This window comes from Arctopsyche grandis, chromosome 10 (assembly GCF_051622035.1).
Source record: "Arctopsyche grandis isolate Sample6627 chromosome 10, ASM5162203v2, whole genome shotgun sequence".
NCBI classification, from domain to species: domain Eukaryota; kingdom Metazoa; phylum Arthropoda; class Insecta; order Trichoptera; family Hydropsychidae; genus Arctopsyche; species Arctopsyche grandis.
Genome location: NC_135364.1, coordinates 14,458,938 through 15,035,653, shown reverse-complemented (window position 1 = coordinate 15,035,653; position 576,716 = coordinate 14,458,938). Strand labels below are relative to the sequence as shown.

Below are 576,716 nucleotides of genomic sequence, written 5' to 3'. Positions count from 1 at the left end.
TTTGGTATATGAAAGAATGTATGTATTAGAATGATTTTGTACCATACTAACACACTTGTGAAGAGTCTCGGTGATTAAAACAAGATGTCAATAACCTTCAGGTATAAACACGGATTATCTAAACACAATCTGATTTAGATCGTCGACTTTAGAGAGTCTTTACTTAATATTATGTGTAAAATGTATTATGAGCATTTATAAGAGTTGTAAATACATGAGCTTTTTACAAGGTTTTTTCCTATTATATATTTTACTATTATATAGTATACTAGTGGTTTTACCCGGCTTCGCTCGGTATTCGTAATATACATAAATCGCTTAAACAAGGCTAATATAATAGTAAAGATTTTATTAAATTTATTTGAATAGTTTTATTTTATTTAAATTTATTTGAATATTCATTTGTTTTTTTATTAGATTGAACGTCACGGATTCTACGAACCAAACAAACATATGTATGTACATACATACAAAGTCTCTTTCGAAATAATATATTAATATATATAAATAAAGAAAATATTAAAATAGATATAATATAAGATGTATTGTGAACATAATTTATTAATAATTAAAAGCATTTCAAAATCAAAATCAAGAATTATTTTGTTAAAATTTTAGATTTTTTTTATTTTTCCATTAAATACATACATATCATACAAGTCTCATCGTGACAGTCTCGTAGTATAATGTTTTATTTTAGAGGTATAGATTAACATTCATATTTGTATAAAGATCCATCGATCATGGAATTTAGAGAATCGTTTACGCTAGTGACAAATTTCATCACAATCGTAATTATTTTCAGCCATTCTCCATATATTCACCATCAAATAGTGGATGAAGGTCTCTCCAATACGCTTCAAATTGTCTCTGTTTTTCACAACTCTCATTACACCACACATTTTTTCAATTTTTTCCACCCATCTTTTTTCAGCAGCCTTCCTTTCACATTTTACATTCTCTCGGGTATCATTCAAACACTTATTTTGTCAACCTTTCGTCCATTCTTCTAACCACGTAACCCACCCGTATTTTGTGGCGAAAACGTGGCGCGTGGGTTTTTTTTAGATACTTTTAAACATGCGAAAAAAATGGGCCGTGCCTTGCACATATTCATGGAACGCCCAGCACCCTCTACCCCAAAATGACCCTCTGGAGAGTTTTCGGTAAAATTGTATTTTTGTACTTATGCTTGCTTGACAGTGATCGATAACGGTGTATCCCATATTTGAAGAAATGTAGGAGACACAGCCATGCACACGACGTGCCGTTCTTCCCTGTGTGATTTCGCCCTTAATCTCTTCACTCTCTCCGCTATATCAACTAGCCTTGTAATACTCACTTACGTATTCCGTTTCCTATCTCTTCTCATTATGTCGAGCATACAGCGATTCATACTCCTTTGAGTGCATTGGACTTTGTGTAACAATTTGGCGTTTCCACATCAATTTCACATCAACGCCAAAGCATATTGATTGAAGACCTTATTTTTCAGGCCCAGCGACATTTTTGGTTTAAAAACGGCGTTTCATCCTAATTTCACACTTCATATTATTTCCTCTTCCTAGCTACCAGACTTGTACATACATATGTACATATAAATATGAAATAAATTAAATTTTAAGTGTGTTTGGATGTTTGAAGCAGGAGCTTTTTCGCTTTTTAATTTACTCGGGAGTTGTTATGAAAATTTAATTTCTTGAATATGGACTATATTTAGCTGTGTTTTATTTGGTTTCAACAATGGTGGCTGATAAACAAACATATGTACCTAGCGTCGTCTAAGTCAAAATCAATAACAAGTTCCATTTATATGTATGTATGTATGTATTTTTGAGGCTCAGCTGTCTTAAAATACATCTGAGAGACGACGGGTTTATATGGGTATTATAAAAGATAAAAGATTTGGAAAATAATAGGGATTAGAGTATTTTTAGAATGCGTACTTCGATACATCATACTACATATATAATACATACATATATGAATACATTTTAATAGTAAAAGTAATTAGTAATCGTGACAAATTTCATTGTTTGAAATCATATTATCAACCGAGATATGTATAAGGTCAGATCAAATCGGATATAACTCAACAGGAAAGGCTAGTCATATTTGTATATTAAAATTTTATCGTATTTCTATAATAAAGTTGATAATTATTGTTTCTGAGAATGAAATATTGCTCATTTGAAAACTAGTCTCCGGATTGCAATTGTGTAGGTTCAAATCTACGACCGTTTTCGGACGATGGTTACAACAAAGCGACATTCTTGCGTCTACATATGTACATATACATACATATCTTAAATAAACTTTTTGGCTTGAAATCCGACCCTGTTTCCATCCTTACGGAATGGGAATGTCGCCAAAAAATCCTTGCGTTTTATTATTACGGCTATTCCGCGTTCTCGCGTGTGCAAATTTTTTCATCGCATTTGCATTGTAATGTTCAATGAAATTTATTGCTTTTAACGCGTACATACATATCGCGTACATACATATCTTCGCATCGAAATTAATTCGGACGTAGTCTTAAGAATCGCCCGCGAATAATTTATGATTCAAATTACGATAAAGCATCTGAAAAAATCGTATGCTGGTCACAAACGAAGGCAGTTTGCGGTTTGAACATCATCACCAGCGCATTTTTGCGGTCGGTTTTGTATCACACGTGATTATGATGGTACATAGAATACCCCAAAAACACATATGATTGTGTGCATAATTTGTAATATGATTCTTTGTATTGTGCGGTGAATAGTCATAAATGAAAAATAAAGGATTTTATCTAAAAATTAGATTTTTTTGTTTGCTACATACATTCATAATATCAGTCACCGTAATCGCTTGCTGAACAAATGCGGTTTTCTTCGGTTGACGAGTTACGCATGTAAACATTCGTTATGTTGTTGTGAACGATGTCATTAGGTCATTGTAACTGTTCTGCGTAAAAAAATGACTTTCATAGTATTGTCACACGATTGTGATTATGTGTCTACACAAATTATGAATCAGTCAAATTGTTAGATTAACTTAACATTGCGTTTCAATGCAGATACATTATGTAAGGTCAGTTTAATGTTTCAAATTCATAGCAAAAATTAATGAATATGTGTATGGAATGATTTGTTTGAAACTTTGCCGTATTTATGTATGTTGAAAGGAATCTTTATTTGATACTTAATTGACTGGTATTATTCTATGGACGTTTGATACGGAGAGTAAACAAGAGGAAGTGTCAAATTCCCGGCATTTTGTATATACATACCAGATTTGTCTTAGTGGTGTTGTTATTTTTATACCATTCAATCATTCCCACTCGTCTTAACAGATTGCTCCCAAGCTACGAGTGTGGTATGTATGTACATATACAGATTAAGAATAATCAATTATTTATACCCATATATTTACATTAAATGCGACTTATATGGTCAAACATTGTATAACAGTATTGTAAGTATTATTCAAACATCGATTAAACGTTAAAAATTGATCCAACAGAGACATACAATATGGACAAATTTGCAGCATTTATACAAATCAGCGAAAGTCAAGATGCTGAAAAACTCGAAATTTCGCGATAAAATGGGTAAAGGTTGCCAATTTGTTGGAACCATTTCGATGAAAATCAGATAAATTGACGAGCTATAAAAATAAATGATCGACCTAGAGTTACATATCCAAGGTCTAGCCAGCAACAACCCGTGGGATAAAACTCGTGACCACTTTGTTCGAAAGCATTATATGTTAACCACTAGTCTTTGCTGCCGGTTTATTCTAAAGGTAAGGATCACGATCTTTACGATATTTTTAGTTACAAGAAATAATCATTGGAATATTATGGTCTTTCATTTCTACTTTTCACCATTTTCCGATCTGTTGTTACTGTAGTTGTTTTTTTTTTTTGTGTCTTTTTGGTTCAGACGTAGAACGTGCTCCAACTTAGCTGAAACGGCTAACGGTTTATTGATTTTTGCATATAAATTTCTATTGCCAGTTACATATTTCCATTCTTTCACGTTTGAATTGAATCTTTATGAGTAGATATCGCATGATCGTCGGGGAAATTGCAAATAGCAATACATCGATCTAAGCAAGAGATCAAAAAGGCTTGTAAAAATTGATTTTCTACGAAATTAATAATAGTTAAACCATCTGACCCACTTCTTAGTTTATATAAGAATATCCAAAACTGGTGGCTAAAAAACGGGGCGATTCAAGAAGACATGTATGTAGGATAGACAAGTTAGGATCATGTGGATAATTACTTGTTAGTTTTATATGTGAAAGTAAGCTTGCATTACCAGCCAAGTTAAGCCGATGGATTTGCACTCGGTTCACTTATGATGTGACGTAATTTACTAGGAGAGATTTAATACTTTACTAGAATTCCTATTTTGAAAGGAGCGTGTATAAAAAGTTGACAAGCATGCTTTGAATTTAAAAAATATGTAGAAATGAAATTCTCTTTAAAAACAACTGAACTGAAATTTTGTATGATATCCACACTGTAGCTCACTGGTTAAGCCATTGTTAGTAGTCGAGAGGTTGTGGGTTCAAATCCAAGCCAGAATCGAGTAATTATTTGATTCAAATACGCTGCTGGCAATATCTGGATGGTTATTTAAATCAAGATCGTCATTTTATCTAGTGTAATTGTAGTGACAGATAAAATCGAGATCCTCAATCGCAAAATCAAATTTTTCGATTGTTAAAAATATGCAAATGAGCCGTTATATTTTAAAGTGGCATAAATCCACTTTTCTTCACTTAGAAAAATATTTCGCATAACATTAAATATACATATTTTTTGCATTTAACAATATTGAAAAATTCTTTTAAGAGCTTTAAAAATTCGTTTATTTTATGATACTTTTCCGAGATTCTGGACATATCGAATTAAAATAAGTGATAACCAGACTTAGGCGGCCAGGACGCTTTAACCCATAAAAATCGTTCACTATTGTCAATCCTTTTTTATGCTCCCTTGCTTAGTAATAGTAATCGACAAATGTGAACCATTTTTTGTGGGTTAAAGCATCCTGGCCGGCTAAGTCTGGTGATAACAATTTGTGAATTAAGTCAAAGAGAAATGGTGTTTTTGGAACTGAAAATTGGACTTCCGCCACTTTCATATATAACGACTCTAGAATGTGTTTATTGTACATTTTAGTTTGGCCATAGGTGTCGCTTTGGGGGAACCTGTTATGTCACAAAGACCAGTGCCGGTTTTAGGGGGGGGGCTGGGTTGGGCTGAGCCCGAGGGCGCTAAATAAGTTAGGGCGCCGCTCGATGCGCCAAAGGCGCTTTAAAATTAAAATTAGAACGTCAAAAGCCATATGAAATTTTAGATTAGAGTGCCAAAGGCGAAATTTATTCTAAGGGTATTTAGAAAAAAATGCCCGAGGGCGCCATTGGGTCTTTCGCCGGCACTGACAAAAACCATTCGTTGTGTTTGTGTAATTCTTTCTGATTGGCTGTCGTCAAATTCGTTTCTGATTGGGTGTCAACAAATACGTTTCAGATTGGCTGTCGTTGAATATTCATTTTTTCGATTCAAATAAATAAAAAAAATATAACAACAATTTGAATGTTATGAATACCACTGCAGGAAAAAAATAATTTAATAAAAAAACGCATATGTTTCACCGTACAATTACTATTGAACTGTTATGCTCATATAAAAAACAAGTAAATTGACACAAATATGTAACTCCAGTTGTACCATTAAAGCTTTTTATAATGAATTTATCTTCGAGCCACCGAACAGTGTGTAATATAAATCGAAACACGTTACAGACTCCAAATATGTCAATGCACCACTGTAACACTCCATTTTCAGCAATACATATGTACATACGGAGGGATTGCGCAATGATCTTTCAATTAACCCGTTCACTTTCACACCATAAAACGCCACTTTTATTATTAATATATATACAACTGTGAGGGACATTCCTGTATTATTCATATCTGCCGATAGTGAAGATGGTCGGTTAGAACGACATAATGCGTTGTGATGGCGTCCGCTGCGAGCCGCCCGTGTCACTTACCCCTGGTTAATTAACATGTGCGACGGCACTGCACTACGTGAGCCTTCCGTCGGCCAATTCTGCTTGCATAATTCTCCTAGGCAGGTATATTAAACGGGTATACACCGCAATCCTGTCGGACACTTTACCACAACAATGGCATTGTCGATTCGCGTGCATTTCGATCGATTTGCATGCGGGTGACCTCAGCGAGGCTCAATGACGACAGGGTTAAGGCCGCGGTTGAGTTTTGACTGCATTTTCGATATGCACCTACATACTACATACATACTTAAAATACACGATGGCAGGTTGAAATTTCAACTCATTTGTGTGATCGTACTACGTATTAGACAGATTTGCCAGGCGTTGTTCGGGCGGATGAAAGTTGAAAATAAAACCGAAAACATTTTTGTAAATGTTGGCCAAAATATGTTTATGGTCTACTCACACTATATGCATGTACATATTAGCCAGCAATATTTATTTATTTCTTTAATTTATTATTATTTTAAAATAATAACAACAATAAAATGACCTGTGTGACCTGACAGGTTGCCCCAAAGCGTCACACCGGTCTTATATGGTTCGGTGGTAGCGTTTATGTTTAGCAACGAGAGAGTACCGGGTTCAATCCCGTGCTAATCTTTAATACTGCTGGTTACACGCGGATATTTGTGACTTCAAGTCGATATTTTCTTATCAGAGTTTGCCAATTTATGTGATTTTCATTGTTGAAACGGTTCCTCAAAATTGGCAACAATCATCCTACCTGCTGTCACAAATATCTGAATTTGATTTATGTACAATATGTACGTCTTAATCCATAGATGTCTCAATGGATTAATTAATTAATTAATTTTTAATTTCGTGTTCTTCAGTCTCTCGAAATACAGTTTACAGAAATAATAAAAATGCTGCAATGTTTGTAATTAATTGTTTAAGAAGGCATATTGGGCCTGTTAGGCCTTACTGGTATATACATATCTATGTAAAAAAATCTCTATGAAGTGTGTGCAAATGTTACATGAGAAACATATCAAAATCAATATGTACCTGAAATATCTTTAATACAAAAACATCTTAAAACATGATTACTGTAAAGCCCGGATCCAGATCGCGCCGTTCATTGTTCAAATGTTGTAAATGCATTGTTAAAGGTTTGCTGAATCTTTTTTACAAAGCATTTACAACAATTGAACAATGCGCGGCGCGCTTTGGGTTCGTTATTTAATGATTAGCATGTAATGCTTTCGATTTCGTGGTGACGGGTTCTGTCCTTGGCTTTGTTGCTGGCCAGACTTTGGGTATGTGACTCCAAGTGGATCGTTTCCCATCAGAGTTTGCCATTTTATTTGATTTCATTGTTGAAACGGTTTCTCATACTTACTATTTGTCACCACTATTTGAATATGATCTTAAATTTATGATCCATAGATTTATATATGTACAAATTGTTGGCGTCATGGTAAAATATAATTAAAAAAAGAAAAAATAAGTATTTAAAATAGTGCCTAGCTCCATGGATTGTTGCATGGACGTCTAGTTGATGGCTTTAGTAAAAAGCTTTCAACAAATTAAGGAACGGTTTTAATAGTCGTGCAGTTGAACGATGCGTTAAATGTGTAAATCCGTATTATGATAATTTAAGTAGAGGATATTTAAATTAAAAAGTGATTTAGTAAAACTTTTCACTGTGCATATATGTATATATGTATGTACATATATATGAGAGGTTTTCATTTTCTCTTGATCACTGTTTTTCGGGTATTCAATTCGTTGGGATTTCAACCTGTCTGGATTGTTATGTGTGGAGATTATGACCAGATGCTTTCGTTGTATCGCACCGGGTTGACAGTCGAATCATTTAGATGTCGGTTGATTTAACTAATGAATTTTGTTAATGGAAAGTACGTAAGCAGCTTGGATTTAAATCCGAAAAGTGAGGTACTTCAGTATGCATTATGCATGAAAGGATTTGGTTAATTTGATGGCGTACTGCGGTCGAATCTCGTAAAGTGAAAAATTTACTTCTTCGCAATATTAAATTGCGGCGAAAAAACACACAGAATTGTTTTTGCACTTGGGTTTATTAATTTTGTGTTGTAATAATAATACATATTTATGTATGTACGTACAATATCGTGTTTTCTAAAAATGACAGTAAGTGGTTTGGATTGTTTTCAGTTTGATTGATTATCATTTTGTTTGATTCATATCCTCATTTCTCTCTGCCTGCTCTTAATTCTAATTTAACTGTCCACTTTTGATTTTCAATCGTTCTTATAATCACTTTTTCTTTGAAAATTTCCTCTCTATATCTCGATTTACTTATTTTTATTAACTACTAGTGTTTTCACCCGGCTTCGCTCGGTACCTGTAATATAAACCGCTTAAACATGACTAATTTAATAGTAAACATTTTATTAAATTTATTTGAATAGTTTTATTTTACATAAATTTATTTGAATACTCATTTGTTTTTGTTATTAAATTGACTGTCACGAACAAACAAACATATATAGTAAGTCTCTTATAAAATATTATATGTACGCCCCCGGCGTCTGCGCCCCCTAGAGCTACGCCCCCTGCGCCCCCCTGAGCATTAGCCGTCTAGGGCTTTGCCCTCTTTGCCCCCCTGAGCATTTTCAATTTAGGGCTTCGCCCTTGGCGCCCACCTGAGCATTCGCCGTCTAGGGCTTCGCCCTCTGCGCCCCCTGAGCATTTGCCGTCTAGGGCTATGCCCCCGGCGTGAAGGCGAATCAGCGCCAAAATTGAATCGGCTCCAGTGAATCGAAAAAAAAATAAATCGAACCATTTGTTCGATGACGTCACGGATCTACGAACGAACCAAGGATACATATATACAAAGTCTCTTTCCAAATTACATATTAGACTAGTGTTTTTACCCGGCTTCGCTCGATTTTTGTAATATAAACCGCTTAAACATGGCCAATCTAATGTAAACATTTTATTAAAAATTGAATAGTTTTATTTTATTTAAATTTATTTGAATATTCATTTGTTGTATTGATTCATTTTTATGTCAATTGAAATTGAAAACATATTTTAAAATCGTTAAATTTAAGTAAATATACAAAACAAGCCTAAATAATTTCCAAAAGAAGAGTAATATCAAAACAGAAATGATGTTGAGTGGTTTGTATAATTTATGACATGATTTCTTTTTTTCAATCCTTCTATGTAATTTTCACTCTTTCTATTATTTATTCCACTTTCTTCTCTTTCTATCACTTTATTCGTTTGGTTCTTTTCCCTCAATTTTCTCGTTATTGATTTAAGCATTTTTTCACTCTTCTTTGTATCAATCCATTTGACCCATTTCTGCAAATCGGTCACTGTTCATTGATACAGACATTGTTAGTTTTGAATAGTCTGAATAGTTTATGAATTGCATTGCTATCTAATCCATAGGAAATCTTCAATCTAATCGATAGATATTTCAATGTTATAATATACAATACATATGTACATACATGTGGTATGCATTATTCATAACACTCAATGATCTTGAAATCTGTTGTTAATTAATATTCTATACACTACATATGTATGTCGGTATAAAATAAAATTATAAACTATTGTACTGTATATACATACCTTAGTAAGATTCTAAGATGAAATTTTCACTCATAAATAGTACTGATGGGGTTAATTGAATTCAATTTCTTAATTGCCATGTTAATTACTTGCATACTATCTCTCGCGATGCGTGTTACGAAAGTAAGACGATGATGGACACAATCAAGCTCAATAACGAGACGAAAATAACATGCAGTAGTTAATAATTCCAATGACTGGTCGGTTTTTTCATTCGTTTAATTGAATTTCACATCAGGTATACGCATATTTTATGTGTTTACTATTTCGTGAAGATTTGTGATATTCATTGGCAATAGTTACGTGATGTTTTTTTGACATTTAAAACAGTGTGTACATATTGAAATTCAAGACGAGGAGTTTTCATAAATAAGTCGGAGGATTTAAGAAAATGATTTTTTTCGCCGCATTGGTAACATGTATGCGTCTTGCCGGATCTTAAGCGTTTTCAATGTACTGATGAGTACGATTTATGTATATATGTATGTATAATATACATATATTTACATATATCTAAGTTTTTGCCTAAAAATGGTAATCTAATCTCAATCTAATAAAGATATCGCCGGATGTGTCAAGACTTTTTTTAAATGTTTCGGGTCGGTCCGTGACGGACCCGAATGTGAAACGCCCGAAAACGCAAAGTTCGAAAATCGAAAGATCTTAAGTTGAAAGATAAAAAAAAGGGTGCATGGTAAACGGCACATACTCACTTAATTTGCGCAAGCAGGATACAACAGGAACAAGAGGAACACGCTTTTCCTCCCACATTCCGCGCGCGCACATTAATACGGGAGGAAAAGCCTGTTCCTCTTGTTCCTGTTGTATCCTGCTCGCGCAAATTAAGTGAGTATGTACGCGAATATGTACCGTTTTCCATGCACCCTTTTTTTTTGATCTTTCAACTTAAGATCTTTCGATTTTCGATCATTGCGTTTTCGGGCGTTTCACATTCGGGCCCGTGACGGAGACCGATAATATACATATATCTAAGTTTTTGCCTAAAAATGGTAATCTCGATCTAATAAAGATATCGCCGGATGTGTTAAATGTTTCAGGTGCATCTAAGAAATATAATATAAATGCAATTTCAAGGAAACGTGGTGTGGATCCGGAATGGAAGTGCATATTGCTTTGGATTTTTATTTCTTATTATTGGCCTCGAGGGTGCAATATAGGGTACGAATATCGTCGCACCATCCAAAGCGATATGGGAAGATATAGTGGAGAATAGGTAATACTGGCACGTTGGATTAAGTGCCCTCATGGGTAACGGTAGAAGAACTGGAGCATGCTGGCGAACCAATCGTCGCGTGTCGTTCGCTCCACTTCCATATTACTGAGTCTTCGACGTGTGCAGTTTGTGCAATGTCTTGTTCTTTTTTCGGGTGATGCAACCAGACCTCGCTAGCATGGTAATTAAAAGGCAACGAGAGTCATCTTAGTGGTAGTGGTCGTCCTTAGATATGTTAATTCCCGGTTCGTATTACCGTTAAGTGTTGGCAGCGCATTGTAAATTGTCTGAAGTAGTAGGTACGTGGTGTTCCGATGCACCATGATGACAATTGAAGGAAATTTATCGTCCTTGATAGTGGACTTCGGCGTCAGGATGTCTCTCCGTCGGTATGAGTGTTTCTGCACGTGAGTGTGAATACGCAATGAGTGGGAGCGTTTTTGCACACGAGTGCTGGGGGTAATCGGTGAATGTGCACATTTTTGCAAGTTGTTAAGTTAATCGTTTTCCTGAAATATAATACAATGTATGTAATTTGAAGAATTTCATCAAAAGATGATATCGCTTCGAGTAGGAAAATTGGTAATATTTTTAGGTTAGCAAATTTTTGTTTAATAAATTAAATTATAAAATATAATATTTTATAATTTAATTTAATATATTATACTCCTTAATTTAAAAAATGATTTATATAGGTAAAAATTCTATTCTGATTATTTTTATTAATTTAATTAAAAAATATATAGACATCTATTGAAATTTCATTAATAATATAAAATTATTAATTACATTAACTAAAAAAAAGCTATTAAAAAAAGAATAAGCGACATCTATTGAAATATATTTAAACTAATATGAACTAATTTTCCTATTTGTACATACCTCCTTTACGTTTCACGTGGTTTTTGTGTAGGTGGTAATTTTTTCGTATATTTAAAAGATGTCTCTATTATAAAAGGCCCAAACATTTCATAAAGCTTTTCTGATTTTGTACTCGTTTTTACAAACCTCTTTTATGTTTTTCTTTTTGTATTTAGCTCTATTGTGTAAATGTTTATAAAACATTAATGATATATGTGTTTCACAATTATATTGAAAGTGAAATTAAATATAAATAACAGTAAATCAAACTCGTATAGTACCTATATTTGCACTGTTTAATTATACACAAATTAATTTATAATTCTATACAAAATTTTACAAATGAAACTTAAGTTCTAACTAAACGTACTACATTCAACTTAAAACTCTATAAATACAATCAAGGTACGGTGATTATTAAATTATACACACACACATACAATATGTAATATTCTACTCATACAAATGCAAAATAATCTACTATATTAATTTTATCGTTCACATTAACATACGTACATATATATAGCTGATATATGAGATTTTTAATATCACAAATTTAATAAAAGAAACGCGATATTTTTGGCTTCTGAGAAATATAATATGATGAATACATTTTAAAATTGTAAATGCGAATCTACGAATAAGTACACATAGACTTATGAGTCAAAATACTTAGCATGAACTAGAAGTATATTAAATAATAATTTGTATTTGGCTCTTCATTATTTAAAAAGCAATTTACTACATATATTGAGTTATTCCTCGGCTTGTATAAGATCAGTGCAAGATTTAGCTTTTATGGCTCTGAAACAAAAATGAAATATATTTAATAATATGTTTTAAGTAATTTAATAAATACTGTTATCATAAGAGTACTAACGATTCTTTGGGTTTGACTCGTCTACAAACATGTAAAGCTACTGATCCTGTTCGTATCCCTTTGAATAATGCAACAGCTTCTCCGTGAGCCAAATCGTGACATACAATTCCATTTACAGCTAGGATTTCATCTCCTAAACACAAGAATAAGAATTATAAACACATCGCACACATTTTTAAATTTAGATTTCTATAGAATTAGAGATATTGTACCTGCTCGGAGTCTTCCATCATCGGCTGCTTGTCCATTCGGAAGAATACTCTTGATAAATATTCCTAAAGCGCCTCTTGGAGAATCTCTACCACCCACAATAGTGAAACCCAACGACTTCTTACCCGGTCCTTTTTCAAAGATCACAGTATGGAACGTGCAGACAGCAGAGCGTGGTCTACGAGGCAGAGTGCAAAAGTTGGCCGCTGATACACCACAGGAGTCTTCCTTTTTCTGCTGATTTGACAGTTGAGTTTCTTTTGCGAGTGATTTATTCTGGTGAACGTTACTCACTGTGTCTGGGACATCAATATCCATAGTATCCGAGGCACAACTCAAACTCAAACCTTCTCCAGCACTTCCTTTGGCGTTGCCACCATAGCTGACTACTTGCCGGCGCAACATTTTGTTATTCATACTGCTGTAGTTGCTATTGTTGTTTTTCTGGAAGTGATTACGTTTTTTAGATAAGGGACTAGGACTGAACTCTGATGTGTCATTGGTCGACGCCGCCGCGTGCTTGGATAAGGGTGTTGACACTGTTGGCGATTCACCGCTAACGTTTAATTTTGATTCGGATTTATTGGAATGCATCGATAGTCTGTGCAGTTTTGGTGTAATTTGACTGTTTATAATAATGTCGGTTCGGTTCGCGTATATGTTTTCACCATGCTTGATGACGTATGTATTTTCGTAGTCGACGGGGCTTTCCTTCATTTTGGGACTAGGTTTACATTTGGGTTTCAGCGCTGGTCGTCTGTCTGAATCTGGGCTTGAAGTTTTATCATGGTATCTACAAATTACCAGATCCACTTCTGGTGAACCGCCTTTTAAAGACTCTCGGGCTTCGGCCATAGTGAGACCTCGTAGTCTTTTGCCGTTGACATTTAAGATCTCGTCTCCAATTTTTAGTGAGCCTTCCCTAAAAAAAACAACAACAACAATTTATGTTATTATGAATTACCAATACGATTTTAATTTAAAAATACACACAATATCTGATTCTTCAAACTGACAATTATTTCTCAAAACAAATTTCAATACCAGTGCTTTACAAAGTTTGCTTTTACTTTACTTTTACTTTTACTTAAGTTTTTAAAATTTAATATTTTGTGTGTATGTACATATATATACATGTAGTTTTTTTTAAATACAAAAAAATAACACGTTAATAAATAGTATTAGTTCTAAGTAAAAAATAATTTCAAAATTTTCAATAATAGTTCAAACTGTTTATATTAAAGTAATTCAAATAATAATAAACCAATTTCATAATACATATTTATATCAAAGAACAAAATATGATTTTACATTTGCAGCTAACTGGCATTTTAGTTTTGTATTTAGTAAGGAATCTTTTTAGATTATAAGGTTATTGACATATCTACATATATATGTACATATATACATAAATCAAACAGTTTCTGATTGACATTACTTCTATCTCATATACGGAACACAATTCATTTTCCTACATTTACGATTTCTTTTTTATAATTCACGCCAACTCACAATTTCACTGTCATTTAGACGTCATATATGTATATACCTCATACAATAAAAAAAATAATAATATCACTTACTTGTCAGCTAATCCAGCTGGTACAACGTGAGCAACTAAATATCCAACGTTCCCCTGATCCGATAGTTTAGTCTTAGCGATAAAAATTCCCAATTCATCAGCAGGATCATTCCGTAAAATTCTAACAACTTTAAACTCAGATTGAAGTCTATGTCCTTTGGTACCTTTTCCAGCAGATTTTCTACACGGGGGTATGGGAGGAATTCCACAATCCAATATATCAGCAGAGCGTTGACGACTTCTCTGCTTTTCAGTCAATTCCAAAACTTCAGGGGAATTTGTCCTAGCACGCGGAATCCGACGTAGAATCTCCTTGCGATCTAGCGAAAGTGCTCTTTGAGCATGCCTCCTATACGGTAACTGCTTCCTTTCGAACAATTCATCATCTTCATTGTGAGACTCCAATCCTGAAGATTTACGAGAGCTCCCTTGATCTCCAGACACACTTCGATTATGGAACGTTTGACTAAAACCGTGCGACGTCGAACTTTCACACCTAGAATTCCTATCGCTATCAAAAATAGAAGAATTTGCAGACTCGTTGACTAAAATTCCAGAATCTGCATCTTCGGTGTCCTTTATTAGAGCTTCTTCGTCTCCAAAAGATGGCACTACAATTTCATCTTGAAACAGAGGATTATGACTTTTCTGAAAGTCGTCAATACCTGGCAAAGCCCCATACGAGAAACTTCGCAATTTCGCCTTAACACTTTTACTCTTCTTTTTCCTTTCGACGGGTGAACTAGTAACATCTTCTCCACCGGAGAAATCACTTGGTGGGTTGTGTTTGTACAATTTTGCCAGGAATTTATTAGTCGATGATTTTAAGTATCTATCAGACATTGCTCTAAGTTTAGCTGCTAAGCAAGAGCTTGGCCCTATAGTATCTTTATCGTCCTTAGTTTTGTTCCTTTCTATTTTTTTCTTGATTTTGTAGTCTAACAAGCGAATGTCACCTATTTGAGGCGTCCTGTCATCGTCGTAGATCTGATCGCTTGATTTTGACAGGATCGTTTTCGATTTCGGTATTAAACGGTCATCTTGAGCGTGTTCTGAGCTGGCGCTGTAGCACCTAGTGTCGTGGCATCTCTTATCAAGGCTATTGAGAGTCCGCCTTTTGACGTCGTCTGAGGCATCAGCCGGTATGAATACATCGTCGCTCTCTTCGGATTTGTATTCTGCGTGTTTTTTAAGCCATAGGCTGTTTCTCAGTTGTCTGTTGTAGTTGAATGGGTCGCGGCCAAAGTGGAAGTTTTCAGGGTCTTCTATATGCGTCGTGTTCAAGCCGAACGAACTGCATTCACTGCCAGACGTCGATGTGGAGTCTTCAGTGTGTGAATTGCTACCGGATGCTTTGAAGCAGGATAGTCTCGTGTGTTTAACTTTGTCCAGTAGGGGGTTGCGCTTCTCCCTCATGTGGTAGGGGTGGTCTTTCTCTAGGGAATTGCACCGTTCCCTTTGACGTGGGGGTGTTTGAATTCTAGTAGGAGAGTGTCCCGGCGTGTGAAGGGATATTTTCCGGCCGTGTGGTGAAAGGTAACGTGGGTACCTCTGGGAAGGCTTTTCAATGATTATTATTTGCTCTGTCAGATTGTAGAGATTCGTCTCTTGTGAGCTGCTGCTGCTCTTTCTGTTCGCCCATCGCACCGGCGACATATCTGGAAATGACATGAAATAAAAATTGTAATACATATATGAACGCGTTTACTCAATTATATTAAATGGAAATGGAAGAAAATGTTGGATTGATGTTTAGTGTTCTTCTTAAAGCAGAACGGTCAGATGAAAGTCATATCAACAACACAATGACTGGCCGGTCAAGGTTAAATTTCTGCGATGATGCCACATTCATAAATTAACAATATTAGAAACAACAAAGTGAAACTCTTAGTATGTGTTGAGAAGATCTGATGATGAGGAAAATTTTGTATTTACTTAATAGTATCATCAAGTATTACAATATATGTACATATGTATATGTTACAGTGATATCATACTAGCAGTGAAAGTATACTTCCATTGCCGTTTTAGAAAATAAAGAAAAGTATTCATATTCCGAATACTTTATATTAATTCTGATACTTCTATAAATGGTCTTCTTCTTCTACCTGTAATACAAGTTTATCAATATATTCTTGAGTATAAAAATGTTTAATAAAAAGGCAAATTTGATATTGTTACACCAACTTTTGTATTTTTTCCAAATACAACTTCATACATACATATATGGACCGTTAGATTCCAGAATGGAATGCCCTATTTTACATAAGTTGGACAATCCTCGGTCCTTTCTTCCAATTGATGTCGTTGTGATCTAGCATTCAAGTTAACAGTACGTATTCAATGTCCCTATTTGAATGATATGCTGTCACCGCCTATACTTATGTACAATATATATGCTTGTATAAAAGGCGAAAGTATACTTCTACTAGTGTAAGTATAATTTCATTGGGGAATACAGATTCACTGTAACATATACATACATACATAGACAAATTTGTAAATAAAATACAAGCCTATCCATACAATTAAAATACGATAAAGATAAGCCAGCAGTATGGCTCCGTGGCTGCGTTTATGTTTAGCACCGAGAGGTTACCGGGTTCGATCCCGTGCTAATCTTTAATACTGCTGGTCAGAATTGGATATTTGTGACTCCAAGTCGATCGTTTCTTAACAGAGTTTGCCAATTTATGTGATTTTTATTGTTGAAACGGTTCCTTCATTAAATTGGCAAAAATCATCCTACCCGCTATGCCACAAATAACAGAATTTGACATATGTAAAAATTTATGCCTAAATTTATTAAAATTTGTATGTACAATATGTAAAAATTTATGCCTAAATCCATAGATGCCTATGGATTAATTAATTAATTGTTAATTTCGTGTTCTTCAGCCTATCACAATATAATAAATACAGCGATTTATGTAATAAAAATGCTGCAATGTTTGTAATTAATTGTCTAGGAAGGCGCATTGGGGTCTACATGTAAGGCCTTTTTGGTATATATCTATGTAAAATAAAATAAATAAAATAACAAAACTTTTATACTTCATTTATATGAAGATAAAGTAACAACAGGTTTACAAAAAGTTGCTTCAATTCTGATGAATTTCAATCGAACTTATGTACTACGTATATGTACATAGTTTCTCGTGAGTTTTTGCCATAATAGTCTAACACTATTTTACATGAGTTCTAGTATGTATTGAAATTTTGAAATCTGAGTTTGTTTAAGTACCTATGTACATACAAACATACTAACAAGAACCTTGCCTATTGAAACGCAATGTTAGCTAGAGGATTACCCAACGTTTGCTTTATCTATTCATCTATTGGTTAATAAAAACCGACAAAATTCAACAGCAACACCGAGATCCATTCCATATCCCACTAACGAGAGACTTTGTCCGTACATTGTAGATAGACATAACGAGCAAAAGACCATCTATCATCGTTAAATATGTGACGGTGGAAAATAGGGGAAGTAGACGAGCATAAAATCGTATCCGGCAAACGGATTTTTGTGTCAGTAAACAAAGATAACAATACGATCATCCTTCAAAAATTGTAAACGGATACCCAGCCGTAATATCAATCTCGTACACTCTTTAATTGGTACCCACAACTATGTACGGTATATAATTGAAATTACGCAACGCTCCACAATACACAGGTGAGAATTAGCATGGCTCACCTTCACTCGCGTAGAAATTGAAATCGATGTAACACATTGATAGCGCGATAATAGTAAAATAGCAAACTTACTGAAGAAGGGCCATTTCATCGTATAAATAGGTGTAGACGCCACAACAATGAGTACTGAACTGGTCGAGATTACGGTTCAAGACCGTGACGTGTTACGTCGCACTTTGGGGTCTACGTGCGAATCCTCTATAAGGATTTTGATCATTATTATCGCATAATAATAAAGGCTATTTTGGCTCGACGACGACTTTTTGGACAGGAAACGTGAGTAATGTATTCGCGTGCTCAGGATGTGCGCTCGTCTTCGTCGGCGTGACTTATTACGGGGGCCTGTGCACTACGTGAATCATTTCGTACGTGAATTTTTACCTAGAAGGTTCGTAATGTCTGCGGGACAGCCTCGGTATAGTAAGTAGTGGATATAAATTCCATAAATAAACACGTGTTTTATTTTGGAGCGGTTTTTTGGGAACGCTGCATATGAAATTTTACGGATCTTATGTGTGAATGTCATTAATCATGGTCGAAACGAGTTCTGCTGCATAGTAATATACCGTAAAATGAAATAGGTATACGTAATACGTATATGAAGAAGGCAAAGAGTCATCGATAGATCGATGAAAAGATTAATTTTTAAGTGCTTACTGTACAATGTAATTATATACATATGTATATGCAGGTTCATTGACTCATAGGACTTTTGTTTTGGCGCGACAAACTTTAAAATGGATCGCCAAAGTCTTATTTTATTTTGTTCTAATATCATGCAATATATATAAAATTAGATGGTTGTGTGCTGGATATTTTAGCAGTGATAAAAGCATTCTAAAATTTAGAACAAGTTGTGAAACAGTGCCAAATTCCATGCAACTAAATGAATCGTTATCATTAGGCAGTAAAAATAAATTTGAATTTGATTTTGTTTTACGTATAAGACTTTTTTCATTTTCATTAAAAGATTAAAACCATAAATGATTAAATGATTAACAACATTCATGTTTGTTGTTGGTTCGATCTTGTTTATGATATATACATACATATGTATATGTATTCTACGAGCGTTTAAAAAAATGCGCATCTTTGGCTATTGCAGTCTCTAACTCTAGATTTAGTATAGCCAAAGTGAGTATTGTAATCGATAGTTAGATTTTTCATGTTGATTGTGTTTTTTTATTGCTTTAAAATACTTATAATTAATTACACTGAGCAACAAATAATCACGTTTTTGAGTTACCAGATCGGAGACTAACCAATATTTACTAAGTTTAACCCACTGAATTTGAATATAATAATGATTTTTGTTGGTTAGTGATCGTTTACGAGATATGAGCGCTTAAAAAAATGCGCGATTTTTAGTTTTTTGGCTTTTGCGGTCCTTAACTCAAAATCTATTCTATTGATTGTGATTTTTTACTGTTTTAAAATACTTATAATTAATTGTCTAGCGAATTTTAAAAGTTAAAAATATATATTTTTTACGGATTTTTTCTCCGTGTTATGTTGTGTTTATTTGGCCAGTTTTAAAGTCGATCGTTTTCTATCACAGTTTGCAAATTTATCTGATATCATTATTGAAAGGGTTCCTTATCATATTGGCAAAACCGTCCTACTTACTATTTTTCATCACTATTTGAACATGATTTCAAATTTGTAATCTATAAATTTATATATGTACAGGTTTAATACCATACGAAAATGGCATCATGAGAAAAAATAAAATTGGCTCCATCGCCTCTCCTAATTTATCATTTCATCACGTCCATAATTTTTTTTTTGTTTAGCCATAGTGACGACTTGGAACTTTGAAAAAAATGTGATAAATAAATAAAGATTGGTTTTCTATCACAATATTTTTTTTTATCTAAACGTTCTAATTCGAGCAGTATTTTTTTCATACCAGGAAGCTTAACCAGGTAACCCCAATCAATTAAAATCCACAGAGACATCTATGGACAAATTTTTAAATTTGCAGCATTTTTTTAAAAAATTAAACGAAATTCAGTAAATACATATCAATTAACATCCACAGAGACATTTATGGTCGAAATGTTGAATAGCTCGGATTTTGTGAGAGAGATGGGATAGGGATGCCAATTTGTTGGAACTGCTTCAATAAAAATCAGATAAATTGGCAAACTCTGATAGGATACGATCGACCTGGAGTCAAAACCCCAAGGTCTGGCCAGCAGAAACCAGTGGGATTTGAACCCGTGACCACTTTGTTCAAAGCATTATATGCTAACCACTAGTCTAGTCTATTCAGCTGGTTGATTTTCTAAATGATTTTAAATTACGTCATGAGATATCTCAAAAGTTCTGTTCTAAGCAATTAAGAGTCCTTGCAATTATAACTTACGTATACGATTTTTTAAAATAATAACATCATATTATATAACCATAGATATATTTAATGTTATCGTATGTGGAATAATTAAAGTTGAATCAATGTATCAAATCGATAATATTATATAAGATTAGCGAAACCAACGAAAATATAATCTATGTAAAAGTCAAAAATTATTAAATCAGAATGATGAATCAATTTTTATATACTGGGAATGTTAATTTAATTCTGAAACTGTCCAAAGGCAGATAAGTGTAATCTATTTAAAAAAAATGAATAAAAATCGTCGAAACTGATAAGGCAAACACTCAACACGATATTGCACTGGCCCACGCAGATTTCCACGGAAGATATCTCAAATTTTCGCGGTGCAACGCTGATAGCATCAACTGCAAGTTGACACAAGAGGTGTGCGGCGTCAGTCATCGTCTCAATTTATATTATTTATTTTGTATGCGGTCACTCTTTGTCGCCGAGATGACTTAAAGGACGTTTACACGTCTTCTTAGCTATATTTAAATTGTTTCGGAATTCGCACAGAGACAAGAGGAGGAAAAAGCACTTCGCGAAAGCGCGCGCATTCCATTCAATTAAATTCTCGAGCTTAATTATTCCCGGGCGACATTCGCCAGAGGCCAATAGAGGCCAACAATCTCTCGACTTTATGTTATGCAATTTGTATAACCCGTAATAATAATAATATAAGGTCTGCAAAAGATGTTCGCGAAACGGTTAGCGTGCTCTAAATCGAATGTCGAAACACATTTGTGAATATATACATATATTTATAATAAAGTAGACATTTATTTTCCAGCGTACAAGAGTCGACTAGCGCCGCATTCCAAGAAACTAGTGTCTATAAACATTATTTGAACAAGAAAATTGTTTATTCTGTTTGATATGTATGAGTGTGAAACTGTCTTGAAAATCGGTAAGTAAAAATTTGATGCAAAAATCGATAATCTTATATGTAGTATACACATACTCAACAGCGTCGATTGTTATTGAATTGATTGCATATTAAAAGTTATATGTTTGAATAAAATATTCAATAAAAATGCCATAGTGCAGTAATCTTCCAGGTGTTATTTATGCTCATCTGTTTTGAATATTTGACGACTGAATCATATAAAATTAATATTGAAAGTAGGCATTTTATGTCAAGTAGGTATTCAAAAACGCCTACAATATTTATGTGTGTTCTTAAAGAGATGAAGAAAAAAACTTATTTAACTTTAGGTATCAAACGGGCAATAAAGAGATAAAAAATATTTGAATTCCACTGAAACGATACAAGCGTATACACATACATATATGTATAATATGTATTGCGATAATCGTAAAAAGGAAGAAGGCAAAAAAGATTCGGCAAAAACAATTTGCATGTATTATACTATGCGAGGTCACCAAAGTTATCCGAGTAAGGGTCAAATTTGACCCTTCCCAACGATTTTGAGTGGGTCGCTACGACATTCGTGTTAAAGTCAAACTTTGAATAAACAACATTGCTTACAGTTTGAATTTTATCGTAAGCAGAGATTTTTTTACTCACATGAATTCAATGTGCAAAGTTAAACAGTCCAGTAAAAGTTAACTGCTGCACAACTGAGCACCCACACTACTTGCGTCGACGACAATAAATTGTCGATTTAAGTAAACAACACAAATAAATATAGAATACATTGTATTTAACACGGTATGAATAATATTGAACGTAGCTTTTGATTAGCTACGTGGGCTGCAATTAACATTTTAACTGCGATCGCTTTGAATGCGTGTACAATATAATAAACATGTCTGAGCATCCAATATGGTATAGATTTAATGGATTTAACATTTATATAAAATTATAATAATGTCCTATAACGCAATTAGAATCAATATGATAATGTTGTTAATTAAAACAATATTTGTAAATGCCACTTTTATTAATGCAAAGATAGCGTACGCACGCTGTGAAGTGTAAGATCGCTTTTATGGGGAGATTTATGATTTTTACATGTAACTAATTCAAATATGGAAAAATCTACTGCTAATTAAGATATTACAAATGTATATAAATCTTGTTGAGTATTATACAATAAATTAAGAAAAAAATACTGTTGAATAAGAAATTTTTCTATGTTGATTTCGGCAATGCTATAAATTTATAGGTATAGACATTAGCACCTTGTAAAAGCAAATTTTTAATTGAAAAAATATATAAAACCGAAATATTTGATTGCCTATATGATATATTAGTATATTTACCATATAGCTATAATAATTTAGAAACATATTTATGGCATTACTTAGTGTGTATTGGCAAGTAAAATGTTTTGGAAGCAAACTTTGCATACGTTTCAATATGCCTACACACGTTTTATTTATGTGCGATTACTACGCAAGAGAAACTCAGCACTTTTGACAACCTAAATTTTTCGCTTTTCAGATCCGCGTTCAAAAAAAAAATTCAAATGTAAATCTATCATACATAATATGTAGGTGAAAGTCTCAAGTTTTTGGGAGCAAGCTAAAAACGATCGATTTGCAACGTACGCCAATTATAGGATATGAAAAGTGAAAATGGAACTCTAGTAGAGCCGATACGTATTTACACGTACGTAACGTGTTATTTATCCATTTATTTGTATATACGTAGTTATATATAGAGTGCAGTGGTTGAACCGGTAGCCGGTTCAAAGTATAGTGCCCCGGGTTCGAATGCCGACCGGTTCGAGCATAATCGAACGATTTGCCTGGCTATTGCGACATGAGGCTCTCCAGAACAGTCTAACCGGATTTTTGTCATAGTTCGACGTCTAAACGATTTTCGATATACATTTTGGAGGCAGCAATCGTGAGAAAATTTGTGTCTAAGAATGTCATTAGAGACGTTCCTCTCCCTTCGAATCAAAAGTAAAAAGGCCGTGCGGAAAAGAAAAAAAAAATACACACAAGCCGGAAAGTCGATATATCCGGTATCGGACACGGTAATATTGAGTTTACGATAGTGGATATGTTATGTATGTACATATATAGGAAGCATCTTGTATATTTTATGAGATCTTTAACATTGCTTTGAATGGTATTTAATTACTGCTTGAATTACTTTATGACATTTAAAAGAAATCGTTCGCGTTTCATTTTTCGAAAGTAAATTTTATCATTGTTCAATTCTTATTAAAGGGCCATATTTCAATATATTATTCTCCATATACTATCTGTTGTATAATTTGATATGAAATACGAACCAGTTATTTTTATTCTATATCTTTAGAGATAGAAATCAAACTGTTATATTCAACAGTCTGAATGTTATATAAATAGCAAAGAAGACTTCCAAGAAATTGTTATCTATTGTATTTTACTCAGAAATATGTAGATATGAGAATAATATACCCATGTATGTATATTATATACAAAAACAAAACAAAATCTTTGTTAATTCAACTCGATCTTTTAAATTTTTATTCATATACTACTACATTAGAACATTATATAATATAAACGAACATTGCATATTTTAACAACTATCTATCTACATAATTACATATGTACCTTCGAATACATTACAGTGGAAGTGTATCTTCCAGTTGTAATATATTTTGACTAGTTTGAATATATTCCAACTAAACTGGTATCATTATAGTCGAAGTGTATTTTCAGTTGTAATATACATATATTGACTAGTTGGAGTATATTTCGTCTAGCCTACGTAAGTTGATTCATATGGTGAATTACATTCCAATTGGTCAACAAATATTACAACTGAAAATAAATCTCAACTATTAGTTGGGACCAGGTTAGATGGAGAGGTAAGGATTCCGCGAAAATTTCACTCGATTAGTAAATTGAGTTGGAAAGTCACATTTACCATAATTCGTAATACCTAGCAAATATTAACGCATAATTGAATTCTAAAGCATTCGTTAAAACATCAGAACTGTCAAAACTCAACTGTTATATTACAACTGGCGCACATTGTTGAAAGTATATTTGCGCTTGTAGAGTTGTAATTTACTAGTTGAATTGTATTTTAATTACAACTGAAAATATCTATAAGTCTATCACTTGTTTTAATTTATAAATAATTTTATTTTTATTTTTATTTTACATAGATATATACCAGGAAGGTTTCACAGGAAGACCCCAATGCGCCTTCCTGGACAATTTATTACAATCAATGCAGCGTTTTATTATTACATATATCGCTGTACTTCGAGAAGCTGAAGAACACGAAGTAACAATTAATTAATTAATTAATCAATCCATTGAGACATCTATGGATTTAGATTTGTACATAATTTTTACAAATTGTACATACAATAAATACAGAAGATTTGTGACAATCGGAAAGAAGATTTTTTGCCAATTTTGAGGAACCGTTTTAACAATGATCAGATAAAATTGGAAAACTCTGGTAAAAAACGATCGATTTGGAGTCACAAATACCCCCAAATCTAACCAGCAGTATAGCGGATCGAACCCACTGATCACTTGGTGCTAAACATACACGCTACCATTGAGTTATACTGCTAGCTAATGGCTTTAAATAAATAAAAATGTACAAAGTGTGTACCTTTTTTATGAAAAAATTTACACCGATGTTCGTTTATGTGAGAAAATGCAATTTCACGACGGATTAAAAATATTACGATATAATACGTGCCATCTTATCATCACACAAATACATATGTATGTCGAGGTAGCCGTTGTACATATTGGTCGTTGAATGCACCTGTTGCAAAAATGCACACGTTGCACGGAGCAAAAATTACGCAATAAGACTCACCTATTCTGGAACGTCTGGTGTTTCTAGTCGGAGGAGTGTCTAATATCCTTTCAGACACGGGGAGCTCTGGTGGGGGGTTTGAAGGGAGTGGAGGGGCCCTTCGGCCCCCGGAGACTTCGCCCCTCAGAGGAGACAGGCTCAAAAGCCTGGGAGCCTCTCCGTTCTTCTTGAACCAACGCATCGTGTCGCTTTCGAGTATTGCGTTAGATCACCGTTTAGATCTGAAAACAAAAAATATAATTGATATGTGTGCTAGGAATGAGTGTTTCATCATATTGAGGTCTAAATTGACCATTACGAGTTTAAATGCGAGCCCAATTAAAAGAAGAAATCGTCAATATACACATTGAATGTATGTATGTACTTAGCTTATGACTTGCATATACATAGACATATGTATATGTAATTATAACTCCCTCGTACGTTTATTACTCATATACACATATATGTATATGTACATACGTAATAATTTACATATATGGTCTTAAAGCAGAAGCCTGAAAATTTTGATATATTACAGAAAATCTGATAAAGTGCATAATTAGGCAAATTTTCCCATTCCAATAGTTTTTAATGTATGTTAATTTCTTTTGAATACAATTTAAATATTTCTTGAGAAATTCGTATTTTCTTCGTTGTAAATTTAAAATAGAAAAGTTTAGTCGAAATTGTTTATCAATATTTTAATCTTTAAGAAGAAACTTTTTACAATAATTTGCCTAACAAATTCAAACCAATTTGAATACAACCTCAAACTGAGTTTTTTTGATCATCTTGACAAATTTTCGCAAGTTTTTATTGAATAAATTTTAGTATTTTATTAAAAATGTTTTACAGTTTATTTTTCTCATTTACATCAATCAAATTTTTTTAAATGTGTAAAGACTATTCCAAACTTTAACCACTGTTTCTATTTTTTAAAAATAAAAAACAAACATATTTATATGTACATATATTCCTATTATTTATACAAACATATGTACATATGTATGTATAAAACAAATTTCACATCCCTGCCGACATTAAAAATATTTTTCTTACAATAATATTTTTTTGAGAGCTTGTCTACTGACGACATTGCATTGTAAACTTTCTATATTATATGTATGTACATATGTATATATATGTTGACCACATAAAAAAATCTGGGCAGGTATTATAAGAACACATTCTAAAGTGCGGTACGGCACACCTAGGTTGGACTGCAGCTGTGATAGGCGTGTCTTCATGTTATTGATAATTCGAATTATATTATTATTTGAACAAGTTTTCCCACATTTCTTCAAATATGGGAATCACCGCTATCGATTACTCTCAAACTATGTCAATACAAGGATAAAATATCGCCGAAAACACTCCAGGGGTTGAGTTATGAGAACGATTGCGACGTTACAGAATAGGCATGCGAGCGTTTTTTTTTGCACGTGCAAAAATATCTAAAAAAAAACACGTACCGCGTACCTCAGTGTGTCTGAACCTAAACCAGGTAGGTGATCGTGGAAACCCTATTATTAGAAATTTATACGCATATTTTTTAAAACACTGTTTATCAAAAGTAATAGATCGATTAACGTTGCGTAGTCTAAAATTGTCAAAGTACGTATGTATGTATGTATGTATGTATATATTTACGCACAAAAAATCAACATGACGATTATTATAATAAAACAGGGTTCGGTGAATAGCTCGGTTAACCCTTTAGGCGCAATTCAGTCGCCGGACATTTAATTAACAAGCATAAAACAGCGGCCTTGCGAAACATAAAGAACATATACATTTTTTTACAACAGACCAAAGCAATATCGGGGTCGCCTTTTAACCGGACCGTGGTTACGTTTACGTTACGTAATATCTACCACAGAAAAAGCGAGTGGTTCTCAAGTAGCATACAAATTTAGAGTACAACTAGAATATTTGAAACACCCTAAGTAATTCTATTTTTAGGTGAATTTTTAACGGCGTCAATTATATTATATTGTTTTGATTTTCACTTTGATTGTGTGTCACTAGTTCGAGTTAAATTGCGGTGCAGACTGTATTACAGTATAAACCCAAGTCCCAATTATGGTTTTCTATGTCACGAAACATCATATCTGTGGTCGATAACAGATTCAAAAGCACCTTATTCTATTATAGTGTTTTTATTTGGTTGACTTTTGAGGTCGCGAATCACCATTGTGAGAGTCGCCAGATTAGATATTAAGTCATTGAGAAGCTTCGTCACAGTTGTTTGGCCACACGTAAAGATCGCAGACAGTCAGTGTGTCAAATTCATAATGGCAAAAGCGTTGAATAATGTTTTATTATCAACATATACATAATTGCAACGAAAGAGAAATCACGCCGTGGACGTGATAGGGTCAAAGTAACGTTTTTAGATATGTGCGAGTGTTGTCCTTGCGCGTTGTCTAGTTGTGCTATTTGCCGGTCGGAATTTATGTATATTTTTTACGAACGTTTTAGATTTATTTATCCATCCTTAGACGATTGGATTGATGATGGTAAGGCTTGTGCGGATCCCGTTAGATGTTGAGGAATGCGTTAGCAAGGTCGGACACCGGTCGTTACATTTCGAAGAGCTTCGGAACGGGTCGAAAGCTGGTTCTCTCTCTTGAAGTTCAGCTCTTCGGATTTGAGAGCTTATAATGTATGGTTACTTCGCGTTATTAAAAGCGTCGATATTTTTTTAATTAAAAAGTGAGGCTTAAAAGATTTGGCCGGATATTGAAAAGTATGAAAAGTTCTAAAGAAACCAAAGTACGTGAACGAGCATACATATACAAATGTATACGTACTAAGATTGAACCGATTAATTTTAATGAAAAATTTTTATATTTATATAATTTGTGAATTTTAATGCTAGTAAATATATATGATTCATAATACAAATAAGTTGTAGTTGTTTGAAAGTATTGACTAACGCCACGAAGTAACTTAGCATACATATTTATAATATTAATAATCAAATTATCATAAAATGAAGAGATACATATGTATATTGAAATGAAAAATCCTTAAACTGCAACCATTTTCTTTTTTTATTTTACAGAAAGGTCCCAAGTTTTTTTATACAATTTCTTAGGATACATGTAATTGTTAAGTGAATTTGTATCGATTTAATTATGAATGGAAAATAAGTATTTGGAATGCAATTATTAAATTATTGATATAGTTAGAATCCGTTGATATATGTATGTATTGTTAAGTTAGGTATAAAAGAAATCTAAGAATTCTAAAAATAGTATGAGCAAAATTACACATACTTTAATCGATCCAATTTCGATAACACTAAATTGAGTTTTAGTTCAATCAGGAGTGAATATCTAAAATATTGTTAATGGCCCAGTGGTGTCTGGAATTTTGCCAAATCGATATCAAAATTGAAATTCAATATAGGGATCATTTATTTCGATACCTATTCGTAAAACATTTCCGGAAAATTCCTCTGCGGTTTTATATTCATTTCATTTTTATTAACATCTTAAATATGAAATAATTTATGTACAAATGTGATTAAATAAGTCACGTATTATGTGAACAATGTGAGGTATAATTTAAAGTGAAAATTCAATATCGTGTGTCGTATTTTGTACGTACATGTACGTACACTGTAGCATAATCTTGATGAAAAATTAGCGCTAATTAAGCTGTGAAAACTGGAAAAATTAAAACGTCCATAAATCGCAGAGCGATGCGTCCTAGATTCGAACAAAAATAATAAAAGAAAAGAAAGGCCACAATGAAAATTTGAACCGACCGAAACGGGTTAATATCTGTGAGAATAGAAACCGAAAGACAAAAGTTCATAACAAAGACAACACAATGCCAAACGGCGAGACTGCTCAAAATTGTCTTAATTGAAGCGAATAAAGATAACGCACTCTACGACTGTTCATCTGAAACAGCGCGAAAAATGTCTTTAGAATGAGCTACTGTTTGCGAAACAAAACAAAAAATAAAAATGGAGACATTATCTCAACGACGATAATGATTATACTATACACCGTTGACATTGTGAAATATTATTACAGTTGGAGACAGTAATTAAGAACGCACGTTCCAGAAAATCTCACGAAGGATAAAGCGATCCGCAGATGGTCGGCCGTATGGAGACTTCGTGCATCGCTGGACCGAATGCGGCTTTATGAGCTTGCAAGAGAATTGCATTCCTTGAATGCCTTATCATTTCCTCAAGGAGGATTGTCAAGGTCGCATGACTGGAGCCTTGAGCAACAGGTTTTGCCAGCCACGAAGCTGAACAAGAGTTATGCGAAAAAAGATCCACTCTTCAGCAAGAACAGGGGTTATTTCTACATCACACGCTTGTATAAGATGAAAAAACTAGCCGATCATGTACCAGTATAATGTCATGGGAGTCTTCTTACGATCGATTGATAAATGCTGATTTAAGCGGAAAGTTTATATTTGTAACATGACTCGAAAAGTCGCATCAAAAATTGCACGTGGAAATCAAAATGAGATAAAAAATTTTGAAAGTTTATTAATGAAAACAAATTATGTTCATTGTATATATTTTTGATTTTTAAATGCTTTTTATTAATAATAAATTATTACCTATTTTCATAGCTACTGATCTACTGATCATTTTCTATTTTACAATTTTAATTTAATTTTGTTAGTAATCATAGTATTATATTATTCTAATGTTAATGTACAGCATAATAGGAAAAAGAGCTCAAAAACCTATTAACAATTCTTATAAATGCTCATAATGCATCTAATATTATACATAATATTAATTAAAGACTCTCTAAAGTCGATGACCTTAAACAGATTTTGTTTAGGTAATCTGTGTTTATATCTGAAGGGTATAGATATTTTGTTATAATCACCGAGACTCTTCACAATTGTATTAGTATGGTTATTAGTGATTCTGTCATAGAATCTACTGGTTAGTTTGTTAGAAATATCTCTTACAAACGGAATATTATATATGGCGTGCAGTTATTTCAAGTTAGTATATATGGGTGTATTATAAATTATTTTTATGGATTTATTTTGTATTATTTGGAGCTAGGAAAGGTTAGTATTCGAGGCGATATTCCATACAAGTGGAGTATAGGCAGTGCCGGCCTTACACCCAATGGCGCCCTCGGGCATTTTTTTCTAAACACTCTTAGAAAAAAATTTCGCCTTTATCGTTCTAATCTAAAATTTTGTATGGCTTTTGGCGCTCTAATTTTAAATTTTAAAGCGCCTTTGGCACATCGTGCAGCGCCCTAACTTATTTGGCGCCCTTGGGCGCCGCCCAACCCAGCCCCCCCCCCCCTAAAACCGGCACTGAGGATAGGTTAATAATGGTAATATGAGCGCGCGATATAATTTTATTTTATTTTGAGTTGATAAAGAACTATGGCGATTAAATATTGGGTATATTGAAGATATACCCCGCATCGCCTTGCATTTCGCTGTATATATGTACTTTAGATATGTACATATGTATGTATGTACTTACATTTTTTTTTTTTTTAAATAAACCAAGCAGAAATTCTGTAGCATTTTTGCCTTAATATGAATGACACTTTCAGCTGAGAAATTAAATACGTAAGATATAAATTCGGTAATTAATTAATTTCGGAAAATAAATTACAACCATATTATTAAAAATTCAAAATTAATATTTTAAATACATATAATACCATTCATTAGGGAAAAGAGCTTTAGAATATTATCAAATTGGAGAGGTTCGTAATACATATCACAATATCGTTTTCTCCGAAAATACGAATTCGAGATAAATAATAACGTATCGCAATCGGATCAAATAACTCGACGAATAAAAATAGAATACCGGTTAAACTGTTGAAATTGTCAAAGCGACACAGTTGTTCGTTAGGCCGTTGCTGGGATGAAATCCTTTTAATAATACTCCGTCCGAGTTTGAAATTATTTGACAGTCCATTAAAAATAATCGAAGCCCTTCAAATAGAAAGCTTTCAAATTATTATTAGACTTCGAAAAAATGTGTTCAGTTTGGCGAGATTTATTCGCCGCTTGGATTTTCGCAGCGTTTAACCTTTCAAAGGAAAAGCTCCAGCACCGAAAAGTGTAGGTTGATTTTTCCGAAAGCTCCTTTTACCGCAAACAAGAAATGGCATGAGATCAATATACCGAGCTCTTCAAAGGCAATCCTTTTTCAATTTCCTTTCGTGTCCAAAATCAGTGATTCCGAAAGCGTCGAACGAACTTTTACCGGACTAAAAGCAAATATTCATTAATTTTAATCACAGACATTAAAACTTAAACACTTAACAAACGCCATTAAGATAACGACAATATCAACAGAAGTTATATTATTTGTTTTTCCCTCACTTGCACACCAAAGAGCGAACCTTCGCTTATTTTCACTTCGCGCTCGTTAAAAAACAAACTTTTAACTCCACGTTAATTTTAAAACTTCTTTACAACATATTTATATGCAACAGAATACTCTCATGTACAAATTATATTTATTTATAAACGTAAAAATATCGGAATCGTATTTAGTTTCTATATTTACATACATATAACCACCTCTATGGAGTTCCAAAATTCATTAATTGAACCCTTTACATACGATGGTATTTTTACCCCATTGATTACAATCAAAATTAAGAGCATTCCCCAAAATAGACATACGAAGATTAAATTTTGAGATAATTCACAAGAACAGTTACAGCAGTATGTAAACTGATAAAACAGAACAGTTCAGTTGAATCAGTTTACATACATTCGACTTGGTGCGGGCAACTACGTCACGAGAATTTAATTATTCAAAGGTACGGTGATTATACCCGAGGAAGATAAACAACCCTAAAACCGCACTCTTCCGAAGTAAACATGTACCCGTATATGTGTAAACAAAGACTGAGTGACAGATGTGTGTTGAAACTAAATTTGAGATAATTTAATTTGAAATTCGACCGAAGGATTAACGTATAACAAGAAAGTGATAGCTTTAATATAAAATAGCTCAAAGTCAATTACTATAGAAAAAAGAAAATAAATCAAATGAATGTTTGCCTGGTTTGATGAATGAAAGAAATGAACCGTGTTAATCGATTAAAACGATACGTTAAATCGGAACCGTTACCTTTAACTGTGTTGTTTTTATCAGCGCCATATGCGCGCAGTTTCTATTTCTCTGCATCATTTTCAGCATTGAAAGCGATTTGAATGGAAATGGATTTTGATTTACCGACAATAGCAAAGCTTGCAAGCATGACTACAATGCTCTCCATATCTAAATGCATAATATTATCGATAGTGGTGTGGGTTGGCTAGAAACGAACATTCATGCCCTGTGATAAAATATTAATTATTCTGCGGGTCGTAGAAAACCTACGCGAAACCTATGGGGGTTTTATTGCGGTATTTTTTCTACTCCATGTATTGAATAAATAAAAAGCCAGCGAAAACTGCGTTTTTATGAAACGTTGCGGATCGCAATTCGATCTTTACCCAATCGGATATAGATTTTATTGCAGTGAAACCCTTCGGAGCGGATCAATTCGGAAAATTACTTTCGGGTCTAGGACAAAAGGTCAATAAAATTTTAATGTGACACACAAAGCATCTATCGATTCAATTAGGCTTTGCTACATACGTATCTGTAAGCTCAGTTATATTTTATCCTATGAAAACAAAAAAAAAACGTTTGTGTGTGTATTTAATGAGAAAGAAGAAAGATACACACAGATACGCCCATGCACATTATATGTAAACGTAAAAAATTAAAACATGTAATAAAATAGCTAAAAAAGCGTGACGGTCACACTCGGTTACTTTCTGAAAATTATATACCTGAAGGATGTCTGAAAGGGAGTTGCCTAATGATTTCTGTGCACGCAAGCTCAGCTACCTTGACATTGTACATAAGCTGAAAAATAATAGGCAGTGAAACCGGAAGAGAAAATTTTCACGCTTGGAAAATGCGACGCGAGAAAAAGATTTCTTAACACTTTCATAAATGTTTTTTCTTTTAAATGGAATGTTATCTATAAACATACATATATGAGTACTTATAATGTCAAAATATCATCAAAATTATTACAAGGATATGATAAAAAATTGGATGCCAATTAAATTCAAGTAAATCTAGAGCAACTTTCCTAATTTCGATAAACAACATTTTAAAAGAAAGTTGCTGTTGAATAAGTTTCGTCAAAATATTATGCGAAATTGATTGCGTCATTGAAATTTCTCAACTATTCCAAAAACGAATAAATCTTATATTATTTCAATCATAAAAATTTAATTTATTCAAAGTATTTAAATCAAAATGTGTGAGCTTGAACTTTTCGCACCCAAAAAAAAAGAAAATATCTAATAAGAATATTTCATAATAAGAAAAGTCAAAAGTTTAACGTCTGAAGAAGTCTTTTTTAATACGCTTGTATTCACTCTTTCCTTCTCTGTTGTAACTGTAAAAAGTTTCAGGGCGAGTCACGTACGTAATGAGTTTCTCCGAATAAACCTGGATACGGTCAAAGATCACGAAAGCCATATTAATATGAAACCTTACGAACAGTACACGTTTTGGGATTTGTTCCACCGTTACTTTTTTAATTTGTATCCAATTTGCAGACCGATTGTGTCGAAAATATCAATTCGATTCCGACATATCTGCGAGTGAGTAATTTTACTTACACGTAAGAGCAAAGTAAGATTTATAAGGCACGGATTATTGAATGAACCGAACGAGGAGAAAAATAATCGCAGGTGACTTATTACAATAGGTTTATGATGTGGGAGTGGGTGTGAAGATAGCTTCGGTAAACGTATAATAATATAATACGATGTTGGAGAGTGAATTATGTGGGTAGATTTGGGTGTGGGCTAAAATCATGAATTGAAGCGTTCGATTTCCAGGTAATCTGCGGTCAAGAGTGAAAATATACCCGCATAAAAATAAAGCTTGAACTTGAAATTGTTATGTACAATACAATGTATTTGAGTTCCCAAAATAATACGGACTGAAGAAGGAAAATTCGACATGTGCATTTTGGATGGAAAATTCAGAATGTACAAAGTATTTTTTTCCATCTTTGAACTACATATACTGAATGAAAATAATAATTTATATTGGTTTGCATAGACAAAAGGAGTACACAGGTTATGCTTTGTCCTGAGTTTATTTATTTATTTAAATCAATCATGCACCCTAGTCTTAACAGATTTTTCCAAAGCGACGAGTGTGTATACATATTAAGAATTATTAATTATTTATACACTCATATATTTACAATAAACACGACATTTATGGTCAAACATTGTGCAGAAGTATTGTAAGTATTATACAAAGCAAATACAAACATTTATACACATTTATGCAGCATTTATACAAATCAGCGAAATGCAAGGTGCTGAAAAACTCAAAAGTTTGCGAGAAAATCGTTAAAGGTTGCCGATTTTTTTGGACCCGTTTCAATGGAAATTACATAGATAAATTGGCAAACTCTGATAAGAAACGATGGACCTGGAGTCACATATCCAAGGTCTGGCTAGCAACAAAGCCACGAATAGAACCCGTGACCGCACAATCGAAATCATTTCACGCTAGCCACTGATTTATGTTGCTGATTAAATTATTTTATATAAAAAAATATTTGTATGTAGTTATATGTATGTATGTACGTTTTCATGAAAAGAAAGCAACTTACATAGCTTATTTGGTATTATATGTACACCATTTAAATTTACACATCAAATATGAGGCCTCCGTGAATATGTGAAGGATCAATATGTATTTTTACATACAATAAACAATCGAATACCATCGATAAACACGTAAAAGGATACATATTGCACGAGCATAAAACCCGAAAATCCGCATTCCCCGCAGAGACCACTCCGTCGTCCGTCCATTTCGCAATAATAATATTAAATTTGACTTTTAACAAACCATAAAAAAATAATAGCCATGCGTATCTACCGCATAAAAACACCGCACATAATATATTGTAATACGCATAGATAATAGTCAAATTTAATAACACCAATCGCTCAATCGCGCAAGACTCGAAATCTATTAAGGCGTCTGCCTCTACAGAGATGACTGTCGATAAATTTGCATCGGGAAAACGATAATAGACACGTAAAATTTGCCAGTCGAAATGCACCCACGTCAATACGCCCCTGTGTCGTAATTGACGATAATTCTATAATAATTTATTTGACGTAATGATGTTTCGAATCAAGGTTGTGTTAAATTGTGCGAGAAAACTTTTAACGCATCGAAGAAATGCATTAGGAAATCTGGCAAATTTCGAGTGTCAGGGTGAGTGCGAGCGCAATCGAAAGTCATTATGTCGTATTATTAAGCAATCGACGAGATATATAATGATATAATAGCTCGAGTCATTTTGTGTGAAAATCAATTTTTTAAAATTGGCCTGTTTCGTGGCGAAATGAACGTTTTAAAAGTACGTATGTTGAAACGTTTGTCCTTCGTTGAAAGAAAAATGAATTGATTCGGTAAACAGCTTCGGTAGCGTTCGCAACCTTTTAACATTATAAATATGTACATAATTGCTTTGGTCATAAGCGTCAATTATATAAGACTTATCGGCAATTCTTTTTGAGATATTGTTCTATTTTCAGATGTTTGTTTTATTGTAAATTGAATTTAAATTTGTGCTAAAATTTTTGTAATAAAAGTGTGAACGAAGTGGTTGACGAATAATTTATTGAATATCCTTGTTGTGTTTTTACTTTATTTATCGATTTAAATAGAATAACCATTTGTCTAGTAACAAGCATATTGAATTATAAGATCTTTTTCTGTGTATGTAATATATGTATAAAAATATTTTTGATATCTTGATCAAACCACTCGAATTTAATGTTTTTTTCTGCTTCCGTCTCTTTATCTTTTTGAATAGGAAGCCTTCATCAGTCTTATTAACAAAAACTAAGTATGGATATTCGCACTGCAAAATTTAATGGGTTAATTTTTTATTAGTCGTAGACTAGTTTAAAAATAAAACCCTAAGATTTCATCTTATTGGCCTCAATTCATTGGACATAGACATGGTCTGGAAAATGATAGACATACTGAAGCAGATATACCTATACATATGTAAATACATACTTATCGATTTTGCTATGAACTATGAAGAGAACAAGGGGAAGGAGGCAGTTTCCCGACATGTTGAACTGCTGAATTGCTATATGCATATGTACATACATACATTCATATGTACATTTGTATGTAGAAACAGAATCATTAGATATTTGAAAATAGAGTCGATAAGTTATTCTTAGAGATACGACTAAAGGTTCGTTTATCACAAGCTGGCAACTGATCGTAAACAGCAGTAAAAATACATATGTACATACATATATATTCTATATGGACGCATTCATATATTTCGTAAAACGTGAGTGGCGTATATAACAGCAGTAACCGACATGATCTATTCATATTACAGCAGTGCATGTCACTGAAATGTATTAAGCAGAACCGGTTTTCTTTGGATACTGTGGAAATATTTACACATGACTTGACGTCATAGTGGCGAGTGCAACCGTACTAACGAAAAGGTTGCCATGTGTAAATGAATATTTTCGGAAGCTTCATATTGTGACGATAGAACGAAATCAATATTAGGCCGTATCGTCGCGATCTGTAATGTTTATGTAAGCCGATTTTGCCTTGCACTAGTCCAAAACAAGTATGAACGTACTGAAAACGGGCAATGCTGTATAGTATGAATAGAAGTAGTCTTTTCCATGCAGTGTTGAACCGCGCTGTTGACGTGCAGTGCTGGATAATATAAACGGACCTTAATACGACTAAACCGAAAATTTTCCAAGAATGCCTTTAAATAAATTCCTAGCATTTTACCTACATACATGCATACTTAATTTCTGAAGCATGAAACAAAAGTTTAAGTATAATACGAGTTAGTACTTTTTAATTTTTTTTTATATCCAATAAACTTCATTAAATTATTTAAATATAAATAAAATTTTCATATGCACGTCTGTATTATAATATATTGTCAAAAACACCGTAAAGATATTAATTTACATATTTTTCAATTATATATAATAAAATGAATTAACATGCATGTGCGAAACTGGCGCAAAGCTGTATACCACCGATTTCACGACATTTTTTATAGACATAATAATAATAAATACACCTTTAAGAAATCGAATATATATTATATATGTACTGTTACATTTAAAGGGTTTGAAAAAAAATGTATTAAGAATTTTATGACGCAAGGATTTCGAGTACGGCGAATAAATCAACGAGATGGGACAACATGGGAACACTGTGAGCGAAAGTTGGCCCACTTTTTATCGAAAACGTGCATACACGAAAGGTCGGCCGATTCAAAGGCCAACTTCTTCTGAAGCGATCGTTTTCAGCGATAAATCACACACTCGATGCAATGAAATGTAATTCACATCACATCTAGAGAAAAAGAAATCCGGGTCATCGACTAGTAAGAACTTAGTATCAAACATCTGTCGAAATTGAAATCGCTCGAATACCATTCGCCTGAATAAGTGTCGTTCCAATGAGCCATTAAAATAAAAATAATGTTTTATATGTATCTACAAGACTAGTCAACTTGAGATGAGTTTACATGCGTAAGACGGCGAGCAGATGTCCGTACGAGAAGAAATCCATCTGGTGAAATTGACGGTGCCCATATATACGAACCGAGGAGACGTAGTACTGAAAAGGAAGTCGTCCTGGTTTCTATTAATCCTTTTTAGTCGAAAGAACCAAGCAGTTCGTTATGCAGTGAGTACGTGCAGCCACTCTTAATTTTCGCATCCGCCTTCGTCGAAAGTGCAAGTGGTGCAGCAAGCGTATAGTAGCAGGTTCTCAGGCTCTCGAGTCTCGAGATAATCATTTCGTTGTTGAATTTTTATTATAGGGTTTGACGTCGAGTCGGGTAAAATCGAAAGGAGAGTCTTGCAAAAACCTATCTGATGCCAGAAACCAGTCTCATTAATTTACGAGGGGTAAATTATGTATTGCGAAAGAATATAAGATATCCATCATATATATTGCACCTACACCATACAGGACTTGCACATTTCATATCCATTATAGGAAAATTCCTCTTATGTTTTTGCATAAAATACACATAAAACAGATATAATACATTTTATAACTGATGGAATTATACATATGTACATACATGATATAGAATTTAATCATTGGAAAAGAATATACGTTGCAGTAAGAATAGTTCCGTAGATGAAAGTGTTTTATTGTAGTAACAATAAGAATTTTTTTCGTTTAAAATAATTCAAGATTATTCAAAAAAGTATTTAAATATAATTTAAAAAAAATATCATAGGTATTGCCAAAATATAACTATTCTTTGATGTTTTTATTCAACGAATGATTGTATATTATATGTAAAACACTCAAATGTATCTGTAATTATATTAAGAATTTAAATTATATTATAAAAATTATCACATTAAAATATATGTATGTACATCAGTGGCGTGCCGTGATTTTAAAAATAGGGGATTAGGTATGGACAAAATATATACATATATAAAAAATATATATTTTGAACTAAAATAATCTGTCTTGAAGTGATGAGTATAATTTTTCATATTTTATTTTATTTTATTTTTTTATCTTAGGATATGATAAGTACTACATTTCTTAACATTTTGTTTGTTTTCAAAACATAATCTTCTGAATGATCTGTCATACCATACCATTACAATCCACTACCACTAGCTCTAACTCAGGTAGGGCCGATTCCAGTTTCTGAACTGCTAATCCGACTGAACAATATTAGTCTGGACAACTAGTATGGATTTGAATTTATTTTGATTAAATTGTTGAAATTTTTTAATTAAATGTTTTTCCAATGAAATTTTTTAGTCCAATGACAGCACGCCACTGATGTTAATATGTGTGTACATATCAGATAAAAATACTGCAATGGAAAAGTAAATAATCTCGGCAACGTTATCAGATATGGATATGATATTAATAAAATAAAGATCACATTAATGAAATAAACGTTTTGGATATTATATTTAACAGATCAGAAATTATAATTAAATAAGTATTTGAAATATTTTTGAAAAATGTAATAAAATCTATTTATTTATTATGTCATAACATATAAAACCATACATAAAATAAAATCCAAAAAAATAGAGAAAATCAATTATAATGAAAGTCTGTCGAAAAAATATCACAAATGAAACCGATAAGTAACAGCCACATTTAAGATATTTAGGTTTTTGAGATCTTGTTTCATTTTATGCTGTAGGTACATTAACATTAAAATAATGTAAACTTATATATAAAAACGAAACGGCGTCTGTAATTCGTTTCTGATTGGCTGGATTGGTCAAAGATGTTTGTGAATGGTCGGTCGTTGAATAATATTATAATATTTATTTCGATTCAAATAAATTTAATGAAAAAACAAATTAAGATTTTTTCATGGTTCAACGGTATTCTCACTACTAGATTGGATTTAAATTTACCGAGCAAAGCCGGGTAGCACCACTAGTACTACATATAATTACTAACAAAAAAAAAAAAAAAAATTGTAAAATAGAAAATGGTCAGTAGAACAATAGCTGTTAAAATAGATATAAGATGTATTACGAACATAGTTTAGTAATAATAAAAAGCATTTAAAAATCAAAATATTATAGATATGTTGGATAAAAGTTTTATTATCATATTTCATAATAAACGTGGGAAGTAAAACAAAAATAAATTATTTCGAGCATGAGAAAATTTATTAAAATGACATTCGTGTATGCATCATATTATACATACATATGTACATATGTGCACTTAATCATACGTTTCATTGGCGCGGTATGCCAGTAGCCGTACGTAACACTGGACTTCGAGAGTGATTATTTCATACTTATGCAAATCATTATTGGCGAATAATTGACGAATTGGATATGACAAAATATACCCACACGAGTGCTCACTTCAATCTATATTTGCAGATTGGACAAATCGATTTACGACACAAATTCGTATCGAAACTCCCGTGTCAATCAACGCCCGTCGACTTCGCGCACACACAACAATAATCCGCTGACACTTTGACAAATGGATAATAGAAATTCGCGTGTAATTCACAGTGTACGTATCTAGTGCATATTATTAATAATCCGAATCGAATGAAATTGAAAAAAAAATCGTGTAATCTTTGACGTCAAGGCTCGCTCGCGCTTTGGAAAAGCGCGTCTTCCCACGCGCGTGATTTCGACCTCACGCTTTTCATATGCGGGCGACTGTCGTAATTAAAAATTACTACGTCTTTTGTGGAGACTTAATGACGATGATTATCGCATGTCGGGGTTTGTTTGAAGAAATTGTAGATCCTTCATTTCGACACGTACATACAAGAGCTACCTCGTAAAAATGGAACGATTCCAGTATGGAGATTGACATTTTGCCAGTGGGTCGATAATAATAGAATACACGCACGTATGAAGTAAGACGATATATTCAATTTACTATTCGCGAAAAAAAGTCGTATTTCGTTGAAAGGTTTCTTCGCATTCATACGAAGCGGAAAATTGAAATTGTAAGTAGGAAATTCAGAAGCTTCTTTAAACAAAGTCGAGAGATGAAAGCGAGCAAAAGGAAAACGTACCTATAGGTATGTAGGTACGTAATACGCATAGGGAAAAATTGAATCTTATTTACTTGGGAGGAAAACGGAAAACACACTTGGTTTGGTATCTGTCTATTTTTATAAAAGGCATAATAAATTCAAAAGCCTATATTTAGTTGCAGAGATTGAACGCTGTAAATACGACCTCGTAACAAAATGTAAATCAATTTTATGTATTTGCTTGAGTTCCTTATCTCGACACAGTAATAACTTTATATATAATTTCATAATTATATTATTCTTATTTTATTGAGTACGCTAAACAATACATATACACAATAGATCAACAAACGTATGATAATATATAATTCCAATTGTCAATTTTAAAATACTTATATGTACCTAAATATGTATGTATAATATTTATAATAAATTTCGCTATATTAATGTATTTCATCCTCAAACTCCGGAAACGATAACTATCTTATCGATTGGTAAATAATCTAACAATAATACAATAAAGCGAAATATGTAGCATAAAAGAAAAGAAAACAAACTAAACGTAGAAAGAATATATAACAAAGATTAAATTAAAGGCCAAGGAAAGTTTATTGTCGTGATAAAAATTCACAACGTTCGATAAGTATACCTACATATAAATTATACAATCAAATTAACCCACACTTAACTAATTTGTATCAACAGCGGTAAATAATTTTTTTATATGAGACAAAAATTACATGATTGATAGCATAACGAATCGTTATCACACACGTACTATAGAAATGTCACAGAAGTGATAAATGCGTATGTCTCTACAATTTAAACTAGATCTATCAAACTCCGCAATAATGATACAATTATACAATTTTTTTAACACCTACGGTAGTTCGCGGAGGAGTCAAAGCAGTTATACGATTCGTATTAACTATTCAGTCACGGATAAAATAAAAACAAGACTAACAGTTAGATCTAAATTTATCTACTGCCATCGCATTAAATCTTGACAACAATCGCAAGATGTTACCTATTTATAGCTGGAAAAGCTTTTAAGTTTGAAGCGAACTGACGTATACAATGCACACATGCAATATGAGTAACATAAGTAAAAAAAAAATGCATATGTTTTAAACATACGCATAAACGCGTAATTGTGTCTTCTTTGTATACATCTTTGTATAATATTATATTATATAAATGGATGTCGATTTTCTTTTCACGTCTGTTTCCCATCATCCGGATCCGCTTTTCTCATTATCTGCACAGGTAGACACGAGTGCATAAGCTGAGTCCCCATTAGCGGCCAAATAACTGTCTGCAGATGCAATGCAGCGCTTCGTTGCACTTATGTTTGGTTGCAAGTACTATGCGACAGTAAAATGGTGCGAATAATGCAACAGCAAATGACGACCGCACTTAGAGTGAGTTTCGCTAAAAGGAAATATTCATGTACATTCCTTTATTTAATTGTAAAGAAACTTTTTCGGATTGGTTTCGTTTGAACGACCTTTGAAATTGTGCTGTGGGAAATTCAATGACATTTTGATTAAGCCTGCATAAGAAAAATTGCCAAGTATAAAGCTGAATTTTTAAATTTATATCTCTAGGTCGCATTTTAAGTACATTTTTTTGAACCCATTTAGTTGTGACTTTGGATAAGTGTTAAGAAACATGTTTGAGTATTGACATACATACATATTTTATATTTATGTATCATCAAACATCTACAGATAAATGGACATAATTGTATGAACTTTCATAAAAGATAAATTCGTTATTTTGGGTTAAAGCTTTGTGCACTGTTTGATTCTTTCAATCTATAAATTAATTTTTAATTTATAGAATACTAATGTTTTTACCAGGCTTCGCTCGGTGTTTGTAATATAAACCGCTTAAACATGGCCAATCTAATAGTAAACATTTGATTAAATTTATTTGAATATTCATTTGTTCGACGACGTCACGAATTTACGAACCAATAATAGTTACATACATACATACATAGTTACATGCAAAGTCTTTTTCGAAATTATATATTAGATATTAGAAAACGTATAATATATGAGAGGACGCTCTTTCCAATTGTAAAGGGTTTTTTTACATACAAGCAAGTGATAATAGCTTTTATAATTGGGGCTAATGGAAAAACAATTTTTTTATCATACATGTATTACACGTACATATTATGTATGTGAGAAAATAAAGTAAAGATTTAAGAGTCAATGCGATCTACAAAAGCAGTCTTTTAAAAAGCAGAAATTTCAAAGTTAGTAATAAAATTTTATGATAAATGTACAGACAAAAACGCCTAGAATCATTTAAATTTATCTCGATCTCTTATTTCTTACACTAATTCAAATGACAAGTGAATACCAATTCAATTGAATTCGTATAATCCCAGGCACTACTTTACTTAAAAAAATATACGGGCAAAAAATCAACAGCCACAATCAATTTAGATTGAGCTGATCAAAATCAGATTTTAATAACTTTTTCAGCTGCGTCAGGAATTCAAATCTTCGGCTACCTACACTAAACTACCGCTAGCTGGTAAAGGATAAATTCAAATTTCAACTCTCAGAATGGAAAAAGCCGCAAATGCCAACGAGACGAATTAAATTGTGATCCATCATCCGAGACGAGAATTGTGCTGTCAACCGCGAGACATCTCGAGAATACGAAGCGACTGAAAAAAGCAGTGTTGGCTCGAAAATAAAATAACAAAAAAAAAGTAAACACACTTGTGGTATCTCCGTTTATTGTGACGGGACTTATTAATCAAATGAGAAAACTAGACGCGTTGTCTAGTTTCAAAATTGTATTATTTGTTCGAAATAAGCGCTCGGTTTGTAATAATTAATTACTACGTTAGAGTTCGATTTAAATACGACATTGTAAGAACGTGTTAACTGTGGGCATTGAGCGCGATAAAAACAACAGAAAGAAGGTCATGAGTCAAAAAATTTGCGAATTAACACAGAATATGTATAGCACAATGCCAATTCATTTATCACATGCACAAATCGTTAAATAATAATCCTGTACAATGTCATAATCAAAGGTGAAAAACGATCACAGCGTGCACACAATGCCTTTTTTTTGCTTTAAAGAAAACTTGCTCCGTTAAATTTTCACACTGCTAACGACTGCTTTATGCAAATTGTGAGATGAAAAAAAAAATAACACTTGTAAACGTATTATAATTATTATACAAATTCATGCGACATCGTTGCTTTTCCAGCGTGAAATTACGCATTTTTGACGTAACATACGCATAATGATTCGGAAAATGTGTGAATTATTCAATCGGGTATGTACATATGAGCGCGTCGAACTAGAATTTTCCCGATATATGTATATTAAAACAGTTTTCCCAGAAAATGTAACACTGATACAAAAATATCGCTACAACTTTTTTTGTTGTTGATGAAATGATGACTAATCTGATCCTCAGTTAATTAACTGTATTGTGTAATACGATTTCTGTATGAATCATACTTCATAGTCCGAGATGACATTTCCGCATGCGACGATCAAGTGAACGAGTGAAATCGTCATCGGATCGCAGAACGTTACCGCGAAAGTTAAACTTGCAGTTATCCAACGCGAGCGAAATGACATTCGGCTTAACCGGTGAAAGAAGATAAGTTCACGACACGAGTCAGATACGGTCAAGTCAAAGATGACCATAATAAACGCTTTTCGAGTGTGAAAGACCTGTCGACTATGCGGAGAGGAGTGTTGTTGAGTCACAATAGTGAGTACGTACCGTTTCGTGACGATTTCATATATGTATGTACATTCATGCAAAGTATGAGTGAGTAATTTAACTACCTGTTCATTGTAAGTCGTTGTGACAGTCCGTGACCCGCATTCTCACGACGATTCTGCCTCCGGTGTCTTCCACCTGAAAATATGGTAAACAAAAAAAATAAAATAACACGTTAGAATCCCATGAATACTTGAACACTTACCACTGCTACGGGGGCATTATGAGACCACTATTGAGGCGGTCATTTTGAAGAGACCGTTAAACGCAACAGTAACCGCACCTTACTGTCGGTTGAAAACGGTAATCTATCATAAAAATACTAGATTTTGAGTGGTGTTGAATTTCACGTTGACGAACTAAGAAATTATACACATTTGATACGCAAACAAAACCGATAACGCTATTTGAATCAGTCGAGTGTCCCATTGTTTTCGAGATAAAACAAATTCGAACCGTTATATTTTAATTTTTTTATTCTTATCTGTTGAAGATACATATAAGGTACACTTTTGAACAATTTCATTTCGGCATAACATAATTTGCATATCGAAAAACGATTCGAAAAATTGGTTCGAGTTAAGCCGATCGATGAACATTGTCTGCGCTAACGCTTCAAAGGAAATGTGAATTTTTCGGTGAAATCACGTAATTCAAATTTACTTTGGACACGTTTGGAAATACTTCCGATGAAAATAAATGGCACGCACTTTCGAAAAAGGGCAATGTTAACACAGAATAAATGTGTATTGGAGATGAATTTTTATCAAACAATAGCTCTGAAACGTAATCCATTTGTTGTCAGGTTATTCCGTTCACGGATTTCGAACCCTGGTCAAAATAATATTTATCCCATTATTTCGCTATCCCCAGGGATCCGTAGATAAATCTGTATATCAAATTACTTACTTGCTCCTTGGTAGTGTTATTATGAAGAAAAAATAGTTTCTCTTGCGAATATAAAGGTCTCGAGGGAATATTTGCGGTAAGTTTTCATTACATGTATGTATGTACATACATACGATTTCATTTGCAAAAGAACACAAAAATAAAAAGTAGGATAGAGTAGGGTAGGGTAGTTGAATAATGTGTTAATTAAAATTGTGAACAACCTCTACAATGGTTTTTCTTAGAGAATAAATTGAGAAAATTAAACAATTTGTTTTATTTAATTGGATTTTGGACACTACACAAAAATAAATGTACATTTCCTTACATTTATATGAGACACAGAAATTCGGCATTGTATTTGCAGTGTAATTTAAATGGGATAAAAATAGTTGAGGAGGTTTCACGCAAGACTGAATATGTGGGTGGCAAATTTATTTGATAATAAAAATGATAATAATACTATAATGCAAACAGAAAACCACAAAATAGCAAAAAAATAGATGAAATAAGTTTATTTATTAATATTAAATGAACGTCAATGAATATATTTCTCTCAAGGTGTATTTTCCATCAAAAATTTTGCGCAAGAGCGTTCTATTTAATTATGCAAAATCAAGTTGAGACGCACTGAAAGATAAATCAAGTCGAAAATTGGACCAAATTTTTTTCGACGAAGGTTGTATAATATAAATAAATAAAAAGGATGTTGGCGCGATGTAAGCAATGAGATTATGAATATGTTAATAGAAACTGTGGAAATTCATATCACACGTACGAAATTGACAGCTGTGTTGACGTTTAATATTGAACCAATTTGTCAAGTTGAACCGGTGACATTTGCGATTGACGACATTGGATATAGGATTAGTTTCGAATATGATATCTGAATAAAATAAGGGACTTAAATGGATTACCATTTTCTATATTAAGCAGAACACATACATACATACATACATACATATAAACACCGATATATTTTCCATTCAAACAGTTGTTAAGGAAAAGAGGATGCCTAACAACTGTTCCAATACAATAAACAAGAGGAGAAAACCTAAGCCATTTCATTACGATAAAGTTTAGGTAGCCCTTCGTGCTAACAAAGACGCTATAATCGGAAAGTTTAATTAAGCTAATGGTAAAACAGAAGGTTTACAAGAATTGTTCTTTTTTATGGGGAAATTTACGAGCTATATAGCGGGTGTGTGAAGCCGTGGAAAAATAAACGAAAAAATCAGTCAAAATAAGTCGTCTCGTTCGAACAAAGAAATTCCATACAAAGACAAAGTGCACGGTCCAAAAGAAGACGATTTAGCTATCTATTGGCGTGTTTGCTATTTTTTTCAAATCAAACAACTTCAAACGTTTATTTAATTTTATATTTAATCCATTTAAAATGATGATTATCTTGCGTGTGTGTATTTGTTTAGCGCGCGTTGTCTAGGTAGGTATACTCAGGTGCTATATAGGAGGCGTCACAGATAATTTCATCGTATTTATTTAACTGTTATAAATGCTCGTTGATCAAAAATTGTCTGATTGTTATATACTTTTCACTGCATTGATTGCGATCGGAAAATAATTATTGCGGTCATTGATCTAATCGATTATTGTAAATAAAGCGAATGAAATAACGTGGGAGCCGTAACGGAAAAATGACGTACAGCCTTTTTAATGGAAATGCACAATTAAAAAAAACAATGCAAAGTGCAAGGTTGATGTATTGCAAAATGAATTAGTGCATCTATTGTCTAAATAACGAAGAAACGATAATAAGTCATGATTGAAGAAGAAGATTTTCTCAATTGTTTGTTCATTTGTGCATGTTCATATTATAAATGTTATAATTATACATTTTTATTATGTTGTTATGAAATTTCTGCATTTAATTCAACAGCAGAAAAGGATAAAGCTATTACAAGGAAATTATTTAAATTGGATTATTTCAATGCTTATCACATTGGTAGTACAAACTATAAGAATATAAGAAATCATTATAAGATAAAGACACAGAGAATTACGTGGCACGTGTTTTTTATTAGATACTTTTTTACCTTTAAAAAAAGTGCTAAACGTACTCAAGTACGAGAAATCTGTATCGTCGCGTTCCTTAGCAAACCTCACTCCCCGGAGTTTGGGTTTGCCGGTGGTCGAAAACGGTGATTCCCATATTCGAAGGCATGTAACAGGAGAAACTTCGAAAACGTCGAAATAATAAGATCGTACGAATTTATAATGACATGAAAATACGCCTCTAACGGGTAGAGTCCACGTACAATTTAAATTGATTTATCAAATTGCGTGCAAAATATTATAAACACTCGGGTTTTCCCGTAATTTAAATTTTCCCAACCTTATAAGGAAAATCTGTTGTATCGATACGCTATTTGAATCGATGACTTCAACTGAACGTCATCAAAAAAAAAAAAAAATTTAATTAAAATTATTCGTAACTACAATTTAAAACTAATATTTTAATCATTAAAAAAATACGATGGGTAAAAAAATGTTTAACTGTTAATCTGTAAAGCATAAGCATCAGTACGCTTTGAATTTAATACAAAACTTATAAGGATAAAGGTGAATAAACTTCGTAAGAGTAGAGATACTTTGAACGGCAAATACACAGCCACACAATAGGTATTGACACAATCGAACGTATATGGACAAAAATCGAGAGGAATTCGCACGTCACATGGTAGGCGGGTACTTGTGCCGAAATTTCGTGACATATTTTCCTTATAAATCATTTGAGGAAGTGGCGGCCCCTGCAAAACATTTACCATTTAGAGGTCGATAAATAATTTGCCACCGCGTATCATCAGACAATGAATGTCGTCAACCTTGAGTCTGGACAATCTGAATTATTCAAACGAAAGTATAGGCACTTCTGGTTAGGTACCTACGGATCGATCGAGGTGCCAATCTTGTCAGAGTCCCGCAAAAAATTAAACCATACAGTGGATGTTTAGCCACGCTCGGCTGCACGGTTATCTTCGACCGGCTCGTGTGTGTACAAGAATTATGCTAATTTGATTTTTTCCTTCTGTACCGGGTGACGTCATTATGCTAATTTGCAGAAATGGTATACATACCTATGTAGCTGACGATGGAACTGTGATTCCGTCATATGCATAGGTGCTCGAGCGACTTATGTTAACGTTGGAGAAATTGTACCCAATAGTCATTCGTATACGATTGCAAAATAAGTGTTGGGTGCGCGTAGAGTCGTTTAATGTGGTATGTTCAGTTTCGATTTCTATGCAAATCATTAAGCTATATTATAGAGTAGGCATTATTTAATCGTAATACAATTAAGGAAATTACACGAAACCGACCTTAATCTAACTGTGAAGATATCTATCAAAAGTGAAAGTGATAAATCTATGATTTATATAAATATGTAATACTCCAAGTGTATATTACATTCGTTCATGAACATACAAGAACCAATCTGGCCAGTTATAGTATACACAAAAGAAAAAATTGTCAAACGAACTATTATAGTTTGTTCATGCACGAACTATTAGCATAAGTATTCTCAATCGCTTGCTTCATCTTCCATTCACTGTCTATGCATGCGTACCCTGGGTTGAAATGTTTAAAAATTAGACGAAACGGGAATTATAGCAAAGTTATAATGTGACTACCATAGGATTTCAATTTTAAATAATTGGCGTTTTGAAAGCTTAAAGGTTGTTAATCTTAAGCTAAAAGTTTCATTTGAAACCTGGTGAGTCTATTTGAAGATAGTTTTTGACTATTAGCTCTTTAACTAAGACCAATAGTTTGTATATAATCAAACCGGACTGTAACATGTACATACATACATATGTACATACATGGTGAAGAACGTCTATAAATTATTCATAAATCCTAGGGGATGTTGTATGTATGTACGAGTACATACATAGATCGAAAAGATAAATGTTCATCATGTTTAATAATATATATTATTGTTTATATACCAACACAGAAAATGAAATAATAAGGATGTGTTTTTCTTCAATCATTGTAAAAGCTTAATGTACTTTTTATTACATGACCATAAAACGAAAATATTCAATAAAGTGGTATTAATTAGAAGCGAGTGTATAATCCGTTAATTCAAGGTTTAAATGGAACATTCTGAATTAACATCTCATCCCTGGGTTTATGCCGAAGAATTTACCGGATTGTTGTTTTAACTAAAAGTGAGAGAAAAGTTCCCAAAAAATTAGTGTCTTCAATGAGAATAATTACTCTCAACAGCTTCATTATAAAATCATTAATCTACCTGCTCACTGTTAGTACATACTTCACTGGTGTTTTCCCACGTGTAGTCGAGTTATATATTCGCGTCCATTACAACCAATTAGCAGAAAAGTGCGAAAAGAGCTACAAAGAACAGACAGACGAATTTAGTGGAAGACAGACACGATGACAAAGATGTATGTCCTCTCGGACAAAAACGCAATTTATCTCGTGAGCGATTCGAGCCGGTCGTGTTGCTGGCGCTGAAGCACCTGATGCTCCCAGCATCCTTCAACGGAGAGAAGCAACACAATCTTGCGCAAACAACTTTTTTGCACAATCTTTTCCCGAGATAGAAATAATACAGAAAAAAGCTGTTAACGACAACCCTCCCATTTGAGCGAGAGCGTAGGACAAAGAGCAATATTTCAAAATTGGTCACACAAACGTTGCACTTGAGAGGTTTTTTCGGACGCACTTAAATTGAGTATAATAAACGGCGATTTGTTGTTTTTAATAAGTGACGTGAATGAATCAGGAGATGATGTCTGATATCATCAGTGTCGTTGCAAAATAAATGATTGCCGCATACAGATGCCTTCTATTGTTCATAGCCATTGAGAAGCTTCAATTAATCATGTATGTATGTAAGTATAAAACGTGCAGCAAAATTCCAAGCATTCATTACGCGGATAGAATAAGGAGGATACAAAGAGTGTTCATAGCTAAAATTGAAATAAATATCCCCAAGAAAAATATATTTTATTTCTACTGCAACTTATACAATATATGTACATATGAGCCGTTATATTTTTCGGAAGTGGCGTCAAATATAACACTATTTCTGTTTGACTTCATTCACAAATTGTGATCACTTCTTTTAATTACATATGTCCAGAATCTCAGAAAAGCAGAATAAATATTATACCACCGGTATTTTTAAATATTGTTAAACTCAAAACATAAAATTTATTGTATGAGATATTTCTCGAAATGAAGACAAATATATTAACGCCAATTTCAGTTATAACGGCTCATACATATGTACATACCTACATAATACATGTGATGCCCGAATAGGTATATACGTACTATTTTTTTTTCTTTAAAATATTATACTTAGAAATAGTTTGTCAAACTTATATGCAATGAAACATTAAATGTAGCGCTACTAATACTACGAATTTTACTCACCGTTTTTTGTCTTAAAAATCTGAGTAATTCCAGGTAAAGTAAAGGTAGAATGGCATGACAAAAAGCATAAGTGAGCGATTTGTGGTTGTGCTAGCATGCAAAATTGAGGTTTTTAAAAAATATATGAAACAACATTCGAAAATTCGCAGTCGCGTTGAAGTTCCAACCTTTGATTTATGAATTCAAAACCCGACCAAAACGTCGAAATTGAATGTTTATGCAAATGTTTGTTTATCGTCAGATAAGCCGTGATGAAAATGGAAAATTTGCATTGAAATGGTATTAATTCACTTTCGCACGGAGAGGAAGTTCAAGCGTGAAATTTAGTCTCGCATTATTACGGCACGACCTTAGCGAGTTAGCCGCGCGAGTAAAAGGAAGAAACTTGAAGTTCAAGCGTAAATCTCGGGTTAATTTAATTTATTTCTACACATTCTATTGCCATTGATTTGAAAAACATGCACGTATTAAAATACACACGGGTTGCACGCATGCATCCACATATATAATATTGCAATTTTCTTATGTCACGGTACCGATTGTGAGACTTTCCTCTCTCACGTTATACATAGTAAGTGAACAATCGCGAAAAAAATATTTCTTTTTCAACGCGTTTAACTGACTTGTCATTCGTAAACGATTTCCTTCAGTTTCAAATAAAATTTTCCCATAGTAGCGTTTATAATCCAATTGATGAACTCGATGCAATACGCCGGGATAAACGAGGCAGACGTGTAAAACAGCATGAAAATGGGATATTCCCGATCCATTTTATGCAATTTGATCTTATCTATTTTCAGTGATTGGCAACCACTGGTTCGTGGTGTCTCGGTGTTTACGGCCTTTAATTGATGTCTTATAAGGTCATCGATCCACCGATCCATAGGTGGATTCTTATGGAATTTCAATGCATATTTTCTTAACGAGGGAAGCCATAACAATCGATCGTTCAGAAGTAATCAAGGTTTAAATAATAGTTAACGATTGTTTTGAGATAAATCAATATCGAAATGTCTTCCGGATACTGAAATACGGTAGCTGTTTGAACGTAAACATGAGAGTAGAGTTCTATGTAGTTATTAGTGTAGCTCTGCGGTTAACTACTGCATACTTAGTTAGCGTCCTGTTACACAACAGTGTAAAATTACAGAAGACAACGGTAAATTTTCAGCATCTGCACGTCCGTAACATGATCTCGAGCGAAAACGAGCAAAATCCACATTCGCATATGTACCGAGGATAAAAGGTTGAACAATGTCTGAAATTAGTGAAATTTCAGTTTGAAGTGGCAAAATTTGTAAAACAAATGCATGTTTAGTTAATAGATTCCCGAAAGCGTTTTTTCATTGATTTTTTCCCAATATTTGTGTTTCATTAAATCAACAACATTTTTTTGCAATCATTATGTTCAACAGCTCATTGTATTCAAATTTTAATACCCAACAAAAAATATTGACGTACATAACATCTGTATTCTTTAATGTTAAAAAATAACTTCCACAAGTAGGAGAACATCATGATTTATATGATGTTATGAGGTTAATTACACGTGTTCATAGTTCGAAAATCATTATTCCTGTTTATTATTATTGCGCTTAGTGAAGAACATCGATCGTCCCATAGTCCCATATCTATGTATATGTATACAGTGATTTTCAAAATGGCCACATATATAATTGTTGAAATAGTTCATATAAATTACATATAAAAAAATTCAAATACAATAAATAAAATTGTTCATTCTTAAATAAATATAACCAGCAATATAGCTCAGTAATTAGCGTGTAATGCTTTCATGGGTTCATTCTCTGGCCCAGTGTTGCTGGCCAGACCTTCGATACACATACATACATATGTATGTATGAATTAATGTGACTCCAGGTCAGTCGTTTCCTATCAGAGTTTTCCAATTTATCTGATTTCATTGTTGAAACGGTTCCACCAAATTGGCAACCTATCCTGTATCTCGCAAATTTGAGTTTATAGCATCTTGAATTTGTTGATTATTATGTAAATATGCTACCCAAATTTATGTATTTCTCGGAGAGATAAATAAAATTATATAAAGATAAATAAAATTGTTTATCGATGTTTGTAATTGGTCAGGAAAGCACAATGGGATGACCTGTTATACCTTCATGGTATATAATAATAAATAAATATACACATATTGGTTTATTTTACATAAGTCACTTGAAAACTAATTATGTATATATATCTGGAATCCAACTACACAACTTTTTATTTACCAAATTTTTATAATAATACCTACTTCATTTAATAATACAATTGCCCAGATTTGCTGAATTGTACTGATGAAGGTCCTGATTTGGTCTCTAATATAATTAGTACTTTTAGGGCCGAAGTGCAGAGGCTGTGTTTAATCTATTTATATTTCCAATTTTTTGTAAAAACAAAAAATATAATCATGCATACATACTCCGTTGGAATTTAAAATATTGTTTATTTTATCACTTTTATATGCATATGTTTTTATTTTGTATGTACCCATGATAGTGAAAAAAAATAAATAAACAAGAGAATAATTTTTACCATATCCAAGATTTTATACATTAAAAAGCATAAATTAATGATATATATATATATTTAAAATTTCCCACATATAGATATGTATGCTGTTAATTAAATGGAGTAATTGATATTGGTTTCAAATAACCGCCATTACATTATTAAATCGTAATAATCGATTTCCGTTTACTATAAATTCCAAATTGCTGCATTGAAATTGAGCACGAAGAAAGTCGCGGGTTGGACACATTCGTTCCGTTTGATCGTTCGAAAAGTGTCAGTAGAGCAATATGACGACGACACGCAAACAATGTTTATAAATATAGACGAAAAAATGCAATAAAATTGCATGATTGATGCAACGAACGCAAGGTGCAATAGTGCATCTCATGCTGTCTAATTACGCGCGACGATTTATCCTATATAATTTTTTATCCATTTTTTTCCCATCGTAATTTAAATACAATCGAACGGATCGTGAGCGAATTTCACAACGTTTATATATATTTCGCGGTTAATAATCTTGGTGTACTTATCTAGTTGCACGTCCATACATTGTAGTGGAAATTTGCTGAATAAGACGAGACAGACGCCATGTTTGAGTCACGTGTCGGTCAATTTTGTGGTCATATTATTGTTGACCACACGGAAGAATGTGCAGCGAAAGATTGTGGTCATTCCGAGGGCAGAGGGTTTATTCTTACTATTTAGTCCAAAAAATAAATTAAATTCGCAAACAACAAGTAGTGAGTCATTTGTTTTCAAATACAATGGATTCGGTTAGACAAGTTGAATGACATTGTTTTTAGTCAGCAGGGTACACGATTTTTTTCCAACAGATAAATTTTTGATCAATGTTGGCGAATCAAAAAATACAAGCGTGTCGAAATTTTAAAACGAATGCAAAATTGTGCAATAACACAACGTGGAATGATATTATATATAAATGTAAATAATTTATAACAAGCGTAAATGTCTGCTATACTATGTTCACTATTCACTGTTGCAATCGAAACCTTGAATGCACAAATATGTGCCACGGTGAACTGATAATACAAATCATTTAGAAAAAATCTCCATTACAATAACGATCTATAGCGCCGATAAGATTAAAAATGATGTTATACATATGATGATGGGATTTGTCAATTGGTTTTGATTTCGGACGGTATAGTCTTAGTCATGCGCGTTTGGGCGCAATCGTAAATCGTCCCAATTACATATCATTTATAACAAATAGTAAATGATATTTGTCATAAAACACGCTAGAACATCAAAGAGATATTCATGCTCGATTGATTATAAAACAATTATAATAAATTGGTCGCTTTTTAAAGGTCGATTTTTTCACTGTCACGAACGCCCGCGCTTCTCTCCAAACTTTGGCATCTAAAACATTGTAACAAATTCCAAATAAGACAATAATTAATGTTTTTTAAAAGAAATAAAACGTTGATGAGATCCAACGGGTGGTGATATATGATCGGCAAATCATAAAAATATCTATAATATAAAATGTCATACTACACCTACTCATGCTGCGTACATGTGTATGTAAGTAGATATGCTGCTTTGAGCCAAATTTAAACAATAGTGGGGTGATTAATAACCAATTAAAAATATTGATCGAGTTTTCGAAAACGCAATCAACAACTGACAACAGTAATTTGTGTGAATATAATTCATCTTAATGGCAAATTAAATTCGTTAACGTTAGGCGCCGTCGTTAATATCTTCGTTGTCAAATTAGAATCGGGACATTGGGTATTTTAATTACGAAAAATTCGATTACGGCGACCCTTTAATAACTGGGTCGGCATTTTGTAAATGTCCCCCATTAGTCCTTCAAAGTAATGGGGTCCTTTTTATCGAATTAATGAATAGACTTTCAAAGAGCGGTTCGGTGATTACAAACGCATTAATTTCACTTGTGGCTAACAAAACGAGCTCGACATTTTTTCTACTCAAAGAAAAGAAAACGAGGAGTCAAAAGACTACACAGCACATAATTACGAAAGATTTTCTAAAAAAAAAATGGTACAGCTGATTACCTACACCAAGGCCACAATCAAATCCGAAAATATGGGATTAAGTTCTCATCACTTTTTTGGAACCCACACACATTACATACATAGTTTTGAAATAATTACACATCCGTGGGTGGGTTTGAATTCGCACTGACATCGAAAAATTGAGAAAAATAGGATTACAGAGCATTCATTCAATTATGATTCGTACGACAATATCGTGTGAAAATAACAGAGGAAGCGACTGGTTATTCACCTATGTCTAAATTTGAATAATGTGAGCGAGGACCTTCGTGTACTCAATACAAAACGAGGACATTGCACTATTCGCCATATAAATATAAATTCGCGTTGTTCCTTATCGTTTTTGCGGTGTTGAAAACGATGGCCACACGGCGATAAAGCACCCAGAACACGCTCTTAATTAAACGGCCGAAGATTAAAACGGAAAAAGGCGATAAAATAAAACTACGAAACCTCTATAGAATGCGAAGACAGTAAAACAAGACCAGAAGCTGATCCTAGTCAAAGGTAGTTTATTACCGTAGTAGTTTATTTTAACTCAACGGTTAGTGAAGGGAATGAGAAGGGTTCGGACCCGTACGTATTACGCAAATCATCGATTTGACTTGTAAGGGAAATAATTGAGTTTTGGTTCTACTGCTGTAATTGTATTAAACCCCCCGGAGTTATATCGAACATATAAAATATCAGACGCTATTCTTATACTGTATGTATAAATGGAGAATCATCGAGACTTTGTATTTTTCGTACAAGTTTAGACTAAAAAATACAATACGATACAGGTATAGAGAAAAACCCGTATGCTTAACGAATGATCGTGATAAAAAAATAGTGGTATAATGGGCTTAGCACACAGTGTGTTAGCACAAAAGACTAAGAGAAGACGCCATTTTATAAACGAGAGCTCGTTTGAGCTTCTGTATTTTTTGTACATGCGAAATAAAGCCAAAAAATAAACGTTAAAAAATATATATAGTTAAGATTGTCTGCTTATGAAAAACTTTCATTTTCGATCGAAATATATTATATGTAAATATAATAATTTTTAGTATAATAGTAATTTATACGGTTTTTTGAAATTAAATATGATATTGAGCTGATGTGAATATTTCTAACGTAAAGCAAGGAAGGAATGTCTACATCGATATATCTAAAAAATATGTATTTTAAAGATCCAATGTCCAAAAAAGGTTCAAAATCACTGAACCATAACAGATTCCGAGCTATTGTAGTGAGTGATTCCATTTGATAAAGCGCGTCTCGCAGGTTGAAATACGCTCATTTCATGATTTATAAGAGATCAACAACGATGAAGATCCCTCGAAAAAGTCCATCGCTTTTGTGATCGAAAATAATAATAAAATAACAAAAAATGAACGGACGAGATTGCCTCTTTCCCAAAGAGATTACCGTCAATAAAAAATGGAGTCGTATCATTCACGTTTGACGTAACACGGAATCTTTTCGTGACCAGTTAGTTAAATAATTATAATCCGTTAGAAGCGATTTAGACAGGGTTAAAATGAAATACATAATTGCGATATTAATCGAAAGCAATTAAAATTAATATTTACAATTCCACATCCTTAATTCGCGAACGCGGCTCGTTGCGTTTCCTGAATTTGACCTAAATTCTATAAACAAAATATTTAAAGACATTTACATAAATACACAGTTTAACGTAAATATGTACGTTTTACATTTTTTTATCGCCTATGTACGGTGTTTAGGTGGGCGTTACAATTTTCTACGATCATTCATTAATATGCATGTGAAAGCAAATTGCTCTAAGCCTATTTGATCGATATTATTTTGTTCCCTGAAGGGTTTCACGCGCTCGAAAGGTTACAAAAATTACGAGAATGTCGCCACACCCAAAAAAATGCGTCGTAATTTGTCCAGGAATTTCTATAATTATAGTGAACGAGTACGATCAATAAAATTACTATTATACACGTATGAAATTATTCATAGTTCGTAAGTGAAATTTTACATGCGTGTCTATTTGAATTTTATTCAAATATTTATGTGCAAGATCAATTTCTATATTGTTTTAGAGATTCAAATCAAAATAACGAATATGAAGTGTATAAAATTTAACATAGTTTGGGGGAAAATGTATATAGAAATTTTACAAGCGGAAGAACCGCATTAATCGGTACAATTTTTTCAGAATAGACATCGGAAAAATCGATTGGAACCGCACAACTTAACTTTTTCCTCTTTTTTTGAACGGTAAACTTTTGCATGGGTCCGCTACTGCAAAACTGCTTAGTAGTTAAATCAATATTTAACCTGAACAACGAACGGGACAGTGTTTAATCGAGGCTAACGATTCTCATGGTGGGTTAATTGCTAAATTGAGTTGTTCTCGACTATGAGAGTGATTTTCAGACGGAAATCAAAAGGTAACGATTAAATTGTGGTAGAATACACGAATTTAAACCAGAATCTCAACAAAAATTATCTAAGCTATATTTCCTATCTTTATTTATAGATGGTTTGGTGAAAGCAAGCCGTCTTGTTAAAATTACAGCAATCAATCAACGTTGCTTGCGACTTATCGATTTTACCGTGCGCTCGCCGATAATGTCACAATATCCGCAATCTGATGATGTTGACGACCGTCAAAATTTACGAGGAAAATAACGGGTTGAAAAATGAACACTGCAGATACAAGATAAACCAAACGAGATATCAACAAAATTAATGATACGTAAAGTGTGTAAACATCGATGCACATTACACTCAACACTAGTAGCAATTCCCACGCGATCGCAAACAAGTGTTCAAGTTGTTCGACTAATTTTTTCAAAATACAACAATTTATATATTTTTTTGTAGAATCAACTCCAAAGAAGCCTTTTGAATTTATTAAAAAAAAACTCAAACGCACAAATTCTTTTATTTTTAATTCAAATGTCAGGGACGCGGCAATGGCAAAGTTCGGCGAATCCGGCATTTTCCGACAGCACTTGCTTCACGTAGCCCACTCTTATCACTACCGGAAAGGTCGAAGATGTAAATCACAGTCGTTAAAAATCATTGACATTAAAAATATAAACCTTAAAAGGGTTAAAAATAATTAAAACCGGGCACGAATAACATTCGAGCGAAAGTTGCGCGCGCGCCTTTCAAAGTCGGACGTGTGTACATTTTTGATACGTGCGATAATAGTCGTATAATATTATCACCTCTTCGGTTACAAAGTGTCTATAAAACGATACGCAATGTTATCATAAAATTGAGTTTGGCTATCGGAAGAATTTTAGTCGTGTGTGTCCGTGATTATCGTTGGGTCATCGTGACGTGACGCGTAAAGGTTAAACGAGAATTCTTTTGTGAAAAAATATATATCTACAATATTTTCCCGTATCATGTATTTAATGGATTTTTTCGACAATATAGACGAAGGTCGGCAAAATAAATCAAATGGTGTCGGCGAAATAAATCAAATTTTGTCGGTGATGTTTCTGTCGAGTCACCGGTAACATATGTATGCGAAAAAATGGATTTTCTATGTACAATATTAGATTTACATTAAAATATTAATAAATCGATAAATAAAATTGCTATATTACAAATTTGAAACATACGTATTATAAACGTGTACGACCCGATTGTATTTTGCATCGTGGCTTGATATTACTTTTGTAAAACTATGCAGTTTTCGCAGTGGCGGATCAGGTAAATGAGGGGGCCCCGGGCGCATTTGAAATTTGAGGCCTCCACTTCAGTAAAAAAATGCTATCATCGTTTTTTACTATGCTTTTCAGTATATGGTATTTTATTAGAATTTTACAAAACCATATTTATTTAGTATATGTACTTTAAACATTAACAGTTTTTGTAATAAATTAAGTACATACATATGTATATACATATATGTATACAAAATAAATAAAGTGGAATCATACTCGCATAATATTAATTTATAATTTATAAAGAAAATAAAAGTAAAACAAGGAAATTAATACTAAAGAAAGCCTCGAATTAAGCTTCAATATATGTACATATGTATATCTAAAAATTTAATTATACAAATTTTAAAATTAAGTGAGAATCAAATTGTAAAAGTTTAAATAGAATAACAGATTGACACATAAGATTGAACACAATCATGTGTTCAATCTTATGTTTCTGTATCGATCTTTAATGTTAAGCTTAATAATAAACTTAAGTAGTAACCAACAAACAAACTACATTAAACAAATTATTAGATGAAATTATGATCAAATTAACGAAATTGATATAAATACAGATAGGGTAAATTACAAAAACAAAATTCTCAAATTAAATAAATAAAACAATTTAAATACGTAAAATAAGTTGTAAATTTTGGTAGCAAAAACCCATTTCGGGGTCTCCAAGATTCGGGGGCCCCCAGCGCGCGCTTATTTTCAATGTATGATAAACCGCCGCTGAGTTTTCGTAAGATCATAGAATCATTGAGTTATATTTATTTACCCATGTGTATTATATAAGAACATATATAATACATTTTGAATTACCTAAATGAATTATACGGGGCTTCATTATGAGTAATATATTTACAATTGAGAGTAAAGTTTACTGAGAGAGGTCATTCATCCAGTGATTTTTCGTTGCTTTCTTAATAAGATAGAAATCAATGGAAATAAACAAAATTGATTATGCTTTGTTGAGGAAAATTTCTATGAAATCGTCTCAACAATAAAATCAAATAATTGAACAAATTCTAATGATCATATTATATAACATCTAGCATTCATAAAAAAAATCCAAAAATACCAAATGTAGCATTTTCTGCTTGGATCTGAACTGTACACCTTTCAGCTTATGAGAAAACACTTAACCGCCTAATCTAACGTACATACATACATACATGTAGTTACATACATATAAGTAAAAAAATAACAATTTGATAATTCATACTTTCAGAAGTCATTGTTGCATTTTGGGGTGGTAAAGTCACGGTTGCCGGTCACGTACGTGCTTTAACGCACTAAACATTAAATAACGTTGAATAACTTCACGTCACGACAATGTCTGGGATGTTCGTATGACCAACGGGCATTCATCATATCGGACAGGGGTGGAAAACCTTTTCAACGAAGCGCACATTCATCATAAGAAACGACATAAGCTCGCGCGCTTTCGCAGCTAATAAAATTGAAATAGGTACACGACTCGCACGCACGGCGTTAGCACTAGTATTTTATTCCACGTGAAACATGTATAAATTTGATGTATTCAATTTAATATATTATGAGATGCGAGATTTTTTTACATTACACACATATGGGTGAAAGTTTGTAAATCGATTTCCAAAAATGTGCCAGTTCCAAGAATCGTTTACGCGTCGAACTATCTACCTGTCGTTATAATAGTCCTCAGGGGACGTTACATCACACCCAAAAGTAACATAAGTGCTAATTATGCCAGAGCTTCTAAAAGTATATATATTACAGTCCATGTGTAAATTTCGTTTGTTCATGAACATATTAGTTTATTGAAACACGAACCAATCTGGCCAATTTTAGTGTACACAAAAAAAAACAAATTGCAAAAAAAAAATAGATTTCGACAATTAGCACTTAAAATAAAACCAATAGATTGTGTATGAACAAACTAGTATGTTTATGAGCGAACCGGAGTGAACACTTCACTGACTAAAATATACACAATCTAACAACTTTTAATAAATATTATAGATATTATAGGAATTAATTTTGCAAAATTTAACAATATACTGTGTACCTACACACAATAGAGCATATTTTTACTTTTATGTTTCAAGTGATTAAAAACTCTATCATCATATTGAATGGCAAATGTAAACATGGCCCTTTTACTTACAGGCAATAAATGTCAACATTAAAGTTTTAACATATCAAGTGAAGCTTCCTATAAATATAAAACATTGTTAAACTCGTTTTAACTGTATTAACAACATACATAAAGGCCATTTTCAACATGTTGAAAGATAAAAATTCACAAGTGTGATTTTCAGCTTTATGGAAATAACTGTCAACATGTCAAAAAAAAAAAAAAAATTACAAACGTAAAATAAGATTTTATCTCGAAACAATATATTTTTTAATTATTACGTACATATGTGCATGATAATTTTTTTGACAATTTTAGCATAATACAAAAGTTATATGATATCATACAGTCGTTGGCTTTGTATGATATCATATAACTGTAAATATAGAATAGTTTATATTTAATTGCGAGTCGGTAATCGGAGAGTTGTATATTTGAAACGATTTTTATAGTGCTTTGAACTGAAGTATTTCGTCGAAAAATGTTTTAACTAACCGGAATACGTATTTTTACATATTATTTTGTTGTAGTATGCAAAACGGGAATTCAATATAATTAATATACGAACACGTTCATTGCAAGCATTCCTCGAACGCTCCGAAAAGTTCAATAAAAATAAAATACCACTGATTTAAATTCATATAAAAATTCACGCCCCTTTCCTAGAAGCGCCCGAGGCGATCAACTCGCCACTTAACCCATCGACACGTCACTGTATTATAAATCTTTTGGACCCTCTTCAAAGAGCAACACTTCCAATACGCCAGGAAAAGCTTTACACTAGATAGCAAGTTACAACATGCGCAAACCAGACGAGTCTAAAAATCGAAAAGGTTACCAACCCATGACACGCGAAGTAGATTCCAACATATAACAATGGGCTCTCGAAATCTTGATTTACGTAGGGACAAATTTGTCATACAACACTGGCCACGTGAGACACTGAGAAACCGATAATTATCAACGTGCGCGTATACAATGGAAATAACTGATCGCTTTCCAAGGGGCGTGGGATAGCCGACGACCCCGAATCGTTGTTCTGATCAAACAATTTGACAAACCAGGGCGGTTTCCACATAAATCAACGGGGTGGGGTGGAGGTTAAAAATCGAAATGTGCGATGCACGATCTACGAATATAAATCATCCATCGTAACGAGGCACGGTACATTGTATGTATATAGTATGTACGCAATGAAAAAGTGAAACCGCGATGGGTTTAAAGATTCCAAATTATGCGGTTGTGAGGGGGGATGTATAATGTGGAAACTGCACATGGGGAATTGGGTAATTTCGCATGGGACATAAGGTGTAAAGTGAGATGTCTGCGGGCGTTACAAGCTTGTTCCGATCCAAACGAGCAGGGAAAAGGTTCGCCGCCCTATAATCAAACCCAGGGACCGCCGAAACCCAGTTATTCTAAGAAAAAAAAGGAAAAAATTTCAACGAAATCAATTTGAGCCGACCTCACGAAGTCAGAACTTCCAGAAAAAAATCTGGATTTTTTTTTTGCAAATCAAAAGTGCATTTTTTATTTACATATACATACATATATATGTACCTATTACATAATTTATTATAAAGTGAGAATATTCTAAATCAGTATATATAGAAAGCTCATTCTTTCAAAATTTAATGACTAACATTGTTGATGTAGTATTATAACAAAGTCAAGCTGCGTTTACATATATCAGTTTCAACAATCCAGTATTAAAGAGATTAGTCGATTCTTTGGTAGTATTATGTTCATTGACTTTTATGACATCACATCTAAAGGTTCGTTTATACCGTTACCAATTTTCTTGATGAAATGGCTGAACTACTTCGTATAATAGAGATAGAGACCTACATATGTACAATGTCTAGAGATAAACAAAAATAAAACTAAAATCTCATTCGTTGACAGATTTGAGACTCCATAAAGTCTAACGCTTTAAAATACTATGAGAAAGTCGACGACTTTATCTACCTAGGTGCCTTGATCTCAAGGGAAGGAGGATGCCAATCGAAAATCCGCAGAAGAGTAGGAATGGCGAAAACGGCGGTGGTCAGTGATAAAAATATGGAGGAACCGCTCTATTATGAGAAGAACGAAAATCCGCCTGGTGCGATCTCTGTTGTTCCCCATTGCATTGTATGGAGAATTACATGCTAGTCAGTTTCAAAGAGATTCTCTACAAGTAGACTCTCCACAATTATTTTCTACTTTGGCCCTGTTGCCAGGAATAATGTGTAGGGCCTGGAGAGGCTTAACGCTGCCTTGGCATAGAACCAGAAGGAGTGAAGGCGGATCATCCATCAAATTCTAGACAACATCAATGACCACGACGTTCAGTATTGAGCAAACGAGGAAGGAATACCAGTACAGTTCAAGCTGGCTACTGCACTTAACCAACAATACGAAAAATATCCTTTAGTACATTTTATATGGACACAATCATATATTTTGTAATGTGTACGTGTCGTATCCGAAACACCAGCAACCGAAACGATCTATTCATACTATACAGCAGTACATGTTCAGGTTTTCTTTCACGCATGACGTGACGTCATAGTAGCAAGTGCACCCGTACTAATGAAAGTGCTGGCATGCGCAATGTATCGTCGCGCACTGTAATGTATGTGTAAGTCGATTTTGCACTCGTTCAAAACAAGTACAAATCAACCCAATTTATTATAAATAAACATATTTTTATATTTGTATTCAATCACTTATGCACACTCGTCTTAACAGATTGCTACAAAGCAAAAAAAAATAAATTCAATACGACATCTATGGTCAAACATTGTACAAGTGTTTAACATCCACAGATACATCTGTGGACAAATTTGCAGCATTTATTAAAATCAGCGAAAATTCGAAATGCTGAATAGCTCGAATATTGCGAGAGAGATAAGACAGGGATGCCAGTTTTTTGGAACGGTTTCAATGAAAATCAGATAAATTAACGATCGACCTTGAGCACATATCCAAGGTCTGGCCAGCAGCAACCGTTGGGATTGGACCCGTGACCACTTTAGCATTACATACATATATGCTAACCATTAGTCTACGCTGCTGGATATATCCATATATGGTAGCTTTCCATACAAAGAGCTACTAAATTAATGACCCCAAATTCTCCACTCCTGAAAGGGTTGGTCTAATTAGCTTCATTATAAAAAAAAAACAATTCAATTTGTTATTATATGCAGCAGCATAACCACAAAGGGTTTAAAAAAATGTTTTTATACTTACTGCTTTGTGTTGGTTATTTATCGTTTTATACACACGATTGACCACAAATAGACGTGATTTATGAACCTTAAAAGCTTTCTTATACATACTAATATTAGTGTTACAGAATTGTGAGCTCACTTTTAAAGATGAAATGACTTTCTGTGATGTGTTCATACGACTAATGTATATTATTTTTTTGGACGCAGAACGAATCAAAAATCGCGTAAACTGATCTTTCCTCACTCTCATACTCAACAGTGCAGAATCAAACAATCCGACAACTCAAATTTAGAAGCTCTTAGTGCGATACAAGGTCATAATGTTGGATAACAATAGACGGTATGAGCCGTACGAGTGGAAACTGTAGGTGTTGAATAACGCACTCGATACAGTCAGTGCAACGACCCGTGCCGATTGTATCGAGCACAATCATTGATGTTCAATTTCGTTTGACGTAACTCAATATGAAGTGCTTGATAACGTGTGTAAAATGAACCTTCAAACCCGTAGGTAGCACATATGTGTAATTGAGGTATCTTTTCCTTAAAGGGAAAAAATTCGAGCTGCCGCGAGCGCCGGCAAAGCAACTAAAAGCCTCCCATTTGAATTTCCTACGATTAGTATTAATAATAATTACACATAATAATAATTTCTCAGATTTGACGAATGCCATACTTGGCTAGAAACTTCTCGGAATGCTTGTTGATCGAACGATCGTGTTATTAAATAAATGTTCATAGTAAATGAAAAATTAAGCGCGTCGTAAACGTCGACAATAAAACTAAGGAATTTGATTATATGTAAGATATGTATAGACACAGTATTTTAAAAAGAAAAAGCCTAATAAACACCGACTTTCATAATCTTTCATAAATATTTGAGTTTTCCTAATGAAAATTAAAACGAAAGAGGGAGTCTGACTTCTTGTGCGAACGTAAAAAAAAGGATTGTTCTAAGAACCGAGGGCTTTCATTTATTTTTTTTACCTCACATAAAAGCGAAATTGAATGCGTAAGTGAGCAGATGTTTTAATAAAAAGGTTCTCGTATAATAATATTATTTTTTCGTATTATAAAACAATAAAGCTATTTTTATAGCACCGTGCGAAAGAAAGCAAACTTGAATGGCGCTCGTTCTGAATTTCAAGTTATATTCTTCTCATGTACGAAAAGAGGAATTACAGGGAAACTTCGTGTGCGTATAGAGGAAACGTACGACGTTCATTTAACATCGCCTATTTCGTGGAAGTAAGTAATGGCTGGTGGTGGTACTACCAAGTTGCGAGGGATGATGATGATGCTCGCATTAGAATAAATAGTGAAGGCGAGCTCGCTCCACCTACAAATTATAACATTCCCGGCATACCAAAACGTGTCCAAAGAAACGTTTGTCGGAAAAGAAGGAAAAAAAAACACCGAAAGCGTTTTATAAAAACGTTTTGAATAATCAAAGTCGGAGCGGGTGACTTCTGGGCTTTGGAATCTGTAAACACACAGTTCGATGCGTCCGCTGCAGATAAAATGTTTGGTAACAAAAATCAACACGGTGAAAACTTTGTGTAAGACTGTAGGCGATCTTTAAATTCGGATTCCTTTCATCGATACGCCTTAAGACGTATAAGATTTAGAGACTTTTGAAAATTTATCGAATTCCACACTTCGGAGAGTGGAAACGTTCGATATTTTGATAGCTTTTGTTGAGCTACCAATCTATGTAGATATTCGGTTCGTGTGATTTACGTCTTATATTTTTCAGAATGCTTCGTTTGAAAACTGAAATGATAGCTTGTGAATCTGGTCCAGTTAACTATTTTGAAACACTTTTAAATTATCGGGAGTGATGATAAAATACATTTCTGAACAATCAATCATTAATCCAGACATTTGAACTAGTTGAATAAATAAATAAATTTGGTTATTCGGAGTGTTGTATTTGTATGTACATACATATATAGATTTGATTATTGCATTTTTTTATTTCGAATGAATTCAATTGACCCAAATAAACTGTTTCCTGGCTAATCCGATCCCACTAAATCAACTTTATTTGGGGTTTGGTTTATAATATTTTTATCGATAATCTTTGTGTTTAAATGTTTCTTTCGCGTTACACGTTCTTTGCAACCAAGGTTGACAAAATATGTTATACACATTTTAAAGTTTTTAATTAATTTTCTGAAGGAAAATTTTACGTCAAACTAATTGAAAAATCATTAGACAGTTAAAAAAGTTACATTTGTGTTATTTTAATTTCGAAGAATTTTTAATTAGTAAGAAGACTAGAAATAAAATACAGGTACCATTAAATGCCGAAAAATTCACGTCTTAGAATATTTCTTTGTCGAAATATACATGTGTAGATCATTCAATAAATGATTTCATTTTAAGAATAATTTAAATCAAATTTAATTTAAAGGATCTTGATATAAAATAATATTAAAATTTAAAATAATAGAACGCGAATTCGATTGTAAAACGTTGAAAAATAACATATACTTAAACATACACTTATGTGCCATCGAATATGCGTATGATGCAAATATATGATGTATAATTAATATATATATATATAATATTAATTATTTGACATAATCAACAACGTTTGATCATTGCTTTGTAATATTCATAGACACGTCTGGTGAATATTCAAAACAGTGTCCCGTAGAAAATTTGCATTGTACATATTTGACGGAAGTTGCATCGAAACGAACGATGCTACAAAATTAACATATTCTACTAAACGAGCAGGGAATTGATTGGAATCTGCTTGCTCCCTTTAACTCAAATTGACGTTGATCTATCCAGAGAGGTTTAATTAACGACCTCCCGGAATAGAAATCGCTTTGCCGCTCAGATAACACCTGAATTGGATTGGAGTCGCATTTGACGCAAGACTGAATGCGAAACACCTGTATATTATACAAACATGTGTATGTACACACGGATTATATGCAGAAATATTTGTATTTGATCGATATATCATTAAGTGGATTATGATCGCAGAATCCCAAATGTATTATGTACTGTATTATTATTTCGCTGCGATGCGATGCACAAGGTGCGGTCGTATATGAAGATAAGAGAGAGAATATAATAAAAAAAGGACGAAGGTTTACGACGTCGTAAAATAAGGCACTCCAATTGAATTGGATGAAATACAATCCAAAACCGTGCAGGAGGATATGAAAGAGGTTTCAAACGACCAAGGAAATTTAAGTAGTCGTAGATCAGAATTTTCCGAGTGTGGTTTTTTATTTTATTTTTTGGCTGTGCGTTGGTGGATCAAAGGAAGCTTCGTTGTAATAAATTAAGTACATAAGTAGGTATATAAGATCGTTCGAAATAAAAAAAATCAATGTCTATAAATACTAAGACATACGTAAATGTAATATTTTATTCATAAAGCTCTGTTTTCTCCTTTAAAATAATTAATAATTAAAAAACAGTAAAAATTAGAAAAACCATCGACAGATGGACATCAATGTGAATACATTTTCATGAGATCAAAAGAAAAATTTTCATACAATGTCAATTTTAATCATGGCTGTGGAGTCGGTTAAAAATTTACCGACTCCAACTCCGACTCCTACTCCAAACTCCGACTCCAACTTGAATGATTTTAATAAGATCGAATTTTCTTGCTGACGTATACAATTATTATTAATTAGTAATGAAAATAAAAGCGATATTCGAAACATAAAAAGGAATTTAAAAAAAATCGAATTTAAAAAAAATTGACATATACCCCAGTTTATTAAATTATTGGTAATGAAATAGGTATAAATAAAGTGTAAGTAAATTCACAGTATATAGGTTCATATGTATGTATGAATTGCATACTCAAACAAATTAATTTCAAATAAAAAGGAATAAGAGTAAAAATTTAAATAAAAAATTATGAGATGAAGGAAACAATCGGTTTTGGTCACAACACAACAAAATACAGCAATTCAACGATTTTTTTAATAAGGTAATTGAAATTCCTGATTTTTACATATAAATAAATTACTAAATGAGTCTAGTTGACACATACCATAATAAAGAAAATCGGTTGATTTTTCACGACTCAAAACTCCAACTCCACAGCCCTAGTTTTAATGCATAACTCTTATTACAGATTTACGTAAATATGTATGTATATAAATTCGATGATATACTCAAGAAGCGCAAATAAAAATCTAGACAGGTACTTAAATTGAAAAATATTTCAAAGCAAGATGAATTCCTTTTGGAATAAATAATTAGATTTTTTACATTAATAAACAGAATGAACTAAAAAAACTCAAATAAAAATGAAATGAAATTATAATTTATAAGTCAACATTCTCGGCCATATACCAGTCTGGATTATACAACACAAAGCCTGTGATTATGTCACCGCCAAACCCAAAGATGATAATTTGTGCAACAATGCAGCACACTGCAAAGTTTACAGTGTAAACAACAGTTACACTGGACTTACATTCCTTCCGACCGAATAAAAACCATATCATCGAGCGATGAAATAATTCCGATAACCAGCACGAAACTGGACAAGTATTAATAGCGACAGCAAACCAGACAGTTAGAGGTGAAGAGTTCAACGATAAATAGTGTACGAGTTCACGAAACGAGAGTTCAAACCAGTGCCAACCGGAGCGGAATGTCAATTTTTTCCAAGGTGTGTTCCTCAGGACGCGTGTTTTGGAAAGTCGACATTTATTCCACATACGTACGTACGAGATGTGCATGAAAACGATTTTTACTGGTTCACTGGGTCACAAATCGCTCTCGCTAATGCGTATTATAATAAATATCCCACGCTGATTGAATCAGGATCTGATTGAGAGCCTACGCAGACCAATGCGAACGTTTAACGGGCTTGTTTGCATTGGATCGCCTAACGACTTTGTCGACACCGTAAAATGCCCACGTTAAACCTGCACTTTATAAGCGAATTATGGTGTGAGCTTTTGTGTCAGTTGCGGACTGAAGAGGAGACGATTCTTGCGAGTTCATCTGCGCTTTAGGAATGCGTCGACGGAAAAAAATCTATTCTCACGAGATCCTCGAGTCACTCGCAGCGAGGGAAAAATGTTAAAGTGCGGATGTAGAGTCATTGCTCTGTACGATATTCAGGACTCAATTAAAAAAAAATCAATGTTTAATGAATCTACATATAAATAACCTTTTGTGTCACCATCTCGCACAGGATGTTACTGAATTGAATTAAACAATAAAGTTCAAAATTCAGAGGATTAAATCCTTCTTTTTCATTTTATTTACACTTTGCATAATCTACATCAGCCATAAATATACATAGTTCAGTAATTAGCGTTAATGTTAACCACCGAGAGGTTCCGAGTTCAAGCTATGGGTTGACCTCGATTGAAAATAATTTATTAAGATGTATTTCAGTAGTGCCGCTGGTCAGACATGGATATTGCGCTCCATGTCGATCGTTTCCTATCAGAGTTTGCCAATTTATCTGATTTCATTGTTGAAATGGTTCCCCATCAAATTGGCCAAATCATCCTACCTACTATTTATCACTGCTATTTGTTTATTGTATCAAATGTATAATCTATAAATTTATATACGTATGTACAAGTTTTATACCATATATTTGTCACTCAAGAGAAACCCGTAATGATATCATAAGAAAATATTAAAACATGTAGGTATAGAAGAAATGAAAGTAATTTGCTCAATCGAGAATTCGGTTAGCACCGGTACACTAAGAACAATGTTTCAAAATATACATATGTAATAGAGAAATCGAAGAAAGGACCTGTAAATCCAAATGGCAGGTAGTTATAACAGGTAGTTGGTTAAAATTGTTACAAAATTGGTCATAACAGATAGAATAGGTAAGGCAGAAAAAAAGGACATAATAAAATATGTAGGTTTACGTCATTCACATTCACAGTCGCATTCTTATAAATTATACATATAATATAAAATCATCTGTCTAAATTATGACTGACATATGTACATTTAAAATAAATTAAAAACGTATACCATTTTTGTATCCAAAACTTATAATAAGATACGAGACAGATATACTTAGAATATATGTATTTAATTATTATAGAATGCGATATCTCATATCACAATTATTAAAAACACAAAATAATGAATCCAATGGAACAGTGTTATTTATATCAGGATTATAATATACATATATATGTAAAATAAAAATAAAAACGTGTTGATAAATATCCTATTGTACGCCGTAATAGCCCTTTGTTCGCCCTTTGGCGGCAGTACATCAGGACAATCCGGTTAATTAGCGAAACAGAACAAACGCATTCGGCTAAGCCGGAAAATATACGTGTTTGCTATTCGGACTAGGCTTTAAAATTTACACGTTCGGGGACACATCCGGTCGAATGCAGCGCGGCGAGAGAGAGAGATCCCCTACTTAAAATTTAGGGTTGTCTGTAGTACGGATTAAACGTGCGAGAGCCGAGAGGAGGGGATGGGGGGTTGACAAAAACATTATGAAATTACGTTTCGACCCCCACGGCTACGTACAGGGAGGGTTGATACGTAGCGGTTGTGGGGAAATTGCTTTTCCCGTTTTTATATGCAGATTTATGGACCGAGGAGGCAAGCTGTGCGAAAAAGCAATATGCAATATTTTCATACGGTGACTTTTCCCCTGGAATTGTTGCATCCGCCGAAAAAAAATACGATTCTTTTGGGCGATATTCCAAATCGAGTGCACGCGATTTTTTATTCAGCCGATGCAATCGTGCACTTTAGATGCGGCGCGTCGCCTAAAAAGCGATCGATTCACCCGTCTGGCTCCGGTTCAATTTGGTCCATTTCCGCGATCGGGTTATATATACATACATATATATTTTCGAATTGGATATGTATTTTAGCGTGATCTTGATAACAGGATTATTTTTTTATTAGCATATTTTATTATAATTATATTCACAGTTCGGAAAAATAAATCTGCCAAGCGATTATTGCGTCAAGCCGCAGTTTAATACTGAAATGAAATGGCATAATCGTTGACCTGAAAGTCAACTTTAATACACGAAACGAGGAAGGAAAGAGGAGAGTTGAATTTCACAAATATTACATACAAAAAATGTCGCTAAAGTTAAATTGGAAAAGTATAATTAAGTCATTTTTAATACCAGAAATTTCCGATGCATGTCAATAGGTGTAAACAATATACACATAATACATTTTTCTATTTGTTTCATTATTAATGAATTTTTCCTTATTGTATCGAGAAATTAAAATGTTTATATATTAAATTAGAATTCATAGAAAAATATTGTTCAAAGAAGAATTAAAAATAATATTTGATTACTGAAAGGCATCAAAATCTTTTGCAGCGAGAAATTAATGATAAGAACAACACTCAAAAGAGCGGCACGGGACGCATGCATAGACTCGAGTGGTGAGAGGCATATCTTCATGTCATTATTAATTCATACCATTTTTGACAAGTTTTTCCTACATTTTTTCAAATATGGGAATCGCCGTTATCAATTAATCGCGTTACTGATCACGATCAATTTCAATACAAGCATAAAATATCACCGAAAAAAATTCGGGGGGTGAGGCTCGGGAAGGAACACGGTGCTATAGATTTGTCGTACCAGAGAACGTTTTTTTTTGCACGTGCAAAACTATCTAAAAAAAACAAAACACATGCCGTGTAGTACTCTGTGTGAATTTCTAACGAAATTCATACCGTAAATGGCATGAATGTCTAAATCGTATAAATGATCTGAATGAAGTTGACTGAGCCATTTTTGACTGTTTCCGAGATCGGAGTAAAAGACGCAGCGATTAGTAGTAGAGGTAGTTTATTTGTCTAGATCCGTCGACGAGCCAGCTCTGAATGAAGCATGGGACAGATCCGCCGAATATTTATACACAGCGTGCACTCTCAGCACAGAGAGATCATTGGTCGATGAGTTGCGAGACCTTATTGGTTGTTGTATACGGCTCGTTTATACGCTAAGGCCTTTATGATCAGCGCTAGTAAATCAGTGGTTGTCGAGCGCCACTCACTTAATCTCTACGTTACAGTATCAATAGGTGAGACAAACCGGAAAAAATGAAAACGGGAATTCGACAAAACTTAAAAAGAAAGAAAGGTATTTTAGATCCAGAAATTGTGAATATGATCCGAATAGGATATGTAAAGAGAAATAACTTAAAAAATTAAATTTCTAAAGAATAGGCCATTGACGATTAAAATTCCTACATATATTTGTACGACATTAAAAAATAATTAACGACAATAATTCGTACATTTCTTAACAGTACTAGAAATTTCAAAACACGATAAAAATTTTAAATTCAAATAATAAGTAATATAGACGATGGGATTCATACACGTCTAAATATGACGAAATTCAACGCATAAAACGATGACAGGTATTTCAACATTTTTTCAATGTGAAATTAATACAGAATAACAGCATCACGTGAACTCGCATCCAGTGCTTCCACATTTAGAAGCACGCGTTCACCCCCAGGGTTCGCCATTAAAATTAGCATTTCAACTAATGTCTGCTTTTAAATAACTCAATAACACAAAAGAAACATGCGATACACACATACACGTCTGCATTAGCATACGAATACTCGAATTTTAATTTCGGACAATGTGAAACTTACTACCTTCGGGCTACGAACAAGTTCGTGATAGAATAAAAAAATAAACAATACGCCCGTTATACGCATAGGTGATTTAATAACACCGTATTATTACTATTGCGTCACACATCAAACGAAAGTATGCATGGAATGCATTATATTGTAATATATTTTGGTCACATATTAACAGAGTGTTGCTAATGCGTTTCCAAAATGGTATGGCAAACTACTCGTAGACAAATTTGTATATGCTAGACAAGCAAATACACAGTGTTTTTCAGATGTAAATTTTCGGTATTTGCAATCGGTATTTAAAAAGTTTCAAAAACCAAGACGGTCAAAGTCAAAGTGCAAAAAAGATCGTGTGAAGAGAATTATGCGAAAAAAAATCGGAAAAGGCAGAAACGAATCGACTGCTTGAACGAAAAGCGTGACCCGTCAATGTGAAGTTTGGTTAATGAAATGTCTTCATTGTAATTGGGATGAAAACTTTTTTAGTAATTTTATATATAATGGAACTAATCACGATCCGAATAGCATATTATTTCATGAAAAAAATACATACATATATTTCAAACACAGAAGTTATTCTTAAATTTTCGATTAATTTATTAAAGTGGATCTAATGGAACTATTTAACAACTCGTCTTTGTAACTCATCAATTATGCTATTATAAATTGAAATGTACGGTATTGTGAGATTGATTTTTTTGATGGCAGACAACTGTTGTATAATGAGATCCATAGGTGGGTTTAAATTAGCTCGATAATCAGACGTGTCTTCGCAGTTTTTGAAATATAATTACGCAAAATAACGTCGTGTAAGCTCACGATAACCACCTTTCTCACGTCATAACTACATTTGGCAACACGGAAGACCGCCATCATCGTCGCAAGAAGAAGCCGCAAAGCGAAAAGAACAAAAAGCGAGTCGAGAAAAATTTAATTAGACGTGTCTGCGACCCGATAGATACGATTTCGACATTTCGAGGCCCTGTCTGTCTATATAAAATTATATATTTATATATTCCAAATCGCAATAGAGAATCACTTACGGCTTCGAAAGACGGGTATGTAATTAATGCGACGAGGAACGGAAAAGTCTGGAAAGTGTATCGTCTGTGTTCTTTTGGGAATACGAGAACGTTAAAGTGCGGTGATTTACGCGAGTTTTATAATAAGATCTCGAGAGAACTCGATATCGAAATAGTAAAAATACAGTACTGAATTCATTCGACAGCCAGTTCCTATTTATGTTTTAACAACCTTGTTCTAAAACCCTACGGCGAAATTTAACCGTGTAATACACAGGCCGAAATTGAGATAGGTTTATCGATTAATGAGTTAATGCTTGCTCGTGTATCTGAGTTGTAAAGTTTCATACGCCACAATTTTCGCAGTAGATTAGATGATACCTATGGTCAATTCGAAACAAAATTAGATAAATAAAGGTCAAACATATGTACATATGTACCAGTGGCGTGCCGTGACTTTTAAAACATGAGACTAGGTAAGGACAGAAAAACCTAGAAGTGATGAGTATAATTTTTCATTTTTATGCTAACAGAAAAAACCTGAGTACACTACCTTTCTTAATAACGTCTTGTTTGTCTTCAAAACTTAATCTTCTGAATGATTAGTCGAACAATGGATCGAGAGTGCAAGATTCCAAGGTATCGTTATTTCTTTGCGCTAACTACACAATTGTTCTGAGGGAATCGTGTCGCGAGTCGAGTCTCTTCATATATTTGTAATCCTAATAGTTCTGTTTAAATATGTATTATTTTAATAAAAAAAATTCAAAATTATGTTTGATAGACACATCAGAAAATTTTTAGTGAAAATTCCGTAAATTCTTGAAGAGACAATTAAATTAAAAAATATTTTGTCTTCAGCGGAATGCCTATACTGAACAGTTCGTTCGGAATTGGCCTACCTCAGGTAAGGCCGATTCCGTTTTCTGAACTTCTGTAATCCAAGTAAACAATTTCAATATGGACAACGAGTTGAATTTATTGTAATTGAATTGTGGACATTTTTAAATTTTAGGGGACTAGCCCAGTTCCTCCACTGATGTAAATTTGTGTGTACATACATATGTACATATATAAGATAAAAATACTGTAATGGAAAAGTAAATTATTTCGGCAACGTTATGTTTGAACCGAAGGAATAGCATTATCCTACAGAATTCAAATAATATATTTATTTATTTAACATATTTAACATATTAGCCAAAGTGACATTACAGAGATCTCCAACGCGTCACTGTGGCCGGTCATTCAGTAAAAATAACATCATAACAGTAATAATAACTTATAAAAATAACAATATTGACACAACATCATTAAAATCATAAAATCATAAAAAAAAAACATAGACAAAGTAATAACAATCATTCATATTTAATAGGCAAAATCAACCACTGGCATTCCTCAACAACCACTCAACCAGATTAGTATATTTTATATTGAAGAGGTCAATTTCACCAGAAATCCGGTTGAGCAGATATATAGCCCTAGATATAGGAGCCGTTGACAACATATTTGTGCGAGCCACAGGAGGAACAAACAAATCACGATATCTCAAGTCCCTGAATTTGCTAGGTGCATTAAACCTAAATTCATTTAGAACCTGAGGATTGTGAATTATCCCATTCAACAGCTTAAAAAAGTGCCTTCCCAGTAACATATTCCGACGAGACTCCAATGAGTTGAAACCTAACGCCCCTAATAGGAATGCACTAGGATATAGCCAAGGATAATAACCATACTGTTTCAAATAAAGATATCTGAGAAACCGTTTTTGGATTCTCTCAATCTTCAATGAATGAGTTATATGGGTAGGATTCCATATAATAGAAGAAAATTCTAGAATACTACGTACTAAAGATTCATAAAGAATTTTAAGCACCAACGTACTCTGGAAAGGTTTGCTAACTCTTAGTAAGAATCCCAGCATTTTTGTGGCTCGCAAACAAATATTGTCTGTGTCGTTTAAATTGAAAATTATTCGAGAACAAGACCCCCAAATCACAATATTCATCCACAAACTTTAATTCAACACCACTTAGGCGATATGGATAAATCAAGCGATTTGAAGATCTTGCCACATTGAGAACACCGCATTTTTGAATGCTAAAAAATAATTTATTATCGACAGACCAACTTGACAGCGCATCTAAGTCCAATTGGAGAAGGGCTGCGTCACTATGAGACTTAACTGTCATAAAAATCTTAAGGTCATCGGCGAATAAAAGATAGTCTGAATACTTGATTATTTTTGAGATGTCATTAATGTAAATTAAAAAGAATAATGTCCCTAAGTTGGACCCTTGAGGTACCCCAGAATGTGAAATAAACTCATTTGAGGAATTAGGGTGAAAATAGACAAATTGCCTCCGATTTTCAAAGTAATTTTGTATAAGTTGCATCAAGCCATTTGATAACCCAAAATTTCTTAACTTCACAAACAAAACATTATGGTCTACCATATCAAAGGCCTTCATGAAATCGGTATATACTACATCAACTTGGTTTCCCGCATCAACCGATTTGGTTACATAATTGGAAAAACATAATAAATTAGTAACTGTTGAACGAGAACTTCTAAATCCATGTTGTTGATCGATCAAATATGGTTCACAGTGATTGTAGATATACCGATGTAAAATTGCCTCGAACACCTTGGCAGGAGCAGAAAGTAGCGCAACCGGTCTATAATTTGTAATTGATAAAATGTCACCTTTTTTAAAAATGGGAACAATTTTTGTGATTTTCCAAAAATCAGGAAAAATTCCCGAATTTAATGACAAATTGAAGATAAAGCATAGTGGTTGCGTTAAAGGAGCTTTGCAAGCTTTCAACACATACGCAGGAATGAGATCTGGACCAGCCGACAGTTTTGGTTTCAGTCTGTTAAAACCATAAATTAAGTCATTTTGATTGCAGCAATCTAGGTTTAGAAAAGGGAACCAGCCATTGTCTGATATACTGTTAGACTGACCTTGTACAGATTGACAGATATGAATTGTGGTAGGTTGAAATGTGATCTAGAGGAAATTTAATTCCGCTGAAACTTGCGTCAATATTAGTAAACAGTAGCTAGAGTACTTTTAAGAGCTAAATTTTGATTGACATTCATCACTGTCAAATTAAACAGCTTGAAGTTTTGACAGAGCGATTGAAAGGCAGACAGAACATGTCACTCGCGTACAAATTATATACATACATAGATATGTATGTATATGAGATATTGACATTGTTTATTGCAGATTTTTACATATTTATAGTCTAATTGCACTCAAATAAGTATGCAACTCTGTGGACGAAAGGTGGACAAAATAAGTGCTAGAATGGTACCAGAGAGAATGTAAAAGGGTGAATGGAAGGTTGCAGGGAAGATGGGTAGATGAAATTAGGAAAGGGTGTGGTGTGAAATGGTTGAGAGTTGTGTAAAAGAGCGTTTTGGAGAGGCCTTCTTCCAGCAGTGGATGGTGAGTGGCTGTAGATGAGGATGATACACATATAAAGAAAAAAATTATATACAATATAAAAAGTTATGGGAATAATATGTTTACCTAGAGGTTAATTTGAAATATATAGAGGTTAATATGTGTAAAATAGGAAAATTTCGCTCATATCATCAGTGGGAAACGCTTTTACGAGATGCGCTCCAATTGTTTCGATTTTATTCCATTGAGCAATATCTCCTCGTCTCGATACATCGAAAGTAGCCTGCGACGAATAATTTGTTTTAACCTTTTCGCCGCGCGAAAGTGTTCCATTGTTTCGAATTTCGAACGCGTTAAAGTAAACGTTTCTCAGGCATTTTCGAATCAATTATGTGTAGTACATTGCTCGAGCAAAATCCGAATTGTTCGATGCAAAAACAACAATAACAAAACAATAGTGTTTTTCACGAACATCCGAATTGTTCGGCCGGGTTAATTTATGTATTTGGGATGCCCTTGAAAAAATTTTTTTCGAAACCAAACAATGGTCCAAAACGACGATCCTGCGATAGGTGACCCACTCTTACATTGATATACAAACGAGATTTATCCTATGATTTAATTATGTACAAGCAACTACATCATTTGCATGATTTTGTATTATGTAAACTAAATTTTTTATATAAACATATATAATAAGTATTTAAGATTTTAGTAATTTGAATGGATGATTCATTGCATTGAGGAAACCTTTTACAATGACATGACGAATTGAATTTGTTTTTTTTTTTTTGAAGCCGTGATACGTCCACAACGAGAAGAAACAATGATAAGACATGATTTATAATGTAAAGATAGATAGGAATGTGTTTCTTGCGTTGATTCCGTGTACGCACGCATGGAACTACATACATATGTACATACATATACCTAATTACAAAACAAAAAGCAGATTTATGGATGCAACACAGAAATGGAACATTGTTAAATCACTTTCTTTTCAATTTTATAAACGCATTTTTGTTTTAACATACATATAATCGCACTCAAATATGAGTCGAATTCAGCACATCTTGTAATGTTAATCATTAATTTATATGTGTGAGAAATTGATTCACGCTACTATATACAATCAAATTTCATCATTGCAGTAGGTAAACAGTTGCATCAAACTAATTTTATCATGTGAAAATTTGCCAGGATTTTATAATCGCCCGATTCTGTACCGCCCCCCGTATTGCTAAAATGTAGAAAAAAATATGAATAGGCGTTGATTGCCAAATGCATTTTACGCACGCATTGAAGATACGTTGATTTGACATTGCGTCAGTCAAACTAGGTTATTTCGACGAAAAAGGGACTAAATCCAATAGATATTTGATTTAATTTTGCTCAAATCCAAAATGATATGTCAAATAGCGTTCGTTTTCTTCCATTTTCGATGCGTGTGAATAAAATGGCTGTCGAAAACAGCCAGCGAACACAATGAACAAGGTGAAAACACGAAAAGGAACACAGCTTTTGGCCGAACATCAATGCTAAAACAATGGCGATTCACAAACGAACGTGTTATACCCGCCATTTTGTTCTCTTTCGAATTACAGAAGAGAATAATGGTAGACGTATATAAATGGTATCGAAAAAAAACAGCAACAACAACACCATAACAAAACAATCGAAACTTTCGCCGGCTTCATATTTAAACGAAACGATCGTGAACTATTAAATATGATATTATATTATGTACACATTGCATAGGTAATATAAACAAATGTATATATTTTCCTATTTACATAATACGAAGAAAAGCAATTAATAATACGAGGAAGTCTAAATATAAGCCACAATTTATAGATTTACATCACGGAAACTACATACATATTTCAACTTACAAGAACGACAATGTTTAATATATGGGTATATCTCGATAGTAAATTACTACTGGTAATTTTAATTAATATTTGAATTTTATATTAAATAATTATATAATTTTCTTTGTACCGTAAGATTATACTTGCATGCTGTAATAATATTTATTTACTCCTCTTATCCGCGCTTCAGTAATCATCTGCGCTGTGTAAATATACAGTGAAGATACTGTGTGTACAAGAACTAGATAACGATATGAAACAAGAATAAAAACAATGTAGATATTAGTATGATTTAATGATTGAGATAGATAGGTGTGTGGCTTCGTTACGACATGATTCATAAGCGGCTCGGATAAATCGATAGATTCGTCACGCGTTTTGCGAATCAATTTTCGAGTTAGAAAGTGACACACAACGACGCGTTTTTTCACACTTTCGAGACGCGAATGATCCGTGAAATTTTCTCACAGTGTACAAACGTTAAAATTTAATATGGATTTTAGTGGAATTTTACGTTTTTCATCAGGCGCGCGAACGCGTCACGGGTCGTTCGTTTCGCAGCGTGCGTTCCCTTTTTTCATCCAATTTTCATTTAATTTTCTTTCCATTGATGTTGCGCGTTTTCCACGAAAATGAACGGGGTTTTTGTTATACAGTCGACGGCTATTTTCTACCCGCCGTCCTGTCGGCTGTATTACAAACCTTATCTTTTCGCGTCCCGCATAATCTTGCACGGACTTCCGTTCTCGTAAAAGGACTTCATTTCCGATACGTCTTCGTTCGGCTTTGGCGACTTTCCAAGTAAGAACATACATACATTAAAACACACATAAACCAAATATGGATAAATTACAATGAATATAGCTATATTAATGCAATATTACGGGTACCTAACCACAGTCATAAAATTCACATTAAAATGAGTTCAATGTAAACAAAGCAATTAGGTATACATAAGTATTTGAAAAAATGTAGCAAAAGGTCAGATTTAATTAGACTATACGTAATATGTATGTAGATACTTAGGTACTCAATAATATTATAGATTTAAATTTGTTGATACGTTCGATCCATTAAAGTTTAGTAATTGATGTTATATTTTTAATATAGTTTACAGTTTCACAGAAATAACCTATTAGTGAAGAAAAAAAATATATATATGAGAGATAATGAGAGCCTATAAATGAAGATTTTATAAGATATAGTATGAAAAAGTTATATTTAGTTATAGGCGTTTAAACAAAATTAAAATTTGACAAAACGAGTGGGGGGTGGAAAGTCAAACATATAAGGCTACAGGCTAGTGGCATATGTTTAGTTGTCATCGTCTCCAAAATTTTTGGATTCTTAAACGTGTTTATTACGATTATATTTCACCATCGAATAAGCGGAAGCAAGTTAAATCTCTATTGGCGGCCAAACCTCGCAAAATGGCAAAGCGATCGGAAGAATTTAGGAAATATTGTAAAAAAAAAAAACAAATTTGGGAGTCGAGTCCCATTAACTACATATATCAGGGGTCACAAATCTTTTTACGTTTGCCTGCCTAAATTTCCAAATATTTATTAACCAGGCGTGAAAAAAAAGCTTTGAAGCATTATATTGAAAAAAATTAAACAAAATTATAAAGTTAAAGTAAAGAAAAATTAATTAAAAGCTATAATAATAAACATCAAAATACAATATAAAAAGACATTAATAATCTAACAATAAAAAATTAAATTTTAATGTAATAATAACAAATAGAATAAAAAAATACACGTAGATACATAAAAATACAAAACAATTATTTATTAATGATATTTTTGCTCCTGTTTTTTTTTTTTGAAGACAAATGGTTTACATCTACTTCATATCTTGTGACTTTTGTTAATATGGATGCCCAGCAAGATTCGTCAAATAATATTTTAAGCTGGATTTAATAAAATTCATTTCAGAAAATAATGACTCACAAACGTGAAAATAATGACTCACAAAAAAAAGTTGTACAAATACCGAATGAAAATTGCCAAATGAACTAAAAATTTGGTAAATCATTCACGTGCCATCTATGTATATTGTTATACGTGCCACCTTTGGTACGTGTACCATAGCTTAGCTACTCCTGAACTATATTATCAAAAATGGTGTGTTTAATAATTAAGAAAAAAATTACACGGGCACGCAAAATTAACGACGATTATAAAGGGCGATAAAATCTTCATTATCGTATAATTGATAATATTTTTAACTATCGCTCGTTTATTTAATAGAATAATTTAAAGCCGACTTCAAAGAAAAACTTTTCGTGGTTTTATAATAAGATTGAATCGAAGCGAAAGAATTTAATTACAAAACTCCACTACGAAAATTCAATTTATTTTTCTTTTCGGCAGATTAAAAAGGATCAGAGCTAACCAATCACGCATTAAAAACATACAGACAGGTAATTTGACGTATTGAAATGTCGCAAGGACCACGAAGGCAACCTGTCGTCTACACGCAGCCTCACCGCTTTTGATCGACTTTTGGTTGCTCAACAAACGTCAACTTCAAGACACCAAAGACGGCCTTGTCTGCGGCATAATAAGTGTATTGATTGCGACAAACTTCGCAGTTGATCCGGTTCTGTTAAACGTGTTAAATGTTTGCTCAAATTGAAGGTGTGCACTTACGCTGGCTTTGCTCAACGCGGAGCATTCCGCAACAAAGTTTGTTTACGAAGGTCGGCTTTTGCAATGTTCCAAATTGCACTAATGTCACTGTTAACAACAACAAAAACAACAATAATAAGAATTCGATATGTCGTAAAGCCTATTTTTATCTGTGCCGGCCGCGTCGTTTTCAAAGGAAAAGGAGTTGGATCAAACTTCGGAGAGCAAAGGCTATCTTACCTGGTGAGGTATGCGGGAGTGCTTCAGCACAATAGGAGAGAAGGTCCTTTCAAAACAAACGCACGTCAAATGGGACAGAGATTCTCAAATTGTAGTACAAAATACACAACTGTAGATATATGATTCGACGAAACGAATTTGTTGAAGCTGAGATTTCAACCTTGATCAGCAGCCCTTCAAATTTATGTCTTAGATTCAATTAGACGCGGATAAATAAACCAGTCTTATAAAAAGTGCTATAGAAGGTCAAATTATAATCTTTAAGTGCAGTGCAGGAGCGTGAATATTAATTTGATTATGGTTTATTAAAGTCATTATATTGTAGGCTACGTTAAATTTAGGCAAAGTAAAACTACGTTGAGATTATAAACACGAATTAGCGATTCGAAACATTTAATTAAAACCTACACTTGTATATAGTAAAATTAGATAAGAAGCACTGAATTATAAAGCGTATATTCAATTAAGTTCATCATCAAAAATACAGATAGGTACTATGTACTTTCATTGAAACACATTAAAAGTAAGTTTGAGAACTAAATAATCGCAAAACCTTACACAATCGAAATGGAATACCTGTAATAGGTAAGTCGCACCCGGGTTTACTACATAGTAAGGGTATCCTATTTTTTTTTTAACACGAATATACTGAATCATTCCTTCCGAGAATTTTCTTTTCAACAGAATCTAGCCGACAATTTCGCGCGATAAATTTCGCATACCTTGACAAATTCCTAGAATTTTATCAAAAGAATTGTGTACACATGTATGTAAACATACACATAAAGGTATAGTACGCGTTCTGAAAACGTCTCAATTGACAACACTGCAAATCTTCAAAGACAAAAGCTTCCCGAAGAAGAGCTTGCACCACCTACATATGTACGTACATAAAGAAGATTTTCCTAGAAAACGGGAACGATTATTATCAAGGTACATACATACCTTTGAAGCTGCAAAGACGTGGAAAAATTCACCTTGCTAGGATATAACGAACGAGGTAAAACGGAAGGTAAACGCTCGTTTTACAAGGTATATCTATGTACTTATACGCGTATAACGACAGGAAGAATACGGAAGATCTAATCTGCGAAGAACACGCCATATCCCCGGTGAGATTACATATAGATATACAATATTATAAACCTACTTTTTGATAGATTACATGTGTAGTTACGGCTGCAATTAGGACTGCCTATTAATTATACACCTATGCGAAGGACAGTCCCTTATACAGTTGCTTTGTTCCAAATCAGAAAAAACGCTAGCTGATTTAGTACTCTTTTTGAATACTTTATTTTTTAAAGCATTCAAATTTTTTATTATTATTTTTCATATGTTTTTCATATTGTCGATAAATGAGGTAGAATTTGTGAATACATATTGTCCTGACAAAGTTATCCTGACCAGTTTTTTTATACTAGAGTTGGCATTCTTATTTATGATCGGTTCTAAAAGGTTGAAAAGTAGCAGTGGATGTTGTAAAAAAAAGGTGAAAATCAAAAACTCACCGGTCAAAAAAACACCGAACAGCAGGTGAATGCAGGTGGTGTCACACCCGTGACACACGGAGTCAGCTTAAAGAGTCGAAGGTGAGGTCACTGAGATGTGTGTGATGGAACAAAATACAAAACTGCACTGTAAAAAAAGCACTGCACTCTACCCGCGAAGTCGGGAATTCCCGAGTTCAGAAACTATAATGCACTGTTTAAAATCGATGCTAACACTGTCTGGCTGGCAGTGTTGTGCTCCAGGATGATTCACAGCGTTTCCCAAGTTGACAGGTTTTCCGGTTTGTTTATTCCGGTTGCTAGGCGACAAGTGCCGGTTAAAAGCGACGATGACGTGTATACCCGTCCCTCGACCGCAGCAAACTGAGCGCGGTTCTCTTTTGCGAGTTCTCTTCGGCTGATCGCTATTAGCGCCAGGTGCTATCAACTGTAGGATTCAGGTGTGTTTTTTTTTTACACAGGGCTGTGGAGTCGAGGTGTTTAGGCTGGAGTTGAAGTCGTAAAAATTCAAAGTGCATTAATTTTTTTATTCAATATATTTTTGATTTTTGATTTTTAAATGCTTTTTATTATTACGAAATTATGTTCACAATGCATCTTATATCTATTTTAATAGCTACTGGTCTACTGATAATTTTACAATTTAATTTAATTTGGTTAGTAATCATAGTATTATATTATTCTAATGTTAATCTACAGCATAATAGGAAAAAGAGCTCAAAAACCTATTTACAATCTTTATAAATGCTCATAATACATCTAATACATAATATTAATTAAAGACTCACTAAAGTCGATGACCTAAAGCAGACTGTGTTTAGGTAATCTGTGTTTATACCTGAAGGGTATAGACATTTTGTTGTAATCACAGAGACTCTTCACAAGTGTGTTAGTATGGTTATTAGTAGTCACCGGAGCCTGAGGGGGCCGTGTATTGTTTAAAGGTTGTAAATGCATTGTTAAAGGTTTGCCGAACAATGGATAGCACTGTGACTATCCTACCTCTAGTTATTAGTGATTCTGTCATAGAATCTACTGGTTAGATTCAATATATGAATATTGAATTACTGACTAAAAGTGACTCACCAATTTTCAATGTATGCAGATTTTTGTTTTTTTCTCATGTTTAGGTCAAATCAAGATTTGTCATGGGTATGGTCAGAATGAGAATTGTATTTTTATTTTTTAGAGCTATTTTTCTTATTATGTTGTATATTAGGAATTCCTGTAATGCTACAACGGTCCAAACTTAAATAAATAAATAAATATAAATATTAACAGTAAAATAATATAATACTATGATTACTAACAAAATTAAATTAAAATTGTAAAATAGAATATGATCAGTAGATCAGTAGCTATTTATTTATTTACTAGCTGAACCCGGCATGCGTTGCAATGCCACAATAACGCATGCAATTCCCGTTTCCATTTGTCGGAAAAACGCAGGCAGCGAACACATTTGAAATGATTGCATTGCAATGACACTCATTCCCGTTTTTCCCGTTTTCGTTCAGGTTTTTCCCGTTTTTTTTTCACAGTAATCTTCCCGCACATGCACACAACAAATCCTAAAAGTTTAGCAGCCTATTCGAGACACACACACACACACACACACACACACACACACACACACACACACACACACAGACATTCATTTCATAGATTATTTTTATTACATTTTAACCAGGAAGGCTTTACAGGTAAACCCCAATGCGCCTTCCTGGCAAATTACAAATAATACAGCATTTTTATTATACAAGTCGCTGAATTATGAGACACTGAAAACTCGCAAATTAACGAGACATCTATGAATTGTACATACATTTTATTGTACATTAATCATAGTCCGTATAGTGGCGACATAGTAGGTAGGAAAGATTTTTAGCTAATTTTTAATCGGGAACCGTTTCAACAATGAAATCAGAGAAAATTGGCAAACTCTGATAGGAAACAATCGACCTGGAGTCACAAATATTCAGGTCTGGTCAGCAGCAACCGGTGGGATTGGACCCGTGACCACTTTGTTCGAAAGCATTATATGTTAACCACTAGTCTATGCTGCATACATATATACAGTGGTGTTTGTTGAAACTCTCTCTTTCTCGATTTCTCGGTTTCTCATTTAGTACATATGTATATAACGCTATCGAAATGAGCAAGACACAAGGGCATGCTTAAATATAATACATCGCAAGAAATGTGTACGTATTTAAATCTGTGCTCATCGTTTGCTTGGAAAGCCCTGACATTAACGTGTGGCCACCTGAGCGCCAGTGTCGTGCATATTCGTATTTTTGTTTATTTTGTGGGCAAACTAACACAATAAGCGCACATCGCAACTAATTACACCACACGAAAAATACAAATACCTGTATATACATATGTACATATGTAGGTATGTACATATAATATGTTCATGTTACTTCTCAGAATTTTGAAAAATTAAGCCAAGCATATATGTATGTATATATGTATATATATATTTTTTTTCTTATTTTTTTTTTTATTACAATATATAAATATTTTATAATATATGCTCACATATGTATATTTTACGATATTATTTTAATACGCCATAAAATAACTAATTTTAAATCCAATGATGCGTTAAAGCGCTTAATGGTCTATAAAAAGTTCTCTGTACTTAATTCTTATTGAATCAACCATAAAATCCAAGTTATGACGATTCTCAGTATTATTATATTCATTTTAAATTATTTTTTTTATTAATCTTCAGAAGATTTTATATCGATATTTACTATTTTTTCAATGTTTGGCTCTAATGTGATAATATATGTACAGTGCAATGGAGGAATAGGAATGGTAAGACGTAAACAAAAGGTCACCGTCTCGAGATTATTTCCGTAAATATATTTCGGGATGTTTTGACCGTGGGATAATTTCGTACATATGACGAGTAACACTATTACGATTTAATTTCTTGGAATCGTCGATACTACGGTTCATCTTGCATCATCAGCCTGACGAGAATTGACTATGAATAATTTTATTAACTCGGTAGAGAGATCTCGATGGCGTCATAAAGTTCATGTGGAAACCGGTGGTGGCCATCAGCTGACCCCACAACCACCATTCTACGCATACATACATACATATATAGGTATTGTATATATGTACATATAATATATATGTATGTAAAACATGAGTGGATTTTTTGATTCTCAAGTTTTGCTACTATTTATGTACATACATACACGTATGTATCAAGTACGGATCACAGATGGGAAAGGCATATTTATTTATTAATACTTATAGAATAATAGGCAGTTTAAATAAAGTTATAGTTACAAAAATACATTTAAATATTATCTATGATAGCGATCGTCAATTGATAGGTCACGAGAAAATTTTGATGGCCTGCAGAATCATTTGCATTTTTTGTATTCGATTAATAATATTCTATGTATATAATCAAAGTAATATAAAAATAAATTCTTATATTCTGAATGACAGTTTTCATCTTTATATTGCACTAAATTCACTAACTGTATTAGAGGAGAAACAATAAAAGTAAAGCGTGACGTCACGATAGTGTTAAATTGCGAATTTTGGTTCAATTTCAACAGAATATTTGTGTGAATAGACATTTTCATCTGTCACAGCAATTAAAACTTGGCTTGAAATAAAAATGACTCGCAGTAACGTCATTGGAATAGATGCTTTGATGGTTTCTGCTGGCCAGACCATGGATTTGTGACTCCAGGTCGATCGTTTGCCATCAGAGTTTGGCGATTTATCTGATTTTCATTGAAACGGTTCCAATAAATTATCTGCCTTACCCATTTCCTCGCAAATCTCGAGTTTTCAGCAATCTCGAATTTCGCTGAATTGTATAAAATGCTGCAAATTTACAAATTTGACCATAAATGTCTCTGTGGATGTTAATTGATGTGTATTTACTGAATTTCGCTGAATTGTTTAAAAAAATGTTGTAATTTACAATTTTGACCATATACATATGTACATATGTCTCTGTGTTTACTTTGTTTAATTCTAATTACACTTGTATCAAAATGTACAATGTTTCTGGCCAGGAAGGCGCATTGGGGTTATCTGTTAGGCCTTCCTGGTATAAATAAATAAATCGGAGCCAAAAATCAGTAAACTTATTTCAAACAAACAGGAACAATTATCGTACTAAAATTGGGTAATATTTAAATAAGCTTCGATTATTTTGTAATGATTAAAATAACTTTGATTTTTTTTTACAATCAAACACCTTTAAAGATTTTGTTGTGATTAAATAAGCATTTATGATTTTATATTAATTAAATATGCATTTATAATTTCTTTACATTGAATGGGGGAAGGGTATGCAAATAACCCGGGGCCCGGCTTTCGAGGGGGGCCTGGGACCCCCGCAAATAATATGTATTTTTAACAGAAGTATAAAAGCATTATTTGGCCTTTATACTCTTAGGGTTTTTTGGACACTAAGCAAAATGGTATACCTGTTTTCGAGTAACGGATTTTACTTACTTATGGCATAATAAAATTTAGGGAAAGATCCGTTCTGGTTTTCAGAATGGTCAGTTCCCTCGTCACAATATATGAAACAAATTAGTAAAATAACCCTTGATATAAATAACCCTTGAAATGTAAAATAACACAGCCCTGCTTACATAAATCATATTAGTGGTCCACGGTATTTAAAATTATGAATTTAATGGTCCGTGTGGTCCCATAGGTTGGCGACAGCTGGTCTATAATACATATATAAATATAGTATGTAAAGTTTTTACAACATAAGAAAGAAAAGATTATTTTCTACATATAAAGGTTATTATGTAAAAGGTTCAGTTTTATTGGCCTCTGGCGATTTGAAGGAGGAGCGTTTCTGATATCAAAAATATTCAAAGCTGAAATATTTTTCATGATATCCGGAGACTCAAGGGTAACTTCCGGTCGAAAGAGCGATGAATGCAAATGAACATTCCGAAAAATGGCTTCCGGCTGTACAAAATATCTTTGAAAATATTCTTAGAAATATTCAGCGGAGAAAATACAATAAATAAAACCCTTGATTTATATACACATACATAAATAGAACGGTTTCTCTTAAATATTTAGCAATTGCAACAATAAATTTCAGTTATATGTATGTTGTTGGAGCAATTGTAGTCAGTCAGTCGATTACTTGGTGTTATAATAGTGGCTGGAAGTAATTAACAAACTAATGGTAATATATATATAAATACAAGCATTTTTTGTTTAATTGTAAAATATTGTAAGAGTAATGTGTAGTATTTTCTTTGTATATGAATATATTTTGATTAAAAATTCATATGGTTCCTTTGTTTTAATATTGTTATATATGCTTTAATATTATGATATGTAATAAAAATGGCGTCGTTTTCATTCATTTTAGATGGCTTTTAAGTTATTTTTTTTAATTGCATTCACTACATTGTTTGGGAATGTATATCTTGATGATCGACTCGACAGGATATATGATTTGCAAGAAGATGAAGTTTACTTTCAGAGACTCATACGTGAGAGAACTGCTTATGTCCACGTTGTAAATGGTTGTGAGTTGGATTCAGATCCGACATGTACTCATTCACACATTATTCCAAAAAAGGAAAATAAACGCCAAGAAAAAGTAGAAAAACCAAAGATTATTATAGATGAGGAATCTCAAGACCAAGAATACACTACTGAAAGTGAGTTTCTACGCTCTCTAAATGAATTATAAAATGATACATTTTAAAACTGACTGATACTTTTACTATGCATTTTAATTTTAAATTGGTATTGATTGTCTTTAAAATTTTACATATATGATTTTGATATAAACTAATAATAAAATGATACACAAATAACATTAAAATATTTTTTATTCAACTCCATACTGTACAAAGAAATCACTTATTCTAAAATCATATTGCATTTTCCATTTATTTAAATATAATTTATATAAATCCATTCAACATATATTTGTTTAATTCATCTATTAGTTTCATTTTACATTTATAATACAGAACACATGGTATGTATTTGAGAATGATATGATATATATTTTTAAATCAACATCACTTTTGATGAATTGAAAAAGCTTATTTTAGAAATTTTCTCTTACATAATTTTATTATTGACTGATAATTGATACATATGTATGTATTTTTATGAATGATTTCAATTGCTTGAAGATATGAAATGAGAATAAAATTCACAAAAATTTCGATCTTAAATGATATGTTCCACAAATACATATGTTTTAATTGAAGTTCTAGTAAATTTGAAACTGAATATATAAATCTGATATGTAAATTCATTTTAAAAACATAAGTTGTTATGAATTTTAAATATATGTACATATACATACATACATATGTACTTAAAAAAAGCTTGTAAAAATAATCGACCCGTTTATTATTGGAATGATATGAATTATTAAACTTAAGATCTTATTACTATACATTTAAGTACTTCAATGAAACAGTTTTCAACCCAGTTGAATAAGTTATGTCTACACAAGACTTGGTAAAACTATTAAGAGTTAAATAAAAAATAAGATTATTTCAAGAAAATGTTATTGAAATTAACTTTGTTTTAAATACCGATAATCGTTTACAATTTATTCGAATTTAATACTGAAATGGGCTTAATTTTATAAAATCTATTATGTACATATAAAAATGTATAAAAAATGGAAGTGTTAAATTTTATTCCCTGATAAATAGTGCTAAGTTTCAATCGTATCCTTTATTGTCAGCAACAATATAAATTTTGCTAATGATTAAGAAATATAACATTTATACGTGGGTATTCGACTTTACAGTGGATATGTTATGCTTTACTGTACAGCAACTCACCGAAATGTGCTCTCCGAGAATATCAAACGTGTTCAATGCAAAGAATAAAAATATACGTATGTCAGTCTTTTGAAATGTAAGGAATGAAATTGAAAAGTAACACTCACAATTACTTAATATAATCTTATAGGTTTACATATGTTTATGTTAAAAAAAATATTAATAAAAATTGGAAATTTTTATGCATTTTATTAAGTTAAAAAATATTTCGTAATAATTTAAATGATCTTAAAGCTATATTTTACCGGAGAATAAATCATTTAACAAATGTATTTATATCCACTGTATTTATTTAATGTAGAATAAAATATGGTCATGTAAATTTGCGGTTTTGTAGTTAGAAAAAATAAAAGCAAATAAGATAAATTCATTTAACTACATATAAATACAAAGCATTTTATGTAAGCAAAAAGAGTTTAACATTAATATTGCTTAGATTTGCATAAAAATATGTAAAAAAATAAAATAAGAATTGACCATTTATTTTTAAGACATTACTATATTATAAAATAAATGATACACACACAAGTACATACTTATTACATATCGTGTATAATAATTGCGATAATTTCAGTCATTCATCTTTATTTATATAAATTTTTAATCATTCATTTCTGTTTTATTTACTATTTTATGTACAATAGATGTCACTTAGATTTTTTACATTATTTACAATTTTCTTAGATTATTTAAGCATTTCATTTTATCACAACTGAAAATATTTACACGATGATTTTGCACACATGGTGATGAATATCGTCCTAAATTTTTTTAACTATATAATATTTCACTGAAAAGCTGCATTTGACTTGTTTTTAGTAAAATCAATTCATTTTTTTTTAAACTTAACGTCTTAATTACAGCACCAATTGCAATACATTATGATATTAATTTGACAAGCAGATTTTGTTATATATTAAAATAAGCTTTGCCAAGCAATGTCACGATGATTTAGTCTTTCACTGTCCGACTGATAAACGATGACAACAAATCACAATCTATAAAATTACATTAACACTGTTCGATGTTGTGATGTTGGCCGATCGGCTTGTGAAGATGTAAAAGTCGTCCATTAGCTTTGATACTAGCTATACAACCTTTCAGTCCTAAGTACAGTTGAGGCAATAATCCTTGAGGTAATGAAGGTGCTCCACCTGAAATTTACAGCGTGTTTGTTAAATTGTTAAGATCCAAGTTGCAAATCAGTATAATAAGAATATAAATTACCAATCCAAAGCTTAGGATTTGCTTTAGAAGACGACAAGGGCAGGTGAGAATATCCTCTATTTGGATGTTGATCGTCAACTTGTATTAGAGCCATTTTCTTTCTTCTTTTGATGGCTACAACATGCCACAAACCATCATCAACTCTAGTTTTGGATCTAACGCTATTGTACCATCTGTCATTTTGATTTGTTTTCATATCCAAAGACGTATAATCGCTGTAGATTAGTTCTGCATGGCCGTCTATAATTCCTAATGCTAAAAAGTCACCTTGGCCGACGCTGCCTTTTTTCCTCCACAATAATAAACCAGAACTTTCTGTAGAACGAAATTTTATTTCAAATCGAATACCTCGATCTGGATACTTCCTGAAAATTTTAAATCACGTTGGAAATCTTTTCTTTTTATACGAATGAAAAATATTTTGTATGTATGATTTTGGATATAGGTTCAGTTTTAAATAGGATTTGTTAATTTTTTTTACAAAAGACTTACTGAAATTGTTAATAAATGGAAGCAGTTTAGATGAAGAAATCCTTAATTAATAATTTTACAATATGGTTTGAAGACGTTTGTGATAAAATTTATATCTATATGTTTGAAGTTTGATGTTAGCTGTCATTTTCCGATGATTTCTTCATGCTATTAGTACTGAAATTGATTATTTTCATGTGTTAGTAATGAAGAAAGGAATAAGTACACAAACAAAACCAATATTATTAAAGAGGAAAAAAATTAGTATATAAAAGAGTAAGCATAAAATATCTCACCTTCGACCTCCTCTACTTCTATATGCATAATATGTTTCTCCATTAAACTTAATAGGCATATTATTATCTACAATATCAACAAACATCCTATTTTCACAATTTCTCCCTTCATATCCCTCTTTACAAATGCACTTGTATTCATTCATCATAGGAATGCACGATCCATCGTTTTGGCAAGGGTTGGCTGACTGCGTACACGGAAAGCCTGAATATTTAGACACACCGGGAGTGGCACAAGGAATTACTTCTTCATTTGGAAGCATCGAACACTTGGCTGTGTCATCGTTGTATAAAATTAACGGAGCAGAATTTACAAATACTTGTTGTATCGCTCCGACAAAACTACTAGAAACGCCGGAGAGCCGATGCGGTTTTATATAAAACCTGGGAAATAATAAAATATATTGAATAATTGAATTGAAAGATAGTGAAAATACAGTTGTATAAACATTGCTGAATTCAATATTTACTTACGGTAAAGATCCCAAAAATAATGGAAGACCAAGATTGAGCTCTGCAAGTGGAGGGGCTGAATGACCGTGGATTGCCGGCCAATCATCCACTTTTAAAACGCCTTCTCTGCCTGTACGAAAAGCTTTAACCTTGTGCCATCTATCTTTAGAAATCTTTTCAGGACACCTAATTGGTAAAAAATAATTACAATTAAACGCATGGAATTTATTTATATTTAACTATGGGTTGTGGTTTAAGTACTCACGTAATATTGGCAATGCCACTTCCCAAATTGAATCGAAATTGTAGAAATCCATCAACCAAATTAATCGAGATGAAATCGCCTCTGCTTTTTGACGATTGGCTGTTGTAGAAGAGCATTCCTGATAGCTTTTTAGTAAGGAACCATATCTCTATTCTAAATGAATTACTAAGGCCATCCAATTTTGGTAATTGTAAATAACTGCTACCATTGAATTCTGGGACGTGTGTGTCGTGGTTATTGTTGAGTTCTAAAATTAATATCAATATTGTCCAATTTTAACGCAATATCTTTTATACAGAAATTAGACTGATAGATTTTATCTGTACTACATACATATATGATATTAATTGTATTCAAAATTAAAGAGAAACAAACCATAAGAGCATGTGTTGCCTCCATCAGATAGTAATTTTCCACCGAATAAACATTTACACACATGTGATCCCATCGGTGTTGTTTCACAAACAACGCCTTCTTCAAATCCACAAGGGTTAGACTCGCATGGGTCAACTTTTTCTTCACATTGTATTCCTTTGAAATTTCCAGGACAAATACAAGAAAATTCAATCTCTTCATCGCCGGAAGCAGTACAAGTTGCACCGTTGAGGCACGGCATACTGACGCATGGGTTTGTTGTACACTCTCTGACGTTCTCCATGCCAAGAACAGCATTATCTTCCCGGCCAAGTTTTTTTGTCACTTGATGGCGGATAATGCGTAGATGCTTAATACATCCAGTCAATCCATGTTTTGTACCGATGTTGTCAAAAATTCTACATGAAACAAAATACATATATTAAATGACCTTACAGTCTACAACGACAAATTTAAAATTTCATAATGTACACACTTAGTTATATTTGACGGTACACTCCCAATAAAAGTATCTTCTAATAGATCTAAAGCCTTCAAATTTCCAATGGATTGACCGACAACATCTTCCATATCATCAACGCTTAGAATTCCATCTCGGTGATAACGCTTAGCCGATATTGTATGATATTCATTAAGTGATAGCTTTTCAACAGATGTCAAAATTACCATGCCATCTCCAAGATTATATCTAAAATATAATAAATACAAATCAATTTACAAACATGTATGTATTAAACAAGTAAAAAATTATATTTTCATCATATTATATACGTGCCTAAATTCAACATGTCCATTAACAATCGCTAATGAGACAAAATCTCCAGAGCCATCAGCATTTTGCTGGTTATACAAAATAATACCATTTTCAGAGAATGTTTTTAATTGAACATCAATGTTAAGTTTGTGATAAGCCTTCAGTGGTTTTAATCTGATGTGAGACCGACCATCGAATGATGGAGTTTCAATATACCTGACAAGATCAGGTATAGGTACGTTATATTGACACACATCACCAGTGTATTGGGGTTCACATATGCATGTGAAAGTTACTTCAGGTAAGTCTATACAAGTTCCAGAATTTAAACACGGCTCAGAGTTGCACGCTTGAAGTTCCTCGGTAGTAGTTTTAATATCGGCGCCAGTCGCTGTAATAAACGAATAATATTATAGTATATTTAAAATTTTTATTTGTGTAACATAATTGAATTTAAACATACATAGACATTTTCTTCTATCGGATGCTGGAACATAGCCAGAACGGCAAATACAAGCTCCCCCGTCGCAGCGACTATTCGGTACAACTAAGCAATCTGAATGAACACTACATAGATCACCAACTAAGGCTGGTGGTGCTCTTACTGTTGCTGGTGTAGGTCGATACCCAGCTGATAAAGGAAAAGTAATCAATACAATTTGATTTGATTTGTAATAGTATTAATAAATACTTTCAAGAACCATAAATTTAATTTGATACCTCTATGTTGTCCTTTTTCACCGTCTAAACTGCTTGTAGAGTCTTTATCTCTGAATATTTCATATCCTCTACCATAATTATAGTTGTAATTTCTAGGATCTGGTACAAGAAGATGTCTTGTAGACTTTGATGGAAAGTTTGTATCGTCTTGTTGGGTAAATTGCAACGGGGAATAGTGCTTTCCAGGTAGTGCAGTTCCAGTAGGATCTTCTATGCCTTTACATATACCAAATGCTTGAACAACAACATCTTCTTGCGTTCGACAGGCTTGTAACTTTAAATGACATTCTGATGGATATGTTTGGCCGTCACTCCCGCAGACCTAAAAATGTAAATTTGATTCACACATTTCTGACAACTACAACTAATGTAATATTAAACTATTTGAGTGAATTTTTACCACCATAGATGGATCAGTGGAATCTGTTGGGCAGCTAGCAGCAGGACATTGACAAGCAGCACGTCCATCACTTTCGACACAAACTGCACCAAAATAGCACACAACATCACTGCAAGACCTTGGAGCAAGTGCACCAGTTTCAGCTGCAAATTAAAGTCAAGTTTAGAGTTTCCTATAATTCATTAGAACGACTAGTAAGTTCAATTGGCTATCGTCTCACCGTTGTAGCAACCGTTTGGTCCTAATATTTCCAAATGATTTGTACATAAAGTACACTTTTGACCTTGTATTCCTGGCTTGCAAACACATCTACCCGTCATCTGTTCACAATCTTCACGAACAGAACCAAACATGGAACATCCACAAGCTAAAATAAAATTATCAATTAGACATACATATATCCTAATAAGCTATTTTACACATCTCAAAATACATATAGAACATACGGATGCATCCTTTATGGCCATTTCCAATTCGAGGTAACCCCCAATATCCAGGCTCACAACGATCACATTTGAGTCCTCCAACACCAGGCCTGCATGGACATTGTCTGGAAGTGATATCGCAAGCGTCTACAAGTGATCCAAGTCTATGACATCCACACCCCGGTACACAGTTTGCACTGTTGCGTCCAAAAACTGATTCGTCGCAAGATTTGCGAGGAATTGTATCGTCTGAAAGTATAAAAACATTATAAAATAAATATATTGTATGAAAAGAGACACAATTGAGATGTTAATTATATTATTAATATTAATATTAGTCACTTTTGATGCAGCATCTGGCTGTGTTCATCGTTTGATGACAGTAACTTCCACCGGGACAGTCCCGACGGCCCGGTCCACCTCCACAATCTAATTCATGACCCGAACCGTCCAGCATTAGAGATCCACCACCGCATGGTCTCGTCTCCATACCTGCACCCAATGTTAGTTAGATTATATTATTTTTTGGTGCGTACATTAAAAATTATTTTTTTTATTTTGACATGCCATAAGCTAAATTCGATTTACTTCGATAAAGTATTACTACTTATTCAAGCGTGTATTAAAGATTTACATTTTTTTTGTTCGACTTGGGAGAGTGTGTTTCTTTTTTTTTTTTTCTTATTTCGAGTGCGACACGCAAAAAGGATAACTCGATAAAATGGGGTCTGCGAACCAATAAAAGGAATCCTCTGTGAATCCTTTTGAAAGTTAAGATTGTGAATAAATTATCTACGTGAGGTTCTGTACACATTTTTATGGGAGTTATCCTTTTTTTTTTGCAAACTCCTTTCGAATAATTGAATTTTTAGTATAAAGTGAAGTCTGAAAAAAATAGCGGCAAATTTATTATATCAAAAAAATTGAATGTGAATTTCATGTTAATAAATTCAAGCAGCCAAAATGGTTACATTTTATTCGTTTTTGTATTTCATTTTATTTTTTTAAATGAGATAAATAATCTAGAGTGGTTTATTATACATTAAAAGACAAAAATAATGCTGCCAAACAGATAATAAATATAATAAAAATTATATTGAATTGCAAATAAGACAAGAAATAATAAGTCCTAGATGCTTTTTATAAATTTAAATTAAAACTTAGTTGTTTTAGAATTTTTATAAATGATCAAACAAATTAAAATCATATGTTTTAATTTAATTATGTAGGTTGAGTTTCATTGAAAACAAAGTGAGATTAATTTTAGCCCATGGAACTATTTTAAATTCGTTAATTACACATACATATTTTAGTATTTGCCGGTATTTTAATATTAATAGTTAGTATGATATCACCTTTGCAAAGTTCAAGTGGTCTCAATCTCAACTCAATTTGTTTGTGGCAGCCTTCCATCCTCATTGCACACATTGACGTGTACAATTTCAGATCAGAAGCACACACCGGGAAGTAATCTTCGCTAGTTTCATCCAAGGGACAGTCAAATATACATGTACACCTCGGCAGATTATCAGAACCGAGCTCACAAGTGGCATCGAAATCGCAATGAATATCTCGACAAGCTAACTGTTCTAGTGTGCTCAGAGAATGCTCGGGATAGTCAGTGACACCGAGCAAGGATGTAGAGTTCTCCATGTCCACTTCTGATAGCGTATTACCAACGGGTGGAAAGGGTAAGGGTAGAGCAGTGGCTGTTAATTGCAAATGGTTAGTAAGTATTAGTCGTTAGTAGAGGAAAGTTTAAGTTAGTTTTGTATTATATTAGATATATATATGCGGTTCTTACTCAGTGCTATTGGTGGTCCGGCTACGGCGAATCTGTCCTCGCAGTCTCCGTAAAAAATTACGTGGAGTTGTTTGTGGCCGTTTGGAAGATCGCAGGCTGCTTTTTGAAGTTCGCATTCGTTTGTGTATGTCACCATAGTGTTGGCACATACTGGTTCGTTTCCGGCTTCTGAGCAATCCATGGGGCAAATACACTCACCGGCCGCACACCGTGCTCCAAATTTGCACTCGACGCTTTGACACAGTGCTGAAATGCCAAATTCAATTTCTCAGTATACTGTAGTGTGACGAGGGTATACTATATTTGTCAACGTTAATATACTTTATAGAATATGAAAATTATGTAGTTATAGTTATATATATTTCTGACCAAAGTTCACCAAGATTGTATTAATGTATGTACATATATTGTTTAGTGAAATTATATGAAAAAAATTTCTTCAACTACAATAGTGTGCTATTATTATCGCTAGCTTTCAGTATTTTTTTCATAAAATGGGAAAACTAAAAGTAATCTTAAAATAAATTTCTTATCAGGTTAAAATATTGGTTTAAGTTATTGGGTATATTGAATAATAATGCTGAATGACTTAAGCATTATTATCATAATTCCGTTAAGATTTGACTCATATTCATATGTATTAAAATCATCAACAGTGTTAGATAAACCATCTTTTATCATCAGACTGTATAGCCAGTTGTATATCTCGGTGATTGCGTTAGTGAGGTTCCCGGGCTAAGGCCCTGAGTTGACCTCGTTTTAAAAGACATAATTCAGAAGTATTTCTGTAGTACTGGTGGTCAGACTTGGATATTTGTGCTCCAAGTCGATCGTTTCCTATCAGAGTTTGATAATTTATCTGATTTCATTGTTGAAAAAGTTCCCCATCAAATTGGCAAAACCATCCTACTATTTGAATATGATTTCAAATTTATAATCTTTAAATTTATATAAGTAGAAGTTTTATACCATAGATGTCGCTCAGAGGCAACCCGTAATGGCGTCATGGGAAAAATATAAATTTAATAAAAATAAAGAAAAAAAATAAAATATGTATATGTATATGTAGTTGGAAAATCATAAACATGGCCACCCCACACATGTACTAAAAGTACACAGAGTCCTATATCTTATAATACATATGTACATGCACTGAAATATAATACAACTATACAAGCAGAGAGACGTAATAAGAATACAGGGGCCCTTACGAATAAATAATTGTTGTCAATTTTACGCGGTACGTCTCTATAAATACGCTACATCGCACGGAATACATTCGGATCAATTTACTTATAAAAATGTATCCCATGTTGTTTATTGTGTGTTTTTGAATGTATTGTGCAATTTTTACCGATGCTTGCCCATCTTGCGAGTAATATAAACAAACAGAGAAGTTTTTATCGGACATACGTCGAGCACCAAGCGTCAAATACGACTGATGCTAAAATTATTTAGATCTGTCCGTGGACAGAATGTCACTTGACAACAAAAGAGCACCTAAAGCCATTTTTATTAATATTACATTTCTCTGTATACAAGTAGATAGACAAGGAAAATCTAGTTGCCTTGTTCTATTATAGTATGGGGGGTGCATTGTCATGATGAAACATTAAATTGTAGCAGTGATGGTGACCAGATTGCCTAGTTGTGTATTATGTCCAGAGGGTGAATCAACCGGGCTTTAATGTACATAGACACATCTCTATCTCTGCAGGGTTCAGTGCAACTGTGGTTGCACTTGGACCGCAACCGCCGGTTGCAGTCGTCCGGAATATCACCCTTAAAGCTGCAGCCAGCGACCTGTCATTTGCCCTGGACCTTTGGATTCGAATCATTCCATTGTGCCAGACTAGAACTGACCAAATTGGAACGGCCTTTAGCGAATCAGCAACATTTAACGAATACCATCCAGAAGATACGTTACAATGTACATACATATTTAATGTGTAAACTAACTCCAACTTTTCGTATTTTAGTATATTTATATAGTAGGAAATAAAATAAATCCAATCCATTCGGTTCGCATAATATAACATATGAATTCATATATGAATGTACAATGCTTTTTTTAGGCTTCAGAGAAGCTTTTACGTATTGATACAGACATTTCATGTTTGCAATTTGGCGTAATGCAAATAAACTTTGTCGACACGCGAACACAATTTTCTAATGACTCATATTTACTTTTTCGGCACGCAAGGCTGAAAAGGTTCACAGTAACTGACTCGCACATTTTTTTTGTCCATCTAATTAATTATATAATTTGTAAACGCCAAAGGAGAAATGTTGTATGCACTCTAATATGATTGAATAGGCCTACAAAATAAGTCTTTAGCAACTTATGTATATTGAAGTAGAATATTTTATAATAAATTTATATAAAAATAACGCACGAATTATTTTTAAATTAAATATTAATTTTATGTATGTTTTCAAAATTATTTTTAAGTGAAAATTGTTTCGTTGGTAAAAATATATATGATTTTTTGACGTAGCGAGCTAGAAAATTGGAATAATTGTGTGTATAATATTATTGTATACATATTTCTATATCTCAAAAACATGTTAAACAAAATGATTCAATCGTCCATTTCATAAATTGGAAAAATCCAATTTTCCTCGAATCCCTTTCAATGTTTGAATGCGTTCAGTTTGGCAACAATTATTTTTCAATCAGAAAGTTGCTTTATTATATAAATGTTCATTTCTACATAAATATATTTAGGAAATAGATTTTAATCGGGAGTATGATTTAATTTTTTTTTTAATTTCATTAAACTATTTTATTTCAATTCATAGAAAGTATTAATTGAAAATTCAGTTGATCTAAAGTGATATTCACGAAGAGTTTAAAATAAAATCAATATCTTCAAGTTATTAATTCATATCTTCAAATTTCTTCTCTATTCTCTATCCACATAAAGCAGAACGATTTTTTACGTGCAATATAAGATGGTGAAAATATACATATAATGGGTTGTTTTTATATTTGTAAATGTTGATGAATATAACTAATTTTCAATCATGATTGTGTTGTATATATTGAGCTTTCACGTGTCGGTACAATAAAATGCCAAACTTTATCGGTCGTACGTATAAAAATCTCAGTGCCTTCTTTTTATTGCCTTCGGCGATGATCGTATAAATAAAACCAAACACTTTAGAAGTGTATAAAATCAGCGCAAGTGCGGTTAACATCTCGACGTAGTATTTTTTTCAAATTGTTCAAGTTTGAGACCATAATACCGAGGAAGCGGCTCTCTCTATCTCTCGTTTTATGGAGATAGCTTATAAAATGTTTAACGATAGTGGCACAAGGCGAATTTTACCCCTTTTCCTCCCCTACCAAACCCACCCTTTTCATCTTTCCCAGCTTCGAGACCAGGGCTAGAATAACTTCTTAAGTGCGCAACCACTTGAGGACAACTTACTCTTGAAGCGGTTTCTCGTCACGGCGTGCGACTCCTCCACTTCTGACGTTCAAAAGTTCAAAGTTGAAAGTTCTCAGATGGAAAACCGACCAATGAAAATATTCTAGTGTCGCAATTGTAGTACGGCTTTAGTGAATTTTTCTTAACTTTCCCTTTAATAACAACTAGTTGTTGAACTGGCTATTTTGACGAAAAATAGTACATAATAAAGGAGGTATGAAAAAATTCCACGCATACATCATATTCGGTTATGAAAATAATGATGAACGCAGGCTACCAGACAAAAAGGTAAGAATAATTTTCGATAATCAACGCTTACTAAGGTGGAAAATATCGCATTCAGGCTCAGCAGCAACGATTTCATTGATAAGTTGAATACCTCTTGGAATAGGAGCCATTCGAAAAAGAGCTTTGCGAGTAGGAGGTACATACATATATGTACAACCATCAAATGATGATATCCCAACTATTCCAGCAACGACGGGTATGACGTATTACCATTTGGTAGCTGGAGAACAAAATCAATTAATGAGAAGTTTCTCCCCGCCACGCTGAAAATTTCACCAACATTTCCAGCTACAATTATTTAGAAATCCAATAGAAAGCAGGTATAAAAATTGTAGCTAATCCAAACAAACCCTAGGGTTTGTTTGGATTAGCCACAATTACTACCCTACCGCCGAGGATCTTGAGTTTTATAAAGGTGTGCTTAGACTCTCTAATATATCTTGCAAGAATATAAAATAAACAAAAGCAGTCTATTAACGAGTGTATTTTTCCAAAACTAGTTCCATCTTCTTCATTGTTGTTAAAATGTATTGCTCACAATCTAAAATACTCAGCAGTTAGGGATTTCCATCTGGTAATTCTACTATGGTTATAAATTCAGAAATTCCGGTGGAAACGAGTCTTTATAAACGTTGAAAAATGAATGACGTGGATTACACGACCCATGTTCAATGCATTTTTTTTCAATACTACCTTTAAAGGTAGCATTGCAGGTAGTATTCTTGTTTACTTTCAACATGCTTAATATACAACGCCTATCGGCGTTTTGTAGAACTATGAACTTGTCAGCAAAACGCTTATCGGTGTTGGTCAGCATTCAAAGGGTTAAAAGAATTAAAAGATGGTAGTAAACAGATAATTGAATTTAAATTCTGAGATTAATTTTAAATATGTTTATTATATGCAGTGGTGTAAAAAAATATGTATTCTAATATCGGTAGTACAAATATTTATAAAAAAATCAAATGCTAATTAATTTGAAAAGTCAATCAAAATGGTCTAAGTTATTATTTTTTGCAATATAATAATATATAGTTCTCATGATTCGATTTCGGCATTATTCAATGTGTCTATATTATTTTCAATGGGTTGTTTTTAAAAAAATTTTGCACTCAAATGGGCATTTGAGTGAGGATACGGTTGTAGTCACCAAATGTTAAAACGAGAGTCTGCTCACAATATTTGGTATATAAAATTTTATATGAAATATAAGCAAAAATATTTTTTTATTGTACTCAAAAAACAATTTTTATATCAAAGTACCAGGGCAGCGACCTGGACCGACTAGACCAGTGCTTCCCAATTGCTTTCATGTCACGACCCCCTAAATCTGAAAGAATTAATTCCCGGCCCCTAAATTTTTTTTTTCTAGTTAAAAGGTTTATTTGGCAGTAATTATTACAATTATAATAGACATATTTATATTCAGCACAAAATTATAGGAACTTGCTTAAAAACATTTTTTTTAAATAAAAACTATACACACATGAAAAAATTTAATGCGATAGATGAGGTCGCATGTTTTTACATAACAAATCGATATCGGGTTCAATGTCAGAATCTTCCAAAGTCACCGTGGAAAGCATGACCCTTGCTTATTTTTTATTAATATAAGTCATGACGAAAATGCTGTTTCGCATAGGTACCTACGTAGTCGCGAAAGTAATAAGAGTTACCGGGGCTTCTTTTCCAACAGCAGGATATTCTTGCTGTCGCCTTAACCAAAATTTTGAAATACTTTTTTTATTTAATTCCACTTCAAGCAAATTATTTTATCTGATATCGACTCTTCTTGGGCTGTCCACGTAATATGATCATATTTTAAAGACTTGGCAAATGGTTTTATTATCCAATTGTTCCTTTCATCCTCATTCAAGTTTGGGAAATATTTCCTTAAATATATACATTCCCTAAACATGTAATGTGAAAAAATATTCATAAATTAATATTTGTACTTTCTATTGAATATTTTCGCGGCCTCCGCGAGAAATCCTACGGCCCCCCATGGGGTCGCGACCCCCGATTTGGGAAGCACTGGACTAGACCACTGATTATATGTATAGTAGATAGATTTGTTACTACTATTTGGATAGATTTGTGAAAAATTCAAGAGTTACGTATATGTATTTTATTTTATTTTCAAATTAGGTCACATATGAGATTAATATGGATTGGTGATACAAACAGTTTCGAGCGTATTATAATTTAGATACATAGTTCGGAGGACGGTACGCACCGACCGGAATAATAAAGTTAGTCTCGGCGCTTAGATATATTTAATTAGGCAATTTGGCTCTGGCAAAAAGGGACCGCACACGGTTCGGAGGACGTCGACCGCAGGTGTGCGACGCCTGTCTAGGAATATATGTACGTACGTACGTACGTATACCGTCAGGACGGGGAAGGGTAGAAAGGGTGTGAGAGGTGGAAAGGTCGTGTCAAAGATTCCGGTCGCATGTAAACGGGGTTAATTTACACCCCACCGCCGATAGTGTTGGGACGTTGGCCCCGAGAGGACACACCGTTCAAAATTATCGGTTTTTGACGGAAAATTTTAAGGCCGTTGTGAGCTATGATGAGCTCCATGAAATTTGCCAAACAGCGAGATTAAAGTAAATATCGCGTTATATAAATTGGTAGTCCTTACTTAACATTTTCGTTAGCTGACGGACCTTTTTTTGAATCATTAGAAAATATATGTACATAGGTAAATTGTATTTTATTTTTCAATTAATCATGCACACTCGCCTAACAGATTCCTCCAAAGCGGCGAATGTGATAAACAGATTAAGAATCGATAAATTATATAATACATATATAATTAAATACTTTTACGTATACTAAAATAAGAGGTTAGTAAAGAACCGCCGGTTAAGTGAAATCGGATTAAACCGAGGCGCATCCCTGACACCGTGCGACCGTTATAATTGGTTTCGAGGATTATCTGCAAACTAAGTGCAAGTAAGCTAATCAATGCGGCGATAGCGGTACTCGGTCGCATTTCCATGGAGTTCTCAGAAGTGCCCCATACCGTGGGTCTGAGTGTCGTGGGAATGCATATCCGAGTACGTGACCATAACAATAGGTAAACAAATCGGAAGTCGAAGATGTCCTGAGAGACCTAGGTGATACTTAGGCGATATCAAGACATTCTGGACTGAGCACTGCCAGTGCGTGTATTTCCTTAATCATCAATAAATGCTGTGAAACGACTTTGGCCTTTTACTTGGATCCTCCACCCACCCCTACGCAACAATACATAATTAAACATACAAACAAATCGAAACAACACCTGCCATCTATGTTCAGACATTATAAAAATCGTAAACAATACGAATAATAACATTATTTATTATGTAACAATACGAAATATTTATATTTTAATAATCATCCACAGATACATCTATGGAGAAAATCTTGCGAACCTAAGAAATAATAATAACTCAAGGTTTTTCGCAATAGGAAATAGGATAAGAAAGCCAAATTTAGAGGAATCGTTTCAAATCAGAAAACTTGATAAATTCTGATAAGAAACGACCGACCTCGACAAACCAAGGTCTGGCCAGCAACGAGACACCAGTGGGAAGCGAACTCGTGACCCCTAGCACGAGAGAATACAACACTTACCACTAGACCACGCTGCTGGTTATATATAGGCATGTTAGGCATATATAGGCATGATCTTTATACATATGGAGTTGTTCATCATGTATGTATATGTCACAGTGAAATTATATTTCAAGTGAAAATTTCATTTTTCACTGACGTTTCAATGACATTTTCAGGGTTGGTTTTATTCATTTAAGATTAGATTGTTAGGGCTGGTATTATTTAAGGGTTAGGATAGGTTAGGTTAAGTAAGGGTTGGCCCTATTAATTTAATATTGGGTTGTTGTCATAGAAACTTTGATTTGTTTTCAATGCTCCCACCCAAACCTTACACAGTTACATACAAAGTCTCTTTCGAAATTATATATTAGATTTATTTCATTACGTGTATATCTAATATCGTATTTTATTTTGAATGTATGAATATTGGTTTGATTGAATTTAATATCGGTGTATATTGTATGTGTGAATGGAATTTCGTCAAAATTAATTTTCATCTCGCTGATCAGAATCGATTCAGACGCTTTCAGAATCTTCGGAGAGCAAATTGAATTTGTTGCGTATCAAAATGCATTTCGGGGGAGTGTTCCTGAATGTGTTGTTAAGCGTTCGCAGTTCGAACGAGGTTCAATAGACGATAAATTGATCTGATACGGTCTCTGAAAACGTGAGATAATTTAATTTCAGACGTTGTTAGCGAGGAGATGGGGGAAGGAAATTCCCCTATTGCTTTTAGCCAAAATTGAAAATCTAATATACTCGACTTTTTTTTTACACGGAAACTCCTAAACGCTAACTTCAAAATTTTACATCCCCTTGTTTTTTATTTTACTTTTTCTCTACAGTCTCACGTTTCACAAGATGGAAGACACTCAATATTCACAGGGGCGAGCTGAGATCGAGAAATATACAATAATATATTTATATTTTAGTTTTCTGCACATTTTTAAAAAAATATAAAGGACTGAATAATGGCTTATATGTAGTTATGTTACATACGAGCCGTTATATTTGTAAGTGGCACGAATCCAATTTTCAGTTCCAAAAACATTGTTTGATTAAATTTACAGATTGCTATCACTTCTTTTAATTCGATATGTCTAGAATCAATAAACGTACAGGCCACCAGTATTTTTAAATATTGTTAAATGCAAAACATTATATTTAATGTTTGGGAGATATTTCCCGAAATGAAGAAAAATGGAAATTTACCACTTTCAAATATAACGGCTCATATATGTATGTATGTGTGTATACTCATACTTTAAATTTCATACAATAGTCCATTATTATCCAGCATTGCTCGTCAACAGCTCGGTACAACACAGCACAGCACTGCACGGAAAAAAAAAAGTTCTGTTCATACTATAGATACGTATACAGCACCGCTCGTTATAATATAAATATAAGTAATAGTATTACGCTCGTTATATAAGTAATAGTATTACGATATGTGTTAACTAGTGTCTCCAATTTTATTGAATAAATCCAATAAATAATTTAAATAATAAATTTAAATTTACTAAAACAATTTTATACATTGGCAAGAAAATTCGATCTTACTAAATTTGAACCAACTCCACAGCCTTGGAAATTACTCAAAACTCATTGAAAACAAACAAATTATTCAGAAATCACCATGACCCTATTAAAATTTGATATTTTTGATAAGTTTAAACGATTTAAATTTCATTCGGCCAAATGTCCGTTCAGCTAAGAGTCCGTTTGGTCAAGTGTTCATTCAGCCAAATTTCTATCGGCTAAGTTTTCATTTCGCTAATAGTCCGTCTAACCTCGCTCTGACACGTGCATGTTTGTTTTGGATGAGTTCAAGGCAAAATGGGCTTACAGGGCGCAACTACATATATCATTGAGTGAATATTGTCACAATATGACGTTTCCGAAAATATTCATATGTAAGTGGCAACACTTTCGATAGTACGAGTGCACTAGCCACTTTATGCGTGAATATTTCCTCAATGACAAAACAAACTGGTTCTGCTTGATACGTTTCGGTGACATGTACTGCTGTATAATATGACTATATCATGTCGGTTGCTGCTGTTTCGGTTACATCACGTACACATTACGGAACATATGAATGTGTCCAAATATAGTATACTAAAGTTTATTTTTACAAGGCTCTTTTATATTTCACTTCGCTAATGTTTAATGTTTGTTGAAATTCCTACATACTTCCGATCGTTATGAAAGATTGCCATTTTGCGCGGTTTTTGGTTAACAATATATATATAAATTAATTCCGCCAATACAATGGTGAAAAATAATCGTAATAGACATGTTTGAAATGCAAATTTTTTGGTCATATTGACGTTTAGTGGTCAGTAGCCTTATATGTTTGACGTTCCGCTACCCTCTCGTTTTGTCAGATTTTAATTGTTTAAACACCTATAACTTTTTCACACTATATCTTATAATCTATATATATATATATATATATATATATATATATATATATATATATATATATATATATATATATACATATATATATATATATATATATATATATATATATATATATATATCATCATCATCATCATTTACAGCCATTCGCCATCCACTGCTGGATGAAGGCCTCTCCAACACGCTTCCACTCGTCTCTGTTTTGCGCAACACTCATCCATCTCATTCCGCACATTTTCCTAATTTCGTTCACCCATCTTCCTTGCGGTCTTCCTTTTACTCTTTTGCCTTCTCTCGGGTACCATTCAAGCACTTCTTTTGTCCACCTTTCGTCCATCCTCCTAGCTACGTGACCCGCCCATTGCCATTTCAATCTCTTCACTCTATCCACTATGTCCACTACCCTTGTCATATTTCTCACCCACGTGTTCCGCTTCCTGTCTTTCCTCGTTATGCCAAGCATACAGCGTTCCATACTTCTTTGAGTGCATTGGATTTTATTTTGCATCTTGGCGTTCAGTGTCCAAGTTTCACATCCATACGTCATCACTGGCAAAACGCATTGATCAAAGATCCTTTTCTTCAGGCAGAGTGGCATTTTTGATTTAAAAACAGCATTCATCCGTCCAAATGCACTCCACCCCAGTTTCATACGTCTCTTTATCTCTTCATTTTTACTACCAGACATGTCAATTATTTGACCTAAATATAAATAATTATTTACTACTTCTACTGGTTTATCATCTAAGGGGATGCTATCAGGCATGCAATAACTATTGAACATTAGTTTAGTCTTATCTACGTTAATTTTTAATCCTACTTTTCTACTTTCCCTGTCCAGCTGTGTTAGTCTGATAAGTAGGTCAGCTGAATCACGAGCTACTAAAACTATATCGTCTGCGAACCGAAGGTGACTCAAAAAGCGACCATTGATGCTTACTCCGGCTGTATCCCAATCCAATTTCCTGAAAACTCCCTCAAGCACCGCATTGAATAACTTGGGCGAGATTGTATCTCCTTGTCTTACTCCTTTTCCTATGCTAAATCTATCTGTACCTGAAAAAATTTTAACTGAAGCTGTGGCATTCTTATATATTGTAGCTAACAGTCCCACATAGGGTTCCGGCACTCCCTGTGTTTTTAGAGCGTTAAGTACTGCATTATGACTAACTGTATCGAAGGCTTTCTCATAATCGACGAAACCTAGGCACAGTGGCCGTTGATATTCGTTGGCGCGCTCGATTAGTTCGCCAACTACTTGGAGGTGGTCCATTGTGCTGAAATTTGCCCTAAACCCTGCCTGCTCTATAGGTTGGTTCTCGTCGAGGATATTCTTCAGCCTTTCTGTAATAACCTTCGTGAAGAGCTTGTAGACCGCTGAAAGTAGACTAATGGGTCGGTAGTTCTTGATATCGCTTTTGTCGCCTTTTTTGTGTATTAAAATGATAGTTGCGTTATTCCATCCTTCTGGTATAGCTTGGTTCTGGATGCATTTGCTGAAAAGCCTAGCTAAGATATTAATTAGGGGGGGGCCGCCACATTTTAGTAAGTCGATGGGAATATTATCTTCCCCTGGGGTTTTACCATTCTTTGCAGTTTTTAGCGCGGCCTCTACTTCGCTAGGCAATACTGCAGGAACCCTTTGGCCGTGTGTCGATTCCAGAGTGGGGAATTGGCCGTTGTCGTTCTCGTATAGTTTTGCATAGAACGTGTAAACTCTGTCTATGATTTCTTCTCTATTCCTAATTATTACTCCGCTCTCTGATCTGATTGCGATCATTTGGTTTTTGCCTAAGAAAAGATCCTGTTTGCACTTTTTCAGGCTACGGTTATTCTTAATGGTATTTTCTATTAGCTTGCTGTTAAAATCCCTGACATCCCTGACTATTCTCTTCTTAATTTCCTTATTTACTAGATTGTATTCTTGCTTATTATTATCCCTATCTAAATTCCTTTTATGCTTAATTAGGTTTTTTGTTTCCGCTGAAATTTTGCTTAATTTAATCTGTTTCCTGAAACCACCTAATTTCTTACCTGTTGAGGTTAGAACCGAACTAATTACAGTGTTCAATTCCTCGATGTCTGCTTCTGGGTTTAATTTCCCGTATCGATTTCCAAGTTCGAGTTCGAATTCCTTTTTCCTAGACCTTAGTTGAGCGAAATCTGGAGAGTTACTGCATCCTTTTATTAATTTCCTACGTTCGCAATTTATATTAATGGCCATCTTGGCACGGACTAATCTGTGATCGCTGCCTATATCTACTTTACTTAGAACACTAACGTCTTTAACGGAGTGCAGGGCATTTGTTAGGATGAAATCGATCTCGTTTCTGTCTCCTTTAGGACTCTCCCAAGTCCACTTATTGTTGGTGTTTTTCCTGAAAAATGAATTAGTGATGAAGAGCCTGTTGTGTTCTGCGAATTCTATGAGGCGATCGCCTCTGTCGTTTCTTTGGCCGGTACCAAAATTGCCTACTGCTCTTTCTGTGTTTGCCTTTTGTCCTATTTTTGCGTTAAAGTCGCCCATGATTATTTTAAAGTGGTGGCGGCTATTATCGTATGCGCCCTGTAGTTTTTCGTAGAAGTCTTCTATTTCCTCGTCTGGGTGGCTAGATGTGGGGGCGTACACTTGGAAGATTTGACAAGTGTACCTGCTCGAGATTCTTAATACTACATAGCATATACGTTCCGATATGTCGTTTATTTCTATAATATTTCTTTCTATTCTCTTATTGATAAGAAACCCTACTCCTCCTATTCTACCATTTGGTAGCCCTCTCCAGTAGAGACAGTTACCACTTTTTAGGATTATTTGGTTTTCTTGTTTTCGTCTTACTTCGCTAAGTCCTACTAAATCCCATTTGATACTTTCTAGTTCATTCTCTAATGCAAGCACACTTCCTTCACTCGATAACGTTCTTACATTGTACGTGGCTAAATACAGGTTTCTATTAGCTAAGCTATCATCCATCGTCACTCTTACCTTGTTGGAGGTTTGGATATTATTTTTCTCGCATTTATCCAAGATGTGTTGAGAAAAAGGCGGTACTTGAGAGAGATTTCCATTCAAGGAGTGAGTTCTTACCGCCATAAACTCTTCTCTGTGGTCAGCTTTGACATATAGTCATCCTAGGTATCACTTGGATCACTTATGAGTTATTACATGCCATTTAACAGGGTTACTTTGTAAGTGAAAGTAGTTAGTTATGATAATAATAGATTAGCAATTGTTATACTACTTTTTTACAGATCTTTATCGTGAGACGCCTCTTTGGAGACAACGGATTTATATATGTGAGTGCGGTTTGCAATTTAATATTTTAATAATAACTTTAGTAAAGTATATAAAATTACACGAATTACTTTAATATAATTTAAATATGAAAAAGAACTGATAGACAGTTGGGAAACACCGTTTCTGTTTGCTATTAAGTAAAGTTCGTTAAAGATTTTTGGCTGGAAGCAATTATGTGGAAGATTTATTGCTTCTGTGGGACCGACTTGGCTGGCGAAGGACCCTTTTTTTGTATTCAGGTAGGGAGATGTATCTCGTTTGACACCGATTTGACACAAAAATTAGCACAATATTTTTCGAAATAACTGATATAAAACCGCTTTTTACGACCGATTTGCTGTTTATTTTTACACTTAAATTATACTAGGATGCAATTAGTAAAATAAGTGATTAGATGGTTAAGTTAAATTTCGTGCAATAGCCGGGTTTAAGCGAGTAATAGCGGGAGGAACGCAGAAGCACGTCCTCCTCACATGACACGAAAGACCGAACTCATATATATATATATATATATATATATATATATATATATATTTAAATTAATGTCTGTGTGTGTGTGTCTCGAATAGGCTCCTAAGCCACTGAGGCGATTACGATGGAACTTTCAGGATTTGTTGTATGCATGTCCGGGAAGATTACTGTGAAAAAAACGGGAAAAAAACCTCCAGCGCCGCGCCTACTTCGCACTACTAAGGACACGGGAACGGAAATGAGAACGGGAACGGGAACGGGAATTGCACGCGTTACTGTGACATTGCAACGCATGCCGGGTTCAGCTAGTATCTTATAAAAATTGCATTATAGGCTCTCATTTGTACTGCTATTTACGTGCAGTCGATTTGGGCCGTGCTGGTATAAACGAACCTTTAAAAGTATCTATAAAGGAAGGATTTTTTTGATCAAATAATCAGGTAATGATTTTGAAAGTTTGAAAGCCGCCGCCATCATACAATACGTGAAAAGTTCTTTCAGGTGAAAAATGAACCAGACAACTAGAGTTATTCCGCGATAGTTTCACAGAAGTTTCCATTGCTTAATATGCAGAAAATTTCCTTAACGTTGTGTAGGTTTCCGACTGGAGCCTGATGGGTTTTAGGTAGACAAAGTCCAAGTAAGTTCTGAAGCGAGCTTTGCGGATTTGTACTGACATGTATTTATCACTTTCGGGTTTGTTGGGCGGATGACCTTCTTCAAGAAACTTGGCTGTCACGTGATGACCTTCTTCATTTTCCCCATCAGCCCCTACCCCATCTGTGGTTTGCACTCGGTGTCTTCGAACTTAATACCGATACGTCAATATAACCGCTACGAGCAAACACACCCGGAACATACACAGAGCTTCATACTAGTTCAGGAATGTTTCAATATATTTAATATTTTAATTTGAATGCAAATACCTATTAAATTTATTTCGGGAGTGCGTTCAGCGAAGGAAAAGGTTAATCGGCGTGGGGCCGGAGTGATTTGTGAAAAAGGGTTTTCTGTAAATTATGTACAGGTCCCTTTTTTCAATCGCACCAATAAACGGGGAAATTGCCAGCTAATTTATTGGCCTTCTGGATATTAGGAGTTTGGCTTCAGTCAAACCTTCGTCAAACTGATTCACCCCAATTGTTGCGTTAACTTAATCCAGTCGTTTATCATTGCTAATTATCGACAGAATCGTTATTTAGAAAGAACCACACATTATAGCAATTGAAAACTGATTAATATTTCAATACAATACAAATTTGCACATGGCGAATTTTTATTTGAAGGAAAAATTCAAATTATTCATGAGGCAAATATTTAAGCTGAAGATTTTATGCAAATTCAGGTACACAGTTTTTAATATATATAATATTGGTGGTGTTTAAGGGACCCGACCCTTTGGTCGCTACGATGTTTTTCAAAATCCTAGCGAGAATGCTTACGTCTCTATTTTTTTTTTACATTTCTATTTTTTTATGTAAACGATGTATGTATTATTTATTTCATTGGCCAAGCGCGCCATACTTGATTGTGCTCTTTCTATCTTGCTTTTACATGTGAGCTTGCGAGTGAGATGCACTAGATATGGATGCCCATCAGATTTTGTTTTGATATCTCTTATTAGTACCGTATATACATAAATACATATTTAAATCTTGTGATCTATTTTCAAAAGAGTATTGTAAACATTTCAGTTGCATTTAATCGCACGACGGTTCGTGACCTCTATAAAAGAAAACGGTTTTCTACAGTTTTTGTTATTATTCTATATTCAATATATAAAATAGATAAAAAATAGTGGAATTAGAAAACTACCCGAGCCAAAAGAAAAAGATGTGTATATATTTTATAAAAAATTGCATATAAAATTTTTCATAATAGTGATGCACTGGATCACAAGTGAGTATTCAAATACGACCAATATGACGATTTTTGTTTTATTCCAAGGGCTAAAACCGGTGCAAAATCAGGGTCATAAAAACTATCAAAACGCTAATTCTAATGAATCTGTAAAAGGCTGTCTAATATGTACTGAAGTGATGATACTTGAGAAGACCAACAGACACAACTCTTAGTAAATGTAATATTTATAAAATAAAGCAAAACTTAGTTTCACCCATAGAGCATTAGAAACTCTAATATTACATACATATATGCAATTGTACATTAAAGGTACACAAGGTTTTTAGGTGTGGCTAAAACTATTCATTAGGAAGTTGATTATAATAACCATCACTTGGTAGTACATAGCATACAGATAAATTGTTCAGAGATTGTAAGACAGAGGCTCGCGTCCCGAGAGGGGTGGGGTGGTCGTTGGTGATTTATGCCGTTGAGGCTTACTGGTCTCGGGGTGGGTTGGAGTGGTTGCGGTACGTCTAGGGGTGGGTTGCGGCAAAACACCGGCTTTTCATTACCGGTAGGTAAATCGAGAACAGCGATGGTGTAGAATACACCCACAGCTACCTAATGAAAATTAATTTTAGAGCGGCGTCTTACGGTCCATTTGTCCCGTGAAAATGAACGCTCGAAACCCTCACTAACGCTAACTATCTACATACATATAAAGTCTGGTGCGATTTCGTTACAACTTACCATTCGAATGTATACGAGCGTAATTGATAATATCGTGTCGGTTAGTTTTTGAATTGAATATAGTTTGTGTATTGTATTGTTGTGGTACTTACAGCAGTCTCCTTCGTATGATACGGCAACGTTTTGTTGCTGTTGACAGGAATTGCTGCGCAACTGACATTCGTTTGCATACGTAAAGCCATCAGTGCCGCATACGACGGATGTTTCAGAATTTGCTGCATCCTGAAATAAAAATAAAATAAAACTGTGAAATTTTGCGTTTGAACAATATTTGTGCATACATGAATATATCTATCAAACTTTAAGTAAGCGTATAATGCTATCAACTGAGTTCTGCTATCAAATGGGTTCAATCCCTGGTCGTTGTTGGTCAGATCTTGGATATATTTGACTTCAGGTCTATCACTTTTTTTCTGACTTCATTGTTGAAACGGTTCCAAACAAATTGGCAACCTGTCCTTATTTTTAAACAATATTTGAATATAGTTTCAAATTTATAGTAACAATATAAGTTTGTATTGAATACATATGTATGTACAAATCTGGCCATAAGTGTCGCCTTGGGGCAAAGCCCGTAATGGCATTATGGTTAATGTTAATTTTCAAAAATATTAATATAAATATAAAAAGCAATAAGAGCAACAGAGTTCAATTGAAATGTTTGAAAACTATTAGATAAATTGACCCCTCGAACTCTTTTCTCTTCAAATTAGCACTTTTTTGATTGAAAATCGTAATTTTTTGCCTTAATTGACAAAGTAATCTTCTTTCAAAAGGAGTATATGATATCAAAAACGTAAAGGCCTCTGTATAACAGAGTGAACACATATGTATTGTAAAATATCATGATTGTCAATACATTTTTTGAATATTATATTATATTAAATTGAAAATGAATTAAAGGAAAATCTAAGTACATAATATAAACTGGGCAAAAGTATTATTACAAAGGTATTGTTTGTTATATATTATATGTATATATATATATATATATATATATATATATATATATATATATATATATACATACATTCATATACATATTTATAATATGAAATTTATTTGGTAAGATTTATAACAATACAATAATATAGAATACATATGTACATACGCATGTGCATATGTGGAATGAAAATATAAAGGTCCGTTTATATAATACAGAATTGTACCTATACAACACTGCACGGAAAAGCCTAATTCTATTCATGCTATACAGCAACACCCGTTATACTTTTTTGACCGAGAGCAAGGCAAAATCACTTTACATTTAGATAATAGAGCGCGACGATACGGCATACTATTCGAGTCAACTTTGTATCAATATGACGTATCCAAAAGTATTCATACGCTCATGTCAGCACTTGCGTTAATACGGGTGCACTCGCCACTATGACGTCATGCGTGAATATTTCTACAATGGCCAAAGAAAACCAGTCTTGCTTGATAAGTCTCGGCGACACTTACTGCTGTTTAATATGAATAGATTGTGTCGGTTTCTGCTGTTTCGCATACATTATCGAACTTATGAAAGAACTAGTGTTGTACCCAGAGAAATTTAATAATAATAGCCCAATTGTTGTCAATATTACGCGGTACGTCTCTATAAATACGCTACAACGCACGGAATGCAATCGGGTCAATTTACTTATAAAAATGTATCCCATGTTGTTTATTGTGTGTTTTTGAATGTATTGTGCAATTTTTACCGATGCTTGCCCATCTTGCGAATAATATAAACAAACAGAGAAGCTTTTTTCGGACATACGCCGAGCACTAATCATCAAATCGACTGATGATAAAATTATTTAGGATTGTCTGTGGATAATCGTCACTTCACAACAATATTACGCCTAAACCACTTATATTAATATAAAATTTCTCTGGTTGTACCCGATGAAATATCATCGCATGGGTGTTGGCATATTAAGTTATAAAAAAAAAAAAAATTAAAAGAAATATGTCGGTCCGTACGCGGTTGAATTTTTTTCAAATACCTTTTTAATCTAGTGGTAAAAAAGTGGTAAAAACTACCTACCTACCTACCTACCTACCTATGTACATATAAACAATATAAAACACCATTAGAAAAATTAATTAATTAATTTAATAAATTATAAATAGATGGTGCTAAATGCTCAGAGACTAATTTGCCTAGAGGAAACATTGGTAGCAAACAGTATATATAGAAGTTTCTTTTCTTTCGTAATTATATTCGTACATTTTGTTGGCAGTACTTAAGCTGTGACGTACATACGTATGTTGAAACGACTATTATAGTTCGGCGAGCGTTATCACAGATTCACAGAATAGCGATATTATATATGTATGTATATTATATTTTTTGTACTGCTGTTTACGTGCAGTTGCAGGCATGAGCTGTATAAAAGAACCTTTGTGCGTTTTTTAGATTTTTAATTCCAGAATATGCAAAATAAATAGCTTTATAATATTTTCAATAATATTAAAAGCTTGTCATACGGTACAATAGTGATACACTTGGAAATGTTATTTGTAAGCTTCAAAGCTCATATATGTATGTATGTATGTACATATGTACAATATATTAAACGAAGTCAAAAATAATTGTCTTACAAAATAAACGCATTAAATTTAAAATGAAATATGATACAAACGTAACAGAAAAAAAATGGAAAACAGCAATAGTAGTAAGAATATTACTTACAGCATCGGCGTCTGAGCAATTTCCAGGACAAACACACTTCGTTTTTGCAACGCTATCCATTTCGCAAACACCGTAAAACTCGCATTTCTTTTCTTCGCACGTTTCTGTAGAAAAAAAACCATATACATATAATATATAACACAACGAAAACACATTTACATACATACAAAACGCGAAATGAGTCTGGAATACACGAATATTAAAAAAAAGTTCAGCCTAGTAGGGTAGTACGACATAGAACACGTGAAATGTACCACGAAGTAACCGTAATACGAACATGTCGAACGTCGACACCCTTATTACCGGCTATTTTATTTTACAACCGACCGAAAATTAAGCGACATCTAACCCCATATACGTGCATAAATATATGCGGCACTAAAATGGAATTTCGTATGAAATGTCGCGTGTTCGATTCACCGTAAATAAAAAAATAATAAAAAAAAACACACACACACACAGACGAAATATAAAACGGAGAACGATCGTTGTTTATTGTTTTGTGGCACATTCATTGTTTGTTGCCGAATTTTTCCTCCTGAAAGAGCGAGTTTTCCACACAGGTATGAACGGCCGAAATGTAACGTTTTGGCCATTTTTAGAATGTGAACGAAACCGATCCGCGACTGTGCCAATTTCGCCATAATCGAACGGCGATTTGTGCGAGATTTCCACTTAAGAAATTGGAGAGATTTCGGGTGCGCTTCTTAAAGCTTCGTCTTATCTACGTTTTATCTTCTTCAATTTCGCTCAGAGTACAGTATGTGCTTCGAGTGTATTCACCCTTATTTTTACAGCTGAAAACTTTTGAAGGCTCGTAAAAGTTTCCCTGGATATATGTATGCATGACCTGAAAAAATCAGCTTCGTCCATATGACGAAAAGCTAAAGTCTTAAGCCCGTATATAATGACTCTCATTTACTTTAAAAGTTTAAATTCATGTATAAATTAGAATCAAATTTCAATTTTCAAACAGGTAATGATTTTTGCATCTGTTCTTGTCAGAATTTTAGTGTGTGATTTAAAAACAAGGTTTTATATTAGTTTTGAATTGAAAAAAAAAAATGGAATCGAAACCGTATCGAATACTCGTCATAGAAACATTGATTTGTTTTCGATGTTACCAACCAACATGACATACTTAGAAAGTCTATTTCGAAATTATATATTAGATTTTCACTATTATTATATTTATATTATTATATTTGACTAAGCGGAAACAGTTGAAATCTTTATCGGGGGCCAAACCTCGCAAAATGGCAAGGTTTCAAAGCGATCAAAAGAGACTTCCATAAAATTGTGCAAAGAAAAAATAATAAAAATAATAAATAGTAAAAATCGCGAGTACAATTAAATCTTAATTTTACACAATATATGTATGTACTTATGTATGTACATACCACATATATACTATCTTCTTAATATATAATTTCGAAAGAGACTTTGTATGTTTGTTTGTTTGTAAGTATTTTTGGTTGGGAACATCGAAAAAAAAAAACAAAGTTTCTATGACGACGATTCGTTATTTTTTTTTTCGATTCAAATAAATTTAATAAACAAAACAAATAAATATTTACTATTAGATTCGACATGTTTAACTAGTATTTTATAAACTTGTCTTCAGTTTGTATGTATTCATTAATTTTCACGAATTCTATTGAGCTTCTCGCGCGGTTTAAGTGAAAATTTAACAACGCGAAGAGCTCTCGAATGAAAAGTTACAATTACCGCAAGAACCATTGTAGAGCACGGTTAGTGGCTCTCGGTCTGGATCTGTAGAAGTAAGCTCGCAAGATTTCTCTCTCATTTTGCACTCGTTCGTGTATGTTCTTCCATCGCTACCACACACGGGCTGAAGATGAGTACCACAGCGAGGACAGGAGCATTTTGCCACACCTTCTATGGACACGCACTCGCCGTATGGACCACAAGTGTGATTCGAACAAGGATTCATAGTACCTGAAAAAAAAAAATAATTGACATATAAGTATGGCTTAACTCATTATTTTTTGCAAAATTTAAAATACCAAAGAAAAAAACAGACAGTGGTTGAGTTTATGCATAGTTTTACTAATGCATACAAACTCGGACATCGTTGGACACTAAAGAGCTTTTGCTGCATTTTTCCCTATCTGTATATGATGTTTGAATACCACGTTGACAGGAAGAATCAGTAATGGATACGAGCTGGAATTTGTCCGATATTTCACATTTACACGTGCATTTTGACCGACTAGGATAGTGTATTTTTTGCACATTTGATCATGCTGGTCACCCAAGCAATAAAATCACCGTGGCCAAACCGAACGATGGAAACTGATCTTGCTGTTTGGGTGACTTTATGTTTCGAGTAACCAGTGAGCTGCCCGATGTGGCATGCTCCATACAACTGGAAAAATTTGATCTGGTCGCGCAACCAAGTAGGGGTGGGTTCAGGATCCAAATCAAAGGCCAAAGTCGCTTCACAGCATTTACTCAACGATTCCAGAGGTCCACACGAGACCACCGCTCACTCTAGAATAATTGATCTACCGTGTATACATCCTTATAAAGGACAAGTTACTCAGCATAGCATCCCCGGTCTAGGTACGTAGGTCTACCCACACTCACCCCGTTCTGTGAGAACCCCAGCGAATCCTTTGTTCGGACACTTACAGAGTCCCGTTAGCCTAATATAGGGTCTCTATTGTTCACCCACGAATGCACTTAGACAGTGGATACCCTCTCCCATGTTCCCACGTTACAATATTAACAATACTGTAGCGTAGACGTCTAGAGAGATTTCCAAGATCGGATCAAAAGATGCAGCAGTAATAGATAGTAAAGGCGTTTAAACTCATCGAGTACTCTCCGCATAGCCATTATTGGTCAATGGGTTGCGAGATGTTATTAGGCTATACATATGTCAATGCAAGGATTAAAACAAAAAGCACTTGAGGTGATGACGAACACTGCGGTACAAATTTGGCGTACTGGAACCGTTCTATGTGTCTTATTCTATAAATCACCTTATCAACTGATTATTATTATTACAAAGCGTCATTTTTGGTAGTACTACATACATATATTAAAGGTAATCTCAAAAGTATAATAATGCACCCACTACGTCTACGTCAAAATATTGTGAGTTTTGAAAATGCTTACGCTTTTAAAAAAAAATCACTTCAGACCCAAGAGATCCATGAAAAAAATTGAAGCTCTACGAGTGAATCCATTATTATGAATGTCACGATGTCGCCAAAGTACGAAGGGTCTCAACCGATCAAGAATTTCTGATACTCGGGGTCGCAGAACACAAGGTTGAGAAATATAGTAAAGGTCAAGTCACAGACAATGAGTTTTGATTCGTTTTCGTTTTGCGGTTCTAAACAGCAAGTTTTACTGACCCCAGTCACGCCACGCGATGTAAACCCAAGAGATGGCTAGCAGTTTTTCTACATATTTTTTTGTCGTTTTAGGTGTTGAGATTTCCACCAAACAAAGTGAAAAGTCGTAAAGTGTACTAGTGTACGTGTGTAAGACGATTCCATTTCGTCTTCGGTCATTTCCCCGGTTATACGTTTATGGTATATGTGTTTGCGTGAATGGGAGTGTGTGGGCTAATTAGTTTCGAGCATTAAAGCGGGCGGTGAATTTAAATTAAACATTAATTTGCAGGTTGCGCTATTCGCATGTGTGTCGGAGAAAACGATGATTATATATTAACGCGAGTTTACGGTCCAAAAGGAACTCAATTTGCGTATGTGTACATAAAATAAGTCATAATTAAACGAGCGTGTAATCGATTACAAGAACTACCGGTTTTTAAAAATTTTCGAAACACGCTTCCACTTATGTTTTCATAGCTTTTCATAATAACATCTGTGGGATTGTAAAAATAATATTTTATCAATGGAAATAATTTATTTAATCTACCATGGTAAATATTGGTTATTCCTTAATTAAACATACATAAGGTAAAAAAATCCCTCTTTCAGGAACATTTTAATACATCATTGTGTATTAAAGTGTACACTGCATTGAACATATTTATATTTATTATATGTATTGTGTCTAGGGAAATAATAAAGAAATATAAATATTACATAATATTAATTTATTTTAATTATCTTAAAATACTTGAGAGAGGCGGCATAGCCAATGAACCCAAGGGGCTTGTCAATCAATTTAGCAAATGACAAAGCAATAAATAAATCATGTAGAAAATTAAAATACAAAGAAATGAAATTAAAATACTTAAAGAAAATAGAAACCATAATAAAAAAAAGTAATCGAAAAAGTAGAAGTACAAAAATCAATTCATTTTTAGAAAATCGTCAAGTTTATTTAAAAAAAAAAGTATGCATTACCAGAAGTTACTAATCCATTAGGTAGACTATTCTGAATAGAAATGTAGTATATGTGGTTGGAGTATTTTTGATGATAGGAATACTCGAATATTAATAAAAATCAGTGAAAATGTCGACATCGAATTTTAATTTAATTTTTAATTTTTTTTAATTTAGATATATTTTAAAACTTAGTCCATAATTGAGAACTATTTAATGGTTTAAAGTATAGTTAATACATGGACCTGTATTTAAATATTTGATGACTATCTTATTGTTTGATTTGATGATTTAGTCAGTGTCATATTATCGGTCACTGACTGCTTGACTATTGTCTGTTTATCAAAAAATACTTACTGACGACTTAATTTATCGCCTAAGTACGTAGATAAAAGTAAATTTCAAAATATATTACATACATTCGCTTTAAAAGATTTCATCTGCACAGAGATAATAAGAAGTGAAACTAACTTTGCACTTAATCTAAAAAACCTTAAGCTTTTTCAAACGCCATCACAATCTTTAGATAAAATAGAACAATTCTAACACTAAAAAAGGAAATCGAAGTGAACGGACTTACGGGAAATCTTCAACGTGCTTAAACAGATTAGAGGATTTGTCTACCGAAAACGAGAGCTTTATCAGATATACGATTACCAACAAATACAATTGCACATTAAAAATTATTAAATGATGTATCTACAGCACACACAGTGCATTTGATAAAAAAGCTATTGCGATTTTATAATCGCCCATATCACCGCCGTGGTACCGAATATTTTCTAACGGGAAGTGAAAGTTTGATACTTACATGGACCGAATAACAGCATTAACCGATTAGCCTCCACACAACGTTCGGATTAATGGCTCCGATACGCGGGGTGGCCAAAAGACCCTTCTCGATGTCTAAATACGCGGGAAGAGAACGTCTCTGTTATCTAAAGGGTCGAGGATTAGGATGTTTTGACACCGGGAAGAGTGAGAGAGAGAGAGACAGAGTATGTATGTAGGTCGGTTCGGAAAACTCGCGAGAGGCGCGCGAGATTTTCCACGCACGAAAACCTATATATTACATACTTATGTGGGATGTAGATATTTCGCCGACGCGAAGAAAAGCCGATTTTATCGGTTACCAATATTTCCAAGTTCACGTATAAATTACAAACTGTACGGCCACGCGAGGACGTTACAATGCCAAAACCTAACAGTTTCCGATAACGGAACGTGTTGTGCTCGAAGCACTTTCAAAAACTTATAGTTTGGGGTCAAATTAGCGGGGCGCGAGATGTAGTTGCAAATTCGCAAATGTTTACTATTTAAATTTATCGCCTTTCAGTTCCTACTCTCTCTCTCTCTCTCTCGAAATAATTTGTTTTTTGAGTTATCGAAATAATTTGTCTATTTTATAGGCGAATAATATATGCAAATACACATATTGTATGTTTTTAAAGAAATCAACAAAAGCTCCCACAAACCCAAACCCTATTCAGATTTCGAGATATACCTATATAAAAGATCTTTTTATCCCGACTTTCATACAAATGGGTAAATTTATCAATGAATATTTTTACCTTTTACAAAGAAAATATTTTTGGAAACAGTATTTTTCCCAGTCACTTTATTATTTTGGGTTCATAAATAAGCCTGTAAAATATTCAGATATTAGACTTTTTGAATCGTATATCTTATATTGTAAATGTTTTTCTGTTCTATTTATGATATTAATAATATAAAAAGACATGAACCTCTCTTCATTTAACAGAGTTCGAAATTCTGTTCTGAAATCATATTGGAAGGCAATTTGTGTATTTTTGACGTAGAATCACTTCGTGAAAGTACATATATCATTTGCCGCAACACTAAAAATTGCTATAAATTTAAGATTATCTTTTGCATAACAATAATACTTATTCTATTAAATAGAGCACAACTTATACTTTGTAATAATAGTAATGAAGACAAATGGAAGCGTGTTGGAGAGGCCTTTATCCGACAGTAGATGGTGAGCGGATGATGATTAAATTACTTAATCATCAAGCAAGTTATGCTTAAGTAGTATGAAAGTCCTGTAAATGATTATTAAACGCAGTTTAGATAAATTTTAACCATCTTTTTGCAGCCTGATATAGAGAATTTAGATGTAAACGAACCTCTATGTCCAACAAGATGATGCTACATGCCATAAAAGTAGTAAAATAATCGCTTTGTTGCGTATCGAGTTACATATAATTTCACAAATTATAATATATATATATATATATATATATATATATATATATATATATATATATATATATATATATATATATATATATATATATATATATATATATATATATATATATCAATTCATGCTCTTATGCATATAAAAATGTCTATGTCAATTCACATTTTCAAAATAATTCGAAGAAATGGTTGTGGTCTGTAAGAAGAACTGAAATATGTATTCAGATAATGTGTTATATATTTTATTATAATTCTATCTAAAAAACAAATCGTACATCTTGTATTGTAGCACTCTAGCACAATTTCTATGAAAAGTCAGGAAAAGTCGATGCACTCACCGCAAGCCCCATGATGCGCCAATTGTGGGGCTCTGCCCTCCTTACAAGCAGCTCTCCTCAGATGACAGAGGCTGTAGTGGCTGTGCCCCCCGGGGGCGCAAACAGGACGCAGCAGGGGTTCGCACTCACCCCCGCACCCGCACTGCGCCACACCCCCGCTCCCAATCCAGCATTGCTCCCCTGTGCGGCACGACACGCTCGAGCATGGGTTAACACCTGAAACCATAAAAACATACTTTAAATGTCATTGTTGAAAATTTGTTGAATAATTGACGGTCGGTCGACACCCCTACGTCATATTTAATTGCGCTAAAATTGAACTAAAGTCAACTATACCGTAATTATTTAATTTATTATGAAACGTGGTAATTGTATGTAAGTTCGAGTTGGATTTTGTGCAGTACGATATAAAGTTGTGTAATTGGGCGCATAATTTAGTAGGATAATTTGCGTAATTTTTTTCCCGTTTGAACTTTTGACTATTTGATACATTATATATATTAATAATGTACTGTTCCTATATGGTTTAATTTTTAATGCCATTTATAATTGGTCAAAAAGTTTCAGTACTTTTCAGGCGCTTGAAATTTTTAATTGAAAACGTTTGTATTAAATAATATATTTATTATATAATACATATGTACATCAGCGTCATCTATGGAGAAACTGATACAATCAACAAATTCGATATACGATTAATATTTTACGAGAAATACATTCAACATACATATTTATTGTATACATAGCTTAGAATTTATTTAAATATTAACAATTTCGATATGCGTCGAATTTGTGAGAAAAATATGGGAGGGTATTACATACATATATTGTACATATATGTATACATATTATATTTTCTAACAAGCAACAATCAAATCTCAAAAGCGTTGAATCGACTTAAATTTATCAGAGACGCACATTATTTTTTTCTAAGAAGCTTACAAATTTAGCCTCTTTTTCCATTTGAATTGATGTAAGATGATATAAAAACATAAGAGATGTATGTACACACATGTATGTGAGATAGATGTATGTATGTATATTTTTTGTGGTGCGCTCCATTGTACCAACTTGCAATATCTCGAGACTTGTTTTCTCAACTTTTCGTCTGCTCAAACGGGAGTTTGTTTTATATATGTATTGTATACAAAAATGTTCTTTTTTATATATATAATATGTATGTAATATCTTTAATATACGACACATATTGTGATAATTCGTAGATTTTTAAGCTATTGACGCTCCTTTAAAATATAAAAAATCATTTAAAAATCAATGTAAATGTAAATGTTTATCTTGTAAAATATCTATTTCACTTTGTTAACTTTGTTTGTATATAATACATATATACCAACTCGACGACGAAATACACTGATAAAGTTGGGAAAACGAGACTTGAGATATATTGGGCTCAAAACCATTAACGAAGACACACACACACATACTCATTTGTATGCAGATGGCTGGACAGTGAAGGGGTGATGCGAGAGGGCAGAAATAAATTAAACTAAATAATGGGAAGATTATTATATAATGAAGATACATATGTATGGGTGAATAAACTGCAAGGGCAATGCATGCTAGCCTTGGGTGTGGTTCATGTATCAATTCATTTCCAAAATAACCTGAAGAAATATCAACGGGCACAATACTAATTAAATCATATTTATTCATACAAATTTATAATACTTTTCGTTTAGGTATTTACTGTAAATATGTACATATGTAAATACATACATACGTGCATAAACTTCATTTGATTTTCTTCAACACACAACAGAACTTTTGTTTTAAAGCTTACGATTATTTTATGACATTGATAAAGCTAATGTTTATTAACACGTATTAATAAATAAGGTGAATAACGCTTTGAATAAGCATTACAAATTAACCTTACAGATGATTCTTATGAAAATTTGCTATATAATATACATATTGACTGTTTTTTTTTTGTATATTTTACATAGTAAGCGAAGATCAGTGTTGAACAACAGCGATCGAAGCACATTATACAAGGTTGAAGTTATCCCGTTGGAATTTCGGGTCTTCGTGCCCTGACCCAATTACGAGCAAGGGGAAAGGGAGCAAAGCCCCTTAGTTTAGTTTTCATGTTAAGTGACCGAATTGGTTACATAGCGGCCGCTGGGTTTAGTAATATTATTCTAGAAAGTAACAACTTCGGCCTAATTGTAATTCCGAATTAAAATGACCCGCACGCATGTACCGAAACGTCGCTTTAATGCAAGCGTGTATATGTATATTTTGTATTATATTACAATGTGTGTGGTTTACGATAATTAAGCGTTTTTTTACGACGCTGATTAGGCACGCGAAAAAAATCATATGCGTGTTTTTAAACCAAACTGAAGGTAAATAAACAGTTGCGAAAATTAAAAACAACGGCACTGGTTAAGTTATTTGAGTTTTCACATAAAATTCATAACGAGTATTATACAGTTATTATTACAAGATTACTTAACTTTCATTACGTATTATATTGTATGTATGTATGTACATATAATAATGTGAATTTTTAAATGTAAATAATATCAATATTTATTTACAACCATGCGCCATCTACTGCTGGATGAAGACTTCCACCACATGTCCATTCGTCTCTGCTGTCATTTATTTAAATCTACACATTTTTATAATTTCATCTACACATCTTCCTTGCGGACTTTCATTAAAATAATTAACTCTTTCATTCTCTCAGGTACTCTTTCTTCGTCTATTTATCGCCCGTTTTTCTAGCTTCGTAACCCGCACATTGCCATTTCAATATCTTTACTCTCTCCAATATTTCCACTACCCTTGTCATACTTTTCACCCATTTATTCCATTTTCCATTTCTCCTCGTTCCACACTTCTTTGAATGTATATTTTACATAATAATATTTACATAAATTATGTCAATATTTGAGTTATCATCACTTCTAGCCATCCACCACCTACTGATAGATTTCCTTTCCAACACGTTTCCATTCGTCTCTGTTTTGCGCAAAATCTATTAAAATCAAACATTTTTTAATTTCCTCTACCCATCTTCTTTGCAGCCTTCTTTTCACACTTTGCATTATCTCGGGTACTATTTAAGCCCTTCTTTCATCCATCTATCATCCGATCTTCTAGCTACATACATACATACATGACCCACCCAGTCTCTCCATTACATTAACTACCCTTGCCCTATTATTTATCCATGTATTCCAATTTCTATCCCTCCTAATTATGTCGAGAATTCATTTCTTTGAATGCATTGGACTTGTGCAGAATCCTGTGCTTCAATGCCCAAGTTTCACATCCATACGTCATCACAGGCGAGACACATTGATTAAAGATCTTTTTTCTTCAGGCATAGTGGCATTTCACATTTGTAAACGGCGTCAATTCGGCCAATTTCATACATTTATTTTATTAAAGTACATATGATCAATAAAACTAGATGCATAATATTTTGGTTCATACATACACACAAATTCATTGTAAATCAATAGCTTGAAATTTTAATTTAATAGTTTTTAATAGTCGTGTATGTTGAATAATATTTAAAATTATGATTGATTGATTATAATAGGATAGTTATTACATTGAAATTAAAATAAAATAACCAGTGGAGTAGATATAGTATTTTTATGTGTATATACATTGATCGATCCAAGGGTTGCTACAAGCATTTGTATCTTTTTTTTTGCCTTGATAGATACATATATCGTATACGATGAGATAGGTGGTCGAATCGTTAGGGTTTTGGGGTTGTTTATAAAAAAAATTGAGCCGTTTTGATGTTGGCGAAAAGATCGCAAAAAAGCGTTATCGGGAAACGTTAGCAGTATACATTATAGTGAAAATATGGGGCATCTTGCCTTACCGGCTCCCGGAGTACAAATTGTTTTCCGTTAGATTATGCGAGAAAGTTTACCTTTTTTTATCGCGCGTCCATCTGCTCACTTGGGAACGGCTCGGCTCTTTCTACCACCTCTCTTCGAAGGGAAAAAAACCGAGCGGAAAAACTAGAAGAAAACATTACCAGATCGACTTTTATCCAGCTCGAGGCTAGCCGGTGCACAAAGCGCCGTGAATTATAATCACGGCCAACTTTATTAACCGGCGGTACATAAAAACTCCATTAAGGGAAGATCCGCGCGCGGGCAACATTTAAGCCATATTAAATAAACAACCCCCGTAATGAGAAACCAACAAACACCCACCCCTACCCTCACCTAACAACCCTACACTCCCTTCGAGCTACGGCCTAAATCTGTCCGCGGTAAACTCTCCTAGGGGAAACTCGGGGGTCAGTCAGTTAGGCGCGAGTGTAAAGCGCCAGCTAACCCATTTAACCCCGTTTCAAACCCCCTCGTCTCCCGTCAGCACACTACAAAGAGGATAGTAGTCAGAAATGGTAAAAAATAGTACCGTCAAAGTCTCCTCTCAATGGGATTTGGCAACTCTTTCATGTAGTATAGACGGCCGTTTCTCAACACTCATTCACACACATTCTATAGAACTGTTTTGTGACGTAAAACTTCTGTTTTTGTGTGGTTTATTTTCTAGAGAACACGTGGTGTGGAATCATGCGTAAGCAGTGAAGAAATGCTATTTATAAGTGGGTGAAAATCCAAGTGATGCAAATTGGATTTGTTGGAGGGCTGGCGATGAAAAAAGAAAATTCAGTGCTTGAACATTAACCTTTTTTAATAAATATGCTCCATAACACATTATACGACATGTAATAAAAAATAAGCCAAAAAGACTTGCCCGCTGTATAAATGTAATGGCGCACAGTTGCTTTTAAGATAAAGCCTTATTAAGCATTTTATAGGACGTGGAAAAATGTATAATACATTCATAGGTACATATGTATGTAAAGAAGGTCTACAATCAGTTATTAATAATGATATTATTGTAGATGTACGTGCTGTTAATTATAATATAATATTATAATCATATTTCGTTTTTGTATTAAAATATATCGAAAAAATAATGAAAATATGAGACAAAGTCAAAATACAGATGGTAAATATTTTTAAATTAAAAGGCCCTTGGGGAGATAATATATGAAAACGAATGTCAGATAAAAAACATTCGCTAAAAATATATTTTAAGCTTATTAAGATACTTGAAATTTACATATACGTACATATGGGAATTTGAAGTCAAGTATAAAATTCAAACAAAAAATCAGAAAGTAGAAAAATTAAATTGAAACATTTTCTTCTTCAAAAAAAAAAAAAAAAACCGTGTATACGATCATTAACATATTCGTAGTTTGCATGTATGTAAATTTATCTTTCAGTATAAAAATGAATAAACAAACACGCACTTAGCAATGAATTAATTTATAATCTTGAGGTATATAAACATATGTTTAATTTTTCAATATTTCAAATATATCAAATTTGTACATATATATGTACATATATGCAGTGGCGGCTCGTGGATAAGATATCTGGGGGTGCTGCGGTTGATTAAAAATAAAAAAAATGTTTATTTGGATTATATTTTACTATTAAGATCAATATTATCAAAATTAAACATTATATGTATTTTATTTCATTATAAAATTGATTCTTCTGTCTTTTTTCCTTGAAAAAAGATCTATCACCTTTTCGTTAAATTTTTTACTGTCCATAATCATTTTTTTTCAATTGACAGCATAGACAAAGCCGTCAATCTTTCCTGAACCATTGTGTTTCTTATACTCGTATATGTATGTCTTTATTCTATTTATTGATGAAAAACACCGTTCTGGCTCAGAGGTAGTTAAAGTTGTAAGCAAAATTTGAATAAGTTTTGCTATTTCCACACGAACTTTGCATAAATTGATTTCAAAAATAAGTTTTAAAAATATTAATAAATCGTTAATACTATGCATTTCTTTCCTTGAGTAAAACACTTCTAATTCAATTTGAAGTTTTTCTTTATCTAGCATTGGATATGATTCAACGGTTAGTACATAGTAGATCTTTCATTGGCATTTTCTTTCAGTACTTTTTAAAATTTTCAAAGTTAAAAGGAAAATTTTCTATATTAAATAATTTCACAGCGTTTAATTGATTAGAAAAAGTATATCTTTCTTTTATATCCTTAATAATAACATCGCACATATTTTTGGCTTTTATAATATATGCGATAATATATGCATCACATATTTTTGGCTTCTATTTTTTCTCGTATTTGTATAATGACATTAGTAAAACTTTTTAAGTTTTCTTTAATTGAAAATGCATCGATATTACTAGATTGCATTTGGTTATAAAAAATTTCTACATGCGGAATTAGCTTGTGAAATAGTTCTGACTAAAATAAACAATTGTATTCAGTAAATTGGTAGAATCTGTTATTGTTTTATCAGTATTTTCGGAAGAATATTTAAGTTCTTGAAAACATTGGTTCAGCTTCTCTTGATTTTTTTACCATCTTAAATACTGAGTGACGTGTAGAAAGGTAGAAAGTGTAAGAGGTGTAGAAAGAAAGACAAAAGGTGCAGAAGAAATGACGAAAAGTGAGGAGCGTGTCGAGCGCGAGGCGCGCACACGAACGCAACAAGAAATGTGTATAGCACTGTTGGGAGTGCAGTGCGGACCAACCTTCTAGCTGCCCCCGCGCCCCTCCTTCGCCCACTCGAGCAATTCCATCGAAAACCGTACTGCACAAAATCATAAACGATGCCTCACTTTCTGATATTAGTACCGCGATGTATGATCATTATTGGATGTATCGGTGTGCGGGCGAGCTTAATACACGCTTTAATAGTATTGATATTTTCATATAATATACAAACATACATTTATGTATATAATAATATTAAATTTTTCTTAATTTCCTTGGGGGTGCTGCAGTACCGCAGTGCATATGGACGAGCCGCCACTGCATATATGTATGTATGTACATATATATATATATATATATATATATATATATATATATATATATATATATATATATATATATATATATATATATATATATATACAAAAATACTTTACATACACAAATTGTACGGGAAAATATTTGAATATATACATATAGTCGATTTTCAAACTTATATAACACGAAAATAGCCTCTCACACCAACCCTTTCAATATACATATAATACATATACTCCAAACCATGAATCACTCCATATAATGAAATCAGTGAGTTCCAGTCACTTGACGCGGATCGACGAGCGCTCTCGGAAGGCATCAGTCAGAATCTGGAATTCGTCCAATATCCAAGCAAGGGTAAAGGGTTCACGTGGCTCAGGGCCACATTTAGAGAGGGTTGGGATCCAGGGAGAGAGAGGGATCGGGGTGGATCGAGGGTTGGTCGATGATGGTGCTCTCACTCCTGACGCCGTGTAATTTATCAACGCGGAGGCACGTAGCTTTGCAATAAACATGCCACTCATTGTAACGGAGCGCAACATATGGAAATGAAGGTCCGTGTATAAATTCATACGATATTAAATGGGACCCCCTAAGTTCCCCCCGGCTTTGATGTGGGCCAAACGGTGGACGTGATTGTTGATGGTATCCCGACGGTACACTGTTAACTTCGGTGGCTTTGCTGATGCGCTTGACTCGACTATTTGATTTGATTCTCATTATGCAGAACAGACCTTTCACTTTAATTATAGCTTTAGAGTAAAGAATCTCTCTATATGGGGAATCTATCAATTAGTCTCCAAATAAGGTAATAGACTATTAATCTTTATATTGGTTTAATGCTTGGTGATGGTTCGATGAGTGACGTGAGAAAGTTCTATAGCAAAGCAATAGAAATGCATAACTGGGAAAATGTTTTCAATTAATTAAAAAATAAGTTAAACATTTTTTTTAAATCAATAAGTCAGCCAGTTTGAATATGATAGTACGATGTAAAAATAAAATGAAATGATGAGCTTTGAAAAAATCTGACGCAGGGAAATGCGAACGATGATAGAGGCAAAAGGCCAAATGGTAGAAGGGGCTAAAAAGCAACATTTTTATTTCGATGAGCATTCGTTTATATTTGAATAAGCCGCCCGGACGTTTGAAATGTACCGGAAAAGTTGTATTATCCGGCATTTGAGTTTGTTAGGTAATTTCTCTCAGTGAAAACGAATGCTTGCTCCTAAATGATGAGCGTTTTTGAGTGAGCAAAAATGAACGAGATAAAAATATAAATATACATACATACAAAGGTACATTGTAGGAATTAAATGTCGAATGCAAAATGAGAGAAAGCCTTTGCGTGGACTTTCTATAAAATATAATATATTCCCTACAACCATGTACATATGTAGAAAGCGTCCATTTTATATACAACTGAAAATCGCAAAAGTTTCGCATGCACGAACCATATGTGATATAATCCTCCGGAAACATGATAATATTACAGATAATTTTAATTACTTAACCAAGTTCAAACAATTTGTGTGGGTACGCGAAAATTGATTATAGCTACTAGATACCAAAGTTAAATGTAAAGTGTTTATCCGGCACACTTTGAACTGAAATTCACGCACTAGAGTAAATTATTGTCTTTCGAAAAAATAAATTTAAATATTATAATTAAATCAAGGGGATAACACGAACACCGTAGGTATATATTGATCTTATTTTTTTAATTTTGAGTTAATTTCATTCAAAAAGGTTATAATAACATATGCGTATCGTAATAATATAATAGTATTGTAAAGTAAGAATTCCGGACCAATGTACACATGTAAAGTGAAGTTTGTGGGAAATAGCATTTATGGAGAATGTCGGGCCTGTTCGGACTATGGCAAGTCCGAAAACTTGGCTACCTGCCTTTAAAAGGAGGGACACACGGTCTTCTAGACATTTTCGAAAGAGCGGATGAACCGTGTGGTCCTTCTGAGTTGTAGACTAAATGCTGTGAAGTGACTTTGGCATATCATTTGGACCCCTGAACCCATCCCTACGCAACAGTATTATTATTTATTTAATATTTGATTAATGAACACATACATAAATATATGTAGGTGAAGGCTCTGTTAATATGTTATATTTAAAGCAATTACTATTGATAAACTAATCATATTATTAGCGATTATTGCATTTAATAACCATTATAGGGTTTTTTGATTTTAATTTCCATAGCCAATGATATAGCATTAATAATTTCATAAATATATCCAATACTGTATTGGTACAAGTTGCGAGGAAAAACATATGATCTGAAGAAATAGGTAAAATGGGTGAATCAACAATAAAAGTTTTATTGCACTGCAAACTAAATTTTAGTGACTTTTTTAACGCGATTAAATATAATAAATAATTTTTAAAGGAAGTTCAAGCTAGTCATAAATATTTTAACTTTTAATAAATAAGTTAAAACAAAGATCCTAATCATTGAAATATTCGAGTCTCTCATAAAGTTCAATGCTTTGAAAGACTATGATCTCAAAAGAAGCAGGATGCCAATCAGAATTCTGCAAAATAATAGGGATGGCGAAAATGATGATGATCAGACTGATAAAGGTATGGAAAAGTCGGCAACCTGCTTTAAACTTGAAATAGGACCAGGAATAGTGGAGGCGAATCGTCAACTGGATTCCAGATGATATAAATAACCACGACGCTCATTATTGAACAAACGAGAAAGAAGAAGAAGAACAAGTTATAGACAGCCAAATTATTGCAACGTATTTGTTCCTTATTGTTTTTTAGTCTTTTCAATCACAAATACTTAATCCAAAAGGTGTTAATTTCGGCATTGAGCTCTCAAAACTGCCCCGGCTTGAGAAAAAGTATTATGGTAAGTTCACCATAATACTAATACGTAATATATTATAGAGGATATTAGAACTTGTATTGAATTATAGAATTAATATTATTATATCGATTTTCATGCAGTCAATATGTTTACTCAAGATATATGTACGTATGCATGTGGTGTGTCTTATATGTTGACGCACGTCAAAACGGAACGTTGTATTAATAAACCGAGCTTCTGAGCCCAGACCGGAAGTATTCTAATGGCTGGAGTGATATCCGGGCATCAATCATGGCGATATTTTTATTTTTGGTAAACGCTCTCGTGTATGTATCATGAGAAACGTGAGCCGCATGCAAATGTTCGTCCCGAGACGCATTTCTGCGTCTCAATTTTCGCGGTCGGCTCGTTTTCCCCGACTATTCCTGATAGATAACTGCCCCCGGCGAATTTATGGTAAACGTCCCGAAGTCGAAAAATGCGGTAAAAACGCTCTTTTCCACCCCTCACTCGAAGGCTGTTTTTTTTATATACCAAAGACCTCGCGAAACGCTTGATCGCTTTTCAATACGGTCCCGGGAAAGTGCCGTTTTTTTAACGGCTCTACATACATATATGTATACATATAGCGCATAGGTTGCGGAGGTGTCGTTAAATCGTAACGGTTTTGGAAAAGCTGAGAAATATCGATTGCCAGACGGTTGCACACTTCCTTCGGATGCACATTCGTAATTTATCTTTATATATGCAGTGTGAGTTTGGTGGCGAATATGTATGTGAAGTCGCAGCTGCTCTAAGTGAATTCATCGGGGATAATCCAGTGGACCAAGTCCAGTCCATTCTGTGGTACATCTGGTTCAAATTAGTCCATTTCGGTGGGTAATGGCGCTTAAAAACACGTGCGATTTCGTAACGTGAATTTTATCGCTCGCCGAATTTAAATTTAAGTATTCTTTTATACTTGTAATTAAATAGATAAATAAAACAGCCCTAGCTATTATAAACAATAAATTTGAGTAAATGTAATTCGTGCTTATTTAAATTTGCATATATGTATGCAGGCATGTATAGGGTAAGTAAAGAAATTTATTTAAAGAGTATTTTATTTTATATTTAATTTTCACCATAGTGCCACAACAAGTACCCATAAAACAACGCCTGTGGACAAGCTTGTACATAAATACTAAACACATTCTACAATGCACATAGAGGGAGGGGGGGGGGGGGACTTGCCAATTTTATTGGATTCGTCACAATAATTAATTAGGATGAAACGACCAACTCTAACAGGAGACGGTTGATCAGGATTTAATTACCATCCAGATCTTGGCAGCAAATTATATAAATCGAATTATTACTCGATGCCTGAATTTGAATGCTTGACCATTCTATTGGAAAACAATGGCTTAACACTTGCCGCACTGTGATGATTATTGATTGAATCAATATCAACAGAAATGGTTATTTTTCTCTTTTACACGTGTCTTACAGATACGAGAGAAGAGGAGGAATTTAGTACGCGCCGTGCTCAAAGGTCAGTGTGAGAGTGATATTTGCCTTGGAATGACGGCTCTGCTTCAGGCGTAATTTTTTTTCATTTCTCACACTTATTTTATATTATTCGACGTTTAATAGACGATGAAATGATTTTTATAGGTAATTATAATAATTACCTTCGAAGATTTTGCATTATTTTAACATTAAACATACATTTTGAACTGGACGCTTAGCGTCCATTACAGTGGCAAGCGGATTTTATTAGCATAGTAAGGAATGTTTTAAACGGTGAGCTGCGATGTGTGAATATGTGTTATATATTGTGTATCATTAAACTTATTGTATTTTTCCGTTTAATTTAATTTTTAAAATTTCATACAAAAAGTTAAAACAAAATAATGGTCTGATAAAAATTGAAACTATTTTTACGAGAATATTTCATATTTAAGATAACAATCAAAGCGGAAATTTTGCGAGATATTAATATAAGGTTTTTAATATAATACATTTTTTAATGGCATATATTTTAATTTTTTCTAGGATTTCGTAGATTTAAATGTTAGTTTGGCACGTTTATATGTACATACGTACATGTACATATATTAGGAGCGAAAAACGCGAATTTTGGATTTTCCTCGATGAACCTAGGGAAAAACTTTTATCGTATCAAAGGAACATTAAAAAAAAGTAAAAATTAACACCAAGTAATCGATATATCTCGACAAAAATTTTCATATTTATATCTCTTTTTCGAGACTAGTTCATAGTATTAATAAGTAATAGTATTTAAACAATTGTATTAATTATTCCTTTTCTTAAAAAAAAAATGTAAATTAAACCAAACGAATTAAAATTATACATTGTACAACATAGCTGAAAATTAAAATATGCATATTCCAACACGCATAATCTACATTTCAATGTAATATGTAGAACTTACAAACGCGCAAAAGCCTAATATAATACATACTGTTAGATACATATGAATCGTTTTGTAACCCATTGTAAAAGGTGTGCGATTGATCCAATAAAAGAGCCATTAGGAGCGGCGTTTACACAACAAACAAATGAGAAACAAGAATTTTGCGATCGAACCCGTCCACCCCTGCCCTCTCCATTCCACCCCGCAAAATTAGATTATTATAGCGACTGTTGCGCAACGTCCAACAATTCCATTTCAACCATCAAATCTAATTTAACCCCATGTGCGAAGCCCATGCCGATTGGGACGCCTAATGACCGCTTCCCACCCACTTTTACACCGAGAGGACTACAAACCGTTGCCATCCTGTAGGATACAACAACACGCGGCAATGCGGGATACAATTAAGAGGGTTTCACCTACAATATATACGTTTAGTGGGAGATGTGGGTGGTTTTCTCACCTACCCACTGAAGTTTCCCGTCCGGCTTTGTGTATTCCGACCGTGTGCCCAATGTGTTCCGGAATCGAATCCGCCGCGAAAAACGGAAAAGGGGATGGAGATAGGGGGTGTGATGTTGAGCAAATTTCAAAACGTGCAGGACATGACGACGTGGCCAACTTTTCTGATCAAAGTTGCGTGGCGGTTGGTCACACTTGTGCTATGTGATCCGAGAAACGCGAGGACAACTTTCGCTCGTTTGGACCAACTTTAACAATGGCCTCCGGAGCTTTTTTACCCAACGCTGATAGCTTTTTGTAATAGCGAACATAAAAATGAAGTCTATGTATTATTACTATTTTGACGAAGAAATACTTCTATTCGTAAGAGTGCACATTAGCGGTAGTTCCCACATGAAAAATTGTTTCTTTTAAAAATCAACATTATCTTTCGAATGACGCTTTTTAATGACAATAATTATTTGACCTGGTGACTTACAATCAGTCAATGCTAAAAATTTATGAAATTCCGTATGAAGTTTCTTAAGTGACAGTAATAATCTGTCACTTACGAGACTTGGTATTTTATTTTTCGCAAAAAATTCTAATTTAAAAATATTCTAACCGCGTTGGACCATTTAAAGTACTCACATATCAGTGGCAGGTTTAAAGAGGGGCCTATTCCAGTTATCAATAGAATTTTTGTTATTAATTAATCCACAATAATAGTCGAAATATGATTTTTTTAGAATTTTCTTAGAAGTCGACACGTTACACTGTTCGACACGAAAAATGGTTCGGAGACGAGATATGACTTTTCTTTATAGATCTTTGCCCAGTAAACACAAATCTGGTAATAAATAATGTTGATTGGCTCGAGATTCGGAGATATGTGTGTTTTCGTCAAATTTCGTCTCTGAACCATTTTTCGTGTCGGACAGTGTTATTGATAACCTATCTAATTTACTGACTGAAAAGCAGAATTAGTAACTGACCATTTAAATATGTACAGGCCATTATTAAATTTCAACTAAACCTATACGCAAACTGACATCACCTACATGGTGATTTTGTTTTCATTCAAAAATAATAAGGCAAAATATCGATTTTTATATAATTTTGCTCTACATACATATATTATACTTGCATATAATTACTGAATTTAATTTTTTTAAAGTAAACTCTTACCATAAATGTGTCCAAATTTAGTTTCGATGAAAATGATATCTAATCTTTACCATGTATGTATGTAGGTACATACACATACAATGTACATAATCATCACTTTATTTATATTCCTAAACATAATAGATTTGTGAGCTTTTTCTATTATGACTTAATATTATAATGCAAAAAAGTTATAGTGAAATATATTTTAAAAATCGGTGTAAATACGTATGTACAGCTGTCACTGATATATTAACTTTCAGAATATACTCGATACGTATTGGGAACAAACATTATAAAAAAATGTATACAATATAGTAAGAATATGGACGAATTTTATCATAAAAGCACTAAAAACATGTCAACTTCATAAATTTAACTTTGGAAATATAATATATACACTATAAAATTCATATGTGTGTGTATATATGTATGTATGTATGAAAAGAGTATTTTGGTGGAATATGCATTTGCGAGAAAACCCTCGAGAAAAATGCATCATCGTTGAGGTGATGTTTTCAAATTAAATTCACAGACAACGTGTAGGTATAAACATACACATATAACATTATACAGAACATTCGTTCGAGCTTGAAGATAGGTGGAATTTTCGTTGGCTGAAAAAGACTCTAAATACGCGAAAGCTTTCACGTGCACTCGCGCGAATCTTGCGAAAGTTTATTTTAAACACACATCGCAGCATCTGAAAGCTGCATTGAAATATCGCGCACAATAAGCACAAAATTATATATGAAGTTGGTTAGATGTTTATTATCGGCATGTCTGGTAGAAATGCATCTCGCATATTTTAGCGATGGATAGTTAGAAAAAGTTCTCTCCTAACGAGGATTCCATACTGAACAAAATAAAAAATCAAAATAAATGGAAAATTTCGTTTTGTGAGCGGTGCAGTATAGAGAAATCGATATCATCATTAGCAACCGAAGCGTCACGTATCTGTCCGTCTGTCTGGTGCAGATATACTGTGCACTAACAAGTGAAGTTTTTCTCTGAATTGTAAAGAGATGCAAGCCCGCAATATCTGCATGCTATGGTATTTGAAAATGAAGCCGGTTCGGGAAAAATGTAAGCCGATACATTGTTGTGTGCATTTTATAGGTATGTCGTATATACAAATTTTATGTCTCATTGTAAAATAAGCAAATTGACGGAAGCAATTTTTAATTAAATATCTTCCAAATTCGTCAAACAGCATAAATAAAATTCAACTTTCAATTATATATGTAATTTTTCGGATTTTAAAAATTATATTAAAAAAATTGGAATGCTTAGAATACAGATTAAAATGGCTTGCACTTTTAGAGTCAGAATTTTAATACGTTTGTGGTCAAAATTTATATTACATTGGTTAGAATGTATATAACGTTGATCAGAATTTATATCAAACGGTCAGAATATATACATACGTCCAAAATAAATATTAGATGGTCAGAATTTATACTGATTGATCAGAATTTATATTGAATAATCAGAATTAAAACTTTAAACTTAAACTTGGTCATAATAAAGTACATCAAATGGTAAGACTTTAAAATCACCAAAAGTTAATTAAAATTCTGACCATTTAATATGTTGTCGATTAAAATACATAATCTACTATATATGTACAACATTTTTGGCTTGTCTATCATACTATTTATCATACATATATTTTGAATTCTCGGCCAATAATATGAATCAATCTTCTTTTAATTTAGTCCATATATTTTGTATCCTCCAAAATTTAGCTATTTACGCATATTTTAATATGTAATGATAAAAACAAAATGTTAGTTCTACGATCCTTAAATCTGATAGAAGACCCTTTTTAAGAGAAATTTTTACACACCGTTCATTTTGAGAATTTGAGAGTTGGTTGACTTTCGTTGAAATTTTGAACAAATTTTCCTTCGATCAGGAAAGTAATTTGAATTTTGCCGTCTCAACATTCAAAATATTTCAATTCGATAGAAATTAAAGCGTTGTTAAAATCGTTTAAAAAAAAGGGAACCGTTCAATGAATGACAGTTTTTTTTTGTATCATTAAAGCGTTTCATTTAAAAGAAATTCCTTTCATCGGATTTTTCTGGAATCTTATTAAATATTTATTATGCTCACAGAAGCTCAAACAGAGTTCGTTTCTAAATTGCGAAGACAAAAGAGGTGAAGCATCGAAACGATTCGAATTATTTCGAGATTTTCACGACACGAGATATTTTCCGAATCGCTTTTTTTTTTGCACAAAAGCGGAAATTATTTCTGCGCTGAAAAGAGCCGCAACGCACAACGGGAGTGTGAGTGCAGATGCGTCACTTACGCGTTTTACATTATATAAATTTCCTTTGGGAAAATTTATTGTGCCACTTCCGCCGCGGAACGAGCGAAACCCTTTCCGCGAACAACAACGTTTTCGCAGGTGCATTTCAATAGAGTGAAATGTTGCCATTTAGACTAAATACGAGAGACGTAGCTGGCAGGGGGTTTATTTGGGGCGAACGAGTTATATAAAATAGAATAAGCTGTCTGGCTTTTGTAGATTTACTGCAAGATTGTCATCGTTCACAAAGGGGAGGGCGAACGAGTCAGAACCTTATTAAGAGCCGGAGTTCATATTAAAACTTAAATTCACGTGTGTTACTATTCAACAATACTAATAAAGAATACAAAAAATCTTATCATTTTAAAAGTCAATTAGATTCAAAATCAATTAATTAATATGTAATTATATTTTGCTTTAAATTACCTACATACGCATAGAACTCAATGACTTTCAAACACACTCACATTCAAAATCACTCGTCCGTATGTTTGAATGCTATCGGAATTAAATTGGAAAATTGACTTTCGAACAAGTGCACGTGCACTTCACAGAGCTTGCCAACTGAATGATTTGCGGCTCATGATAATATTCAACGACAAAACATCATCAAACAGCCCAATACACCGCTAGTTTTTCCCACACAAATGGTTAAACTACCGTTCCAAATTGTCGGAAACGGGTTTAAATTTTATTCGATAGTTCAATTAATCGTTAATGAATACGTTGATCATATTACTGAGGTTGGAAATTATAGCCGTTGAGTTTAATAATTCAATATTGTAGATAATATTATAGTTTCGCGTAATTCAATCATCGGTTATTAAATTTCACAGGTAAATATTACTGACCTGAGCTACATTTTCCCCTGTATATGATTCGCATTTGCCTTCGACTTCGACATGCTTCTTCCCGTAATTCGCATTCGTTGCCATAAGTGTTTCCATCAGAAGCACAGACGGGTTCCAAACTCAATGGGCATATTTCACCACAGCGACATGACGGAATCCTGTTGTGGTCCAATTGACATATTTGCTTTTCATCACACTTATGTTCCGAACATGGATCTGAAAACAATAAACAAAAGTTTAAATATATTATATAATAAAACTAAGTACCTATTAAAGTTAAAATTTCAAAGAGTCAAGAAAAAACCGACGAGGATGAAAAATTCAAATGTAATGTCATAATATTGAAGAGTGATTCTATGTACAATCTTAGTACAAACAAACATAATTAAAATGAAAGCCAAAAAAGTATATAATTTAAATTCCATTTGTGGTCAAAAATATAGTGTATATGTTATAATTACCATAAGTGTATCGTCCAATGGTAAGACATTTTGACTAGTTGGAATATATTCCATCTAATACGGTACCAAATATCGTAATAGTTGAAGTGTATTTTCCGTTGTAAAATATTTTGACTAGTTGAAATATATTCCACCTAACCCACGTAAGCTAATTCATATGGCGAATTACATTCCAACTGGTCAAAATATATTACAACTGAAAATACAGTTCAACTATAACTTGGCACCAGGCTAAATGGAGAGGTTAGGTTTTCGTGAAAACGTCATTTAACTGGTTAAATTGAGTTGAAAAGTCATATTTTTGTTTTGAACACATTCTTAGAGTTATCGTAATGCAGTACTTATTCTCTTTATTCGTAATAGCTAGCGAATATTAACGCATTATTGATTTCGAAATCATTCTTAAAGACATCAGAGCCGTCAAAACTCAACTGTTATATTACAACTGGCGCACATTATTAAAAGTGTATTTGTGCTTGTAGAGATATAATTAAATAGTTAAATTCAATATACATCTAAAGATTTCGTTTTTATACTTAAAATATTTATGTACATATGTATATGTACGTATTTTTCAGACTTGGAATAGTCCGATTATTTTAAAACTTGTTTACCATAATACGCATCATTGCACAATACGCTGAATAGAAACCACAACAAGATGGAATTAATAATCGAAATTCGTTTCAATTTAACGTTGAAACGATGTTTACGTAAACAAAATCCTCGCTCACACATATATTTGCATTTTAGCTTTTCATGTTTTCACCCTTATGAATACTTGAAAGCGTTCTGGAGAATTTCACAATTTAACAAAGGATTTAAGCTATGCTCGCCAGCACGCAATTTATTAATAAACACGTACATTTATTATTCGAGTAATGCGGTTTGATACTTTTGTCGAAGAAAAAACCACGAGTTTGATACGATACATGAGTGAATGTAATATATGTTTAAAAATAAAATACAAACTGATACACCGTAAAATTAATTATATACATCGTAGCCTGGGGTCAGATTGCACAGATAAAATGCACGTTGTCCCCAGAGTGTAATGAATCTGCCGTGAAACACCAAAATATCATAACATTTTTTTAAAAGCCATCGTAAAAATATTTTTTATAAAAAAGTTTAATGTTAAAGTGTAATTAATACTGAGTAATTTATTAAAGGACATTTTTCAGATTTTTGTTACGCGTTTGGACAAAGTAGAGCTTTGGGTATAATGATACTTTATTTCAATATTTATGTATGTTTTCAATGACACACTTTAAATACTTTATTTTAACAAATTAAACAGTTTAACGAGTCAAATTACGCAGAAATGGATAATTAATCAAGTTGGACTCTCATTGAAAACTCCCCAAGTAAAACGATTCAAATATGTATGTAGGTTTATTATTTTGTTAAAAGTATATACAACAGGAAAACCTATACGTGTATATGTATGTACATATATGATTTTTTTTCATTTTATTGATATTAAATTAGATTTATAGTCACATATGTACGTTCGTACAAGTATTTGTAAGCCGCTCTCGAATTCACAATTACATATAATAACATTAACTGAAATAATTTGAGGTATATACAAATGAGAATCAGCCGAATTTGAAGCAATTATCATAATTGGCATGTTTTTGCCAAAGACGTGAGTACATATGAACACATGTAATACTACCAAATAATACATAAACAGTTATTCGGCTTAATATGTGTTTGTCTCGCTGTCGATTGTTGTATGTAGAATTTCACAAAGGAAACGTTTAAGCACCGAGCGAGTTTCCGCAAATTTTCTCGGAGGTTGCTCTGGCAATTTTCGCGTAATTGTGTAGGGAGCGTACATACTTCACCTCATATTAATTATCACACACACACACGTGTGCGTGTATACGTATGATAAAAACCGGTTATAAATCGGAATAAAGACTGGTTGGTGGGACACCCGGAACAACGTCCAAATAAACAGGCATTATTCAATTTGGCAGCGGTGGGGATTAAAACCTGCTCGCCAGAAGGACCGTTTTATAGTTAACGGGGTACGTATAAAGGAAAATAATTTTCCTTTATTCAATACACCCCGGGAAAAACACGCGCGCACACACATACACACACACACACACACAACACAAAGGCTTATTATATTTCGAGGCCGCTAAGTGTATATAAATTTTTCCGTATTAAATTCGGATAAAAGCGGCAAAGTTGCAAAAGCGCCAATATGCTTAAAAGCTTTCCGAGTCAGGTTAAATAATTTAACGGCGACTAAAGGACGAACGCTCACCGATAAGCTGTTCAGCTGCGAAAATTACACTATTAACCTTTCGGCATTAATACGTTGGCCGTTTTGTGCATTAAGACATGAAAGTGGTAATTTAATGTCGGGCCTGTGTCTGACGCAGGTGTCAAAAAGCTCATCGAAGGGAAAACTGCTAGTGGGGTGGGCTTTTTCATCGATGAAATATAATTTGATTTCCCCTATTTGCTCAGTCGGCGAATTTTCTTACCGTCACCTGCTGCTAACTAAAAGTTTGTTATGCTCGAAATGTCTAACACAGTAGTCGGTACACAGATGCCTCGATTTTGTATTATGTTTTACTAACACACGTATGAATATATATTATTAAAACTCAATATTGGAATTAGTGTATTTGACAATTTGATATAAAAACTTTATTTTTTAATAACGTACTCCGATAATGTGTCGACTTACTTGAAACATTTTAATATAAAATACAATAGATTGTTTCAAAACAATAAATACCGTTGTATCACAGTAAAATTGATTTTAAATTGAGAACATCAGGATTCATATGAAATTCATTTAAACATATTAAGATATGCTTGTGATTTCATTTAAGGAACTACATTTTTTGAGATTTATGTACATATATATGTGTATATACATACATATGTATATGGATGTGTTAAAGTGACGTTTCAAATTCATATCCGATTATACATTCACTAGTTATAGTTATATTTTCACTACGGAAGTTATGAATGACCCTTATTTGTGAAATAATATATGTATAGTGTAATATAAACTTGAGATTATTTTAAAATGCTATATAATTCAATAATTGATCGATATCTTGTAGGCAGAAAAATCAGGTTTCTGATTACAATGTCCTGAATGAAAATTTAAAATTTACCCCAAACTATTTTGACTGGGAAATAAATTGAATTGAACAAAATAACAATTACTAATACCTTGTTCAGTGTTTACATATGTAGATCACTATTACAAACACTATGCAAAAACAATTGAACAATTTTAGATGATATTTCCTTGAAAATTTTTTGAAAAAATGATGCTGCGCATCGTTTATACATACATATATATTTAGGTTAAGTTCAAGTATCTGATTTCGTTTGATAGCTGTCTCCTTTAAATTTTGCATTTTGAAATACAAAAATACTTTATGAATTGTTCGATTCTCTTAACATTGATAAATGAATTTGAAATTCTATTGTTAGATCCACACTCGCTACTTGAATTTCAATGAAAATGTTACATATGCATGTATGTACATATGTCGTAAAATTTGTTCAATGGATCAATGGAGCTTTTGTAAGAAATTTTATGAAATGTGTAATTTAATGACTTTTGGTCGTGAAATATAAAAACAAATTTATGAAATTTAGAAAATTTTGATAAAAGAAACGATAGTATTTACTGCGATTAAATTTTATGATGTGTTCCTATATTGTATAAAAACAAATCAAGTACATATATATGTATCTGGGAAAATCAGATACAAGTAATCGTGTTGAAGTCATTGCACTTTTGCGAAGAAGAAACATAATATAATAATACGAAGTGTATTGAAGTACTCAATTGAATGTATTTTTTAAGTACGCAATTGAATGTATTTTTAAAGTACTCAATTGAGAGTATTAAAGAACTGGATTTTATTTATTTTTTAAAGTACTCAATTGAGAGTTTTAAAGTATATTTGTATTTTTTTTAGTAATCAATTGAGAGTATTAAACTACTCAATCGAATGAGTTTCTTTGTACATATGTGTTTGAGGGGCTTAGAGGCTTGTGTGTTTGAGGGGCTTTAGCGGGGCTTTATTTATTTATTTATTTATTTATTTAATAGTTTTGGACCATTGTGGCATTACAGGAAGAACCTAATGCGCCACAATGGCCTACATTTGAAAAAGATATAAAAACATGATATAAAAACAAGTATACTGTAAATAAAGGAAAAAAGCAAAAGCAGAAAACATGGTAAAATAAAATAATAAAAAAAAAAGTAACAAAAGGAAAATAATACCTCATTCAGAGAGAAAAAAAAATAACAAAAGTGTAAAAATCAAAAATAAAATCCATAAATCCCATTCTTTGTTTACACTGAGCAAAATTAAAATAGTATATAAAAATGTACAAAAGAGAAAGAAAAAATAAAATAAAATAAAACAAAATATGAATAAAAAATAAAATCACAATGAGGTCCAAATGGAAGAGAGTAGATTAAGATTCCACTCATTCATCACATTCAAATTAAGAAAGTAATGATGAGCGCAGGTTACCAGATAAATATGTTAAAATAATATCCGATAATCTACGCTCCCCAAGGTGGAAAATATCACATTCAGGGACAGCAGCAACGATTTCATTGAGAAGTCGAATAGCTCTTGGAATAGGAGCCATTCGAAAAAGAACTGTGCGAGCAGCAGGTACAACCATTAAATGATGATGTCTACCACGCACATAATTATTAGGGACATAAAGTCCCAACTGTTCCAGCAACAACGGGTATGACGTATTACCACGCAATAGCTGGAGAACGAAACGAATTAACGAGAAGTTTCTCCGAAGTTCAAGGGAATTATACCCAAGCATGCCCAAAAGGAAAGGAGTAGGATAGAGATATGGGTAGTACCCATACTCTTTCTTATAAAGAAAACGAAGAAATGCTTTTTGCACTTTTTCTATAATAAGAGAGTAGTTTGCTTCATGCGGATTCCACACAATTGCATTATACTCTAGCTTACTTCTAACAAGCGAGTTGAAAAGCAAGCGAGAAGACAAGGGGTTGGAGAATAATCTAGCATATCTCAAGACAAATCCAAGTCGACGAAAGGAAACGTCAGCGATTGTCTTGATGTGGTTGTGAAAGGTGAATTGAGGATCAAAAGTGATACCCATGTCGACCATTGATTCCACGCGCTTCAACAATACGGATCCAATGGAATATCCGTGACAATAGAGCGAATTCGCACGTCCATAACTCATAATAGCACATTTACTAGTATTCAGTTCAAGCCCTAAACTGGAACTGAACTCTAAAACAGCGTTAATATCAGCTTGAAGGAGAGAGGCTTGCCTCTCATCCTTAACAGCAAAGAATAGTTTAACGTCGTCAGCAAACAAGAGACATGAAGCATTGCGTAGTACTTTTGGGAGGTTATTAATGACTATTGTAAATAGTAAAGGGCCTAAGGTGGACCCTTGAGTTACACCAGATCGCGTAAAAAATGAAGGAGATTCATAAATACCATATCTAACAAATTGCTTCCTATCACTAAGATAAGAAGCAAAGAGTTTAAGAAGACGTGGAGAAAAGCCCACTTCAGCTAATCTGATCATAAGAGCGTCATTGTTGACAAGATCAAATGCTTTTCGAAAGTCAAAGTAGGCTACATCAACTTGTTGTCCACGGTCAACTTTAGACATGGTATAATATGAAAAGCAGGCAAGATTAGTGGTAGTGGAACGACATGGTGAAAAACCATGCTGCTCATCACGCAACAATCTTTTGAACTGCAAAAGAATCAAACGGTGAAGGATATTATCGAAAATATTGGGAATAGCCGAGATGATAGCAATAGGTCTGTAATTTTCAACCTCATTTTTAGAGCCACTTTTATGAATGGGAATGACTCTATTTATGTATGCAAAAGTATGCCTCGAATATGTAGTATTCTAACTGATTTCAGGATGTCATGTAACGTATCTTGATAATTATTTTTAAAACGTTGGTTTTACTACTCAATGAGGTTCGTTAAATACCCGAGGAAGTAGGAACTTTCGTCGCGCATGGTACGTGAAAGCTCCGCAAATTATCGCTGCGAAGGCTGGCCGCAATTTGTATCGGAACGTCAAACACAATGGAACCGATCAAATTGGAAAATTAATATTCGATTGAGGAGGAAATAAATAAATTGAAACGACCCAGAATAGACGTTGGAGAGCGATTAAATCAATACTTTTTTTTTCGGAAGTTATAATTATTCGTCGAAAATAAAAATTGCAATACATACGAGCGGAAATTTTTATTTATAATTAATTATATTTAACTTTCGTATGATTGATAGCCACATTAAGAAATAAATAGCACAAATACACTTTTAAATGACTAAATAAATACAATTTATGTAAGGCTTTCAATCAAAAAAATAAAAGTTGTAAGTTCTGGAAAAATGTTATGAAAAATTAGGCAAATTTTTCAAATGAATTATTTGATTAATTTGAACACATATTTTTAAAGTGACGAATAGGAACACATATGTATGTAATTTCAAGCATTGTCTCGACGTTTCAAAATTATTGTGTTTAATCAAAAATGTACCCCATGTACGTATGTACATACATACGCATATGTGAGTATAGGCGTCGGTAACCTTTTTTTAAAAGAAAATGTTTCAGGTCGGGGAGTTTTTTTAGTGAATAATTAGATAACTTTTATTCAGACGAAATCTCTTCCATTCCTCTTAAATAAAATAAAAATCTCTTCCACTCCTTCAAAATTGTTTATTTATTTCCTTGGAGTCGTTCGTTGAAATCATTATAACGGTTCGTTATGTCTGTAAGAAAAGTCTTAAATATCATTGAGTTCGAGATTATTTTTATTACAAGCTTTTTATTAGATTCACTCTGTTATTATCGATTTCGTTACGAAATATTTATATATCAACAATCACTATACAAATCAATTAAGGATTTTGCCTCGACTTAACCAGCAAATATCCATATTTAGATTAATTTTTTTCCAAAAAAGTTTTGAAGCAATTTGAAGCGTTTCGAAAAGTTTTGTTTAACAAATCGTGCTACTATTTTATTTACGATCTTAATAACCTTTTTCATTACATTCTCAAGTTGTTGCGTAGATGCCTTTACAAATAAATTTTCCTCATGCAATGCAACACGTCACAAGATAACGAACGATTTTTGACCTGGAGCATGTTCATAAATAAAATATTTTAAACGAAGCTAATAAAATGCTCATTATATGAAAAAATACTCTAGCCGCAACCGGTTAACTCGAGTGGATCACTTGAAATTGTCAAACGAGTCACTTTGTTGACCCGCGGGTCATAGGTTGCCGATGCTTGTATTGTGTATGATGATTATTTTTTTTAGAATTTGACGTAGCACTCTGTGAGAAAAGTAAATAACGTGAAATCGGGTGTACGCATTTTTTCTAATTTGGAATTAATCCGATATGTAATACAAAATGTGAACCAATGAATTATTTACGAAAAAGTATAATATATGTATACAAAGTATCCGTTAATGACCACGAATAAAATTAAAATAAATTAGGATCAAATTACACATTTAATCAAGCGTACAAAAATCCTTTGTATTTAAATGTTATTCGTCTCCTTTCTTTTTTGCGTCGGCCAAAAATGAATTATTAATAAGCCGAGCTGCGGATCTTTTGAAGGCGGACAAAAAAAATCTGAATTTTTCCGACAAACGAACGCGCCGAGTTTCCACGGCGATAAGACGTTTAATTTGCCTTAAATTAGCTTCTAAAGCTCCAAAAGAACGGGACAGGGAAAGCGGCTGGAGAAAGGAGAGGTCGGTTACGACCGCGATCTCTAAAAGGTACACTCGGCCCTTTTTGGAGTGTCTCTAATTAGGATAGTTAGGGTTTGGCGGTGCTGTCTTCTTTGCGGACACCGCATAATGGATCGTGGCTGCCGTAACAGGAGAAAAACGAGTCTGAGGTCTGGACCAGAGAGACCAGAAACCAGACCGCGCCAGACTGGGTTGCTTTGGAGCTACATATGTGCATATTTACGTACGCTCTGGCTATCTATCACGATGTCGCTAGGGCAAGAAATATGTATGTGTGGGTTGTGTGGACTAGGAAAGTTTTCCATCCTCGGGAGAGATCGCTGAATATTGATGAAGGCCGGCGGCTTCTCTTGCGCCGTATCAAATTTTCATTGAAAGCCTCCACGCGGCCGGAATTAATCTATAAAATGGATTTTCAATTTTTCACACTTTCGTGGTGAAAATCGACGCAAAAATGCGCGGTCATGATCGCGTGCCGCTGCGGATAATTTTTCAATCAATTTTCGGAGGTGAAATCTTTCACACCTAAACGAGCTTTTCACCATAATTAAATGCATTATACATGTGTACATACTGGCAGATAGAGGCAATTGATTAATTGATGAAAATATGTGTATGTACATATGTATGTATGTATTTATGAAAAAAAACAGAATATACGATTAATCTTTCGATTTCGAACCAATCTACACTCACTAATATTTGATTATATGTTATTTTCCTGTTCACAATAGCCTTGCAACATGAATTTTATAATTAATTCTAATTATTATTGTAATTATGTCAAACACATAAAATTGTTATAGTGGAGTATTATAATACCCGTTAATGTTCATAAACAGGCGTTGTACAATCATGTTTCTTTTTTGTGACCTTTAGAATAGAAATCATTTAGAATATATTTTTTAATGATTTAATGTTACGTTGAAGCTAAATATGTGTACATACAATGTATTATATTTATCGATATAAAAAAAATGCATATATACAGCCAACAGTATATGTACATATGTATGTAGCTTGATTGTTGAGTTCATGCTAACTCAACCGAGAGAATCCCGTGTTTAAGATCTGGGTTGGTCTCGATTGAAAATAATTTATTTCGAGTATTTCTGCTGTGCTGTTGGTCAAACTTAGATATTTTTTAATCCAAGTTCACCGTTTTCTGCTAGAGTTTGCTAATTTATCTGTATAATTTTCATTGTTGAAATAGCTCGTCATTAAATTGGCAAAACCATCCTACCTACTATTTGTCACCACTATTTGAAAATGATAAATTCATAATCTACAAATTTAATACCATAGGTGTCACTCAAAGGGTAAAAAAGCCGTGCTGGCATCATGGTAAAATATAAGTTTATTTTAAAATAAAAACAAGAAAGGTAAAGCAACAAATGTGTATGTTGTTATATTGAAGCTATACGCTATACAATTTATGGGATAAGATCGAATTCTATTTACATCCCGATATATTTTAAGGAGCCGTCGTTTTTCGAAAGATATATATTTTCCTCTTGATGGATATAAGTTAAGTTAATGACTCGTGCCACATTTCGAATAATGGAATTCTAGCCTCTAAAACTGTACCGCTGTCGATTTTCACAAGCGGCCTCCATCGGACCGATGCAAATAGGGGCCGCAGGAGTTTTCCCACCCCACCCTTACCACCCCTGCAAAACGTATGAAATATTAAAGCTCGAGCTGTAAACGGGCCGAAAAGCGGCGCTCGCGGCCGTTTTTCGAAAACGTATGAAATATTAAAAGCCGTTAAAGCGACTCGTCGGAATTTACGATCAATTCTGGCTTAAATTGGGTAAAAATTTTCATATCCTCGCCAAGTAAGGGTGCATCGGGGAAGGGTGTGGAGGAGACCGGACGCGGCACTTTATTAAATTTTCGGATTATTGAACCGGAGCACAGTCCTCCATCCCCTACTTCACTACCCCCAAACCTCCATTTTACCTATCCGGCGTGCGGATAGAACTAGCATGTGTCGCACGAACCAACCCCTAACCTAATATTTAATGCTAGGAGCACGTGAGCTTTAACGCCGGTAATGCAATCGATACATCGCGGTCTACGTACCCCATCGGAAAGGATTTCTTTATTTACGATTCTTTATTTATGTACCTTTCATTTCGCAAAGAAACACTCTTAAATTTTATAAAAATAATTGAGTATATGTATTTGTACATAACTCAATTATCAATAAATATAGTATAGGTATTTGTATTTGGAATCCAAATAAAATCATTTTAATTTTGATATGAAAAGTATTTATGTAGATATCGTATTTTATTTTATTTTTTTATATACATACATACATAATATGTGCCATGACAGGAAATACCTCAAGAAACATATGATTAGATTAATATTTATATATAATCACAAAGTGTTTATACATAAAACATTTTTTTAAACATAACAGTACAATACAGCAGCGTGGACTAGTGGTTAGCATATATGCTTTCGAACATAGTGGGTCACGGGTTCGAGTCCCCCTGGTTACTGCTGGCCAGATATTGGTTTTTGACTCCAGCTCGATGGTTTGCTATCAGAGTTTGCCAATTTATCTGACATTCATTGGTTAACCTTTACCCATTTCTCTCAATTTTCAAGTTTTTAGAATCTGGAATTTCGCAGATTCTGAAATTTCTCCATAAATGTTTTATCGATGTTTTTACTTGGCCAGGAAGGCACATTGGAGTTTAATTGTTAGGTCTTCCTGGTATATATGTATGTATGTAAAAAAATGTAAAATAGAGACATCTATGGACAATCAACAAATTTTCGAGAAATATATTATGTGGGTAGCATTTATAAGATTGAACAAATTCGAGATGCCAATAACTTGAATTTACAGGAAACTGACGGGGAGGATACCGATTTATTGGATAACAGGAGACGGTCGATATGTTATTTTTAAATAACCAAGACCTTTCTACTGGTATGCAATAGCTCTACGAGTATATAATATAATATATCATATAAAATATTATAATAGCTCGTTTTATAATAAAGCATAATGTATACTCATATTTACGTAAGTTGTTTACATAGTACCTATCTAAACCTATATGTTATTTTATTATATAGGTATAGATATTTCCGATATGTTACGTATTTGCTCAGGGTGTTTTCTTGTATGTAAGCTATACGTACATACGTACCGGGTTTCTATTAAAAAGTCAATAACTTTGAAACCTTGAATGAGGGAGTTTATGAAAATACACAATAATGCACCGGAAAGTAGTCATGAGTAAATTTCTAATTACAATATTCCATAGAGTTTTATGGTATACTAAAGCAGTATATACAATAAATAACGAATATATACAATAAATAAATATATATATAAATAAAATAATATATATATATATATATATATATATATATATATATATATATACATATATATATATATATATATATATATATATATATATATATATATATATATATATATATATATATATATATATATATATATATATATATATATATATATGTATATATTCATATATTATACATATATAAATATATATGTATAATATTATACATATATTTCCGATTCAAAAATTCTTATTATGCCGTCTAAAAGGCTCCAGCTACCACGTAAGGGGAAATAAAGACCACCGAAATACACAAATTCAGTGCACTTTGTATAGAATTTTATTCCAGCATATTGGAAAGGCAAACCCTTGGGATTATTCGAATTCAGTGGTGCGTTGCACTCACACGTTTTGGGCGTTCGCGACCGGTCGGTTGCGGGGATAAAGATCGTGCGAGGCTTTGATTAATGGCATCGAACCATTCGGTCCTTCGAGGGTTGACTTTCCACCCACGACCATCTCTCCTCCCGACATCCCCTTACCGCGGAAAATAGGCGGAAGGCAGCGAGAAAACCGCACCGGAAGTGCGTCGACAAAGGGTCGATCGCCGCAGCGGCAGCTCGCGCGAACGCCGGGCACGCATAAACACGTCATAAGTCACAGGCGCGTTTTGAATATCAAAAACGCACTCTTGATTTATGATCACGTCCCGTCACTCTGTAGGAATGAAAAGAGTCGCGGAGGGGTAATGCATTATTCATGAGGCGATTCTGCGGAAAATGTCCCGCTTTCCCGGACCTGACTGGACCGGTTCGCGGCGAGCGTCTTTGATCAACCATGATCCGGATTCTTATTTATAATGATACGATGTAGACGCTATGATGTAAAACTCAATTAAAGCTACACATAAAATGTTGAAAATATCAATATTGATATTGTAATTTTTTTTAAAACGGGGCTAAATCTTATGATTTTCATATTATTGAATAAATTGTTTTTGATTTTAGCAATCTTTTAATTGAATCAATAGTATCTGAGTCGTTAAAATAGTTAAAAAAATTTGGATGTGACCAACCCTTGACCTTATCTATGCATTTGAGGAATATAAGAGGTCACAAAATAAAATTCGATATTGAACCGTACAGACACATTCACACATACATACATACATACTCGCAGCATTATGAAATACTAATAGTTATTTACGTACAGTTGCCTGCTTGGGCTAATATTTAATAAATATAAAAACACACATATATTCATTTTATTATGTACTAATGGTGCTACCCGGCTTCGCTCGGTTCCATTTTTTGACGATCTCTTCCCGCTTTAGTACGGATATAATAAAAGTAACTTAAAATGAAAATGCAGTCTAGTAGTGAGAATACCATCGAACCATGAAAAAAATCTTCATTTATTTTATAATTAAATTTATTTGAATCGAAAAAAAATATATATTATTTAACAAGCGACCATCTTTGACCAATCTAGCTAATCAGAAACAAAACTTTTTGGTTTTATATACATATAAGATTATGTAAAATTGACATCCTACCATGAAATCATCGATAAGGCATTTTAGTTAAAAGCCAAACAATTCGTTGTGAAATTTCATTTATATGAGCTCATACATATTATGTATAAGTATTTGAATTTGAAAGTATCCTGCATAAGGGAAAGTATTGATTTTGTAGGAAGTATTGACATAAAACTTTTCGTCTTCGTTGGCAAAAAAAGTCGACACGTGTGTGTACCTACATACCTTCTCGGGGTCTACTCCTCCCTTTTTGTCGAAAAACTAATTTAAGTTTTCATTTTTTTCAGACTTTCCACGTGGGAATATATACGAGAATAACAAACACACACACATATAATTACGTGCGTTTCAAGTAGCACGGGTAAACAATAGCCGGGGAAATTTGCAGAGTTTCGGTCCTGCGATGCGGCTGCTGGGAACGCGGAAATATTTCACAAAGTACCGCGCCGTTCGCCGATAGATCGGCCATTGAAGCCGGTAAGGGCCCGTAAATAGTTTCATAATGCTGAAATATTGGAGAAAGACGAAGAGAGAGCGGGGAGGGGAGTGGGAAACTACTTGAAACATTCCTACGGAACCTAGAGGGGGCTACGAAACCGAGCGACGCTCGTAAAGCAGACTTAACCGGAAGCGGAAACCGGGACAAGCGCCGAGGAAGCCCAATGTTGGGTCACACGCGATTTGGGACCTGCAATCTGGGCACGGGAAAATGCACTTGCACCGTGCACTCATATGCGATAAATCCGCAAAAGCTGCGTTGTAAAATGTAGCATTTGTACAGCAAGTACATTCCATGTACCATTTTAATATACATACACAGTAACCTAACATACATCGTAGTTTATTCTAATATAAACAACTCGAAATAAATGAATGCTTCACCTGTATGGAATGACGCCTCGAATACTAACCTTTCCAAGCTCCAAATAATACAAAATAAATCCTTAAAAATAATTTATAATACATCCATATATACTAACTTGAAAAAACTGCATGCCATAAATAATATTTTGTTTGTTGCAGACATTACTAACAAACTAACCAGTAGATTCTATGACAGAATCACTAATAACCATACTAACACACTTGTGAAGAGTATCGGTGATTAAAAACAATTTGTCTATACCCTTCTGGTATAAACACAGATTACCTAAACATAATTTGCTTTAGGTCATCGACTTTAGAGAGTCTTTAATTAATATTATGTATTAGATGTATTATGAGCATTTATAAGAATTGTAAATAGGTTTTTGAGCTCTTTTTCCTATTATACTGTACATTAACATTAGAGTAATATAATACTAAGATTCCTAACCAAATTAAATTAAAATTGTAAAATAGAAAATGATCAGTAGATCAGTAGCTATTAAAATAGATATAAGATGTATTGTGAACATAATTTCGTAATAATAAAAAGCATTTAAAAATCAAAATCAGTAATATAATATATATGTACATATATACCAAACACATTTATTTGCATATTATTTTATAAATGCGCTTTTAGCCAGAAGAATAGACTAGTGGTTAGCATATAATGCTTCGAACAGGGTGGTCACGGGTTCAAATCCCACTGGTTTCTGTTGGCCAGATATTGGATTTGTGACTCCAGGTCAAGCATTTCCTATCAGAGTTTGCCAATTTATCTGATTTTCAATGAAACGGTTCCAAAAAATTGGTAACCTTACCCATTTTCTTGCAAATTTCGAATTTCGATGAATTGTATTAAATGATTGAAAAATTGATATTTGTATTTGTTTTATATAATACTAACAATACTTTGTACAATTTTTGATAATAGATATCGTATTTAATAAAAAAAATAATACATGGGTGCATACCTGTAAAATAAATAAATAAATGTAACTTATACGTTTGATCCCTTTGTAATGCCACTGTAGTACGATATACATACATATGTTTACATCGTATTGAATAGAAAATGACAAATTTTCTATGGAAGAAGTGCTAATTTGCAATTCAATTATTTTTCATATGATTTAAAATCAATTTTTTTGAAACAGAATTATTTCAAAACTGAAATACCATATTGAGGATAGTAAAAATATAATTTAACCTCTTCCAGTAGGGTTTTTATGTGGGAAAATGAATGCAGAAAGAACTGGGTGCGCGTTGCAACTTCATCCGAGAACGGCTCAAAGGAGATGAAACTATGCACGGGACCGTTATGCTAATATCGTGAACACCGACCAACCATTGTATTGATGTTAATGAAATTTCGTTCCAAAATACTTCAACGAGGGATGGAAGTCGAGGGTAGTTATAAATTGTAACCGAGGCATTTGCACAACACTTCGCACAACCATTACGCCATACCTTTCATCGAAACACGTTCCTTGACTATACAATATTCGCACGCGTAGAGCGATTCATCATCCCGCCTGAAACGGATATATTTTCACTCACAATAAAATTATGCAGAGGTTTCCGTGCTTTCGTATAACCTTATAAGCTTGTTATTTAATATTATTATTATTTTAATATTTATTTTGAATTGGGAAAACAGACCGGACTCGTTCGCCTCCAGCGGCGGCCTCATTGCCTGGTTAGAAAAACAGCAAACGTGGAAAATTACCGAAAAAAAAGTGCATTTAAATTTCAGCGGCATTTTCAGCCGACGATTCTAATGAAATTGTACGCTGGCAGCGGTCGCAAACCAGACGTTGCGACGTTCCAACCGTAAAATTTACAATTAACGTTTATTTTATTGTAATAGCATTCGGAAAAAAGTGTACACGCGAAACTTAACAAATAAATTAAAAATATCATAAATATTTTAATATTAAAAAACGTCGTTCACTTTAATGCAACTTCAACTACAATTATTACTATAATCCTCAATCATAATATTGAAATCGAGCTGAAAGGAGAGTATTATATTATGCACATGTACACAAAACGATCCATCATGCTTTCAAATGTTAATTGTGTTATTAATATCATCAATCAAACATAGACGTAAAAATACGTTCTATGTATGTATGCATATTAAACAACACAATACAATATAGTTCACACTAAAAATATCAGGTATGGGGCAACGTACGGTAAAAGTTAAACTAACAAAATCCATTTGATATGATTCATATTTTTTCAAATTGTATAAACAAAGGCTTATAACAATTGAGTACATTTTATACAAGTAGTATGTACGTGTACGAATAGACACATTTGTTTCAACCTTAAAAAACAAAAGCGATTTAATACTCGAAAATATTTTTATTTTATTTTAAAAAGCCTATTCATTTTATTTTATTTTAAAAAACCTAACAGGTAAACCCCAACTAACAGCGCCTTCCTAGCCAATTACATACATTACAGCATTTTTTTAATTACATAAATCGCCGAAAGTTTCAATATGCCGAAAAACACGAAATTAACAATTAATTTATTAATGAATCAATCCACACAGACATCTATGGATTTAGACTTGTACATAATTTTTTACATATTGTAAATAAACCAAATTCAGATATTTGTGACATGGTGGATAGGATATTTTTTTCCAATTTGATGGAGGAACCGTTTCAACAATTAAATCAGATAAATTGGCAAACTCTGATAGGAAACAATCGACATGGAGTTACAAATATCCTGAGTCTGACCAGTGCTAAATATAAACGTAGCCACATAAACGAAATGAACAGTATTCATCTATCTGTAATATGAAGTAGTAATTAAAATTATATCAAGGATCAAATATGAAATATAATTATGTATATATTTTAAAACAAATCATTCGGACTTTTAAATAGGAAGTTTATTTTAAATTCAAAGAAATTTCGCTCCGAGTTATAAGGCAATATAATTTTTTTATGAAAGTGCAACGAAACGATTATAGTGTGCATTTTAAACTGGGGCCAGCCGTTCCTAATTGGACGCACAATTAGTGCACGGTCCATTATCTCGGCAAAGTCTGTACTAGCACACTTTCAGCGAAAGCCAGTCCTCAGCCAAAGCCAGTTCACTGTTTTAAAACGGCATTGGACTTCATGGTTGGGAAGAAAATGAGCTTTTTTTGCGGTCAGTTGCCAAAAAAAAAAAAGTAAAAAACAGTAGCCTTAGGAAAAGCTCTAGGCGAAAATTAATTCAGATGCGATTCGGTCATCAGTGATTCTGTTGTATAGGTATAATATGTATATATGTATGTATGTACATATGTACAAAAAATATTGGGTATACATTGACTAATATATGTTGTAAATAAATTTATGTATATAGAGATAAATAAGGAATAAAGTGTATTCAGAAAATAAGGAATACCAAAAGCCACTTATCTATTGTCGCAACCGGTGTTGATGTCACGTCGACCTGCATTTTTCAGCATTATGAAACAGCTCGTTAAGTCCACCATTAGGGCATCAAGTGAAACATGACGAAAGCTCTCCGAGTATATACACACATATAAATACATATTAATTTAGAAAGCATCATATTTCATTTCGGCCAGCGCAGCGGGAGCGTCGGCAGTTAAAAAAAAAAAAAAAGAACCACCAACATATCCGCGCCTATCAAATTAATGTTCTGCAAAAAACGAAACCGTGTACCGGACGAAATTTATGCGCGAAAAACTGACACGTTATTGTGCGCGATTTTTTTACAGAAAAAAACAACTGAAAAAAAAATCGCAATGAAAAAATCGTACGCATGTTTGTTTTGTAGGGCGTCTCTTTTTTGGTACAACGCGCAACAGTTGGAATTTGTATAATGAAAATAAGAAGCGTCGGAATGAATTCGAATAACTGATGCTATTTAATTTAAGGAAAAAAACTCGTCAAATAAAACGGACATTGTTTTTTTTTTATAATTCAAATAGAACGTGCATTTGAGAGTCTAGTAATTACATTTAAAGGCAGTTCACTCCTCTTCTTATTTACGCATCATCATGGTACTTTCAATAACTTATTTTATTAATAAGAATCGAACGTATGTACATTGAATATACTCTAAAATTGTGTAATTCTGTTGATTGTGAAAAGCATTTACAATTGACCGTGTAAAAAATAATTATTACGACCAACGTTTTACTTAAATTTAGTATACTCAAAAGAAGAAAGAAAACCACTACTAAAGGTAACAATAAAGAAAGTGAAAAAAATCATTGTTTTCTTATTAGTACGAATAATTCGAAAGTTCTTACGATAGACTTGGTGAAATATCGATGAGACTTGCTTATCTAATATTCATTTATCAATATGTCAAAGGTCGTGTATAGATCTTCGTCATTACACGTGCTATTGAATTCTTGTACGTTTTTTTTTGCAAAAAAAAATCGTTTTTGATCGTATGAATGTCATATTATGTCGCGATATCATTTTTTCCGTAGACATTATGTCGCGTTGAAGTTTTGTCCGTAGACATTATGTCGCGTTAACATTTTCTCGGGGACGTTATGGCGTTCAGCGTTTCGTCCGGGGATGTTTCGTCGGGGATCTATTTAAAACAGCCACTTCCTGTATCTTATGTTATGAGGAATTTCTCCAGTATTTAACCTTACTTTCTCTTTCTTGGGTTTTTTATTATTTTTAATAAATACGAAATTGTCCTTTTTTTACGTAAATCAGTGTTTTGGGAAAAATTGTTTAGTAGCATTGTTTTTATCGTTTCCGTTTTTGTTTTCTTTTTTTAATCTAGTGCAACTAATTTAATTAAAAAATTCCAAAAATACGGGAATTGGGTGATGGGAACAAAGCTCAGTTTATTTTAAAAATATAAAAATTCCAAATAACTTAAATTATCACGAAGTGCGGTCCAAATGACATGAAAAGGATATAGTGGTTCTATAAAAATCGATCAAAAACGACAAGAATAAGGAAAAGAACACCGTGTCAAGATTTTATTAATTTTAACGACCATGTCTTTAAAAAAGCAAAAAAAAAAATCTTTTGAGCTAGCTGGAGAAATGAAAAGGGTATGAAATTAAAAACTGTCTAAGAAAACCGTAAGAAGACATCTATCAGTCTATCAGAAAATGTCAAACCAGTCACTATCTCGAGGTCAAAATTTTTTACATGATCACAAAACTTTATATATTGTTGCTACATATGTACATATATAAATTAAAGTATATACGAAGGTATACTTGGAACAATTAAAAAATAAATTGAAAAAACATTGCCTTTGATCAAAATTGGATTTAAAAGGTTTAAAAACTAAGGGTAACGATATGTATGTAATCTGATCAATCAGGGTAGATCTCCATAGCTCGTTAGTGGAAAATATCTTTGACGAGAGTCAACAATGACCCGACCATATCTGATTGTCGCTTTCCGTTTCTAAATTTTCGCCTCGTATTCGAAGCGAGATTAAGGTGGGGGGGGGGGGGTGAGGAATAGGGACCGAAATAAGAAGAGGAGGGGAACCACCGGCGTGTTTGTCGTTTCCTCTTCCGGTCGTCCGGATGAAAAGTTACTCATAATTAAAATATCGGGGAGAGGAGCAGCTGCACGCGGCGATAATAAGGAATGAGGGAGGACGAAACCCTCCAAACCCTCCACTGATGAATATGCGCGAGTCCCACTCTGTGCTGAAAACCCCATCCCCAAATCTGGAACATCTAATTACGTCGAAGTGCCTCTCCATCCTTCCTCCTCCCCTCTCCGTTCAAATTGACACTTTCAAAGGTGCACCTCACGCTGAGCTTTTCATCATGGAAAAATCGTCAAGTCGAATCGCCATTACTAGATGGGTTTATCATTCCATTTTGCTTCATTTTTTTTTTCTTACTCATTATATTTCGATTCAAAGGAGTCGTGTCACCTGGTTGGTTGAATTGTCGACGAAAAATTTCCAAAAAGCGGAAATAATTAAATGTTTCTAGATGGGTCCATTTGTGAAAGGGGTTTAAGAGCATGAATTTAAATTTCGAGGATTATTTATAACGGATGGCTAATCACTTTCAGCTTATTTTATAACTGGGAATTGACTCGTGACAGCTTATTCAAAATCTAAAAGTCAATTATGAACCATATACCTAACACTAGAAAATATATTTAATATTATTTCGAAAAATATTATATACATATATGTACATATGTACACATATGTACATATTTCTTCATATATCCATATATATATATATATATATATATATATATATATATATATATATATATATATATATATATATATATATATATTTCCGTATATATATAACGGAGAATCTACGTACGTACATATGTACATACATATGCATATATAAAACAACCCAGGTCTAGACAATTTAAATCGCAATATTCACATTATTAAAAATTTATGTGTACAATACAGAAGGTATATTTTCTCACAAAGTACCGAGACCTTACATCGTCTATCTCTAGTTTTAAAACAGTTCAAAAAGAATACCAATGTAGTATGGAGGGTGAAATAGAGAGATTTTATTCAAACTTTAACGTGTGCGGAACGTGGAACGTCAGCTGTGCGCGTAGAAAAATAGCAGAGGTACGCTACGAAAAAGAAGAATATACACACATATATAAAGCGAAACAGGGCAAATTTAAATAACAAAAAAAAGGAATGAGCGAATTTCCGAGGTTGAAATATGTGAGTTTCCAATATTGCTCAGTCAGTGACGCGCGCGCGCTGTGGCAGCGGCGGAGCGCTACGGGTTTATTAAATAAAGTTGTCGGAAGGGGGCGAAGCCGAGGGGCTTTGCACCCCCCCCCACCCCTTGTCGGGGGATGGAAAAACTCCGAGGGGGTTTTCCGGCTTGTGTCGGTGAGAAAACCGGCTTTTTTCGAGCCATTAATTTCGCCGGATTTCTCGCACTGACACGCGCACGCACGCGCCAAAACTGAATTTCGCGCCGTCTCGGTTATAAACAATAATAGTAAATCATTTTACACTTTTGCTGCCCAGCAAACACACCCAAACTTGCTCGAGACTCTGGTCGCACTGTTTTTTTTTGACCTTTGAATGTGCGAAAATAATACCTCTATTTTGTGGGAAAATATTTAAAATAAAATAATCCCTCGACTATCTTCTGACATACATATTTACATATTTATAATGACATATTCTACCGTAGCGAAATTTGGATTTCTAAATTTTAATTTAAAAATAAAAATGAATTGCAGAAGTACCTATGTCGAATTAAATATATATTATTGTATAAAATATTATTATACTTTTGTATATTACCGAGGCGTTTGTCAGAAAAAGTCAGGTACTGAGAAAAATGACATACTTGATATATACATAATACCCTTTACTGACAAACATTATCATCTGTCAAAAATAAGTCACTGGAGAAATATGCTCTTAAGTAGTTGTACGTTGTCGTTTGTAGGAAAAAAAATAATTGCTCGACTGAAAAATGATTTTTTAAATAAGAAATTAGTTTCATTTGCCAACGAAAATGTTTTAAAATGTGGTCTCCAAAATTGTTTATTAAAATAGTGTATATCAAAAGTAAAATTATATTGCTAAAAACCGATGTATGTCAGAATCTTAAAAATTGCACTTATTTAGGTCATTTTTCCCAACGGTATTCTTATATTTTTAATTTATATTTTACAATTAAACGATAACGAGCTTTATCACTGAGCGATTTAATTTAATTTTTATTTAATACCTAGAATGTTTTAAATGCTTAGATTCAAATCTCAGGAGAACTTTATATGTAGAAACTTATTGTTAAGTAATGTGATTACATATACGATTATACGATTACATATACATACATATATGTACATATGTTTAACAGTATGATTTTACAAAATTTACAAAAATGAATTTTTAATGTTTTTTTTTCTTTATTTTTATAAAAGGGTTGTCCATGAGCGACAGCCATGGTATTACATTTGTACATATGTAAATTTATAGATTATAAATTTGAAATCATATTTAAAAAGTGGCGACAAATGGATGACTTTGCTAATTTGATGAGGAACCGTTTCAATAATGAAATCAGATAAATTGGCAATCTCAGATAGAAAAGGATTAGCCTGGAATCACAAATATTCAAGTCTGACAGCATCACTGCAGAAATACTCTCTTCGATACAGGTCTACACAGCGCTGAAGCCCGAGAACCTCTTGGTTGTTAGCTTTAACCAAACCATGGAGCTATACTACTGGCATATTTTAATTTAATTTAATTTTATCATATATGAAAAATATTTCAAATAGTTGAAAGCAATTGAAAATTTTTACGGAAAATCATTGCATTTTAAAATCCTTCTGAAATTCACACGATTATGTAATCTGAAAATTTATTATTAATTGATTGATATTGAAAAAAGGTGATTGAAATATTCTTATATATGTATGTAAAAGCCACTTACATTTTTATGACTCTTAATGGATGCGAACGAAACTCGATACACTCCACATCCATTACATGGATTAAGTCAAGAATGAATAACCAAAGTGGACTTATTATGAGAAAGCACCATATTGATAAATAGTCTTCGAACAAATTGAATGTGATCATTCGCGGAAAGAAACATAAGAACGTAGGTAAATGGAAAAATTTGCATTAGGATATGCACTACCTATATATTAATACTACGGAAATGGCCATACATTTGTGAACGGCGTATGATGAAAGGGGACTCGCGTTGCGTATCGCAATGATTTTTCTTCATTTTCGAACGGAATTTTCTAGGCGCATTTGGACCGTGGCACGGGGTAAATTGTTCCTATTTATTAAAACAGATACAAATGAAGATTTATGACGTACATTTTCCTTCATCGACGCAAAGCTAACGGGTGCGAATAACGATGACAAACGTGCGACACGATTTGGCGTTGCCTCGAAAAAGCGTTCATTATGTCGCCGAGCACTTTCGCCGTGACAGATTGGCACAAAAACTTCGCACCACCCTGGGTATTAAATTTACACAAGAATTGTTGTAATTTTAAGGTTACGCTCGCAGAAATTCTGCCCATTGTTTTCGAGCCAGGAGCGAGTAAGTAAATTTTTACCGCCTCGGGGTCGAGACCTTAAAAGGATACGTTAAGGGGGGCTTGGGTTAATGTGAGCGAAGGTAGTTTATTTAATAACATGGCTCCAAACCACCCCCTTGCTTCACTTACGATGAGGTCGTACGTAATATATTCCAACGGTGAAAAATGCTTTGAATGTCGCACGATAAAATACAAAGCGTGATATTAAGCGAATGAAAAAGTTGGCCATCTAACTACATTGTATGAGAACTTCCTTGGAACATATCTCCTTATTATAGCTTTAATGAAATTGATATTCCAAAGGAAGCATTTTTCTTAAAAAATGATGGCCATGTATGTTAGGTCTCATTCCTTTTTTGAACCTGTAAATTTTATAGGTTCAAATTATAGGAGCACTAGCTGTATTATCCGGCTTCGCTCGGTATTTGTAATATAAACCTATTTTTTTAAACATTTTATTAAATTTATTTGAATAGTTCAATTTTATATAAATTTATTTGAATACTCATTTGTTTTTTTTATTATTTGACTGTCACGAACAAACAAACATATAGTAAGTCTCTTATAAAAAATTATATGTATACGAAATCATATGTATACCAGAATCCGACGCCTGTACCTTCCATGGTTGTGCCCGCTAGGGCTTCGCCCGCGGAGGCTTTGTTCCCTAGGGCTCCGCCCCCTAGGATTTCACCCCCGGTGCGAAGGCGGCTTCACCCTCGGCGCCTTTGCCCCCGGGGACTTCAAATCCTTTGAATCGAAAAAAATCGAATTATTTGTTCGATGACGTCAGGGATTTACGACCCAACGAACGAAGGTCACATACATACATACAAAGTCTCTTTCCAAATTATATATTAGATTATCCTAGTCCATATGTATATGTATATATGTGTAGTAAATTTTCAATGCAATAAAACTTCAATATCAATAAAGGAGGTATGTAAAAATATTAAAATAAAGTGTTTTTTTTTTATTTATTATTGCTATAATTATATGTATATATCGGTAACAAAAAAAATACTTGACACACCTTTCTTTCATAAAAAAAAGCGGAAAAGTAACCGGAGCAAGGTCGCGGTAAAAGTGAAAGTGTACCGGAACGCAGTCAACCAACCGCGAAGTGAGATAAAACCAGATCACAAATAACTGCATTCAACAGTTCCGATAGCCGTGATCGTCTAGTGGTTAGGACCCTACGTTGTGGCCGTAGTAACCCAGGTTCGACTCCTGGTCACGGCAGTGCTGACCCACTGTCCCGGCGGAGCTTTTTTTGAACTTTATCATCGTACTTATATTTAATTTCTTCCTGGTTATTAGAAAAAACAGTAGCAAAACTTTGACCAGGCTTAAGTAGATGATCTGTTATTGTGTATACCACTTTTGTAATCACGGGCGTATACAGGATTGTAAGGGTTGTCCAGCCGAGAAAATAACACCGCATGAGAGTTTTTAAATTCTAGGGCCTATTTTGCTTATTTTTTGCTGATGACTGATAGGAAAAGTTAATTCAGGATTTCATTTTTTATAATTAAATTAATATATTTTAAAATTAAATGAATATTTTTAAATGAATTTAAATTAAATGAATAATGAATAATGAATAAAATTAAATGAATATTAAATGAATATTAAATTAATATTTTTTATAGTTAATTTTTTTTTTAATTAAATTAATATATTTTTGAAATACATCTTACTGCTGGGAAACTTTTCTACACCATATATGTACATATATACCAGGAAGGCTTGACATGAAGACCCCAATGCGCCTTCGTGGACAATTAATTACAAACAATGCAGCATTATATTATTACTTAAATCACCGTATTTCCAGAAGCTGAAGAACACGAACTAACAATTAATTAATTACAGAATTAATCCATTGAGACATCTATGGATTTTAGATTTGGACAATTTTTTTACAAATTGTACATACAATAAATACAGAAGATTTGTGACAACAATGATCATATAAAATTGGCACACTTTGATAAGAAACGGTCGATTTGGAGTCACAAATAACCCCAAATCTAACCGGCAGTATAGCGGATCGAACCCACTGATCACTTGGTGCTAATCATACACGCTATCATTAAGCCATACTGCTGGCATATGTAAGATCAGGATGCAAGGGTGCTAAACGATACACCTGGATTAGATTAGACAGTGTTTTATTGTACGTCTTTACATAGGCCTATCATAGGGCAAGTGTTCATCAGATAGTTTCCTAGCACTAAGTAAATTCAATGACTTGGGACGGATTTCGGTGTCGTTCTCGGGATTCCCGGGATCCCGGGACATATGATGTAAAAAAATATTAATTTAATTTAATTTTTTTTTTAATAATATAAAATTTATTTACAAAGTAAATAATAATTAAACAATATACTAATTAAATAAATTGAAAAATGTTATTATAAAAGTAAATTCATTTGAAATATCTTCTTAAGAATACTAAAATATTTAAATGAGAAACCGAAGGCCTATTTTATAGTTAAGAGGGACGAAAACAATTTTTTTAAATGATCTGTTTTTCTCACGTCAGCTTTCTAATATTTTCATTTATTTTTTAAAGTTGAGGCTATTTATATTTACGTTCTTTTGTAGATTTGTCTTTGATAACTCCTTATTTATTTCTTCATACATCATCAAAACACACAATTGTCTCATCTTCATCGGAATCTAAAAGAGTTTCTTCCATTGTGGAATTGTCAATATAAGAAGGATACACTCGCTTCATAATAGTTTCATCGTAAGATATACATTCAGTTTTATTATTAAAATTCAATAGAAATTTTGATAGAAATATTTTTCCCGGAATTCGCGATCAGATCTCCCCATCAGACACAGGACATAAAAAAATGTCCTGGGTCGACACGAACAGAAACCCTAGTACATAGATATGTATATATTTTCAATTTCTAAGGGCGCTTTGAACTTACTGATTCATCCCCCCCGCACTCGCGTATTTTTACGAAAATATTTTTTGTGAACCATCTTCAGTTATTCTAAAGATAATCAATTCGAACCAATTCAAAATAAATTAAAATAATACCTCTGAATGAAAGTGTTTGTTATCTACCAGGGCCTTTCCACGATACATATTTATACTGCTCCTTATCTTGGTCGATTGATTCTGAATCTATGTAGTTCGTCCAGTCAGATTCCAAAATTTTCCCTTTGTATATTACATATGAAAAGTGGTTCCGGAACAAGTTATGTGATGACTTATTTTATATTTTGTCGAAAGTCTACCTATACTACATTTTTTCATGGAATATTTTTTATCTAATATAATGTTTCACATCGACGTTCACTTTCTTACAAAGAGACAATGTGTTCAAGCTACACCAGTCATTTTATACGGCCAACCAACCGAGAAGTAAAACCAGATTGCAAATAAATGCAATCACCAGCTCCGGTAGCCGTGATCGTCTAGTGGTTAGGACCCTACGTTGTGGCCGTAGTAACCCAGGTTCGACTCCTGGTCACGGCAGTGTTAATCCACTGTCCCGGCGGAGCATTTTTTTTCCATCATACATAGCACATATTTTATGTACATATTTATACATACCATTCGCACTGTGACATGTGTCATTTAAAAGCACAATAATGTACGGATAATGGGAAAATTCTCATCGGAAAACCTTTATAGGAATTATATACTCAGAGTTAAAAATACTGCGGCGTAACTTTTGAAATCGGATCGCTTTTAAACCAGGATTTGCGTCAAGCACACATGTTAATCCACTTAAGTGCTTAATAAATAGTAATTTAAAGTTGAAGTTGGCAACCAGTCAACACTGCTAATTTATACAAAGCAATAATATGGATCTTAAGCCTTTTTGAATTTAAAAAGCGTTTTAATTCCGATTGAAAAATGCGTTGGGCTAAACTTAATTTTAATGCTAGAATTCATTTTAAATTACACCTATTGTATAGTTTCTATTATTACTACATATGTATTATATATATATATATATATATATTTATATATATATATATATATATATATATATATATATATATATATATATATATACATATGTATGTATCTGCAGTCAAAATATGATTGATATCAAACTTAAATATACTTTATTGTTTAGTTGGTTCAATTCAAAGCTAATATTTTCTTTCAGATTAATGTCAAAATAGTATGACTTAATTAAGATGAAATATTGTATTTGGTTTAAAATAATATAATATATGTATACATGTAGAGCCATATGATTTATTATGCTACATACATGCATGTATGTATGTATGTATGAAGGTCATACATTTTAGACTAACTCAGCTAAATCTTCTTCGAAATTGAACGTACGTTTACATTGAAAAACTTTGTAGAGCTGTGTAATATTTTCCCGAACAAATAAGCATTTATCTAACGTTGCTTTTGTACGTATGAAAACACCTGAGACTGAACGAATAAAATTACCAAAAATATATCTCACGTACAAAACCTGCAGTAAAACTTCAACGTAAGCACTTTTATTCTAATTTTTTATTTATACTCGAGACAGAAAATGCGAGAAATTCACGGGATAAATATCGTTTCAGCTTATCATTGCCACACCCCCCCCCCCTTTCCTCCCACGATACCGAAAGAATGTTGCGTAATGGAAATTAACCGATTTTGTTGAAAGCCATTCTTAGTTTAGGGGCCGCTAGGGTGTTTGTATGCGTGTATGGTAGATAAATCCGTGATTGCTTTTAAGGAACTCACCCTCTGCTCGCCCCGCACCCAGTATCAGGAGTGTTTGATATACTTAAAGTCCTTTATAAACGAGCCCTGATTAGGGTTGCCCGAAATTAGATTACGGTACAGTTTCTCTCCTTCTCCCCTCTCCGTCAGGTGTCCGTGCTTTGCGGCCCTAGCTAGGGATGGTTTAGCCAGAATTACCTCCGTGTTAAATACCTAGATTATAAGACAAAGCACATGTCGAGACATCGCGAAACACAATTTATCAAATACTTTTCTCGGTGAAATCCCACAGTTAAGAATAAGCAAACCAAGTCTGGCTCAGAGTTTCTCAAAAAACAAATATCGAATTGAAAAAAATAAAAATTTACGAAATTTTTATCGATTTATATGGAATCCAAATTCCAGATAATTTTACATTACACACATACAACTTTTAAAAACTACGAATAAAATAATTTAACATAAATTCACATAATTACTTTGAATGTGAAAAAATGGACAGACTTTCAAAGAAATCCTTTTGACATAAACATAAGCTGTATGTGTACTAAAAAAAATAATTCTCGTGTACAAACGAGGTCTTGAAACTTTTATATGAAATTTATTTTGGGACTATTCGAATGTGTACATCTGACACTCACTTATCGAATTTCACTAAGAGCTTTTATTCCCCATATAATAAAATGTTAAGAAGGTTAAAGGTCTCCTCGCACTTTGAAAGAAGCTTACACAACGTAGATTTAGTTTTTTTTAATTAGTTTTTTAACATTTTAAAATACTAGCGTTGTACCCGATGACATATTATCGCATGGGTGTTGGCATATTAAGTTATTAAATAAAAATAAATAAAAAAAGTGTCGTCGGTCATGTCGACCCCACGTGATCGAATTTTTTTCAGATACCTTTTAAATATATTTAATTTAATATTTATATTTAATTGTTTAATATGAAAAAAAAAAATGGTTAAAAATACCTACCTACCTACATGAAAACAATATAAAACACCAATAGAAAAATTAATTGATTAAATAATTTTTCAATAGATGGCGGTAAATTCTCTGCTAAGAGGAAACATCCGTAGCAATTATTAATATATGTATATCGACGTTTTTTTTCTTTTGATATTGTATTTGTATATATGTATGTATGTATGTTTTGGCAGTGGTTTAGCTGTATATGTATGTTGAATCGAAACGACTTTTATAGTACGGCGAGCGTTATCTCAGACAGACAGATATACACATAGACAGAATAGTGATATTATATATTGTATATGTATATGATATGATGATATGATAATGTTAAAATAATAATAAACACAAGAAATTCGAAATGCGTCATTGTATGAGTAATACACACATATGCATGTATTATAACAATTCAATTGTATGTATGTATGTACATACAAAAATATATTTTTTTCTGAAAAAAAGAAAAACAAACTAATGATGAAATTAACCATTCAATAAATTGAACTTGAGTAACATATGTACATATAACCAGAATATTATGTTATATAACATATATACCGTATGCTGCTGCCAGACCTTGGTTGTGACTCCACGTTCTATCGTTTCCAATCAAAGTTTGCCAATTGATCTGATTTTATAGAAACGGTACTAACAAATTGGCAACCCTATCCCATCTTTTTCGCAAAAATTCAAGCAAAGCGCTGCAAAAATTTTTCCATAGATTTTTAACTATGGCTGTTAATCGTTTTACCATAGATGTCGTTTTTAAAAAATGGGTTTATACCTGTTTAAGTAAATAATAAAAATAATTCGTAAACTGTATAGCACACTCGTCGCGTTGCAGGACTCTATTAAACGAGTTTGCATGATTGATTTAATAAATAAAAAGTTATATTGTAGTATTACAAATACATACATACATATATGAAAAAACTTTTAAATAAAAAAATACGTAGATGTTTAATCTTAGAGGGTATTTCGATACATCTAAAATCAACTTAAAATATACGTTCAAATTAATGAACGTAATAGTTTATTACATTATTTTAAAATTTCGAGGCTTCAAATGAACTTAACGCGCTTAGCTGCCTTACATAAAAATACACAATAAAATCATCCATTATACAATATTTAAGAACAAAAAAAAGCACCCCAAAAGTTAATCGTAAGCAATTACCGCTGAATGCAGAATACTCTCGATAACATTTCCAAATATAAATAATTGTAAGTAACGCCGGCGTTTTTTTCCCCAACGAATGTACACATAATATTTCGGATGTCGGCAAAATTCCACAGTCCATTTTACGCGAATTTATCTCGCATTAAGCGGCCGAAACGCAAATGAAAAATATAATTCACATTTTGCACACTTCGTTGAGCAACGTCGGCCCATTTATTAAATTGTGGTCGAACTCAACCCCGACCCCAGCGCGAGCGGCTTTAACTCGTTTTTTGAACTCGTCGCATTTTCGTTAACGGTCTCTTCTCTCCACTTTTTTATACAGCTACCCCTGCTAAATTATATCGAGGGAGAAAGGGAGACGAGACCTAGGGACATTATCAAAAAGAGGCCTCGACCAATTTTCGTACATGTCGACGTACCTGGAAAGATCACGAAAATTTTCTGTCGGGAAAATTCAATCGCACCGCTGCATTATTAAATGAGTGCCTCTTAGTTCGCGTCCCTCAGGAAAGGGATGGGGTGGTTATGTGGCTCACCGTGTGACGACGAACATCAAAAAGGGATTTTTTATACACATAAAAAGGGTCTCCATCAGCTTTATAGGGTCTCCGCGGCACCGGGAGGGTAGACTTCAGTCGATCGGTTCTCAAAGTCCATGATACTGTGGGATTTCATTATTCTGCCGAATTTTAAGTCAACCGGGTCCCGTGACGACCCTTACTCCCGTCAACGGTCACATATGTCCTCCCCGGAAAGGGAAAATCGCGTCGATTTTTCCGCGTTCGTTTTCCGACGTACGCCAAAGTTTGGACCCCCCGACTCTACCCCATACCCAACGTTCCATTTATGTACGTAGCAAACTAATGCTATGCTTAAACTCACGTAATTTAATTCCAAATCCGTGAACAGGTTATTTTTTTACAAATGAAAAAAATAAAAATAATAGAGGACATAAAACTAGTTTACCATCTCATTAATCAAACTCTTAATTAATATTAACTAGTTGTAAATAATAATGGAAATAATGAAATAATATTGTGAAAAAACTTTCTAAAGAGGACTCGAATATATTTATGAAAAACTAATAAATATGATAATATTGTAAAACTCATGAAAGTTCTAATAAAATTATAGTTAAAATAACATTAAATAATACCATTGTCCGAGACCCAATAATTGGAAATTTTTTGCGATTAAAATTGCTAACCATCAACTTTTATTACGTACATGTACATATAATATATATGATCATATTCCAAAAAAATACCAAAGATATACACAGCTCTAGGAATTAATTTACAAAATTGGTTATATAAATTTAAATAATAAATAAGTAGTGGACATTATGGGCCTTTGACGTTTAACAAATGATCAAAATGATTTTCACAAATTCAATTACCAATTTCTATCATTACCTAATACGCATTATAATGTAGTTAGTTTATGAACAAACGAGCTAAAGCTTTGATTTTATATATTAAATCGAAAATTGAAATAAATTCAATTAACTTTAATAAAATTGAATTAAATCATAAAATACGTATAATCACAAAATTCAAATGCCTGACGGGAACTAAACGGGTAGCCGACGTAAAAAAATATATGTATATAAAAAATTAGACATTAAGACAATGTCTTAAATTAATATGATTCCCATGGACAAGAGAGCACAATTTACTCTCATACAAAGAACATAATGAATATTTCATCAAAGCCATTTGCAGTGCAAATTTGTTTTGACGATGCTCGCGCGCAGTCTAATAAAAACCTGCCCAGTACGGCCCTGGGCGCATGCATAAATAAGGCTGCAGAGAGCAAAAGGCTTCCCCTTAATTATCCCGAAATGCTAGGTTGCATTTTCGCATACATCCTTCTGCTTGAGAACGGGGGTCGAAGAACGTTTATCCGGTGTCGGCAATTGATTAAATTTTCAATGCGGTTCAACTCGGGCTCATGGTGTTGATGATGATGGTGATGGCGATGATAATAATTCAGAGAGGAGTTGCTCCCGCAGTAGGGGTTCGAGATTACTAAATAGAAAGAGAGCGAATCTCACAGATTGAAATTAATAGATAACAAGGCGAACTAAAGAAAATCTCAAACCGTTCGAAAATTTTCACATTGATATGTACGAAATTCTAATGCCCCAAATCAAACTTTTTATTTTAATTTTTATTTTTGCTATACGGTGTTCTTTAAAGTCACGTTTTAATATATATATATATATATATATATATATATATATATATATATATATATATATATATATATATCATCATCATCATCATCATTTACAGCCATTCGCCATCCACTGCTGGATGAAGGCCTCTCCAACACGCTTCCACTCGTCTCTGTTTTGCGCAACACTCATCCATCTCATTCCGCACATTTTCCTAATTTCGTTCACCCATCTTCCTTGCGGTCTTCCTTTTACTCTTTTGCCTTCTCTCGGGTACCATTCAAGCACTTCTTTTGTCCACCTTTCGTCCATCCTCCTAGCTACGTGACCCGCCCATTGCCATTTCAATCTCTTCACTCTATCCACTATGTCCACTACCCTTGTCATATTTCTCACCCACGTGTTCCGCTTCCTGTCTTTCCTCGTTATGCCAAGCATACAGCGTTCCATACTTCTTTGAGTGCATTGGATTTTATTTTGCATCTTGGCGTTCAGTGTCCAAGTTTCACATCCATACGTCATCACTGGCAAAACGCATTGATCAAAGATCCTTTTCTTCAGGCAGAGTGGCATCTTTGATTTAAAAACAGCATTCATCCGTCCAAATGCACTCCACCCTAATTTCATACGTCTCTTTATCTCTTCATTTTTACTACCAGACATGTCAATTATTTGACCTAAATATAAATAATTATTTACTACTTCTACTGGTTTATCATCTAAGGGGATGCTATCAGGCATGCAATAACTATTGAACATTAGTTTAGTCTTATCTACGTTAATTTTTAATCCTACTTTTCTACTTTCCCTGTCCAGCTGTGTTAGTCTGATAAGTAGGTCAGCTGAATCACGAGCTACTAAAACTATATCGTCTGCGAACCGAAGGTGACTCAAAAAGCGACCATTGATGCTTACTCCGGCTGTATCCCAATCCAATTTCCTGAAAACTCCCTCAAGCACCGCATTGAATAACTTGGGCGAGATTGTATCTCCTTGTCTTACTCCTTTTCCTATGTTAAATCTATCTGTACCTGAAAAAATTTTAACCGAAGCTGTGGCATTCTTATATATTGCAGCTAACAGTCCCACATAGGGTTCCGGCACTCCCTGTGTTTTTAGAGCGTTAAGTACTGCATTATGACTAACTGTATCGAAGGCTTTCTCATAATCGACGAAACCTAGGCACAATGGCCGTTGATATTCGTTGGCGCGCTCGATTAGTTCGCCAACTACTTGGAGGTGGTCCATTGTGCTGAAATTTGCCCTAAACCCTGCCTGCTCTATAGGTTGGTTCTCGTCGAGGATATTTTTCAGCCTTTCTGTAATAACCTTCGTGAAGAGCTTGTAGACCGCTGATATATAAATATATATATATATATATATATATATATATATATATATATATATATATATATATATATACATATATATATATATATATATATATATATATATATATATATATATATATATATTAAGCATAAAAGGAATTTAGATAGGGATAATAATAAGCAAGAATACAATCTAGTAAATAAGGAAATTAAAAAGAGAATAGTCAGGGATGTCAGGGATTTTAACAGCAAGCTAATAGAAAATACCATTAAGAATAACCGTAGCCTGAAAAAGTGCAAACAGGATCTTTTCTTAGGCAAAAACCAAATGATCGCAATCAGATCAGAGAGCGGAGTAATAATTAGGAATAGAGAAGAAATCATAGACAGAGTTTACACGTTCTATGCAAAACTATACGAGAACGACAACGGCCAATTCCCCGCTCTGGAATCGACACACGGCCAAAGGGTTCCTGCAGTATTGCCTAGCGAAGTAGAGGCCGCGCTAAAAACTGCAAAGAACGGTAAAACCCCAGGGGAAGATAATATTCCCATTGACTTACTAAAATGTGGCGGCCCCCCCCTAATTAATATCTTAGCTAGGCTTTTCAGCAAATGCATCCAGAACCAAGTTATACCAGAAGGATGGAATAACGCAACTATCATTTTAATACACAAAAAAGGCGACAAAAGCGATATCAAGAACTACCGACCCATTAGTCTACTTTCAGCGGTCTACAAGCTCTTCACGAAGGTTATTACAGAAAGGCTGAAGAATATCCTCGACGAGAACCAACCTATAGAGCAGGCAGGGTTTAGGGCAAATTTCAGCACAATGGACCACCTCCAAGTAGTTGGCGAACTAATCGAGCGCGCCAACGAATATCAACGGCCATTGTGCCTAGGTTTCGTCGATTATGAGAAAGCCTTCGATACAGTTAGTCATAATGCAGTACTTAACGCTCTAAAAACACAGGGAGTGCCGGAACCCTATGTGGGACTGTTAGCTGCAATATATAAGAATGCCACAGCTTCGGTTAAAATTTTTTCAGGTACAGATAGATTTAGCATAGGAAAAGGAGTAAGACAAGGAGATACAATCTCGCCCAAGTTATTCAATGCGGTGCTTGAGGGAGTTTTCAGGAAATTGGATTGGGATACAGCCGGAGTAAGCATCAATGGTCGCTTTTTGAGTCACCTTCGGTTCGCAGACGATATAGTTTTAGTAGCTCGTGATTCAGCTGACCTACTTATCAGACTAACACAGCTGGACAGGGAAAGTAGAAAAGTAGGATTAAAAATTAACGTAGATAAGACTAAACTAATGTTCAATAGTTATTGCATGCCTGATAGCATCCCCTTAGATGATAAACCAGTAGAAGTAGTAAATAATTATTTATATTTAGGTCAAATAATTGACATGTCTGGTAGTAAAAATGAAGAGATAAAGAGACGTATGAAATTAGGGTGGAGTGCATTTGGACGGATGAATGCTGTTTTTAAATCAAAAATGCCACTCTGCCTGAAGAAAAGGATCTTTGATCAATGCGTTTTGCCAGTGATGACGTATGGATGTGAAACTTGGACACTGAACGCCAAGATGCAAAATAAAATCCAATGCACTCAAAGAAGTATGGAACGCTGTATGCTTGGCATAACGAGGAAAGACAGGAAGCGGAACACGTGGGTGAGAAATATGACAAGGGTAGTGGACATAGTGGATAGAGTGAAGAGATTGAAATGGCAATGGGCGGGTCACGTAGCTAGGAGGATGGACGAAAGGTGGACAAAAGAAGTGCTTGAATGGTACCCGAGAGAAGGCAAAAGAGTAAAAGGAAGACCGCAAGGAAGATGGGTGAACGAAATTAGGAAAATGTGCGGAATGAGATGGATGAGTGTTGCGCAAAACAGAGACGAGTGGAAGCGTGTTGGAGAGGCCTTCATCCAGCAGTGGATGGCGAATGGCTGTAAATGATGATGATGATGATGATATATATATATATATATATATATATATATATATATATATATATATATATATATATATAATATAATTGAAAAAAAAATTATCTGTTTTTGATAATATATAATACTTGTGTTGTGCCTGGAGATATTTCAATGGGCGGTTTCGGAAAAAAATTGATACATGCATTAAAATATTTTTTTTCGGAAGTTGGAACAGAAATCAGAGCCGGAATGGGAATCGGAACCAGAACTAAAATTGGAATCGGGAATCAGAATCGGAATCGAAATCGAAATTTTAAATGAATTAAACTAATCTTCATAATTGTCGATGCACTCACCATATACAAACATACAAACTACCTACAAACATCCCGTTAATTTGTATATACATTATACATATATATAAATAGGGGCATAGGAGTAGGCTTAAAGATCCAAATGATAGGAAAAATCCGGTTCACAGCATTTATTCTACAATTCAGGAGGTCTACATGGAACCGCCACTTGCTTGAGGGTATTTTTTCCACCGTGTGTCCCTCCTTCCTTCGAGAGTAAAATAAAAGTAAAGGAAAGTAGCCAAGTGCTAGGACATGCAGTAGTTAGAACAGGTCCGGCATACCACATTAACATCATTTTTCACAAACTCGGAATTATCCACAAACGTTATTCCCTATAAACATAGAATTCCCATCTACATATATATTGGTCCGATATTACGAAAAAAATTCCTATGTTACGTAAAAATTTGAATCTAGTAAAATTTTGTTGATACATATTTTTTTTTTTTGAAAAGTTGGTTATTCGGAAAATTGTTGTATCAAAATTTATTATTTCGATTTCAGAAAACTGCCTTTGTTAATATGAATACATTTCGTTATAAATAGTGCCTATAGGGATTATTTATTTTTGGAAAACAATGGTCCAAAAATCTAACTTTCCTATATAATGAAATGGAAGCATTTGAAAATGTTATATTTAAAAGCCTTGCTTAGCATCAGCCAAATAACAAATAGGAAAGGTTCCCTTAAATACATATGTATGTCCATGTAAATATAGTACAGTCAGTATTTTCAATATGTACATATATGTACATATATAGAATTGGAAACATTGATCATTTTTCATCGCGAGCCTTTCAAGGTGATTTGAAACTGAGCGATCTTTTCGAGCGTGCGATCACAGAATCTCACTTAAATTTTTCATGCATACATCTTGCGCCTTTCAGCTGAAAACAGTCACATCAGTATAAACAAGCAGAGAGCGTCGGCAGAGAGTGGCTAAGCACATTCAAGGGACACGTTAAAGCGAACGCGACACAAGAGAAAGGGGAAAAACCTTTGAACGCCAGCATCCAGCGAGCGCAGACTGCGGATGTGTGTGGATATTGAATGAGAAAAATTTATGGAAGGCGAGAGAGGTGCAAAAAGCGATGTAGCCAAATCAGCGTTTCCCCGACTCCACCGTCATTTTTCACGACAACTTTCCTTAGTGTTATTCGCACCTGGCCGATTGTGCCCCGGCTAAGATGGATCGCCGTTCATAAACTTACGGTCGGGGATGAAAATTCGACGTGATTGAATATTTCGAGACATAAGGGAGGATGGGTTTTCGATTTGCTTACCGCATTTTCCATGGTAGACCAGGGTGATGTTCAGATGTTGCTCGCATGCGATTCTGGCAAGTTCGCATGCAGATGCATAATCGCGTCCATCGCTGCCGCATACGATTTGGGCCGATCGTACCGGACATTTAGGACACTTGCATATTGCATGACCGGCCTCTATGACGCATTGTTCTCCCCAAGTACACTCCAAGTCTCGGCATGGATCGGATAATTCTGAAAAGAGAATAAAAATCAGATTAAATATTGAATGACGTTCATACAACGCCTGTAAAATATCAAATACAAAATAGATGAATAATACAATGAATACATACACACCTACATACATATATCAATAATTTAGAAAATAATTTTATTTGGAGACATTTATCGAGGAGACAAAATACGTATGTACATGTACATATATATGCTTTACTAATGCAAATCGTGAAATAAAAAAAAAAAACGCTGTCATGAGATTAAGAACGATGTCTTTAACATTTTAATATACATAGCCAGCAGCATAGCTCGGACGTTAAGCTTCTGCTTACCGTCAAGAAGGTGCCGGGTTCTATCCCTGAATGAAAATGAATTTTTCAGAGTATGCTGTTGGTCAGACCTGGATTTGTGACTCCAGGTTGATCGTTTCCTATCAGAGTTTGCCAATGATTTCATTGTTGAAACGGTTCCCGGAAAAAAAAATTGGCTAAAAATCCTTCCTACCTACTATGTCACCACTATTTGAAAAATTTGATTGATGTACAATAAAAAAAAAAATTATGTACAATTCATAGATGTCTCGTTAATTTGCGAGTTTTTTCAGTGTCTCGCAATTCAACGACTTATAATAAAAATGCTGTATTTGTATTTGTAATTGGCCAGGAAGGCGCATTGGGATTTACCTGTAAGGCCTTCCTGGTATATATGTAAATAAAAAAAAAAAAAAAAAAAAAAAAAATATGCTATGTACATACATACATATATGTATGTATACCAAGAAGGCCTAACAGGTAAACCCCAATGTGCCCTCATGGCCAATTAATTATAAACATTGATAAACTACTTAGAGCAATTTTACAGAGCATCATAGAGACATCTGTGGATAAATATGATATAAATTTGTCAAATTTTATACATTTACATTGTCGCAGCATTTTTCTTTTATAAATCACCAAAGTTCAAGATAAATCACCAAAGTTCAAAAATTGCGAATTGCAAGACATTACTGGACAAATTTGCAGCATTTTACAAATTTGATATGCTGAAGATTATATTTTCCGAGAAATAGGATAAAGTAGAAAATTTGTTGGAACCGTTTCAATGAAATCAGATAAATTGGAAAATTCTGATAGGAAACGATTGACCTTGGATTCACATATCCGAGGTCTCTGGTTTTAAAAATTTCCACGTCATATTAATCCATTTTGTTGTTCTTTTTTTGCTTTAAATTTCCATTATTTAGTCATTGGTCACTTGTCGTCGGTTTACTGGCAGAAAACTTTAAGTTTGAAATCCTTGTTTTGAGAAAATCAAGAAGCTCAAAGCTCTCTATTTTGCATCTAAATTATAGTTCATTTTTTGAGTTAACAACTTAAAAAAACTTCAAATTCAAAAAAAAATTAAAAGATCAATTTTTTACTTTATCCCACAACTACCACTATTCAAAATTGTTCATTAAGAATTTATTAATAATACACATATCCGTCGAATTTATTTTAATATATATATATATATATATATATATATATATATATATATATATATATATATATATATATATATATATATATATATGCATAGAAAGCTGGTGTATACATTTTTTTTTCGCACATTCCAAATAATAAAAATTAAATGTTAAAATAGACATAAATATTCAACGAAAAATAGGTTGAAATTGGATTATATCGGAAGTCAGATTTCTTATTGCATAATACATATTCAAATATAAGGTAAAAAGGAGAAAATTCGCAAAGAAAACATGCTACTATCAATAAGCAGGATATATTGCATACATGAATTATTAATGCGTTATCACATTACGCTGTAGCATATGTGCAAACGAAAAGATCACATTTTTTCCATATAAAATTTATTACACCCCTAAAAACACAATATCTCACACGTCGTTTATTATTCGATATTGAACTTCTCATCGCAATTTTCTAACCAAACGCTATTTACATATGTAATACGCATTTATTTACCTGGTGTTAAATTTACATTCGCAAAATAGTAATTTGTCAGTGTAGTAATAGTAGTATGTTAGAGTAGTTTCTCGGTTCGACCGGGCGTAACGAACGTCTGAACGGGAAAACGGCGTCTCTATAACGGATACAAATGCGGCGTCGCGGCAGCTTCCGGTCTGAGAGTTGCACATAAATTGCCAGGCTACACACACACACACATATAACTAAATAAGACGATATTGACTTGGTAATAGGCGATCGACCACCCTATTTATAGGGGTGGCCCTAATAGGGCTCAGGAAACCGCATATCGCCGTTCCGAAAAGGCACTCAAACACTGGTTGCACTCGCAGTAAGTCGCTGTAGCCTATACTTTCCCACGTCATGGGAAAATTTTCTTTTGATTATATATTATATATGTAGAATACGGATTCATTCATGTTTCACTATTTAAATTACATACATATATGGTGGTGAAAGAAAGTAATTTTTAGATGTATGTATAACAATATCGGAATGGTTTTTTACACATATTTAAATAATATATATTTAGTTGTGAAATAATTCATACACTTATGTATTAGGAAAATAATTTCTTATTTCTAATAAATAAATTTCACCTATAAATAAGTATAGTATGAAATGTGTGGATGTGATATTTACTAGTAAATGTAGAAAGAATTAGACAGATAGACAGTAACTTGATATTTATTTACCTATAAATGTATGCGGAATATATTTATATATGTATAAGGGCCACATATTGTATATATTCGAGTATATTTATCGAATCTCAGGTATATTTATGGTATAATTTTTGTTCCTTTTCATACCTTAAATTTCTATTGTTTGCTAATTTTCTTTTTTATACATATAATATATCCCATATCTACCATTATTCAATGCTTTTCTTCTTTGTTTTTATTTTATTTTATTCATTGTCATAATTAATTTTTAGAAATTTTCTGGTGGCAATAATACGTTGTAATGCTGTATGTTTCCGTTTTTTTAGATAAATAAATTGTTAAAACGATTTAGGAATAATAGATTTGGATATAAAGTCCACTTAGGAAATAATAGTATTTTTTCAATACTGTGTATGTACCAAGAAAAGTGATCGAAAGAATACTACATAAATAATATAAGGATAATATAAAGGTCAGTTTTTTCACAACAAGTAAGAATTATTGATCTACAAATACATATACATACATACATATATGATATGAAATAATATATCATGTAAATTTACTACAAAATTTAATTTTTAATCTATGTTGGATATAAATAAATGTATTGGATATAAATAAATGTTATACTTAAAAAAATACTTGTTTATATACATACATATGTCCATAGTTAGTAATTTTATCGTAAGAATTATAAATATTGTAATTCAATAGATATTTTATTACTAGTAAATATTTTTAAACGTAATTCTAAATAGATACAGAATAGATAATGAACATATGAAAGTCATATATTTATGTATAAATTTGTATATTTTTAAACAGTTCAAATCTTTAAATATTGATAAAATACGAAATCTAAATTATAAATTTACATAAAAAGTTTAACCACGCTTGTATATAAAATGAGTGTTGATCCGAAATTTGAAGTTAACTCGATTGGGCGATGAATCGTTTAATATTTCAGATGCGTCCCGACAATTTCTCTTTTTATTTTTCATGCCCCCCCGGGATTATCCTTTTGATGGAGAGTTAATTTCGCATTGTTGTCGCATGGAAAGGCGTCGGGCGACGAAAAACCGACCAAAACAAAACTTTTCTAGAATTTCCACATAATTTATGCACGGCTTAGTGATGAGGCACTTTCGAGAAAGCTTTCGATGCCTTGCCCTCCCCCATTCTACATGGGGGAGGGCAACTCAAATTCGCTTTCATCCCATAAATATGTAAAAAAGTTCGCGAAAGCCCAGTCGTTCGAAAGTTCGATAACGAAGATAAGCCCAATCTGGCTCTGGAGTTGATGAGCTTCATCCCGACTTCGTTCTCGACTTACTCCCGAAACGATTTTATACTGGATTTAATACAACACGCAAGAATGTATGTACATACGTGTGTATAAGCGCGTCCTTGTATGGATTGTAGATTTCGAGATAATTTTGCGCAGGATAAATTTTATACGGTATTTTGCTTTTCGACAAAAATGACAGTCAAATTTGGGTTAAAAGTTTAAATTTATATAACGTATATGTAGGTATGTTAGTATATGTATTTAAAAATGAAAATTCATCATCTACAATACATATTAGCGAGTAATATAACCGGGTGATTGCGTTAATTTTAGCCACTGATATGTTCCCGGGTTTTATCCCTAGGTTGACCTCGATTGAAAATAATTTGTTTGGAGTATTTCTGCAATGCTGCTGGTCAGATTTGCGATTTCAGGTTGATCCTTTTCTATGAGAGCTTGCCAATTTATATGATTTAAATGTTGAAATGATTCCTCATAAAATTGGCAAAACCATCCTATCTAATAATTTTCACCACTATTTGAATTCTATTTCAAATTTATATTCTATAAATTCACATATGTACAAGTTTAATACCATAAGTGGTCGCCCTGAAGCTAGCCGTAATATGTAGCATAATGGTATAATATAAATTTAATAAGAATTTACTTGTTGAAAATGAAACTTAAAAGAACTATTAATAATTAAGACAAGTGAAGGGATGAGAAAGATCATATCATTTTATTAAGGTAAAATAATGAAAAGAAGTAGATAAAAAGTGACCGAATAAAGTAAATTAAAAAATGACAATTAAAACTTCACAAGGACGATCATTTTTTCTCTTTAATATTGTCTCAAATCTTAATTTTAATCTCTTACTTTTCCTTTTATTTTAAATCAATAAAAAATAAAATAAAATCTAATTGAATAGCTTATTGTTTAAAAAAATGTTAAAAAATGTGAATATTTGTATGTATTTATGTCTTATTACGTACATATAAAAAAATCTTAAAACACGTAGGGTAGTTTGAAGCTTTAAAGAAAAAAAAAAAATATAATTTATAATTTGTGGAATGAACAAGTTCATGTACAGTATTTATCATTCCGACAAATACTAATAGCTTAAAATACATTATCCATCATAAATATGTTTTAAAATAATAATAAAAAAATGTTGACATAAAACTACGTTTCTAAAATTACCGTCGGAAAGTTGATACCGTAAGCGAAATTCCAATGCATGGTGATTGTGCATATTGTGTGCATTGCGAAAAATGTGCATCGTCGTTCGTTAGTGACGAGTGCACGCCGGACGACGCCATTGTTTACCCTTTTCGAAATTTTTATAACGAAACAAAGAATCAAATCGACAAAAAAAGTATACAAAAAAAGCATTTTGTTTATGCATATACGATTTAATACTTTTTATCAGGGTAAATAAAGGAATTGTGAAGCTTTTATCCGTTAGCTGTAATTAAAGCGACAATGGGCGTATTGAAGCCGACGTCGCTACAATACCCTTAATTTTCTTTTTACTTATTATTATTCAACGTTAAAATTCAATACAGGTGGGTAGGAGAGCCGAAAAGTCGATCGAAAGATAATTACAGGTAATGAGGTTTCCTTACATAAATTTCTCGGGAAATTTAAAACGCCTGAAATATCTATAAGTACACATAATAGACCTTCAAAAGATTTATTAATAACTAGGATAGTTCTTTGAGGATAATAAACTTTCTTAATATTCTTCTTTCTTTATATATGAATGTCAGATGAAATTAATATAATATTCTACACAATATTTTTTAGATTTAAACTTGGCTAAAGTAATGGCAATTTTAAAAGTTTTCGTAATCTAACTGAAAACTTTATATAACAAATAAAGTACATATATTATTTGTAGATTAAAATAAAGATAGTTATCATGCTATATTTTTAATACTTAATAATAGTTTATTCAGACTATAAACGTATATATTTATGTAAATACATCTAATATAGGTATATGTAATAATAGACTGAAAGTTTCAAAATGTAATATAAATAAAAATAAACTTTTCATTTTATTGAGAGATTATATGGATGATATTATGATAAAATATGCTGATTTCATTTTACTGAGCACTCATTCTACCAACGAAATTATTCCCTATAGAAATAAGTATATAATTTTATTTCTAAGATACTTCGTATGTTTTTTTTTACTATAAAGCAGAAAAATTCTGTTACAATAACATATATTTTACATTGGTAGATAAAAATGTATATATCAATGTATCGCTTGAATAAGAAATATTGATATATGTACATATGTATGTATATATGTATACATATATATGTAGAATGTGCTCAATGAAAAAAAAAACAATTTAAAACAGAACTCCAATCTCGAAAATAGCATCTACGAGTAAGTTGCGAAAGCTCTTTCCAATTGGCACATTCTCAATTTGTTTTTGCGTATACATATGTACATATATGTATACATAAATATGTACATATGTACGTACGTTCAAATTTGTCGACAAAACAAATCGTTCGTTGTTCGAACGGTAAAAATACAATTCGACCCTTCTTTCTGAGGGCGAATTTCTTGTTCTTTAATATACGCCTTCAATACGGTCGCCCTAAAAATATTCTAATCTTGGATATTGAGACGCTGTTCGACCGAGGAATTTCCAATAAATGCGAAATGTAAGGATATATTTCAGGAATGGCACACATTCGCAAACATCCATGTAGGCACCTACATATATATATATATATATATATATATATATATATATATATATATATATATATATATATATATATATAGATAGATATTAAATAATATCTAAATATCTATCTATATATATATATATATATATATATATATATATATATATATATATATATATATATAGATAGATATTAAATAATATCTAAATCTTTTGAGTACGCTATCTATCCAAGAAATGAAACATCCATGTAGGCACCTACATATATATATATATATATATATATATATATATATATATATATATATATATATATATATATATATATATATATATATATATATATAGATAGATATTAAATAATATCTAAATATCTATCTATATATATATATATATATATATATATATATATATATATATATATATATATATATATATATATATATATATATATATATATATATATATATATATATATATATATATATATATATATATATATATATATATATATATATATATATATATATATATATATATATATAGATAGATATTAAATAATATCTAAATCTTTTGAGTACGCTATCTATCCAAGAAATGAATACAACAACAATTGCACTACGCGAAAGAACAGTCGCAATTTTGAAAAATTTATAAATAAATATTATAACTAACCTTATTTGTTAACTTTATATTATTAATAGGCAAACCACAATTTCAAAGCGTAGGATAAGGTCGTATATTAAATTTATACCTTCGAATTTTGAATTATTATTTATTCAAAATAGCTCGAAATAGATTCGCCAAGAGTGAAATTTTCATAAAATACTATCAATGTATGTATGTACATAAAATTAACTATTACCGACCGTTTGATATTATTTAAATGTTATTATAATTATCCCTCATATTATATATAACGTTGTATGTATCATTTTATCCTTTAACGTAACTAATACATATCATCCCGTATTACACGCACATCCATTTATGTTACAAGAGATAGATCCATCATCGTTACAGCACGTGAGGGGTTAAGAAGAGGAACTTTATTGAAAAAAATTAATCCGAATTTCCGTTATATTTCAAAATCCATTACTCTTAATAAAATTTTCAACACAGACGAACCTTGGTGTCTTTTCGCTTCTCGGGATCAAAGGAAAGATAAAAAAATACGGAGGAAGGGAAGTTTGCCTTCATGCGTAAAACAAGAGTGCTGAAAAACTATAAATCTCTTTAACTGCTTTCCTGAAAGATGAGCGTTGCGTTGACTTTGATAGAGGCGTCAGTAAAATATTTACAACTAACGGAAAAACGACCCTTTTCAATGTATTACATACAACTATTTTCCCAATGGAGACTAATAAAATAGAATATATGTCGTATGCATATAAACACACGTAGTATTCATATACAAATGTTTAAAATTGTTGACATAAGTAGAACTAAGATTGAATATTAGAGGTAGCTATAACACGAATTAGTATAATACATAAGTACATATTTAGTATAGATGTGTATGAGTAGGAATGCAGCCAATAAAATCGCAATAAATTGGAGATTGTCTCTCGCATAGCAATAAAACGACTTGAGCGAGCATTACACTTTGGTTAGAGCACGAATACTCTCATTTGTAACAATAATAATTACGTGGTCTGATGATTTATAGTCAATTTTCAGAATTGTATCAAAGTTAAGCTAAAAAAATATGAAAAATTATAAAATTCTATGAATTTACAAATATATATGTATGTGAGTATTTTTATATGGTGTAGAACCCTTAAATTACCGTACTGAGACTTTGACCTGAGGTATCTGTGGTTCAAAGTGTTCTAAATGATATGAGCTATCATCCCTTTAAGACTTTGCACGTAGCTTCATAGCACCCTGTATACACACATACATACAATACTATGATGAAATACATATGTAGGTAAATCTTTATAAAACAGCAACTTTGATATTTTCATTTCCGCAAAATTTAAAGTTAGAGCGTACGAAGTTTTCATTTAAACAGGGCGAACGAATATTCTTCGACATGGTACTATTATCTACTTATGTATGTACGTATGTACATATGTACGTACGTACATAGTATGTTTGCTCACTTTTACCTTATCAACCAAAATAAAAGTAATGAAGCACTTTTCACATTTGCCATTCGTTTATATTTTTCCAAGCGTATAAATTCGGACATTCACACATTTTTATTATACTTTTAGTTTAAGTATTTTTTCTTATAAATATATAATACATACTGTAATATTCCATTCTTGGGCTTACAAAGATATCAGCAAAAATATTTCAAGTACCAAAAAGCGACACATTTCTTACGAATTATTGGTGTTTGGGAACGTACAACCCTTTCACCACCTGTTCTCGGCTTACTAGCGAATGCGAAAGCGACATCTTTGTACGCGGAAAGTAGGGGTGTCCGTCATTGTCCCGGGTCCCCTTCCATCCTTTCCACCTCCTCCAACCCTGAAGATGTTATCTCCTTGGAAACAATTGTAAGCGTGGCATGGTGGTGGCTGTGGGCGGCTCTTTCGTCGGCGCGTTAACCCTTAGCGCTCGTCGTCTGCGGCGGGCCGCAACGTTTCCACACAAAATCTTATCAAAGCGGCGAATAATGGAAAGGAAACGACGAATATATCAGCGCCGTGCAATCTCCCCTTCTTGTGAAAAGTAACGACGACGAGTGGGGGGATGGAGACGACCGGTCGTTAAATGTTTCTATTTAAAAATTTATATGCTCCGCTTTATGACGGACCAACGTGAGGGAACTTGTAACGGCACTTGCAGATTTTACATTCTAATAAATCCGTCATACAATCTAAGAATGTAAAAAAGAGAAGAATAAGTACAACAGTGAGATTTCAGTATAGCTCTGATATTAAAGTAATGTGTTTTTCAGTGTGGTGAAAACTACCAATCGTACACATATTTCTCATGTAAGATTTTGAAACAGTAATCTTAGTTATAAACCGACGAAAAAAAGTTTGCAGTAATTACCAGCATGCTTATATCAAATTCAAACAAACAATTGTAAACATGGGAACTTTGCCAGACTAAAACCTATATAATATTCATGCCAAGTGGGTTTAAGTTTGTACTTATGCATTTTTGAGTTTCGACCTTGTTATTTTATTTTATTTTTTCGGCCTTGTTATGTTTTTAGTAGGTACTACAATATGTTTGTATATTTATGTACTTACATATTATATTAGTTTTTTTGCATAGTAATGTTTTTGTCTTAAACAATGATGTAAGTAAGTATTTCAAATGAAATGAGGTACATATATATGTATGTATACATATATGTATGTATGTACATAAAAAGCAATATAAAATTGAATTTGGTTTTTATGGTTTTAAAACTTTAGCCAGCAGAATAGCTCGGTCTTTAAGCTTCTGTCTAACACCGAGAGGCGCCTGGTTCGATCCCATGAGCTGACCTCTATTGAAAATAATTTATCTGAGTATATCTATAGTGCTGCTGGTCAGACCTGGATATTTGTGATTCCAGGTCGATCATTTCCTATCAGAGTTTGCCAATTTCTCTGTTTTTGTTGTTGAAACGGTTCCCGATTAAAATTGGCTAAAAGCCTTCCTACCTGCTATGTCACCACTATTTGAGTATGATTAATGTACAATAAAATTTAAGTACAATTCATAGATGTCTCGTTAGTTTGCGAGTTTTTCAGTGTCTCGTATTTCAGCGACTTGTGTAATTAAAATGCTGCATTGTTTGTATTTGGACAGGAAGGCGCATTGGGGTTTACCTGTAAGGTCTTTCTGGTATAAAATGTAATAAAAAAAAAAAAATGAAAATCGGTATAATTTCATTATAAAAATTTTTAAATATATCGTTAATTATTTATTTATATGTATTTTTCTTTATAGAAATAATTATATGTATACACATTCACTAATATTAAGAACATTAAAGCACATTTTTAAAATTCGGCAGTCCAAATTTAAGATTTTAATTTATATGATTAAAATAAATTAAGCTGATTGAATGTTTGGTGTATATATAAATATTGCTTGTGCTGGATGGAAAACTTTTGGGGTTGATATCTATTCAATCGGCACGTAAAATGATTATTTTGCGATAGAATTTCGAACCAGAGGCGCAAAATCATATTTCGCAAACCTCAAAGCTGAACGCAATAAAAGGGTTTGTACCGAAATTACAGGATAATCTCGCAAAGAAGACGACGATGGTGGAGGAGAATAATAAAAAACAGTAACCCATTAGGGTTGAAAGGGATCCGGGAGCAGTATGCAGGGTAGTAAGAGCACGAAAAACTCATCGCCATTAGTGTCCGATGAGTTGAATAGCAAAACAGAGGGCCTCGACAAATGCTTCACAGCCTTCTTTTGGATGTATCGCGGAGGCTTTAGCCCGCTGGGTGAAAAAGTCAATGGGGGTGGTTTTTTGCACAGCAGGTGGCGCTTAGGCCACTCGGTGCCCGAGGGGTTGGGGGATGGTCGGATCGAGCCAAGGAGAGGATAGTGTTCGCGATAACGTCGGGGTTGCAAACAAGAGGACGAGATGAAAGATAATGAAAGCCATTAAGTTGGAGCTAGGGGATGAAGGCTGGTGGCATAGAAGGGGTAGAAGGGGTTGGAAAGCTTTCGGCGGTGGATGAAAAGGAGTGTCCTCGCGGCCAATATTAATTATTCATCGCGGCGCTCGACTCGGCCAAATTAGTTGTTTCGGGTTATTTGTGATTATTTTTAAAATGAATCGCAAACGTGAACGTCATAATTATGTCTGAGACGCCTTCTGAATTGCGAACTTTATAATCGAACACGAGTTTTTCCCATTTTTTCGCTTCAACAAAATGCCTAAAGTCGGATGAAATTATTTCTCGCGAAACGCAATAGCGCGAAAATTTTAATCTTATATTGATCTCAAGTTTCGTACAACATTAAACAGTCATTGAAATAATTTATGCAGGAATGATTACAAAGGGAACGCACGTTGTTATTATTCATCGTTATATAATACGACGTTTATAAATTGAAAATTTTAAATTCGGTCAGTTTTTAAAAGAGCAAGAATGGACTGCTTTAAAATGTATACTAATTTTTTGGCTAAGATTATTTTAAGTTATTTCTATTCAAAACCTTTTTTTATTCCATTTGGAACCCTTATTTAAAAAAAGACTTATTATGTCCCGAAAAGGTCCTAGGAAGACTTAAAAAAATGTCCTCACATAAATCATTTACATGTGATATGAGATTGAAAATAATGAATCTTTCCACTTTGAAGACAAGAAAAATGAGAGGTGATCTAATTGAAATCTATAAAATTGTAAATAATCATTACAATTATTTTCCTACGATAAACCTCTTAAAAAAAACATTCATTTTGAGAGGTTTTACTCTCAGACTGTAAAATATGTATATTTAATATATACAAATAGAAATATATATTCAAATACAGTGGCTAAAATTTTGATTAAAATAAAGATGTATTGTGAACATAATTTAGTAATAATAAAAAACATTTAAAAATCAAAAATCCTTTTTTAAGTTTACCTTTGGTATTTTCTCTTTATTTATTTTGTTTTCGTCTCTTTTGAGTTGGTTATATTTTCTTTTCTTTTTTTTTGTGTTTTTGATTTTTATTTATTTCTATTATTTAATATTTGTATTTCTGCCCTACTGTATGTTATATCAAACCCTTTGGGTCCATTAGATTTGCCACCTTTCCCAAGTATTCTTAAATAAATAAAAAATTTAAACGTATCGGATAGGAAATAAAATATTTTTGGCGACTATTGACATAAAAATTACATATTTGCGTAACATAGCTGGAAATATAGTGTTCATGATATAGATAAATGTATGATGTACTTAATGTTAAATTTTAATCATAAAATAAGCCCACACATTGAATATTCTATTTAAAATGAAATCCACTGCTATGAAATTGACAGTTGTTCCATATTTTAGCATTTCAATTCAATTCGATTCACACGCCAGAGTAATACGTGTTGCTAAAATCGTATCTCAAATTTTCCACTATATGTATCTATCCCAAATTCAAATTTTATATAAAAATCAATAAAACCTTCAAACACGTATCAAAATTTCACACGTTAACGAATGCGCATATTCAACGAGGTTGAACCAAACCGTTTCCACCTATTTTATCGACTTAAATACATTTGTATAATAATGGGTACATTACGGCAAATTTATAGTACGACATCTTTTAGGATGGTAATTAACAATTCATTGGTCGTCAGATCGATAGATATTTGAATATAAATTCAATCGTTATTATTAATGAGTTGAAATCCGTTTCATTTGGATTCGAAAATATATAACTGGATAAAGAAACGCTGATTTTTTTCGCCCCTACTTTTCTACGACGTAAACGCTGATTGCTTTGCCGTGTCGGTTTCACTCGTTAATGTTCCAATTCGGCATTCGCTATGAAAGGAACGTCTAACTCACACCCCCATCCCCACAACCTCTCATCTTCTTGAAAATAAAGAAAAAATAGAACTAAAGAGACACTTTCCATTTTTCATTCTCATGAATCCGTAATCAGATCGGTCGACGGGGAGAAAAGAAGTATCGAACGTTGGTGGGGGATGGTTTAAGGACTTCAAAGATGAGGCTTTTAGAGTTTTTGCGTTTATAGGAATTACCGCCGTGCTGGAGTTTCCTATCGTGTTACATATCTTCGTTATCTGAAAGGAAAGGACGAAGAGTGGGAAACCATTGACGTTGAACATTGGTCGTTAAGTCAATCAACGCTGCTCGCGGCTTCCGATCGGATAGATGTATATCGATTTGTGATCTTAAAAGCCTGAAAGGACTGATTGGACCAATTTGAACGGTGGGGAAACGTTATCAGAACAACGCTGACTGACCGAAGTTTCTTAAAATTCCCGTTGAAACAAACCTTTTCAATAGCATAGTTATTTCATGTAAATCCTGCCTAAAATAAGTTTGGAGTGCCACTTCTTCTAATATCCGGAACTTTATAAATCATTCACAATAGTCATAGTTGAAATAAATCTGAGCTAGAATAACAATGAAATATATAAATAGCAAACGTATAATATCGTATTTAATTATCAGACAGATACAGACACGTTTTATAATAATGTGATTGATCATCAGATCTTTACGTATGAAATTGATAGCTTTTTAAGTGGGCGGGTCTTCAAAATAAGAACGGAAAATTGAATGAAAAATTATATCTTAGCGTGTCATAAAAAACAGATTGAAATCTCCATCGTTGAGCGAACCGTGCAAAATGGAAATGTTTCGAAACGATCGGAAGATCGTAAGAAATTTTACTCAATCGTTTGCGAAGTGAAACATAGAAGAGCCTTGTAAGATAAAATCATCATTTAATTGAATAAACAGGTAATTGTAATATGCAACTTAAGCTGAAGGCTTAAGGTCTATGTATATAATACTATTTGGCAGTTCATGGTAACTGCGCAGCACAACAGCTCACGTAAACGACAGCTTCTTTTCATACTATACAGCAGCGCACGTTTCGGCAAGTTTACACTTGTTTTGGCCGAATGCAATGCAAAATCGGCTTACAAATACATTACAGAGCGTACCGATAGGGCGCAATATTACTTGTGTCGTATCGTCAAGTCAATACTGTCAAAATATGACATTTTCAAAAATACTCATTTGCGCATGCGCACTTTCAGTAGTACGCGAGCACTCGCTACTATAACTTCACGCAGTGCGTGAATATATCCACAGTGACCAAAGACAACCGGTTTTACTTGATATGTTACGGTGACACGCACTGCTGTGTAGTATGAATTTATTTAGTCGGCCAGTACTGTTACTAGCTGTTAAGTTTACGCTACGTAAGATATAAATATGTCTATATAAAATGTACTAAATAATACTTTTCGTATTGCTGGTTACGTGAAGTTGCTGGTACGTGCTGTCCTAATATTTATTCAAAATAAACTTGGAAAAGGCGGCAAGCCCGATGAACCCAAGGGGTTTGGTAACACATATGTACATATTTACATACATACAGCAGTATAGAAATAAAAAAATATCAATAAAAAAAAGAAAATACAAAAGATAAACTTAACCTAATAAAGGAAGAACTACAAAAACCCATTTATTTTAAGGAAATCATCAGGTTTATTTTTAAAAAGGTTTGAGTGACTACAAGTTACTAATTCATTGGATAGAACATTATAAATTTTAACCACACTAAGTGAAAAGAAGGATTGTCTAATTATTTTGAAGTGAATATCTATGTATTTGGAGTCTCATCTGATAGTATGACAGGGTTATTATAAGAAAATTGTAATGGTTATTTATAATTTTATAGATTTCAATTAGATCATATCTTATTTTTCTCGTTTCCAAAGTGTAGAGATTCATACTTTTCAATCTCATGTCATATGAAAGTGATTTTAGTTCGGAAGGATTTTTTGTAATCTTCATTGCACCCTCAATGACTAGACCTTCAATGTTGACTGGACACAAATTAATGAAGTTGTAGAACTATATTTAATTTAGCGTTATGCACCAAAACCTAACAGGTCTTTGCTTAACTATAAAGCAATTGTTATCATCAACTACATACATACATATTTATAGGGTCTAAATTTTGACTAAATTGCTAACGACTATAAAATGGAAAGTTGACCATTAGAAAGAGGCCCACACAAAAGATTAAAGTACATCGAAATGACAATAGATACTCGATATATGAAGAGAACAAGTAGTTTTTTCGAAAGTTTTAAATAATCATATCATATATCTACATAAATGGGATATTCCCATGACAAAAAATGCTTCGCCGGGACAGTGGGTTTAACACTGCCGTGACCAGGAGTCGAACCTGGGTTACTACGGCCACAACGTAGGGTCCTAACCACTAGACGATCACGGCTATCGAAGCTGGTGAATGTCGCTACTGACAAATCATATCGGTTATTCATTCCGATCTACTTTCACCGTTGCTTTGTTAGCGTTCACTAATAATAACGAACGATTTGCCGCACAGATGTCGTTATTAACGAGCGAATTTATATTCGTTCCTATTGAAATTGGAAATTCGATTCTTGAGAGTATACATGCACGACATTTTTCTTAGCGTTTCCTTTAACGACCTACGGAGGTTGTTTTGTTGTGTGTACTATCAACAACAACAACGACGACGACGACGAAAAAAAGTAAATGCGAAAAGCAAACTAATGTCGAAGGTTTTCTAGGCACGCGACGGCATGATGATACGATTCAATAGGCATCCGTTTTATTTTCCTTTTTTATTTCAAGGGAGGAAAAGAAAAGAAAAAGTTTCCACTATAAATATTTTCCTTTTATGAGAGGAAACAGAAAGCAGTGTTCAGCAAAGAGAACATTTGTTTGCTTTTCATAAAGTGACTATACACACTCACGAAAGGCACTCTGCAAACGACCAAGAAAAAATCGTTCAATTTTAATCTATCTATAAAAAATTCGCTATCAGAAATGAAATTTTGCTCACTAGTAATATTACAGAATATGCAATATTCTTGCATAAAATTTTAATTCCATATATCCATATTTTTTAACAGTATGTGCATTATGTTATGTGCATAGTTATACATGTAGGCTGCTATAATATCAATAAATTACGATCATATTGGAAAATGTCACCGTATCAGCGACCGGTCAGGATTAAAGCTGAAAATGTGCTAAATAACGGATTAAGTGCCCCGAAACGGAGAGGGTGAGAGGGAGAGACACCCATGCTAAAAACTCGAATTGTACCAGTGAATTTAATAATTTAATTCCGACCAATTAGGATATTATCGGTCACAATTTTGACTTTATTCGACCGACTGTTTCGGGATTTCATTTAAATTTATCGACTAATAAATTACGCGAATCTACCATATAAAATAAGGATTAAGCACCTTCACTGTACTCACATTCCTTGCGTAGAAAAATACTAAAACAAAACCTTAAAATATAATGATCCAATCACATTAACATAGGAAAATTAGCGACTGTGTGTACTTTTTTACATACGGCAAAGGTATTATATATTGGTATATGTAAGCATCCTTTTCAGATGCACTGGAATTGGGGGGAAATTCTCAAAGGGAATTCGAAAAAATGATATAATGTAAAAGAGAGGTACGGCTCTTGTGTTATAGAAAATATATGTATGTATATTCGTTGGAAGCAACCTCGTTAAGTAAAATCGTTCAAAGTGGAAAAAAATCTTCACAAACAAGCATCCGCAAATGTACGTATTATTAAATTAAAAAAAAAATAATTTTTGCTCTCGAAAAGTTAAATAATGAATACAAAGTTAATATAAATGATAGTCGTTTGTACCAGAATTGTATTATTATTTCGCATTAAACTGTGCAGCTGAAATAAGACGAAATTAAACCACAAAAATACATTTAAATCTATTTGAATTAATATTTTAAATACAGATATTGAATATTTGAGAAAAAAAAAGCTTATGACTTCATTGTTCATATATCGGATAAAATATTTCTATATTGGGTTTTCCTAAATTTCCGGAGGCTTTCATGCCAATACGTAGTACACAAATAAAGTGCTCAAATACGTCAATCCACATCGGTTCGCGTTTCTGTCGAAAATTCGAACATACACTCCGCTTTTCCGACGCAAAATTTCCATTTTTCTTTAACGCCTTTCAGTCGTGTAAAAGAGACCTTTTTGTATAGAAACTCACGCCTCATACAGTTAATTACACCCAGTTAAGAATACCAATTACACAGTGCCGAAGGCGAACGACTCACTTTCTCAACAATCCTTACAAACTCGATTGATTCATATAAAGTGATTTTCCACGAGGAATTAGATGTGAAAGTACGTCGTGGAAATTTCTAATAATTTCGCGGACATAATGGCCCGTCGGCGAACAATCGAGCTTTGTGCCAACTCGCCAGAAACGAACCGATAGGGCCCCGGGACGGTCATAATGGACCCTAGGGTCTCCAATTTAAAGCGCTCATTTGACTCGCAGCGGTTCACTATATCAAATAGACCCAATAATGGCGACCCCAGGAGTCAATAGAGCCTCCGATGGGCCGAACTCGACATAAATTCACACCGAGGACCGGGTCGCGTCCCTATTGTTCCTGTGCTTGTTGTCGTGTGCGGTCCGCAGAGGGTTAACGCGTCGCTGACGAATTCTTGCTGGCTGTGTGAAAACGACCCCAAATTCCCTCCCATTTTCCGCTTTTCCTCCCTTCGTACGGGGCGTATTGTGCCCGTCCTTTCGATTCGATATTTACGAGCGCGTTAATCGCACGCGTTAGCCCTCTCTTGATTAAATTAACAGGATTTTTGCTAATTACGAATATGTACTCGCATTTTACAAAAATCAAAATTTAAAAGAACACCATATGCATTTAGTTAAAACAACAATGCCTAGAAATATTGTGGATGGAATAAACAAGCGATATTGCATAATCGGCAAATAATGTGTCATTTGGGAACTTCATTAGACATTGAAATTGTCTGCTATTTTATAAACTGCGTTATTTATTTATGTCGCACAATTTATATGTATGTACATACATGCATACATATATATGTATATACAAACGATATGAAAATTTTTCTAGAAATTGTGACTTTAAAATACAAAATTATATATTTGATTTTTATTATTGTCAAAAATGTTGAAAAGAAAAGTTAACATGAACTAAAAATAAGTATTTGAAATTATTTCTTAATTATTGCTCTGTCATTCAGGTGAAAATTCTGAAAAATAATACAATAAATAAATAGGCGAACGAAAGAGTCCTGTCACATTGAAAAGTATCATATTTATAAAATACAAAAAGCACGAGTTATTAGTATGACAAAAAGATTTGGAAACTAATATTCCCATTTCAAATCAATATACGTACATGTTTATGTATGTATGTATGGAAAATTTCTAGTCTTTTATTTGTGACACTAGTGTCGTGATAAAGTTGCCAAGTTTTATTAAAACTTATAACAATACCTATATATATATATATATATATATATATATATATATATATATATATATATATATATATATATATATATATATATATATATATATATATATATATATATATATATATATAAAAGAATGACACTCCAATACGATACAATTCTTGCGCAGATCAGCGATTTATTTGAACGGTTATCAATATTTTATTATTAAAACACGGCATATTTCCACAACCAGTTGATCAAATATTGCTATAAAGCGAATATTTGTCGTTCGAAATGAAATATAACTTATTTCAGCAAAATAGTTTAAGTCAATATCATTGTATTTGAAATATTATTACTTTAAGCTAAATTTAACAATATCGAATACACCCATGCGCGAGTAAAATTTCTGTCTCTCTCTCTTTCTCTGATTCAAATAATGAATGTCATGTATTTCATATGTTTATAAATCGTTCAATATATCACCGCACCGAATTCAATCCGCCACCACGCATATTTACATAAATAAAGTGAAAATATAATGATTTATATATTATAATATACGATCGGAAAAGAAATGAAAAATTGAGGAATGGAGGATTCGTCGAAAAAAATTGTAATGGAACTTTTTTCCAATCTGAGCATGAAAATTGTCTGATTTTTCGAAGCGATTTGGCCTAGGCGATTTTCATATTGATGGCAATGATCGTTTGAAAATGCAAATGGCCATGTACGAGGGAACGTTTGATTTTCCGCATAATATTACAGATAACAGTCAAACACACTCTACAGCACTTACATACATACATATACGGGGAACGTAGGTGCTTGTCGACCGATAAAAGCGTCACATTCCCGTGAAAATCGACGCTGAAAATTTTTTTAGTGCCATCGAATAACATTCCAACCGAATTTTACGACGAACACCGAACGTTATCCCGTCTAATTGTTGATAAATAATTTACGAATATACGACGATTCCAAATTGTTATATGTACCTATCAAATGGGTCACTCGAAACGGGTCACGTCGTTAGTGAGGTTTGTAATTTTGATTGAGGGTTATCGATTCAGTTATATTTGTATTAGATCAATACTTCAGCCGCCCGCCAAGTAATTACTGTCACGTTCATAATGAATCAGACATAAATATGTACATAAAAATTTATTATTTACGACCATATACGGTCAATACGATGGAAAAATTCAACACAAAAAACTATCAAACATGCTTTTTGGCTAATCATAATATATCTGGAGTATTGGTGTAATTTTTTTGGAATTAAAAAAAATATATACTTCGCCGGGACAGTGGGTTAACACTGCCGTGACCAGGAGTCGAACCTGGGTTACTACGGCCACAACGTAGGGTCCTAACCACTAGACGATCACGGCTATCGAAGCTGATAAATTGGACTATCTGTGTAATGTACACTAGTTGTGATTTGCTTTCACTTTTGTCAGTCGAAACGAACGTTCACTACGTTATCTGTAAAAAAATACACCGTTATACGGAACAGCTCACGGCTCATTGCACAGGTCATAAAGCGATATCGTTCGCAGATAAAACACGTGTCAAAAGATCAATTTGACTATATTGTAATGTAATTGTTGATTTGTATCCTCACTTTACAAACACTATTCATATAAAGTCATAAATGAAATCATTATCAAAAATTAAACGTACAGAATTTTCCAATACCTGCCGCTTCAATTATATAATTCATATCTACCACTATCCAATGCTCTTTTTCTTTGTTTTAATTTTATTTCATTATTGTAATTTATTTTTAGAAACTCTTTTAGTATCAATGTTTTGTTGTGTATGTTTCAAAGCTGTTTTTTCTGTATTTTTTTAAATTATAAATAATCAAATTTAAAATTTGTCTTGAAAATTTCCAAAAATATACACAAAACGTGCTAACCTCACCAAACCTTACGCAACCAAACCTAACCATCACCGAAATCAAAGAATTGGACATTGCAAAAATATACACAAAACATGCTAACTTCACGAACCCTCAACCAAACCTAACCTAACCATCACCGAAATCAATGAATTCGACATTGCAAAAATATACACAAAACGTGCTCACCTCACCTTACCCAACCCAACCTCACCTAACCATAACCGAAATCAAAGAATTCGACATTGCCAAAATATCCACAAAACGTGCTAACCTCACCAAACCTAACCCAACCTAACCTAACCATCACCGAAATCAAAGAATTTGACAAAGCAAAAATATACACAAAACGTGCTAACTTCACGAAAACTAACCCAACCTAACCTAACCATCACCGAAATCAAAGAATTGGACATTGCAACAATAGACACAAAACGTGCTAACCTCACCAAACCTAACCCAACCTAACCTAACGATCACCGAAATCAAAGAATTCGACATTGCCAAAACATCCACAAAACGTGCTAACCTCACCAAACCCAACCCAACCTAACCTAACCATCACCGAAATCAAAGAATTGGACATTGCCAAAATATACACAATACGTGCTCACCTCACCAAACCTATTCCAACCTAACCTAGCCATCACGGAAATCAATGAATTCGACATTGCAAAAATATACACAAAACGTGCTAACCTCACCAAACCTAACCCAACCTAACCTGACCTTCACCGAAATCAAAGAGTTCGACATTGCCAAAATATTCACTAAACGTGCTAACCTCACCAAACTTAACCAAACCTAACCTTATCAACACTGGAATCAAAGAATTCCAGATTGTATGATTTTCACAAAACTCGCTAACCTCACCAAACCTAACCGAACCTAACCTAACCATCACCGAAATCAAAGAATTGGACATTGCCAAAATATACACAATACGTGCTCACCTCACCAAACCTATTCCAACCTAACCTAACCATCACGGAAATCAATGAATTCGACATTGCAAAAATATACACAAAACGTGCTAACCTCACCAAACCTAACCCAACCTAACCTGACCTTCACCGAAATCAAAGAGTTCGACATTGCCAAAATATTCACTAAACGTGCTAACCTCACCAAACTTAACCAAACCTAACCTTATCATCACCGAAATCAAAGAATTGGACATTGCAAAAATATAAAAAAAACGTGCTAACTTCAGGAAACCTAACCCAACCTAACCTAAACATCACCGATATCAATGAATTCGACATTGCAAAAATATCCACAAAACGTGCTAACGTCACCAAACCTCACCCAACCTAAGCTAACCATCACCGAAATCAAAGAATTGGACATTGCAAAAATATACACTAAACGTGTTAACTTCAGGAAACCTAGCCCAACCTAACCTAACCATCACCGAAATCAATGAATTCGACATTGCCAAAATATACACAATACGTTGTCACCTCACCAAACCTATTCCAACCTAACCTTACCATCACGGAAATCAATGAATTCGACATTGCAAAAATATACACAAAACGTGCTAACCTCACCAAACCTAACCCAACCTAACCTAACCTTCACCGAAATCAAAGAGTTCGACATTGCCAAAATATCCACAAAACGTGCTAACCTTATCAAACCTAATCCAATCTAACCTTATCAACACTGGAATCAAAGAATTCCAGATTGTATGATTTTCACAAAACTCGCTAACCTCACCAAACCTAACCGAACCTAACCTAACCATCACCGAAATCAATGAATTCGACATTGCCAAAATATAAACAAAACGTGCTAACCTCACCAAACCTAACCCAACCTAACCTAACCATCACCGAAATCAAAGAATTTGACAAAGCAAAAATATACACAAAACGTGCTAACTTCACGAAGTTGAGACTGCACCGTCACCCTAACATAGAAGCGCTGCAGCTATTGGACACAACTCACCAGCAGAGGCGTTTAAAGCGAAAAAAGCCTCACGAATTGGTGTTCTGAATGTGAGAGATTCAGAAGCCCAATTCACAATTTTGGGGACGGAGTGATGATTCCGTAGTGCCCGTACATGATCTGAAGAGCAACGATATCGCTGGTGATGATTTATCGGGAATCGATAAGATGGCACCAAAAAAAAAAAAAAAAAAACTTCACGAAAACTAACCCAACCTAACCTAACCATCACCGAAATCAAAGAATTGGACATTGCAACAATATACACAAAACGTGCTAACCTCACCAAAACTAACCCAACCTAACCTAACGATCACCGAAATCAAAGAATTCGACATTGCCAAAATATCCACTAAACGTGCTAACCACACCAAACCTCACCCAACCTAACCTAACCATCACCGAAATCAATGAATTCGACATTGCCAAAATATACACAATACGTGCTCACCTCACCAAACCTATTCCAACCTAACCTAACCATCACGGAAATCAATGAATTAGACATTGCAAAAATATACACAAAACGTGCTAACCTCACCAAACCTAACCCAACCTAACCTAACCTTCACCGAAATCAAAGAGTTCGACATTGCCAAAATATCCACAAAACGTGCTAACCTTATCAAACCTAACCCAATCTAACCTAACCAACACTGGAATCAAAGAATTCCAGATTGTATGATTTTCACAAAAATCGCTAACCTCACCAAACCTAACCCAACCTAACCTAACGATCACCGAAATCAAAAAATTCGACATTGCCAAAATATCCACAAAACGTGCTAACGTCACCAAACCTCACCCAACCTAACCTAACCATCACCGAAATCAAAGAATTGGACATTGCAAAAATATACACTAAACGTGTTAACTTCAGGAAACCTAGCCCAACCTAACCTAACCATCACCGAAATCAATGAATTCGACATTGCCAAAATATACACAATACGTGCTCACCTCACCAAACCTATTCCAACCTAACCTAACCATCACGGAAATCAATGAATTAGACATTGCAAAAATATACACAAAACGTGCTAACCTCACCAAACCTAACCCAACCTAACCTAACCATCACCGAAATCAAAGAATTTGACAAAGCAAAAATATACACAAAACGTGCTAACCTCACCAAAACTAACCCAACCTAACCTAACGATCACCGAAATCAAAGAATTCGACATTGCCAAAATATCCACAAAACGTGCTAACCACACCAAACCTCACCCAACCTAACATAACCATCACCGAAATCAATGAATTCGACATTGCCAAAATATCCACAAAACGTGCTAACCTCACCAAACCTAACCCAACCTAACCTAACCATCACCGAAATCAAAGAATTGGACATTGCAAAAATATACACAATACGTGCTCACCTCACCAAACCTATTCCAACCTAACCTAACCATCACGGAAATCAATGAATTAGACATTGCCAAAATATCCACAAAACGTGCTAACCTTATCAAACCTAATCCAATCTAACCTAACCAACACTGGAATCAAAGAATTCCAGATTGTATGATTTTCACAAAACTCGCTAACCTCACCAAACCTAACCCAACCTAACCTAACCATCAACGAAATCAATGAATTCGACATTGCCAAAATATACACAAAACGTGCTAACCTCACCAAACCTAACCCAACCTAACCTCTAACCATCACGGAAATCAATGAATTCGACATTGCAAAAATATACACAAAACGTGCTAACCTCACCAAACCTAACCCAACCCAACCTAACCTACACCGAAATCAAAGAGTTCGACATTGCCAAAATATCCACAAAACGTGCTAACCTTACCAAACCTAACCCAATCTCACCTAACCAACACCGGAATCAAAGAAATCCAGATTGTATGATTTTCACAAAACTCGCTAACCTCACCAAACCTAACCGAACCTAACCTAACCATTACCGAAATCAAAGAATTTGACAAAGCAAAAATATACACAAAACGTGCTAACTTCACGAAAACTAACCCAACCTAACCTAACCATCACCGAAATCAAAGAATTGGACATTGCAACAATAGACACAAAACGTGCTAACCTCACCAAACCTAACCAAACCTAACCTAACGATCACCGAAATCAAAGAATTCGACATTGCCAAAATATCCACAAAACGTGCTTACCTCACCAAACCTCACCCAACCTAACCTAACCATCACCGAAATCAAAGAATTGGACATTGCAAAAATATACACTAAACGTGCTAACCTTATCAAACCTAACCCAATCTAACCTAACCATCACCGAAAATAATGAATTCGACATTGCAAAAATATACACAAAACGTGCTCACCTCACCAAACGTAACCCAACCTAACCTAACCTTCATCGAAATCAAAGAGTTCGACATTGCCAAAATATCCACAAAACGTGCTAACCTTATCAAACCTTACCCAATCTAACCTAACCAACACTGGAATCAAAGAATTCCAGATTGTATGATTTTCACAAAACTCGCTAACCTCACTAAACCTAACCCAACCTAACCTAACCATCACCGAAATCAAAGAATTCGACATTGCCAAAATATCCACAAAACGTGCTAACCTCACCAAACGTAACCCAACCTAACCTAACCTTCACCGAAATCAAAGAGTTCGACATTGCCAAAATATCCACAAAACGTGCTAACCTTATCAAACCTAACCCAATCTAACCTAACCATCACCGAAAATAATGAATTCGACATTGCAAAAATATTCACAAAACGTGCTCACCTCACCAAACGTAACCCAACCTAACCTAACCTTCACCGAAATCAAAGAATTCGACATTGCCAAAATATCCACAAAACGTGCTAACCTTATCAAACCTAACCCCATCTAACCTAACCATCACCGAAATCAATGAATTCGACATTGCCAAAATATACACAATACGTGCTCACCTCACCAAATCTATTCCCACCTAACTTAACCATCACCGAAATCAATGAATTCGACATTGCCAAAATATACACAATACGTGCTCACCTCACCAAATCTATTCCCACCTAACCTAACCATCACGGAAATCAATGAATTCGACATTGCAAAAATATACACAAAACGTGCTAACCTCACCAAACGTAACGCAACCTAACCTAACCTTCACTGAAATCAAAGAGTTCGACATTGCCAAAATATCCACAAAACGTGCTAACCTTATCAAACCTAACCCAATGTAACCTAATCAACACTGGAATCAAAGAATTTCAGATTGTATGATTTTCACAAAACTCGCTTACCTCACCAAACCTAAACCAATCTAACCTAACGATCACCGAAATCAAAGAATTCGACATTGCCAAAATATCCACAAAACTTGCTAACCTCACCAAACCTAACCCAACCTAACCTAACCATCACGGAAATCAATGATTTCGACATTGCAAAAATATACACAAAACGTGCTAACCTTACCAAACCTTACCTAACCTAACCTAACCATCACCGAAATCAAAGAATTGGACATTGCAAAAATATAAACAAAACGTCCTAACTTCACGAAACCTCACCCAACCTAACCTAACCATCACTGAAATCAATGAAATGGACATTGCAAAAATATACACTTAACGTGTTAACTTCAGGAAACCTAACCCAACCTAACCTAACCATCACCGAAATCAATGAATTCGACATTGCCAAAATATACACAATACGTGCTCACCTCACCAAACTTATTCCAACCTAACCCAACCATCACGGAAATCAATGAATTCGACATTGCAAAAATATACACAAAACGTGCTAACCTCACCAAACGTAACGCAACCTAACCTAACCTTCACCGAAATCAAAGAGTTCGACATTGCCAAAATATCCACAAAACGTGCTAACCTTATCAAACCTAACCCAATCTAACCTAACCAACACTGGAATCAAAGAATTCCAGATTGTATGATTTTCACAAAACTCGCTAACCTCACCAAACCTAAACCAACCTAACCTAACGATCACCGAAATCAAAGAATTCGACATTGCCAAAATATCCACAAAACTTGCTTACCTCACCAAACTAACCCAACCTAACCTAACCATCACCGAAATCAATAAATTCGACATTGCAAAAATATCCACAAAACGTGCTTACCTCACCAAACATAACCCAACCTAACCTCACCATCACCGAAATCAAAGAATTGGACATTGCAAAAATATACACAAAACGTGCTAACTTCACGAAACCTCACCCAACCTAACCTAACCATCACCGAAATCAAAGAATTGGACATTGCAAAAATATACACTAAACGTGTTTGGAAAATTTAATAAAATCAAATCTGCAACAACAACTACATATTTATAGAAAGAATAGATTATTTTTATTTATTTATTACAGAAACATACAGTATTACAATACTTTTTAAAACATTGGCACCAAAAAATTGTCTAGATAATTATTTTTTATTTATGTATTATATATTAAGCCTGACCAAAGGTTATACAGGTTACCTAAAGACGACATCTATGATTAAACATTTAATCAAATTTAATTTATTAAAAATTGAATTTAAGCGATGTAATGAAATATATCTTCGAATTTTTTTACAGATACATTTTACTTTAAAAGGGAAATTCAGACTAATTAGAAAAGTAGACCGGGTCAACTTCAATTGAAATTTACATATGTTTATGTATACCTATAAATAAGATAACAAAATACCTTTTAATAGTAATAATGTACATAAATAACAGTTAGTAAAGATAATATATTTATATTATATATTAATAATTGACCAGTTATATAATATAAATGAAATATAATGCATTAAAGAGTAAACGCGCATTTGCATATTATTAATGCATTTTGTTCGAAACAAACATCAAGCGTTTGTATGACGAATCAATGATCATAACGTATTTTCGAATGCATTTATTTATCAAATTAATACATTCAAACTATTTATATCACATCAATCCTGAATACCACGTATTTAAAATTTTAGTTAACAAACTCCACAACGTTTAATCGTACATCAGAAATTTTGCAGGTTGAAATCCGAGTCAGTGCGTTTTCCGGAAAATGCACTTATGCAACGGCGTGACACGACCATAAAGGATGCACGAGGGCTGATGTGCATCCTGTAGACCAAAACGCATCCCCTGTATCGATCCCCAGGGACGGCCCTGGCGCATTATTCACAGGCAACGGCAGACCCTCACACCGCGCCCGCTTAGTGCCCGCACATTACCCTATCGCATAAAATGTGCATACGCCACTGTATTTTTTTATCACTCTAGTATGCTGTAAAAAATGCACTTCATATTATCCGCCATAATTTACTGCGAAATTTTCCATTATTTTTAACGGCTCTCTTTCGCACAGTAGTATGTGTGTCCATACACACACACACAAATTTCGTATATCGAAAAGAGAACAGAGTAAGCACATTATTTAAATGAAATTTTCGGACTTTTCATTACTGCCATAGAAAGAGAAACGCAAGCCGAATGCACGCTCCATTACGTATCGAAATTTCGCGTTTAAATCACGCCGTGAAGGATGGGATCGTAAAATCGAAATAATTTGTATAATGAATTACGCGCTACGGTATATTTATACATCGGAAGGGCGGAAATTGGATTGTGCGAATACGAACGCTTAAATGTATTAGAAAGGTTCTGTAAAATTCACTTAAATTCGGAACGTATAATATATTTAAGATTAATGGAGTTACATAACTACCCGACCAAAACGCTTTTGATATATTTTTAGTACTTGACTTTGAAGAAACGTTGCTAATCTAAAATAAAAAAAAATTACAGAAACTCGTATGTAAATTAAATATTGTTAAAATTAAATTAAATATGTAGATGTCGCTTTAATATAAATTTTTAGGATACTAATGTGTGTTGTCTAAATTTAGATTATACTATGTATGACAATTGAGCCTTTGCTTGTTGTAGAACGCCATTGTTCGCTTTGACCAGTAAGGAGCAGTTTAAGATAAAGCTCTTAATGGTTGAGATGTGCAGAAGTGAATGAATCCCTACTTAGTGCCAACCCCTTCTTGTCGCATCCCAGAACTTCGTGTTCAACTTATGCAATAAGAATTAAGACGAAGATACCTTACTGTTAACTGTTAATTTGTTCATATGTTACAGTTGACGTGTGTCTTCCAGTTGTAATATATTTTGACTAGTAGAACACATTCTTATATACATATCGAAATACGATACTCATTACCTTTATTCGTAGCACCTAGCAAATATTAACGCATTATTGAATTCTAAAGCATTTATAAAAATATCAGGGCTGTCAAAACTCAACTGTTATATTACAAATGCCGCCCATTGTTGAAAGTGTATTTGCGCTTGTAGAGATATAATTTACTAGTTGAATTGTATTTGAATATGAATGACCTAAAACGTCAGTTGGAATATATTACAACTGACAATACACTTCGACTGTAGCACATACACACTTTGTCCGAAAAGTTTAATACAAATTAAACAAATAGCTGTTAAATAAAGACGATGTAACTTTTATTTTTCGACTATGTACTGCTAATACTTTCATTCTAGGTCAAAATGAAATTTCCCGAGAATTTCCAAACTGAAATAAATACAATCTCCTCCCGAATAAGCAAAGATAAAAATAAAAAAGTACTGAAAATAAGCGTGTGTGGCGATTCATGCGAAAATATCCATTACATTGATAATGTCTTACGGGGATCGGCGAGACACAAAGGCACAGGTGGATGGGACACAGGGACGTAGGTAGGACCGAAACGGGAGAGAGCGGCCGCTTTGTGCCGCCACGCTGTGAATTTCCTCCGTGAAGATTTTGCATTCGTGTTCAAATCCCCGTGTAAACACCGGTGTCTCAATCCGCGCAAATTTTGACGAGGATCGTCCGGGATAAAGGGCGGCCGAACTCGATTAAGCTGACGGACCAGAATCGTTCTGGTTCACCGTAACAAAGCACTGTCACTCATTTGGCCTCGTAACACTCTTCATCCGTACCTAGAAAATTCTCCGTCAATTTTGTAATAATAATGTACACGTGAACTTCTTGGAAATTTCAGCGTCCCTTGAGAAAATTGACCGGATAATAAATCTTGTGACATCCCCGTTCGAATAGATTGAGTTAAAGTTAAAGCAATCCGCGACAGAGTTAAGCAATCGAGATGAATAAATTATTGCTCTTTAAGCGCGACCTTTTTCATTTTTTTTATTTTTTGATGTTTATCTTGAACGCTTTTTAAAATCAACCAGACGTAATTTTTTCTACTTTGTTTCTTTTTATATTTCCTCTCATCCGGGGGGAGTAAAGTGAATTTGGACAAAATTAATTTCAGTCACGTAAGATATTAATTGAAAAGAGAAACCTCGAGTGGTTTTGACATATTTCATTTCAGCGAACAAGACATTTTTCCTCCACGTTAATAAATATAATACAGCGTGCGTGTATGGAATTACTGTCAGAATTAAAATTGACTCATTCTTCAACTTCAAATATTCACGACTAGGTTGAATGTGGAAATTTTAAAGCTTTTGTCAAGTGTTTGTGGTATTATAATTAAAAAAAAAAGAAATTCGTTTAAATATTTACCAACGGAAGTTTCTTTTTTATACCTCCTCAACATAATTGTGGGTTTTGGTTTAAGAAACCTTTGTAAGCATTACATACGTATGTGTACGTGCATACAAATAATGCAGCATGGTCGAAAAGAAATGTCAGTTCAATATGCTGTAAATCATATGAAACACATTAAAATTTAAACAGTATCAAGTGACAAATTTCTTGTTCTTATGAATGAATTTACTCAAAATAGAAAATATTATCTAGCCCAATGGAAAAAAATCTCAATTATCTCACCAGAATGAATTATTTCATCAAACTAAATGATTCAAATGTTTTGCTTCGTTCACAGTGCTGAAGGAAAACAAGCTTTGCGAGATCTAGTTACAGACGAAGATATGTAGTTCAAACATGATCAGTTGACTGCACAAGCACAGAGCTCGGGCAATTGGTTTTGTCTGGCAGTCAAACAACTAGAACGACGACGTTGTCACCAAGTTGGTACCTCAAGATAATTCCTCATGGAGAACTCCTCTCGACCAGTACAGTAGTGAGAGTCGCTCGGCTAAATGTCCCATCCTCCATTTTCCCACCCTTGCTACCCACCAGTAAATTTTCTCTATGAAAACTGCACCGAAACTCGTAAGAGAGGAGTGAAACGGGTGGCTATTCTCCCTAGCTTACGTAAAAAAGACGATTGATTTAAGAAACTGTGCAAAGATGTGCAAGAAATAGACGAAGAAGAGAAGAAATAACATGAGTACCATTCCCGCACTCGGCGAGATTAAATTGAGCTCTTTTTTGAGGCATCAGAGACTCCCCTTCTACTTCCCGAAAGAGAACAGATGCAATGGCTCAGTATTGATAAATTGCTTCATATACATACATATATACAGAAATACATATCCTATTGTAAGAGAATTTTTTAATGGATTTGGTAAAACGCTTTTTTAGTCAATGACTACATATTATATGTCACTAGAGTTGTGCCCGTTGATTTCGACGGGTGGTTTCGGAAAGGAATGGATACACGAACTAAAATAAAGTTATATGTTATATGTAAATGTTGTACCCGATTAAATATCATCACATGGGTGATGGCATATTAAGTTATAAAATTAAAATAAATGTATCGGTCATGTGTACGATCCGTTTGTTGACGCTATTCGTTTATACATACGTACATGATATCGTAAACGGATACGAAAATCGTAAATGAATGAAAAAAAATTGTTTTAGTTTTTAAATACTTTTTAAATGTATTTAATTAAATATTTATATTTAATTGTTTAATATGAAAAAATTGCTTAAATCTACCTACCTTCCTACATATAAACAATATAAAAGACCGATAGAAAAATTATTTAATAAATTAATAAATTAAATAAATTTTCAATAGATGGCGGTACATTCTCAACCAAGCGGAAACATTCGGTAGGAACATTATATACATACATAGAACTTTTTTCGTTTTTTACTATTCGTATTACGTTCATTACTTCATTTTGTTGGAAACGGTATAGCTATCGTAAATATGTATGTCGAATCGAAACGATTATTATAGTACGGTGAGCGTTATCTCAGACAGACAGACACACAGATGAAATAGTGAAATTATACCTGTAGATATATATGATGATTATCGTTTAAACATATTATTCTGATAGTTATATTTCCTATTAAATAAGAAAATTATAAACTATGAAAAATAGTGTACCACGTTTTTAAATATGTTCTTTAATATTTAATTAATACAAATAATATTTCGTAGTTACAAAAAATCTGAGTGTAGCGATGAAATATTATAAATATTCAAATATTGCTTATAATAAATCATTCAAGCATTTAGATTTATCCAATTTGGAAGCATTAAATCCGGAACAAAAAATTAAATCCAAATCTCTTGAGGGTAGTACTAGAGCTTCAACAAATTTACTTATTTTATTTTATATACGGCCGCAAGGACCATTGAAAAATTATTATTAATTAAATCATTTAAGTAAAAAAAATTATAATTAATTGATAAAATTTGTAAGATTTTTTATAATCATATATATAATATCGCTATTCTGTCTGTGTGTCTGTTTGTCTGCCCGTGTGTCTGTCTGAGATAACGCTCGCCGTTCTATATAATAGTCGTTTCGATTCGACATACATACATATGTACATACATGTATGTATAATGGTTTTCTTGATTGTTCTGATTTACTGAATAAGGTTAATTTCAGAATCCCAGTTCGATACTCTAGACGCGTTGCACTCTTTTCACTTGATCCTTTCAATACTAATTCCCAAAAATATTTTTATCTGCAGCGCGTTTATCGTATGTTTAACGGAGAGCTGAATGAGGTTGATCTGTTTGGTATTTCCCTACATCAATTCAGGTCTAACATCAAGAGAATCTTGACCGATTGATTCATTTTTTCTCCTATTCTATTTTTTCAATATTTCCATTATTTTTATACTTTAGTTTAGTTATGTAATGTGCTATTTAATCATATTATAGCTTTCATTCTTTTCCTTTTCATTTGTTTATTTTGTATTTACCTTTTTCATTTGTTTTTTATATTTGTAAATTTCAATTTCTTCTTATATTCTATCTTATAACCTTTTCCAAATATTTAAATACTATAGTTTAATTATGCAATGTACTACATATTTTGTCATGCCTTTATTCTTTACTTTTTAATTTGTTTTCCTTATATTTATCTTTTTCATTTTTGTAAAAATCTATTATTGGACTCGGATGTTACATATATTATTTATTTACTTTTTGTTTTTTTTATACCTATCTCTGTACATCCTGTCTGTTGATTTTTCAATTAATAAAATAAAATAAAATAAAATAAATACATACGTCACAGCTAAACTTCTGCCAAAATGTACATATATACGTATACAAATAACAAAATAAAATAACTTTTATATATACTATTTGCTACCAATATTTTCTCTTGGCAGAGAATTTACCGACATCTGTTGAAAATGTATTTAATTAATTAATTTTTCTATCGGTGTTTTAAATTGTTAATGTATATGTAGGTAGGTAGGTAGTTTTTACCATATATGAAAAAAATAAACAATTAAATATAAATATAAATTAAATATATGTAAAAGGTATTCGACCGCGTGGGGATCGAATACATTACAAGCGACACATTTCTTTTAATTTTTATTTATTTAATAACTTCATATGCCAACACCCATGTGATGATATGTCATCGGGTACAACACTAGTCTTACATATAAAACTGAGACGGTGTCTGTAAGTCTTTTCTGATCGACTGGATTGATTAAAGACGTTTGTGATTGGTCGGTCGCTTAATAATATAACTTTTTTTCGATTCAAATAAATTTAATAAAAAAACAATTGAAGATTTTTTCATGGTTTTCATTTCATTTCCATTTACCGAGCGAAGCCGGATAGCACCACTAATATACATAATATAAAACCTGCCAAATAAAACAAATTTAAAAAATCTAAATTCGAAACTATGTACATATATATGTATGTATAAAAATTACACTTTCTATGAAATTGGGAGTGTAAGAGAATTTTGTTCTACGACACGACCGTAATCAAATGGATACAATTGGATTGAATTTTTTCTGAATCCGTAATTCAATGTTACCCGTGCATCTGGATGCGACCGAGTGGAAATGCAACTGCAGCTCAGATAAGACCGAAGCCAGACCGAAGAGGCAGACGACGCTATCGGCAACGGCAGCGTGGGTTTTACCTTATCGGTGCGATGTCGAATCGAATAAACACCGCCCCTCCCACCCTCCTTCTCTCCACCCTAATATTCTCCCTTTTTAGTACGATATATGGCCCGGGGTAAAATTGGCCCGAGAAGCCTGTCGCGCCAGTGCCGCGCACGCCTCCACACGTGCACCCGTTTTAAGGGTGGGTTATCCGTTAGTCCAAGTCGATAACAGCGGGCTCACATATATGTATAAAAGCTTCCGTACGCTTTAGAATGCACCGATAGCGAAGGCCTTCGTTGCTTGTAAAATAAACAACTTAACATGAAGTGACAAGTATTATATAAAAAATGTACATTATGTATGTACCCAGAAAATAAACACAGAGTAGGCCCAAGGGTAAATGGCGCACTAGGCAGATTGGTTTTCAGCGCCTCGCCCCCTTAAATTTTTTTAAACATTTTTTTTAATTGTTGAATTTTATGTTGAAGAAAAATATATTAAGAAAAAAATATACAATTAAATTTACATTTAATTTCGCGAGTAAAATTTATCCGTAATATATTTATTTCAAGTAACCATTTGTACCGACGATTTATTTTTGACATGTTTTATTTGTGAGTCGTTGATATTTGACAGTCGATATCCTGCGTTCTTCAGTATTTTACAGTCAGTTTTGTAACAGTTCTTCTATGTGATGAAGTTTTACTGTTCAAAAATCACTCTGCTACCAACACATACGTATTGGTAACAAATGCGTGCATTTTGTGGCGTGGCTATTGTGTATACCGGCAGAAACATAAGTTTTAAATGGTTCGGTGACTATTTCTATACTAATAATAAATCTCGCTGATGATTCGACTACCGAAGTGGATTCGAAGGATGTCCTGAGTGATATGGAGATTTGTTATAATTTGAATTAAATTTGTTTCCTTTTTTATTTCTTATGTTATTTTTTTTGTTATACTTTTTATTTATTGTACTAAAATATATAGTAATTAATTAATGAATTATTGTTTTTATTTTATTTTATGTCTACATGTGTACCATGAAATAAAACCGAACAATATTTACTGCTGGCTAAACAATGTTTCTGCCGGTATACATACAATTTGCACGCATTTGTTTTTATTACATAAGCAAGCTATTAATAGATATGTAAGACTTCGTAAACTAAAAGATCTGTACTTCGAGTAGAAAAATAAGTTGAATATAAAATATTTTATTAGTTCAAAGAAGAAGGAGTTTTATATATTTTTTAAATCACAAAAAAAAGAAAAACTGAGGGCGCCCCTAGGCACGTGCCTAGTCTGATCCATCTTTGAGCCGGCTTTGACTTAGAATACATATGATATAATGTAATAAATTTCACCACACGATATATTTTGTAACACAAGAAAAATACACATGTGACTTTCCTATTTTTGACTACCATAATACAGCCTCATCATGGCTCTCCATCCCTCTACATAGATACCCCATATCTCGTAGTGGCTCGACTACAGTTTTCCCAGTGGCAGCCTTGATCTGGTCACTTCATCTTGTCAGGAATCGTCCCCTTGATCTGCATCCTTCAATTCTTCCCACAATTACCATTTTTTCCAGACTGTCTTGGTCTCGCCTCGCGAAGCTTCTAAATAACTGAATGATACGCCTAAGACAAATGGACGTTAGCCTATCGCCAACCTTCAGCTCTTGCCAGATGATGGCATTGCTTCATCTCGCTAACCAGGGGATTTTAAGTATCCGTCTCATAGATCAACCCAAAGGTTTTCTAAGTGTTATATTATAAAATTTTACATTAATTCTTAAATAATACATAATAATATAATATTTTACGGGTACTGTTATGATTAAATCGACATTTTTCAAACTACATGTGCGCTTACAAGAGCAGGTACGTCTACGAAAAAGGTCGCATAATGTTCGCATATTATACAGGGGCTATTCATAAATATGGAAACAGCTTTAGAGCTCTGTACGAAAATAGATTTGTCCTGTTTAATAAAAGTAAACCTAACATGTTGAAAAAAATGTAAACCGATAAAATGTCTGCCTTGAAGTTGTCTCAAAAAGTCGAGATAAACATTATGTATAGTACACATGAAACACATATTCGATAATATTTGATACAGACCAGCCGAATCGTACATACATATGTATATGTTTTTATTAATATTTAACTTTATAAGAATATATGTACATACATATGTATGTGTGTATACTTTAAATATTTCTAATCAAAATTGCCTCTCCGTGTTTACGAAATGACCTTTTTTTTATATGTGTGTTGGGGCGTTTCGTTTATATCGGCCTCCCATACTTCTACATGTGTATGTATTTGAAGGTACATCAAAAACAAATATTTCTCCCGACTTATCATACGACATCTTTCAAAAAATTGCGTGGGACTTCTACGCATAAATTGCGACTCAGGTACAAGTTTTATATTTCCGAAACAACACAATGGGACAGATGAAATTTATTCGGCGGTCTTTCGTCTCATTGTGGCGCACTCGAACTGTGGGTGTTTCGAAACAATAAAAATAATATATGAACGACAATTAAAAACGTCCAATTTGGAAGTTGGACGTGAAACACACAGACGCGCATAAAAAAGAGACAAAGATAATCGATCGTCTTAAATTATACCGGAGTCCTTTCGAGAGCCCCACTTAATTGGATATTAAAATAGTGTCCGAAAGAAAATTAAATCCTTCGTACGAGACGAGACTCCGGTGATTATTCGCATTGAAATATCACCCGGCCTCATCCTCTCTCGGTCTATAATTATACCTTTATCGCGTCCGGAAGAAGGGAACTGGGATGATGGCTATATGTAGTACGTTCTTTGTTCTGCTCCGGGTTGAGCCCACGACTTTGCGAAAGCTTTTAAAGCTCAAAATCCTCCTCGAGGGCTGCTGGGCTCTTCTCTTCTCTACGAGTGTGCCAAAGTAATTATTTTGAAGAGGCTCGTGTGATTTTGTCTGCACACAGGTAATGCATCGTCCAAGTGGAAAGCCTTTGAGTCTCGAGTGAAACTGAATTTATTCATTAATTACATTGATATAAGTGCAAGCAATTGGGAGAATCATGAATATTTTAGAAGTTGGTATAAAATTGATATATAAATCATGCTCCGTCATATTTTATGTAAATTTCAATAAATACATACATATACACAATTATATATTGATGAATACAACAGAAATCTCTGTAATAAGTTATACATATGAGCAACAGCTGTTAAATGTCGGGCTAACTGTTTTAGTTTTATACAATGTAAATGGATAAAGATGGAGAGTGCCAATAACTTTGGAACGAAGCATGTTTCGAACAGCGAAAACGGATTGAAATATAAAGACTTGACTGAGAAAAACGGCCAATGTTGTAGAAAAAGCAATCTAAAGTAGCAGCAGACGTGACAGATACATACTTATATGTACATACATACAGCTAAAAGTGGGGTTAACATATTTACCAGGACACAAAATTTTTTTGTTTTTTTTTATTTTACATATATACCAGGAAGGCCTTACAGGTAAATCCCAATGCGCCTTCCTGGCCAATTACAAATACAAATGCAGCATTTTTTTATTATAAGTCGTTGAATTGCGAGACACTGAAAAAACTCGCAAATTAACGAGACATCTATGAATTGTACATAAATTTTTATTGTACATCCATCAAATTTCAAATAGTGGTGACATAGTAGGTAGGAAGGATTTTTAGCCAATTTTTTTTTCCGGGAACCGTTTCAACAATGAAATCAGAGAAAATTGGCAAACTCTGATAGGAAACGATCAACCTGGAGTCACAAATCCAGGTCTGACCAACAGCATACTCTGAAAACTTCATTTTCATTCAGGGATAGAACCCGGCACCTTCTTGACGGTAAGCAGAAGCTTAACGTCCGAGCTATGCTGCTGGCTAAAATGGGACAATCCGTAAATAATGTGTCCAAAAATTTTGTACCTTTCCCTCAAATAATCTTATATTAAGTATGGGAATTATGTCTATTTTTTCAGAATGTACAATTCTTGTGTACAGGGAAAATAGAAACAAGATAAAAAAAAAATAACATAACATTCGATTATGTAATTTTTTGTTTTTGCTGGCTGGCTGATTTTTTGTGAAACGTGTAAGATTATCAAGTAAAATAACTAAAATTTTGGCAAAAAGATACTCTTTCTAAAAGGTTTCTTTTAATATCAAAAATTAAGTGCAATTCGGAATTTTTATTTCTTTCATTTTCATTTCTTCTTTTGTTAAGTAATATATTTTTTTCCAAATCATACAATTCTTTAAAAGAAGAAAATTAAATAAGATAAAATAAAAATAATATATGTAATATATTGTATTTTACAGTAATTTAAAAATAATTATGATGATTATATTGAAACAAATTGATTTGGAAAAATAAGGGAGGATGATGAAAATAAAAACAATATCAAAAAATTAGAAAAAATCTTGAGTGCATTAAAATTAAAAAAAAATCTTGTGTGCGTTTTGTGGACCGACAAAACGGGAAAAATCAAACAATTTTATGAAAACGACGGGATGAACGCAAAGCTCGTTAAAAACGGAACTGTCTCGGCCAAAACGGAATGTATTGTCACTCTATTTAAAAGAGATGGATATAGAAAATAGCACCCTTGTAAAAGAGAGCATGAAACATCAAATAAACGATAGGCAAAAATAAAAAGCAAAATATACAAAAGACGATCGGTGGATTGAAGAGGCTGTGAGTCAAATTTCTACATATGTATGTACATACATTGCCAAATAATCTAAGTGCTTTGACGCAATACACCGGACTGATATCAAGTTAACAAATAATTATATCCAAATTTAGTGACAGTGTATTTTCAATTAGTAGATAATACTAATATACAAATTTATATACAGATATATGTATGCATATGTATATTACACATGTTTCATAATTATCGATGGTTAAAAAGAATTCCAGCCCATTCAAACTATGTACATATACATATGTACATACATATAAGAAGTCCCTCTTTAGACAGCGTTCACCTATAACTAGCAACAAGCATCTTTCGAAATACGAAACTGCATTAATTGCTCTGAAGCGGGATGCTGTTAAGCCTTCGTCGTCGGGGTCACAGCGAGCAGGATGCTCGAATGTGCCCGAGAGGGCCACTGTCCCATCAAAAAGGGGTTGCAAGTGCTCTCGACGGGTCTCCTAGACTCGCCGTAGGGTTAACTCTGAACGAGACACGACCCAACCACCCAAAAACCCCCTCGAATATGTACACCCCCTACCCCGCCCACCTAGTTTTCTACGGTACCCGGTACCGGGCGTTCGAGTACGTTGTATCTATTCCACCTAGAGAGGATATCAAGTATCTCTGATCTGAATTATGTTTGAGCCGATTTTGCACCGTGTCTTACACAATGACTTTTACTCGCTCCCTACACCTCTTTTCCAGAACCCTCTCCGGTCTACTAAATCGGCTACGTTCAAACGTAGATGACTCCGATCGATAAATTTAGAATTTTTCCTTTCACCCACCTATGTACCTACCTACTCGTGTTCGATTTAGTCGACACTCTTGACTTGACGTATGAAAATCGTGGAAATTCCCTCGGCGATTTTTTTTTCATTCGAATATCTTTATTTCTGTCATATTGGCAACTTCGGCATTTCTATACTATATGTATACATTTATTTAAAATTTGGCAATGTTTTTAAGAGAAATAAGAAAAAAATCATTATTTTTATGTTAAAAAAGCATGGTGTTATTTTTATATCCACCTAATTGTATACGATAACGTTTAATTAATAAATTTTGAAAATTGAACGAATTCCGGATATCTATTATTAATAATATAATTAATATGTATTAAAATTTGCGTGAAATTAATTTCGTATTGTTTGTGTTTATGCCGTACGTTAACGGTTCATTGTTGTATTAATGGGAAACGATGTTTTAATTTATTTTGATTGAAAAAATTGTATATGTACATAGATATATATGTATGTACATATATACATATATACATATATTCTCGTAAAATGCTGAATTTAGCGTACCTAATGAAAACAATGCATATTAATTTTAATACAATACACAAGATTTATGTACATAAACATTTGGACGAAGTTATAAATAATTTAATTGCAAAATTTCAATATTTCGTGATAAATAATAATAACAATACCGCTTACATTAATTAATTCCCTACTAGCGATTAAATAATAACTGTGCTGTCAAATATAAATCAATTAAATTAAACCAAAATGAACACAGTTGTCATTTTATTGGTGTGGAAAATTCGTAGATAATTTTGTTACAAACTGAAAGAATTATTAAAATTTCAATAAATTCGAATAGTAAATTTTATTCCTGTACGATTTTCGAATATCTCGGGTATTGAAGTAGTATTACATAAAATAAATATCGGTTTTATTTACATAATTTATATATCATCATTATTCACAGACACTCGCCGTCCACTGCTGGATGAAAGCCTCTCCAACATGCTTCCAGTCATCTCTGTTTTGCGCAACTATCATTCATCTCACCCCACACATTTTTCTAATTTCGTCTACCCATCTTATTTGCGGTTTTCCTTTTAACCTTTTGCATTCTCTTAGGTACTATTCTAGCACTTCTTTTGTCTACCTTACGTCCATTCTTCTAGCCACGTGACCCACCCATTGCCAATCTCTTCACTCTATCCACTTTATCCACTTCCCTAGTCAAACTTCTTACCCCCATATTCCGTTTCCTGTATTTCCTCGTTATGCCAAGCATGCAACGTTCCATACTTCTTTGAGTGCATTGGACTTTGTGTAGCAACTTGGAGTTTAATGTCCAAGTTTCACATCCATACGTCATCACTGGCAAAACACACATATCGAATATATATGTGTTTTGCATAGGCAAAGTGGCATTTTTGATTTTAAAACCGCATTCATTCGTTAAAATGCATTCCATCCTAATTTCAAACGTCTCTTTATTTCTTCTATATGTTTCTTTTATATTTTTTGTTGGGATTATTGGGTTTTGATTCTTTGGCCTGTAGAAGATGCGTGGACCTTGACAGGCACTTGAGTTCGTGTACACTAGAGATTTTCGCTCCGGTACTCTGTTTCTACCTGGAAGAGCCATGCAACATCTTCATGAACTCGCCTCTATCTAAGGCAGTTGAGTTTTACAAAATTCTTGCGATTAATGTTGATATTTTCAGCGTTTCTTATGTGTTGTAATATTTATATGCGTTTCTTATGTGTTGTAATATTTATATGCGTATCTTATGTGTTGTAATATTTATATGCGTTTCTTATGTATTGTAATATTTATTGAAATGGGAATTATAACAACGTTGAAATGCTGCTTCCATAAGATTTCCCATTATGTCAAGTACTTAGCGCTTTATAATTTCAAAGATTTTAACAGTTCAAAAGTTATTTGAAGTTAGCTTTTGACTGTGTATGAAAACGAGTATGAACAAACTAGCATGTTCATGAATGAACCGGATTGAACACTTAGACTGTAACATACATATACATTCACTCGTTCAGATTGGAATATAAACATATATACATCATATGTAGCCGAAACGTCTTGATAACGTCATACCATATCATATCTCAACCAGCAGCATAGATCGAGTAGCATGTAATGATTTCAACTGAGCGGTCACCGGTTTAATCTCAGGTCTAGTACTGCTGGCCAGACCTTGTATATTTAACTCCAGGTCCATCGTTTCCTATTTATCTGATATCATTGAAACAGTTCCAACAAATTGGCAACCTTATATTATTTTATCGCAAAATTCAAAATTCAGAATTTACTGATTTAAAAAATGCTGCAAAAATTCAAAAATGCTTGTCATATTTATCCATAGATTTCTTTATGATGCTCTGTGAAATTGATATATGAATTGTTTATCAATGTTTATGATTGACCAGGAAGGCGCATTGGGGTTTGCCTGTTTGGACTTACTAGTACTTTTGCATAAAAAAAAAATACTGAACGTCTATGCATGATATCGGGTTATTGGAGTTGATCTACCATTATACTACAACAGTTCATATTACAATATGCATTGGGCATTGTTTAGTTTACACGTGCGGTTTAACTTTGAGTCAGTTTGAGAATAAGCTGCGGCGGCGGCTGAGCAAGTTGCTTAGACGAGAGAGACAGAGAGAGACAGAGAGAGAGAGAGAGAAAGAGAAGGGCTCGGCAACATTTGGATACCGTGCTTGATAATGGAAATTAATTTAACTCGGCGAACCGAGCAAACATTCCGCCAAGACCGAATCTGTTATGATAATTCGGTTTTGTTCTAGAGCGCGCGTCGACCGCAGGTCCCCGACATGCTTCGAAACCGAGTGCCAGTTGAAAATTTAAATTATCGCTCGGTTTGGCCATTTGTGTTTATCTCCAACTTTTAACCCACTCACCGCACTCTCCGGTGTGACGAACTCGCGTGTTCAACCTCTTCTCGCAGGACTCTTTTCTGAGCAGACAGTGGTTGCTGTATGTGCGTCCGTCTGTGGAGCAGACTGGATCTTGGGTCGTAGGACACCTGGCTGGACACTGGCAATGAGTCCTTCCATCGCCCAAGGACACGCAGGTTGCGCCCCATCTGCAGAAAGTTTTCTCGCATGGTTCTGCAACAATTAAAAAAAAATCATAAGTTTTGTAAGAAATAGCATGTAAGAATAACTCTGGAGCACTAATATAAAATGGTGAGCAAATAATTTTAATAAAACTTTTTTTCTATAAATATTTGTATCTATGTATGTATGAATAATAAACAATTATTTGCAAGACTGGACCATGATGATGACGATGTAATGTCGGGACAGTCGATCTTTCTGGTTGAATTGAGTGAAACAGTAGCAATATTGAGGGGCACCGCAAAAAACTTTTTAGTTTTGCTCAATGAATTGGGAAGAAGAACATCTGCATATTTTATTTTTATAGATCCAGGAAGGCTTGACAGGAAGACCCTAATGCGCCTTCCTGGATAATTAATTACAAACAATGCAGCATTTTATTATTACACAAATCACTGTATTTCCAGAAGATGAAGAACATGAAATAACAATTAATTAATTAATTTAAAGAATTAATCCATTGAGACATCTATGGATTTAGATTTTATACATAATTTTTACAAATTGTACACAATACAATAAATACAGAAGCTTTGTGAAAACAGGAAGGATGATTTTTGTCAATTTTGAGGAACCGTTTCAATGATCAGATAAAATTGGCGAACTCTGATAAGAAACGATCGAATTTGGAGTCACACATACCCCCAAATCTAACCAGCAGTATAGCGGATTGAACCTACTGATCACTTGGAGCTAAACAAACACGCTACCATTAAGCCATACTGCTGGCTGGCTATATGACGGAGCTGCTTTAGTGGCTTCCGCAGTGGAAGAGTCGAGTGGCAAAGGTTGTCGCACAATATTTTCAACTTATATTTAGGGTATAATCATTATGTGTAATGATAATATTTGGTACTTATGTACAAAAGTTTGATTATATGTGTCGTATGATAACCTGTAGTGGCACAGTCGGGGCTAATATATAATGGATCAATAAATCAAGAAATAAATATATAGAAATTTTTTTAGTTGTCAATTTTTTGAAAAAATATTATTATATTGTATGTTTCCGTTTTTAATAAATAAATTAATACACGAAAGTAATAAACTCTACAAATTTGGTAGAACGGATTTGTTAAATATAAGACATTCCTCATTTTTATTTAAATATAAGAAAAATACATCCGTTTTTTTTATTTGCAAACATTGGGTGGTGGTGAGTCATTCATAATAAGTAATTCAGTATTCGTAAACACTATTAAATAAAAATATAAATGTGATTTAAGCGTGAAATCAGCGCAGGGGTAGCTCGAATGTTTAATGATTCCAACACCACAGCCCTAGTTATATGTATGTATGTATATTTAGTATTACGAAAATTTCGCCAGTTGTATATACTCGTATGTAAATTTACTATGATAAAAATCATTTGTCACACACTAAATATATGTTTTCTGTGAACATTTTAGTATTACACGCAAATCGTAAAACCATTGTATGCCTGGTATTTAATTATATTATTAAAAAATATAGGAATAATTTATATCTAAGTATGTACACAGCACATGTTAGTTCAACCAAGTGTCTGAACAGTAAGTTCGTTTTCATTCGTTTGTTTATTGCATACATGTAGGAAAATTGCAAAGTGGTTCTCCATTTCGCAGTTTCCACAAAGGTGGATAGCAGTGTAAAGGAGATGATGATACAATAAGAACGCGTGACGTTAATGGATAATACAACAAAGTTATTATGAAATTGGTCGAGAACCACTTTACCGGTTTGTTTTCAGCGACGCGAGCGAGCTTCGCTATTTCCGGCCGCGATGCGGATGCGGATGCTGCGGAAAATGACAAAGTCCCCCCCCCCCCACACACCGTCTCTCCATTTCAAACCCCACTAGACTAGATTGCTTAGCTTTTATAGATAGATGGTATGCGAATTTCGACCTAATGTGACATTTTGGCGAGATGCCCTATTTCAACTATTCTTTCCACCTACAAATATTGAATGTATGCGTACGAGAGAGATAAACGAGCAGCGTCTTTATTTATTCAAGATTGAATATCTAAAAGGAGCAGTGGATACAAAAGGAAAATGAAGTATTTATCTCCGGGGATATTCAACTTGCACTTACAGCCATCAATATGACATTCGCGTTACGTTTGAAAGTCGAAAACAAAATTGGGCTTAGATTGTACGAACGATTTTATAGTGAAAAATTCTTATGAAACTCTCAAAAGGATCCCCATTTAAGTTCGAATCGAGAGATCCAAAGTAACGACATTACTGAAAAGTCTTCAGAGAGACTAAGCACAAAAATTCCATCGGAGTTTCAATCTCAGTTGTAGACAACGCGACGTCGCGACGCAGAGTAAAATGAAAAAAAAAAGTAATTCTTTCCCAATGAAATATCGTTCATCGAAGGTCAACTTTTTGAAATTTTGACATATGTATACTTTCTTTTTCATATGTTATCGCATTTTTCTTACGTTAAATTTGACGTCGTACAATGGAGCGTATTACGTTTGAAAAATTCAATATTGAAAAGAGCAGGCTTTCATTCAACTCCTCGGAGAATTCGTTTGAAATTCCTTATCCGAAAACCCTAGGGAACTCGCACTAACCCACTGTCGGTCTATGTGTATCTTAGTAACGAAAAAAATAGAATAAAAAAATATGTAAGGGGCTTTACTTATTTTTATAGCGATTTACTGACGTATTTATGATAGAATGGGCTCAATTGGGAAGAATAAAAAATATACAACATAAGTATCTTTATAAATATTTGACCAATTTTACACTTGATTTTACAATGATTTTTTATTAAGTGATAATTTATAGTTATTGGTGCTAACAATTACATGTCAAAAATTTATACAAAACATTAAGTCTAACTTTACAGACATTTCAACACACTGCATCCATATTAAATCAATAACTGAATTATTTAAAATAATTATATCACAATAAAAAATGTTCCAACTGCGAATTATTCAATGAAAATGTTACAATATTTTTGGGCAAGGTATATTTATGTATTTGTTATATAACCAGAAACATACATACATACATACATATGTATGTAGCTCGTTGTTAACGTATAATATCAGAATTTGTCACTTTATTTAATTTCATCGTTAAAACGGTTACAAACAAATTAGCGACCTCACTTTTCATCATTATTTGGATATAATTTCAAAATTTATTATAACAATGTAATAAATTGGTAAAAATTCATACATATCGTTATGCACAAATTATTCGAATGATTTAATATCATATATGTACATACATTCATTTGAATAGTATAAAATGTGAACTTATTTAAATAGTCTGCAACATAATATGTAAGTTTTCAAAGTACAAATAAAGTGCAATTTAAACTATAGCACCTCCAGTTCCAAAGTCAAGTCCACGAATTGGAAGCGTCCGAATCTCGTTCACGCAAATTGGTGGGTACACACAGTAAAATATTTTTATGTAAAGTGCGTTCGGTTCGAGTTTCCGCAGATGGCTCGAGGACAAAACGTCGCGGATTTTACGAGCCTCAGCGACTTCCGGTGGAGAAAAGCGAATTTTCCCGTCGAATAATTTCCCGTCACGCGTTCGGGGTCCGAAATGTCGCACATTCGGGTCCTCGCATCTGTCACGGCACTAATGACGAGCCCGAGTCTACCCCCGACGAAGACAACAGACGCCCTTAGAACCCTTAATGGGGGGTTGTTTCGGTGGCATTTCGTCGTCGTCAACTGTGGCCTTTTGTCGACCCAGTCCTACCGTCGAAACGCCCACGGGACCACATGCAAGATGTATTAGTTATTATTATATTTATGTAAATACATACGTATACGACCAGACAAAAGAAAGCATCACCAAAGAGGCTTATACAAAATAATAACCAAAAAAAAAAAACAAGCACAAAAGACACCGTTTAATAATGATCGTTGAAAAGAAAGCGCATAGACTCTAAGAAGATAGCACTTAAATTTTAAAGTACCCAGTCTAGAATTCTTTAGATGTCCTTAAAAAAAGCACATTTTTATTTAAATTAATATTCGTACATTCGTATTGATTTAAATAAGCATAAAGCAGAGATCCTGGAACGTGTGTGGGTTCTAAAAATACAACGATATCACAATTTTTAAACTTTAAATTTTAAAGACTTCATAAAATTTAAAGACCATTTTAAATTAATAATACAGATAGTTCAACCACTAATGTGAAAAACTAAACTAAAATCAAAATCACTAGATTTATTTTAATTGAATTAATCCGGTTAATTTTATTAATTATTAATCCGGTTATTTGCATAACAAGAAAGTAATTAATTATAAATGTGTACTCGAATTTTGAGCACTCAGATTTCGTTACTAAACAATGACTAATCTCACAGCTAATTAAATACTAAAAAAATCATAAAATATTTGAAATGTACATATTATACACACTATATACATATATAAATATGTATGTATGTATGTATGTATGTTAAATTGCAAGTGTAATTTAAAAAAAAATTAGCCAATCGAACCGATTTCAACCTATTACATGTATGTACGCATATATGTATGTACAAAACTAAAAGAGCAAATATCACAACCAACAATTCGCAAAAACAATGTGAACTTGAGTCGAAACATCAAACACACCAAGTCAACTAAAAATGGCCAATCTTTGCACACACCTTCATATGTATACATACAACATGTACACACAAACACGAGCACAAACAGCGAATGCCGATAAACCGGCAATAATTGAAATAGCAGGGAAGACGTTCGAAATCCGAGCAAGAGAAGGGGCTGGTCAACGATCACAATCTGAACTTTATACGTTCTCTGCGAGCCGGCGTTCAATTAGTTTGAAACGTGACTCCGGTGAAATATGGGGAAACCTACCGACCAGACTCAATTACTGAAATATGTACCCCGAGAGCTAAGGGTCGGCTTCGCACGTGGACCTCGGAAGGACTGTTTTCAATCTTAATTTGGCTAACGGCCGCGCTTCGGACGTGCCGGAATGGAAATGCAATCAGCGCGCACGTCGTAAAACGGAATCGAAAACTGAAGATAGATTTCAAAAAAAGTGGGAAAAAAAGGCGCGAAAAAACATTCAGTTTTACGACGATCCTCCTAAAAGGTTGAAGGTCCAAAAGAAGTACGTCGGTATGAGTTGAAAGAAGGAAAAAAAACAGGGTATTTACGCGCGAATTCCAAGTGGAATCGAGCTCGTTTAATTCGAAGCCTACCTGCTCTAATGTAGGTAAAATACCTTCACAGGACCAAAAACATTATTGCGCTTCTGAAAGCTAAATTCAAAAAATAAATATACTCGTATACTATCATTCAACGTCAATTTCTTCTGAATATTATTTCTGAAACTTTTTTTCTATTCAAATTTACCACTATATTCAAGTTAACACTGTTTTTACTCTCCAAATCTTTCTTCTCGAGAACTGTTTATAGTACTCAATTGAGTTAATGTTAACTCAACAGAGAGGTTCCAGGATGCAAGCCCTGGGCTAACCTCGATTGTAGAGAATTTATTCCGAGTATTTGTGCAGTGCTGACTCCAAATCGATAGTTTTCAATGAGAGTTTCCCAATTTATATACATATATATTTTTTATTTTTTATTAGTCAATCATTTTTATTATTCTATGTACACTCGTCATTACAGATCGCTCCAATGCGACGAGTGTACTATACAAATCAAGAAACACACCAAATTATATATTAATACAAATTATTATATAATTCGAAATGATACATGACATCTATGGTAAAACATAGCAAAGTGCATTGCAAACATCATTTACAATACGACCAACAAATATTTATACAACAATACGAATTGTTTTATACAATAATCATCCACAGAGACATCTATGGAGAAAAAATCGGGGAACCTTGAGATATAACAAGATTTTGCGAGTTAAATGGGGAGGGAAAGTCAATTTTCCAGGAATCGTTTCAATGAAAATCAGAAAAATTGGAAAACTCTGATAGGAAACGACCAACACAAACCAAGGTCTGGCCAACAGCAACCAGTGTGACTCTAACTAGTAACTACACTGACATGCTAACCACTTGTCCGTGCTGTGGTTTCATTTCATATGATTTCATTGTTGAAACTATTCCTCATTAAATTGCCTAAACCATCCTACCTACTATTTATCACAATATTTAAAATCTATAAATGTATATACATACATATGTACAAGTTTAATAAATTGGTGTCACTAAGGGTAAAACCCGCAATGGAAAAATATTTAAAAAAATAAACCATTTTTTTATAACATACATACTTACTTGTGTTTTAATATGAAGTTATCATAAATTTATTTTGGAATTAAAAAAATAATTATTTGTAATTTAAGTTATTAACTTATAATTTTACAGAATATATGAGCAATAATATTTTTAGTGCCCACGTTTCATGAAAAAAAGAGATAAATTAAAAGTCTATAATTAAATATTTTAGGTTTCATTTTAATATCACTCTATCAAATTTATGTGTATCGATGGATTATTTATTATCTCAGAAAGGTATAAAATAGATAATATTATTAAAATATAAATAATTTCAGGTTGTTGTTTATTATTCGCCTTTAGCAACGTGTTATTATATGGTCGGACGGGCCGATTTCATATTCGCTATAGTAGTTATACGTATTTGTGATTAAATTAGTCAGATTGATGTACTATGTATGTATATGTATGTACATATATATGTACATTTATTCGGTTGAACGCAATTTAGAAAGAGTAAACATGTTTAGAGAGATATCTAGCGAAAGTACAGTAATGAATTTCAGAAAAGGTTGCCCGTTCGTTCACTGACGCTTTCTAGCATGTATAAGGCGATTACACGTGTAAATAAAATATATATCGTGAAGATATTTGCAAAAGAAAAAAATAATACTGTTTGATTTTGTACGTTTACATACGTATGTATGTATGTATATAGCTCAAATATGTCGTTTAATAATTTGAGAAACTTGCGGCTTATAATATGTGAGAGCGCTTACCATGTCAAAAGTAAAACTTGTGAAATTACACAATACATAGAAGAATATATGAACGTAATCTTAATTAGGGGCGAAATTAAACTCTACGAGCGCTTAATTAATTAAAACGAAAATTTGAAAAGAAGTCAACGGAATTTCATTTATAATAAAATTCTATTTAATTTGAGACGTCGTATTAATGAAAAATTTTCCTTGAAACTTTCTAGTTTATAGTTTATCAAATTTGAATAAAAACAATTTCGCAGGAATATACTTTTTCACAGATAAGTTGACGATTAAGAATTAATGAATTCAGAAAACTTGCACATTGCACGTTTAATACAATTTTGAGATTTCGATTAAAGATTGGTGTTTATCTTTTAAATGTAGCGTTTACGTTTCGTCAATGGTACCGTTATTGGATTTTGCATTATTAATTTTGCGACCTTTCAGCGTTTAAAAGGCAAGCGTTGCGCTATATCTATATTGTTCGTGCTGCGACAGATTTATTAATTAATTTTTCTCCAGTATTAGGCTTCGAATTATGTTTGTTAGCAGAAGACAAACGCAAACATCCGGCTGGAGCAAATATATTGAAGAGACGAACGGAAGTCGAGTTTTTCAACGCGAAAGTCGCGTCTCCATCGTCTCGCGAAAGAATAAGGTTGTATATATTTATTGGCAATACAAACAGAAAAGTTAAGTCAACAGATGGAGAGAGAGAGAGTCTCCTTTAGTTTGGTATATATTCCGTATTCTAAGGCTGTATTGGCAAAGGTAGAGACGAAACCGGGGGATATTTACCGTTTGGATCTGGACATCCATTGTGTCATCCTTTTGTGGACGATTTCCATTCAGTGAGGACAAAAGAGCGAAAAACTTGCGACCGAACGACTGACTTTGCTCGCTAATCAAATTTAACGAAAATTTTCCAATTTCGCCGTTATGAACAGTGTAACGTTCGCCACTACGTACTCTTTCACACTGATTTCAATTATTGGGTTAAAATAAAAGTGGGTTAAATTAATATGGTTACCAAAGGTGGATTTGAATAGAATTTTTCTAGAAAAACGGAATGGTTCAAGCTAACTCACCGCACAATGGCGCAAGCGGAAAATTTACACTAGAAAAAAAAATGAATTGCGCTGAATAAAAAATAACATTTGAATAAAATATTATGATTTTTCAAAAAAAATTATATAGGTCGTATGTACATATTATATAAAGTAGTTTTTTATAAACATACATACATACATATGTATATGTATGTAGATATATTATATTACATTATACATTATGGATATCATGTGAAGTATTTTTACATACAAATATGGTTTTGCAATCGAATATCAAATGAGGATTAATTTTAATATATTTCAAATGTTTATTTCTCATTATTTAATTCTGATATTTATGTATGTGTATGTACATGTTACAGTCAAAGTGAATTACCAGTTGTAATATATTTCGACTAGTTTAAATACATCTATCTATGCCACGTACCCCACTATCTATTTCATCTATCCCACGTACATAGTTATTTCGCATGATACATTGGATTTTTACAATCTGTCTGGTCAAAATCAGTCCATATACATATATATTCCGTATTTTTCGTCCATTTTTTGAATATGATTCACAGAACCTAAGCTATCAATGCAACCTGATTATGGTGTATTTTTATTAAAAGTTTTTTTCATTAAAACATCACTTGAATAGTGATTTGTGTCGGAAAGTCACATTTTTCTTTTGAATAAATTGTTTTCGTAAAATGAAAGTCTTTCCATAGTTTGTAATAGTAAGTTGTGTATACGAATTGTTGAATCTTTAAGCATTTTGTAAAAAAATCTGAACTGTCAAAATTAATATACATATGATTACTGGCGAGCATCAGTGAAACTGCAATATGAGTTATCTAAAACGCTAGATCAAATATGTATATTAAAACTTGAAATACACTTTGACGGTAACATAAATATGTACATATATTATGTACATACGATGGATGAAAATGCCTTACCGATGACCAAAAATTATTTATCTAACTATAATTATATTATGTATTAAATTTTTGTGTTATCTATGTATTTATTTGTATGTGAACGATTAGGATAGAACTGTCATTCATATAGTCTGGAATAAAAAATAATATAATTATTATTTTCAAAATGATTAAAGCAATTAATATGTTTTAAAAACCATGTTGGGTTAAGACAAATTAACCTTTTCTAATATTATTAAAAATAACAATGTAGATATATTATGTAGATAGATGACTATGAAAATGTGATTTAAGTATTTGCAAATCTAATCTAAAAATCATAAAGGAATACTCATATAAAAAATAGCATATAAAAAAGTTATCCTTTAATAATTTAAAGGAATAAAATTACATGAGAGCAGTGTAGTTATTTTTTTATTTAAAGTCTATTGTAAGCCATTAAATATACACCGTTTTCAGGCTGAAACTTAACAAAAATACACCCTAGCAGCGAACAGACATGCTGTAAATAAGATCGTATCGATATTTGTAAATAATAATAATGAGATAACAGAACGGACATGCAACAAAGGATCCCGGAAGCGGACGATTGTACGCTACGGATAACGAGAAAAGGGAAAATAAAGAGGGAAAAAAGAGGAAAACAGTCGAAGGGGAAAACATTAATAATGTAGCGAAAATGAAAGAACACAACACAATATTTCCGAGCGCTTATGTTGTCGAAAGCTTCGCGGAGAGATGATGAGATTAGCGGCACTTTGCGGGATGCTTACTATTATACACATACATATAATATGTATATATATACATGTACATGCGTGTATGTTATCGATTCGAAGGAACCGATTAAATAAATGTGTACTGCGGGACGTTGAGATCCCCGGCTCAGTGTATCCGTCAGATTAGTCGGCTGGGGTGGATTGCCGACCGATCCGACGATCTTGTGTACTCGTGCCTATTACATACATACATATGTTGGCCAGAAATTCTCAATCGGTGGGATTCAAATCAAACAGTGAAAACTAAAAATAACCAACGGCCTTCTTAAATAAATAAAAAAAATCAACGGGGTCGAAGTAAATTCGTTTCCTGTACTAAAAGTTCAAAACCAAGAAAATTAAAACTGTAAAAGCCCATTAGAAGCACGATTAAAACACGCTTTATGATGGCGTATTTATTAGGAACGGGGTTTGGCGTACTGGGACCTTGTCAATTTACGCTTCATGATTTCACGTTCCGAATAGGATTTCCAGATTTTGACATTCTTTATTTTGAACCTTTATATATGTATGTATGTATGTATGTATGTATGTACATACGAATGCACTTACAAAGTTTAACAAAGATTTATATTTTTCATCTTGTAGTCATTGGCTTTATGAATAAAAATATAACTCACAAAAATTTTGTTTATTACATACATTTAAATAATATGATAAGACATATTTTATATATTTCATCATGTTGCCATCGCAGGTGCCCCAAAGCCCCCATAAATAAACTTATACACAAATATTTGAAACTATGTTCAAATAGTGGAGGTAAATAGGCGCGGTAAGTGGCCAATTAGGTGAGGAACCATTTCAAAAATGAATTAAAATAAATTGGTTAACTCTGATAAGAAACGATCGACCTTAAATCACAAATATTCAAGTCTGACCAGCAGCACTGCAGAAATACTCCGAATAAATTATTTTAAATCGAGGTTAAACCCGGGACCCTCTTGGTGGTTAACGTTTACTTAACAATCCAGCTATATAACTGGATATTTACGGAATTTATGAACAGACTTAGGCGGCAAGGATGCTTTAACCTACAAAAACTGGTTCACTATTGTCCTACAAAGCTAGAGAGCAAAATAAGGTTGAAAATAGTAATTGCCAATAGTGAACCATTTTTTGTGGGTTGCTTTAAAGCATCCAGGTCGCCAAAGTTTCTTCATGAAATGTTAATTGTACCCTTTGGTATAAAAAGAAATTGTTTAAAAATATAATTTCTCGCGGAATTGAGAACAGCAGCGTTATTGTTGTATGTTACATTTATTTATTTATAAGTGGCCTGGAGTACGTATTTGTACGATTTTAACTTTTTGCTGTAGCAAAAAGTTAAAATCGGCTTAATAACTGTCAGTTGACAGACCGCGCATGCGCATTGTTGCTGTGACGTATGTGGATACGCTTTCATTGTTGACATCGGTTTGTTCTTACTTTTCATGGGTTCTATTATATTTCCGTTGTGTCATTATTAGAAAAAGATTGGGGATTTCTGATGTAACGGGCGTTCGTTTTAGGAGTTGAGATGAGATGGGAGTTGGTTTGGCGCATTTTATTTGATCCTTTGATTAAACGGCGGCTGGCGAAAGACGCGTGCCGTCGGCAAGATAGAGTGCAGGATTACGAGGACGTCGTTCATAATGCTCAGGATTAACCTGGCGTCGGTAAACAGCAGTGGCCATTCATCAGTGTTGCTTAAAAATAAACCCAGCATCTAATGGGTTATCGGACGTCTAGCTAGGATTCTGGAAAATACTGGGACTCTTTGAAGGTATCAGGTTTGAAAGAAATACATTTATTAAATTACGTTACTAATGTTTCTACGTAGACGTACATATGTATGTATATATGTATAATATGTACTTCCATAAGAATGTTGTATGTAAGTTGTCAGTCCCTCATTAAGGCATTTTTATTGAAATGTTGTAGGCTTTCTCGATATTTCGAACCCAAATTATTAGATATATAAATATAAAACATATACATAGATGTGTGCTACACTTCATAGATCTTAATCAATTAAGCTTTTACGCGATTGATTAATTAATAAAAATCTTTAACCCCCTAATGATAATGTTGTCATTAAATATGTAAATATATGTTTGTAGGTACCTTATAAAGTTTAAAAATATCAACAATTCAATTCAATATATTTAAATCGTTGTCCATATTGATATTGTTCACTTGCATTAGTGAAGTTCGGAAACAGGAATCGGTCCTACCTGAGGCAGTGGTAGTGGTAGTGGATTTTTATTGGATGGTCCACCACGTCGTTCGCATGCACGGACTCAACATTTCAATTATGTTCCCTTCGCGGTACTGGTGAATTGTTTTGTATATGGAGGTGTGTCGTCGAAGACAAACCATTTTTTTTTTTATTCGTCTCTTCAAGGATTTCTGGAATTATCATTATGAATACGTGTAGAAACAAATAACGAGGCCTTGGAATGTTCCATTCTCAATTGATTGTTAGATAAATCATTCAGAAGATTTAGTTTTGAAGACAAATAAAATGTTGTTAATATATGTACATATGTAGGCTTCTCAAAATATTTCTGTTGGTATAAAAATTAAAAATTGTGTTCATCACATCAGGACATATTATTTTAATTAAAAAATTGAAAAATATGTTTTACATATTTTTTTTGTCCGTACCTAGTCCCCTGTTTTAAAAGTTTTGACACACCATTGGTACATACAAATACATATATGTACATATCATCTCAATTTATCTTGGAAACAGTTTCCCAAACATAATTAATAATATATTTATTATATTAAAATGTATGTACGTTAAACGTCATCAATAATATAACGTGTGGGGGGGGCAATTATATTAATTCGTATTTACATATGCAGCTTAAATAAGAAGGAATTTTTTAAAGCTCTCGTATGTTTTTGTCTAAAAACCTAATAAATAAGGTTATTTTAAAACGTGAATATAATAAAATATTTTCATAGGTTTTCAATGAGTATATGTATCATAAAATATAAAATATAATTTAAAATTACTTCATTGAAAATTTAGGGAAGGTTATAAATAATTCAACGTGTTCGGAACATTATTTAAGTTTCTCAGTAATATTAAACAAAATCAGAATAGCATTCAAAACAAACGACAAAAAAATTATCTGAAATTCAGAGTTTTTTTATTTATAATATTTAACGTCAACACTTAAACCTTATTCTGATATATGTACATAAGTAAATATACACTTATGTTCGTATCTTAAAAGCTTACACACAATATTGTCATTTTAATGCACGCAACGCCAAGAAAATTATTTATGGACTTGTAATATGTATATGTATTTAAGAGCTGTCTCGTAAAACAGCACGGTAATTTTAACCCCCTTTTTACCCCATCACCCTTTTGTAGTGTTTTGCATCGTCAACTAATGCACCTGTTCATATTTCAGGTATCAGATGCAGCAGGGATTACATCGCAAGCTGAGTCATATTCGAGGTGTTACGTATAATCGTAAATATTGCATAATAACACCTACAATATTTTGTGAACACATTATATCATGAAACGTTGATTATATCCTTAGGCACAAAAGAGAATTACGTGCGTCCTCGTTTAGGATTTCTTATTGTTGTTGTACGCTTAATTTTTACAAACCTCCTTTTTGAATTTATTAATCAGTAACATAGATCAGTGGTTAGTGGATAATGCTGACGTTTGTGTGGTCACGGATTCAATCCCTGAATTTGTTGCTGGCCAAACCTTGGATATGTGACTCCACGGTCGATTTTTTCCTTTCAGAGTTTGTCAAATTATCTGATTTAATTGGTGACGGTTCCAAAAAATTGGCAATTCTGTCAAATTTCTCACAAAATTTGAGTTTAATGAATTGGGTGTAACTACATATGTACATGTATGAAGATTAAAAAAAATGTTTCTACCAGGAGTATACGTTATACATAGTGGTATTCGTGATTATTCGTGGGAAAGTGGGAAAGTGAGTACCTGGGGAGCTGTTTCCGAGTACTTGACATGTGCTCCTGATATTGAGCGCCTGAGTTGAAACGGGTGACGTCAACGTCATATGCACCGACGCATATGTGCAAGCGTACAAACATATATGTACATCCATAAAGACATACACACAATCAATTAACATTTGGACGTTGGCAAATGGGCTGGATCGGCGAGCGTACAATAAGCGCGCTTTTTGCGTGAACCTATGTATATATGACTATATTTTAATTCATATATCAATTCCTTTCCGAAACCACCCGTTGAAATATCAACCGGTACAACACTAGTTTATGAATAGAAAAGGTTCGTGTGTGGATCAAACTATGTATGTATGTATAAACAAATTGTAAGGAAATTGTACTACACACATTAGTTGTTAGATAAGCAGAAATGTTTTATACCAAGTAATGGCTAATGGCCGTCAAAAGTGAGAGGAAAAAAATACTTCCAAAGTTGCGAAAGGGTTGCCTATACACAGAGTTGTGCCAAAGATTGAGTCAGTGAACAGAATCAATCCGATAGTGCGTAAGAAAGCGACTATTCGCAAATTATCAGATCGGCCAGTCGAGTCCAACAATGGTCAGTGGAGTGTGTGTAGTCAAGTCGAGGGTCGCGGTCCTATCGCGGTCCCAGATCTGACCGGGCAGTTTGCAGAAGTTGCCGGTGCGTTATCGCCCTGTTTAATGGCTCATTAGATAGGCCGGCACCGAAGAGGTTACGTTGGCACTCTGGTGTTGTGAGAAACGTACCGCGGGCCACTAAAGGGTTAAAACGATCCGAAACGCCATCGTTTCTCCCGTAATAAAGGCTCCGGCCCACTTCGCGACCCTCACTTAAACGAGATCCGGTCGTTACGCTGAATTACTGGTATTTTTCCTTCGTCATATACTTACGGCTCAATACAGGTGTGAGTGTACGTACGTATTTGGAGTAAGTTATGCGAAAAATGGAGTGAGAAAGTTTTAAATGTAAGCCTGGTGGGAAATATATAGGTATATATAAATATTTGGGGGTTAATGGATTGAAGTAAATATTTAATTGATTATGATTTCACACTCTTTATTAAATTCTTTATGGTCAAAAGTTTTTCAATAGCAATGGCACCCCAATTTTACTTTTTTTACTTTATCTACATATGTACGTAGTAACAATAGATGAAGTTTTGTGATCATGCGAAAATTCGAACTCGAGATTTTGACTGATTCGAACTCAGAATCGATTACTGATCACGTTTTCATGATCTAGAAAAAAATGTGTGTGTGTTTCTGTGTATTTTGGGGATTTTTTGAACACCGTTAGTCCTATCGTATCGAAATTCTTATCGACACGACGTAAATTTTTAAGTTGACTGGAAAAAATTACAATTTAACAAAATAATATAATCATATATGTACAATAGAAACATACATAGTAAATATCTACTATATTAGATAAAATACATATTTATTTTTTTAAATACAGAAACGTACAATATTTCAGTATTTAAACCGTTGTAATTACACTTTTCTTCGTTTCTATAAATATCTCGCAAAAATTTAAATATAATGTTTTGCGTTTAACAATATTTAAAAATACCGGTGGCCTGTACTACGTTTATTCTGCTTTTCCAAGACTCTGGGACATATCGAACTAAAATAAGCGATAACGCAAAACAAACAATTTGTGAATTAAGTCAAACAGAAATAGTGTTTTTGGAACTGAAAATTTTCAAATATAACGGCTCATATTATGTCATATTTAAAAAAAATCATCTTGTGTGATTAGATTTGCATTTATGTTAGGTTTAATGTGATTAGATTTGCATTTATGTTAGGCTTAATGTGATTAGATTTGCAAAAAAATGTTATCCATACCAGGCCCAGTGATTTTTTTTAGTTATAATCATTACGAATTTGAACACCCAAAAATATTAAACATAATTTCCGTACATCAACCTCACTCGTAAATATTTAGGTCTAGTCCTGGCTACCGAAATTAATCCATTTATGATACACAATTACTTTGTTTAATGTTCTTTAATTTTTATGAAATTGAAATTGAAAATCTTCTGAAATTGATTGAATCTCAAGCGCAGGACAAAGTCTCTCTTTCAGTTCAAGTAATAAAATGAAATGTTTTTTAATGAACGTCTTCATTTTAGTAATAAATATAATAATAGAACTAAATATGCATATTCTTTTATTTATATACACTATATGTACATATACAATGTAAGTACTTGAAAAAATCTTTAATATGAACTTATATAAAAGGGTAATTGCTGTTTTAAGTGGGTAGTAAGCTTAAGTATAGCTTGTCACTACATATTTGAAAGAGGTTTGTGGACTAAAAAAGGTTAAGAGCCTCTGATATAGCGTCTTACGTTACGCAAAGTGGACTTTAGGACTGGAGTCAGGAATCGAGACGAATGAGGAGAGGAAGAAAAAGAATTTAACCGAAGTGTGGAGTTAGGAAAGGGTTGAAAGGAAAAAATCACCCGAGACAGGTATAACGTGCACATATATAGAGAGAGAGAGAGATGGAGCGAAAGAGAGAAAGAGTAATCTTAGCAGTATTCAAAAAGCCAAACAAAAAAGGGGTGAAATCCGCTTTCGAGTCTCGTTGCGAATTTTAAGCGGCTTTAGAAAGCTCCTGTCGTTTCTAGTAAGGGGTTTAACGTAAAATTGTCACGTGCCGAAAGAATATTTCTTATAAATGGATATGTTGTTGTGTTGTCGTTATTATGTCGCATTCGAGTTTTGCGAGTCGAACATGGAAGTGATATTTTCAAAGCGTCCGCTTTATACGACACCGAGATCGAAATAATAGGATATATTGTAATAGGAACACAAAGGAGATGAAATATCGTCACTTTATATTATTGTTGTTATACGTATGGGGAACGGAAGACTTTTCGTAGATTTTCACAAAATGGGTCAAAAGTGACGGCAAACTTATTAATATACTCCTTAAATGTGCGATTTACCCATAATCTTAAAGGAAATCCACTCTTGAAATTTATCTTGGGTATATAACGCGATCAGATTTTGAGTGATTTATATGATCATAAACAGTATCTAAACTTTATTTAAATATACATAGTTTACATGAAAGAAAAAGCGTTTCTTCAGAGTTTTAGATTATCAAGTCACGTTAAAAGACAGTTAAAACGCTAGAAATAAATTTTAGTCAACATTTAAATGTAAAGGAAGCCATTCTTCGACCGCGCATTCAACGGTAAAGAATCCTTACGTATTTGGAATAGTTAAGCGAGTTCGAGCGTACGATTAACGACGCATATGTATATCATTTTAATAAGATGGGTTATGGGATGAGTATTTGCTTCAGTTATTAAAATAATATATCGGACTTGTTATGAAAAACTCTTAGAAATGTTTGAAAATATAGTTTTTATAGCAAAAGTTTGTTAAAAAGTTCAGATTCTGTAACCGATTCTTATGAATATGATAAACATGGAAAATGGATGATGTTTTATTAATTTTTTCTGAAAAATTTTTCCATTAAAAAAAAAACTTATTCTTATTACGTACATATTATATAGATAAAGTAAAAGTCGGAAATATTAAATTTACATATATGGAATGTTCGTAATAATATTGATTAGTGCCAAATTATACAAAATTCACTTTTGTTGCAGTAAAATTAGTAAATTACTAGTAAAATATTAATTAATTACCAATAAAATTTTAATTAATTACCAATAAAATATTAATTAATCAACTGTCAGTCAGTCAATATTTTTTTGAATCAATCACTTTAATTATTTATTTTTTAATAACAAAATAATGTGTCCAGACTTTCTACCCCGCTCAAATTACCATTCAGCGAGTATTAAAAAAAAGTTAATAAGCCTTTGCGTGCTTCTTATCGTGAAAAATTTTTGTGTGGAAGGGATGGCTTCAGCTTTTAAATATTAAATATGTATTAAAATAATTTTCAAGTAAAAAATTGGTTTCCGAAAAAATCAGTTTCTCATTTTTAACAGAAAGTAAAAAATAATGTATGTATATCCGGAAATAGCAGGTGTGATATTTTCAGCATGCTTCATCTTTGATTTGAAATTGATGATAAACTTAGCGGCTCCTTTGAATAGCAGGTCGAAAAGGAAGATGAGTATTCACTCGTTTTTTGACCAAACTATACAAAATAGCCGATACAACGTTTTCTTCGAAATTTAAAACACAATTTCATAAAATTGAAATGGTTATATTTTGGTACTACCGGTAGTATCAAAGGTTTGTCCGGTATTGGAATTTCTTTAGTCTTCACATATTTTATACTTATGAACAGTAAAAAGCTTTTAAAGAAATATAAATGAAATATGCATAATGTAATAAATACATATATTGGCACAAGGTCGTATATAGTGAAACTTGTATATTTCTTCACGAAAATTCAAGTATATGTAGTACTCGGAATATCACGAATTATTTTAACTGGTGATGTTTCGGGTAAATTTTTTTAGAGTACCCATTAATTGCACGCCGCGTAACCGAATGACGCAAACCACCCGGTGTCACCTCGTACTACGACGTGCCTAAAATTAAGGGAATTCTCAGAACCACCGTTTTGGAACCGCTGGTTATAAATTATTTCGCGGTCACCGCGCACACCTCTCTCGGTACACCGGCAAAACTTGGCCCTAACTTCGCCGCGAACAGCATGTGTTTGCTTCGCGCGACATTAAGGACCACCCTGTATATACAACACCCCTCCCCCCACCCCACCTCACCCCCTCCCACTAACCATTACATTGTAAGTAAGTATGACGATAAATAACTTGTGTGTTGCTCCTCTGTGTTTCGCTGTTGTACTAGTTGGACCATAAAAAGCGTTTAGTGAGGCCGTTTCTTTGCAACGATATGTAGTGGCAGTGAGTTTCTTGTTTTTGAAGTTGCCGAGATCCTTTTTTTCAATTTTACTAATGGTTTCAAATCTAGATTAAAATATAAAAATTGAATGTGTTTAATTTTTTTTATGTAAACATAAGTACGTATCTTCACATTTTATACCTGCATTTGAAAATGGATACCTAATGATCTTTGAAATGATATTTTTAAAACGGAAGATAAAGATCTACCATTTTAATAAATTGACTTTTAAAGATTTGAAAGGCAAGTCAAAGTTGGAATTGCTTCCTATATACATATGTTTTTTTATATTAAAATTTCACCTTCATACAAATCGAAAAAGTAATTCAGACGACTTAAATCGAGCTTTACGATAATCACGTTTATTTTAAATATAAAAAAAATTATAAAGCAGCGCGTAAAATATTTTTTATGAATTTATGAACCATTTTTTTATGAACTAACTGAACCCGGCATTCGTTGCAATGCCACAATAACGCATGCAATTCCCGCTCCCGTTCCCACTCCCGTTCCCGCTCATGTTCCCGCTCTCCATTCCCGCCCCCGTTCCTGTTCCCGCTCTCCATTCCTGCCCCCGTTCCCGTTCCCGTTTCCATTTTTGGGAAAAACGTAGGCGGCGAACACATTTGAAATTATTCAATTGTTTGTTTGTTTTACCCTAACAACGCAGGTGGAGAACCGAAAACATTTGAAATTATTGCGTTGCAATGCCACTTATTCCCGTTTTTGGGCGTTTTTTTTTACAAAAACCATCGCGGGCGTACACAAAATAACTCATGTAAGTTTCATCGCAATCAGTTGAATGGTATAGGAACGCATACGTGACAGACAAATATTGATTTTTATATGTGTATATTGATACATATATATGTAGATTAATTGCTCTATATTCGATTTCTTACGTATTTGTTCATATATATACACATAAAAAATTAAACAGATGAAAAGTATTTCATATAAAATATGATGTGTTAGTGAAGCATAATGGTTTTGCCTTAAATAGATACAACTGTGGTTTTATGCAAACTTGTTATTGTTTACATATAATATTTGTTTTTAGAAAAGTATTATAGCATATATACATTTATAATGATTTATTTATGAGTACGTATTATGTATGTATGTATATATGGAAATATATTCCAAAGTTATCAATACTCTGGAGTATATTTTAATTTAATTTGGCACAATCGTGTATAAAACGATTTAATCATTTTTTGTCGAGTTTTTTCGAATGGAAGGGACACTTTCCAGTTGATAAGTACTAAGTGATAAATGTCCAGTCTCAACCCCTTTGCGGCTTTGCGTTTTGGCGGAAACGAAAGCGGATCATATTTTACCGAGCGTGAATTTTCCGCGCGTTCGGCAAAAAGTGCTCTGCGGAAAACTTAGTTTTTCTTTTGAGAAGATTAATTTAAGTACGAAGTATCCACGGAATCCAAACTTTTCGTTTCGGATTGAAAAATGCGCCTTTGTGCCCGAAACCTTTTTGTACTTTTTCCCTTACTCTACACCCCTCCACTCCAATATTTCACTTTGATTGTCCCCTCACTTCATCTACAGAAAGACGTTTTATTGCGTTTCTATTAAAAGACAACAAGAAAGAGAGACATTTCTGAAGAAAAACAATTATGAAATTCGATGCAGACTTAAAACGGCAAAAAATACTGCATTTCGATTGAATTCAATTAGTCTGGAACGGAATGTTCCGACAAAATATTTCACATACAAATGAAAATGAACTATGAAATGTCTGAACTCTCATATGTAAAATGGAATGGGATAATTTTCACAATTCTCAGGCCAAAGTTTTCGCTAAGTAAAAACAGAGTTTTCGTAACTTGGCAAACAAATCATAGGAACGGCAACTATGCCAACCCCTCATAGAACAAGTTGTTAGTAGATAAGTGGTTAGCGTTTTCGCTTTATTGTTTTCTGTATTTATCGTACTCTAAAAAATGATTTGTGTTCACTTACAGTTGTACGCCTTCTCTCAACTTTTTAATTTACGGTTTCCGTGTTCGTTTCGTGCCCATATGAGTGGTTTCTTTCAACAGGGAGGTACATAGTACCTACATATATGTACATATATCACTTTTTCCTCATCTTGACAATTGTGCACGACTTGAGCCTCGAGATATTTTAAAATCAATGAAACTTTACTTATAAAAGCAGTTCAAAAGTATCTCGACGGTGAAGTTAAAGAGCTTTCAAGTTGTGTGAAAAATTCAGTGGAAGTAGTAGTAAGTACCTAGACATAATAAGAAAAAAATCTACAAATGCCTCTATTAACGTAAAAACTTCGTCCGGAACTCGGTAAGGTGAAATAATATTTCCCGTTTTGCCAGTTCCGACAAACGTATCCAAAGAGCGAAATTATCATCTCTACCTTTCGCGCAAAGTTTATATCCAATTTGCTCTCTCGTCTCATGTATGAAATGGGGTGCGAGGAGCAATAATGGAATATAATAGAATGTAATATATGTATGTATGTATGTATATAAAATATGATGTATGTGTGTGCTTGAAATGAAATCATTTCGAAGATAAATAATCAATGATATTATGTGTACATACCATTCAAAACAAGAATGCTAGTATACAGCTTCAAAAAAAAAAAAATCAAATACATATATAGCAAACTCTAGCAAAGCTGAGGATTTCAGTATAAAAAATACATATTTACATACATTTATTTAATCTGTTCCTGAAAAATTTTATCAAGAATTTTCTATACACGTTTAATTTAAATGCATTTTTTCTGTTTGATGCTCGTAAAATTAACGAACAATTTTGCCTTTCCTTAACTTTCAAGATTATGAAAATTAAATAAATAAAAAATCTTGAAACATATATTGATTAATATCTGAGAGGGTTAATAATTCCTACACAAATTAATAATTTAATTTCTCTATGTCATTTTATATTCTTAATAAGAGGGATGCGAAGACAAAACGGATAGAATATAAAGGGGTTAAAACAATGGATGAAAGGGCTGAATGGTATGTATAGAAAGATAAGTACATATATGTATGATTGTATTTATGTACATATGCATAATGTACACGTGTTTAAACAAATGAACGTGCCGCCACTGTCTGACTTTTATATGAAATCTGATTATTTCAGTGGCGGCGGCCGTTTGTTTCCCGAAAGATCTCCTTTTCTTTGCCCGAGACTTGCTCTGCAGCAAATTGCATCGTCTGTTTATGTGTACGATGCAAATTGCATTGTCGGCGCTCTGTGCAACGCTCTATGCATTTTACCGACGTTCGTTTAGCACCACCTTATACATTGATGGAGATATCTTTTTCTGTCCAAGATACTATTAATCAAATTTTAATAACGATTTTTCATTATTTTACCAGAGATAAGAACAAAATCTTTAATATAATCAGGTCCGTACTAATCAATAAATAATTTAAGGTTGAGTATGAAATTTGAAAAATCATTTCTTGATAAATTTTTGAATATTTTTCTGGACACTTCAGTGGTAAAATCATTTGACAAAAGTGAAGAAGTTATACTACAAATTAAGCACGTATTAATAAAGTATGAAGTGCTCATATTTTGGTCTTGAGCTTGTTTTATAAGCAGACTAATTAAATTTAGTACAAAGTTTTGATATCTACGCGAACGTTATCTCAAGCTTCACACAGTGAATTTTAGAAACACTCCGCGGGTACAGCTATGTAGAAACTTATTATCTGAGGATTGTTCCTTGAAAATACTTGCCCCTAGGGAGAGCGGAAGAGATCTTGGAAAATCGCATGCGCGATAACAGCACAGGATTAAGATACAATATAAAGAGAAAACAGTGAGGATGCAGGGCGCTAAAAACACAACAATCGCTTCAAGAATATAATAATAGCGTGAAATGTGCGTCTTAGTTCTATCGCGATGGTGGAGAAAGCAGATTGGATTACTTGTATGAAAAAGTGAGGTAAAAATATATGTATTAAAAAATGCTCTCCTTATACATATTACGATATCTCAAAATACCCACTACTATGTATGTACTAGAATGCGGAAGTTCCTCAGATTGATATACTATATTTTCAGGCCAGCGTAACCTCTACCCTCTTTTCTTAAATACTATTTTATAATTTATATTATTATTTGGAATAGTCGATAAATCCACAGATAATGTTACCCAAAATATAATATTTTTCAACACTTGGTGGTCTTCATATCCTCTTAGAGGAAGTCAACTACAGTACCGTTTAATTCATCAACCTGGGACATACCATTAACATCCTTATCATATTTCAAGTGTTCAGGTTGTTCATTATAACTATTATTTTGTAAATGTCAATTTAATACAACCATGATCAATGGTCGATGTTTCAAAAGTATAGAAATTCTTTTTCATCATATGTTAGTATTTTGTCATATTATGTCCCCGATACAATGTAGCTATTTAGCAGTATTTGATTCTTCTTATTTTTCTGTTTAAGCCTTTCAATACTTTATTTAAGATGCTATGGATTCTGTTGCATGAATATAGTTGCAATTGTTGGCTCATACAATATATGAGCCAACAATGGCAACAATTGCGATATTTTATTGAAAATGTAAATATCTCGGAACTGTGAACTTTTTCTACAAATGAGTTGTTATATTTGATAGTGACGGAAGTCCAATTTTCAGTTCCAAAAACACCATTTCAGTTTTATTTAATTCACAAATTGTTATCACTTATTTTAACTCGATATCTTCAGAATATTGAATAAGAAAAATAAACTTATTACAAGCCACCAGTATTTTTAAATATTGTAAAAAGCAAAACATTATATTTAATGTTTTGCGAGATATTTAACGAAATGAAGTGGATTTATATAACTTAATTACACATACAATATAGGTATAACGACTAGTACGAGTATGTACGAGTGAAGATCATTACTAATTCTTCTAAAATTGAGTGCACACAGTAGGTTTAGCATTTAGTATAGGTACATTTAATCGTACAGATTAAGAAAATCACCCAGAAGTGCTTCCAACATATCATCTTAAATTAATGTAATCTTCTTGAAATGACGTTTCAGGCACGAGTATTTTTAAATATTGTTATAGACATTTCTCAAAACGAAGAAAAGAGGAATTATACCACATTCAATTATAACCGCTCAAATATTGAAATACTGTATGTTTCTGTTTTTAAAAAATAAATAAATAATGTTTCAATTATATGTGATTAAGAAATATTATTTTTTAAATTGTAATTTTTTTCTATTAAATCCTTTACATAGACGTTCTGTGTAAATTTGTAAACTTTATATATGTATGTATGTATATATAAAAGATTATTATCAGAAGTGCTTCCAACATATCATCTTAAATTACTTTAATGTTCTTCAAGTGACGTTTTAGTTGATTTTTTTTTTAATATTTTGGTTCGTGAATATTTTTCGATCAGGCTCTAAAAATTTTATTTGTGAAAGAATAATAGAAAGTTTAGATTGGTCTATGGTTAAATTGGAGTCGGTGTGAAATAGCATCGGTTGTATAGGTACATATGTATGTATAATGTGTGCCGTCATGGAAACTGCATTAGCCAGGCCGGTGGTCGACACGCCTAATATGCGGTTGGCGTGAGCTAATCCGGAAAATTGTTTTGACTGGAGACCTCCGGAGACCGTTGGTGGCTCGTCAGCCATCGTCTCCCATCCCACTTACAGGGCGTGAAGGGGTTAAAAGGAAGAGGGTTGATTTAAGCCGGCCCACACCGTTCGGCGCCTTGCCAGTAATGAAATCACGTTCCCCATTGAAAAAGACGTGATTGATTGCGGCGCACCATGCAACGAGGTGCACTCGACATGCAAACGCCTTGCATTTCCACGCTAATTATTCCCCCGCAACCCTCAAGCCGCCACTGCGGTAATTCTCAACATTTCTCTAGACGAGCACCCATCTTATATAAAAAAAGTTATAAATACAAATGTGTCATATCCCAGACCTTAATGTTTTATTATTCGTAAAATGAACACATACAGCCGTGGACAAATGTATTAGGCAACTTGCTTTTTTACAAGAAACATAATTAACTGCATTATATCTTACTAGGAATTTCTCTATTATTTAATTTTTAATTATCTTTCTTGGGTTGCTTATTATTTAAAAAATTTTATAAAAATTGTTCCACGAAAATTCTAAAAAGAAGATAAAGAAAAAGAACACTGTGTCAAGATCTTATTTTAAAGACTGTGTCTTTGAAAATCCCAAAATCGAAGCTAGTTGGACACGTAAAAAGAAAATGAAATTTAAAATTTTCTTCGCAAAACGTAAGAAATCTGACGGAAGCTGGTTTACTGGGTTGAAGGGTCAAAAAAAAGCCTCTTCTCTGACGTCAATATAAAAAACTTAAAAATTAAAAAAAAATGACTCCTTTTGATATTTTTATTTAATTTTAAAAAATGTTGTTTTCAAAAGGTGAAAATAACACTTTTGTTTTCCATTAAATTAACACCAGAAATAATATTGACAAAGAAATAATTTATTTTTATTTGGATCATTTATTTAAATATGGAATTATAAATCAAGTAAATTTATTTATATTCTTTTTATGTTTTGGGAATGAATAGATAAAACTTTAAGGATTTATATTGGATAGACGTAATAGCAAGAAGCCAAAAATGGTCAAACTAATTTCTAAAATAAACATTGTTTTTTAATAAAAATGAGGACATACACAATACAAGGTATTAATTATATATTTTATTGATCATAATTCTAGGACAATTCGTTAAATGAACACAAATCGACAAAGGATAGTCGTTTTAAGGGAAATTTTCGGAGATCAAATGTAATAATATCGCAATTTTCTGATTTTGACTCGATTCTTTGATATGATTTGTTATGAACATGGTATATCTGAATTGAATATGAACTTTAACAGTTAGAAGATATATAATATGTAGATATATTAATTGAAAGCTTAAGCTTATCATTGCACTGGTTGGAAATCACTCCATCAAAGGAGTGCTTATGAATTGCGCAAAACAGTAACAACAATCTCGATCTATTATATATTCCTATTCAAAATAAAATTGAAGGTGGCTGCCATAGTCGAACGCGGTTTATTCAGTTGTTGAACTTAAACGGTGAAACAATGAGCGGTTAATGGGCCGACAGCGAGGCGAGATAACTAAATTGCAACTTTTTTTCCCCCGGCATAAATAACGCTTGATGGTCCTGAAACACACATACACAAAAATGCTCTCGGTAGCTTCGTTAGAGGACCGTAACGGTTATAATACATCACAGGTCAGTGGGAAAACTGTTGATCTTCGCGGTATGGACCAAGAGAAAAACCACCTCTAGCCATCGGGGAAGATAATAAAAACTTTCGGCTTAGGCGAGTTTTATTCTGCTATCCCTCTTCCCCACCCGTTCCCGTTTCCCGCTTCGGGGTTTCTTTGTATAAAAAAGAAAAGACGGCAGGAAGGAAGATGGAAGAAAAGTTTTCGTAATAAAACGAAAGCCCACCCGTGTAAACTAAAAAAAAAATATGAGCGGTGAGTTTTTATATTGCGCCTTTGTTTTTTGTCAGTATTTAAAAAAAATAAGTTAACTTTGAGATTTACAAATTATCAAGCTTTATAAAATGCATGCATTTAAACGATGAAAAAAGTTTTGGAAAGCTATTTATGTATGTATGTACTACATTTTCGTGAATAATATTCCTAATTGTTTACAGAATTTGGTATGTTTTCGAAGGACAAACCAAGTTTAAAAGAATATTAATCTCAACTAGTTATGTACATAAGTTATCAGTTAATTATTCAGTAAGATGAATTTTATTGAATCACTATTATAATTCATTATCTTATTTATATTCATACATATGTATGTTCATCTTTATTTACAGCCAATCATCTTACACTGCTGGGTGTCGGCCCGAAAGAACATATTTCCACTCATTTCTGTATTGAGCAACTTCACCCATCTACATATGTATCTTGTGCCCTCCCTTGTATGCTTTTGCATTCTCTCGGGTACCAATCAGTCAATTTTTTCGTTAATTCTTTAAGCTACATATGTACATGACACGCCCACTGCTATTTAAATCTGTTCATCGAAAAAATACTGGCGTTTAAGGCACGCGCGAAAAAGTTTTTTCGTTCTTGTAATGTGACGAAACATTCCATAGGCTGTTATTTTATGGTAAATATACTCCATTTATATGATGAGGTGAATTGAAAAAAATAAACTACCAAAACTGAATTAAAAAAAAACTTTTATAGGCTGGCGATAGTAAAAATATATTTTTTTAATTTTTTACGGATTCCCCATGATACAGAACAAGTTTTCTAACTAAATGTGTTTCCAAATTCTGAAATTCGCTGTTTTCGATGTACCCTACTATTAACTCTACCCATTAAATCAACCACCCTTGCCAAACTTCTCACCCAAGTATTCCGTTTTTTTATTTATTATATTATCGTACCTACATACATAGATAAAAATATTCTGTAATAATTTTATTCAAACAATGTATTTTATTTCACCACAACTAAAACGATATACTGTTTATATATCCCGGGGCTTTGAATTTTTATAGCAATTTAGCAGCAGTGAACGAGCTAAAGCGTTACCACATGAAAAGCAGAAGATACACCGAACGTTGCTGTAACGGGAAATTCAGTGCGAAGAATCGGTGCAATAATTTAAATAGTGCAGCTTGCACCGCATGCACCGACACGTGCACAACGTTCGGCTACGACCACTTACCTAGCGGTACCTAGACGAGATAAAAGCAAGGGGATGAACGCCATTTTCTCGACATGCTAAAATAGCAAGAAGAATACACACTTCAAATATAGACAAAAAGACCGAGCAAACGGGTACAGTTCTCCGCGATTTCCCCGCTTTCCGCCGCAGTTTGCGGTCATATTTCACGCCGAATCGCTTTTCCGACACGTGGACTCGTTCGAAACGTAAATTTTTATTTGCCGCAACGTTTCTAGAAATTATCATATTAGCTTGCGTGGATTGTATACGTACTGGGACAGTAAAGCGTAACAGTTTTTATTGATACTATACATATCTAATGTTTATGCAACAAGAATTTTTTTAGTTAAATACTAAGTTAATTAAATCGCATACTTCATAATAAGCCTTTTATAATTTTTCTTCGACGAGACGAGTGTGACAAAATATCATAATATACCCAAATCTGTACATTTACATCGGTACATTAAATGCCAATGATTTTTATTTTTGGTTCAAAAAAGTTGATGATACAAAACTACAAATTTTCTTTTTTATAAAATTAAAAGTCAGATAATTATCATTTACAAACATTTCCTTTATTTAATTATTTTAAATTCAAGTCGTGCTAGTTCCACATTAATTTTATATTTGATAATTTCCTCCGATTATTTCTGTTTACTTAGAGAAGCTTAAACGCGTGTGAAAACTGAACGAACGGAATTACTTTAGAGTATTGTGTTACAAACAAATTAGCGGCCGACAATGATTCAACGAAATCGTAGTAATTTGGCATCCCCTATACAAAAATAATGAGCAAAAGTTAAAATATAAGACCCCCGCTTCCCTGTTTTGTTCTCATAAGGCTTTCTAGTACCCCCCCTCTAAAGAGCCGCTGGAAAATGAGCTTAATTATCGTCGATTTTCCGACCGAACGACAAAGGGGGATATTTCGTAGAGGCACACACACAAATAAGCTTAATTTGTTCGCTAAGGGGCCCTCATCTGCAAAACATGGCGTACTACTAACGAATGAACGCCACGAAGTTGTTAATAGTATTTGAATATCATGATTTGGTATTGATTATTTAATGCTTCAAAGTATATCTGCAATACTAGCTATTATTTTATAAAATATAATAAAACTTAAAAATAATATGGTTCACAAAAATATGTTTGAACATTTGAACATTCTCTAACAAATCGTTTATATTATATAAATTTTAATGTTTCTACGATCTTAATTTAATTTTTTACATAAATTATGCATATGCGCCATGACAGGAATTTATCCAAAGTGACACATTTGATAAGATTAATTTCTTGTACATAAGTCATAACATTTTTTTAACATTATACTTCATAGAATGCAATAGGATACAAATAGAGACATCTATGGTCAACTGAAAAAAAATTGCGATACACAAATATATAATGTAGGTAGCTCTAATGAATAATTGGGATGTTTATTTTCATGGAATTTTATCAATTTCAATTTAAAGGTCTGAAAAATGATTTGCCGTTGTCTTAAAGACACGCGAATGTCAACAGAAGCGGTGGTAGTCTAGTTAAAAAGTAGTGTAAATTTGTATAAGTGAAATGAAAATAAAAACAGCAATCTGGCTGTTCCAATTTGCATCGCTGAATAATAATTAGGTAATTTCAATTTGATAAAAATAATAAAAAATGTAAAAATTTTGTCAAAACGGTTATCGAAAGCTTTACTTGTAAGGGTTCGTTTGTATCAGTACAGCTGAAGTCGAAAATAAGCAGTACGAAAAATATTCTACATATGTATATGGACACATTCATATGTTCCGTAATGTGTATGTGACGTATCTAAAACAGCAGTAACCGGCACGATGTATTTATATTATACAGCAAAACACGTCACCGAAACGTATCATAGTAGCAAGTGCACCCGTATTCATAAAAAAGCTGCCGTTCGCATATAAATATTTTTTAAAATGTCACATTGTTACAGTATTGACTTGACGTAATGAAGCAAGTAATCAGCTCTGTAATGTACATATATGTAAACCGATTTTGCCTTGCACTCATCAAGTATGAACGTGCCGAAAACAGGCGGTGCTGTATAGTATGAATAGAAGTAGTCTTTTCCGTGGAAAGCTGTGCCGAGCTGTTGGCGTGCAGTGCTGGATGATAAAAACGGACCTTAAAAGGTTAAAACAATTATCGCCGGCAACGAAACGCAATCGTTCAATTACCCCAAATCGACTATTACAAAAATATTACGGTAAACCGTTTCTGCGTGATCGAATCCGAATGAAATCGATCGAACGTTAGATGCGTAATATTTGTTTCGGCTAGTGCGTATAATGGGTCCACGAGGGGGTGAACGACAACTGAGTCGACGAAATAACGCGTATTTAATCGGAGCGCATGTTTCTTACTATCGAAATAAATAAAGGGGCCGTGTTAAATGGGCAGAAAACGACCGCATACGAAAGAGCAATTTGGTACTGTTCTTGGGGAGAATTTGGGATGGTGGGTTTGCTTTTATCGAACCGTATTGTCTTGCACATTTGTAAGGGGATGACGAGAAATTAGTCCGACCGGGATGAACCCCCCTCAGACTTCCTATAATGGGAGCTATTTTTATAGGAGAGCTACCCCTAGACTTTCCCCATCTCTCTCGGTCCATTTTTCTCTCCTCGTCCCGTTCTTTGGAAGCTGATAAAGCACCAGAATCTGCGGAAAAAGGACGAGTGCACCCGGTGATGTACGTAGGTCCACGCCAGCATTGGCTGGAAAGCTTCGAACTTTTCTAACCGGGTGAAGGATTACGCCATTCGACAAAATTTGTTCTCTTATGTACTACATGTCGATTAAGTCAAGTATGAACAACGATTATTTCTTGCTTTATAGGGGATTTTTTTCCTTTTATCCAATTTTACTACATACAAAGAGTTTCTTTTATTATGAGCATAGCTTTATATGTACTACTGAATAATTAGATCACTGTGAAAAAACACGTTTACATTTATTAGATGGTATGTAAATTTGTTCAAAATTGAGGCTTTTAAAAGAAAACTAAGTTTTTCATATTATGTTAAAATTCAAAATTGATTTCAAAATTTTACACACCTAGCATAAAGTTAAGTGAGGATAAAATTTGCATCATTAAATTCATATATTTTTTTATTTAATCGCAATATGTATATATTTAAATAATTTGAAACATAAATATGAAAGTATAATGTGTAATAAAGTATATAATTTCTTATTTAAGACCGCTATAATATGTATTTACAAACGTTATTTAATATCGTTATACGAGCGAATAAGAACACTTTTATCAACCTTTATAGTTTAGATAAAAGTCTTTTTTTCTATAGTATAAAGTATAAAACTTATTTCACTCATATCACGATTTTTGACCTAATTTTTATAGTTATGGGTTAAAAGAGACGAATTTAGATAAATCTAAAACATAATAACAAACATACATACATATACCTATACATACATATGTATACTCGTAAATGTATGTGTATATATAGCAATCTTTTGTTGAAATTTTTCAAATTTCTACAACATCCACTATATTATGTAAATGTATTTACATATTTATATACAAATTTGGGACATTGTTACATTACAGGCAGAACCTAATGCACTACAATGGTCTACACAAGAAATTGAGGAAAAAATACATAAGAATATAAAAAATCAAAAACAGAAAAATATGTTAAAAAAATAGTATTGAAAAATTTATAAAATAAGAAGATAGTGAAAAATTAAAAAAAAAAAATGAAGTAGAGACTGTCTTGCATCAACAGCCAATATAAATATATGAACATAAATTTAAGCACCAGCCGTAAATACAAAACATCCCTGCGAAATTCAAATGGAAGAGAGAAGATCGAAATTCCACTCATACATCACAGACAATTATAAAAATAATAATGAGCGCAGGCCACCATACAGATAGTCTAAAATAATATCTGATAACATACGTACACTGAAGTGGAAAATATCACATTAAGGCACAGCAGCAACGATTTAATACGGCATCGAAAGTCGAAAGATCGAAAAAGCAAATATCGGAAAACAAAGATTTTAAATCGAAAGATCGAAAAAAATGTATGCATGGTAAACGGTACTATGTATATATAATATATATCAGTGGCATGCGGTTTATCTCTCTTTCTCTCTTTTTGTCGTACAGCCTTGCTTAATGTGCACGGGCAGGATACGGGAGGAAAAGCCTGTTCCTCTTGTATCCTGCTCGCGCAAATGAAATAAGGCTGTGCGACGGGGAGAGAGAAAGTTTTACCGCACGCTGATTTATTTACTACTCGCTTTTCATATGTATTCATGGTAAACGAACATTTTCACCGAAATATGAACATATGTATGTACATATTTATATCGCTACGCTACAAATCGCTGCGAACGACGCGATTGCATGCTCATTTCTTTTGGCTTTTGTCTCGACTTATGCCTTTTTAAACTTGCCAGAAAGATCCAACTCAATTTTAATAATTGCCAATCATCAATGCACATCGAAATGTCATCTGCGCAACCCAATGCATATCTCGTCTTTAGTACATGCTTAAATGCAAAAAGTCGTTAATTTTGCTGCATGCATGCATGCAGCCACGTCGTTTGCAGCCAGCAGTTTGGCTTAGTGGTAGCGTATATATTTAGCACCACTGAGGTAAAAGGTTCGAGTCCTCGCCACTGCTGGTTAGATTTGGGGGTTTTGTGACCACAAATCGATCGTTTCTCTATCAGAGATTGCCAATTTTATCTGATCATTGCTGAAACGGTTCCTGAAAATTGGTATTAGATCTAGTCCTGTTGTCACAAAAATCTGCCTGTGTATAATTTGTAATAATTATACACAGTAATCTGAAATCTATAGATATCTCTATAGACATCTCTATAATTTCGTATTTATTATATGTATAAAAATTGTATACAAAAAAAAATTCTAAAAATAATGATAAGATGTCTCTATGATTATTATTTCTGATTAATTGTTATATGCTATATATTCTGATTGTATATGTATGTATTACTGTATTTCTGATTGTTTATGTATTCTGTATTTCGTTAACGTACACCCGTCGCATTGGAGCAAAATCTGTAATGGCGAGTGTATATTGATAAAATAAAATAAATAAAATTTGTAGCACACCCACATACATACATATATGTATGTACATACATATATGTATATATACATACATATATGTATTTAAAATTTAAAATTTCGCCAAAAGATGAACCACGAATCGATTAACCGATGCAATCTTTACCACGTCGTACGCCGGCTTTCCCGATATTTCTATCGACGTCAGAAAGGATCAAGCGGAAGACCTGAAGAAAAAAAATTGAACGACGAACTAGTGGGTGGGGAGGGTGGGACGGGGAGGGGGGATGGTGGATCTAAAGAGATAGCATCTCGTCGTGTACGTTGGCCGCGCCATTTGCCATTATCGGAATGGCATTTTTCATCCGGGGTGGCGCGACTTCTGTTCCTATCTTGTGCCATATATTGATTAGCCGGGTCGTTGTCTGTAAATTGGCCGTACATACACGTCCGTGAGGCCCAATTGATCGGGATGGAGGCGGACATTACGAGCGGGTTGCGCGCCGCGAGCAAACCGCTCCGAAAGATAATGCGCCGGTATGGGGGAGGACGCCCGTTCGCCCGGAACGCCGCTGATATACGACGGACCGTTTCCAATCGGCCATATGTCTCTGTTACGGCGCTTTTTATGACCTTATTACGAAGCCTAATTCCTTACAAGGATATTAAATTTATACCGACGTAGGAAAATTAGACTTTCCGCGGCTGCAAGCTGGTGAAATTCGACCGTGAATCGGCGGGATGTCCCAATCTGAAATCGTCCGTATAATTTATGATCCAATACTTTCCCGCTAAATATGCGAGCATGCACGCACGAGTATAATAGAAAATGTCTACGTTGTATCATATTTAATTTCAACATGAGACATATTGAAAATTAATATAACAATTTATTGATATTCCATGTACATATGTATATGTGTGTACATATGTACATATTTATATAATATATATATACGAAAACGGAAGAGATATAATTTTTTGTTTTTTAAATGCTTTTTATTATTACTAAATTATCTTCACAATACATACTTATATCTGTTTTAATAGCTAGTGATCTACTGATAATTTTCTATTTTACAATTTTTATTTAATTTTGTTAGTAATTATAATATTATATTATGTAATCTAATGTTAATGTACAGCATAATAGGAAAAATAGCTCAAAAACCTATTTACTGAAGAGATGTACAAATGTGGGTATGTGGCTGTATGAGTATGGAGATTTAAAAAAATAATAATTTAAAATTAGAGTTATTTTATTGATTACGACTTCGATTCCGATTCCGGTTCCAGTTTCGGTTCCGGTTCCGATTGCAATTTTGATTCCGATTTCCTATTCCTATTTCAGTTTCAATTTCCGATTCCTGTTTCAGTTTCAATTCACGAATCCTATTTCAGTTCCGGTTCCGATTTCGATTTCGGTTCCGACTTCAGTTACGATTTCAACTACGACGACAATATTTGTTGTTTGTTTTTATTATCATACATTTAACTTTATTTCAATGCATTTATCAATTTTTTTGCCGAAACTACCCATTGAAATATTAACGGGCACAAAACTAGTATGGCACAGCACTAGTAGAAGAATATTGTTAACACGTGTCTTCATATTTTATGTATTCTTCATCAAAACTTCAATGATTTGAATTGTTCCAGACACGAATTAACAAAATTGATCAATATCAACAGAAATAAAGCCCTTTGTACACGTGCCTCACAGATTTTATTTTATTTTAAATTGAACTTGTACATATGTACATATGTATACTAGCCTTTACAGATCGTTCTAAAGCGACAAGTGTACTAATACAGATACAATATATACATATACAAACAATACAAGTATTTTATACAATGCGAATTCATACAAACATCATCCACAGTGACATCTATGGATACATTTTTGCAGAATTTTATTATATACACATTGGTGAAGTTCAAGATACCGAATAACTTGAAATTTGCAAGAGAGATTGGAAATCAGATGCCAATTTACAGGAACCGTTTCAATGAAAATCAGAAAAATTGGCAAACTCTGATAGGAAACGAATAACGATTGACCTGGAGCACAAACCAAGGTCTGGCCAGGAGCTACTAGCGGGAATTGAACTGTGACCACTCTGCTCTAAAGCATAATATGCTAACCACTAGTCCACACTGCTGGTTATGTGTGCGAAAGAGAGAGGGGGCATTCAGTACTCTGCGCTCAACGGTTAGTGTGAGAATGACATTAGCCGTTATTTGTTTTTTAATTTAAGTCTAATACACGATAAAATGATTTTTATGGCTTATTGCAATAATAAATCTCGCAGATTTTTTAGTATTTTAACTTAAAATCCACATTTTAAACTGGAAGATTGGCGTCCAGCACTAGTGGATTTTTTATCACGGTAAGGCAAGTCTTAAGTTCTAAATTGGTTATTACTTTTGGTTATAAAATCGTAATTAATCCCTCCTCTCTCGCATCTGTAAGGCACGGCACGTGTCGAAGAGGCTTCCCGGGAAAATAATTATGTCTGTTTGATATTGATCAATTTTTTTATTTCGTAATCACATAATTAAAATCATATAGGTTTGATGAGAAATAAATAAAATATGAAGACCCTGTATTCAGTACATTTGGAGAAATAAAATAATAAAAAAATCCATCACGTGCGGTAAGTGTTAACGAAGAATTGATGTAATTTTACTGTACATATCAAATAAAATTACCAAGTATTTAAAAATCAAATCATATGTTAATTAAATGAAGATATAATAGATGTATCTATATGTAATATGATAAAAAATATTATTGTAATGTGAAATTTCAGTATCGCTTTTTTTTAGTTAGTAAAAGAAATTCTCAGTAAATATATAATATGAAAGAAGCATCTGAAGAATGTTTGAAACAATTCCGGAAGCAGTGGACATGCGAAAAGGGAATGGTAGGTAGAAAAATTAATACAGTACCGTCTGGGATAAAGGGATGGCGCGCGGAATCCGCATCCCGGAGCCGTACGTTATCCACCCGAGGGATGATAATATCATTTTTTACCCTGACCGTAAGGGATGAGGGACATTTTTGCAGCTCGGCAGAAACACGAGGCGACCGTAAAACTACCGAGATCGCCTCTTTGCGCGTGTCCTTCCATTATTAACCCGAAGAATGGCCTCATCAAAAGAGATTATGAACCGTGAAAGCCTCCGTCAGACGGTACAGTCCCGAATCCCGAAGGACGGATGGTATTTATATGAACGGAATAAACGCATCTCATGGGGAAAGCTCACCTATCTATGCATATAAGTATGTATGTATCTATCCACCCACCGATGTTATTGGAAGATGGGTTCGATTTTCGAAACGAAATACCTCTTCTGACAATGGAAACGTCACACTTGTCTACGATAGGTATGTACATATGTACACGTGTGGAGACGGGTAAGCTTTGTATAAATATTGAAATTGGGAATCGGTTATGTGCGGATGTATACTTCCGGTTTGCGAAGGATTAATTGTGCTCGTCAAACTCGCTAGAATAACGTTCGAGTTATTGATGAAATATTATCAAGGGTCGCTTCGGGTATCGTTGACCCATTTATGTATATGCAATAGTGAAAACGTGCTCCTGAGCTTACAGTGTATATATTGACTATTATTATATGAGTGGTATGATTTTCACATTAAGCCTGGAAAAGTCTAGCTTAGCGCATACAAATTGTGTCGTGTAATAAACGTAGAGTGTTATTTGTAGATCAATTTAGACAGGGGCGTTTCGAACGACTCGAATATATGTATGTATGTATACTTTGTATTGTTGTATTGTAACTAAAAAAACAAAGAATTTCTATATATATATATGTATGTTGGGTTATCCGAGCAGACAAGTCACGCGATCCTCTTGTGTTGCATTTGAAATATGATTGTGGATCGTTTAGGAACACGTTCGCGATGATGCCTGAGGGAAAATGCAATTTGCACATTATGGAAGTTGAAATATCAATTTTGAACTCAAATAATACTTTATATATCAATTAAAAATTGTGAAACATTACAAGAATTTTAATTTAAATGGAATCGACTCCCATAAAAACAATACTAAAATCACTTAGTTAGTCCAAAATTGAGGTTTATTTTCATACATATTTGAAAATGTAATGATATCAACATATATACAAATGAGCCGTTATATAAAAACACAATTTCTGTTTGACTTAATTATCAAATTGTTTTTATAACCAGTATTTTTAAAATGTTTTGTTCAAAACATAATGTTTTGCGAAATATCTCTCGAAATGAAGAAAAGTGAACTTATGCCACTTTCAAATATAACGTCTCATATGTAAATATATAATTAAACGTTGGCGTATGTAAATTCTGTATAGTAGTCTTAGCATATTGTCCATGTATGTACACATAGTAGTGCACGTATTCCGTAAATCCTCGGGGGTGATAAAGGGTGGTCTAAAGCCTCCGTCCTCCCCGATAATCCCTCTTTAAATAATCTCTGCAATCTGCCGAAGATAGTGTGGAAGTGTATAGCTCGGTTTTATTTATTTATTTATTTAAAAATACGAATAAAAATAAGTTTCATTTTAAGTTTAAATGCGGTCCATTAGTCGATTTCGCTATCGTCCACATTTTTCCCTCTGGGAGTGAAAATCTTTCGGAATTCGCTTTAAATCGGTATTAAGTATTAGCGAAATTGTATACCGACGCGATGGGGTTGGTTCGGGGAGGAGATTTTGCTAAATGCCCCCCTGAGATAAAATGATATAAGCCTTTCAAGCCTCGAAAGCTTGAGGCCTTTTTTCACCGCCTTCAAAGTTTCACTCCTCGGGGCGACGAACTTCATTATAACTGTCCCCACTTGGACTTACAAATTGGTCATTAGGTCTCATCGCATGAATGCGATTTCATTATTAAATGAATTTCCGAGTATAAAATCGATTAAAATACAAATGAGACATGATTTCAATAAATTTTACGTATCTCTTATTCAGGAATTGTTATAATGTATAATATACCTATAATGGTTTTTATATAAGCTGAGTTTGGAATCAAATTGTAGTAATAATTAAAGGATTTCTTGAATCTCCATTTTCCATATCCAGTATCATTCTTGAGAGAAAATTTCAGTAAAAACAATCAACGAACAATTTTCGAAATTAAATCTAGATCGACGGATAAAGGATTTGAAGGAGTCTGTGCGCCGTCGTTCCAGCGAGCTTTTGCGAGGCCGGGATTTTGGGCTTATTCTGAATTAATTTATACTTTCAGGGTTAGAAAAGAGGGGAGAGGGCTTAAGAGTAGGTATAGTCGGGGTGGCAAATGGGCAGCATTTAAGGGTTGGCACTGTTGAGTTGGTCTGGAATTAAGTATTCACTTTCGAGGCGGTTTGCCGTCTAATGCACGCTGCCGTCGACTTTTCCGAGCTTAATTTTTCCAGAAATTTCCGGCCATCTTGGTCGTTTTTATGAATTTGCTACAAGAAAAAACCATTAGGCGACCGATGATTTGAAATCGGTGCCTGCATTTAAACAGTGTATCCATAGCAATATTGTATGTACCTCTCAACGACTGCCGTCGTTTCACAAGAGAAGGTAAAATCTGATAATCCGAACAATATCTACCTTTCATTTCCATTACGGAAATTCAAAGCTTAATTGCGGGGGATTTTTTTTTCATCGTGACGAGAGCTTTTGAATAAAAGCTTCCTTTGTTAGGGAGGTGCGGGCGCGAAACCTCCACTCGTCATTTTCACTTGTTTGCGTACGCGATATTACTTATTTATTTTTTATATTGTTGCTTCGTTTGATTATTTTTATCTTTGTTGACATTTTGATGAAAGCTTTTGGGAAAATGATTTTATTTTTAAATCGAATGAACGGGCAATATTTTTTTTCATGTCACACACGCAAAACGTTATTATGCTTACACTTTATAAATATACTCATATATCTACCTACATATTTGTATAATATACACATGTAAATAAAATTTCAAATTAATACAAAATTATTTATCAAGAGTTTGAAATTCTCGATAAACTGTTTTCTATATTTAGATATATTTTAATCGATTCATTTATGTACATATGTTTATAAAATATTAATATATATACATATGTATGTATATGTAATACGAAATACAATAAATAAATTTTATATTTGGTAATCGTTCTATATAGTATTATAGAAATATAAATTAATTCTTAGTTGCTAGACAGTAAAATAGAAATGCCAGGAATGATTAAAAATTTAATAAATATTATACAGTGCTTTGATTCAGTAACTTCAACACTACTTATCTTTATATATAAAAATTTGTATTTCTAAGTTTTTATCACAATAAAGTAAGAAAACAAAAAATTGTCTCTATACCTATAGAATATCTATTTAGTCGATTTTACGGACTCTCTGAAGTGAATCAAAATAAAACGTATATAAAAACGTTAAATCATTAAACATACGAAGTTTAAATATACGGTGTGAAATTTCGGTAGCTTTGAGAACAACCTGCATGCATAAAATAATTTATTATATACGGTAAAATTTAATAAAATTGTGCAAACAAGGAGGCGGTCGCAATCAAAAGCGCTCTTCAATCTAGTTCCGCTCGCGAGGCTCTAAATCTAATTAAATTTTCTACGGGCTCAAACTTATCTTATTCATGTCCGGTTTTTCCACACATGCGTCTCATTTCGACAAAGTATGTATATTTTAATATAAAATAAAATGGAAATAAAGTAAAGCTTTAAAAAAAATCATTCCACAAAAGTGTGCAAATAAAATTCATCCAAATCAAAACTCAAAGGGGTATTTTTTGTATTTATTTAGTGCTCATTTGATGAAACTATCGAGAGTGTCAACAAAAGATGACAGTTGATTGGTTTATTTGGAACCTAGTAAAATGACAATTTATTTATTGAACAAATCGTCTACACAGCAACTCGTTTGGTAAGCAATTTCCCTTAACAATATTGTCACTCATTCAAAAAGGATTGTAAAGTAAACGGAAATCCAATTACAAGATGCCATTTAAGACGAGTCGACCGGAAATGCTCGTAGTCGGATTTGTGCCGCAATCCATTTTAAGAAACTCCGATTGAAATATATTGTATGTACATGAAAATAATAAAAATACTCTGATTTGAGAAGCTGCGAGTCTCATATCTACATCCAAATTATAACACATATACATAAGTATATGCATATAACCGTATTATGATTAAAAAATTATATGTATATAGCTAGATAAGAGTTTTTGTGCAATTATATTTTTTGTTTTAAATTGTATATTCTCATCTTTAAATCTCAAAAATGAAAATTGTATTGATACTTAATGGAGAAAATAATAGTAGTCAATAATTTTGAATCTAACGGGCGAAAAATATGGAAATTCAATCAACAGGTGAAATATTTAATGCCTAACAAAAAAACCTGTATATTTTTAATTCATTACTAGAACTTTTTCGTCGAAAAAAATTAAAGCACTCAACCGAAACTCGACGACGAATTACCTGAGCGAACGTCGGCCACAATTTTCCAAATGACAAATAAAGGTTTCAAGAGCAACGTCAACTTTTCACGATCTATCCACCACAAGTATGTATATCCCTCAGAGGCTACCTCCCTCCCCCTAAACACGCCATATTACCTACTCCTTTTTTATCTCTGTTATACTTCGACCCAGCCTCCTCCAAAGCCATAAGGATGGTTACCGCAGTCTTTTGTTAAGGGACAAACCCAGGAATAGCAAACGCTTAAGCCGGTATTACAAATCGTGATGTGCGTAACCTTAATACGATAGGAATATTTAAAAGTTTTTTTCTTATGACTACTTGACAAGTACATACATACATAAGTAAATTTTTGACTAATTTGATGTCCACATTAGATATCCACTAATTTGATGTAATTGGATAAATTTGATATTATCGGAAAACGCTTTCGGGAACCGTATAAGAACTTTTTGAGTACACGGAGAAAATTCGTATACTACGTACATGTCTATATGTTATGTATATGTATATAGGAGGAAAACCACACTCTTCTTGAAGCCATATATCTGAAATGCATTCGCCTGCAAAAACGAAGAACTCAAGTAGCCAGCTAGAGTTAGCTAGCTTTCAGACGGCAACATCAAAACTTGAACGTATGATGAAATAACGTGACTCTGGAGATACATTATCCTGTCTTACATGTGTACAAAGCTACATTTGGTGAATGGGTACATTATATAATATTATAAAATATATAATTTGCAATGTAAATGTAATATAACATTGAGCTGAAAATCCGTTGAAAGCTGTTAAATAATACTTTGTTTGCGTCAAGCAATTTTGATAAATAAAATGAGCTGAAACTTTAGAACAAATTTTCAAAACAAATATACATTCATACGAGCCGTTATAGCTGAAAGTGGCATAAGCCCACTTTTCTTCATTTCGAGGAATATACAAAACATTTGCATGATCCATCTGAAAAACGTTTTGCATTTAACAATATTTAAAAATACTGGCAACATGTAATAAGTTCATTGTTTCTCTCGTCGAAATAAATCAATTAATTAAATCATTTCAGAGGTAAATTTTATCGGATAATGTCTTCAATTGTTTCTCTCGTCGAAATAAATCAAATAATTAAATCCATCTCAGAGGTAAAATTTAGACGAAAGAAAAAAAAACCCTTTGACAAATCACCGACATTTTTTTTGTTAAATATTTCATCGACGGCGAAACACATTGGTGTATCGTGACGACTTATAAGAAACAATAACAAGGTTTTTTTCGCTCGTAATTATAATATTTCTCTGGTTGTAATGCATAATATAAGCATTTTCTATCAAAATGTACGAGGCCTTAAATCTAAACTGGATGAATTAGGTTCTAACTCGGCTATTCAATGTGCTGACATCCTGGTACTAACGGAAACCTGGCTTGACGACTCTGTGCATGATTCTTTTTAATTTACATTAATGACATCTCAAAAATAATTAAGTATTCAGACTATCTTTTATTCGCCGATGACCTTAAGCTTTTTAAGACAGTTAAGTCTCTTGGTGACGCAGCCCTTCCCCAATTGGACTTAGATGCGCTGTCAAGTTGGTCTGTCGATAATAAATTATTTTTTAGCATTTAAAAATGCTGTGTTCTCAATGTGACAAGATCTTCAAATCGCTTGATTTATCCATATCGCCTAAGTGGTGTTGAATTAAAGTTTGTAGATGAATATTGTGATTTGGGGGTCTTGTTCTCGAATAATTTTCAATTTAAATGACACATAGAAAATATTTGTTTGCGTGCAACAAAAATGCTGGGATTCTTACTAAGAGTTAGCAAACCTTTCCAGAGTACGTTGGTGCTTAAAATTCTTTATGAATCTTTAGTACGTAGTATTCTAGAATTTTCTTCTATTATATGGAATCCTACCCATATATCTCATTCATTGAAGATTGAGAGAATCCAAAAATGGTTTCTCAGATATCTTTATTTGAAACAGTATGGTTATTATCCTTGGCTATATCCTAGTGCATTCCTATTAGGGGCGTTAGGTTTCAACTCATTGGAGTCTCGTCGGAATATGTTACTGGGAAGACACTTTTTTAAGCTGTTGAATGGGATAATACACAATCCTCAGGTTCTAAAGGAATTTAGGTTTAATGCACCTTGTAAATTCAGGGACTTGAGAAATCGTGATTTGTTTGTTCCTCCTGTGGCTCGCACAAATATGTTGTCAACGGCTCCTATATCTAGAGCGATATATCTGCTTAACAGGATTTCTGGTGAAATTGACCTCTTCAATATAAAATATACTAATCTGGTTGAGTGGTTGTTGAGGAATGCCAGTGGTTGATTTTGCCTATTATAAATATTAATGATTGTTATTACTTTATCTATGTTTTTTCTTTTTTTTTATGATTTTATGATTTTAATGATGTTGTGTTACTATTGTTATTATTATAAGTTATTATTACTGTTATCATGTTATTATTACTGAATGACCGGCCACAGCGACGCGTTGGAGATCTCTGTAATGTCACTGTGGCTTATATGTTAAATAAATAAATAAAAAATAAAAAAAATATCGTCGTAATTCAAAACATTGTTGTAATTTAAAACATCAACGATGATCTAATTTTAGCTCAATCTCGCTCGTTAGCTTAATTTTGATATTTAATTTCAATTTTTTTATTTAATTTTTATTTCGATATTTTATACGCTACTGGTTTTAAACGTTGGCCCAAAATCATCGTTGGTTTGGTGCGTACGGACCTTAATACCAACTGTTCGGCATGAGCCACATCATTATACATAATTATAATTATTTTATATTAATATCCTACATATATAAGTTTTTTCTTTTGTTATTGTATTTGTATATACGTTTTGGCAGTGGTTTAGCTAAGACGTACATATGTACATATGTCGAATCGAAACGACTATACGAAACATATACATATAGTAAATTATTTATATTCAATTAAAATAAATTTGTTATTCGTGCATTTTGCACCTCGCTTGTAATTTTATTTTTTTAATCGCAATATACCGACATTATCGAATGATATATGAAGTGGTCCTTCCTGAAAAATTGGTTTCATTCGCTGAAATAATATGTCACCGAAACGACTGCCTAAGTCCTGAAAACCCACCTTTTTCAGGCTCAATGCGGACGAGAATGGATGACCTTATCGTGGCCGGTGATCCGGTGTCGTATAACGAAACCACCCGTCGAGAATTGGGCTTGAGCTGGTGTAAGCTCAAAGCCCAGACGTACCGTATATTTTTTAGCCGCGATAGACTCTCTGCAGATTTTAGATAACGGCTGCAGATAGAACAGACTTTACCGTGTTTTTTTTTCTCAATGTCTTTTCCTACCCTGCAGCGAGGTCCTCTTACCCGCCCTTGTTTGCGTAATAAATGCGTGTCTCCCAAGATTCAAATAAGCCCACCTATAAATGTATAAAGCTTTGAGCTTTTTTTATCTCGATGCCCCTCTCCTTCACTTTCGCACGTTTTCCTCCCCTTCCTTTTATCGAAATTTTAACAAAAACTCACCCGGATTTACACTTCCGCGCCTTTTCGCTCCTCCTCCTCCCAGAACGTTAGATAAAACCGATATCTGAGAGATACCGCGATGAATACTAAGACGTGCGTTCCAGATTCCAATATTTACTAATACACACAAGCCTATCCGCAAGCATAATCCATATATTTTTTAAGCATAACTAAACGTTTTCCAATTCAGACAAATAAATATAAAATGTGTATCGTAAAAGCGTCGCAAAATATTACGTATTCATTCGAACGAGTTTATTCTACTGTATTTTGTACTGTCCCGCGTTTGTTTTTTTTTTGCGTTTGTGATAAAAACTCATAAAAATTCAGTATATAGAGGGACCCTTTCAGATGTATATCATCACCTTATCGCATCCGCTTCGGCAAATTTCCATATTGTTTAGGATAAACGCTCCGCTGGCACACTTTATTTTGTAAATTTACAACGGTCGCACTCCCCTCGAATGCCGCAAAACTCATACTTTTATTTAACAAATGTGCCAGTATATTCTTTGAAATATTTGCAAATGAAAAAAAAGAATAACAAAAATCCAATTCAGTGACCTAATTGAAATCGTACATAGTGCGAAGGAATAAATGATGACCGTACGTAGAACATACACATATGTAGGATTAAAATTTCATCGCTAAAAATCCAATTTAATCTTCACGCAAAAATTTTTGCGTAAGAAAATTTATGATTTAGAAATACGTAATATGTGGGATGTCACGTAATAAGATTCACCGTAATAATATATATATATATTTTTTTTAACGTGCGAAAAATAAATTAAAATATAAATTCGGCGTCGCTCGTTTGTATTCAACACCTATTCGTATTCGGCGCTCATTATTGGAAGCGATTTTGCTCGAAGAAAAATACTGTCAGTATTTTCTATAATTTATATAAAATCAAAAGAAATCGTGTTTTTCCTTTTTTCCAAAATCTAATCAAAATCGACGTTATGGGAGGTGGATGAAATTCTTTTTGCTACAAATTCGATATGAATTTCTAAAGAAATTCAACACAGCCTTCAATAATTCACGATATTATTGCAAAATATAGATTTGAATTTTAAATACTATACATACATATGTACATATATAGAACTATAAAAGTCATAAGACTTTGTTCGGACAGTGAACTAATTGTCAATTATGTCAATTATAGAAAATCGAGATTGCTTTAGTTATAAAAATTCGTATTACGCTACGGTAATTTTATTTTTAAATAGTATTATAGTAAGATTTTTATACATTGTTTATTTCTTTTGCGAAGTGATAATAATGTAAAAAAATTCGGATGTGACCAAACCAAGACTTTATCTATGTATTCGGGGAATATAAGAAGGTCACAAAACAAAATTTGATATTGAACCGTACACACGCATTCACACATACCGGCAGCATTATGAAATACTAATAGCTATGACAGCATTTTCGATACAAATTGAGGGCAAATGTAAGGAAACTTGCACAAGACAAAATTTCTTCATCCGGTTGTCTGATTATGTTCAAAATTTTTTTGTTACTTAAAATTACTATAAGAATTATACACAATAAATATCAAGAAAATTAAAATAGTTTGAAAGGTCAAAACAAAATAATGAAATATTGTTTTAAAAAAAATTCTACTTCCGGTTTACAAATTCTGACCAAAACCGTATCAGCTGTAAGTTAGTACATAAAGAATACAAATATAAATTTTCAGTTTGATAAGTTCAGTGGTGTGGACAGAATAGTCACAACATTTTTGACCTTTCTAAGAGGAAAAAATCCCGTGTGATTTTTTTTTATTTTCATCAAATCGATACAAGAATTATACTTGATTTTTTTAGTGAAGAGCATGTTTAAGGGCTCGGTCAAAAAAATAGTGGAAGAAAAATCGAACAAGAGTAAACTGCCACTTCCGGTTGACGGATGGTTACCAAATTTTATACATAACTTGATATCAGGCTTAAATTTCTATATATGAAATTTCAGTTCAATAAACCAAAAGGTTTCTGAGAAAAACATAAACCTCGATTCTCTGGAGTAAAAGTACTACTTCCGGTTCAGGTAAAAACATTCGAAAAAATCAAGTTATAATTATAATTTCTATTACATGTAAAAAAAATTCAGTCTGATTCAGTTAGTGGTTTCGGAGATAATTGAATTAAAAAACTTAAAAAAAAATAACAACTAAAGGGGGAGGTACCAATTCCGGTCAACTTAAAAATTTGAAAAAAATTTGCGTCGTGTCGATATGAATTTCAGTGACCAATACCAAGTTTCAGTTCGATAGGACTAACTTTTTGGGTATTTGGGTATCTTCAAAAACTACCCAAAATACACAGACACACGTATACACACACACATTTTTTTCTAGATCATGAAAACGTGATCAGTGATTGATTCTGAGTTCAAATCAGTCAAAATCTTGAGTTAGAATTTTCGCATGATCACAAAACTTCATCTATTGTTACTACGTACATAGATAAAGTGATAAAATAAATTTATGGCTTCAAAACACTTTTTTAATTCTTGATCTGTAGTCAGATCAATAATTTTAACTTCCAAACTAACTGATCATTCTATAGCAACAGTGGATTTCGTCTCCATCCTTTTCTCTTTCGTGGATCGTCATTTGGTGGAAATAGAAATCGAATCGCTCTGATAAATTTATCAAATGACATCTGATTACATCGCGCAAAGACGTCATTAGCTCGTCTCCTTCTTTGTGAAAAATATCAGCCAAATTGTGAAACATGTTGTAACACGAATATTGCATGCTTTTACTTTTCGTTTCAACCCATCTGCATTGTCTGCTATTGTAAAACAAGATGACACTCTTCCTTGCATGGATAACTTAAGGTGATTCAAAATGCAAAGAATATCTGTCAAATAAGTTAGCTTAGCTATCCAGTTTATGTTTTGAAATAGTTCTGACATAAGTTGTTGCTTTTGTTGTAGGAATATAGCCATCTCATCCCTGAGCTGAAATACTCTCTTCAGCACTTTACCCCTTGAATAATATCATAAATAATCTCGAATTTGCAGGGTTTGTCTTTATATAATTTATATAATGGATGAGATGATGCAACGTTGTCATAAGCTATTGTTTTAATTTTTTAATTACGTCTGGGCCGGACCATAGTTCGAGTAGCAATGATTTAAACGAAGGGAATATTTTTAGATTTTTTCTCGCTTTAAGTTATACATAAATGTCATTACACTATTATCCATTTAAATTAGTCCTAAATTTACTTTCATATTTATAAGCATTGATTGTTTTTTGTTGAAAGGATATACTAAGAGAGGCTATACCTGCAAAATGTCCTGTTTAAGCTTAAGTTTTGTGAGAATTTTCGAACAAATTTAAGTGTTAAGATGAATTCGATGACAAAAAACTACGCTTTCACCATTGACCAACCATACCGGTCGTGTATGGGGATTTTAAAACAGAACTAGAATGTTGGTACATACCGAATCAAAAGAGAACGCTAAACTTTTATATTATTCTTTCAAAATCGAGCTTTGCTATATAATAATAATAATAATACTCAAAATATTATAAACGTGTTCATTTTTAAACAAATTTAAGCCCCAGTATTAACACACTCATATGTAACACGATAACGAGCTTTTGTGGACCGGAAACCACTCGCGGCGAGAAACCTAGAAAATCTCGCGATCATTTTAAAGTTTTCCGCGGGTTATTACCAGCGTATGCGTCTATCTTTCGCTTCCTGCACACCCTCATTCACCGTCTTTGTCCTTCTTTTTCCCTACGCAGCTATGCGTCTATTTACTTTTTATCTGCGGCGTGTTTGTTTAGCTCTTTCTCATACTTATGAGCGGTGGGGACGAGATAAGAGTCGCAAAGGGATGACAGACCCGTGGCGCACGTGCCGCGATACTACGCAGCGAGCTTTCGACCAAGTAATTGGGACAAGACCCAAAACAGCAATTTTCATTTCCGCCCTGAACCGGAAACGTAAGAAAATTTGAGTATATATGTATGTATGTAAGTACATATGTACATACCATTTTATATTGAAAAATGGATAGTTTGAGGAGGGAAGAGAGATCAATCCATCTCTACTTTGTCTTGGTCACGCAAATGGAGATCGTACATATTTAACCCTTTTAATCACACAGGGTCGATTTATGGGCATTTATTTATTTTAGCTGATTTATCAGCATTTCGCAGCAATTTGTTGCGCTGCGCCACAAAGCATGCCAGCGGCTTGCAAAATAAATAAACTTTATTTTAAGAATTTTTGACCTTTTTGTACTTCGTATTTACAAATAACATTCAAACTCAAAAATTATTATTTTGATAACTCAATTTTTGTATTCATTCATTTTTATTTTCAATTAATTGCTTTAAAAACTACATATAAATAACATTTATAATACTATACATCATTGAGATGACATCACAAAAATATTAATACTGAAAATTGAATATAAGCTAAGATAAATAATAAAATAAAGACTACCTCTTTTTTCGAAAAAATGCCTTGGGATTCATGTAACTCGGAAAATAGCTTGGGATTAAAAGGGTTAAATCTTAGCTATGTACATATATATACAGTGCATACATATATATATATTTATATTTAATTGCCAAATCTTTAGCCCATGTTTGTATTAGTCGATAACGTTCGTCGACTTATGAGCCTCATATGTATGTACATATATGTAATGAAAAAATCGTCAAATAAAGTTCATAGTTACGTAATTGTTACGTTATTGTTAATTGAGCTATCAAATATTTCGTATATTTTATTTTTTGAGTAAAATATTTAACATTTTATTATTTAACAGTTCTATTCAACCTCCCCCCCCTTTAATTTTCTCCCTAAAATATATTATAAAAGTCAAGAAATGAAGAACCAATTAAAAATGCCAGCAATTAAATGCTTATGAAATTAATAAGTAAATTGAAATAATTGAATACAGTTAGATGAATGCAATAAATATTTATGTACTATTGATTTGCATATACATTGGAAGTTAGATAGTCGTAATATAGGGGTTTTATAGGTGAGGGTGCATTGAATGCAAATGTAGCTTGGAGAATTTACGCGTTTCGTATAATTTATACATGAAATATGTACATACATATGTGTACTCGAATAAATGTACATTAGTGCATTCAAATTTCTGAGATAAAATCCCCATGGCAATTTATGGATACATCGATGTTATCAATCGACCGTTCGAACAAGTGGTAGTTTTGGTAACAAAATCAAAACTCGACAACTCGTAGTTGCTAAGTGACGGAGTTTAGGGGTTTGGAACGTCTTATGGGTTCGAAAGTCATTTTAAAGTTTTGCCCCGAAACATGCCCTTCGGATTATATCGTGTTTGAGATATTATTAAACACTCTGACGACCATTAAACGGAGGGGAGTTCCAAAAGGGAAAATTCGAAACTAATTTAAATGCTAACATCACTTTTTCGTTGAAGTTTATATTATAAATAAGAACTATTTTCTGATATAAATCTCCGAAATGACAAATTGCGACTAGTCAAAAATGAATTTTGTTTTATTTTCTGTTCTTCCAATTATGTTTAATTTTATGGCCACACGACTCCTACATTATAATATGGTCAAACTTTATAACTGTCATAAATCTACCGTCAGTGGGCGGAAACCAATCTATTTTGAAATTAAATAATCGATTTTGAATTTATATAGCCGACGACAAATAGTCTAAAAATATTGATGTTTTAATATGCAATTTGTAACCATAAGTGTACAAAAAATACAACGACTTTATGTATTATTAATATTTATAATTCAAATATATTATAATAAATACAAGATAAACGTATGTTAATAAGATTCATATTATAAATTGAAAATAAAAATGGCTTGACATATTTTACGAATATGTACGTACATATATGTATGTATGTATATACAATGTATGTAGGATATATTCAAATTTAAAACTATAAAAAAAAATCAATAATTTTAAAGATATTTTGAGATTTGGATGTATGTATGTATGTACCTATACATATACTAGAGTTTCTGCCCAGATCGACTCGAAACAGAAATTTTCTGGAAATCACGGAATTTTTTATGTCCCGTGTCCCAGGAATTCTTATCTCATTTGAATATTAAATATATTTATTGATAAGAAGCTATTTCTCCAATTTATAAATATATTTTTTACTATGTTTACTATTGGAACTATCCCAAGCTCCATCCCGTGTCCCAGGAATTGAAAAAGTTCAGGAAATCAGAAACCCTATTATGTAAAGGTACATATGTAAATGTTTTGACATTTTCTATTGGAACTATCCCGATTTTATTCTATTCCGATTACAATTGGAACTATCTCGAGCTCCATCCCGTGTCCCAGAAATTGAAAAAGTTCGGGAAATCAGAAACCCTATTATGTATAGGTACATACATATGTAAATGTTTTGACATTTTCTTAGAGTAATAAAAAATCTAACTGAATATGTTTAAAAATGTATATATCATTTATTATAATCATAAATACGTAGAGCTAAATGTTATACGTCGGCAGATATATGTATATAGGTCGACAGATATATTTTATTTTATTTTTATTTTATTTTATTAATTGAAAAATCAACAGACAGGATGTACATAGATATGTATAAAAAAACAAATAGTAAATAAATAATATATGTAACATCCGAGTATATAATATATATTATATTATATGTATATCTGTCGACCCTTCTCTGTTTATTTAGTCAAATATATGTAATATCAATAGTTAACAGAAATGTTGATGAAAATTGAATCCAGATCATATGATTCTCCCACCAGATTGAGAAAACTGTGGTCCAATTTATTGCTGTGAATATCAATATACATAAGTGAAACAGGTTTGTCAAGAATGAGCACATCACCTCAATCCAGAGGGTCACGACCCACATCAATTGGAAAAAGAAAAGGAAAAACACCTATTGAAAACACACGCAATGGGGTATGGAATATTTTATTCGAAATTTGCGAACAATGGCGTAACACTACCTGCATAATTTGTGAGGCGCAAAAATTCGTAAAAATAGAAAATAATGACATTCACGTGACGCGAACATTACGGAATCGGTGACGCACGTCATGGTCGAATTTCGCCCTATTTTTCCCCACACGTATCTTTGGTCGATTTGTGCGTTGATATATTGGAACTTAAACATTGGCCTTTATTCGGCTCGTACAAGTGGTCGCTCCATCAATCACGCGCTGAAAGTTGAATGCCACAACCGCTTTCATTTTCCGTGCGTGCCACGGGAGGGAAAAACCAGGGGGGGGGGAAGGAAAGCTTTTATTTTTATTTAGCCGGATTTTCCTTTTCACCGTTGGAAATATTCACATCGAGAATTACACCCACCTTCGAGTGGTTCACGTCTTTTTTTTGTGCTTTCTTCGGTATTTCGACGCCGAGTTTTTTATTCGCCCGCTTCTTCTTATTCTTCTTCTATAGGGCAACAATTGTGTGTACATCGGGGTTAACACGTGTACGTTTTCATTCTCGTTTCCCGTAAAACACATTTAGATGCTACAGTGCTTTGCTTTTTTTTTTCGTAAGTATATAAAATATATTACGCTGTGTTTGTATAATAGCCGGCGCAATTAGGGGTGGTTTTTTTTTCGGCAAGCGCTCGGATTTTTATTACGTTTTCCTTTTTAAAAGAAGATTGATTGTGTTGAGGACGCTATCTCGAATCTGTGCGAAAGCGTTATATATTATTACTTAAGAGTATATTTTTATGAATCATAACAATATGCGTGAAAGCAATTAGAATATGTGCATACATACATACATACATCAACGTCAGTCAAAATAATGAATAAATCAAATAAATCGATAACTAATAGCTCAAAATTTAAAAATTCTGAATTCATTAAATATTAAATGAACTCGAATTATTTTATGATTAGTTTTAAATTATACGGTAAGAAACAACCACACGAATTTATATTAATATTTTACTAGTTAATATCGAATTTAACTGAAAAATTTAATTAATATACCTGAATGTCTTTTCAAAGTAGTTTAAATTATTTATTTACATTTAGTTTAAATTATTTATTAAACATTTAAATAATGGAATTCATGCAATTTGTCTAAATATAAACAAAACTCGCGCCCATATATATTATACAATACATAGTAAAAGGAAGGAAAAAGGCTTATCTTAAGAGAACATCTTTCGCAAATAAAATACAATTCAAATACGAAAGTGTCACGTTTACTTTGTATCAGATAAGAGAGGAGAGAATATTCCGTTGGAGAGGAGAACAAAATTTGTCGCTCCTACCCTCCTATAAAATTTACACGTAGAAGCGTTCCGGAATATCTTATGATAGTTGTCTCGCATAACTTCTCGTATTTTCTCAATCTTTCTGATGGCAAGAGACCTGTTTTTATTCACGGTTTCTCCCAAATAGGTACATTTAAATGTACATACATATTTGAATATGTATTTATGCAAGTATACCCGTACACAAATGATCATTCATTACCATAATAATAAAAAATAACAAAAAACTACGTGCTTAAAACATCAAGAACTATCACTACTTAATCGTTAATTTTTATCTTTACCAAGGTATCAATGGATGAAATATTATATTATTTAACATAACTAGTCTTTCCACGCGACATCTTGTAAAGCTTGTAAAATTTCATAAACTCTTGTGAATTTATCATTGAGTCCTTTTTTACTTTATTTTAGTTTTACTTCGCCTTTTAGTCATTATTTGCAGTCTCTATTTCCTACATTCTATCGATCGGTTTGAAACTTTGCCATTTTGTGCGGTTTGGTCACCGATTTACATTGCTTCCGCTGATTCTATGGTGAAAAACAATCGCAATAAACACGTTTAAGAACCCAAATATTTTGGAGACAGCTCATTCTCTGCCAGTAGTCAGTAGCCTTATATGTTTGAATTTCCGCCACTAACTCGTATTGTCAGATTTTAATTGTTAAAACGCCTATATCTTTATCTTTTTAATTCTATACCGCATTATATTTCAATATTTTAACTAACAATTTCTGTGGTAAAATGAGCGGAAACTTATTATTTAGGAATTGTTGGAATATACATAAATACGTACATTTGTTCGTATGCGACATCTGTGTAAACATCACTTCAGTTAAAAAATTACCGTATTTTTTTTCTTAGTGTTTCTATGTCACTTTTTTCAACAAAACTCACACGAATATTTTAAATAAAAATATATTTTTCGTTCGCCTCTAATTTAGACACTGTCGACGGATTAGCATAAAATGCACGACACCGGGCATTGTTCACGTTTTGCGGTTCAGATTCAACACAAACGCCCGGATAAATTTTCGTATAATATAGCAATTTGAGCACAATATGAGAAATCTGGAAGGCTCCTCTTGTGACGAGAACAAATTTAGGCCAAGAGAACGCGTGTCGTGTGCGCGCACCCTTATGTGCCCGAAAGGGATAACGATCGGACGAGGAAAAGCGGAACCAACGATCCTTCCAAGTTTTCTTTTTTTTTTCGTTACACCCTCTCATCTCTCACCTACTCTCCTCCCCTTTATCCTGTGATGATATTTCTTTGTGCGATGGTCTTAACCACCGTTCCCGGTACGAAGTAGGTTGGGGGCGATAATCTGTATATTCAAACGTGTGGATTATGTGATACTTGAGTTCTCACATTTTCGCTAAACGAACAAGAATTTTTACATAAATATAATACACGATAATGAAAACTATATACGAGTAGCTGTGTGTGTATATGGCAATTGTAGACAAAAAGTGTAAAAACCCCCGAAATACTGCTACGTAGTAAATGTTATTAATGACAAGTAAATGAAATTATTATTAATTATGAAATTAATATTAATATTACATCTTGAGGTGAAAATTGAAATATTTCAGACACATCATGTTCAAAACAAGGTTACAGGTGTGAGCACAGTGTCATTATTTAATAAATTTGTTGACTAAGTTGTTATTCACAACATGAACCTGAAATGCTATCTTATTGGATTTTTATATATAAACTAGTTTTATGCCCGTTGAAATTTCAACGGGTGCTTTCGGATTGATACATGATTTAAAATAAAGATCTAAAATGAATAGTAATAATTAATCGAAATCGGAACTGAAATATGCATGATGCAATTAAATTATGCATGAAAAAATAATAATAAAATAATAAAACCCCCAGTCAAAATCGAATTCCAAATCGGGAATCGGATAATATGAAAAAAGAAATGTTCAAAACTTCGTTAGGAAAAAGGTGTAAAAACTTTGTATGTTTAGTTAACAAAACCTAATACCTACAATTATCAATACAACGGGAATCGGTTATGCCGATTAAATTATGCAATAAAAAATAGTAATAATTGAAGCCGAAATCGGATAATATGAAAAAGTACGTATTTTTATATCGCGTGACGTAAGCAAAAAGATTTGTGAACTATGTATGTTTAATATACAAAACTTAATCCCCACAATTACGTATAAACAAACCGCGGTCATTGACCTCGCAACCTTGAATATTATAAATTTTGTTATTTAAAGCATTTTAATGATCGGGACCATAGGCGAACGGTCTGCGTATCGATCTCTGGGAGCGCGGGGGGTAAGTCCGATCTCCCGGTCTGAAATTAATTTTATTTTTCAAATCAAATTAAAATTAATTTCAATTAAAAGTATATATTTAATAGTTTAATTATAAAAACAAAAAAAAGTGGTTCAAAACCTCGCTAAATAAAATGATTATAATTACATATTTTTATATGGCGATAATGAAAATTTTCAATTAATGTTTAAAAAAAAGGACAATTTGAAATCGGACCATGGCGTAATCGGTTAACTCCCAACTCGAATATACCTACATATATAGAGGATATTTGTGTTGAGAGGAGACCGCGAATGAATTTATACAAACTTTAGACTTTTTATCGATTCATTATGTTCGGCTAGCATTGGGACACACACACAGATTACCACAAATTTCAGTGGTATGTATACGATTACGGAAATTATGATAAAAACCAAAAAAAAAAAATGCTCCGCCGGGACAGTGGTTTAACACTGCCGTGACCAGGAGTCGAACCTGGGTTACTACGGCCACAACGTAGGGTCCTAACCACTAGACGATCACGGCTATCGAAGCTGGTGATTGGAGTTATTAGCAATGGAAAATACCGAATGCTCTTTCAGAAATTATGCTAAAAATCAAAAAAAAAAAAATGCTCCGCCGGGACAGTGGATCAACACTGCCGTGACCAGGAGTCGAACCTGGGTTACTACGGCCACAACGTAGGGTCCTAACCACTAGACGATCACGGCTACCGGAGCTGGTGATTGGAGTTGTTCGTAATCTGGTTTTACTTCTCGGTTGAGAAATTCGTTGTACTTTCTCTCCACTGAAATGCAACGCATTCTCGAGCGAACGCTCGAGGCGAGAGCATTCACTCGAGGTCCACTCGAGGCCGGTGTAAATTGGCATTAGAGTCGGTTCATGGCTGATCGTATCGGCTAATAACGACTCGAAATTTTACAGACTGTTCTGTAATTCATTTCATGTACACACACACACACACACACACATAATCCAACATATTTCAGTCGAAATATTGAAGCAGAAAATATTACCTCGCTTTAAATGCAATCAACGTCATACAAAATGTATTTTTTCATAAAAATATATAGGTATATGTACGTACAAACATTTAGATCATTCAAATTTTCTGTATTAAAATTGTCTATGAATGTTTTTAATATGAGTCATTATATTTGAAAGTGGTGGTGTCTAATTTTCAGTTACAAATAATACACTATTTCTGTTTGACTTAATTCTAAAATTGTTATCACTTTTTTTTAATTCGGTATGTCCAGAATCTCGGAAAAGCAGAATAAATGTATTACAGGCCACCAGTATTTTTAAACATTGTTAAACGTGAAACATTATATCTAATGTTTTGCGAGATATTTCTCGAAATGAAGAAAAATGGATTTATTCTACTTTCAATTATAACAGCTCATATATGATTTTTATATTCAACACGCTAACTGATATAATTTTGCAAAAAAATAAAAATAAATTGTTAAAGCAGTAATTGAATGGTATTGAAAAATATATAAGAAATTGAATATGCACTTAGATGCAAATGGAAATACTTAATTAAATAATTGTATTTATTATATAATGAATATATTCATCTGCTACGGCAGTAAAAAGTATTATATTTATTTGCTAAAATTAATTTGAAGTCATTTACAAATTCTGGAGCATTTATAAAAGGCTGTTCTACAAATGCCTAATTATTTAAAGTGACTCGATGTAATAATCCTAAGACGCTTTCAGACTAGTAACGACTTTAATAGAGTGTAATTAATCAAATAAAAAACTATTATAAATGCTTCGTATTATATATTATAATGTGATTAAAATGATTTCAGTTTTATAATTCAATACAAAAGGACTTCGGTCGTTGAAATATGTATATCCGGTATATGTATGTATGTTTATACATAACATAATCGAACTAGGTTCTAGATAACCCGCTCTCGAAAACCAGTTAACCTTAAAATACACCGTCAATAGAGAATTGTTTGGCTTTTCTATTCGCACGTGTGGAATCATTGTCGATTTACCTGGAAAAAAATCTACCCTCCTATGTTGAGGACACCGGACGGATTTGAGGACGCCTCGTCGGATTTTGGAGACCAAAAGAAGGAGGTTTGAAGGATACGGATGTGGAGAGAGAGACGAGCGAGCGCTTAAGGATATCAAAGTGGGCCAGTAGAAAGGGAAGGGAGGGGAGGGGTGACTTCGGGGGTAAAAACGACCCCTGGGCGAAACGAAGCGGGAGAAATGATGACAAAAACACACGCGCGACACGGAAGGGACGAAAACCGGGTGAGGATCTACATAATGTTGATCACACCGGCAATTTAAGAATGGGAACCCAGGGAGAGCCTTTTGTTAGCTGATGGGAGGAGTAGGAAGATGAGCCACGGTCGACCCACGAACGCACGGAAAACAGTATTTATGTACATACATACATATGTATGTATGTACGTATGCACAACGTAATAATATGCGTGTAACGAAAAAGTAAATTATGCTGCTATTTACATACATACTGCGATAAAAGAAGCAAGTTGGGGTAGAATCCGTAAAATCATTCACAAATACATGTGTAGGTAAATAGTTATTTAATTGTCGGGACAAGTCATTTACACGTTTGGAAGTAAAGAGGATGAAAAAAATACGAATAAAAAGATGGAGAACAATTGGGCGGATTCATGATATTTTAAAATAAAATAACACCGTATCGTACCGAGAAGAAATTTTTTCAGTAATCTCGTATACATACATAGATTTGAAACTTGGACCTTGAATGGCAATATTTTGTATGCTAAGAAAAAGGAAACGAAATAAACGAGTGAAAAGTATGTATGCTTCGAGTAGCCAGTGAAGAGGTTGTAAATGTGTCTAATAGAAGAGAAAAAAGGAGGGTAAAAGAAGTTCTCAATTGGTGCCCAAAAGAGTGTAAAAGGATAAAATGATGTAATAAAAGTGTGTGGGGTTAGCTACATAGATGAATGTTAACGGAGATGCATGAAAAAAGCCTTCATCTACCAAAGGATGATATTTAATCGCAATTGAACTAAAATAGTGAATATGTTGCAGGGCATAGAAGGCAAAATTTCAATTTAAATCAGGTAGTGATCGTAAAAACGGCTGCATAGTTGCAGAGGTGAGAGTTTCCAACATTGCAAATTGAAATTAACATAACTCGACTATCATCCGTTAATTTAATCGCGCAAATTCAACTATGTACGTATGTATGTACAGACATAGATATAATGCAGTTGAAAAGTAACTGGAAGCCCACGCGGCCGTAAAACGGGGAAGAGGATTACACCGTGGAACGGGAACGACACTGAACATTTCCAGTCACGTTTAATTCCCCGTCCATTATTTTGATTCGCGCCGGGAAATATTCGGAATTCCGCAGGGAGACAAAAAAAAGCTCTCGCCAAAAATTCCAGCGAAGAAGAGTGAAAAATATAAATGCTAACGAAAAAAAAATTTTAAGCGTCCCGGCGAAAGTAAGAAATTAGGCGAGAGTCAACACGGGTTCGGAGAGATGAAGAGAGGGAGAGCAGGGAGAAACGGAAGAAGATTGGTGGGACAAACGGGGCAGCGGTGACGTCTAAAGTAGTCGTAAGGTCTCCGGGTAGGTAGGGGTGGTGGCAAAAAATGTCCAAGTTTAGTCAGTAAACTACAAGGCACTTTATTACGGACGACAGGGTTAACTCCGGCTCGAATGCCATGTTTAATTAACACTGGAACTTGGTCTATATGAAAAAATACATAAGACGTACATACATACCTATACATACATGCATTCATACATTGGTACCTTCTATAAGTCGGCGTATGGATTTGAATGACTAAGAAATATCTGCATTTGAAAATTTTAAAAGATTTGAAACGATAGAAGAAAAATTTATGGTTCATATTTTGAATGAATAAAAAAAAAGAATTTTAATCAATGCATCATGTATGTATGTACATACATATATGCATGTACGTCATATAATATATTAAATCAGTTTGCATTATTCGATTAGCATTTATGTTAGGCTTGAATGTAAATCAGTAAATGAATTCCAACCTCATCGATTTTTTACGGTTTTGTACACTAAAAAATATCCGTAAATTAACCTCACTCGTAAATATGTATTTAGATGTAGTTCTATTCACCGAAACTAGTCTATATATGACGCATACCTACATATATAAAGACCGATACATATATACTTCTTACTTTATCTATGTACATATGTAACGATTAGAGATTGCAATTTACCGTCAAATTTAATAAACCGGTAAACGGTAAAAGATTCCAGACTACGCACAATATATACATATATTGAGTGAATGTATATATTGAGTGAATGCGACAATATATATCCATATATACATATATTCAATGAAATTATGTACGTATACATATGTATGAATATTGGAAAAAATTATAGGTACGAAAACAAAAATCAATTTACAGTTAAGTCAAAATCTAAAGCCGTTTATTTAAAATTTGACCCTATTAAAGTATAAACGTAGATGAGCGTAAATACAGTTTGTAATTAGCCTGCAATGTAACGTCTATCCAAGAAAATTAGACCTTTAACAAGCTATTACGCAATAATAACAGATTCTAATTACACTCTACAGAACGCGGCCCAATTAGCATGATAGAATTTATAAAAACTTTTCAAATAAAAAAGTGTTTATATATTATTAAATAATTTATGCATTTGTTATATGTGATAAAAAAAAATATCAAAAAATTGAATTATCTGTTTGATAATTACCGTTAAAATTCACACTGCATCAGCATTATAAAAACACACTTATCCGCATAAATAGGCGGATCGTAAAATTGGCAATTTAGTGCAAAATCGACACTAAATTTTAGTGCAGCTTATAAAACTGCATACTCCAATTGACCGAATAACTAGCCCGTATATACATACATACAATCATAATCAAACATATGTATGTACGTACATACATATATGCACACGTAACCCTTTAACATTCCTCATCCTTCCCGGTACAGTTACTGTCGCATGTCACCGAGCACACACGCCATTCACAATTCAATCACCATTGACGTTTATATTTTAAGCGAGTACACGTTTTAAATTGACGCTAACCGGGTGCTAAATATTAATCAGGGTTAACGCGGCAAGACGTATCTGTCGCATAATTCAACGTCACCTCCTAGTCCTATGGGGGTTCCAAGACGGGTCCCCGAGGGGGTGCTGAACGCGTTGTTACGACCCCTTTATCAAACCGCCCCCCCCTAGCTTTGGTCATCGAGGGATAAGGAGACTCCTTCCTCGTCCTCTCTAAGACGAGACTCCATCTTAATACCTCTAACAACTGCTTGACGTTAGCTTGTTACTACGAGTACGAATCTGCGTGATTCGAGAAAAGGTTCGAAATCTCAATTTCGAGTTTGGCTTCTTTATTCGATTTGATATAAAATACATATTTACAAACTTGAGATGAATTTACGAAATAATAAAATCGTTCATATACGTACATATGTATGTACATATATATGTATGTAGATAATCATACATATGTATTTTGAGCGAGTTTTTTTATGATAATATTGCATGTGTTGCCGAACATCTGTGTTGTCTTTTCATTTCAATTTCGTTCAAAACTGTTGGAACATTTTTTTGTTACGTTATTTTAGTATAAACGATGAAATTATTGTTACATAAACGATGTTGTGAATTAAAAATAATAAGAACAAATATTGTAATCGACTCTTTTTCAATAATCAAGTATTAAAACGATGTATTTTTTAGAACTAAATAAACATACATACATAAATATTTAATAATATTATGAATTTTTCAATACGATGTATATGTAGAAAAAATATGATTATTTTACCGAAATATAAATAACCTTCTTTTATATTTATAGAAAATTTCTAAATAATAGTTTTATTGTCTTCTAAGTAATATATCTATTGTATTGTAAATACAATACATAATAAAACAGATGTATTATTGCAAATAACTTTTTTTATAGACACATTAAACCAAGCATCGACAGCCTATAACAATTTGACAATTTCAAGTGACCCACTTGAGTTAATCCGTTTATGGCTATAGTACCAAAAAATAACAAGTACCAAAAACTATATTTTAGATTATGCGTCATGTCAAAAATGATTTGCAATTGAATGATAAAATTAACGCTATATGAAGAAAGTTTATTTGCAAAGGCATCTGATACGCAACAAATTGAGGATGTAACGTAAAAGGTTATGAAGATCGGAAACAAAATAGTAGCACGTTTTGCATGATCACATTTTAAAGACACTTCACTGAAAAAAAAATTGAATTTTAATATAAAGATTTGTTGTTTCATGTTGAAATATTTATGGTTAAGTAAAAGCAAAGTTCTTAATAGATTGTGCATAGAGAGCTTTGATGACATACAAATATTTCTATACGAAATCGTTAAAAATAATCTCGATGATAAACGATGTTTTTAAGACTTTTGTTCTTAGCAGGGAAAATAAACCATAAATATAATGATTTCAAATAACGACTCCAAGAAAATAACTACACAGTTTTGAAAATGTACGAGGAATGGAAGAGTTTTTGTCTCTTTTTTTATCTTAATTCTCGCGAAAAGACAGTTTTAAATGTAAATAACCACTCACCCTAAACATCAAAATCAACCAAAACATGACTTTTAAAGTTAAGTTTTGGTTGATTTTGACCCATAGCCAAAAAGGGTTACCGACGCCTGCATTAAACTATAATATTTTTTGTCTAGATTTTAAAATAACATCATTCAAGTGTATTTGAATGTGATTAGAAGAACAAAAAATTAAATATTATTATTTTTTTAAATATTTTCCTGTAAGATTGTATGTACGTCTAATTAAAACTGCAAAATAGGCACGTTGGAAAATTTAACACATTAACAACAGAAATAGGCGTCATTGCGAGGTTTCCCGGCGTCTCGACAGCGTCACGTCTTAATCACCCTCACGGTTGCGGGTGCAAAAGAGCGTCTCGTGCCACTTCCCCACCGGCTATTGCTCCGTATACATATACAATTATAATATTATAAATAAACATGGAGTGTCCCCTGAAGGAGAAGCGTTTTCCCACGGGGTTTTTCACTCCGAGGCCCGAGTTTGAATCGACACCGCTGGTCGCACTAGGCTCAAAGTCGAGTCGAGTTAAATGTTAATGTGTCGCATCGGTGGGTGACTTTGGGGGTCAGGATGAGTGTGGGTGGATTGAGGGTGAGAGGTAGGGGTGTAGCCTCCGGGGGCCCGTAACTCTTGCGGGGGCTTAGCCCCCCCCCCGCACAAATCCGCCCTTCCTTTGGCGTAATCCCCGGTACCTTATCGGACGTCGGTTCATTGTACAACAACACACTCCGTTTTGCTTGTATAATTATTACTATCGGGGAGGAATTTTCGATAACATGTACAAAACTTGAAAACAACGGTACGAGAAGAGGGGAGTTATTTAAAAATACATTAATTATAGAAAAATTAAGCCTGAATTCTGATTTGATTTAAAAACGAGGGAAAATTCGACACTGACTTTCGAAAATTTAGCCCTTAACGCTAACACATATTTTTGTTTATTCTACCAACACTTGTGTTGTATCCGATGAAATATCATCGCACGGGTGTTCGTATATTAAGTTATTAAATAAAAAAATGTATAGGTCCTGTGTTCGATCCGCACGCGGTCGTATTTTTTTTTTCAAATATCTTTTAAATATATTTAATTTAATATTTGTATTTAATTGTTTAATATGAAAAAAAAATTGTAAAAACCTACCTACCTGCATATAAAAAATATAAAACACCTATAGAAAAATTAGTTAATTAATTAAATAAATGCTCAGGAACTTTTGTTGGCAGTGTTTTAGATGTGACGTACGTCGAATCAAAACGACTATTATAGTACGGCGAGCGTTATTTTACACCGACACACACACACACAGAATAGCGCTATTATATATATAAGGTTTTTTTTTTTTTTCCTTTTAAGAATGTATATTTATATATTGTTTTATTTAAAATTTGAATATAGTGACATTACAGAATTGCCCCAAGACGTCACTATGGCTAAGCAAAAAAAGGATTCAAGAATACAAGAATTAGCTAAATACGTGAATTCGGCAACGGGATTACGTTTCTCACGAAAACGGTAATTTTTTGTGCCGATTACGAGTAATCGGAAATTTTTTAAAATCACAAAATGTATATATGTATGTACATATGTACATATATACATTCTTAAAAGGAAAGAAATAAAGAAGCCGAATGGGATATTTCCGCTAAAACTTTAAACGTATCTGTATTTCTGTTTTACAAAGACTTCAGTATCCCATCGTTGATACCATTATCTTGTACATTTACTTTGTGAATATTATAGTTTATTTTTATAACTCGCGGAACTTTATATAAAAACTTATAAATTTATCGCATAACTTCAACCCAATACCATAAAATGCTTTAAAGCCATCGGCCCAAGGAAGTACGTATTGTTACAAAGCGTCCTATAAGCCCTATAATTAAAAGCGTTATTGAAATACGAGAGATAATTTGTGAAAGCATAAACAACACAACTTCATAAAACGTATATTTTAATTATAACGAGCTTAAATTAGTAAACATAATTTTAAATCAAAAAATACAATGCAACACTGGTAGAATACTAAACTATAAGCTAATATCAATGGCCAATAGTACTACCTATCTATACATAAACTTTAACATCGCGAAAATTGAAAATCAAACATACCAATACTTGCCGATATGTATGTACATATATAAAAGTGTCTGAATCGTTTCGATTCCGTTTTTAATGAACAGATCGTTCCGTTGTCGGATAATCCGCTTACGGTAAATCTAGAAAGTCGCCACCGCAAAATAATCAGAGTGAAGCGGCGAAACACTAGCCGCCACTACAACAATCTAGCCGAGGGAGATATGGGTGGGGGGTTTGAAAAGGGTGGGCGACTGTCAAGGGGTTGAGAATGGCATGGTAGTAGTGGTGGTAGTAAGCTTCGCGTATTACCTATCAGCCTTCAGGTGTAAATCGCAACTTTTGCGCCGCTAACAAGATTTAAGATACAACCGTCTGCACGTAAATCACGGTTTAGCCACGCCGTACACGAGGGTATATAGAGAGCCAGCGATAGTCAACATTTTCGCGTGTCTGGAATGTCTCTGTGCGCGAAATACCTTGAGAGATGGAAGTCTAACAAAACCTCACATACGTAAGAACATCGATGTCCGCAATCCACACGAAAACCAAGCAATACTTTCATTCGCCTAAATATTTAGACGCTATCGATATATGTGCGTAGATATGTACATATAAAACGTGCTCCTATATAAATGTTTAGTAACATGTCACAAAGCTTACAATTTCGTAATTTAAATTTTTTACATGATTTTTGTTAATTTCACACCACAAAATTTGTGAACCGATTTTGAACCACTTCAGATTTTATCCGACATGAGGAGGGTGGTTATTATCATTAAAGTAAGCAAATGTCACCGATATTACGCTAGAGGAATTTAATCATTAACAAAATCATCAGAATCGACGCAATTCACGATTGGCTAACAGTTAAAACATTCTTAATTTCAAATTAAAGCAATTTATTACAATTACATTATTTACATTTAACTCTGGTTAGTTGGTTGAATGAATTTGTTGGAATGTATGTACATATGTACATATGTATGCTTTTTGTAAATGATGCGAATAGGAAAAAACGTGCCATTCCACGTTAATATAAATTATATAACATACATATACATATTTTAGTTTAATAATGTGTTTTAATCAATATATAAATACGTATATGCATATTTTAGCTTGGAAAAGCGAGAAACCAATACTTTGTGTATGTTGCACATTAATAATATAGCTATTTTCATAATTAACATGTTAACATACTAACATGATATACTTCAATAATTATTAGGTCATTATTCATTATATATGTATGTACATACATACATATATCCCATATCTACATAGCACTATTCAATGCTTCTCTTCTTTGTTTATATTTAATTTTATTTAATCAAAATCGAACAAAACCGAATTGTTCATAGACCAAAATAAGCTGTAAAGTAAATTTTCGACTTCTTTGTAAAACGGAAAAATTTAATATATAATTTCGAAAGAGACTTTGAATGTAACTATTGTTGTTTACATACGAATGAACAAATGAATATACAAATAAATTTAAATAAAATAAAACTATTCAAATAAATTTAATAAAATGTTTACTATTAGATTGGCCATGTTTAAACGGTTTATCTTACAAATACCGAGCGAAGCCGGGTAAAATACTAGTATAATAATAAAGATAGGTGAAATTTACAAAACAAATTCTTTACAAATAATTTATGAAGACTTGCAGATTGGTTATGATGCAAAAATGTTGATATGTATTCCATTGTATTACAAACATACATATGTGTGTGTCACTATTTCTATAAAACACATTTCGGTTTAAAAAAGCATACCATGTGTTGTGAAAACTTTTAACCTTCTCTTTTTACAACGGATAATTTAAAAAAAATCCAAAAGATTTACACGCACGTACAAACTTTCAAATAAATCACAATTTCACTCACCCCCCCTTCCCACCCTGCACTTACATACTGCACACGTCACGCGCACATTAATTTCGACCTGACGTGACGAGACAATAAAACAATAAAATCTAAATTAGCTTTCTCATGAAGGGACCCACCAGATTGGAATCATTATAAATCGTAAAAATTAAGTAATTCCGACGCGTTCGGCGTCCGCTCCGTTCAACCACCGTATCAATACAATTTAATTTTCGACAGAAGCAATTTTCGCACATTGATTTTCCACCAAAGCGGCGCATACTTTTCATACGAAACGATGATTATGAGAAGTTAGCACGAGTACGCCCGTCCGTCCGTTCCTATTCGGTTTCATGAGTTTCGACCATTATTATGCCGCGAGGCCCCCTTAATAAGCCACGAGCAATCAATTACAACGGCTATTACTGTTATTAAGGTAATATTTTTTTTATCGTCAAAGCGCTATTAGTTTCCACGAGAGACCTGGCTATAGTCAATTTCGAAAACACAATGGAGCGCGAGCGTGTAATTTCGCTATCGAATTTCCAACTACAAATTCAATGAAAACTGGAAGCGTTTTCCCAGACGTGTTATTTTCACTTTTACGAAAACGCATTCGTGCAAACTAGAAAGTATTCCAATCAAAATATACACACCACTCGACCATCTACTATTTATCGCTTACATACATACATACATATACATATATATATACACGTCGGTTTTGAAAATGAAATATGAATGTGAAACATGGCACATGGATATGAAAAAGATACATATGTATATATGTAAAAAGATCCCTTCAGTCGTGTACATAAGATATACATTTAAAATTTTCGGTTACTATAAAACAAAATTAAAAACACTGCACTCATTTTTTATTTTCTATTTATAATAAATAACAAGGAAAGATTAAAAAGAGCAAGCATTGCAAACTAGCAAACAAGTAAGCATGGGATTAATAGAATTGAATTGCAGTAACGTTAACAAACAAACGTATTTTTAAATAAAATGATTTCGACAAAAATAAAAAGATGTAATCAAATCTTTTGTAGTTAGGAAACGCTTAAACAAAATAAATGAATTCCACAAACATATATGTATACAAAAATCATTATGGACCGCACGTATAACCCAAATACTATATATGTATGTACATACATATCTATGAGAGCCCACGTATTTTTCGCAAAATAACGGTAAAAATAGTAGTTTTAGTAAATTAAACATATATAAACCTTCATATCAATTAAATTGAAAATTGGAATACATGATTTTTACAGTTGTCTAAAAACGTATAAACTATCAGATCAATATTTCACAAACTGTGGTGATTGTTGTATTAAATTTTGTATACAATTTACCTATATATATATATATATATATATATATATATATATATATATATATATATATATATATATATATATATATATATATATATATATATATATATATATATATATATATATATATATATATATATATATATATACATTTCAATATATGTATAATCACATAATAAACGATATAAATTTTTTAGATCATTGTATTACAATTAATTTGAATGAAATATTAAATTTCAAAAGTATATACATATATATGTATGTATGTATGCTACGTGAGAAAATTCAGTGTATTTTGATATCTGAGGATTTGAAATTACATATTTCTGAATGTTGGAACGTTATCGACAAATTCGTTGAAAAAAAAGACAAGTTTTATACCGTTAATATGTTTTAGTATATCAATATTTTGGAGAAATATACGCTGGTATGATATTTATGATTAGAAATTCTTTTAAATCTTTTAAATAATACTTTTTTTCAATAAGGATTTTGGGGGATTTAAAAACACACGCTGCTTTAGCGGCCTTAGAATGAAGTTTTATTAAAACTGCAGCATATTGTATGTATCCCGTATTCATATTTGCTATCAAAGTCTTAAAGTATTGCGATAAAAATATATAATATATTTTCCAAATTTGGTATATGAAAATTGAGTATTATAAATATGACTGTTGAAAATGAATTATTAAACATAGTCGCATGCTATCCAAGTGTTTCTGAAATATGAAAATCGACGAGAAAATGTACATACGTACACGTTATATAAATATATTTTTCCGAACGAAGATCATCTTTATACGAATCGTACATAAGAAACAAAAAAAATACATACTGACATTTTCTAAACGAATGAAATGAATATTGGATTACCTTCGGGTATGGACTGCCTCGGCTTGTAGGTCATATCTGAAACAAGAGAAGGAAAACATGAAAAAGCTAAACTTGACATGGCGGTTTGACATTTAAGTTTTTCGTAAATATTTTCTTTTTATTTTTATTTTTCACCGCGTGCGACGCGAATTTTCCTTACTTCCGTCGTGCGCACTCGGGCGGTTCGCCACCGGGGAAAACTTTTAATTAAAGGAACTTTAATCTTTCTAATGTCTACATACGGGGCGCCAAAGAAACGCCATCGCGGAAAATGGAGAGAACGGTGAGAGCGAGCTTTCGCTTTTTTTCGCAAACTCGGAATAAGTTTTTCTTTCTTTATACACCAGCAGCAAAACACAGAGTTTGTGGGGCATGCAGGGTTTCGCGTACATATTTCTACCCGCACGCAATTAGTGGCCACATATCTTAATTACGGTTATCTCGATAAATAAACACGAGACTCGAGCGCGTTTGTCTTGCGAGTGCCTTTACATACACGAACCTAAAAACGATACCGATCTACCAAGACCGTACTTGGTGCGAATCTATAGATTAGAAACAGATAAGTTACTACAGTTTAATTGTGAAAATATATACATATATCAGTTAGTTAATGGTATTTGAATGTCGTACTTGCTTAAATTTAACGATTCACGATTGATGGTATGAACGTTCACATATTCAACCACGGTGAAGCCATTGTCATAAAACTATTCATACAATTAATCATTGCCTCAATATACATATATTATGTACTTACAAAACTACACAATGATCGATTTCGTGTTATATTTTCATGCTTCAAATGGCACCTTTATATTTATTTAAGTTTGAAACATTGTAGTGTTACAGGAGTCTCTAATTCGCCATAAATAGAATTATAATAACAGCATATAACGTAAAAATATCAAATAAACAGAATACATCTGTAATAGGGAATGTCTTGCATCTACAGCCAGCACCAATATATATTTACAGAGATACATATGTATAAGAACCAGCTGTAAATACAAAACATGCCAGTCAGGCCCAATTGAAAAAGAGAAGATCAAAATTCCACTCATATGTACAAATGTACATCACATCCAATTATGAAAATAATGATGAGCACAGGCTACCAGACAAATATGTAGGTTAAAATAATCTCCGATAACCTACGCTCACTGAAGGAGAAAATATCACATTCAGGAACGGCAGCAATGATTTCATCAAGAAGTCGGATAGCTTTTGGAATAGGAGCCATCCGGTAAAGCATTATGCGGTCAGGAGGTGTAATCATCAAATAATGAAGTCTAACACGTACATAATTAAGAGGGAAATAAAGTCCCAACTGTTCCAGCAACGACAGGCATGACATATACATATATGTATATCATATTTCCTTATAGAAGCTGGAGAATAAAATAAATTAATGATAAGTTTCTATGAAGTTTAGAGGAAATATACCCAAGTATGCCCAAAAGGAAGGAAGTAGGGTGGATATATGGATAATACCCATATTCTTTCCTATATAGGAAACGAAGAAATAGTTTTTGCCCTTTCTCAATCACTACACAATTGAATTATTATTATTTATGATACAAGCTTGTTTCAATATTCTTTTTTGCAGGAAAATATGTGACATTTTAATACATATAACACAGAAAAGAAACGTTTTTTTGCTTGATTAATTATAAAAACTAAAAATTATTTATATCAAATCATAAATAATAAATAGTTCAGTAATAAAGATGAGGAAATAAGGAGACGTAAGAAAAAAGATTAAGTTCATTTGGGCGAATGAATGCCGTATTCAAATCTAAAATGCCATTTTCAAATCTTACCAGTGATAACGCATGGATGCGAAACTTGGACATTGAATGCCAGAATAATATAATATGTACATTGGGTACAGTGCACTCAAAGAAGAATAGAACGCTTGCCATAACGAGGAGAAATAGAAAACGGAATACGTGGGTACGTAAGTATGACAAAGTTGGTTGATGTAAATGTGAGAATAAAGAAATTGAAATGTCAATAGGCTAGTCACCTAGCAAGAAGAGTTGACGAAGAAATTTTTCAAATGGTACACGAGAGAATTTAAAAGGGCGCAAGGATGGCCACAGGGGAGATGGGTGGATGAAATCAGAAAAAGATATGGAATGAGATGGATGAGAGTTACTTAAAACGGACACGGGTGGAAGCGTGTTCGAGAGGCCTTCTTCCAACAGTAGATGTTGAATGGCTGTAGATAATGATGATGATGGTATGTATTTATGTGTATTGGGTCGGAACGAAAAATGAGAAATTGTTCTTCAAAGTAAACGGTCAATATGCACCTGTATTGTAGTTTAATTGATCGATGGATATTCAAAATTCGCTTCTTTTGCTGCGGCCTAGTGTACACACTATGATATTTAATTATCTGCAATTTCAAATCGGCTTATGCGAGAATCATGGAAGCTACTATGACATAAAAAGCAATCTAAAAGGTTAATTGAATATACATATACATATGTATGTATGTAGATAATTTATACAATGTATTTATGTACATGAATCATTATTACCTTTAATTTACACACTAAAAATCATACGTACTGTTACATTCGTGGGTGATGTGTATTTTGTTGTTATTAATATTTCCGCTGCCACCAAGCGTTTTTGCGGAACGCTACTCCGTAAATAAAACTCACTTTATTTTATAAGATGATTATCTTCTTTAATAGTAGTAAGTATACACGAGATTAGTTAGTATTACACGTTACTAGTTAGTAGTTTACTAGTTAAGTCGTCTAATCGCGAGTCACTAGTTAGACGGTTCAATTGTAAGTCAGTGATTAGTAAGAGACGGTTCGGTTGCAAGTTATAAGTAAGAGACGGGTCGATCGCAAGTGATAAGTAAGAGTGTTTGATCGCAAGTGTTAAGTAAGAGACGGCTTGATCGCAAGTGACGTTCCATATGTTTAATATCAGTATATATTTAATAGACGTAACAATTTGGACCATAGTTCGTGATAAAATAGGGGGGAACTCGAGTTAAGTAAAACAATATCTTAAGAATTTAATACTTTGACCCTTGAGTGTATCGAGAAATGGTTTTCACACAATTAGTTACGCAGCTTTAAAAGGGTTTTTGAGGGAATACGATTCGAGTCGAGTCGTGTGAAAAATGCTGGTAAACTAATTAAAGACAATATTTTTAGTGTTTGCATATGTATCCCTTGAGGGTAGATTTCACGCAATTCGTTGTGCGGATTAAGAGTCGTGAGAATAATGCAGAAAAGCGATAAAGTTAGTTGAAAAACGATATTTTTAATGTTAACATATGTGTCTTGAATGTATCGAGAAATGGCTGAGTAGATGCATGCAATTTGTTATGCAGGCTTAAGAAGGGCTTTGATATTTTTGGGGGAAACATAATTCGTCTCGCAGATTGATTTAAAGGTCGTGGGAGTAGAATACATAAAACAAATAAAGACTTATGTAGACATAACAGTGCATATATCCAAATTTAATCAATTTTTTAACCACTTAAAATTTCATTGAGTTTTTTTCATTTGATGTAAATACATTTAAACACACAGAGAAGCAAATCTCATTTCCTACTTGAGGAGATAAATTAATTATTTCCGAGAAGGTAGTTCAACAGTTAGTTGAAAAACTTTTTATGTACCCTTGGCGGGCTATTAGGGGTGGTCTTGTTCGGCGAATGCATCTTCGTTCGAGCGGCAAAAGCTGACACAACCACCGAAAAAATGAATAATGACTCTTTCACAACACGCTTTTTTTCATCTTTTCTTTCTTTTGGACCATTGTCGGGCGTGAAAAGATTCCGAATCGTTTCGGATAGAAAAAATGAGAGTTTGGGAAAGGGGGATTGGTGCTGGGAGATGAGGGGAAAAGCGTCGCTTTCCCGCGACGCCTAATGGTTTCTTTTTATCGCGCGAACGGTGGAGATTTTTCCGGAAAACTCGGCGTACGCCGACGACGCCACGGGCGCCGGCCGACATTAATTATCCGGAATCCCCACCCGGATAAATGAGATCGGCAAAAAATGACATCTATGTGTCGCTGGCGAACCGGAACCCGACCGTCCCCCTAATTTTTTCTTACCCTCTATATTATCCTGCTTCGGGGGCAGATTGTGGGGATTTCAATGAAAACGCCGTTTCTGCTGAACGCAGACACTAAATCGGAATATCGATTGTGATTGCATAATACATTGCAAATATGTGTGTATAATCGAGTAATAAAACCACTGTTAAATGTATCTTATAAATTTTAAGCTATCCGCATAATGATAAATATTGGCACTAATACTTGTTATTGTTGTACAAACACCAGTACATGGGTACATTAGTTAGTACATATATGTATATACACATGTTCATATATAATATGTGATTTAATATTTGTAGAAAAAATGGTTACTAATTATAGTTACTTTAGATGTGAAAAATTTCCGAAGCGTAGCGTTTGCGATAGTGTCGAACGTATTAAACGAAATCACAAATTATGTTCATATAATAGGCGTTTCAAAGTCATGCGGAAAATTCGATTCCGCCAATTGATATAAAAAAGGGTTTTTTAAAGTCGTTAATGAAATCTCAAGCGAATAAAAGGCAGAACGAAACCATTATTGGCACTTTGCTTTTAGCATTTAGCTCTAATTTTTTTCGTTCGTCCCAATTCAACAGGATTTAAATGGACTCTCTAGGGTTTTTTCTCCTTTTTTAAATGGTTATTCGCTTTTAAATTAGCAATTTTTTTCATGTCGAAATGGCGACGAGCGATCTCCGAACTTTTTCGACCGGATTTTTTCCACTTCACTCGCTATATAAAATTTACATTTTATTCTAATGTATCGTCCGTCCTTGCGACAAGATGGTACGCAGGAAAACTATGAACGGACAATAAAGTGTAGTAGGTTATATCGCTTATTTATGAGAACGAGTGTTCACTAGTGCCACCAGGGGTGTCGTCCTGCCCGTCAAAAGTTAATTTTGCCCAGTCGCAGGGGGTGAGTTTGTTTTCTTGTTTGCTCGAAACGAAATCACCGTAGGCTCGTCGAAACAAACCCCCTCGTTTCCCCTCCTCTCAAGCCCATCCTTCGAGAAAAAAATTTCGACGGCTTTCTTTTTATCTTAAAATTAATAATAATCTGCGAAGTTCGCTCGTGAAGCTAATATTTGAAGTGTGAAAATTCGCCGAATATGTCCACGAAAGAAAAATCTCAAAAAATCAATACAATTTTTTTATATTAAATATTAGACGGACGCATATACCTACCTTTGTATGTAAACTTCAATGGATATATCGACATGCACATACACAGATATCTACAAATGTATTAGGCATTTTGTAAAAATGCTATATATTAATTGCTTAAATTATTATTTTATTTTTTAAATTCATATTTTTCCTGATTGTCATCTATGGTATTGTTGCGTAGGGGTGGGTGGAGGATCCAAGTAAAAGGCCAACAGTCGTCTCACAGCATTTATTGATGATTAAGGAGTTACACGTATTGCCAGTGTTCAGTCCAGAATGACATGATATCGCCTACGTACCGCCTTATAAGGGGTAGATCTCTCAGGACGTCTAATCTGTTTACCTACAGTATAGTCACGTATTCGGATATGTATTCCCACGGTATGAGAAGTGCAATCATTGTTTAGCTTTCATGCACTTAGCTTGTCGCTAATCCCTAAAACCACTTACACCGGTCTCACGGTCTCTCAGGACGTCTAATCTGTTTACCTACTGTATAGTCACGTATTCGGATATGTATTCCCACGGTATGAGAAGTGCAATCATTGTTTCATGCACTTAGCTTGTCGCTAATCCTTAAAACCCACTTATACCAGTCGCACGGTATGCATTTAGTTAATCCGTTAACAGATATCCGTTACAGATAATCTTTGAACGGTCACAGTCTCTGGGCTTCTATTCGCTTAATCCGCGGCGTACGTTACAGTATTAAAATTGTACATATGAAAATTTATGGATTATAAATTTGAAATAATATTCAAATAGTGGTGACAATATAGTGCAGCGGTTCCCGAATGGTATTCCGCGGAACCTTGGGGTTCCGTAAGAGGCTCTCAGGGGTTCCATTCAAGATTTCCCATTTGTGTCAACTTACAGATGCGAGGCTGGGTTTTCAGCTTACGCCTACACGAAAAATAAGTTTAGGAGTAAGTTGAATGCTACACCAGACCTCCGCATCCAATTGTCAGACATAAAACCTGACTTCAATCTTATTTTAAGAAAAACTATGAAAAGATTTCATTCATCACATTAAATAAATATCTTTTTGTTCCAACTAAATAAATATTTTTATCTTAAAAAGTTTTTCTTTTAAAGTCAAACTATACTTAGAAGATGCGGACACCAATCCAAAAAGCCTCAGTATGGTGTGATTTCACGTAAAAAAACAATGTTACAGTAAGTTTACTTCTTACTTAAGCTAGGGTTCCGCCCAAAAATGGTAAACCAAAAAGGGTTCCGTAGCCAAAAGAATTCGGGAACCGCTGATATACATATAGTGGGTATGATGGTTTTGCCAATTTGATGAGGAACCGTTTCTACAGTGAAATCAGATAAATTGGCAAACTCTGAAAGGAAATGATTATTAATGATTATTTTCAATCGAAGTCAACCCAGGGTTTGAACCCGGGAACCATTCGGTGGTAAACATTAACGCAAGCACCGAGCTACTAATACTGCTGGCTGAAACACCTACTACCTGCATCGGATCTCACTACGAACTCCTATATTGCTAAACTCTACTTTCACCTATTTAAAAAAATACGAAATTATCTCTTTCCGTTTCTCAATTGTATCCTTTTTTATTTTGTTTTTAATTAAGTGCATCTTAATTAATTGAAAAGCCCATATTTTGTCAGACGAAAAAGCAAAAACAACCTGATAGCAGGCTTGTAAAAACGCCAAAAATACGGGAATCGTGTGATGTAAACAAAGCTCGGATTATTTTATACATTTTCAAGGGTAAGACAGATAGCAATTTCCAAACAACTTAAATTATCGTGATGTGCAGTCCAAACGGCATTTAAAGGATGCAGTGAAATTGGTTCTATAAAAAATCGATCAAAAACAAGAGGAACAAAGAATAGAACACTGTGCAAGATCGTGTCTTTGAAAATCTCAAAAATGGATGTTCTGAGCTGGCTGGAGAAGTGAAAATATTTACAGACAAATATCACTTTCGGACACGCATATAGCACTGAATCCCAAATTCCCGAGTCTCGAACGAGCTCTCAGGCGAGTCGACGGCAGGGGATCGAACATCTACATGTAGGAAAATAGGGGAGGGTTACGAAAGAGCTTTCGTGAAGCTTTCGCGGAGCTTATTCGTCAGGGCGAGCGACAGTGACAAGTGTTCGCAGAGCTGAGCCGTTATCGCGGCCGGGCTGGGCTGCTGCGCCCCGACGCATCAATCACACACGAGAGAAACGAATACATATATTGTATATGTATATATTATATTTAGATACACATACATACATATTATATACATACATATTGTATATCCTCGCTTCGAAACCCCTGCCTTCCAAGAACGAATGCCAGCCGAACTCTCTCTGCTCATCAAAGTGTTCATATTTCACGTCTGTTTTCAGCGCTGTTCGAGAAAAACGCGCCAATTTCGACGCACATCAAAATATTATACTCGTATTTTCTTTACTTACAGTAAAATCTTGGCTTTAATGGTTTTTTTACGTTAGAATATTTTTCAGATAACTTTTTTATTCACTTTTTATAATATATGTATGTCGACTTTTAAGTTTGTCATCGCTCGCTCATACATACATATACATATACATATGTATGTATGTCGCATTTTTAAATTCGAAATTGACACAAATTCGTGAATGGATGTGAGTGGAATGGACAAATTCGTGAATGGAACGGATGTATATATATAGTATTAACTTACAATTAATATAATTTAATATTTATTATATCTAATATATAATTTCGAAAGAGACTTTCTATGTACGTAAGTATCTTTGTTTGGGAACTTCGTAAACAAAACAAAGTTTCTATGACGACAATTTAATTGGTTGAATATTATACTTTCTTCGATTCAAATAAATTTAATAAAAAAACAAATGAATATTTACTATTAGATTCGCCATGTTTACGCTGTTTATTATTAAAATACTGAGCGAAGCCGGGTAAAACTAGTAATATATAACAATATACAATATAGTTTATAATTAAAGTTTGTATTATGTTAAACCGTCAGGTATCATGTTGTCTTTCTTTTTAATTCATTTGTAAGTCATTTGGAATTTGCTAGTACATACATTTATCTGAAATCTAGTAAAATTTCTATTATTTGGCTATTATTATATAACATTACATTCCGTATCACCTACTATTCAAAGCTTTTCTTCTTTGTTTTTATTTTTTTTATTTTTTCGGGTAATATTATGTTAAAGTGCGTTACAATGCTGTTTGTTCCTGTTTTTACAGTAAATTCACGATATATTATAGATTTTACATAATTGCTTTCCATATATTATATTTCCATATTGGAAATTTTTTACTTTATATATGTATTAATTTGTATTCATTAGATTTAATGCAATTTTGTAATGTGCATGGATATAGTATTACTATTGTTTATAGACAAAAACAGGATACGCCCGTTTGATTGATTTAATCACATATTGACATCTCTCAATGGATCGATGCGAATTAGATGACGATACTGAAGCAATCAATTTATACATATGTATAATAGTATTGTAACATCCGATTCCATAATTACCATACACAGAAGCAATTTACGGTAATGATATTACTATACGTATAACAGCAGCTTTATACATATACGATGATGTTTTACGTCAAATGTACATATGTACGTACATATGTATATATATATATATATATATATATATATATATATATATATATATATATATATATATATATATATATAAATATATATATACATATATGTACATATATATTATAGTTGAAGTGTACTTTCAGTTGTAACATATTCCAACTGACGTTTTCGGTCATTCATAATCGAATACAATTCAACAGTAAATAATATCTCTACACGCGCAAATATGATTTCAACAATGTGCGCCAGTTGTAATATAACAGTTAGTTTTGACAGCTCTGATGTTTTCACGAATTATTGACAATTCAATAATGCTTTAATATTTGCTATATACACGTATTACGAATAAAGGTACCGTATTACGATAAAAATCAAAGAATATTTTCAAAAATGTGACTTTCCAACTCAATTTACTAGCCGAGTGACGTTTTATCGAAAACCAAACCTTTCCATCTAATCTGGTACCAACTTATAATTGAACTGTATTTTAAGTTGTAATATATTTTAACCAGCTGGAATGTAATTCACCATATGAATCAGCTTACGTGGATTAGACTGAGTATATTCCGACTAGTCAAAATCTATTACAACTGAAAATACACTTCAACTATAACGTTAGTTGGTACCAGTTTAGATGGAATACATTCCAACTAGTCAAAATATATCACAATTGGAAGATACGCTTAAAATATGCATTAAAATTTAAAAAAAAATAATTACATTACATAAACGAGTAGTAAATTATTTAAAACAGTTCAAACAAATCAAATAGGCACTTGTACACATACTAGACTCGACTCAAAAATTTAGTACAAAACTCTTCACGCTATCCTTATCTTCCACCAAACAATGACACGTTCTGAAATTTATCTAAAAATAACACGAACACCCTAAAAAGTATCCACAGAGCCACGGCAGAGGGCGGGGGTTGCACTTTTCACCCCCCCCCCCCCCCCCGGCAAATCGACGCAGGCATAATATTGCGTGTCTCGGCCGTAAATGTTAATAGATCCGAGATAACCGGTACGTATAATGGCTTAATATTGTGGGATTTGAGCACACGGAGTTCATAACGTAAACATTGCGCGATTATTGCGCCCTTACGAGGTTTCGGGTACGTGTTGAGCAATCTACCGAGGACGCTTCAATATTTCATGCGCACCTTAGTACTACACTTAACGGCATAACGGCCAACCGGAACACATATGCCGATAACTACATTACACAATAATACGAAAGCACACACATATACAACATCAATTATTACACTATTACAACACAGATATATGTATGTATGTAATACACAAAATACGCAATTGTGTGCGTATCAATGTATTGTGTCTGGTTTACCTTTGTTATAGCGATGCGAACCGCTGCGTGGTATCGGCACGCTGTCCGAATAATCTGCAAGAAACAAAATCTTTTGCTTATTGTACACCGAATCATATATGTATATATTTATATTATCACATTTACAAGCACATCGACAATGATACAAGCGGGTCACACACATAGGGCATTTGTAATATATTTTTGGCGTACGTTACATATGTAGATGGGGGGTTAGGGGGAGGGGTGGAGGCGAGTAATCCTTTATTGCTACGTCGTACAGTACGGCTGGGCCGAGAGCTTTTAAAAGCCAAGTTTCAGCTATTGGATTAGCGGAACTTCTCGTACCGTGCAGTTAAACGGCAAACAGTATTACGGAGACATTAGGAGTATCCGTGTAGACAATGGAGAGCTATGTACATAGCTAGCTACGCTCTTCGCAAACGCGACACTGAAAATATGCGAGGCAAAGAGAAGGTTTCTGTAAAACTTTCGTGGAAACAAATAACTAAATTTGACTTCAGGTACACAGAAAAAAACGAATTGAAAAAGATAAATTTTGGAAATATTTATTTATTGTATTTTGTTTTATTTTAATTCAATACGGAACCGTTGGCACAAACGCTTTTTCTATATATGTATATATATATATATATATATATATATATATATATATATATATATATATATATATATATATATATATATACATATATATATATATATATATATATATATATATATATATATATATATATATATATATATATATATATATATATATCATCATCATCATCATTTACAGCCATTCGCCATCCACTGCTGGATGAAGGCCTCTCCAACACGCTTCCACTCGTCTCTGTTTTGCGCAACACTCATCCATCTCATTCCGCACATTTTCCTAATTTCGTTCACCCATCTTCCTTGCGGTCTTCCTTTTACTCTTTTGCCTTCTCTCGGGTACCATTCAAGCACTTCTTTTGTCCACCTTTCGTCCATCCTCCTAGCTACGTGACCCGCCCATTGCCATTTCAATCTCTTCACTCTATCCACTATGTCCACTACCCTTGTCATATTTCTCACCCACGTGTTCCGCTTCCTGTCTTTCCTCGTTATGCCAAGCATACAGCGTTCCATACTTCTTTGAGTGCATTGGATTTTATTTTGCATCTTGGCGTTCAGTGTCCAAGTTTCACATCCATACGTCATCACTGGCAAAACGCATTGATCAAAGATCCTTTTCTTCAGGCAGAGTGGCATTTTTGATTTAAAAACAGCATTCATCCGTCCAAATGCACTCCACCCTAATTTCATACGTCTCTTTATCTCTTCATTTTTACTACCAGACATGTCAATTATTTGACCTAAATATAAATAATTATTTACTACTTCTACTGGTTTATCATCTAAGGGGATGCTATCAGGCATGCAATAACTATTGAACATTAGTTTAGTCTTATCTACGTTAATTTTTAATCCTACTTTTCTATTTTCCCTGTCCAGCTGTGTTAGTCTGATAAGTAGGTCAGCTGAATCACGAGCTACTAAAACTATATCGTCTGCGAACCGAAGGTGACTCAAAAAGCGACCATTGATGTTTACTCCGGCTGTATCCCAATCCAATTTCCTGAAAACTCCCTCAAGCACCGCATTGAATAACTTGGGCGAGATTGTATCTCCTTGTCTTACTCCTTTTCCTATGCTAAATCTATCTGTACCTGAAAAAATTTTAACCGAAGCTGTGGCATTCTTATATATTGCAGCTAACAGTCCCACATAGGGTTCCGGCACTCCCTGTGTTTTTAGAGCGTTAAGTACTGCATTATGACTAACTGTATCGAAGGCTTTCTCATAATCGACGAAACCTAGGCACAATGGCCGTTGATATTCGTTGGCGCGCTCGATTAGTTCGCCAACTACTTGGAGGTGGTCCATTGTGCTGAAATTTGCCCTAAACCCTGCCTGCTCTACAGGTTGGTTCTCGTCGAGGATATTCTTCAGCCTTTCTGTAATAACCTTCGTGAAGAGCTTGTAGACCGCTGAAAGTAGACTAATGGGTCGGTAGTTCTTGATATCGCTTTTGTCGCCTTTTTTGTGTATTAAAATGATAGTTGCGTTATTCCATCCTTCTGGTATAGCTTGGTTCTGGATGCATTTGCTGAAAAGCCTAGCTAAGATATTAATTAGGGGGGGGCCGCCACATTTTAGTAAGTCAATGGGAATATTATCTTCCCCTGGGGATTTACCGTTCTTTGCAGTTTTTAGCGCGGCCTCTACTTCGCTAGGCAATACTGCAGGAACCCTTTGGCCGTGTGTCGATTCCAGAGCGGGGAATTGGCCGTTGTCGTTCTCGTATAGTTTTGCATAGAACGTGTAAACTCTGTCTATGATTTCTTCTCTATTCCTAATTATTACTCCGCTCTCTGATCTGATTGCGATCATTTGGTTTTTGCCTAAGAAAAGATCCTGTTTGCACTTTTTCAGGCTACGGTTATTCTTAATGGTATTTTCTATTAGCTTGCTGTTAAAATCCCTGACATCCCTGACTATTCTCTTTTTAATTTCCTTATTTACTAGATTGTATTCTTGCTTATTATTATCCCTATCTAAATTCCTTTTATGCTTAATTAGGTTATATATATATATATATATATATATATATATATATATATATATATATATATATATATATATATATATATAATTGAATGTCTGTGTGTGTGTGTCTCGTATAGGCTCCTAAACCACAGAACCGATTAAGATGGAACTTTCAGGATTTGTTGTATGCATGTCCGGGAAGATTACTGTGAAAAAAAAAAAGGGAAAAGGTCCTCTTAAAAATAATATAAGTAGTTACGATTTTACTGACGCGAAAGTAAAGCTATCCTCCCGCCTTCAACGCATCACGCCTCGAGTTTGACAATAATCGTGCCGCGCCTACCTCGCACTCGAATGTGCTGACCATTCAGGGCTATACCACAAACACACAGCGGATGGCGGATATATATATATATATATATATATATATATATATATATATATATATATATATATATATATATATATATATATATATATATATATATATATATATATATATATATATAAATATATATAAAATTGAATGTCTGTGGAACGGTAAGGGGAACGGGAACGGGAACGGGAATTGCACGCGTTATTGTGGCATTGAAACGCATTCCGAGTTCAGCTAGTTTTTAATAAAACTTCATTCAAAGACCGTCAGCACACCGTGTGTTTTTAAATCCTCAAAACTTCATACAAAAAATGTATTAATTAGAAGATTTAGATTTAAACTTCCATTCATAGATATCAAACCAGTATATCTTTATACAAAATATCGATAAATAAATTTAAAAAATTCGGGTGTGACCAACCCATGACTTTATCTATATATTTGAGGAATATAAGAAGGTTCTACGGTATCGGCTACGGCTACGGTACGGTTCTAAGGTATCTACGTACGTAGTAACAATAGATTAAGTTTTGTGATCATGCAAAAATTCGAACTGGAGATTTTGACTGATTCGAACTCAGAACCGATCACTGATCACGTTTTCATGATCTAGAAAAAATGTGTGTCTGTATGTCTGCGTCTGTATATTTTGGGGATTTTTTGAACACCGTTAGTCTTATCGAACTGAAACTTAGTATCGGTTATTGAAATTCCTATCGATACGACGTAATTTTTTTTTAATTTTTTAAGTTGACCGGAAATGGTACCTCCCCTTATAGGTATCCTCTTTTTTATGTTTTTGAATTCAATTATCTCTCAAACCACTAACCAAATCAGACTGAATTTTTTTTACATATAATATAAATTATAAATTTTAAGCCTTATATTTGCGCTCAATTTGTATCGAAAATGCTCTCATAACCGGCATGTGTGAACGTGTATGTATGTTTAATTATTGATTTTTATTTTGCGACCTTCTTATAAAGTCATGGGTTGGTCACATCCAAAATTTTTCAATTTAATTTCAAATTTATGGTAATAATATTGTAAATTTATATCTAATTGGAATGACCCGTAATGGTACCATGGCAATATAAATTTTGAAATAAAAAAGTATATTTGGCATATTTGGATTTCGTAATAAAGTAAATTACATCAAGATTTTTAACAATGATCTCGTTTCAACTCTGAGCCTTGTTTTATTTTCCGAATATACTTATTTCGAAAAAAATTGCTAAAGTGGATATGTTCCAGAGAGAATTTTTATTTAAAGTTGTAAAAGCATAATGAGAGATGGACAGCGGACCGGTAGCACGTAGTGCCCGCACCGAAAATATTCCGCAACGAATATTTTAGGCTTTTATTTTCAGTTACACGACCTGACAACCTTCAATATTCGACGACGAGGGCGGCAAACGAACACGAAAAATGGGTGGGAAAGTGGGCTAAAAAGGGACCGGCTTTGACCGAATTTCGAACTTTCAAAATGAACGTCCTATAACTGTCACCGGCAAGCATTGATTTCGCGTGCGGCCATTGTCCACGTTTTCATGTCACCCGGACACATGTGACGAAGGGTTCGAATTTAAAAGGATTCTTTTTATAATATCTCTCTTTTTTTTATTATTATTATTTTCATCGACGTCGCCACGCGCCGTGCGTAAAAGGACCCCCACGGAATACTCACGCATATAAGGAGAGCAGCGCGCGGCAGCTTTCCGCGGTGGAGGAAATTGCAGGAGTAGGGGTGCGAGATAAAGCTTTTCCGTCGAGTGAAATGGGGCGGAGGTTTGAACAGGGATTTATCAAAATCTGACAAAGAATTGTCGAAGGCTCTCAACGGAATGAATGCGAACTTTAAACCAATCCATTGCTCCGAATTAATTATACTTTCGGGTAGAGGTTGAGGGGGTGGGAGCGAAAAGCTTCCGTTACGACTTTCATAAGAACTGTCTGAGCTAATTGATCCCTCACGATGTATTAAATGACAAAAACATTTTCAAAATTCATTCGATCATGTCATTTAATATTAAATTAAACTATTCCACTCCGAAAATTTAAACATTGAAATATGATCATATTTTAGATTTAAATCCAGCCGTATTCTTTATTTTGGCCGTATCGATTTATCCCAAATTCATTACTTTTCGATTCATTTTTAAGGAGCCATCTGGAATTTGCTAGCACTGTTTGGAATCCTTTATATCGAGTATTCAATATATAATTTCGAAAGAGACTTTGTATGTATGTACAATGTATATATGTGAGTATGTAAGGTTTGGGTGGTAGAATCCGTGACGTTATCGAAAAAATCAAATTTTCTATGTTTTCAAACTACTTTTTACTTCCGGATATAGATTCCTTTTTATGTTCCGGTTCTGGATTTATTTTTCGGTTCCGGTCCGGGGTGCCTGTTTCAGTTCCGGATTTTGATTCTATTTTCAGTTCCGGATCCCTATTCCTTTTCAGTACCAGATCCGGATTCCTGTTTTAGTTCCGGATCCGGATTAGTGTTTCAGTTCCAGTTTCCTTATACATATAAAAAAAAGTTTGTGTGTGTAAATTCTAATTGGCTGTCATTAATTTTTTTTCTTAATTTAATAAAAAAACAAATGAGTTTTTACTATTAAATTGTTTAATGCCATGTTTAAGTGGTTCCTATTGCAAATACCGAGCGAAGCCGGGTAAACCACTATGTTAATAATTTAGAACGCATAAATAATAAAAAAAAACTCCACTCCTACTGCAATTTCAGATTTCCTTACAATAATCGTTTTATTTCCTTACAATCTAGAAGGAAAATGTATGATTTATATATTTTGTTTAAGTTCTTGAATAATATAATTGATAGTCTTATTTATTAAGCAAGATCCTATTCCAATGTCTAATCAGATCCCTCGGTAATCCTTCTTTATTTCACATTTAATCCTTGTTCTACCAACTATTCCTGTAATTCCATTTTATATGTATATATGTATGTACATATATATACATACATATCTTGCTTTTCTCCACACATTATTCCCCCTCATCCATTGATCCATTTTGTTGTTCCCTTTGTCATTATTCTTATTATCACATACAATATCCCATATTCAATGATTTTCACCACTATTCGATGCTTTTTTCTTTGTATTTATTGCATTTCATTGTTTTTACATAAATGAAAAATTTCCAGGAATAAACCCATACAAAATTTAACATGCATAGTACATAGTACATATTCCCAGAATTCTATCGTAAAATTACTGAAATTCCGACAAATTATTTTCTGCAAAATGTGTCAACGCGTTTAAAATAATGCACACACAATTTCACGTGGTTTCGAATGTTCGCTTTTCCCGCAATTTGAGTGCGATTACGTAAAATACCGGATCGTTGAAAGCTTTAAGAGTGAGAGAGACGGACGGAAATGCATTTGCAGACATAATAATGGAAAAATATGCAACACGAGAAGCCGGAAGCGAGTTTACAAACAAACCCGGTTTATCACATAAGCATATGCACGTTAGTGAGTGCGTTGCGTTTCGTTACGAAATTCACCCGAATTAAAATCGTGTGCGCATTCCAAAAAATTTATCCACTGTGTTCATTCTCACACACACACATAATAGATTCAAATTTAATATAACTCGATCTTTACAATTTCGAATTAAAGCGCAATACCATAATTGTGATCTCCCTCTACCGGGCGAAGCTCGATCCTCCACACGTGAATGCTATCAAACAATTTAATTTAACTCAACCACTGATATGATACATTAAACACGATACATACATACATCTAGCATGCTCACATTCGAAAGCACACAACTAGCCTCGTACACAAACAAACATTGCACATCTTCATTCATATGCATGCGAGTCGCGCCAAAACGGTGCAATCCCCTACAGATGACCGTGAGCACAACGACGAGAGGTGACCATATACTCGTATGTACATATATTCCAGTATTTGATCCTGTATTCACTATTGTCGACCGAGACCCTCAAGCTTCAAGCTCCTCATTTGTATTCGTGGACTAATGACACTCGAGCCCATCCTCCAGTGGCCTAAGCACCGAGTCACACACACACACACACACACACACACACACACTACGCAAACTATAGACATACAGTGTGTAGTATCTACCGGCTAACTGGACCAATTTGCCGTTAATCCATATTTGATTATGCCATAACGCAATGGGTTTTCCTCACACAATCCCGTTGGGCATTCACGAGTGCAAAGGTTGCGGTGGTTTGGGAGATTCAGAAGGCGGAGGGGGGGGGGTTGTTTCTACGACCCCTGCCACCCCTCCCGTGTACTAGCTCCACTCATCGGGCGTATCCTCTGTGCATAATTAAATGAGGAATTGTTGTGAAATTTCGGGAAAGGGAAGGTGATTAGTCTTTGTTGTAGTGAGCTTGCCGCGGTTAATTAACTAAAGGCTCATGCCATGTACGGTGTAGTGCGCATGGCGAACTTGGCTAATTTTTACCGGTCGCTCGTGAATAAAGTATGTGGAAGGAACGATGTCGGTAGATTTTGGGTTGACCTTGAAAAATCAATCTACAAAATGAAATGAGAGTATTCTACAAATAATACGACATAACATTTTTGAATTAAAAGGGGAGAAGTTAATTTAATTTACTTATTCAATTTACACGTCTTCAATGTCGTAGAAGGATATTTATGTATTAAAATATCAAAAAATTACGCTGTGTAATGATAACGGTCATTGTGAGAATGATATCCGCCTTAGAATGACTTGCTTCATGGCTTGCATGGCTCTGCTTCAGTTGTTATTTTTTATTTATTGCATTTATTTTATATTATTCTATGTTAAATATATGATTAAATAATTATTATATATAATTGCAATAATTAACCTCACAGATTTTGCATTATTTTAACTTAAAAAATACATTTTTAACTGGACGCTTGGCGTACAGCACAGTGGCTAGCGGATTTTATTAAGCACATTAAAGCAAGTGGTACGATAGAATTGCTATTCGGCTTGTATTATATATGTATATATATATATATACTCGTTGCTTTGGAGCAATCTGTTAGACGAGTGTGCTTGATTAATTGATGTTGTATAATAATAAAATAAAATAAAACAATTAGACTTATAATTTTTATTTTATTTTATTTAATCAATCAATATAAGTATGTATGTATATACTCGTCATTACAGATCGCTCCAATGCGACGAGCGTACTATAAAGATCAAGAAACACACCAAATTATATGCATAATTATTACATAATTCGAAATTATATATGAAATATGTATATGGTCAAACATAGCAAAGTGCATTGGAAACATAGTATACAATACGATCAAAAAATATTAATACGACAGCACGATTTTTTTTTATACAACAATCATCCACAGAGACATATATGGAGAAACACCCGGCGAACCTTGAGATATAACATGATAACTCAAGATTTTGCGAGAGAAGTGGGGAGGAAAGCCAATTTTGCAGGAATCGTTTCAAAGAAAATCAGAAAAATTGACAAACTCTGCTAGGAAACGACCGACCTAGTCACAAACCAAGGTCTGCCCAGCAGGAAGAAGTGTAACTTGAACTCATAACCACACTGACCATAGCAAGATATGCAAACCACTAGTCCATGCTGCTGGTGTATATAACTTAATTATGGTACTAAATCTTTATAAACACGAAATATTTATGGGTATCTATTATGTATGTATGTACATATTACATAGAAGCTACGTTCTAAAAGTTAGTGCCAAATACTATCTTTATATTTAGTTTGAAATTTATTTTTCATTATGTACGAATATTTCAAGATTGTAATAGTCTTTCTAAGTGAATAAATACACCACAAGTAAAAGTCTCCGAGAGGAAAGCCTACTTAACCAGATTTTACTCTGCCTGATGTTGTATTTAATTTTGTTCCTTTTTTTTCTACGCATTTTAACAAGGAACTCGTCCTCCGCCGGACCCTAAAGTTCCTTAACGTGCAACGTACATACATACCTATACACCCGTATAATATATGAGACATCCGTATAATTAATTAACTCTGTACAGAGTACACGTCTCAGAGCGACATTCAAGACGAACACATTTATACACACATGTACATACGTACATTCTCTTTTCGACGTCGCCAAAACGGTCGTATAAAATCAGCCATTTTTAGAAGGGTTGAAAGTGTGCGCGTGCATATTTATCACACTGTGTTTGGAAAAGCCCTGCCTTATGCCGCGTAATATGTAAAATTGCGATACGGAAAGCACACGTATTACGTTAAAATCAACGTACGTCGAAAGAAGAACCTCAATGTTTCAACGTCAACGGTGAAATGTCAGTACATTAACAACGTCAGTGTGTTTAGTAGAGAGAAGAGATCTGTGTGAGTGGGGATTCTGCGCGTGCGTGTGTGTGTGTGTGTGTGTGTGTAGACCGCGGGCCCTAGCCTTCGGCAGCCCTGCATCTCTCCGGTGACAAAGGGCATACGCCAAATGACAAATGGTAATCCTTCTAAGATATTCACAAAGCCACGTGCTACACACGATGGGCATGTGAGCATCTTGCCCGGAAGACAAACAGGGAAAAGCCATTCACGTGGGGAAATACGCCTCAAAGGATATCGTCTCCCCGGAATAAGGACGCGTTGCCACATATACGAGAATATACATCTACGTATGTTTGTATCTCAGCTGTATGTATATAAGAATGTGTGGAATGAAAATCGATCGGCTTGGGATGAAAGAAATTCTGAATCGAATGAATTCTTAACTTCATGTACAGCTCGATCTGAATAACTATACATTCGACATTTAGATCATTATAAAAAACAAAAAAAAACCGTATAACAGTTAGAAAATCATAAACTGTTATCATGAGATACATAGTTGGAAAGCTTACATAACTATTTTTTTTGCATTTTTACTGTATCTTATATGTACATATATGTATCTATTACTAGTGTATTTACCCGGCTTCGCTCGGCAAATTGTAATATAAACTGCTTAAACATGAAAAATCTAATAGTAAACGTCTTATAAAATTTATTTGAATAGTTTCATTTTATTTAAATTTAATTGAATATTCATTTGTTCTATGACATCAAGGATATACGAACCAACAATAATACTTTCGAAACTATATATTAGATTTAGTTTAATTTAAATTTGTTTGAATATTCATTCGTTCGATGAAGTCACGGATTTACGAAGTATCTTTCGAAATTATATGTATATAAGATATTTGAATTCTAGTATTGTATTTTTGTTGGTATATAATTGATATAGTGGATAATGTGAAGAAAAATGGTAATGGGCAGGCCACGTGGCTAGGAGAATGGACGAAATGTGGACAAAAGAAGTAAATATTTATATTGGAAAGGGCTCATAAATATTAAAAATTTATGAGCTTAAATTATTTTATATTTACGTGTCGTTTTTAAGAGGAAAAACGTCAAAGGGATTTTTTCAATTAATTGTTATGCTATAATTAAATGCTTATAACAATTGAGGAGTGCCATACCATACCGTTTCAAATTTAGTTCATAAATAATGCATACATTCTATAATTCTCCTGCGAGGTATTATAATAATTCAACGAGCAATCAATACATATTAGATATTCGACTCTCTCAACTCGTATACTTTACCCCGATCATGGTGGCTAAAGATATCATTAGCTTTTTGGTGCTAATCATCTCTTAAGCTATATTCATCCAGTTAAAGTTAAATACGTTATGCTTATGACTTGCCACTGCAAGTTTCTACCCCTAGGAGGTTTTTAAAGACAGATAAACCACAAATAAAACACATTTGAGCAATAACAATGTTATGGTGTGGCCCCTCTAAATTGTTAAACAGCAAACCACAAATAAAACACATTTGAGCAATAACAACGTTATGGTTTGGCACCCCTAAATTGTTATTCCATATACATAAGTACACCCAATTAAAATTTGATGAATTTTAATTGGGTGTACTAAATGTGTAAATGCAACCAAATATGAAATTAAACAGTAAATTTAATTATTATGTTTTAAATTTCAATATATATAGTCAAAGGAAATACGTTCATATTTAATGAAAATATGTATTTAGTTCTTTTGTTTTTTTTCTTCGACAAATTTTCATCAAATTATATTTTTTTTCAATTCGTTATAAGAAGGTCAAAAATAAATTTAATGTTAGTAAAATTAAATAGATGAATTAAGTTCTAGCATTTGGAATTGTATATTATATATTATTATTATATTTAAAGCTTGGCAATAAGTATAGAATCTATGTGCGTACATACATATGTACATATATCAGACGTACAATATATATATGTACATACATTACATGTCTATAAAAATTTGTTGTGTATTTGTATTTTGGAACGAACAGATCACCGGAAAATGAATTTTAATTTGATAGATGAATATCGAGTATCAGTTAAATATCGATAATAAACAGAGCGTACTTACAAAATGGATTCCATAAAACAACTGAGAGACTATAATTGTTTTTATCACCTTAACAACAGTAGATACAATAACGTTTTGAATTTCAACAAAATTATTTTAACTTGATTTTTTTTTAAACAATATGATGACATATCTTCATATAAACCTCTTTATATATCTGCTATGTATTTAATTTCTTCTTCTTGTTAATGCCTTGTCCGCATCCGGACGTTGGCGACCACCTCGTCGATTATTTGAATATATCCGCATCGGTCTTCAGCGGCTCGGAACAGCTCTTCGGCGCTCATATCGGTCCACATGCGCATGTTTCGAAGCCAAGATAACTTTTTCCTGCCAATCCATTTTTTTCCTTCTATTTTCCCCATGGTTATCAAACGGAGAAATTCGTATTTTGGACCCCGTATCATGTGTCCGAGGTACTCCATCTTTCTCCGCTTGATGACAGAAACAAGTTCCCTGCCTCTCCCCATCATGCCGAGGACAGCTTCGTTTGATATCTTTTTGGTCCACGGAATCTTCAGCATACGCCTATAGACCCACATCTCAAAAGCTTCAATGCGGCTGATCATCTTGGTTTTCAGAGTCCACGTCTCACATCCGTGTAGTAATACTGTCCAGACGTAGCTCTTCGCGAATCTCAACCGCGTATGAAGATTGAGATGCTTGTTTGTAAGGGCCGCCTTCATTTTTACAAATGCTGTTCTAGCCATCTCGATGCGGATTTTTAGATCTTCATCTGGGTCCATCTCTTCATTCAGCCAGGTACCCAGGTATTTGAATCTTTTTACTCTTTCTATCACCTCTCCATCCAAGGTTAGATTCCCGGTGTCTGTTTGCATTCTATCTACTATCATAAATTTTGTTTTCTTTAGATTTATGCGCAGACCTCTTCGATTGCTTTCTTGATGTACACGGTCTAGAGATCTTTGCAGGTCTGCTAAATTTTCAGCGACTAGTGCCGTGTCATCAGCATATCTTATATTGGTGATCGTCTCGCCGCCCACCTTGATGCCCTCCGCCTCTTGGAGAGCATCGTGGAAGATGGATTCGGTGTAGGTGTTAAAAAGAGTAGGTGATAGGATGCATCCTTGCCTGACGCCCCGTTCTATAGGAATCTCATCAGTGAATTGATCATCGACACGTACTACTGCAGTCTGATTCCAATAAATATTTCGTAGCAATCTGACATCTCTGTCATCCAGGCCAATATTTTTTAATGTTTCCATCAGGCGAGCGTGTTGGACACGGTCAAAGGCCTTTTCAAAGTCTATAAAGCAGATGTACACAGGTTTACGGACTTCTCTGCATCTTTGGAGTAGTGTTTTCATACAGAAAAGGGCCTCTCGGGTACCCAAGCCTTGTCTGAACCCAAACTGCTCTCTGCTAATCGCCTCTTCACACCGTGAGTAAATTCTGCCCTGTATTATCTTTAGTAGGATCTTCAATGTGTGACTCATTAGGATCATTATTCTGAAGTCGCTACACGTCCTCGCGTTACTCTTTTTGGGCAACGGGATAAATATGGATTGTAACCAATCGCTAGGTACTTCGCCTGATAAATATATTTTATTATAGAGTTTTGTTAGATTTTCTATGTTATCGTCGTCCAATAACTTGAGAAATTCGGCAGGAATCAGATCCGGTCCAGTAGCTTTCCGACTCTTTGCTAGTTTTATAGCATGTTCCACTTCGGATTTCAATATATATGGTCCCGTTTCTGGATCTTCAATATGCCCTCCGGTTTCTCTATTGTCTTTAAAGAGCAATTTTGTGTACTCGGTCCATTCTGATTTCTTCTCATCCATATTTAAAATGATTTTTCCATCTTTATTCCTAAGGAGTATGAAATCTTTTTTTCTGAATGATCCTGTTGCTTCTTTTAGTTTTTTATGTACGTTAAATTCGTCGTGTTTTTCTTGTAATTTTTCAATTTCGTTACATTTATTTTCCATCCATTTTTCTTTGATTTCTTTAATTTTCCTTTGAATTTGGCGGTGAATATTTTTATATTGTGTTGGATTATTATGTTTGTGTTTTCTACGTTCTTCCATTAAATGTAGAATTTCATCCGTCATCCAAGGTTGTTTTTTATTAATTATTTGATTTGTTTCAAGAAACTTTTTCCCAGATTGGGTCATTGCTGATTTCATACCTTCCCACTTTAAGTTTACATTACTATTTTCTTCAATACATTTTTGTTTAAAATTTTTATTGAGATCTTTTGTAAATTGTTCGTGGATCGTAAGATTTTTAAGCAGCTCTAAATCCAATCTTGGTTTAGGTTTTGATGCTCTTAAAATCTTTTTCAGTCTTATCTTCAATTTCCCACAAAGTAGATTATGATCGGATGCCACGTCTGCACCAGGGTAGGTTTTCACCGATTTTATACTATTTTTAAATCTACTGTTTATCAAAATAAAGTCAATTTGGTTTCGCACAATATTATCAGGACAGTCCATTGGGGATTTCCATGTGTATAATCTTCTTTTAGGTAGCTTAAAGAAAGTATTCAAGATAACATACTGCTCTTCCTGGCAAAACTGAACTAGTCTGTCTCCTCTCTCATTTCTTTCTCCAAGTCCGAAGCGACCAGTTATACCCATTGTTTCTTCGTCTCCAACTTTGGCGTTGAAATCTCCCATTATAATGTTAACATCATGTTTTTTCGTATATGTCATCAATTCTTTGATTTGTTGATAAAATTCTTCAATCTCATTTTCTTCTTTATCAAAAGTGGGGGCATACACTTGTATTATGTTAACATTTATAGGTTTTCCTGCTAATTGTATCATCATGACTCGTTCAGATAACGGAATAAAGTTTCTCACACTTTTACTGATGTCGTCTTCCAGAATCACAGCAACACCATTCTTATGAGTGCCGTCAAGCGATCCCGAGTAGTAAGTCGTATATCCATTGCAATGCATCGTTTTTCCTGCTCCAGGCCATCTAGCTTCGCTTATGCCGAGCATCTGTATTTGGTTTTTTTTCATTTCTATTTGCAGATTTTCAATTTTACCTGCTTGATACATGGTCCTAACGTTCCATGTACCAATTTTTCGTATGTTCACCACTTTGAGTCCGGGGATTCTTAGCACCCCTGTCCCATTGAAGGGACGCCGGAGACTCGGGGCCGTGGTTTTAGGTTTTCTCTTCATGGTGGTTATACTAGGGATATGAGAGCACAGTAGTTTTCCCCAAACCTTCTGCTCCGCAGAATTCAAACCGATTGAGTGGCTGCCACGTCGCTTTGAATCTTCCATCTTTTGCCGTTTTAGTATATTGCATATACTTCCGCCGTGGATGGTACTGACAGAGCTGCTGCCCACTGCCAGGGAATTTTTTTATGGAGTTTCCTTCTCTATGAAAGGTGTTACGGCACCTTTCAAAACCGGGTTGTGCTTTTGTTAAGCGGCGGCACTTACTCGCCGCTGACCTGAGACCGTCATAGTGTTGTGTGACATTTTATAGAGTGAAACTTACCACGGATTCACTCATCACCACTCTTATCTCAGCGCTCCTTGTCCAGGACCACCATGTCGCCATGGTAGTTGACTACAAGAGTCGTTCCCCTATTTGCAACTTGGGGACCTGAGCGGTTGCATGGAGCTCTGCTCTGAGCTTAGTAATTACTCCGTGCGGACGGACGTGTGTTTCCATTTATGATATATTTACATATATTGACATTTTATTCACAATCATAATATTTATGAAATTAGTACCAAACAATGACGTTAACGTTGAGTACAAGTATCCAATATATTAAATTATCAACATTAAATAAAATTCACACTCAATATTAAATAATCAATTATGAAATAATTCAACATTGAAATATAATCCATTCAACACTCAATATTAAATATGAAATAATTCGACGTTAAACATTATCAATACTATCATTAATAAATCAATTGACGTTAATAATAAATTATTATCAAAAGAAATGTGATCGAAATTATGTGGGTAATTATGTAAATATGAAAATATTATAAATTTAAATTCCATTTAAAAAAAAAATATGAAATCAAGCATAGGTAATGATTCTGAATATGTACTAACTTGCGAGGCGCCAGAAGAGCTAAATACTCATCCCAGCACCTCCTCTTTAGCTCCAATTTAACACAAAATTCTACATACTTATCGGGACAACACACAAACACACGTCCGCACCGAGCTCGCTCAACCCACAATCTCAACCCACAAATTTAATTCGAATTAAAAATGTGTTATCCAATATCTTCGGTGCGCAAACGTACATATATGTATGTATGTATGTATGTAGCGTATAAATTGATTAATATTTCAGCATTTATTAAATATTTACAACCTCTCTTATCAGCGTTCACGAGCTTTCATGCGACAAAAAAGCCCTCTCACGACCGATATAAAATTATACTGAAAAATTTATGACGATTTTTATGTTCCAGATGCGTCCACACATCCCCCACCCCTAGCACAGTATTTGCAGGCATAGATCTGAAGCTGGAAATGCAAGTTTAACGAGCAACCCGATAAAACTGTACGCATACACACACAACAGTTATTATCGTACCGAAATATTTCAGAGCGCGATGTGGTAAATAAAATTTTTTGACCGGGAATTTCTACAAAAGCACAGTTGCATCGATCGTCCCGTCGCATGACAAAGTGGGACTAAAACGAGTATACACAGAGGACGTGACACATCCCAGATAGTGGAGGAAAAAAGTTTTTACAGCTGAAAATAAATGTCCTCTTTTTATATTTCCCTTATGACTACATATGTTCGGCCAGATTTCCCATCCGAATCCGTGTGCGCCGCATATAAAAAGCAGAGTGTGTGGGTTAAGAGAGGTGTCGTTTTAACAAGAGGTTATCCCATAAAAGGGACGGTTTTATTTTGAATAATACATATCCGAGGTGTGAACGATGTGTTTAATATTAATTAAGATACATTGACACGTGGCTAATTCGCGAAAGCGTTGCACTAAACCGCATTGATTAAGCTCCATCGAGATGCTCGACACGTTCGCGACTTGGCGTCTCCAGCTTCGGAGAGCACTAGAGTACGACAGGTGCATTTTAAAATTTCACGTTTTCGCAGATCGTAAACCGAGGACGAAAGTCCATGATTAAAGCCTTTGTTCGGCGAAATAGCCTGTTTGCAGATAAAGTAAAAAGCGCATCTCCTTCGCCGCACTGGTACGAGTCGCACTAAGAAAGCTCTCTCGACGAACACTGCATTTCATTTTGCACACACATACATGCATACATACAAAGAAGAAAATATTTTTATATATAATACTCAACGTTTTAACCCTAATCCGGATAAGGCGGGTCCAACGGACTCACTTACTTTTTAAAATTTCAATAACTGAATTATAGAAAAAAATGGTTAATATCCTTCTATGTACTACATCCTTAATTGACTAATTAACTTATTTATTTATTATAATAAAACATTTTAAGACTTCTATTACGTTCGTTTCACAACGCAATTGGATACAAAGGTTCATTGGACCTACTAAGGCAATTACTATGGAATTATGCATTTTCAAAGTTCTGCTGTATTACATGAATTAAATATATTTTATTTTATCAATATAAATCATAATATGACTTTTATATTTAATTTCCCTTCATATAAACCTACAATAAACAATAAAACAGGGCGATATACGCAAAGGTCCAATGGACCCATCGTAACCGTTTGTGTTTTAGTATGTTTATATATATATATATATATATATATATATATATATATATATATATATATATATATATATATATATATATATATATACATATTTTTATTTTATTTTATTTATTTGGAAAATTTACAGTTTACAGTTTATTAGATTGATAGTAAAAAAAATATAATTATGTTAAGTAAACCATTAATAATTTTCACATATAGGTAAAAAAAGAAAAGCTCAAACATTTAAAATAAGAAACAAAAATGATAATAGAGTAAGATAGTTAAAGAAAACAAAAAAAGAAAAAAAATAGAAATAACAGTATAATAAAAATATCAGAATAATAAGAATAATAATATGATAAAAATTATGAAATAATATAAAAAATATAATATATAACAAAAAACAAAAAGACAAAATAAATACATCAAAATAAAAATTCATAATCATAATCATAAACTTTCATTAAAATTAATCATCGAAAAACAAATTTGCAATAATTACTCTAGCTTGTATAGCATTAATATTAAATAAGTCAAACATAGAAATTGTTAAGATTAGTGTGTTGACGGTGGAGCTTGCACGCCAGATGAATGAGCTTCTTCCATAATTAGAAAAAGTATTAGGTATGTAAAGGAGCTCATTACATCTAGTCATTCTATTTGGTACACGCAATGATAGTCTGCTCAATAATTGAGGACAGTCAATCGAGCCGTTAAGGATGTTCAAAATTGTTGAGATGTCAGCTATCTCCCTTCTTTTGACAAGAGGAAGTAGATGCTGACACCTACAAGCATCTTCATAGGAAGTATAGGTTAATCCAAAACGGCTACTGACGTACCTCAGGAATCTCTTCTGAATGCGCTCCAATCTGTCTCTTGCACCAGAGTAATCTGGGTTCCAAACTTGGGATGCAAACTCAACAATACTTCTTACGTATGCACAATATAGTATTTTGTATGATTTTATAGAAGTAAAGCATTTGGAGGATCGGATGACGAACCCGAGGGCCTTCGACGCTCGAGCTACAACATTGTCAATATGTTTACTAAAGGATAGATCAGAGTTTAAAAAGACTCCCAAATCCCTAATTTCCGATACCCTTGTGAGTCTATGTCCGTTAATTGAATGAGGAAAGTCAACTGGACATAGTTTTCTGGTGAAGGTTATGCAGGAGCATTTTGCTACATTAATTTCCAACTTATTTATGCTGCAATAAGCCTCTAGTCTGAACAAATCATCTTGTAGGGCCAAAGCATCATTTCGGTTGTCTATTCTCTTGAAAATCTTCATATCATCAGCAAATAATAGTACATTTGAATTCTGAAAACATTTTTCAATATCGAAGATGAAAATATTGAATAATAGAGGTCCCAAGAGGGAGCCTTGTGGAACACCAGAAGGAATATTCATCCATTTCGATATAAATCCATTTAATGAGACAGCCTGTGATCGACGCGTAATGTATGAGGTGAACCATCTATAGAGATCACCATGAATACCGATCTGTAAAAGTTTTTCAAGGAGAATATCGTGATCAATCTTGTCAAATGCCTTACTATAATCTGTATATATAGTATCAACCTGAGACCGATCGTTCATGGCATTAGTAACGAAATCATTAAATAGTAGTAAATTTGTTGTAACTGAGCGTCCTTTCTGAAAACCATGTTGTTGCATACTAAGAGATTGCGAGATAGCTGGAAAAAGTTGGTCGTACACTAATTTTTCTAATATCTTAGCAAATATACATAGCTTTGATATAGGCCTGTAATTGGAAATTTCGTTTTTTTTTCCTTTCTTATGTACAGGAGATATGAATGCTGATTTCCAGATACAAGGTACAAGGCCCTCACTAATAGATCTTTTATAGATAATGGTTAGTGGTAAAGTTAGGCTTTCAGCACATTTTGAGATAAAAATTGGAGAAATTAAATCTGGGCCTGCTGTTTTATGAATATCAGTTGATTTCAAAATATTTAATACTTTTTCACTTCGAATTTCAATTGATCCAATTTCAGAGGAAGATGTGACAGAACAGACGTTGGTTGGTAAGGGATAAGAGGAAGTCGATTGATTAGAGACCGGTTTAAGGAACGTCGAGTAAAAGAAGGAAGAAAACAAATTACAAATGTCCACCCCCGTATCAGCAGTAATGTCACCATGATACAGAATATGAGGTAGGACGTTGTTTTTGTTCCTTGATTTAATGTAGGACCAGAATGCTTTGGGATTCAAGGAAATGTCGTTTTCTACTAAAGTCATATAATTTTTGAAACATTCTTTCTCTAAAGTTTTTGCCCGATTGCGTAATAGTACAAAGGTATGATGGTCAGCCAGGTTGTTATAATTTTTGAATTTCTTAAAAAATTTGTACTTTTTTTAGGGGTGCAGTATACCAAGCGGGAAATTTTCTACTTTGAACATGTTTCTGTGGGATATATTTATCCCTTAAATTATATATAAGATTATAAAATGAATTTACAGCATCATCAAGAGAAACAGTATGTAAATAAGACCAAGAAACAGAGTTTAATTCATTTTGAATCTCGTTATAGTTACCAAGATCAAAAAGGAATCTAGTATAAGGTTTAGATTTAAGTGATCGATAAAAAGTTAGATCAGCAGTAATTAACAGAGATTTATGATAAGGATCCTCAGGAACGAGAGGATCTAAACAGGCATCTACTACCAAATGTTCATTTGATAAAACTAGATCAAGAATACGGCCGAATAAGTTAAGTACTCCATTATATTGTTTAAAATTACAAAAATGTAATGCATCAATAAGAGTCATTTCGGTGCTTCTTAACGAATTGATAGGTATAAGTCCTCCTCTGGAGATATCCTGGGACCATTGGATGTTACTTAGATTGAAATCTCCAACAATTAAAAATCTATCATCCGGGTAGTTAGTTGAAATAGTAGACATGTTTTCAAGAAAATTAGTAAGTTGAGTATTAAAAGAATTACCTATGTTCTCAGAACATAAATACAATACACATATATGAAATTTGAGAAGGTTGCGATGATTAGTGGTGCTGCGTAAAGTGAGAGATATCCAGATATCCTCCGCAGAAGAGTGCCACTCTGGACGTGAAACAACTCCAAGTTCACGCTTAGTTGCCACAAGGCAACCACCACCACGTATTTGGTTTAAGCTAACATAATTACGATCTCTTCGCCACACTATATATCTTTCATCAAAGAGTTCCTGATCACTTATAGTGTCCATCAACCAAGTTTCAGTAAGCAAAATAATATCATAATTGGACATGTTTATATTTCGTAAAAAAATATCAGTTTTTGTACGGAGACCACGTACATTTTGATAATATAAATTAATAGAATCCATTAAGTGGTCTCAGAAAAATAATAAAAAGGTACTCACACACATATATATAAGTGCATATACAAATGCATATAAACACATACACACATATGTACATACAATTATACACGAAAATACACATGTCAATATGTATGCAAACATAAAAATGAAACGTATTAATAGAGTAGGAAAATAAAGCACATGGAAATAAGGAACATGGAAAGTACACAGAATAAAATATAGCAATGTAATAAAAATAAGATAAATTGTAAAATATATGTATATATATATATGTATATATCGTAGCCTGAAAAAGTGCAAACAGGATCTTTTCTTAGACAAAAACCAAATGATCGCAATCAGATCAGAGAGCGGAATAATAATTAGGAATAGAGAAGAAATCATAGACAGAGTTTACACGTTCTATGCAAAATTATACGAGAACAACAACGGTCAATTCCCCGCTCTGGAATCGACACACGGCCAAAGGGTTCCTACAGTATTGCCTAGCGAAGTAGAGGCCGCGCTAAAAACTGCAAAGAACGGTAAAACTCCAGGGGAAGATAATATTCCCATTGACTTACTAAAATGTGGCGGCTCCCCCCTAAATAATATCTTAGCTAGGCTTTTCAGCAAATGCATCCAGAACCAAGCTATACCAGAAGGATGGAATAACGCAACTATCATCTTAATACACAAAAAAGGTGATAAAAGCGATATCAAGAACTTCCGACCCATTAGTTTACTTTCAGCGGTCTACAAGCTTTTCACGAAGGTTATTACAGAAAGGCTGAAAAATATCCTCGACGAGAACCAACCTATAGAACAGGCAGGATTTAGGGAAAATTTCAGCACAATGGACCACCTCCAAGTAGTTGGCGAACTAATCGAACGCGCCAACGAATATCAACGGCCATTGTGCCTAGGTTTCGTCGATTATGAGAAAGCCTTCGATACAGTGAGCCACAATGCAGTACTTAACGCTCTACAAAAACAGGGAGTACCGGAACCCTATGTGGGGCTGTTAGCTGCAATATATAAGAATGCCACAGCTTCGGTTAAAATTTTTTCAGGTACAGATAGATTTAGCATAGGAAAAGGAGTAAGACAAGGAGATACAATCTCGCCCAAGTTATTCAATGCGGTGCTTGAGGGAGTTTTCAGGAACTTGGAGTGGGACACAGCCGGAGTAAGCATCAACGGTCGTTTCTTGAGTCACCTTCGGTTCGCAGACGATATAGTTTTAATAGCTCGTGATGCAGCTGAACTACTTAACAGACTAACACAGCTGGACAGGGAAAGTAGAAAAGTAGGACTAAAAATTAACGTAGATAAGACTAAACTAATGTTCAATAGTTATTGCATGCCTGATAGCATCCCCTTAGATGATAAACCAGTAGAAGTAGTAAATAATTATTTATATTTAGGTCAAATAATTGACATGTCTAGTAGTAAAATGAAGAGATAAAGAGACGTATGAAATTAGGATGGAGTGCATTTGGACGGATGAATGCTGTTTTTAAATCAAAAATGCCACTCTGCCTGAAGAAAAAGATCTTTGATCAATGCGTTTTGCCAGTGATGACGTATGGATGTGAAACTTGGACACTGAACACCAAGATGCTACATAAAATCCAATGCACTCAAAGAAGTATGGAGCGCTGTATGCTTGGCATAACGAGGAAAGACAGAAAGCGGAACACGTGGGTGAGAAGTATGACAAGAGTAGTGGACATAGTGGATAGAGTGAAGAGATTGAAATAGCAATGGGCGGGTCACGTAGCTAGGAGGATGGACGAAAGGTGGACAAAAGAAGTGCTTGAATGGTACCCGAGAGAATACAAAAGGGTAAAAGGAAGACCGCAAGGAAGATGGGTGAACGAAATTAGGAAAATGTGCGGGGTGAGATGGATGAGTGTTGCGCAAAACAGAGACGGGTGGAAGCGTGTTGGAGAGGCCTTCATCCAGCAGTGGATGGCGAGTGGCTGTAAATGATGATGATGATATGTTTATATATATTTTTTTTAATTTACACCAGGAAGGCCTAACAGGTAGCCCTAATTCGCTTTTCTGCCCAGAAACATTGTACGTTTGATACAATTATTATATTAGTATTGTACAATGTTAATACATATGGTGAAATTTGTAAATTTGCAGCATTTTATACAATTCAGCGAAATTCGAGATTGTTGAAAACTCGAGATTTCCAAGAAAGAGGGTAAGGTTGCCAATTTGTTGGAACCGTTTCAATGAAAATCAGATAAATTGGCAAACTCTGATAGGAATCGATCGACCTGGAGCGCAAATTCAAGATCTGGCCAGCAGAAACCAGTGGGATTTGAACCCGTGACCACTTTGTTCATAGCATTATATGCTAACCACTAGTCTATTCTTCTACCCGTACTAGGGTTGAATTTTATTTTATTTTACTCCATTATCATTTTTACATGTTATTGTTGTTAATTGTGTTATTTAATTGTCTCGTTCAACCTTGGAAACATCTTTCATACTATATTATTTAGCGAGGGCACACATTAAAGGTTATATGGGTGAACTTCATTGTCCTTTAAAACAGCTTGAATAAAATTTTATGTTTGATTGAGTACGTAAAATCAATATTGAACCATTTATGAAACGCTGTACACCGCATTTTTAATTTAATGTACATAATACTATCCTTATTTTTGCGCATTCGACAATTAAAATTTGCTCGTAAATTCCATGCTCTAATTAATCCCATAAAGCTTTTATTTTTTTGTGAATATTTTCGAATGAAAAACTGTAACGTTGTAAACATCAAATTTAATCTTATGTTATAAAAAAACTAATAAAATTATAATTCGTTTAAAAAAATTCGAAAGCGCTAAAAGATGATTACTTTTTTTGTTTGATGTTCCTTTATTAATAAATCTTAAGCTTTTATTATACTCAATACATCTATTTTCTAGGAAAATATTAATGTATATAGACGATAAAGAGTATTATGGTTGAAATTGATTCTTAATTAAATTTCTCTTCTTTAAACATGATTCATTTATAAACGTATTGAATAAATGAATAAAAAATACGGTCGACATTTTCTTGCAGCACAAACACTTCAACGCGCACACACTCCCACTACAAAAAAAATTGAATTTATCTTTCAATACACTCCTACTTGTACAAATACACAGAGGACATGAAAACCCGTCCGGATTTTTCCGATTCCGTTAATATCGTCCAATTTCCGCGATTCACTTGTGTAAATTGTCCCGCCGACCGCACAAGAACGCTATCTATCATATGTACACAGATACATATACATGGAAAAAGATAGATGTGTGTTTATACATATACATACACCTGTCCGTTCGATCGGATAGGGACATTTTCCATTTGTAGCCGGGGACACACTGTGCAAACAATTGAGTTTTCAATTACTTAACCGACCGATTCTGGAAAATGCGAATGCGTTCGTTCGATCGCGGCGCTTTTGTCGAAGGAATCGAATCGACTCGGCTCGGATCGATTGAACGAAACGACCTCAAAAGAGGAGTTATTATCCCCGTCAAAGGAGATTTGGTAGAACCAATTTTTAGAATTGAACCACTACAAAATCCCAAAACTAGAAATCCGCTTGTAGGCAGAGCGAAAATACCGCATAAGCCCGGCCAGCTTACGTCGATAACTTTCATTCACGTGTCTAGTTTACGTTGCGTTGAAAATACGACGATGCACTTCAAGGTAATTTATGACTTGGGTATAAATTTCTTATAAAAGAAGCCTGTAGATTTTATGTACATAGGTGCGTAATTCAGGCGTGTGAAATATGTGGCCCGTTGTCTACAAGTTTTTATAAACAAGTTTTATTTTTATTTTTTATTTTACATATTTATTTATAATAATAATAACAATAAAATGACCAGTGTGACCTGGCAGGATGCCCCAAAGCGTCACATTAGTTTTACAAAACAAAAGAAAGAAAATAACAAAAAAAAAAGTTGAGTCTCAAGAAACTAACTAATCAACATGACAATTGAACAGGTCCAAATGCCCATCAATCACATTAAGGAACCGAATAGCATTTACAAGAGACGAGTTGTTGAAAGCAGACGTTTTCGCAGGAATAGGTTGGAAAAGTAAATGATGACGCAAAGCTCTACCGCATTCAGGCGCCGAAAATTTAAATTCCAATAAAATCGAAGAGTTGTCAATTTTTCCCTTTAATACTCCAAAGAAATATTTGGAAATGGCAATAATTCTTCTCGAAGATAGTGAGTCAAAGCATAGCATACCTTGTAAAAAGACAGTGGGAAATATATAGGGGTAATATTTATATTTCTTCATATAAAGGAATCTAAGAATTTTTTTTTGAACTCTTTCTATCAAGAGAGAGAATTTAATTTTAGTGGGACTCCAAATTACAGACCCAAACACCAATATGCTCCGGACAAGCGAACAATAAAGTAAAACCATTATACTTGGATCTTGGAGGTAGTGAGAATTGTGCAAAACAAATCCAAGCATTTTGGTAGCCCTACAGCACATATCAGAAATATGAGTCGAAAATTTGAAGTCACTCCTAAACAGTATACCAATATCAGAGGTTGAGTGAGTTCGCGTTAACAGATAGTTCCGAAGGCTATTAGCAAACTAATAATAAAGCAAATAGGAGAAAGAGACCTTGGGAAGGAAATAACATGGCATTTAGTCAAACTGAATGGTAGATTATTATTTAAAGACCATTCAGATAGTAATTCTATATATTATTATTTAAAGACCATTCAGATAGTAATTCTATATATTATTATTTAAAGACCATTCAGATAATAGATGTATGCAAACAGGTACGAATCGTAATCTCTTATTTCTTATATATAACAATTGTTTATATATAAGAAATAAGAGATTTTATAATTATCATATATTTATTTTTTATTTTTTTACGTATTAGATTTATTCGAAATGTCAGTTTGGCCAAATTTGACAAACACAGTGTACATAAATAAATAAGAATAAATAATAATAATAATTATAACTTTTTATGTCAGACGATAATCCCCACCGTTCATATAAATAATATATGTACATATGTATACATAAAAAAAATATAATAATATCATAATGATAATAATAAAATATGAATGTTCATATAATAATAATATTTAATTGTAAATAATAGCAATAGCAATTAATTGATTAATTGAAAGTTTATGGCGGTTGGTGAAGTAGACACCAAACAAATAATGATGAACGGAAAAGCGTGGCGGCAAGAAAACAATTTGACGATATAAAACATGACGACGTATGGAGGCCGCTGTCATACTGAGAATGGCCTCGAAATGAGACACGTTCCCATATATATACAAATATCTGCGACGCGCTGCAGCCACTTGGTAGCTCAAAGAGAGCACGAGAGCAGTTGTACATATGGGGGATATTTTTGGAAGACTGAAAACTGTAATTGTTTAATTCGTTTATTAGATGATTACTCTCAATACTGTACGAGACGAATCAAACTCAAATTGTTCTTTGTAATATGATATTATATGATATGAAGCATATATTTTTTAATTAAATGATCAAAATATAGAAGGAATATGAAGCAGATAATTTCTAATTACGATTTTGAATAACATAATGAAAATTTGTCCGGTTTGGCCCATTGACCAAAATGAGTTTGACACGCCTGTCGTGTCGTAGTTGGATGATATTGTTCGCGAAGAAGAGTCGAAAACTCGAAACGGAAGTGGAGCCAGCCTCCTTTTATTCTTATCGCTCGTCGGCCATAGTCATAAAAATAACAGTCGACCGACCCGTAATAAAAAGCAGACGGTTAATTCGAATTATGCATATTTACGAGAACGAGCCGCGATGTACGACCGAGACGTGGAAATTTTAAAATGTGGGACGCGAACATCGAACGTGGGGGCGCGCGTGCGATAACGCGCCAACTGATTAATAGCTAATGCGACCGAAAGTGGTTCCTTTTCCCGAGCACGTGTCAGTTAGTTTATACATAGGTATACATATACATAGGTGGGTCAAAAAAATCTGAAAAAATTACGTGAAATTCCACGAAGGTCATTCGTTGAAAATTTACCCTTCTGAGAAATGTATGAATTAAATTAACAAAGGAAATTAATTATTAAAATGTTGATTATCTAATATATAATTACGAAATAGACTTTGTATGTATGTATGTATGTATATAACCTTCGTTCGTAGACGACGAATCCGATTTTTTTTTTATTCGATTTCGAAGTCCCCGGGGGCAAAGGCGTCGAGGGCCCAGGCGCCGCCGGGGGCGGAACCCTAGGGCGCGAAGCCTCTGGGGTCGCAGCCACTGAGGGCGAAGTCATAAGGGGCGAAGGGTCCGGGGACGTAGGCGCCGGATTCGTATAATTTCGTAACGAATCGGTATTCGTATATATAAAATTCGTATCGGTATACATATAATTTCGAAAGAGACAGTATATATGTTTGTTTGTCGTGACCAGAGAAATGTTATAATAATAGAAATGGCTTTAGGCTTTATATTGTTGTCAAGTGACAATTGTCCATAGACAATCCTAAATAATTTTAGCATCAGTCGTATTTGATGGTCGACGTATATATGTATGTCTGGGCAAAAAACTTTTCTGGGCAAGGGCAACGAGCAAGTGCATCGTTAAAAATTGCACGATGCATTCAAAAACACACAATAAACAACATGGGATACATTTTTATAAGTAAATTGATCATTTAAGTAACATATTATATAATTAACATCGCATGAATATTTTCATGAAAGCGTCTTGGCGACAGCTAGCATACGCATACGCGTACAATATTGCGTAGTTTCGGAAACGGTACGCGTGTATTGAAACAAGAAATGTATTCCAAAGGCCGCTTCTATTATTATAGCATTTCTCTGTTCGTGACAGTCAATTTAATAATAATCGTGAGTGAAACATAAAAGAGGTTTGTAGAAAAAAAACAAATGAGTATTCAAATAAATTTATATCAAATAAAATTATTCAAATAAATTTAATAAAATGTTTACTATTAGATTAGTCATGTTTAAGGGGTTTAAATATATTACAAATACCGAGCAAAGCCGGGTAACACCACTTGTATCTTAATAATTTTATATTAATAGAATTGATCAGTTCAGAATATTATATTGGGAAAGGTAATTTGCACGTTAAGTTTGTAACAAATAACAGAACCCTAAAGGTCGTTGTTAAATAAGTACATATTATATATGTAGGTTTCAGTGTGTATAGGCTTTTGTTCAGTTATTTTTTTTTTTAATTCAATTAAACATATGTAAATAGCAGGGCTATGGAGTCGGTTCAAAATTCGCAGATTCCTACTCCGAATCCAATTTGAACACTTTTAGTAAGATCGACATTTCTCGCCAACGTACAAAATTGTTAGTTATAAAAATAATGACGATTTCCAAAATATAAAAAACTAGTTGTATTACCCGGCTTCGCTCGGTATTTGTAATATAAACAGCTTAAACATGTCGAATCTAATAGTAAATATTCATTTGATTTTTTATTAAATTTATTTGAATCGAAAAAATATAATATTCAACCAATTAAATTTTCGTCATAGAAACTTTGTAAAGTTTACGAAGTTCCCAACCAATGATACTTACATAAAAAGTCTCTTTCGAAATTATATATTAGATGAAAGGAATTAAAAAAAACCATCAATTGAATAAATTGATTTACTAGTAACTCAATTTATTCAATTATCGGTAATTAAATAGGTATAAGAAATAAGTTCATTGATAGTATATGCGTATGAATATCATACCCAAATAAATCAATGAGAAAAATGTGAATAAAAAAATATGAGCGGAAGAAACAATTGGTTTTGGTCACAGCACATCGTTCTGCCAAATATTGTTCCATACATCTTTGAGTGCATTGGACTTTGTGTAGCATTTAGACTTTCAATGACCAAGTTTCAAATCCATATGTTCGTCATCACTGGCAAAACATACCTACAATCTTTTTCTTCAGGTGAAAATCGATATACTTATGCATGTATATTCAAACTTTATCTTTATAATTTTTAAATCCAGAAATACGTAGAGCATAAAATAAAAGCTTTTATATCTGCCTATATGTTTTATTTTATTTTCAAGCTAAAATGATTTCTGCAATTTACTTCAATTACAGTTCAAAGAACTCATACATTATGGATTAGTTTCATTAAAAATAATAATAATATTATAATTTATTGTAATATAATAATAATACTATGTATTAATTATGATATAAATTTCCGCTCCTTTGAGCAAAAGCAAATGAATTGTGTGACTCTTTTCATGATCTTTATGTAACGCCGATATATATAACTATGTATAATAATAGATTCGTTCATTTGAATGCCATTTCCTTGGAATACAACTGTCTCTTACTTTCGCTTTGTTCAATCAATATTGTTTAAGTATAATTTGATCCTTTGAAAGGTCCACAAATGAATTGGCAGAAATATAAAAAGTTTTTTTTGGAAAAATTTTCCTACAGTTTTCATACGTATACATTTTATGAAACTGTTTCCTGGAAATATTTTATTTTTTCAAACATTTAATCTTTATTTACATTGTGAGCCAAATACGAAAGAAATATCACGCCATAAAACCATGCCAAAATATTATTTTTTAAGGTCGCTCGTAATACGTAGAGAGGTTCAGAAGATGCGATATGGGCCAAAAAGTGACCAAGCGCTATCTCTACCCGACCAGACCGCAAAATGTAAATTAGCAACGTAATAATGGAAATACATATACGTATATAAATACAACTACAATAAAGTAAAAATACTACGAATACTCACAATTGTAGTAGAGCAGAAGACCGGAAACCAGAGCGAATACTACAACCATCAAAACAAGCAGGATCATGAAAATTGCCGGCTTGCAGCAGGTGATCCAACAGTCGACATCTTGTCCACTGGATGCTGGAGTACTGCTGTTACCTCCACCCAACATTCCACAGCATTTCTGGACAAAGCTTCTTTGTGAAGTGGCATTATCGACGACTTCAGTACCACGTGGTACTACTGAACTATCACCAGTTTCGTTGACGACCACTCCTTGCTGTTGATTCTGGTATGGATATGTTCTAGTTATTCGAACAAATCCTGCTTGATCGTCGTCTTCTTGCGGATTCTGATATACTCCATAAGAAGCCACCATGTCCACAGCTGATTGATGGACTGGTTTTTGCTGGGTGCTATCAGCATTGATTGTAGCTTCAGGACTTCCAGTAGGCCAACACTCACAAGAGCATCTATCCTCTTTCCTTCTGAGTCTGCTCGTTGTTGGAGTCCGTCTATTGACATCGGTACCATTATCTCCGTCATGTTTCTTATCTTCCTCCTTTTGTTGCTCCTTTGAAGTTCTCGGAAGGGTTTCGTGCGGTCTCACGTAGTGGTTATGATTGGTTCTATGGTTCTCTAAGTACCAATTTCTCTCTTCAGCTCTGAGTGTATTATCATTGTTACCCTCGTACAAGTCAGGTCTTTGAGTGATATGTGCATTTCCTGGATTGTAATTCAACGGGCTTATTCTGGGAGCATTTGGATATATTTCGTGGGGTATTTGCGCAAAATTTGGATCATATTCGTGATTCCTATTCGCTGTGTAGTAATTGTTGAGTGGCGAGTTATATTCATAGGGAGGTCTATGCATTTTAAATGATATGTTTCAAACTTCACATATTATTATTAAACATCACTGCATAACTTATGTAGGTTTATAACTGGACACATTTCTTTTTCGATCTCATATTCTACAGATTCGAGTTCACTGACATAACATCTGTAAGTACAAAGCGTTGCGAAATGGATTTTAGAAAAAGGTAATTTTAAATGCCCCGGAAGGATCTTTACGAAGTGAAATAAAATTTTGAAATAAAATTGAAAAACTTTAAGGTGAACGGAAAATTGAAAAGTCTGGGGAAAAATAAAAATTTAATGAAGGTAACTTTTGACTTTCCGTCAGTAATGCGTTCATTCAAAGTCAAGCGAACTTTTCACTCTAATCTTACCTCCAAAGTGGCAAGTAAATTGAACCGGAGCTGACGTTTTGTATTTAAAAAATCTACAAATCAAGAACTTATGGACCCAGTTAAGTCGGCAGAAGAGAAAAATGTTAGTTTTCCAACTAGGAAACATTCAGCAAACGGCAGCATTTCTTTTCATGCCAATATGTCAATTATGTGTTCGACGTTGCAAGATGTCGAATTTATCGTTCCATAGGATATCCTCTTTGGTTTCATGAAAAATGCACTCAAAGGAAAAGCTGATATCTCGGTCGTAACCAATAGCGGCAAACATATCCACTTTAAACGAGAAAGCTTCGCAGGAATTACATACATATGTACATATGTATATACATTCGTATAATATTACCCAATAGAATTGGAAAATGTTGTACGTGCTAAATATAGGGAGACTTCCATCCTTATATTGCTTTTAGTACACTTTTGACACATATATGTATAAAGTATGTGTTTGTTAAACGTTATAAACCATGAGCGTACCAGCTGTTTCAGAAGCAATAATAAAGTTCACCGTGTATTACGTACAAAACAGGTAACTTTGCGACCAAATTCGAAATTATTAATTTCGACTCTCGAGATTTGAGCACACACGTGGAATTTCCTAAAAATTTAATATGCAAATCGTCTTTTGACGTAACGAGCACATATTATTGTTCAAATACATTATTTATATGTACATACGTGTATGCATTTTCCCCATTGATTCGATACGTGCACATTTCATATGCACTGTGTGTGTAAGTTTCCCTTAGAGACGGTCGCCTGAGTCGAAGTGGAATAAATTGAAATAAAGTTTACTTCTTGCTGAAGATGCATTTGAACGGGAGTCGAAGTGCATTTGAATTTTTCATATTGATGACGTTCGAGCAGTAGAAGGTACTGGCTGCTGTACTGGATGAGAGACATAGGAAAGGAGTGAGAGACTTGAAGGACCACTGCGGAAAAATGCAGCAGTTGCAAACGTGCAACGTTTCACTCTTTGTACGTGCAAATAAACCCTTCAAAGCTTAAGCAGGGGAAATTTTGACTAGATAAAAGCTTCAATATCTTATATAGGGCTTATCAAATTCGAAAATACTCAAAACGCTTTCACCTGGAGAGGTAGAAGGGGATGTTTGAATAAAAAAATTGATAATAAAAAAATAAAACAGCTCCAGCGCTAATTGCAAAACGCTCATTTTCATGGCTGACAGGCGAGCTCGACACGCGACCAGATATCAAAACGTTATTAATCATGAGCTGTCAGTGTGCAGTGGCGCCGTAACGAAAAGGTGATCACATTAAGCGGCGGAGTTTGGGCACAGTTGCCAAATCGACTAAGCTCTTTGCCAAATGTAGCTGAAGCTCATTTTTTCTGATGTGCATTAGGTTGATGTAGATTTTTTAAATTATTTAACCGTAAATTCGAAAACTACAGCAAAAAAAAATAATTTCGAGAAATAAATTGAATCTACTAAGTTACTCCGATAAATGATACAGAATTCATTATGTTTTAATTCATTTTTATATAGACACGCGTCCGTCACAAACATACGTCGCGTCCGTTTTTATATATATTATAAATTAATTGTCATTTAAATTAATTAAAGTGAAATATAATACAACATATAAAAAATTGGGATGGATTTTGTTCAATGAAAACAGCATTGGTATTGGAGGATCAAAAGAATATTTAATTCTCAAGTATTACGATAATAAATTAAATATAAAAAACATTTAAGTATCATTTAATGCACTTAGTTCGATTGATAAATATTTAAATTATAAAAAATATTATTGAATTATTTTGTAATGTTGGCTTTTGACGCATACTTGTGTATTCGTGTTATATGTATATTACTAATAAGTTCAACGGATAATTAAGCTATTAATCTATCAGATTAACAATTTTCAACCGAAATTACAATTTAATATAATTAAATTTAAATACAATTTAAATTAAAGGAAATCTTTTTATGTCGGAAATTTTAGCTGAAGCAGCCTGATAAATTCGGATGCACATAAAGCTGGCTTCGTGCAAAGCAATGGCACGAATAATTGGTTGTCGATCAGTATTTCACTGAGTGCAATTGCACCATTCACAAAAGGGAAATTAAGCGCATAATTAACATGCTCCGATGAACAATGGACAAATTAAATGCAAGCCAAATAACTTTTATACAAATACAAAAAATTGTATCGCATTGCAATGCGCAACAGCAAACTCCCCAAAATACATACTTGTAATACATTTTTATATTGTTGTATATTTTCGCATGACGAGAGAGCTTTATAATAACATTAAATTGAAGACGGATTTTCGAGTTATTATTTGTCTTTCTCCGAGATGGGAAGCGTAATTGGAAAATTCTCGGTCTGAATACATGAATATTGATGTGTCAAATAAGTTGATTTAAGTTAATTGAAAATATTTGGTACATGTATATTTGGAGAAAGCGCCGAGTGACTGTAAGATATATTTCATTCGAACTTTCATTCAAATTGTATCAATATTTAAATTAACAAGCAAACACATATGTACATACATTGATACCGTATATGCTATGTACATATATAAAGTTTGAACTTTTCCAATTATTACTAAATTTTGAAATTAATTTAACTTTTTCATTGTTAAGTTTACAAAAGAATAGAGTATTAATATGGAATGTTATTGCCACCTAAAATATGAAATTATGTACTGTAATAAATGTACTTGCATTAAAATAGTACATGTAACATGTAAAAAAATCATTTTTCATCCCAGAAGGTAACACATAGGGGTAAAAATGGGTGGTTGATGGTATAATTTCCTCAGTGGTAATAACGACTTTTTACCTTTTATCCGGCCAGTTAGGCTGTATCGTAACTTTGACGTTTCGTCACCCGGTTAAATGTGGAAGTTGGTAGGAAAGAACACAAACAGAACCCGTTACTCTTATAAATAAATAATGACTTACGAAGGGGAGAGCCACAGTTCGAGGGAGAGACTCCCAACTTTTTGTTACTTTCTCGAGTCGTACTACCCTTGAAAAAAGGATAAAAAAAAAGTAAAAAAGCCCGTTTGAAAAGAAAAACTGAACGTAAATATTGCATGCGGTGCGACGCAATCTTTCTTTGTATAAAGTTACGCTCAATAAAGCTTGAGTGGTGAATTAGCTCGAAAGATTTAATCACATCAAGTACTATTTTATACACATTACATTTGTGTAGGTACTTGTGATTTATTAGGTACGTGAAAGCATATATATGCGTACTTCGAATTAATATCGAATTTCGTTCAATTAAAATGTTTCGACGAGGCGTTTGCGTATCGATATTAGAATTTAATTATATTCGATGCGAAAATTGTAGAGGGTGGGCTTATTAACGAAGAAAATGCTTACATTCTTTGGGATATTAATTATTTTGAAATAAATTTATATTACGCTTCGCGCTGCTGACGATAATCTAATGTCATTTTATAAAGGAATATTAATCATTTTCGGCCTGGGCTGATACTAAGCCTGAGCCCTATTATTCGAAAATAATTTAAAATTATATACTTAAATGTATATTTAATATTAGAATGTACGTACATATATAAGATCGAAAATTGATTAGTCTCACGGTTGAATACTAGAAATTTTAAAATACAATTTACACATGTACATACATATGTTCACCCTGCACTGCAAACGATTGCAAACCAAGCACTCGCGTGCTCATTTCATACTTTTGTCTCGGCTTTTGCCATTTTAAACTTGTCAGAAAGATCCAACTCAATTTTAAAAATTGCCAATCATCAATGTACATCGAAATGTCATCTGCGCAAATCATCTGAAATTCAAACATCTGAAATTCAAACAGTTAAAATGAAATCGAAAGATCATGCTGAAAGGCTGGTGGTTTGCTAAAATATTTCAATCAAAACTTTCTTTAAATGGTTAAATAAAGACGAATGTATATCCTACGATGAAACTTTTGTGAAACGAATGTATTATTTTTTTACTGACTATTCCACAATGGAAGAAACTCTTTTAAATTCTGATGTTAAGACGATTGTGTGTTTGGCGATGAATAAAAAATTTGATGGGGAGTTATAAAAGACAAAACTACAAAAAAATTAAATTTTTTGCAAACCACCAGCCTTTCAGCATGCTCTTTCGATTTCATTTTAACTGTTTGAATTTCAGCATGTACGAAAGACGAGATATTCATGGGGTTGCGCAGATGACATTTCGATGTACATTGATTATTGGCAATTTTTAAAATTGAGTTGGATCTTTCTGGCAAGTTTAAAATGGCAAAAGCCGAGACAAAAATAATGAAAATAAACATGTTGACAGGAAAAAAACAGATAATTTAAGAAAAATGTTTTCATGCCTTTTAACCATAAAATCAACTTGACGAAACTGAAACAATTTTTTCCATTGCTGGAAATATTTGTACAAAGTCTAGAAATACGCTTTCGGATTTTTATTTAAGCTATTTCTAAAATAAATTTATTTTTATAAATCCATGTCCAGCTAATGCATATGCTAGTTACATTATCTATGTACGTAGTAACAATAGATGAAGTTTTGTTTTGTTTTTTATTTTTATGAAATATTTTTTAAGTAAATAAATTTTATATTAACAAAAATTAAATCATAGGTCCCGGGAATTGAAAAAGTCCGGGAAGTCAGAAACTCTAGTACAAACATATAGGAGTACATACATACATATGTATAAACTAAAATATATAACATTACAAATTTTATCGAAAAAATATTGTAGTTATATGAAAAATCTTGTTTTAAAATGGTATTTATAATAAAATATTTAAATAAAGAAGCAAAGCGTGAAACTGGATACGTCTCCAATTTGAGCCTTTCTCTGGTAATTAATTTGATATCTTCAAAATATTTAGGATTTAAACCTAAATAATTTTGGAAATATGAGATGATGAAACAAGAAAGGAATTAAATGAAAAAAATCCAGAGGAGACGAAGAAAATCCATCTCGAAAGTGAAGGGGCGAAACACGACCTACTTTCAAAGTGATCGAATAAAGATTGAAGTGCGAAAACACGAACAATATACATACATAGGTATACGCTAAAAATTTGACAATATTTCTAAAAAGTATATTATTACGAAACTTTTCAGTTTAATTCACATATACATATATGTATGTAAAATGCGAGAAATTTTCATCGAAATGTTACCCAACGGCAAAAATATTTCAGATTTGTCGTGCATACAAACGACATTTCATTTCATAAATATTTCATGAGAAAACGTACCGACACACTTGAAAAATCCTCATCGTTCAAAAAGTTACAGATAAAATCAACTGAAAAAACACCCCCCCCCCCCCACACACCACAGAAAATAATCTTCAAAATATACATGGAGCAAAAATACCAAAATCCATTTCGCAACAAGAAGTACCTTATCGGAAAAACACAGTCAGAGAGCGATCTGTGGAAAATTCACACCGTTGTTTATTTCGTTGTGACGTGTAAAGTTTCGCGAGGTCTCGGCGATCTTTCGGTCGATTCGTAGGGGCCCTTGTGTCGCCCTTCGCGATCCGCGGTCGACTGACGGTCCGGCGTCGCCCTCACCCCGGCGTCGAGACGCCCCCAACCCCTGGAATCCCCTTCAACCCCCCCAGTGATCCCCGCCCCTCGTCCCGTACGCTCCGACGCCGTTTTCAATTTCGACCCTTAAACGCGAGCTTGTATACAAGTCGTAAATGCGCGAGATTAAATCGAATTTTGCCGTCACCGTGACTTATTGAGACTTTCTGCGTGTCGGATTCGATGCTCGATAATCTGACTGGATTCGCAATTATTGCCGTTCACTTTTCAATCATAACAATTCGCTAGATTCGGCGCTCATATCGAATCAACAATTTTGAGCGTAGACCAGATGTGAAACGAAAAGCTTAAACCTAACATAAAATAAGTCACAGTCTATCGGTTGTTTTGGAAAGTTTAATAGCTTGCGATCAGTTTTTGACGGTTCAATAGGCATTCGGTATAATGACGTCACGATGGGAAATGGGGTTTTAATGTTTGAAAGTTATCCCTACTAATATCACCTATATAAAGCAATATGTGAGTCGTTATAATTTTGTAATTTGCAGTTGGTTATATTTTGTATTTGCAGCTGCTTCTTATTTATTGGAACTGGCTGAAGGTGCAAGATATTCCTTATGCTATATTTTATATTTGATATTTTTACGATATCTGTGCTATTATTAATTGCTATTGTTTTTTATGATTATTTATAAATGTATTTTTGTCTGTGTATATTCTTTTTTCTTTTATAAGACATTCCCTTCATTGTTGTTGTTTATAATTTGAAATTATTATTATTATTAACCGCTATTATAAAGCTTATTATTATTATGATTGTGTTAAATGTGATGTTTTTTATATAAATATATGCTTTGTTTTTGTCATGTCTAATTTCTTTAGTTATTATTTTGTGTCTTTTCTGTTATATTTATGACCATTGTGGCGCATTAGGAATTCCTATAATGCTACCTACAATAGTCCAAACTTTAAATAATTGAAAGCGGTCTAAGTCCAATTTTCTTCATTTCTAGAAATTCTCGCAAAGCATTAAATATAGCGTTTTGCGTTTAAAAATATTTAAAAATATCGGTGGCCTGTAATTCGTTTTTTCTGCTTTTCTGAGATTCTGGACATATCGAATTAAAATATGTGGTAATTAATTCAAACAGAAATAGTGTTTTTGGAACTGAAAATCGGACTTCCGCCACTTCCAAATCTAACGGAAATTCAAAGATTTATTTTATTCTAAAAAAATAAGAATATGTACATATAATCACAAAACCCAAAATCTAGATAATAATAAAATTTTAAATCAACCGTCTCTTTGTAGTAGTTTATTATAACAACAATTGTTGAGGCAGTTCTATGTATGTACATATGTATATGCTACAGTAAAAACGCCAAGTCTCGCAGATCTGTTTGCCTTTTCGCACTTTCATTCTGGCAATTTGCTTATCTTAACAGAATTCTGTTCATACTACGTTAATGATGATGATTTATTTAGTTACAAAATTAATCGCTTTAGAAATTTTACAACTAGGAAACCTAATAGAATTCTATGTACAATTTAATTTATAATTGAGAGGAATTGCAATTTTATATGTGCTGTCCATTTGTGTATGTGTTACAGTAAAAGCGTCAAGTCTCGCAGATGTATGTATATGTTGTTTAGTAAGTGCATACACCAGCTTTGATTTTTAGCTAAAGCTTACAACGCTAAATTTCGTAGTATCTAGACAAGGTATACTAGACAAGGTATACTCTGGTTATAAAATTCATTTGCCAACATTCATTCATCAACAGCTGATCAAAGTTTGACAGATAAGCCGGTTTCGACGTTACTCTTTCAATTAATTTTATGCTCAAGAATGGAACCGATTGTACATATTATACATACATATATCTATGCTTCCGTGAAAATATTTAAATAGCTAAATAGTGTTTTTTTTTTTTTGTGAAAATGGTAGGAATTACATATTGAAAAATATGGGAAATTTGACTAGCCTATACATGTCAAAATTATACGAATACTCGCTAAAAATCAAATTTTCTGTGATTTTTAATAGATTTATTATTCAATTTATTATTAACGCATACTAATTTCGTCGGTAGTATATGTATAGATAACTGTATGTAGGTTTATGTACATAAAATCTGCCTCGTTACCAGATCAGAAGTATTGCAATTTAATGTTTTTGTGTCTAGACAGTATATATACATATACATATATGTATACATACATACATATGTATGTATGCATTAAATTACACAATTTTTGAGCAATTTTCTTAACGATACCAACTTTTTTCATGACTTGTACAGAGAGAACGTATTATGAAAAAACATACACAAGCTTAATACAATATTTTCGGCGGAAAATAAATGTAATGATATTTCAGTCGCAAAACAGAATTTTCCGTTCGTTACGTATAACGATCGGAAACATAAGAGTATTATGGGCCCGTAATATTTATACGCAAAAAATACAAATCAGCCATGCTTACGCATACGTTCGTTTCAAGATTTTCAGATTTCGTGACGTTGTCCAATTAATTCTGGCGAATTTTTAAAAATTTAAATGGTGTAAAAGATACGAGCTTGCTCGCGCGCATAAAATAAATTTTATATATGGGTTTTCAAGATAAAAATTGGCCGCGATTTCAGAAAATGAAAAATTTCAAAACGCGTTTACGAACGAATTATCGCATGCGTTTACTTTGAAAATTATATTTTTCGAGCGAGATACACGTCACGATTGCGGCCTGATAAGTCGCGGTTAAAGAGTTAAAGCGCGGCCACTGTGGACAATTTTGTCACACTGGAATAATGTACGCAGCCATAATGTTAAATAGCATGTTCAAAGTGCGTTCTTTAAAATTTAATAAAATATGCCAACGTAAGAATAAACAATATGTCAGATTCACGCACGATTTAACGTATAATTGAAATGCTAAATGCACGAACAAATTTAAAAGAATGTATGTGTGTTGTTTGACAAATTAAAATGAAGTATTTTGAATTAAAAACTAGTAAATATTAATACAATATTTCATTCAATATATGTAGAGCTGATTTACTTTTACTGGCACCGCTTTTTATAAAATAAATCAATACAATTAGGTGAATTTTATTAGAAAGATTTTAATTATTGCATAATTTAATCACACCATAATAAATATGAAATAAAATTTTCAAAAATATATTTATATTTAAATATTGAATCAAAACATGAAACAAGTAAAATATATATGTACGTGTATACATACTTATATTGTTTAAAATCAAAATTTATACAAAATTTGCACTTTCATCAAATTATATATAAATGTATTTACTGGAAAATGGATCAAGAGTGCCTTTGCTTGAGTCAAATATTCTCTATATAAATTAGGAAAGCATTACAAAGTCAAGTTATTCATATATAACAACCCATTTCCTCCTGTCCTTTCTCAACACAAAATTTTCCACTTTGTGACAGACAGAACATTCACCTACCAAGGCATTATATATTAATTACATTCGTAATATTAATTCACTGTCCTCTAAAACAAATATTATAAAATCAAAGGATATAACACTAAAAATCAGAAGATGTTGTATTCAGTTGGAACTTTCAAATCAAACCATCCATCTATTAGATCATTGTCCTTCTTTCAAACAAATACAATCTCCTCCATTCTTACAAGTACTAGTATTAGTATTAGTATTACTATTACTATTCCATTATGTACAAGTACTGATTCGAGTTGGTTCAACATATTAACTACATAGTTTTATTTAACTTTATAAATCTGATAGTAGGATAGAATTCTTCTAATCGATTCTCGGCACAATAACATAGAGATGATTTTATCGAAATTTTCCACGAACATATGATATTTTATCAAAATTTGTGTTGAATCATCATCAGTATGTTTGGATAAATGGTTACTATATCAATGAATCAACATCCAGCATTTGTAAGTATACATATGAACGGTTTTTCCAATAACACGCAACAAAAATGTTAACAGAGTGGGGACTATTCAATCTTTAATAAACTTGACCCATTCGGATTCTAAAATTAATTTTTGTTGCTATCTTTTCGTTTATGAGATATGAGCGTTTAAAAAATGCCGAATTTTTTCAGATTTTTGGATTTTATTTATTTATTTATTTGAAGTTTGGACCATTTTAGCATTACAGGAATTCCTAATGCGCCACAATGGTCAAAAATATAACAGAAAAGAAAAGAAATAAAATAATAACTAAAGAAATTAGACATAACAAAAACAAAACATATATGTATATACACAAAGAACTAATAATAATAATAATTACAAATTATAAAAAACAACAAAGAAGGGAATGTCTTATAAATGAAAAGAAAGAAAGAAAAATAAATAAAAACATATGTCTTTTGAAGTCTTTCACTCAAAATCTGGTATTGTTGTGCCAAAAGTTAGTATTGAAACCAATAGATTTCAAAACATCAGTAAATCAATATTGATTGTATTTTTTTATTTTTTATTTCTTTAAAGTACTTATAATTAAATATCTAGCGAATTTTAAAAGTCAAATATATATATTTATACACACATATATATATACATATATATATATATATATATATATATATATATATATATATATATATATATATATATATATATATATATAAATATATATATATATATATATATATATATATATATATATATATATATATATATATTTTTTTTTAAACATATTTATAAGGTTTCGTTTTTACCTCAATATTTTTATCTCAAAATCAATTACCACTGGAATTCAGATAAAATAAAAAAAATATTGGGGGTTGACAACCAACCCTTGAAATAATGAACTGGTTAAATAAATGCATAGTTCGAGAAAATAATGTGTAAAAAAATATATATATTTTTGACTTTTTAAATTCACTAGGTAATTAATTATACGTATTTTAAAGCAATAAAAAATCACAATTAATAGAAAATGTTTAACTATTGATTCCAATACTCACTTTTGGCACAGTAATACTATGTAGATTTTGAGTTAAAGACTGCAAAAGCCAAAATTCTGTAAACATTTCGCATTTTTAAGCGCTTATATCTAATAAACGAGAAAAAAACAACTAAAACCAATGTCATATTCGATTAAGTGGGATTCAAAATTAGTAAAGATTAATTTTTTCGCTCAGTTAAGTAAAAAATGTGGTTTTTTGTTGCTCGGTGTAATCAAAGGATGAAAAATGAAACGTTTAATCACCACGTGACTTTTTTTTTGTTTTTACACTGTAATAATTCAACATACGTATTATTTATGGAGCGATACAATATTCATCACATAACAAAGAAGACTGATTGGCAGTAAAGTCATTTACGTCCATATACTACGGGACTATCCGATTCCGAACACATCCAATATGACTGTGTGTAAATTGTGCAGAACTGTAAATGAGATTGTATGTAGGCGCGCGCGTGTGAGTCACGTAGAGTTGAGTGTTAATCCGAATGCGAAAGATACCCTCAGTAATTGACAGGGGCGCCTCTTCACGTGGTACACGAGGGGTGGTTGCACCATGGGGGATGGTTATGTGGGGACGGTATGTTTCATGCCACGTGTCCGAGAGGAATGTCCATACATATGTATGTATATGTACATATATAAACCTCATGTGACGAGTGGCACAAAACCGAGAGCACGAGTAGTAGAAGTGGATCAGGTGTAGTACTATACCGTGCTCTCACCATGCACAAGTAGTCGTGTGCAATCTGCCACGAGTGGAGCCTGGTGACGCCCGTCTACATTTTTCTGAATGTAATTATTTTTCAGTCGTGGTGGAAAAGGGGCTTTAAATCAAATTTAATATAAAATTTAGCTGTGACAAAATGCATGTCAATTAATTATTTTTTTCTTCGCAATCAACATTTTACCATGATACCATTACGGGCTTTAGCCCCTGAGCAACACCTATGGTATTTAACTTGTACATATATAAGCTTACACATTAAACATTTGAAATCAAATTCAATCAGTGGTGACAAATCCATAGTAGGTAGGATGGTTTTGCAAATTTGATGAGGAACCTTTTCAACAATGAAATCAGATAAATTAGTAAACTTTGGTAGAAAATGATTGACTTGGAGTCACAAGTATCCAAATATGACCGGCAGCACTGCAGACATACTCGGAAAAAATTATCTTCAATCGAAGTCAACCCAGGGCTTCAAAACCCGGGAACCTCTCGGTACTATATTTTGGATTTGTTAATCCATAGCCAGCAGTTTGGCTTAATGTTAGCGTATATATTTAGCACCACTGAGGTCAAAGGATCGAGTCCCCGCCAAATCTGCTGGTTAGATTTGGGGGTTTAGTGACTCCAAATCGATCGTTTCTCTATCAGATTTTGCCAATTTTATCTGATCATTGCTGAAACGGTTCCTGAAAATTGGTATTAGATCTATTCCTGTTGTCACAAAAAATCTGCTAATCTAGTAACCTTAAATCTATAGATATCTCTATGGACATCTCTATAATTTCGTATTTATTATATGTATAAAAATTGTACACAAAAAAATCTAAAAATAATCCATAGGTGTCTCTATGATTATTATTTCTGATTAATTGTTATATGCTATATATTCTGATTGTATATGTATTACTGTATTTCTGATTTCTGATTGTTTATGTATTCTGTATTTCGTTAACGTACACCCGTCGCATTGGAGCGATCTGTAATGACGAGTGTATATTGATTTGTAACAATAAAAATAAAAATAAAAATAAAATAAAATATTCGAAATGTATACATATGTACATACATACATACATATGATAATATTTAAATAGTTATGAGTAGGAAATGTAGCTAGAAATATGGACGATACATAGACAAAAAAAGTGGTGCCTAGACAATGTAAAAGGGTGCAAAATAAGGTCAGAAAAAAGATAGATGGATAAAATTAGAAAAATGTGTGGGATGAGATGCGTGAAAGTTGCCCAAAACAGATACGAATGGAAGCGTGTTGCAGAGGCCTTAAGCTACATACATAGCAATGGATGGCGAATGACTGTAAAACATGATGATACATATGTAGAATAAAATCATCGTCTTTTGAATAACCTTTCATATCTACGCGTTTAAGTTTCACATATTGAAAAATTGAAATGATAATAACAATGCTGTTTGAGGATTTGTTTGATTTTATCTGATTTTTATGCTTATTTTAATGGATTTAATGGACTACTTTCTCCCCTTCAATTTGTCGATATTAAGTTACAAAATAAAATCTACATTATATTTTATAAAAGACTAGCTGAACCCGGCATGCGTTGTAATGCCACAATAACGCATGCAATTCCCGTTACTGTTCCCATTCCCGTTTTTCCCGTTCACGATTAAAGTCGTGGTAATCTGATTTATCCAGCGTTTAATAGCGGAAAAACGCAGGCAGGGAACACATTTGAAATTATCAAATTGTTTGTTTATTTTACCCTAACAACGCAGATGGAGACCTGCCACTCAATGCCACTCATTCCCGTTTTTCCTGTTTCCGTTTCCGTTTTTGGGCGATTTTTTTTACAGAAACTATCGCGAAAAATAATTCCTGTAAGTTTCAGTTCCATGCCTTCACCCCCGGCCCTCGTCCCCCGTCCCCATGAAAATTTTGACTTGTTTTCAAAGTTCCCAACCAACAATACTTACAAAGTCTCTTTCGAAATTATATATTAAATAGGTAGTTAACAAACGTGCTGAAATCAAATCTACGTGTATTTTAAACTTATTTAATACTCGTAGATTCGAGTTAAAATAAACACCTCACAATTTCAACTTCCATTAACAAATTACACTTCGCGAAAAACCTACCAAAATACAATAAAAACTTTTTAACGCCATTTTCCATTATATCTAAAGCACTCGGAAAAGTTATGCCTTTCCGCAATTTAATCACAAACCGCTATAAGCACAACTACATTTGTTTTTCAACGCATTAAACCACAAGAGCATTCTGCAAAAGATAAAAATACTTCGATTTCCATTTCCGCCTATAGTAAAAAATTCCCCTAAAATTGTGCGGTGATTAACTCGAATTAAACGATTTTATGAATGATGATTAAAGCGAATGACGCTAGAAAGTGTCAACGCTGATTTATCGCATCGAAAAATAATCGATTCGTATATGTATATTTTTTTTATTTCGGCTCATCGATGTTTCCAATTAAATCTGAATGATAGGATATGTAATGTGTGGCTTCGAGAGCCGGACACATAAAAATGATGCTATTCGGCAAAAAGTCTGTCGGATTATCGATACAAAAATAAGCCGACAAAAATATAAATCAACACTGGCCGAAAAACCGGAATTTTCAGAGCGAAATCTATATTGGCGTAGTAACGAAGAAAAATAAACATGTACATATGTGCATACTACACACATATAATACATATGTAGATCGTGGTGTTTGGGGTATCAAGGGATTAATTTTCCCGTTTAACGAATTTGATTGTAAGGTGATCGGTGGTGTGATATTTCACGTGGAAGCTTTCAATGTGTAGTATATGGATATCTTTGTATATGTACATACATTTGTACTGAAAGCTGGTTTCTTGTTTGTGTAAATATTTGAGAAGCAACTGAAATTAATTAGCATATTCGCATCAAACAGTGTTGATTGATCCCGATAAACACTAGCACTCGCAATAATCAAAATTAATACCATTATCAGATCACCATATTTAAAGTGTTACATAATTTAATTAGTGAATATTTTTTTATACATAAATATGTATACATATCTATACAAGGAAAGCCTAACAGGCAAACCCAATGCGCCTTCCTGGCCAATTAAAATCAGTTAATTGAAACGTAACAAAAATATTTTTGCATATATACATACAATGAAGTAAAATTAAATGTCTGAAAATAAGAATGAATAAATGTAATGTTGATTGAATAATGTAATTTGATTAATGAATAATGAATAATGTGATCGTAATGTGACGAATAGTGTAATATTATGGAGATTGTATAGGTAATATCTAAAGAGCGCAACAAATTTGCGCCGTTTATTGTTCATTGTCCGTCGTGCTTTGTTCATTTTTATGATGAACCTTTTTTATGCTCTCTAGCTTTGTAGTTTCCCCTGTTTCCTGGAAAATAGACCCAAAACGCCCTGTTTCCATACAAAATACATATCAATTAACATCCATAGAGACATAGTTATGGTTAAATTTGTAAATTAGCAACATTTTATACAATTCAGCGAAATCTGAGATCGCTGAAAACTTGATTTTTGCGAGAAAATGGATAAGGTTGCCAATTTGCTGGAACCCTTTCAATGAAGATCAGATAAATTGGCAAACTCTGATAGGAGACGATCGACCTGGAGTCACAAATCCAAGGTATGAACAGCTGAACCAGTGGGATATGAACCTGTGACCACTTTGTTCAAAGAATTATTTTATTTTATTTTATTTTACATATATACCAGGAAGGCCTTACAGGTAAATCCCAATGCGCCTTCCTGGCCAATTACAAATACAAATGCAGCATTTTTTTTTATTATAAGTCGTTGAATTGCGAGACACTGAAAAAACTCGCAAATTAACGAGACATCTATGAATTGTACATAAATTTTTATTGTACATCCATCAAATTTCAAATAGTGGTGACATAGTAGGTAGGAAGGATTTTTAGCCAATTTTTTTTTCCGGGAACCGTTTCAACAATGAAATCAGAGAAAATTGGCAAACTCTGATAGGAAACGATCAACCTGGAGTCACAAATCCAGGTCTGACCAACAGCATACTCTGAAAAATTCATTTTCATTCAGGGATAGAACCCGGCACCTTCTTGACGGTAAGCAGAAGCTTAACGTCCGAGCTATGCTGCTGGCTATATACTAACCACTAGTATATTCTGCTGCGCATACGTTTTTTTGGCTTTGGATGAAAAGCTTAATGCAATAGGTGCAATAATGCAATATTAAATAACGTTCTGTGTTTATAATAATCGCAATATTTTTGTTAAAAAGCATTTCACAGACATTTTCAGAAATGTGGAAATTCTAATGTTCAAAATTGACAGCCATTTTAAAATTCATTTCATATTCATAGTTCATTAGTGGGCCAACGCGCGTAAAATTTAAATGACCACCAACTCATAAACGGGTTTAATTAAAAATAACTTTTCACCTCCATTGTACGAGTATAAAATAGCAGTAGGGTTACATTTCAACGACACTGAAACATTTTCATTCGTACACGGTTTTGTTTAATTTTCAACTAACATATATAATTGCGAACAAACCGACAAGCAGTAACGAGGCGCATAGTTTTGAAAATTGAGCGAGCGATTTTCAACGTGAAATTTATTTTTTATTATCATAAACTATTTACGAAATTACATGTATGTGATTCGAATCAATCATTCTGATGTTTCTGAATTCAGTTTCAATAAGACAATACAATTATAGCCACACAACTTTCAAAAATAATTTATTTTTTTGATATAAAGAAACAGTGAACATAGTACAGTTGAAACAAATTTCAACTTCAGCCTGGAAAATTTAGGTACAACACTGAGGTATTTTACACTGGGAAGAACAAACTAGTTTTATGCACTGGGCAATATATAATCATTTGCGACAAAAGGCAAAAGGCGCACACACAGGTACGGGATCAACTCGGGACTTCTCCCAGCCACCCCGTGACAAAGAGTCGACAACGTACTTAAATTACAACTAGCTACGGGAGACAATCCGCAGCAACGCTAACAAACGAGTACACGCAACTTTCCTTACTTCGGCAGTCTTCTGTAAAAGTTTACATCCGGAGGTCAAAATCGCTTCTCACTAAAGTCAAAAGAGTTGAGTAAACTTTGGCATACTTTAACTCAAGCTATTGGTATTATAAAGACGATCAGCAGGATCCAAAGTTGTGTGCAGATTTGTGAATTATTCATAGGAGTCAAAAAAGGGTGGGGAAAAAAAATCAAAACGGACAAATTAACCGTATAAGAGTTGACGAGTCGGCTGTTTTCAATTTAAATTTCTATTATGCAATAATAAAGGGCGGCAAAAAACAGCACAAATTAAATTTCGTTACACAAACGAAAGGCTTCACGGCTGGTGAGAGCGCGGTGAGACAGACGCGGCTCGGTCTAAATAAATAAATAAACACAAACTAGATAGAAAGAAGAAGCTGTTTGTTTATTTATTTTATTTTTATCCTCTCATCCTCTTTTTTATTATTATTTCACCCACAACTTCTATAGAAGCGCACTTGCGACTGGTAAATTATTCAAAGGTTCTCTATCCTTGCTTGATATTGTTTTCATTGACGCGATGCCACTCTAAGGATTTTACTTAACGCGCTATCTAAAAAAAAATTCCCTAAAAATTACTTTTAAAGTAAACCCAAAACAGCATACACTTTTTCTGACTATCTCGACATACTTTCTCGCGACGTTTTCAAAAAGTATGATAAAAAGGAAGAATAAAAACGCCTCGCGACAAATCTCCGACTTTCGTCTCTTTCGACTTCGTTTCATCTGTGTAGAAGTTCACTTCTTCGCCACACTTTGATACAGTGGAACTAATAAATCCTCGAGGAACACTTCAAAGTCCTCCCCCTTATTCTCCCTCACTTACCTACCTACCATGTCTGTGAACGTACGTACATAGAATAAGACCGGCTAGAAGGCAAGTCTAGCGCGACGTTTATGCCAAGTCACTGATTCTTGAATATCTACTAATGGGTCTTATATTAACTTTATTCAAGTGAAAGATCAAATTTTATATATATTTGATATTATTTGATTAAAAACATAGTTTGAAGCAACAACTCATTTAATCAATACTGTCCCAAACTTGAACAGTATTGAACTTGACTTATTATTCCGTAAAAATGTCAAAATAAAAACATGATAAATGCTGTAGATTTTAACTAGGACGTTATTTATACTTCTAAATAATATTTTATTAATACACATTGTATTGATTTTTTACTTTATCTATGTATGTAGTAACAATAGATTAAGTTTTGTAATCATGCGAAAATTTTAACTCGAGATTTTGACTGATTCAAGCTCAGAATCGATCACTGATCACAATTTCATGATCTAGAAAAAATGTGTGTGTGTGTCTGTGTATTTTGGGGATTTTTTGAACACCGTTAGTCCTATCAAACTGAAACTTAGTATTGGTTCCTGAAATTCTTATCGACATGAAATTCTTTTTTTTCAAATTTTTAAGTTGACCGGAAATGCTGCCTCCCATTATACATAGATGTGTTTTTTTCTATAATTAGAAGTACTACAACAACTCTAATAAATAACTCTATCTACATAGATAGAGTTAGTTCATGAATAGTGAGCGCGGTATTTTGGCCGATGGACACTTGGCCGACGGATGCTTGGCTGAACGGACTTTTCGCCGAATGGAAATTTGGCCGATTGCGTATTGAAATTACTCGAAACTATTCAAAAATCACATATTTTTGATAAATTTAAGCAATTGAAAATTTCATTCGGCCAAATATCGGTCAGCCTAGTGTCCGTTCGGCCAAATGTCCATCAACCCAATATCCATTCGGCCAAAAGTCCGTCAACTATGAAAAGAGCAACATTTCCGTGGCTAATTTTAGTTTTATCATGTGTAATTTAAATAAATTAATATTCTACACATTCTAATGAATTAATTATACCTAATTACAAAATTAATTAAACTTAATCATCGATCGCTAAATATACGGTGTTCAAACTTTACCATAAGCGTGGTGTGTATATGTATGTACATACATACATAGGTACATATGTACATACATACATATATACGCTTAGTAATCTCGTGATTTTCTATTTTAAGAGCATGCCATTTTCGAAACTTCTATTTATATTGTAATAAACATACATACATACAAGGGAGCCAAAACTTAATTAAAGTCCTTAAATACTTCATGTTTGCGTATAAATTTATCTTTGCAATGAGAAATAAATCAGAGAGAGAAATCAACCTCATGATGAATAATATTGACAAAATTTAATAATAGACAACAAACCAAAGTTCAGCCCTTCTTTGAATATTAGTTGAAAAACACCCACTTTGAGAAATACCGCAAAGGTGAGGCGGAGTTAAGTTGCCATAAAACGCATACTTTGAATAATAAGTGAAAGTTTAAATGCGATTAAATATTTTAGTATTAAACACGAGACGATTTTTTAAAAATAATAATAAAAAGTGGACGGTCATGGTAGTACGTGTAATCCAAATATATGTAGATTCCGGCGAACGGGGATGAAAAAAGTTTACACGAACCCCGTGTGACACATTTTGATTAAATTATTCGAAGTTAATGGACAACTCGTGTCTATAATGAACGCATGTACACGTATGTATGTACATATATGTACACACCACCTACACAAATGTATGGTTAAATATTTTTATCAATAAAAGTAGGTATAAAACTAAGCACGCGATTCTAATTCGACAAAGATTGATATATAGGCGACGAGCAAATTCCGTACAATCATTATCGTACGAGAAAAATCAATATTTGTATAAATGCCACTGTGGAAACTCAAATAACTGACGGTTCTTCCACATTTCCGGTGTGTTTGCCTTGGCCGCAAACTTAATATTGATTTTATTTAATTCGAACGGTACTAAATTTGTACCTATCCGTTTGTATTTAGTTTGTTCGGATAATTTTTAAGGTTCCACGAAAAACATCAATCAATGGAGGCTTTTCATTATATCATCATTTGTAACAGCGTATAATGAATATTTTATACTATTATGTGGAAAATTACTACACATTCAATCGAATTTTTTATCGCTTCAAAAACAGCTACATTGTAATCTTCAGCAATTATTTCTTAATATTCAAACGATTAATATGATGTGGGGAGAAATTTAATTCAGTGAATGCTTTATTTGTGTATGCATGTATTCTATTGTACGCTGCTAGAAATTCTTATTAGGAAATTAAAAACAATTTATTTATCCACAAGATTTTAAATGTTATTTGTAAAATTTATGAAAAATACAATTGCTATCGATTTTTTTAAATAAAAATATTTTTTTCTGTTATTTTGCAGCCCTTAATTTTATTTAAATGATTTCATTTTTTTCTCTCCAAATAATGCTCCTTTCATTTTATGAATACGAAAAATTTCGGACTTTGATCAATTTATATTGAATACTAGCTGAATCCGATATTTTATTTATTTATTTTTATTTTTATTTTTTATTTAATTTACACCCAGAAGGCCTAACAGGTAAACCCAATGCGCCTTCCTGGCCAAAGACAATTATATAAACATATATGTACACCATCCATATATACACAAATACTTCCACGTATACACAAATACACATACATACATACATAAATATAAAAATACACATATATACACATAAATACACATATATGTACATATATATGCGTTGCGATGCCACAATAACGCCTGGAATCCCCGTTCCCAATCTCATTCCCGTTCCCATTCTCGTTCTCGTTCCAGTTCCTGTTCCCGTTCTCGTTCCCGTTCCATTTGTCGGAAAAACGCAGACAGCGAACACATTTAAAATAATTCAATTGTTTGTTTATTTTACCCTAACAACCCTAACAATTTTATTTTACCAATCACGTGGAAATATCTAGCACAGCCTTAAATTTTCGTTATATGTCAAATTAAAGTAAATAGGTAAATATAATGCAACCTTCAATATTTGCACCCAACGAAATACATGTCTGCCAATACTCTTCCCATAGCTTCGCCAGCATATGCAGAGTTTTCAGTAGCGATAAAATAATTTTCTCTTGTCAACGCACTGAGATCGAATAACAAAATGTTCGTTTTGCCTAGTGACTTGAAGTCTTTCGCTAATAGTGTCATAAATGAACCTTCGTAATCTCCTTTGTGGTGTGTAGTTTTACAAAGCGTCTTGTTAATTTAGTTTTAGCTTGTTCTGCTACAGCTTCACGGACATGCATACAACAAATACTGAATGTTCCATTGCAATCGGTTCAGTGGCTTAAGAGCATATTTAAGACAGACAGACAAACATTCAACATTATATACATATATATATATATATAGATACTAATGAAGAAGAAATAAATAGGCATATAAAATTGGGATGGAATACATTGGGATGTCGAATAAATGCCGTTTCTAAATCTAAAATTTCATTGAATAAAAAGGTTTTCGTTCAATGTGTTTTGCCAATGATTATGTCTGAGTGTAAAATTTGGACATTGAATGCCAAGATGCTACACAAAGTCCAATGCACTTAAAAAACTATGGAATGTATGCTTGGCATAACGAGGAAAGACAGGAAGTGGAATACATCGCAGTGGATATAGTGGGTAGAGTGAAGACATTCAAATGGTTATGGGCGGGTCACGTGGCTAGAAGAATGGACGAAAGGTGGACAAAATAAATACTAGAATGACACCCGACAGAATGCAAAAGGGTAAAAAGAAGACCGCAGAAAAGATTACTGGACGATGTAAGGAAAATGTGTGGCGTGAAATGAATGAGAGTTGCTCCAAACAGACGAGTGAAAGCATTTTGGAGAACATTTACGATGTCAATGATTGCGATGATGATATTAAATATCACTAATCAGATGATAAGCTAGGAATTGCGGTTTAATTCTGGCTGGACAAATATTTGGGAACATGAACATTATAATCGTGGTCCATTTATATTTGATGAAATCTCCTTGACTCCTTTCATCAATCTAAAGATTTATAAAACACTACCTGAATCCGGCGTGCGTTGCAATGCCACAATAAAGCATTATTCCCATATTTGTTTCCGTTCTCGTTTTTGGGAAAAACATTTCCTGTTCCCGTTTTTGAGCGATTTTTTTACAGAAACCACCGCGGGCATACGCACAATAGCTCATGTAAGTTTCATCGCAATCGGTTGAATGGTATAGGAACGCATACGACACAGACAGACATTAATTTTAATATATATATATATATATATATATATATATATATATATATATATATATATATATATATATATATACATATATATAATAGATATGAACTGTTATATTTGAAAGTGGCATATGTAAACTTTTCTTTATTTCAAGAAATATTTCGCAAAACATTAAATATAATGCTTTGCGTTTAACAATATGTCAAAATACTGTTAGCCTGTAATACGTTTATTCTGCTTTTCGAAGATTCTGGACATATCGAATTAAAATAAGTGATAACAATTTGTGAATAAGTCAAACAGAAATAGTGTTTTTGGCACTGAAAATTGGACTTCCGCAACTTTCAAATTTAACGGCTTATATGTATATGTATAAATAATCGAAATTTATGCGAATCGTATGAAAAGGCCAGATACGAATAATATTAATGTACACTTACATACAGTGTTATTTGGATCGTTTAGTTAGTGAACAAAAATGTGTACATGTTGGTATCAAGGAGGGTCGTTTTTCGGTACAAAATTACGTTTATTACTTGAAAGGTTTTGATATTTCGAAAATAACACGTTTAAACCATCAAAATTTTGCGTTCAAATGACAAGTTTTCGAACGGCGCCAAAACTTCTCTATGATTGATTACTGGGTGAAAGTTTTGTTTGTGTGAGCTGAAAACTTTCTTTTTCGGACGCTTAACCCGAAACATTTAACTGTGGAGAGAGAGAGTAGTGGGGTGGTGATCATCAATTAACCCGTGGTGCCCTTCTGAAACTTTTCATATTATATTTATATTTATATATATAAATTATATTCATGTATAATATTAGCAGTCATACGCCTTATATTAATTATAAATACATTTATATAAGGCGTATGTACTATCCCATTAAATTATATACATATACATGACGATAAATATACATTTAATGACCTTTCAAATATATTTAGTATAAAATATATATAACTAATCGATTATACAACGGTAAGTTTATTTAAAAATGCGATGAGGAATATGACTACATATATACATATATGTATGTATGTATGTGTGGGTACAGCCTTATTAAATTCGTGGAAGAATATCAATATTTATCCTAGCCTAGAGCAGGACCTAGAGGATGGGCAAAGCACAAAATGAAAAGACCGTTAAGGGAAAGTGGATTAGGACATTAATGCCCTAATTTTGTCCGTTTTATTCGCTATGTAAATTTTCCGTCGTTTTATGCATCTTAAATGAATTCAAATTATCTACTTTATATTCATGATTTCGAAAATTGTACGATTAAAAATCTCTTTCATAGGAACAAACGTGACCTTCACCGTGGCATTTCTCTTTAAATATAATATTATATTTAAAAAATAATTTATTATGAATGTTTTATCAATTATATACAGATAAATGACGTATTATAAAATATATTTATCTATTTTTTAAAGGATTTTACTACGTTTTTAATATTTTATGCTAACTTAAAATATATTTTTTTATAAAGACTTACCTGCACATCTGTAGGTTTTTTTTGGTTTTGGATGAAAAGCTTTCCTACCTGAAAATATTATAAAAAAATGATTAACATACAATAGCTTAAAACGAAAATATTTATGATATATTTGTATATTTAAGGTAATGACTAAACCATTATTAATTAAATAAAATTTGAATGATAAATTAAATTAAATTAAATAAATTTCTAGTACATGTACATATGTAGATATAAATGTCGAATGAATCACACATTCTTTATCATTTTCTCATTTTATAAAAGTATTATTTTTTATGGAATTGCGTATCCTTAATTAATTCAGAAAGAATTTAATAACTAAAAAAATTAAAGATTAAAAATTATAAATTATAAACGTATTACGGGCCACCAGTACATATGTATGTATGTACATATATACATACACACATACCCACATACATACCTATATCGCGTCCGTTTTTATATATATTATATATATATGTACCTACATACGTACTATTATATATATATATATATATATATATATATATATATATATATATATATATATATATATATATATATATATATATATATATTATATATATATATATATATATATATATATATATATATATATATATATATATATATATATATATATATATATATATATATATATATATATATATATATATATATATGTGAATGATATACATATTTTGAATTTTCAAATAATGAATCTCGCCTTTGTATTCATTTTATAACAATCTTCATGTATTTTCTCGATAACGTTCACTGAAAAATATGAATACTTGAAATGACATAGTCTTATTTGGTTTCCTTAATATAATACCGTGGAATAGAAGTATTTTCTTACATTACATACACACGCATTTGTATGTGTGTATGTTTACAAGGAAGAGACGCACAAAAAGGACATCGGAAAGGTGGAAAGAAAAATAAGTTCCAAGAAAACGAAAGCATGTAAGAGAGAAGAATACGCGTAAACAACAATATACATTCGAAATCACATTACGAGACGCGTCGCGCGTCCGTGACTATAGTGCGAAGACTCGCAACAAAGGCAAAGAAAAGGTTAAGTCTGATCAAAATGTAAATGTCGTCAAGGGGAGATTCGAAGAAGAAAAAAAAATGAAAAGAGTCGCGAATCTGTCGCGGATTTTTTCCACTTGACGAGGATCGACGGCGACGACGCGTCTAGAAGAAAATCTATTTATTTTCGCGAGACTCGCGGTCGATTTTCCAAGCGATTTTTTCCTCCACTTTTGCCCTCAGGTATCGCACAAAGAAAAGGCAGGTCAAAACATTGGTGCCAGATGGAAAGGGCGGACGAAAGATGCTTTATATTTTCGGGGGTACGACGAGGGTGGAGCCAGTCGAGTGGGTGGGTGGGAACAAAAAAAAAAGAAAGAAAAAAATAACACTGAAACCGTTTTTCGTCTCGGCGTCGCCATTTCACGCGCTCGGATGATGATGATGTCATATTTTTTTTTTTTGCCGAAGAGAAATGTGTCAAATGCACATTTATTCGTTGCGAGAGTTTTCCTTTTATGCCGAGCGCCTACTACTGAAAATCGAGTTTTCTACGGGATGGCATTATTTTATGTCGCTTACGCTTGGACTAATTTTGAAAATATTTTCATGAATACATTTACATATATATGTAGATACATACAATCCTACATACAAATAGAGCAAAACAAATTTCATGAAATAAAAATATATAGTAACAAACACAAAACTACAATGAAATTATTATCTAATATATAATTTCAAAAGAGATTTTGGTATGGATGTAAGGTTTAATGTATGTAATTATGTAAGCTTTGGGTAGTAGAATCGTAGAACGTGACGTGAAATTTAATAAAAAAAAAGCAAATGAATTTATTCAAATAAAAGTTTTGAAATAAATTTAAATAAAATAAAAGTATTTAAATAAATTTAAATAAAATAAAAGTATTCAAATAAATTTAAATAAAATAAAAGTATTCAAATAAATTTAAATAAAATAAAAGTATTCAAATAAATTCAAATAAAATAAAAGTATTCAATTAAATTTAAATAAAATAAAAGTATTCAAATAAATTTAAATAAAATAAAAGTATTCAAATAAACTTTATAAAATGTTTACAATTAGATTAGCCATGTTTAAGCCGTTTATATTATAAATACCGAGCGAAGCTGGCGAAAACCACTAGTACTAAATATAGTTCATTTGAACATGTAACTACGAAATAAAATAACTTTTGTATAAAATACGATTACTGTATAAACAATTTTCTAATTTGTGCTAGGTTAAAAAAAATGTTTTTTTCAAATACTGTAGTCGGTACACTGGGTTGAAATATTTATGAAATCAGTGCATTCATATGTTGATAATGATTTTTAAGTAGCTTTTTTTTAAATATTTTTCTTATATTTAATTATTAAAAACAGAAACACACAGTACTACAATACTTTTTCAAAACATTGACACCATAAAAAGTTTCTACATATTTATTTCTTGATTCATTTATTTATTATACACTAGTTGTATTACCCGGCTTCGCTCAGTATTTGTAATATAAACAGCTTAAACATGGCGAATCTAATAGTAAATATTCATTTGTTGTTTTATTAAATTTATTTGAATCGAAAATAATATAATATTCAACGATATGGATATCGAAACTTTGATTTGTTTTCGGTGCTTCCACCCAAAACTTACATACATACGAAGTCTCTTTCGAAATTATATATCAAATATATTATTATATATCGAGTTGCTTTGTTACCTAGAATCTAATAAGTTTTGGTCGTCTGTTATTCGTACTAAATAATAACAATATTTGAATCGCGTAAAAGTGTATTTGTTCCGCAAAAATGTTTATTATTCGATTAACCATGTTTAAGAGGTTTATATTACAAATACCACGCAAAGCCGGGTAAAACCACTAGTAATTAATATATTTATATGATAAAATTGTTTTGAATTAGATGATATGTATCAACATTAATTCTACAATTCTGTGTATATTTAGATGCACGTATATAAGAATAGTTAAAATCCAGCTTTTATATAATCGAAAACAAATTAAAATGCAAAAATCTACAAGATAATTAATGCACAGAAATTTTCCAAGTTATGTATTTTTTAATTTAAAAGAACAAATAATATTTTATTACAATTATATTTATCATATCTACCTATATAATCGTATCTGCTTACATAGATAAACACTAATATAATAGCAATTCCTTCAATAAAGAAAAAAAACACATTATGTGGGCTAATCAAGTTTGAATTCATAAAACGTTATTAATGATTAGACTATTATACTAATTAAACTTAGTAGCATTTGGGGACCTTGAGGTCTTTTTTTGTTATTCGTTTCGGGAATAATTAATCACTATCCTTAATTCGCGCCACTGATCGATACACGCCGTCGACACAATAAACGCAACTTTGAACAATATGAAAAATATGCGCGATGATTTATTCAGAATTTGTAGTGATTTCGAAAACAATAGACATTGATGATTTATGGCATTCGGAGGGCTTTCCGAAATGAAAAATCGCATTTAAATAAATATACCGACGTAACGTTTCCTCGGTTTTGATACGGCGGAGATGACGTTTTTGCAACCGTTGCGAGAATTAATCGTTTTCGTTAACGTCGAACGTCGGAATTAATCTCCACATATATATGCATGTTGAAAAATAGCATTTAATAAATGTCACGGGGTGGATGTGGGGGAGTGAAGGGGGTGCGTTACAATCCGCAGAATGGCTTGATATTCCGTACCTAGACGAGGGCCAAGGGGGTACCTTTATATGAGAGTGCCTCGTGTCACAATAAATATTGAAAATATCGCCAGGAAATAGTGAGAAGCAAGGGCGGGAATACCGGGAGGGAAAGAATGGGAGGACACGGCACTACGAGAGGGGCCCTCGGTGATATATAGTCGGCCAAATTAAGATTTTCGCATTCGGCTGAGGCTGATAACACCCGCGTTTCGTGGACCTTGAAAATGATATAGATACATATAATAGATACATGTAAGAATAATATCACTGAGCAACAAAAAAATCACGTTTTTGAGTTACCAGAGCGGAGACTAACCAATCTTTACTAAGTTTTTTGTTGGTGGGTGATCGTTTACGAGATATGAGCGTTTAAAAAAATGCGCGATTTTTACAGTTTTTTGGTTTTTGCGGTCTTTAACTCAAAATTTAGGATTGTTACGATCAAAGTGAGTATTGGAATTAATAGTCAGATATTTTTCCTATTAATTGTTATATTTCATTGCCTTAAAATACTTATAATTAATTGTCTAGCAAATTTTAAAAGTCAAAAATATATATTTTTTTACGGATTTTTTTTCCGTGCTATTTTGCATTTATTTGGCAATTTTTTTATTTCACCACGTTTATAAAGATTGGTTTTCTATCTCAATATATTTTTTTTTATCTAAACTTACGGACTCGAGCGATAATTGCAATTAATTGGATATTATTTCCCTGAACTATACCCACTGAAAATGTAACTGGTTATGATTTCACTGAAACGTCAAATTTTATTTTTGTTACTGACAACACATTTGACGTATGATTTGCCGGGTGATTCTGTCGTGCGAATGTATTTTAGAGATGTTAATTTTACATTAAATATCGTTTTGACATTTAATGTCAAAATCATTAATTGAATATTGACTTACAAAGAAAAGTGGCCGCCATTATAATGTTTAATAAACGACTCACGTTGCGAACGGGCGTGAAAAATTAATAAAATTAAAACCAATGCTACAGCCTGAATCGTGCGTTCTAAAGATAAAGTAGCATTTACGCTCTCAAAAAGGGTTAATCTTCGACTGGAGGTAGGAATATAACACCAAAAATAAAACAAAAAAGTAAAATGGGGTCAAGCGATTTTTCTTCAGCGTATCGAGAACATTAATTTTCATTAGACCGAATGTCGTGCAAAAGCAATTCATAATTGGAATAATAGTAATTTATATACTTGTACGCTCGTTAAGGAAGTCGCTTGGATCGGAAGGGTTTGTTCGGAAACTTCCGAGAGCGGATTATCATAAAATTTTCAAGGGACAGACGATGTTTAAAAATAATTCTGCAAAAAATTATACCTATACATAGCGGAAAGCGAGAGTGAGCGAGAACGGCGAAACTTTTATTCCTAAGCCGTACAATGGGGCAGGTCCTCCTTCAAATCTCTCTCGCAGAAGTAAACAGATGTCATGTTGATGAAGATAAAACGGCACAACCTTTGTCAAGTGGGGGGTGTCTCGACGAAAATTGGTCCAATACATACGACTCCTATATAAAAACTTATCTGTCGTGTCGGAGTCTGCGACCTTTTACACTTTAAATTCTATCCAGCCACTTTGCGGGAGTATTTCCTTCTAGAAAAGAAATCCAAAAGGTGGATTTCTTACAAATATAGTTAATATTGAATACGTACTCTGCTCCAAAGAGCGAATTTCCACCTACAAAACATCGCAACCGATTATAATCCAGCGCCAACAATAACCCATCTTCTCCCGAGCAGATCGACGCAAATCTCCGAAACTTTTTCACCGTGTTTTATTATTTTCGACAATATCGAGTGCTAAATAGCCGTGATTGATGGCGGAAAGTTGGCCTTTTAAAAGCTTTCAACACTCGCTTCCCGACGATGAAAACTTTCTAAGACTCTCTTCCGAGTGTTTCCCACTTCGCACCACGACGGTATTATCATCCTGATAATAATATCTATTCAAATGAGACGAATTATATTCCTCGGAATTGAATTTGTTGGCTGAAGTTATTATACTATGCCCTCAAACTCTCGAATACATAAATGTTTGAACGGCAGGCGCTCGCAGGGGGATTATCTCGAACGGCTAATTATCGTCAAAAGAATATTAAGGTAAATTACTAAAATGCTCCTAAAAGCCCATTTACACGCTTACCCGTGCACTTCCTTTGGGAACTTCCTTTCCTGACCCTCCCCCTACCTACCCCTCATCCTACCGTGTTTAATTATGGTTTAAGGTACAAATCCTTGCGGGGGTTTACTTATTAATTTCAAAAACGCATAATGAGCACCAAAAAATTCTCACAATACTTTGGAAATATCTTGTATCCCCTCGATACAATGTTAATATATCCATACCTCATCACATTTTGTTGAATTTTATTTTACTATCTCAAACATAATATAAATACATATTTGCATATAATTTATAAATGTAGCATATATGTAGATGCATATGTAACCACTACCATAAATGGGCTTGCTTTCAAAGCATTATGTGAGCCATATTTCGCAAAGCATTGAATATATTGTTTTGCGTTTAACAATATTTAAAAAAACTGGTGGCCTGTGATTTGATTATTCTGATTTTTCTGGACTCTGGAAATATCGAATGAAGTGATGACAATTTGTGAATTAAGTCAATCAGAAATAGTATTTTTGGAATTGGAAATAACGGCTCATATACGGCTAGATGTTTTCAGTATATGAAAGTTTTCAATATACATAGAAATATTAGAAGACCTTTTTTACAGTATGAGAATATAAATATGTATTTTAGATATGATAATAATTTCATAAAATTATATTTTTATTTTTATTTTATGCAATCAAGCATACATATTGTTCTAACGCGACAAGTATGCTATAAAGATTAAGAATTATCAATTATATACACTCATTTATTTACATTTTACACGATATTTTACAAGGCAAATACAAACATCGATAAACATCCACACAGTCATCTATGGACAAATTTGCAGTATTTGTTCAAATCGGTGAAAATTGAGATGCTGAATAACTCGAATTTCTTTGACAGAGATAGGTCACGGATGGTAATTTCTTGGAACCGTTTCTATGAAATCGGATAAATTGGCAAACTCTGATAGGAAACGGTCGACTCGAAGTCACATACATACATATGTTCATATGTATTTCTAAGCTTTGACCAGAAACATCAGCCAATGGATTGAGCCCATGATTCCTCATATGATCGCATTATGTTGCTGGTTATAATCAAATTTTGAGTAATATATTTTATTATCTGACTTTTTTTGTAAAGTTCAAACATTCTTATATTGCAAAGGTCACATACGAAGTCGTAGACGGTTGAGTAATATTATAAGTAGATATTAAAATCTTTCATTTATGCGGAATATGTACATATATTATATAACGTCACGAATACAAGCTTTGTGATTTAAATTTATATTTGAATTATCGCCTTAATTTTCGGGGTCAGATAAAATATTTATGGAACCATTGATCTATGCTGCTGGTTAAACAAAAGTGATTATTTAAATATTTATATATGTATGTACATCTTGGAATTGGAATATTAGGATGTCGGTTGTTTTAATTTGAAATAATCCTGCCATAAAATATCCACAATGCTAGTTGATTCTACATACCTATATACATACATATGTCTCGCAACGCTTTTAACTCCTTAGCATATGTACTTCAAAACTTTGATTGATCACAGCAATCACGCGATTTTTCCTCTAGAGCGTGCGCACGCGCTTTCGCAGCGGAAAGAACGCGAACATTAAAATGGCATTAGGTAAGTCGAGGACGTGTAATTAGCGCAGCAGGAAATTACGTTTTTATCACCTGCTTCGGTCGTCACAGCCGTCTCTCTCGATAGCCGGCCGCACTATTAGAATTTCAAATGAGGGATACTAAATCAAAAATTTCAACCCCTTCTCCCCACAGTAACCCGTTAGCCGCCACGCCTCTCCAAACACGCAGAGTTTTCCGCGAGAGAGAGAGATAATTTCCCGAAACTTTCGATGAGAGCTTTTCCGGGAGGTCGTCTTTTCAGTTGGATTTTTGTTAAAGCTCTGCGGCATCGCATCGGCGGATACGCGAAAATTCAATTAAGGATAATTTCGCATGGAATAATAAATTCATCGTTTAGTTCTATAAATATTTTATCTGACCCAGAAAGTTAAGGCGATAATTCAAATATAAATTTAAATACCAAAGCTTTAATTCGTGACGTTATATAATATACATATTCCACATAAATGAATGATTTTAATAGCTACTTTAAATTTTACTCAACCGTAATTTGAAAAACACCTTATTATACCACGACTTCGTATGTGACCTTTGCAATATAAGAATGTTAGAACTTTGCAAAAATAGTCAGATAATAAAATATATTACTCAAAATTTGATTATAACCAGCAACATAATGCGATCAAATGAGGAGTCATGGGCTCAATCCATTGGCTGATGTTTCTGGTCAAAGCTTAGAAATACATATGAACATATGTATGTATGTGACTTCGAGTCGACCGTTTCCTATCAGAGTTTGCCAATTTATCCGATTTCATAGAAACGGAAAAAATAACACTGGAAGAAAAGCTTAAATTAGCAATAAATAAAAAAATTAAACGACAAAAATAAAGTGGTTAACCCGAAAAAAGATGTAAACAATGTTATTCAGAGAGAAATGTCATATTTGGAACTCGAAAAAATTCGTGGCAAATATTTAAACATTGCATTTTAACATCTTATGACCTGCCGACCAACAAGTGTTGAATCACAACGAGTAAGTCTAAAAGACGAAAGTATTGATATGATTTGTTTCCTGATAGCATATTTTAATTCTGAAAATTCATTGTACCAAATAAAATGAACATTTTTTAATAAACTCAACAAAACCAATAAATCGTTATATTATTTTATTGTTCATTTGTTTTTCATTTACCGGTAGATAACAGGTAAACCGGTAATGGGAAAAAATATTTACCGTTTACCGGTTATTGCAATTTGACGGTAAATTGCTCTAGTAGACACTAGCTTACTTCAATGTTAGCTAACCTCCGTATGTTGGTAAAATATCAAAACGATCTAAATAGTGGAAGTGGTTCAAAATCAGAGCACAAATTTTTAACGGGCAGGAATGTCACTGAACCTATAGAGTAAAGCTTATAAAAAGCTTGTTATATAAATTAAAATAAATAATCTAATACATAATTTCGAAAGAAACTTTGTATGTAACTATGTATGTAAGGTTTGGTTGGGAGCATTGAAAGCAAATTAGTTTCTATGACGACGATATCGATATCGTTGAATATTATTTTTTTTCGATTAAAATAAATTTAATAAAAAAACAAATGATTGTTTACTATGAGATAAGCCATGTTAATACCGAGCGAAACCGGGTAAAACCACTAATAATATATATGTAATCTTGCAAAATTATATATTATTATATTCCGAAAAAAATATTTTATTATAATAAATATTATTATATAATATACTAGCTTTATTACCCGGCTTCGCTCGGTATTTGTAATATAAACCGCTTAAACATTTTATTAAATTTATTTGAATACTCTTTTTTTTTTTTTTAATTAAATTGACTTTCACGAACAAACAAACATATATAGAAAGTCTATTATAAAACATTATATCTTCACTCCCGGCGTCTGCGCCCCCTAGGGGGCGAAGTCCTAAAGCTTCGCCCTCAGCGCCCCCTAGGGGGGGGGAGCCCTAGGGCTTCGCCCTCGGCGACTACGCCCCCGACAACTTCGAATCCTTTGAATCGGAAAAAAGCAAATTATTTGTTCGATGACGTCAGAACAATAGACTGTTGACGAAAAATACGTAGGTACATAAATACATAAATACATACATAAACGAACAAACTTCAGTGTTTTAGTTGACGAAAAATACGCAGTACGATGGTACAAGATACGAACAAACTTAAGTGTTTTATATAGTAGATATATATTAAAATATATTCCGACTGAATTCACTAGACACATTCAAAATTATGTATGAAACTCCAAGTTTCATTTAAAATATAGATGACTCCAAATTCGATTCGAAATTGAGTCTTGCTATGACCCTCAATTATAAATACAACTTTATCTTTGATAACAACTCCACTTTCAATAAATAAAATTCAAGACATGACTTCAACATATAACTATGAAACACAAACTATTGAAATATAGTAAAGTTTTTAAATATACAATATAGAATAATTATTTTGTAATTTTTCGACATATATAAAATTCAATACTAAAAATCTTATAAATAAAAAAACCGGTCACCTCATTTTCGTAACTCATTGACAATTCAACTTCAAACACAATGCACGTTTTATCCAATATTAGAATTTTTTTTTTTAATTTCAATAAAACCCGCCAGTGGATAAAATTGACAAGGCCTAATACATTTGACGTGCAGAGTTTCTCAACAGGCAACTCAACCGCTGTCATCGCGTTTTCCAAACGTCGCGTGTGGACAGGCCGTTTCGTCAAAGCGTTTGATTCGTGTCGTGATTGAGTGCATGTTCCCGAGTTTAAATGTCCAAACACTTTACGGAAGGAAAACCCTAAATTGAATATGGCGGACGCCATTGTGCCCGTTTTTACCCCGACTACTCACCTCTTCGTCCTCTTGAATCCACTCTCGGAAGGGTTATTTTTCCGACCCACTATCCGGAAGCGGAAGGGTTTAGGCGTCAATATTAATCAGACGATTACCAAAGTTAGACTTTCCCACATTTGGACAGATTAAATTTAAAGAAAAAACAGCTTCCACGTAAAACAAATCAAAATCATCAGACTTTAAACCAGACTTCAGAGAGTTTTATCAATTAAAATGCATTAATTTAACCAACCATATATGATATGAGAGGTTGAATCTTTGAAAAAAAATATCTTCGACCAAGGTATATTGCCAATGATGACGTATGGATGTGAAACTTTGACATTGAACATCGAGATGCTACAAAAAGTCCAATGCACTCAAATATGTATGGAACGCTGTATGCTCGGCATAACGAGAAAATAACGGAAGCGGAATACGTGGGTGAGAAGTATGACAAGAATAGTGGATAAAGTTAAGAGATTGAAATGGCAATGGGCAGGTTACGTGGCTATAAGAATCGACGAAAAGTGGACAAAAAAAGTGCAAGAATGGTACCCGATAGAATGTAAAAAGGTAAAAGGAAAACCGCAAAAAATGGGTAGACGAAAATAAGAAAATGTGTGGAATGAGATTGATGAGAGTTGAATGGAAGCGTGTTGGAGAGGCTTTCATCTAGCAGTGGATGGTGAATGACTGTAAATGATGTAAAAATGATTGCATAAGCAGCAACCATTAACGTGAAAAGCAATTAATTAAGTGTATTTTAAATTATTTATACAAGTATACACCCATTTATTTTTCATTATACATGACATTTATGATCAAACATTGTACAGAAGTATTGTAAGTATTATACGAGGCAAATACACACATCGATTAAGAATTATACAGACATATGGACAAATTTGCAGCATTTATATAAATCAGCGCAAATCGATATGCTGAAAAACCCGAATTTTTGCGAGAGAGATAGGACGGGGGTGTCAATTTGTTGGGACTGTTTCAATGAAATCAGATAAATTGGCAAACTCTGATAGGAAAAGTTTAACACATTCAAGGTCTGCCCTGCAGTACAAAGCCAGGGATAAAACCCATTACTACGCAATTTAAAACATTACATTGATCTATATTGCTGATTAAAGTAGAAGCTAAATTCCTTACTTAATATTTCATTATTAGTAGAAATGAGATAAAATCTACAGTCAATGTTCAAATATTATTTTAGTTAGCTTCAAAGATTAAATGGAAATTAATTAAGAACCTTATCTTACATTTTCCTGTCAAAGTTTATATGAGAAAAAGGCAATTGGATATTTCGCCGGATTGAAGGTTTAGAAAAATAAAAATAAATATGCACATTGTTCGTACATATGAGCGTTCAGCCACACAATGAACAATTCAAGTTTGTCCTCTGACAATCTTACAAAGACCATTCGATTTATCGATTGTGAAATAAAACCCAATTTTACGAGGCCCTCGTTGATGGCTGCGATCCTACTTAACGTCGCTCGGAATACTGAATACTGAACAGTGAAACGTGTCGTGCCGAGGCTTGCCATGCCAAGGAAAATTGCATCGAGAGCATTGTATGAACGATTGTGCCGAAAGACCAAAAGTATTTACCGGTCGGTAAGTGCGCCCTAACCCCGAAAAGCCCGACACACCTTTTGTTATGTAAATTCAGCACGGGTATGGTACGTACGTGCTTACGCCTCGTGCTTACGTTCGTGAAACACTCACGTGTACGTAGCCACGTGATATAACTAGGTATCCTTATACCTGGGTATACATAAGGGTATCACTCGTGTGTAATATTTAAGTGTGGGTGTATATAAGTATATTTCGTAAATTGCAAGGTGCCGCCGGGAGTTCGCCGAGAGCTGGCGGCTCATTAAATGAAATATATGAAAGTCACGGTGTTGCCGACCAAAGTTTCGCATATTCACGTGGAAAATTCCACGTCGTGTATGTATGTATGTTTCGCTGAAGTTCGGATGAAAGGTGCACTGTTGTATTTACGTGTATGCTTATGTATGATGTGGTGGCCCATGCCGCGTTTATAAGGACTAATTCATTTAAAATGATTGCCTGCTTTTTATTTTATATATGTAAATATGTATGTACACACGTAATATTAAAAGGCGTAGTTTTGTGATTCTTTTTTACATTTACAACAATGTTGAAAATGTCCTTTTTAAATGGCTTAGAATAATAGCACTGTTCGACAAATGACGATTTTTTTTTGTTTCAGAGACGAAATATGACTTTTCTTATAGATCTATGCCCAGTGAACACGAATCTGGTAATAAAAAAATGTTGATTGGCTCAATATTCGGAGATATATATGTTTTTTAAATAGCGCGATTTTTCTATATCATGGTGTTGTTCGGTCGATGTCTCAAAATCTGTCAATTTCCTGTTCAAAATGAATATTGAAATCTATAGTCGGGTATTTTATCTTTCATTTGTAGTACTTTTCAGCCTTCAAATCTCAAATAGTCAAAAGTACGTATTTTCACTTGGGATTTTTTCCCACTGTTAATACTATTTTATATTGAGTATTTTATATTGAAACATATTTATTGGGATAGTGTTCTGGCCAAACTATTTTTTGTTTTCGTTTAAAAGGGTTAATTGGAAGTTTGCTGAAGTTTAAATCGGTAAAATTTAGAGGTAAAAGCTCGTACTCGTATTTACACGAATCTAAATTGTATTAATAGGGATAATATATTAAATTATCTTAATATGAGAATTAAATAAAATTTCACTTAGAAAAATCATATTTCGACTATTCATTTATTTTATCGAGGTAAGCTAGCTATCAATAGAATTTTTGTTATTAATCCACAAGAAGTGATTTGGCATTTTGGTGTACTTCTTTTGGTTTTGACGAGTGATAGGATTAATCTAGTAATTTGGTTAAATTATTATTATTTCAACAATATAACTATAGCCAAAACCATAATGACACATCCGGTATGCAAATTACATGAATTAAAGTAGCATTTGGACGTGCAACAAACAGCAAAAGCGAATTGCTGAGAATGGTTAAATACCGTAGCAGCACTCGAAAGTCGGGGAAGTGCACATGAAAGGAACATACGAATTCTCGTAGAACAGAAGACTTAACGACCGACTATGAGACTGTAGCCCTACGTAAGTTCATACATCCATACACATATCTGCATACATATGTACGTGTCGAAAGACCTTTGCGAATGGGGGAGTGTGAAGACGGAATATTAGGCGAAGATCATTAAATTGTCTCCATTTCCGATATTAAGTCTCATTGTACATATACACAGAAAAGGGAACAAAGCTGGCGTAGCTGCATCGTAAGTGGCACTTGTGGAATTTCACTATGATCCTACTCATAATATTCATATCCATATATATTATACGTATAGTACATGTGTCTGCAATATATTCGCTTCTCATATTTAACGATATTTAGAATGTGATATTAAATCTCGGCAGCAGACGGTTTACCGGTATGCAACCGATATGGGTCTATCTGTACGCTAAAGAGAGGGTGATTTTAAATGAGAAATTTTGTCATAACGAGTATGTGATATTCAAATTTTCAATGAATTATATGTATGAAGATATATTAACCCTTCAGTGCTTGTGCTGTAACGATAACTGATATTAAATGGTTTGATGTTACATAGCATAGTACATATATCTATGTACATATGTACGTATTGAATGTCTGCGAAGTGTAGTTGATATTTAACTGGTTAAGTTATCGAGCATTAACTGGTATTAATACTTATTATATGGGCTATAAAAAAGACATCACGTGAATAATCTGTTGGCTTATATGAAAATATTTTTAATTAAGGTACTTGGATAGAAATATCCACGATTAAAATGTCCACTCCAGAGCAACATTCCCAGTGGTGACGTTTATTTAAAAACAGTAGATCTAAATACGTATGTTAATAAAAGTAAGTATGTATATAATAAAATTTAATGATTTATGAATGATTGTGTTGAGTTAAATTGTGAAAATCTTGGCATGAAGCAAATATAATACTACGATTGAGCAAAACAAATTTTAGCTCTATTAGCTAATTTATATATGTACATATGTATGTATGGCATGCAGAGCCGTAACAATGATTTTGGCACCCTTAGCAAATATTAAATAATTTTTTGTCTTTTTTTTAATTGCTAAATGGCAACAACATAATGAAAGAAGTAATTTTATTATAAAAATAATTTATTGTATTAAATATTAAGTTAAACAAAATGAAGCTTTTTTCAAACATTAAAAATGTAAAACATAAATTTATAATAAAACATTATCTTTATTCGCGGTACTAATTTAAGTATTCATACTTAAATTTAATTAAAAACGCATCAATACTTTTTTTTTATCGCTTTTAAATAAGCGAACTCACAAATGATATCTTCAAATATAAAACCACTCACTAATTTATGTTCTTTGAACAAAAGGCTTAAATCAGAAGTGCGATCTTGACAAATCTCATATAATATTTGATTATTCTTTCAGCCGTGGCAATTGCCAAAAATTTGCGCGCAGCTTGTGTTTTATAAATCTTAAGTATTACTTGAATTTCGTATTGTATTTCAAAATGCCGTATGAAAATTTTGCTTCAAGCTCCTATCGCCCTTCAGATTTTTGCGCCCTTGGCGAATGTTCCGTTGCCAATGCCTTTGTACAGTTCTGATGGTATGCTACAGAATATCATTCCCATTCATTTACATGTAACTTTCATACTATTTGATCGATTAACTAATTCCGAATTTAGAAGAAACTTATGTTTCATTATACGTCTGCTTTAAGCACTCATCTAGAGTAAAAAAAATGGCTATAAAAATATTTTAACAATAATTACAAACGTAATTACAACAGTTGAAAAATTTAATTTTAACTATACATATATCGTAAAATGTATTGTACATTTCGAATTAGATATGAGTAAACAGAAATACACGGTATTTATAAACCATCATGTACATATAAGCTAATGTCGTGTTCTAATCTCAAAATGTCTCTTTCGTGTTATTTCCATTTTCATTTCCGTTATATTAACAGTGCATTTTTTCTTGGAAAAAACAATAAAAGCCTTGCATCCTGCCCGGAGGCAATATTTCACATTGCCCTTTTCTAGGTACATCATATCGTAAATATGCAAACGTTCCCCCTTTTGTAGTTTGGTCTTTGGTTTGTATTTACAACATACATATACATATGTATGTTCGTTTTTCCACCCTTCAGAAAGTGTGGAAATTGTACTGAAACCACGGTTGCATCGACCAGAAGAGCCTCCGGGGAATTATATGCGACTGCGTGTCCGCCGGAAGTTAATTACCGGAAGAAAGGAAGTGGTTTTGAACTAACCTCGCAGGCTAATAACACCATCTACATATATATGAAGCTAATGAAAACTCACCGAAACGACACTATAAATATTTAATTTTAATACTATTATTACTACAAAACGTTGCTTAATTCATAATGTATTCAAAGTTACAATTTCCGACAAAAGTTGCGGCTTCCGCGCCCTCACTTGAACTGAACAGTGTGAATGGGTACTTCAGAATCGTTATCTCACCTGATATTGTACAAGTTTCAGACTAAAATCCACTAACGAGACGAAGTTTATATCTTAATAATCAAAAACTCGATATGTAAATTTCGCATTCACATATGTATTAAAAAATTTGTCTGCTTGGTTTTGTGACATTAGAATATAATTTATAAATATAATAAATTTATTAAATCCTTATGCTACCGTTTTCCTTCCTACGCCCATACAAATTTTTCCGATATTTTAAAAATCCTATCCTTTAACAATCTTTCTGTCAGGCGACGACTCACTGATGCTATATTCTTTTTTTAGCTCCTAAATGGTTTCCTTGATTGTTCCGATTTACTGAGTAAGTTTGGTTTCAGGATCCTAGTTAGGTATTCTAGACACGTTGCACTCTTTTCACTTAGTCCTTTCAAAACCAGTTCCCTAAAATATTCCAATCTAAAGCGTCTTTATGCTTAACGGGGAGCTGAATGAGGTTGATCTATTCGGTATTTCCTTACATCAATTCAGGACTGCCATCAGGAGAGTTTTGATTGATTGATCCATTTCTGTTTTTATTTCCATTATATATTCTTTACCCAATTATATTGAACCACTTTATGTTTAATTATGCATTGTCCTATTTAGTCATATTTTAGTTTTTATTCTTTTCATTTTCATTTGTTTGTCTATGTGTACTAGATATATTATGTATTTTGTAAAAATCTATAATTGGGCTCAGATGTTATTTTGTTATATGTATTTTTTATTTTTATGAATTTCTACATCTGAGGCCTGTCTATTTTTCAGTAAATAAATAAATAATAAAAAAAATACAAAACAGCAATGGATCACTCTTTTAGTCATTCGACTACAACGAACTTAAATATTTAATAGGGTCAATCCATTTATAAAAGACTACCTTTACTTCTCGGAAAATATGCGCAAAAACAACTGCCAGTACATATGATTCTGTACACATCTTTTCCATGGAGTAAGGTGGGCATTTATAAATGAAATGACATTTAAATATTAGCCGTTATATTTGAAAGTGGTCCACTATTCTTTATTTCGAGAAATATTTCAAAAGTATGTAGTTTTACAATATTTAAAAATACTTTCTGCTTTTCCGAGATTCTGGACACATCGAATTAAAAGAATTGATAAAATTTTGTCAATTAAGTGAAACATAAATAGTGTTTTTGGAACTGAAAATTCGACTACCTTCAATTTCAAATATAACGGCTCATGTAAATATGTATGTACCGAAATATTTGAGACTAAAAATTTTAAATACTGGCAAATTTAAATTGTTCAAAAATACGCTTAGTAATTTATTAGAATTGTTATGGTTTTATTTAAAATTTTAAGTATGTGTTATCTATATTTTTTTAGTTATTAAATTTCATTCTGAATTAATTTAGGATACGTATTTCTACCCCAAATGATTATATACACATGGCTATATATGTATATACATTTATTATATATATATATATTTTTGTTATTTACTTTTTTATGTCAATCATTATTTTAGGGTAGGAAAGCTTTTCATCCTAACCCAAAAAAAAAGCGCATGTATGTATATACGTATAGGTAACTCTTTATAAAAATATATACTTAAAATGAACTTAATTTTTGTATGTATAAAAAATAGATATTTAAAATATAACGCCACTTACAAATATAACAGCTCATATTATGAACCAGACCTTGAATAAATGACTCCAGATCGATTGTCTGTAATCAGAGTTTGCTACGTTATCTGATTTCATTGAAACGGTTCCAACAATTTGGCAACCTTGTCCTATTCCTCGTGAAATTCAAGTTTTCTTATAAAATACTTGATATAACTCGATGTTTATAAATGGCCAGGATGGCGCATTTGGGTTTACCTGCTAGGCCTTCGTGGTATATGTATAAAATAAAATGTAAAGATGTCTTGGATTTTTAAATATGTATTGAGATAAAACAAATAAATGAAGAAAACCAATGGGTATATTCAATTATTTATGTATGTAGGTATTCCGTGAAAAATATGTAGATGTATTTCCAAGATTAACCTACAATAATAACGCAATCGTATACATTTTAGAATTTAATCGACTATGCTCCTGGTTAACGGCACTCCTTTGCACTTTGCGAAAAAACAAAAAATACAGGCATTTTAATATATTGTTACATATCATTTACGTGTACGAAACATCAGAGAGGATTACGGGTGGGGTTTTTACCGTAATAAGCATGTTACCAGTACGAAACGGTTGCCGACCCCTGTCACGCGATACCATTCAGCCGAATTATGCGAGCGGTTATAGGTTTTATTCGGAAACCCTTCGTTATTTATTCAAACACTTTTGCCTACTTTTGTTCTTAAGGGGAGAAACAAATAAGAAATAAAATATCACTGTGCTGATTGAATAGATGAACACGAGATAAGATTGAGCGAAACCATAACCACCATTAAATTACAAGGCTAAGGTTATAAAGTGACGACTAGAAACTGACAAACGGGTGAATTTTACTAATATTATATATGTAAATACGTAAAACATGTACGTATATATGTATAGGTAAATATACTACAAATTAAATAATTTCAGTTGGGGTTTAAATTTAATATATGCGTTGTTCAGATATCGAGTTTATGTTATACACATAACGGATAGGGTTAAAATGGTCGGTTGATATTGCATTGGAAATTGCAATAGTTGTTTGAAGCATTTGCGTTTATCCGGCGAAAACAGAATAACATAGCCATATTAGATTACTCGATATTCGGTGTGTTGACGAAGTTGTGGAAATGTATGAAACAAACTATCCAATTTCGCGCAGAATAATGTTCAAAGTGGTCTTTATGATATTATATCATGGTTTTATACACGTGTCGTCAACGTTTTGTATTCGGTCAGTTATGTCATGTAAATGGACCTAAATACATACATATATACATATGTAAGTACCAATGCAGATGCGGTTCAAAATTATGGTAGCAATAAGTAAGTATGTTTGGGATAGCTTTATAGTAAGTAAATAGTATGCATTTAAGTCACACAAAGAGTTTACATAGTTTTCAACCAAGGGTCAATAAATTTGACATACATAGAATTCCTAGAGATTAAGTACTTCCATACAGAAGTGGCCAGACAACGCCAGGCAAGTGTGTACGACTGTTGTAAAATTTTATTATTAAAAGCTTTCTTTATATAATACATATGTAAAACCAGGAAATTTGGCATCCTATTTCAAGGTACACAAATTTATAACGTATATAGGCTTTAGAAGGCCTCATAAAAAATAAACGCTTAGGAAGTATGTTGAAATAAGTATTTTTTCAGGCATTGTAATACGAAGCATTAATTTATTAAAACGTTCAAAATTTTATTTTAAATAGGGGCGACCTAAAAGTTATACATACATATAATATTCGATTCTCCATGGAGTCAAAGGGTTGACCGCACGTTCGATATCATCTCAAATCAAGCGTTCCCGGTCCAATATCGAGGGGTCGAGGGGGAGGTTTGGGGGTCAAATCTCGACCGTTTGTCCGGCTGACGACGAAGGGTTGCAAAGGGCACCCCTTTGTTCGAATTTCCATTGTGCCACCGGCGTCACTGGTTAACGGGTGAACGACGACAATATTTATAAGGGACGATCCCCAGTCCGACATTTGAGAACGCCTGCCTGCCTGTGACCGTACGTAATTTCAATATTCGATAGGTAGATAGATACACGCCCTGTACTCCATCATCGCTTTCGATATATCCCCAATTAAATATTTCACAGTACATTCTTAGGACCGACCCGTAATTATACGACGGAATGGTTATGTGAAATTGATTATAAATTAAATACAAAAAACTCATTCGAATTGTGAATTCTAAGGATTTTAATAAAGTCGATCTAGCTTCGAAAAAAAAATATGATTCAGTCAAAATGAAAAAGAGATTTTCCGAGATATTTGAAAAGGCCGGTATTTATTTGGTCAGAAAATATATAATCAGTACGTTATATTATCGGTTTTCTGACTGCTTGACGATATTTTGATTGTCAAAAACTATTAACAAAAATCCTCGTAACTACATATATACGTATAAGCGATTTAATTACCGTTCATTATTATCTATATGTATAGTACAATATTATCTATAAATTTTAACTGATACAATGTACAATATTATCTCTAAAAAACTGACATTCTAATTGTTGCCATTTTAAGAAGTGTATATTATTTATTTTATATGTGATTCGTGCAAAGGTTTCACATTTAAATGTTTTAATATTGTATTTAATATAATACATATATAATACTTAAAATATATTTTAGTTTTATACATATTATAGGTAAACTTCAATGCGCCTTCCTGGCCAATTATAAACATTAAAAAAATTATAGAGCAATTTTCAAAGCATCATAGAGACAAATATGTATAAATTTGACAATCATTTTTGTGGCATTTTATAAATCAGCAAATTCGAGATGGTTAAAACTGAAATTTTACAAGAAAGAGGACAACGCTGTCACAAGACCCGGACTCACATATCTGGCCAGCAGCACCGGGCCAGGGATTTAATACGTGACCACTCATTTGAAAGGATTATACACCAACCACTAATCTATGCTGCTGGTTATGTACTTAAAATAAATGATCAGTCATTTCAATTACACGTTGAAAAAAATGATTTAACAAAAACTAAAGAAAACTGAAGAATATTTAACTTAAAATCATTTAATCTATTATGGCTAAATTTCTAAGTAAAAAATAAATAAAAATAATTGATTTAAAGTAGATATGTATATTCAAGTAGCGAATCGTTTTGTTATGAATAGGCAAATCTATACGTACGTTAAATGGTTATTTGGTTGCAAAAGTTCTTTCAAATCGCTCATAAGACAAATCTTATGAAGTAAATCAAATTGAATAACTCAGCTCTTTATTTTACACATAAAAAATAATATGTCAATTGTGAAAAATATACGACCACGTCCTTCGTGTACGATCCGTGTGACGTAACTTCGTTAGAAAGCATCACGTGTACGTGTAAGCCGCTGTTGTAGAGAAGGGTGCCTCGTGCCCTTTTGTAACAAACGAACAAACAAGCCTTCCCAGCATCCATAGGATAGGGTATAACGTATTTTTAGGCCAACGGAAATAAATTAGCGTCTCAGTCTGTACAAATAGCGGTTAGTATGATAAACAATTTAATTTACTTTCATGTTTTTGCAGTAGGATTTTCTCGATGAGGAAGAAACTCTCTCTTTCTCGCAAATCTACTGAAAATTCGGGCCGTGGCAAAACCGACTTCCTTCGATCCGTAAACGAGACAAAGAGGAATCCTTTCGAAATTATAAAGGTTTATTTATTTACGAGGCTTTATATAACGCCGGGTTACGAATGTTGGATCTCATTTGGCTAATTATTCCGAATTGTCGTCCATCAAAGAAAAAGTCACGTTCTCTCAGAAAGAGACCTTTTTTTAATATAAATATACGATATTCCGCAAATTTTTGAATATTCTGCATATAATATAACTTGTAGCGCGTTTACTTCTCATTAATCAAAAGGCAAAAAAATAACTCTTGATATACGGTGCTTTGACGAAACAGATATTGAAATAAATTGAGCTTTCACTGCGAAGTCTCAAACTGCGCTCAGCTTTAAAAAGTTTCCAAACAGTTGATATTATTCATCGAAAATCGAAAAACTTTTTAAAGAAAATATATTACGGGTCGAGTATATTGCCGAAAACGCTTTTGAAATTTAAAAAATATATATAAAAGGAAATTCCACAAAACTCCTTTTTCATTTTGTTTTGTTAACATTTTATTTAAGCGGACAAAATAAGACATATTCACATTTAAAGATCAAAATTTGAAGATTTTCTTTATAAAAGTTGTATTATGCCCGTTGATCTTTCTACGGGTTCGTTGGTATAAAATATTTCACAATTGAAATTTTATATAAAATATTCAAAACATTGTTTCACGGCTAATTTTAACCAGGTTTTTGACCCTCGGTGCTATCCAGCGACAAGGCGACAGGGGTGTTAACACGCCCAGCCCTGTTTAGAGATACACACAGGGGTGAGAGAGCCAGGGGCGGCCGCGTGACTTATCTCGCGCCCGCCATTTCGGACCATGATTAAAGACGCACAGGCCGCAACAAAGGGCGTCCGTGTCCTGATAACGGAGACTAATAGTTACACCAAAAACTATGTCAAGGATATTGTGCTAGAAACCCCTCCGAGGTACAAGCTCGACAATCAAACTTAATGACAGCATTATAATACTTGTACCAACAGACATGACACTGAGCTATGCATACCAGACTAAATTGTCAGGTTTGTACAAAGGAAGACCAATATGGATGTATTTAAATATGTCCATATTGACATAATTGACCAAGATCTTAACAGTTAGGTCTTCCTGGTATACATACCTATAAAATAAAATGATTACTTTTTAAACTGTATAAATGGTGTATTTTTACAAAAACGCATTTATTTATTTCTTTGTTGGAATTATTGTCTTGTGTTGTACATTTTCTTTGTGAAAATCATTCGAATCAAAAGCAGTTGGTTTGTTTAGATCATTTGCGGGACTTTATATAAAATTTCATACATTTTTTTTATAACTTTGACTCGTATGTATGTCACCAGATCAAAAAATTAAAATAATTGTAACAAAGCGTCACTCTTTCTATATTTAATGTCGAAATGTTTTCGCGATATGTACGTAAATTAACGTAGCTGAAGTGACATTTTTGACATTGTGTTCTTTTAAATAAATTCTATATTGAAAAGTCAATATATCTACAAGTTTTCAAATACATACTAGAATTTGATTCACGGCCATTTTACTGTGCAACCTTTTCACTATGCGGAAATTTTACAGTAAGGGGAATATTACGTGTGAAAAATTCACAAATATTTCTTAGCACATTCCTATGTCTATATTTAATCCTTCTTACAATGATTTAAATTTGAGTATAAGCCAGTACAACTACATTTATATAAAAAGAAAAAACTTATTTTTTCAATAAAATAAACTTCATATTTGCAATTGCTTAGTGGTGACATCGTGGATAGAATGGTTTTTGCCAATTAGATGGAGAAACCGTTTCAATAATGAAATTAGATATATTTGCAAACTCTAAATCGAAAAGATTGACTTGGGATCACAAATATCCAAATCTGACCAGAAGCACTACTTTCAATCGAGGTCAGGGGTCACGGGATCTAACCAGGTGACGTCTTGGTACTTAGCATTAACGCAAGCACCAAAATATCCTGCTGGTTATGAATTATTAAAAAATATATATTAAAATATTGAACATTTTATTTGAAAGAAAATATCTTCCACGTTTTGACAAATCTAACGAATTAAATATTGTTTAAATTGTTTTGATTTAGATATTTTATACTCAGAAAGCAAGTGGCAAAATTCATATAAATAATTTAATTTTGAAAATTTCTTATTCTACATACTTCACAATGACATACATTCTCGCAATTAGGCTCTTCATCAAAATTTCCAGCAAGGATTAGCCCAGTTTTCCTGCTGCACACATCTACCGAGAGGGCCTTTAACTCCAGCCAATTTTCCTATAAAACCTCTTGGCCCGATAAATACTCGTTTTTCTCGCGTTTTCGTGCAAACACGCCCCTAGAGCCTTTCGCCCCAGGCGCCATTATATCCGATACTAGGGCGTTTTGAGGCACTCGGCATGCTTAAGTGGAATTTGCAAATTGAAATATGGCGCGCTAAATTTGAACCACGTGCAACACCAAAACACCCCTTTTCAGCTCTAAAAACCTTCCCGTTTGACGTTGTGATCACGTGTACGTACACATGTACGTACATATGTAGGTGCAGCAAGTGGGATACTTAAGAACGGAGTTATATAGTCCAAAAATTTATATCAACTTATTGAATTTTTATTACACGTGTCAAATTATATAATATTTTTGCATGATACATTATATTATCAATGGGTATTTGTATCACTTCATAATAATGTAATTACCTTTTGTTGCTTCTTTGAAGAAATATTAAAATTTTATTGTTTACAATTTTTTATTATATTATTAAATAAAAAATAAACACAGAATTTGACGCCGTGGTAAAATAAAAAAAAAATAAAGACTGTTTTAATTGTAAAATATTTAGACGGAAAATAAGAAGTCGTAAAATATCAATAGAGAGAGAAAGAGAGAGAGAGAGCCTTTAAATAAACGTATAATATTTCCGCTTTAAGACTCTTTTTAAGAGTGGTTTTAAATTAATATCCCCCCACTAAAGACGACGTCAGAGATGGGAAAGATACGCCTTCTTCGGTCCAAAAACAAGAAAATAAGGGTAGTAAAAACAAAAAAAAAATGGATGAGAGAAAAACAAGAAGAATACAATTAGTAACGTTTAACGTCGAGTTGTCCGCGAAAGCCTTAATTAACGGAGGATTATTTTCTGAAAGGGAAAATGCGCGTTCTGGGAAGGTCGGAAAACTGTAAAAAGAAAACACATAGACTTCCCTTAACGTCGGAAGATAAAAAAATAAAAGCCTAATCTCGAATTCCTCCCATTTCCCCGCGAGGATGTTTAGTAGTCTTTTTGGCCATCGTCACCGCGACCGTATTTTCATCCCAGTGTCGAGTTTAATCAGCAGCCCCCATCGTCAGAATGTTGGCGAAAAGGGGATGAAACGCACCCTGTTAACGTCGACTGTGTAGGATGAATGCTAAAAAATATATATGCCTAATTGGAAATACGGTTAGCTGAAACTTCCCCGTATATATTTAACTCATTTACGAAAGTCTCATTTTAGAAAATATTGCATTAAACCATATATGGACTTGTGGTCGGGAACGTTTACCACGTAACGCTTAACTAAAGTGATGGCGCTATAAAGCACCGTATAAAATATGATAGTCTTGTAAATCAAAGCAGTGAGGATAAAGTTTTCGCCAAGAGCTCCGCTATAGAGGCTGGCATATGCAATCTTCGGAAAAAGATACGCTTTTCGCATTAAAGTGGAATTCCTTATAATGTTCTAGCGTCGCTGAAATGCGACGTGGAAAACTTGCGAGAGTTTTCAGATGGTGCGGTAGCGTGCCGCAAGAGATGCAGGAATTGTAAATATTTACTGGAAATTTTCCTTGTTGCAATAGCCAACGTTTCATAAATTTTCTTCGAAATACAACATCATCTTAAGTAATTTAAATTAAACAAAAAACTAGGAATAAAATTTGCTGTAAATATTTCATTTTTTTCAACTGAAACCCATCCAAATATCGCTAGGTAATGGAACTGTATATTATACAATTTTCTTTTAAAATCAAGATATAATGAAATGAAAACATAAAGAAAGGTATATATGTCTGTATAGGAATATATGTGAATTGAATTGAAAATGTCAAAAGACTTTCAACGATATAATTATGTTTATTGAATTACGAAATAAATGTATTTCATAAAATATTAAAAATGATAACGAAATTGAAAAGCTTATTTGCTCAAATTTAATTTACTAACTGCAGACGAATATGTGATGTACATATATATGTACATACGTATGTATGTATATGAAATATTTTCAAAGATTAAATATAAAACTGGTTTTAAGGATAATACTGTTTTTTTTCGTGAAGAGCACACATATTTAAGGATCGAAAAAAATAGCGAAAGAAAAATCGAGCAAGAGTAAACTGCCACTTCTGGTTGACGGATCTTCAGTAAATGTTATATATTACTTCTAGATATTAAATTTCAGTTCACAATACAGTTTCAGACACAAACTATCTATATACAATTTTTCTAGACCATGAAAATGAAATAATCGATTGTGGGTTCGAACTAATCTAAAATCTTGAATTCAAATTTTCGCATACATATAGATAAAGTAAAAATCACGAAAGAATTTTAATACTTACTGAGCTAAATTTATATCTACAGCAGTATAATAGGTAGATGAAAGTTCAGCTTACCTGAAACAAACACAAACAACATTAGAATATGAAATTAAAAAAAAAATTATTTGCGTATACATATGCATGTATTTGTGAATATAATTTTGGATAAAAAAATGAAAAAGAGTCGAACCTCCATTACGAAATGGATATTTTAAGCGTTCTAGAGTGAGAGAGACAGAATGTATGTATGTTCGAGTACATGTATAATACATATGTACACATGTAATTTGAAAATAGCCCCTTCACCCCTTCAACAATAATGAGTTCAACCCTTCAACATCCACGAAATAAAGTTAGGCTAGACACACCGCATCAAAATATAATTTAATTTTATCGTCATTTTCCCGTACATCCATGGCGTCTCCACAACATTAACCATCGTTTTACGATATTCATTATATGACACTGACTTGACACCATCAGTCTGTTTTCATTATTAGGTCACACGATGACTATTTCGTCCGGACGGTGAAGCGATATTTCCGTTCTGGCGGATGAGGTTGGGATGAGGATTATACTGTTTTAATATTTGATTGTGAAGTCTAGTGGTTAACGTTTGAGTTGAATTTAATTTTGTCGCTAATTGAAAATACGGGTACGTCCTCAATTTCTACAGTAGAAGTTAGTCGAATAAATGATTTATGATAGCAAGTATCACTTAAAACGAACATAGGCAGGAATAACGTGAACCACAACGACACTGACGACTACCAGAAATTCTAATCTTATCATCGCGTGATATGAAATTATTCAAAAATCGGAACGATGATAATATTTCGCATAAAACCAAAACTCGTTTCCGGATTGCCAGTCGCTGTGAATAATGTAGTTGACGTAGGCCGAACGGGGTGCATGAGACCCCGCCCAGTCTCTCAGCGTCCAATGATTTATGCAAACAAATGGGAAGGGTAGAGGGTGAGGCGGAGGGATTTTTTATGGTTTATCTGCATCCGTTTCGTTGTGCAACATTTATGAGGAAGTTTCACAAAATTAAAAGGCAAAGTTAGTTTAAAATAGCCTTTTCAACAGGTGAGGTAATAAATAAGATCTTAAACAAAGTTTGCTGGTTTAAAGGCTTAAATTTATTGTTTAGCTATTTTTTATTATTTTATAAGGATATTTAACAACTATTTTAAAAATTATTTTATAATAAAATATTGGAAAAAAAACAATAATTTATACGTGTGAACTTATTTCGGATATTTTCAAAATTAAATAAACATACTTGCAAACTTAATCCTTCAATTGTAATATATGTATGTTATCATTATCATAATTCACAGCCATTGGCCATCCACTGCTAGACGAAGGCCTCTCCGACACGCTTTCATTAGTCTCTGTATAAACGTATTACAAGCCACCAGTATTTTCAAATATGTATTATTAAACATAAAACATTATATTTTATGTTTTCTAAATAGAGATGTTTCTCTAAATGAAGAAAAGTGGACATATGACACTTTCAATTATATCGGCTCATATAATGTGTATGTACGTATGTATATAAAAATAAAAATCAACAAAACCGTATATAAAAATACCTATTTCAATATAAAATCAAGAAAAATTTATTGCTAGACTGTGAAATTATTTTAAAAATATATACTTTTCATATGAAATTTGTTAATAGATATTGTGAATGTACATATGTATGCTTATATCTTTTGATTATATTTACGCTTAAGCTAAACGTTTACAATCGCTGAAATAACGAATGAAAAAATAAGCAATATATTAATACATGACGAATAATATATGATACATGACGAACTTACTAATACAATTAGTCACAAAATTTACATTTAAAAAAAAAATCATTATAATGAAAACACGCAAACTTAAACTTAAAGCATATGATTGAATAAAAATAAAATAAAATATTTATAAAAATAAAATCAATATATGTATGTAAAAAGTCCAACCACCGAGCCAGCAGCATGGCTCGGTGGTTGGGCTTTTGCTTAGCACCGAGAGGTCACCGGGTTCAATCCCGTGAGTTGACCTCGATTGGAAAGAATTTCTTCTGAGTATATTATCTGTAATGCTGCTGGTCAGACTTGGATATTTGTAACTCCGAGTTGATCAGAGTTTGCCAATTTCATTGTTGAAACGGTTCCTCCATCAAATTGGCTAAAAACTCATCCTACCCACTATGTCACCACTATTTGAGTATGATTTATGTACAAATTTAAAATTCATAGATATCTCGTTAGTTTAGAGTTTTTCAGTGTCTTGTAAAAAAAGTGACTTACGTAATAAAAATGCTGCATTGTTTGTATTGGCCAGGAAGACGCATTGGGGCTTACCTGCTAGGCCTTCCCGGTATATATATATATATATATATATATATATATATATATATATATATATATATATATATATATATATATATATATATATATATATATATATATATATATATATATATATATATATATATATATATATATATATATGTAAAATCGCTCCGCTACAAATCACTGCAAAACACGCGGCTGCATGCTCATTTCGATTTCGGTATTTTTCGTCTCGACGAAATTCGCGACTGTTTGACTGCAGGTTCACTCGAACTTGTATCGATGTCGAATGTATGGATGTCTCTTTCGCACGCATTTATTTTGCCGCGAGTACTGCTCGCATTTAAGCGAGCTCTATGTCAGATTCCCATTATACCTCTCAACTCGTCTTGTAATCTTGATACTTTTGTCTCGACTTTTGCCTTTTTACACTTGCCAGAAAGATCCAACTTCATGTTAATAATTGCCAATCATCAATGCACATCGAAATGTCATTTGCGCGACCCAATGAATATCTCGTCTTTCGTACATGCTTAAATTCAAACAGTCGCGAATTTCGTCGAGACGTCAAATACCGAAATCGAAATGAGCATTGTCGTTTGCAGCGATTTGTAGCAAACCCATGTAAAATAAATAAATAAATGAATCAAAACGGCCTAAAAATTCAGTAATATTATTCAAATCTATATACATATACACATACATACGTATAACGGATTTAAGTACTTACATACATATAATACGACTTTAACAGAGTCGACCCGGAAAATTTTCCATTCAGAGTGGAATATTAAATAAGTCCTGACCATTGTTTTACCATTTGTCGCACGCCGTCGATTTTTCCACCGCCTCCCCCATTTCGACGCCCTTAAAAGCATATAATCATGGGCGTTTTCATTGAAATTCTAAAATCGAAAATAAAGGCTTTCGAAGCGGATACGACGAAATGGAAGCTTTCACGACCGTCGTCCGACGAGGCGACGAAAAGCTTTTCCGAGCTTCGCGTGTCCGGCTCCACTCGCGATATTTAATTTTCGCACTCTGAAAGCTTTGACGAAAAAGAAAAAAGAAACGACATTAGTCGAAAGTAAAAGTGTCCATGCAACACTTCACGTTTACGACACATGTCTAACTTATATGTGTGTGTGTGGATTCATAAAGACGTTTTACGAGTGGAAGACTTCGCGGCGGCCATTACCGTACCGCAGGATAATCACACGCCCACACAATATCGTAAAGTTGCGGTTTTATTTTTTTATCGTCACGGTGAGAAAATCGCACCAGCTTCGTACCTTACGCATCTTCTTCTTCTCGGGTGGGGCTTCGTGACCGTAAAAAATTGTGAACTAGGCACTTACGGGCCATCGTCATCGTCGTCGTCTTGGCAGTGTAACCTGCTCGTCCCTCTCGAAGTCGTTAAATGTCGAGATGCCTCTAAAAATATGTTTTGCAAATTGTGCATAAGCGATGGTGAGGGTTTTTAGAAAGAGTTTTTTAATAACACCCATCGACCCAGTAATTGACCCTAAACAAATATTAAATTTTTATATATATATATGTCATTTCGTATGAGTTTCTAAAATATTCGGGATCGAATACACAATTTAACCAGCATCACAGATCGATGGTTAGCATGTAATGGTTTATATTGTGCGATCACTGGTTCTATCCATAGCTTTATGCTGCTGGCTACACCTTGGAAATGTGACTCCAAGGTTGAACTTTTCCTATCAGAGTTTGCCAATTTATCTGATTACATTGAAATGGTTCAAAAAATTGACAACCCAGTCCTATGTGTCTCAGTCGCAAAGTTTGGGTTTCTTAGCATCTCGATTTTCGCTGATTTATAAAATGCTGCAAATTTGTCCGTAGATGTCTCTATGATTGTAAATCGATGTTTGTAATTCCCTTGAATAATACTTACAATTCTTTTGTACAATGTTTGATCATAGATGTCGCGTATAATGAAAAATAACTGGGTATATGCTTTTATAAATAATTATTGACTCTTAATCTGTATAGCACACTCACGTTGAGCAATCTGTTAGACGAATGTGTATGATTAATCGAAAAATATGTATGTGTGCATATACATACATATGTATGTATATATTTATTTAATTTCTAGCCATGATAGGTTGTACAAAACTTGTCCATCCGCTGTAGGAAGACATTTAGGTAAAGCCTAGCTGCTGTCCCTTACACCACACCTCGACCACTAGCATTACGCACTTATGTACAATGTTATATTTTTTGTAAGAAATGCTTATTGGCCGAGAAGGACAGCATGTACGTTTTTCCTAAAATGTCTTCCTACAGCGAACCATCTATAGCACATTTTACAATATAGTTATATTTCAACAACCAACAAGTTTGGATTGCAAAAAATTTTCAAGAAATGGAGAGGGAGGAGATGCCGATTTCATTTGGATCCTTCACAACATTTAAGTTAGATAAAATGGGAAACTCCAATAGTAGATGATCGATTCGGATTTAAAAACCATCCAGATCTTGCTAGTAGAGTATATAAATCGAATAATCACTCGATTCCGGTTCGGATTTATACTCTCGACTTACATATCTACTGGTAAGCAATAACTTACCGATGACTAAAAAATAAGTTCCGGGAATATTCATAAATTAATATTTAACCTTTTGTAATAGAATTTTCACACAAATCCGATTTTACATACATACATATAGTTAAAGAATTTAATTTAATATCCCACATAAAATTTCTAAAAGGTGCAATATATTTCCAACACAAAACTTTGCATGCATTAAAATAGCGCATCTTTGAATCTATCATCGGTTTCATCACTTAAAACTTAGACACTTTATTTTCAGTTCGTGATAAATGATGCAAACTTCGAGAAAATATATATAATAGTAAAATAGAGAAAGGGAAATAGAGTCGTAAAATTAGACGCCGTAATTGAGGTTTTATTTTTATACACTTTTTACGAAATAAATACTCCATTGTTGGCAAAATGAAAAGCGTCGTACTCCTACACGACATAATGTACATAATAAAAAAATACTTATGTGCACTTTCGTCATTTTAAGGTCGAGAAGCTCATTTGTCAGTGGAAAGGTTACTAAAAGGTTAATAACACAAATATCAAGATAGAGCTTTAGATGGATGGAGACTTAAAGTCGATAGGTATATGTATATAAGACATGCACATTAAGATTGTAAAAATAAAATAACCACAATAAAAATCATTGAAAATAGTTAGAAACATACATATGCTATACTGGGAGACTTATAGGTATATAGAATTTAACGAACTGATTAAGATTTACTATTATTATTATAAGGTCTCGGATTCTAGCGGCGATACTTTAACATGGATATACTATCGTATAAATTTTCCTATAATGCGTACGCACGGCTTTATCGTATCGATGTTTACGGCTATTACTTTAAATTCAATCGTTGGTAAATTGAACGATAAAGCAAATACCTACCCGATATCTTAACGCACCGCAATTTAGATTCCTCTCGGTTGTTCCTATTGAATTATCACTTCGGAAGTTATATTAATTAATTCATTAAATTTGAGGTACGTTATGCACGATTCGACAAAAAAGATCAAACAAATCTAACTACGCAAGCTTTAATTAATTGCCGTTTGGCCTATCAATCGTACGGGTTATCTATCAGACCCTTTAGGGTCAGGACATGCTCTTGTCGGAGAGAGTCGACAGCCGACTTTTATCTTCTTCAACTCGAGCTTTATGGTTATTTGTCCCGGGCTACACGTCCTCCCAATAAATGTGGGACTTTTTGGGACCGTGTGGGTTGGGCTTTGAGACTGGACCCTGAAATCAGAGGACAGGACCCCTTAATTACACGTTTTGAGGCCTTTGGTGCGAGCGAGCTCTCCAAAATAACTTTTTGGGTGGCCGGATCATAAAATACGCATCGACGCTTTGACCCATTCGATTATTGAAATATTCACATTATCTTCTATTTATTACTCTCTTTGATGGTTCTCAAACGTATAATCTCCATTTTTCCGCCAATTAAAATGGGTTTAAGTGATTATACATATATACATACATGTGGAAGCGGAATAGAATAGCGTTATTATAAGGGAATTCTATTCATTTTTAATTATTGAAATCCTTAAAATAGTTTTGAATAAGTGGATTTAAAGCTATTTTTGAAATAAGATTTTTTTGTGCTATAATATCATATAAAATTTTTTCATAAAATTTATTTAATGTCTCAGCTAGGATTTATTATGTACATTTATGTACATACATATAATATGTAGAGATAGTCAAAAACAAGATAAAATATAAATGTAATCTTTTCGGTCCTCAATATGGATTCAATTTTGTTTCTTTGCTACTGAGAATAATAAGTCTTGAATGATATGAAAATCCTCTGACGGTCGAAAGAAAAACGCTTTTCTTTATTTAAAAATCGATGCAATATTCAACTCTGCATACTTGAAAGTCATCATGAAATATATTCTGCTGTATAATAAATGACATAATAAGCCATTGAGCACGTATCATGTATGTAAGGTTTTTATTTTAATATAAAATTTATATTTTACCATGATGCCATTACGGTATTTTTACTCTCGAGCGACACCTATGGTATTAAGCTTGTACATATGTATATAAATGAATAGATTATATATTTGATATCATATTCAAATAGTGGTGACTAATATTAGTAAGATAGCTTTTGCCAATTGGATGAGGAAGCGTTTCAACGGTGGAATTAGACAAATTGATAGGAATTAGACAAACTCTGATAGGAAATGATCGAAGTGGAGCTCAAATAGCCAAGTTTGATTAGAAGCACTGCAGAAATACTCAGAATATATTCTCTTCAATATATTCTTACGTCGACCCAGAGCTTGAATCTGATAATCTCTCGGTGGAAAGCATTAAACCAACCACCGAGCTATACTGATGGCTGCGTTATGTAATTTAGACTGTATTGATAATAGTAAATTGTAAGCTAGTAGTTCTCTATTGAGTAATTAAATCATAAACTTTTTTCAATATTATACATACTTAATTCATACACTTATTTTAATGTACTTTACAATTCGACGATAAAACAATGATATAGACGTATGCACATATGTACATATGTATGTTCATGTGTACGTTTTATGTTATAGGTACGATGTCATCGCGTGTATATAATTATGGAAAAATTGTAGGCGTTCAAAAACTGACAGCGCTCATTGTTATTATGTAGTGATTTGCATACATAATCAATTTCATAATACATAATACTTTGGCAATTTCGATGATGACGATTGTTACCCCGCGATAAAAATCTGGTAATTTGAATCTTCCAAACTTGCATTGCGCAACAAGATGTTCGTCGCTCGTACAGTTATACGAAAAATATTTTTTAAAAGAAACTACATGCATGTATATTTATGAACCTGCATATATGTATCTACATATGTATGATACGTATCGCATACGATTATGTGTTTTATGGTAGTGTATGATGAGATCACTAACGCTCTGTCGGCGTTTGAAGTCAGATAAAGATTGCCTTACTTTCAGCAATAAACGATACAAGGTGGCCATTATATCTCGAGGTTGATCGTTTGTTTTGTAATAACCTTAATATTATACACTAGTGCAATTGAGCCAGGAAATGACTTCCAAACATTCTTACACAACACGTAAAACAAGAGTTAAAGAGAATCCATTTGAAGAGTCATCTATGACAAGATGTTTGGGAAGTTTCAATTGTATAGTAAAGTTATTGAATCGAAAAAATTCCTCGTATAATAATAAAACTTTGCATTTAACCACACCATAATAAATAAGTGTGCAAAATGTCAGAAATTGAAAATGAAATTTTAATAACAGCATTTTACATTTTAATAATGCATAGTTAAATTCGATACTTTACACATAGCACACGCTCGCGAACGATAAATAGGAGAACAACAAAATGTATATACATATTATTTGAAATTCGATACCGCAAGCAAACTAGCTACATAATGAATCGATATACCTAATATGTATTATATAATATCCTGTAAAAACGGCAGATAATATGGCAGGATCGTTATCGTAGGCCAAGTAAAAAAACGACCAATTTGTACCTATATTACATATAAGGTTCATATTTCCAAAAGCCTTGTTAGACTTTTTGACGTAATTGCGTACAGTTGATTTTTGCAAATTACATACGTACATTATAATGGCTGTTATAAAGATTTCAATATTAAGCAACAACGATAAATACCTATTACAGAGGAGACTTTGACAAATTTTCATCTTTTTTAACATGTATAAAATATCTACGTGTCGTCGAACAAATATTCACGTTTCTATTGATTTTCTTTCATGTCTGTCCCCTGAGGAAGGCAATGGAAAATCACCAGTTAAGTGTCTTTTCCTAGAATTCTAGACGCTTTGTATCTTACTCTAAAGATATACTGAAACCATTTTTTGAATACAAAATCATACGTGTTCAACATGATGTTTGAGGAATATGAATTTATTAGCATTTTTTGATAAAATTTATTATTTAATGTACAAAACGTTTATATTATATTATACGTACATGTATAATAAAATAGTATTTAGGTAAAATATCTGTTTTACATATGTATAAGGTAATTATACAATGTTATTGTTATTATACAACAATGTAATCTCCCATGTTTTTATTTATATTTCAGTCTTCTCAAAAATCGTTATATAATTGACAGGTATATTTAAAATTAAATTGATTCGTTTATTTTACAGGTAGATTTGATAGAATAAATTTCATACAATGCACATATATAAATAACAGTAAAAAGCGTAAAATTAAATTGCTTTTGTGCAGGGGTGCGACGCAGTAGAGTGAAAACAATACATCAAACGGAGACCCATCCCTATTCCCAGCTCGTGAAGAGTCACGAGCATTTCAGAAGTCGATCGGCAAAATATAATGAAGAGCAATCGAAACTTCTCCGGTGGATTTCCTGTAGACTTTGAGTAATTTGTAGCCAAATTCGCTTTGCCTTCTGCGAAACGTCTCCTCGGTGTATAGGTAGCCACTTTTGCGGTCTTTCGAAGAAGCCTTTCGCAGAGTCGAGCGGTTTGTAGACGTCATCGTCTCCTTCCACGTCGATTTGCGGTGTTTTTCTTGACTCGGCCGAACAAAAGTCGCATTGTTGAGGGTTTGCTGAAAGCGAGGTCGGTTAATCAGCGAGACAAAACAAGAAAAGACAAACAACATTCGAGTCAACGGGGAACCGAATTCGAGATTCGTGTGCTAAGCACCTAGCGACTTTGAGACGACAACTTTCACTTCAAGGATACGTACATATACATACATTGAAAGCTCGAGCAAGTGATATACTACATATGTATAAAATTTATCAAAGATTTCCTTGCTGAAATCTAAATTTACATAGTATGCCATTCAAGTGAAAACAATAGGTAATTAAAACATTACCAGCAGCATAGACTCGTGATTAGCATATAATGTTTTCGAACAAAGTGGTCACGGGTTCTATCCCACCGGTTGCTGCTGGCCAAACCTTGGACATGTGACTCCAGGTCGATCGTTTCCTATCAGAGTTTGCCAATTTATCTGATTTTAATTGAAACAGTTCCAACAAATTGGCAAACTTTACCCATTTCTCTCTAAATTTCAGCACTTCGAATTTCGCTGATTTGTATAAATGCTACAAATTTGTCCATAGATGTCTCTGTGGATCGATGTTTAATGATTTTATTTGCCTTGTATGATACTTACAATAATTCTGTACAATGTTTGACCATACATAGATGTCGTGTTTAGTGTGAATATATGGGTGTATATGTATATGTATATAATTAATAATTCTTAATCTGTATACCATACATGTTGCTTAGAAGCAATCTGTTAAGACGAGTGTGCATTAATGATTGAAATAAAATGTAAAATACTAACTGATGAAGTACATATGTGCGTAGTTTCCAGATATTATATGTCTCTAGTATTATACTTTGTAGTATACATATGTACATAATAATTTTGAACTATTAAATTACATTAAGCTTGCCTTTATAACGTTGCTTAGATGAAAAGTTACGATTTTATCTGCAAATTCTGTCGTTTCAAAAGATCAGTGTTTCGGATTTTGATTGAGTAGAAAAAAAACCGCAACACTGAAATTGATTTGAAGAACTCAACTACATACATATATGAGGTAAATTGTTTTAAAGATTTCGCCGACTTGCAAAAGTAGTTTCGCTACATTTGAAATTCAATCGCGAGTAAGTCGAGCAAGAAAATTGCACAATTTAGAGAATTTTCTTTTTATCTCTAGCTTTTTTTTTTGTTTTCGATTGAAAATATTAAAATTATACGACGTCCATTTATAAGGATGAGGCAATCAAACTGAACGAGGACCGTCTTCCACTTATACTCTTTAGAACTTTCGTTGTCGTCTTTTTTTCAATACTCAAACGGTAAAACGCTTCATTGTCTAAACGTACCCTTTAATGCTCTCTTTACGACGATAGCTCTAAACCGTGAAATTGCGTCGTAAAATCAAATATTGTTCTCTTTGATTAACGGTATTCAATCTGCGACAATCACACAATATAATACCGCAGAAAAATAAAAGCCATGGACGAGTCAATAATTGTGGAAATTTTTCGACGAACCGAAAGCGCTATCATCTCGATGCATTATTATTGCAGTGATGCGATGCATATTAAGTGATAAATCGGCATTAACCTCGTAATATGACAGTGTGGGATGATAATGTCAGTATGACGTACTTTATCCCCGCACATTCACATTACAATATACGTATGTATATTATTATACGCGTCGATATGTCCCGCAACAAATGACCCGCGATTACCTTAATGCCCCATACTGCAGAGAGGAGTTTCGAAATGGTTTAAAAAAATGGTTATTTATTACCATCGCACTCACTTACGTACGTATTACACGCATATGAAGTTATCTCGTAAATTGTACGCTCGTTAAGTCTATCTGCTATCGGCCAAACTGTAATATAGTGGAACCTTTGTGTGTCTCCGAGTCTTATAATACGCCCCCGAATCGATTCTCTCTCACTCGGGTTTCAGAGATGAGTCATTTTGTCTATAAATTATGCTATAAATCATAATTTTGATGTGTCAGTTAATCACGAAAAATTTCGAGGACGGAAAACTATAAAAAAAATTGGTTACAAATCGCTTATGAACCTCGATTTTGAACCTCGATTCAGTGTGTCGCCGAGCGGAGGTGTTTCGTAATCTATTGCGCTTTTAGTTTTAATGGAAAATTTACGAAAGTTCAATAAATTATATTTAATTGTTTGATGCAATTGAGAAAAAAGAGTTGCACGTACTGTATGAATTAAGTAAAGGCAAAATATCAAATGTTTCTACATGTTTAAATACAAGTTGACATAATTAAAGTATTGAAACAAATTCAGTCATCTTTATATTAATTACAAGTGTTTTACTCTTTCGAAATTATGTATATATTAGATTATTGTAGGAAAAGAAAATTCTAACATTAGAATTTTAATGAAATGATTCCTTATTTATTACAAAAGTCTGCTTTATCATAAATAATGAACAATAGAATGAATTATTTCCGAAAAAAAAAATAATGATTTTTCAAAATATGACGTAACTCATACATATATGTAACCGCCATCGAACTAACAATTAACAACACCCATCACATAGTAGCATCCGCTTACAATCCTCCCCAAAAACGATTATTGGCATCCGATCTTAACAAAATATTTAACATTGGTAGTTCGGTAGTGGTAGCTGGTGACTTTAATGCCAAACATCCGTTATGGAGTTGCGTAAACACTGACCTACAAGGCACAACTCTTTATAAATACATTCAACTAACAGATACAATCTTACTTCATCCGGATACATACACACACTATCCCACAAATAACTCACAACCATCCACACTAGATCTTGTCCTCGTCAAGAACTGCCCAAAAATATCGACACCAAATGCCCTTCAAACCCTGTCGTCTGATCATCTCCCGATAATCTTCTCAATCGACGGGAAACCCGAGGAAATCATCAAGCATAGTTGGGATTACGGGAGAGCTAACTGGCGAGAGTTCAAGTCATACATAAATGACCAAACCATTCTAACTTCTACCACACTCACAAACAAAACCGAAATCGACAGCTCCATAATACACCTAACGGAATCAATAACTCGATCCAAACACCTTCACATACCTAAGACACAATACATTGAACACAAATTAGAGATAACTGACTTTGTTGCAAATCTAATTAAAAGTAAAAATAAACTCCGTAAAATTTGGCAAACATCAAAAAATCCAGCATTGAAAACATTAATTAATAAGCTCACATATCAAATTAAAATTAGAATCAAAGAAATCAAAAATGAAGCTTGGTCTAAAAAATTAGAAAAATTGAGCTCAGTTGATGGCTCTCTATGGAAATTAGCTAAAGCGATTCGCAGGACAAAAAACTCGATTCCTCCATTAGATGATGCAGGAATCTCAGTGACGCGTGATTGCGACAAAGCAGAACTATTATCAAAATCCTTCCAAAAACATCACACACTCACACAACATTACAATCACATACCAACGCATAATAAAGTCAACCGGTCCATTAAAATCATCACAAAAACTCCCACTAACAGTACTAAAAATATAAAATTGGTGCATCCGTGTGAAATCCAAAATATAATACGTAATTTAAAAAATAAAAAGGCACCTGGGCGAGATTCAATAGATAACATCACAATCAAACAACTTCCATTTAAAGCTTTAGTCTCACTATCTAAAATATTCAACGCATGTTTACTCACCGGGTATTTCCCAGAATACTGGAAAACAGCCAACGTAATTCCCATACTTAAGCCCGATAAAAGCTCAAAAAACCCGGCCAATTATCGACCCATTAGCTTACTTTGCACGCTTTCAAAAATTCTGGAAAAAATAATCTACACACGTTTACTTAAAGTCGTAAATAAGAAATTAATAAATGAACAATTTGGATTTCGCACTGGACATTCCACGACCCAACAACTAACAAGACTAACTGAACACGTGACGAAGAACTTTAATATGAAGAGAAGTACCGGAATGGTATGTCTCGACATAGAAAAGGCTTTCGACACGGTTTGGCACGATGGACTCATTCATAAGCTCCTTATTAACAAAATACCAAACTACCTAATTCTCATCATCAAATCGTACTTAACTCGTAGAAAGCTAGTGGTTAGCGTAAATAATGAATTATCGTCTCCAAAAATAATCGCAGCTGGCGTTCCGCAGGGGAGCTTGCTTGGCCCACTCTTGTTCTCCATATATATAAATGACATACCTATTCCAAAAAACTGTCACATAGCCCTATATGCAGATGATACAGCTTGCTTCACAAGTAGCAAAAAACCAGACACTATTCTTAAAAATCTTGAATTTGCAATTAAAACAATGACTGAACACTTCACTAAGTGGAAAATTCAAATTAATCAAACCAAAACAGACGCCATATTCTTTAGTGTTAGAAAACATAAGCCAAGTTCAGATCTGAAAATCCCCTCTGGAGAAAGTCTGAAATGGCAGTCAGTAATAAAATATTTAGGAGTAACGTTTGATAAAAGAATGAGATGGGCACCTCACATTGAGGCAGCGAAATGCAAGGCGATGCGGGGTATATCCTCAATATATCCAATATTTAATCGCCATAGTTCTTTATCAACGCTAAATAAAATAAAATTATATCGCGCGCTCATATTACCATTATTAACCTATGCTTCACCTGTATGGAATAACGCCTCGAATACTAACCTTTCCAAGCTCCAAGTAATACAAAATAAATCCCTTAAAATAATTTATAATACACCCATATATACTAACCTGAAAAAACTGCATGCTATATATAATATTCCGTTTGTTACAGACATTACTAACAAACTAACCAGTAGATTCTATGAAAGAATCACTAATAACCATACTAACACACTTGTGAAGAGTCTCGGTGATTACAACAAAATGTCTATACCCTTCAGGTATAAACACAGATTACCTAAACACAATCTGCTTTAGGTCATCGACTTTAGATAGTCTTTAATTAATATTATGTATTAGATGTATTATGAACATTTATAAGGATTGTAAATAGGTTTTTGAGCTCTTTTTCCTATTATGCTTTAGATTAACATTAGAATAATATAATACTGTAATTACTAACCAAATTAAATTAAAATTGTAAAATAGAAAATGATCAGTAGATCAGTAGCTATTAAAATAGATATAAGATGTATTGTGAACATAATTTCGTAATAATAAAAAGCATTTAAAAATCAAAAAAAAAAATACATATATGTATACATCCATACTCGTTCCGTTAGAATTTAAGCTAAGAGGTCAACGTATTCCACGATCAATGATTTACAATCAATGTTTTAGATGCGATTTCCATCTGTAAAGTGTTTTTTATCTACGATAGCATCTTCAACAACAAAAAAATTGAACATAGCGTAATTCCAGACACGTCCGCTTTTCCATAGGTGTGTGTTTTCCACACCTCTAAATATCAAGAATCGATTCTGAATGAGAAAGTAGACGTTAAGTAGACTTTACCGACGAGCAAAACTCATATTAAACGATATAATAAATCGACAATGCGATAGGATTAGGCGACGACGACGCCTAAACACGTCGGACTTAATCCTATCTCTTGACTTCCATATCTGTTCGATTTTACAATCGATTTTCACATAAAATAACCGCGACAAGGATGGTAACCTCCGCACACGCATGGGGTCAAAATCTTTCAATAAAATTAAAATATATCTATACATATAATATGTACAATAGCACCGTTAAAGTTCACGGTCACCCATTCCTGTAAAGCCAAATCCGTCAATGTGAGTAAATGCCACGCAACGTATGACAATGTATCGTAAATTTGCACGAAGTTGTGGGATGTTTCAATTATTGTGAAGCATTTTAGAACGGATTTTCTCTCCTTATGGTGGGCAGGAAACGTGTTCATTTTCGCGATGCATTGTACGGCATTTGTTGCTTCCACATTCTGCATTATGTTGCGTAATTGAGACGCCAAAAGCAACATCTTCTGGCACACCAGAAAAAGGTGAAGAATCGTAACAAAAGTTACCGGTTTTCGCTACAATGCTCTGGAGTTGGCAGACATACGTATGTTCAAACACAATAAATGTATAATACTTGCGTGCCTTGTTCAGTTTTCGCAATAAATACGGCAAGCCATCTCAACATTTCTCGTATATTCATGACAAGAATTATTCACAGTTCAAAAAAAATAACTATAACCAGAAATATTAAAATCATGGTTTTAGCCTGCTTTTCAACGAACATTAATGAGTTTAAAATCCACAAACTTCTATGTATTTAATAGCGTTTGGTCCATATAAATAAACATTTAATATTCACATATGTATGGTATTGTACATTTGATAGTGAAGCTTTTGCTTGGGAAGTCAAAAGCTCCCGTTCGTTTCACTGCCTACAATGATTCCAAGCTTTCCTCTATTCGTTATGTATATATACATATTTATATGAAAGTACGGACACATGTTTATAGAAATTTATACTATGCAAACAAACATGTACAAAATTTATTTTGCTAAACTATTGTTGCCGCGTTGAATGTTACCGAACTAAATCAACCAGTCGCTATTGTCGCGTTTGATTTGCATAGCGTATTCTGCTAGGATGTTTCTTGTTCGAACAACAGCTTATTTAAGCCTACGCATTCAAATATCTAAGCTTTTTCATAAATCGATCATACCATAATTGGATTCTCAACAAATTTTAAATATTCATTTTGTGAAAAAATTGAAGTTTTTAAATTATAACCTATTAAATTAACGCCTATCTGGCTTAAGCGCGTGCTTTGATCGTTAATTACGAAACTCGTTACCGAGCGAATATTGTATCGTAAATGAGTATTGAAAAACGTCAACGTGCATTTTGATATTATAAATTTACCTTGCTATTTTGCGAATCATATAAAATTAAAATTATCTACATAATTTATACATATTTATGTGACAAAATTCAATCCGATGGACAAACATTTATATGTATGTTCGCTTTTGTGTCAACGAATTTGACATATTTTACTGTTCGCTTTCGACGTAGCTTTGTGTTTTTAATTGCCGATAAGATAAAGAATACATCGTTAAACATTGCGTTTCAATTTAAAAAATAAGTGTTTTTTTTTTGTATTTCACGTCGGAAAAATCGCGTAAATAAACGTGGCAAAAAATTCCGACAATAAATCTATCGACATTTTCTTTTGTACGACTTGTTAATAAATCATACGATGAAATCATATAACGTAAATAAAATGCGTATCGGAGTGACATTTTCACCGAAAAACTTCCTATTTTTTTTGTCCAATATATTTTAATAAAATGGTATATATTCAAAGACTAACCAATCATTTGCACATACGCGTTTACTTATTAGCAATAAATTCCGTTGTACGATTTAATAGGGATTATTATTTATAAGATAGATCGGATACTAAGGTTTTTTTATTCAAAATGTATGTAAAAATCATTTTTTAATTACAATATTTCAATTACATAATACAAATTGAAGATATTAACATATATGTACATATAGATATAATACATATAGATATAATAATATATAAATATATAAAAAAGCATTGAAGCAAATAAAAATCATACCGAGGACGATCTCAAAAGTATCTTTTCACGTGCATTTTTACAAAATTTCCAACTAACAACGAGATGAATTTCTTTTCATTTTTATTTTTCATCCATATAATAAATCATCGTGCATATTTTCCACCACAAAAACAACAAAGCTAATTTTTTTTAATTATTCTGGAAACGATATTATTTTTCAATAAGCGTCAATTATAGGAAATTTTCGTAACTTTGATAACTTTCAAATGAGTTTCAATATTTTTGAATAATTTGTTTATTTTTCAATAAACTGTTACAATTATATTAAGGAAAACATTGAAAATAAGAATTTCCATTAATTTTATCTTTACTTATATCACAAAATTTTCCGACGAATTCAATCTAAATTTTCTACTGTCACTAATGGAAAAAATAATTAATATATTAAAATAATGAATATGTACAGATCGGGTCTACCTCACGGGACCGAAAGTGAAATGGTCGGAAAAGCAAATATCGGAAGGCAAAGATCGAAAATCGAAAGATCTTAAGTCGAAAGATCAAAAAAAAAGGTGCATGGTAATCGGTTTTAGCATTGCTAAAAGCAAATATTGCTGTTGATACACAAACAAGGGTTTTGAAAAATCAAAGATGTTGAAGAGGGTGCATTATGGAAGCTTTTATAAAATACTAGCTGAACCTGCGTTGCAACGCCACACTAACGCATGCAACTCCCGTTCCCGTTCTCGTTCCCGTTCCCGTTCCCATTTTCGTTCCCGTTCCCATTTGTCGGAAAAACGCAGGCAGCGAACACGTTGGTCGCGACGCGAAAACATTTGAAACTATAGCGTTGCAATGACACATATTCCCGGTTTTCCCGTTTCCGTTCCCCGTTTTTTCCCGTTTTTTCCCGTCACAGTAATCTTCCCGGTCATGCATACAACAAATCCTGAAAGTTCCATCGTAATCGCTTCAGTGGCTTAGGAGCCTATGCGAGACACACACACACACAGACATTCATTTTTATATATATATACATATATAGACTAGCTGAACCCCGGCATGCGTTGCAATGCCATATTAACGCATGCGATTCCCGTTCCCGTTCTCGTTCCCGTTCCCGTTCCCGTTCCTGTTCTTGTTCCCGTTCCCATTTGTCGGAAAAACGTAGGTAGCGAACACATTTGAAATTATTTTTTTTTTTTTATAAATATTTCAACTACCAAGGATACAACTTTTTTTAGTAAGGAAAAAAGCGGGGGTGGGGGGTCATAAAATTAAACACCGACCTGGTTTTTTTTTATTTAGCACTACACCACTGGATATAATATAGCTTTTGCTTATTCATATATATGTAGTTACTACATATGTACACACATCAAATAGATCGAACGACATCATTTCCATTATGGCAATGTGGATTTGGTGACCTAGCAGAATCCATCCCATATCCATTACGCGAGAGCAGCAACGGCAGCGGTTGCACGGTTCACAGACAGATAGACAGACACCCCACAGTCGTCCAGTCGTCCTGCCTGATAATATGGGAGAGACCGAACCCGGCAAGGGTGATTTATGGGCGGCTCTCACCTAGAGCGTGTCCGCCAGATCGGCCAGAGCCGATAAGGCTTTGACGGCGAAAACGAAACAAAATTAAAAAATAAAAAAAAACCGCCCCGCCGCGAAATCGCGTGTCCGGGGATGACTCATGCGATGAAAATTAATGACCCACCAAAAGGAAAGGAGGGAATCGAGGGCGCTAGCTTACTACCCCCAAAGTGAAAATTGTGGAAAATATTTTATTCAGCCACTTAACAAATTTTCGGCATAGCATAGTTGAGTTTTGAATGTAATTACTATATTAAACTGGTGAATCGTACGTTCGTGATAGATTTGTGAAACGTAATATTTATTTTGAAAAATTAAATGTAATGTTTATTTATCGCTCTACTATGTGTGAATACGCTCTATGTGTGAATACTCAACGTCAGATCAAAAGTGCAGGTAGCGGAGATGAGATTTTACAAGAAGTACGGAAAATCTTTGAGATCAAACAGTTAACTCATTTCCCTTTGAGGCTTCAATTTAGTTGGCTAAAATATGATTTACTGATGAGTGAAATAACATTTTTAAAATGTAGTAACAGACGTGTAATTAAGATTTTGAAAATTACTTATACATTTTAAAATAAAGTACAATTGGAAAAGTAAAATGAAGAGGATACGTGATGAAAAATACTATTTAAATCAAACTTGGTGTTCAAGTATTGAGTAAAATAATGTTTATATATTAATACCAGCCTCTTCTTACTTCGCTTTCGATTTTGTCGTGCGACGAAATTTGGGTTCATATCCGATCGTTTTCAAACTTTGTTTTCAAACGTTTTCAAAAAAGTGAATTTAGGTTTAATGCACCTAGTAAATTCAGGGACTTGAGAAATCGTGATTTGTTTGTTCCTCCTGTGGCTCGCACAAATATGTTGTCAACGGCTCCTATATCTAGGGCGATATATCTGCTTAACCGGATTTCTGGTGAAATTGACCTCTTCAATATAAAATATACTAATCTGGTTGAGTGGTTGTTGAGGAATGCCAGTGATTGATTTTGCCTATTATAAATATGAATGATTGTTATTACTTTATCTATGTTTTTTTTTTTTTATGATTTTATGATTTTAATGATGTTGTGTTAATATTGTTATTATTATAAGTTATTATTACTGTTATCATGTTATTATTACTGAATGACCGGCCACAGTGACGCGATGGAGATCTCTGTAATGTTACTGTGGCTAATATGTTAAATAAATAAATAAATAACATTATACGCTAACCACTGAGCTATGTTGCTGGTCAAATTATCTATATATGTATATAAAATTGAATGTTTGTTTGTCTGTCTGTCAGTCTGTCTCGTATAGGCTCCTAAACCACTCAACCGATTACGATGGAACTTTCAGGATTTCAGGATTTCAGCATATCCGGGAAGCTTACTGTGAAAAAAAAACGGTAGAAAACGGTAATAATAATATTCGTAATTACTATTTTACCGACGCGAAAGTTTGAAGCACCATTGTGTAGTCAAGGAAATGTGTTCATTGGTAACCACGTTACCAGTTGGTTTATGACGACACGGCGTTGAAGAGACGTTGTTGAGTTCCAACCATTACTTGAAACGGGAACGGAAATTGCATGCCTTATTCTGGCTTTGCAATGCATGCCGGGTTCAGTTAGTATTTGTATAAAATTAAGTTGATATGTACATAAAAAGACAAAATTAATTTTGTATTGACATATAGAGAACGCGTTCTTGTCCCTACACATATACATACATACATAAATAGTGTGCTTTAAGTTTCGCTTGGACAATATCATACTTATAACAGAATACAATTGAAGCGTATACGAATTCCAATCTGCGTTTGCAATATTAATCCCCCCTCAATGGCCTCCCCCATACCCTTCACTAAGTATTGGTACATATTCAATATCGCCATTGTAATATTACACTGGTATCAATAGTTCTGTCGCTCACAAAGATATCGCTTAGCGGTTAATATATGGAGCCGTTTATAGGAAATTGTGTTCACTGTGCGTGATTTATACGTTATTCACTATTTATCTGCACAATAATACAACCCCTTATACATAAAATAGTATGCATACACAACATACATATGTACATAATACCAATAATAGATTTATATTAAATGTAATTCGATATATGTATGTATGCATGTACACATATGCATACGAATACACACCAAGAATATCTCGAGAAAGTCATCAATAAAACCGACAACATTTACGTCCATTTTAAACGATAATGATGTGTTTCTCATGCAGCACTAAATTTAGATGAAAACACGTTGCGTGATTTACATGCACGTCATCAAAATAGATAACTTTACAATTTGCGAAGATGTACGTATGTAAGTAATGCGGATGCAACTAATTTGACGATTTTATCGTTCAATCAAAAGTTTTCCAGATAATGATGATGATGATTATAAAAGTAAATAGCGGCCGTAAAAGCCAAGTTTCGGATTATATAAACCATAAACTGCAAGCGGTCAAATATCTTTTTATCTATTTCATGATTAGGATTTCAATCAAAAAGATTTCAATGATTGGGATTTCAATCAAAATCATGATCCCGGCTTGAACTAATGTAATTAAATATATTACTAAGAGTCTTGGGCCGCGTAATTACGTATGTAATGATATAAAGGCGGCCCAAACCTCTTAGTAACATATTTAATTTCATTAGTTTAAGCCGGGATCATAATTTTGATTGAAATCCCAATCATTGAAATCTTTTTGTTTAAAATACTAATCATGAAATCCCACACATTTTATATATTTATAGTTTATATTGTCGTACATTTGTTATTGAAATATTGTTTAAATTGCTAGTTTATTTTATTTTATAATTATTTTTTATATTTAAGAACATTAGGTTTTTTTATATACATTTATTTTATACATATTGTCTTAATTTTTTAAACAAAATATAAGAAGAGGATAGTTTTTAAAAAACATTTCTTTTTTTTTCGTTTTACATAGTTTTAGAGAATTTTATTTTTAAATTCAATATTATGTAATTATTATTTACAAACTATTTTAATTTGTTTATTGGTTGGATAAATACGAAGAGTTCTTTAAATTGAGAAATCACCAATTCTCTCCTTAAACTTTGATCATGAGTATGGCAAAGTGCTCAATCTGCCATAGCGAGAGGGGGGCGAAAAGGGAAAAAAACGATCAGAAAAGTGTGGACAAATGCGACAGTGTGGATGATAGACGTCACCATGAACGAAGATGCAGTATTTTAAAACCTATCTATTACGATTATTTTACACCATCATAATGGCGGACGTCATTTCCACATATATTGTTGACCAAACCGAGCAAAATGGCAAAATTTGAAAACGATCGGATAAGAACCCAAATTTATTCTGACTATAAATCGTAAGTGAAAGTAAGAAGAGGTTAGTAAAAAATCGGAAAATTCTAACAGCAGGCCGTCGATCTGTGTTTAAATTACTACAAGACCTCGCCAGCAGCGTATTTGGCCGGGATTTGAACCCACGACCTATCTATTGTTATGCAATAACTCTACCAGTGCACTACGCCGTGGCTATATACAGTATACCTATGTATGATATATATCAGTGGCGGACGGTGGGTGTTAATACCGGGTGTGCTGTGTATGCCGTAGGGCATAGGGTATAAAATTAGCAATTAAAAAAAAATACTCGTTTTGCATTACAAAAATGTTTAATTTATTAGTTATTTATACATAAGTTCAATGCGACGTTTCTGAGACATAAACTTTTCAATCACGTCTGCATAGAATGTGTCTTTCTGTTTTAATTCCACCAATAACTTTTTTTCTATTGAAATTAAGCTAAGGCCACATAATCTATCTTGACCTTGCGTACCTCTATAGCAAGTTTTTATTCTTTTCAGCGCCGAAAAAGAACGTTCTGCTGAAGCTGTACTGCTTGGTATCGTTAATATTAATTCTCCCAGCTTAAACACCTCTTTAAAACCAGATTCGAGGTTATTTTTTGTCATGAATTGTATTAATTCATGAACAGGTTTCTCTGAAAATTCAGAGCTGGAATATAGCACAATGAGTTCGTTTTTCAATCGAATATAATCAAACAGTGATCCATAAAAATCTTTTAATTTATTAATTAAAACATTTGGAAAATTTTCTTTATATTCGTCATATTTATCATTACAAAGAAGGTGAAAATATTCTAATTTGGAAAGTGAAGAATATCTACATTCGACTTGTGCGATTATGCTATCAACTATTTTGAAATATAATTGACGAAATGAAGTTTTATCTTCTACTTCTGAATAATTTTTTAATCTTTGTGGCCTACGATCATGATCATCATTTTTTTCATTTAAATAATTATTCCATAACATTTCAAAATTATTATCCCTTTCGTATTTCAGTTGCTGCAAAACATCATTAATTTTTTTACAACAATATAAAACGTCCGAAGATTTAGATTGAAGAATGTTATACAAAACATCAGTTATTCCAAACAGTTTTGAAAAAAATTGAAGAAGTTTAATTGTTTGAAAATCCTCTAAAAAGCCTAAAAACCCTCGTGCTTTTATAACAGTATCTGTGTCCCATAATTCACAATTTTCTATAACATGTCGAAAAAAATCTGTAAATTGACTTCTGTATTGTTGTACTGTGCTACTTAAACGAGATGTAAAATTCCACCTTGTGGGTGAATACTCTTTTGGAAGATTTTGAAAAGTATGTAGACAATCCATTTAAAGTTTGAAAAAATGATTTACTTTCTTTAATATCAGAAAGACCTTGCTGCAATACTAAATTCAATACATGAGCATACAAGTGTGTAAAAAGAGCAAAAGGATAAGCATTGAGGACTTTGGATTGCAAACCATTTACGTGTCCACTCATTACACTTGCTCCATCATAAGTCTGTCCAACCAATTTGTCTTGAATTTTAAATTCTTCAACTATGTTCACCACGTGACGGAATAGACCATTAGATGTTTTATCAGCACTAACGTCTGTAAAACTAATAAACCGTTCATGTACATTGCCTTTACATACAAAACGTAAAACTGTTGAGAGCTGTGATTTTGTCATTATATCTGAAGTTTCACCGAGAATAATAGCAACAAAACTTGCTGACTCTACTTCATTTTTTATATGAACTTTAATAACATGAGCGATTGCTTCGATTATGTCATTTTGTATACTTGGAGAAGTACCACGAAAGGTAGTAGCAGTATTTAAATGAGTATCTAAAACAGAATCATATTCTCGAAGAGCATTTAGATATTCAATGTAATTGCCTTTGTTTACGGAATTACATGACTCGTCGTGACCTCGCAGGGACAGTTCTTGTTTTCCTAGATAGATTATTGCGTTAATAATTCGTTTTAAAACATCTCTATTTTTATTTACTTGTTCATTATGTCGACTTATTTCGGCTTTACGTTGACTGTCAATTAATACGTCGATTCGTTGTTTTCCAAACATTTGTATGGAAAGAAATGATTGAACGTGTGCCTGCGATCCTTCGTGTTTCTTCAGTGCTGCTGTCAAATGGTTGAGATCAGCAAATCCTTCTTTGTTCCACACATTAATATCTTTGGAGAACAATAAACATGGCCAGCAGAAAAGTTTGGATCGAATTTCACAGCCTGTAATCCATTCGAATTTTTTATAATTTGAAACGCAAAAATGTCTAGTGTAAACTTTTGTTTTTTCTTTATGCAAACTGGATAAATTTGGAAGAGACGGACACGGTTTCCCATCTTTAATTATTTTTAATTTTATCTCAAAACTTCTATTTGAAAACGGAATAGTTAAAATGTCTTGAACACTGTTAGCCATTATTAGTTATTAGAGGTATGACTGAGATATGACATATGACCAAAAATACGAATGTGCGAAAAAGTACGAGACCACGTGTCGCATCGCATTCGGTCAATTGCCGAGTGGTGCGGTGCGGTGCGGTGCGGTGCGGTGCGCGGTGCTCTGAAGTCGTAGCACACCGTACGTCTTAATATCGCGAACAAACCTATGCAAGCGAATATCCGCCTGCACACTCCAACCAAACCCACCAATTTGCTGCACGGCATAGGTATTCTCTCGTCGCGGCGCACAAACTACATCTAACATCACACAACACGCTGCAGACTGCACACCACACCATACACCATACATTTAGCGCACGCGGTAAATACACCATACACATCAATGCCTGTTTATACAACAACACATTATTTTGTATTAAAATACTACTTTATGTGGTCTTTGGTTTTCACGGGTGTGCGCCGCACACCTAGCACACACCCAATATACGCCACTGATATATATACATATCAAATTATTATTTTAGACATCTGCATGTATTTTCTGTCAACTCATACACAGTGAATGCCCCCACGAAGCCGTAGAGAAATTACTCATTAAATTAAGAGCACTGTAATAACAATGTGTATAAAATCATCCCTACACGATTTCCAGCGTAATACATTCAGCTTTATTTATAACATTAATGGTAGTTCAGAGCTTTAAAACATTAACGTGTCATATTCTCACACTCGTAAAATATGAGAACGAACTCATAAAGTGAAACTGGGTTAACATCCGCAATACTTTCACACCTACCTGTTGTGCAATAAAGCGAAATATTTTGATTTAGCCGTAAACGGAAGAAAATTTCGCGGTTTATTTCTTCGGTTCGGTCTGAAAAATGGCAGGAGATATTTCAGGCGCTTTCGCGTTTTCGCAAACAGTCGTCGTCACGCCGTTGATTTTATAGGGAAAGTTGTCAAGCGGTTGAATGAAATAGTGTTGCTGTAATTTGCAGTTGTTTTGGCGTCGCTGAAACAAATGGCACCAGAATGAAACAACTGCCTGAATCACGCCACGACAGATTTGCTGTGGTCTCTCTCGCCCTCCCTCTCTCTGGTTACGAAAGAATAATAACGTACAATTTCATACACATGAACCGCTTGTATGACATTATATTTTATGTACATCGCGTACCAACTGTTTGTCGTAAACTGAACAATGCGGTTGAGTGGGTGAATAATGTAAAATTTAGCTCCGTTCTAAAGTCTTTAGAAAAAGCCTTTCGTTGTCAATTTTCAAGCGGATGCATTGAAATTGTGTATCACTTTAGCCCTAAATGTGAAATTTCACATTTAGTAATGAGGTTTTATATACAGTACATGAAGCAGTGGCGTCGCTAGGGTTGGTGTCGCATGGTGCAATAAGTTATGGTATCACCCCCTTCCCCAACTCGAAGTCATAAATTTACAATGGAAAAAATATAAAAATTATTCTCTATATATGATACTTTTGGCTTGGATAAGCTGAAATATGGCTTTCTTAATGGTTCTTGATCTGATCTGGAGTTCAGAATATAAACGGTCAATACATTCAAGCATCGTTTTCTTGTTTTCATCTTGGAAAGTGAGTTCATCGTCTCTTGTTTGCTGCCCTGCCAGCCTCTTTTAGAAGCCTCTTCTACGTTTCACTTCACAAAAAATTGAGCTAAAATTCCTACAGTCTTCAAATCGTTTTGAAACTTTGCCATTTTTAACCCTAGATCTTCTCTTTATTGCGATTTCATGATCATCTTATTTTAAAAGTGTCTGTTCAACTGCATGATCCACTAGGTAACCGCGCTTCTCTAATTATCTTCTAGCTTCTAGTAATGATAAAAATGGCACCCCTAGCCACCATCAATTTGGAATGCCCTTCTTTGTTATTGTTTTTTTGATTCACTAAGATATATTTCTACAAAAGTTCTAGTTTAGGGCTTGAACTGAATACTAGTAAATGTGCCATTATGAGTTATGGACGTCCAAATTCGCTCTATTGTCACGGATATTCCATTGGATCCGTGTTGTTAAAGCGTGTGGAATCTATGGTCGACTTGGGTATTACTTTTGATCCTCAATTCACCTTTCACAACCACATCACGACAGTCGCTGACGTTTCCTTCCGTCGACTTGGATTTGTCTTGAGATATGCTAGGTTATTCTCCAACCCCTTGTCTTCTCGCTTGTTAGAAGTAAGCTAGAGTATAATGCGATTGTGTGGAATCCGCATGAAGCAAACTACTCTCTTATTATCGAAAAAGTGCAAAAAGCATTTCTTCGTTTTCTATATAAGAAAGAGTATGGGTACTACCCATATATCTATCCTACTTCTTTCCTTTTGGGCATGCTTGGGTGTAATTCCCTTGAACTTCGGAGAAACTTCTCATTAATTCGTTTCGTTCTCCAGATACGTCATGCCCGTTGTTGCTGGAACAGTTGGGACTTTATGTCCCTAATAACTATGTGCGTGGTAGACATCATCATTTGATGGTAGTACTATCTGCTCGCATAGTTCTTTTTCGAATGGCTCCTATACCAAGAGATATTTAACTTCTCAACGAAATCGTTGCTGCTGTGCCTGAATGCAATATTTTCCACCTAGGTGAGCGTAGATTGTCGGATATTATGTTAACATATTTATCTGGTAAGCTGCGCTCATCATTATTTTCAATTTGAATGTGATGTATGAGTGGAATCTTAATCGACTCTCTTCCATTCGGGCCTCGCTGTGATTTTATTTTTTATTTATATTTTGTTTTATTTTATTTTACTTTTTCTTTTTCTTTCTCCTTATGTACATTTTTTATGTACTATTTAATTTTGTTCAATGTGAAACTAAGAATGGGATTTATGGATTTTATTTTTGATTTTTACACTTTTGCTATTTTTTTTTTCTGATGTATTATTTTTCTTTTGTTACTTTTTTTTAATTTTATTTTATCATGTTTTTATGCTTTAGCTTTTTTCTTTTTATTTTATATTTTACTTGTTTTATCTTTATCAAATGTAGGCCATTGTGGCGGATTAGGTTCTTCCTGTAATGCCACAATGGTCCAAAACTATTAATAAATAATAAATATCTAAATACTTTTTTATTAGACTTTATTTTATAGTTACATTACATGTTTTTCATTTGGTATCACCCCCTGAATGGAGACATTCGGTGCGCTCCGCACCCCCCGCACCTGCCTTGTGACGTCACAGCATGAGATTGGCAAGCTGAAAATCTACGGCTTCATCTATTTTCAACATTGTGTTCTTTTTCAGTTACATATAACCAAAACATCAAATTGCTTCAAACATCAAATGTCGCATTCTCAATTGTTTCGAAACATTTTAATTAAGCAAAACAATATTTACCCAAAAAACATTTAAAGTTTTACAATGAAATTTCAAGCTAACAACAACAAAAACAAAATTGTTCATGCGTGAAAATTATTGCGAATGCCTTTGAAGGGCTTAACTTTCTTATAAAAACATTTCATACGTCAAAAATAAGAAATTTTCGCAATAAGATTAATTTTATTTTGGCCAAGAAAAATCCCCGTCTAATATTAAGATTCGGCGAATCAAAGTGGATTCTTCAAGGAGTTATTTTTAAGATATTTCATCTTAAACCAACAATCAAAATAAATATATTATATATTAATATACTCTTTACCGATCCTTAATTACATTTTTTTGGGTTGCAAAACCACACTATTACCCAAATATGGTTCGTGGTTTAAATAGGCTAAGAAACCTCATACTGCCATGTAATTATATTGAAAGTTCAATGATATCTATAGGTACATTTAATTTCATAGATTTAAAATGATCAAATATAAAAGTGAATATTTGAGAGTTTGCTGAATTATAAAAGCTGTATGTAATTCAATTTGTACACTGTGCAAATACAAGCAGGTATAATGAAATTTTCCCCAGGTTATAAATAACGTGTAAATGTTGTTTTAACGCCTGCAATAAATAACAATTGCAGTTATGTTAATATTAATGCAGCTTTGTCGCCGTCGAATAAACTCGTCAGCCACCGGTAGCGGAATTGATTCGAGAACAGGTTTTCCGGATTAGCCGGTGACAATGGATCATTCCGGGAATTCTTCGGTCACTATACTACGCGATACACTATCTCTATATAGAATTTCAAATAATTTGCGTTTGTCAGGCGTGGCCAATCGGCGGTCTACCCCCGCACATTCAAAGATAAACTCCGGAGAGGTTAACGTTTGCTCCTTGGGTGCACAGATAAGCCTCTGAATTGTCACGAACTTGGGCTATATTGGACTAGTTGTCGTTTAATTGGACTCGCCGGGAGCAAAAGTGGGGGGGGGGGGCGAGGGTGAAGAGAGGAGCGTAGGTTGTGGTGGCGAAGCACAGAGGGCTGAGATCCTTTTCAGCGGTCTGGCTAATCAGAAATATGGCAACAACTGCTTTTGCGAAACTCCGAAACGAGCGACGAGAGGACAATGAGTCTGCGAACGAACCCTATCTGTCCCAAATTACAAATGAACGCTGATAAAATTTTCCCAAAAGCAAAGAGCTGATCGCCTCAGTGTCGAATGATGATGATGATCGTCGTCATTAGCAGGCGGAGATATCCTATTCCACCCTGTGCTACATATGTACTTTCGAGTCTTAAAACTACAGTATGTATGTAGGCGATAAAAATGATTGTAGATTTTCAATGTTGCGAATAATTTTGATAACGTTCAACAATGTAAATTTATTTTATATTTACAATGGACATTTGAGTTGTGATTTATGTACAAAATCGGGTTCTAGCCCTGGGTTGACCTCGATTGAAAAGGATTCGGAGTATTTCTGCTGTGCTGCAGAATATTTGTGTGTCAGACTTGGATATTTGTCAATCATTTCCTATGAAAGTTTGCCGATTTATATGATTTCATTGTTGAAACGGATCTTCATCAAATTGGCAAAAACCATTCTACCATCTATTTTTCACCACTATTTGATTATGATTTCAAATTTACTTTATATAAATTTAAAACCATAGGTGTCGTTCAGGGGCAGCCCGTAATGACAATAAATAAAATATTATTTAAAAAAATGTATGTCTATATACAGCAAAACACATTGATGTGTTTTAATTATAGTTTAAAAATAATTTTAATTAAATTGAAAATCATCCTGTTTGTTGCCATACTACAAAAAGGAAATGTTTCGTTGAATATCTATGAAGAAAAATGGATGTTTCGCTTTCGAGAAAATTGCAACGAGCAAACTTTTTTACGGCCAATTTCTGAACAGTAAGTAGATAATTAGTAAAAAATAAGCTCCAAACCTTTTCGCCCGTAAGCTTTGCTTTCTTTTTTGTTTGCAAATTCTGTCGAAAGCTCGGTGGCTTCTCGTAAAAATTATCCGAACTCGCATTAGCAAGAGTCTCTCGACTGAATTCTAAATTAACAAAGTAACTTCTGAACCGAAAAATATATTCAATACACTTTTACGATATATCATAGGTATGTACATACTGTATTTTTATTAATTTTTATAGGAGGAACGTGACTTCCTTTTCAAGAGACAACGAACTAATTTGAAAAATGTCACGAGCTATCCGTCATCCGCACTAATCCACGAGTTCTTGCAAGTCTTTTGTGCATGTTTTGTTCGTCAGATGCACTGTTGCAAAAGTGGTGCAACCGCCGCTCCTCACAAAGACTAAAATTAATTACACAACTGGAGAACGCGCTCCGGGTCGCTTTTTATTTTCATTATTATTATTTTCTCTTTACCGGTACAAAAACTTCAGTCCGTCATGTTTTTGTCACGTAAAATATTATGTGACACTCCAAAGACAGCCTTTTTTATACGAACGAGTGTACATTTTCTTTCTCCTCATTTTCCGGTATGCTTGAAATAAAATTAAAATGAAATACTGTTTATAAAATATTAATAGTTTTAACACCAAAATATAGATACATTATTATACATAATACGATTAAGCGGAATTCTCTGTGTATAATATTATATACTAGTGGTTTTACCCGGCTTCGTTCGGTATTTGTAATATAAACCGCTTAAACATGACTAATCTAGTAAACAATTTAATTAATTTTAATTTAATAAATAGTAAACATTTTATTAAATTTATTTGAATACTCATTTGTTTTTACTTTATCTATGTATGTACATTGTAACAATAGATGAAGTTTTGTGATCATGCGAAAATTAGAACTCGAGATTTTTACTGATTTCATCTCAGAATCGACCACTGATCACGTTTTTATGATCTAGAATAAATGTGTGTATCTGTGTATTTTGGGGATTTTTTGAACACCGTTAGTCCTAACGAACTGAAACTTAGTATCGGCTACTGAAATTTCTATCGACACGACGTAAATTTTTTGTTGACTGGAAATGGTAACTCTCCCTATAGGTGTCCTATTTTTTTTAAGTTTTTGAATTCAATTATCTCCCAAACCAATAACTGAATCGGACTGAATTTTTTTTACATATGATAGAAATAATAATATTTATAACCCTATATTTTTTAAATATTTTTATCTGAACCGGAAGTAGTACTTTTACTCTAGATAATCGAGGTTTTTTTATGTTTTTCTCAGAAACCTTTTGGTTTATTGAACTAAAATTTCATATCTAGAAGTTTAAGCTTAATACCAAGTTATTTACAAAATTTAGTAAGCATCCGTTCACCGGAAGTGGCAGTTTACTCTTGTTCGATTTTTCTTCCACTATTTTTATCGACCCCTTAAACATACATATGTACATACATATGTGCTCGTCACGAAAAAAATTTCATTATTTTATTTTGACCTTTTAAATTATTTTAAGCTTTTTGATATTTATTGTGTATAATAAAAATAGTGATTATAAGTAAAAATAAAAAAAAAACACTTAATTTAATGAACCGGAAGTGGGATTTTTTTCCACGTAGAAAGGTCAAAAATGTTGTGCCCACTACTCTGTCCACACCCCTGAACGTACATATTAAGCTGAAAATACATATTTTTATTCTTTATGTACTAACTTGAGCTGCTAAGGTTTTGGTCAGAATTCGTAAGTAGTATGTATTATTTTATTTTGACCTTTTAAATAATTTTTATTTTCTTGATATTTATTGAGTATAATACTGATAGTGATTTTAAGTAATAAAAAAATTTGAACAAAATCTGACAACTGGAAGTAGAACTTTTGTCTTGTGCAAGTTTCCATACATTTGCGCTCAATTTGTATCGAAAATGCTGTCATAGTTATTAATATGTCATAAACTGTCTGAACGGTTCAATATAGAATTTTATTTTGTAACCTTCTTATATTCCTCAAATACATAGATAAAGTCATGAGTTGGTCACACCCGAATTTTTTTTTTTTTTATTGACCATCACTAACAAACAAAATATATACTGTCTCTTTCGAAATTATATGTATACAAAAATCCAGCGCCTGCACCCCCGGAGGCTTTGCCCCCGAGGACTTCAAGTCAAATCAACGCCAATGAATTGAAAAAAAAATAAATCGAATTTGTCGTCTACAAACGAAGGTTACATACATATATGCAAAGTCTCTTTCCAAATTATATATTAGATATATATGTATGTAAACAGTGAGTTAAAAGTGATATCGTAGATTTGTACTGTTAAAATAAATAAATAAATCTGCTATTTTTTTGAAATAGCAGATTTATTAAAGTAGATTCAGGACAAGAAATAATATGTATGTACCGAAATTAAATGTTATACATTATTAACCGCAGTCACAAATAATCGCATACACATAGACTAAGCTTCCGGAAGGAAATGTGCAAACCGCAATTTACATACATATAACATACGTATGCATATACAAAATATGCAGTAGACGAAATTTAAATCGATGCCAGGAATAATCAATCATCTAAAAATAGAGGACTCACACAACAATAATTCATTGTGTAGGAGTATGCGGCATTGTTTGGCCACGCATTGAAGTGTCTTACGCCAACGGTGGCACAAAGCTCCGCTCAACGTCTCACAAAAGGCATTAATTGTGTATCAACCTCAAGGCTGATCTGCGACTACGGCAGGACCGTTCCAGCTTCCTGGCTGGCAATTAGCGCCAGGAGACGCGAACCACATTAATAACGAAAGCTCATACGAAAGGGGGAAGAAGTAGCGCGCACCAACCCCGGTGTAGGGAAGCAATTAATCTTTGGTTTTCTCGCAGATCTCGGCTTCATTCGTGTAAAGGAAAATTTTGACAAACAAGTGAGTGGCTCTGTCCGGTAATTAATTGCCGTTTTAAGACGAGAAACCTCGTTAAAATATGCTCCATCAAGATGGGACCTGTAAACTGGCGTATTTGTAACACGATAGAATGTATTGACTCTAATTAATTCATTATGCTTAGTGCTCTTTGGTGTGGTAGCTGGCAGGTATAGTACATATAGGCATGTTTAGAGTTAAATTTAACTGCGTAAATTTTCAGAGTACACGTGGTCAATCGCAATATTACATATAAAATATGTAGACATTATAAATGACAGTTGGAAATATTTAAATATAAAACATCTTAAAAGATCTGATCGTTCTTGCGTCAGTCGATTAAATATGTATGCATATTTCTCATTAATTAGAGTGGGCTTGCCAAACGTTTCAACAAAATTGGTATTTTAACATTTCACGACAACTTATTTAGATTACTATATTCTATTCAAATAACTGCGTATGATACTGACTTCATAATTCAATTATACATATATGTATGTATGTAATACATAGATTAAGTGACTACTTATTATTTTTCTAAGGGGAAAAATTCACCCTTTTTCATATTTTATTTTATTTTACATAGATATATACTAGGAAGACCTAACAGATAAACCCCAAAGCGTCTTCCTCTAGAGTCTAGACAATTAATTACAAACATTGCAGCATTTTTATTACATAAATCGCTGTATTTCAAGAGGCTGAAGAACACGAAATTAACAATTAATAAATCCATAGAGACATATATGGATTTAGACTTGCACATTTTTTTAAAACATGTACACAAATAAAATTCAGATATTTGTGACAGCGGATAGGATGATTTTGCCAATTTGGTGGAGGAACCGTTTCAATAATGAAATCAGATAAATTGGTAAGCTCTGATAAGAAACGATCGACTTGTAGTCACAAATATCTAAGTCTGACCAGCAGTATTAAAGCTTAGCACGGGATCGAGCCCGGTAACCTCTCGGTGCTAAACATAAACGCGACCACCGAGTCATGCTACTGGTTAATGTACATTTTTAACCAAAAAATTTTTTCGAAACTTTAAAAGTGAAAGTTTAACCCAGCCGTGAGCGTAGGTGCTTAAATAAATTCGCAGTAAATTTGTTTTAATTATATGTTTGGTGCGAATGTGTGTCGATACAGATGTTTCTTCAGCGGGGAATTTTCAGTTTTCATTAAGGGGAAAGTTTCGCGATTAGCCCTCGTACGACTGTTTCAAAATATACGGTTTCCATATTCAGAATTTCCACGCACATGTTACCATATCCTCCCACCACCAAAGTATCAGATATGAAGGTCATTAGGAATATTCCCCACGCGAATATATTTCACAGTTAGACTATTCGCGAATCTGTTAGCCCGGATACCCAAATTCCCGCGGCGAAATGTACCAACCCATGTATAATTTAACTAGTAGCTATAATATAATATATTTTTCTCTTAACTTTTCTTTTGCTGAAATTCATCGACTAACAAATTGGAAAAAGTTTGAATTGCTATTACGGCAATAGGAGATCAATTCTGTCAAACATACTTAAGTTTTATTTTTATCCTCGACAACATATGTACATATGTACTTCGAATATATATATGTACCCTTCATATTTTAAAATCAATATATATGTATATATACATATAATTGAAAAAAATGTTTTTTAAAAACGAACCTCTTCTATATTTTGTTTATAAAATTAAGACAATATGTATATAAAAAACCTAATTAAGAAATCACAAATTCTCTCCGTAAAATTTGATCATGAGTATGGCAAAGTGCTCAATCTGCCATAGCGAGAGGGGGGCAAAAAGGGAAAAAAAACGATCAGAACAGTGTGGACAAATGGGACAGTGTGGACGACAGACGTCACTATGAACGAAGATGCAGTATTTTAAAATGTGTCTATTACGATTATTTTTCACAATGGTAGTGGCGGACGTCATTTCCACTTATATTGGTGACCAAACCGAGCAAAATAGCAAGTTTGAAAACGATCTGAAAAAGAACCCAAACTTCGCCAAAGACGACAAAATGGATTCTGAACTAAGAAGAGGTTAGTAATTAGTAAAAATCAATGTTTGTCAGTTTGTCTGTCACGTATGCGTTCCTATACCATTCAACCGATTGCGATAAAACTTTCAAGAGCTATTGTGTGTATGTCCGCGATGGTTTCTGTATAAAAAATCGCCTAAAAACGGGAACGGAAACGAGAAAAACAGATATGAGTGGCATTGCAACGCAATAAATTCAAATGTTTTCGGGTCTCCACCTGCGTTATTAGGGAAAAATAAACAAACAATTGAATAATTTCCGCCTGCGTTTTTCCGACAAATTATCATTACTGTAATTTCTGAACCGATTACGATGGAACTTTCTGGATTTGTTGTATGCATATCCAGGAAGATTACAGTGAAAAAAAACGGGAAAACATCTCTTATTAATAATATTCGTAATTACGACTTTACTGACGCGAAAGTAAAGCTATCCTCTCGCATTCAACGCATCACGCCGCGAGTGTGACAATAATCGCGCCGCGCCTACCTCGCACTCGATTGTGCCGACCATTCAGGGCTATACCACAAACACACAGCGAATGGGCCATATCCAAAAATATATTGTGGAATTGCAACGCATGCCGGGTTCAGCTAGTAATATATAAAAAATAGGATTTCACTTATACATAAGTGAGTGACACACATTTGGAAATTTCCCGACCCCGCTTCCCGACACTTTTGCATATTTTCCGACTTCATACGTGCCGTTGCGAGATGGGTCGTTAATTTGTCCATGAGATTAATGTGTCGACTTGGATTGTCCACCGCGAAATGGAAATTATAAGGGGTCCCTGGATGTGGACCGTAAATCTTCCGGCCGTGAATGACAAAGAGGTTGGCTTTTGAAAACGGCTCACGTATAACCTTAGAAAGGACGTCGCCGAAGCTTATATAATATATCTTTTTTTTTATTTCCCGCTGTCGAGGGAAAAGATGGGCGAGGAAGCTTTCACGATGTAGTTAAAATTAAATGTATGGTATCCGGCACGTTTCAAAGTTTTCATCGCCGCTGTTATCAAACTAATAGTTTTTTTTTTATGTTAAGATATTTTTACAAACTTCATATGTATATTTTATTTTTATTTGAATACACATATACCTTCACAATACACAATATTTTATTATTATTTGAATACACATAGTCTTCACAGGTTACCATAATATGACACTGGCCAGATAATACATACATATGTACATACATAACATACATTTCATGTAAACATGCATACATATAAAATGTATATAAACACATTTAATTTTATTTTACAAACATTCACATTCTACCCAAAAAAACATGAAATACAAAATGGTTTACCAAAATTTTCGCATTTCTATATAAGCTTATATTCGATCATTTTCAAAGTAATTGATTTTTTCTTTTTAACAGTATCTCCTTAGAAAAGTTTATAGACATTTATGTAATAATTTCTACGTGTAAAAGAATAAGGCAAAAAACTTTTTCCTGAATTGTAATCGTAAGTGAAACGTAAAGGAGGTATGTAAAAATACACAATTTATTACAGCACTCTCTCTTTTTACTAACCTCTTATACGTTTCACAAGGTTTTCGTGTAAGCGGTCATTTTTTATATCGCTTATCTCTTATCCGATCGTTTTCATACTTCGTCATATTGCTCATTTTGGTCATCAATATAAGTTAAGGTATCCGCAATTACGATGGTGAAAAAATATCGTATTAGACACGTTTGAAAATACTGCATCGTATTACACGGTGACGTTTATCTTTCACATTCATCATTCACATTGGTAGTTTCATTACTTTTAACCCTGCCATCTCGCTGTCAAATTTTAATTATTTAAACGCCTATAACTTTTTCTTTTTTCACTATATATTTTATAAAATTTGCTTTACAACACTGTTCGGTGAGTCTGACATAACCTCAAATCAAAACAAACTTTCTAACCAATACAGGCTTAATATATGTACACAGATCAAACAGTGATAGTTTTATTTTTAGTTATTAGTTATCAGCTGATTTAAGGGTTCTACTCCGGTTATATAACTAGTAAACTAAAAATTTTAAAATAAAAAACCTGGTAAAAAAACTTTTTTAAATACTAACCTCCTTTTTGTTACTATCATTGATTCACTACAATATATCTTAAGAGTTGCTTAGATTTTCTGTCAACTAAGATTTAGATATTTTATTAATGAATAGATATTGTTATTCCATTACTTTGTAATTTTTTGGAAAAAAAATGCTTCTAATGGTAATTACCTTGCGCGGACACTTGGCCGAAAGGAAACTTGGCCGATTTTGTATCGAAATTACTAAAAACAGATACTTAACCAGCAGCGTAGACTAGTTAGCATATAATGCTTTCGAGCAGAGTGGTCGCGGGTTCGAGTCCCACTGATGGCTGCTGGCCAGACCTTGGACTCCAGATCGATCGTGTCCTATTAGAGTTTGCCAATTTTTCTGATTTTGATTGTAACGGTTCATGCAAAATTGGCATCTCCTTTCCCATCTCTCTTGCAAGTCTCAAGTTATTCAGTATCTTGAGGTTTGCCGGTTTGTATAATAAAAATGCTGCAAAAATTTCTCCATAGATGTCTTCGTGGATGATTTTTGAATAAATTCGTATTATATAAATGCTTGTATTGATTGTATTGATCGTATTTTATAAATGCTTGCAATGTTTGATCATAGATAATAATTATGTAAAAATATATAATAATAATTATGTATTTATATATAATTTATTGTTTCTTGATCTGTATAAGTACACTCATGACTTTGGAGCGATCTGTAAGACGAGTATACATACATGATCGATTGAATAAATAAATAAGCATTATTCAGAAATCACCTCGACCTTATTTAAATTCGATATTTTTGATAAATTTAAGAATTAAGAGTTTCATTCCGTCAAATGTCCTTCGGCCTAATGTCCGTCGGCCAAGTACCCATTAAGCCAATAGTCCGTCAACGTCATAAGAACACACTCAAAAGTGGGGCTTGAAACGCATACGTAGACTTAAACTGTGAGAGGCGTATCTTCACACTGTAGGGGTTGCCCATACCGAGCTCGCACGTGCCTTTGCAATTGGTATGATCTTATTATTTCGACAAGCTTCGATAATTTATAATATCACCAAAGGATATAATATCAACAAAAACACTTCAGGAAGTGAGCAGTGATTTCCGATTCCCGTTTTAATTCCGTTTCCGATTAATTATTACTATACGTATTGTAACTTTATTTTAAATCATGTATCAATTTTTTTCCGAAACCACCCGTTGAAATTTCAACGGGCGTAACACTAGTATAATATAATATGTACATATGTATGAATGTATAGCATACAGTAATTTCGTATATACATAGTATGTATTTTTAAGGAAAGCATAACAAAACATTGTTTTATGATGTACATACTAGTGGTTTTACCCGGCTTCGCTCGGTATTTGTAATATAAGCCGCTTAAACGTGAGTAATCTAATAGTAAACATTTTATTAAATTTATTTATGGTTTTATTTTATATAAATTTTATTTGAATACTCATTTGTTTTTTTTATTAAATTGACTTTCACGAACAAACAAACATATCTATATACTGCCTCTTTCGAAATTATATGTATACCAGAATACGGCGCCTGCGCCCCCGGCGCCTTCGCCCCCGGGGACTTTGAATCCTTTGAAAAAAATTGAATCGACGCCTATGAATCGAAAAAAAAAAATCGAATGTGTCATCTACGAACCAACGAACGAAGGTTACATACATATATGCAAAGTCTCTTTCGAAATTATAAATATATAAGATTGTTTTTTAGGAAAAGTATTGTTTTTTTTTTAAATATTATTCTGTACGGAAACGATTCAACAATTTGATAAGATAAAATAGATTAATTTCGATAGGAAATATGGAAACAAATAACACCCAAATCTCGCCGGAGGCTATACAAATATCCGAAAACCCCGATTTGAACCCTGAACTATTCAGTTCTAAATCAAATACGCTACCGACAAGTATCAATACAAATTACACGTTAATTAGTTTATTAAAATTCAGACAGTGAAATTGATAGTCGTCTAGCATGAATGATAAACAAGGGACTGGGGACTGGCTGGCGTCCGGAAAACGCGGTTCCCTTTTAATTTAACGAGACGGATTTTGTCCGTGTATCTCAGTTCTGGGTCTCATGGGATACAACACGATGATGTGGCATGCACTCATTAATTTGCGAGGGCAAAACTGTCGTGTACATTCGCCCCCGGACGCGCCGTGGGCGGTCGTCCGGGTCACCAGACTTCAGGGAACCTAAGGGCTAAAACCCAAAGGCGAAATATTACGTCGTGGCACGCGACTAGGGCTAGGGTAAGTGACGCACAGTTAGTCATCGAAACTTGGGGTGAAATTCCACTAACGATCCCGTTGCTTTTAAGGGATCCGGCATGAACGATTCCGCAAACAATACGTAATGTAAAATTTTCCTTTTCATAAAGAGTCTGTCTTGTTGTAGTGTCCGATCAATGTATGTAAACCCCCATTCGGATTCAAAATGCGAAATGGATGCTTTCACTCATATTATCCATGGAATATGAAAATGTTGCAAAGTGAAAAAACTCACTGTAAATACATATGTACATATTGTATAAACATTATTTATTTTCTAACATATTTCCTATATAAAATGAAATAAAAAAACGAAATGAGCACAAATATAAAAGAAATACAATAATAGAACACGTTTCAATCCGAAATTAAACAATCCCTCAACTAGATCAGCATATTTTATATCAAACAATTCCAAGTTAATAGAAATCTGGTCGAGGAGCTTGATACCCTTGGCAACAGACGACAAAACCATCAAATTTGTAAGTGCCCCAGGAAAAGAGAATAAATTGCGGTATCTAATATATCTGAGTTGACTGAGAACATCGAAGCTAAATTCTGCAAGAATTTGAGGATTGCTCACCGAACCAACCAGTAAATTATTAAAAAGTTTCCCCAAATAAACTCTACCTCGTGACTTGAGGACATTATAACCTAGTGCTACCGGCAGGTAAGAACTAGGATAGATCCATGTATGTAATACATTCGTCTATAGTAATATAATATAATGAAGAATAAGGCCTCTGAAACAATTAATGATAAAATTAAATTAAAATTAATAGAGTTCTAGCACTTGTCTGGCAGTTTATTCTGACACATTACTAGAGTAATTGAAAGATAATAGTTAGCAAATTATTAAAGCTACATATATTTTAAGACCTTTCTGAAAATATCTATTGTTATATACCCACTTATCATTCGAGCTACTACAGACTAAATTTCATTTTTCACACCGTCCCACCATAAAATTTCATTTTTCACACCATAAAATGTCTTGCCTTACAAAACATTGGTCACACGTCAATAATAATCGAATATGTGTACATATAAATCGTCCAAACACCAAACTCCGTGTTTGTGACACTATAAATTTCGTAGAAAATAATTTTGTCAATTCCTAGTTTTAAATAGATCGAACTGAACTACAATCTTTTTGGTTGTCATTAGGACTAAGAAATACATATTTGTATGTACATATGTACCTAGCTTAAAGAATTTAAAATCCTCTAGTAAAATAAATTCTTCATCTTCTTGGCATTGCGAGATATTTTAATATAAACTATCCAGTGAATAATAATTTTGTTACTATAAAAACTTTTAAAAAGATTTTCAGAACTCAACGGCAACTTTCTAATGAGTAGGCTCATGGGTGATATTAATCTTATATATACAATAGTGTTTTTACCCGGCTTTGCTCGGTATTTGTAATATAAAACATTTTATTAAATTTATTTGAATAGTTATATTTGAATTAAACGTATTTGAATTAAACGTATTTGAATATTCATTTGTTTTTTCATTAAATTGAACGTCAAGGAATCGTCGACCCAAAAAAATAATCATACTACATGTATACATACAAAGTCTTTTTAGAAATTGTATACTAGATGTAGATATGTACATAATTGAGCCGGTATATTTGAAAGTGGCGGACGTCCAATTTTCAGTTCCAAAATTATTATTTATGTTTAATAAACGTATTACAGACCACCAGTATTTTTAAATATTGTTAAACGCAAAACATTATATTTAATGTTTTGTAAGATATTTCTCGAAAGTGGACATAAGCCACTTTCAATTGATGACGGCTCATATGTTAGCAAATTAAACAAAGCTTTATCCACTTTTTATTTATATTTATAAATGATAGATCAAATCAAATTCCTTAAACGAGGTCCTGGAGATATTCAAATATAAAACAGCCCACCATCACATTCTTAGAACATTTATAAGAAAACTCGAACATAAAATATATTCTACGGCTTTTAAACGTACTAAAAGTCATTAGTAATTATGGAAGGCGAGTTTTCAACGCGTTGTCCGGCATTATTAGCGAGCCAGTAATGCCAGTTAATCAGCGCTCATAAAATGTTATATATTAATCGATATATTGTACGTAGATTTCATCATAAATTAATTAAATATTCAGGAGATTTCCACTCACAACACGAGAATTAAAAATTCATGAAAAGATTTGCATATTAAATGGCAACAGCAGCTTCCGGTTCGTCGGTCGAGGTGCTTTACTTTTAAAAATACACATAATACAAACTTCCAGCACATGGACTCTTTACGTATGAAGCTTAATTTTAATTTACATTCCGTATTCACACAATCCTTCTATTTTAATATAAATTAAAATAAAGGTATAAGAAACACCGCAATTCTATTTTAAATATAATTTAAAATATAGGTATAAGAAAACAACTTCGCGAGTAACCAAACATGGAGGATCGTATCTATGTAGGTAGATGTAGGTATATATGTATGTATAATATTTAAACTGGTATATATATACATACATATAAAACATGTTGTAATAATACAGTCCAGCTATTAACATGATTTAGTCTTTTTTTTTAATTGTAGTAAATAACAAATAAATAGAAAGCTTAAATTTCGATATTCATATAATAGCTATTTTTAAGCAATAATAAAATTAATCACACTATTTACCATACTTATGGTAAAGAAATGCTTTATAGATATGTTATAGGATTAGTTTTAAATGAAATATTTTTCAAAACAAATGTAATTTTTATAGCTATTTTATTTATAGAAGTTAGAGTTTTCATACATAGATTAAATACATACAAATTTCAGATTACCCGAACACAACCTGCTTTAGATCATCGACTTTAAGAGAGTCTTTAATTAATATTATGTATTAGATGTATTATGAGCATTTATAAGAATTTTAAATAGGTTTTTGAACTCTTTTTTCTACTATGCTGTACATTAATATTAGAATAATATAATACTATGATTACTAACAAAATTAAATTAAAATTGTAAATTAGAAAATTATCAGTAGATCAGTAGCTATTAAAATAGATATAAGATGTATTGTGAACATAATTTAGTAATAATAAAAAGCATTTAACAATCAAAATACAAATTTCAAAGAGTATGAATAATAATACATTAAAATTAATTGCTTTATTATGTCTTCCATATATTTGAAATTATGAATTAAAACTAAGACAGCGAAACAATCAGATTAGCGATTGATAATCTTATTAAAAAATCTGTCTCAAAAAGAGACATTTTGTCTGCTTTCAAAAGCTTTCACAATAAATAATCTCTTTCGCTCGAAAACGCATATTTTTTTCCTATCGAATTACATGATTAACGGACGACAAACATTGTTCATTATAAAAGAAGATAAGATGCTTTGAGGCACTGTTGGCTAATTTTTCTCTCCCAGCGAGACCCGCAATAAATCACGATAAAAATTTTCATTTCAATTTTTTCCACATTATTACATAACCATAATAACATTTAATACGACATAAATTCGCATCCGGGCTATTTTTCCCCTGCGCGAAAATCAGCGTAAACAATTTCACCAATATAATATAATAATACATCTCGACGTATATTCAGATAACTTATTTGCATTTCATCCCGGCCATTATCTTCTGGCCGTTGTTATTATTTATTGTCGACGCTTCGTAACAGCCAACTTGTACCATATTTGTTGCGTTGAATTTATGATCTCACACCAATAACCGATTTATCATCCATCCCCAAAGTGCGGCACTATAAATCAAGGGTCCAAAAACAATTACGAATGAGCTAGGTGGAAAAAAATCAATAGGAGCAGAGCAGAGATAAGACCTGTGGCATAGGCCATCCCTTAATGTCGGCAGACCGGCGGCCATAGTTAAACTAATTTAAGGGCTAATAAATTTTTGAACACAATACTTATGAATATGTAAACATGGGGGGTGATATAGGGTGGGACTTGCGGCTCTCTCTATTGTCGAGGGACCCCGCTGCGAGAATACCTTAACACGAACTAGTATGGGGAATATTATTTGATCCTTATTGTTAGTGAATCGCTTGAGAATTATTAATGAGATGTATGTAAATGTTTCATGCCCGGATAAATTCGACAATAACAACAAAGATAGTTTTAATTATAAAACAAGAATAAATAAAACACTTAAACAAATTAAATCGCGCTCAAAACTCTATAACTAACTGGCCGTATTATTAATTATAAAAAAATACTTTGAATAATAAATCTTAAATTCGACAACCCGAGTTTTTAATTCTATATAAAAATTTTATTATAATTATTCATATTTTGTAAAAAAGTACATATTTATAAATGAACAATAAAGGATATTCGATTTTTTTTACCAAATGCAATCAGTATACTGCTAAATATGTATGTACTAAATCTACATACATAGGTTGGTTTAAACTTTAGAAAATATATAATTTGTTTATATATAGATATATTCTAAATAAATATGTATATACAGATATATGAGATATTTCTAGGAATTTCTCAAGAAATTTTATTTAAAAATAATAAGATATCTTCTCATCTCTTTTGGTTTTCCAATATAACTTTGCGTATAACGTGTTCACGGTTCAATATCCGATATTCAAATCAGTCAAAATTTAAATACAGAATACTAAGCATAGCTTCGGTTACAATATACGTACGCATACATGTATTCGTATAAAGAAAAATTATTATTTTTTATTGCCGTATACAAGGGGCGCGTCCGGCGTAAATTACAACCCTTTGGTCGGACAAAACACGTCCCTTTTGTATGGCGAAAAGGGCAGTCTCATCAAACGATCCATAGGAACCCAAAAATGAAACAAAAAATAAATAAAATACATTGTCGACGATGCTGTGACAACGCGGCTTTTTTTCCCCACGAACAACTCAACCTTAGCATTATACCTACATACACACATATAATATATACCAAGACCCAGTCGTACTTAATTTTATTAGCCGTTTAACCTGCCGAACACAAAGAGAGGTCTTCGTCGTAAATAGCCAGCTATACCTTTTTCAAATGTAAATTAAATCAAACCTTCATGTCAATCCTAATTGATGTTACGATGGAATAAATTTTCATCCTGTTGGAAGGTGACGTAAATACGACCAGACATTAGTTTAATGTCAACTGCTTGCAAGCGATTACAAATAGTTCTCACGTTCAATCAAACTCTTATTAGATTTAATCTTATTTTGAATTTAATATTTCAAAAGGCGCAACATAATCAAAAATATTTAAATAGTGACATGTCAACGTAGTTTTATCGTAAATGTATGAACCTATGAACATGTACGAATGTGTTTATCGTAGTAAAAAAAAATGTCAAAAACAGTTTGAAAATTCTGTTTATCTCACACAAATAGCATATGACATGTTCTAGCGTGAAAATGAAATATGGCAATATTGCTTTTTGGGCTAAATAAAAAAAGCATATAAATAAATTGCTTTTAGCGCTTATGCCATGACATACATACATACATTCAAATGCTAACGCGTATTTTTTAGAAAATAAGTACTGTTATAAAAAATGACGGATCGTACTATATAAAATTTAAACAGTCCCCCTGTTTGCTATATTTCAATCAAAAACATTAAAAAAACACCCACACTGTTTTTGTATGTACTTGAAAAGTACATACAATATAATAAGGATATATAAAAAATCATAAAAAATGAAACTGAGTTTTTTATAAAATAATTTTCGCCTGGAATATATGTTAATAATATATAGTCTACGTATGTTTGCTTTGTGTGCGAGCAGATTATATTGAACGTATCACAAATCCAAAGTAAGCGAAATTAATACGGCGACAGGTAAGTAGGATAAGCTGTTTTGAGCTTATTTAACGGGTGAGCTTTGCTAAGTTTCCACCCTCTCCAGCCACAAACCCACGACGGTCCCCCTTTCATCCCCCCACAGCATTGCGGTAAGATGCGAGCGCATTTTCGGCATTATAAGATATGATATTTGAAGAGCGACTCAACTATATTTGACGTTATGAAAGCGAGTGTCAAATTTCGCGTCACTTCTTGAATTCCGCCGAAAACGCAAATTGTAATTAATAACCGTTTACGCCGCGGAGGCACGAATTCATTCACGATGACGGGTAAAAAGGCTTTCGTATCAAATGAAAAAATATGACAGGCGACAAATATACGACTTTTTTATATTCGAAGATTGAATTCGATGTCTAAACAAATGTTTTTTCTTCATTTGAAAATTTATTTTGTATATTTTTTTTATATATACAACCTTTCTTACATCTTACAAGAAATATTACCGGGGCCAAAGTTGATTTTCTCGCAGTGTGAAACAGAAATCAACATACGCCCTAGCTTAAGATACTTCGCATGTAGAGTTGTTGTTTTACAAACATTCGTTTATTACAATTGTAGCCAACATACATAAAAATTGGAATTAATAATACTTAACTACAGACTAAGCGAAGTTACGTATATTGCGGTCATTTATGGGTTTTTATAAATTTCTCGCATAGTTTTGAAGCAAAAAAGACCGTAAACCATTAGGAAAGATATATATTATTTGTGGTTTATTTTTGAGATGTAAAGCACTAGAATGGCGTTCCGGCACCGTTTTTATTTTTAAAAAAATTGAGAAAAACTAATTATGTTTCTTTAAGCGCTCCATGGCATAGAAAAAGCTGCTTTAAATTTCATCTGCATGTTTGATATTTGAACATAATTGTTTTTTAATAGAAAACTTGCACTAATTATAATAATTACAATATAACATGCGTTAGATCGATGTTTCCCAACCTTTTTTATGCCACACCCCAGTTAAATGCCTCAAAAATCTATCATAGTTAAATAGCCTGCCAAGTTCTAAAAATAAAACCCCACTTCAAATATAAAATTCGCATATTGAAAACTAGATTTAATTTATTTTTTAGTATATTTGCATATTAAATTGTTATGCAAAAAAAAGCTATTACTCAACTAAAATTTTATATGCGAATCGAAAAATAATATGCAAACTATTGTACATAGTCTATATTGTGGTACTATATTGGTAGTCTTTGTGCTGGATGTGCATAGTTTTAAAGTTTTGATGTTTTTATATGTGCGATACCTAGAATTTTATGCCAATATATCTTATATTATATAAGCTATCAATACAGTATCTTATAATCGATTCATTCATCTATATTGAGAATTTATTGTTCTCAACTTTTAAATAAGTTTAAAATAAGTCATATATTTTATTAGTAACATTATTTTCGCTCAGTAACATGCCTTGACATTTTTGTAATCTATGTATTTCCAGAACTATTTTTAAGCAAAGCTTATAATAACTGAGTTAAGTAAATCCTCCCCTATACAAAGATTGATTTTTTTGCCGATTTAACAATAATATTCGTTAAAATTATGACTTAATTTTTAAAAGACATTTAAAGGTGAAGTCGAATTTTTAATATTATCCTTTCAAAGGTTTGAAAGTACAGCAATCAACAAAATAATTTGATGATTTACAAATATTATATAAGCATGTATTGTTCGATAGCATAAGCTGTCACAAAAAATTATGTACATACATACATATTTTACTTTTTCAGATTATCTAAGCCTTAATTCATCTTTTCGTATGTGAAACAAACATTTTAGAATTGCACGTGAAATCTCATGAATGCATCTCGTCCAGTAGGTGCGTAATCTTCGGCTTCGTATTCAGGTCCGAATACCCGGAAGACGGAACGGAAAAAATAGGCGGTCGACGTAGAGGAGGGCCAAGAGGGGAAATTGAAGATCACGAAAAGAATACGTGAAACGGAAACAAAAACAAATTTTCTCGCACGAGGCGAACGCGCCATAACAATAAAGCCCAGTGTGTGGGCGCTTCCAAATCGTTTCCGAAACGAAACCTTTTCTCTCTTCTTCCACATCCCGGGCGACCGTCCTCTAACAACGCCACTAGCCAAAAGCACGGGTCTCTCGTATGTTCCAAATCGAATTTCGTAAAGGGAGACGTTGAAAGGACCAAAAAAAAAAGAGAACGGGAACGTCAAATGCGACGCGCCTTTTCGTCCAGGACCTGTTCGTCGAAAAGTTTCCCGAAACCGGCCGAGCTTGTCGCGATATTGTTGCCGTTTATGTGACGAAGGGAGTTTTTCCTCCACTTCCGGTGGAACGTTTTTCCCCTACGGTCCCGCATTACGTATTCGCAGAGTGCACACTCCACTAAACCACGCGCGTGATCGCCCAATGAGACGCGAACGCCTCTACATTCTAAATCTTTAAGCTTTCAAAAAGGTAATGTGTGTGTCGCAAGAAACACGCCCTCGAAATGCCGAAATATCGTCCCATAATATCATACATATTTATTTGGAAAATTGCCTTCGAAAGAAGAGCTAAAGGAGGTCCCCTTTTTGCGCCGTACATTTATTGGTGCTTTCGCTGAATCTACTACATGTTTATTTCACGTACGCAATATAATACACACACATTTGTAATAAATTTTCATTTCAAATTTTGATATAAAACATTATCTACATATTCCATTTACATACGTAACTACTATTAAAGGCGTTTATATGTCTATCAACCACATTTACTATGGAAATCTTGTTTAGTCAATATGAATTTTTTTGACGTAAACAATATCTACATACATATTTGCAAATCAATCATACATCACTTACCTTTATTTTAAATTTTTATTTCCCTATGATGTCATTGCGAGATGCCTTAAGTGACATTTCTGGGGTTCGCTACAAATCGCTGCAAACGACGCGGCTGCATGCTTATTTCGATTTCGGTATTTGACGTCTCGACGAAATTCGCGACTATTTGAATTTAAGCATGTACGAAACACGAGATATTGATTGGGTCGCGCAGATGAAATTTCGATGTGTATTGATGATTGGCAATTATTACAATTGAGTTGGATCTTTCTGGCAAGTTTAAAAAGGCAAAATTATCAGGATCACAAGACGAGCGGAGAGGTATATTGGGAATCTGACATAGAGTTCGTGTAAGTGCGAGCAGTACACGCAGAAAAATATATGCGTGCGAAAGAGACATCCATACGTTCGACATCAAGCTCGAGTGAACATGTGGTCAAACAGTCGCGAATTTCGCGATTTTGTAGTGGAGCGACATTTTTTATTATACATATATGTATAAATTTTGGAATCATATTAAAATAGTAGTGACATAGTGGGTAGGATGATTTTTTCCAATTTGTTGGAGGAACCTTTTCAATAATGAAATCAGATAAATAGGCAAATTCAGGTAGGAAATTATCGTCTCCGAGTCACAAATATCAAAGTCTGACCAGCAGCACTACAGATTATATTCGGAATAAATTATTTTCAATCGAGGTCAAGCCACGGGATCGAACCCATCAGCTTCTTGGTGGTTAGCAAAACGCAACCACCGAGCTATGCTGCTGGCTACGTATGTACATGTACGTATGTTTTTATATACAGAAGTGTGCCGCTGAATTGATAACAACCAATAAACTAATAAAAATATAATAAAAATGAACGACTATAAAAGGAAGTATAAGCCCATGGCCAAATAAGTTAGGACGGAATTGAAAGGCGATTTAAATTGCTTACATAAATATGTGTATAAAAAGAAATAAAATATGCTTACACGTAAATAATCAAATCTTCTACCTTCACTGCAATCTAAAAAGTCAAATATATTATGTAAAATGAACATACAGGTATTATTAATTAAATTTTATAAAACAACGCAAAAATTCACCATTTACATGTAGTCTCCATAACAATAGTATTAGCATATTTGCCAATCATCTTCTTCAATATACATTTATAAAGATTTCACATAATTTAACGCACACTGGTATTTTATTTATAATAAAAATTTGAATTATATAACTTTTTTAAAATTTTAAATTCACTTTATACAAAAACAAATGAATTTATTTATCACACGCGAAAGAAAATTTCAATACAACTAAATAGTTCGAATAAACATAAAAAACACGCACTAAAATCACTTTGTATCATAATACGTAACTAGTAGTCACTAATAACCGGTGCGGATGATGATTTATCTGAACAAAACACGCGGATGCTGCGAATAAATTACGGAATCGCAGACGATGAGGTTCAATAAAACTATAGTCGACACTTAAATTACGATCAATTTTCTTGAAAATTTTCAGCTTCATTCGCGAACGATATCATTGTGTCGATAAAAATTTTCATAACTAATTAAAACGGTAAATATTTGCGTACAACTTTTGACTAGCGTGAGGCTTGCCGTTACGCGTCAACTAAAATTGAATAAAAATAAACAAGTGAATTAAATTTAATAAATTCAAATGCTTTTGACTATTTTTTACTGCTTCAATTGTGATATTGAAACCTCATTCACATTCTTAATGACTTATTACATTCAGGACATTTTATATTTGATTGTATTTCAACATTAATAAAAGCACGAAAATAAGTAATATTAATTTTAAATTTTAAAACCTTGAATTTATAACTATTCTTGCAGTGGAAAAGTTAACAAAAGACTAAAAGCTGAATTTCTGAAATCTTTACAACCGGATTCGGTACACCTTTACATACACGTATCTAAGATTATCTTACAAATATGTTGTAATAACATTTATGCTGTTGAATAGAGCAAGAATGATACTTTTCTTTAACAATAATAGAAAGTTTTACCTTAGATACGATTAACTGTCTAAAAATAGACAAATACATAAATGTTTCCATATACATAAATACAAAACTACATATGTTACTAAAATAACAGTAATAAAATCATATTAAGTGCAATGAAAATGACGTTTGAATTAAATTATTGGTGTATTAATAAACATTTATTTTTTAACAATTCTAGATCTGTTAAATTTAATGTACGTATTGAATGTAATCCGATTAATTATTATCAGGTGCATGTTCCGTTTCATAGGTAATTAATACTCGCTTATTGAACTGCTCAATTTAATTACCATCAATGATAATCAATTAATAGCAAGCGCTTAACCCTCAAACGTCTTAATATATATTTGACATTGTAACGAAAATCAATCAAAAATACATACATACATATATCAGGATTAAATACATAATTACGAAACTTATACTCTAATAGTCTAATGCATTGAATATAAGATAAATGACAAGAAATCCAGAGGTTGTTCGTTTGCCAGGATTATATGAATTTTTATGAGTGATAATGGGTACAATTTACCTTAATTAATCCGATAATGTCTAATAATAATTTTTTAAACAAAAACTTTACCTATTGTACTAGGGAAAAGTTGTAGTATGGCTTAGAATCAAAAGAGACTCACCTGAAACAAACAAAATTTAATTTTAAGTATTTTAGCATAGTTAATTAATTGATTACAAGTACATATGGATGTACAATAGATGATGATACATAATGAAAATGTGAATTCCCGTAACATCCTCGTTCTTGAATCTGTAAATACGTAATATATGTACATATACGTATGTATATTCTTATGAGAAGCAAGCTAGAATATAGATACGTATACATATGTTATGCTATTGTATGGAATCCGCCTGCAGCAAATTACTCTCTAGTGATGAAGAGAGTGCAAAAATTAGGTCTTCGTTTCCTATATCGGAAAGAGTATGGGTATTACCCATATATCTATCCTACTCCCTTTCTTTAGGGCACGCTTGAGTATATTCCCGTTGAACTTTGGAGAATCTTCTCATTATTTCGTTTTGTTCTCCAGCTTCTACGTGGTAATACTTCATGCTCTTCATTGCTGGAACAATTGAGACTTTATTATAGACATCATCATTTCATTGTACCTTCTCCCCGCGCAGTTTTTTATTGGATGGCTGCTTTTCCAAGAGACATCTGAATTATTAATGAAATATTTACTAATATTTACTCAGTGAGCGTAGGTTAACGGATATTGTTTTACCTATTTGTCTGGTAGACTGCACTCATCATTATTTTCATAATTGGATGCGATTTTCAAGTGGAATTTTGACCTTGTCCATTATTTTTGGGCCTCACGGGGATATACGGTCGGTTCTTTTATATTGGTGCTGGCTGTAAATGTAAGACATTCCCTACTATGCATTTATTCTGTTCGTTTGATATTTTTGCTTTATCTGTTATTATTATGATATTATTTTCTTATGTATCCAAAATATAATTTCTAAAGAGACTTTGTATGTACATAAGTTTGTAACTAATTTTGGTTGGGAATCGAAAGCAAGCCAAAGTTTCTATGACGACGATTCAATTGGTTGAATATTATTTTTTTTCGATTCAAATAAATTTAATAAAAAAACAAATTAATATTTACTATTAGATTCGCCATGTTTACGCTGTTTTTATTACAAATACTGAGCGAAGCCGGGTAAAACAACTAGTTATGTATAAATGTATTTTTGTCTTAACCTACATATAAACCTATATATTCTCAACCATTGTCGTGTATAAGAGATTCGTGTAATGGCACAATGGTCGAAAACTAAATATATATACATATATGTCAGTAAACGCTTACCGATAACTCTCAGAAAATCAAATAATATTTCGCAATCATTAAATCGTTAACTTGGTGAATAGCGAGTAGATTGCATTAGTAGAATGGTTGAGCTTTCGATGCACTTTGAATAAACCCTTAGCGTTTATCGCTTTTAGCACTGCAGTTACGATCGTCGCCGTACGGGAAAGATAGAGATAGGAAGAGCAGAGCTTTGAACCAGATTTTGGCAGTGAAACAGTCGCAATTAGACGATACACAGATTATTCCCGAGCTTAAACGTAAAAGCCTTGTCGCGAATCCGGGATCTCAATACTGGGTACGCGAGGAATAGAAGCCACGCGCTCGCGCATCTTTATGGGGAAAGTTAAGAGACCATAAAACACCATAAGCACTGCGAAGGCGTCGCGAGATTGAGCCTCAGCTTCAGAATCAATTTACTGGAAAAATAAAACACAATAAAAGCTATGCGACAGACGTCGTGTTGTGAAAATTTCTCGCGCTTTTCCTTGTTTGCAGATTTCCCACATACACGATCCAACCGGAGAAAAGAATCATATTATTTATTTTTGAGAACTACTACTTCACTTTGACGAAAAATTTTAAAAACAGAAAAGAAATGATATTTTCTCAGAAAATTTCGTTTCATTCCTAAGTTGATAAAGAACATCATTTATCGATTAAAAAATATGAATAATAAGAGGCATTTATTATACATATGACCCGTTATATTTGAAAGTTGCAAAAGTCCACTTATCTTCATTTAGATAAATAATTCGCAAAACATTAAATATAATGTGTTGAGTTTAACAATATTTAAAAATACTGGTGGCCTGTAATACGTTTATTCTGCTTTTCCGAGATTCTGGACATGTCGAATTGAAATTAGTGATAAAAATTTGTGAAATAAGTCAAACTAGAAGTGTTTTTGCAACTGAAAATTGGACTTCAGCCATTTTCAAATATAACGGCTCATATGTATGTATATCTTTATATGTATTTTATAATATTATATATTCTATATATTGATATTTTAAATATTGTACCGATATATTCGGAACTTGAGAAAGGCATATTTTAAAATAGCCAAAAATAACAATAAAATATGTAATTTAAGTAAGATAAAATTAGAAAATTATATGAAAAACAAAACTAAAAAATGTGTAAAGATCTAAAATCATAAAATTTTGTTGTCTTGCGCCGATAAGAATATCACTCGAATATGATACGAACCCGAGCAATTTTAATATAAAATCAGATTATGCCACCCCCCCCCCCCTCACCAAGAAAGTTGAACTTTCAGTTATTTAAGTGTCCATCGTCGGGATTTCATAGATTAACTTCAACTCTCTAAGGACAGTAAAAGTCGTTACTTGCAAAACTCAACCTTCCAGATGTTCTTGGCTAACTCGTATGAATATTCACGGAAAAACTTTTCAAACTAACCGAAAAAGATAAAGAGTATTATCGTACCGAGGAGATAGGGCAATTTGCTACATCTCCGAGCTGGGACAGCATTAGACCTTTAAAAGTGATTCTAAGCGATTGAATGCATTCATTCCGTATAATACAGACATAAGCTGTAATCGTGCATTAAAAATAAAAGAAAAAAATTTAGATTTGGCGCCAAGTATGAATAAATTTGAATACGTTATCGATGATTTAATACCCCGTATACCACATTATGAATATATTATGTTACATATCTATAAATAATCGAATGTTTCATCCATTAAGCACGGTTTCAAATTTCACTCCCTTTCTTTTGAAAAATTTATAGATGTGGTTACACAAATTAAAATATGCTTTTAGTAATGTTCGTGCGTTTTTTATTTGAATAAAATATTGCGTAAAATTTGCGTTTGACAGTCAATCGTTTATGTGTGGAATAGTGTGCAACGTTTTAATTTGATTCGATTTATTAAGGTTTGACATGCGTGCGCTTTATTTATGTACTTTGAATGGATCTCGTTGTGATATTTTAACCCTAATTTTTCCATTACGGCATTTTTTAGATGTATTGCTTAAAATTTTAAACGTTTAGGGTCTTGCGATAAAAATAAACAAAAATTCAAATTTTAAAAAACATATACATATTTACATACATATATATACACATGTCTTATTAGCTTAATTATTTACTGTTTTCTTATTTTAACTTAATTAAGCTTTCACCAATGTCCAAGAATGTATGAAACAACATCATAAATAGCAATCAATCTTTATCACATCATTTACCAACCATGATGAAGGCCTCTCTATCACGCTTTCATTCAACTCTCATCCATCTCATCCCACGCATATTTTTCTTATTTCATCCACTCAACACTCATCGCCCTTCCTTGTACCATTTTACATTCTTTCGGATACCATTCGAGCACTTCTTTCGTCCATCTAGTGTCTGTTCTTCTAGCATCAATAATCCGCCCATTGCCATTATTATTTCTTTATTAACTACACTCGTCATACATATCACCCAATTATTCGGTTTTCTATCGCTTCTTGTTGTGTCAAGCATATAGCGTTCCATACATCTTTGAGTGCATTGGATTTTTGCAGCATTCTAACGTTAAATGCTTTTTTTTAGTTTTGCATCCATATTTTTTCAACGGCATTAGCAAGTATAAGAAAAAATCTTAAAACTCAAAAAAATTGTTGTTAATTTGATGCGTATAAATATGTCTAGATGATTTTAGTTATTTTTGAAAATATTTCAACATGAATTATGAAATCAGAGAATTCCAACAGCTGAAAAATCCTTAAAGAATGTTTTAAAACAATGATTCTCAATCTATTTTACATGTGCTTATACATATTTATGTACATATGTCTTAACTAATATGCAAAAAAAGTAAAAATAAACTGCAAGATTTTTCTGCCAAAGCTTAGCAAATTATATATAATGAAATTGATTATTTTTCTCTTACAACAAATAAGGACTAAAACTAGGAAATACATACATATGTATGTATATAAAATTAAATGAAAAATATAATATATACCTGAATCAAATGCCGATTTTGAATGGATCCTATCCACACCAATGTTCGAAAATTATTAAACAATTATACAAATTCAGAAAAAAATACATTTTATTTTAATCAATAACAAAACAGAATATCTTCTGCGTACAAAAAAATCATATTGAACAAATATATAACATGTATGTATGTATATAAATCTTACTCAAGCCTAAGGAAATCTAGACCCAAATCCCACACCAAGCACGAAATCACCTTTGAAACATATCCATCGTTAATCCTGTCGAGTTTCTGACAAGTTATTATCATACATGACTACCTATCGATCACTTTGTCTAATTTTTGTTTACACACCGATAGTTGCGAGACTTTAACTGTTCGGTCGCCAGTTGGCCGCGAATGACCCTCTGTGCGGCGCCTAAAGATGCGTGGGCGAACTGGCCGACCTCGAAGAGTGGCGCCAACTCTTCAACACATCTCTGGTCACCCGTATAACGTACAGAATCTTCGCTGTAACGGACATGGGAATTCAAAGCACCGATACGAAGCATTGTCTTGTGTCGGCGCCGATGAAAAGTGCACTGTATGTACATATACTGTGGGTCAATGCGTACAATATACGACCACTTTCCAAATGTGTTTAAATACAACTTTATTTAAAATATAAATAAAAGTAAATGTACAATGACTAAACTAAATGTCCATAATGGTATAATCAAACAGGTGTACCTTACGTACGATGGCTCTGTGAAGACATCGAATTGGAATGTCACGTGTGCGTTTGTCACCGTTTATATTATTTTAACGACTAATCTTATAAGAAACTCAACGAAAATGTATGAAATTAAACATAAAACAGGAAAATTGGCCATCACGTCGGACAGGTAACATGGCTGATTCTTATTTTTATTGTTTGTATTGCATATTTAATAGGAATTTTTATTTTTATTTTTAAGAAATGTGCTTCCGTATCTAAATAACATTATACATACATGTGCATAAATTACTAAAGCATACATGACAAGTGTCTACTTTGACTTTAAATGGCAACGAGCTTTTACGGTTATCTTATGGTTAAAACGTCTTTTGTAAAATGAGATAAATTATAAATTTTCTCTATTAACGTTTTTAATGAATACTTGCAAGGCTTTCCATGTAAGTAAAATGGTAAAAGTACATATGTATAATATATTTATGCGTCGTAAATAATACCTAATATATTTTTTTACAATTCCGCACACGAAACTTTGTACATATGTACATATACATAGGTACATACATGCATACATATTTATGTACATTTATATGTATTTTTACCATAAAATATAGTACTACTTTTACGCAAAACCATAAAACGGTTATACTATTTTTATAACGATAAAATTTCCTTTTAAATGTCTTTGTTTATTACTTATCACAGGTATATACACAAATAATACATATACTGATCCAGACACTATTCACAAAAAATCCAAATTCTAATCCCCGATCCGTATTTAGATTTTCTTCCAAACATATTTCTTTTGCAGTAATACGATTTTGTACATTGATTTAATATTTTATATAGTGTGCGGCTACGATATATCGGGGACGTGAAGAAAAATCACATTACATGAATAAAATATGATTTTCTTGTTGTCGTCGTTGTATGACCGATCGATCTATTCCAATGAAAACCGTCGATTGTTTTGCGGGGGTCCGTTAAGGTGGGCGGAACGAAAAAATATACCTATCTTTCTGTATATATTATATAAGTATAAAAAAAAGTTAGATTTTTCCTCGTGTAATATTTTCCTGGCGGTGACAGCCCAATTTTCTCGCGCGTCTGTTTTCATTTGTCAATAATTCTATCGATGAAGCTCTATCAAATTCGAACAGAACGACAACGTGGACAAATCGAAAATTCACAGATCTTGTTTTTTCGACACGAATATATCTACATGGAACATAAATAAACTCTAGAAAACTAATTGAAACTGTATATACAGTTATGCTCAATGGAGACGCAATTAATTTTGATCGCGATTTTCATAATATTTAAAAATATTAGTCAAAGCATATTACACTGACTCCAAATATATGTATTATTTAAAGACAACGCACTTTTGTAATTATGTTCAACGTTCCAACGTTCCAGGGGTATTTTAACTTTTTTAAAATCAATATTTCTATATATTAAAATTTTATTAAAGTTCTATCACAAGTTATGAGAAATGAAAGAGATTCGTTTAACGCTGAATCTTTATATTAAAATTTTAATTATATGAACATACACTTTTAAACAATCACTAAGTATATTCGTATTTTTTTAAAATACATATATTATATGGGGAAATGCATTATGAGTACTCCACGAATGGAAAAGTAGAATAACAATAGCCGACAGAAAGATTACTAATATAAGATTCACGGACGACACAATGTATAGCCAGCAATGAGGATGAAATCGCTGAACTACTTCGTAAAATAGAGATAGAGTTGACACCTGGGTCTAAAGATAAACAAAAATCCTATTCGTTGACAGATTTGAAACTCTCATATAGTCCAACGCTTTAATATACTATGAGGAAGTTGATAACATTAACAAAACATCTACCTAGATGTTTTGATATCAAGTGAAGGAGGATGCCAATCAGAAATCCGCAAAAAAGTAGGAATGACGATAACGACGATCCTCAGTCTGATAAAAATATTGAAGAACCACTAATAAAAATCCGTCTAATCCATTGCATTGTATAGAGTTGAGTCATCACTTAGAAACCTGTTCTAACTTAGAACAGGTGCAGTTAGAACCCTTTCACAATAAGGTAACAATACATTGATGATTTTCCATAACATGCATACGACATTTTCCTGATAAACCGTAAAACCGTGAAAATAAACCAAAAATTCTAAATAAAACCCTTATAATATAATATAATAAAATATTATATGTAAATGTCAAAAATTTTTACGAATCGTAACTAGTGTACCGTATTTTCAATCAATTAAATTTTTTAATATAATTTCACGTTAATCCAAGTTTGAAATAAAGTAATTTTACTATAATGACCACCGAATATATATATATATATATCGTTTATTCCTTATAATACTAGTTGTTTTACCCGGCTTCGCCCAGTATTTGTAATATAAACACATGGCGAATCTAATAGTAAATATTAATTTGTTTTTTTTATTAAATTTATTTTAAATCGAAAAAAATAAATATCGAAACGTCATAGAAACTTCGATTTGTTTTCAACGTTACCAACCAACATTACATATTTATTTACATACTTACATACTTACAAAGTTTCTTTCAAAATTATATATTAGATACAACAACTCTTGTAATGATCGGGCTCCCGACTAAACAGCAAGACTGGGGGATGAATTTTCTCGTCGTCAGCACCTGCCCCGGTAGCGATAAAAAGCAATAATTAGTCGGAATAATTTAATAACCTACCTGACGAAAACTTGTAAACTTATAAATTAATTAAAGCCTGCTAGAGGCGCTGCTCGCTCTCGCGTAACGCCGTTAATATTGCGCAATGACGAGTCAAACGGTGGCAACCCCCGTTGGCGAACACTTACAAAGTAATAAAAAGTTCTACAGCGAATGCCGCCTCGGGCAAATTCCTATTTGCCGACGAACACTGTTTTCCCGCCTCGTGGACGAGTATGTGTGTATCGTTCGACCCATATTAAACAATGTTATTGAACCAGTGTCGTCGAGATTCGTATGCAGCTAATATAGAGTGGACCCACAGTTGACGTCTATCCTTTGATGTTAATGAAGAAGCTTTGTCAAAGCTTTGTCAATGGAAAGTTGAGGGAAATAGTATGTATACTACTATTTGAACTTTTACATTAATAAAATCTGAATAAAATATGGTTTGAAACCAGCTTCAGATACAAGCAGCTTCTATGAACTAGTATTACAAAACTTTATTTCCATTTTGTCTAATATTACCAGGGCTGTTGAGTTGGAGTCGCGGAGTCGGAGCATTTCAAGCATTGTCAGAGTCAGAATCTGAGTTGTAAAAAAAATCTTTTTATTGTTTTCTTTATTACGGAATGTGTCAACTAGTCTGAAATTTTACTGAACTAAATCTACTAATAAATTCAAATTTAATAGTTTCTTTATAATAATCATGAAATAAATTAAATATAAAAAAAATCATTGAATTGCACAAATTTTAATCTATTGTAACCAAAACCGACTGTTTTTTTGTATATATAATATACATTTATAACTTTTTTATATACATATACATATAACTTTTATGTATATACATATATAACTTTTTGTATCTGGTGATATGAACGGTATTAAAAAATATATTAATTTTCGCAAAATGGCTATTTATAAATAAATCATGTTAGTACATATCTTCACATAAATTTGTAAGTATTTGAATTAAATGAAAATTTTCAAAAAACGGACAAATTTTTTTGATTGGTTAGCATATTTAATAATTTGACGGCGAACTATGAAAATATGAAGTTGATACATTGAACTTTTTTTTTCAGTTACATATGTATTATAAATATTATCTTAAATAATTTATCGCAACTACATACATTAGACAAACCTGAATAAATATCTGTTTAGATAACCTATTTTGTATGCATTTTTTCTTACATAATAACATATGTATGTATGCATGTAAAAATTGTAAAATGGAAAATGACCATTTTACAATTTTTACATGATCCGTAGCTGTTAATAAGATGTATTGTGAACGTAATTTCGTAATAATAAAAAGCATTTACAAAAAATGTATGCATGTTCTTGTATATCATCTAAACAAGTAACGAAAATTGGAATTAACTTTCTTGTATTTCGCGTATAAGAAAAAAATAGTATAAAGTTTAAATATTATTTTTGAAGAGGAGGGGATGTCAAATTCAAGATTTTACCCGAGGCGCATCTTTTCAAATAATTCATAACAAAATTAATGAAATTTTCCGAACCATAAAACACACAAATATTGATGGTATATCAAATGAATCAAATGTATTTCACGAATAGAATTTAGCATTGGCAAGAAATCGATGCGCTGCTGGTGCCGAATTCAATCACACCCGGGGATAGTTGTCCGTTCGTCAGGATTATTCGGAATTTCAGCCAGCGGATGAAAACCGAGCTCTATAGAGGGCTGTATAAGAGAAGAGGGTAGATATAGGGGGCTAAAATCCACCCCCGTGGATCGTATTAATTGTCCTGGCAGGTATTCGTGAAGTTTTAATGGCAGGGTTCAAATTTATTGAGTGGAATTAACTGCCCGACGCTGTGTGATTGCCCGGCCAGGTGTTAACTGTGATTTTCCACGCTATTGTTTTCGCGTCCGTGACGAATGCCTCAAAAACTCGCCCCTGTGGAAAGCGCCCTTCAGTCTTTTTTATTGTTCAAGCCAAGGCCGTAACTGAGGAGAACACTATTTGAAAACAGCGATTGATCCGACGCCGGAAAGTGAAAAGTGCTAATAACAAAAAGGCGACATAAAAAAAGGATGTTAATTAAATTTTTTACATAGGACTTTTTAGTGTTTGAATATTTCAATGGTGACCTTTTACTACTCATTTCAACTTCAGAAATTTCAAGCACCTTCCGTTGTTGAACTAAGGTTTTTATACATATACATATATGTATGTACTAGTGGTAAGCCCGTTGAAATATTATCGCATGTACATATATTTATAATAAACTAGTGGTTTTACCCGGCTTCGCTCGGTATTTATAATATAAGCCTCTTAAACATGACATATCTTATAGTAAACATTTTATGAAATTTATTTGAATAGCTTTATTATATATAAATTTATTTGAATATTCATTTGTTTTTTTTTATTAAATTGACTGTCATGAACAAACACACATATATACTAAGTCTCTTTCGAAATTATATGTATACCAGAATCCGGCGCCTGCACCCCCGGCGTCTGCGCCCCCAGCGACTGCGCCCCCGGCAGCTGCGCCCTCGGCGCCTGCGCCCTTGGAGTCTTTGGTGCCCCCCGGGGCTGGGGGTGAATTTATTTGAATTGAAAAGAAAAATCGTCATATATCGCCATACCTGTTTACAAAGTTCCCAACGAATGTTACATTATACATACGTACATATGTATATACAAGGCCTCTTTCGGAATTATATATTAGATTTAATTTAATATTTATATTTAACTAGGTGAATCTAGGTAATGATGGTTTGTCGGAAAAACGCAGGCAGCGAACACCTTTGAAATTATTCAATTGTTTGTTTATTTTACCCTAACAACGCAGGTGGAGACCCGAAAACATTAGAAATTATTGCGTTGCAATGCCACTCATTCCCGTTTTTCCCGTTTCCATTCACGTTTTTGGGGGATTTTTTTTATAGAAACTATTGCGAACATGCACACAATACCTCTTGTTTCATCGCAATCGGTTCAATGGTATAAGAACGCATACGTGACAGACAAACAGACAAACATTGATTTATATATACATATATATATATAGATTAAAAAAAGGTAAAAACTACCTAACTACTTACATGTAAACAATATAAAACACCAATAGAAAGATTAATTAGTTAAATAAATTATCAATAGATGGCGGTAAGCCCTTAGAAACTTGGAACCATCTATTTACCTAGAGGAAACATTGGTAATAAACGGTGACCGGAAAAATGCACTCGAGATAGTTCCACTCTCGAGATATCCAAACTATCAAAGATGGTCAAGGAGAGCTAATGCAATAAAATTCCACAAAAAAGCGTCAAGAGGAATTTGTTTGTTATCCGAGGGGGCTAACCTTTTTTTTAAATCCGAGGGGGCTAACCTTTAATTCTACTGCGTAAGTTCTTTTTGAGTACCTCTGAAAATTAGGACTTCAGTCCAATTTAGTGCAATTTTCCGGGAACCAGTAACAAACAGTATATATAAAAGCTTTTTTATTTTGTTATTATATTAATATATACAGTATGGCAGTGATTTAGCTGTGACGTACATACATACATATGTATGTCCAATTAAAACGACTATTATAGTACGGCGAGCGTTATCTCAGACAGACAGACATAATAGTGTTATTATATATATGTACATATATAATGTACATAATAGTCAAAAACTAGTAAGTAATAAATTAAAAATATTATCATACAAATACAGTACATATTTTTTAAGACTAAAATTTAAAAGAATTTTTTCCATCATTAAAAAAATTATTCAATTTAATTAAAATATTGCCTTTCTAGAAAAAAAAACCTTTCTGATTTTAGTATTGTATTTGTATATTTTGTGTTCTCTTACTCAACTTGATCAATGTTCTACAATAATTATTAATTTTCATTGAAACTACATCACTTAATATCGACACAAATTGTACACGTTACAGTTTCTAAAGAAAAATGTCTGGAAGATACAATACCTACTAATAATAAAATAAATATATCTACCATATACTAAGTTATTGAAAAAACATATTTCTCCCTACAAACATATTTCATATTTAATCTCTAAATTTGGCCCAACATTATTAAATACAATATAATTACTTTTTGTATTAATCGATGTGTATTATTGAAGAGCAGATACAAAATTGTTATTTATTACCAACAGTTCGACCTAATACAAAATATTTATGTGGGATTAATCCAAGAGCACTTTACGACCTATAAATATCGTTTTTAGTCCGCTATACACGAATTACATATACATACCTGAAGCATGTTCTGTGATAATACCGAAGATTAAAAAAATATAAAATTTCGATATTAATTTAATATCGCAATTATTCAAATACATAAATTGAACGCATCAACGGTTATCGATGAAGCGACGCGGTAGCGAGCACGTCGTATAATCGCAAACTTTACAACCGGATTATTTATTTTTTCGACATTTTAGCATCACCGATTCAATTTGTATCGTTTCGATCAATTAATGCGCAATAATTTATCCGAAATCGGGCGTAATTTTCGCCGAAAATATACGACAAGCGCGGTGGCAACAGCTGTAATGGCGCGCGCGTCGAGAACTCTTATTGAATTCTGTGTGGTCCCATTCGGTTCGCGTCGTTTGGAATATAAATTAAGGGTCTCATTTTTTTTTGTTTTAGCCAAAATACACACGAACCTTTGGACTAAAGTCCAGAGAGTGAAATTCCTTTTATATTGAGACATTATCGTAATTACAGGCGTATAAACGGTTGATCGAATCGAATAAGAGGTTCTTAACCCTGGGTATAAGGTCTACTGTGCGCTTCACCATGTTTCTAAAATGATATAGGTAAAAAAACATTAACTTACATAACGTAAGGATCATATTAAATTGTTGGTAAACCAAACCATACATGACAACTTGACATGTGTTCAGTCAACATGATCTTCCTTAAGTTTTAGAAAACCATGCAGAATAACAAAACAAACCGCGGAATTTGATTAAATTAGAATTAATCTGAACGAAATGAATCTTTTTAAAACTTTTTAGCAGAATTTGTTCAGTTGTCCATATGCTCGTGGTCTACAAGTTCACATCGGCACTGTGTGCTTTTTTCATGTGTTTATTTATTTTTTATTACATATATACATATGTGCCATGACAGGAGTTATCTCAAGGCGACACATATGGTTAGATTATTTTTGTATAGGTACATAAGTACTTACAATTTTAAACATAACAGGACAATTTTTTTGATACATGGCAAATTAGTGAGAAATACATTTTATGTATAGGTAGATTTTTTTATGAGATTAAACAAATTCGAGAAACTAAATTTTTTTAGAAACTGGGGGGGGGGGAGATACCGATTTATTAGATTAATCATAACTATTAAAAAAATTGGAGAATTCTAACAGGAGACGGTCGATCTGTGTTTTAATAACCATAAGATCTCACCAGCAGCGTATTTGGTCGGAACTTGAACCTAGGACCTCTCTACTGGTATGAAATAGCTCTACCAGAGCACTACGCCGTGGCTTATATATATGTACATATGTATGTTTCTCATTTTAAGAGTCAATAGCGATTGATAATATTTTTTGTCTATAAATACCAACAAGATTATTTTCTATTCAATTTCGTAATTTTTTTAAGTACATTCTAGTTCAAATAAGTAGTCGAATTACTTTTAAGTACATTTTAGATTGAAAAGTAATGAAATTTTCGAAGAATCTAGGTTTACTATCAATAAAAATGTTTAAAAGTTAAATAAATGTACATATGTACATAGGTATATGTATATAACAGTATAACAATACATCATCAATGCAGGATCATTTTTAATATTAAAAAATAATTAAATATTTTGTGATAATAAAACGGTACCACGATAAGTTGTTCGGTTAGTTTATTATGTGACTGCCCATTATCAATGTGAGATTTTATAAAATTTGATATAAAATTTAATCAAAGTCACGATTGAATTTCAATTTCAATATAAGCAGTAAATTTTCCATCAGATATGTAAGCAGCATGGCAGGGGAAAATCTGAAATATTTCAGCTAAAATTTCATGCATTGAAATGCCGACAAATGTATGCGCGAACTTTCAAAATAACAATTCATCGTGGATCTCGTTTATACGAGGAATTTCGAAACAGATGGTCTGACCGTTAACCGTCTCACCGCAAACAAAAAATAAATAAATATAAATCTATTGAATATGGATGAGATTACATTTGTTTATGGGTTTAAAATTTTATTCACGTGTTCAAAACACCCAGGTCAATACAATTTGGGGTGTGCCGACCGGTCGTACGATTTAATCAATTTAAACATAACGCCGTACATGAATGTGTTCACACATTCGCTCATTATATTAATTGGATTAAGCTCTAAATCCGGCTCCGACGCTTTTTTATCGTACTTTGACCATTTTTTTGTTCACTTTGTATTTTTTTTTCTCGATACCGCTTTTTCGAACAGTATTTAACGGTGATCATTATTGTCACAGGTGGCACTCGATATTAACAAATCATCGTTTTACCGAAGCGACGATCTTGTTTTACGCGCTCGTTAACTGGATCATTCGTCCGCCGCCGCCGGCTCAATTTCCTTTTACCGGTTTTTAGTTATTTCTAAAAATTACGACCGCGTAAGATTCATCCGACGGCTAATTAAGAACTAATGACAATTTCACTATGTTGAAAATTAATGCCGATCATCAATCTACGAAATATTAAGTCAGTCTGTACCACGCGCTCTAATTCGACAAATGTCTTTCGCTATTAAAAAACTTGTTCCGTCCATTTCAAACTAATTATGATTTATTCTAAGTGATACGGTCTGATCATAAAAATATATTTATAAAAAATTTATTATATGAAACTAATTAACTATGGATTTTTCAATATTGTGTAGGTTTTTTCTCTCTTTTGAAATTGCCCTATTAACAAAAGATTGATCAAACAGCTAAAACGCACACCTATAATTACACACAAATCTAGATTTTTTATCATAATTTCCTACTTAAATTGTTCACTGATAAAATAAACTTAATGCGCAAATTATACGTTTCATATGAAGATAAGATCATTATATTTTAATACGGCGAAACAATAAAGTTATAAAGTTCTAGACGGCAAAAAAATATCGATAGAAAAAGACTTGGAAGAACTATTTTTATATATGTATGTACGTATTTTAAATCAGTATTTTTTCTTTGTTAATATTAAATTATTATATTAACATAATTCGAACTATGAATCTGATCAATCTGAAAATAAAAAGAATGTAAGAAAAAATATTTATAGTTAAATCTAAAGAAATCGGAAAATTGTGATCTCTTCAATTTTAAGTTTATAAAAATCAGCTCGGTACAGAACTGAACGTAAAAGACTACATACTTCTACATATTTATTCTGTACAGCACCACCTGTTTTCGGCACTTTCATACTTGTTTTGTACGATTGCAAGGCATTATCGGCTTTCAATCGACAATATTGCTTGCATCGTATCGTTGAGTCAATATTATCACAACATGATGTTTCATATGCATATATATGGCAGCACTTTTATTAGTACGGGTGCACTCGTCACTATGACGTCACGTCTTGCGTAAATATTTCCACAGTGGTCGAAGAAAATCAGTTCTGTTTAATACGTTTCGGTGACATCTACTGCTGTATTATATGAATAATTCGGTGTGAGTTACCGCTGTTTCGGATACGCCACATAAGATATTAATGTGTCTAAGTATGTATGTATATTAAATGTGATTTTCAGGAACTTGGAATGATACACAGCAGGAGTAATAAAAATCAACGGATGCTTCGGTGAATATAGTGGATAGAGTGAAGAAATTAAAATGGCAATGGACGGGCCACGTTGCTAGAAGAATGAACGAAAGGTGGACAAAATAAATGCTAGAATGGTTCCCGATAGAATGCAAAAAGGTAAAAGGAAGACCGCTGGGAAGATGGGTCGACGAAATTAGGAAAATTTGTGGAGTAAGATGGATGACAGTTGGATGGAGAGATGGATGAGAGAGCAAACCATAGACGAATGGAAGCGTGTTGGAGAGGCCTTCATTCAGCAGTGGATGATGATATAATACATACATACATATATACAAAGGAATATTTTTTGTACTGATGTTTACGTACAATTGCTTAAGCTGTACTGGTATATGTAAATGAATATTAAATAAATTTAAAAATTTAATAAATTCAATATATATTTAGTTGGGAAACTACTACTCGAAACCCATATTTAAATAAACGTAATGACTATTTAAATTATTTATAAGGTATGTAGTTTAAACCGAAAATTCTTAACAAAGTTTTAAAATCAAAATTAAATTCCGTCGACACCATTAAGTCGACAGTACGACAAAGCTAATCAAAATTTGACGTCGTCGTTACTCAGTGGAAAAATTAAAATTGAGAAATATCGCGTCGGAAGTGCCTCAACTATTCAATGAATATTATAATGAAACTTTCCGCTAGCATACCCCAAAGAGCTCAAAGTTGCCCTAACTGCTCGAGCTTCCCATCTTCACAGAATCGCTTAACGTTTACTTTTTTAATTTTTTTTTCATATTTTCTGTGATTTTTTTATTATTTTCCCGTGCGGAAATTTCCACGTCGTCGTCTCTATGTGCAGATTGCACTGTGCGCGTTGCATGTTTGCATAATGAGAGACCTATGTTGCCAGGCTACGTGCAAACGATTAATATTTGTTCGAAAGCTGGGTGTACGTATGTATGCTTATATACGTACATACGATCGATTCGTGACTAAACCGAACCGTTCAATTTAAACCCTGGGGAACGCCATGCATTGCCTCCATTGTTACACTCCGACATCTCACTCACAGCGCGCGATATCTGATGCAATTGAACACCGGCACTACAGAATCCTCGTATTTTATTTATTTTTGTGCAGAAGCGCTCACCTGAAACAAATAAAAAGAAATATTTAATATTGCGTTTTATAATATATTGTAGGAATTTTCATATTCGTGTAGCCACAAGTTGCTACGGCGTTTCAGGGCTTTCAGACATAGGGCCGTATAAATAATTCATAGATCGTCTATCGAAACATCACTCGACACGCAAATGTATTGGAATAGGTGATGAGGAAGGTTGATACTGTCGTATGAATATTCATGATATTCGATAAAAAATTGAGTGAGACTTATCTCCTGAATATGGTCGAAGCTTGTAGCGTAAATTGTAAAACAAAATTGCACTCGAATTAAACTTACGTGACAAAGTACATGTGGTTGACGTATCACCCCTATAAAAGTCAATATTTTTTTAATAATATTGTAACGTAGAGATTATGTGAGTAGCGCTCGTGGACCGATGGTTCACTAGTGCTAATCACCTGATCTCTCGTTCGCGCCAAAATGGCCTCGACGAATAGAGGGGCCGTATGTTACGGCCAATAGGATCGCGCGACTCATCGACCAATAAATTCTCGCATATGTATGTATTTGTATTGCGCCCAATGAGTATAAATATTGGGCGCTCTAGAAATGGAAAGCATTCCGAGCTGGAGAGCTGACGGTTGCGGACGAATAAACCACATCTACAACATTACTGCGTCTTTCTCTCCAATCCTGGAAACCCCTCTTTACGTCCACGCTACAGTATTATCAAAAGAAGTTCGAGTACATCGTCTATGTATAAAGCAATAACTTAAAGTGATTGTATAAATGAATTTAAGGGATCTTGAATTTTCTCGAAACCGTTATGCTATTAAAAAATAAAATAAATATTAAAAATTCTAAGTAAACGGAAAAATATTTTAATAATGAACTTCTAGAAACCAATTAATCTGTGATACATCGTTATACTTAATAATGAAACTGAAAAGTGTTGTTTTTTGTTTTTTTCCAAAAAAACTTAAAGAATTCCTTATACTTAGCCACATTCAAAATAAATCATTATCCAGAATTCATACCACTAGAATATGGTGTCGAATAGAACAATCCGCTTTTCATTAGTTTTATAACTTTTTTGGGACAAATTATCAAATGAATTAATCGTGCTATTTTTTCAAAAAAAAAAAAAAATTACTCCTGCGTTTCATTAATACGGTTTCATACAAAAATTTATAAATCATATTGCGAATTCTCAAAAACAAGTTCACGTTTTCATACTTTTTTAAATATTTCTTTTTTAAGTTTTCATATTTTTAATTGAATAAAATTACACCCGAGGAGTTGAATTCAAATAAAAATTTGTAAATTTGATTGTATGTTTTTTTTTCTAAATATATTTTAATTTAGGGGGCTGGCACCTTCATAGCCCCCCTCCCCTGGCTACGGCCGTTCTTACGATAGTACTGGAAATTTAGTTATTGTTTTAATACTTCCAATATTAATTTAAAATATGCCATATGCAATATAATTTTAATTCATTGCTTAAATTAAACTCAACAGCTTCTCACAGAGACTTAGAAAATGATTCAAAAATTCAAAATTTTCTATGAAAAGTCTTAAACGCAGATGTTGAAATCTGAATATTTTTCATCCCCAACAGTGGGAAAATTAAAAACGGCGACATCGCGAAGAATAAATCAGAGTTGTTGTTATTTTCAACGGGTGGGTGGGTGGGTGGGTAAGTGGGAGGACACAGAGGGAGAGTAAAGAGGAGAGGTTAGACTGCGGTGTCCACACTTTGCGCGGCCGGCAGCGGGACAGTTGCCGCGACAATTACACGTGCTCGTAAGTCATAAATTACGAGTGTCCCGCGCAACGGGAGAGAATGCGTTTCCTCGGGACAACTGTCCCGGGAACGTAGCAACACGACCGCTTATATTATATTATATATTTCCATTTCAAAAGGATAACACATGTCGTCGAATGCCAGCCTCGTAAATGCGCCAACACTGAGTGTGTGCATTTTATATGAATAAAAAGCTACACGCTCGTGTATGTCGTACAATAAAACGGCAGTTAACGAGACGTGTCGTACAACGAGAAATGATTAAGGATTTATTAATAATTATGAGGTATATAATATTCATACGCAAACATTTCCCTGCTACTTTCTACACTAAAGTCTGCTTTGTTTTACTTTATTTGTGTTATTTTGTCACTTTTGGAACATCACACATACGACATACTACACATTTTGAATATGCGAATTTTTTTTGTACGAAAATTGCGATCAATTTTTGACGCGTCTATTCGTGAGATGAATGTTATATTACCGGTTGCCATGATACGAAAAAAAATCCAAGATTATCTCCTATATTTAGGTACATATGTGCATATAACAATATTAAGTTGAATAGAGCAAGAAAGAAAACTTTTACCTACATACGTACATAAAAGGTGGAAAAAAATTTCGACCCAGTAGCTTGTGATTTATTCACAAAATTACGCTAAAGATGCGAAAAAAATGTATATTATTTTTAACGTGTTTCTTCATTTTTTATTTATCTATATTTACCATGGTGCCATTGCGGTTTTCTATAGCCAAATTTGTACATACATATGTATATATGTAGATACTTTATATAAATTTATTACATTATTATTATAAATTTTAAATTATTCATATTCAAATAATAGTGACAGATGAGGATATTATAATAGTGACAGATAGATTGCCAATTTGTTTCAAACCGTTTCAACAATGGAATCAGATAAATTGGCAAACTCAGATAGGAAACGATCGACCTGTAGTCACATGCATATATCCAAGGTCTACCCAGCAACAACGGGACAGGGATTTAGTAAATGACCCCTAGTTGATAGCATTAAGCTCTTACCACTGAGCTTGTTGATGTTGTTGGTTAAAGATACTCCTCTAATTTTCAAATACAAATATAAATATGTAAGATCATAATTAACATGTGATTAATATATTTTTAATAATATTTGTTAAATAAAATGAAATGTGTTTTTTATATGTATGTACATATTATTATATGTTTTGTTATTCTGTGTATACTCTTGTCTATGTACATACATATAATTAAGTATATGTATATTATCCGGCCACAGTGTCATATTGGGGCAAACTGTGAAGATACTGTGGTATATGTTTATTAAAATGAAATGAAACATTGTTTTAATCACATGAAAACGTATTTTAAAAAGATATTGAACAGGTTTTTAATGTATAGGAAAAAACACGTGTACATTGAAACTGCTTTACTGAAAAATAATTGTAAAAATAATGTATACGTATGTACATATGTATGTAGATAGGTATATAAAAACGAAATGAATGTATGTTTTTGTGCATGTAAAAGTATGAAGATTTCAAATAATAAATATTGCAATTATCAAAAGATCATAAGTGAAAAGAAAACACATTCATACACATGCTCACTTGTACGTGGATGGCCGGAATGAGAGGTCAGTGAAGTGGGGTATAGTAAGAGAACGATGCGAATTGACCGCTAGGGCTATGGATGCTGAAACTGATATCGACAATAACCTCGGGTGTGGTTCATGTGTCAATTCCTTTCCAAAACCACCCATTTAAATATCAACGGGCACAACACTAGTCTTATTCATATGTATATTGAGAACATTTATAGAAACTTATTTAAAAGAATCGCGATATAAAATATATCTTAATGAAATAGGCTCTAATATGAGTCTTACGCATACGAATCTATGAAATTTATACAGGAGACAAATGTATTTATGTATGTATATATTCAAATGCTTGAAATTATTCAAATTTTAACCAAAAACCATATAAAATAACAAATGTATAAGTTGCGTAACAAATTGAAGTCTGTAAGAATTTCCCTCCAACCCTTCTATTATACTTAAAATAACCAAATACAATATCGCTGATTGATCCGGAAAATTTCCGCGAATTCAAGTCGTTGCGTATTAATGCGATCACCATAGGGGAAATTTTCCGAGGCGCGTTCGTTCAATCCTACATACATAGAACCTTTTCTTACCATATGTAATATTTGCATACGCGATATTTTTCGTCCAAATTGCCCCGGGGTGTACAAAATTGAAGGAACGTAACGTAGGAATGAGTTAGTTGTGGAGTACGGAGGGGAATTCAAATTTCCACATTTGGCCGCAGTACGCATTATTGCGCCGAACGAGAACATTACGTTGCGAAACCGTTAAATCGTTTAGTTTTCCTTAAAAAAAATGAATGAACGTGATATATGTATGTATGAACGTTTTATTTATTTTTTTCGCGAAGGAATTCTGTATCGTTTAGATATTTTCTTTAAGGTGAATCGTCCGGAAAATTGGAATAGTTGGTCCCTAAAGTTTCAACTTTTGCTATTTTAAGAATTTTGTGTATAAAAGAAATCCTTAGGAAAAAATCCAACTCATCCATGTTTGTAATTATACTTAAAAAAAAATTCAAAATACAAAAACATAAAAACTATTTCATGGTTTTATTAAGAATCTAATCCAAAAAAAATTCTAGGAAGGACCGAGTCCCATTGCGATTTTTTATTGCGAAACTTATTCATATCTACATATGAATATACTTGTTGATCCAATCCATGAGAGTTTTTTTTTTTAATTCGTGATTCATTTCATTCCAATGAAATTGACATATTAAAAAAATGTATCGTCATACATTATAAAAATTTATATTCAAATTGTAATATTGGTCATCTCAGCGCGGTTACCTACTGCATGTGCATTTAACGATCTTCGTTAAGTGTACCCTTGGGGCATATCTGGTAGAAGATCGTAACATTTAAATTAACGATTATTATATTTGAATGACGTTTAAAGCGAATGACCTTAACGAATGTATGTAGTTTTCTCGGTAAATAAAACACGGCTTCTTTAATGTTATGGAACATTATACTTATTGTTCTCTGGATATGTGCATTATATTATACAAACATATTTCAATATACAAGTTTATATTGAAGATTATTATAGTAATCTAATTAAAATTTTCATAAATAATATCGCTTATATTTTATTTTTATTTATTCAATCGATCAAGAAACACTACATAAATTATATGTAAATACATAAGTATCGTATATGTGTGTGTAGTGCTGTCTGTTAACCATGCTTTTTCAGTTCCGGATTCCAATTATTTTTCAGTTCTGGATCCAGATTTTCTTTTTCAGATCCGGTTCCAGATACCTTTTTTCGGTTCTGGATCTAGATTCCTTTTTCAGTTCCGGATATGGACTCTATTTTCAGTTCCGGATACCGATCTCTGTGTCAGTTCCGATTCCTGATTTCGGTTTCAGTTACGATTTCCGATATCTGTTTCAGTTCCGTATTGTAACTTTATTTTAAATGAAAGCATACTAATGTTTTTAAATTCACGTCAGAATATACTATTTTTCGACATGAATTCACGATTTTCAGTGGAAACAAGCTTATAAAAACCATAAAATTAAACGGAAATTCCTTTTCAAAGCAATACACCATTTATTAGGAGATAAATCTCTTTTCATGTATGTTGAAATTTTCCCGGGGCGCCACGTCGCTGGATCGTTTGCGTTATTGCGCGAAATTTTTCCACATGTATTTTTTTCATTTGAATGTCGATATCTGGACGCCATCCGACGAGAGTAATTTGGACAAAAAGCCTAGGGCGCTTTTTCGTATCGGTGGCTTTTGGTGGCCCTTTTGGGACCCTTTTAAAATCAATTTGCGATTTTGACGTATAATCGCACAACCGGAATAGTGCCCGAGGACGAAAGCCCGGTATTTATTGTTTGAATGTATGATTGGATAAATTGGAGGACCCTCTTCGCTTTTATCGTACGCAAAACACATACTTCAACAAATGGAATGTATAGTTTTTATACGGATATTTTGACCATATCCGTAGATATACTTATATAAACAAATATTTGCATCCAAGATGACAAACGATGTCGTGCTTTATTTTGATAAAAAAACGTCCTCGCTACCGGATTTTGATTCGACACAAATTGATAGCGGTGAAAAGGTCAAATTTCCACAATAAATTAATCCCACGCAACGCTCAAAAGGAAAAATCACACTCTTTTTTTATATTATTTTCAACCAAAATGCCGTAAATCACTTCTGAAACGATCGTAATTGATAGCGCCGATGACGCAACCTCAAAAATGTTTTACGTTATTAATACATCATCATGTTGCATAGATAATACCAAAAAAAAGCAATATCAACACACAATAAGTATATTCATAGGTATAAAATGTTGATTTTAATAAATTTACAAAAAGCGATGTTACTCAAATATTACTCAATTTTACGGCATGTTTCACAAACAAGACAAGGTATTGCATTTCTTAAAAAAAAAACAAACCAATAATGTTCACATGTACATCACACACTGTACAATTGCATATTGAATTAATTTATAGAAGTTTCCATAACACTGTTTGACAAAATGACGACTTTTTTTATGGTTCAGAGACGAGATATGACTTTTCTTATAGATCGATGCCCAATGACCAAAATCCCACATAGAAAAATCATATTTCGACTAACATAATAACAGATCAAAAAAAACCTTCTATATATACTGTTTTCTACCTATGTTTCCAATAGCCAACAGCCAAATTTCCAATAGCCAACCCGGTACGCTATTAATGGTTGGTGGTACGCGAAAAAATATCAGTAATTTCAGACATACGGGAAAGAATGATTTACAATCATAAATAGAGATATTTTTTACATACTTAATAAACATTATCATAATTAATCATAGTCGACGTATCGATGAATTAATTAAATCTCATTAAATTTATTATGTAAGGAGATTTAATTAAGAAAAGAAAATATATAATATGTACTCTGTAATTTTGTGTTTTTACTTAAACCATTTATCAATAGAAGTATGACGAAATACATTAAACTTCGAATATATTATAATTATGACTCCTCAAATCATTTTTTTTCCACAAAATTTCTTAACAAAACAGATCCATTGCGTCTACCCTGTCTACACATTCCTTACCATGCAAATAGTATTGTTACGTACGCCGCGGATTAAGCGAATAGAATCCCAGAGACTGTGTGACCGTTCAAGGATTATCTGTTTAACGGATATCTGTTAACGGATTAACTAAGTGCATACCGTGCGACTGGTATAAGTGGTTTCAAGGATTAGATTATTGAAAATTTATTTAATTAATTAATTTTCCTATTGTTTATATGTAGGTAGGCAGGTAGCTTTTAAATTTTTTTAAACAATATATAAATATTAAACAATTATGTAAACATGAATATTAAATTAAATATATTTTAAAGGTATTTGAAAAAAATTCAACCCCGTGCGGTTCGAACACAAGACGGACATATTTATTTTATTTTTTTATTAATTAATAGCTTAATATGCCATAACTCATGCGATGATATTTCATCGGACACAACACTAGTACATACATACATATCAATTGATTCAAAATAAAACTTTTAGCATACATATTATATTAAATAATAATAATTTTATTACATAATCGAAAAATCAATTCATATATATATATATATATATATATATATATATATATATATATATATGTACATACATACATATACACATACATATGTACATTCAATTTGAATTAGTAAGACAATCGTAATTCATAATTTACAAACTACGCCCAATTCGACCACTATAATTCCACCCCATACAATATGACCATCACATGCAATAAATAATATCTCGATTGGACATCATCAAAAAAGGTAGCTTTCGATACATTTATCTCGTCTTATTATTAACGACGATCTGTTCTGGGATCAGACGGGCGTCTCGTTTCGCAAGACGCTTGCTCTCAGTCATTAGCGAGCTTGGAAGGCTCGCCGGTGGCGCTGGACAGCCATGGCAAGTCATGGTGGTGGTGATGGTGTTGATGATGGTGCCTTTCCCAGGCCCGAGCAGAGATGTGTGGGCGGATGGCGCCGGCGGACAAGTGTCTGAAAGGCGGCCGACCGACAGACAGTCGCTTGTAGTAAAATCGTATTCGAAAACATATAATATTTGTATTATACGTGTGTATGTATATGTTTACCTACATACATATAATATTATTGAGATGGAATGTTCGCGAAATGAGCAACGTGTCGTTCGATCGAAATGTCGTGCTCGACATTACGTGTTCGTCGGTGTGTTCGATGGTTGTATTTGTCCGCAAAATCTCTACTCAAGTTCGACATCGACGTTACCTTGTCGTTGATCTCGATGTCGACAACGTACTGACAAGTTCGTGCGACAATTATCTACCGATTGCTAAATTGGCTTTTTTGTGGAATAAACACATCTATGCATATTACTAGACGTATTTATTACTAGTGTTGTACCCGATGACGTATCATCACATGGTTGTTGGCATAGTAAGTTATTAAATAAATAAAAATTAAAAGAAATGTGTCGTCGGTCATGTGTTTGATCCCTACCCAGTCGATGTTTTTTCAAATACAATTCAAATATATTTAATTGTTTAATATGAAAAAAATCGTAAAAACTACCTACATATAAACAATATAAAACACCGATAGAAAAATAAATTTTCAATAGATGGCGGTAAATTCTTAGTCAAGCGGAAAGATTGGCATCGATTAGTATATATACATATATAGAAGTTTTTTCTTTTGTTATTATATCTTCGTATACGTTTTAGCAGTGACGTACATATATACATATGTATGTCGAATCGAAACGACTATTATAGTACGGCGAACGTTATCTCAGACAGACATACAGATAGACAGACACATGCGATATTATATATATGATAACACTACTTGAAAATAAAAACAAATCTAGACTGCGTTACGAGATCAGAAGGGGTTATAAAAAGTACATTTGAAAATAAACATGCGGTTATCCCATCACATACAACTATTGAAGTCTAATAGTTTTAGCATTATATTTAAACTAGTGTTGTGTCCGTTGATTTCAACGAGTGTTTTCGGAAAGGAATTTATACATGAATTAAAATAAAGTTAAATGTTATATATAAATATAACGTAAGGTAATTTATAGTCGCGCGCGCGTAAGTATTAATAGAGAAAGTTGAGTGCGCGCATTACGCGCTCGTCGTTCCAACCCGTTCACCTGTTCGAAATTATGAATGAACGTGTGTGCGTGTGTCTTCGTCGATGTGTGTAGGCTCCCGCATAGCGCATCTGACACTGACGTCACCCATTCCAAGTCAGGCGCTCAATATCAGGAGCACGTGTCATACGCTCAGGTCCTCACTTCCCCGCTTTCCCTCCTAATCCCCTCTACTTCCCCTTCTACAACTCCTGGTATTCTAAAATTTGTTTTTTTTTAATCCCCATACTTGTCCACGCGTTCGCCACAAAGATATCCACATACATACTGACAAACATACCCACATAAATTGCGACTGTTTTTATATGATTTATATTAAAATAAATCAACCGCATTTATTTATTTTGTAGCATGATTCAACATAATTTATAAAATATTGATAGTGAAAGTTTGCTTCACCCCATATAAAGGACTTAATATAAAGAGAAAAGTATTTTATACAGAACTAATATGTTATTCTTTAGGTATAGGTGACCATATTTCCCAGGAATCAAAACGGGATGCTCCCGTTTGAGTCCTGGGAATTGTCTCAGCTTTAAGTAGTTCCGTCTAAAAACAGTCCCAACATTTTTTCCGAAAAAACGAATTACATATTGTTATAACTATCAAATTATTATTTATAAATCTCAAACGACACGATCAAACGCACGAGGAAATATCTTTTTCCAGGCAGCTTTTCGTAAGAATCAATCTGCTTTTATTTGTAAAAGAAAATTGAACATATTTGACCTAGATTTGTCTGAAGTTTAGCTGGAATATCAACATGAGACGACGAACAGAAGGCAATCATGGCAAAATTGTATACATATACATGTATATCTATTTGATATTTTGAAGCATCTACAGATATGCATGCACATACATATGTACATATATACACATGTATGTACATATATACGCACGCAGTGCGTCAAAGCTAAAATCGTTGTTTTTTAAACATATATGTAATTTACTTATTTCAATTCAAATTATTAAATACATGAACACCAACTTAAATGACTTAAAATACAGAGTTGTAAAAAAACACACGTTTATTATAATGGAATGATAATAATGTCATAGTAATTTTGTAGTAGTGTGTAGTAAGATTGTAACGGGATCGTACGTAGCCGAGCTCTCGTGGCGTAACTCGCACACGCCAGGCTTTCCCAACCGATCGATAATAAATTAAAAGGGAATAAAACGAAACATTTAAATGATAACCACGCAAGCGGTATAAAACCGCCGTGAAATCTGTGTCTGTTATCGGATTCGCAAATGCACGCACCATAAGAGAATGAGGGAGGCCATTAAAAACTCATTTCGACGGCTAATTACGAACACTCTCGGACCTATTATCGAATCCTTTATATAATACTTGCACGATACAAAGATGTCCTTTATGTTCCGAATTATTATTATATAATATAACGTCTGTACAAATCGATATCGCTAAACCCTACAAAGAGATTCTATACTTCGTCCACGCAGTGTGCTCCGTTCATAGAGGGAGACAAAATATATTTATGCGTTAAAATGTATATATTTTTTTAATAAATTTGAATTTTGCTAGTTACTATTATTTTTTATTTTTTATTTTTATTTTACATATATACCAGGAAGGCCTTACAGGTAAATCCCAATGCGCCTTCCTGGCCAATTACAAATACAAATGCAGCATTTTTTTTTATTATAAGTCGTTGAATTGCGAGACACTGAAATACTCGCAAATTAACGAGACATCTATGAATTGTACATAAATTTTTATTGTACATCCATCAAATTTCAAATAGTGGTGACACAGTAGGTAGGAAGGATTTTTAGCCAATTTTTTTTTCCGGGAACCGTTTCAACAATGAAATCAGAGAAAATTGGCAAACTCTGATAGGAAACGATCAACCTGGAGTCACAAATCCAGGTCTGACCAACAGCATACTCTGAAAAATTCATTTTCATTCAGGGATAGAACCCGGTACCTTCTTGACGGTAAGCAGAAGCTTAACGTCCGAGCTATGCTGCTGGCTATGTGCTTCTAAATATCACACAGCTATATAAAGTTATAAATCTTATTTGATATTTGGATTTCTGTGCTACTGTGTGTATTCAAACTCTTTGGATCCATCGGCTTAGCCGACTTTCCCAAGTATAAAAAAAAAAATATATATATTTTGTTAGGCGTTTTTGCCATTTTATGTAATCAAAAAATTTCAATTAATAAATTTTAAATCTTAAATCAATATTAATAGGTTTCATTTAATAACGTGAAAACTTAATACATACTAAGTAAAACTTATTTGCATTAACGATACGTTCAAATCATCATGAGATATTTTCCTACAGCCTTAATTGTATAGAAATACATATTTTTTTTTACATATGTACTTTCGATTATCCGGCCACAAATTTAACATTTTTATTTAGAATTTTAGATTTTAGAACCCGATGAAAATGAAATATCTAAAACTATTTCGAAAATGTTGACAAATAAAACATCGGAATGTGGTTAGATAGTGAATATGCAAACTTAAGGTTTTTGGATATACAATATTTCTTTTATTTATTTTTTGCATAGATATTTACCAGGAAGGCCTAACAGGTAGACCCCAATGCACCTTCCTAGACAATTGATTACAAACAATGCAGCATTTTTATTACATAAATCTTTTATCATTTTTATTACATGAATATTTCCAGAAGCGAAAGAACACGAAATTAACAATTAATTCCTTAATTCATTGATACATCTATGGATTTTTTTAGATTTCTACATAATTTTTATATTTAATACAGAAGATTTGTGACGATTTTGATGATGATTTTTTTGCCAATTTTGAGGAACCGTTTCAACAATAATCAGATAAAATTGGCAAACTCTGATAAGAAACGATCGACTTGGAGTCACAAATATTCAAGTCAAACCCGATAATCACTTGTGCTAAACATACACGCTACATTCATTTGATGATCTAATGAACTCCGAGGTGATCTAAATGAACTCTTATAATACTTTGTTTTTGTTGGTAGGTATGGATACCACCTGAGACATTTACCTAACAATAAGCTTAAACTGAGAGGCTTTTCAATTTAAAATGAACAAAGTAATTAATTGCTCGAAAATTATAGATTTCAAGCCAGAAAATGACTTTTGCCCCACCTTATATTATTAAAACCTCGATTCAGTCGTTCTGGGAAAAAGTCCCGTCCACAAAGTGAAGGCGGGTCCGTCTACGGCTATAATTGCCGCTCTGTTTATTTTTTTACAATCAATTTGTTTAATTGATAGTCGTAAAAGTTGAAACCACCTGAAGCGTCTCGGTCCCGGTCCGCGAAGGTTCGCGCGTGGGCGTCCAGTCCGGCCCGAGAGAAGAAAGCGGCGGGCCCGGACTGTTAACCTCGACCTGAGGAGATATTTGGCCACAAATATTTGAACGAGAGGTGAAATTACTCCCAGACGTGTCCGGGACAAGAACAACCGAAAACGGTACCCGGATAGGGCAGCCCTGGGACACCAAGGGCCTTGTAAATCGCTTACCCCTTCACCAGAGCAATGTAAAAGTACGCACATCGGGTGTAGTCGGCCGAATGAAATAATTTAATTTTAATAGAAAAACTCAATAAAAATATACTAAATATATTATAATTTATAAACAAATTTATACAACTTAAAACATACCATTGAATGAACGTGCAAACATAAATATGTACGTACAACTAGTACTATTAATGATATGTAATTTTAAATTAATAAAAACCAAATTTTATTCACAAGAAAGATGAATTAAACTCAATTTATCAAAGAAATAAAAGGATGACAAATACAAATATTCAATAAAATTTCTAATTCATCATTTCAAAATCGATTTATCAAGTTTACATTATTATTAAAAGTCTAAGTGTTCACTGTGGTTTGTTCATGAACATACTAGTTTGCTCATACACAAACTATTGGTTTTAGTGTAAGTGCTAACAGTCAAAAGCTATGTATCTTCAAATAGACTCACCAGGTGTTGAATGAAACTTTTGGCTATCAAAACATTTGAGACAAAACGTTAAGTATTTATTTATTTTATATAATAAACCACATTACAAATAAATTTACATTTAATTACGTATACTTTTAATATCTCTTATGAACAATTAACAACTTAAAATCAAAGTTTGTTATCTTTTTTTTAATTCTTTACAAAATCTACAAACAGTCTTAAAGAAGTTTAAAAAAATATCTTGTTAAATTGCATAGTAATATATATATATATATATTATATGCAGGTATTTTTTTTTATTTTTTACGACATTATCTTCCGTAATATTGCACCAGGTGAGTTAAAGAGTGTAGACAACACGACAAAGTACTATGTTGCAATCTTCGTACATACATACATGTACGAGAGAACAAGTCTCGGAAGAGTCAGTATAATAAAGATGGACCAGATGGTCTTATTAACTGCGTTACACGAACTGCTTCAATAAAATATAAGTTTAAAATAGTACATACGAACGTTTTCAAAAAAAACATCAAAGATGGCCCCGGATGAATATCTATCTCATTTATTCGAAATCACGGAATCCGAGCTTTTATTACCCGTATACTGTACAGGCGTGATAAGCTCTAAGCTATTTCGCGGAAGGTCGTTTAAGCGACGTCTTCATTGTTTGAAAAGTTGAATAGAAACGAATGAAAATCGCGCGTACCTTCTTTTAGCAAATACGCGATCCTCTCATAGGTCATCGGGTGTGTGTGTGTGTGTGCATGGGTACGTCGAGACGACTTTGGGATTCGAATCTGTCCCTGGGGCGAACGCGGAACGGTTAATTGCCGTGGAAACTGTTTTTCCAGATGTTATCCGAAATGTGGGCTTAACGGCAAAAACAAAAGGCCTAAAACAGGCCCTTGCACACTTGGGGGTGTTGCACGTGAGACCTCGGACCTCGTTTTACGATACCATCAGCCGGCGCACGCCACCCATATTATCCTCATACGTGACATAATTCAGCACAAACGCTTCATCTGGTAGTAGCATACAACCACGATTGTAAAGGAAGAGAAAAATTTGACACAGTTCAAATATTAGAAAATCATATGGTTTCGTTCCACTGAGTAAAGTCAAAAATTTATATTGTATTGCTCAAACTTAGTAATTTAATATGTACATAAAGAATGAATCCTTTGTAATTGCAATTTATTAAAACGAACATGTCATGTTAAATTTCTTCATATAATTTATGCAAATTACTGAAACAGGCCAACAAATAATTCACATTAACTCTACCGATCAATCAAAAGCTTATATTAAAATAACGAATACGAGGAAAATATTTCCACAATCGTTTGGCAAGATGAAACGGCACATTCCGCCGGCGAAGTAAAAACTCTTCAAGTTGTAAGCGTCCATTGTAGAGTGGCAGCTTCCTCAAAAGGATCACTGGACATGTACATATAATAATAAAAATTAATATGCGATGGAATATTTCGGTCATTTATGGGGCAATAGCAGGACTACTATTCCAGTCCCTTTTAATCGGATAAGATTGATACCGAACTCAATTAAAGTTTGATTGGTTATTTGCATAGCCGCCTATAAAGCACGTAAGTATGTATATATGTAGCTCACTATCTGAATTAAATCTATTCAAAAGCTTAGACCGGAACGTTTCTTCTTAGACTCACTCATACCTGCCTGCCACTGTCCTAAATCGAAATCAGCTAACAATAAATATGTATATATGTATATGTACATACATATTCAATCACAATTTTAATAATTAAACATTGCATACTATAATCATTCCACGGTTTATGTAGTTCGCAGCAATGTGGAGTATGCTTCGGTCAATGATCTTCTTATTACCAAAGTCATATATGTAGATCGTTTAGAGACTATTCAGAAGGCGGGTTTTGTAAGGTTGTTGCCCAAACTATAATGACAGACTCTCTCATTTCGAGGTTATAAGTTTGTCCCATCGCAGAAAAGTTTCTGATCTATAATATATTACTATTGTATAATATAGTTAATGGTGTCTTTGACACATCTGTTTTGAAAGAAATTAATTTTAATATCAATACCCGATTCACCAGACGTACAAATCTTTTTTATCCACCAAATTTTCATAATAATGCATCATTTAATAATACAATCACACGGATATGCCGTCTTTACGATGGTATGGATGATTGCCCTGGTCTTTTTGCTCACTCTATTAGTACTTTTAGGTGAAGAAGCAAATATGTGGTTGATTTGCTTCTTCACCTTCATTATCATTCATTTGTAATTGCCATGTGGTCCTCACTATATTTGGAATTTAAATATTTTCTCTTTATATTTGTATATTTTTTGTTTCCCTCTACTGCTTTCTATTTATATTTTTATTCTGTATATGTGCCATTAAAATAAAATAAATCACAACGGGAATAAATGGTATACAAATCGTAATAATAACGTGAATCATTATACGCCATGCCGTTAAGAGAGCTGGACAACAGCGCCTTGTCCATACAAACGTATTACACTTCTCCCTTCTTCAATTATGGCACTAGAGAAATTATTTTTTAATATGCTATGTATATCTACCATAGGCATGTTTCTGTCTTTTTATTTTTTTGATTAGTTATTATATCATATCTATAAAATTGTCTCGTTTTACACCCACGAAATGAGTCCAGCGTGCTAATTTAACGGTTGATTTTTAAAAAAATACGAAACACAAACATAGAAAATATCTTTCTCATACCAATTATGAATTTTTTTTTAAATTGGTCCAGTTTCGGAGGAGAAAACTGGAGAATACGAAACCTCGATTTAGTCAATTTAAAATAGGTACCTATAAATATATTTATATGTAATCTGCTCGACGCGCAACTGTCGCATTCACTCAAAAAAAAAAAAAAAAAAAAAAAAAAAAATATATATATATATATATATATATATATATATATATATATTGATATATATTGTCGCATTCAGTATACATAAGTATATATCGAAGAAAGGAACGGCAACAAAATTAAGGTTTCGGGTATCCAGCCCTTAAGACTTTGTTGATCGTTTTGCACATAAAACATCAAGTTTCATTATAACAAGATTTTATATAACATAGATAAGCAGTAAATGATAACCGAGACGGCGTGGCCTCTTGCGTTTTGCAATCGATGTAATCCGATTAAGTTTGCAATTCCGTTGTAATACTCATCGAGAAGAGAATAGCGATCTTCTTCCATTCAATATCGATAAGCATCGGGAACATATACATACATACATAAATATTATATATAATATACAATCGACGACTTTTGCGTAATAGTTTCAATGAAAACGTTATATAGTTTACTTTTAATACAATTATCCTGTCATAGTGATCAATCATCCGTTGCTGGATGAAGACATATTCAATCATATTTCACTCCAACGCAACTTGCGCAAAATTCATACATTTTAATCCTCATTATTTATTTTCCAAGTTTTGTTTATTTTATTTATTTATTTTTAATATTTTACCATGATTTTTATTCCCGAGCGACACCCATAGTATTAAACTTATACATATATAAAATTTAATCAAATAGTGGTGACAAATAGTAGGTGGAATGGTTTTGCCAAGTTGATGGGGAACGGTTTCAACAATGAAATCAGATAAATGGTCGAACTTTGATAGGAAACGCTCAACTTGGAACAAAAATATCCAAGTCTTACTGGCAGCACTGCAGAAATACTCAGGGTAAAATCCCATCAATTAGGGCTTGAACCTGGGAACCTCTTGGTGCTAACACAATAACGCAACCATCGAGCTATACATACTCTGGCTTTATTTTACATTTATTAATTCATATACATATGTTCCAAACGACATTATAATGTGTATATTAATATTTGCATATAATTTTAGGGGTTAGTCTACTTATCTATGTCTCATAAATTGTATGTATTGAAATTTACCGTCAAATTTCATAAACCGGTAAACGGTAAATGATTTTTTCAACTAGTATGAAAAAAAATATATCGTGGATTAGATAAATGTATGTGGTTATTTTTCATAAATACTTTAACCTATATTGAATCATAAATAATTAAAAATAAATCTCTGGTGAAGATACAGATAAATTAATTAAATTCAATTCATAATAATATTTTTTTTAACCAGTCATAATTGTTTATTTAAAGTTTGAATCATTTTAAAGTTTCGATCATAATTAAATTTACCATTCGATCGCATTTTATTACGATTTTGTTAGTCTGTATTGCGAGTGAATTAATCAATTATGATTACTAACCAAATTAAATTAAAATTGTAAAATAGAAAATAATCAGTAGATCAGTAGCTATTAAAATATATATAAGATGTATTGTGAACATAATTTCGTAATTATAAAAAGTATTTAAAAATCAAAATTCGATGTTTGCAATGCATTTTTCTATGTTTGACCATATATGTATGTCATGTATAATTTCGAATGATTTAATAATTATGTATTGATTTATAATTTGGTGTGTTTCTCGATCTGTATAGTACACTCGTCGCATTGGAGCGCTCTGTAATGACGAGTTTACATAGATTGATTGATTGAATAAAATATCTTCTACACCCTGGTTAACTGATTTTATTTGTACCAAATTTTCTGCAAAATATCAAGAATTTTCAAATATTCCACAGCATTTTGCAAGATCACACGAGTCTTTTTTGAGTACATGATCAAAAACGTCGGAATCAGAATGAGAAGATCGAATCAAATCATATACGGTCAATGCACAATACAATGTAATTTGATGTATTTTTTAACGCAAAAGCTTCGTTCAAGTCTGAGGAACCAATAAAGGGGACAATGGTACACGGCACCCCTTGTCCCACCGCAATCGCTAACCAAATATGTACATTTATGTGTGTGTGTGTGTCTAAATTGGGATTATCGGCCGGGCTCATTGTGCCATGCCCACTGAGTAGAACATTTCAATTTATTTTAATCTATTCCACCCAACCGATCGTCAATTGGCCGAGCTGCGAGTAATCCCTCACCACGGAGATCGAGCTTTTGTAGAGAAACTACGACTGCGATTAAAAGCCATCCTATTGATACGGTCGCTTATTGGCTTACGAAAGAACGATAAGAGCCCACGGTCGAATACTGAAAAAAATATACCGAAAAAATAAAATAAATAGAAATGCCAAATTGGAACTTTTCATGGCGATTAAAGCCAAGGGGATAAAGCTAGATTGCTTTTTTCTTTCGAAATGTAAGATTAAAAGCTTTATTTCCTAAACTAAAAAAGTAAAATTTTTAACATGTTTATTATTGTACAAAATTGGTTCCAGCTACCATTCAAAACATGGAAACTATAAAAATATATAATATGTAATCTATAGGTAATATATAATTTCAAAAGAGACTTTGCATATATGTATGTAACCTTGGTTGGTTGGTTCGTAGACAATACATTCGATTTATTTATTTTTTCGATTCATAGGCGCCGATTCGATTTTTTTCGATTCAAAGGATTCAAAGAATCACCGGGGGCGAAGGCATCGGGGGGCCATGGGATTTTGGTATACATATAATTTCGAAAGAGACTTAGTATATATGTTTATTTGTTCGTAACAGTCAATTTAATAAAAAAAACAAATGAGTATTCAAAAAAATTTATATAAAATAAAACTATTCAAATAAATTTAATTAAATGTTTACTATTAGATTAACCATGTTTAATTTCATACAAATACCGAGCGAAGCCGGGAAAACCCACTAGTTAATCTATAAAACGTAAAAGTCCTTTTGATATATGTACATATGTATTTAGTAATAAGGAATATGGATCATACAAATTTTCCCATACTTTTCAATTGCCTTTTGGAGGGAAAAAGAAATTGTCATATAGAGCCTATCATTTTGTTTAATACATGTAAATAATGCTATTTTTTTCAGACACAAAGATATTTATTTAGTAATAAATAAAAGTATACATCCATTTATTTTATTTTACACAACATACATACATATGTACATATATGGTCAAACATTGTACGTAAGTATTTTAAGTATTATTTAAGACCAATTACAAACATCGATTAACAATCAAATTGTTAATCGATGTTTATTAACAATATTAAATGCTGATGATATAAAAAATAATCTATAAAATGCTGCAATATAAAAAACTGATCTATAAAATGCTGCTAGACCTTTGCAGCATTTTATAGATCGGCGTATTCGAGATGCTGCTTTTGCAAAAAATAGGAAAGAGTGGCCAATTCATTGGAACCGTTTCAATTGAATTAGACATATTGGCAAACTTTAATAGGGAACGACCTTTGAGTCACATATTCAAGATCTAGCCAGCAGCATAGCCCGGGATTGGACCCGTGACCAAAAAATTCAAAGCATTACACGTTAACCATTGATGTATATATTTTCTGAATTAAAAAAAAAAAGTTAAAATAATTTATTATAATTTTTGGGGCCTCTCCTACTGATCAGGTGAATTTGCCTTTAATCCGCCACTGATTGAAATATTCATATAATTTTCGAATACAAGACTAATTCTAATTACTGTTTAGCCAATTTTTTTCCAATATTCTAAGTCGATCTAAAAATGTTATACATTTAATATTTGGCGAACGAAATGGGAAGCTGTAGAAATATCATACCTTTAATAAATAATTACGTATCATTTTTTTTTACTTATGTAATACTATAAAAAAAATTTTATATTCCTAGGTCGACATAAGTATATATATAAAGTATAATTAATATGATTTTTACATACTACATATATCGTTGATATTATATGTATGTATGTATCTATGTACATATGTATGTGTATGACCTATGCATAAAATATTTCATTGAAGACACGAAATATTATTCGTAATTGAGTATAATCATACATACAAATGATATGAAAATTAAATGCGCAGTATTCGATATGAGCTTTATTTGTGACGTAAATAAAATTTGTCTATGCTCGAATAACACACCATTGTTCAATTTATTGTCACGTTCAATTTCACATACAAAAGGATTTTATGAGTTATCGAAAAATGAATATGAAATAGCGTGACTGAAATTGTTTCACGATGTAAAAATTACCATTCAAAATGGAAACTCATCAGGCGAAAACATCCAAAAGGCGCATTTGATACGTTTTCCTTAACGAAAATTATATAAGGTATACACACGTTATTAAATGGTCTCTTTATTATTATGTACACATACATACATACATACGTATGAAAACATTCCGAAGCCTTTCGCTCATTATTAAAATTTGAGTTACCCACCCCCGTCAAATTAAACCTCAAAGAGCGCGTTTGGTTTCTTAACTCTTGCCTAGAACGAAAGACTCATGCCTCACTCACAAAGGATTAAATTAATATGGCAATTTTTTTTCACGGTCGCTACGTTCAGATGAATTTTCAATTTAAATTAAAAACAGTCGCGCAGCATTAACGCGACTTACATATATGATAAAGTTCCCACGTATATAATAATATATAATAAAATTTTAATTTAATTGTGAGCTTAAAATCTTCGTTTTTGATTAGATTTTTAATGTACCTACCATACGTTTGGTGCGAATATCTCTAGAGTGCTCATAAAGTGCATGTGCACACATCGAATCCCAGAAAATCAGGCGCGAATTCTCTTCAGGAAGCTTTCGCTCGCCCACTACAAAGCTTTAAGTTCTAATTGCAGTTTGCTTTACGACAAGACTCGATGTCCGTTTAACGGACTGTGACGCTGTTTCGACTTCATTTTATATTTACTGTCGATTCACATTCTAACTCACGGGCTTTTGAGCTTATTATATTTTCCGATGTACATTTTTGATTTTTCAGAAAATTCTAATTGAAATCTGAAAGATTCCACGTTTTATACGATTCAATGTGTATAAATAATTCTCTGTTTTTTTCCTGTGATCATTTATATTTTCCTTTCTTTTTTAAAGTTGGAGACTACTTTTATTTGTGTTATTTTGTAGTTTTGTCTTTGATAAATTCTTATTTAATTCTTCATTCATCGTTAAACACACAATTGTCTCGTCTTCATCAAAATCCAAAAGAGTTTCTTCCATTGTGGAATAGTCAATACAAGAAGGATACAAATACTTAAATACTTGGAACACGGGACATCAAAAATTCCGTGATTTCCCGGGAATATCTGTCCCGGATCGACCCGGACAGAAACACTTATACATATATATACAAATATGTATCATTAGCAAAGAAGCTTTTATATAAAAATCGATATTTTAAATATGATTTAAACTTTTTATATCTATAAACCTATGCAAAATACAATTGAAACGTGTTTTATTTGTATTTTATAATGATATCATCGAATTAAAAAAAGCCAATGAACACATATGTACCTATGCATACTTCACTTCAGTTCATTGGGCAATAGGCGAACACATTATAAATATGTAATTTCTATTGGTGATTGAATAGGAATTACGTATTTTTCTTCTTAATGCCAAATTATCAAAATGATGTAGAATAAATTTATTTATTTCGGTTTTGATTTTCCCCAAGGTACCCTTGGCTTTGACTCACTATCTTCGAGAAGGATTGTTGCAATTTCCAAATACTTCTTCGGAGTATTAAAGGGAAGTACGGACAACCCTTCGTTTTTATCGGAGCTTAAATTTTGGGTTCCTGAATGTAAATAGAACTATTGAAGCGAGAACGTTTGCTTTCAGCAACTCGTCTCTTGTAGAGACACCCGGTTCCTCAATGTCGTTTGAAAATCGTCTGGACCTTGCATTTGATAATTTTGTTGATGAATTGGTCAGCTTCATGAGATTCAACACGATTTTATTTGAATGAATGACAATTTGTTTTATTTTATTGTTGTTTTATGTCAGCCTGCTATGACACACCTGTAAGTTAACACAAAGAATTAAGAACTACTGATATAATGGTATTCAGCATTATATGAACTACAAAATTACGCGTCAAGTTTTAATCGAATTAGAAGTCTTCAGTGTAACAACAATGCACATGCAACGTAATAACAAACACGCACTAAAAAGACAAGCAAAGGACACGCATTAATTAAAATATAACACACAATGCATCACCACACGTGGGCGTCAATTACAATATTACACATCGTTTCGTTGGAAACCGTCGAATGCCGACATTTGCATGGCGGTTTAACAATTCGTCGCCCACATTTCGATCGGGACAAGGTCGATGTCAGCGTATGATACGCTCTTTGATGACTCCATTCGATTCGAATGCAATCAAATCTGCTTTAGAAGGGGTCTCGTTCCTTTCCCGAGTCAATAGATCAGCGGTTTATCGGTCCGCACGATTGAAAACGCGTTAAACCCTCACGTTTGGGTCGAATGTGGACCGCGCGAGGCTGGGGATGAAAGGGTAAGTAAGGGTGGTTGCCGTTAAACCGTGGGCAATTCCGAAGCTGGGCTGAAGCGTTAAGAACAATCATAAAAGGGCCAAGGGTGCGTTTTAATCGCGAAGTTGTATAGTGGTGAGGGAAGATTCGGCAGTAAAATAACTGAAACACAATGGTTCGACCGTAAATTACGAGAAGAGCTCTAAATTACTCAGGTGTTTGCGTTCTGGTAAAGCGTCCGGACGTTTTTATCGGTAGTGTAGGTCTATACGAGGCTTTATAGTGCGTAGAGGTTGGTTTGGAGTTTCAATAGAACCTGTGCTGTTTTTTCATTTTGAGTTAATCGATATTTTTTCTATATATGTACGTATACGATAATCATAACACTGAAAATATGTACATGTCACCAGAAAATAGATTTATTATAATTAATTAAAAATTATATTACAGAGCTGATGAGACGATGAGATTAGAAATAAAGCTTATAGTTAAATAAATTGACAAATTTTGTATAAAAATTCAGAATTAAAAATCTTAATCAGAAGTTAAAGCTTTTCCATTAAAATATTTTAATGATTGATTAATCAACCATTTTAGTGGAAAAAAATAATATAATTCAACAGAAACAGCTTCCAACATTTTCTATAACTTTTTTTTTCCTATCAAGCAATTTTTGATACCATCCAATTGTCTGTTATATGTATATTTTATTTTTACATAGATATATGTATGTATATCAGAAAGACCTAACAGGTAAACCCCAACGCGCCTTCCTAGCCAATTACAAAAATTGCAGCATTTTTTATTATATAAATTGCTGAATTTCAAGATGCTGAAGAACACAAAATTAGCTATTAATTAATTAATGAATTAATCCATAGAGATATTTATGGATTTAGACTTGTACATAAATGTTTACATATTGTACATAATTCAAATTCCGATAGGTATTGGTATCAATAGGATGGTTTTTGCCAATTTGATGGAGGAACCGTTTTAACAATGAAGTTGTTAGCGGATAAATTGGCAAACTCTGATAGGAAACGATCGACTTGGAGTCACAAATGTCCAAGTCTGACCAGCAGCATTAAAGATTAGCACGGAATCGAACCCGGTAACCTCTCGGTGCTAAACATAAACGCAACCACCGAGCCACAATGCTGGTTTCTATTGTATGTACATATATTTAATAGAATAAGGTTTTAGAAAATTATGTAAAGAACTTTTATAACAAATTAATTGAAAAAAAAAAACTTTTTTTCACTTGAATTACTTATTGTTAGTTTATAATAACTGACACATATGTACATAAATAAATTCATCCAGATAATAAGGAATAAATTTTGCAAATTTAAAAATTAAAAATGTTTAGTTTAATGATATTTAATAAAATCTTCCACCAAAAATTTCAACCATTCTGTAATTCAATATTTAGAAATAATTGCTAGATGAACTCGACAACAATAACCATTATCCATTAGTGATATTGAAAACGGATTCATGCTATTATATAAAATTTAGCATTATCACAAGTTATAATGATCACGAATATTATACAGTTGGATAATTTAAGTTTAATTGTAATACATGCATTTAAAGGATATTATCTGACGTATGACTTTATATTTGGCATTAGACCGCTACAATTCAAGTCCTTTTCCGATGCATGAAAAATGACACTCGTGCGGATTTCCACTGGACCCTCGTCGCCTCTTAGGGAAAACGGTGGGAAAACTTGACCGATAAAAACGCAAAAAGGCGGCTAAGGTTGGGCAGGGCCGAACCCTCAGGGGGAGAGGCGTTTCCATGACCAAATAGGGGCAAACTGTTGAATGGTTCGTGGTAACCAAGACTTATAGGTGAGAACTAATGGAGAACACTGTCAGCCCGTAGAAGATTTACTGGACTGGTAAGAAAATAGGCAATATTTCACTATTACGAAATGTGAATGGGGTTTTATTTCGATTTAGAATTGTTAGGCGAACGCTTGTTCGTCGACCGACCGTCTCCCTATTTTTTATTTTATTTTACGTTTCCCAAGATATAAAACCTACCCCGAAAATTCAAGGTGAACACGGTGAATACGGCCAGTTTTACTAAATAACATGTAACTATACATATTCTATTTGACCTATTGAACTATCTCACGCTATCATACTTGTACTACGAACATACATACATATGCATAATCCCCTATCTACATGTTTAATGCAAAATACATTTTATGCATTATAAAAAAATAAAGCAAGCGATTTTTAGTTCTGAATAAATACATACATGCGTATGCATTTATTTATATGAACTTCTACTGTAATAACTTATAATTAGGGTTAAAATAATTAATACAATCCGACATATGTAATTCTACAAGGCTTTGCGGCAGTATATTCTCTGTATTATAAGTATAATTTATTGAAATTATTTTTTTATATTACAGATACCAAGTATCATCATTGTTTAAAAAGGAACTCGAAGACAGTTATTCTGACGCCGACACATATTTCAGCGAATTATTATTAAACAATGCTGACGCATTAACATCATCTCAGAGTGACGTATTCAAATATTTTAAACGCTTTTACGTGTATACGATGCGGACAAAAAAAGGGCGGTTTTTTTTCTTCTTTCATATGCAGCTAAGAAACAATGCACCTCTCGGAAGGTGGAGAAGAGCTGACTGACGGATTAATTGTGATGCGCATCAAATTTGAAGATAAACAATGAGACCGAACAATGGAGGGTCGCAGCGCCAGCTCGAAATTATAACAATACAAAAACTAGGAGACACGCGATGTAGAATATGGAAAATGAAAACAAAAAAAGACAGGTACTTATGTAAAGATGCGGGAGAATGTTACACCTTGTGCCGCATCAAATGATGGCAATAATATGTGTATCCGAGAGGCTGAAGCTCGCTTCCATAATTGGAATCATTTTTTTGTTTCGATGTAGGTATATCCCTTTTGTTATTGTATGTAAATTTGAAGGGCAGGTCGCATTGTCGACAGGTCAAGTGGAACAAGTGGGATTTAACGCTAGGGGCGGAATACGTCTTCATATGAAATATTACGTGTTGGGATAGAAGCATTTTTCAAAATCTAGAAATCTAAGATAAGATTTCTAAATGTCAACTTATTTATATCACAAAAATATATTAAATCAAAATAAATATGAATATGTGTATAGTTTACACTTGAAACCCAAATTTTTCAATTGTGCACTAAGCTTAAATATTTCAATGACTCGTAGACAGGCAATTCGATAAAATTATTTCATCGTCTGAGAGTACACCACATTATATAATGATATAAAATATGAATTCATAAAAACATCAGATTCTATACAATTGAATAGCATCCCGTTCATAAAAATATTATCAAAACAAATATAATACTGACGTACTAATAATAATTCATAACGACCTTACCGAACATATAATCTGTCTGAGTGGACCATCGAGACAACATCGATACCAATCTTAAGTGCAAATATCTTACGATTAAAAGCTTTTAAGCTCAATGTCCATCAATACACACCATAATCGCATCATAAAAACTATATATGTACATAATATATTAAGAGTACCAACACATACGAATTGTACGAGCCGTAATTCGATACGATTGAATCGTCGAATCAAATTCGATAAGTGATTAATTGAATGTAAGTGTTTTGAGTTCGCCCCTGGTGGCGCACAATACGAGCCCATTAGCCTCCGTAGGTGGTACGAGTTCGTTATGCACTTTTACCGGTGCAAGCTGCACCGGCTCTCTCGACACCCACTTATTAAAATCGAGCTTTTATCCGGTGACGCATCTAAGCCGCGTGAATCTGTCGATATTGGTGGTGTATAAGCTTTAATAAGCAGGTACGCGCAATCTTCCGACAATTCATGTTCACTTGCGACCGAGTATGCCAAGATTTGATCCTCGTATTTACATATACATAAGATTCAGTCCGTGTAGAGAAACGTAGAGCTTATTCTACTCGGAATGTTGGAAAGAGCAGTATTTGGGTGGTACTGAGACAGCAGACACGGTGGATCAAGAAACGAAAAGAAGCAATGAAAGTTTCAAAAGAGAGATAATCAAATGATATATTGATAGAAAACTAATAGTGACTGGTGCAAATTTCTCATTCTCCATATGCTTGTTTGTATGCATACAGTTTTAATAGAAGTATAAGTAAAAATATAAAATATAGAAGATCCGTATTTCTATTGGATGATAATTACAATTGATTTCGTATAATAACATATCAAACAGTAGTCATCTAAAGCTTACTTTATATTGTATCTAGCCACAGCGAAATGCACTGGTAGAGCTATTGCATACCAGTAGAAATATCTGGAGTTCAAGTCTCAGCCAAATATGCTTCTGGCGAGATCTTGTGGTTATAAAAATATAGATCCTGCTAATTTTTCGATTTTTATTGCTAGCTTTGTTATTGTGATGGATCCATTAAATCTTGGTGACGTTTCGAATTTGCATCTTAAAAAATGGTACCTACATAATTTTTCACAAATTTTCCGATTCAAAAAATATGTTTATAGATGTATCTATTGTATTCTATGTCCTGTTATGTTTGAAGAATTGTTAGTTGTTATATACAAAAATAGTCTCACTATATTCGTCGCCTTGGGATAATTCATGTCATGGTACATATATGTATATATGTGTGTATGTTCATATTTAATGAAATAAAAAGTATAACACATCGAGCTTGATATAATTTCGAAGTGAGATATATACATACATATATACATTCTGTGACAAGTAAAATTAAACGATTCTTAACACATTTTTTTTAATTATCTCAAGTATCATTAAAATACGATAGAAAAATAAAAGCATTTGCAATTTTCTCGGAAAACATTTTTTTTTAATAAAAACGTGTTTTTCTTAATGAGATTTTTAAGCGGATATACAAAGATAAGTATAAAATTTCACGAATTAAAATTTTAAATATAATATTGTCGAAAATTTTCAAGCGATATGGATTATCTTTGAGGCTTTTCTTTCACGCTTCGGTAAATGCTTAAATTGAAATTTAAATAACAATACGGTCTGAATATACGAATGGTTGGAGCTAAAAGAGAAAAGTTCAAGCTCCGAAGAAAAATTGAATCTTATATACCTATATACATAGATAGATATATATTATATTATGAATGTATTATATTACATGATAATAAATGTATAGATAAGCTTGGAAATATACAAAAGTAAATACAGAATTTTCCAAATTTACTCACAAATAATATTTGTAGAGCGTTTATTCGCTTTATTTTATCTCACAAAAAAAGTTAAAAATAATAATAATAATAATAATAATAAACTTTGTGGACGATAGAATAATGATGTTTTTACAAACCTCCTTTTTGATTATTTTGTTGTAATAATTCCAAAATAATTTATTTCATATTATATTTATGCTCTCAAAAAGCTTGCTTCCCTTCAATGAAAGCATTCGATATAAAAATTTGTTTCGTAAAAGTATTGCATGCTGAAACTTTAGTCTCTTGTGGGAAGCCAATTCACAACCGCTGTTGAGGCGAGGAAATTCAATATTTGCACAAAGTATAATTAATTAGATAGACAATCACAACGAGAGTTAGTGGAAAGGGTTGTGGGATGTGGATGGGTATGGAAGAATGGTTTCATTTTACATATAGATATAATATATAGATACGTAAATGTAGTAGCGCCCCGCATCTTTTATGGCATGGGCACCAGGTGCCATCGCGTTACATCTTTATGGATGAAAGGCAATAAGTTGGATATTTTAACGCGACCAAAAGGACCCTTACTCCTTCCCCGAACCCATCCCATTCATCCTTGAGTTAGGGCGTAATTTTGAGACTCCTTAATCTGTCCTAGGGCTCCTCTGCGATCATGAAAGATTCGAGCTCCATGTTCGCGTCAACCATAAGAACAACGTTTAACAATATATTTTTTATTATATCATAATAAATTTCGTCCCAATTTAAATATATACGATAAAACATGACATCCCCTTTATAAATATCTCAAATTAATCAAAGGGCTTAATGGAAATTATCACTTAAAAAATTCATAAAATACTTTTAGTTTAAATATGAACTTTGTATCAACGGTTTTATGCATCATATTTTATATGCATATATAGAAACCGTGAATGTAATATGATAGGTTATATTTCATTTAAATGAACTATCGTTAATTGCAATTCGATACATTCATACATATGGATGAAATATTTCATTAAGTTCCACATTGATAAACCCGTCCCCACTTAAAACCCAAATAACTAGGTAATTCATTCGCTTTGATTACATCAAATATTTGGCATAGATACATATATATGTAAGTACATACAATAGACATTTCACCAATATGTACCATGCTCGTAAATTCAATTTAAATTTATGTTGTAATTCAATATTACGCGTTTGTAATTCAATGTACGATCGCATATATTGTATACGAGGCACTCTTGATAAAATTACGTCGAATGTGTCTTGTGTAGGAAAATTTTCCGAGGCAACAAAGCCAACGTGTATAGATTTCACTCAAAGTTTAAGCCCTTTGTAATAACAAAATCACTTTACGAGCGTTGAAAATGCATCGTGTCCCGTAGGTAAAGTAACGCGGCACAAAGTAACGTGAAATGTTACAATAGAGTGAATCATACATTTCAATAGACGGAATTATAAATGAAAATTGTATCAAAAGTCACAGTTTACTTGAAATTGTATTTTTTTAAATTTAAATCGAGTACCATCCCTTGCTAATATACTGCCCGCAAACACACACCTCACGAACGATCGCGATTTTTATCACCTAAAATAATAAACTCAACGCTGAAATTTGACATTAAAGCCTACAAAGGTAACAACATCACACAAAGGATGATAAATTAATTGTAGTATTACACTGTCGCCGGTAAAGAGACTGGGAAAAAGCGACACGGAGGCGGCCCCATGTTTACTTAGCGGCACGCCCGATAAATCTTCTTTACCACTCTTCGGAACATGTGATTATTTAGTGTTATACATATTCAATAGGCAATAAAAATATTTCAATAAAAATACTGGGAGAGACGAGAGCGAGCCCAGGGCCGTGAGAAATGGGCACAATACAGGGTGTTCTTTAATATATTATATATTATATACATATGCATGTATGTATGTTACAGTAAGAGCGTCGAATCTCGAATCAGTATATGTACATACATACACTGACTTGTAAGTGTGTACACTAGCTTTGGTTTTTAGGTAAAACTTACGACGCAAGATTCTGCAGATATTCTTTCTAGACAAAGTATACATTGACGCGCAAATTCCTGCACCCGCTGCTGTCCACTAGTAAATCTGCAAACGAATGAAATTTGAGTGGTTAGGCAGCTGACCAAATTCTGACGTTGCTCTTCCAATGACTTTTATGCTTAAGAATATAACTGATTTAAATAACTAATTGATTGTTGAATTGATACGACATAGACAATAATTAACAAGGCTAAATTCACTGCAGAAGTTTAACAATTACGTATATCCGTATCACCTGCGATTTTAGTTTAGACTAGGTTAGGTTACATTTTATTTTGTTAAATAATAATATGTTCTTCGATATATGTCGCATTTTTTCAGTTTTTACATACCTCTTCTTACTTCGCCTTTTGGGCTTTTGCTCTTATCTTTTATCTAAAATGTTGGCTCTTATCCAATCATTTTCATACTTTGCCATTTTGCTCGGTTTGGTCATCAATAAAAGTGGATGTATCATCCGCCATTACGATGATGAAAAATAATCGTAATAGACACGTTTGAAAATACTGCATCGTATTACACGGTGACGTTTATCTGTCACATTCATCTTTCACATCGATAGTTACATTACTTTTCGCCCCGCCATCCTGCTGTCAGATTTTAATTGTTTAAACGCCTATAACTTTTTCCTTTTTTCACTCTATATTTTATAAAATAAAGCCAGCAGCGTGGCTCGGTCGTTAAGCTTCTGCTTAACACTGAGAGGCGCCGAGTTCGATCCCTTGAGCTGACCTCGATTGAAAAGAATTTTTCTGAGTATATCTGTAATGCTGCTGGTCAGACCAGGATTTGTGACTCCTGGTTGATCGTTTCCTATCAGAGTTTGCCAATTTTCTCTGATTTCATTGTTGAAACGATTCCCGATTAAAAATTGGCTAAAAATCCTTCCTACCCACTATGTCACCACTATTTGAGTATGATTAATGTAAATATTACAATAAAAATGTATGTACAATTCATAGATGTCTCGTTAATTGTCGAGTTTAAGTCAGTGTCTCGTAATTTAGCGACTTATGTATATAATAAAAAATGCTGTATTGTTTGTAATTTGGCCAGGAAGGCGCATTGGGGTTTACCTGTAATGCCTTCCTGGTATGAAATAAAAAAAAATAATAATTATTCTCATATTAAAAAAAATAATAAAATTTGCTTTATAGGTTCTCATTATCTCTCATATATGTACATATATATTTTTAGTTCACTCAAAGTGTTAATAATGAATGTTATCGATATCGTTGTCGATCGAAATATCGATCGATATCGCTCTTATGGCCAAACGTCACTTTGACATTTTTACTTTAATCCGTCATAGGCCGACAATATACTTGTTGAGAATATCATTGTTATTACTTTCATTCACTGCGTACGGATAGCTAGTGTGAATTGACTAGTAAACGCGTTCATTCATACTTCCGTGTATACTGTTACTGGGTGTTTTTGATGATGCATACACTTACTAGTCAGTGTATACTGATGCAAAGTTTACATTCTTACTGTAACATATATAATACAAACACATATACACATCGTGTAACTTTTGATTCGCGTTCTGTGCGTTAACGTGTCAGTATCGGCACGTGTATAGGAAGTAAATTGGCTTCATCGTTTTCGTCTCTAGGAGCTGCTATTAGATTACGACGGCATTATGCCGCGTTAACTCCACAATGACTATCCGTCTGTAATAAATCCACACATTGTGTACCAGTCAATCCGACCAACCTGAATGCTCAATCAAGGTGTCAAAGCATCACACAAATGTTTGTGTACCAATTCTCGGAGTCTCTATTCCGGAAGTGTATTTGTTTTACACGTCCTATATATTAATTTAATTAGCTTAAAACACTACGGAAGTAATGCTTCATTAAGCAAAATCTAAATACACACCAGGTGAGAAATAGGTCAGGTTTGTGAGATAATTCTAAAAGAATATACAAAGTACAGAACGCAAAATAAGCGCATTTTAATAAATTTTACTTCAAAAATTTCTCAGCATATAATTTTTGACACACACATGAGTCGTATCAGTGACGTGGAAATATTTCGCCATTAAAATCGCTGTGAATTCGAAGTTACCCCGATGATTTACTGTCAATCTGCAGTATTGTGCCAAATTTATGCGAAATCCCGTAATTGTAATAAATCTCGTAAAAACAACCTTTTAGGTTGTTTCATACATGCATCAAAAATGTATATTTATAGAAACAAAGAAAAAGTAAATACGTATGTCGACAGAGTTTTACGTAAAGTTCATAGAATTTTTATTTTAGGAAAACGTGGCCTTTTACGAAAATACAATTTACAAAAACATGTACAATGTCGAATGGGTTTCTAAAATTAGCTTGAGATAAACAAAAGTACATATATTAATATGTAGATTGCGAAGCCATCGAAATGTCAAATTTTTAATTTGCACAAACAGTACGTTCTGAACGAAAAAAAAATCTGAATGCCGATTCATTTTGTTATTTTTCAATTTCTGATAAATTCAAAATAGACAGATAATTTTTTTCTGATAAAAAGACTGCAAAATTGAAGTATGAATATTTTTTTATCAAAATTGTATTAATAGAGTTTTCCGTCCAGTGAAAATTCCATCACATTATGTGAGTTAAATCGAAACGAACACTTGAATTAAAAAAGCACAACTTCCCAAATTATTCACCATATTATATAATACATGTACATTAAAAACATTCAAATGATAAATTCATAGAAAAATATACATTATACACACATGGAAAAATTTAAATAAATTTAAATCAAATGATTTTTTATAGCCAGCTTGGATATATGTACATAACAGTTGCGTAACGTAATTGGACTATAGGGACAAGGCTAGTCCGTTAAAATCTTTTAGCTAATTTTAAAATTATCAGCAATTAAATTACAATAAATTCAAATCGTTGTATGTATATAGTGATATTGTTCACTTGGATTAGCGAAGTTCAGAAACCGAAATCGTCCCTACCTGAGGTAGTGGTAATGAATTGTTATGGTATGGTCCGCCGCGACACTCGCTTGCACGGACTCACCGTCTAATTCATGTTCTCTTCGCGGTACTGGCGAATCATTCCGTATGGGTTTGTTTGTCTTTGTAAAAGCATAATTTACTAGTCTCTACAAACATTTATGGACTTTTCACAAAGAATATTCTGTTTTGTATCTATCAAACATTATTATGAATTTTTGCTGATAAAATAACACATATTTAAACAGAACTTATCGAGTAAAAATATGGTAAGGGACTCGGCTCGCGAAATGATTCCCTCAGAACAAATCAGCACAGTGCGCAGAAACAAGTAACGAGGCCTTGAAATGTTGCATTCTTGATCGATTGTTCAACAAATCATTCAGAAGATCAAGTTTTGAAGACAAACTACATTTTATTAAGAAAGGTAGGCTACTTAGGATATTTCTGTTAGAACAAAAATGAAAAAAAAAATCATCGAGATAGATAATTATAATTCAAAAATTATTAAAAAATATGTCCATATGTAGTAAGTTCCCTGTTTTAAAAGTCACGGCACGCCACTGATACATACATACATACAATGTATTACTACTAAATGAATAACCCGGCGTTGCTTGGGCGGTTGAATGCCACGAAAGTGAAAGTACTGTGACCCCAGGTTCCAACCCCTTTCAAAAACTGACTACGGTCTAATTTCTAATATTAAATTTGATCACCCTATTTTGAAACCTATGTACATAGTGGACAAACCCACTCACCATATTTGCCATATTTTGTATAAGAGACCTTAGATCCACGGCTACGAGCCTTTCCGAAACCCGCTACATATGGTTCAAAATCAGAGTAGGTACATACAAATATTAATTTTTATATAAATTTACATATATAATATGTATATAATCTTTAATAAGAGTCACATCACGACGGTTGAATTGAACCGTTTAATTTCAGTAAAGGCCCCGCCGATAACGGCGCATCCGAAAAACTTTTAACAGTGTGTTGCAGTCGGTCGCGTGGGCGTAGCATACATTCAATAAATTTGCTTATCGACCACGGTGTCTGCCTGGTTGTCTGTTCCGACGTCATTTAGTGTCCGAGGGGTGCTGGGATCGTGACGCGCGATAAATTTGCCAACTGCATTTTGCACCGCGAATTGTTGCGTGAATATCGGTCAGCATCCCAAGCGGCAACAAATTTCAACCCCATAGATATGTCAAACGGCAACTTGTCAAAACCGGCACTTAGCCATTATATTGCTGATTCAAAAGGACAATATGTATAAATCTATTCTGATATGAAATATTATATTTGCGTCGATATACAGAAGTATAGAAGAAGAAATGAAGGGACGTATGAAATTAGGATGGAGTGCATTTGAACGAATGAATGTTGTTTTTAAATCAAAAATGCCACTCTCAAGAAAAAGATCTATGATCAATGCGTTTTGTCAGTGATCACGTATGGATGTGAAACTAGAACATTGAACGCCAAGATGCTACACAAAGTCCAATGCACTCAAAGAAGTATGGAAGCAGAATACGTGGGTGAGAAGTATGACAAGGGTAGTGGACATAGTGGATAAATCGATTGAAATGTTAATGGGCTGGCCACGTGGCTAAAATAATGGTCGAAAGGTGGACAAAAGAAGTGCTAGAATGGTACCCGAGAGAATGCAAAAGGGTAAAAGTAGGACCGCAGGCAAGATGGGTAGACGAAATTAGGAAAATGAGGATGGTGAGTGGCTGTATATGATGATGATAGTATAGCTCAGTAGGTAAGTACTGCGAGGGAGGTACCGGGTTAAAGCCCTGATTCAGACGTCGATTGAAAAAATTAATATATCTGTAGTTTGCAAATTTATTTCGTAGCAAATTGCCTCGTTTGCCTACCCATTATGGTCGCCATTGCGATGTGATTTATAATATGCACGCGTTTGGATCATAGTTTTTCTGGGGAATACACCTGTAAAGGTACACACACACATAATCGTATGGCATGTCATGCTTAGGTAGACAAGCTGTGAATGGATCACTTTCAAACCTATTTCAATACAAGGATGCGATGCAATAGATTATACGTGGTAACGTTTTTTTTGCATGTGCAAAACCATATAAAAAAAAATTTCAGTAACCGATACAAAGTTTCAGTTCGATAGGACTAACGGTGTTGAAAAAAATCCCCAAAGTACACAGACACACACACAGACACACATACAGACACACACACAGACACACACACAGAGACACACACACAGACACACACACACATTTTTTCTAGATCATGAAAACGTGATCAGTGATCGATTCTAAGTTCGAATCAGTCAAAATCTCGAGTTCGAATTTTCGCATGATCACAAAACTTCATCTATTGTTACTACGTACATAGATAAAGTAAATATATGAAACGGAAAGTGATTTTTGTATTGAAAATTGGACTTCCACCACTTTCAAATATAACGGCCCATATTTCAATATAAAAACAAAAAATATACATATATAAAATAAATAAAATCCTACAAGTGTGTATTTGTAAAGAAAAAAATTCGGGTGTGACCAACCCATGACTTTATCTATGTGTTTGAGGAATATAAGAAGGTTGCAAAACAAAATTCGATATTGAACTAATAACTATGATAGCGATACAAATTGAGCGCAAATATATGCAAATACTTCCACAAGACAAAATTTCTACTTCCGGTTAGCGGATTTTGTTCAAATTTTTTTAATTATTTAAAGTTCAGTATAATTATTATACACGTTTTATATCAAGAGGATAAAAATAATTTAAAAGGTCAAAATAAAATAATGAAATATTGTTTTAAAAAAAATATTACTTCCGGTTTACGAATTCTGACCAAAACGTTACCAAATCTAAGTTAGTACATAAAGAATACAAATATAAATTTTCAGCTTAATACGTTCAGGGGTGTGGTCAGGATCCAGGCGACAATATTTTTGACCTTTCTAAGAGGAGAAAATCCCATTTCCGGTTCATTAAATTTGGTGATTTTATTTTTTATTTTTATTTAAAATCACTATCTTTATTATACACAATATATATCAAGACGCTTAAAATAATTTAAAAGGTCAAAATAAAATAATGAAAAAATAATTAAATATTGTTTTTAAAAAAAATACTACTTCCGGTTTACGAATTCTGACCAAAACGCTACCAAATCTAAGTCATAAACGACACAAATATAAATTTTCAGCTTAATACGTTCAGGGGTGTGGACAGGATCCAGGCGACAACATTTTTGACCTTCCTTCCGGATGCTTCCGTAAAGGAAAAAATCCCACTTCCGGTTTATTAAATTTAGTGATTTTTTTTTATTTTAATCACATTGACACAAGAATTATACTTGCATTTTTTCGTGAAGACCACACACGTTTAAGGGGTCGAAAAAAATAGTGGAAGAAAAATCGAACAAGAGTAAACTGCCAATTCCGGTCCACGGACGCTTACCAAATTTTACACATAACTTGGTATTGAGCTTAAACTGACCGATATGAAATTTCAGTTCGATAAATCAAAAGGCTTTTGAGAAAAACATAAAAAACCTCGATTCTCTAGAGTAAAAGTACTACTTCCGGTTCAGATAAAAATATTTAAAAAATATAAAATTATAAAAATTATTATTTCTAGTACACGTAAAAAAAATTCAGTCCGATTCAGTTAGTAATTTGGGAGAAAATCGAGAGACACCTATAAGGGGAGGTACCATTTCCGGTCAATTTAAAAATTTGAAAAAAATTTACCTAGTGTCGATAAGAATTTCAGTAACCGATACTAAGTTTCGGTTCGATAGGACTAACGGTGTTGAAAAAAATCCCCAAAATACACAGACACACACACACACACATTTTTTCTAGATCATTAAAACGTGATCAGTAATCGATTCTGAGTTCGAATCAGTCAAAATCTCGAGTTCGAATTTTCGCATGATCACAAAACTTCATCTATTGTTACTACGTACATAGATAAAGTAAAAATCAATTCAAATAAAACGTTGGTGAATGCTGGAAAAAATTAATGTAATTTATTATCTGAACGTAATAGTTGGTTCGAAAAATTTACAATGGGACCGATTTTTATATATTGATGGCAATTAATATCAAGTCCTAAACTTGGTGACTGGACTGTTACCACAGATTCAAAAAGGCCAGTATATTGAACCAAAAGACACTGGCACCATAAATATAAAAATAAAAGGGGTTTATGCCAGAAGACAACTGGATTTTAAGACAATTCGATATTTTCCATAACTAGAAAAAAAAACTGAGATGCATTCAAATTTTAGTTACCAGATTGGTACATAAATATATAAATTCCAATTGACCCTCGATTTTAAAATGTTCAAAGGACCCGTCATTCAGAATGAGTTTGACAGGCCTGATCAAAGTCCAATTCCAGTCGAGCAATGACAGTATCGCATTCCTTGCGAAAACAATCGGAAGATATGCACATAAACAAGACGAATGCTTTATGCCATTTTGCGAAATGTAATCTTAAACCCCTTTTTTATCGCCTGCGCCATAATCTAGATATAAAACACACATGGAGATATATGTACGAGTATGTACCTATATACATAGTATTGTGCATACCTACATAGCCGGGAGCGTTTATTTTACGACCAACCGACAGTTTCAGCTAACAAGTGCTCTAAAATCGTACAATATCGATTCGAAAATCTACTCCTGCCAAGTTCTACACATGTACATATGTACATATATACGTATGTATCTATTGGCAGCAGTAGACATCTCAATACTTTTCGAATCGAGACTGATTCGACTCGAGCATAAAGTATATCGTTCGAGAGCGCGGTGCAGATTTGCCGAGGATTTAAAGGGCTCGCTCTCTCTTTTTCAAAGTGAACACGAAAAAAACAGCGGAGGATATATGTATATATATCTGTCTGTTTGAGCTTTGACGATAAATTTTGATAAGATCGATTTCGTAAGGGTTACCCGGTTTTTTTAGCGAACGTTGAATTTTTTACCCTTCCGTCGATTGATTGTATCTTTGTATCTGAACTTTTTTATTTGGGTATTTTTTATAACGGCTTGGAAAGCGCTGGATTGCGTGCTCATGCGCGAATTAATTATTGCGCGATATGTGTGCAGTTTAATTGTGCAATTTATGGATTCGACTGTCGCCGGTGTTGTTATTGAATATCTGATAAGCGCCGCAAAAGCACTATGAATTTATTATGCGATCGATAATTGCTTTTACGACGCAAATAATGGGCGAACAATACGCAACTTTTAAAACTTTGAATAATTATGTTAGTAATTTATTCTTGCAACGGATAAATTTTCATATGATTCAATTGACCCCATATTTTTTTATATTTTTAGTGAAATTACTCCGTTTGAAGTTTTATGACTGTACTAAGGATTTACCGTTAAATCCCCAAAATTTGCCCATCGGTCAATACCGGTAGATTTTTAAATTTACAGGTAATTACCGGAAACTATTTTATTGCGAATTAAGTATACATACAGGCATAGGTATTATTGCAAAATATTTCAATAAAAATGGATACAAATGGCGTATTGTAGATTAAGTTGTCTGGAATTTTCACTATTACATTTAAATAAATGCGATCAGACGGTTGTTTCAATTATGATCCAAACTTTATAATGGTCCAAACTTTAAATAAATAAATATGACTGGTTGAAAATAAAAATAAAATTTATTTATTATTACGAATTTACATAAATGTATTTATATGACATTATAAACCTGAGATTTATTTTTAATTATTTACGATTCAATCTATGTACATATAGACTTATTTATGTATTTAGGAAAAGAAACCACATACAGTTATGTAATCCACGATTTTTCATTTACCGGTAAATACCGGTATACCGGTAAAAGGAAAAATCATCTACCGTTTACCGGTTTATAAAATTTAACGGTAAATTGCTGTTCCTAGACTGTAATATCAAGAGCATTTCAATTGTTCAAAAATCAACTTAAAATTTCAATTAACTTTGATACTTTTGCTTAGTATTTTTACTACATATTTTACTAGTATCGAGGTACTCTTAACATAAATAGTATCTCACAGAACTATGTACATATTTAAGCTATTTCAACGCCGTAATACTTAACAACGAGTACCTGGAATTGAAATGTGGGTAATATAGTTAAATTCCTCACCCAACACATACAAAGTTGGTAGATACAAAGTTCAAATTTTAATTTATCATTATACTATGATAATAAATAAGCGACAGACATTGTCAAAGGGCAAGCTTTACTTTACGACTACATACATATATACATACATACAAACATAGAGCATGAGAGATATTGCCTATGAGAAAGGTGACGCAGTCGAAGGAGTCCAACACGCCCCAAAACTGTGGCTCGCGTGTGGTACTATAAATTCCGATCCCGGTGTAGATATCCGTTTGTCGTTTTCTCGTCTGTGGTTTTTTTTTTTTGTACATTTATTTTATTATTTTTTATTCTATTTAAACGGACACCCGCCCACGAACGATCGGCTCGCGGGGTGAGATCGGCGAGATTGAATAATGCTGTACCGGGCCGTAAAGCCTTGTTTATGTGTTTCCGTCACCTGGGGAATGAGATTACGTCGAATTATTGTCGAGGGGGATCCTCCTACCTCCTCCCTTCTCTCTTTAGCACATCCCCATCAAAAGGACGAGTGGAGGGCGTACGGATTTATGGGGAATTAATTTTCTGGCAAGTGAGGCCGTAAACGCGTGTACACATCACGTATCGAGTACATCAAATTCACATATTTTAAGATTACCGAAAAGCCACCTTTTTGGTTCGCCTGAATGGAATTTTGTACGAGTTTTGAATATATGCGGCTTAGGGTAATGGGACGATCGTAAAAGAGTATCTTCACTATGATAATATCACACAGATTTATAATAAATTATCGTCGCACACCTTTGATACGCTTTTATGATCCTAAGAATATGCACGTATGAAATATTCCTTTTGTAAAATTGTATATGGTTATTATGCAACTATTGTATCAAGAATAAAAATTATATATTTATTACGAGTAGTGTATTCAATAATAATTGAAATAAAGAAAAATCTTATGATCGAAACGAAAACAAATCAAAATTCAATTTGTTGTTGAATAAAACTTCATGTTATAATTCCATGAAGTAGAAAGTTTCCAAAGTTATTTGTTGTTTCAAATTCAACTATCAATACGTTTATTTTATAAAAAACGAGAGAAACAATAGCTTAATAAACACAATTTTGATATAAAGAAAATTAAACAACCAACTTACTCGCTATAGAAAGCACCGTGAAGTTTTAACTGACCTGTAACGAAACAAAGTATTTTCATTAGTATACATATTTGTAAAACTAACAAAGCTTATCATTGATAACTGGAAACAAACTATTTATACATATGTACATATGTATGTTTGTAGATATGAATAATTTTAATAATTGAGCCGTTATATTTGAAAGTGGCAGAAGGTCAATTTTCAGTTCCAAAAACACTATTTCAGTTTGACTTATGTAATTCACAAATTGTTATCAATTCTCTAAAAATACTATGTCCAGAATCTTGGAAAAACAGAATAAACGTATTACAGGCCACCGATATTTTTAAATATTATTAAACGCAAAACATTATATTTGATGTTTTGCGAGATATTTCTCGAAATGAAGAATAGTCGACTTATGCCACTTTCAATTATAACGGCTCAATTTATAACATACAAATTTTAATGTCAAAATCACATTTAAATATAAACGTTCTTTTTTATAGAAACATTGATCAAACTTTAAAATACTAAGAAATCTTAAATTTAAATCACTACTAATCTCCGAATCATCAAATTAATTTTAGATTTCGATATGAACATGTCGATTTTGCGAGACCATTGACAGAGTTCTAAGAAACCATATTGAGTACATATATATGTATGTACAAGGGATTGAAATTTATATCGAAATTCCAAGCACGAATACCACAAGTAATTCCAATAAAAATCGACTATTTCAACATCACTGCTCACCGACTATACCGATCATATCATAAAGGGTTGAAACGATCCACGAGAGAACCCATTCGATTCTATAGGTATTGTAGTATATATACAGATTGGTGTATAAATTTGGATTTGTCTCGACTTCTTGGAGACACTCGAGTGCATCACAGCTATCGCCGTGTGGGTGTTGCATTATTATTAGACGGTAAACATACAGTTATCAATTATATCGAAAGCATGAAAAATTCATATAGATTCGGTCCCACGACCTCAGTTTTGTGCCGCCCCCGCCGAAGGTCTGGGTCGACTAACAAAGACCAATCCATTGTGTTGGAACCAACGTGAATATGACCGCAGCCATGGTGGTGGTCCCTTCTTTCGTGGAGAGAAAGTTCTCAATTACGACAGGCGGAACCATGAAAATTCATAAAGCAGATCTTCGAACGCTTAAGGTGGTCATTCATGTAAAAAATCATCTGTAAACAAGTCTTGCATGGCAAAAATAATTTTCGTATGTATGTACATATATAGACCATATTAGAAGAAAAACTGTTTGATTTTCTTGAACTAAACTTCTAATGCCCGACCCATTATTAAAATAGATATTCGAGAAACCACTACGTGGAGAAACCACTACGGCAGATAAAAATCAAATTTCATACCAATTTTTATTACAATTCGTGCTAAAAGTATTTATTTCAATTTATGAATTTTATGAAAACTAATTAAAAAAAATGCACTAAAATGTTCGATCGATTTCTATCAGAGTTTGCCAATTTATCTGATTTTCATTGAAATGCTTCCAGCAAATTGCCAAATATTTTTCATTTCTCTCAAATTTCAAGTTTTAAGAATACTGAATTTGCTGATTTGTAAAAATGTTAAATTTTTTGTCAAATATTATCCACAGATGCTCTGTAAAAATTAATCTATAAATTGTATTCATTTATTTATTTATTTATTTATTTAATAGTTTTGGACCATTGTGGCATTACAGGAAGAACCTAATGCGCCACAATGGCCTACATTTGAAAAAGATATAAAAACATGATATAAAAACAAGTATACTGTAAATAAAGGAAAAAAGCAAAAGCAGAAAACATGGTAAAATAAAATAATAAAAAAAAGTAACAAAAGGAAAATAATACCTCATTCAGAGAGAAAAAAAATAACAAAAGTGTAAAAATTAAAAATAAAATCCATAAATCCCATATGTACATATACATATATGTATATGAATACATATATGTATTCATATACATATATGTATATGTACATATGTACAAAGCCTCTTATGGGGCGTTAAATAAATAAATAAATGACATATTGTATAGTCTTCAAATGTCAAAATGGAAAAGCAGGGAAAAATAGACACTAAGCTTATGAATTACTTAATATACATATAATATATAATATGTAGCATAGCTTGTTGGTTGTGGTAATGCTAACCACCGATAGATTGCCGGGTTCGAACCCGTGGGTTGACCTTGAATGAAAATAACTTGATCCGATTATTATCTGTAGTTTTCCTGGTCAGAATTGGATATTTGTGACTCCAAGTCTATCGTTTCCTATCAGGGCTGATTTATTTGATTCCATTGTTGAACAGGTTCCTTGCCAAATTGGCAAAAAACCATCTTACCCACTATGTGAACACTATTTGAATATGATTTCAAAATTTATAATATATACATTTACAATACGTACAAGTTTAATACCATCGATGTCGCTCAGATGCAACCCGATAACGGCATCTTGGGAAAATATAAAATTGACTATTCCGCCTTTCCCATGTATGTATGTATACATACATAGATAAATAGATAAATATTATATGATTCGTTGTTCGCCATATGATCGTTCTTCACAATAGCGGTTTTAATTCGATATCTTCAGCAATGTTATTATAGAGGCACAGGGTCGTCGACGGATCGATCGGTGAATGGGTAAACTCGTCATTAGCGTGATTACTAATTTGAGGAAGTGCACCAGAGTGGATTAAAACATTCTATCGAGCACTTGAAAGGAGATAATCCATAATCGCGAGCCGATAATCCGATCGTTATGCGACAACGTTATTTTGTAAACCATTTAGTTAATTAAATATACACATACGCACAGGTGAACACCGAAGTACTGTTAAATCATCGGTATGAAAATATTTTATAGTACATGCGTTATATGAAATTGATGTTGAGCTTTGACGCATAGGTGTACGATAAATACGCAATATTGTTCATATATGTACATATTAGATTTACATATAATATGTACATATGTATATACTAGAAATTGCAACGATTTATTAAAGACATTCGTGGTTTGGTCATTTTCGGGTTTGTGTTGACAAATGGGATAGTAATCAATAATCATTGACATGTTTATATTTAAAATGATAGAAGAATAAAGGTCTATTCATACTGGCACAGCAGAGACCAGCAATTGCACGTAAGCAGCAGTGCGAAAAATATTATTTGGTACATTCTACATATATAGACACATTCATGTGTTCCGTAATGTGTACGTGGCGTAGAATTAACAGCAGTAACCGACAAAATGTATTTATACTATACAGCCGTAAATGCCATCGAAGTGTATCAAGCCAAACCGGTTTTCTTTGGCCACTGTGGAAATATTCACACACGACTTCATAGTAGCAAGTGCATGCGTACTAACGAAAGTGTGCATGCGCAGAAGAATATTTTCAAAAACGAATTAATGAGAAGAAGAAAACGAATTAATGAGAAGTTTCTCCGAAGTTAAAGGGAATTATACCCAAGCATACCCAAAAGGAAAGGAGTAGGGTAGAGATATGGGTAATATCCATATTCTTTCCTATATAGGAAACGAAAAAATACTTTTTGCACTTTCTCAATCATCAGAGAGTAATTTGCTTATACTCTAGTTTACTTCTCACGAGCGAATTGAAAAGCAAGCGAGAAGACAAGGGGTTGGAGAATAACCTAGCATATCTCAAGACAAATCCAAGTCGACGAAAGGAAACGTCAGCGACTGTCTTGATGTGGTTGTGAAAGGTGAGTTGATGTACTTACTTGTACATACTTTTAATTCAATATGTCCAGAATCTCGGAAAAGAAAAATAAATGTATTACAGGCCATCACAATATTTTTAAATATTGTTAAACGCAAATGATCATATTTAATGTTTTGCGAGATATTTCTCGAAATTAAGATAATTGGAATTATCCCACTATCAAATATAAAAGCTCATATGTATATATCTATGTAGTACAATTAAATTAAAATTAAAATTAATTCATATATTTTTAATGCATTTATAAATATAAAAAAATTTTAATATGTATTTAATTTACATTTTATATCATACATACATATATTAAATATACCCAAATATGAAACGTACTTATGTATATGTATGTAGCAACAGTTTGGCACTTATTAAATATCACATTTACATTTCGATTCAAATATTGATAGCACAAATACATTACTAGAGTTTGATTTTTATACTCTTATCTTATAATATGAATCGTATTTCGTTTATCTACAAATCGAGTAAACAATAAATATTGTAAGGTACATAGTATGTACATATGTGCAAAAGTTTGGATCCGTCGTATACGCGTCCTACTTGTTTGACTGACTGATTCTAGCCGATTAAAACTTTAGCGTTTAAAATTTTGGTAATTTCCTTCCTCGGTGATATGTTCAGTCATTACTGCCATATCTCGACGTATCTAAAATTTCATTTAAAACTCCACACGGAGCCTTTTGAAATCGGGGCCTCATTAAAATGTATCAATCAGTTGGCGCCTTCAATTAAGCCCCTGTCGGAATCGGACTCGAAAGGCGAGCATTAATAGCTCGAATGAGCAGAATGAGAGGAAGCTGGCTCATTAACGACCCCGAAGGAGTGTGGGAAGAGCCCTGAAGTGACTGAAAGGCGGCAAAGTGGCAAGACAGCAGCACCCCGAGGGCTAGTGTGGGCGACTCGAACACTTTTCGATCTCTGGACTATCGCCTCTGTAGTCCTCGGAAGATAATCAGAATGTACTTTATTCTGCGCGAACGGGATTTTCATCGTGTTTATTTTCGACAAGCCTAAATCAACACTTTCTTATTTTTAGAGGATCGAGTAGGTCGCGCAACGTGTGAACGATATCACGAGGGATAATGAAACTCGTGTGACAAGAAGCACTTGAACGTAGTCGTTGAACAATCTCGTCACGATTCGTGACTAAGTGTCCTGTCACACTTTGAACTAAAAACACAAGCATACGAAGGGTAGATATATGTAGAATTAAAAACAGCTAATTCCACTTGATTTTTTTTGTATATAATAATTTAACTGGTGATACAGTTCAATTTCACTATTGATCATTCAAAATTGGATTTTTTATTATTAAAATAAAATAGTAAAAAAAATAATGTTCATACACATGTTGCAAACACTTTCAATATGTACATACATATCTATGATAGAACAAATATGATAAATTGACAGTTTCAATCATTATTAAAAAAACAGAAACATATTGACCCCAAAAAATGTATTAATTTATTTATTTATTTATCCATTATATATTAACCCCCGACCATAAATGCTACTACAGGTTGTCCAAGGGGACAACTATGATCAAAATTTTGTACATAACTACCAAATACCATCATTACACTTTATTATTATACACAAAACATGATAGAAATCCCTGCCACTCAACTCTTCACTACAGCAGCTCTGACGTATGTAGATTTTATCTTTATTTGAGTAACCATATAACATTGTCTTCACAGGTTACCCCAATATGACACTGTGGCCAGATAAAATAAATAACACACATTTTATGGAAAAATGTATAATATATAAAAACACATTTAATTTTATTTAACAAACACGCTACCCAAAAAATTGCAAAATATGTTCCTCTTCCTAATTCTTCGAGCAAAACTGAAGATTTAATTGCAGTGCGCCTCAATATTACTACTCCTTCACTCAATTCAACCAGAAAGGTCGAATATCCCGACATTGGTTTGTCATCGTCATCGCCCAGTCTTACAAATATTCCGTTGATAACAGCCAAACTGTAACTTTGCAGCCCTTTTTGCAAAAATGTTGGGATTATTAATTCAAATCAACAATTGCGAAACACTGAAAAATGTATTCATTCTTATGACACTATTAAATTATTTCAAATTAATTTTTATACGAAAAAACAAATGACAATGCTTAATCATTTTGTCTAGTGAATTTTCAAAGAAAAATTTAAACACATCACAAATTAACACGCCCGATTTATTTTTCGCAAATTAAGCACACTCTTTATATTTTAGATTTTACAAAACACAGATACTTACATATGTACGTATACGCGACTCAAATGATGTATGCACATATGTACTTATCAACTTCGGAGCATACTTAATCAGGCATTGAAATATTGACCTTTGACTTGTGCCAAATATATAATCGTAATTTTAAAATGTGAATAATATGTGTGTTTTATTTTACACAGGAAATATTCGTGAACATGTGGGTTTCGCAACTATTATTGCTAAATAGTACAATATATTATTATCGGTACCTAAATATATGCAAATGAGTGTTAAACTATTGAAACAAAATCTTACAATTCGTCTGTCGTAAGCATTGTTCGACGATGTCAAAACTGTTGCGTCACTTGTTTGACGGTAGTCAGTAGTCATTCTGAGATAACTTTTAATGCATGCGACATGATTATTGTCGTATTTGACCATCACGACTTTGTTGAATTAGAAATTTCGAATCGTTGATTCCCAATGTTTTTTTATCTAAATAATAATATGTATATACATTCGGTTACAGTTAGACCGAAACGCCGCAACTTGGACTTACGCAAACGCGACTGTCTGTTCTATTGTACACATGTACAGTAAACGCACTTAACTTTCATTAAAATATTTTTAACGCATTTTTCTCCTGTTGTTTATTAGTTCGTTAACTTGAAAAATATGTACTGAATGCACTTAAGTGTGTTTAAAAAAAAAGTACGTTTATTTTCTATTTACAAATGGAAGTGGTTGTTTTGTTACAAGTTGATGGGAGTCAGATAAAGCATAGTTTTACTAACCCTTGAATTTGTATAAAAATACATCAAATACAAAGAAATTATACAATTTTATATTCAGCTAAGCGATTGGTATTATAAAACATCGACTGAAATGAATTTTAATACAATAACAATTAAGTATACTATTATGTATTTCTACATAGTTAAAATAATAGCTTGATGCCAACCTATAGAAGGCATTAAAAATAACAATTGGTGTAAACTTATAATACATACATACATGTATGATACTAAAATAATCTCAAATATCGATAGGTTTTTTTTTCCGTTTCTATTCAGAATTTTGCTTTTCTCTATTTCTAAATAGTAAACTAAATATACGATTAATACTTTTTTTAGAGAAAAACCTTCAAATGAACTAAACATTAAATCAAATAAATAGGTTTAGTAAAAAAATTGGTGATAATTACAGTTCTTTGAAATCATCATCACCATCATCTACAGCCATTCACCATCCACTGCTGGATGAAGGCCTCTCCAACACGCTTCCAATGGTCTATGTTTTGCGCAACTCTCATTCATCTCACCCCATACATTTTCCAAATTTCGTCTACCCATCTTCCCTGCGGTCTTCCTTTTACCCTTTTGCATTCTCTCGGGTACAATTCTATCACTCTTTTTGTCCATTCTTCCAGCCACGTGACCCGCCATTACCAATTCAATCCCTTCACTCTATCCACTATATCCACTAACCTTGTCATTGTTTTTTTGATTTTTAAATGCTTTTTATAATCACTAAATTATTTTCTCCAAGGCGATGCGGGGTATATCCTCAATATATCCAATATTTAATCGCCATAGTTCTTTATCAACACAAAATAAAATAAAATTATATCGCGCGCTCATATTACCATTATTAACCTATGCTTCACCTGTATGGAATAGCGCCTCGAATACTAACCTTTCCAAGCTCCAAGTAATACAAAATAAATCCCTAAAAATAATTTATAATACACCCATATATACTAACTTGAAAAAACTGCATGCCATATATAATATTCCGTTTGTTACAGACATTACTAACAAACTAACCAGTAGATTCTATGACAGAATCACTAATAACCATACTAACACACTTGTGAAGAGTCTCGGTGATTACAACAGAATGTCTATACCCTTCAGGTATAAACACAGATTACCTAAACACAATCTGCTTTAGGTCATCGACTTTAGTGAATCTTTAATTAATATTATGTATTAGATGTATTATGAACATTTATAAGGATTGTAAATAGGTTTTTTAGCTCTTTTTCCTATTATGCTTTAGATTAACATTAGAATAATATAAAACTGTGATTACTAACCAAATTAAATTAAAATTGTAAAATAGAAAATGATCAGTAGATCAGTAGCTATTAAATATAAGATGTATTGTGAACATAATTTCGTAATAATAAAAAGCATTTAAAAATCAAATCAAAAAATTCATTATGTACTACCGGACATATACATATATGTACATATCAAATGTTGTGTCATCGCTTATTTTTATCTAAGTGTTATTGTCCCAATCCCAATTATCAAAATAAAATAGAATAAAGAATCAATTGGGAAAATGCAAGATATCAACATCGATTTTTCTCGTTGCTTTCGGAGTTGCAATCTACCGTATAGAAATACTCCCTCGAGCTCAGCCGTCCACATATGATTTAATTCCGAATTGATTCTTCCTTTATTCTGGCTCATGTAGACCATATCGAGATCACGAGCCAGAGTTCGATCCCCGGTGGTTCGCGTGCCGGTAATCAGCGAGCATTGAACGACCACGATTCAATAATATCGACCATGACGAAAGTCGGATAAGCCGGTGTGGGCCGCCTCAGGGCGACCTCTCAAATATTGACTACCGTAAAAACGACACTGGCCACTCGGGCCAATTTATATGAAAATCAAATATTTATTAAGAGATAACCATAAATCGTGTGTCGCAAGAGCAGTGAACGCCGGGTGACGACGCGTCATGATGCGTTAAAAGCGTTAAATTACGAGCCGACATTTAGAAATTTTTAAACGAAAATTCTATTTACACCTCTTACCGGTATCTGAAGCCTACCGGGTACTTTTATTCGTTTATTAATGTATTTTTGAATTTGGGATTGATTTTTATTTCATTTGTGTTGATTGTCATATTATGTGTTGATTGGGTGATAAATATATAATATATTTTTATAATACTACATCTATGTAGGTATATAGTATCATTTTTATCATTATAATTTTTCCAATTTTTACAAATACAAATTTTATATATATATATATATATATATATATATATATATATATATATATATATATATATATATATATATATATATATATATATATATATATCTTTTTTTTTTATATATTATGGTTCAATGGTCCATAATGGCCGTATATGTAAAATAAAAATAAATAAATAAAAAATATGTATGTATGTATGAATATAAATGAATGTCTGTTTGTCTATTTGTCTTTCTGTCTCGTTTAGGCTCCTAAACCACTCAACTGATTACGATTGAACTTTCAGAATTTGTTGTATGCATGTCCGGGAAGCTTACCGTAAAAACAGGAACGGAAACGGGAAAAACGGGAATGAGTGGCACTGCAACGCAATAATTTCAAATGTTTTCGCGTCGCGACTTGCGTTGTTAGGGTAATATAAACAAACAATTGAATAATTTCAAATGTGTTTGCTGCCTGCATTTTTCCGACAAATGGGAACGGGAACGAGAACGGGAACGGGAATTGCATGCGTTATTGTGGCATGCAATTCCCTTTCCTTTCCCATTCTTAATTTTGAAATTCTTTTCCAAAGTTTGGAATTTAATTTTAACAATTGAAGGTCACGGGTTCGATTCCTGACCGGTTGTTGCTGGTCAGACCTTAGATATATGTGACTCCAGGTCGCCGAACTTTCCAATTTATCTGATTTTATTGTTTCAACGGTTCCTACAAAATTAGCCACCTACCATCACTTGTCATCATTATTTAAATTTAATTTCAAATTTATAATAATAATATTACACATTTATAGATGTACATACACATTTGGCCATTGGTGTCACCTTGGTATCATGGTAAACATAAATTTATATTAAATAAAATAATTGTTTTATATCATATTTTTCAATGAATTATTATAAATTGTAAAATAAGATTCTATAATAGAACTCGCGCTCACACGCCCTCCCCACAAGCCCGCTTCTGTCCATTCCTACTCTCCTCATGGTGAACTATCTGATTCGATTTGGCTTTTTTTTGTATCAATATTTTATATAAAATTTAATTCCGTTCGTTAATGAGTTCGTTATCAATTATTTATTTCACATAATTTTGAATATTTCGAAGTATTTTGATTTCATCGATTGATATTATATATTATACCTGCTCAATAAAAAAACTATATTAAAGTAATAATGAAAAATTAAAGAGAAAACTTCCGTTAAATTTAAACGATCGCCCGCCAATTTACATAATTCGAAATCGATTTTATCTCTCGAAAAATTATGATTTTCTCCGATAACACGAACGAGGACAGCGTTCATAATTCGATTAAATTATTGTCGGATATTTTCCAGACCTTTATGACAACATTACTAACTCACATAGCGCTTATTTTCAGACGTTTATTATTAAAATAATATTAAAACGATCGTAAGATTAATTGCACAGCGTATCAACCGAGTTTCTCTATATGCGGCATTTATAACAGCAATCAAAAACGGTTATTGCGATAAATTCACGATTCACACAAGCAATTTGAAATACAAAAATACATACATATATACATCATGTGAAAATTGGAAGTTGTGATTTTGAATTTGCAGCATTCACAACCATATACGTACATTTTTTTTTATTTATCACACACTCCAAGTATACATATGTACATACGTTCACAATACTATATTTTTTCCAATATTTCGATTCTCCCTCTATCATGAAATTTTATGATACAGAGAGACTTTCAAACAACCAATGGAATAGTACCAGTTGATATTTAAATTTTCAAAACATTTTATTCGAATTCAATTAAAATTGCCATATTTTATCACCCGTTAATACCAGCTATAAAGATGGTTAAGCATATATTATTTATATTGTACATACATATACATATGTTTGTGTTTCAGACATTCTTATTTGTTGAACTTTTCAGTTTCAGAATTAAAATAGGTCAAAGAACCCAGTTTCAGAATTAAAATATGTCAAATTCAAGTAACAGATTACTTTTTAAAAATGGAATTTTATTCAAATTTTCCAATAGCGTACAAATTTATTGAAGATATTTATTATTTTTTATAGTAAGTACCAGGGGGAAAATGTACTGAATATTGAATATTTGAATATAGGAACGATCTCCGTATTTTACGTACATAATTACGCGTTTCTCCTATCAGATGAGTAAGTATCTACATTGGCAGTGTGTAATAACAAGTGTCTTGAACATTTCTTGTTCAATTGCTAGGCACCGAAGCCGACGGTTATTTATTGGCTACGCTAGAGCAAACGGGACTACCGCTGTTACGGAAACCCCATATATCAACCATTTGTATAGCAAACATAGTGAAAAATCCACACCGATCGATAAAATTAACGTTTTCATAAAACTTGAAGGAAAGTTTGGTAAGGAGGGGGTGTTGTTAATTATTTTTTACGAGCCAGGTCAACTCATTTCAGTTTCCAAGCGTTAAATTTCGTTAGTGTTGTACGGATTATTATGCAAATTAATAACTTCCGATTCGGTGTTTCCCCCTACTGCCGTGTTTTGCCGCTAGCCGCCTCGTCGCCAAGTAATGAACAATTTATGCAAGTGCTCGCAACGAGCGGAACCTTTGCATAAAATTATAAGCTCTAGACAATCCGCCGTTTCCTTGCCAGACGAAGAAGGACACACAGCTTCGCAGGACGAGAACTACCGTGTAAAAAAGAGCGCACTTAACCGAGACCATACGACCGCGTTAAAATGAACGAGTTAACCCAAAGACTGTTCAGCGAACGCTCGCGTCAACCCGCTGCGCTCCATCGACCCATTTTCCATAATAACTACTCAATTATTATTGATACTTTATATCCGAAGAATTCACGATAAAAGGAAGCTGGCAAAGTTTCAGTAAAAGGATAACATTTTAAAAATTATTTTTTACTATGACTATAACTATAATAAATAATTATTTAAATACACTACTACGACTGTTAGAAATTTTATGTAATACGTTTTTTCGGTATACTTTGAGATTCAACCTATTTATTTTTATTTTGTCTGACGAACTCATTTGTTGCATTTGAATTTTAAAAAACCGCGCAAATATTTAAAACATTCTCACATTTATATTTAAAACTATCTCAAAAATAATATAATATAATATGTTGTCAGACCAATGAGCCAAGTGAAATATAGAAGAGCCTTGTAATGAATGATATTATATTTTATTAGAGCTTACTATAATAGCTTGAGAAAAGTGATTCTTATACGATTATTATGACATGTTATACATATATATGAAACATGCATATAGGGGTTGCTTGTGACTTTAAAAACAGGTGAGGTACGAGAAGGCAAAAGTTGTAACTTTTTTGTAACATTATATGTAAAGGAAAATGACTTTTTGAACAAATTATCAACTCTGATAGGAAACGATCGACTTGGAGTCACAAATATCCAAGTTTGACCAGCAGCATTAAAGATTCTCAGTATAAATTCTATTCAATCGGTCAGCTCATGGGATAGAACCCGGTGAATTCTCAGTGCTTGGCATCAACGCAACCACCGAGCTATTATGGTCTAAAAAAGCAAAAAAGTAATTAACAAAAAATATGAATCGATAAAAATGAAAGAATTGACATATGTACCGTTATATTTGAAAGTGGCTCAAGTCCACTTTTCTTCATTTCGTGAAATATTTCGCAAAACATTAAATATAACGTTTTTCATTTAACAATATTTAAAAATACTGGTGGCCTGTAATAAGTACATTCTGCTTTTGCAAGTTTCTGGACATATCGAATTAAAAGAAGTTTTAACAATTTGAGAATTAAGTCAAACAGAAGTGTTTTTGAAACTTGGACTTCCACCACTTTCAAATATAACGACTCATAAAGTGACTCATAAAACGGCACTTGCAAGTGCCAGATTAGCAGGTAAACTGAAGCTAGCGACCACGGGACATACTACATACTAGTAAATTCATACATATGTATGAATATACAAGTATGCTTACAAGAAAAAAAATAGTTTTCTGGATTTTATATATTTTCTACTCTTGGTAGGAGTATTTTATGTACATAAATACATCAATGGCTAGAATTGTAGTCTCTTTCCACAAAAATGTTGGACACCGCTGCTTCACAAAGTGCACGTACGTCGGAACGATGTGCATGTACGTGTTTCACATACGCAAACCGCATTTGTTTTATCGAATAACATATAAAGCGATTGATTTGTTTAATAGATTGAAGTTTGGTCGATACCGATGTTTATGGCCCTTTCCAGTTGGAGGTCTGCAAATCGTAATGTCCGACAATTAAAGTGAACCTCTGCGGTGAAGAAACAAACACGCACATATCGACGAAGCTCACCCAGCCGAAGGCTAGGGGGTGTTTGATGTACTCGCTCGTGAAGATAATGATGATGATGATGACGACGACGACTCCGGAGACCGCGGTCATCGAGGATCACCCACAGAGAAAACACATCTCATTGCAGCACACATCGTCAAAGTTCATTTCATTATTGCGATTTTACAGTACTGAAAGAAGACAGTGGGCGTTGAATGTGGGATTGCAACGACGATTACGATCGCAATAATTGACTTTTGATACTTTATATCTTTCCATTATTTACGACAATAATACAGCGGTGCTCAAAAATCTCCAAGCTTTGAATATCCAATCAGTGTTAAAATTGCACAGCGATACGACAATGATATTCATACACTTAACAAGCGCGGTAAATAGTGTCAAATACGCCCACTAGATGAAATACTTGGCGTTGTATTAACTCGTAGCATTTAACAACTCGATCGGATAAATTAACACGTGTGTGGAAAAATTGAATTAGCAAACAATGCGACATACGACAACAGTGTTGCAACAATGAGCTTTCGATCAATTAACCCGAGCGATATGCTAATAGGCAAAACGAGAGAGAGACATCAACGCACGATGTTTGAGTTGTAAGCGTGAAACCCAAGGACACGCGTTACAATATTCGAAACCACCCCTTCTTGGGGGATTTCATGAAATATTCACACGGCTGCTGTTACCTGTCGAGTAATTAATGACCGGTCGCCGAAACCTGATCATTGTTGTACGACAACGAGTCACGAACCCCGACAAAACACTAAATTCCCGGGGAAAGCTCGTAAATCTGTCCAGGGGTCGCGATAAACTTGCGTATCGATAAGTCGACGTCGACTTTATTCGGAGCTTTTCCGTACGTGCACCGCGGTTTAGTACCCTTGACCGAAACCTTACATTTTCTTTGGAAAGTTTACCTCGGTTCAAAATCTCACGTAATTTTCCGTTCGAGTAAATCTTCAATTTTACCTCTTAATCTATGTACATACATACATATGTACGTATGCATGTGTATATGAAATTTTCCAGTTACTGCGAAATACGGCGAGTTTAGAAACTGCGGTTAATATAACGAGCGGTTTTACTGTACCGTGAAAACAATACCTTATGATACAGGAAACGCGAATCGATAGTTATTGAATTGGCGCACGACGCTAATAGGTTCGAAGATTGCCACGAACACAGATAGCCATTAAATTACACTGTGACAGTGTTTATCAAAGTGAATTGGGATTGTTATTATACACGAAGCTCACACAACTTACAAGTGATTATAATAGAGGCCTAATGTTCTATTATACAAATAAATGGCACTTGTATTGCCCTACTCCTAGTCCTACATACTACGAACTACAAATAGTTTTTTGGCTACTTTTTAAACATAAATTTTGATTAATGTTGAAGAAAGTGTTTTATTTTAATTTATAATGTACGTGTCTAGCCATATATGATCATATTATAATTTTGCCAGATAAATATGCTCGTCTACTTTCTCTCATAAATGTAAGAAGTACATACATACATATATGTATGTATATACAACCATTATAGGACATTCAACCTACGATATTTTATACTGTGAAATACACAATGCCAAGATAATTTTGTTAGACTTTCATTTGAATAAGCTTAGAAAAGGAATACAACCATTTCAACTTTGGTTACTTAAGGAAAACTAAATCCTAATTTGTATTAAATCCTAAGTTTTAGGATTAATACAAATAACACCATAATTTTCAAACAAATTCCCAAATTGGGTTCCAAAAATGTTCCGATACTTTCGTCACGTTGACATTATAATTTAATCGTTTTCTTTGAGTAGCACTCTTAGGAATGAACTCGTAATCGGTTTAGTATTACATTAAAATATAATTTATATAAGATGTATTATATTATAATTTACAGTAAACGCAATAATAAACATAACGCAAAAATAAATTACCTACGAAATTCTAAAATTACTCTACATTTTATTTGTACAAAACACGATCTTTTCATATTCCCATATTTTCGTTTACGATAAGTACATTTCCTTCAGCCATGCTTTTATCATAGCCTCGAGCAAAATGAGAAATTTTATCTGCCTTATATACAGTATTATATCACATAGTAACTTATATTTACTCAAAAGTCAGCGACCAAAAGCATTATTAAATATATGTACATAAATAATACAAAAATCATAACAAAAACATAAGAATTGTAAATACGTTATTTAAGCTCTTTTTCCTATTATGCTGTACATTAACATTAGGATAATATAATAGTATGATTAATAACAAAATTAAATTGTAAGTAGTAAAATAAAAAATGATCAGTAGATCAGTAGCTATTAAAATATATATATATATATATATATATATATATATATATATATATATATATATATATATATATATATATATATATATATATATATATATATATAAGATGTATTGTGAACATAATTTAGTAATAATAAAAAGCATTTAAAAATCAAAATCAATAACAAAAACATAACTAAATACGTACTTATATTTATGCATAGCTTGCACCCAAAACATTAAAATAAGAATTACTTCATTTAAAGTCTAGTCTAATTTTCTGATTTAATTATAATATTTAGTTGGTATACAAATAATTTTATGGTTTGTGAATTACTCGCATACACAACTCTCATTACACGCATCAATTAAATATTTATATTATTTATTAACATGTATGAAAATTCAACATTAATTAATTTCAGCAAAATTGTAGATATTCTAGTATAACGTTGGCGCTTCGTGGTCAGAATACAAAGCCACACATTAAATTAAATAATCAATTCCCTCAAACTGCAAAACTAGTATTTCCCCTATCCGCAACCACACAATCCCAACAAAAATTTTGCAACTTTGCAATCTAAAACTTCCCAACACGGTCTGAATGGGTGTGCCTTATCAGGACACGCTCACACACTATACCCAGCTGTTGTTAGCTTGCTTCCTGTTCATTATTGCCTGTCCCCGTAATGCATCGGCACTAGATACCGATTCGATACATGGGTCTCTCATTGTAGTACCGACTTCGCCTACACCCAAAACACACACACCACACACATCCAATAACCACAATTATCCACGTTGGGGACCTCAATATCACGACCAACTAACACCGAGCCGTAGATACGTAAGGAGAAGCTTTGACGCTAGCCGCATGTTTGTGGCAGCTGTCAGTCCGCCGTCGTGTGAGGAAGACGTTGATGAAGATGTCCTGATCAAACGAAGCGGACGACAATGGCCAAAACACATGTTGGGACAAGCTGATGTGGAGATTGCGCCACTCTCCCACAAATGTATGTGGTGCAATCGCCACCTCTTCAAACATTTGCCCGCTTTGAACGGGCTTTGACGAGCGTGCCACCGTTAAACACATTAGGTCGTTAAGTTTATCATCGTTCACGCTTGTGCCAATTCTCTGGAAGCTTCCGATTGAATTCGAGATATATTACGCGGAAAAATTTTCAGTGATGAAGTCCTAAAGAAAAATTCTCGTTTTCTTCAAAGAAATTAATTATCTCGCAGATAAAACTCCGTGAAGAGATATACTTTTAGCCGTGAAATGTCAGATCTGACATATTTGGCCATAAATCAATATATATAGTGTCTTACATTACATGAAGCTAGACGCCAAATTTGAAATTCATATATACATATGAGAGTTAAAACTATAAATATTTAAATATTAGAGATAACGAGAACCTATAGAGCAAATTTTATAAAATATAGAGTGAATTATAGGCGTTTAAACAATTAAAATCTGATATCGCCATATCAAGGCGAAAAGGTTGAAGATAGATTATGGTAGCTTGCCGTACCGTCATAGACGTCACCGTACCCGAGATTCTGGATATTTGATACGCATTGTATACGATATTTTATCTCCAACGTAATGGCAGACGATACATTAACGTATATTGATGACCAAAATGAGCAATATGGCAAAGTATGAAAACGATCGGATAAGAGATAAGAGATATAAAAAATAACCACTAACACGAAAACCATGTGAACTTAATAAGAGGTAAGTAAAAAAAAAATGGGACGTTGATGAACTAATATGTATTTATTTATAGTAGTTTATGTATGTATGTATGTACGTATGAATTGTGTTGCATTGATATATTAGAATTTAATTTTTATACACATTACAAATTTTTATATATTATATTAAAAAAGTTTTGGAATAAATAAAAAAAATATATATATCTTCTACATATTTGTAGATAATATCTGTCGCACCGAAATAACGTTAGCATATAATATACATATATATAAAGAATCGTTTTAACGCTTGACCCACTTATTCGAATATGCAAACAGAATCATATATGGATCAAATATAAAAATATCTATCAATTCCAAGTTATTTCTTTCACAATGTAAAATAAATATTTTTTGCCATTGAAATGTATACGGAAAATCAACGCTAATAACCATCTGTGTAAATAATTCGAAAGTGATTAAAACTCTCTTCAAAGCCCGTTCGAAAATGTTTATTTAGCAACTTGTAAAAAGCATACAATCATATTAATATAATAACGAAATTTACAAATTTCTCTAAATCAAATATTGAGTAATCAAAATATTATGCGCACCGTCGATTCGGTCCATCGTTACAACGTAATTAATAACGATCTTTGAAAGCTTACTTGCTTCTTTTTATTTATTTTATCTTATACTTCAGAAAAGGCCCTCGACTAATTGTTGTGTAGTTAATTAGTTCGAAAAGGAGGTCTCGAATATCAAACGTCAAAATCAAGATCTACGATCATGTTCGAACTCAAATATTAATCATTGAATTTTGTATTCGATCTACCTACGCTTTATTGAGACATACGAGTGTATCATTGACGATACGAAGATTGCCTCTCAATCGCATTCATTTATTCGAGATATTAATAAGTGAGATTATAATAATGAAACGAGCACTCACTCAACTCATGAGAATGAGTAAATATTGATGTTTTTATTTTTTATCCAATTTCATATGTAATGAAGTCTATTTTCGATCGAATTACTATATAGAGCAGACACTATGAAACGAATTTTTGTGTTTTCTAATAATTAAAAATAGTATTTTCTACCAAACGATAAAAATTGATAAAACATAATACGTAATAGCAAAATTTTAATTTTAATAATAACTAACGAAAGTTGAATGCGTTCAAATGCCGTTGAAATTATGTACGCACAGTTTAAATGCCTGTAAAGCTAATTATTTTTTATGCTGATGATATACAAAAATTTGAACGAGCAAAATCGGCAAATAGAAGCTCTTCTCATCAATTTGTTGACTCGACAAAAATAAAATACGGTTCGAATCCGATTACTTAGAAAGGTGATTAATCGATTGCATTATAGCCAAGAGGGGCAAAAGTGCGTGGGTTGCGAATCACAACACAAATATATATGTATGTAATATTATATTAACAGTACCTAGAAAGTACCAACGTAAGTACTACATACATACGTACAGAAGTGATGACTAACCGTGTCTTCAGACTACAGAGTAACTCGTCAAATATTCATTTACTTTGATAATTAACCTTCTATACACGGCATGAACCGTGATCTGAATGCGTCAAGATATATTCACACGAGGGGATGTATGTATGTACATATTATAAATGGTGTGGGTGAACTCTAAATAAGTATATCATTTCTGTTTCTCAAATATCCATTAATTTAATACGATATCGTCGTATGGTAATGATGATACAAGGTGCAACGTCACAATCGAAGAACACCAAACAATCGGCCACCTAATCAAATAGCCTGCATAGAGGTGGATAAGGGGTTATTGTGTTACGAAGAAGAGGTGCATATGGACCCGTTATTTCGATTCAGTATTTCAAAATCAACGTGGGTGTATTGGAAACATTGGAAAAGAAACAGTCATAGAGACGAAGGTGACTATGTAAAACAGGTCAACTATTGAGGTAACTTTTTTTCAGTGTATGTATATTGTCTCATTCAATTAGATTAGAAATTCGTTAGATTGTCGTCAGGTAAAATATGTTTAGCTTGTTCGTTTTAAACCTGATCTAAACCTTAAAGTGAAATGTTTTATATGTTTTATAGCAGTTACAATTTCATCAGGAAAAAGTATGCATAATCAAAATTGAGACGTCAATTTAATTTTAAAATTTATATATATATATAAAAACATTATGTTTCTAACTAGTGAAACAAATTCTGATGTGACCAACCCATGACTATATACGTGTATATTTAAGGAATAAAAGAAGTACAAAAAACAAAAGTCAATAATGAAACAAACATACACGTTCACACATACTGGCAATAAGAGCATTTTCGATACAAATTCAGCGCAAATGTAGGGAAACTTACACAACACAAAAGTTCTACTTCCGGTTGTCGGTTTTTGTTCAAATTTTTTTTATTACTTAACATCATTATAAATATAATGAACATATAATATCAAGAAGATAAAAATAAATAGTTTAAAACTTGAAAATAAAATATTGAAATATTGTTTTAAAAGCAATTAATACTTCCGGTTTACGAATACTGACCAAAACCTTATCAGCTCTAAATTAGTACATAAATAATACAAATATAAATTTTCAACCTGATACGATCAGTGGTGTGGAAGAAATAGTGTAGTGACAATATTTTTTTTAAGTGGAAAAACTCCAACTTCCGGTTTATTGAATTTAATGTTTTTTTTACAATATTCATACCATCTATGTATACAACGAATATACTTTGAATTTTTTGTGAAGAACACACATATTTAAAGAGTCGAAGAAGATAGTGAGTGAGATCAAACACGAGTAAGTTGACGAGTGTTCACCAAGTTTTATATATAATATGGTGTTAAGCTTGAATTTCTAGATATGAAATTTCAATTCAATACACTTAAAAATTTCTGAGAAAAACAAAAAAAAACTCGATTCTCTAGAATAAAAGTAATACTTACGGTTGAGGTAAAAATATTTCAAAATATTAGTGTATAAAATTTATTATTTCTATTACATGTAAAAACAATTGAGTCTGATCTGTTGAACGGTTTGGGAGATATTTGAATCCAAAAACTTTAAATTAGTGGACAACTAAAATGGGAGGTACCATTTTCAGTCAACTTTATTTAATAAAAAAAAATTATATACACACGCATTTTTTCTAGATCACGAAAACCTCATCAATGATCGATTCTAAGTTCTAATTGGTCAAAATCTCGAATTCAAATTTTCGCATGATCACAAAACTTCATGTATTGTTACTACTCACATACATATACACATGTAGATAGTCAAAATGTAAACAATAATTCGGAAATGTAATAGGCTGCTTTGCATGATTATTACGATCCTTTGGCGCGCGATGAGCCGCAAGTACGTTAAGAGTTAACCGTTTACCGACGAGATTTATTTATTGCAATTTAATAAAGGCAGACGAATGCAACTCACTTAGCGCTCATTTTGAATGTGGAATTCTCGTAAATAAAATTAAGTTAATTTGTCGGACAAGGCGTTCGCCGATGGCTCTATCGTTTGATCGGTTTCGCAGACATTCAAGTATATCTACATGATGCGATCGAGTTAACCCATTCGCTGCACGGTAAATTATTATTTTAAATGCCACGGCGCCCACGCACTCGCTCGTCCGATATACAAATGTGAACTAAAGTGAGAAAACTTGTCGGGACGATTCGAAGATATGTAGAACACTTTTCACGAACCGACTGCACATACATATGTACATACGTACATACATCGTAAATTCTGAACGCACTTTCAGTAGGAAGTTTTCAAACGATTTAAAACCAATAAAAGGCATTACAATTACACAAAAGAAATACAACTTAAAAATAATTCAAACTATTTTCCAAAAGCAAAATTTCAATTTAGCCATTGGTACTAGGCGGTATAAATCTAAAGCATATATTTACATCTTAATTTTTTAATTGCAAAGAATTTTTAAATTAAAACATTTTCGTAATCGACCGATTACGCTTCCACTACAGCTACATAGCTTACAACATAAAATTTTATTAAAAATACAATAACTATTAAAATTTAATCCCAATTTTATCACTTCACGCCCGCAAGAATTCGATGCAATATATAATCAATGATAATTTTAAACGAGATCACCGGTACGTACGCACAGCGCTATTTGCATACGGCAATATAAATTAAATTAATATTATTATTATTACGTACACGATATATAAATTCAACGGTTATCTGTAAATTTACAAGGAACTTTACACACGTAGCGTGAACGTGTTAATAATCAAGATATACCTGTTATTACGGTCGATTAATTGGTGGCGCTTTTACGTTCGCTTTATTATATTAATATTAATTTATTCTACTCGTCGTTGAATCGCATTGTATTAATGAATATAAACACGATACCATTAACACTGAACGGATCGGATAAAATGACTAAAACGGACACGCATAAATACGAGATTCGCTCTCGTGTGCTTAAAATGAGTAGGTACATATGTATATAACATACATTCATATAAAATATTTATTTCAAAATCGTTAACTAAACAGTACAATGTCTATTGAAAGCCGAGTTTGAATGGATGTTTATTTTTTCAGCGTCTTGTTGTGGGTTTTATTGTGAGATATCCTCCTCCTCCTGCTCCCCCTCCTCCCCTAATCTGTATTATTCCCCTCTTGATCAACGAATTCCTTGAACTAATAACGTTTATGCCCGAGTGATTTATATTTATGGGGTCATCAAGTTACCTCGGAGAAGGGCCAACGACGATATATCATACACAATGGATGATGTATAGTGCGTGGAGCTTTCGTCGGACCTTGCGGGTGGCAGCCACCGATCTCCCCCAGATGCATTCCGCGGCCGAGAAAAGGTTAAGCAGATCACAATACGATAAGAATGCCTCCAATACAAACACGGCGCCCTTCATCATAATCATCATCATTTACAACATTTTTTTCTTCTCCTTATATTAATTCAATTCTTATAAACGATATTTGATATACATACTAAGTTTATAAATACGTAATATGTACATATACATACATAATATTTATTTGACAAGTGATCTATGTCGAGCATGCTCGACGCAATGCAGTGCATTGTGAATACGTAAATGCATTTTAAGTGCTTTAAGTGTTAATGCACGTCTGCAGTGTTCTATCACGACCGGGCATAACCATATTTTAAATTCATTCGTATCCAAACATTTCAATAAAAAGTTCATATCCATATTTAAACCAAATATGCTTGTAAATATCATCTTGATAATTATTTAGAAGTACAAAGTATAATCAAATATTTTTAAGATCGAATTTCGGCATGGAAACAATGCTTAATCAATCATGTTTGTATTGTGCACTGTGTATATAAATAAATACAAAAGGTAAAATTGAATAATAAGCTTGTGCAAACACACATTCAATGATACTTACATAGTTACTTATGAAATCAAAGCGATTGTTGTGTGAACAATTCAGCTTAAATTATTTTCTATGTATAATATATATTGCCTAAATTTAACTAAAATGTATCTACAGTATACTTTTGATTATCCGGGCCAAAGCTAGGAAATACGGTACCGGATAATCCGAACTGTCAATTTTTGTTATCGTTTCTATTGTCACCCAAACATTTACGTCACTCATGCGTTGAAAACCCGGATCATTTGAATCGCAATCAAACTGCTTCTCGATGTTTTCCTGATCAGCATTATCAAAGTATTTTCAATTTTCCAATTATCTGCATATTTCAGATATATCACTCGCCACGATCTCTTCGACATATCTATTTCCACGTTTGGAATAATCTTTTGCCATGAACCAGTGTTATTGGTTTTACTTTCGAATAAGATTTTCCTATTCCGTCTACAGCACCCAACACTCATATTTTTTCAGAAATTAATTAAGTCATTGTCTTCCTCAGTAAGAATTTCGAGAACACCAGCACGAAAAAGAAGTTTCATTGATGATATGACACATTGGTCCACGGTTTAAATTAGACTTGTAATTTTAGGCGGTAAAAAATATGTTTTAAATATATATATATATATATATATATATATATATATATATATATATATATATATATATATATATATATATATATATATATATGTAGTTTCATTCGGATAAGAAGGAACTTTAACAAGACAGCTTTCTGTGGCAACCCTTTTCTTTTTAAAAAATCTCTCACTCCAGAAACACCAATTTTAGAGGATCTCTCTATCCATCCACCCATGCTACTTTTTGGTTATAAAAATCAAAAGGAAGATATTTTAATTTTTTTTATTTGGTTTTTTTGCTTTTCCAAATTACCAAAAGTTTATTTTTATAAGTTCTTGATGAATTTTCACAGCACACGACTGTAATAAGCTCTTTAGATGATTTGTGTCCGGAAGTAGACGTTTCTTCGTAGACGAAGCGATTTATTTAATGTTAAAAGTAATTCAATAAATTACTGAACATACATATGTTTGTACGTATATAATGAAAAATCTTACTGATCAACCAATTTCCATATCTAAGCCCCCTTCTACTTGTGTTTGTTTCATGTGTCGCAACAGACGCCTATTCTCATTAAAAAATAAGCAAATTTAATTTATTTCCAGCGCGGATAATCCACACCCGGATAATCGAGATACACTATATCAAAGCTCTTTGATAAAAAATACCTATTCATATTGTATTGACACATTTTTCTCGCCACTTCTAATTCATTCAAATCAAAAATAAAAATCAAATTGAAGAGCAGAAAAGCGATTATATTATCAATACGAATACATTAGGTAAATATTTTACTAACTCTAAACACTAAAGCGTATCATATTTCAACGTCTTAACGATCGCATTTTAACACTGAGTGCTACGAACAATACTGCTAACAATGCCTATTATAGTAGTAGCATCGAAGTAAATATTTGAAAACGTTTCAAAACTTTATTTTTTCGGTTCTAAGATACGTACAGACTCCACACTACTTACTGAAAAATATTTAAACACATAAAATCTGTGGAAGACTTTATTTTGAACAAACACACAAATCCGTGTATGCATGAAAAGTACGTGACCAGCACGCGAGTTTACGTCAATCCAAAGTGCCTTTTCGAGAGCAAGGAGGCGCTTTTTAAAATACACCTACAAACAACATACACATACTTAAAATAAATATTTACGATGCGCTTCAGAGACAACTAGTCCGATCGGACTACCGTTCGGAGAAAGTAGACTCGGTGGATTCATTAAAAATACAATAAAACTATATCGCAGTAATATAAGAAGCTTTTATTTATTGTCATAAAAAAAACAAACGTATAAACAATGCATACCCGAAGCTCTCTCAAGCTCTAAAGCTCGTAATGGAAAGCTTTGTAAATCAAGCGACGCGTGGTGCAAACACTTGACCGGTCTGTAAATTTAGTAAACATGCACAATGTTCCAGTGTTTTGAAGCGAATCGCCAGTAAACTGTGCATAGCTTATAATTCCAGAATTTTCAATCTCGCATTCCGAAATGAACGTATCGTGAGTGAGCGTATCCAAATAATGCATATCCGAAATTCCCGGATATGTATTTTTATTTTTCTTGCTAGATATACACAGGCATCAAAGCAATGTGTTGTAACGCATCGAGCGATCCCATACAGAACTGGATGAGAATATTGATATCGAACGTACAAAAAAAAGCGTCGAAATTGAGATAAAATTGAGTACGCGTCTATGAAGAAGTGGATAAATTATACGACACTACGCGTGAGAAACTTTTTACATTACTTTTTCCAAACGTAAATACTAGATACATTTTTTTCTCGTAGAAAATTGGTGATAACTAAGGTAAACATTGCGTACGTTTTTGTCACAAAGCGCCATTAAGTTGGAAGTGAAAATAACATTACTGGACAAATTACACGGCAATTAACACATAAAATTTACACTGCAATTCGCATAAACGTTCCTCGTTTCTCATTGTGAAAATTTTCCATTTTAACTAATTAATGAAATGTCCACAAACAAGCAATTTGAAATGTTATCACTATAACAATATATTTGCAAAATGCCTGGCCATTACCTAGATTCTATTCAAAATTAATCGATATACAATGTACATATATTGCACTTCCATAGCTTTATTGAAAATACAAGTTTTATGTATACGTTACAGTCAAGGGTATTGTCAGTTGTAATATACTCCAACTGGCGTTTTAAGTCATTCATATTCGAATACAATACTAGTAAATTATAGCTCTACAAGCGCAAATACACTTTCAACAATGTGCAACAGTTGTAATTAAACAGTTGAGCTTTGACAACTCTGATGTTTTAGCATTCAATAATGCGTTAATATTTGCTAAGTATTACGAATAAAGGTAATGAGTACTGTATTTACGATAGCAATAATAATGTGTTCAAAAGAAAAATGTGACTTTCCAACGCAATTTAGTAGTCGAGTGACATTTTCACGAAAACATAACCTGGTACCGACTTATGGTTGAAATGTATTTTCAGTTGTACTATATTTTGATCAGACCTACATTTTGAAATGTAGTTCGCCATATTTATTTATTTATTAATTTACAATTTCGCCATAGTGACAGTACATATTAGCTCCAAGTCTTCACCATAGTATGAATCAACTTACGTGTATTATATGAAATATATTCTAACTAGTCAAAATACATTACAACTGGACGATACACTTCAACTGTAACATGTATGTATGTATATGTATATATCGATGCATTGGTGCAAATATATTGTATGTCCATTTTTTAATTAGTATCGAATATTAAGTTTGTAGATGCTGGAATAATTCAGGTTTTTCCTTTCAAGGTAATTTATGTATACCTCAAAACCTTAAATAGAAACACCAACGATATCTGTAGGTATGATAATTGTCCTATATACATATGTACATATATTTAAATGTCTGCTGAATAGAAAATAATTAATTACACATACCTACTATGTAGGTACAACCAAATAGAATTTACTAAATTCTATAGGAAAATTAGTATCACTACACATGAAAATAAAATACCTAAATACATATATTTTCCTTTTCTAGTAAATATTATCTATCTCATCCAGAAGTTGACGAGAAAATGCTGTAGAAAATCTTTTGAAAACTTATAAAAAAGTTCACCAATTACTAAGTTCAGAGGCAGCTTTTTTTTGTTTTATTATTGACTATCTACCAAACTTCACTTTTATTTAAAATATATATATATATATATATATATATATATATATGTATATATATGTATATATATATATATATATATATATATATATATATCATCATCATCATCATCATTTACAGCCATTCGCCATCCACTGCTGGATGAAGGCCTCTCCAACACGCTTCCACTCGTCTCTGTTTTGCGCAACACTCATCCATCTCATTCCGCACATTTTCCTAATTTCGTTCACCCATCTTCCTTGCGGTCTTCCTTTTACTCTTTTGCCTTCTCTCGGGTACCATTCAAGCACTTCTTTTGTCCACCTTTCGTCCATCCTCCTAGCTACGTGACCCGCCCATTGCCATTTCAATCTCTTCACTCTATCCACTATGTCCACTACCCTTGTCATATTTCTCACCCACGTGTTCCGCTTCCTGTCTTTCCTCGTTATGCCAAGCATACAGCGTTCCATACTTCTTTGAGTGCATTGGATTTTATTTTGCATCTTGGCGTTCAGTGTCCAAGTTTCACATCCATACGTCATCACTGGCAAAACGCATTGATCAAAGATCCTTTTCTTCAGGCAGAGTGGCATTTTTGATTTAAAAACAGCATTCATCCGTCCAAATGCACTCCACCCCAATTTCATACGTCTCTTTATCTCTTCATTTTTACTACCAGACATGTCAATTATTTGACCTAAATATAAATAATTATTTACTACTTCTACTGGTTTATCATCTAAGGGGATGCTATCAGGCATGCAATAACTATTGAACATTAGTTTAGTCTTATCTACGTTAATTTTTAATCCTACTTTTCTACTTTCCCTGTCCAGCTGTGTTAGTCTGATAAGTAGGTCAGCTGAATCACGAGCTACTAAAACTATATCGTCTGCGAACCGAAGGTGACTCAAAAAGCGACCATTGATGCTTACTCCGGCTGTATCCCAATCCAATTTCCTGAAAACTCCCTCAAGCACCGCGTTGAATAACTTGGGCGAGATTGTATCTCCTTGTCTTACTCCTTTTCCTATGCTAAATCTATCTGTACCTGAAAAAATTTTAACTGAAGCTGTGGCATTCTTATATATTGTAGCTAACAGTCCCACATAGGGTTCCGGCACTCCCTGTGTTTTTAGAGCGTTAAGTACTGCATTATGACTAACTGTATCGAAGGCTTTCTCATAATCGACGAAACCTAGGCACAGTGGCCGTTGATATTCGTTGGCGCGCTCGATTAGTTCGCCAACTACTTGGAGGTGGTCCATTGTGCTGAAATTTGCCCTAAACCCTGCCTGCTCTATAGGTTGGTTCTCGTCGAGGATATTCTTCAGCCTTTCTGTAATAACCTTCGTGAAGAGCTTGTAGACCGCTGAAAGTAGACTAATGGGTCGGTAGTTCTTGATATCGCTTTTGTCGCCTTTTTTGTGTATTAAAATGATAGTTGCGTTATTCCATCCTTCTGGTATAGCTTGGTTCTGGATGCATTTGCTGAAAAGCCTAGCTAAGATATTAATTAGGGGGGGGCCGCCACATTTTAGTAAGTCGATGGGAATATTATCTTCCCCTGGGGTTTTACCATTCTTTGCAGTTTTTAGCGCGGCCTCTACTTCGCTAGGCAATACTGCAGGAACCCTTTGGCCGTGTGTCGATTCCAGAGTGGGGAATTGGCCGTTGTCGTTCTCGTATAGTTTTGCATAGAACGTGTAAACTCTGTCTATGATTTCTTCTCTATTCCTAATTATTACTCCGCTCTCTGATCTGATTGCGATCATTTGATTTTTGCCTAAGAAAAGATCCTGTTTGCACTTTTTCAGGCTACGGTTATTCTTAATGGTATTTTCTATTAGCTTGCTGTTAAAATCCCTGACATCCCTGACTATTCTCTTCTTAATTTCCTTATTTACTAGATTGTATTCTTGCTTATTATTATCCCTATCTAAATTCCTTTTATGCTTAATTAGGTTTTTTGTTTCCGCTGAAATTTTGCTTAATTTAATCTGTTTCCTGAAACCACCTAATTTCTTACCTGTTGAGGTTAGAACCGAACTAATTACAGTGTTCAATTCCTCGATGTCTGCTTCTGGGTTTAATTTCCCGTATCGATTTCCAAGTTCGAGTTCGAATTCCTTTTTCCTAGACCTTAGTTGAGCGAAATCTGGAGAGTTACTGCATCCTTTTATTAATTTCCTACGTTCGCAATTTATATTAATGGCCATCTTGGCACGGACTAATCTGTGATCGCTGCCTATATCTACTTTACTTAAAACACTAACGTCTTTAACGGAGTGCAGGGCATTTGTTAGGATGAAATCGATCTCGTTTCTGTCTCCTTTAGGACTCTCCCAAGTCCACTTATTGTTGGTGTTTTTCCTGAAAAATGAATTAGTGATGAAGAGCCTGTTGTGTTCTGCGAATTCTATGAGGCGATCGCCTCTGTCGTTTCTTTGGCCGGTACCAAAATTGCCTACTGCTCTTTCTGTGTTTGCCTTTTGTCCTATTTTTGCGTTAAAGTCGCCCATGATTATTTTAAAGTGGTGGCGGCTATTATCGTATGCGCCCTGTAGTTTTTCGTAGAAGTCTTCTATTTCCTCGTCTGGGTGGCTAGATGTGGGGGCGTACACTTGGAAGATTTGACAAGTGTACCTGCTCGAGATTCTTAATACTACATAGCATATACGTTCCGATATGTCGTTTATTTCTATAATATTTCTTTCTATTCTCTTATTGATAAGAAACCCTACTCCTCCTATTCTACCATTTGGTAGCCCTCTCCAGTAGAGACAGTTACCACTTTTTAGGATTATTTGGTTTTCCTGTTTTCGTCTTACTTCGCTAAGTCCTACTAAATCCCATTTGATACTTTCTAGTTCATTCTCTAATGCAAGCACACTTCCTTCACTCGATAACGTTCTTACATTGTACGTGGCTAAATACAGGTTTCTATTAGCTAAGCTATCATCCATCGTCACTCTTACCTTGTTGGAGGTTTGGATATTATTTTTCTCGCATTTATCCAAGATGTGTTGAGAAAAAGGCGGTACTTGAGAGAGATTTCCATTCAAGGAGTGAGTTCTTACCGCCATAAACTCTTCTCTGTGGTCAGCTTTGACATATAGTCATCCTAGGTATCACTTGGATCACTTATGAGTTATTACATGCCATTTAACAGGGTTACTTTGTAAGTGAAAGTAGTTAGTTATGATAATAATAGATTAGCAATTGTTATACTACTTTTTTACAGATCTTTATCGTGAGACGCCTCTTTGGAGACAACGGATTTATATATGTGAGTGCGGTTTGCAATTTAATATTTTAATAATAACTTTAGTAAAGTATATAAAATTACACGAATTACTTTAATATAATTTAAATATGAAAAAGAACTGATAGACAGTTGGGAAACACCGTTTCTGTTTGCTATTATTCTATTAAGTAAAGTTCGTTAAAGATTTTTGGCTGGAAGCAATTATGTGGAAGATTTATTGCTTCTGTGGGACCGACTTGGCTGGCGAAGGACCCTTTTTTTGTATTCAGGTAGGGAGATGTATCTCGTTTGACACCGATTTGACACAAAAATTAGCACAAAATTTTTCGAAATAACTGATATAAAACCGCTTTTTACGACCGATTTGCTGTTTATTTTTACACATAAATTATACTAGGATGCAATTAGTAAAATAAGTGATTAGATGGTTAAGTTAAATTTCGTGCAATAGCCGGGTTTAAGCGAGTAATAGCGGGAGGAACGCAGAAGCACGTCCTCCTCACATGACACGAAAGACCGAACTCACATATATATATATATATATATATATATATATATATATATATATATATATATATATATATATATATATATATATATATATATATATATATATATATATATATATATATATATATATATATATATATTACGGCTAAGCCAAAAAAAGAAAGAACATTCAAATTCAAATTAAATATATGTATGTTAAAAGTAACTTATGCACGGTGACTAGATCATAATATTATTAAGTTCACCTGCTTCTAATTGACGGTCTGATGGCTTATCCGAAACATGGATCACATCATCGAACACAAGAAGGGAATTCATTTTGACAATAACGAGACAGCGAAACGGACATCTGAGTCGCGCAAGCTCGTCGTAAATTGGCATTTTCAATGAACCGACTTTATAAATTGGCATACAAATTGATGCTTCGGTATTGAAGTCCAGCAAACCGATCCATAAATATATAAATGAGAGAGATGCACCAGTTCGAAGCCCTAATAATAATCCAATTAAGAAGCCAGTTTGCTTACAATCTTGAATTATTAATCATTATACAAATGTACATACAAGTGTCTGCATATATAAAAGAGTATTGGATGTTCACCCGTCAATCTGCTTTCATTTACAAATAGTGATTTCAGTTAAAAATCCAAAAATAATTTTGACCTTAAATAAATGATTCCATTTCTGTTTGAGCTAAAATTTGTATGTTACAGTCGAAGTATATTTTCAGTTATAATATATTCCAACTGGCGTTTTCGGTAATTCATGGTCGAATACAAATAAACTAGTAAATTATAACTTTACAAGCTCAAATACACTTTTTACAAAGTGCACCAATTGCAATATAGCAGTTGAGTTTTGACAGTTCGAATGTTTTAACGAATTCTTTAGATTTTAATAATGCGTTAATATTTGATAGGTATTACGAATTATGGTAATTTGTATCGCATTATGATAGAGTTGTCCTAAGAATGTGTTCAATACAAAAATGTGACTTTCTGACTCAATTTACAAGTCGAGTGACGTTTCACGAAAACCTAACCTTTCCATCTTACCTAGTACCAACTTATAGTTGAAGTTTATTTCCAGTTGTCATATATTTTGATCAGTTGTAGTGTAATTCGCCATATGAATCAACCTCCGTGGGTTAGACGGAATATATTCAAACTATGTTACAACTGGGAGATACACTTCAACTGTAACATACATATACAATAAATTCAAGCTTTTGCTTTATGATTTTCCTATATGGTAATATTTTATAACATGTGTGAACATAAAATACAAAAAAAGTGATGTTAAAATAATCTCGGTGTACGAAAATCTTGAAGATTCGTAAAAATAATTTTTCGACATCGCCCAGACATATTTATGTACGTTCATAAATAAATAAACAGACAGCTTTTCTTATAACTTTACTGACTTATAACGTATTATAATTACAAAGTAAAACATATCTGGACCCAAACGTAACAAGTGTCTATGTCAAAATTTGACAAATTAAAAAAGTATTGGAAAGTACATATATACTTGGAAATTATCATACCCATGCAATGTAAAGCATATACATACATATATAAGGTACATGTACTATGTCAATATATGTATATACGTTTGTAATAATGTGACATGTGTAACTTTCATCAAGTGACAATATGGGACAAAATTAAATTTTTACATCATGGTCCAGTCAATTCTATTATACCTTACTTAAATAGACTCATTCAATCACTTTAGAAGTTCAAATATAAAATCTAATTATTTTTGAAATTCAAATTATTATCAAAAACGTTTTATTTAATATATGTACATATATACATACATACATACATATGCATTTGGAGGAAATTGAGTTTTTAATCATTTTAATTAAATATCCAATTTTATTGCATTACACATGATTCTACATAAATTTTAACATTACCAAAAAAATGTTAATAACGGTGAGGGAAAATACATTATAATATGTATATGTACGTACATGTGAATTGACCATCAGTTACGAATTTTTATGTCCGATTAAAAATATTGAACTTTTATATACTTTTCAAATTGTGAAATCGTTACAAAATATGTTTAGATATACACATGTATAATAAAATCAATTTCTAAAGTTTGCTTTCCTTTATCAAAGTCGGTCGTCAACATACAAACACACTAGCATCTAAATATAGGAAAACAATATGCTTGGCAGTGTTTAATTTTGATTGGATCTATCGTTATTTTCGTGTGTTTATGTGTGTGTGTATGTATGTATGTATGTATGTATGTATGTAATAATTAAATTTTCGCCCGGTCCCGAAATTGGAAACACGCAATCGTTCGTTCGACTTTACTATTATACTACTGCCGTCGAATTAATTGCTTCCGCGCAGTTTCAGACGCGTGAAGTTTTAGCCTTTGCTTGTTGGGTTTTCTATTGTCAAAATGGCACGCGAAGTGAAACCAAACCGAACTAAAACAAACCGCTAATTAGTCGCGCGAGCGCTAGTATCGGTTTTGTACGATTGTTGCAAATTTTAGTACCGCGCAAGGCGAGATGAATTATTGCTCAACCTGACTTACAATATGTTATATGTAGGTACATACATACATGTACATTCCTGCGCAAAGTTACAACTTTTCCATACCGAATCCCACGAAACTAATTGTGTATATACATATGTATGTATGTATATAAATCATATGTATAGAAAAGTGCATAAATACGGATATTTACAATTGTTCGATTCCTGAACGTTCCGATACTAAATAACTACACAAGTAACAAATGTATAATAAAATATATACAAGTGTGCATATAATAAAAAAAGCTGTGAAATTTTTCAAAGACACTATAAAAATACAGTAAAAAATTATCCAAAAGGTGCCTTCCTATTATTATACATACAGTTTATGACTTACATTTTATTTTATTTTATTTTTTTACATAGATATATACCAGGAAGGCTTGACAGGAAGACCCCAATGCGCCTTCCTGGACAATTAATTACAAAAAATGCAGGATTTTATTATTAAATAAATCACTGTATTTCCAGAAGCTGAATTAATTAATTAATTAAATAAATAATCCATTCAGACATCTATGCATTTTACATTTGTATATATTTTTTACAAATTGTACATGCAATAAAAACAGAAGATTTGTGATGTCAGAAAAGATCATTTTTTGCCAATTTTGAGGAACCGTTTCAACAATGATCACATAAAATTGGCAAACTCTGATAAGAAACGATTGATTTGGAGTCACAAATACCCCCAAATCTAACCAGCAGTATAGCAGATCGAGCCCAATGATATATAGACATATGTATATACATATATATGAACATATATGTACATATACTAAAAGTGTGTGTATAATTGAATTTTACCTTTCTATTGATGTATCAAACAAAACTAATTCAATATGGGTATAATGTTTGAAAAATTCATAAAGCGTGCACTAAATATGAGCAGTTTCATTTAAATTGGCATTATTTAGTTATCAGTGTTTATTTTATATATATTTTCCATTTCATTCAAAGAGAACCACATTCACGTATGAATTTCATACATAAAACGTATATATATATTTATATAACATAATATTTATGTATATTTAAAGTATAATAAAAGAAAATGGCTTTTTGTATTTTTGCCAGTATTTAAATATGAAAGTTCAGTATTTATATTACACGGCCAGTATCCATCGTTCAGTATATTTATAAGTGGTCAGTATAAATTATAAAAGGTTAATATTTACATATATTAAATGGTCAGTAAGACTTTTTGGTTGGTATCAACACAAGTTTGATACAATCTTGATAGACAATTCCAACATACATTGCTATTTGTTCTGGCGAATGTACGTCAGATTTTTAAAGTGTCCATTTGTTATTTATACTGGCATTTAATAATCTAATACTTACCGAATATAAATATACTTTCCGAAATCGATTAAAACACTGGCCATTTAATTTGTTGCCAAAGAAAATCTTTAAATTATACATACAAATATTGAATTTACGAGTACACATGTACGTAAAGCATAAAAAATAAATAAACCATACATTTTATTTTAAATTATTCGATTTATATAGTATTTTTGACGGATTTATGTCACAATCATCAAATATAGTAAAAGCAATTTCAAAATAATACTCCACATAAAAGCTTGCAATATTATGACTTAAAAGCAGCAACCGTTTAAATTGCTTGTCAGTATGAAGAAATCATATGGAAATTTATGGCATTTCCACTCCTTGAATGTTTATTGTCAATGATTGGGTATCTATTAAATACGAAACATAACAGAATTGATTAAAATATAACTAGCTCTATTAGGATGTGGAATTTGTTCAACAGAAGTCACATATTTAAGGTAAATTATCGAAAAATATACGCATATTCATTACCGAATTAATGTTTATAGTTAAAAGATGAAATTTATTTAAAATTTATAGCGCAAGCATAGGAAATTAATCACTTCACCGTGATGGAAAATTTCAATAAAAACGCTGTGCACCCGAGTTGACAGGCGACAAGAAAACCTGTTGCCGGGATAAACTGCACTTTTACCGCAACATTTATATTCAAACGTGTACATTTATCAAAGCACTTCCCACGATATACACAGCATATGAATATTTTCAAAAATGTTTCATCGCAGCTTTGTATTACTAATAGCAATAGCGCACAGATCACATCCTACTACGAATACTCTCCAACTTAAATACCTTTAACAGCAGCATTGACACGATCCAAATGATACAGCGACAACGGAACAGGATCAACGACTAGTCTCAATCCTTCCTTATTAGCATCTCGATTCTCTTCATAATCCTCGTCGTCGGCGTTCGTTTCCCGCTCGGCGAGGAAAATCGCTGAATACCTAACGCGAGGAGACGGCATACAATTTTCCGAAATGGGCTTATCTCTAGCCACGTAAACGGTAACCCCGTTGAAGTTCTTCTTGTGGGTAGGTTCAAAGTGAACATCTCCCAGATCATTCAGATCCCCTTTCAACACTCGTCTGATGAATATTTTAAATATATGCTTGTCATTTCCGACTCCTTTCCTCGCCAGGCGAGAGTTTCGCGGAGCATTCCTCAAATTGAGAACTTTCCCAGTGAATATAAACTTCGACTCTTCTATGGTCTTCAGGAGCAGGTCTGTATTCTCGATTACTGTAGTGTTGAATTGGCAATAGGGAAGAGTAGACGAGTGCGTTTTGTACGGGTTCCTAGAGTTCCTTTTGCGAACTCTTCCTTTGATCTGAATTTTATCCCCGGTGAGAGCTAAACTTGTGGCTGTGAGGAAACCCAAGAGGATCAGACTAAAGTTCTTCATTTTCGGATGGTTTGATTTTTCGTCGAGGAAAGGGTGACTGCTACCGTTGCATGTCAAAACGTACACTTCACACGAATGTCGCGCGCGTAAGGTTTCGTCGAGTGTTTGTTCAAGAGCGTTTCACCCACGCGTTAGGTTCGTAATGGTAATTTTTTTTCACCTCGGCTGTGCTCCTTCAGAGGTCTGTGTTTGCACTGGGAGCACTCGACACTGGTCGGCGAGTATTCTAAAATTCGATACGTCCAACTATTGTTCGTTTTGGTTGTTGCACGTGGTGTGTACAGTTGACGTCGAACGCGTGGGCGTATCAACGAGAGCGCGAGCAACACGAGTCGTACGCCGTCCAACACATGACTAAGACTCTACTGCATGTTGTTTGACTTTAAGCTCGACCAGCTGTGATCGGTCGTCCTCCCTCCAGCCTCCAGCATCTCACCTGTCACACGGCCGATACTTCTTCTGACCGACAAAAAAAAAACACAAAACGTAATCCCTTCATTTACTATTGTTTCACGGTATTACGGTTCGCCCGCCCGGCCTTACCCGCAGTAAAATCCACCAGTGCAGTGCTTATTTTCTCCTCTTGCATATGAACTCATTGGTACATGTGTTCTGGGAACGTTTGCCAGTTTGAATTTTTCGTTTTTCGAATGCAACATTCATCTTATTCAACGACGAACGTGCGAGTTTTCTTTTTTCCGTTCAAGTTTCTAATGAAAATTTCCCGCTTTGAATATAGCACGTAGATAATACCTATCTCGTTGCGGTTTCATGTAAAATATTAATACTCCTTTTACGACAGTGTATGTAATCAACAAGGTAATTTTAGTGAAATAACTTGTGGAAAATATTTTATGTCAAAATCTGAGGGCTGTGGAATCGGATCAAAATTTACCGACTTTATTTTACAATTCAACTCCGACTCCGACTTGAATGATTTTAATAGTAATAAAAATAATAGCGATTTTCAAAATATAATAAAATGAAAGGAATTGAAAAAACTCATTAAAAATTAACACAATCTGCTTTAGGTCATTGACTTTAATTAATATTATGTATTAGATGTATTATGAGCATTTATAAGAATTGTAAATAGGTTTTTGAGCTATTTTTCCTATTATGCTGTACATTAACATTAGAATAATATAATGATTACTAACAAAATTAAATTTAAATTGTAAAATATAAAATGATCAGTAGATCAGTAGCTATTAAAAAATATATAAGATGTATTGTGAACATAATTTCTTAATAATAAAAAGCATTTAAAAATCGAAATAGGTTTAAATAAAAAGTTAGTCCATTCATAGTATGTACCTATGTATGTATGTATATATGTGTATGAATTTCTTACACAAACAAATCTATTTAATAAAAAAAATGAGAATAAACGGAGATATCGCTTTTGGCCAAAACACATCAAAATATGTGTTGTTTGAAATTATTAGATTAAATTTATAACTCGATTTACTTCAATAAAATTAGAGATTGACGCATACCGTAATACTATTAATTAAAAACAATAATATAAAGGAGTCGAAGTCGGTTGAATTTTTACTCCACAGCCCTGGTCAAAATACATACATATGTATATTATATTTTAATAACCAAGCATCAAGTTTTATTTGCACAATTCGACTTGAAGTGGCCATAAATAAAGTTATATTGAAAATAGTTGGAACGTCATAAATCACATGAAAATAGTTAGAACGTTATAAACATTAATTATTTTGCCTGATTTAAATTTGAAATTAAATCAAAACTTAATACAAACAACGCTTTGAATGATTTTCTCGAGCAGAATCTATGCTTCGATTCATATAATGTAAAATGTAGCACTTTTATACGCGTCTTTCGAATTAATTGGCGCAATCGAGTTCTCAACTCTCACACACATAGACGAATACTTAAATTTTAAATTTAAATATATATACAAATAAACCTTATTAAAAATTATTTTAGGATCTGGTTGTTAGAAGACCTTATAGACAGTGGTGTGAAATGTGACTCGCAGATGCTTTATAACATTGCTTAAATGACGGAGAGCCACGGCGAACTGATCGCTCGCGTATCACATGACAAGATGATAACTCAATATTCTTCAACTCATGCTTGCCAACCTAATCATTCATTATTTTAGGCTATAAAAGTAAATTCCACATTATTATATACTTATAAAAAATAGTAACTCTATGTATGTATGTACATACATACATAGATATCGAAGACAATTTTTAAAACCGGAAATCCTAACAAAAAGAAATTCGATTTCATAGTTCACACACAAAATCCCATAAAAATGATTAAACATTAAAATTCTAAGAATTCCTTTAAGTCGTCTACAGACCCACGATATCCACTTCAAATACCCGCAACTTGACCACAAAACCGACATCGACTCGGCACATTCATACATACATATGTACATGCAATCACAACCTTAGTCATTTCTCAGAAATGATATCTCCATTGTGAGATAACCAACGTCTCATCGAATAATTCAAGCAATTTATACAAATCTGTTTTATACACAAATGGTGTCAAAAACAGATTTGTATAAATTCTGAAATTTATACAAATTCGAAAATATATACACTGGTATAATTACGTATAATACAAATACACTGGTTTACGTATTATTTCGAAAGAGACTTAGTATATATGGTTGTTTGTTTGTCAAATAAATTTATATAAAATAAAACTATTCAAATAAATTTAATAAAATGTTTACTATTAGATTAGTCATGTTTAAGCGGTTTATATAACAAATATCGAGCGAAGCCGGGTAAAACCACTAGTATAATATAATTCCAAACATAGCATTTTATTAAACTTACATATATAATTACGTCATATTTCACAGAAGTATCCATTAACACCCCTCAAGAAAACACCAATGTTACTAGCACCTCTAATGCTCTCAGGCAGGGCATTGTATATTTGAACACCTCTTTGGAAAACACCTACTGCAGTTTTTGCATCAATGATATATATTTTAAATAATTATATTTTATTGATGTTTGTAATTAAAAATAAATTTTCAGAAATAAATGAAATGCTAAGTGTAAATAAAATTTACACTTCATAATTTTCCATCGATTTTTACTCTACAAACACTAAACCTAAGGTATTATCGTACACTCATTATTAATACCCAGCAAAAACAATTTATCGTAGGGCTTAGCGAACACTCGTCAATCCGGTCGATTATTTTATATATGCAAATAAATAAAACTAAATCGATGCAATATATCGAAAAGCGGTTTTTTTTTTGTCGAATAAAATTTCAGAGTTCGCAATTAGCGCCGATCAAACACAGGCATACCTCAATTAACGCACGATCAATTTGCCCTACTGTATACATATACATGCATAGATATATAAAGCTAATGAAACTTTCGAAATTTATTAGCACTTTAATTTGAAGAAGAGCAATTTTGAGAAATTAACGGCGACCCGGTGTCCTTTTTCGGGTCAATTAAGCGTTTTACATTAATCAAATAAATTTACATCGAGCTCTCTCCTACCTTCAATGCCTTTTTTATTCACGTATCCTTTTTTCATTGCAATATAAAATAATTTATGTACCTACATTTATGTATATATGTATGTATATATATTATGTGCATAAACGAAAATTATCGCATTTCGATAATAAATCTTTCAATTTGATCGTAAAATGAATATATAGTAGGATATTTTTATTTGTAAATATTTTATTTTTATGTATGATTAATAAAAGCAAAGTGCGATTTTGCTGACTGATTAAAGTGAGCTTTACACTGACACGCACACTTATATACACTGACACGCAGTACTTATGCATTTGACACTTCAAATATGATGAAATAATTGTTAGATACGGTATAATTTAAGCAATACAATACTTTATTTATATTACTAATATAGACTAATCGATTCATAAATTACTCGTTATGAATCAGAAAAAAAATCATTTATATGCCTACTCACAGTATACATACATATATGTAGGTACATATTATACATATATAAGTACACATATATACCAGGAAGGCCTAACAGGCAAACGCCAATGCGCCTTCCTAGTCAATTACAAACATCGATAAACAATTTATACAGTAGTTTTACGGAGCATCATAGATACATTTAAATATGAATAAATTTCCGCAACATTTTTTTATATCAATCAAGGTGTTGAAAATGTTGAGATTTTTGGGAGAAATCTATGGACGAATTTGCAACATTTTATAAATCAGTGAATTCGATATGTTGCAAGCTGAAAAATATGACAGCGTTGCCAATTTGTTGGAACCGTTTCAATGAAATCAGATAAATTGGCAAACTCTGATAGGAAACGGAGTAACATATCCAAGGTCTGACCAGCAGCACAGCCAGGAATTTAACTCTTGACTACACAATTGAAAGCATTATCGCTAACCATTGATCTATGCTGCTGGTCTATACAAATGTCCAATTTAAGTCACAGTACATAACAATGGGTGCGTTGAACTGGGAATATCAAAAGTGAAAATCTTGCTATGTTGGATTTTCTTAGAAGCTGATTTTATTGCTTTTCGACTGGGCTTTTCGCAGAAAAAGCTCAGTCGAGACCCTTTTTGTAAGTTTCAAGTAAAACAAATTTTCCGGGACCGAAGTGTGTTTAAGTATGTAAAAGTAATTAGTAAATACGTACTATTATCTAAATTCAGGTACTTTTACTAACATTTACACCAATTACCAGCGCCTCAGTTTAGGATTTCTCGTGAAAAAGATAATACCAGAGATGCTATTTTATAAAGGTTAATTTGATTTGTTGCCGCTATTGTCTTCATCATTAGAGTTGTAGGAATTCCAGACATACATACATACATACATAATAAAGGCGTTTCCAGGCTAAAAAGCGCACCATTCTAACAAAGCACATGAACATTTATAAATAGAACTTCGACGAGGATGATTTATTAAATTCGCACAGCATTTACAGTCAAATGTGCGTTAAAATCGTCAAACAAGGTATGCACAACACTTGTCGACCTCTGGTTGAGTACTACAACCACTACCACCACCGGTACAACCAACCAGTCATCCACTTCTCCTCCCACGTAGCACGTGCTACAGCACTGCGGATTCCCCTATGTGCTGGCATCTAATTGTGCGTACATCATATTGTTTATTACCTGCATTAGTTCCGCACTCAACACACAGATATAAAGAGAGAAAGAGAACGAATGATAGAACCGGTGCCAGTTTTGCAAACTCGATTTTACGACCGAGACCTACGAGTGTTTCAGTTAGCATTGTATTGTGTCAATAGAATTAAATTAACGCCACCAAAGATCTTTTCTATAGTCCATAAAACTTATTTTTTAAAACGAGAGATTCATCAATAGTGCTACATATATGGGATTATGAATAGTACTGATGAAAGCTATTTGATAACTGGACTATTTTTTGTAATTAAAAATTAAAAGCAAATTCACTCATTTGGATTTACATATTTATTTATTTGTGAGAAAGTTTTAATGGTTGTAAATATCAAATAATTTACCTGTATCTCATATTTATGTAAATACTTTAATTAACAGTTTGAACATCGTTTTATTTGTTACAACTACAAAAAGTGATCAACTTATTTATAATTAAAACAATGGGAGTCATTATTTTAGTATCAATGATTCTAAGCAATTTTATGAAATTATTAATGAGCATGCGTGTTCAGTTCGACGACGATATGAAATACCCGGTCCATTATGAATAAATATGAATCTGGTGAAATCCTTAATATTCTAAACCGCAATATATGAAGTGGAGACTTGGGCGTTGAAGAGGAAGTAGAGAAACACCCTGAAAGTCTTTCAAATGTGGTACTAAAGGCGAATGTTTCGCATTCCGTGGAATACGAAGCGGACGAACATCTCCATCCTCTAGGAGCTTAAAATATCAGAGATTCTCCACGGAGCGCTGAAGGAGAATTCTTTCGAGTTTCAGGCATGTTTTCTGGAAGAGTGATGAGAGTCTAGAAAAGCTTATAGTAACTGGATCAATGGAGAGTACGCGTGCAAGAGGAAGATCCTTCACGCGATTAACGGATCAGATCAGACACCCATTTTAATCCTCTTTGTACCTTATAATCAGCTTGACCTAGGACTGGGAGAAGTGGAGGCGATTCGTCCCTCAGGTCCTGAATGTTCCATGAGACCACGATGCTCAGTATTGACCGATCAAGATGAAAGGGATTCAAGGGTTATTAGTAATTAGTAAGTGCTAAAGAAAATTTATCGATGGAAAATCATCAAAATGGGCAGAAATTTCGACCAGTATCTTCTACACCTCAACTACAGCTTAATATAAAAACAATTATACTTGTATATGAAGTACAGATTGAAGTAGATATGTACATATGTATATCGAAATCTGAAAGTAATATATTCGATTATTATGATTTCAAACACCAAATGAGACATTTTTTAAAATTTTCAATGAACGAATCAAGATAAGTACATATATTAAATTTTATGCAGACCTTATATAATATCAGAAAAATATTTCTCATTTCCTCATTTAAAATTAGCACACATTAAACGCGAAACACCGACACATACCAGATACCTATTTATTACACATGTACCTCATTTTTTTATTCGCTGCGAAACCCTGTAAAATTTGCATGGAAATTAACACATGCACACGCTCGTCGCTCGATCGACCGGTGCATTTTTCAACAGAAGCGATGCGCGATTTTGGATTTGCCCGATTATTTGAACGCTATTTCCATTACGTTTTAACAAATTCCAAAATACATCAACGGCTAAAAGTTTCACCGGACTATGTACATATATATTGAATGTCACTGAGACTGTTGAATTAACAATTTACCAAAATTGCACCGCTAAATATACTGATATACATAAACAAACAAACACGTCGCATGTCCAAAGTGCCACTCTCCCGAAATAAATCGCAGACCCGCACGGTTGCGATTGTCCGACACGAGACACGGGTGATTCTGCGACACGTACCGGTTTCGATGTCAACCAGATTACATTGAAAAACAAAAAAAATATAAACATACATATAAGTAAAAAAAAAGAAAGAGTTCGAAAAGACATAAAAACTGGCTCGCTTGCAATTAAGTGGATGCGAGGCGATTATTTCTCGACTGGGTTTCGAGCGTCGCGACGCGTGGGCGTCTTCTGCGATACACAAGTCGGTGGTCCAGGTTTGAGAGAATCAGAGATGGGAAATTATACGGTTTGCACGTGGGTTTCGAACCGAGAAGTCGTCGAGAGAGCGGCACCTTGCTAGCTGAAATGCTGGCATTAACGATCGTAATATTAATAAACAATATTAACAACAACGACGCTCTTGTCCTTCGCTTGGCACAGCCAGGGGGTTGACAGATATTAATTTGCAACTGGTTCGATGGTTTCTAACGCCTTTCGCAACTCGATTCCTATTTATTGCACATCGTTGCATTCCACTTCTTTGTGTACTGTGCAACATTTTGCATTATAGGGGTTGATATTGCAGACTATATACATAGACAAATGCCTTTAAATGATGGAAAATTTACAAATTTTATTTATTTATTTCAAACGTACAATAATAGGCTTTTAATAAAATACAGAATCATTCAAAAACGTATACACAAATAGTCAATAACAAATTGAAATATAACATAAATCGAAATCAAACTAAATCCGGAGTCATTCCAATATTCATTCATTCCATTGCCATGCCTAATGAATCTAGGGATGGGAGAATGGAGGTAATAACTACAATACTAAATATTATCATTTACAAATAACGGTAGAGATCGAGTGAAGCAAAGAGGAACCTTTAATAGGAAAACAGATTCTAATATAGAAGGACAATCAACAAGAGAATTGACAATTTTATTGAAAAAATAAAATCATTAACGATCTTTCTATCATAAAGTTTATTTATTTTTAAATAAAATATAGGATTTTATAATAAATGACCAAAAATAAATTATGCTCATTTAAAATTTGAGCACACTCGATAAAATTTTGACTAATACTACCGAGCATTACTAAATTTACCATTAGTTTATAGTATTAAAGTTCGCAACTTTGATTTTATAAAACATTTAAAAAAATAAAACATAAAAAGAATCAATTTAATAGTATTTGTAACATTGATACAATAGACATATGTACATAAAATGGCTCATCTATTCTTTGGACTTGTTTTCAATACTATTATCTCATCTTTATATTTATAATTAACTTCATCAATTCATTAATACTATATCTTACATATATACATATGTATAAAAGAAATACCAATGCGAAACATGAATTACCAAATTTAAAAAAATACCATTACACTGTGTACTTTTTAAACCTCGTAAATCAAAATTCAAATACTTTTCTAGGGATCATAAAATGTGTTATCAAGCTTAATATTATATCTCTTTTATCGTTCTTTTTTACTCATCTTTTTACGTTTATGAATTTTAAAATTTTACACAAAAGAGTATTTGGAATAGTTCTATAAAAATATCGTTCTTGGCCGACGTTAAAGCAACGATATACATATAATACTGATAAGGCCAGAGCAAAAAAATTTGGATTTCCCTCGATGAACCTAATGGAAAACTTGCATCAGAGGAACGTTAAATAAAAAAATCATAGATTTTAAACAATTTCCTGTGCCACAAACCAGTCTATTTATCTAAAAAAAATCAATATAAATGTTGAAAGCTTTTTATTCTTTATTTTTAGAATAATAATAGACATTTTTGTATTATTTTTTAAAAATCGTAAAAACTAAAATCTTTTTTTACTCAAGCCAATATGTACATACATACATGTTTTCGGTATCCACATGGCGTTTACATGATACAACTCCATACAATGCTAAGCCCAAATTATTAATAATTATTATTATTAATAATTTAATTATTATTATTCTCAAATTATTCTCTATATATTGTTTAAATAATGATCTTTTTATTAATCTAGAAAAATGCTCTATTTTAAATTTCACTAGAAATAAGTCAATTATTACTAATCAATATCAATTAAATCATTCAATTCTTAACATGTCATCTTCTATTAAAGATCTTGGTGTAATACTCAATAATAAACTAGATTTCTCTGAACATATTTCTTTTATTACCAACAAAGCATTTAAATCTCTTGGATTCCTACTCCGCTCAACAAAACCCTTTAATGATCCTTATGTACTAAAATTACTTTATTTTTCCTTTGTAAGGTCTCACCTTGAATTTGCCTCAATTATCTGGTCACCTTTTTATTTATCCCATATTAATTGTATTGAGAAAGTTCAACTTAAATTTATTAAATCCTTACGCTACCTTTTTCCTACCTATACCCATTCTACTGTTTCCGACATTTTAAAAATCCTTTCTTTTAACAATCTTTCTGTCAGGCGACGACATACTGATGCTATATTCTTCTTTAAGCTCATAAATGGTTTCCTTGATTGTTCTGATTTACTTAATAAGGTTAATTTCAGAATCCCAGTTCGATACTCTAGACGCGTTGCACTCTTTTCACTTGATCCTTTCAATACTAATTCCCAAAAATATTTTTATCTGCAGCGCGTTTATCGTATGTTTAACGGAGAGCTGAATGAGGTTGATCTGTTTGGTATTTCCCTACATCAATTCGGGTCTAACATCAAGAGAATCTTGACCGATTGATTCATTTTTTCTCCTATTCTATTTTTCCAATATTTCCATTATTTTTATACTTTAGTTTAGTTATGTAATGTGCTATTTAATCATATTATAGCTTTCATTATTTTCCTTTTCATTTGTTTATTTTGTATTTACCTTTTTCATTTGTTTTATATTTGTAAATTTCAATTTCTTCTTATAACCTTATAAGGTTATAATCTTATAACCTTTTCCAAATATTTTAATACTATAGTTTAATTATGCAATGTACTACATATTTTGTCATGCCTTTATTCTTTACTTTTTAATTTGTTTTCCTTATATTTATCTTTTTCATTTTTGTAAAAATCTATTATTGGACTCGGATGTTACATATATTATTTATTTACTTTTTGTTTTTTTTTATACCTATCTCTGTACATCCTGTCTGTTGATTTTTCAATTAATAAAATAAAATAAAATTAAATTAAATTAAATTATGAATTTATGCATGATTAATAAAACAAACGTATTAAATCCAAATCCAAAGCGAAAACGAACAATTAGGTCATCTAACAACACAACTAATTAAACTAACACACTTGGAAATACAGCGCACTGCAATAATAACAACGCATACACATGATAGATAAAATACGTGGGCGGTGTTGTACCAGTGTTGAGCATCGTCGGTGGCCGTTATAAATTTCGCTGAAAGGCGTCGCACCGGGGCGGCGCCCGCTTGCAGTTTGCTGTTGCATTCGAGCAAAACGAATCGCGCCTCATCTAGTCTTCATAATTAGGTTTTCGCCAGTCGCGCTGTGCGAATTTGTGCAACTGTCGTATTAAATACACTCTCCCACGCGCACACACACACACACACGTGCACGTGGCTATTTTTCGCGACGTGGTTTCCGCAACGTTTGCATTTTCATGTTGAATGTAAATTTTAATGAAAATTACTTTATCTAAGTCGCCACGCGTAAATAAATTCCCGGACTACTCGGCGACAGTTTTAGGTTTTACATAGTTTAGGTGTCCACAGGTCGTTTTGTGCAAGTTGTACTAATTTAATTAATTAACATAAACGAAGTATAAATTCGAAAAATATTCATGCATTGCATAAAATTACATACATATTATAGTTCAAAATTCATGCATGCTACTATAAATTCTGCACATTTATTCGTCAGTTGACAAAGTGTACTATTTTATAATTAAAAATTCGTAATAAAAGTTTTGACATATGTATGCTGTGAAAGCTTTCATACTTTTGACTATGTTATAAAGTGGAAAATTATAATTAAGAACTTCTACAAAGTAAGTCGCAAATAAAACAGCATTCGTAGTAGCTTGTAACTAAATGTGTAATTATGATAAATTAGTTTATTTTATGTGGTAGCATATATTTTTAAAAAATTACATAATGTGTAAATTAAGCATCTGTTATTTTACATTGAAAAGCATTCAAATGATTTAAACGTAAAAAAACATTTCAATGAAAACATCTTGAGAAATTAATGTACAAATTGACAGCTCCCACTACAGATTATAGTTAATGCATTTTATTTTGACAAATACATAAAATAAACATGCTTTAAAATTATATTGTTGTTACCGAATGTACATATGTACATAATAAAAATAAATACGTTAATAATTGACTTGGTGAATCATCATAAATACAAAAATAACAAAGTCTAATAAAAGTAACCAAACTGTATCCCAATTATATTCAAAAAATCTTACTGTTTTTTAATTAAACAATAATGAAAGTGATGTTTGATGCGAAAGACTTTATCTGTCACAAATTGGAGTTTATAAGCATCTTGAAGAATTTGATTATATGAGACGTTATTTTTATTTATTTATTTTTTTTATTTTATTTTACAAATATAACAGGAAGGCTTAACAGGTAAACCCCAAATGCGCCTTCCTGGTCCACATAATTATTACATACATACATGTAAATCTAAACAATATCTGACATCTATGGTCAGTATACATATATTACAAACATCGTATTAATACGATAAATAACGATGAATAACTTTCATGTAACAATACGAATTTTATATTCGATAAACAACCACAGAAACATCTATGGTGAGCTATATGGAAGGAAACGCCAATTTTACAGGAATCGTTTTAATGAAAATCAGAAAAATTGGCAAATTCTGATAAGAAACGATCGACCTAGACAAATCAAGGTCTGGCCAACAGCGAGACTTAGCGGGGAATCGAACTCATAACATCAAGTACGAAATAATTCAACATTCACCACGAGACCACGCTGCTGGTTATATTTGAAAGTGGCTATAGTCCAATTTTAAGATCAATAAACACTATTTCTGTTTGACTTAATTCACAAATTGTTATCACTTCTTTAAGTTCCATATGTCTAGAATCTTGGAAAAGCAGAATAAATGTATTACGGGTCCCCAGTATTTTTAATATTGCTAAACGCAAAACAATACATTCAATGCTTTGTGAGATATTTCTCGAAATGAAGAAAAGTGGACTTTAGCCACTTTCAATTATAACAGTTCATATTATAAAACGCTACCCACTATGGCTCTATTATAGTGTATAATTGTTTGTATTTGGTCAGGAAAGCGCATTGGTGTTTACCTGTTAGGCTTTCCTGGTATATATGTATTGTAAATGAATAAAATAAAATATATACGAAAATCCTTTATTAACGGATAGTTTTCATCGTTGAAAAGTTTCAGCAAAATTTACATCCATTAACTTGATTTAAGTAATGTTTAAAAAGAGCAAAGAACACTTCATAAAAGAACTGTCAATACAAATGTTGTACAGTAAACGACCATCAACATAAACCGACCGTAACAAAATCATCAAATTACTCCAACATCAACATATCATCATTCCATGCGCAAATTTCTCAAACACATACGACCATGGACCAATTTTGAGCCGGCAAAACAGGGAAGAGAGCAAAACGAAATCGCTCATCGCACATTTGCGAGATTTATTGCAGCACTGACGCGTTACACTTTCGTATTAACACGTTAAAAGTGTTGCCGAGCGCCCGCCATCACTCATCGTCACAATTGACTGGAAGCACTTCATAACCCATCATTTTCCGATCAATGAGCTCGCGTCGACGAAAAAAGACAACTCATCACAATATGTACATACATACATACGTAAACACATCCAACATGCATATAATTTATTTTCGATTCGAATCTATACACAATTGACCGTTCGCTTCGGACGACTCTCCAAAACGGTAGGCGAGATCTTTACACCGGCTACTTCGTAAGCCCGACACGGCACCTACGAGAATTTCAATAAAGCGGTTTATCAATTAAGCCATTAGGGTTTAAATTGCGTCTACCACCTCGACGATGTCAAGAATTGCCGCTTTTTGTGATCGTTGTTAATTGCATGCTTCAGGTACCGGCGATTGCGGTTAATGCGCGAGACGGGCACGTGCGCAGCCTGAGTAATAACGATAGCTCTACGGGTGATTTTTCACTACGCGAAATTATTATGTTTGATGGTAAAATGCGGATTATAGAGTCATCAAATGAATATATGTAAATTATCCGATTAAATACAACACACATACATATGTACATATGTGCATTATACGAATATATTTTACGTGCTCAAGTTGAAATTTTCAAGCGATATATTCTTATATGTATATACATACGAAGCCAAACCCAGACATCGAATAGACAGTCAGTTTCATATTATAGATTAGATTTACTGTAATAATATTTGGAATTTGGAACATTTGGACCAAATATTATATCATCATCTTTTACAGCCATTCACTATCCACTGCTGGATAAAATCCTCTCCAGCACGCTTCCATCCGTCTCTGTTTTGCGCATCTCTCACATCCATTTTAACACTTCCTTTTTTGACCTTTCGTCCATTCTTCTAGCCGCGTGACTCGCTCATTTCCAGGTTTTATTTTAACAGGTTTTAACCCATATTAATTATTATTATACAAAAGTATTATTCAAGGCCAATTACAAGCATCGATCATCAAACACTACAATCACCATAGAGACAAATTTTCGCAGCATTTTAAATATCAACAAATTATGAGATGCTGTTAACGCAAATTTTGAGAAAAATAGGACAGGATTGCCAATTTTTTGGAACCGTTTCCAATGAAATTGGATAAATCGGCAAGCTCTGAAAGGAAAGATCGATATTGGAGTCACATATCCAATGTCTGGCCAGCAACAAACCAAAAGATAGAACCGAACATAATCGAATGCATTTCACGCTAATCACTGATCTACACATATGTTTCTGGTTAATTTCAATATATTCATTCTCTTCACTATGTACATATTTCAACTTTATATTTATTTTACATGTTACAGTAATTTCATACTACTACAGTCAGTTAAAGTATACTTTCAATGGCGTTTTAGGAAATTCATATTCCGAATACATTTACTACTGCAAGAAGAAGACATAACTTCTTCTTCTGCCTCTAACAAAAGTTTTCAATATCTATTAAAAAGTTTTCATTTGATGATTTTAGACCAGCTTTTACAGTTTGTCCATATATGTAAAGCTTCGTGTGGGGACCGTTTGATTCCTGAATGCCCATTTTTCATAAATTTGACAGTCCTCAGTCCTTTCTTTCAAACGATCCTGTTATGATCTAGTATCCAAATTGACAGCATGATTTATAAGTATGTTCTGATTTGTGTGATATGCTATCACTTACTGAGCTTGTTAAAGTATAATTTAGATGAGGAATACATGTTCACTGTATAACATATGTACATATACATATGTATGTAGATAGCCATTTGATATTGCACCAATGCACATCGGTTTCTGTTATATTTGTGCAGTTGAATTAATCGTATAAAATTCTTTAATAGGGTTATAAATAACTTGCCGATTTGCATGACGTCTTTCATTTTATTAAATATCATTTTATAGAGTCAAGTTGTAATTTCTCTCGGTTTGGCATTTATTTTCACAAGCGCCTACTGCAACCGCGTTGAAATTTAACACCTCGTAACTGTTTTACGGGTTCCCGAGCTGCTTGCTATTAAAAAAAGGGGCTAACGACAAGGGAATGCACCTAATTTATTTCAAAAGCCTCCAGGTGCTTTTTTTCCACCTTCGTATGAATATTTTTTGTTACTGTAAAAAGGGATAATTTTTTACATCGAGGACGAGACCACCAAATAAATTACACTATCGACACATGCGTTTTGATCGATAACGAACTGAAACCGCATCCTTTCTCCGTTTCCCACAGAGTTGATTAAACGTTTAAAAGTCCAAAAATAAACTGAATAAACACATACGTAGTTTATTATAAGCTGTTAAAAATTTAACGCACAATCAATAATTTACATGAAAATCAAAAGCTAATACAGAGAACGAATTCTAAGAAGCGGCGTAACTTTCAAACCCCTCCAAGGCAGACACTAGTGCAATAAATACCCCCTTTTTTGCTTTATTCAGTATGCAAATAAGTTTTTTGGACGTTGAATAAATTTAATGCGGCCACTTTCGAACGTCTTAGGGTTATTTTTCTTTAATTCCGTACCGCTCCAACTTATACGACCGTGTAAATTTCTTTTATCGGCGAAAAATAAAAATGAGCGAACACATTTCGAGGACGACCGAAGGAACATAACGCTGTCGACCCCCTTTAATTTATATATTATATTTGGTCTGGAATATGAGATGGGAATATGCTAATATTTGGGATTCTTCACCTCATTATATAATATCTATGTATCTACATACATGCATATGTACATACTTGAAAATTTACACGCGCATAAAACCCGCCAATTCAACACGACTCGTAAATCGCGCAAATTAAATTTATTCGAATATACCTACAATCTGCGTCGATTAGCAATATTGATAGCGATATAGATATTAGGAGTACTTTCGAAATCGTTTGTTCCCCGTTAAAATACAACAAAGTTGAATTCGAATGATCACACATGGCCAATTTATAGCCTCTTCCGTGTGTTTATTTTACATTTTATCGGTTCATCATAAACTGCACTAAGTGTGTTTTACGATTATTTTCAATCCACACATGTACATATGTACAAATACAGTACATCGAAAACAGCAAATTATATAGGATGTTTCTTCATATAACTGCGTATGAAAAATAATCTGAAATTTTTTCGTGTGTACCCTAAACGCCAGTATTGGCCAGTCTTGAGACCATTATCGATGTTCCTTAAACGTTAACGTTTCTTACGAGTTTAATTCAAGTTAAAACCTAACCAATTGGCAAAATCCGAAAGTACACTTGTTGGTTAATTTATTATGATATTGTTAGCACTCCATACAGACTTGATAGCACGACGTATATTATTCCACATACATATAATAGACGATGAAATCCATAGAAAACAAAGATGTTGATAATCTTCGCGTCTGAATGAATAATGGTGAAACGAGACCCGGAAAGCTGTCCACCCTCGCACTGAACTTTGTTAAATCTGAGTTTTATGCCAGTTACACATATATAAAGCCTCACAAATATACATAAAGTTTATGCGAGAGAGAGAGAGAGAGAGAGACCTCATGGTTTCTCGAGATTACCTCGAGGGTTCCCAAAGTTCAAAATTTAACTCCTCTTGTTATCATCGTACCTTTCGTAAAAGCCTTGAAGGCTTTACAATACCTGTAAACGCTTATCTAAAGTTTCTCGGATTTTATAACACGCAACCACCTTCTCTTTCGTTGTTGATGATATTAATATATAATAAATCAACACCAATTGAATTTGATTAGCAAACAATGACAAAAATAAAATAAAACAGATCAATGCAAACATTTAAATGTTGTTTTATAAATTTTTATATTTAAAATATAATAATGTAATAATACAAAACTGCAGTCATGCAGATAGTAAAAATAATTTAAAAAATAAATCGAACAATACACGAGCGGCATTGTGTTTGAAAAGCCCACGCTTAAGTACTTTTAAAAATTCATTGAAGTCGAGATAATACCGACAATATTTCATTCTTACTTTAACAATAACATAATGAAATCTATATCAATTCTCCGCGGTACTAAAATATTGCATAAATTTAATAAGAGATAGATAATTAAATCACTAGGCACTCCCGCCGCTCCAATTCGTTCGCATTATCCGCTTTGTGAATGCGAATTTAACAGCTTTTAATGATAATCCAATTTAAAATCCGCCAAAGTGATATTCGAAAAGTTCAAATGAAGTGGCTTTAAATTCAAGCTCGTTCCGCTGTACGACGATAATATAAACGTTATTCGATTTTATGGAACGTACTTGACGTTTAATTCGTGGCACGGTATTTCTCAAGCAGTTGCAATATATTTTAATTGATTGGAACCAGGTGAAATTTCAGCACGTCCTGCGTCCTGTCTTTAAATAATGCAGTTCAATTTTTAAAATTTCGACACCGAATAAATTGCATCTTTTCTTCTTCGGGAGATATGAAATATCGCGGTAGTTCTTTAAACCGCTCTCGGCGGAGATAAATGGTTTTATTCCACCCCCGGGGGCATTATATTGTATTTAGTGGTCCCATGTCAAAATGAATAAACAATGGAAGGTTGAAAACTCGTATAATTATCGTCAATGTTAAATATTATCAAGAAAAAAAAAACTAAAAACGAAACGTAGATACTTTTTCGCGTCGGCGTAAGTTTTTGTTAGCTGGCGCCGCATTCGTAATAGAAAATAATAATAAAAAAACCGGTGACTGTTATATCAAATCGCTAATGTTTTGTTTTAAACAATAAATTATGTGCTTCAACTGTCATAAATGTAAGTTTTTTTAAATAAATAAAGCTCGCCTGTTCCTATTTGGTGACGTAATTGAGTTGACATTGAAAATAAAAATGAATTTACATAATTAGCCAATGACACGATGCTCAATCATATATTGCGCAAAATCATTTTTTATATGATGTAATTGTCATATTTGATACTTTCAACTAGGAAATGTAAAATTAACATATATCACAAGCAATAATAAAAAGTGTTTGTGTAAATTTTAAACGAATAAAATTTTTCGTTTGAATTTATTTATTTATTAAAACAATATCCGAAATTATTCATGTAATTAAATTTAAAATTCTTTCATATCGACGTATATAACTATACAATTGAATATAAAAATATAAAAAGGTTTTAATCTAAATGAAAATTTCAAATTCAAAAATTCAATAAAGAGACTTTAACGATCGGTCATTTTCAAAACCCAAACTAAGCCCAACTTTGTTCTAAATTTACTATTTATAAAATTAACACTAAATTTGTATATTCTTATAATATTAATAAATTTATATATAATATTAAAACAAAGCATGACGACAAAAATTTTCATGGTAAGTTACAGATAATATGATTTAAACAGTATACAAATACAAACATTCAGCAATAATACACAATCATTTATAAGCCTCTAGCTGAAAGGACGTTATAACGAGACATTGCTTCTGATATATACAAGTTATTTCTTATCGCTGTACGAACATAAATCAATTCAACAAGTTTAAACAAATTATACTATACCTACATATACATACATATAATATATAAAACATACATATACACAATTCAAATAATATGACCAATCAAACTCAAAAGAACGTTTCAAACAATCGCTAAATTTAATAAAAATCATCCCAAGTGTGACCGTAACGTAAGTATTCATTGTCACGATCGGATTAACCGCTTCGTTGTTCTCTGTACTGTACACCTAAGGTGCTATAATACCTACACATGGATGATTTATACACGTGGCAGTTTCACCATGAATCTTGCGCCATCTGTGTTGCTGTGTAATAAACCTTCATTAGCGGAGGTGGAAACCCTTCAACTTGTGACCGGAGGGTCGTCGACGAGAACAACGAGAGTCCTGCACATCCTCCGAACAGAAGTATTCCTACATTTCTCATACCGAGCGACGGAACGTGCGTACAATACAAAACACGGTATGAAGTACATACTCGTAGTAGTACCCGTAGAGAGAGCACGCAAGAAAACATTCGTAACAAACATCCCGGCAACAATTCAAAACATTTCTATGTATTACATAAGGAAAACGTATGACCGATATAAAAGTAAATTGAATATAAGATCAAAGCAATCTATCGATATAATTTATAGCTCACGTTCAGCATCGATTGTTCAGTATTGACGCCTACGCTGAACCGCGCGGCGCAAGGCAATCGTAAATATGAAATCAATCCGCGAAATCGATGCAAAATCACGTTCGAAATTAATGAATAAATAATACGTACTCTGTAAATTTTATTTCGTACGTGCATATTATGTATTGTACACTATACGGTGTAAAGCTTAGACCGGCCAGTGAGTATACATAAGTCTGTACGTGCGCTCGAGTTAGTCAGCTGTGCAGAGCAGGCTGTACCTATGTACATATCTACTTACTTACTAACAAGAAAAGCAACAAGTCGTTAAACGCTCAATAAACTAGTTTACGATAGAGTATGAAATTGAAAATTACTATTCCACAAAAGCCTTCTGTCCCTCCATCATATCGCATCGTTTTGTTTGTAACTTTATCATATGCGCATGCATGTTCATATATATGTATGTACATAGAAAGGATCAGTTCAAATGATCAACCTTTTGATTTTTAACAATGAATTTTACGACACCATCAATGTCTTTTATTGAAAAATAAGTTTGAAAACTAGTGTTGTAATGCTTACGCGACTCCACATACCACCCTGGACAATCAGTAATTTACGATACTTATAAAGCCAAATAAATCGTAATATTTCTGCATTTTTTATTTTATGTCAAAATTTTGTTAAAACCCTTAAATAGACATTTGATTTTTTAATCAAATGTATTACCATACTCAAAGTTAGCAATTTGGTCATACTTAGTTTCGGATATCGATTACTGTTTCAGTTCCGGATCACGATAAGAGTTTCAGTTCCAGATCCCAATGACTATTTCAGTTGCGGATCCGGAGGCCTTTTTCAATACCGGATCCCGATTAGTGTATCAGTTCCTGATCCCGTTTAATGTTTCAGTTCCGGATCCTGATTTGCATAAGTTCCGGATCTCAATTACTGTTTCAGTTCCGGATCCCGATTTGTTTCAGTTTCAGATCCCGATTACTGTTTCAGTTCCGGATCCCGATTACTGTTTCAGTTTCGGATCTGGATTCCTTTTTCAGTTCCGGATCCGGATTCATTTTTCGGTTCCAGATCCCGATTCCTTTTTCAGTTCCAGATCCGGATCCGGATTACTGTTTCAGTTCCGGATCAGGATTATTTTTTCAGTTCCGGTTCATTTCTGATCACCTGTCATTAAATATTTAACTTTAATTCGATAAATTTAAAAATTTCCTCTGACTAGAAATCGTAAGTGAAAGTAAGAAGAGGTAAAGTAATAAAAAATAAATGAATTTTTACTATAAGATTAACCATGTTTAATCGGTTTATATAATAAATACCGAGCGAAGCCGGCTAAAACCACTAGTAATAAATATTTTTAAATAAAAGTTTTAACCATTTGAATTAAAATAATTATGATAATTTTATTACTTGATAAAATACTACTTGTAATTGTTTATTATTTGTCCCTTAGAACTAATATAAATATTAGCCCAGCATATATTAAGCCAAAATTCACAAGAGTTGATGATTATTAAAATTTTGAATAAAATAAATTATGTACATATGTATGTACAAACAAAAGATACTAAGCGGCACATTTGTATTATATGTATGTACATACATACATACATATGTACATATATTATATTATATGATTTACATATATATATATATATTGGATAAATAAATTTATATTAACGGTTCTCTTTTTAATAGAGTATATGAATATGCATATTGTATGTACAACTGTATTTTTTTTGTGTTTTTGTTCTTTTTATGTATTATTGTTTTTACATAAAAGACATATTATTTAAATATTGAAAATTTGAACTTAAACATATATGAAGCATTTCAAATTCTACCCACTCTGTCTCCATGATAAATTTATTTATTGATGTTTGTAATTGCTCAGGAAAGCGCATCGGGGTTAACCTGTTAGGCCTTTCTGGTATATATATATAAACATACATACATACATATGTTTGTATAAAATGAAATAATAACATAAAATCCAATTATTATTTGCGCAAAGCTATTGTTTTAAAATTATAGAAACCAGAAAAATGAAAGTGATTTCCATTTGTATACACATGTACTTAAAGCCCGGCGTATTATAATTTGGACATTCGCAATTAAAGCTGCATTATTTCATTAATGACTTCACTCTAAAATTTAAATACGTGAATTAACATAAAACCAAGTTTCTCAATACGAGTTGTCAATATCGAATCCGTTAAATACATGTTTGTACAAGTGATTTTCGTTCATTATTTGTCCTGACCAGAATTGGCGCTACGACATTAACGTCTATTTGCTGACATCACAAGACTCGAGCTAAATTTAAATTACATATTTACACCGACAATCAACAACACCTTCTGAATCATATTGTGCTAATAATTATACAAAGCAACCGTGATTATTACTCCCAGCTTCATATATGTACATATTATAGTCTAAACACCACTAACTCACAAACATATGTATTCATATGAACTATGTTTATACGATGCTTATTGAATAAATAATTACATTAAAATTGATAGTATTCGAGTCTACAAATCAGCATTAAATTTCGCTAATGGGTTTTTGAACCGACCCGAGGGAGATTCTCGGAACTCGTTATAATACAATTTATTATTTTGCCGACTATCAACGAGCGCAAATTCTCCGGTTACAAAAGCTCGCATTATCAAACGGGTATATTTCACGCGTATTATTAATAAGGCAAAGACTGAAATAAATTCTGTTTTAGATCGAGTTCCTCTATATTCATGTTGTGTAATATGTAAGGTACCATTTTCATATGTACATATGTATATACGATTTTAACAATTTCAAGTGCGCGTTTGTTTCGATTCCGCTAATTAGAAAATTACTCCGAGCAACACGTAAACACAAAAGCGCGCCATCAAAATAATTAAACGCAAACAAACATGCACGAGTTGAAAAAAGCTCTAGTGGTTATTTTCGAATGCTTTTCATTCCGAGTGCTGAACAAACTTCGACTATAACAGGAGTGTTGCTACATTCGAGTATTTTAGGAAAAAAATCCCATTTAAATATGAATCGAGTTATTTCGGCCCAAAGTTCAGTGGATTCCGTTTCGTCATACGATACTACCAATACTGGTAATTGAACTACCGGTGTTGCGGGCCGCAAACACTCTATGGGCCCCCCTGCATTTCTAGTGGCCGATTTACCCGTCGCCGACAATTAACGTGCATTATCAATTAGCGAAAGCGCCGGCTAATGACGTGTTGAAGCCATGAAGATTCATCTCTGTCTCCCTCCATGGTCCGTTGCAGCCTTCTCTCTCTGGCAAGCCAAAGCACTCGCATGTTAAATGTCGTTTTCATTGCTTTTTGATCGACGTTTACAGCCGACATATTTTTACAAATTGGTTTGCATTGATTGAGTGAAAAAACAAACACTTAAAACAAAATGGCGTCAAATGAACAAGGTAATCCACTTACATGTGTGTCATGAAAGTGACATTTGATCCGACCCGTAATAAGAAATTTAACTGCAATTACATATGTATATTAAGTTAAATCAAAATTGATGTAATATCTTATTTTACATATGTAAGGTAAAACAAAACAGCTGTTTGTAATTGAGTACGAGTGCAGGAAAGTGAAGCAAAAACCAATAATGAAGAAACTAGTATTCTAAGCTAAAAAGTTGATAAATAAAAATTAATTGAATGTGACCAACCCACGATTTTATTTGTGTATTTGAGGAATATAAAGGTGAACACACAATTAATCGCACGAAATGCATCGCACGTTTCCAGCTGGGAAGGGCGCATCTTCGGGTAATTTTAAATTCGTACGTTCTTATTATTTCGATAAGTTTTTCATACATTTCTTCAAATATAATCACTGCTATCGATTATTGTCAAACCTACAAGGATAAAATATAATCGAAAACACTCTAGTAGATGATAGCAGATAGAGATTGCAATACCGAAAGTACCGATACTGGTAGTATTGTATTTGACCGAAAGTAGGACTTTGGTAATACTGATAATTAAAAAATAAATACCGACAGTATAATTTTTTTTCAAATTCGTACATTTTATTTGTCGAAAACAATATCTCCATGGCTAAAAATTACGAAAACGACCGATGCGTATATACATACCTACATATTTTGCATACGCGATATTGAGCGAGTTATTATCTTATAAACTGTTTTCGATCTCTCTTTATTTTATACATCTATAAAATTGTTTTAATTTTTACTATTTTCCAATACATATCGTTAAATACAATGTTCAACAGCATTTTCGGTATCGCGGCCCCCCTACAATGTGTCTCAAGTTCGCAAAACTTTTCAATTTTGATTTAAAAAAAAATATATTTATAATTTGATAGTTTTTTGACATATATGTAGGTATAAAGTTGTAGCATTGCTAAAAGCAAATTTTGCTGTTGACACACATAAACGGGTTTGCAAAATCAAAGATGTTGAAGAGGATGCAGTATGGAAGTTCTTATAAAATATTTAAAAAAAACATCATAATTTCAACAAGTATTTTTTACAACAAGTATTATTTGTACAAAAAATATTTGTTAATTAGCATTTAATTTTTTTTATAAATATTTGAACTACCAATATTAGGATACATATTTTTTAAGTAACGAAAAAAGTGGGAGGGGACGGGGGTTGAAAAAATAAACACCGCCCCCGGTTCTTTTCTATTTAGCACTACACCACTGTGTATATTTAGTAAAAAGACGAATATTTTAATTTAATACATTGATTTCGCTGGATTTTCATCAGTTTCGTCTATACCAATCACCACTGACAGCTCCAACTAATCAATCAAGTCACAAAGATACACACATCCAACCCAGACCGGACATACATATGTACATACTTTCGACCAGTCAGACATTCGACATTTTTTAATTTATTATATTTAACGACACGTCGTCCATTCGAGATCCGCCATCGTCCGTTTATGGTGATGATGTGTCTCTGGTTTTCATCGGCAATTTACACAATGGCGCACACGGCTAATTGGTGAGCCAACAGAGGCGCGCCAAACCGCCTTCACCAGCAACGACAGGTTAATGGTAAGTAAGCCGACCGCCTCGCAAATATTTGAACTGGTAGTATGCACTTGTCTGTTTTATCGTCTGGATGTGCCCGACCGAGAACACCTGAATAATATTATTACATTTATTTCCTGCCGAATGCTCCGACTGCTAATACCTTGTGCAAACATTCACATGCGACACCGCGTCAGGTGAATCTCTGGACCCTTTCTGTTGGAGTTTGCTTTTAGAAGCGGCCCTCTAAATTTACTTTTTGTCTACGAGCTCGTGGATATTAATTAATGTGTGTCTGTGCTATTTTTAAACGCGTTGTTCAAACTAGGAGTGTGTGAATTTTTCGAGTCGTACTTGACGAATTCGAAAAATCAATACATAAATATTGTCATTGCTTCTTTGAAGCCTTCCACTTGTGAATAGTTTTGTCATTCAAACAATGTGCCTATATAATGGATTGTTGACTTATTCGAGAGTCGTATACATATGTAGTTTGTATGCATATAGAGCTTTTGACTCATTCGCTGAGAACCCACAGTTATCCGTAATAATGATAATAAATAATACAATTAGATGAGAATACCTTATATAAACACATGCTACAAAACTAAGAATAGAAACGACAATGCATATTCATCTTGCAGTCGAACTTTCCAGCAAATTTCCCAAAATGAAATCGATACACATTCGCTTTCATCCAAATCGCAACACTTTCGACATTCTCAAAATAGTCACACAGACAGAGAAAAACAATCGACAACCAAAACACGTGAAAGTGCGCGTCGCGAGGACCGGAAAATTCTCCGAGACCGGTTAAAATAAACACCTCACTACCCGCTTAATGATCGTCGATAAATTTCACTTTTTTACTCCTCATCTTCACGCCTTTACGTGTAAAATACACTCGAGTGTAACGCACGTATCTCCGAGACGATCAGATAAATTAGTTTATCGGCCCGCTTTATCTCGGCCCGTACAAATTGAGCGCACCGGATCGATCGATCGGCCGACGGTTTGTAGCGATCGAGAACATTTTAAATAAATAATAGCAATCGCCAATTGCAATTGAAACAACCACACAATGTTGCTAGTACTACTGTAAAGTAAAACCTAAACTACAGAGATACTTTAAGATCGGTCTCCGTGACGGGCCGGAATGTGAAATGCCGGAAAACGCAAATATCGGAAGGCAAAGATCGAAAATCGAAAGATCTTAAGTCTAAATATTAAAAAAAGGGTGCATGGTAAACGGTACATACTCACTTAATTTGCGCGAGAAGGATACAACAGGAACAAGAGGAACAGGCTTTTCCTCCCGTATTCTGCGCGCGCACATTAATACGGGAGGAAAAGCCTGTTCCTCTTGTTCCTGTTGTATCCTGCTCGCGCAAATTAAGTGAGTATGTACGCGAGTATGTACCGTTTACCATGCACCCTTTTTTTGATCTTGCGACTCAAGATCTTTCGATTTTCGATCTTTGCCTTCCGATATTTGCGTTTTCCAACATTTCACATTCCGGCCCGTGAGGTAGACCCGTTTAAGATACATGCATTAAAGCAAAATTTTACGTTATTATACGTAAATACATATGTATAGCATGTCAAGTGTAAATATCTATTTTACTTAACTACTGATTTATGTATGTACATACATATGTATATAATAGATATAGTTCAAATTGTGTTAAACTTCCCGACGCGAGAGAGATTGAGATCGAACGCGCGAATGTTGTCAATGCGCTGACAGGACGTATTCATTACGAGACGTTGCAATGACAGCTTATTTCAACGCAGCTTGCACATCCTGTTTGCTTTATGCACGTTTACAGTAAGTCGACATGCGGTGTGCAAACTCTAAACTGATAGCTTCCTAACGTTATTAATGCTAATATTTGGTCTACCGTTGGATTGGATTCGCCTAGCCAGTGATCGAATTAAACCAATCATATGTTCGTACGAGTGTATTAACTCATGTTTACATCAAATGTATTTCATCAAATATTTGTCCATATATTAATATTTTTATATACAATACAGTCGAAGTGTATTTTCATATGTTATATATTCCTGGCGTTAATATATTATAATTGATTAATATAAACTGGCGCTTTAGATCATTCAAATTTAAATACAACTAGTAAATTATATCTCAACAAGCGCAAATAAACTTTCAACGAGGTGCGCCAGTTGTAATATAACGGTTGATTTTTGACAGTTCTGATATTTTTGCGAATGCTTCAATAATTTAATAATCTAATATAATCAATAATGCTTTAATATTTGCTAAATATTACGAATTATGATAATGAGTATCGTATTACGATAACTCTAAGAATGTGTTCAAGGCAAAAATGTGACTTTCCAACTCAATTTACTAGTCGAGTTACGTTTTCACGAAAAACTAACCTTTTCATATAACCTGGTACCAGCTTATAGTTGGAGTCTATTTTCAGTTGTAGTATATTTTGACCAATTTGAATGTACATAGTTCGCCATATGAATCAACTTACGTGGGTTAGATGAAATATGTATATTCCAGCTAGTCTAAATATATTACAACTGGACGATACACTTAAATTGTACCATATTTATATATAAAAATATATTAATCTTTGATATACAGTATTGCATATTTTAATTTTAGCTAATTTTGAGTCCGATAACAAACTTTCCATGCTCAAATCCCACTCGGAAAAGTTACCCTATTGCAGCTACATAAACCTCGCTCGTTTATGGTTCAGTTAAACTGCCAGAAACTAACTTTGACTGTCACTGACCAAATCACTAGGTTGTCTAGTTATTAAAATATTCTACATTAATTATTTTTTTTTAATTATAGCCAAATGAGAAATATCATTAATTTATTTATTGAAAAATTGGTAGGATTCAGTACGTATCTATAAAACATAAACGAATGAATAATATATTTCTGCGGAATAAATATTTCAAATAACCCTGATTGGTAAACATAGCACGTGAATATTTTATGTTTTCAATATTCGTAAGTGCATTGGTCGAATTTGAAAATGATTTTCAAAAAATATTAATAAATAAGTATTGCGTTGTTTCGGTTAAAAGTTTTCAAATTAGGTAAATATACGTATATCTTAAATAAAAATATTGTTATTTGATTAAATAAATTTACATCAGTTCAGTATGTTACTATACAAATAATACGTTTACTGAATGTTTTTTATTACTTACATATGTGTACATATGTACATACATACAACTTCAAACTACTTTGACATTTTACTATAGATATTGTGGTTTCCGAGATCTGAGTGAAAGACATCGATAGAGTTTCATAGTTTATTGTTGTTGATCCGTCAACCAGCCATCCCCGAAATAATCACGAAAAAAAATCTGCCGAATATTTTTACATGGCGTGTACTCTCAACACAGTGAGATAATTAGTCGGTTAGTATATACGGTCGATAACACTGAGCAACAAAAAAAAATACCAGAGCGGAGGCTAGCCAATCTTTACTAAGTTTGACCCACTGAATTCGAATATGATATTGATTTTTGTTGGTGGACGATCGTTTACGAGATATGAGCGTTTAAAAAAATCCGCGATTTTTACAGTTTTTTGGCTTTTGCGGTCTTTAACTCTAAAATATGTTAGGTGCAAGCGAGATGGCATGTATGTAGTCCGACCGCTGTACTCTGTGAGGTGGATTATATGCCATCTCGCTTGCACCTAACATATTACGCGATACAACCATATATACAACGAAAGCATTTAAATTGCAATTACCGCTTTAGTTAGTACGTTTAGATAAAAAAAAAATATTGAGATAGAAAACCAATCCTTATAAACGTGGTGAAATAAAAAATTTGCCAAATAAATGAAAAATAGCACGGAAAAAAAATCCGTAAAAAAAAATATTTTTTTGACTTTTAAAATTCGCTAGACAATTAATTAGAAGTATTTTAAAGCAATGAAATATAACAATTAATAGGAAAAATATCTGACTATTGATTCCAATACTCACTTTGAGCGTAACAATCCTAAATTTTGTTAAGTTTTGTAATCAAACTTAGTAAAGATTGGCTAGTCTCCGCTCTGGTAACTCAAAAACGTGATTTTTTGTTGCTCAGTGTAATTAGCCGTAGTTTGACCTCGATTTAAAAAAGTTTATTCGGAGTATTTCTGTAGTGCTGCTGGTCAGACTTGGATATTTGTGACTCCAAGTCAATCGTTTCCTATCAGATTTTGCCAATTTATCTAATTTCATCGTTTCCTATCATTTTCGTCAATTGATCTTATTTGATTATCAAAACAGCACCTCACCAAATTGGAAACAAACCCGCCTACTATTTGTCATCATTATTTAAATATAAGTTTTCAAATTTATCTAATATATAATTACGAAAGAGATTTTGTATGTACATATGTTTGTAACTATGTTAGGTTTTATGTATGTATGTAAGATTTGGGTGGTAGAATCCGTGACGTTAAATTTAGTAAAAAAACCAATGAATATTCTAATAAATTCAAATATAATAAAACTATTCAAATAAATTAAATTAAATTTTTAAGCGGTTTATATACAAATACGAGTAATCTATAAAGGTGAAAACACACAGAGTGGTACGCGGTGCGTGTATTTTTAGATAATTTTGTACATGCGAAATAACTTTAAGTTTTATCACACCAGTACGTTTTATCTATGACCTAACGATCATTGGCAAAACTCACTCAAAACTACCTGGAATTCTTCCTGAATTGATAACGGAGATTCTCATATTTGAAAAAATATAGGATAAACTTGATGACATAATAAGATCGTACGATAAGCCCATCCCAGCTGAAAACGAAGACTGCATCTGTGCCATATGATTAAGTGTGTTCATACCAAAAATGTACATAAATATATGCATATGTACAAGCTTAAGACCACAGGAGTCACTTTGGGGCAACCTGTAATGACACCATGGTAAATTTAAAAGAAATAATGAATTTAAATATATTAATTAGCACCTGTTCATTTGATAAATGCCAAAACATTCAAGGAAATCGATAAAATTGTATGTAAAGAGGTCAGAAGGACGACAGGTTTGCAAATTTTTAATGCAACCGAATCATTTCTCACGATTATTTAAATCAGAAAGGAACACTAAATCTAAGACCATTAATATCTTATCAGCATGTATGTTCATACGTATATGTATATGCATACGAAATAATATATAGATAACTACGTAGAATGAAATTTTTGATGTCGTAAAAACACTAAAAAGTGTGAAGTAGACAGTGTATTTTACTGTGGGAATTGTAAATTTGGGTCGACACGACGCCTGGTCAGGTCTGACCAAACTTTTGCTCGGATCGAGCTCTCTAAAAGGGGGTCCCTCTATAGCTCGGCGAAGGGTGGCTGGCATTTACAAAGTGGAGTCATCAATATGCCACGGCCACGTGATCGGTCCACGGACGACGATGGGAAAGAGCTTAATTTGTGGCCGTTATTATGGATTATTTATGCTAATTAGATCGGTCGTGTGCAATTGGCGGCTGTCAACCGCGCCGCCCTTCGAGCGCGCTCTCTCGCCGACTCTCGATGAGTAATGGACCCTCGAAGCCTTCAATTTAGTCCGCGGAATGTCTCGTGGAAAATTCACAACAGTATCCTCTTCGAATTGACGGTGTAAAATTGTTTAAAATGTGTATAGCTATGCGTACGATTTGATCGCAAGCGTGGGACGGAGCTGCACTTTATATGGCCAGTCCAATTACGACGATATAAGATTAGGCTTAAATATAATTACTTTTAGTACAAACTATTATATATATTTGCTTAATCTAGCTCGAATCCTCATTTAAAAAAATGCGTTGTACAAAAATGTCTTTCCGAACTTAAATCACTTTCCTATGATATGAAATTGAAAAAAATGAATCTTTCCACTTTGGAGATGATTTAATTGAAGTCTATAAAATTATAAATTAACATTACAATTGTCGTATGATAAACCTTCTCACGTTTAACAATACCACTCATCTGAGAGGTTATACTCTTATACTCTACAAAGATATTTACCTCAAAATAATTAAAAAATCCTTGTTTTCAAATGTAGTGGCTAAAATTATATTAATTATCTTAGTGATCTATCCAATGAATTATTAATTTATAGTAACTTAAACCTTTTTAAAAATTAACTTGATGATTTCCTATAAATAAAGGGGTTTTTGTACCTTTTCCAGTTTTTCAATTTTTCCACTTTTCCATTTCTTACAGTTTTCTTAAGTAAAAATTCTTAGTATTTTTAATTATTCTTAATAAAAATCTAAATAAGGAAAGTAACGTATTCTAAATTAGGAAAAATCATGAAAGTTTTAAGAAAATTTTCATGAGGTAGTTATACCAAATTTGGTGGCTTTAATTTTAAATAATCATTAAGCTTTACAATTAATTTTTTTTGAGCTTTTTTTCATGTTATGCCATAAATACTAAGATTAAAATAAGATAATATTGTAAATACTAGCAAAAAATCTAAGAAAGTATGCATATGAACAACGCTTTTAAAAATAAAAATAAAAAAATCACCACAATACCGTACATACCTACATATTTCAATTCGAGATACGTACTGGAAAATTCAGCGCGTTTTCTCCTTCATAATATTACAGATACATACATGATTTTTTTCGCAATTTTTATTAGCCTCAAATACAGTACCCATTCACATGTATTCATTTCTTATGCACACATTAAAGAAATTTAAAAAATACATGCATATATATAATACATATAAAAAAAATTATTGGGCATAAGCTGTAAGCTGCTCAGCAAGGCCCTAGCATGCGATCATTTTTAATTATTTCCATGTTAATTTTTTTGCTATGGTTTCCAATTCAGGTTGGTTTTTATTAAGACTGATAAAAAATTCAATATATTTGCCCTGGAATTCGTGTTGGCTCGTAGAATTTAAATAAAAATCGTATAAACCGAATCGCGCGAACCAGGCCGAGCCATCTTCAACACATCCCCCGATGTACTGAATTTCGATTTATGGGCAAATTTTCTGATACAAATAAGTGTAATTTAAAACTAATAGTTATTAAAATATGCTTTTATGGGATGAAAACACTACAATTCAGCGTTCAATTTGACACATATCATATACGTACAATCATCATGATCATAACAGTGCCCTAAATAGTCTTAAATAAGCCAATTTACGAAGCTTTCGTCGTTGTCTTTCGACCGTGCGAATTCCGCGAATCTGCGAATTACGCGATCGGCTAATGGCCGCGTAATTAGGGGCCGGCGCTTCGGTAACCGCGGCAAAAACCGGATCGACGAGAGCATGTTTCGCGTTCGAAGTTTTGCATAAATTCACGGGGGGTATTCTGTAGTACCGAAAACTTTAGCAACCCGCTGTGAAAAATCTAAAAGTCAAATTGTTCGGGGCTTCGGAGGCTGCGCGGCTGTTTGACGCGTGCGGCACATCTGCGAAAGATGCGCATATATATTACCGGTAATGCTCACGTGTTCAAGGATTTGTTGGGCAATTTGTACGCAGGTATTATGTCTAATATCGTAATTTATTTCGGAATCGTCGATCTTGATGTGTCGCTTCTAAGTGAAATGAACAATAAAGGCGAATTCGTGTCGGTGTTAAAGTGTTGCCGCAAAGACGGCCGAAGTGATATCCCGCTGCGATGGAAAAAAAAAAACGTCGATGCTATAAAATACACAGAGGTTTCTAACTGGATATGCTAACATTTAAATATTTTAATTATATAAATGTCTCAATCGAATCGTGTTTAATTTATTTGATAGCAATTCATTTTGTAAAAGAAAACATTCATCTAAATTTATATGATAGCTCAATAAATCTGAGTATTTGTCAATGTTAAAATTTATGTTGTGTTGTGCGTGTAATAAATTTTTTATCAAAATTTGTCAACTTGAAATCTTTAAAACTCTTTATTTATTCGTATCTAATAAATATACATACACATTAGTTTTCTTTGTTTGAATAGAGCCACTTACATAAATCTTTAGTTAATTATACAGAAATTTATTTATCATGAAAATCCTTTGTACTTGGAGCTTAAATAAGACAAATTTTTCTACAGTTTAATATAATATTAAATATACTTTTCTATCAACTTGTTGACTATATATTTTGACAAATATTTGAATACCAAATCTGAGACAAAAGTAATTGAAAATTCTTGGAACTTTAGAACATTTCTTTTAATTATATATATGTATAGCGAGATAATTGAGATTTTTTCTTTAATTATTTTAAAAACGTTATAAAAAGCTAATAATCATAATACACGATCAACCCATACTCTTCAATTCCTTTCAAAACCCAACTAGGGTGTAAATTAAGATAATATTTTTTCATCATCATTTAATGATCAATCTGGATCATCATTTTCATCATCATTTAATTCAATATCCACAGCTGGATGAAAAACTGTCCAACACGCTTCCATTCATCTATGTTTTGCGAAAATCTCATCCATTTCACCTCACACTTTTTTTTGTTTCATTCACACATCTTCCTTGCGACCATATTTTCACCTTCTTATATTACATTCTCTAAGGTACCATTCCAACACTTCTTTTTTCCGCCTTTCGTCCATTATTTTAACACTTGCCTTACTGTGATTAAAAATATCCGTTAGCTACAGTGCTGGACGCCGAGCGTCCATTTAAAAATGTGCGATTTGAGTTTTAAAAAATGCAAAATCTGCCGGGTTTATTATTGTAATTAGCTATTAAAAACATTTTATCGTGTACTAAACGTCGAATAATATGAAATAAGTGCATAAATGAAAAAATTAACGGCTGAAGTAGAGCCGTCGTTCGAAGGCGGATATCATTCTCAAACTGGCCGTTGAGCGCAGCGCGTAATGAATTCCCCCTCTCTCATGCATCCGTGAATCGTACACGGGGCCTCCCACGAAAATAATTATTTCTGTTTGTATTGATCAATTTTTTTATTTCTTAATGACATAGTTCGAATTATAGTTTTTTATAAGGAATGCATAAAATATGAAGACCCTGTATTCAGTTTATTTGGATAATTAAAATAAAATATAAGTCCTGGTCACTCACTATCTATCACAGTATGGCAAGTGACTACGTGGCTTACCCATTACACTTCATTTAATCTTTTCACTTTCTACACTATATCCCTTGTCATATTTCTCACCCATGTATACCGTTTTATATATCTCCTCATTATTCCGAGCATACAGCGTCCCATACTCCTTTGAGTATTTTGGATTTAGTGTAATATACGTCACCACTAGCAAAATACTACTAATCTTTTCCTTCAGGCAAAATGATATTTTTGTTTTAAAAACGGCTTTAATTAGATTTAATACACCATTCTAATTTCAAAAGTATTTTTATTTTCTCTATAATATGTATATGTAAAATGTAAAATAAATTTACTATATATTTTACAACAATGTCTTTGTTGAAAAAACATAAATCTTTCTTCAGCCGACAATTACATGTCGAATTCATTCCGATGCGAGCTTTGAAAGCTTCCATTTTATTTTATTTATTTTTTATTTCGTCGTTTACGCGTTTTAATAACAAGCGGACGATGTCAATAAAAATGTTGCTTTCGTTATCCAAAACGTCTATTAGTTTTACTTTGTGTCCGAGTTAAGATAAGGGTCGAAGCCTCGTCACGCGCCCTTTTTTTGTCCCCCCCCCCCCTCACGCCCCTTTCGAATTAAAAGTTTCCTAACAAGCGAACGCCGTGAATTTATGTCACACGAAAAAGGGTGAACTAAGTGTTGAAGACGACCCTAACAAGAAAACAAAATCAATACGATAAATTTAAACAAAACCTATTATTACGCACAGAATCTAGTTTCCATTTTCAGCGATCGAGAGCACGGAGATAACGAAAATAAACAAATAAACACACAGCCGGCGAGACGACTCGATAAAAAATTTATTTACAATGGTCGCCGATAATTTGCATAATACACTCGTTAAAGCGTGGAAAATATGTGTGTCGTTTGTAATATGAGAAAAGTCAAACGTATGATTATGAAGGTTTTTTTTTTTGTTTAAGTGGTTCGACCGTGCGAAGATCAGCGTCATTTTCACTCGCCCACATACGAACTGCACGCTAAGAGTTAAAACTGTTTTTTGGCCTAATAAGGCTCACCACGAAGGTGCAATATTTTCTCGTGGAACGCATCTCGACGACTGCATCGCGTGGGTTACATTCTGGTGGAAACAGAAGTGGGAACGGGCCGAGCTCTCGAAGCTCGAAAACTGTGTTAATATCCGTACACATCACATATAAGGGCATGTTACCGACAACGTGTATAATTTACATGTTCTATAAAATTCCTAGGCAATCGTTGGAATTTTAAGCATTGGTGGATGGGCATAATGCAACGTGAGAAACGAGAATTACATTTTTTTTAAATGTAACGGTCCCAGTTTTCGTTAAGTTGAGGCATATTTCAACGGAGAATGTCAACTCATTTTTCTAGCGATCTGTTTAAGAAAATATTAAAATCATTATATGATTTTTTTGTTGTATCTCAATCTAGTCTAAAACTCAATGTCCGTATTTCCGTCACCTAAACCTCAAGTATTTATACATATTAGCCAGCAATATAGCTCAGCGGTTGCATTTATGTTTAACACCAAGAGATTATTGGGTTCGATCCCGGGCTTATCTTTAATATACTGCTGGATATTTGTGACTTCAAGTCGATCAGAGTTTCCTATCAGAGTTTGCCAATTTTATCTGATCATTGTTCCTTAAAATTGGCAAAAAATTATCCTACCTGTTGTCGCAAATCTTCTGTATGTACAATTTGTAAAAAATTATGTACAAGTCTAAAAATCCATAGATGTCTCAATGGATTAATTAATTATTTGTTAATTTCGTGTTCTGCAGCTTCTCGAAATACAGTGATTCATGTTATAAAAATGCTGCATTGTTTGTAATGAATTGTTCAGAAGGTGCATTAGGGTCTTCCTGTCAAGCCTTCCTGGTATATATCTATGTAAAAAATAATAAAATAAAATAAAATATCAAGTTTATTGCGGAAATACATTCTGTTACAGTCCAAGTGTTCACTTCGGTTCTTTCATGAACATACTAGTTTATTCATACATGAACTATTGGTTTTAATGTAAGTACTAACAGTCAAAAGCTATCTCCAAATAGACTCGCCAGGTGTTGCATGAAACGTTTAGCTGTCAAAACTTTTGAGCCGTCAAAACCTTTGAATTGTCAAAACGCCAAGTATTTAAAAAGTAAATACTATGGAAACTACATAACAACGTTGGTAAAACTCCCGTTTCTGCTATATTTTAAAATGTTACAACCCAGAGGATGGAACAAATCAATTGAGAATACTTAAAGAACACACTGAAAAATGCTCGTGGTTTCCAGCTGTGTTGGGCGTCTCTTCATATCATTGTTAATTCGTACGATCTTATTATTTCGACAAGATTCTTTTACATTTCATCAAATATGAGAGTCACTGCTATTGATTGCTGTCAAACCTACATACATATGTCAATCCATGGATAAAATTTCAACAAAAACACTTAAGAGTTTTGCCGTGGATCGTGCTGGGATAGATTATGTTGATTGTGTGTCTGCACATTTAAACTTATGCCTAATAGTTTGTGCATGAACAAAGCAAGTTCGTTTGTCAATTTATTATTTTGTGTATACTAACTGAACAGATTAGTTCGTGTAGGAACAAACTAGTATGTTCATTAACGAACTAAATGTACGCTTGGACTGTATTACAGATGTACATACATACAATGAACTGAAATGATTTCAAAATACTGAAATGCGTAGCTGAAAATTGAATCGTTTATATGTGTATTAATTTTCTTTAATAAATTTAGTGAGAGCATATAAAATTTAGACATTTTCATATTAAATTTAGAAATTTAGTGAGAGCATATTAAATTTAGACATTTTCATATTAAATTTAGAAATTTAGTGAGAGCATATTAAATTTAGACAGGTGCGAAGAGACACCTCTGTGAGGGACAGTACATACATATAAGTTAATTATAAATTTTAGAGTTAAGTAATTAAGATCTATTTTTTAAATTAGCTTGATAGCTAAGATAATATATACATAAATAAATAAATAAATAAATTTTCGCACTCTGCGCATCTATTCATCAATATTTACTAACAAAGCAAATTGATCGAAATGCAATCTGAATCTGATTCCAAGAAAGCACACCTAAATATGCATATGTATTTGGTACCGTTATAATTTTATTACTTTTCATTTAAATTTTCCAAACCCAAATTGCACTAAAAATCATCGCAAATTGTAACAAACGCGAGCCTTATGGTCCACGTACACCCAAAAACTGGGCCCTTATAACTTAATAAATTTACTACGTCTTCGAAATTGGGCGCTTAGAGCTCCCCAATTCTTAATTGCTCGTTTTACATTATTGCTTAAAACTTAATTAAGTCCCCGCTCGTAAAATTCCACGCAAACGAATACCGTCGACATTTTTCAATGATAATAATCACAACTTAACGTTGCGACCAAATCTCGAATAAATTTCAAAAGCTTATGTCGACAATCATAGGTCTGAGCTTTCAGCTCGGAGACGTTCAACGTTTGATATATTGACCGTTGAATAATTTCATGCATAAAAAAAATAATCACAGTAAAAATAAAATTTAAAAAAACATGCACCTAACAACTATAGATAAGTCAATGGCAAATTATAAAGCGTTTAAATCCACTACGAAACGGCAATAAATAATTATTAACTGCAGTGTTAATTGTAGTAATTGAAGAAAATCGCATTGTAAGATAAATCTCCACCTTCAAAGTGCCATGCTATGCGACATCGACATACAGAAGATGCGATATTAATGCTCGACAATTATTGTACAACCTTTTTATGTACATTCGACTGTATGTTTACAGTTTATTATCCTTCATTCTTATTCACAGATATGCGCCGCATAATCTGATGCGTCGAAAGGCTGCACCGAAATGCACAATGCAATTAATTTGGCACGATTGTAAAGGCTTTCAACGCGACCGATGTTACTTCAGAGCGGTACATAAGGTACATAATTGATACCCGCCGTTGAATCGCATACAAGCTAAAGAAATATTCTTTTGTGCTTATTTATAAATATAATATAATATAAATGATACACTCGGCATCTTTCGGTCGTACCGCAAGCTTCCAAATAAATTTCAATTAAGCAGAAAAAAATTCTAAATGATGATTTTTATACCAATTTCAATTCGTTAACAATTTTTTTCAGGATCATATCATACATGTATAATATGACATATTATAGGAACTTTCACGAATGGATGTTGTTCTACGTAGAATATCCAGATTCAAATGACGTAATATAAATATTTAACATACAAAATCTCCCAGTAAATACAATTGATATAATCTGTGGGTCATTTTTACATCGTATTAAATTATCGAGCGGTGTCATCGTAATTCACTAGAAACACTAGATCCGCTGGAGGCCCGGCCGGTCCGTGCTCTCGAACTAAGCTGCATTAAGAGTAATTGAATATTTTTGTTATGACGGGGAGCTTTCGCGGGATTTATTCTATATTATACCATGGGAGCTTTCAGGATCAACTTCCAGACATTCTCATAAAAGGAGAGGCCTACGTCGTTGGACAAGGCGCCCGTCACATCAAGGTCTCACTGACGACCGCTGGGTTGTTAATTGCGTGAAATTGTACAAGATCAGGCGTTGAAAACCCATCGAAAATTATAGTCTTCATTCAAAATCACCATCAAAACAAACAAATAAAAAGCCTAAAAAATTTTTTCGTAAAAATCTTTACAATCCCTGCAAAATCCGATACATCGAAGAAACTGATGCTTAAATATATTGCACGAATCAATTAACAAAAAAGGTTTCCGATACCTCGAATGCACTTGGGTATTAAACGATAAATATTTTAAAGCGTATAAAATCTTGAATCATTAGGACAGCACTCTCTCTACTACCTGCAATTTCGCATTACGCATGCGTAAATTAAGATTTACTATTGCTTGATGTATGATATATTAATTTGCCCTTTGCGACAAGTCGGCATACTTATTACTCATATATATATATATATATATATATATATATATATATATATATATATATATATATATATACTATATATACTGAATTATTCACAGGACACAATTTGTACTGTAGGGGAATATAGCAAAGGTCATCGGAGACAAATTACCTTAATAGCACAGAACAAAATCTTTATCAAAAACTTAAATACACATACATACATATGTACATCTGTATGTGTGTTGTCTTGTTTAATTCATTTTAAAATGATCTTAAATCACCAATTTTTAAGCGACTAGTAGTACATCATTGGTCGATATTAAATCCTGGCCGGCTATCTATTGTCAAAATTTATCGATTTTATCTTACATTTCTTTACTTCATTTTTTTCAGTCTAACATAAAACTTTCTTAGCACTTGCATTACTGTGCTAAAAAAATCCGATAGCCACTGAGCTGGATCTGTTAAAAAGGTGTGTTTTAAGTTAAAATAATGCGAAATCTGCGAGGTTGATTATTGTAATTAGTTATAAAAATCATTTTATCATGTTTAAAAGTCGAATAATATGAAATAAGTGCATAATTGAAAAAAATAACGGCTGAAGTAGACCCGTCATTCTAATGTGGATATCATTCTCACACTGACCGTTGACCACGGCGCGTACTGAATTCCCCCTCTCTCTCGCATTTTTGAGGCACGTGTACACGGAGCTTCCATAAAAAATAATTATTTCTGTTAATATTGATCACTGTTTTTATCTCGTAATGATACAATTCGAATCATAGAGGTTTTGATGAGGAATACATAAAATATGAAAACCCTGCATTCAGTATACTTGGAGAAATAAAATAAAATAGTCCTAATGAATCACTAAACATCACAGTGCGGCAAGTGTTAACAAAATATGAATCCTAAGCAATCAAGGAACACTAGTTTAGTTATATTTATTTCCTTTAGCAAGTACCACAACAGATTTATAATATAACAAGATACCATTTTTAGATCATATCCAATAAAAATGTGAATGAAAATATTTAAATACATCACATAATATTATAACAAAGTAAGAAAATTATTTTTGAAAATTATTTCATTTTAACACGTACAGTTCAATCCACATATTGAAATTGAATGTTATCACATACATACATACATATATCTACTATATTTACAAAGGATTCAATTCACATATGTACATATATGTATATTCGAAGGTAAATTAACGAAGTTTAATATATGTATGTATATATGTATGTTCATAGTGGATCGTTACATAAAGTTTGAACGACTCCCTCTCCGCATTGGAAATCAATCAAAGTTTTGATAAATTTTCCTTATATAAATGGTAGAATATATCAAACGAATTTCATACATAATATATTTCAGTCACAGACATTTAAGGCATATTTTTTCTTCGACAGATACAAATCAAACTAGGTATGCGCTTTATATGCTCTCATATGCACACATCTGTAACACAGGCGATAGCGCGAGAGGGAGAGAGAAACAAACGCGTGGGACGGACTGGTTTTTAAAACTCGCAACCCGAGTACGGAATGTCGGACCACTCGATTGCCACACGGTGTGTAAGTAAATGAAAAACAAAAAAGACAAAAACGCATAATAAATAGTACGTAGTGAGTAACGAAAATTGTAGAACGCCGGTAGTAAGTAGAGTACTACGTAGTATTTAGAAGTGTGGCAATAATTCATATCGATTTATGCACTACGGATTATACAAACAAACATAGCTCAGTCGGTTGAGTTTCAGTTTATAGAACTAAAAAGATGTAGTTAAAATTTATTCTATAGTGTTGCTAGTGTTCAATAGAAGTCAGATGTTAAAAACAGACACAACATAACGTTTTCTGATTAAAAAAAAATATAGGAAAGTGTTTGATGACAATAATATATACAAGTGGTGAATAATTGTAGCCTAATTGATGCATATAGGAGTTAAACGTTGTAAATTCATTGCTTGATACATTTTCATTGCTTGAATTGGTGAAAATATATTTTCACTTGAAATATGCTTTCACTGTAACATATACATAATTCAAAAGCTTCTTACAAATGAATTGAAAAGCAAGGTAACAGTACTATGGGATTTAAAGGGTTTGGATAGTCTAAAAATGAAACCCAAATTCCTATATGCCTTGCTTATTAATTTAATTATAATTACTATCAAGTAAAATGCCAAGTTCTTTGACACGACCAACTCTAAATAATTGCTTAGTTTTGTTGTAAAAATTAAACAAATGATTAAATCATTAATTTAAATAAGAAATATAGATGATCTAAATGACAACCTTGGGGTACTCCCTAGGATAAAGTTTGATGAGACGAAATATGCTGTTTAATAGTTACAGCTTGGGATCGATTGGAAATATAGGAAGACATATCAATCAAATGTGACAAAATAAAATGTGAAGTATCATTGGGTAATGATAAGAGTTCGTCAAAGAACTCAAAAGTTTGCCGAAATCAAAAATAGCATATCAATTAGGCAGGCATGCTAGAATCAAAGACGATTTTGTGGATATTTCGTTGCCTTTTTTAAGACCATTCCATATAAAAACTATGACTATCGATATTTAATTTTATCTATGTAGTCGTATCATCAAAAAAAGGATATTGCACACGTTACTCACAATGAAGCTCTACCACTCGAAAACACGTTTTATGTAAATACAGATATCATATATTCAGACAACGTTAAATATATAATTAAATATATAGTAGCAATTAAAAGTAATCTATATATTTGCGGATAAGATTTTCACAAGCTTTCTATAAAGTGGTTGAGTGATTAGATGAATTTGAGAATAATTGCGAGCGGTGCGAAGGGGTTGGCCCAAAAACTTTTGTTGTGCAATTAACGAGGCTTGGTCGTTTATTCGCCATAACCGAAACTGTTTAGTGTTAAGATATTTCTGTTGACGTTTGCGCTTAACGAGCGCCCTAAAAAGCTATTTTACATTTTCCGCAAACAAATTAAACGTATTATTATTAGTCTACTTTGTTTGGCCAAGTATTTTATGTGTTTTATAAGTCCGCGTATAAAATTTCCATCGCTGCCTTTTTAATGGATTATCTTATGGCGCTATTTTAAGCATTTCCAATTTTTACGAGACGCTCACATTTAAGTGTATTTTATTTTATTACGTTACACTTGTACATATTGGTCATCGATAAACGCGTACTTGCATTTTCACCAATACGTATATTAATTTTAATTATTTATCTTATTACGAAATGTTACCTAATTTATCTCTATTAAACAAAGCACAGTTAAAAGTCGTAATTTTTTTGTTGCACTGAATATTAATTACATGGAAATAATTAGAAAAAACTGGAACTGAAAAAACTGGAATTAGAAAAAACTGGATCGCGAAAATAATTCACAATGCTGGAAATTTCATTATTTCAGCATTCATTATATCGAAATTTTACTTTATTTATATCTTAATTGAATAATATTTTTTGTATCTACACTATTATATTCTGAGATCAAGATGTTAATTCATGCAAAAAGGATCAGAAGCTTTGAATTAAAAAAAAATATTGTTTTAAAAGCAATGCACTTAAAAAGATTAGAAGTACTTTGAAATGTTAAATACACCGTAAAATAACTAAATATGTATATGATCAATGTACGTAGTTAATCGCTGAAGCATCATATGTAAATATAAAATAATAAAGGAATAATAAAGCAACTAAATATAAAAAAATGCTCTGTTGTCAGGTTCAGTTGATCAAATTGTAAAATTATTTATAATTATAATATAAGTAATGAAACCTTACCGACATGAAATCAAATCAAAAATCTGGGATTTGTTTTTGATGAAAAAGTAACATTAAATTCTCATATAAATTATATTACAAAAAATGCCATTAAATCACTTTGTTTCCTTATAAGAAAATCTACTCACTTTAAAAATGTTAATACAGTAAAAATGTTATATACTACTTTAGTTAGAAACCAATTAGAATACAATTCTACCATTTGGTCTCCTTATTCAGTGATGCATATTAATTTAATAGAGTCTGTGCAAATAAAGTTTATAAGATTTATTAAATTTTTTTTTAAATAAATGTCAGTAACATTATAATTTACAAAGTAATTTAGTTACTAAAATTATGTAATAGAAGAAAAATTAACGATATTTTAAGTATGTAGTTCATAATGGCATCATCGACTGCTCTGAATTGTTGAGTTTAATGAGATTTCATGTGTCGGGCAGATCAATTAGATGTAACCATCTTCTTGATATGCCCAGGTTCACCACCAATTACTCATTGAACTCAGCTATCAGGTTTGCACAGAATGGGTAATGAACTGTGCATGGTTGACTTATTTAATGTCAGTAGATGTAAGCTGAAATCCGATTTATTTAAAAACTTTTTTAACATATTGTAGTTTCTTTTTTTACGTAAAATGGTCATTTTTTTGACCTTATAAATAAATACATACATATGAATAATCTATATACATTCACAGTCACATAAAACAAAGACGCAAGTACAAGGAGCTTATTTACAACACACACTTCAGGAATTTCGAATAATTACATATAAAAAAACCGAGTGTGTGGAAAAATTCGAGGCCACGTATAGTAGAGAAGTCGTAACTTTTAAGTTGTAAATTGTACAATATAAAATAAAGAGTGTAAAAATTAGAGTTGATTTCATCTCCTAACACCTCTCCGCGGCCACGAGCGAGTTACATACGAATACCGAAAACGTCAGAGGCCAAGCGGAAGCTGTCAAACTTAATAACCTCCAATAATAACTCCAAAATAACCGATAAACGCTGCCGCTGCGAAAAGTTTATTCTGTATTTAACATTCGGTGCGGAGTAAGCTCTTGTCACAAGAACTTTAAAGCCGTTCACGCCATTTGGCGTGACTGCTGCGTCAGCTGTTATGAACCGTTCACCCTTTTTAGCTTACTCAACAGACGTTTACTACTTTGACGAAAAGAAAATACTACTCGCAATAATTTGCTCTCACTTACAGATAGAACTACGTCATCATCATCATCATTTACAGCCATTCACCATACACTGAAGTCCTCTCCAACACGCTTCCATTCATATCTGTTTTGTGCAGCTCTAATTTTTCTGATTTCATCCATCCATCTTCCCTGTGGCTTTCCTTACACCCTTTCACTTTCTTTGGAGTACAATTCCAGCATTCTTTTGTTCATCTAGTCATACATCTCACTCGCGTATTCCGTTTCCTATCTCTCCTCGTTACTACTTTGAGTGAATTGGGCTTTGTGTAATCTTGGGGTTCATGTTTCCAATCCATACATAATCACTGGCAAAACACTTTTTTTTCTGGCAAACTGGCAAATGCAGTCCATCCTAATTTCAGTCTCTTTATTTCCTCTTTTTTTCATACTATCGCACATCTCTATTATTTGTTCTAAATATAAATAATTACTGACTAGTTCTACTATTTTATTGTCTAATGAAATGTTATCTGGAACGAAATAACTGGAACTACATACATATATGTATACTTATTATCCCTTTTTACCACTAGGCTATATGGTCTATCAGTGGTAAATATATGCAATATGCCAATCATAATTTTGTTTTCTCGTATGTGCAATGCTGCGCATCGTGGTCATTGATGTCATTTGGAATTTGATGGACAATCCGCCTCCACTCCTCCTGTTCTGTAACAAGTTGAAAGCAGCGAAGGGACGATCCCGTCAGTTCTTTGATTTGATCTGATCATCTCTTGGGTGACCTTCCTCTCGATCGTTTTCCCTACCGTGTTCAGGTGACTACCAGCCTCTCCAGGCTCTCCACATTCTTCCTGACCATGTGGCCAAAGTAGGGAAGAACCCATTTCCTACATTTTGATGTTCGTACGTCTTGCGATCCATGGTATGCACAGCATCCATCTCCATAACCACATTTGGAATACATCCACATATAATGTCCCTGTATCTATTTTTCACAACTCCATACAATGCAATGGGGAACACTAGAGATTGCACCAGACGAGTTTTCGTTCTTCTCACAATAGAGCGGTTTTTGCATATTTTTATCAGACTGACCATTTTCGCCATACCTAATCTTCTGCGGATTTACAATTGGCATCCACCTTCCGTTGAGATCAAGGCACCTACATAGATAAATAAAGTCGTCAACTTCCTCATAGTCTTTTAAATCGTTTGAGCTCAAATCCGCCAGCAAATAGGACAAATAGACCGTACAAGGTAGGTATCTCTATTCTACGAAGTAGCTCAGCAATTTGATCCTCATCATTACTTGCTAGATTTAATCACTACAATTTTTTTTCTACAGTTCAAGTAAACAATTTGATAATCCTTTAATATATTATTAAAAAATTAAAATAATAATGTCTATACAATATGGCGACTTGAGCTGGAATTATACCGTATCAATTCGGTGTCGGTTTCCCTACGGCCCGTGATAAGGACCACCCTGAGCTATTTATCACGGCGTTGGCCGAGTGCGACCCTGTGTTTCAATTTACGTTATATGTACGTGTGCAGATAAGGGCCTCCCGCTGAGGCGCTGGGTACGTTGTACGAGTCGTGATAAGTGCGCGATCCGCGTTCCCCGGTTCGTTCGCGAAAACACGCCATATTTCTCGAATTATCGCCGACATGTGTAGCGGACTCTGGGCCATTTTTAATGAAGCTATTAGGGCGACAGTGGCGCCCTCTGGAACGTCTCTGGGCTGCTGTCTACATACATACAATATAATATGTAGATAAGCGAGAGATATGCGCCGCCCTTTTGTGGGATACTCGCTATCGACGATATATTTCACCGTCTTTCTGGATGCACGTTTGCTACCTACTATGTATGTATTTAGGAACGAGTTGTGCGATATATGGAACGGTGGTTTCGAAACATTGCAATATTATTTTAGGGTAGAACTAAATACAATATTTGAAATGTCAGAACGCGTATATGAAAATGCTTTATTCAGTTTAATTAGAATTCATTTCATTCTAAAACTTTATTCACCACATGTTGTGTGGGTATAGTTATTGTATTATATTCTTAGAATACTCGTTATACATATTATAATATACTGGTGGTTTTACCCGGCTTCGCTCGGTATTTGTAATATAAACCGCTTAAACATGACTAATCTAATAGTAAACATTTTATTAAATTTATTTGAATAGTTTTATTTTATATAAATTTATTTGAAGAGTAATTTGTTTTTTTTTATTAAATTGATTTTCACGAACAAACAAACATATATGTACATATACTGTCTCTTTCGAAATTATATGTATACCAGAATCCAACGCCTGCGCCCCCGGAGCCTTCGCCCTCAGAGGCTTCACCCCCTAAGGCTTCGCCCCGGGGACTTCGAATCCTTTGAATCGAAAAAAATCGAATCAGCGCCTATGAATCGAAAAAAAAAATCGGATGTGTCGTCTACGAACGAAGGTTACATACATATATGCATACATACATATACATATGTCTACATATATATATATATATATATATATATATATATATATATATATATATATATATATATATATATATATATATATATATATATATATATATATATATATATATATATATATATATATATATATATATATATATATATATATATATATATATATATATATATATATATATATATATATATATATATATATATATATATATATATATATATATATATATATATATATATATATATATATATATATATATATATATATATATATATATATATATATATATATATATATATATATATATATATATATATATATATATATATATATATATATATATATATATATATATATATATATATATATATATATATATATATATATATATATATATATATATATATATATATATATATATATATATATATATATATATATATATATATATATATATATATATATATATATATATATATATATATATATATATATATATATATATATATATATATATATATATATATATATATATATATATATATATGGAGTCCGAGTCCGACTGTCACCGTGTCCGCGCGCGTTTCTCTCGCTCTCACTTTGCATTTCGAAATACTCGGACTCCCCACCCATCTATCACTACAAAACTAACCGTCTACTCACTTATTTAACTAATTGCATCCTAGTATAATTTAAGTGTAAAAATAAACAGATGATCGGCCGTTAACAGCGTTTTTTAATATCAGTGATTGCGTAAAATTTTGTGTTAATTTTGTGTCAGTTACAAAAGCGTATACGAACGAGATACATCTCCCTACCTGAATACAAAAAAAAATAAGGGTCCCTGCTCGTCAGCCAAAATTCGGTCCCACAGAAGCAATAAATCTTCCACATAATTGCTTTCAGACAAAAATTTTTAACGAACTTTACTTAATAGAATAATAGCAAACAGAAACGGTGTTTCCCAACTGTCTAATAGTTCTTTTTCATATTTAATTTATATTAAAGTAATTCGTGTAAATTTATATTCTTTACTAAATTTATTATTAAAATATTAAATTGCAAACCGCACTCACATATATAAATCCGTTGTCTCCAAAGAGGCGTCTCACGATAAAGATCTGTAAAGAAAGTAGTATAACAATTGCTAATCTATTATTATCATAACTAACTACTTTCACTTACAAAGTAACCCTGTTAAATGGCATGTAATAACTCATAAGTGATCCAAGTGATACCTAGGATGACTATCAGAAAAAGCTGACCACAGAGAAGAGTCTATGGTGGTAAGAACTCACTCCTTGAATGGAAATCTCTCTCAAGTACCGCCTTTTTCTCAACACATCTTGGATAAATGCGAGAAAAATAATATCCAAACCTCCAACAAGGTAAGAGTGACGATGGATGATAGCTTAGCTAATAGAAACCTGTATTTAGCCACGTACAATGTAAGAACGTTATCGAGTGAAGGAAGTGTGCTTGCATTAGAGAATGAATTAGAAAGTATCAAATGGGATTTAGTAGGACTTAGCGAAGTAAGACGAAAACAGGAAAACCAAATAATCCTAAAAAGTGGTAACTGTCTCTACTGGAGAGGGCTACCAAATGGTAGAATAGGAGGAGTAGGGTTTCTTATCAATAAGAGAATAGAAAGAAATATTATAGAAATAAGCGACATATCGGAACGTATATGCTATGTAGTATTAAGAATCTCGAGCAGGTACACTTGTCAAATCTTCCAAGTGTACGCCCCCACATCTAGCCACCCAGACGAGGAAATAGAAGACTTCTACGAAAAACTACAGGGCGCATACGATAATAGCCGCCACCACTTTAAAATAATCATGGGCGACTTTAACGCAAAAATAGGACAAAAGGCAAACACAGAAAGAGCAGTAGGCAATTTTGGTACCGGCCAAAGAAACGACAGAGGCGATCGCCTCATAGAATTCGCAGAACACAACAGGCTCTTTATCACTAATTCATTTTTCAGGAAAAACGCAAACAATAAGTGGACTTGGGAGAGTCCTAAAGGAGACAGGAACGAAATAGATTTCATCCTAACAAATACCCTGCACTCCGTTAAAGACGTTAGTGTTTTAAGTAAAGTAGATATAGGTAGCGATCACAGATTAGTCCGGGCCAAGATGGCCATTAATATAAATTGCGAACGTAGGAAACTAATAAAAGGATGCAGTAGCTCTCCAGACTTCGCTCAACTAAGGTCTAGGAAAAAGGAATTCGAACTCGAACTTGGAAATAGATACGAGAAATTAAACCCAGAAGCAGACATCGAGGAATTGAACACTGTAATTAGTTCGGTTCTAACCTCAACAGGTAAGAAATTAGGTGGATTCAGGAAACAGATTAAATTAAGCAAAATTTCAGCGGAAACAAAAAACCTAATTAAGCATAAAAGGAGTTTAGATAGGGATAATAATAAGCAAGAATACAATCTAGTAAATAAGGAAATTAAAAAGAGAATAGTCAGGGATGTCAGGGATTTTAACAGCAAGTTAATAGAAAGTACCATTAAGAATAACCGTAGCCTGAAAAAGTGCAAACAGGATCTTATCTTAGGCAAAAACCAATTGATCGCAATCAGATCAGAGAGCGGAGTAATAATTAGGAATAGAGAAGAAATCATAGACAGAGTTTACACGTTCTATGCAAAACTATACGAGAACGACAACGGCCAATCCCCCGCTCTGGAATCGACAAACGGCCAAAGGGTTCCTGCAGTATTGCCTAGCGAAGTAGAGGCCGCGCTAAAAACTGCAAAGAACGGTAAAACCCCAGGGGAAGATAATATTCCCATTGACTTACTAAAATGTGGCGGCTCCCCCCTAAATAATATCTTAGCTAGGCTTTTCAGCAAATGCATCCAGAACCAAGCTATACCAGAAGGATGGAATAACGCAACTATCATCTTAATACACAAAAAAGGTGATAAAAGCGATATCAAGAACTACCGACCCATTAGTTTACTTTCAGCGGTCTACAAGCTCTTCACGAAGGTTATTACAGAAAGGCTGAAGAATATCCTCGACGAGAACCAACCTATAGAACAGGCAGGATTTAGGGCAAATTTCAGTACAATGGACCACCTCCAAGTAGTTGGCGAACTAATCGAACGCGCCAACGAATATCAACGGCCATTGTGCCTAGGTTTCATCGATTATGAGAAAGCCTTCGATACAGTGAGCCACAATGCAGTACTTAACGCTCTACAAACACAGGGAGTACCGGAACCCTATGTGGGGCTGTTAGCTGCAATATATAAGAATGCTACAGCTTCGGTTAAAATTTTTTCCGGTACAGATAGATTTAGCATAAGAAAAGGAGTAAGACAAGGAGATACAATCTCGCCCAAGTTATTCAATGCGGTGCTTGAGGGAGTTTTCAGGAACTTGGAATGGGACAAAGCCGGAGTAAGCATCAACGGTCGCTTCTTGAGTCACCTTCGGTTCGCAGACGATATAGTTTTAATAGCTCGTGATTCAGCTGACCTACTTAACAGACTAACACAGCTGGACAGGGAAAGTAGAAAAGTAGGATTAAAAATTAACGTAGATAAGACTAAACTAATGTTCAATAGGTATTGCATGCCTGATAGCATCCCATTAGATGATAAACCAGTAGAAGTAGTAAATAATTATTTATATTTAGGTCAAATAATTGACATGTCTGGTAATAAAGATGAAGAGATAAAGAGACGTATGAAATTAGGATGGAGTGCATTTGGACGGATGAATGCTGTTTTTAAATCAAAAATGCCACTCTGCCTGAAGAAAAAGATCTTTGATCAATGCGTTTTGCCAGTGATGACGTATGGATGTGAAACTTGGACACTGAACACCAAGATGCCACATAAAATCCAATGCACTCAAAGAAGTATGGAGCGCTGTATGCTTGGCATAACGAGAAAAGACAGAAAGCGGAACACGTGGGTGAGAAGTATGACAAGAGTAGTGGACATAGTGGATAGAGTGAAGAGATTGAAATGGCAATGGGCGGGTCACGTAGCTAGGAGGATGGACGAAAGGTGGACAAAAGAATTGCTTGAATGGTACCCGAGAGAATGCAAAAGGGTAAAAGGAAGACCGCAAGGAAGATGGGTGAACGAAATTAGGAAAATGTGCGGGGTGAGATGGATGAGTGTTGCGCAAAACAGAGACGGGTGGAAGCGTGTTGGAGAGGCATTCATCCAGCAGTGGATGGCGAGTGGCTGTAAATGATGATGATATATATATATATATATATATATATATATATATATATATATATATATATATATATATATATATATATATATATATATATATCCAAAGTCTCTTTCGAAATTATATATTAGATGTACATACATACATACATTTATACGATAAATGAAAATGTTATGATAATATATTGAACGATATATTGAACGATAATATATTGATTTTCGAATTTTTCGACATATCCTACACGTTAACTATTTTTAGAATAACATATATTTGAATTTTGGTATATAGGAAAATTTTTGGACCATGCGATGAGAAAATAAACTAAAAAAATTAAGATATAACGTTAAAACAACGACAAAAAGAAAATTTAAACTATAGACTAAAATAATATATATCAATGCTTAAAAATTAACGAGGAATCTTTTCTTATTCTCAAGCGAATAAAGAAAAGATATCGTAAATTTAAATTTATTCATTTTTCGAAATCTGTTTTACGTAACTTCACAGTTACAGGTTCATAACTAGGGTTTCTGATTTCCCGGACTTTTTTATCTCGCGGGACACACCATGGAGCTTAGGATCATTACCGGGATCTGGGACATATGATTTAAAAATTTTTTTTTTCAATTTAATTTAATTTTAATTAATTTAAGATTAATTAATTTTTTCAAAAAATATAAAAAATATTTGGATATTTTAAACAGCTGCTTCTTAAGAATAAAGGTACTAAAATATTTAAATGAGAATCCGACAACCTTCTAGATCTGGTAAAATTATTTTCAACAATGGGATCTTGGAATCTGGAATTTCGGCCGAATTTGGTTTTATAATTGGGACGAAATATCAGTATGTACATATATTTTCATTTCGGTTTTAAAATTGAGGATACTTTTACTATCATTAATTTGTAGATTTGTCTTCGATAACTCCGTATTAAATTATTCATTCATCGTCAAACACAATTGTTTCATCTTTATCAGAAACGAATAGACGTTAATACAAGAAGAATGCAATCGCTTCATAATTGTTCCATCATAGGAAATATATTTTGTCTGAACGTTTTGACCTAAACATTTTCCCCAGGATTCATGATAAGTAGTGCTTCCAATCCCGGAAGATTACATCAGCACCGTGATTGCGATGCTAGGAATTTCCAATCCCGAAATCAAATGTGTAACAAAAAAAAAAGGAAAAAAATGTTCAATTGCATATTTTCATTTTGCAAACTCTCCCGATGTTTCTCATATTGGCGTTCTTGTTTTGAGAGTTTGGCTGCATTCTTTAAATTTTGGGCTCGCATCCATTTCTAGATTTCTAAGATTAAATAAAAGACATCTTTTAATGTAATCAAATAAAGTAAAAAACATCACTTTGACTCATTGATTCGTTTTTTACAAATAGTTTGTAGCGTCTACTAATTATTCATCGAAACAAAAGAGTGTGGATAAGATCCAAAATATTGTCAGATGAAAAAATCGAAAGCAAGCTGAAAAGAGGCTATTAAAAAAAGAGAACACCTATAATGGGAGGTTCCATTTCCGGTCAACTTGAAAATTTGAAAAAAATTTACGTCGTATCGATAATAATTTCAGTAACCGATACTAAGTTTCAGTTCGATAGGAGGAACGGTGTTCAAAAAATCCCAAAAAAAAACACACTGACGTACAGACACACATGCAGACACTCATACAGACACACAGACACTCACACAGACACATAGACATACGTGAAAACGTGATCAGTGATCGATTCCGAGTTCGAATCAGTCAAAATATGCTACAAATATCATTGCAGTTGAGCACAAAATCCGCGACACAATACAGGCCGTTGATACCAATTCGTGGGAACAGCAAGCCGGTGTCAAAACGGGTCAGAGAAAATATATGGACTATGACTGTCATTGCTCATCCCACCATTTTTCATTATATTTCATTATATATTGTTTTATGTTTTTTCTTTATTATTTTTGTAAAAATTATATTTTTAAAGAAATTTTGCCAGCACCGTAATCCCGATATTCAGCTAGTTTCAGCACCGGGATTCACGGTACCAGAAAACACCGAGATGCCGGGATTGGAAGCCTTAATGATAAGCATTTCCGTGAATTTTCTGTCCCAGGTCGACCCGGATCAGCAACCTTAGTTATATATATATATATATATATATATATATATATATATATATATATATATATATATATATATATATATATATATATATATATATATATACATGGCTATTTGGGGCACGTATTATCAAAGGTAATTGGAGTATGAGTCACATTGCGGTGGTCACAAAGACAATTTTTGCTATGAAAACCGCGAATGCGGAATATTTGGCACTCGAGTTTTCGTTAGTATGATAGTTATCGTTATAGTATGACGGACTTTTCAGATGTTCCGATATAGAGTTTTTATTGACTTTTGCGACCAATTTTTGTGACCAATGATCACTGAACCATTATCAAAGAAAAGTACTTGTTGAACTGTATTTTTAATGAAGACTATTTCATTTCCTGTTATTGATTTATTTTACTAGAAATTTTATTTCATTTCAAAATGATCTCTTAATTTGTTTTAGGAAACTTGTTTGAGTATCATTTCACAAGAAGGATTGAATTTTTGGAAATTTCTTGATTGAAGAATATATGTACATACATACGCACATTAAGAATCAAAATGTATAGACAAATATGCAGTTTATTTCTATCTACATATATATATAGATTTCTAGTGTAATATTTATTTTGAAACTGATTAGTTGTATGTAACTAAGGTTGCTGATCCGGGTCGACCTGGGACAGAAAATTCACGGAAATGCTTATCATTAAGGCTTCCAATCCCGGCATCTCGGTGTTTTCTGGTACCGTGAATCCCGGTGCTGAAACTAGCTGAATATCGGGATTACGGTGCTGGCAAAATTTCTTTAAAAATATAATTTTTACAAAAATAATAAAGAAAAAACATAAAACAATATATAATGAAATATAATGAAAAATGGTGGGATGAGCAATGACAGTCATAGTCCATATATTTTCTCTGACCCGTTTTGACACCGGCTTGCTGTTCCCACGAATTGGTATCAACGGCCTGTATTGTGTCGCGGATTTTGTGCTCAACTGCAATGATATTTGTAGCATATTTTGACTGATTCGAACTCGGAATCGATCACTGATCACGTTTTCACGTATGTCTATGTGTCTGTGTGAGTGTCTGTGTGTCTGTATGAGTGTCTGCATGTGTGTCTGTACGTCAGTGTGTTTTTTTTTTGGGATTTTTTGAACACCGTTCCTCCTATCGAACTGAAACTTAGTATCGGTTACTGAAATTATTATCGATACGACGTAAATTTTTTTCAAATTTTCAAGTTGACCGGAAATGGAACCTCCCATTATAGGTGTTCTCTTTTTTTAATAGCCTCTTTTCAGCTTGCTTTCGATTTTTTCATCTGACAATATTTTGGATCTTATCCACACTCTTTTGTTTCGATGAATAATTAGTAGACGCTACAAACTATTTGTAAAAAACGAATCAATGAGTCAAAGTGATGTTTTTTACTTTATTTGATTACATTAAAAGATGTCTTTTATTTAATCTTAGAAATCTAGAAATGGATGCGAGCCCAAAATTTAAAGAATGCAGCCAAACTCTCAAAACAAGAACGCCAATATGAGAAACATCGGGAGAGTTTGCAAAATGAAAATATGCAATTGAACATTTTTTTCCTTTTTTTTTTGTTACACATTTGATTTCGGGATTGGAAATTCCTAGCATCGCAATCACGGTGCTGATGTAATCTTCCGGGATTGGAAGCACTACTTATCATGAATCCTGGGGAAAATGTTTAGGTCAAAACGTTCAGACAAAATATATTTCCTATGATGGAACAATTATGAAGCGATTGCATTCTTCTTGTATTAACGTCTATTCGTTTCTGATAAAGATGAAACAATTGTGTTTGACGATGAATGAATAATTTAATACGGAGTTATCGAAGACAAATCTACAAATTAATGATAGTAAAAGTATCCTCAATTTTAAAACCGAAATGAAAATATATGTACATACTGATATTTCGTCCCAATTATAAAACCAAATTCGGCCGAAATTCCAGATTCCAAGATCCCATTGTTGAAAATAATTTTACCAGATCTAGAAGGTTGTCGGATTCTCATTTAAATATTTTAGTACCTTTATTCTTAAGAAGCAGCTGTTTAAAATATCCAAATATTTTTTATATTTTTTGAAAAAATTAATTAATCTTAAATTAATTAAAATTAAATTAAATTGAAAAAAAAAATTTTTAAATCATATGTCCCAGATCCCGGTAATGATCCTAAGCTCCATGGTGTGTCCCGCGAGATAAAAAAGTCCGGGAAATCAGAAACCCTAGTTATGAACCTGTAACTGTGAAGTTACGTATAAATGTATGTAAATCGTATAAATGTATGTATGTATGTACATCTAATATATAATTTCGAAAGAGACTTTGGATATATATATATATATATATATATATATATATATATATATATATATATATATATATATATATATATATATATATATATATATATATATCATCATCATTTACAGCCACTCGCCATCCACTGCTGGATGAAGGCCTCTCCAACACGCTTCCACCCGTCTCTGTTTTGCGCAACACTCATCCATCTCACCCCGCACATTTTCCTAATTTCGTTCACCCATCTTCCTTGCGGTCTTCCTTTTACCCTTTTGCATTCTCTCGGGTACCATTCAAGCAATTCTTTTGTCCACCTTTCGTCCATCCTCCTAGCTACGTGACCCGCCCATTGCCATTTCAATCTCTTCACTCTATCCACTATGTCCACTACTCTTGTCATACTTCTCACCCACGTGTTCCGCTTTCTGTCTTTTCTCGTTATGCCAAGCATACAGCGCTCCATACTTCTTTGAGTGCATTGGATTTTATGTAGCATCTTGGTGTTCAGTGTCCAAGTTTCACATCCATACGTCATCACTGGCAAAACGCATTGATCAAAGATCTTTTTCTTCAGGCAGAGTGGCATTTTTGATTTAAAAACAGCATTCATCCGTCCAAATGCACTCAATTGTCAAAAATTCAATCCTTCTTGTGAAATGATACTCAAACAAGTTTCCTAAAACAAATTAAGAGATCATTTTGAAATGAAATAAAATTTCTAGTAAAATAAATCAATAACAGGAAATGAAATAGTCTTCATTAAAAATACAGTTCAACAAGTACTTTTCTTTGATAATGGTTCAGTGATCATTGGTCACAAAAATTGGTCGCAAAAGTCAATAAAAACTCTATATCGGAACATCTGAAAAGTCCGTCATACTATAACGATAACTATCATACTAACGAAAACTCGAGTGCCAAATATTCCGCATTCGCGGTTTTCATAGCAAAAATTGTCTTTGTGACCACCGCAATGTGACTCATACTCCAATTACCTTTGATAATACGTGCCCCAAATAGCCATGTATATATATATATATATATATATATATATATATATATATATATATATATATATATATATCCAATCTCGATGCAGTCAAACGCATACACCCACATACACGTATGTACAGATGTACGACTTTTTGTTGCAATTCAACGGCACGTCCAGTTTGCAACCGGTCTCCATTTTCAGCGCAGATGAAATGAAAACAACCCTATTGTATATTGTTAGTGCACTCCACATTGTATAATAGTTGCGAACGTAGCAGAAGCATAAGAAGAGAATAAACAAAAACTGATTTCATTCACAACATCGACCGGTACAAAACAAAGCGAGTGAATAAGAAGGGAGAAAAGTTTGAAAAGTACGGAGTACCTCTGTAAAGATTTACACCTTTAAATGATTGATCAAACGCGAAACGAAGAGTGAATCAAACTTTAAGGATCTCGCTTTTTATTTCATGAAAAATCTATCAGGAGTGTGAAAAAAGTCAAAGTTGCCCCTGGGCCTGGCCGGCCGCTTCTTATCCAATTTGAAAACTTAGTTATGAGTTCGTAGAAAATACTCACTGTCAAAACTTGTAATATCTCTCCCCTCGAAACTTTCGCACTGTATACGAGTGTGATTGACAGCTTGCGTCTGGATACTAAATTGGATATATGTACTTATACCGTTACGGATTTGTGAACATATTTGGTACCTTAAGGTATATTTTATAAGTAAATGAACATACTACACACACACATACATACGTATTTATGCGAGATAAAATCAAACGATTCGACCGATTCCACAGGGCAAGTATTTAAAACCCTTTAACCGACAGTTAATACTCGTTACGGATCGTTCGATTTGTACGCCTTATCGCGATTCTTCCGGTCTTTGCCATTTGCCGAACCATTTATCAACTGAGACGATTAATAAATTAAGAAACAATTGATGCGAATACGTAACGAGGTCCTATTTCTTCTTACGGCGATATCACTTAAATGAGATCTTTCCTGAATACAAAAGATTCTGCTTTCAAAACACACCCATAGTAAAATATGCCGAACCATATTATAAATCGCATACGCACTTATGATGCTTATAAAAATAAACGAATCTTATATATTTAAAACAATTTATTAAGTTATTTAAACGCATATATGTAACTATATCATCAAAAATGTGAACATTTTGTTGCAACGGTCGGCCACCTTTTGGTACATCGAGATGCAGATTAATCACCCATCCGAAAAGCAACCCACGCATCGTTTTCATCACAGCAATATAATACACGATGCGATATAATAAATTTTGAATGCGATTTTGATTCCTCGAGGCACCGCTCCACAAAAAGGTTTACCACCTCTGAAAAAAGGAATATGTAAGACGCGCCGATACTTCGACGGGGAGAGCGGCCTTTGGCACCACTGATATATTACATACATATATGTAGTGCGATAAATTAAATCGCACACAAACGCACATATGATATATTCAAATTGGATAGCAAGTGCGACTTAGTTCGCTATAAATCGGCGAGTCAAATCGTGTTTACGAAAAAGGAAATTAAAACTGGAAAACGAGGCTTCGGCCTAGCGAGCTCCCCATACACGAAACACACACTCCCATAGGTCATAGTATTATAGTACGGAAGTGTATGGAAGTGCGCCAGGCTTATGGAAGGCAGACCTGACCTCCCAAGGCGGCATCGTTAATATGGGAAAAACATATTTCAATGTGTCAGGACAATATGTCGAGGAAAAGAGAGCGGGAAAGACCGAACCGGCTATATGGGAGGAATATTGGAAAATATGGCGTCCGGATGAGAGAGGATGGGTGAGGTGGATGGGCGTGTGCGGGTGTGCTCTACGACGGGAAAATTCGCACGATGCAAGCGGACGCGTGCGAATTCGACGCCGGATGTCGGAAAAGCGTGAAAAATCGGCCGGCCGTTGTTTGAACTGCGAAATGGGATTTTCCATCGCACGGACGGAAGCGCATAAATTGCGGTCGAATACAAACGAATGCGCACTATTGAATACGCAACGATACGAATTCTATTATAATATTATCCGTATTTGTGTGTATGTATACAAAGTGTTCAGGGTAAATTTTCATGCTGAATAAATTCAACTATGTACATACTCTAAACTATCAAATTAAAAATATAAAAAAACCTACCGCGCGAAGTTGTTTTCCTGTCTTGTAAATCTGCATCATATAAATTATTGGTTATGAAAATTAATGAAAAAATTCGTTAAACTCATTTGGAGGATACATGTAAATTATACTTGTATGTATTTTTAAATGACAAAGAATGGCGTTTTTTACAGTAATTAAAAAATATCTTGTTATCTTGTAGAAAGTCCGCAGTAAAGTTATGCGAGTAATATGTATGTATATGTAAAGTATCATGAACAAAATTATTGTTAAGTTTTATTAAATTTTATTTATTAAATCGAGCATGTTCATTCGCCTTTATAGATCACTCCAAAGCGACGAGAAACAGTAAATATATAAATACAATTATTATATATTTTTACATTATATATGTATATGTATGTACGACACCTATGTATGGTCAAACATTTCAAAGTAGCATTGCAAGAATTTATACAAAACGATTAATACAATCAATACAAGCAT

The 576,716-nt window shown here is 33.1% G+C and overlaps 2 protein-coding genes and 6 non-coding genes across 8 annotated transcripts; 2 read left to right on the top strand and 6 right to left on the bottom strand.

Annotated features, from left to right (window-relative positions):
* Positions 1 to 11,925: 11,925 nt before the first annotated feature.
* Positions 11,926 to 84,219, bottom strand: LOC143917799 (uncharacterized). Its single transcript, XM_077439389.1, has 7 exons — positions 83,854 to 84,219; positions 44,677 to 44,749; positions 25,253 to 25,473; positions 14,425 to 16,081; positions 12,844 to 13,763; positions 12,632 to 12,764; positions 11,926 to 12,555 (listed from the first exon to the last, which is right to left on the bottom strand). The coding sequence occupies exons 3-7, from the start codon at positions 25,431 to 25,433 to the stop codon at positions 12,507 to 12,509; spliced, it is 2,940 nt and encodes a 979-aa protein (XP_077295515.1). The 5' UTR covers positions 25,434 to 25,473; positions 44,677 to 44,749; positions 83,854 to 84,219; the 3' UTR covers positions 11,926 to 12,506.
* A 7,314-nt stretch (positions 84,220 to 91,533) lies between these two features.
* LOC143917624 (agrin-like) lies at positions 91,534 to 519,379 on the bottom strand. The gene is made up of 24 exons (XM_077439203.1): positions 518,411 to 519,379; positions 286,974 to 287,009; positions 219,883 to 220,092; positions 177,519 to 177,734; positions 140,481 to 140,696; positions 123,577 to 123,792; positions 118,413 to 118,643; positions 116,685 to 116,788; positions 114,094 to 114,223; positions 97,883 to 98,128; positions 96,421 to 96,570; positions 96,100 to 96,327; positions 95,874 to 96,020; positions 95,654 to 95,796; positions 95,254 to 95,575; positions 94,997 to 95,164; positions 94,555 to 94,924; positions 94,255 to 94,467; positions 93,780 to 94,177; positions 93,405 to 93,651; positions 93,161 to 93,325; positions 92,687 to 93,070; positions 91,920 to 92,284; positions 91,534 to 91,846 (listed from the first exon to the last, which is right to left on the bottom strand). Exons 1-24 carry the CDS (start codon positions 519,021 to 519,023, stop codon positions 91,704 to 91,706), a joined length of 5,661 nt encoding a protein of 1,886 aa, XP_077295329.1. The 5' UTR covers positions 519,024 to 519,379; the 3' UTR covers positions 91,534 to 91,703.
* On the top strand, positions 164,731 to 164,802 carry TRNAH-GUG (transfer RNA histidin (anticodon GUG)). Its single transcript has one exon. It is a non-coding gene; the product is annotated as a tRNA-His (tRNA).
* On the top strand, positions 166,988 to 167,059 carry TRNAH-GUG (transfer RNA histidin (anticodon GUG)). Its single transcript has one exon. It is a non-coding gene; the product is annotated as a tRNA-His (tRNA).
* On the bottom strand, positions 193,221 to 193,292 carry TRNAH-GUG (transfer RNA histidin (anticodon GUG)). The gene has a single exon. It is a non-coding gene; the product is annotated as a tRNA-His (tRNA).
* On the bottom strand, positions 197,665 to 197,736 carry TRNAH-GUG (transfer RNA histidin (anticodon GUG)). Its single transcript has one exon. It is a non-coding gene; the product is annotated as a tRNA-His (tRNA).
* TRNAH-GUG (transfer RNA histidin (anticodon GUG)) lies at positions 274,626 to 274,697 on the bottom strand. The gene has a single exon. It is a non-coding gene; the product is annotated as a tRNA-His (tRNA).
* TRNAH-GUG (transfer RNA histidin (anticodon GUG)) lies at positions 274,811 to 274,882 on the bottom strand. The gene has a single exon. It is a non-coding gene; the product is annotated as a tRNA-His (tRNA).
* Positions 519,380 to 576,716: the final 57,337 nt, after the last annotated feature.

What these genes read in the sequence shown, in the direction of transcription:
- LOC143917799 (XM_077439389.1), bottom strand. Translation starts at nt 25,433, where the DNA reads ATGCGTTGGTTCAAGAAGAACGGAGAGGCTCCCAGGCTTTTGAGCCTG. An exon ending in TGATGGAAGACTCCGAGCAG is followed by an intron (nt 12,765 to 12,843) that starts GTACAATATCTC and finishes TCTTGTGTTTAG; the next exon opens with GAGATGAAATCCTAGCTGTA. An exon ending in CGAGTCAAACCCAAAGAATC is followed by an intron (nt 12,556 to 12,631) that starts GTTAGTACTCTT and finishes TTTTTGTTTCAG; the next exon opens with AGCCATAAAAGCTAAATCTT.
- LOC143917624 (XM_077439203.1), bottom strand. Translation starts at nt 519,023, where the DNA reads ATGAAGAACTTTAGTCTGATCCTCTTGGGTTTCCTCACAGCCACAAGT. An exon ending in CGATAGAAGAAAATGTCTAT is followed by an intron (nt 94,925 to 94,996) that starts GTATGTTTAAAT and finishes CGTTTATTACAG; the next exon opens with CGACTGGCGCCGATATTAAA. An exon ending in GTACCGTCAAATATAACTAA is followed by an intron (nt 94,178 to 94,254) that starts GTGTGTACATTA and finishes TGTTTCATGTAG; the next exon opens with AATTTTTGACAACATCGGTA.